Source organism: Eretmochelys imbricata, chromosome 8, assembly GCF_965152235.1.
Source record: "Eretmochelys imbricata isolate rEreImb1 chromosome 8, rEreImb1.hap1, whole genome shotgun sequence".
NCBI classification, from domain to species: domain Eukaryota; kingdom Metazoa; phylum Chordata; order Testudines; family Cheloniidae; genus Eretmochelys; species Eretmochelys imbricata.
The window spans coordinates 60,989,137-61,565,852 of record NC_135579.1 but is presented as its reverse complement, the minus strand read 5'-3'; the positions used below and the strand labels follow the sequence as shown (position 1 = coordinate 61,565,852).

Below are 576,716 nucleotides of genomic sequence, written 5' to 3'. Positions count from 1 at the left end.
TTTCAGTCCAAACAGAGAACTTGTGACTGAATGGGTCATAAATAATTTTACCCATTCCATATTACATGAAGTCAAATTTACGTAGTTCAGAATGAACTGGTTGCAGCTGCCTCTTGTGAAGCTGCAATATATTTTGTAATTTAGATCAAAATATCTTCAGGCACAGATTAAATCCAAATGCAGGGATATATATCATTAAATCTGTGTTTAATCTTCCATGCTTCACAGTAATACAGTCAAGGAATGCAGAGCTGGTCTCAGACACTTGAGGAAGCTACTGTAATCAGAATTTTTTGTACACCAATATTAATTGAAACGCAAAAAGAGGGTTTTTTTTTCCTATTTCTAAGAAATGGCACAAAAGCATGACTTAAATAGGAACTAAAATGAACAGGACTGAAGCTTTAATCTGTCTCCATAATTAACACAGCTGTGGTGTAATTTGATTTTCATGATAATGATGCCATTTAAACATGCCCTGCATAGTGAAAAACAGAACAGAGTACATAATTATTGATTAGTTATAAATCCATTGTGTTTTATGTTTATTTCTTCTGGTGATGATCATCATACATTTGCACTAATTAATCAATCCACTTTTATTATCGGACCCAAAAGGTAACTAGTATAGCACAGTAGAAAGCTCACTGGGAAGAAAAGCAGGAGGCCTTGTAAAGCAAAAGAATTATTTACAATGAACCTAGCTTATTATTTTAAAGACAGGAATGATTTTTGCAGCTCAAACTTATTTTATGAGATTTGCTGGTAAAGTACTGTCCAAAACGAGGAGGTACCTATTCTGGAGTGGAATTCTGCGAGCTCCTGTCCTGATATGATGGCTATATTGACCTGTCTTTCAACTAATGTTAATACTTTTTTGTTTCATAAACATCTCAAAAAATACTTATCAGGCTTGGATGCATTTCAGAAGTTCCAGAGGAGAAATTTTGAGTTAGGAGTTGAAGTGCTCAGACCACATGTCACTGACATTGTATTGCAAACTTTGAACAACAGACCTGCATAAATCATTTTAGACCCAAGTCAGCTCCTAGCATGTGAATTACAACTAAGGCGCATTCCCCTACACCACTCATAGCTAAGATGAACTTTGAACCTTCATTGGTAAGTGATCATATCAACCAGTGCATGAATAGGAGGGGTCTCCTTTGCATAATGTGGTCACACAATGGAGGCAGAGCTAGGGACCATTCCTAAGCGCAAACCAGAGATCATTATGCAGCCATGCAAGAAAAATGTCACTTTGTGGGTGAACGGAGAATAAACAAAAAGTATTCACTGTAGCCATAGGATTATCGTTATGTCCTTTACTCTTTGTATACTTGTGTAACATGAAGGAACTGCATGGGCATATTGGGGTCAAAATAGATTTATTAACTATATGCAACATATAATCATATGTGGACTTGCTACATATATATGTTGTTGTTCTTGAAGGGTTCTGGTGGCTTCTGGAATGCAGAAAAAAGCGAGGGTTACTAATACACCTAATGAGAGCATATTTGCCATTATACCTGTTTTTATTTTATTTTAATACATGGTACAAACAGGATCCTAAAACAATTCTATGCCTTTTCAAAGATTTGGGTTGATATTTTGCTGTCCGACACTTTAGCTACCTGTAGTGGGTGATGGTACCTTTTTTGCCATATTTCCAGTGAACAGCTAGCAGCTAATGGCTGAGTTTCTGTGGGAGTTTGGCCTGAGAGAAGAGGGGCGATTTTGTGTTCTGTTCTGGAATTATTTGTTCCAGGTATGTGACTTGATTCAGTGCTTGTTGTTAACCCTTAATGGGGGTGGGGGGGGACGCACAGATCTAGTTTGGGTAGGTGTAAAAGCCAGTCATTAGCATGCACGAGTGCAACAAACAGCTGGCAGCTAACAGCAGAGTTTCTGTGGGAGTTTAAATAGTTTAAATAGAAAGAGAAGACAATGATGGCTACGGAGGCAGCAATAGAAGTGACTCAAGAACAAGAGAAGAGAAAGAAGATGGCCAGATGCAGAAGCTGAAGATGAACATCATCCTTGAAGGGGTATCTGCTGGAAGCTACTTATGCGTGAAATGTCATCTGATAGAGCTCATGGCAGAGTAGATTCAAGGATTAGAAATGCAGCTGGAGACAATGATGGAATCCAGATGATGATTTGAAGGTGTAATGCCAAAAGAGAGAAGGTGGTACAGACAACTCATGATTTGCAGACACCTGCCAAACAAAAGGTCCTAGAGGGACAACTGCCAGAAGAGGAGGACGATTGATGGAAGAATGTGACCACAAGGACAAGGCAGCAGAAGAGACCAGCTAGCTAGTGGTGGAGAAACCGAATTGAGTAAAAGATTTGCTGCACAGGGGAATGAGGAGGAGAAACAGACAGAAGATGGGATTGTGAGGAAGAAAAGAAAGGAGGCCAGTCCCTGAACTGAAGAAGAAAGGAGGAGATGATGGAGATAGCCAGAGATAGGAGCTTAAGGAAAAGTGGGGATGATATACAGGGGATTGTGTGTGTGTGTGAGTGAGTGAGTACACAAGCATAAAACAGATTCATACCAATACCAGGAAGAGACAGGTCTATGTGATTCAGGCTTCCATATTCAGAAGAATCAACAGGCCTGTTAGAGCACACCAGATCCAGAGAACAGAAAAGTGTGCTCTCTGCCAGGAGCAAGCATAGGAGATGCGGACATGAAGCTGAAGAGGATCCTGATGAGAGTGAGAGAGAAATCCACCAATTATGCTGCATGCTGGGACAAATGACACTGCAAGATTTCTAGGGGAACAGATCAAGCACAACTATCCCCAGCTGGGTAAGATACTTAAAGAAGTGGAAGCTCAGGTGATTCTCTGTGGAATACTTCCACTCCCTAGAGAAGGCGGGCGCAGGTGTCACAACGTAATGAAGATCAACAGATGGCTCAAGATTGGTGCTAGGAGGAAGGTTTAGGGATCAGCTATTGGAAGGCATCTACAGAAAGAAGACTCTTCTCAACTGATGAACGCAGTATTATTTTTTTGTGATTAAGGCTAGAGCTATTGATAAGAAAGGCTTTAAATTAGGACATGAGGGGAGAAAGTTAGGAGAGACTTGTGAAATCTTCAGGTCTGGTTTCAATACATGGAAGCAAGAAAATCAGCTAGAAGATAATGTAATAAGGTATAATGGAATACCACAAGAAATACCACATTCCTCGGCCAGCACCACTTCCCGCAGCCCCCATTGGCCTGGAGCAGCGAACTGCAGCCAGTGGGAGCTGTGATCGGCAGAACCTGTGGACATGGCAGGTAAACAAACCACACCGGCCCACCGGGGGCTTACCCTGGCAGGCCGCGTGCCAAAGGCTGCCGATCCCTTTGACATCAGTGCTCTTGGTCCAGTGCAGCTGCAGTTTGGCTATGTCCGTCTTGTAGAAGTTCTTTTCCTGAATGTCCAGAAACTACTTTACTACTGTGATCTCCTCATTATCACCCTTGAAACTCTTCCCTCACAGATCTTCTTTCAACTTGGAGAACAGGTAGAAGTCTGAGGGAGCCAAATCTGGTGGATAAGCTGTATGGGAAGCAGTTGAAAGCCACATTTGGTTGCTGTGGTCACTGTAACCTAAGATGTGTGAGGTGAAGCATTGTCCTGGAGAAGCAGCACTCCTGTAAAAGCTGAGTTGAGTACTTGTTCTTTATGGCTTCTCGCAAGTGAAGCAGTTCATTAGCATAGTACCCCCTATTGATGGTCTCACCTCTTGAGACATAGAGAGTCATGATCACCCATTCCTTTCCAGTGCCAAAAACTGTGGCCACGTCCTGACAACTGATGCCATCTTCTTGGATTTCTTGGGAGGTGGAGACTGTGTGTACTTCCAGTGCATGCTCTGCTATTTGGTCTCAGGATCAAAGTAGTGAGCCCATGTCTCATCTTGAGTCACAATTCTGCTCATGGATTTTTGGGGGGTTTGCTTGAACCCTCCCCCCGGAAGTTCCCTGGAAATGTCAAATTGCTCTCTCCTCTGATCAGCACTTAACTTTCTGGGCACCCATCTTCTCCGGCCCAAGTCTTCATTGAGGCTGATGTGCACTGACCCATTGCTGATGCCTATCATTTCAACTGTATGGCTGACTGTTGATCATCTCTCATTCATCACCATCGTGTGAACTGCATCAACTTGTTCTTGTGAGGTGGCCTCTCTGGAAAATCCTGACCTTGGCTCCATCCTCAGTGCTGATTCTTATTTGCTTAAATTAGCAGCCAAGTTTTTTACTGTGGCATATGAAGGAGCATCATCCCCCAATGTTGCCACTATGTCCTTATGGATTTCCTTGAGGGTCAAACCCTCCTTATGGAGGTTCTTGATCACTGCTCCGATTTCAAACTTTTCTATTTTTCAAACCTTTGGTGACTGACTCACTTCAACACATCCTCATACTAGTTCTGCTGAGATTAAAAATGGCTGCTAACAAAGAAACAACAAACTTATCAGTACTTTGATCTGTTTAATCTGTTAAATCTATATAAATCCATGGTGTGCAGTAACATGTGCCCTTTGGTGTACATGGTGTGCACTTTGAGTAGCATGTCCAGTTTTAGTAACACCATCTCAAAAAAGATATAGTGGAACTGGAAAATGTTCAGGGAAAGACAACAAAGATTATCAAGGATATATGGAACAGCTTTCATATGAGGAAAGACTAAAAAGATGGGGATCAGTACAAGCACTGTAAGATGAATGCAGAATTGGCTAAAGTGGAGAAGGCAATGGGTTGTGCTGAAAGGTGAATTTTCAGACTGGTGAGAGGTTACTAGTGGAGTTCTTCAAGGATTAGTCTTGGGACCAATCTTACACAATCATTTTATTAATGACCTTGGGACAAAAAGTAGGAGTGTGCTAATGAATTAGCTTATGATGCAAAGTTGGGAGGCATCAAAATTCAATAGTCATACACTTAGGGTGTAATAATAAAAATTTCTACCACAACTGGGGCTCATCCACTGTAAGCAACAGAGGAGGAGAGAGTCCTGTCTGTGTGAGCATATCACAGGATGACTATGAGCCACCAGTGTGATGCAGCTATGAAAAAGGCAAATGTTATCCTAGGATGCATTAGGCAAGGTATTTCCAGTAGAAATAGAGAAGTGTTAATGCCATTGTACAAGGCACTGGTAAGACCTCACTTGGAATAGTGCATACAATTCTGATCACCCATGTTCCAGAAAGATGAATTTAAACTAGAACAGGAGCAGAGAAGAGCTAGTAGGGTGATCAGAGGAATGGAGGGTTTATTTTATGAGAGGAATCTAGAAGAACCTGACTTGTTTAGTCTCTCAGAAAGAAGACTGAAAGGGTATATGATCGCTCTCTATAAATACATGAGGGGGGGTGTAAATACAAGGGAGGGTGAAGAGCTATTTAAGATAAAGGGCAATGCTGGCACAAGAAAAAATGGATATAAACTGACAGTGAAGAAATTCAGGCTGGCAATTAGAAGAAGGTTTCTAATCATCAGAGGAATGAGGTTCTGGAACAGCCTCCCAATAGGAGCTGTTGGGGCAACCAACTTATTTAGTATTAAGAGAACGCTGGACAAATTTATGAGTGTGATTGTATGACTGAGGAGTGATGTATGCCCGGCTACATTGTGTGATGGTGGGGCCAGGGCTCAACAACCCTGGGACTCACCTCTGGTTTATGTCTTAGGTTCCTAAAGATCATGCATGCTTCACAGTTTCAGCTGGCCATCAGTGGGGGTCAGGAAGGGATCTCCTCCCATTTTCTGGAAGGGATTTTTAATCTCCTTCCCCTGAAGCATCAGAGATAGCTATGGCAAGAAATGGGATATTGGGCAGGGTGGCCCAGGGCTCTGAGCATTCTCCCTCTCTCATGGTTGGCTGGCTAGTTCTTGCTCACATGCTCGGGATCTGGTCAGGGACTCTCTATTCCAGGGGACTAAGTCATCTATCTGCTGCCCTGACCGGGAAAACCAAGAAGTCTGCTGCTTGCCGGGGGCTAAGATTCGCGATGTGACGGAGAGACTGCCGAGACTCATCAAGCCCTCAGATCGCTACCCCTTCCTGCTTCTCCACGTGGGCACCAATGATACTGCCAAGAATGACCTTGAGCGGATCACTGCAGACTACGTGGCTCTGGGAAGAAGGATAAAGGAGTTTGAGGCACAAGTGGTGTTCTCGTCCATCCTCCCCGTGGAAGGAAAAGGCCTGGGTAGGGACCGTCGAATCGTGGAAGTTAACGAATGGCTACGCAGGTGGTGTCGAAGAGAAGGCTTTGGATTCTTTGACCATGGGATGGTGTTCCATGAAGGAGGAGTGCTGGGCAGAGACGGGCTCCACCTTACGAAGAGAGGGAAGAGCATCTTTGCAAGCAGGCTAGCTAAACTAGTGAGGAGGGCTTTAAACTAGGTTCACCGGGGGAAGGAGACCAAAGCCCTGAGGTAAGTGGGAAAGCGGGATACCGGTAGGAAGCACAGGCAGGAATGTCTGTGAGGGGAGGGCTCCTGCCTCATACTGAGAATGAGGGGCGATCAGCAGGTTATCTCAAGTGCTTATATACGAATGCACAAAGCCTTGGAAACAAGCAGGGAGAACTGGAGGTCCTGGTGATGTCAAGGAATTATGACGTGATTGGAATAACAGAGACTTGGTGGGATAACTCACATGACTGGAGTACTGTCATGGATGGTTATAAACTGTTCAGGAAGGACAGGCAGGGCAAAAAAGGTGGGGGAGTAGCACTGTATGTAAGGGAGCAGTATGACTGCTCAGAGCTCCGGTACGAAACTGCAGAAAAACCTGAGTGTCTCTGGATTAAGTTTAGAAGTGTGAGCAACAGGAGTGATGTAGTGGTGGGAGTCTGCTATAGACCACCGGACCGGGGGGATGAGGTGGATGAGGCTTTCTTCCGGCAGCTCGCGGAAGCTACTAGATCGCATGCCCTGGTTCTCATGGGTGACTTTAATTTTCCTGATATCTGCTGGGAGAGCAATACAGTGGTGCATAGACAATCCAGGAAGTTTTTGGAAAGCGTAGGGGACAATTTCCTGGTGCAAGTGCTAGAGGAGCCAACTAGGGGGGGAGCTTTTCTTGACCTGCTGCTCACAAACTGGGAAGAATTAGTAGGGAAAGCAAAAGTGGATGGGAATCTGGGAGGCAGTGACCATGAGTTGGTTGAGTTCAGGATCCTGACACAGGGAAGAAAGGTAAGCAGCAGGATATGGACCCTGGACTTCAAGAAAGCAGACTTCGACTCCCTCAGGGAACGGATGGGTAGGATCCCCTGGGGACTAACATGAAGGGGAAAGGAGTTCAGGAGAGCTGGCTGTATTTCAAGGAATCCCTGTTGAGGTTACAGGGACAAACCATCCCGATGTATGGAAAGAATAGTAAATATGGCAGGCGACCAGCTTGGCCTGTGAAATCCTAGCGGATCTTAAACATAAAAAAGAAGCTTACAAGAAGTGGAAGGTTGGACATATGACCAGGGAAGAGTATAAAAATATTGCTTGGGCGTGTAGGAATGAAATCAGGAGGGCCAAATTGCACCTGGAGCTGCAGCTAGCGAGAGATGTCAAGAGTAACAAGAAGGGTTTCTTCAGGTATGTTGGCAACAAGAAGAAAGCCAAGGAAAGTGTGGGCCCCTTACTGAATGAGGGAGGCAACCTAGTGACAGAGGATGTGGAAAAAGCTAATGTACTCAATGCTTTTTTTGCCTCTGTCTTCACTAACAAGGTCAGCTCCCAGACTACTGCACTGGGCAGCACAGCATGGGGAGAAGCACAGCCCTCTGTGGAGAAAGAAGTGGTTTGTGTCTATTTAGAAAAGCTGGACGAGCACAAGTCCATGGGGCCAGACGAGTTGCATCCGAGAGTGCTAAAGGAACTGGCGGCTGTGATTGCAGAGCCATTGGCCATTATCTTTGAAAACTCGTGGCGAACGGGGGAAGTCCCGGATGACTGGAAACAGGCTAATGTAGTGCCCATCTTTAAAAAAGGGAAGAAGGCTTGGGAACTACAGGCCAGTCAGCCTCACTTCAGTCCCCAGAAAAATCATGGAGCAGGTCCTCAACGAATCAATCCTGAAGCACTTACATGAGAGGAAAGTGATCAGGAACAGTCAGCATGGATTCACCAAGGGAAGGTCATGCCTGACTAATCTAATCGCCTTCTATGATGAGATTACTGGTTCTGTGGATGAAGGGAAAGCAGTGGATGTATTGTATCTTGACTTTAGCAAAGCTTTTGACACGGTCTCCCACAGTATTCTTGTTAGCAAGTTAAAGAAGTATAGGCTGGATGAATGCACTATAAGGTGGGTAGAAAGTTGGCTAGATTGTCGGGCTCAACGGGTAGTGATCAATGGCTCCATGTCTAGTTGGCAGCTGGGGCCGGTTTTGTTCGATATCTTCATAAATGATCTGGAGGATGGTGTGGATTGCACTCTCAGCAAATTTGCGGATGATACTAAACTGGGAGGAGTCGTAGATACGCTGGAGGGCAGGGATAGGATACAGAGGGACCTAGACAAATTGGAGGATTGGGCCAAAAGAAATCTGATGAGGTTCAATAAGGATAAGTGCAGGGTCCTGCACTTAGGACAGAAGAACCCAATGCACAGCTACAGACTAGGGACCAAATGGCTAGGCAGCAGTTCTGCGGAAAAGGACCTAGGGGCAACAGTGGACGAGAAGCTGGATATGAGTCAGCAGTGTGCCCTTGTTGCCAAAAAGGCCAATGGCATTTTGGGATGTATAAGTTGGGGCATAGCGAGCAGATCGAGAGACGTGATCGTCCCCCTCTATTCGACATTGGTGAGGCCTCATCTGTGTCCAGTTTTGGGCCCCACACTAGAAGAAGGATGTGGATAAATTGGAGTGAGTCCAGCGAAGGGCAACAAAAATGATTAGGGGTCTGGAACACATGACTTATGAGGAGAGACTGAGGGAACTGGGATTGTTTAGTCTGCAGAAGAGAAGAATGAGGGGGGATTTGATAGCTGCCTTCAACTACCTGAGAGGTGGTTCCAGAGAGGATGGTTCTAGACTATGCTCAATGGTAGAAGAGGACAGGACAAGGAGTAATGGTCTCAAGTTGCAGTGGGGGAGGTTTAGGTTGGATATTAGGAAAAACTTTTTCACTAGGAGGATGGTGAAACACTGGAATGTGTTGCCTAAGGAGGTGGTGGAATCTCCTTCCTTAGAAGTTTTTAAGGTCAGGCTTGACAAAGTCCTGGCTGGGATGATTTAATTGGGGATGGGTCCTGCTTTTGAGCAGGGGGTTGGACTAGATGACCTCCTGAGGTCCCTTCCAACCCTGATATTCTATGATTCTATGATCTAATTGATCCCATTACATGAAATCGGGAAGGGATTTTCCCTGGGTCAGATTGGCAGTGATCTTGGGGGTGGAGTTGCCTTCCTCTGCAGCATGTGGGTGAGGGTCACTTGCCAGGATTATCTGGGTATAGCTCATTTAATCATTTCCCTGCCATGGCAGGGGCCTCAAGCAATGGTGCACCTCAGTCTTGCCTATTCTCTGCCAGAGGCATATAATAATCTAGCCTCCTCTGGGTCTCATTTCCATTACTGGGGTTAGTGTGTGGGTGCTGGCTAGTGGAGGGAGGGGGGACCTGAGATACTCAGGTCAGACTAGAGCAGAGGCCCGCACCACTTCCAGCAGCTCCCATTGGCCTGGAGCAGTGAACCGCGGCCAATGGGAGCCACGATCTGCCAAACCTGCCCGGCCCGGCAGGAGCTTTCCCTGCACAAGCGGCAGAACAAGTTTGGGAACCACTGGACTAGAGGATCCAGTGGTCCCTTCTGGCTTTAATCTCTATGTCTCTAGGAATACTGATCCAAAAATAATGAGTGGATTGCATGAGATTCTGCTATTTGGTTTAATCCTTAAATTCTGGTTTACCTACATCTTGTGTGTGCTTTCATCTCTTTTTCCTATTATTCCCCCTATCACTCCCTCCCTCTAAACTCTGATCCTCCTACCTCATTGCCTGATGTTCCTTCTCTCATCCACAGGCTATTCCTATCTTCTTTCTATGTCCATTACTTATGGTTAGTTTGTTTTTTACACCATTTCCTTAGTAATGACTCAATACAGATTTGTTGGCATTCCTAATCTATAGCAAGACCTCAGGAAACTGATTCGGAAAAAGAAAAGGAGTACTTGTGGCACCTTAGAGACTAACCAATTTATTTGAGCATAAGTTTTCGTGAGCTACAGCTCACTTCATCGGACGCATGCATCCGATGAAGTGAGCTGTAGCTCACGAAAGCTTATGCTCAAATAAATTGGTTAGTCTCTAAGGTGCCACAAGTACTCCTTTTCTTTTTGCAAATACAGACTAACACGGCTGTTACTCTGAAACCAGGAAACTGATTGTGTCTACTGGAACAGGTGAGACATTAAGTCATTTCCTGAGTTAGAGGCAGACCAAGCCCATAATGCATTACATGCTTCTGATCCAGGGCAGAACAAAGGCATATTAGTTTTGAAAATAGCAGCTGGGTTGGCAGCTGGACCTAACTTGACACCGTCTTGGTTGCTGTGTGAGGCCCAGAGCCTGGATAATATCTTAGTGACCCTGGAACTGACATCTGTTGTACATGGACAAAGATTTGTCTTAATAGAGTTAAGAGTTCGATGTAGCGCTGAATCTGAACAAATTCACATTTGTTTTCTGTCTGTACAGCACTTTGAAGTGAAATGCCAAATACTAGTATTGCTGTTTCTAGTGACTATTGCTTTTCAATGGTACAAAAAGAGAAGTGAGTTGAGTAATTAATTGTTAAATTCTCACATCTGGATCATCTCTGAACCTTGTCATCAACTGCTCGAACACTACTCAGTAAGACTATTTCAGTTGTGTTTCTAAACATAAAACACACTCAGCTTTTTCCTGTACCTTGTAAATGCTTTAATGCAGCAAGTTTCCTTTTTTTGCTTGTTTTACCTAACGGCAGTCAAAAGAACACACGCTGCAGTTATCAGGCAGAGTGGCTGTAGCCATTATCATAACCTTTACTATATCTGCTGACATTCTCATTTTGTTCCTAACGTAGATGTCAGGTATAATGGCAAATATGCTCTCATTAGGTGCATTAGTGCCCGAAAATGCCAACACAATTCAATTCAATTCAAAGGTCAGCTATTTTGAGAAGGGGACAACATATTTCTAAGTTCTTCAGAGTTCCTACCAGTCTTCCATAAACTAATGTTTTCTCCCTGTCCATCTTTTACTGTGCTGAAGTCAAGTACAATCTGGTCAACATTTTGGAGTCCTGAGATAGGACAAATTATTTCATGTATTGAAAAACACTTGCTTTAGTCAGGGTCAGTTCAAACATGCTTACAGAATTATAGTAGGTCACCCAAGTGAGTAAGGCCCAAGATGCAGTGTGTGACGATCTAGAACAGGGTGGTGGCATTTGCCTGAAACACCCTACTAGAAGGCCCAGATATTACTGGGGGAATGTTGAAGAATGTATGCTGACTCCCTGAAGCAGGTGGCTGTTTATCCTGGCCATATATAAGAAAGGTAAGTCTCTCTCCAGAGAGAGTAGCACTTAGAACCTGCCAGCCAAAATCAGTGCCCCATGGTGCTAGCCTCTATACAAAACACAGCAAAAGAGTCTCCACCCTCAAGAGTCTGCAATCTAACTAGAGAGATGGAGAAAGGGTGGGGAAAAGAAAATATTATTGTCCCCATTTTTTCATGTGAGGGAACTGAGGCGGAGAGAGATTAAAATGACTTGGCCAAGGTCACAAAGGAAGTTTGTGACAGGGCCAGAAATTGAACCCAGATCTCCTAATAGCCCAGTATGTTCACCACAAAGACCATTAGTCTTCCCTTAGAGAGGTATTCTTTCTTAGCTGTAATGAAAAGCCATTTTCAACAACAGAATCCTAACACATAGTACCCTCTAAATGAGCTGCCTTGGCAACACCCTCATCTGTAAATAATAAACTGGACCTGGCCATCTGGAGTGGCTGAATTACATGTTCCATTGACCCTTCAGCAACCTTGTTTGCTGTAGCTAGACCCCCTGACACTACAATTGCACTGAAACTGCAGCGTGCGCATATCTAATGAGCAGAACTCTAAAAATTGGTGACTGTTTAGTTTATTGTTTACTCAGTGAAGAGCAAGTGGGAAGCTGGTTGCACAGGGTAAGTTCAGTTATAATTTCCAAGAAAATTCTCAGTAATCAGTCATAGTTAATGACTTGTTTGATGATAGAGTGTCAAAAGGAAAAGGCCAATGAGTTTCATTAATGCTCTAGCAAATTAGTTGTTAACTACATTAACCACCACCTTTGCCATTGAAAACCATAATTAACAGAATATTAGTAAATGAGCTGTTTTCCAAAAGAAAATATTGCAGTAAGCTGGGTTGAGCAAGTATGAGCGCATGTTATATTGCATAGCTTTACAAAATTAAATAAAGGTAGCTACAGGCGAATACAGGGTATTTTGCCAGGCATGCAGTATAATTTTTTTCTCCCTACTTGCCGGAATCAAGAAGACTGCAAGTTCCCCCAGCTTAAAAGCAACTTTAAAATATATTTACATGCTCCCTCTACTACAGGGTAACAAGAACCTGATTCTCACTGGTTTTATTCTTGTTCAATATATGTTGGCTCAGAATGAACCCTCCCGTGATTAAACATGCAGACACAACCTTATGGGAGGAAGGAGCTCAGAGGAGGAGCCCTCTGAGGGTGAAGATCTTTCACTGCTGCTGGAAAAGGGCAATGGGCCAGTCCTCAAACCAGGCAGCTCTCAAAAATCCTGTGCCTTTTCACTGGCTCGGCTGTGCCCGTACTACACATTATCCTAAAATATGCCTCAGTTACCTTTAGAACACTACACCAGGGATTAACTTATTTTACTTTAGGACTTGTCAACATGGTCGGGGTGTCATTTCTAAAGCACACTGATGTGTTTCATGTTAATTGATCTGTGTAAACCCTGATGGTGGGCTTTAAGGTAGTGCTGTTTGAAACACGCTTAAAGTGCACTACAGAACTTTTAGTGCACACGAACAGGGTCTACGTGGCCAATTAATATGCAACATTAGTTCACTTTAGAAGTCACACCCCCCCAAAATACATTACCCCACTACGTAGACAAGCTCTTACCGCTCCAACTGTCTAATACACGAGTTCGGTTTTAAAAACAAGATGAGTTTAACAGTCTGGCTACATTTCTGAAGGAAGTCAACTGTTTTGCTGTTCTCCAGTTCAGAAATATTCTTTTAATCAAGGCAGAATTCAGCCCATAATACTTAAAACTATCAGAAAACAAAATGAATGCCACTGATGAACCTCAAAGGACAACCTGTTCATTCATCAAAGTTGTTGCTGACTACAAGCCTTGGAGATAGAGTATGGATTACTATACATTTTGAAGGAATATAGGAGAAAGGTTTTATTTATATAGTCATTATATGAATAAGACCACAACTCAGGTTAACCAAGCTAAAATTACAAGAAGTACTAACCTTCATATTCTCAGACCTCAGGACATAACATGCTCACTTGCAGGAGTTATGAAAAATAACCCCTATATTAAAGTAACATTCAGTTAGGCATGCAATGGGATGAAATATCCTTTCAAGCATCTGGTTTTAGCCATTTAAAATACAGGGCACGAGAATAGATTCCCATACCAAAACAGAACAATGCTTATACAGTTTGATAAAGCAATTTTATGAACTAAACAAAGAAATATGATCGTATGAGAGAAATATCTAGGCTTCATATGTTAATAAACTTGCCTCCAAGAAATTACTACATATCTATTGTGCAGCACCAGCCCACAACATTTTGGCACCCGAGGTGGGGAGCTCAAATGACGCTCCCACCCCCTTGCTTGGGCCAAAACTTTGAAAGGTCTCAATTCTACTTTCTTCCTGTTCTACTCCTCTCATGGTACTGCTCTGCTACCTATCCCAATAAAGGAGAACTAACAACTTAAAATGCCTTGTTCAAAAATTTTAAGTAACACTTAACTTTCAAACGCCTGAACAGCAAGTGTAACTTTTCTTGTCTGCATAGTAAACACTGGCATTTTTATCTGTTTGAATAATCAAAGTGGTGCTTTCCGTGCCTTCTCGGTTGCAAAGATTTGATCCGCTTCCTGCTGAAGGTCCACAGTCTGGGCCAGCTCATGCTCTATTGAGATGGTTGCAAGGCTGACCAGCCTCTCCTGTGTCATTGTGGAACGTAGATGTGTTTTTATTAACTTCAGCTTGGAGAAGTTGCATTCTCCACTGGCAACTGTTACAGGAAGTGTTAGAAGTATGCGCAGAGCAACAAAAGCATTTGGAAAGAGGGTGGTCATCTTATGTGTGCACATATATTCCAGAAGAGCCTTTGGAGTTGATCCTGCTGAAATGTATCTTGAAAGGGCTTTCAGTTCATCACCTAAATCACTCACATCAATATCGCGCATGTCATCATGTGTCACGGTCTCCAGTGCCCTCCATTGCTGGTGTAGGTCTTCTTCAGGTATAGTGAGAAGTTAAGGAATATCATACAACATCCCAAATATACTGCTGTGTTCCCTGAGCTGCATGAAATGTTCAACTGACTGTATTGCACAATCTAGAATCTGGTTAAAGAATTCAACTTTGAATTGTGTTTGGGGTCTCATATGGGACTATCCCGTGCCTCGTAATCAAAATGTCTTCTTCTTCGGTGACTCTTGTATTCTTGAATGGGTGGGAAATTAGCTTCAGTGTGAAGTTCCTCTGCCAACTTCTGTGCACTCTTCAGAACATTTTGAAATCCCTCATCTGACCGGTAAGACTGTAGGTATGATTTTGCTTTTTCCAGTTGTTCCATTGCTCCAGATATATCAAGGTCAACACCTTGGAATCTCTTGCTTACAACAATTATTTCAAACAGTATGTCATGCCACAACACTAAGCCACACAGAAATTGGAAGTTATGCATATTTCTGGTGATTCCATTTCCCTCTGCCACTGTTCTCCCATGAACAGTTTCTGTCATAGCATTATCCTCCATAATGGCAACTATGGCATCATCTATCTTCCCAATGTGGTGTTTGATAGGTTTTATCGCCTCCACTCGACCTTCCCATCATGTGGCACTCAGTGGTTTCAGTGTCAGAGAGGATGTTCCCAGATGTTGCTTCGAAATTTGCCATTGATGAGTTGATGCAGAGAAAAATACATAGATGTTTTGAATTACATTAAAAAACTCAGCAGCCTCAATAGAAGCTGATGCTGCATCACTGAGCACCAAGTTCAATGAATGAGAACTGCATGGGACAAAAAAAAAACAGCTCGAGGGTTTAACTCTCGGATCTGTGTCTGCACTCCTCTGTTCTTTCCTCTCATGCTGGCACCATTATCATAGCCCTGACCTCTCATGTCAGCTATCACAATTCCTGTATCTTCCAGCTTTTTAAGAAGCACATTTGTCATACCAGCTCCTGTAGTATCATTAATGTCAATAAATTCTAGAAAATACTCTGACAGTCACCATGGCAGGGACATTTTCACTAGGTTCTGTTGTTGTTACAAAACTCACCATTAAAGTAATTTATTCCATATGGCTGATGTCAGGTGTGCAGTCCAGAACAACAGAGTAATATCTTGCTGACTTCACATCTGCCACAATCTTCTGTTTGACTTTTGTTGCCAGTAACTGTATGATCTCATTTTGAATGGTTTTTCCAAGGTAGTGGTGTGTGTACATTCCTTGGGTGGTGACTCTTCTTAGATGCTCCTGGAGTACAGCATCAAATTCAGCCATCAGCCCACAATTTTAAGGAAGTTACCATTGTTTGGCACATACAGCTGATCTGAAGTGCCACGCAGTGCTAGGTTTTGGGTAGCAAGCATTCTCACAATGGCAATGAGCCTTTCCAGAACATTTTGCCAGTAGACAGACTCTGATGCAATCTTCTCCTGATGCTGATCATCTATGGTGGCCTTTAACCTTAGTCTCATCTCAAGCTCTTTCCACCTATGGAATGCTCTCTGGTGATTTGCTGCCTTCTCATGGCATGTGAGATTTCTAGCCAGATGTTTCCAGTCCTCCAGTCCTGTAGAACACAATGTGGCTGTTTCAGCGTTCCTTCCCCACTCTGAACTCTAGGGTACAGATGTGGGGACCCACATGAAAGATCCCCTAAGCTTATTCTTTCCAGCTTAGGTTAAAAACTTCCCAAAGGTACAAACTTTGCCTTGTCCTTGAACAGTATGCTGCCACCACCAAGCATTTTAAACAAAGAACGGGGAAAAGAGACCACTTGGAGACATCTTCCCCCCAAATATCCCTCCCCCAAGCCCTACACACCCCCTTTCCTGGGGAGGCTTGAGAATAATATCCTAACCAATATGTTACAAAATCATCAAAGACCCAAACCCCTGGATCTTGGAACAATGGAAAAATCAGTCAGGTTCTTAAAAGAAGGATTTTATTTAATAAAAAAAAAGGTAAAAATCATCTCTGTAAAATCAGGATGAAAAATACTTCACAGGGTATTCAGATTCAAAACACAGAGGATCCCCCTCTGGGCAAAACCTTAAAGTGACAGAAAACAGGAATAAACCTCCCTCCTAATACAGGGAAAATTCACATAAAACCAAAGAAACTAATCCGCCTTGCCCGGCCTCTCTCAGTCCCAAGAGAGAACAACCATGTAAACAAAGATCACAAACAAAAGCCTTCCCCACTCCCACCCCACAAGATTTGAAAGTATGTTATCCCCTTATTTGTCCTTTGGGTCAGCTGCCAGCCAGGTTAGCTGAGCTTCTTAACCCTTTACAGGTAACAGGATGTTGCCTCTGGCCAGGAGGGATTTTATAGCACTGTATACAGAAAGGTGGTTACCCTTCCCTTTATATTTATGACAGGCTGGAACATTAGACTGAAAGAGTTTGCAAACAAAACAGTATTCAGCATTCTGGGTTTTTGAGTACATAAAAGGGAAGAAGGAGGATCCTGGGAACTACAGGCCAGTCAGCCTCACCTCAGTCCCCAGAAAAATCATGGAGCAGGTCCTCAACGAATCAATCCTGAAGCACTTACATGAGAGGAAAGTGATCAGGAACAGCCAGCATGGATTCACCAAGGGAAAGTCATGCCTGACTAATCTAATCGCCTTCTATGATGAGATTACTGGTTCTGTGGATGAAGGGAAAGCAGTGGATGTATTGTTTCTTGACTTTAGCAAAGCTTTTGACAGTCTCCCACAGTATTCTTATCAGCAAGTTAAAGAAGTATGGGCTGGATGAATGCACTATAAGGTGGATAGAAAGTTGGCTAGATTGTTGGGCTCAACAGGTAGTGATCAATGGCTCCATGTCTAGATGGCAGCCGGTATCAAGTGGAGTGCCCCAAGGGTCGGTCCTTCATAAATGATCTGGAGGATGGTGTGGATTGCACTCTCAGCAAATTTGCAGATGATACTAAACTAGGAGGAGTGGTAGATACGGTGGCAGGTAGGGATAGGATACAGAGGGACCTAGACAAATTGGAGGATTGGGCCAAAAGAAATCTGATGAGGTTCAACAAGGATAAGTGCAGAGTCCTGCACTTAGGATGGAAGAATCCAATGCACCGCTACAGACTAGGGACCGAATGGCTAGGCAGCAGTTCTGTGGAAAAGGACCTAGGGGTGACCGGGGACGAGAAGCTGGATATGAGTCAACAGTGTGCCCTTGTTGCCAAGAAGGCCAATGGCATTTTGGGATGTATAAGTAGGGGCATAGCGAGCAGATTGAGGGACGTGATCGTTCCCTTCTATTCGACATTGATGAGGCCTCATCTGGAGTACTGTGTCCAGTTTTGGGCCCCACACTACAAAAAGGATGTGGAAAAATTGGAGAGAGGCCAGTGAAGGGAAACAAAAATGATTAGGGGTCTGGAACACATGACTTATGAGGAGAGACTGAGGGAACTGGGATTGTTTAGTCTGCGGAAGAGAAGAATGAGAGGGGATTTGATAGCTGCTTTCAACTACCTGAGAGGTGGTTCCAAAGAGGATGGTTCTAGACTATTCTCAGTGGTAGAAGTGACAAGACAAGGAGTAATGGTCTCAAGTTGCAGTGGGGGAGGTTTAGGTTGGATATTAGGAAAAACTTTTTCACTAGGAGGATGGTGAAACACTGGAATGCGTTACCTAGGGAGGTGGTAGAATCTCCTTCCTTAGAAGTTTTTAAGGTCAGGCTTGACAAAGCCCTAGCTGGGATGATTTAATTGGGGATTGGTCCTGCTTTGAGCATGGGTTGGACTAGATGACCTCCTGAGGTCCCTTCCAACCCTGATATTCTATGATTCTATGAAACAATGGCCTCTCCACTTTGTCACCATTGGGGATTTCATGCCAGTTGGATGGAAATTTCTATTTTCATTGTCTTTGGGGAACATGAAGTTTTTCACTTGCTGTGGCCCATGCAGTACAAGGAAGTCCCCCAGGCTACCGCTCCAGTGTCCTGGATTATCAGTGGACAGTGTCCACAATCCTGGATCATCTAGACTTAAGGAACTAAACTCAGCAGCAGCTGTTTCTTGCATCTCCACCACACTCTTCTCTGACCTACACTTTTCTTCAGGAATGTGCATGGTTACATCCATTTGAGAAGGAGATATGGATGCTGCAGTAGCTGCCAGGTCACCTGCACTCTAACTGGAAGATCAGGCATCTCCTCACCACTCACATCCTCACTGGGCCAGAAGTCTCACCGTGAACATTTTTGTTTCTGTATCTCAGGAGAGCTCCGTCCTGCTTAGATAGAAAAGCTTCCTTTGCTTTCTTTCTTTTTCTGACTGCTGCCCCAGAGGGGAGTTGTCTTCTTTCACTCATGACTACTGTCTGTGCCAGCTATAGTGGCTCTCAACACTCAGTTGAAGGGGACAAATAAGCAGGCTGGTAGCAAGGCCTGAGGGAGGGAAGATAACAGCATCTTAAGGGCCTAACTGGCTACTACTTCTTCAGCTGACTGCCTGTTCTCCTCAAGTAGGTTCAGGGAAGCAGCAGGAAACAGGAAGCTCCCTGAGAAGCTGGTGTTAATCAGTCCAGGCTCTTGGGGGTGCCAGAGAAGTACATAAGAGGCTCCTCCTCCTCTCTCCCTGCAGGTCCTGCTGCTTTCTGTTATTCCCTCTCACCTTTTCTCCTGCCTGCCTGTTAGGTCTCTTGTGCCCTCCTTCCTCCAGCCCAGCACTCCACCATCTCTGTGCATCTAGAGCAGAGAGAATACATATCCACCAGCAGCAGAAACAATTTTCTACACTCTGGATTCTAGTGGCACCCCCCCGCCCTGACAGTCTGGCACCTGAGGCAGCCACCTCAGTTTGCCTTATGGTAAGGCCAGCCCTGCTATTGTGTTTCTAAAGGTAAGTGAAGGGTCATGAATGATTCCATTCCTGACTATTTCTAGCAATTATTATCACAGAATTCTATTATCACAGAATTACAGAATGAAAAAGATTTTTAAAAGAAGATAAAATAGTGTCATTCAAATATTGTAGCAGAAAAAAGTATTCTGTTAGATAAAGATTTAACTTAATTTTTTAAGGATTAAAATTAATGTGGTGGTGTGTAGTTCTAGTTTTTGTAGCAATCTGTACTCAACTTCTCACTTGGGGGGGATGTTTTGGTTTTTTTTTTATTATTTAAGATTAATGGATCAGAGCTTGCTTTACGCAATTTTAATGAACTGAAAAACATCCCTAGATTATTTACTATGTGTAAGTGCTATTATTGACTGTGCTATTACAGATTTATTATGTTGTTAAAAGTTAATGTTGTAATTGCTTCCGTTTTCCTGAAGCTAAAATGGACCAATGGTGTTAGTAATTCAAAGAGACCTAAGAGAGTTCTAAACCTCAGGATGATAGGCACATGTCTGGCAATAAACCTAACCAGGAGACAAAAAATTAAAGGGACTGTAATACAGGGGAGCACATATTAAATAAAAAAAGAAACAAAGAGGGGATGCATTTCTCACAGTTTGTGTGCATACATCATAACACACTTATTACAGATAAAATCCACCCCCCAAAAAAAACCTTTGTTAAGATGAAGTTATGGTTAAGAAAAAATATATCTGCTACTTAAGGATAGCAATTTTTTGAGTATACTGAAGCTTAAAAAAATGGGAAAGAAAAACATTCAAAATGAGGTTTCAGAGTTGTAGCCATGTTAGTCTGTATCAGCAAAAAGAACAAGGAGTTCTTGTGATACCTTAGAGACTAAAAATTTGGGCATAGGCTTTGGTGGGCTATGACCCACTTCGTCAAATGCATGGAGTGACAATACAGTAGGCATGTATAAATATACAGCACACAAAAAGATGGGAGTTGCCTTACCAAGTGTGTGGGGTCAATGCTAACGAGGCCAATTCAATCAAGGTGGATGTGGCCTATTTCCAACAGTTGACAAGAAGGGGTGCTAGCACCTTGATTGAATTAGCCTTGTTAGCACTGACCCTCCCACCCCCACCACTTGGTAAGGCAACTCCCGTCTTTTCATGTGCTATATATTAACCCCTGCCTACGGTATTTTCACTCCATGCATCTGATGAAATGGGTCATAGCCCATGAAAGCTTATGCCCATATAAATTTGTTAGTCTCTAAGATGCCACAATTACTCCTTGTTCTTTTTATTCAAAACTAGGAAATTCCGGTTCTGATCTCCACTGCGTCTTCTCCTTGTCTAATCTTGACTTGGAGACTCATTACTGAAGAGAGATTATAGGGGGTTCTGCCCTCCTTACTTCCTCCTCCTCATTGCCTCATCGAGAGCCACCACCGTATAACTGAAAAGTACAGTGAGAAATTCTCTGTCTCTGTCTTTCTGCAGCTGCTCAGAAACATCCCCAGTGGCCCACCACCCCAAGTGAGTGAGACAAACTGAGTTGTTGAGCAAAGGTGGCTTTTTGTGTGTGCGCGCATGTGAGAGGAGATAAACACCACAATTGCCCAGAGATTTCATAGAATATCTTTCGGCAGTTTTGCACCTGAGATGACAAACGCTGAAAACTTGTTTCCAGAAGAATCCACACAGTTCTAAAGCAGTGCAAATACCATTTGTAACAGATACAGGAATGATTCTGTCTCTCTCTTTCCAATTCTCCAGTTACTAAAACTTAAGTAGCTGTACAAGTTTCAACCCTAACTTCTATTCAGATGAGCAGGTTTTAGACACTATGTATGGTCTTCAGTAGGAAAAAGGTGTATTCTTAATATGATTTGGCAGGTCCAGGGCAAATCTAGGACTTCTCCATTAGCATTTAACTGGAGCTGCTAGCTCATGTGAAAACTACAAACTGCCTTGTGTTCACTATGATTTTACCAATCGGCTCCAACTCCATAGTGCTCCAGGGCTGGAACACCCAGGGAAAAAAATAGTGGGTGCTCAGCACCCACCAGCAGACCCACCAATCAACTCCTCCCCATCGTTTCCTGCTCACCACTGATCAGCTGTTCAGTGATGGGCAGGAGGTGCTGGGGAAGAGTGGGGACAGAAAGAGGCAGAGTGAGGGTGGGGCACACTCAGAGGAGAGGATGGAACAGGGCTGGAAGGGGCAGGGTGGGGGTGGGGCAGGAGGAGGTAGGGTGAGGGCTTGTGGGGGGGAATGGTAGGACTTGGGGCAGAGTGGGGGTTGAGGGGTACCCCCAGTGCCTCTGATTTTACCTTATTAGTTAACTCGAGTTAAGATCCATGAGGCAGAACTCTATTTCACACACAAAACAGCAAGAACTTCTGTTCCACTTGCCTTTAAGTTATCTAGACAACCTTGAAGTCAAACAATTGAGGCCATCAAAGTCAAAATTTGTAAAATCAGTAGGATAGTTTACTATGAATTACTGTAATATCACCACAATTTAGGTGCATATACAAAGTCAGATTGTGAACCTCACACTCACATGGGTGAACTTATTTAAGCCAAAAAGTTTACAGGAGTTCTCATGGAGAAACTGCTAGTTAGTTCAACTAAGGGGTTCTGTAGCAGGGTGCTGCTGCAAAAGCACCTAATTAGCCCCTGCTCAGCAAGCTCCAATCAAGAGAAATAAGTTGGGGCTGGTGTAACAGGTATGATGCCTGGCCTGGGGATTGGCTCCGCCTGTGGGCCTGACAAGCCAGCAGTTATAAAGAATGGGCAATCTCCTAGCTGCACGCTGACTGCTAGCCAAAGAGGGAACTAACCCTGTAAGCCTTTGTCATAAATATAAAGGGAAGGGTAAACCCCTCTAAAATCCCTCCTGGCCAGAGGAAAAATCCTCTCACCTGTAAAGGGTTAAGAAGCTAAAGGTAACTTCGCTGGCACCTGACCAAAATGACCAATGAGGAGACAAGATACTTTCAAAAGCTGGGAGGAGGGAGAAAAACAAAGGGTCTGTGTCTGTCTGTGTGCTGCTTTTGCCGGGGACAGAACAGGAATGGAGTCTTAGAACTTAGTCAGTAATCTAGCTAGGTATGTGTTAGATTATGATTTCTTTAAATGGCTGAGAAAATAGCTGTGCTGAATAGAATGAATATTCCTGTCTGTGTCTCTTTTTTGTAACTTAAGGTTTTGCCTAGAGGGATTCTCTATGTTTTGAATCTAATTACCTCGTAAGGTATTTACCATCCTGATTTTACAGAGGTGATTTTTTTTTCTTCTATTAAAAGTCTTCTTGTAAGGAAACAATGTTTTTTTCATTGTTCTAAGATCCAAGGGTTTGGGTCTGTGGTCACCTATGCAAATTGGTGACGATTTTTACTAACTCTTCCCCAGGAAGTGGGGTGCAAGGAGGAGATTTTGGGAGGAAAGATGTTTCCAAACTATGTTTTTTCAGGAACCCAGATAAAGTTTGGTGGTGGCAGTGGAAGTCCAAGGGCAAAGGGTAAAATAGTTTGTACTTTGGGGAAGTTTTAACCTAAGCTGGTAAAAGGTAAGCTTAGGAGGTTTTCATGCAGGTCCCCACATCTGTACCCTAGTTCAGAGTGGGGAAGGAACCTTGACAGCCTTGTAAATAGCTCAACACTGGTGGTGTGTGTAAATAAAGCCACAGGTGCTGTGTAACAGGAAGCCTCTCTGAGCTTTATTGGGGCAGTCAGGGGGCCCAGAAAGAGGGGCAGGCAGAGGACGCTGTTACAGGTTCATATTTGGACATAAAGTTTACAAAACAAATTCACTTGCCTAAAAGTTGCTATGAAACTTGGCTCCTCTGCAGGGTTTATTCCTGCCACATTGTCATTATTTTAAAAATTTCATCTCACTTTGCTAGCTGATTTTTTTAAAAATTTCCAACAAAAGCAAAAATGTTACATTTTTCTCTTCAAATTTTCCCACCTACAGGAAATGGCCTTTATGATGATAGAACAAGAACTGCCATGCAGCCTCACATCCTCCCTTGTCTCTCTGAAAGCCAAAGGAGAACTGGGATGAGAGACCAGGAATCTTCCACAACATGAGCAGGGGAGAAAGAAAGTCCAACCAGTCCATAGGGCTTTCTACACTGAATTTTTTTGTTATAACAAGCCAAACTGAAATCTAGCTCAGAGCATAGAGTTATCAGCCTCACTAACATGATACATAAAGCCTTCTAGCCAGATGGAGTGGCACTGAACTCTTAAAGGAGGCTGCCTCCTCTCCCAGCCAGAGGACGAATGTAAAATGAGGAAAGGCATGGATAAAGTAAGGGAGCAGGCAATTGACAATATCTGAGGTTAGACCTGAAGGAGCAGAGGGACTACTTGGCATTTGTCTTTCAGCAGAGCTGTTGTTGCCAGGGAAATATGTTAGAATGCATGAGCGCCTGCACCATTACAACATATCAAATATTTTTAATTAAAAAAACCTACCAAGAATTAAATTAAATTCAGCTTCACAAACAATTTATACAAATCAATTACAGGGTGAGCTGCTTAAAATGATAACATTGCATATAATGGAGATTCTATAGCATCTTCCCCATTCTCCCAGTTATACAGACTGGAGACAGTCAATGAGTTAAATATGTACTGAGACAACATACTTTACATACATAAACTGCAAGACCTTTATCCCAGGGTTCTGTGACTTGGGTGCTCCATATTTTAAGTGTGGAATGCTGAATAGTATGGTAACTTGAAGGCTCTGACAAGAAGGTCAACAGATTCTGCTTAGCATTCTCAAACGTGTAATTAGAAATATATTTATACTGGAAGATTCAGCCTTACTGAATCACACACTTGGACCAAATTAAATTATCTCAAACATGAGAAGCCATTATCAGGTTTATGTCTTTTTTCTGCTCAGTCTAGCCTGGCATAACCACAGACAAACAGAGTTTAATCAAGGAATGCTTATTAAACTGCAGGTTTGTGCAGTTTATGGGAAAATATAGAAATAGAAACATTTTCTGTCAGTCAAGAAGGATTATTTTAACTCTGCCACTTGTATTTAAAAAAAGGTAGAACCAGCCTGAGCTTGAATAAATACACGTGCTGAGCAAATTTACTATGCTTTTGTGCCTTGTTAACTCACCCCCTTATACTGAAGTTTGTTCTATTTTCCCTGACTGTGTGACCCACCTATAATACTTTGTCCATTGTTATAGAATGCTAATTACCTTCAGTGATTGCATCCATATTATTTACCCTACTCACTATTCTTGTTAACCTGGGAAATATGTATATTTAAAAGCCTTTCAAGTTTGACAAAGGGCTAGATTGTCACAGCTCTTACATGGCTGTGCCAGGGAGAAAAAGGGATTAAGGTAGTCTTCCTTGTGCCCCTGTTCAAATTTTGACTTTGGCTAGGGTGGGAAGAGCAGGGGACATGCCCCAGACACTCCCTATAGTGAGCTCGTGTGTCAGGAAAGGACAAGAAATGATGGCAAGTGGGAGGAGTCCTGGAGTAGCTGGCCAGGGGCACAGTGGGGAGGAAACTAGGGGTAAAGGAATTTATTCTTCCCCCAGAGTAAAAGGGAGCAGGGGAGAAATTGTGACCATATCAAAATTCATTCCCTGATTTGTTCCTGGGGCACTGCACTGCAACTACACCCCAACACCCCCAACCTCTTCTTTATCTAGGACAGGTTGCAAAGTTATAGTCTAGACCACTATGAGGATAATATAATCTAGAGTTAATTGGACCCAGGCCTGCAGTCCTTGCCCACCCCACACCCCCCAATGGGAGAGAACAATACCTATTCAAGTACAAACATGGGAGAAAAATTAAGAACCAGTAAGACGAATATGCAATTTATAAGGGTACTAACTGCACTTCTTTCGATCATTACAATTACACAACTTCAGCTATATGAATAACGTAGCTGAAGTTGACGTACTTAGATCTACTTACTGCAGTGTCTTCACTGCGGTAAGTCGACAGCTGATGCTCTCCCATCGACTGCCTTTGCCTCTCACCCTGGTGGAGTACCAGAGTCTATGGGAGAGCTCTCGATTTATCACATCTAGTCTATGCAATACAATGTACGTAACCCTTCTTCCCGTCAGAGTTGGCAGCAACAAGGGTCGGGTTCAGTATCTAGGGGTTCCACTCCAATAACACAATGCAGAACCGGCTCGAGCCCCCACCCAGTGACCTGAGACAAATATATACCATCCCCGCTGGGCACCTCTAAGAGGCAATACTTCCCCTCTCACAAGTCTGAGTGTAGCAAAAGACTTTTAATAAAAGAGAGAAACAATGTGGTATTATGTTGGGGAAACACCACCAACAGGATTCATAACACAACCCATGAGCAAAAAACCCACCCCAAGCAAACTGGGGTGTGTCCTTTCCCTTTGGTTCTGGAATCCAGCAACCCAAAGTCACCCAAAGTCCCACAACCCAAAAGTCTCTGTCCCTGGTCAGCGCAGCGCCAGAGTTCGAAAGTTTATCTGCAGAGTTTTACCTCCCAACCTGGGTTGAGATGGGTTGGGGGGTTAACGGGCACTTTATGTGGTCCAAAGCCAATAGCCCCACCTCTCTATAGGGCTCCGCTCCACTCCACTCGCCATCCCATGAATCACTCCACTCTGCCAGCCACCCCCAGGAGCTGCTCCAGCTGTCCCGCAAACTGCTCTGCAAAATATCTTCAAGCCCCCCCTACCCCCCACTACTTAACACAACACTCAGTAATTTCAGCTCTTAGTAAGTTTAGCTCTTTTGTGATTTCAGCTTGTAGTAAGGGAGCCTCAGTGCTGGTACACCATTGGCCCAAAGTGAATTCAGCTCAGCAGCCTGTAACTAGACTCCTAATGGAATCAAAATTAGCTCTGATATTCCACAGTGGAGAGAGGAGGCAGTGCAATTAGCATATAATGCCCTCACCAGGGGGCCCATACCACCAGGTATTAATACCTGTCCCCAACCTCTCTCAATTCACTGAGTTTTGGAAGCCATGTCCCTTGCCTAGCAAGTGCTATTTAGTTGATGGCGAGTCCCTCCATCATAACAAAAGGCCAAGTACAGTTCCACTGTCCTTGATTCACATAATCAGGATAACAACAATTTATTCTTCCTGCCCCAATAACAGAGAAACTGGGGATCCCACAGCAGCCAAAGTGACCATTTGGGCAGCTATGGGCTCATGCTAGGTGGGGTGGGTGTGCCTATGCAAATGAGATCAGCCCCTGAAGTTTTCTTCCACAACTTGCCACACCTCACCACCAGATGTCAGGATGGAGCTCATCCTGACTGCTTACATGTATATTGGATGGAACAATATAAAGTCATTGTGCACAGCAGCAGCCTTGCTGGAAAAAAGAAAAGTCTAGAAGTCTCCCTGGATAGCTCAAAGAAGACATCCATCCACTCAGCATCCATCAGTGCTAAATGAAGAAAACAGTGTAGGCTGCACTAGGAAGGGGCAATAACAAAATAATCCCTCCTCAAAAAGTGGGTGATGCTAGCTGACACCTGGTGAATAAAGTTGCCCTCCCCAACAGAAACCCAAATGGAGGGTAGGCAATGAAAACATTATCTGCTCTTCTTCCAGACTGCCAGGCTAAACTGGTGAAATTTACATTTCTGTACTCCTGCAAAAATGAATCTCCCAATCCTCTCCTGCTACTAGAAAACCTAAATAAGTGCCCAATCCTGAAGAGAAACACCCTGTGCAGGGTTACACACTAGTGAACTAAGTGCTAGCTTTGGCCAAGGCCATAGGCATTCGCTATGGACTGACAAACTCTTAGCTGGAAACCAAACCAGCTCACCTGTAGCTTAGTTTTATTTAAAGTGGGTATTTATTTAAAGTAGGTATAGTCTTAGAATAATGTATTTAGATTCTGAAATGCTTGTAAATCGTTACATATATTAATCTCACAGGTAGTGTGTCTGTATTCCACTCTACAAGGTAAAATATAAGATTGTTTTATCATTGTAAAAATGCCTGCTCTGAACTTGTGAAATCAGATTGGAATAGCAGTTCCCCCTGCCCATCAACAAGGACTATCAAGACTTAATGGGCTATCTAGGACAAAAAGCTTTATTGATTGTCCCATCCACCCATGAAGAGGTTATGTGAATGAGCCCTCCTCCCATGTGAGCTCTGGGGGAGGTCATATAAAGATGCTCACAAGAAGAAATGGTTCTCTTTGCTGTTTGAGCTCTCACAGGGCTAGGCACACTAAACTAATTTATCCCTAAGTCCACCCTAAAAGACTTTTTAAATTGCCAGGTTACTACTTCTCTGTTATCTTTAGGAGCCATATGTAAATAACTCATTTATTTTTCCTAGTTAATAAACCTTTAGTTAATTTATTACAGGATTGGCTTCCTTCATGTGTTGTCTTTGGTGTGAGATCTAAGGTACAAGCTGATATGGGATAAGTGACTGGTGTCTTGGGGCTTGGAGCAACCTGAATACTTACTGATTTTTGGTGTTAGTGACCATTTATCACTAAATCCAGCTTGCCTAAGTGGCAAGATAGATTGGAAAGCCTAAGAGGACTGTCTGTGACTACATGGTGAGACTGTTATAAGTGACCCAGGAGTTCACATTTGGTACTGGGTTGGGAAAATCTGATTATAGAACATACCACCAGTTTGGGGTGTCTGCCTTGAGATAGGCACTCTCAGTCATGAGCCACTCCAGATAGGGTGTTCGTTGTTTGTCCTCACCACACCCCCTATGCTGCCCATATCAATTAATGTCCTACAGAATCCTCAACTCTAATTCATCATGTGTCCAACTAGGTGCTGAAACCAGTGACCATTTCACCAGGATCCAGTCAACCTAATAAAAAAACAACACAAAACTCAAGCAAATAAGGCCCACGTTAAAAACCTGGGTCCCTGACCACAGATCCCCAACACAAGGCCTCGGCACCACTTTGTGGCTGTCACTGTGTCTGCATAGGCAGGTAAAACTGCTATTTGAACCTGAGCTAGAGACTAGGATAAACTGCACAGGTGCAAATAGCAGCTCTGCCTATCGACACTAGCATTTGCACCAGTGTAGAGAAGCCATTTGCAGGCTGTTATCAGGGCAGCTCCCTAGTGCACAGGCAAAGCCTAAATTCCACTCAAGCCCTTTGCGGACCCTCATCGTAGGGGAGAATTGAAACCCGTTGTAACAATAGTGAACTTGGTCTTCTAGAAAATGAGTGAAGTAGGAGTGGGGGGGATGGTGATAAAACTAAGAAAATTCAGTATAAAAATGACCTGGGCAAGAATAATTCCAAAACATGTGAAGTCATTTGGCCCCTCAGCTAGGAAGACAGCCAAGAATTTCTCCCTCATCATCTCATTTGTAGAGCCAAGGTATTTTAAGCACCACGTTTTAAACCCAGGTGATGCTGTTTGTCAGACAGGACCTTCTTAAAACAAAAAAAAAAAAAAAAAAAAGGAAATATAATAGAGAAACTGCAGCTTAATTGTCTGCATGAGTAACAAAATGGTTTGTTTTGTCTTTCTGCTCATTGGGAGATGCTTATTTATCAGGAAATTTAGAGCAGGGGGCACTAGCAGCATGGTCACATCAACATATTTCTTAAACATTATCATTTTCTCAAAAAAGCCATTTCATTTGCCCTTTTTTCTTGTACAGATGTGCAGCTACCCAGCAATAACAAGATGAGTGGTATTTACTCCTCATTTCCTTTCATCATTTTAACTATCCAGGCTTGACTGCTTATAGTATAATAAAATGTACAAGATAATTGCTAGAGTTTACACACTGAATTTTTTCTTTACTGAAACTGTAAAAAGGATAAATCCTGCTATGCTTTCCAGCACCAAGACCTCAATCCATTTCTAGTTAAATATTACAAGAAAAATATACTATAAAGCGTCAATTAGTTTAGAAAATGTGCCATTGTTACATTAAATCCACTGGCACCGTCATTGCAGCAATTCATAACTGGGCCGCTAACTTGATTCTCAACTGGTCCAGTAGATTACAGGCACAAATTGAAAGTAACATGGCTGCAGTCTGAATGCAGGGAGTGAGACCTGCTCACCCGGAGCCTGAACTTTGAACTCATACTAATATAAGTAGGCCTTAGGCAGCAGTCCTATTGAAAATGTGGGAAGGTTGAAGACCTAATGGTGCAGAAATACAGGGTCAGTGTATGAGCAGGTCATACCCCTTTGGCCAACATATGCAGCATTGTCAATTCTTGCCATTTTATAATGAGTCTTGTGGTATTTTGTTTTCCTTAAATCTCCAGTAGTCATATGATTACATGAGAAATTAATCTTTCATTTGAAGTATGTTTCTAACCCTTGTGATTGTAAAGGGAAAAACTAGAAAATGTGACCTGCGAGTACGTTAGTCTCCATAACCGGAAGGCAAAGGAAAAGAACCCAAAATGTATTTTTCTTGATTTTCATGATTGTTGAGCACTTGGGACTGAGAATGCTGCATACAGGATTAAAAATGTGGGTGGAAAATAAGATGAAATTCATTGTGGAACAATACAACCTAAGACATATGGAGAGAGGGAAATAATTCACAGGAAAAATACCCAGTAGAAAAAGATATTCCCAGAAAGCAGTAATATCTATTTTTTGCCTGCTAGCATTTACAAATGCCACAAGGCAGGGGGAAAAAAGGCCAATGCAATTTTGGGCTGCAAACAGACAGCATATCGGATAAAAGGGAGAGGTTTGTCTATCTTTTCATATTGCTTTAATGTGCCTGAACCTTATGTTATTAATTATGTTCTGGGCATCTGATTACCACAAAGATGCTGGTAAACTACAGAAAAGCAACATAATTTTGGGGATGCTTAAGAGATTGAATTATGAGGAATGATTAAATATACACACACACACACACACACAGCCAGCTTGGGTAAGTAACTATGAAGGAGATGGGGAGAAATTATACATTTACACATACATCTAAAATACCAAGAAAGAAGAGCAATTTGTGGTATTTGGGGTTATAACTAGGGTTGATGAACTTAAATGAAGGAAGGGGAAATTATAAACATTACAAAAAAATTTTTGACTGAGCTCTGTTAGGCTGTGAAATTGTCCCCAAAGGGAATTGATGGGGTCCTCTTCACTTAAAACTACACTGAACACTGTGGAATTGGGGAGGGAGGAAAGCACACCAGGAAACAATCCCTTACAGGTATGAGGATGAACTGCATGATTTAATAGGGCTTTTCAATCTCTAACTTCTAGGATTCCATTAGAATGGATGAGTCTTAGGACCCCTTTAGCCTATTTTTCAGCTAGAAAGATGTTCAATGAATTAGAATGTATTTGGATGCCCGACCCAGTGGTATCACATCCAGCCCTATCTTCTACACAACACAAAAACACTGAAGAGGATGGGAATAACCAGCATCCATTAGTCACCTCTTGCCCCTACAGTCACAGACTAGAACTGTGCAGAACAGATATTACATGCTTACTGGATCCAAACAGATTATCTTTGTTTGATGCTTCATGAAGTGAACAGAGAGGGGAAACCAAGTGAACTACCAGCTTGCACTGCAAGGGACTATTCCTTCCTCACCCCAGACTGGGCAATCAGTTTCTCCCCGTGAAATCAATAGCTACACAGGCACCTCCTATATACTCCAGGTACCCATGTGATCAGCTGATGTAAAACAGCATAAAACCTCTGACCTCGATGGAGCTATTCCAATTTATACCAGCTGAGGATTGGGCCTGATTATTTATTCCTTGAATTCTAGCGATGTAGAGTCTGAGAATATTTATAAGGCCATAGAAAGAATTTGAGATGCGGGGGGGGATTGAAATTGACCATAGTTTCCAACCCCAGTGAGGTAATTAATGAATGTACTTCCTCTCAAAAATAAATCTGTCACCAATGTTAACTATGAGACCAATATGTTTCAAACAGGCTTAAAAGTTAAAAGTAAGCAGCTATGAAAATATCAAGGACAGCCACATCTCTCATCTCCAAAGAAGTGCTCAAGTTCAAAAGAGGCTAGCATTTTTGCTTTTAATTAGTTGCCATTTTGATGTCAACATCTAGACAGCATGAAAGGGCAGATAAAACAAAATCTGAAACATCTCCTTTCCTTCCAAAGTTCCTAATCATCTGTGCTGCATTCAGAATAGTGGGTGAGATTCAAGTAAGTTACAGACTCACTCACTACAAGACTTTTTCTGTCTTTAAAGCTGGAGTGAGCTTGTTCACCAGTGATTTGAGGTCTAGGGAATAAGCCCCACAAAGCTCACTCAGAAAAGCTCATGCACTCCCTGTTATGTGCCCCATAGGTTCGGAGATGAAGCATAAGCCTACAAGCTGCTGGTATTTCTATTAAGAGATTCAGTTGTTTTTTTTACAAGGAGCGAGAGAAATCGAGAAAGAACATTTGTGAGAGCCAAGAAAACACATACATTTAAGTGCTTTTTGTGGGGAGGAGTGGGAAGGGGAGGGGAAAAGGGAGTTCTTCCTTTTGACTTATTTAAGCTCTCTCCCTGGACTTATATACTTGGAAAGCTTTTAAAAAGAGAGCAAGAAAAACAGCCATCAGTAGTGTCAGATGAAGGTAACAAACAGGGGTCAAAGGGGCTACTATAGAGGCAACTAGATAGAGAAAGATGATTGGACAGTGATCAGCTGTATTTGAAGATAATGAAGGACACAGAGAGAGAAAGCCAGGTACTTCTGCAGAGAGGACTCTGGAGCAGGTAGCTTGTGACAGATGGACTTTAAATCAAGTATGAACTATTGGTGGACTAATCTATAGTAGCCTCTGACCAATAGTCATACAAAATATATCAATTTTGCTTGAAAGACAAAACTGAGTCAAGCTCAGTCTAACAGCTCCAGCCAGGAACTACTAACCTACAAATCAGGATCAGTCACCTTGACCCTTTTGGCTAAATAAGGTATAGGCAAGTTCAAAGGGGCGTTTGAAATACTGGATTTTGACAGAAGAAATTGAAAAATACTTGCAGAACAAGTCAGAGGGATTTAGCAGAAATAAGAGAAAATAATCATTGTACAGAGAACAGAGACCATTCCTGTACCCTAGATAGTACACCCGACCAAACATTACACTGTTGAAAAATGCTAATAAGCTTAGCCAGAATGCCTGATGTGATACAATAATGAATTCAAGCAGACTGTAAAGGCCATGGATCTGAGTTGGAGGTAAGATCTAAGACCCTCGAAAGCATAGGTTGTGTCTGTGAAATGGACCCTGTCTAAGGGAACAGAACGATGTGACTGACAGGCTGGGCAGTTTGAGTTGGGGGGGAGAGGAGTGCTCCTTAGAAATACTATATATTATACACACACACACACACAGTGGTGTCACAGTGTAGGCTAATCCTCATGGGGAGCCGTCCTCACTCAGCCCTACCAACCCTGCCTAGATTATCCAGCCCCAGGTGATGGATTTGGACTTGATCTGGTTGTTAACGCCAGGTGACCAGGCATCATGCAACAGTAGCCCAGAGGCAGCGCTTCCTATAAAATGCATACAGATATTCCCATTTAGAGAGTGTGTGACCTGCGTGGGATCCAGCGGGACCAAGGTAGGGAATCTCCACATCAGCTAAATGAGAAGGCCTTGCTGAAGATGCCTGCAGTGAGGGGCAGCAGCAAAGCCTTAAGTCAGAGGCTTGAGGAAACACCAAGCAGCAGGATCTGTTGAGCCCAGCAAGGGGCAGAAGCAACTGTGGAGTGGGAGAAAGACTTATTTTGGTTTTAGTTAACATTTGCACTTCAATGTTTTAATATACCAGACCCAAAGGAGGGGTCTGAATTTTCATGACAGCCTTATCCCATCCATGGTCACATTTTGCCCTTTACACTACATTCTTATCCATGCTCAGTAGGTGGTTCCCCATTTGTTCCTTGGATCTCAGTGCAGCAAAAGAAATACCTTATGGAAGAGGTACTCTAAGTCTGTGTTCTTTTGACTGAGAATCCCCAGTTTCCAGGCATCCTCCTTCCTAGATCAGAGAAGTTGAAGATTGTTCCACCTCTCCAAGCCAGTCTGCATGACATTACCAAACAAGAGTCTAGGATTCAAGTTGTCTAATTAAAAAGAATATTTAAGAGAAGAGACACTCAGATTAAAACAAGAGACTGTGAAATATAGCTAGTCTGACACAGGTTCCATTTAAGTGTAGTTACTGCAAGTTAAAACTGAGCCTCTTACCTTACTAACCTTTCCAAAATGTCACATGAGCTATTTACACTCCCCTTTCCATCCATCCAAAGCTGGCCTTTAGCACCCAGGGCCCCTAGTCCCTCAATTTCTAGGGAAGGTGATAAACCAATTCACATCTTGAGAAGGGTCGGGTGCCCACGCTGTGGCAGATGATGCAAGCTCCATTCCAGTTAGGTACCTGCAACTGAGTCAGCACATCCGCTAAACAGGCAGTGGGGCACAAGAAAAAGCTCTTGAGCTGAGCAGTGAGAGGTGGCATGGGCTAGTAGACAAAGCACAGGGCTGAAAACAAGAGCTTGGCATTCTAATCCCAGCTCATAATTGTAGCTCCCTCTATACCTTTAGTCAAATCACTTCAGAAAGAGAGAGTGAGAGAGTTTTTTTCCCCATCTTTAAAGTGTAAGTGAAGTGTCATTTTCTCCCCTCCCTGACGGAGGAGGATTCTGATGACTAGTTAATGTTTGTACAGGGCTATGTGTATACTAAAGCTCGGGGGAATGCACACAAAAAGTTGAAATCTAGAGACTCTTGAAACCCCCAGCTTTGGCAATTGACCCCTGCAAAAATGTTAAAAACAGCCATAAATCCTAGTACTGACAGCAGGGCTCACTTGTCCTGCAGCAGGATATGGTGGAAACTTCATGAACCCTCTCCCCATCTTCTAACATACGATGAGTCAGTTAAGGTTAAGAGTGCCCCAAAGAATAGTCTTGCAGACCTTTCTCCAACTCCAAAGACAGCTCTGTGTACAGTGATGTGATCATGATATGGACAGTCTTGTTACCTTGTAGACTTACCACTCACACAGACATCTCCATGTCTTCTTCCATGCTGCCCACTCTGGGCATGATCCAAAGCCCACTGAAATCAATGGGAGGCTTTATCTATGGCACAGGCAAAATATAATAAAGATCCCATGACAGAAGTGAGACATACCAGACACCAGTGAAAGAGGCGATGTATATGATGCCTCTGCTTCATTAAGCAATTAGCAACAGCATCTTGCAATATGATAGCCATGAATATGATTAGCTGATGACCGTTTGTGCTGATGATGTGATTTCCATAATTTGATATCGGACTGGGGAACTCTGCTGGTGTTAAAGGTTTCTGTGGAACCTGACAAAAGTGGATTTCTCCCTGCACGTTACCCATACAGATGAATTACACCCCAGTTCAGCAAAGCTCTTAAGCACATTCTTAAATCAGTGGGACAAACATATGCTTTGCTGAACTGGGGCTTTGATCTCTTACTACTGATAACATTTTATTAGCTTCCAAGCTCTCAGATATGCTATTACACCAGACACAATAAAAATAGAAAGGGAAGAGTTTTTAAAAGTTACAAAAGGAGAGAACAATTTGAATAATCCATTCTTCTGAACCTCTCATACTCACTGAGCATGAGACACAATGTCAAAGTCTGCTTATAAAAATAGACTAAAAGGAGCAAACTAGCTAGAAAGGCAATTCTGCTAACTCCTCTCATAGATGATTTTACTGCACTTACCTGGGTTCTCACATTTATTTCATAACCTCTAGAGCCATGTTTCCCCTGAAGACAGTCTTTGTCTGCCTTTTTTCTCCCCAACCCAAAAAAAAAAAAAAAAATCAGGAAGATGAGCCTAATACACCTGTCAATCAATAGTCCATTAATTTAGTTCCAGTCGTCTAAACTACATTTCATCTATTGTGATGGCCAACGTTAAGTAAGGTAAAGCCTTAGCTTAATTGCAAGAAGCACTAAAGATGGAGAAGAAAACTGGTGCTGCCTTATCATTGTCTTTTATAATAAGACCTCTGTAGGATAATTATACCACCATCAGTGAATTACATAAATAGCAAGAATGGAACCTGTTGTGTAGGTCACTGCTATTCCAAACTCCGCTTGCACACACATGTTCCTAGACGTTTCCATAAGAAAAATATTCATTTTAATCCATGCAATTACTGTGCCTCACTGTATATTTTAAACATTAATATTCAAGAAAGCCAGTAAACTCTGCAAGAAGTTGTCATTGCAGCATGCGTTGCATTTAAAAGTGTGGAACTATTTTCTTCCCAGCAACTGGCAGTGGCTGTAGTAATTTCATGACACCTAACCAAAAATGCCTCATGAGATGCATCTAATGTTGGTTTCTGAGACATCTGTTTCAAAACAGTTAAACTGAAGAGGTTTCAAATCATCTCCTCATTGCTACTACTTCTGCCCATTCCTCCACTCGCCTTGCATTCCAAGTCTCAGAGCTTCTTAGGTCTGAAATTGATCCACAGTTATTCATTTAGGGCATGCTTTTGTTGCCTGCCTTTGCATAGCCCATTATTATGTAACCTTTCCCAGACTAACATGCCTGTGCCCTGTGGTATACATTTCATTAATTTGGAACAGAAAAGTTTGTACAGCACTGCACCACTGGTCCCTCTTATTATAAAGCAGGTCACTTGGCTGATCTGCTGAAGGCCCCACTAATCATTCATGAAGAAATTTGAAATGATTGAGCACAGCCTTAAATGTTTCAGAAATCTGTTTTCCAAAGCAATTGCTAGTATTCTGACAGCTATACTTAGGCTTTATACAATATCTACAGATAAGTAGATTTCCAACCTCATTATGGAGTGATCAACAAGAGCCAAACATGGAAAATATTTTATGTATTGGCTGAACTGTATTTCAGTTTGGAAATAACAAGAAAGATTTGTTTAATCATAAATAAGGTAGACAGAGGAAACAAATTGACAACATTATTTTGATTTTAAAACAAAGTAAATATTGATTGCTACATTCCACAGCTCCCTGCTAATAATTAGTGAAACTAATTTAAAACAGGTGGACTGTCACTTTATTTTTACTGCTTATCCAACATTTCCTGGATTCCAAATGTAAAAGACTGTGCTTGTCATGATGCCTGTCAAAATAGAAGATAGTAAATAAATGAGACTTTACCCTGCAAGATCACAGCAAGATTTCAGCTTCTTGACTGAAAAACGCAGCTACAATTAGGTCTACTCATGGCTACTCACATGCCATGGAAGATAAATCTTAAAATACACTAGGTCATAGCCAATTTATAATGCACCAGGCCCACTCCATTAGGCGGTTGCAGTGATTAGTTATTTTGAATGCCTCAGTTTTTGAGTGACTGGGAGCACTTTAAAAGGGCCTCATAAAATGCCAAACACCTGCCCTCTGAAATATCAGGATCATTAAAACTGTCTCCAACCCTAAACCTAGCTATTTGGGGGTGGGGGCGGGGGGGAAGAACAGATAAAAGCAAAGAATGGGAGAAACAAAAGCCCCCATGCCCAGTTGTAGTCAATAAATCCATGGCCCTAATGTGAAGGTGAACAGTATAACTAAAATTAAGTCAGTGTGTCCATTACACTTTGTAAATTTTAATTTGCTCATAATCAAAATACAGGTAATTAATTCTGGTCAGCTGCAGCAATTGACCCACTTATGCAAATATTTTTCATTTCTTGAGAATCTTATGCGTCAACTGCTATTTACAAAAGCCTTCTATGAACAGACCAAGGTTGTACCTAAAGTAACTGTCAGAGACAGAGAGAATGTACAGAAATTTTGTGTTTCAATTATTAGCTCTGAATGAAAAAATTAGTCCATCATATACAGAATAAAGTTGTTTAAAGTGTATTTTTGTGAGTCGCACAGTGATTAGAGAGACAGGCTTTTAAAAGAAATCATTCTAATGATCCACCTGAAAAGTTTGTGGGTTATTTTAATACAAAATTAGAACTTTTATAGACAAATAATGGAGTATTGCTTTTTGATAAGTCACTTCAAGGAACAGGGAGCAGAATGCAAATTATAGTTATTTACTGTAAGTGGTTTTCCATTAGGATTGCATCAATATGAAACATTTTCTTGTTCTTTTCCCACCAAGAGATTTCATGGTATTTCTGTTAAATTAATATACCGTGTTTTAAGGTAACAAAATTATATATAATCTTGGGTGTACTATGCGTGATTCATTATCTTTTCCAACATTCATTATTTTCCTTTTCTTTGTCAAACCTGTCAATTGATAACATAGCTGTCTCCTTTCATCAAGGTTTCAGATCAGGGATGCCACGTCTAGCTACAACAAATTATTATAGAAAAATCTAAGTTTTATTAGATGAAAGGATCACACACATTCTTGGGTTCAATAATCCTAAAGTCCTACTAAAAATTTTGTTAAAGAAAAAAAAAAGTTTCTTTAGCTGCTAATTTAGACTATTGATACAGTTTTACCTTCTCTTCCAAGAAAGTGTTAAAGGGATGCTAGCACAATATTGCTCTAGCATGTGGGATATGCAATAATAAGATTACTGGTGAAAGTTGTTTATGAGGAGAAAACAGAATATATTATTTTATAAACTACCCTTTTCTGCATGAGGTTTATCCTCAAGTCAGCTGGAAACTTGAGTATTTTCTGGCTACATTTTAGTATTGTTTTGTGATACCTACAGCTCTGCAGAGCAGTCAGACATAGTGGATCCAGACTCTTCTCTGCTTAAGGGGATCCCATGATGTAGGAGCCATCAAAGCAGTTACTATATCACCTTTCCTAGTCCCTCAGCCAACATAGGAAGCATAGCTGAGGGAAGGGCGACATAGCCAGGAAATATCTGGGCACTCCAGATATCCCAGGCTGCCAGAATTTGGTACATTTGGGAAGCCAAATGTAAGTTAGATCAGGGCAAAAACCTCTCTAGCTTACACCAGGGACTGGCCTTGTCAACCACTAGCCCTAGTATCAGGGAAGCATAAAAGGTGTCCTCACCTCTCTAAAATTTTGTACTAAGTCATACTTAAGGATCTGGGCCAAGACATTCAAAAATATACAATTTAAAGACTACTTTACAAAAAGTAGTAGAAAAACAAGGGTTACCCAGTCATTGTCTCTGACCACCATAAGCATACACATACTTAGCACATAGGGATAAGGGTTCAGTAATAACATACATAGGAAAGACAGACCTAATGATCTGTTTCAATTTTTTTTTTTAAATTCAGGACCTATATAATGATATGTAATGGAAAAGGTTTTCTGTCTCTTTCAAATATCACCACTTACAAGTCATGTGTAGTGACCTGCAACCAGTAAACACAGCATTTAACACATTTGGACTGAATTAGTTTGAAAAAGGCAAATAAAAAAAATCTTTTTACTTTATTATGTTATGTTTCCTTGTCTCAACCCAGTGGCTCTGCAGCTTGATGGAAATTCTCAGCACTGTAGCCTGTGAATCACAGTTCTTGGAAGCCATTAGAGCAGTGGTTCTCAACCAGGGGTGTGCAGGTCTTCCAGCAGGTTCGTCAACTCATCTGCATAATTTGCCTAGTTTTACAACAGACTACATAAAAAGCACTAGCAAAGTCAGTACAAACTAAAATTTCATACAACCAATGACTTGTTTCTATTGTTCTATATACTATACGCTGAAATGTAAGTACAATATTTATATTCCAATTGATTTTATGATAGAGTAAAAATTAGAAAGTAAGCCATTTTTCTATAGTAATGTGCCGTGACATGTATTTTTAGGTCTGATTTTGTAAGCAAGTAGTTTAGGTGAGGTGAAACTTGGGGTACACAAGACAAATCAGACTCCTGAAAAAGGTTGAGGGCCACTACACTAGAGGGCCCAACAAATACTACAAACTGGGACTTTCCTATGCAAACCTACCCCCTCCCTCTCTCTCTCTCTATATATATATATGGGCAGTGTCTGTAGGGGAATGGTAATCCCATGAAACACTCATAAATATAGTAGGCTAGGAAAAATTGGTGACTATCAATGAAACAAAAGATAATCAAGTAACTGTCCCACTGGAAATGAAATAAACAAGTAGTAGCAGCATCTGCAGAATCAGAATAATCCAGCCAATGTCAGTTAAAGTAGCTAGCCCAGACAGACAAGCAAGATGGGGGAATTTTGGACTCTTATCCTACACTGTAGTTACAGAATCAAGAAGAAAGAAAAGGAGTAATTGTGGCACCTTAGAGACTAACAAATTTACCTGAGCATAAGGGTTCGTGAACTACAGCTCACTTCATTGGATGCATTAATAAGGTGCCACAAGTACTCCTTTTCTTTTTGCGCAAACAGACTAACACGGCTGCTACTCTGAAAAAGAATCAAGAAGGGAGATAGGCTATGAGAAAACAAGGATGCCAAAAAATTAAATTTAAGAATGGTTAGCAGAGGTGAGTTTATTAGTAATTAAGGGAAAATCTCCAAGACAGTGGTCATTATGAACAACTAATTATTCTTTTATTATTCATTGTACTTACACACCTGTAAGCCAATCAGCATTAAAAAAATCACTATGTGGTAATAACTAATCCCCTTGGAACAATGTGTTTTATAAACCATGTTAACTAGTTTACAACAGCAATCTTGTGCTTTTAAGGATATTGGTGAGTGGTCTGCTGAGAAACTGGTCTCTTTCTGCCAGTTGACTATTGATTTTCACGCCATCCAAAGCGGTATACAATCTTGCAGTCACTTAACATTTTCCATAATGTTTTGTGAAAATATTGCACATGTTTAAAATAGATGAATAAACATTTGAAGTGTCACAAATGGAATCAATGTGAATGACCTTTGAAATATATATTTTAAAGAAATAATGGGCCAATTGATTCAGGCCCAGTCTACGCTTTAGGGCTTTTACCAGCATAGTATATCGATAAAAGTCACACCCCTAACCAATATAGCTATGCTGTAAAAGCCCTAATATAAAAGCCCTTACGCCAGTAAAATTTATACACTCTTGGGGAAACTGGCGTCAGTTATACTGGTATAAGCACTTTTATACCAATATACCTGCACCCATAGTAGAGGGTTTTTGCTAATACAACTATACAGACAAAACAGTACTTTAATAGAACAGGTCTCACTCCTTACTCCAGCCAAACTCCTGAAGCCAAATTCTCCACTGGCTTGTGCTTTTTCATTGTCATTTACATCTGTGCACATAAAAATAGCAAATCAGAATAGCAACATTTTATACCCCTTTGCACACGACAATGTAGAGGAAAAGGCAGAAGAGAATCCAGCCAGCAGACTGGAGAATTTCCCCCAATATATTTTACATTAGAAAATATTCTGGGACTACTATAACAAATATATCTTTACTTGGCAGCAGTGTAGCATGCATGCCAGAGCAAAATTTGGCTCAAATATTTAACACTATAAACTTCAGCTAAATAATATGCTTATATCTAAATTGCTCAAGAGCCAAAGGTAGAGGCATGTACGCGCGCACACACCCCCGTACGTATGTGACAGCGATGAGCGAGAAAGCCCATCCCTCCTAAGTGAACAGTTAGGCCTGATCTCACTTGAAAGTCACACTGATATGTCAATTAGGGGTCAGGGGGTTTACTCATACAGTTATACCAGTACAGTCTCTAGTGCACATGCAGTTAGAACGGTATAAAGGTGCCTTATACCTGTAGTTAGTCCCCTCGCATAGAAGGAGAGGTCTACACTACAGACTTTTGCCAGCATAGCTATGTCAGCCAGACGTATGATGACATGTGATCTGTGACCAACATAGCTGTGGCATCAAAAGCCCTAGTGTAGACGCAGCTATACCGGTAAAACTGCTTTTGCCAGTATAGCTTATTGGGCTTGTGGAGGAGAAAGAGAAGCTTTAGAATGAGCTCAGTTTTGCCAGTAGAAGCTGAATCCACACCAGGAGTGATTTGTAATATACTGGTAGACAGAGTGTAGACATGGCCTGAAAATAGCTGTACAGGTATGGAGTACCTTTATACTGTGTGACAAAGTTCCTGCTCTACCTTGGTGGGTCTTGCACTTATTGGCAGATTTGCTTGCCTTGCAGCTTCACGGCAGCCCTCAGCTTGGATGTTTTTCTGAATTCACGACTCCTGTGTCTGACCAGGAATTGGGAGGATTTGGGGGGAACCTGGGCCCGCCCCCTACTCCGAGTTCCAGCCCAGGGCCCTGTGGAATGCAGCTGGCTAGAGTGCCTCCTAGAACAGCTGTACGACAGCTACAACTCCCTGGGCTATTCCCCATGGCATCCTCCCAACACCTTCTTTATCCTCACCATAGGACCTTCCTCCTGGTGTCTGATAATGCTTGTACACCTCAGTCCTCCAACAGTCCATGTTCTCACTCTCAGCTCCTAGTGCCTCTTGCTCCCAGCTCCTCACACACACACACAACAAACTGAAGTGAGCTTCTTAAAACCCAGGTGCCCTGATTAGCCTGCCTTAATTGATTCTAGCAACTTCTTGATTGGCTGCAGGTGTTCTAGTCAGCCTGTCTTAATGGTCTCTAGAAGGTTCCTGATTGTTCTGGAACCTTCCCTGTTATCTTACCCAGGGAAAAGGGACCTACTTAGCCTGGGGCTAATATATCTGCCTTCTATTACTCTCCTATAGCCATCTAGCTCGACCCTGTCACAACTGATATAGCTGCACCCCCACTGAGGGTAAGTCCACACGACAGCATCACATCTGCAGCTGTAGTGTGTCTGGTGAAGACACGCTATGCCAATGGGTGAGCGCTCTCACATCAGCATAATTACTCCACCTTGGCAAGAAGCATAAGCTATGTCAGTGGGAGAGTGTCTCCTACTGACACAGCACTGATGTGGACAGCACAAAACTTGTGTTGTTCGGAGGAAGGCTTTTTCACAACCCTGACAATGCAAGTTAGATTGACTTAAATGGTAGCATAGACCTGCCCTGAGTATGTGGGGGGCAGGCTAGGAAGTGGTTGAACTCTATAACTATACCATTATTATTAAAGCGGTACCACTTCCTAGTGTGGACAAGGCCTAAACTATATAATACATGCCTGGTAGAGTGTATAAAATGGTTAACATGTTGACATTTTTCAAACTTTAATTAAACTTCATTTTGTTGTGTCTGCCACATTAATTTGAGAAGCATTAAATATGAATGGAAACAATTTGTATGGCTGCACCTGTTTTCCTCTTCTTCACCTGTTTTAGTTGGATACAGCACAGAGCTGTTTCATGATAGTATTAGCAGTTTGGAATGTACTATACCATTGTTCGGAGCAGGGGGTGGAGGGGAGTGAGAATAAATTGATTGAACAGTAATTTTGATCACCAGCTCATTCAGTTGCTACTCCTAAAATAATTACCTTTGCTGTTAACCCAGAGCTGGATTCGAATACCCTTACTTACACTGGGTAGCACCTTACTCCAAGCGTGTTCCCACTATCTTCAACAGGACCACTCACAGAATAAGGAACTATTCCTCATGAGCAAGATCATCAGAAACTGTCCCATACAAAGACATTGCCTACCGCACAATTACCTTATATTATCTGGCTTTTAAGGGATGGAGCTGACCAAGTAACTCTGGGTCATCATCAGAACTACAACTCTACAGACTCAGTTTTCTGATGCCGAGTTCTTAGACATAAACAATTATGAGTGTTTATATTAATATGTACATTAATTTGCAATTTTAAGTACATTCCTATGTCAGTGGGCCAAACTCTGCTCTCTACACATCTAATTAAGCAGAATTGGGTCCAATGACTTCAATGGGATCCTTTAACAATCCCAATCTACCATGTGCAAGTTTAATTGCAGTTAGTTGCCTGATTCTTATTCAGTTTTAAGTGAACTAAGTGCCAAACTCCCATTATGTGTCTTTGCCCTTTGTCATGAGCACATAATACTGTTGGAGAGGAAGGGTAGGGAGAGAATTATATTGAAATATCAACTCATAGCTAAAATAAAAACAGCAGCCTTATGGTGGAGACCAATATTCTAAAACTTTGCAATATTACAAGGACTTCTCACTGTGAATAAACTTTAACATGATTTTTTTTTTTTAGTTTCTAATTACAAATGGCACATGTAAGCCCAGTAGTGAAGGAGGCCAGGTTGCTAAAACTTGCTTTAATAACAGAAAAGACTTTATTAATGATTAATATTTACAAACATTGATTCAGTACAAGAACTTAAACTGTTAGTACAGTAGATTGTACAGTGGTTAACATCCTTCATCTCTCACACTGACACAAGTGACACACTTCAGCAAGATGGCTCTATCTAACTCTAGAGCCCTGACTCAGCAAAGCACTTAAGCATATGCGTGTTTCATTCAACAAAATGGGACTTAACCACGTGCTAAACTTCAGTGCTTTGCTCAATCAGTGTGCAGACTTAAACGTAAAATACAATGTAAAAACTTTGGGGAGAAAAATACATTTCAGAGTCTGTTTATAGTGACAAACACTTCTTGCTCTGTAAACTTTTTAGATAGTTAGATTAAGTAAAGCCAGTGCAGTTCTCCTTCCAGAATTTGCATTTCTCAGTTTGAGCTCTAAAGATGTCAACTGGTTTCCATGTTAAGAGATGCCAAAACCCGGATCCATGCCAGAAAAATATCATCCAAATGAAACTGGCTTCAAATATGAACCATTTAGCTTCAAGAAGTATCTAGACACACGGAACACTTTTAACTGAAAAACCTAATTAGGAGGAGGAGGAGGAGGAAAAGTGCAGAGAAAGCCACTGCACTTGTCAGACAAAATTACTCTTAATGGAAGAACCAATTGGTCATACACCCTAAACCCTTGTTTTCAACACTTTATTGAAGGGCAAAAGTGAAAAGGAAGAAAAATCCAATCCCTAATCCAATATTGAAGAGAACCAGGAAGAACAATGTCAGACTTTTCGTTTAGTAAAGCACAGCCTGGCTCAACATGTGAGTCACCCTCCATGATACATTAAGTGAATCACAAATCACCTGAGAACAGCCAGTGGTAAGAGAACAGATGAGAAATGCAGACAACCAGTCAACTGTGCTACCAAAGGGTGCATGAAAAGACAAGACAACTGCAAAAAGGGGCTGGGAAGGGGAATTTAGGCTTAATACTTAGCAGTGTATTAGAGGCATGAAAAACTGTAAAATCTTTGTCCATTTAAACCACCAGAATGTTATTTAGAGAGAAGGAAAGGGAAGAATTCCTGAAGAACATCCCAGTGATACATGGCAAGATGAAAACACCATCTGAGGGCTATCGGCTAGAGAAGCCACCATGGATTACAACAAAGATAAAACTGTGAAGCAGCAAAATTGACACTGTAGTTAAATTCTGAAGTTCTAGTTGCTGTACCTGGCAATTGCTGTTGCCAGGGAGGGAGAATGCTGATCACACAGGGTGGAATTTCATTAATATTTTTTAGATAAAATATCCTGTCAACCTCATACTCCTCTGATTACTTTGAAATAATTATAGTACCCAAGAGTGCTGTTTTACTACAGCAGCCGTCTTTCTGTTTGTCTCTCACTGCTCCTTATTAGGCTGCCTTTAATAATGATAATAATACTGTAAATTCCTTTTATTCTGCACTCCTCCATGCAAATTTCACTTGTAATGATAGATAAGCAAATGTGCTCCAATAATCTCTATCATATTAGCCATGGGAAGATGCTCTCATATGTTGGGAGGCAGACTAAATTCAGGAGTGTCTAATTGTCTACACTAATCTACTTGGAAAAGAGGAACATAAGGGACTTAATGAAGCCAGACAGGTAGGTTTTTATCTGAAGATTCCCAGAGAGTGACTGACCATATCATTTAGGCATTAAAACTGCATTTCATTCTAAGTTTTGTGACAATCATCTACATGCTAAAAAGGGAATTAAGCCTGAAATAAGGAGATTTTTTTCTGATGATTTAAAAGGGAAAGATAAAGGAAGATTTCCTTTTTACAATTTGAGGAGATTTGATTTATAATCTTCGTTCAAATTTTCCTGCCCTGTACCACCCCTTAAGTTATTACCACACTAATGCATACAGGCGAGTTAAGTTTATGCAGTAATTTATAAACATAGTGAGACACATTCCTATGTAATGCACATTCCCATGCTAATACGTTGTGACTCTGTGCCCCCCCTAGTAGCAAGACAACAAGATGAGTTTTACCGACACTGTATTGGAGTTAGTCCTTTAGCTCCAGCAGTAGAGGATCATCTTTTTAGATCCAGACATTCCTTACAGCTGCACCAAAGAATATACAATCTAAAGACCTGACTCCAAGCATGTGCTGAAAATCCACAACTCCCACTCAGTAGGAGCTCTCTACTCACAGCAGGTGTCTCACACCTCTCAGAATCGGGGTCCTAAATAAAATAAAATGAATACAAGGTAAAACATGTGATGGCAGCTCAGATAAGGAAGGGTGGGGGATTACTGATGTGAAGAGGAAGGATATAAGAGAAGTGTAACGAGTTTTCCATCAGTGAAACAATCCTTGGGGAGTTTTGCCTTCTAGCATCAGAAAAATGCTATCTCTGTTACTCAAGAACATGAGCTTTACTTTAAATAAATTAAATTAAATTAAATCTTTCATGCTCTTCATTTTCATCCAGGAAGAGCAGATGTACGAATCTGCCAGGAGGAAACAGAAATGCGCACACTTATTCAGGATGAATGGGAACCAAAGCTGCAACATTTTCCTTCTTTATATAACTGACTTCAGAGTTGATACAATACAGCTGAAATTCTCCATTTATCCACATAACAGGAAATAGCATTGACAGCAGTTGGGCAGTTTTCCCCCATATTGCCACATCCATGGGCTTCAGCTTCAATCTGGACAGACTATCCCTATGAGGAGAGAGTAAGAACCATGTCATCTTTTGAGGCTGACAGCAGAAGAGCAGCAAAAGTTAGATAGTCATTCACTTGGCTGCTGGCCTTGTCTTATCCATGCACCCAGGATATTCAAGAACCACATTGCTCTGGCCTCTTGGGTAAGGGATCATGAGGCAGTATCATGGGCAAGGTTTCTTGTGCCCTTCTCCCTCCTGACAAGTACCCATCAGTCAGAGCTGTGCAGCCTTGCTAAAATATAGGTGTCTAACTGAGCCTGCTATGTCACACAAACAAGTAGAAATATTTTTTTAAGAATTTAAGCATTTGGTGCCTGAGGAAATAAGGTGGCTTGGAAGTCAGGTTACCCACCTGCATGACATACAGCACTCAGGTGTACAGTTACATGTGTTCAAAAGCAATATTCTCAGAAAATTTAGCCCATTCTTTTGTGCTTATAATCTCTGTGCTAATCAAAAGCCTTGCTGCTCAGAAACATGCGAATCTACTGCATCCTTACATTACTGAAAATGTCTGGGAACATCGCAGGCTCTAAGAACACTTATCTTCACACTTGACCACTGGGAGCCACAGTCATTCTGAATAAACAATTTTGTATACAACTCAGGATCATAAGGAGAACCAAATGTGGCCTCAAAGCAAAGTCTCTTTGGATAACAACCTTTCACAGAAAATACATCCCATTTTTTGTTGTTGCATGGAGCAATAGTCAAATAGGACGAGTTTGCTGACAGGAACAGAACCTTTTCTTCCTTCTTCAAGATTGGGTCCAATTAATAAGCCAGGGCTGTATAAAACGGTGAGATGTTTACCCTAATATGTGTAAATTTTTAAATATTTCCCTTCTGTGTAGCAAATTATTCTTTGGGATATATCTGGATAGATCTACACATACAAATTTTTTTTTCCTTCTGGTTTTCTACTTCTTGCATCGATAGGCATTTTCAATGTATTTTGTTAAAAATAAAAATCCATCACTATGTTTAAGTCTGAGAGCACACCTTGCCTCTTGAATACCAACTAATTACCCTTTGCCTTTTAATTTTCTTGTGAGCGCAGGCTTCGTCAAGTCAGTTGTAGTTCTGGAGTATGCATGACCCCCTCCGTTTGTGTATGTTCGCTTTACTGGGGGTGGAAAATCATTGAAAGATGCATGGAGGCATGGTAGACTGCTGGAACTTGTGTGTAGATAACATGTTACCCCATACAACCAAATACCATAATCTCTAAAACAAGCCCAATCTTCTGCACCTATGCTTCATTATTGCCCCCATCCCACATTTTCTGCCTGATGTATGTAGTAATCGGAGACTTACCTATCTTGATGCTTCAGTGGTAATACACAGTAGGGAACTGGCTCAGGGCATGATAATCCATGCCTCTACTTGCATTTGATGTAGCTCTACTCAGATTTTGGTTTAAACTGCAACTAATATATAGTACACAAGCAAAGAAAACTACATTTCTTTGGATCTTCCTGTGTGCACTCATGTACAGTTACTTTACAAGCATATCCATGCAACAGCAATGGTACCCTATTTCATAGACTCAACGTCCTGCAGGAACCCCATCATGGAGATACTCAACAATACAATAATACTATCCTGTTTCCTCCTTCAGGCTCCAATAGTCTGGTGACATGGCCCTCTGGCCAGGACACACAGTTCCCTCCCCAATTCTAAATTAACCATGTCCAAACCATATATCCCAAAAAAACAAAAGTAAAACAAGATTTTCTACCCCACCTGGGGTAGTCTCCAGAGTCCAAAGTAAACATACAGGAACAAACTCTACCACCCTACTTGGGATCCTCTCTCTATAGACTGAGCCTAGGTTCTTCAAATTTCTTTGTTGCTCTTTTATAGACCACCACCTTCCAGGAGTCCCTGTAGGCCCAGCTCACTTGGAGTTCCTCCCCTTGTTTTTCTCTTCACAGGCTTGATCATATTTGTCTAGCTGGAGTTTGGCCTATTTCTAGGATCTGCCTTCTCCCTTCACAGCTAGCCCCATGAAATACTCTCCCTCTGAGAGCTCTCCTATCAACTGAGCCTACTCCTGCAGCTCTCCCTCAGCTTTTTGGGAAAATCACCCATCTTTCTCCCAGCTGAGCCACCTAATTGCCCCAAACCACCAAGTCGCCAGATGATCAGAGTCAGCTGGGGAGGGTAGCTGACCCATCCCAGGCATTGCTGAGCCCAACTACCCTTTAAGACAGAGGTGGTCAAACTATGGCCCACGGGACTGTCCTGCCCGGCCCTTGAGCTCCCAGCCTGGGAGGCTAGCCCCTGGCCCCTCCCACGCAGCCTCAGCTCACCATGCCGCCAGTGCTCTGGATGGCAGGGCTGTGAGCTCCTGCTGCGCAAAGCAGCAGGCTTTGGCTGGGTGGCGCGGCTGCCAGTCCTGCTGCTCTGAGCAGCATGGTAAGAGGGTGGAGAGTGAGGGAGGGGTGTTGGATAAGGGGCAAGAGATCCTAGGGGGCAGTCAGGGGACAAGGAGCGGGGGGGGGGTGGATGGGTTGGGGGTTCTGAGGGGAGCAGTCAGGGGGCAGGAAGTGGGAGGTTGCAGATAGGGACAGGGGCCAGGCTGTTTGGGGAGGCACAGCCTTCATACAGTTTTGGAATCCCAATATGGCCTTCAGGCCAAAAAGTTTGCCCACCCCTGCTTTAAGGGCTAGGCAGCCTGGCACACCCCACATACACCCACACTCTCATGTATACATTAAGCTAAAAAAATTTTATAAAACCATGAAAATTATGGGCAGCATTATTCATGTGACTATCATGAGTGCAGCTCTCATTGTGACATATGGAGAAGTAGGCACATAGCCACATGCAATGCTATTCTAAGGAACACTGGGGAATACAAAGATAGAATTCTATCACCACTGTGTATTGTTACACAGGCAGGGAGGAAGACTGTTTAGACCAGCCAAGTCAGAACTACTCCTATTCTTAATTTTGCCCACGATTTGCTCAGTGGTGCTGCACAAGTCATAGCTTCTCTGTGCCTTGGTTTGTCTGGTCAGAAATTCAGTATAATGAATAGTTCAGTAGCACATTGTGAATCTTAATGATTTTAAAGCACTTTGAGATGCATGTATGAAAAGCTCACAACTGCAATTATTGTTTATCGCAAGGTACATCAAGGAACCTATATTTATACTTTATAATTAATAAAGAGCATTTGGACACTGATAAAAATGAATAGACAGACAGTGCCACAAAAACAATGCAGCAAATAAGTTTTTCCATAATATACAAAGGAAGTAACATTCAGTACCCAATTTAGGCAAATTTTCCGTGACAAAGATTATTTACTGAAAGAAAAAGGATGACAAGGCTAGGGAAAATCATATTTAATTTAGGAGACACAGACTGGTTCATTTTAATACTGAAAGTGGGGGGAGAATTGAATGTTATTGTTATGGAAGTAAACAATGAAGGGAGGAGAAAAAATGTGAAAGAGGCAGTATGAAAAGAAGTAGCATTAGCAAGAGCAGGAGTATGACGAGATGAGAGCAAAGATGTTGGCAAGGAAACATTGTCACAGGGTGGAACAGGAACATGGCTTTGAACATGCTGCAGTTTCCTCCCTCCTCCCCTGATATCAATGGCAAACAACCCATACTTTTTCCATGCCTTTTTTTGAAAGCCTGGTTTAGCCACGCGTATGCCGTAGCCCGAGAAGCATGGGCCCTGATCAGGTGTGCACTCTTGCTGGGAGCATTACAAAACACCTCACACCTTGGCTCTGGAAATACTACAGGGTAAGACAGGAGCTGCTGTGTCGAACATTGTGATGTCCTTTAAGCAACCCTGCTGCAATCCATAGAATGAAAATTCCTGGTTGCTGCTGGCAATCGCGCAGCAGCTGAACATGGTGGAGTGCCTTTTCTGGTCCCGGAAAACAAGCACTGACTGGTGGGATCACATTGTTATGCAGTTATAGAATAACTAGCAGTGGCTGCAGAACATTCCAGTGTGGAAGGCCACTTTCCAGGAACTTTGTTCAGAGCTTTTCCCAGACCTAAAGCACAACACCACGAAAATGAGACCTGGTCTGACTGTGGAGGAGCAACTGGCAATTGCTCTGCAGAAGCTTGCAATGCCAGACTGCTACCCATCAGTGGGGCATCAATTTGGAGTTGATAAATCCACCGTGGGAGCTGTTGTGATCCAACTTTGCAGGGCTATTTATCGACTTCTGCTAAGAAGGATAGTGACTGGGAAATGTGCAGGACATAGTGGATGGTTTTGCCGTGATGAGGTTCCCTAACTGCGTTGGGGCCACATTTGTGCCTTCCTTGCTCAATGCACAGTAAGCAATAATGTGTGCTCATCCATCTGAGCATCTATCATTACCTCCTTCCAACTTCTTCCCGTTATAATTTATTTCACAGTTTGTAAAAGTGAACCATCTTAACAACTTTGGGAATGCATATAACCAATTTACTTCTGTGAGAACTGAGCATATTATTCACCTCACCAGAAGCAGTAAGTGCCTGGCAGAATCAAACTCATACAGACTATCTTCAGAGGCAGATTTAGAAAATGTTTTGTATGTAGGAAAAAAGTGGGTTTGCATATTGGGCACTGAATTAATAACCTACAGCTTTTTGTTATATAAAGTACTCCATTGTTTTTAATTGTACAAATGAACATTAACATTTTAACCCATCATCTCCCTTTTTTCTTTTGAAGCTTTTTATTTTATGATTATTAACATACATGAATTTTCCAGAAAGGTATTAACCAATCTTATTCATAATCTGTATTTATCTTTAAAAGGGCCATTTGTTTTTGGTCAGCCTTTTATCTGTGTATTTTTGTTCCAATGCCAGAAATGATAAGCATATACACATCATGAAATCTACTGGATCCTGATATAAGGCTGTTTGACATATTTTGTATTCTTAAAATTCCCCAAATTTTATTTCTCCATGCCTCTAACATTGAGGGATCTATCCTTTTCCAAAAAGGAGTATGATACATCTGACTGCTAGTAGCAACTGTATTTATCAATGGGTCTTCCCCAGAGTCAATCAACTCCTTAGGAATATTTATGATCTCCCCTCACCTCCCACCTGTTTGCAAATTTGGGGTTGGGAAAAGAATGGCTGGATAAGATAAAACTCACTCAGGTTCTTGGTCAGTGCTTGTGAGGAAATAAAACATCTGATGAACATTTTCAAATTTGTGTTTCCCCCCCACATTTGACAGGAAAATAGATGGTAGACAAATTACTAAAATAAAAAAAAAGTACTAATAATTTTGAAAAGGTTATATGGAAATTGTACTAACATCAAGAATCAAACTTGGTGAATTTTATGATAGGATGTTGGATAATTCAAATTTCTTTTCAGAATATCAATCATATAGTTTGTAGAATAAAATATGAAAGTTTGACATTAAGTATTACCTTACACATCTTATTTGGAATCTGTTCAGTCTCTGGCAAGTGAAATGTTAGTAGGCTTTTCACAATGGTTCTTTGAGGAGAGGTATGTAAAGCTTATGTTGACTAAGGTTACAGTCAGAATCTCATACAGAGATCTGAATCACTCCTATAATTGCAACATAAATATTAAAAATATAATTTCTATATCAATTAACTTTGAGGGGAAATGCAAACTAGATGTATAAGTACCATTTTCGTCACAAAATGTGTATGAAATTAATGGTACAATGAGATGACTCCAGTGCAGCTAAAACATATAATATTAAAACTGAGTGAAAGTAAAACATGTTAATGAGAATTCATTCACAGAGATGGTCAATGAAAAGGGAATTTTCCCCCTCCTATTTAAAAGGCCATAGTATGAAAATTATTCATTGCATAGTAGAGGTGCAGAAACTATATGCACAAGAAGATTCAGACAGTATACGCAATCAGTAATACATGACATTCAGATGGAATATTGATAGCATGTCAGACAAGGTGCAAAAATATGCAGAAATATATTAGCAGAAAGAGATAACACATTGCTATATCCACATAATTTAAGAGACAATTGTTAGACTAAGTCACCAAATCTATATACATTCCCTTTTATCTATTAAATTGTCTCTAGGCATTTACAAAGCACTATTCAGCATGGAGTAAAGGAACACAGCCGATTAGAAAAACGAACAAATGATCTGGCATTCTAAAATGACAGAATCTGTTTAACTCAAAATGCTTTAATTTAGCCTGAACTCTTCCTAATTTTCATTTTTGAAAGCTAAAACATAAAAGCTTTTTTCCCTTTCCCCAAAAAGGGACAAAGTGCAAATGGCCTCTGGTGCACTTTATTTATTCTTGTCCATTTTTGTACAACAGTAATCTAAATGATATTGCAAGCTCCTCACAGCAGATATATTGTCTTCCAATAAATATGCAAAGTCCCATTTACATCTACGACACTGCACAAATTAATACATAATCATAATCAGTTAGCCAAGAAATTCATCAGTATTCAGAAGACAATATAAAATGGTTGACTCGGAGAATAGGTGTGTGAAAAAGTATTTAGAAAAGTATAGAAGACAGGATATTGTAAGGAGTGGGGTGGTCCCAGAGATCTTAGGAAAGAACAGAAGAGTGTGAGTAGGGAGGTTTAACAACATGTGACCAAAGGGGAGCCCAGGGAAGAAATTAAGAGAGAAGGAAAGATAGGAGAGAATAAAAAGTTATAGTGGGAGAAGCAAGAAACACCACCATTGTGGAGGCACACAGAGTAGGGGAAGCATGGAAGAAGTTGCCACTATGCCAGCAGACAGTCATCAAGTACAGCCCTTTCTAATTCTCCTTTTGTCCTTCACTTCTGGGTAGTTTTGTGCTTCTTCGTTTGTATTTGTTTTTGCTTTCTTGGGGCTTGATACAATGGGAAACTTTCTATTGATATTAAGGGGATTTGGCTCAGGTCCTTGCTTTGTGGCTTCCTCTCACCAGAAGTCAAATCCATTGGTCGCTCCCTAGGCTGCATGTGTTCTTGCAGCTGAACTGGGTGCCAGGAGAATGGAGAAGATGAGTTTATCACCTATGCAACGTGAGCAGCCTCTGTATTTCTCTGTGTTATGGGCTGATGCAAGAGTAGTTTTCAAGAGCCACCCACTCCTACTCACAGCCACAGGAGCACACCTGCATTAGGTCTTGAAGTGAATCTTCAGTCCTGCCACATTTCCTATTGCACAGCTTTTCCCCGCCCACCTTCTGCCCTGAACCACCCCAGACTTTCCTGAGCTGTCCCAAGAGAAGCCCTTCCTGCAAAGTGGGGCAACACTATTAAATGGTTTAATACTTGTCCATCAAACTATATTTAAAAAAAAAAACCACAAACTTCCACTCTGCCTTGTCAAAGTCTAACCCCAGTGACAATAAGAAACCTATTTCACTGACCACAGTTTAGTTTAGACTTCTTTGCATAACCTGTTGTAGAAACTGTAGCATTAGTCCAGAGTATAACTCACTCCAGTCTGACACATTGTTCTCTGTACCAGATAATGCTTCCCAGAACAATGCATCCAGTGAAGAAAGATCAAGAAACACTTTTCCACAATGTTTTGCACACTGCTTATGCCTGCTTTCACGAACACTTCAGAGTTAACGTGAGGAAATGTTAGGGATTGCACATGTGAACTGACCATCATCTTCCTTCTTTAAATGCCTGAAGAAGCCAGGACCTAGGCTACCGAAATAAAACAACTGCCTGAATTAACAATTTAACAAGTTGGATCCATATGCCCAGTGACAGATATGGCAATTTTCTGCACAAATCCTCAGGGGTACCTATTTAATTAAATTTAAGTATAGTCACAGAGCACTTCTCAATTACCTGGTGTATTTCACTGCCTAACCCATTTGTCACCTCCCAGTCACAAACACACCCAAACAGTTTTCTTTTCACCATAGATACCTTTCATTCCTCTGCTCTTTTACACCCAGAACATAACACAGGCATCTTGTAGGAGGAGCTTCCCACACAGCCTTCCCCTTGGCACAGCTCACCTGAGCTTCCCCTCTGTACTTTCCCTTGCCTCCTCTTCCTTCTACTTATATCCTCCCAGTTACATCATTAGTCTAGTAATTACCTCACAAGGGCTCAATCCGTTTAATTGCTCATAGCTGAGCTGCAGCCTTCAGTATGCTGCAGCAACCTCAGTGATCAGAGTGCTGCTGCCAGCACCCTGTCACAAGTACCTTTGGGGTCCATTGCATTAAATGAATGGTTTATGGATTATTGTGGTCCAGGATGTATGTTATCTCTTGAGGGGGGAGATGTGACAGATGTGAGACTTGGAGGTTCAAAGGACTACACTGAACAGCGTGTCTGACAAGGATGGACTTTTGGAACATGTTGTGTGGTTTTCCTAGAAAATATCTAGGGGGAGGTGAAGGCAAATTCCCCACCTCCATTTATGCAAAATCCCAGCCTGTTGAAGCTACGCCCTGAGGAATGGCCACTGTCTGCTGATCACCTGTTACATGAAGCCAAGTTCAAAGGCACAAACTATATAAGGAAAGACAAATGTTAGTGGCTGTTCTGGTTCTAAATCTGCAGTTGGCCTGAAACTGTGTGTGTCACTCACACTCCTTCTCTCTAACTTTTGGACCACCATAGGAAAGATCAGTTTCATTTTTTACTCCCTCATTTTCCACATGACAGAAGTCTTAACATTTTTGTTTCCATTAAATGATAGGTCCAAACTAAGCTGTAGATCTGGACCCACCTGAACTTTATGAAAATTAAATCCCAGATCTGAACTTTGATGTTTCAGCCCCTCTCTAGCTAACATTCCCCATCAATTGGGTATTGTGGCAGGTGATAATATAACATTAGGCAGCAGATTTGTTAGGTGCTGACACTATAACTGCAGGTCTTGCTACTTACAGATGCTCCTCTTTCATGAAAAAATATGCAGACAATTTGACAGCAAAGGGATTATTGATGAGTATAAATGCAGTGTTGCAAACTCTCAGGATATTTGGCACTTTTCCTGTAGCTCCTGCTCTTGGAATTGGTGACTATGGGAGAATCTCAGCTTCCATTTATTTAAAAAAAAATATTTCTAGCCCTCATGCTTGTGGAGAAAAGCATGAAACACAGGAATTCTAAAGGCTAAAAAATCCAGTACAAAATAAATGGACTGAAAAGCATTTTTAAATCTTTATGATTTTTTTGAGCAAATTTTTTTTTTGGGTAGGGTTGGGAGTCGGATTAATAAAAAAAGTTAACACTAAGGTTGGCTGTGCTACACTGGTAGAGAAATGTTTCCCTATACATAGTCAAATCTGTAGAATGGTTGGAAAGAGAAATGTCTTTTCAACATTACACATTTAAAAGCAAGAATAAAAAACTATACCTTTCTTTCGGAAAGACACACATTTCTGGAAAGATGCTCACCTTAAGACTGTGTTAGTGGCCTGGTCCTTCTGCTCAGAACCTTTCAAGCCAAGTACATCTCATGAAAAATAAAGCAAGGTATTTCCTTAGTTCCTTTCTAAACTGGAGATACTGAGAAATCCTGAGAATGAAAGACATAGGCGCTGCCTCCATGGGTGCTCCAGGGCTGGAGCACCCACCAACCTCAGCTGTTCAAGGGCATCGCTAAACAGCTGATCAGGGACGCCACCAAACAGCTGTTTGGTTGGTCAGGAAAGGGCATGAGGGAGTACAGAGAGCAGCAAGCGGCAGGTGAGGGCCTCGGGGATGGGGCGGAATGGGGACGGGAAGAGGTGGAGCGAGTGCAGGGCCTTGGGGGAAGAGGAGCACCCCTGGAGGAAAAGTACAAGTCGGTGCCTATGGTGAAAGATATGTCCAATGAATGCTTTGGGGTCTGTGGGAAAACAAATCAAGCCCTTTACCAGGTTTTTTTGTTTTGGTTTTGGTTAAGTGTCTCCCAGATCTCTTTGCATAAGACCCATAAGGAAAATCCATGGAGAAAAACCATGTTCACCTTCTTAGTGCTTTTTTGCTCACTAATAATTCAATGCTCAGAGCAGACCTATAGAGTCATTTCAGGTATCTAGTTTGGTTAGTGACATAACCCACATGATTTCAGATATCAGCTGGGTCATGGTTGGGTTAGCACCATTAGTGAGAAAGGATGGATTACCAAGGGTAGATATCCTGCCTCCAGACCATCTCTAATGCAAGGGCTACAAAAAGGAAACACAGATTTCATGGGTTCAAAAAGCAAGAAAGACTTTCAGAAGAAAAACACTATAATCCTTTTCAGACTTGACCAAGGCTGAAAACAACTTCTGCTGAACCTTCTGCAAAACCAGTTCCAGAAAAGCATTGACCTCAAAAATTAATTTTACTAAAGCAAGTTAGCATTTTTTGCTCTTCATCTTTGCATGAAGGTCAGTTTTAGACTGACAAATTAAACCCCAGGTGGGACAATAAAATTTCAAGAGGCTGGTCCTCAGAGGTCAGCTAAGGATAACATTGTTTATATTAGGAAGGGAACAAAGATATCAAATGTCAGAAGAGGCTGTTTAAGATGGTTAACTTCCTTTCAGAGGAGTAAAGAAGTTTCAACTGGAAAGTAAATAAATATTCATGAAAGGGATTGGGCCATGGCATGAATTTCTTTGATTAAGATTAAGACAAATTTCCAATCCACATTTTGATGAGGCTGTCACCCTAAATATGAGGAAAAGGGCAGGAGATAGAAAGAGGTTTACTATCAGAAAGAGGGGAGAATATTCATGAGAGCCTTTCATACCCCTTTGTTCTTCTAAAGCAGCATTCTCTCTCTCTCTCTCTCTCTCTGTGGCTGTCAATAAGGAAGAAAATTCTTTCCCATCTCCCCCATATCAAAAACCTTAAAGGAAGATTCAGAGATGCACTTCTTGCATGTTTCTTGTCTTGTTTTAACAAAGAACAAAAGTTCCGTGCCTTAAATTTTTGACTCCTACAAGAAAGCAAAGATTTTGTCTATGCCAGCATCCCAAGGGAAGAGGCTACTTTTCAAAGACTTCTTTTCCCCCTCCCCCTCTAAAAGCCACAGGATTTGAAGAAATATCACAAGGAGTCAGAGAGTAACAAAATCTCCTGCTAACAGAATGGTCGGGGGGAGGGGGGAGTGGAGGGAGAAGAGGGAGAGAAAGTCCAAGTGGGGGGGTGGTAAGACAGACAGACAATAATATCAGCTTTAAAGAAAAGAAAAATTAGTTTAGCCAAGACTCTAAATCCATTTGAACATCTTCATGAGAAAAGAAGCTTAGTAAAAATTTCAAAAATAAAAAAATCAAAGAAATATAGTGATAAATGTATGTGTTTCAATGATTGCCTAGTGTAGAGCAATTGCAGGGCAAAAAATGAGATCATTATTAAATGTAGGATGTGTATGCTAAAATAGGGTACTACAAATTCTCTCAGAAGTCCTGCTTAGTATTTTCATTTATGCTATTTATCCCTATCAGTTCATTAATTTGAATAAAGTTTAGCATTTTATTTTTATTAGAAGGCTAGATTCTGTCTCCTTCATTGAGGCTGAATAGTAGCTTCCTCTTTGAGCAATCCCATTTATTTCAATGGATCTTAATTACAAAGTAGGGATTCCTCAGTAGGGGGCAGAAACTGGACAGTACATTTTAAGGTTTTGATGGATACAGACAAAATACAGACGAGTGAGTGAGTGAATGCATTCATCGCATAAATCATTCTGATTTATCTCATTATAATAGATACTTTGTGTTACAATGTCCAAAAAAATGTATAGTATAACTATTTTTAAAATCATAATGCATAGAATATTAAAATGAAACAAAGGTTCTGCTCTATGCTGAGATTTGTGTTGGTCACTGTCCTATTTGTCCAGCTTTTGAGATTAAACAGAGTCTAGAAAGGAGCATCATTTTGATCACCTAGTCTGAACTGCATAACACTGACCATAGAATTTTCTCCCAATAACTTCTGCATCAGGCTTCATACCTTCTGTCTTAGTACAGTGTTTAGAAAGTTATCCAGTCATGGTTTAAAGATTTCAAGTGATGGAGAATCCACCATATCCCCTGGGGTAAGTTGTTGCAATATTTACTTTCTCTCATTGTATAAAATGTGTGATTTCCAGTGTGAACGTGTCCGGCTTCAACTTCCAGCCATTGGATCTTGTTAAGCCTCTGTCTGCTAGATTAAAGAGCTTTGGGTGTTGTCTCATAATTATATATCCCCTATGGGTACAGGATAAGATAATAGGATTACCTGGGCCCCATCATGCTGCTCCAGGCTCAATAGTTTTTTGTTTTGCTTAAAGTACTCCAAAGCCTTAACTGAATTTAAACACTTACCGTCTCAAGTATCAGATATGGGCATCCAGCCTACAGTACTCTAAGAGTCCCAGTCTCCTATCGGTGTGGGCTGGATTACTCAGGTAGTACTGGGCATAATGGAACAATGTTTCAGGAGATAAGCCCCTCCTGGAAGTCTGGGATGATTTCCTGGGGTACCCAGGTTTCTGAGGCACCTTGCTACCACCTGCTCTTAGTGCAAGTGACTCTTGTGGGTCATCTCCCTGCCTCCACTGGCCGCAGGCTCTGCTGTGCCTCTGCAGGTTCATAACAGGCACACTCCAACCCCCAAGCACTCTGAGCATTCCCAGGAGTGTCCAGACCCTGGTCCACTGGACACTCACAGATTCACTGCTCCCAAAGGAACACTAGACCCACCAGCTTGCCTGTTATACCTCAGAGCACCACTCGGCATAACACACAGCACTTAGATATGTTTATAGTGAAAAGAAGCAAAATTTTATTTAACAAAAAGAGTAGAGATTCAAATGGCATCAAGTAGAAATATTAGAAACAAATGATTACATATTAAATAGAAACCTAACACTCATTTGAGAGCCTAGACTTATTTAACTACTTATTGTCCTGTCTTAAAGAACAAAAGCTCACCCAAAATCCTTCCAGTGTATTACAGACACACTTGGATGTGACCTTCTATTCATGGGACAAGTCACACTGTCAGCTTGCCTCCTCTATGGAAAAGACCAACAGGGGTACCACCTCTGCCTTGCAGAATGCTCCTCCAATCCATTGTCTTAACACATAAAGAGGATCCCCGCCTGCTGTTTTATTTCTACCTGTAAATTTCCTCTTTCAATTAGCATTTTGGCTCCATAGACAAATAGACCTATATTGTGCAGCAGACAATACACAATTCCCAGATAGGGAGATAAGCATATATTAGTCCCTGTCTGGAAGTAACCGGCCTGAGGCATGTCACCTTCTGTCTACCTGCCTTAACTCCAAGGGCCTGAGAACATAACTGCCCATAAAGATACATAGCTCCTTAAATATTATGCATCCATACATCTTGAAATGGTTGTGTTAACCAAGGGGCTACTGGCTTTTGAGAGCCCTCAGATGCCACCTTTGGTGAATTATTATATATTTATCTGACCCAGGAGATGCCTGTAAAGCTCTGTGCATCCCCTGGGTCCTCTGTCAATTGGCATCAGTAGGTCCCTGGGTCACAAAGTCTTGTTGGAGTTTCAGTAAGCCCTACTGAAACCTAAAGGCTTCTCCCACACTCTATTTTTTAAGCTTTACACTTAAAAGGAGCGGGGCAAAGAGCAATAGCTTGTAGAGTTCCATTGGAAGATTGTTTCTAGCTTTCATCATTGTTAATTATGGATTTACCTCCATTTCTTGGGTGGCGGAATTTCCTAAAACAGCCCCTAAAAGCAAAATGCTTAGTTAGAGTTACTTCATGAAGTCAAGGATAGTAAAAATTTGGGCAGGATTTTCAGAAGCTTTTGTTGATAATGGTAAAATTCCATTTGGCTTCAGAAGGGGTAGGGACAGACTTAATGCTGAGTACTTTCGAAAATTCCAGCTTTCATATTCACTGATCATTGTGATAATAGCTGAGTAATTTGCCCCTAGATGGTAACTTCACATCACAATAAATTGAGAAACCAGTAATCTCTAATCTGAGTCTACTTTTGAGGTAAATGTTTTCTGAACAGACTCCCATTCACCGAAATATATTAGGCCCAAAACACTGGGAATAGGGTTTTCCCAGATCTCAGCACTAGTAAGTTCAAATGGAATAGCACTTAGCATCAGCATCTCCAGATCACAGAATATCAAGACTAATTATGTTTGCCAGTGTGCCATTTGTCCCAGGTTGAAGAGGCAGCCCATTTCTATTCCACGTGTTCAGGGAAGTTTTGAATCTTTATCCGCAGTGCTTTTGTAAGGGGAGGCTAAATTTGCATTGGTCTGATTATAAAGCAGTTGCAAGTATGCAGTGTACGTCGGTGAAAATTGAGCCATGAGTGAATATAATTAGGTGGGACAAAGCGTGAGAGCTGACAAGAGGGCAGGCTACTGGGGTGAAGGAAAAGTACCAGTTTTAGAATTAAGTTAAACTTCATTTTTTCATGCTGCTGTTGTTACTGTATGTACTTTTCTCCACAACACTCCAATGGCTGCCAACATACAGATGTGGTACTACTAAATGCAAATCTAACTTGTTTAATTCCCTCAACTCAGACAAATTCCAATAGTAAAATGGACTCCAATATTGTCTGTCAAACAATATTCCCCCCCTCCCACCCCCCAAAAATCACTAGACCTACATAGAAAATTGTTTTTCTTCCACAGTTTCCAGCTGACATTATACTGGGTTGTGTCAGTTCACATCCCACTGAATGAGATAACACAGTATGACTGATGTAACCCAACAAGATTCATCACAAAACAAAGTACCAGTTAGAAAACCACATAAGCAGCTATTTTCATGGATAATGAACATATAAAAATGTAATATTTATGTTACTTGCCATGAGACAACCTTGCAAGCTTTTGCAAATGTACCATTTGATTCCATCCCTGACAAATGTCACTGGGCGATTCTTTCTTAGTGAAAGAATTATGATTGAACATCTAGTAGCTTCAGATAATTTCAATGTACAATGTTGTCCAACACTTGATACCAGTGACAGTCTCAGATATAAGGTGTCTATCCATTTGGAGTGAAGCCTGGGCATGCCCAACCTTAAAAAAAAAACTAAAATTTTACAAAGGGGAAAGTGTCCTTCCCACCACTACAAAAATCTCCAATTTGAAAGCAATTTTTCAGTAACATTGTTTTGCCTTCAGGTGTTAGCCTGCGGCCCATTTACAGTAGTCAAAAAGACACTGCGAAAACAAATTGGTTGGAAAATTTTGAGCTTGTGCCACCCTATGCAACATCTTGCATCAACCACTGCCACCATTCTTCCAGCTGTTTTAAAGCACTGGCTGCATTGTGTGCAACCGAGTTTTTAGCTCAGGTCCAGCTGAACTGATGCAGGCTACAGAGGAAACTCCCGCAAGTGTTAAAGCTGCTCAAATTTAACTGGTCCTTCTAATTCCATTTCATAAGGGTGCCTCAGTTTTGGAAGTTACCAGAAATTCCTTGCTAACAACGATGCTAGGCACTGTGGCGTAGGTGCTTCAGAAATCCTAAAATGAAATGGTACAGTATGGAGTGCAGATCTGCTAAAACAGTTCTGTCAAAAATCGTACGACCACGTAATGTGCCAACAGAGCTACAAGGACAAACATACCACCTACTGGTCTGTACACTATGTTCCTGCAATGGGTTCCTTATGTATGGCATATATATGTCCTACCTGGATTGAGAGGGGAAATATTGCATGAATAAGTTCCCACTCTAGCAAGTAAGAATTCTGCAGTCCTATCCTCTGTAATATCACCATACAGATCTCAAGACTTTTGCACCTGAAAAAAACTGTTCTGAAGATCACATTCAATAGGAGCTGGGCATCTCTCTCCCTTAGAGCAGGTTGAAAATCCCAGCCTCAATTCATAAAGTGACAAACTCACAAAATACAGCATATAGAAACACGTTACAGCTCAATCTATTCAACAGAGTGTGCATTCTCCAGTATCAATCTATTTTAATGGACCATAAAACAATATTCAGTCAAAAAGTGATTTAGTATTTTTCCCATGGGCTTTATGACAATGGCAATATTTACAGCCCACACTTAGGGAAAAGAAGACAGGCAAATTAATCTGCCAAAATAACCTATCCAAAGCTCTTGGTGAACTTGTACGAAAAAAGGCCTATTATGGTATGATCAATAAAACCAGTAAAAATACAGGGCCAGATTCTCAACTGGTGAAAATCAGCATAAGTCCATTGACAGTCACAGAATCTCAGAATATCAGAGTTGGAAGGGACCTCAGGAGGTCATCTAGTCCAAACCCCTGCTCAAAGCAGGACCAATCCCCAATTTTTGGCCCAGATCCCTAAATGGCCCCCTCAAGGATTGAACTCACAACTCTGGGTTTAGCAGGCCAATGCTCAAACCACTGAGCTATCCCTCCCCCCTTCAATGCAGATACCCAGATTTACACCAGCTGATAAGTTGGCCCATAAACTATAACAAAAATTGCAAACTAATCAGCATCCAACTTCTACAGTACTAGACTTATTAATTCCTATACCACATACATTCCAATTTTATACTTTGAAGGTCAGTTATTTCAGTCTGTTAAAAAGCAGAAAAAAATTCTAAAAATTACAATCCCCCCCCAACACACACACCACTATTATGTCATCTCATATTGAATGTTCTAGATTTTCTAGAGACACTACAAGTCCTTCTACCATTTATTCCTGGCAAACAAATACGATGGGATCTCACGACACTGCACCATTAGGTTTATAAAAAGCTATCTGTAGTGTTTAGATGTTGCTTGTAATTATTGGAATTGGGAGCACTGGCTGTTGGGAGTCTGAAAGGACAGGAAACAGGAAGGAGCGGGGAACAGTTGAGAGGCTGGGAGAAAGCTACAGAGGGTACAGCAGCAGCTTGGTAAAGAGGTTTCCACTTTGAAAATAAAGTCCTGTTGAAGCTTGTTAGTACCTTGCCTGGTTGATACAACACTATCCTAACAAACTCACCCTAAAGAGTGTTACTACAAAGGCTTTATATGAGCCATTTAGATGGGTACTATAGTAAACAGCTTCCAGTTTCAAGATACTATATATTCTCTCTGACCCCATGATTGATACTGTAGCAACCTACTTTTATAAACTCATTCTCAGGTGAGGCCACACTACAACAAACACAAATCAGCAAATCTACTGGATTCTTCTCACCACAAAAAAAAGGAAGATTAGAGACAACCTTTATGACCATAACCAAGTTATTCAAGGGTGAAATCCTAGAAAAATGCATGAATATTTACACTGCCTATTTCAACAAAGTATTCAATAATGAATTTGTCACTGTACAGCAATGTTCCTTCATGGATATTGGGATCGTTAGGGTGACTTTTAAAGCACTACTTTAATGTAAAAAGGAAGGTAGCCTGGATAGGAACTTCAGAGGCAAATTTCTCCATTGAGGTCAAAGATAGCAGGTGAAAGATAGGATTAAGTAGTGAGTGCTATTGTAGCCTGCAGATTTTCATTTCTCTATTTTTTTTAAACTACTGTATCTTGAAGAAAATTGACATAAAATGTTAAATAAAAATCTAGTGCAAACTTGGACAAAACAGAAGCCTTTGGAAAGATTTTGGACATCAAAACAACCTTGACACATTTGGGTATAGCTCCATTTCTTCTGTCTGCCGCCTCTGCCCAAACTTTCTGTTAAAAAAGTGAACAATAGAATTGCACCAAAAGATGATGTATTGGTTTAGCAACTAACAGCACTGAATTTAAAGTCAACTGATCACAATAGACAGTGTAAGAGCCATTTCACCAATCCAGCTGGGAAGGCAATGCAGTACAGTGGTTAGAACAAAGGACCAGGAACCCTGGGTGCTAATGCTGACTCTGCCAATGGCTCACTGTGTGATCATGGCCAACACCATTTGACCCCATAGCAAAGAACTTAACCACATGATTTACTTCAATCATCTGATTAGTCCCATTGATTTCAAGTAGACTACTTACATACTTACAGCTAAGCATATGCTTCAGTGCCCTGCTGGATCACATAATCTGAAGCACCAGATCCCTGTCTAGAAAGTGAGTATAGTAGTGTCTATTGTACATAACTCTTACCCACTCAGTATGGTACTGTCCCCCCTCTAATGCTAGTCATACATAGAGACTGATGCATCTGCTTTAACCTAGGCTAATAGAGTCAGATATTTTAGTGCTGACAGTGCAAAATCATGCGTGGTGATCCAGAGGTTCCAGGTTTGATCTCTGCTGATGATGATCCATTACATGTACCTATTGTACCTCATAGGAGTGTTGTGAGGTTTCACTAAGAATGCCACTTTTCATGTGAATACTCTGATATATCCTATGTATTATCATATGCATACTCTATTCTCTCTCCCTGGCTCTCTCTCATACACTATTTGTTCTTCTCACACATTATTGTGCATCTTTTGCTTTTCTCAAAACATCTTTTTGATATACCGTTGGTACTACGTGTTTACATATGAATGTTTGGATTCTTTCGTCCATCTTCATAATTCCTCAAGATCACTGACTTCCAGTGTCATCCCATATTCACCTCTTAATTCTCTGCATTTCTAAACATTTCCTCTGAAGAAGTCAAAAGGGGAAAGAGCTTGGAAAAAGAGCTTTCACTCTTTTTGGATGCTGCTTAGTATAATCATTCTCTCTTGGTTTCTTGCAAATAGGAGCAAGTGAGGTCCCTATGGACAATCTAACATCAAATGGTAATGTCTTACATTGGTGATGCTTAAACTATCACTTGCCTTAGGCCCTGTCAGCAAAATTAGCCTTACTTCATGATATCTTGACTTTTGAAGCTATGGGAGTTTATGCACATTTTTCTGTAGGGCGGGGCAGATCATCCTTTTGCTTTATATTATATACAGATTCTTATTCTAGACTCACCGGGTCTCAGATTCTACCTGAAGACATGTCTATTAAATAGAATTCAGTTTATCAACACAACCCTGTACATTTCCACAAACCTCTTTTACAAATTGGATCTTTTGGGGACAGCACCACTATGAAAAACAAGTGGGAAATGATTTACAGATTTACAGAGTTAACATGCAATACTTTGGACTAAACAGAAGTGCAAAAGGTACTCTCAGTGAAGTTGCCTGGTAATCCTGAGATTACAAAGGTGGCTGCAAATGGAATTCATTCCCTCTAGAACACAGCAAGGATATTTTAAATACAGAAGAGAAAAAGCAAGTGGCAGCTCTTGGTTGAAACATCTAGAGAGAACAAATTAATTTTTTCTCAGTTTTAAAATGTCACTAATCCATGCTCTCACCCCTCTCCATCAACATCTAATTCTGGAGCTCTGAGTCTTGGGATGGCTATTCCAGGCAGTCCAGGGGAGAGGTGGGAGGAAGGCTGCCAAGTCATCTTTCATCTCCTCCCTCCCCTAGAAGTCTTCCAGGATCTCTCAGACAGCTGGGGTAGGAAGGAAAGGAGGGTTGGCAGGTTCTTGATCCAAGATTAGGCCCAATATTATTCAAATGATTATATAGTTGAGAACCCAAATGTGCACAGCTACAACACTCACACTACAGAAACTCTTCTAAAATTTACAGATATAGTTTATTAATACATTTAGTACAGTCCCAAACACCCCAACGCAGTAAGGTAGATAGAGATACTACCAAACATACATCTGCATATCCATACACTCACACTATCCCTTGCAAAACAACCTGAAATGTTACCCATCATCTTCCTCATCACCATCGGCCATCATGCTGGCACCTCCCAAGGACTAAATTTTTCTCCTACTGCCCGTAGGCTGGGATGCAACTTTTACAAGATGAAATGCTGATGCCAGTACATTTGATGCATATTCAGTAGGGGTTCCCCCCCTTTTTCTTAATTTGTATATCCTAACTTGACTAATGTTGGACTAGTGTCCTTCTCATATAGTGTAGTATATCAATGATCTTCAATTATCATCATATAAGTCAGTTCGCACTCTTGTGGTTAGGTATCTGCAGATGTAATGTAAAATATAATCTGCAGGTGTTATGTAAAATTTTATTGCCCTGACACTCCTGTGGTTGGGTCACATACTTGTAGTCAGAACTTACCTTTCTTCTCTATTTTCAGCTCAAAGTTTCTCTGTTCAAAGTTCACAGGTCTCGAGCTTTATGTTAACTTGCTAATGGTTTACAGGATACAGGCCTATAGGTTCTCTGCATTACTGCCAAATAGAATAAAAGCAGACTATAATGGAAAGCAGTGAATATAAAAGGCAAGCTAGCCCACTGAGGTACAATCTTTTAACCTTAGCATGGGGTCTGTAAACCCCATCAATTACCACAACTTAGAAAGTGATAGTGAGCTCTGTATGTTAGGGTGTTCTCCATCATGCTAATGATAGCAACTTCAAATGGCTATTGCACTAGCTTACTCTTGAGGAAATGGGTCACTTTAAAAACCAAAAGTAGGCCTCTATCCAGCAAAGGATTTGAGCAAGCGCTTAACTTTAAGCATGCAAGTAACGTCATTGAAGTCACTCCCCCCCACACACACACATTTCATAAACATAGCACCTGATTTCTTTCCATCACTCTCCCACTACAGACTTGTAGCTACTTACCAGCTACAAAGTAACAAATAGCCCCCTGCTATGTGGGTGTCCAGAATCTTACATTCTAAAAATGTAACAATCTGAGCATTCACAAAACCCACTGAAGTTAGCAGCTGCATACGTACAGCCCTTTTGAAAAATCACGTCATGGATGCTTAAATATGTATTTAGGACCCGAACTTTAGGCACCCAATTTTGAAAGTTCTGGCCACAGCATTAAACCAAAATCTGAGACTGGCTGCCCAGGAGGAAAGGTGACATGTAGACTGATATGGCAATACCTGAGTATCTGCTGTCCAGTTAGCATGCTCCTGTCTAGAGAAATGCTCTTTATAAAATTTACTGGATCTGTCTGACAGAGTGAATGAACGAACAAAATAACTGCAACTTCCACACCAGGTCTGAGAACCCAACAGCCTGCTTAGGGTGTTTTAAAAAGAGAAACAGTGGTTTTCCAGAAGGATTTATTTTTAGAAGGACATTGTTTAACAAGATGGTTTTTCACTAGTAAACTGAATCAGAGAATCAGAGAATATCAGGGTTGGAAGGAACCTCAGGAGGTCATCTAGTCCAACCCCCTGCTCAAAGCAGGACCAATCCCCAATTAAATCATCCCAGCTACAGCTTTGTCAAGCCTGACCTTAAAAACTTCTAAGGAAGGAGATTCTACCACCTCCCTAGGTAACGCATTCCAGTGTTTCACCACCCTCCTAGTGAAAAAGTTTTCCCTAATATCCAACCGAAACCTCCCCCACTGCAACTTGAGACCATTACTCCTTGTCCTGTCCTCTTCTACCACTGAGAATAGTCTAGAACCATCCTCCCTGGAACCACCTCTCAGGTAGTTGAAAGCAGCTATCAAATCCCCCCTCATTCTTCTCTTCCGCAGACTAAACAATCCCAGTTCCCTCAGCCTCTCCTCATAAGTCATGTGTTCCAGACCCCTAATCATTTTTGTTGCCCTTCACTGGACTCTCTCCAATTTATCCACATCCTTCTTGTAGTGTGGGGCCCAAAACTGGACACAGTACTCCAGATGAGGCCTCACCAATGTCGAATAGAGGGGGACGATCACATCCCTCGATCTGCTCGCTATGCCCCTACTAATACATCCCAAAATGCCATTGGCCTTCTTGGCAACAAGGGCACACTGCTGACTCATATCCAGCTTCTCGTCCACTGTCACCCCAAGGTCCTTTTCCGCAGAACTGCTGCCTAGCCATTCGGTCCCTAGTATGTAGCTGTGCATTGGGTTCTTCCGTCCTAAGTGCAGGACCCTGCACTAATCCTTATTGAACCTCACCATATTTCTTTTGGCCCAATCCTCCAATTTGTCTAGGTCCCTCTATATCCTATCCCTGCCCTCCAGCATATCTACCACTCCTCCCAGTTTAGTATCATCCGCTAATTTGCTGAGAGTGCAATCCACACCATCCTCCAGATCATTTATGAAGATATTGAACAAAACCAGCCCCAGGACTGACCCCTGGGGCACTCCACTTGACACCGGCTGCCAGCTAGACATGGAGCCATTGATCACTACCCGTTGAGCCCGACAATCTAGCCAGCTTTCTACCCACCTTATAGTGCATTCATCCAGCCTATACTTCTTTAACTTGCTGACAAGAATACTGTGGGAGACCGTGTCAAAAGCTTTGCTAAAGTCAAGAAACAATACATCCACTGCTTTCCCTTCATCCACAGAACCAGTAATCTCATCATAGAAGGCGATTAGATTAGTCAGGCATGACCTTCCCTTGGTGAATCCATGCTGACTGTTCCTGATCACTTTCCTCTCATGTAAGTGCTTCAGGATTGATTCTTTGAGGACCTGCTCCATGATTTTTCCAGGGACTGAGGTGAGGCTGACTGGCCTGTAGTTCCCAGGATCCTCCTTCTTCCCTTTTTTAAAGATGGGCACTACATTAGCCTTTTTCCAGTCATCTGGGACTTCCCCCGTTCGCCACGAGTTTTCAAAGATAATGGCCAATGGCTCTGCAATCACAGCCGCCAATTCCTTTAGCACTCTCAGATGCAACTTGTCCGGCCCCATGGACTTGTGCACGTCCAGCTTTTCTAAATAGTCCCTAACCACCTCTTTCTCCAAAGAGGGCTGGCCATCTACTTCCCATGTTGTGATGCCCAGCGCAGCAGTCTGGGAGCTGACCTTGTTCGTGAAGACAGAGGCAAAAAAAGCATTGAGTACATTAGCTTTTTCCACATCCTCTGTCACTAGGTTGCCTCCCTCATTCAGTAAGGGGCCCACACTTTCCTTGGCTTTCTTCTTGTTGCCAACATACCTGAAGAAACCCTTCTTGTTACTCTTGACATCTCTTGCTAGCTGCAGCTCCAGGTGCTATTTGGCCCTCCTGATTTCATTCCTACATGCCTGAGCAATATTTTTATACTCTTCCCTGGTCATATGTCCAACCTTCCACTTCTTGTAAGCTTCTTTTTTATGTTTAAGATCCGCTAGGATTTCACAGGCCAAGCTGGTCGCCTGCCATATTTACTATTCTTTCCACACATCGGGATGGTTTGTCCCTGTAACCTCAACAGGGATTCCTTGAAATACAGCCAGCTCTCCTGGACTCCTTTCCCCTTCATGTTAGTCCCCCAGGGGATCCTACCCATCCGTTCCCTGAGGGAGTCGAAGTCTGCTTTCCTGAAGTCCAGGGTCCGTATCCTGCTGCTTACCTTTCTTCTCTGTGTCAGGATCCTGAACTCAACCAACTCATGGTCACTGCCTCCCAGATTCCCATCCACTTTTGCTTCCCCCACTAATTCTTCCCAGTTTGTGAGCAGCAGGTCAAGAAAAGCTCCCCCCCAGTTGGCTCCTCTAGCACTTGCACCAGGAAATTGTCCCCTACACTTTCCAAAAGCTTCCTGGATTGTCTATGCACTGCTGTATTGCTCTCCCAGCAGATATCAGAAAAATTAAAGTCACCCATGAGAACCAGGGCGTGTGATCTAGCAGCTTCTGCGAGTTGCCGGAAGAAAGCCTCATCCACCTCATCCCCCTGGTCCGGTGGTCTATAGCAGACTCCCACCACTACATCACTCTTGTTGCACACACTTCTAAACTTAATCCAGAGACACTCAGGTTTTTCTGCAGTTTCGTACCGGAGCTCTGAGCAGTCATACTGCTCCCTTACATACAGTGCTACTCCCCCACCTTTTCTGCCCTGCCTATCCTTCCTGAACAGTTTATAACCATCCATGACAGTACTCCAGTCATGTGAGTTATCCCACCAAGTCTCTGTTATTCCAATCACGTCATAATTCCTTGACATCACCAGGACCTCCAGTTCTCCCTGCTTGTTTCTAAGGCTTTGTGCATTCGTATATAAGCACTTGAGATAACCTGTTATAACCTGAGATAACCTGAAAGTCTGTTCATTCTAATCAGTTTATTTTAATTCTTTTTCTTCAGTTCACAATGCCTACAAACCATCACCTCCCTCCTAACAAGAATCTAGGACTGGCAAAACTGAACTTCAAAAACAGGCTGTTTGACAAGCCTGCCCCATCAACATTCTGCTGAGTCAGCATCCACATGACCAGGCAAGCTGTCTCTGTTGACATCTGCTCCTGTTGCAATACATGGGAATAACCCAAGATTATACACCATCTTCGGCTCCAGCGCTACCTTGGCATTGAACAAATTGGGCAAGTAACAGCCAACTCATTGTGAAAGGCATTGATAATCCAGAATTGGAGAGTATTATTGCAAATGAAACAAACAACTATTAGAGAAAAGATGCTGTCATTTTCCTCTGACTTACCAATACATTTTGGATTTTCTAGGGAGCATAAGTAGTCAGAATACACCAGGAGACACAAAGAGACACCTCTATGATTTAAAGGATACAGAATGTGTCATCCCACTGAACAATCTAGAAGCAAACTTGCATGAGGCCAAAAGCTTCAGCTAGGACACTGCATTGTGGGTAGTTGTTGCCAGGGAGCCTTTGGAATGATGAAAAGGAGCTTCCAAGGTAGTCATCAAAATAAGGATGAATTTGATAAATGGGAAGTGATATCAACCTGAAGTTTTTAATACCATATAATAACAAGAAACAACCCAAATGGCAGAGTGAAGCAGACTCTGTACAGCAGTACTGTTGACAGTTGCCATTTTTCTATTTATGAATACTTTACTGATGAGTTAAATGACAGATTTGAAACTTTCAGTAGAATCACCTCTCGTTTTATTGTTTTTCTATCACTATATATTTCACAATTACCAGCTACAGTAAATCTCAAAAAGTTAGCCATTTTCCCATATTTACCAGATGATAATCATCAGGTCTCTATTGAGTAGTACCAGAAGCACAGGACATACTGGCAAGGAGAAGCAGCTCTCTCTGAAACCGTTACTGAAAAACTGTCCCAATGGGATTCAAAATACACATATTGCCAAGGATATTTGTCATTTCGCCTGTGACTACAGCTCCCTTACTGCACATACCTTCTCCGCTCATTCACCTGAAAAACTTTCAACACACTACAGTGACCAGAGATTGTTTGAATAAACATCAAGGCTAGTCCATTCATTGAGTTACATTTTGCACTTAAAGCAATGATTCAATTCCTATGTTAGTAAGAAAAAAAAACCCACAGAGTAGCCTCCCCAGGTTAAAGCATTTTGGGGGCATAGAATGAGTTTTCTGAGAAATTACAAGTAAATCCATTAATCTGCTTGGGAGCTAACATTTTTAAAAAGGTCTTCTGATAAAAAGCCCAATACAAGGCTAAATTTATTTTTTGTCCCTAATGATCCTAACACCAGAATAATGCATTCTTCAAAATTCCTATATAATTAAAATTCATTGAAATATTTTGTGCATAAAATACATTTGGATTAATGGTAATTTTCCATCATTATTCTTCATAATGAAATGAAAGTGTATTCTTGAATCTCTAATGTAGACGAATGATCCAAAGAAAAACTCTCAAAATGGCTGCCATGTTCTATTGTTTTCATTGGTACTGAGGCCACAAAATGCTTTGGGCAAAGATGACTGTTGCCATTCTTAGAATCATAGAATATCAGGGTTGGAAGGGACCTCAGGAGGTCATCTAGTCCAACCCCCTGCTCAAAGCAGGACCAATCCCCAATTAAATCATCCCAGCTAGGGCTTTGTCAAGCCTGACCTTAAAAACTTCTAAGGAAGGAGATTCTACCACCTCCCTAGGTAATGCATTCCAGTGTTTCACCACCCTCCTAGTGAAAAAGTTTTTCCTAATATCCAACCTAAACCTCCCCCACTGCAACTTGAGACCATTACTCCTTGTCCTGTCCTCTTCTACCACTGAGCATAGTCTAGAACCATCCTCTCTGGAACCACCTCTCAGGTAGTTGAAAGCAGCTATCAAATCCCCCCTCATTCTTCTCTTCTGCAGACTAAACAATCCCAGTTCCCTCAGCCTCTCCTCATAAGTCATGTGTTCCAGACCCCTAATCATTTTTGTTGCCCTTTGCTGGACTCACTCCAATTTATCCACATCCTTCTTCTAGTGTGGGGCCCAAAACTGGACACAGATGAGGCCTCACCAATGTCGAATAGAGGGGGATGATCACATCCCTCGATCTGCTCGCTATGCCCCTACTTATACATCCCAAAATGCCATTGGCCTTCTTGGCAACAAGGGCACACTGCTGACTCATATCCAGCTTCTCGTCCACTGTCATCCCTAGGTCCTTTTCTGCAGAACTGCTGCCTAGCCATTCGGTCCCTAGTCTGTAGCTGTGCATTGGGTTCTTCCGTCCTAAGTGCAGGACTCTGCACTTATCCTTATTGAACCTCATCAGATTTCTTTTGGCCCAATCCTCCAATTTGTCTAGGTCCCTCTGTATCCTATCCCTGCCCTTCAGCGTATCTACCACTCCTCCTAGCTTAGTATCATCCGCAAATTTGCTGAGAGTGCAATCCACACCATCCTCCAGATCATTTATCCTCTTCTGAGGAGGATCTTCACCTCCTCAGGGTGTTCTCTGCCTCTTGACCCTATAAATGAGCTAACATCTCTCCTCAGGGAAGCTTGGCTTCACTCCTCTGGGGAGGACAGGAGGATTTCATGTGTCTTTAAAATCAATTTCATCTGATCTAGAACTGCAAACACTAAAATAGTGACCACAGGGCAGCGTGTGTGTGCCCTAACTGTACATTTCCATACTTCGGTTTGTTTGGATTTCTTTTAAATGTAAACCAAACTGAGTTTCCTGGGTTTGTCATGCTTGTTTTGAGGATAACTGCATCAATCCTGTGATGTATTTAACCCTAAATTAGTGCTATGAACTCTCAATCATAACTTTATTTCAATAAAGATATGAAAAGTCTTATGATTAGAGCTGCACAAAATTTTTTGTCCAGAACTTACTTTCACCAAAAAAATTCAGATTCAAGCTGGCAGACATTCTGTGAATTTGTATGAAAATTTGTTGAATTGTTTGTCAAAAAGAAATCCCTACAAAATCCAAACACACTTGACGTTTCAATTCAAAATTATTTCTCATTTTGAAATTTACTTCAATTTTATTTAAAACATTTTTAAAAGCCCAAAAATGAAACAATATTTTGTTTGACCAAAAACTTGGGTTTTCCTGATGGCCAGTGAACTGAAAAATCAGTTATTCACCCAGCTCTAATAATGGCATTCCTTTATTCTCAGCTCTCCTGTCATTCAACGAATCAGTGTTGCCAGATAGTCCGATAGGCCATGAGCTTCCCCTGGCAGCAAAGATTTAATGCCCTTTAAACTGAAGGGCATCCAAAGACTACTGTGAAATGAAGGTCATATAAAGTGAAATGTTACACATTTGACCAATTAAAATTTAACCCAACCCAGCTCTGTTTTGATAGATGCTATTTTCACACACTGATTATTAGCAAATTATTTGATTTTAAAAGGTTTTTCTTGCGGGGAAGGGGGTGGGTAGAAAGAAATATCAGGCACAAAACCACCACTATAGCTTATTTAAAAACCAAAACACTGAATGACTTTGATACTAGATGGCTCTTTAATCTAGTAGACAAAGGTGTTAGAAGATTCAGTCACTGGAACGAGAAGTCAGCAAAGTTCAAACCAGAAATAAGTTGCAAATTTTTAGCAATGAAGATAATCAACACTGGAATCACTTACCGAGGGATATGGTAAATTCTCCATCATTTGGAGTCTTTATATAAAGACTGGATGTCTTTCTAAAAAGATATGCTCTAGTTCAACCATAGCTGTGCATGACATCAATGGCCTGTGTTATGCAGGAAGTTGGACGAGATTATCACAATGGTCTTTTCTGCCTGTTAAAAATCTATTACTTTATATTAATTATAATTGAAAGTTAAAGCATCATATTGTTATTAATGGGGCTAATAGTCAGCCATTCCTTTAACAATTCATAGAAATGTAGGTAAAGGGCCTGATTCTTCACTGCCTCGCATCTTATGTTGCAATTCACACTTCTGCAAAGTTAATGTAAAGAGGGTGAAAATATTCTACTTTTCTGATTTACTAGCATTTTACACCCACCTTGTAAGAGATGAGGCAAGATGTAAGCCCATGAAGAATCAGAGCCTGTACCTACATAGCTAATACACTTCAATGCCGTGTAGGACACATTAAAACTGGAGTGCAGATCTGCTCTTACAATTTCACCTCAACTCCATAAGACTTGTTAGATTTTATTTCATTTTACAAAACACATCATACTTGGTCAGTTATTCAGAAGCATGTCCTGATCCTAGTACTGTATGAGAAAACAAAGTACAGACAAGAATTAAAGCTGACAAACCATATAAAGGAGCTAAGTGGACTGTCATTTTTGTTTATTGCATCAAAAAAAGGACCTCTTTATGCTACTGACACTGATTAGAAAGCCCATGTGTCACCAAATGTTTTGTGTTGAATGAATTGTACTGTATCATTGACTCTGAATGAGGGATAATTTATCAGTTCTATGTATTTAAGGATGGATGGAATATAGCCTAACCGTTAATGCATCACTCCTCTCTTCCATCCCAGATAAAAGCAACGTAGAGATAAAGTTAGAGAGACTATAACAACATCAAGCTGCTTTTACTTGTGAATCATTGGAAAAATATTCCCTTAGTAAATGAGTTACACTGAAAAACTAACTATTGTCCCCATTAGACATGAGGTAACTGCCCTTCTATGTCACTGTCCATCTGAGTTCAACACATTAATTTAGCCTCAGAGCAACCTGGCCAGATAAGTATTATCCTAATTTTGCACCTAAGAAAATTTAGCCAACAAAAGATTGAAGTGTTTTGCCTAAAGTTTCACAGGAAGCTTTTGGCAGGCATGTTTGTAAACACATCATCATTGTTCATCCCAGAACACCTTAAACACCTGTACCTACAGCATATTGTTGTGGCAGATAGGAAATACTGCAGCATAGATTAAACAATGGAGACTATTTGGTCAATCCCCAAATTTCCCACTGCTGGACACCAGCTCCTACTTCCAGTTTTCCTGATGAAATCCTTACTTCACCAACCAGAGAAAGGGGACTCTAAGGAAGCAGGGCTCCTCCAAATCAGAAAGTAGTAACTCCAGCTTTTCCATTTTGTAGAGGACATGAAGCTAAATTTCCCCCACCCTTCTCTGTAGACCTCATAGCTGGGATTAAATTCTTTGTTGCCATTAATTGAAGTCATAATGTAACCCACACACCTTCTGGGTGTGGTGCTCTGTCCCCTCTAGTGGCACTGAGGCCACTTAGAGATTAAGGAGTCTGCTACAACCTTAGGCCATGTGGTTTTTAGTTCATGCATTTAGCTCTAGAGGTCCCAGATTCAATCCTGCCCACGGATGACCAGGGTCTGTCGGTGTTACAATAACTTGCTCAGAGGATGGGAGAAGAGGAAGACACAAGAGAGTCAGGTTTTTCAAAACCAGGACAAAATTTTCCTGACTGGGTAGATTTTTCAGAAGATAATGAGTAAAGCTGCATTTTACCACAGCTGTCACAGATTCCTGGATTGCCATGTTATAAATATCCATGCCTTGATATTCTGGGATATTTGCCCGTGGGTGGATGCTGCAGTATACATAGCTGAGCCAGTTCCAGTGACAGTTGTGGAGTTCATTCCTGTTGCCTAATGCCCTATTTTCTGCGGCCCGCCGGCCTATTTTCTGCGGCCCACCAGCTTCCCGCAGCCCCCACGCCCTCCCCAGCGTTTACCTAGAGCAGCTCTGGCCCAGCGCACACCGCGGTTCCCTGTTCCCGGCCAATCGGAGCTGCGGGGGGCGGTGCCTGGAGGGACAGCCAGGGCAACACATAGATCCCTGTGGCTCCCACTCCCCAGGTCCCAGCCACTTCCCGGAGCCGTGCGGGGACAGAGCAGCAGGTGGGGAGCCTGCCCTGCCCCTGGTGCATGCCAGGCTGGAGCCTGCCCCCCAAACCCTTCCTGCAGCCTAACCCCCTGCCGCACCCCACCTGCACCCCGCACCCCTGCCATATGCTGCACCCCCTTGGGGCAGGGACGGGATGGAGTTGGGGTGGGGATTTCAGGGAAGGGGTTGAAATGGGGGCAGGGAAGAGATGGGGACTAATGGAAGGGGTGGAGTGGGGCCGGGGATGGGGCAGCGGGCGGCAAGGGTCAGTGATGCAGCCTCAGGCCAATGTACTAGTCCTCATGTGGCCCTCGTGGTCATTCGAATTGGAGACCCCTACCCTATTTGATCTCATCTCTCCCAATCACTTGGCACTTCAGTTCTGTTCCTCTGAGCATTTGCTATTTCGGTGGCACAGAAAATTGGACCATATTTGTGTTTACACCACAGAACTACCTGCCAAAGGAAGAGGCTCATTAACAGGCTTCATTTCTCTTGCGGCAAGCCAAAGAGACAGCAGCACATAAGGGAGCTCTACTTAGAGACAAACATGCATGCAATATTTCTGGGACAGCAAGATCACTTCTTGCTTCATCTGTGTATATATCGTCATTGTCATGGAAACAGCTCTGTAGGCCTGGAAGGATTTCCTGAATTTATGATAGTACAGGATCCTACAGGAATGGCAATGGTGAAAACAGAAGTGCCAGAAAGAATATAAGGTAGTCTACAAAGGAATTTGAGAACTATTCCACTTATGTTAATGAGAGTTGAGGATACTCAACCCCTTGGAAACATGGGATTTTAGGCCAATATGTTCAAAAGAAATTAGTGATTTTTATAGCATTTGATTCTGGGCACTAAAAGAAGAGCCTGATTTTCAGAGAGTGCTGAGTATCTGGTCTCTTAAAATTGGGATCCAGCCAAATGTCTCAAACTGGGCATAACTAGTTGTTTTTGAAATGCTCAGCCTTAATTAAGACAGAAAGGCTTCCCTGATCATCAGTCCTCTGTATTCATTATGGGCTCCGGGGGAAATGTTCAAAGGCACAAATGGCAATTTGGCACATCAGTTTGCCTTTGAAAGTCTCCCCCTCTTTCAGTCCAAAACAACCCAACCCACTAGTTTAGGATGCCTGCTGATATACAGTCCCAATTACCTGACCTCATAGGGATCATCTAGATCAGGGGTTCTCAAACTGAGCTCCATTCAGGTGGTCCGCGGATAGTTCCCTCTGAGGTTGTGCCTGGGTGACTGCACATGAGAGAACGAAGAGCCACGCACCTAATTAGTGGAGCCATGCAGGCGTGGCTCCACTAATTAGGTGCCTGGACCCTGGAGAAGATGCAAATGTAAGGTGAGGTGGTCGGGGAATAGGAAGGCTGGGGGGGGGGAAATAGGAGGTAGTGGGAGGGGGCAGTGGGGTAAGAAGGGGTGGGGGAATTTGGGTCATGCATGGTTGCAATGGCCAGAGAAAGAGATGACTTTCCCCAGCTCCCGGGCTGCGGCTGCTGGGGAGAGACACCCCTCCTTCCCAGCCCCAGCTCGGGGGGCTGCCGCAGCAAGGGAGAGGGGGCACATCCATCACATTAGAAAGGTAAGACTACTAATATTAAAATATGAGTTGTGTGCTGAAGGGCTAAAATCCATACGCTATTTATGTTACAACCTGACATATAGGCTGTGTCAGCTCTTTTTACAGGCCCAAAGTCCAGAGTTTGATCAAGAAGACAGAGGCCTAGCAAATAGTTAACAATATTAGCTAAGAAGCAGAACAAAGAACAACCTTGCTTTTTGCTAAGATAAGCTTGGTCAGCAAGAAGCCAGGTGGAAATTATAATTGGGGCTTTATCTCAAAGTTGCAAACAGACCTAAACAATGAAAGGGGTCCTGTTTCTTCTGTAGAAAAGGTGCCTTCCTACACACCAGCCTTGAGTTTATGGAAGAGGTTCAAACATGTCAGTATGAGATACGATATCCTCCCTCTCAGAGATCCTCCCTCCTCCAAGCCATTGCCAGTGCTTGCCTTCCAAACACAAATGAACAACTAAAAGACCATCTTTATTGCTATATAGTTTTCATTTGTCCTTTTGCTTTAACTCCTAGGTGTGTACCTGTCAGACAAATCAGGGGAGCTACTTCATTCCTATGGATCCCAAATCAGAATTCAACGTACATATTTTGTACTAACACACTGTATATTGTTAAAAGAAAAACACCTGTGTACTAATTGTCATGTGTTAACCTGAAACCATGGGCGGAGATATTATATAACCTTTTGACCATTGGCTACTGTGCTTATATTGTCTTGCTGCTAGACCTATCCAGGGGTTTGGGACTGCCTACCCGTCATTTCCCTCTGTCCATGGAAAATCCATATAATCCATTGTAACCAATTGTTTGGCAGTGTCTCTGAGCCTAATAAGCAAGGTGACACTCTGCCAGCGCTGGGCATAATAAACCCACGTGCTTGATTCTACACAGTGCCCATATTTTGTTCCTTCACATACTTTTATTTGAAGAACAAAAAAATTATTATTAAGGGTTTTTTTAATATAGCGCTTTTATCCAAAGGGCTTTACAATAGTTAGCTAATGGTACAAACAACATTTGGAAAGATCATTAAGTGGTCTGCTGAGACCCTCAGCAATTTTCAAGTGGTCCACGAAAAAGAGTTTGAGAACCACTGATTGAGAGGTCCCCTTCTTCTGACATTAGAGAGATCTTAGTTTTTCATGCCAGTTCAGACACTTCTGAATTTGCAGTATGTACTGTAATTTACATTAATCTGCAGAGACTTCAGAGAAATGTCAAGATAGTACACAGCTTTGGCATTAGAAAGCCACTCCAATGAAATGCTAATATACCCTATGTATCTAAAGACTAGTTGGAGCAGTAATAAGAATCAGAGCTTTTCATAGTTGTTGCTTAAAGGGAAAACTGCAATAAAATAGCTTCCACTGTTTGCCTAAAATATGCATAAATCACTACATTATTTATTTAAAAAGCCATTTCACATATACTCCTCAAGATCAGCTCTTCTGTTGTCTTTCAGTTTATGTGTGTCTCACACACACACATCCTTTCTAATTAGGATTGCTAACCCTCCCAGATTGTCCTGGAGTCTCAAGGAATGAAAGATTAATCTTTAACTAAAGATTGTCAAAATGAGAAGAGTTTGGAGGAAGCACCAGGAAATTAGTCTGTGTTCACATGACTAGACCTGTTCAGTTACAATTGAAGCACCTCTGTAAATAGACACATGATGGCGTTGGGACTCACCACCGCAGCGCCTCCTGTTGGTAACTCTGGGAATTAGCTCAGCCCATGTGGAGCGCCCTCGCTGGTGGTGTCCCATCCATCTCTCGCCCTCTGTTGGCGTCCAGACCCGTGTTGCTCCCTTCTCGCAGCATCCTCTTCAGGACACTGCCCTCCGGCAGTGCCCCCTAGTCCACGCTCACCCCCTGGTTGAGGGGAGGGGAGAGTTTAACAGCAGTCTTTTTGCTTCACCCCAGCCACAGTGACCAACCACATCCCCAAAGTCTAACCCCTTCCATCAGGGGTCAGGTGCAGTCCGCTATGTCCACTTTAACAGCCGGGTATAGTACAAGGGGGGGACCCTCTACTCTGGGTCCCGGCCGAGGGACCCTCCCTGCCCTCCTTCACTCCCCTTGTCCACCTCTCGTCCTTGAACCACTTCCCCTTCAGCCTCCTTGCACCTTGTGGAGCCTTCTATCAGGACCTACAGCCTGGCAGGTGCAGGTACAGGTACAGGTATTGGGCTGCAGCTCTCCTCAGCTTCCCCAAGCCTGCCCAGCACTGCGCTATCCTAGGTACTGGTCTCTCTCACTCAGGAGACAGACCTTCTCCCTTGAAGGTCTGGGAGAGACTGACTGCCTCTTGCCTGGGCAGCCTTTATATAGGGCCTAGTCTGACCCTGATTGGCTGCCTGTCCACGCAGCCACTCTGGCCTGCTGTAGCCCAATCTGGCCTGGAGGTGGGGCACTGCCCCACCACAAGACAATTCGATAAAGAGCCAGTTCAGATTTTTAAAATAAATAAATTTCTAGCTCTCTCGACTGCAGAATAAAGCTGAAAAATGTGAACCTTAAAAACGAACTAGAAGGAAAATAAAAAAGACCTCAAAGGAGGAGGGTATTTGTTTTGTTTTTTAATCTTATGGCTTCAGTATAATCTCATGATTTTTTGAATGCTTGGGGTTGGCAACACAGCACATGAGAGTCTCAGAGAAATGTCAGAAGAAGGCCCATAGTAACAGCTGTTTCCATGTGTATCCTAATTATTATGGACCTGATCCAAAGATCACTGAAGTCAATAGGAAGTGTCATAAATATAAAGGGAAGGCTAACCACCTTTAAATCCCTCCTGGCCAGAGGAAAAACCCTTTCACCTGTAAAGGGTTAAGAAGCTAAAGATAAGCTCGCTGGCACCTGACCAAAATGACCAATGAGGAGACAAGATACTTTCAAAGCGGAGGGAGAGAAAACAAAGGGTTCTCTCTGTCTGGGTGTCTTTTGCCAGGACCAGAGCAGGAATGCAGGTCAGAACTCCTGTAAAGGGCTAATAAACAATCTAGTTAGATATGCGTTAGATTCTGTTTTGTTTAAATGGCTGATAAAATAAATTGTGCTGAATGGAATGTATATTCCCGTTTTTGTGTCTTTGTAATTTAAGGTTTTGGCTAGAGGGAGTCTCTATGTTTTGCATCTGATTACCCTGTAAGGTATTTACCATCCTGATTTTACAGAGGGGATTCTTTTACTTTTTCTTCAATTAAAATTCTTCTTTTAAGAACCTGATTGCTTTTTCATTGTTCTTAAGATCCAAGGGTTTGGGTCTGTGTTCACCTATGCAAATTGGTGAGGATTTTTATCAAGCCTTGCCCAGGAAAGGGGGTGTAGGGCTTGGGGGGAAAGACGTTTCCAAGCGGGCTCTTTCCCAGTTATATTTGTTAGACGCTTGGTTGTGGCAGCAATAAAGTCCAGGGATAAAAGGTAAAATAGTTTGTATCTTGGGGAAGCTTTAACCTAAGCTGGTAAAAATAAGCTTAGGGGGTTTTTTCATGCAGGTCCCCACATCTGTACTCTAGAGTTCAGAGTGGGGAAGGAACCTTGACAGGAAGACTCACTGATTTTAGATCATGCCTTATTTTATTAACAGTGGGACTTTGGCTTTTTTTCTTCCTAGGTTCTTTTGCATGCTGTCTCTCTTTAATTTCCCTCTGTCTTTTCATTCTAATTGGTGTTGCGAATTTGACTGCGCCTTAAAGGGCCTCAAGGAAAAGCCATATTATTATAAAGCATTTTTCTCTTTTTATTTACTGACTCCTCCAACATCTCAAGATGACGTTTATTTTCCAATTGGATATGTCCTTCAGTTCTACCACTTGTTTGCATATGATAATTCCTATGCAGAATGAGGCTTGTTGATATATCCTAATACTTCAAGTTCATGTTCACAAGCAAGTCAGCATCATATGTTCACATGACTCAGCATGAATGAGCTCTCAGGGCTTCCACACTATAGGAACAGGGTATGGGGAAAATCAATTGCTCCAATCTACATGTGAGACAGAAGTGAAGAGGAGCAAACATTATTTTGTTATATGGCTGTTAAATACCAGTTGGACAGGAATACCCCTCTCATTCCCTGCAGTGCATCTGTGGATCTCAGCTGACAATAAGCTCTGCATGCTGTTTGAATTTTCCTCTGGAACAAACACACTTTCCCAGTTGATCCTGAGTTACCGAATTGCCATCCATAATGCTGGCCAGTTCCTTTCTTTGGCAGTTTCAGCACTCACAGATCTTTTAATACCAAATAATGTTTGGCACCAGTAAAGTCTATATTGCCTGAATCTCTCTAACAATCATTCTTCCAACAGTTTCTACCCACACAGGTAACTATTATTGCATGGTGCCAAAAACATTTGCAGCTTCCTGGTAACAGGGCAACAATGGCACCTCCAACCACTATCGAGGTTCTCAGGAGGTTTCCAGCTGCTTATTCCGAGCATCCTCCTCTTCTTTTCCTCCATGCCAAGGGCCATAGATGTGGTTCCCAGGCCTGCTTTTCTTCCCCTTGACCTATCAGGGAAGGGGTTCTCCAGGCCTGATCATCCTACAGGATTTCTCACGGAGCAGCTTTTCTTGTCTTTCTGGAGAAGTTCTACAGTCGGCAGCAGCCCAGACTTAGCAGACATGGGTCTGTGCGCATGTGCCCATAGTACTGTGTACTAGAATCTTTAAAACACCCTTTGTGAGGGACTTCCTGTCACAGCCACAGCCCATCCCGGAGCAAAATAAAAACTTAAAATTAATCACAGACAGTGATTCTAAATACACATTGTTGGCAATAGGTAAGGCTCTCTGTCATGGAGGTCACGGATTCCATGACTTTCTGTGACTTCTGCAGCAGCCAGTGTAGCTAGGGCAGCCCCTGGGCCAGTCGCATTGACTGCTTCTGGGACAGTCTCAGGCACCCTGATCTGCAGCAGCAGGAGTTAGTCGGGAGTGGGGGGGCTCCTCAGAAGGGCAACAAGAACTCCCATCCCTCAGCTCCTAGCTCCATGTGCTGCTCCGCCCACAGGCACTACCCCCACAGCTCCCACTGGCCGTGGTTCCCAGCCAATGGGAGCTGCAGAACGGGGCGGAGGCAGCACCTGGAGCTAGAAGCTGCAGATCCCTGCTTCCAGCACCCATCGTGCCCCCCCCCGCCCCCCCCGGGCCACCCACACCCCAAGCACCTGCAGCACCCCCAGGGCTGCCCTCCCCGGGCCAGTCATGTTCCCATCTCCCCCTCCCCCCAAGTTTTAGTCAGGAGCCTATAATAAAAGTCATGGACAGGTCATTGTTTACTGCCCATGACCTATCCATGACTTTTACTAAAAATACCTTGACTAAAATATAGCCTTAGCAATAAGTACATGGAAGTTGTGGTACTTTAATTTTTGTAAACACACAGGAAAAATACAAGGGGAAATACTGTAAAGTAAATACTGAAGAAAGCTTAAAAGAGAGGAAAAGGCAATTTGAATGTACAGATGAAGTATATTTGATGTGAAATATAACAGTCATACCTACATGCATTTCAAAAAGATCCCGACTCCGGTGCAAAATAGACTTAAATCACTCGTCTGTAGTTCCCTCCAAATTTCCCACTTTTTGCCCCGTTCACTGTAGCCGCTTATGCCTGCTGTTTTTCTCGTGCTTTGTGTGTTTTCCACTGCATGCATCAGTGCCCCTGTAAATCACACACTGGGAACACGGAACATTTTTATATATTTCTCCAACCATAAAATAAGTAAGTACAGAAGTATTGTTCATAAAATAGAAAAAATTGTTCAAAAACCCAAGATTTTTATTTCACTTCACTACTTATGTGAAGTATCAGGTTATGAACTAGGAAATGTGTGTTTGTTATAAATTTTGAGAGAAGCAAGCAACTGATTTACCAAGGTTCTGTACAACAAAAATTTGTTCTAATTCTTTCATTTATTATAACTTCTTCTCTCATTAGTGATTACTCTATGACCTTGTGTGTGTGTGGGTTGAACAGACACTATGTTTCAGAAACCTTATCAGTATTTCCAGTGTAAATTCTTTATCTAAAAGAGAATGTGTTAATGTAAAGCACATTCTATGACCATATTTGACAAAAGATATTGGTCAGATAAAGGTGAAGACTCGGTATTGAAAGGTTATTGAAATCAAGACGGGAGAAAATCACTGTAATAGAATAGGGAATTTGGGATACTTGAAAAAGCAGGACGCTTGAACTAGGCTTGTAAAGTGGGAAAAGAACTTTTATGCAGGAGCTGACCCCCAAAGTGCCTTCCCTCAAACAAAACCTAACTCGGATTTCATTGGCAGCAGCTTTGTGGTCCTCCAATCCCATGATGCTTTAGCACAGAAAAGCACATAAGATAAGCAACTGCCATTTTAAAAGGTGATTTCTGCTTCAAATATGCCCTTTGTTTAACCTTTCCCTGACAACACTTGAGAGGGAGACCTGAGAGCTAGATTGACAGCCCTGCAGATCTGAAGAGTGAAGTCCACTCTTTATCCTCAAAGCGGGGACAACATGGGTAGCTATAAAACTGGGGGACTCGTAACAATCCAAAAACCCAACCTCGTCTTTGGAGTAGGTTGGAAATTGCATTTGTCCTGTTTTTAGCTTGCAGGTGAGGAGAAATATTTTGAAAAGTTACCAGTGGCTTTGGCTGCCCATCCTGAGATACTGTATAAGGGACCAGTTTACCACAAAGTGAGTGCCCAGCACTTTCTGAAAATCAGGGCTATGGGGTGTTTCAAACTGGACACTCAAAAACTAAATCACCCCAGATCAATAGTCACTTGTGAAAATTGTGGCTTCAACCCTAAAAATCTATCAAATGAACCACTGGTTTTAGTTCAGGGAGAGGTGAGTCAGCATTGCCATCCAGGCCATGATGCACAAAGTACTATAAATACTGCCATATGCATGCTGCTAAAACATTTCCCCTGAAAAAGGCCTTTTGCTTCTGAACTAAAAATCACCCTTCATCTCTCTAATGAAGTACAATTGCACCAACTCCCACTATTTCAACAAGTGACCGCCAGATCCCATTACTGTAAAAGCATGCATTACTTTCCAGTACAAAGGGGAATACAAATGATCATTTACCTCGCCAATCATCTTTGGTCTCAGCTGCTATAGAAGCTCTTTCATCAGTATTCAGATTGTAAACCTCCTCTGACCTGAGTAATCAGCTGCAAAATCACCCTCCATGCAAAATGCCAGCTATATAAACATCTCCCACAGCAGAGTCAGCTGCAAAATATATATTTTATGTCTGCAATTAGATATTATTCAACTCCCATGGTTTTCTTCATCTTTGAAACCCACATAGGAACATAGCTCTGCCCCCCACCCACCTTTGACTTCCTCAACAGTCATGCAGAAAATAGAGGCAAGGCTGAATAATCAAAACCAAGATTTCAGTCACTGAGAAACGAGATCTGTCAAAGATAGTTTTGAGTCCTTCGCATTTGGCAGTATGTGCTTATATCACTTCAAATGATCTGGCCCATGCACAGCTCCCATATTTATACACTAAACAATCAGTTTTGGGAAGGGGAGGGGGCTGTTTGCACAGGCAGACAAGGACCAGCACCCTATTTGTATGCTGTTAGTGTCATTTGTTTATTAAAAATATCCTCATCTACACTTATGTATTGCTGCATTAAATTACAATTTGGACTTTATTGGGTAGGCATCTTAACATAAGTTTTATACAATTTGAAGGAGATCTAACACTCAGCTCAAAATTAGTGACTAGTAATATGCAACCAACTGGCCAGCTTTCACTTAGTCAATGCTAGTTTAACAGTTCTGGTCCATTCTGAAGCACCGTATATGCAGTGCAGTATAAATTCATAAACTGCAAACATTTGAGTACTCTCAAGGGGTAAATAACCATATCCAGAGGACTTGCTATGTCCTGAAATATGTCCTACTCATTAAAGGCAGCAAAGTGACAGATTCAGGTGGTTTTTTTTCCATGATACTAAGTACAAAACAAAACACACAAACATTGCAACATTGACTGATCTTTTAGAATATAATTAGAAATGTTTTGCTTTGGTTTGTGGGTTGTTTTTTTTTTTTTCGTGTTGCGTACACAGAAATCACACAACTGCAAAGATGAGGGTAGCCATCTCTGTATAGTTGTTTTGGCAAATAAGGTTCTTATCTTTTACCTTTGACCCCACCCCAGGGGCATAGCTAAGAGTGGAAATTTGGGTTGGCCCCGACTTTCGGGTGGACAGGCAATGACAGACTGTGCTAGCTCAGCTTCCCACCCAATGGCATGCCCTCTTCCCCCAGAGGCAGGGTTTCACCGGCAAAGCTGAGTACGTGCATGCCTCACCTTGGGCAATCACCGCCAGCAGCTCCTTCATCGCCAGGCTCAGTTCACCTCTCCTGGGGGCAGCCATGGCACCTCCTCGTCCCGCACTCGCAGGGACCAGATGCAGTGCTCCGTGTTGTTGAATCCAGCAGGGACCCAGCACTGCACCCCATGTGCCTGCTACTGGGGAGAGGTGGGGTGGCCACCCCTCACCACACAAGAGGTTTATTTCTGAGCACAGGTCCTGCGCTCCATATGTCAGGTGGTGGTTCCCGTCACCTGCTTTCCAATCCTTCCCGCCCCACTGTTAGTGGCCTGACAGTATGGCCAGGGGAAGGGGTGGCAGAACAGCTGGTCACTGATGTGTATCTGTGACAGTCCTTTGCCGGCTCATTGTGTGTGGATGCTTCATACCCCTGCTCAGATTTGAGAGGGCCTGGATGCTAAGTAGGTGCACCTCAGCCCACCCAGGCCCACCTGTTGCTAGGCCCCTGTCCTGCCCCTCTCTAAGAACTTCACAAATCAAGTTAAGTTACCTCAGCTCAGTCAGAAACTTAACACACAACTGAAACCAGTGTCCTGAGGATGAATCAGCTTCTGCTCATCGATAGATGCTGTGCTCTATTAGGGCCAGATAACACAGCACTTTGTGTCACCTCCTCTCACTTAAATTCATGTCTCCACTTTGGCCACTGGTATTTCCCAGGCTGGTGTTTGGATGCTTGTATTAACCAAATATTGACTTTGAAACCAATTTACTATCTTGTTTAGAGGCAGGATGTATTTTTCCATTATTGATCTCTCATCGAGATGTCTGCTCCTTATGAAATATACACTATTGACACAGACTCTGTGTCACACCTTACTTTAGAAGTAGTTCCATTGACTTGGGTATGTTTAGCCAATTAAACTTGTTCTGATGATGTAAATGCTACTATTTTCTGCCTCACTTCTTGTATTTTGTCAGACTCCCCCGCTGTCAAGTGATATCTGCTTGATGCTGAGGGCAGACTCCATTTTTACACATGGTTGAAGCAATTTTTCGTAATTCATAAATTTCAAGGCCACAAGGAAACATTATCTACTCTGACCTCCTGCATAATAGACTATAGAATTTCACCCAGTGATTCATGCATAAAAACTATAACTAAAGGCTTGATAAAAAGCCTTTCATTAGAGCTCACTGGTCTCTGTGAAATGATCTTGAAGTCTCAGCCCAGCTTCTAGTGCATAGGTGTCTACATTGCAAAAAATCCCATTAAAACTAGCAATCTTAGAAAATGCTAAGAATTGAATTTCTATTGTCTGAGCTGTTCTCTCATGCCTGGAAGCGGTCCCTTCAGGACAGGACTGAAGTACATTAGTGGGGAAGAGGTAGGAAGCTTGCACTGCCACTGCCCATATGTTATACTCTCCCAAACAGTGATAACTGTGGCATTTCATCACCATATATTCAATGAACATATGCTCATTCTTTTTTGAAAACACATCAAAGGATACCAGTCTTCCAGGGGAATATGGCACTGCTCATAAAAAGCCACCAAGCCACGCATCAGCCAACGATACAAAATATCTGACTCATTCAACCAATATCTGTGGTTCATTTAAAGCTCTTTTTTTCCTTTTCTGGTTTACCATTATGCAGTTCAATTGCATAAATTTTCTTCGTCTTAGAGATGAAAATTCTAGTAAAATGTATTGGTCAGCACTATCTTCTCTACCTCATCTTAAAAATAAACTAGTTAGGACTCCGGATATTGCTGCTTTCTATAAAAATTCCTATAAACATAAAATCAGGGATAACTTACATTTACAGAACATAGCCACAACTTGATGGTAAGGCTGATGTCACAATGCCCTGCAGAGGCCACTGAAGGCCCAAAACACGGCAGTCACTGCTGCTATATAAGTGTCTACATCTTTCAAGTATTCTCCAGCACTGTCTAGGGCACTTGCCAAATATTTGACAGTTGTCAGCTGCTTGATGTCCCATCTGGACAGGTTAATACTGAGCTGGTTGTAGTCTGAAACTGGAGGCTGCCTGTTGGTAGTGGCCAGAGATTTAGTTTTATTTGGATTAATAATCTGACCAATGTGCTCTGCTTCTTGCCTGATCAGTGATTAGCCTGGAATATAGTGGGCTTGGGTTCAATTCCCTGCTCTACCACCGACTTCCTGTGTGACTTTGGGCAAGTCACTTTCCCTCTCTGGACTTCAGTTCCCCACCCCTTAAAAGGGGATAATAGTACTTCCTTCCAACACAGAACTGTTGCGATCTCTGAAAATCTGGCCCCAATCAGTGGCGCTGGAACGGAGTCGGGGCGGAGGGGAAGCAGCGGAGAAAGGGGGCCACTTTTAAAAGTAGTAAGGACTAGCAACGGGGAGGGCTCAGGGCCAGGACTCCAGGAGAAGGGGTGGTGCCACGGTTCAGGTGTAAAAAAAAAAAAAAAAATGTACCATGGAGGTATTTATTGGTTTGAGGAAAGAGTTAAAGAAATTGTGAAGAATAAGAAGTCTAGAAGGAGACTGATTATCCATACAATGCTGAGATCAATTTAAGAAAGCTCTCTGCCTCTCACAATTGCACAAAGGAGGAAATAACTAACATTTCCAAGAAATAGCATTAATCCACTTTCTCATGAACATTCTATATTCTGGGAAAACCTTGCATTTAAAATGGATTACAAAAAATAATTTATTTGACTTGAATAGAAAAAAAACTATTAGAAAGCAACTCTTTCATAATGTGTTCTTCTGCTTAAGCAGAGATCTGTATGTATTAACTGAACATAATAATTGGCACTATTTATAGTTAGGGAAGATGATCAGCTAATAAACCTGATTGCTGATATTTGCATAGGAACATCATCCTGGTTATTACCGGAAGATTAGCTTCAACAACATTTAAATACCCTAATCTTTCACTAAATATAAACCAATTACTTAACCTAAGGAGAACAGACTTGACATGTGATACTTATAAGCAAGTTACAATTTTTCTTTTTCCCTTGCCCTTCCCTCCCTCCCCCACTGTGTCTCCATCCCAGATCTCAAGCTCACCATCTGTCAATGCTTATAATCCCTTGTTTACTATAGGGCCTAATTCAACTCATTTTGAAGCCAGTGATTGCTTTGCCACTGATTTCAGTTGGAGCAGGATCAAGGCCTCACATTCTTGGGATATGGATCTCGTATTATTTTTTCTGTAAAGCATAATGCAAACCTCTGTACTATATAAACCCGATTCAGAAAGCTACATAAACATATGTCTAACTTTAAGTAGATGAGTAGTCTCACTTACTCACTTACTTCCAGGAGATTACTCATGTGCTTAAAGTTATGTACGTTTAAGTTTCTTACGGAAATGGCTCTAAATAATGAATGGTAAAACACTTTATTTGCCTCCCAGATACTACCGAGGTGGAAGTATCTTGGCTAGGATAGAAAATAAAATAATGGATCTGGGACAATTTATACAACAGTGGATAATCAGCTCAACATGAGCTCTGAGTGTGACACTGTGGCTGAAATAGCTAATGTGATCCTAGGATGAAGAAACAGGGGAATCTTGAGTAGGAGTAGAGAGACATTTTACCTCTATATTTGGCACTAGTGCAACCGCTGTTGGAATATTGTGTCCAGTGCTGGTGCCCAGAATTCAGGAAGGCTCATGATAAAGGGTTCAGAGAAGAGCCACAAGGAATATTAAAGGTTTAGAAAAAAAAGTGCCTTATAGCGATAGATGCAAGGAGCTCAATCTATTTCATTTAACAAAGAGAAGGTTAAGGAGTGACTTGATTACACTCTAAGTACCTGCTGAATAAATATTTAATAATGGGCTCTTCAATCTAGAAAAAGGGACAATGGCTGGAAGTTGAATTCAGATGGAAAATAAGGTCTAATTTTTAATGGTGAGTAATTAACCATTGGAACAATTTACCAAGGGTCGTAGTGGCTTCTCCATCACTGACAATTTTTTAAAATTAAGACTGGATGTTTTTCAAAAGCTATGCACGAGGAGTTATTTTGTGCAAGTTCCATGTATTTTACAGCAGGTCAGGTTAGATGATTACAGTGGTCACTTCAAGCCTTAGAATTTATTAAAGTTATCATAGATCTTACACTAAAAGAGCTAACGAGACATTTAAAATATACTATCATTCAACAAATGATGGTCTGGGATTCTCAAAAGTAAAATGATTTTGGGTGCCTCCATTTTTGGAAGTCCAATTAGATACACTTTAAAGAGGCCTGATTTTTCAGATAGTGTTGAACACCACCCTTCTGAAAATCAAGATCCCTTAAGTGTCTTAAGTTGGGTACCCAAAATCACTAATCTCTTTAGCCAAGATTTTCGAAAAAAGAACAAAAAAAGCTAGAATTTCAAGGACAAAAATGGCAACTTGGGACTGGATTCTCCAGACCTTACTCACACAGGCAATCTGTCTTTAGGAGAATGGTCCTATTGACATCTGTCTGCCTGCTCAGGCAAGTAAAGGCATGTATTATTGGCCACTGTAATAACCATTAAATGTGGATTCATCTGATAGTTAATTCCTTCTGGAAATGATTATAAATTAAACTAAACTTAAATTCTAATTTGCCCACAGATTCACAAATATTTATAGTTGGAGCATTGCAATGTACCAACAAAGCTTCTTTTATTGCCAAATGACTAAATTCTCAAAAATATTGGAAAGAGAAAGAAAAACAAACACATAAATAAATATAATGGAAAATCAGACAGGGCTTCTAGCCAGCATAGGAGAGTCATATCAGACAAATGAGAGAGAAATTTAAAGAAGTTGCATCCTGTTTGCTAGAAATGTATTGTATTTTTGTGTTGAAAACACTATCTGTAAATAAAACACACATTATCTTATTTTAAGCCAGTGGTTCTCAACCAGAGGTACACATACTGCTCAGAGTATGCAGAGGTCTTCTGGGGGTACATCGACTCATCTAGATATTTGCCAGTTTTACAACAGGCTACATAAAAAGCACTAGCAAGGTACAGTACAAACTTAAATTTCATGCAGACAGGATAAGAGAGTAAGCAATTTTTCAGTAATAGTGTGCTGAGACATTTGTATTTTTATGTCTGATTTTGTAAGCAAGTAGTTTTTAAATAGAGGTGACTCTTGGGGTTGGCAAGATAAATCAGACTCCTGAAAGGGGTACAGTAGTCTGGAAACGTTAAGAGCCACTGTTTTAAACAAAAGACTAATTTATTATTTTATATAAATAAAATACAGAAGTCTCATGAAGGGCCCAATCTTGCAGTGCTTGCTTAGGCAACCCTCCCATTGACTATCGGATGGCCCGCTGCAACAAAGCATCAAACGCAGGTGAAGATAAATATTGGTTTTATCAATCTGTATTAAGGTTTTGGACTGACACCCATCACCATAGTATTTGAATGTCTTTCACATTAGATTGACAAAAGCAATATAAATTACTTTGGAGCCTAAGTCGCATTAACTTTCAGTGGACTGTGTGCCACAGCCACTATGGAAAATGTTACTTAAAATCCATCGAGACCTTAATGGAATCCCTGGCTCTTCTCTTTACCTAACCATAAAAAACCTGTTTAATCCCTACTTCTGTGGGCTCACTTGACCCAATATGACTCATTTTATAAGTGGTGCCTCCTTGTAACCATTTCGGACATTTGTGGAAAATTCCAGCAAAAGCATCTTAGCTCTGCAAAGCCTGCATAGTGATTGTGGAATTAATAGCTTCACTGATACAGGTTTATCATCTGGTAGAAAAGGCACTTACTGTTTTGGAATAATGGAAGTGAAAAGAAAGTGGAGAGCAACTGCCCTTTCTAAAAATAACACATGGCATAACGTATAGAAATACCGGTGTCCCCAGAGCTACTGAAAGCTACTCGATTGGGGCAGGCATCAACACCCAGTGAAGTTAATAGAAGTCTTTCCACTGACTTCAAAGGCCACTGGAACCAGGCCCTTAGTTGCTGCTTTCCAGGCATGAAAGGCAGCTTGAATTTTTAATGAGAAGACACTTATGACTGATAATCTCTTGCTAAACAGTGGAAACAGTAGATTTCTACAGAGGTTCAAGATAAAAAACTATCCAGCTGTATAAGAACTTCACAATCACCACATTTAGATGCAAGCAGAAATGCTATGGCCAAGGCTAGACTGAAGCATGGGTCTATCAGGGCAATTGTCCTTACAGACTCTTAGGCCCAAGGCCTACCTTCTTGACTACCCAAACACCCTAGTAATTTTGACAGATTTCCTTTTTAAAGTCTCATTTAAGTTGTGATGATCGTACTTCGCTACTAGTGTCTAAATTCCTCTCTTTAGCAGTCTCCTGGGGCCCAGCCCCCCGATGGTGTAAATCAATTTAGCTCCACTGGAGTTAGTGAACCCATACCAATTTATGCCACCTGAAGGTCTAATCCGTAGTCTCATATGTACACACATCCCCACATCTCCCCGCAACCTGGTTGAACCTCAGTGAAACTATCAAACATACCAAGGTGAAATTTTGGCAGGTTGGATTTCTCATCTACCCTCAGGTACTTTGGGGCAGATTAACAGGTTAGAAAAGGACTCCATGAAACATTTATTGCTGGGAACAACTTTTAAATGGTGATACATCAGCTGATTGATTTAACTGCAGGTGAAGATGTAATAGCTAGGGAAAGGACTAAGATAATAGTGTATTTTTGTTACCCACGTAACTAACATAAAACAGTGTATGTACACCACTAAAGGTGGCATGATGGAGAATTCAAGTTGTTGCTGCATGAAAATTTTAGGCTGAAAGTTGCCATTTAGATCTCTCTTGACATTTCAGATAGCGAAGCTTCATGACACCTTTTGTAATCCCTAGAGCCCAAAGTACTGTAAATTAACTACAAAATAAGCTAAAAAAGCATAATTTCTTGGAGCTATTGTGGAACATAAATTATTCTTTTGACATTCGGCACCCCATCTTCTTTTTATGACTCCGCAGAACCCTTCTTCTCACCATCTTGCTACTTCAAGCTATTGCAGGTTTTGACAGTCTTCTGGGCTTTAGGTTATGCCATCCTCTAAGTTACTCTGTGCTGAAAAAAATTCAGCAGAAGATGAAGGATTGTATTGAAGAAAAGTGGTCATCCTCACATTTAAGCTACACAATTTACTTAATGCTTGGCTGCTGTGAGAAATATTAAAAGGCTATAGCCATTGTCCAACTAGTGGGCATTTAAAAGAATGTAGATGGGGTTCTGTGTTGTGTTGGATTATTTCTATTAAATAACAGATGAAAAGAACAGGGACTGGTGCTCCAAAACCAAGGTGATGGACAGTACAAAAATCTAAAGATAATATGAAGGTGGGACTTCTCACAAGGAAGGGGAGAGGAACTGAGAAGAAAGCTTCTTTAAGAACAAAGGAAGGGCACAGAGTAAAGGTGCTAAATTAGTGGTCCTAAGCTACTATGCAGCCCCCTTATCACCGGGGCCAGTGGAACCAAGTAGCCAGCACAGTCACTGTCCACATTCCTTCAGCTATTCTAGCTTGTCTCCAAATTCTCCCTTCCACTCTCCTTGTCGCCAAATACTCTCACCTTCTCACAGAACAGTAAACACCTGTGTTGGAAAACAGAACCTTGCAGTTCTCAATAGCCTTTATAAACAGTGTCCACAACGAATAAAGCAATGAAGGCTTTTGGTTTTAAATGTCTTGTATTTAAAAAACTAAAAATTAGAATTTGTTTCGCCCCCCCCCCAATGATGTTCACTCTTATTTTTCCCAAATATTGTGGCATTAGTTTTCTCCTTAACAAGAAAAAGCATGTTTTAAGAACAACATTGCCACCCTTGCCGTTTCCTTATATTCTCTTTCAATTCGACTTATTTGTAATTCAGTCGGCTCTAAGGGGTGTCTCTCTCTCTACGTATGGAGAGAGAAAGAGAGATAAGAGATTTATTTTTATTTTCCCTGCCACTCTCTCGCTTGCCATGTTTCAGTTAGTGGAAGGACAACAAAGATATAGATTACTTTGTTATAAGTAAGGCTACGATTTAATCACAGAGGTCACACCAGTCACCGATTCCGTGACTTTACCAACAGCCATGGCTTCAGCGGCTGAAGCTGGAACCAGGACCATGCACCCAAGCCCTGCAGCTTGAGCCAGGGCCATGCAATCAATCCTGATGCACTTGCATGAGAGGAAAGTGATCAGGAACAGCCAGCATGGATTCACCAAGGGAAGGTCATGCCTAACTAATCTAATCGCCTTTTATGATGAGATTACTGGTTCTGTGGATGAAGGGAAAGCAGTGGATGTATTGTTTCTTGACTTTAGGAAAGCTTTTGACACTGTCTCCCACAGTATTCTTGTCAGCAAGTTAAGGAAGTATGGGCTGGATGAATGCACTATAAGGTGGGTAGAAAGCTGGCTAGATTGTCGGGCTCAACGGGTAGTGATCAATGGCTCCATGTCTAGTTGGCAGCCGGTATCAAGTGGAGTGCCCCAAGGGTCGGTCCTGGGGCCGGTTTTGTTCAATATCTTCATAAATGATCTGGAGGATGGTGTGGATTGCACTCTCAGCAAATTTGCGGATGATACTAAACTGGGAGGAGTGGTAGATACGCTGGAGGGGAGGGATAGGAAACAGAAGGACCTAGACAAATTGGAGGATTGGGCCAAAAGAAATCTGATGAGGTCCAATAAGGATAAGTGCAGGGTCCTGCCCTTAGGACGGAAGAATCCAATGCACCGCTACAGACTAGGGACCGAATGGCTAGGCAGCAGTTCTGCGGAAAAGGACCTTGGGGTGACAGTGGACGAGAAGCTGGATATGAGTCAGCAGTGTGCCCTTGTTGCCAAGAAGGCCAATGGCATTTTGGGATGTATAAGTAGGGGCATAGCGAGCAGATTGAGGGACGTGATCATTCCCCTCTATTCGACATTGGTGAGGCCTCATCTGGAGTACTGTGTCCAGTTTTGGGCCCCACACTACAAGAAGGATGTGGATAAATTGGAGAGAGTCCAGCGAAGGGCAACAAAAATGATTAGGGGTCTAGAACACATGACTTATGAGGAGAGGCTGAGGGAGCTGGGATTGTTTAGCCTGCAGAAGAGAGGAATGAGGGGGGATTTGATAGCTGGTTTCAACTACCTGAAAGGGGGTTCCAAAGAGGATGGCTCTAGACTGTTCTCAATGGTAGCAGATGACAGAACGAGGAGTAATGGTCTCAAGTTGCAGTGGGGGAGGTTTAGATTGGATATTAGGAAAAACTTTTTCACTAAGAGGGTGGTGAAACACTGGAATGCGTTACCTAGGGAGGTGGTAGAATTTCCTTCCTTAGAGGTTTTTAAGGTCAGGCTTGACAAAGCCCTGGCTGGGATCATTTAACTGGGAATTGGTCCTGCTTCGAGCAGGGGGTTGGACTAGATGACCTTCAGGGGTCCCTTCCAACCCTGATATTCTATGATTCTATGTGCCCCTGCCCCACAGCTTGCGGAGGGGGGCTGCAACGCGGGCTGTGTGCTTCCCTTGCGGCTTCCAAGGGCCATGTGCCCCCCAACCCTCGGCTGTGGCTAGGGCTGTGCGCATGTGGCTGGGGTTGGAACCAGGACGGTGTACCCCTGCCCACAGCTGCTGCCAGCTCTGGAGTGGGGGCTGCACACTCCCACTGGAGGTGGGGCAGTGCCCCCTATGGTGGGGGAAGTCAGAGCTCTGTCTCCCCTACCATGGCAGGGGGCTCAGACTGTCAGTCCCACCTCCTGGGAGTCTAGCTGTCATGCCTTCCCCCTCCTTCTTACCTAACCCTGCCTCCCATTTATTTTTAGTGAAGTCACTGACAGGTCACGGGCTCCTGCAAATTTTTGTTTACTGCCTATGATCAGTCCATGACTTACTAAAAATAATAGTGAAAATCTTAACTTTAGTTATAAGCCCCTTTGCTTTGGTCAGTATCAGTGTGAAGACTAATTTTTTTCTTTGAAACAAGACTTGAAAATAAAAGTCAAACATTTCACCTCTTCTGAAATGAATAGAAAGCTGGAAAAAGAAAACTGCTAGGGGTCTGCCAACTAGGTATAAAATTTGACCATGTTTAGAGAATGTTGAATTTATATCAGTTTGTTACTTAGAACAAATCACTCAGTCATTATTTTAATGTCATTTATTGAAATACTTTCACCAGGTCATGGTCCTGGGCTTCTGCATCTGGTTTTAGAATAAAAACAAATCAGCATATTTGCTTGCATTTGATATTTCTGGATACTCCATAACCTCTGAAGGCATCACTTGCAAAATTGATGGCATAGATCATGGTACAAGCCCAATGATTATGTAAAGGCAAAGGTTTTAAGATGCTCATCTTTATGTTTTATGGCAGAGTGTCAAACATTTGCTGGAATACCAGCAGTGACTTAGTATTAATTTTGGCTTTCAGATTGTGAGGATAAGAGCACTGTTAAGACAGTCTATGTGATGTTCCATATCCATATCCTCATGCTGTTCCTGTCTAAAGCACAGACCATATCAAATCGCAGTCATCTGTAAGCTCTTTCTTAAGATGAAGTTTTGACAAGTATTTGTTCTACTATAATTCTCATAAGCCATTTCTCACTTTGACAAAATGGTTAACAGGGACCATAGTTTTCTTCCATCATCTTCCTGGCCATCTACACTTTCTCCTTGAAGGTTTGTACAAGTATTTTGAGAAGCATAGCAAAGAGAGCTACCATCACATGCAGTTTTAAATCATATGATATAGGTCCTACCCTTGACCCTGATTTTAGACCCCAAATCATCTTCCGCCCATGTGAACTTGGTATTCTATAAATCTCTCAATTTGAGAGTTCTGTACTTTTATCATGATATACTGTAAAAATCATGGTGCAAAAAAAAAAAAAAGCTCTGAAGCATGTCATGAGATCTTTCTTTGCATTAAAATTCTATTCTTGCAGAAAATCTGCACAATGAATTATGTGTTTACAAATATTAACTGAAGATGCATTTGGCTGTATCGGTATTTAGGGGAGTGAGAGGTCTCCGAAGGAAAGACCAGATACTGATCCAGGCCATAAAGAGAGGAAAATATTCAAAGAGCCAAATAGATATTGAACTATAAATGTTAGAAAAGAAGGTACCCCTTATTCCAGTGAATTCAGCTGACTGCCACTGTAGGATCACTCTACACAGTGAATTCCCTACACCCCCAGACAAGGTGTTAAACAAATTGTAAGTAAAATATTAGAATATTTGCCCACTTAACACCACAGTGCTTTCCCTAAATAATTTTTAAGTGTTCCAAACAAGCGTCTTATGCCAGGTGTTACTGACAACAAGAAGAGCTGGGCTCAAATATCTAGGAATTTCTTTTGAAATTAACAAATGCACTGGCTCAAGCCCCAGCCCAGAAACCTGGTAAAACCTAGATTACTTTCCTGAATGGCCATTCTGGGTCAGAGCAAAGGTCCATCTAGCCCAACAGCCGGTTTTCTGACACTGGCCAATTCCAGGTGCTTCAGAGGAAATGAACAGAAGAAGTAACTATCAAGTGATCCATCCCGTGTCACCCATTCCCAGCTTCTGGCAAACAGAGGCTAGGGAAATACTTCCCGTCATAAACAATGTGTTTGTATATAAAACAAAGAAACCTTTACTGAGAGAGAAAGGCATACTATATTAATTTGGTGAAACAATATGTCAACTTGTCAGTTCATACAGAAAGTGAGACTCCCACCCCCAAACTACCTTTTGTCAGTCCTTTGCCTCAGTTTCCTCACCTGCTGATGTGTGTGTCGGGTGGACGAGTGTCATATTGACACATTTCCCTTCACCTCCCACTTTCCCTTCCGTCAACCCCACTCTTGCTTTGGTGTCAGTGATTAGTGAAGGGCGTCTACACTACAGACGCTGCAGCTGTGCTGCTGTAGCGTCATAGTGTAGACACTTCCTACATTGACAGAAGGGGTTTTTCCACTCTTAATTAATCCATCTCTCTGAGAGGTAGTAGTTAGCTCAACGGAAGAATTCATCCATTGGACTCACCGCATCTACACTGCAGACTAGGTAGACCCCAGCACATCGTTCAGGGTGTGAAATTTTTCACAGCCCTGAACAACATAGTTTAGTCAATCTAAGTATAGACTAGGCCAAAATCCAGAGATGGAGAACTTACCAGCACAGGTCCATCTCCAGCCCCTAGGGGAAAATACTGCCTGGCTTCTGTAAAGAGCTGCCCTGCTACTGGCTTGTCAGCATTTCCCCATGCAGAGTATTTCACAACCTGACAATGTCACAGTGGAAAATTTCCCCTGCTGTTCAGTCTAAATTTTCCCTTTCTTAATTTCATCACATTTTCTTTAGCAACCTCTTGTACTATCCTAATTGTTTGTTTGTATGATAGCACCCGAACACCCCAATTTCTATAAAGACTTTATGATGCTAGGTATGTATAGAATAAATGGTGACCCCTTTCCTGCAGAGTTTACTGTCTAAATTTGAGACATAATACACCTACTGGGTTTAAGCAAACAGCTTAGAGAACACACAGACCAGGGTAAGATTAAGAATACTGCATAGTTACATATGGCACAGATGAATTGCCTGACAGTTACCCTTGGATTCTGGCGAACTATTAATAGCTTGCTCAATAGCAGGAGCTGGAACCTAACGGTACCTGGCAATCACAGGAACGTGGAAGTGATACTAGTCCTTTGGACAACAACTACCCATTACACTGAGCCTATACTTTGCCTTGGTCACTCAAGGCAAGGATTGTTCTTTGGTAAGTAGTTTGTTTTTCTTTTCTTTTTTTTTTTTTTGGTCAGTGAGCATAAAAAGGGTTGCCTTGTGGTTAAGGTGATGGACTGGAACTTGGAAGATCTGGGATCAACTCCTGACTCTTGACAGATTTCAGGTGGTGCTCAAGCTAATCACTTAAGCTCTATTTGCCATCTTTAAAATGGGAGTGAATAGTTCCTGTCCTTCCCTTGGTCTGTTTTATCTATTTAGAACATACACTCTAGAAGGCAGGGATGGTCTGAGTATGTGTATATACAGCACCTAGCACAACAGGAGCTCTAGCTGCTAGTGTAATCCAAATAGTAAGTACTAACAAACAACTTTATTTTGGAACCCTGGCAATGAACATGAAGAGAAGCATGACAAGGTATTTAATATGAGCACATCACTTACACATGCACTGCGACTGTATTGTAATTGTCAATGGGCAATGCTCTACCGAACTATCTAGAAACATCAATTTTACAGGTAGCAATAGCAAGTGTTTAATTTTTTTAATTTCCAATTTCCTCAACTGTTAGCTTTAATAAAAAACAATTTACACATAGTAAACCTGAGCACCTCACAACCATCTGCATAGAACATTTAACCATAATGCGTTTTTCTGGACACATCCAGAAGTACATCCAAACAGATGCATTCTTCTACTCTTGTATATGCATAACCATATCAGAAAAAGAGCAAGGAGTCCTTTCTGTTTCTAGCACACATACACAGGGTATTCACGTGCCTGCATAAAACTGAGATGAAGTATATCCTGGAACATGGCCTCACAGCAGGAGAGTTGCTCTTCTCTGTATTTCAGATGCTCTTTTCAATACAAACCTTTCCACAATGAAGTGCTGAGTTTCACAGTAAACTATTTTTATATTCTGCTTGTAATATTCTTCTATTGGTCTTCCAGTGGGATAAAAAACTAACAATTTTTCAGCTTGTGAGCACTTAGACAACCATAAAAAGAAGCTCCTTTGTAAAGAGCCATTACATGTCATACAAAAAGCTAACTAATCAATATATAGCACGTTGGAGATTAGATTTTGACAACTTGGTCACTGCTTTACCACAACTTCCCAAGCAGCAGCTAGAGTGTCTTTTACTGCTGTCAGTGCTGCTTGAAATTCGTGTATATATACTCCCAGTGGTCTTCTTTTTCTGTATGGGAAACACTGCATTTCTTCTTTAGAAAGACAGCAGTTGACTTCTGACTGAGCAAAATGACCCTAACAGGTCACATTAATCGATCCTGATATTCATAAGGCAAAAATAAAGCTTGGGATCAAAATTAAAAATATTGCAGGCAAATAGGTAAGTTTACAAGTTCCCATGAATTTCAGTGTACAACCCAATTTTACATTGTGTGCAAAGTCTGACAATAGCTCAATTGTTGCAAAAATTTTGGTAACAAAACTATTTTTTTAAACAACCAATTTGTTACAATGCATCATTTATCTGAAGCAAGTTGTCTATTGTGTTTCAGTGATATATCCATTCATGCTGTCAAACATGCTGGTGCAGCTTCAGTCCAAGATCAGTGTAAGGAGAGTGAGATGTTTCCTTATCTTTGTTCTCCCATCCCCAATTTGCAAAGTTCATCACGAATGTTCATGATGTACGAAGATATTCGTGCCTTGAAATGGTTACTGGGCACTACTTTTAGCTGAAAAATCTTGAAATTAGTAGCCTGATTCTAGCTGGTAAGATACACATTTTGAAATTCTTTATATTAATGTTAAAAATTAGTAAGGAAGCTTGGATAGTCTATTCTGACTGTAGTATAGTAAAAATGGCAAAAATAACCCAATATGGATGCAGTTATATCACTATAAAAGTGCTTTTATACTGGCATAGCTATTCGGGAGAGGGGGAATAATGATTCTGGTGTAAGTAACCTTCACACCAGTATATAAGTGTAACCACACATGGGATTTCACCAGTATAACTATTTTAAGAATTCACACCCCTCTAACCAAAATAATTACACCAGTACAACTTTCAAAGTCTCAGAAGGTTCTTTTCAGTATTTAATGTGAGTTTTAGTGCTTGTGAAAGGTGCTGGATGTAATAATACAAGTTTTCCTATACCAGTCTGCCAACAAGTCTTAACCCTGACCTGGAGGGACCCCTTCTACAAAGATCCAACATTTCACTTACATCCCCCAGAGGGAGGTTAGGAATGTTTTACTACCTCTGCCCATGGAGAGGAAAACCTGGCCACTCTTATAGGAAGAGCACAAACCTAACAGTCTATGAGTTTTTTTTTGTAATAGCTGGGAGACATGCCACAGTGAAAATTAAACCTGTCAGAATAGATATGTGGAGAAATAAAACGTGAAGTGTTACTACATCCTCCACCACCGGCCTCAGGCTACACATCTGACTCTGCAGAGAAACCTAAGAACATAATGAAGGGACATTTCTGGGAGTGAAAGCTTATCCCAGTCTAGTCTAGTGAAGGGTACAAAAAAAACCCCAAAACAAAAAAATTGGAGGCCACCTAGTCCCATTCTGGGAGGAATGATTTAATGGTATCTCTTCTCAGAAAGGGAGGCTCTGATTTAGGACCTGAGCCAAAGTCCACAGACTGCAAACTCTTAAAAATAAGAGTGAAATATAACCATCACATCGCTTGAATGCCAACGTAGGCTCTAATTTTCAGTCTAGCTGGTGAGTGCTTATATCTCGGTAGGCAGCAAATGGATAGGTGTCTTAAAGATTAGTACCAGGTCTCATAATTGAACCCCAAAATGAACAGGCATCCAGTGGAGGGCACAGCTCTCGACCATCAGTCTGGCTCAGATAGGTCATGCTTGCTAGGTCCCCATCTAAGATGACAGTGTAGTTCCCTGGCAAGCTGGAAGAGTTGGATAAGGGACAGGAGGTCCTGGGGGGCAGTCAGGGGACAGTTGAATGAGGCAGAGTTTGGAGTGGGGGCAGTCAGGAGACAGGGAGAATGGAGGATTGGATGGAGGTGGGGTCCTGGGGGGGGGGCGGCAGTTAGGGACAGGGGTCCCAGGAGGGGGCGGTCAGAGGACAAGGAGTGTGTGTGGGGGGGGAGGGGGGTTGGATGGGTCGGGGATTCTGAGGGGGTCAGTCAGGGGGGGGAGTGGGAAGGGGCAGATAAGCGACGTGGGCCAAGCTGTTTGTAGAGGTACAGCCTTCCCCCTACCCAGCCCTCCATACCGTTTTGTAACCCCGATGTGGCCCTCAGGCCAAAAAGTTTGCCCACCCCTGCTCTACACTTTGCACTACTTTGACTATCAGAGAACAGATGCAGTTAAGGGGAGTGGGAAGGTTACTGCTAATTGATCCAAGTCCTTCCTTCTTCCTACCAGGTGACTTCAGCCTTTCTTCAGTTAGATGCCTATTATCCAGTTTCACATGTCTTGGGGCCATTAATATATGCAGTGTAAATATCAGTAGCAAAGATGTGAAGCAAATACAAGCAGTGTAGTCCTTTGAGTCTCACGTCTTCTCAGGAATTTTTATAGATTGTGTGTTAAAAGAAGGAGGGAACTGGCCTGAGTCTTAATCCCCTCAAAGAAATGCAAGAGGAAATTTCGATCAAAAACTTTGTAAAGCTTCTCTATCTACTCCCACTGGCTCATGTTTGCATTTCAGGACATACCTAAGCATAGAAATCTCTATCAAAAGGAACTCCTGTCATAATTACAACAGGACACAATAGTACAGCTCAGGAATAGAATGCCCTCCAAGAACAGAAGCTCAAAGCAAATGAAGCACGCTGTTCCCTGACTGAAAACCAGTAAAATGTAAGTGGAACAGTCTTGCACTGAAAGGAAATTACAAATTCTATTCAGATGAAATCCATTAAAGCCTGCACTAAAAAGCAGGTTCTAAGGCAAAACATTTGCTCATTTGTCTATTGATTGAATCAGGATATTGATGATCTGCCTGGTGCTTAATATTTGTGGAGGGCAACATTGATTTAGAGCTGCCTGTAATAATTTATGCATACTGTATCTGAACCTGGTTATTGGGATAATTAGTGTATGACTATCTTGGATTAAATCAACTGTTGGGAAAACAACCAGGAAGGCAAGACAGTAACTTGACATAAGACATCCACACACGCACTTGGGGGGTTGTTACAAAACACTTGAGACATAATGCAAGGGCCTTTTGCTTTGACGCTCTAGCTCCACCATCTGCACAGTTCAAACTGGTTTGGGGGAGCATATTAAAGCTTGGGAATTTGAGAACAAAAGTTTGAGTGGATTTAATAAGAGCTCCTTAAAGACAGAGGGAGGATGTGTTAAGAGAAGAGACTGAGATCCAGACTCTCAAAGGTTAGGGAGAGAGAAGCCTGCCTAGGACTCAAGGTAAGAAACATACATGTAAACACTAAGTTATGCTTTGCTGCTACCGTTAAGATTAAACAATGCTTTTGTTTTAAGACAGCTGGTATATCACTATATTTACTGCTGGCCACAGATTCCTGAAGGGAAGAACTGCAGGTGCCAAATGCAATTAGATTAGACAGGCGAGTACAGTTGGCACAGACAGCTGCAGTCCAGGACCCCATCTAAGAGTGTGAGAAATCACCTGATTCCCCTCACCAGAAGAGGTGAAGACATGAGGAATGAGAGCTGAGGGAGTGCCCTACATGGGTCACAGATGCAGCTCAACCTGTAACAAACCACAGTGGAAGTTTAAACATATGCACGTTCAGATGAGTACATGCATTGCTGTGTGCTGGCGCTATCCAACTCCTTGAGAACACACACACTCATCCTGTGAGATTAGTGAATACTTGTGTCCAATTTTCAGTTACAGCCAACTTCCCCCACCAAGTTCAAACATACAGCCTGATGTTTTCCTTGTAAGCAACAACAGTGCTTCAAGTCCCCTCACCAGTGATGTCACACGACCAGCGCCAAGACTCCACGGTAACCTTTTGGTCACAATTTATAGTAAGGTGCCATTTAGAAATGGCTAAGAAATTATTAATAGCTGTTATAAAGCATGTTACCAACATCAATAGCATGTTAAAAATGATTCTAAGAACATCAGTAAATGCTATTATAGATCATAAGATATAGTGGATCATAAAATATAACAATAAAGAAAACTATTGACCAGTTGGACTAGCAACTAATCATTTATTAAAATATATAATTGTTTACTAACCCTTTTAAAACCATTTTTGGAACCTTTATACTATGTGTGATCAATTTTTTCTAAGATCTAATAGAATTGCCCAAGATTCAACCCTTACGCGTCTATGAAATGTCTCCTCCATTCCTACTTGCTACTCTCTTCATTCCTGGAAGATTCTAGAGAATCTCTCATTTTAAAACTCTCAGTCTTTAAGACATTGGGTAAATCTAGGCCTGAGTGAAATCAGTCGGAGTTTTGCCATTGACTTCTGGCCAGGATTTCAACCCACCCCATATACAATCTGAGAAGGCAGCAGCTGAAACTTAAACACTCTAGTTCACACAGGGCCACTGAAGCACTTTCATTAGGCAAGCTGGCCAAACTAGATTTAAGTTAAGCTTCATTTTTTGCTGCCTTCGTTGCTCGTTATTTTAGACAAATCTGCACTCAGAACTTCAGGCAATTACAGTTTCAGGAAGATTTACATTTGACAATTTCAGGAATGTACACAAGCATTTTTTTCTGACTTTTGGGAAAAGTGGAGAGTAGATGGAAAGGGAATTTACAGATGCAAATAAAATCCATGAACAGTAATACCTTTTTATAGAGATTTTATATATTACCTCAGAACTTTTCCAGCTTTACATGTAAACTAGTTAATGGATTTAAATTTCAAACATTTGAGAATATTCTTTAGATCTGCACTCATTTACAAATCTTAAAACAACTTCTGTTTAAAGAAAAATGAATGCAGTGAAATCAACTTGGAAACACTGCCTGTCAGCATTTGCTTCTTACCAAAATATTTTCTGCTTCAATAAATACCCATTTCCTCTGAGTTTACAGCAATTATATTTCTCACCAGCAGAGAAAAAATTGAAAGTCATGGAAGTCAACAGCAGCCCTCCCATACAAGTTACCTTCAGTATTCTCTGTATTCGCTGGCGCCAAGAAGAGGATTGTTGGACTCAGCACACCATGCTTATACTGCCAAAAGGAAGGAGCTTCACTCCAACCTCTTCACATTTTAAATGATTTCCTTCCACTCCTTATTACCTCAGGATATACATACAATGTTAAAGGTCTTCAGGTAACGAAAATGACTGCACAGCAAACCAAAAAAATAAATGTGTACTTACAATTTCTAATGAAGCATGTATCTGTCCAGACAAAAGAAACTAACAGGACCACAGTTCCTTAAAAAACAGGTGCTACATAATTTACAGAGCTACAATTTGATATTCACAGAATCCAATCTATATGGCACATTTTTCCCACAAATTATTTCTTTTAGCATTCCAGGTGAACTTTAACCTGTTAGGCCAACAATTTCTTCAGGCAGGGATTTTTAATTTTTCATGAACACATTGGTTTAATAAAGTAGTTGGCATTAGTTATGGCTTTTGAATTAAAATAAGCACAGCTTCACAACATTAAATTTTAAACCCACCATCTAATCCATTAATTTTGACCAGCTTATTTTTGTACAGTGTTCGCAAGCATTAGCAACTAAGAGCATATTTCTCTGGGCATGAGAATGGAAAGTTAGACCAAGAATAAAACATTTTTGAAAGTCATTGACGAGAACAGTAATATTTTATACACTGATTGAACACAGAATGAAAGCCAAAAACAAATGTGCTGTTCAGATAAACATTTATCTGACATCATATATCGCATTATCCTTGATCATAGGTTCAGCTCCTTATGAACTTAATACATAGTACACTTCCCACATATTACTCCTTATCTGTATTAAAAAATAAGAAGTTTACAGTATTGTAGAATAGTTCTATAAATCATGTAGCTCAAGCACTGGATTTTAGCACATCCTTGTAGAATTATCTTGATAGAAAAAAAATTCCCTGCCAATAACTTTATAGTAGTTAAGCCTATTCAGTTGAAGGTGCTGATCCGTTATTTCTTCATGTATACAAGTCTATTTAAAAAGAAATTACCTCTGCATTGACTAAAGAAATCTGCTTCTGTCACTTTGTTCACTGCAGCATTCAGAAAGCTCAAGTAGTGTACAGACAGTTCTTACTTTGTATAAATTATAAAGCAGTAATATTGTTAATATAAATCAGTATTTCAAAAGGTCCCTATTGGCAGCTATAATATTGCTGTCCTTTTTTTAAACCCTGGCAGTATGGAACTCTGAATATCACACTGTAAGCTAGTTTCCATCTTGCTTTTGTACTTTTTAAACAATGATAGTAGAGGTGTTTTTGTTTAGCTATTTCAAAGCAGTTTTGATTATTAAAACAGTACTACACAGAAGAGAGAGGAAACAGTCAATTTGATATTTGAACCCCATACTGCTTGTGTCATTTAACTTTTCAGTAAAATGACAGTAAAATAGCTCACATTCTCACTTATACATTTTAATTTTCAATACAGTTTACACAATTTGTACACGTCTCAGCACTGCAAGCTCTTAAAACTGCTCACCAGTAGGAATGCAGCTCACCTAAACAAATGGCACATAGTACAGCTTCTTCCAGTTCCTGGTACCAGTTTTCCTTACAATTCATTAATTTGTAGATAAATTAAGCATAAAGTGATATCAAACACCTGATCTGTTGTAAAATGATGCTATATGGCTAAACTTTAAGTCCAAGTAGTTTCATAAGGTGTGTATAAATGTACATATAGAGAGACCCAGGAGAGCTATTCTGTGAGGACCTGATCCAACTCCCAGTGAAGGCAACTAGTTGCACAATGACTTAGATAGATACCTCACTACCGTGATGAATGAAGAGACCTAAAAGTGCCATCTCCTTCATAAATACGTTTTAGATCGTAATCACATTATTTTGCAAATAGAAAATTCCAAAATATTAAAAGTCTGGCTTTGAATCCACAAATAATGGTGCAGTTCGCCCAACAGATTTCACACATTCTGCTCTCCTGTCAGTTTCACACCTGCATCACTCCACTGACTCCAATGGGTGTACACCAGTGTAAGTGAAATCAGAATCAGGCTGTCCTCCAGTGTGCCACATTGAGCCTAAGCATTGCAGGGTCTGAGACTGACTGATGAGCTATAACACCATGTGCTTTTAACACGTAACACAACAAACAGAGGATGGAGAAGAGAAAATGTCAATTGGACGTACCATATTTAAAAACAGTATAATCTGCAAATTATAATGCATGTGAGCAGTATATGTATATACCAAAACCTTGTGGGAAAACTGGCTGCTGCCCATTACAGTAGTCTTTTAAAAACTAAGTACATTGCCTACATACATAATACTGACTAACTCTACAAAATTTCCCATTTCTGAGCAGCAGAAACAGAACTATTAGATGCCCCACAACTTCGGCAGTATGAAACCCCAAATTATATTGATCATTTCTTCACAGTAAAAGTGCTGTGCTACTGACAACTGTTCCCTAGTTTTATCTCAAGGTTAAGAGAAACAAAGAAAGGAAAATTCTGGTTAATTCTGTGAAACAAAAATTTAGTGGGAGAGTCAGTGACCTGGATCTGACCAAACCTCTTAAACCAGTAAAAGGAACTTTTCTGAAAGGATTTTATTTAACTATTTTACAGTCTTGAATTGTTTGCTCTTCCCAGTGATTTTGTGATATCTATTCAAAACTCCACTCTTAGTACTACTGATGTGGATTTTAACTGCTATGAAAAAAATGAGAATTGGGAGGTTTTTATTTTGTGTAGTTTTAAATTTAAAAATTGTAGTCTTAGAACAGTTGAGATGAAAATGTTACCTATCATCAAAGCCATTGGGACCTCAGAGGCCTGGTATGCCAGTATGGTTCTAAAACTTCTGTAGGAGCTAGGCTGCCAGTTAGATTAAAAAAAATGAAGATAAAATGTGAAATAAAAGCAAAAGAAAAATGAATACGTAGAATATTTTACTTTTGTCAAACCTCAAATGCAAAGCATAAGAAACATGGTTCAGAATTTTAAGAGCAGAAATATAATATGTATGTTATAGTATTTAATCATTCTATTATATCAACTGGTATACTATATTATGTCAAAGTAAGTAGTTACCATAAACTCATACAAATACCAGTGTTTTTTTGCCTTAGTTATACTCATAACCTAGATCAAGCAAATGTGTTCTTTGGTAACTGGAGTAGGTTTATTTTGAGTACAAGCACAGTACTGCTGGAAGGCTCCAGCTGCTCAGATCAGAAAATGGCAACTCCTGGAGACAAGGCTTGGGCTACTTTTGTCACAAGGGACAACGTAAGAGGTTATCTAATGTACTGGCATCAAAAGTATTAATTCTGTATGGTGACTTAAAAAAAAGCAAACTCTCCCCCGTTCTATTCATTGTTTAGTCTATACAATGTTTGGACTCTCATATATAAAGTATTTGACAGGCGGTAGTGTACACATACACACTAAGTTTTAAATTAAAGGATCTGTATGGAGGATGGACATTCTGTGTTAACTTTACTTGAATGTATTTGTAATAAAGTTTAAAGATTTGGTAAACTGGAATATTATAAGCCCAAAGAAGTGGTTCTTGATTTTTCACCATCCCTTTTTCAACAAAACAGAATATACAGTACATATACAGGTTGACATTTTGATTTATCCAAAACAATTGTCACTTTGCTTAGTTTTGCAAGTCCTATAGACTAAAACGTAATACCATTTACAACAAAATATTTTCAGTAAGTGAAACAATAAAGCAAAGGAAACCAGAGCTAAACTCAGAAGCAAAGTCATTTTGAAAGCCTCATAACATACACACACACATACACACACACACACTGTAACCTTCAGTGAAGATCGACCTATTTTCTAAAGAGGAACAAAAACATACTGTTTAAAAATTTTGCTAACTTAACAAAATGGGGAAGAAACTGCTGCTATCAAAATATACAATTTGATTTGCAGGCTAGAAGGCTAACATTATTAAAAAAATAGTTTTAAGGAAAACACTTTTGCTTGTAATAACAGCAGGTATCAACCTGCCATAGCACGAAGCATCCAAACAAGACCTTATAAAAGATTAAACTGTGATCCTTTCTTCATTTGTAAAGTTCCTGACAAATGCATACAGTGAGAGCCTTAGTCTCCAAACTGGAGCATCTTTCATATTTCTCAATCACGTTTCAGGAAATGAATGATAGCCAGAGGATTCAGAATCTCAAATGGGATTTGTGTTTTACCATGTACCTGCAATGTTAACAAAAAACAGCATTAACAGCATTTTCTGGTAGTTACAGAAAGTGTTCATTCAAGGAACAAAGCTGCACAGTAGGGAAAAAAGTAAAATTCTTTTAAAACTTAATTCTTAGACCATTAACAAATGTTAAAAGATAGAAAAAGAAAGATTCTTCACGAGTCATAAAAGTTCTGTATAATGCTGTGTTCCCCATGCCTGAAGGAAGAACAGTCAAATGTTTCCTCTTAGGGAACTCTGGCTTGGTTTATAGATCACAGAAATGGAGGGCAGGAAGGGACCTTGAAAGGTCATCTAGTCCAGTCCCCTCCTCTGAGGCACGATCAAGTAAACCTAGACCATCCTGCTTACAGGTGTTCATCTAAACTGTTCTTAAAAACCTCCAATGACAGATTCCACAGCTTCTCTTGGAAGCCTATTCCAGAGCTTTGTTATCCTTACAGTTAAAGTTTTTCCTAATATATAACCTAAATCTCCCTTGCTGTAGATTAAGCCAATTACTTCTTGTCCTACATACAGAACAATTGGTCACATCCTCTTTATAACAGCCCTTAACATATTTGAAAACTTGTCAGGTCCACGCCCCATCTTTTTTTTTTTTTCTGAAGACTAAACTTGCCCCGTTTTGGTTTAATACTTCCTCATGAATCAGATTTTCTAAGCCTTTCATCATTTCTGTTGCTTTCCTCTGTACTCTCTCCAGTGTGGTGCCCAAAACTGGATACAGTGCTCCAGCTGAGGCCTCACTAGTGCCAAGTAGAGTGGCACTTCCATGTCTTTCTTACAACACCCCGGTTAATGCACCCCAGAATGATATTAGCCTTTTTTGCAACTGCATCACATTGACTTATATTCCATTTGTGATCCACTAACCCCCAAATTCTTTTAATCAGTACAACTGCCTAGCCAGCCATTCCCCATTTTGTAATTGTACATTCGATTTTTTTCTTCCTAAGAACAGTACTTTGCATTCATCTTTACTGAATCTCATCTTGTTGATTTCAAAGACCAATTCTCCAATTTGCCACGGTAGTTCTGAATTTTAATCTTGTGCTCTGAAGTACAAGCAATCCCTCCCCTCCTTGATGTCATCCACAAATTATATGGGCATACTCCACTCCATCACCCAAGTCATTAATGACAATATTGCCTAGTACTGGACCCAGGACAGACCCCTATGGGACCCCAAGAGATATGTTCCCCCCGTTTGACAGCACACCATTGATAATTACTCTGAGTACAGTCTTTCAAATAGTTTTGTACCCACAAATTTGTACCCAGTAATTTCATCTGGAGCACATTTCTGTAATTTGCTTATGAGAATGTAATGTGAGACTCTGTCAAATGCCTTACTGAAGACATTAAATTACATCTGAAGTTATAAGACTATAAGAAAAAGAATCTAAAGTTCACTTTGATCAGTCATTTCTGGGAAGCCTTTAGAAACATTTGTGCTGTTATTTCTGGAAAATGTTTGTCATAAATATAAAGGGAAGGGTAAACACCTTTAAAATCCACCCTGATCAGAGGAAAAACCCTTTCACTTGTAAAGGGTTAAGAAACTAGGATAACCTCGCTGGCACCTGACCAAAAAGGAGACCAGATACTTTCAAAGCTGGGGGGGGGGGGCATGGGGGCGGGGGGGACAAAGGGTTCTCTCTGTCTGTGTGATGCTTTTGTCGGGAACAGAAAAGGAATGGAGTCTTAGAACTTAGTAAGTAATCCAGTTAGATATTCGTTAGATTCTGTTTTGTTTAAATGGCTGATAAAGTAAGTTCTGCTGAATGGAATGTATATTCCTGTTTTTGTGTCTTTTTGTAACTTAAGGTTTTGCCTAGAGGGATTCTCTATCTTTTGAATCTGATTACCCTGTAAGGTATTTACCATCCTGATTTTACAGAGGTGATTCTTTTACTTTTTCTTCAATTAAAATTCTTCTTCTAAGGACTTGATTGCTTTTTCATTGTTCTTAAGATCCAAGGGTTTGGGTCTGTGTTCACCTATGCAAATTGGTGAGGATTTTTATCAAGCCTTGTAGGGTGTAGGGTTTGGGGAGGATTTTTGGGGGGGAAAGATGTTTCCAAACGGGCTCTTTCCCTGTTATATATTTGTTAGACACTTGGTGGTGGCACCAATCAAGTCCAAGGGCAAAAGGTAAAATAGTTTGAACCGTGGGGAAGTTTTAACCTAAGCTGGTAAAAATAAGCTTAGGGGGTTTTCATGCAGGTCCCCACATCTGTACCCTAGAGTTCAGAGTGGGGAAGGAACCTTGACAATGTTGATGGGGAGATACAAGAATAAAGTTTGGAAATGAGTGATTTCACTGGGGTTTTCAGAGAAGCCTGAAGGAATTCTAACTTCAATGGGATTTAGGTGCCTTAGGCAGTTTTGAAAATCCCAGCCTTAATTGTTTAAGTATTTTGCTGTTAAACAATCACAGTATCAAAATCAAAGTAAACTTACACATTGATACAATAGGCTCATCTGTTTTCCTAATGTTTATTGAACTGCCACATGGGAAATTGTTCATAAGACTTGTTCCTCAAGCTCCTTCTTTACATTATGAAAAAACTGTAGGCATGGACTTAGTATTAGTAGATGGTTTAGTAGCAGCTTTACTGTCACACTCTTTTGAATTAAACTGACACTTTTCATTCCAGAAAGATTGGTTATTCCCCCTCGGTCTATCTGTACTTTTTCTGCCCATTTAAGGTGGCTTTGCAGCACCATTATCATGAATAGCAAGCAGTATTTTGTCTCCAAGCTATAGCTTGGATCTTTCTAAGATATACAATTTCCTTGATACCTTACTCTCCCTCCCCACAAAAAACTCAGAGTAAAAGCTTTTCAGCATATTTACCTGTCCAAAGTTTCCCAGAAACGTAGGAATACTGGTCTGTCCAAGTGCCGTTTGTGATAACTTAATTCTAATACTGTCACATCCCATTTCTGTACATTTGGATCTAGACGTACTTCATCATACTTGAGATGGAAAGCTTTAACTACAGGATGCAAGAAAGCAACAGTTAGATTATAATCCTGAGTTTACATTATAGGATCATCCTCATTGGACACAACAAAAATTCTTCACAGTTAAGAATGCACACCAGAAAACGTAATTAAGGACACACAGCCATGTCTACATATGGGATCCATGACCCAACTCTATATATATCATAGTAGCAATGCTATGATTATGGGTGAGGTGGCAGTCCCTAGCTTTAATGCACATAGATTCTTGGAAAAATAGCTCGTTGAGCTGAATTCAAGTCAAATGCAATTTTTGGGAGGGAACTGACATTCTATTTGGCCATTTCTGAGCTGTCCCAAGATGTAAATCAGTAAACCAAACCTTTTTGAAGCCATCTTGATCGTTTAATGGATGTCTATGCAGCAACCTGAGTTGCTTGAAAGTGAACTACTAGGCGGACATTTAGTTTGCATAAATTTAACTTTGTATTTTACATAAACAATCCTCTGCACTGTAAATCTATTAGCCTACATGAACTAGTTATTTCGACTCAGTGCAAAAGCATTAATTTTCTGAACACTATAGAGGTCAATAAAATAATCTAAAGAAAGGAAAATAGCACTGCTTTACTCAGTAGCCTGCTAGAATTAACTTAAAACAAGGATGCAGATCCAGTAGTAGGATTCTTGTTATGTTCTGTGTTCACGTTATTTCCCTCCCAGAAGCAGAATCCTCCTCCTTTTCTCCCCCTTATTACAACTGCTCTGTCTTAGGGTATGCCTATACTACCAGCCAGATCGGAGGGCAGCAATCGATTCAGAGGGGCTCAATTTATCACGTCTAGACTAGACACGATAAATTGACCCCCGAGCGCTCTCCCGTTGACTCCTGTACTCCAGCGCTGCACGAGGAGCAGGCAGAGTAGACGGGGAAGCGGCAGCAGTCGACTCACCACAGCGAAGACACTGCGGTGAGTAGGTCTAAGTACATCGACTTCAGCTACATTTTTCACATAGCTGGAGTTGCATAACTTAGATTGATCCCCCCGCTCCCAGTGCAGACCAGGCCTGAGTGTGTACATCTGAGGTTGAGCTTTTAACTTCAAATACCACACAAATATATAGTAGGATTCCGCCTCCCTCTCTAGGCTGTTGCCTTCTCTCTAGGCTTGCTTCACTTCTTATTACTGACGTCTACTGAAGACATAATGCAGCGTTTATCAGAGCTGAGACTCTTGGACCCATTACAACACTTTGTTACATTGATGCACAAGTAGTGACCACCAGACCTTTTATTCTGTACTACAGCTGCTGCTCTGTCCTGTCAAAGAAGAGTACTGCTTTCACACTGTTGTTGTTGTGGGTAGCCACAGATCTGAATAGTGCTACCCTGTTCAGTATCAGCATTCCTGTGGGTGGCTCTTGTCATGAACTGAGCACTCTGATAATAGTAGCAAGATAATATTCACTGTTTACATATTAATCTGTATAAATGGTATCTTATGCTGTGATTTCATCAGATCTCAAATTATTTTATGTCAGTCCCAATCAATGTTATAATAGAACTCCAAGGTAACCCTAAGGTGCTGCAGGAAGTGTTTTTAATGTTTCAGTGGAGGACATTTACCTCTGAGCTGGTACTTGGCTAATGCACCAGAGACACTATGCTATTGGAAGTGCTGTTTCTTGGGGATTACATAAAACCTAAGAACTGACCATAGTATTAAATACACACACACACACACTCACTCCATGGTATTATTTTGCAATAGTAGGGAAGTTACCTGTCTCTCGTGGCCAAATTCCAATTTAGATATTACATCCAGTCTTTAATATTTAAAATTACCCCTGCAACTTCAACTTGATAAGATATTCTGATGCATTTCCTGTCCTAAATGGTCTAACTTTGCTTTGGTGTTCAACAAATGCTGCACTCCAACCCAGAAGGGAATTAATTTAACTGGGGGTTAGGTACACGAATAGACAGACACATGGTTTTCATAAAGTCTTTGCGTACTTTGATATGACAGCAACTAAAGTAACACAGTCACTTAGATACAGTATATCTATAGTCTACAAATAGAAAAAGTCAAAACTAATAGTTCAGAATCTGCAGTGTGCTTCCAGTTCACATTTGTTGGTTTTTCAAGAGGATTTTATAGAATTTGATTTCTTATTTGAAATTACAACTAAAATAAAAAGGTTGTGATTCAGAAAAAACTGAGACCATATAAACTGCTTATGCTACACTGGATCAGTGGTCCATTTAGTCTATTATCTTGTTGCCAACAGTGGAGAATGTTGGACCCTTCAGAAAAGCATCAGCCCCCGCCTTCTACTGTACATGTAGTTGTGGAATACAGGAGCAGAGAAGGGAGATTTCTTAGACATGAGAACTGATAACCTAGGTCCAGGATAAAATTACAAGGTTTAACTGTACGTGCTACTCAGTTCAAATCTCCAATCTCAAATGCCTAAGCTACAATATTTGCCTTAATATCCTGCAGAAGGTAGTTCCACAGACTAATAACGTGCACTGAAGATTACTTCATTCCATTTTATTAAGTTTGCAGCCTTTTGAGTTATTTTCCATGCTTGTAGTATAGGAGAAGAAGAAGAGGAACATCTGACCAGACTTTTCTATGTAATTATTTTATATAACTCTAGCTTGAAGTTTTCTTGTCCAGTGCACCAGCCCTTAATCTTTCCTTCCCACCCAAATCTTTAACCAAACTGGGCTAGTCATTGTCATTGCCCTCCTCTGTCCATGGGTCATTCTGTAGCAAGATGTACCTAAGCGCTTGAAAAATGTAAACTTACAACACTAATGTATGCACAAAATAAGTGTCTCAGGTTGGCCTTTTTTGTACTAAAGTTCTCATTTCTTTGTATTAGACAATTAAGAAGTTGCTTCAATAAATAAATCACCTTATGTAAGAAACTGTCAAGTCAACTTCAAACCTTTTGAATAAAGACTGAGAATGAATAAAGCTAGTTTTTTCATATCAAATGATGCCAAGCCTTTCACAATAAGCAGATAAACAGAATAGATAATTGCATACCAAGGCTATGCATTTACAAAGAAAATCTCTGAATGTTAAAGAGAACCTTTGAGTTAAGGTTAAAGATTACTGAACGAAAGTCAACCCACTAAAACTGACCTTCAGGTTCAACAGAAGCGCATTAACACGTTATAGCGGGAAGACCTTTAAAATGGCATTCAAATAAAATATTTATGTAGATTAAAATGGCAAAATATTCAACTTTTCATTTGAAATGTCCATTTATGGACGTAAAGAGTATACAGGTAAGAAAATTGTTATTTTTATATGAGTGTCAGTCCAAAAATAGAGTCAAAACAGTTTCACAAGAAGGACCAAAAGCTGTAGAATGAAAAGAATACAAGGGATAAGGAGAGTAATATTTTTAAGCGCCATTCATGAAACTTTACAGGATTTTAACCAGCATAAAGTGACCGAGATAGTAAAACTAGTTTGATGTGATCTGGGTATAGTCTAATCCATGATTTACTACATGCATTTAGATCAATTTGCTTAGATTTTATGGCAATCAACTTCTTATTTTCCAAAATTTCAATCTACATTAACCAGCTTTAAATCTCTGTTAATTGTCATTCTGGAAGTGGGCCAGGTTGCCTCTGACAGCTTTTAGCTTCTGTAAATGCTGACAGATTATAGGTTAGATAATGGACTGGTGCAGAAGCTGCTGATCATATTTAGTTAGGCTATTAAAGAGATTGTGTAAGGGCAAAATGATAAATGGAGCCAGAGTAGCAGGTAGAAACAGCCAGCACTCACTCTTTTGAATAGCCCAGAAAATACTAAGTAGCTTGTTTGGAAGATGGAATAAAGCTCTTGTAGGAAGATCTAGATATATTCTTTTTCAGGAAAATATTTTTGAAATATCTGGCATGTGAGGCAATCTGGTGCATTTCTAAGGTTAAAAAAAAGTTTGCTTTTCAGAAGTACTTTTATGAGCCGGGAGAAAAGTAATCACATTCCCCTTTCAATTTGAACACATGTATGTATCTTAGACAGACAGACAACACACTGTATGTTGTACTCTGACAAACCTGTCTTAGTTTGTGCCTTCAGACTAAACTCTTCGGGCCAGGGACGTTTTTCTGGCGTAGCTTACTGAGTTATTCCTTTTCCTCTTTCATTTTCAGTGCCTACTGTTAACTTGTCCCTTTTTTCGCTTTCACGCTTTCCTTTCTCCATAATGAGCACCCTTCATGTTCTCAACTCTCATTCCTCTCCCTCAGTCTTGCTTCTTTTTCTCAACTAGCATCCTCTCCCTCATTTCTCTTCCACCAACTCACTACTCTCTTCTTGCCTCGACTAGGGCTGTGGTAGCAGGATCTAGGGATTTTGAACTATAGCAGAAAACACAGGGCAAGACTGTGTGAGAGAGAGAGAGTCTGTGTCTGTGTCTGTAGGATTCTCACCCTGAAGGCTGTAGCAACAACGCAGGGTGGATATAAATCAATGATTTTTTGATTGTTGTTTAAATTATAGTAAGCGTTTCTTTTTACAAATAAACCTGTTTAAAATGAAATACGAATTTAATACGAAATCTCTTAAGGCCTAAATTTATAATCTCTTAAAACATTTAAATAAAATAAATAAGTATGCTGTTTTGTGTGTTTAATTAAACTCCAGCTACCATTCTAATGCAATTTGACACAAATCATGAGCAAAGAGTTAAATTATCCAGTAGTAAAGTAGTAAATTATCATTCACCACTTTCTAACATACTAAAAACACAGTTGTTAAGGATCTGAAAATATTAGGCTATATAATTGCTTAAATAAAAGTATATAGTTATAGTGTTCCCTCCTAGGTACCAAGATGACCTACCAAATCTAGTGTAAAGGCTGTTTTTAGATGTAAATCAACGTGTTTTAACAATTATATCAGCGAATGAGAATGCATCTTTCTGTAGAAAATAACTGAAGTATAAATGAAAATGCTGATTAAAACAGATTTAAATTGAGGTTTTCCACTGCAGATTTAAATCACTCAATCCACCTGCAACAGCAGCAGGGAGTGGGATGGGAGTACAGATCAGAAGCAGTAGAGGCCTGGAGTTTCCTTAGATGTTGCTCCACATGTTGCAGTCAGAAGAGTAAGCATCAGTTTGTGCTTGCCCATGTAAGCGAACAGCACTGGCCTCAAGCCACACTAGGCAAATTCCTGGTCGCAAAGAGGTCTAAATCCAGGGCCTGCTATGATCAAATATCAGCAGACTAACTGCCTTTCATCTAGCTTGTATCTGAGAAGTAGCTTTACCTATGTCAGAGCTTAAAGTTTTAGGAAGACATCTTATTTTATACAAATGCTGTGTTTATAAAATACACATAGCAAAATACAAACGGACTTAACCCATCCATGACAAGTACTGGAATCTGGGGGGGGACGGGAGAGAGAGGTTGTAACCCTGGAATGCTCTACATTTTAGGGCGTTTGTCAGAACGGAAAAAATGCAAACTTGTGCACTTGCTATTTCAGAAACAACTGGTGAGTACTGTGAACTTCATGAAGCAGCAAGATTTCTAGGAGTTGCTGGGTTGGGGTGGAGGGATGTTGCTGGGCTGTCTTGGAGTAAATGAAAAGAGAAGTTGTCTGATGGTCCTAGGATGACCAGACAGCAAATGTGAAAAATCGGGATGGGGATGGAGGGTAATAGAAGGCTATATAAAAAAAGACCCAAAAATCAGGACTCTCCCTATAAAAATCAGGACATCTGGTGACCCTCGATGGTCCCTGCCTGGGTGAAGGCTAGGAGGAGGAGCAGTTCTGTAACAGCAAACCACCTTCTCAAGGAAGATTCGGAGCTCAGACTTAGTGAACATGTTATCAGTGTTTCTGGGGGTAAAGAGAAACCAGAGAGGTTTGAGCCACTCAGGGGTCTCCCAGAAGTGGAACAGAAGCCAACTGCTCTGTAGCAACAGCTCCCTCATCTTCAAGAAATCTACCTTTCTGAAAAACTTGTTTTCCTGAAGAGGTGTGGAAGAAGCCAGCATGCTAGTTCATTTCCTGGAGGAGAGAGCGCTGCAGAGAGCAAGAGCTATACTTGCCAACGGTGCCAAGGCACTAGCTCCCTACCACATCCAAATCCCATAACACTCCCAGCCAAACCTGAACTATTGGTAAGTATGCACTGATGATAAAAACATGTAAGAGCATTTATCTGTAACTAGAAGCTTACTTTTTGCAAAAATATCAACAGGGGATCCATCAGGCAATAGCCATGGCCAGCCTTTGAACTGCCAAGCAGGACCCTGAACAAACACCGCGACTACACGGTCCCTATAAATAAAGGAGAAGGAGACACACACATTAAAGGACTTAAGCTTTTAGTCACTGTAAATTCCTAAAAGGAAAAAAAAATCTCAATTATTTATATGAGACAGGTTGCTGTCAACACTACTGTGAGGAAAGCATCGTACATTAACATAGTTTCTCTTTATAATGTCACTGTTATAGCACATTAATGACTGCTGTACTTCCAAAACAGCTGCTTTTTCCACATGCAAGTCTCTTCAGCATTAACACACTATTTTTGTATGTAATATTTCTGGACTTCATGTCTGCTTTTTGTTGTATGCAGCTCAATTTCAAATTTTGTATTTATCAGAAAGCAAATCCTGTTCATTTCTTGAGATTACTGTTTAGGATTTCTTTAAAATGCTTTGGAATTTAAAAGAAAATCCCCTATGAATTGTATTGTAAACTAAATGAGATGTAGCAATTTAAAAATGCTTATTCAGCACATACTTTAAACTTTAATACAAAAAGCTCATTGCAACAGGAGAGACAGCTGCAACAATTTAACCTACATTTTCGAAGTGCACTTTTAATGACTATATGCAACTACCACCTGTAGTCTAAGAAAAATCTATTCACTGTTAATACAGAAGATAAAGTTCACAAACAGCAAGTTCTTTGGGACAGGTATTGTCTCTTTGCTATACATTTGTACAGCAATAGGGCTGAGGTCTCTAAGCACGACCACATTAGGAATTGGATTATGGGATTATTTATTTATAAATTTACATTATTGTAACGATTTCAAAACCCCAATGAAGAAAAATAATCAGGTCTCTGAAATGATAAAAACACAAGGCTATACACTTAAAAAACATTTCTCACATTAGCTGTTACAAAGTTGAAACAATAAAACTTTAACATTAATTCCCTATCACTGATTCCACTCTGGGAAATCAATCATGAAGACGGCTTTACCTTTGTCAAAAATGTTTACGGTCCACTGAAGATGCAAGCTGCCTTTTGGTACTTCAGCAGCTATTATTGTTTTCTATTTGCCTGCTGCTCCCAACAGAGAATGCCTAATTATCTGGAGTGTTAGATCTTATTTCCTTTTAACAGCCTGCTTTGAATGTTACAGACCACTAGGTCTTGTACATGCCTTAAATATTCTTAAACTGGGAGGATAAAGAAAGAATATTGGTTATTTGATTAATCAATACTAAAGGGTTGTCTTTTTACAAACCCTCCTGGAGTGTAAAAGTACTGACAGATACTGTTTCATCTTTTTACAGGCCCTCACAAACGGGTCTGCAGGTTAAACAAACAAACCTATGACACATTTGCAAAAAGATCCCCCTTGATTGGCTCTCCCCCTTCACAGAGCTCCATCTTGAAGCCTATGTCATTGTTTCTGACCATTATGCACATTAGCTTAAAGCTGATGCAATCTGTTTCCAGCTTCTTCTTCTTCTTTTTTTTTTTTTAAATTTAGAGTCAGAAGTGTAAGGCCCCAACATTTTCCCCTCCAAATAAAATTCAGAAAGATTGGCTATAGACAAGGATTTTTCTTTCAGAGATGCAACATGTTTGAGTAAATTAAGTAATACAGTAGCTCTGATCCTGAACAATTGGAGTGATACTTTCATACTCCTGGAGGGTTTCAAACAAAAAATATGGGATAAGCCAGGAATATTGTTTATTATATTGAAAGATCATAACCTGAAAGGAACAAGTTCCTATATAATTGCTATCCAGCCATTTCTACACACATTTGTTAATGTTTTATGCACCAATTAGCTTGGAGTTATTTTATTAGCTCATTTCAAGATCTGTGTTCTTGTTCTGAAAAAGAGAACTAAAGGTGTAAAAAAATAATTCAAAACAGCAGTTCTGCTTTACCAATCTTGTGGCATAAGTTTCAGAGGCTGGTCTACCACTCGATAAGGTACAGTAACGCTGACTGTTGTGCCCCCAGGCTGCATCTGGTCCTTCCTTCTCTGTATTAAAGTTTCATTTTCTCGTTGACAGCCTTGTTTTTTCTTTTCATCTGATGGTACAAACCTAGGGAACAAGGAGGCACTTAGCAGATCCATGTTATTTGTTTGCTATAGTCAACAAGGAAAGTAAGCAAACCATAACCTCTTCTAATAATGCAAGTTATCTGACAAGATCACAAGAAGTTTAACAGGGTTAAAACTATTCTTTAACTCGCTATGCTTTGTCTTTGAAATGCCTCTGTATAGCAGAAGGGCATGCTAAGAAAGCTTGATCATTCACTAAATCTCTAATTTTACAATAATTTTCTTGGAACACAGGTGATTTAACTATTTTTAGTAGCAAAAAAAATCGAAGTATTCATATCTGAAGATTTTGCGCTACATATTTATGGATTTAAGTATTTAGACGGTTTGTATCATAAAAAAAGGTCTATCAGATCTTTGTCCCAGACATGCAAGAAGAGAGATAAGATGCCAGCGATGCGGTTTAATTAGGCCACAACTTTATTAACGTGACTCATATGGGAAATATCCAGCAATAACTTATTCAATGCACGTCATCACTACTTCCTTAATCATTTCCACCTATTTAAGAACGGTCATCTGTCCCCCACCCAGTGCTGGTCCCAGATAGTCTTTGAGATTCCACCACCCTCCTCTCATGTGACGGTTAACCTCTAGGGGAACAGGGTTGTCTCCCATCCTGTTCCAGACATTAGGAGACCCAACCCCATTTCACAGCGTTCTATGGAAGATGTGAATTTAGGCCTCCAAAATTCTTGAAGACTTAGGCATTAACCCGAAATTCCTTTGAAAATCGATTACATTAATTATACACATCAACAGACAATGGACTATACAAATCTTTGCTGACAGTAACATAGACCTTTGATATAACACCACCTTGTAAATATATATTGTGAATTCAAACCATGGAGCCATTATGCTCATCTATCAATACATACTGTAGCACAAAGGGTTCTAACAAATACTGACCATTTCATTTGAATAAATACCAACACCATAAAGATCAAATTCAAATTATACAGAACTTCTTTCCTTCCATTAGTTTTAAGTCAGTGCTTGCTGGCAGGACGTGGCCTTCCATGGCCAGTGATAGTACAACTAAAGAAATCCAGTAGTTATTGTAATCCTCAACTCCTGAATGCAACAGCAGTCACAGTCTTTGTATTCATGTCAGGATTTTTATGTTTTTGAAAACAGCTCTCTTAAAACTACAATTAAATTGCATATTAAACACAAAGGGCTATTTAAACATTTGTGACTACTCATGGGTCACCCTATGAGACCACCATGAATTCTTATTTCCTGAAGTACAGATGGTTACTAGCAGTTTGACTAAAGGGAGCAGAGCTGATTTTTGAAAATCAAAGTGCGAGTTGTTGCCACACCTCCGGGGCCTGCCCACTTACATACATGTAATGCTCTGGATAGGAAGTCAGAAAGCCATGGCAACAACAGGGGGACACCAGCAGTTTACCCACAACAAGAATTTAAGTAACATCATTAAGCTTGTTGGTGCAGATTTTATAGCTTTTGGCTACAGGGACTTGATTCTATCCATCAAAATTATATCTTAGCAAGGACCAAAAAATTTGGATTTTTACCATAATGCTGAAGTTAAAGATTTTTTTTTATTTTTCATCTAGTTAGATGGTGAGTACTGATAAGATAGAGATGAATTATTTAACTCAATACTACAATTCTGGATTTTTTGAATGCCTAGTTGAGGTTTTGGGGTCTCCCCCCAAAACATTATGCTCAATTATGCATGAAAAACTAAGATATGATTCTCATGTCTTAGATAATCTCTTAAGGAGAAAATATATCTTCCTAGCCCCAGTCCTAAAAATGCTCCATACATTTGAAACAGTCTCTACCTTGCTGTTAAATAAAATGCATGGAACAGTTTGAAGAACTGTGGTTTTAGATCCCAATCCTAAATAAATAAATGTATATAGTAGTAATATATATATTATATCGTGCTTTTAATCAGTAGACCCCAACATGCTTTACAAAGGAGGCATCACTGTCCCATCTGGAGACAGGACAACTGAGGCACAGAAGTGAAGTCAAGAGTCTATCCAGAGGCCAGTGACAGAGCTGAGGATAGAACCCAGGTCTCCTAGTCCCAGTACAGAGCTCTAACTACTAGGAAACATTGCATCTCCAAAATATAAATATTTTATACTAGTAATTACAACAGTTGGGGAAAAAAATTTCAGTTTCAATTTCTGTCTCCAAAAAATGCATATTTGGGATGATCAAAACATTTTGTGAATTTGTGTCAATTTTGGCAAATTGTTTCAAAGAATTTTTTTTATGTCAAAATGAACCATTTCAACATTTTCAAAATGAAACTTTCAAATTTTTGAACTAGATTCACAAGGAAACTTAGGCCCCCATTCTCAAAGCCCTGAAGAAGGAAGAGATGGTGGTGGTGCCCCCTTACACCACACAGTCCAGGCAGCACTCACCTGTGCTGGGGGAATGTGAAAGATTAAGATTTGAATCCCCACTCTAAAGCAGGAACTTGAACCCACTGCACCCCAGGTGAGCAGGAGGGATAAAAACTGAAGATGTTGTTACAAACAGAACACTAGATTTTTTTAAAATTTAACCCTATTCAACATTAAATCTATGTTAAGGCCTACATACATTAAAATAATTAAATTAAAAACAAAATTTAATATTAAAGTATGTTTGCAGTCAAGCTGGAAAGAAGGGGAAATCCCTGAATGGGCGAAAGTCACTAGCTAAGCACCTGGAATTAGAGTTCGTTGAAGTGTTAAACCAGCTTTTGACAGCAACAGACTCTTCTACAGCTGCAGAGAATATCTTCTTTTCAGTTTATTCAACTAGTTCAGCTCAGTGACTAGTACATTTAAAGTTAAGAAGAAACCAGCTGCGAGTTGAAAAACAGGAAAGCTTACCTTCTTCCAACCTACAAATAAGAAGCAGGTGTGAGAGGGTGAGATCTGCTAGTTCTAAAATCTTGAAGGACATAGTGACCAGAAACAAATCAGTTTAAATCACTAGTTACAAATAATACTTTTCTGGTTTAATAAATCAGTTCCTTTTAAATGCAAACATGTTTTGATAAAAAAAATCTTTGCATGTAAAGTAGTTTCATTTAATAAAAGTCTAAAGTGCTGTTTTTGTGCATTTTAATGGAATTTGGATTTCTTTAGAGCTTGAAACAAAATCAGAAGTAAAACATTCTGGTCTAATAAATAAGAAATGCATTCATTGTTCACCATCTTCTAACACGATAAAAAATTAAGTATCTGAATAAATGTAAGTAAAGCTATACAACTGCATAAAAGAGTATATAGACATAGTGCAGCTTCCCAGTTAGCAAAAAGCAGCATCAAATTTCGTATACAGGCTATATTCAGTTGCAAATGAACGTACTGTAATGGTTTTCAACTAATGAAAAAAATCAATATTTTTTTAGGAAAATAACTAAAAAGTTTAAATGCAAAACAAGATTAAAATAAATTTAAATCAAGGTTTCCATCTTGAACATTTAAATCATGATTCAAATCTGTGATTTAAATTGCTTCGACCCTGCAGGTATGTGCTCTAACCACAAGGTATCCTGGGGTAGGGGTCTCAATCTCTCCTGTTGGAGTTGTCCTACTTTGTAGACAAATTTAAATTTCATTGAGCAAGAAAAAGAAAGGATGAGACTCTAAATGGTGGTTAAAGCAATCACCTGGGATAGAGGACACCCGGGTTCCAGTCCTCACTCCCATTAATATTTACTGCCCACGCCCCTATCCCTTCTCGGTTATGTGAATGATGCCTAAGGGTATGTCTAACACTGCAATTAGACACCAACAACTGGCCCATGCCAGCTGACTCAGACTCACAAGGCACCAGCTAAGGGACTGTTCATCTGCAGTGTAGACATTCAGGCTCAGGCTGGAGTTCCTATGTGAATCTAGCCTTGTTTCCAAATTCCCTTTGTTTTTATTAAAAATGGTGAAAACTTCCCAAAATCAAAACAGAAATCCTTTCAGATTTGCTAAAAGTTGCAAAAAATTTTGGTTTCAGGTTGACCCAAAACTATTCCCCCTTTTCCCCTCAGAACTGCCAACAATCTGAAAAATCAGTAATTCAAATACCTTAAACAGCAATTACGATGATGTTGGATTCTTAGTTCCACAGCTAGCGAAACATGTATTTTTTGTGTAATTACAAATCTTTAAAAAAGAAAATCAGAATGTGTTCCACTTTTAATGCCAAGATAAATTAGAACTTGTGGTGCCAAATTTTAGAACATATTATCGTGTACATAATTAGGAAGATAAATAGCTATCAGAAATAAAGTAACATTTAAAAATGGGCTCCACTCTTATTGTTTCATGGTGATAGAAGAATGTTAAATTAGTTTTTCAATTTTTTCTCCAGCTTAATTTACACATTTGAAAAATCAGATCCTGCTTAGATTGGAAGACAACAACTGTAAATGACTGGAAAACTAGCCAAAAAAGCCAAGATAATGAAAGTTGAAAAACTAAGATGGGAAAAGGATTTTAGTCAGACTGATTATAAATTCTAGCTTTTGTTAACACCTATGTATCTTACCAGTGATCTTCAATGACTAAATAACAGTTTGGAAAAGGAAGTTTGTTTCAGATTCAACACTACCACCTCTCAGAGACTCATAATGAATCTTTCAGCAAAATTAGGGAAGATCAGACTTGACTTTTCTGATGTTTCAAGGAGAAAGTGAAAAAAAATCTACCTCATAGCCTTTCAAGACTTCTTTAATACATTTTAAGACTGTAGAAAAAGGGCACAATCCCAATTTTTAAAATGTACTTTGCAGGTCATCTTTAACAGTACTTGATTGTACTGGAATAGTAAAAAGCTGGAAATGACTAAGAATTGGGAAGTAAAATTAACCAGCATTACAGTGATGTTGATAAAAGTGTGATTCATGAGGCACAAGACAAATTATAATTTATTTTGTCTTGTCTAACGCATGTAACACTATAGAGCACTCTAATCAGAAATGGGGCTGTATAAGGCATCCTGGAAAAACAAAGGACAGATTTTAAAAAGATACCAATTTTAATAAGTATCTTTTATACTCCTCAAAATAGTATAAAATATTTTAAGACATACACATTCTTCTGCTATAGGCTCTGAAATGATTAAACAATGTGAAAGGCAATACATTAAAATATATTTTACTCACTACATCTTATAAGGAAGAAAAATATGGCATATTGGACAACACCACAGTTCTTTATGGAGCAACTCATGGCAACCATCAAATGCTAGAAATGCATTAATAGGCCTCTGATGCTGCCGCTAAGAATCAGTTCAATTTCATTTAAAAGTTATTCTGGAGAATGCTAATCAAGTCGGTATTTCTAACGAGAGATCAATGACCACCACAGCCTCAAAGAAAGTGACTGCATCTGAAAATTCCAAGGTGGGAATGAACAGGACCAAGTGGATTCCACAGTGTAGGTTACAATATTTAAAAGTCTGTTGGGCTAAATCAACCATGATTATGAGAGAATATAGCAACCCAACGTAGACTTACTCATAAACTAAGGATATTAATCTTCTACTATTACTGGATATTACTTGAAGTCTACATCTCCCTCTCCTTCCGCAAATGAATGTGAAGCCCACAGGAAATTTGAACACTGAATAAAGATATCACAAGTCATATTTAGAGTCCTATGGCAGCTATTGTGTGTTGATCAGCTGATGCAATCTGTTCGTAAAATCCAGTGGATCTGGGCACTGGGAAATCCTCTGGTGTCAACAATCGCAGCAGCTCAGTGTAAAGAGCTCTACCAGTGTAAAGAGATGGCCGAGAAGCCCTTGCATTCAGCCGATTCCCAGCTGCTGGAGTCACTCCCTCAGGGTTGTGGAAGCCAGCTGCAAATTAGGAGCAGCTTTTATAACCAAACACTAGCCTGGTCAGTCCCTTAAAGCTACCACCATCTTCCCTATGCCCCCAGGCTGTTGTCAAGCACAGCTCTGCACATCTTAGGATCTGGCTCCATATTCCAAATAGTTCCCTAAAAATAAGCTATTAACCATAATACATCTTTCAAACTAGGGTTGGGCCATTGGTGAAATTGTCAAATAATACCAAAAGTGGTCAAATATTTTGAAGTACTAATTTATTAGAAGTGTGACAAAAGAGTAAGACTATGGCTCAACTAGGATTAGCACTAGAAAGATATTTATGCCTAATTACAAAAAAAAACACTCTAAATTACTTAACCGAGTTTTTTCAGCTCAGAAAAATGTGAAACAATGAAATGAAGTTCTAAAAAATTCTTAGTAATGTTCGGATAGCATTTAAATGTGAACACTATTCAGGACTAACCTACTATAAAAAAAAAGCAAAACGAAAACAAACAGAAAAAAGCAGAAACTATAAAAGAAAATATATTTGCATTTGTGCTCAGTAGGCAGCAGGCCAATTCAAGCTTCTTGCTTTTCATTATTATCCTTCACCGCCCTCAACTGCTTCATCTATATCATTGTCATCACCAAATTTAATCGGTATCTCCTCCTTCCTCTTCATCTAATGAAATTGAAATTCTGATGCTGTAAAAAACCAAGTTTGTATGGTGAAAAAGTGATGGATTCCCAAAGGGAATCTTATTACTAACAGTTTTTAAAAAGATCCATGGAACAAAGCCAAACTTTGCAACACTGAACTTGAAAGTAAAACGAACCTAGCGGATTTTCATTGTTCAGAAAAATACAAGAAGAAAGCAGACAGTGCATATATAATAAAACTTTCATTTTAAATTAATTTAGTTAGCAGCATAGGACTTTTCGAACACAAGATACCTTTAGTTTAAGAGTTCATCTACACCAGGGATCGGAAACCTTTGAGATGCAGCCCGCTGGGGAAAGCCACTGGCGGGCCAGGCCAGTTTGTTTAAGTGCAGCATCCTCAGGTTCAGCAGATCGAAGCTCCCACTGGCTGCAGTTCGCTGTCCCAGGCCAATGGGGGCTGCGGGAAGGGCAGCCAGCACATCCCTTGGCCTGTATCGCTGCCCGCAGCCCCCACTGGCCTGGGATAGCAAACCGCGGCTAGTGGGAGCCACAATCAGCTGAACCGATGGACACTGCGGGTAAACAAACCGGCCCAGCCCAGCCTGCAAGTGGCTTTCCTTGGTGGGCTGCATGCCAGGGGTTGCCAATCCCTGATCTACACCATATGGTCACACCACATGATTCCATGTGGTAATGCAATGGGGTATTATATTGAAAATGCTATGTTAGAAGAATTTTATGGTGGCCAACTCAAGCATTCAAAACTTAGGAAAGGACAGTGAAACCTTAATTCAGCCTCCTTTAAAGAATGCATGAGACAGTTTTGCCCATCATCACATAGGATGCCCAGTACTGCAAACCCTAAGGATTCCAAAATCTGGAATTTGGCTTAAAATTCATGAGATTTTAAAATATTAATAAATGTTAGGTTCATTTTATCTTTGGTTTGTGAGTCTTTATGGTTCACGTTCTCGAAGTTCTCCCCCTAACCATGAGGATCAGGAACCCTTTTTTTTTTTTTTTAATTTTATTAAACAAAATCTGAGATTCTCACATAACATGAATGGAGGAACTGATACTAGGAAACACTGCCAAATATTGTGAGACTTGATGTCACAAGAGCTGGCAACACTCAAAGAGAGAATCTAGCTTTCCCAGGTATTAGTCCAGCCCTTTAAATGCAGAACAAGATTATTTTCTTGCTATACTCTGCCTCATTTACTATCCAGCCTGTGCACTGATGGAGGCAGGATTCCTGCAGAACAAATGTGTAATCAAATTAAAATAATTACAGACTGTATAAAGAAATTTATATCTGTCAAGGTTCCTCCCCCACTCTGAACTCTAGGGTACAGATGTGGGGACCTGCATGAAAAACCTCCTAAGCTTATCTTTACCAGCTTAGGTCAAAACTTCCCCAAGGTACAAAGTATTCCACCCGTGGTCCTTGGAATGGCCGCTACCACCACCAAACTAATACTGGTTACTGGGGAAGAGCTGTTTGGACGCGTCTTTCCCCCCAAAATACTTCCCAAAACCCTGCACCCCACTTCCTGGACAAGGTTTGGTAAAAAGCCTCACCAATTTACCTAGGTGACTACAGACCCAGACCCTTGGATCTTAAGAACAATGAACAATCCTCCCAACACTTGCACCCCCCCTTTCCTGGGAAATGTTGGATAAAAAGCCTCACCAATTTGCATAGGTGACCACAGACCCAAACCCTTGGATCTGAGAACAATGAAAAAGCATTCAGTTTTTTACAAGAAAACTTTTAATAGAAAATAGAAGTAAATAGAAATAAAGAAATCCCCCCTGTAAAATCAGGATGGTAGATATCTTACAGGGTAATTAGATTAAAAAACATAGAGAACCCCTCTAGGCAAAACCTTAAGTTACAAAAAAGATACACAGACAGAAATAGTTATTCTATTCAGCACAATTCTTTTCTCAGCCATTTAAAGAAATCATAATCTAACACATACCTAGCTAGATTACTTACTAAAAGTTCTAAGACTCCATTCCTGTTCTGTCCCTGGCAAAAGCAGCACACAGACAGACACAGACCCTTTGTTTCTCTCCCTCCTCCCAGCTTTTGAAAGTATCTTGTCTCCTCATTGGTCATTTTGGTCAGGTGCCAGCGAGGTTACCTTTAGCTTCTTAACCCTTTACAGGTGAGAGGAGCTTTCCCCTGGCCAGGAGGAATTTCAAAGGGGTTTACCCTTCCCCTTATATTTATGACACGCCCCCCAAATCTCAGCTAGGGTGAAACACTGGCTGGGATTTCTTCCTTGAGCTCTAGGAAAAACAGAGTTAATAAGACACATGCATCTCTAAATATACTACCAAGTACATAAAGACTAACAATATTTTCCACATCTTAAGGACGATTTTAACCAGTTGATTCTGGGAAACTTTCACGGGAGAGTGCATCAGCCACTTTGTTAGAAGCTCCTGAGATGTGTTGGATGTCGAAATCAAAATCTTGGAGAGCTAAACTCCACCGAAGAAGTTTTTTGTTAGTTTCTTTGACGGTGTGAAGCCATTTTAGTGCAGCATGGTCGGTTTGCAGGTGGAAACGCCGTCCCCAAACATATGGGCGTAGCTTTTCCAGAGCGTAGACAATGGCATAACATTCTTTTTCAGTGACTGACCAGTTGCTTTCCCTCTCAGACAGTTTTTTGCTGAGAAACACTACAGGGTGGAATTCTTGATCAGGTCCTTTTTGCATTAAAACTGCTCCCACACCACGCTCGGATGCATCTGTGGTTACTAGGAACGGTTTGTCAAAGTCTGGGGCCCTTAGTACAGGGTCAGACATGAGTGTCGCTTTAAGCTTGTTAAAGGCCTTCTGACACTTTCCGGTCCACTGAACAGCATTTGGCTGTTTCTTTTTGGTTAGGTCTGTCAGTGGGGCAGCGATTTGGCTGTAGTGCGGTACAAATCGTCTGTAATAACCAGCCAAGCCTAAGAAGGATTGAACCTGTTTCTTTGACTTTGGGACAGGCCACTTTTGGATAGCATCCACTTTGGCCTGTAGGGGGCTGATAGTTCCTTGACCCACCTGGTGTCCAAGGTAAGTCACTCTGTTTAGGCCTATTTGACACTTCTTAGCCTTAACAGTTAGTCCTGCCTCCCTTATGCGCTCAAGGACTTTTTGTAGATGTTCCAGGTGGTCTGCCCAGGAATCCGAAAATATGGCCACATCATCAAGGTAGGCGACTGCATATTCTCCTAATCCCGCTAGGAGACCATCTACAAGTCTTTGGAAAGTGGCGGGTGCATTTCGCAGCCCGAAAGGGAGTACATTAAATTCATACAGCCCGAGATGTGTGATGAAGGCTGACCTTTCCTTGGCAGATTCATCTAGCGGTACCTGCCAGTACCCCTTTGTTAAGTCCAAGGTAGAGATGAACTGGGCCCGTCCCAGTTTCTCTAACAGTTCATCTGTGCGTGGCATTGGATAGTTGTCTGGGCGAGTTACAGCATTTAGCTTACGGTAGTCCACGCAAAAACGTATTTCCCCATCTGGTTTGGGAACTAGAACCACTGGAGATGCCCATGCACTTTCAGAGGGGCGGATTACACCTATCTGTAACATATCCTGGATCTCCCGTTCTATAGCAGTTTTAGCTTGAGGAGACACCCGGTAAGGTTGGACCCTAATTGGGTGAGCATTACCTGTGTCAATGGAGTGGTATGCCCGTTCAGTCAGTCCTGGGGTGGCTGAGAACGTTGGCGCGTAGCTAGTGCACAGCTCCTGGATCTGCTGTCGCTGCATACGCCCAAGGGTCATGGAGAGGTTCACCTCTTCCACACCACCAGCACATTTCCCTTCGTAGTAGACACCTTCAGGCCACTCAGCATCATCTTCTCCCTGGGCTGTAAACTGACAAACCTTTAATTCTCTGGAATAAAAGGGCTTTAGAGAATTAATATGGTACACCTTAGGCTTTCGGTTGGAGGTGGGGAATGCTATGAGATAATTAACAGCTCCCAGGCGCTCCTGGACCGTGAATGGCCCTTCCCACGATGCTTCCATTTTATGGGCCTGGAGCGCCCTTAAGACCATGACCTGGTCTCCTACTTTGAAGGAACGCTCTCTGGCATGTTTATCATACCAGGCTTTTTGCTCTTTTTGAGCATCCTGTAAGTTTTCTTTAGCAAGGGCTAAAGAGGTTCGGAGGGTGTTTTGTAGGTTGGTTACAAAGTCCAGAATGTTAGTTCCTGGAGAAGGTGTAAATCCCTCCCATTGCTGCTTCACCAACTGCAATGGCCCCTTAACCTCACGGCCATATACAAGTTCAAATGGGGAAAACCCTAAACTGGGATGTGGTACAGCTCTGTAGGCAAAGAGCAACTGCTGCAACACTAGGTCCCAATCATTGGAGTGCTCATTTACGAATTTACGTATCATGGCCCCCAAAGTTCCATTAAACTTCTCCACCATGCCATTTGTTTGATGGTGGTAAGGAGTGGCAACCAAGTGATTTACCCCATGAGCTTCCCAAAGGTTTTTCATAGTTCCTGCCAGGAAATTAGTCCCTGCATCTGTGAGGATGTCGGAGGGCCAACCTACCCTGGCAAAAATGTCTGCTAGTGCCTGGCATACACTTTTAGCCCTGGTGTTGCTTAGAGCTACTGCTTCCGGCCATCGGGTGGCAAAATCCATGAAAGTCAGTATGTACTGCTTTCCTCTGGCTGTCTTTTTCGGAAAAGGACCCAGAATATCCACAGCTACTCGCTGAAATGGAACTTCAATGATGGGGAGTGGCTGGAGAGGGGCTTTGACCTGGTCTTGGGGTTTTCCCACTCTTTGGCACACCTCACAAGACTGGACATAGGTAGAAACATCCTTGCCCATTCCCTCCCAGTGGAATGATCCCCCCAAACGGTCTTTAGTCCTGTTCACCCCAGCATGGCCACTAGGGTGATCGTGGGCTAAGCTCAAGAGCTTGGCCCGGTATTTAGTTGGAACTACCAACTGTCTCTGAGGATGCCAGTCTTCCTGGTGTCCACCAGAAAGAGTTTCCTTGTATAAAAGTCCTCTTTCTACAACAAACCTGGATCGATTAGAAGAGCTGAGAGGCGGTGGGTTGCTCCGTGCCGCCGTCCAAGCTCTCTGGAGGCTTTCATCTGCTTCCTGTTCGGTCTGGAACTGTTCCCTTGATGCGGGAGACATCAGTCCCTCATTGGATTGTGGACCTAGGCTTGGTCCCTCTGGAAGCGATATAGGGGATGGAACTGTTTCTGTTGACTGTGCACCGCTCTCCGCTGGTGCGCTATGTTGGGATTCAGGCTCCGGCTGAGCCTCTTGTGTTGGGTTATCGGCTGCTGCCAGTTCAGGGTCGGTGGGGCCCTCTGGTGTTGAGGTTGCAAGTACTGGATTCAGTGTTGACACTGGGTCTGGTGTTGGTTGTTCGGCTGGTTCCGGTTCTGGGACTGGTTCCGTCTGGGTCTCTGGGACTGGATCCACTACTGCTGTTGCAGACATTGGCCTGGGGTCCGGGTCCATCACCTCTGACCGGGTCCTGATAGAAGTTTCCGGAACAGAGCTAGGCCTCACGGCTTGTTTAGCCTGGCTGCGGGTGACCATTCCCACCCTCTTGGCCTGCTTCACATGATTGGCCAAGTCTTCCCCCAACAGCATGGGGATGGGATAATCATCATAGACTGCAAAAGTCCACATTCCTGACCAGCCCTTGTACTGGACAGGCAACTTGGCTGTAGGCAAATTGAAAGAGTTGGACTTGAAGGGTTGAATCGTCACTTGGATCTCTGGGTTGATTAAATTGGGGTCCACTAAGGAAGCATGGATAGCTGACACTTGTGCTCCGGTGTCCCTCCACGCGGTGACCTTCTTCCCGCCCACACTCACAGTTTCCCTCCGCTCTAAGGGTATCTGGGAAGTATCTGGGCCTGTGGACCTCTGGTGTGATTCCGGTGCAATGAACTGTAATCTGTTGGGGTTCTTGGGGCAGTTGGCCTTTACATGCCCCAGCTCGTTACATTTAAAACATCGTCCAGCTGACGGGTCACTGGGGCGAGGAGGGTTGCTGGAGAACGGGGTGGCAGGACGATAAGGGGTCTGGAGGGTTCTTTGGGAGGTAGGTGGGGCCTTGGGCGGCCCCCGGTAATAGGGTGTGGTCTGGGGTGGTCCCTTCTGGTCTCCGCTCCAACTGCGACCAGTTTTCTTCTTCTCTGCCACCTCCACCCATCTGGCTCCAATCTCTCCTGCCTCGATTACAGTTTTGGGTTTCCCATCTAGGATGTATCTTTCTATTTCCTCAGGAACACCCTCTAAGAATTGTTCCATTTGCATTAGGAAGGGCAAATTTACTGGAGATTCAACACTTGCTCCTGATATCCAGGCATCCCAATGTTTCACAATGTGGTAGGCATGTCGGGTAAATGACATGTCTGGTTTCCACCTTAGGGCTCTGAACCTCCGACGAGACTGCTCGGGTGTTATCCCCATTCTGACTCTCGCCTTGGATTTAAACAGTTCATACTTGTTCATGTGTTCTTTAGGCATTTCAGCTGCCACTTCAGCTAAGGGTCCACTGAGCTGCGGCCTCAGCTCTACCATGTATTGGTCAGTAGAGATGTTGTACCCAAGGCAGGCCCTTTCGAAGTTTTCTAGGAAGGCCTCAGTATCATCGCCTGCCTTGTAGGTGGGGAACTTTCTGGGATGGGAAGTGGTACTTGGAGAAGGATTACTAGGGTTTGTTGGGATATTCTGCTGAGCCTTTATCTTCTCCATCTCCTCCACATACTTCCTCTCTTTTTCCTTCTCCTCCAGTTCTTTGTCCCTCGCTTCCATAGCTCTCCTGTGAGCAGCCGCTTGGTGTTGTTCTGCCTCCCTTTCTTGTTCCTTCTTCAGCCGCATGAGTTCTATCTGTCTTTCATGTTCCCTTTGTCTTTCCTCAGCCTGAAATTTGGCTAATTCGAGCTGTAGTCGAGCCGCGGATTTTGCCATTCTAACCTCTCTGTTTTTAACTAACTTTACACCCGAGGTTTAGAAATAAACAAACAAAACTTGGCTGTAAACTTTTGCTGTGCTGGAATAGAATACCTATTCTCTGATAGTGATTGTCAGCCTACAGAAAAAGACAATTCCCTTGTCTCTGCTCTGGGCCCAAATTAAAGCAAAAAACCTCCAACTACTTGGAAACCTGCTTACCCAGCCCAAAGAAAAAAAAATTCCCTTTCAAACCTGTGCTCCTTGTAAAACAAAAAAAAATCAAAATCCTAAAAAAAACACCCTGCCACTTTTGTCTCCAGGCAAATGGGTAGAGCACACCCCCCCTATTTACTTTTTGGAAGAAAAGAAAAAAAAAACTCTGGGTTGGAAGACTGTGAATTTCCCTGCAGGAGTTAAGTACCCTGCCTCCAGGCAAAGAAAACCTGCAATTCACAAAGATAATCCCCTTTTGTCTCTGCTTGGCCACAAAGCAGGGAAAACCCAAGATGCTTTCAGTTTCAAAGCTGCTTCAAAGCCACAGGAAAAAAAAATTCCTTTTTAAAATCTGTATTTCTAGTTCAAAAAATCTCAACTGGATCTCAAAATGATTTCAGGTTAATCCCACCACTATGCCACCATGTCAAGGTTCCTCCCCCACTCTGAACTCTAGGGTACAGATGTGGGGACCTGCATGAAAAACCTCCTAAGCTTATCTTTACCAGCTTAGGTCAAAACTTCCCCAAGGTACAAAGTATTCCACCCGTGGTCCTTGGAATGGCCGCTACCACCACCAAACTAATACTGGTTACTGGGGAAGAGCTGTTTGGACGCGTCTTTCCCCCCAAAATACTTCCCAAAACCCTGCACCCCACTTCCTGGACAAGGTTTGGTAAAAAGCCTCACCAATTTACCTAGGTGACTACAGACCCAGACCCTTGGATCTTAAGAACAATGAACAATCCTCCCAACACTTGCACCCCCCCTTTCCTGGGAAATGTTGGATAAAAAGCCTCACCAATTTGCATAGGTGACCACAGACCCAAACCCTTGGATCTGAGAACAATGAAAAAGCATTCAGTTTTTTACAAGAAAACTTTTAATAGAAAATAGAAGTAAATAGAAATAAAGAAATCCCCCCTGTAAAATCAGGATGGTAGATATCTTACAGGGTAATTAGATTAAAAAACATAGAGAACCCCTCTAGGCAAAACCTTAAGTTACAAAAAAGATACACAGACAGAAATAGTTATTCTATTCAGCACAATTCTTTTCTCAGCCATTTAAAGAAATCATAATCTAACACATACCTAGCTAGATTACTTACTAAAAGTTCTAAGACTCCATTCCTGTTCTGTCCCTGGCAAAAGCAGCACACAGACAGACACAGACCCTTTGTTTCTCTCCCTCCTCCCAGCTTTTGAAAGTATCTTGTCTCCTCATTGGTCATTTTGGTCAGGTGCCAGCGAGGTTACCTTTAGCTTCTTAACCCTTTACAGGTGAGAGGAGCTTTCCCCTGGCCAGGAGGAATTTCAAAGGGGTTTACCCTTCCCCTTATATTTATGACAATATCCGATTGCAGTAATCAGATTCTCATATGGAGGGTAATCCAAAGGTCACATGTGCAAATTCAGTTTAGAAGTATCAGAGACAGCCACACTTACACTTGAAACGTATTGTATGGTAAACTGAAATCCATTTAGAAGACAAATCTTATCCATCTTTAACACTCCGTTGCTGTAGTGTACAAAAGTGATCAGAGTTATTAAATTACTACAAGTTAGATGTGTGACAGACCCAACCTGTGGTTGAAGCACCATTCTTAATTCTACTTTTTAGGCCTAAACATTTCTGTGTTTAACAACTCACTTCAAAATTATTTTAATTGACAGCTCCCCCACAGCTGAAAGTCAGCTGGAGGCTGTGCTATATAATTAATGCGTAATTGAAAGCCTCCTCAATGGCTGTAACCCCTAGCTTACATTGGCTTCAAATCAATTTTGATTTAATGTAAAACTCTGAGTAGTCTCCAATTCATTCCTCCGAGAAACCTATAATGTTGCCTTAATATTCTGAACTACAAAAGGGAAGAGAAGTTAATGGACAACACATACTATACAAAGAACAGAAGAAAAGATGCAGGAAAAATTTAGATCAGACACATACAAGCGGTACATGAATAATTGATATCCTGCAAAAAGAAAAGGAGTACTTGTGGCACCTTAGAGACTAACCAATTTATTTGAGCATAAGCTTTTGTGAGCTACAGCTCACTTCATCAAATAAATTGGTTAGTCTCTAAGGTGCCACAAGTACTCCTTTTCTTTTTGCGAATACAGACTAACACGGCTGCTACTCTGAAACCTGATATCCTGCAGAATGTTTCATACAAACACTGCTGAATTCTAAGTGTCTATATCAATGCAACCACCGTTTTCCAAATCTGATCAAAAGTGAAATAAAACGTGTCAAGTGCATGTCAATTAACTTGCCAAGTTAGTTTTCAGGAACCCTTTACCCAGGCTTTCCAGGAAAGCCGCACAAACCCGGTTTCCAGTTATATTCTGAAACAGTGACAAAAGTTAGTCAGTCCAAGAATCTACAGCTTTAATTCCTTAGACTTTCATAGCTACATAAGATGTGTTCTATGTCAATGTGGTCCATGCAGAAAGCTGGTACTCGTATACAGACACCAACTTGAAATCTACTTTTTTTTTTTTAAATTAGTTACAGATACTATACCTGCCCCAGAACCCCCCCCCCCCCCCCACACACACACATTTTTGAGACTTTAAAAATCTCATTCCCTCAACTGTTGCTGTCTGAATACAAAAGGGGTAAATAACCACAGGGGGAAAACAGTTATACTGAGTATATATGAAGTGTTGTCAGATGCACAAAATAAACAACTAAAATATACAGAAAAGTTTTTTTAATCTGTTACTAACAGCTAAAACTTTAGTTGAAATGAAAGTAATACATTTTCAAAGTGAAGTGTGATTTTTAAGCTGACAAACACTTTAAAACACTAACGGTTGGGTAGAAGCATATACCTACAGCCCTGCACTTAGGACAGTGTTGGAATTAATATTTGAAATTATTAATATTAATATGGAATCCAAACACTAATTTAACCATAAATTCCTTTTTTAAATCTAAAGGACTTATACAATTGCATTAAACATGCTTGAAGAGCCTAAATACTTTATTTACTATATCCGAACAGTAACAAAACATTTATAAGCATTTGTTGAAGATACTTGCAAATGGGCTAAACCCAGGATGCTCAGACTCAGATTGGTTGGCTCCAGCACAGCCAGGAAGGTATAAGCGGTGAACCTTTTAAGAGTTTACTTTTTAAACGCTTTAAAAAAACTGATGGCATTGCCAATTACTGACTTCAGCTACAAGTCTATTTGAGACAGTTCACCCCTATTTCCAGCTTAATCCAGGTAAGATTTACAACCTCCTTTCTCGCCAAGGCCTCCTCCCCTCCTTCTTGCTGACCAACAGTTTGTCTTTTGCACCTGAGCTCACAGAGGCTCTAAATTTTGAGATAACACTGGTGTGTGTGGTGGGAAGGGACATGTTGGCTCATTTTAAGATTTATTTTGTCTTATTCAAAACCATCCACAGTCACCCCTATTGGTCAGAGGCCTTCTTTCTAGAAACTACCCCTTATTTTGTGAGTTATTCTTTGAACCAGATATACTTCCTACTTCACTCCTTCCGGCCTTTTAATTCATTATTTTCAAGGCCTTCCTTCTACTTGCAAGTCAGGGCCTTTCTTTATAACACATATATTTCCTTAAAATAACCTTAATTCTTTAATCTCGTATGTATGCTATAGAGAGCATGGTGAGGGACCATTTTATATAAGATGCAGGAGGCACTGTGCTCTAGGATGGTTGAATGCTTCCAGAACCACACTGTAGGCTTGGCATGACACGAATAATTAAACATGGGGGAAGGCTTCATTTTTTGAAAGACAGGATTAGGGAAGTAACTAAATTAGCAGCCTACAAATGGAATGTTTGTGTTAAATTAAGTAAATGGGTCAGCAAGCCAAAAGACAGAATATCTGAGCTAGCTAGGATAAGAAGGGAAACTCCAAGGGAACCTTTTACTAAGAAAAAGAAAATAATGGACAAGAGAAGTTGAGAGCATAAAGATGAGGTAAAGAGTAAAGCTGAACACGGACAGGGCATGGACAAAGCATGGTTCCTGCAAAGTAGCCAAGTCAATCCCAAAACTCGTGATGCAATGTATAGTGAATGTGATATGTAAAGGTATATGACGATATGGGGACTCTGTGTAAGTTTGGATGTATATAGTCAAGTCCCCCACCTTAACATATGTACCATCTTTCCTTTCCTTGCCAGCTACTTCACTTAGTCCAAATTGTGTACTTCAAAGAACAATGCTATTATATGACGACAAATAAGCAAACTTTACATGTGTGGTATACCCTATACCCACCTCTACATTTGAGTCTGATCAACTCAGCGTGGCTTTGCTTTATGCCAAATAAAAGAGCCTGAGTGACGAGATTGGAGTCAAACTGAGTTCTTAGGGAACCAAGTGGAAGAGATCTCGGAGGCTACTCCAACAGCCGCTTCCAATGCTAGATGAATGGAAAATAAGGAAGAGAGAACAGTAAAGGCTGTGCTGGCCCCACCCTCGTCCTCACCTTCTTCACTGAAGGTAAGGGCAACAGCAGAGGCTTTGGGATCCTGGCACTCTTGCCCTTCCTTAGGCACCCAAAAGGGCTGTAGCACTCTTCCCCTACAGGACTGATTTCCAAAACAAAGTATGCACAGGGCCACAGAAACCTATTTTGGAGTGGGCCTGAAAACTGATTATTGGAGAATGCAAGTTGCATTCTCTCAAAAACCTGGCATTTTCATCCCACTTTGAAAAGACTCAAAAGCAGGCAGCTATGATTAGGTCTCATATTATCATGACTGTACTTTTATAAAATACACCATAATACATTTACTAGTCTACAAAATGTCAAATAAAACTACACTAGACTTGACAATATGAGTGAGCAAGTGCACCAAACCTGCACATACAAATTATTGTAAGCGGAAATATATCTTCTTCTGTTTTTGCACGCAAGTATTGCTGGGCTGATGCGTCCCCAATTTTGATAATCAATTCCATATTTATTATTTTAGTATGACTAGGACCTCAGCTCACTACAGTAGTAGGTGCAGCATAAGAACCTAAATAGAACAAAATAAGAGCAGGACGAGGCAAAGAATGATATATATTCACCAAAGAGAAAACCACAGGAAAATATTAAGTTACTAGCTAGTGAGGGGTCTGGAATGCTTTCATACTTTTTACCTTAAAAAAAATATTGTCAGGACAGTCCTCTTCTAATCAACCATTTTTGGTACACTGTACATGGGTAGGAACTGGAACAGTAAACTACCAAACTGTTGAAATGCATAATGTTATGAATTCTATCGTTTCCTACAGTTTTAAAAAATAAACTGAAGATGCTTCTGTCTGCAAATGGAATGTTGGCATCTGAGAAGACTTTCAAGGAAGGTTGTTTTAGTATGCAGACTACACACAAAAATGATGCATATTTTACATATACAAGCTCAATTTTAACTCCATTTTATTATAAGTTTAAATGATTCAGCTTTAAGTACAAGAAGTAAAACTAAAATTAGTTCTAAAATAAAGACTTGGACAGGATCCATCTGTATGATGACCAAATAGGAAAGGCCTAACCAAACATTCCTGTGCTTACAAACAAACTTTTAAAAAAAATCTAAACACTGGATAATGCACTGGGTCCTTTTAGGGATTATCTACAAATATACAGTTGTAAGCACAGTTGACTACAGCTTGCAATTGACAAACTTATGTTTGGCCATCCAACATATTAAAAGTCTAACTGTTTTAAAGTTCAGACACACAAGGTGAGAGACAACTTGTCTCTCTAATAATCTGAGAGAAACAGCTACAATATTACTGTAAACAGGTTTTAAAAATTGACCATTAATAGTCCCCTTTATGATTTTTCAGTTTTTCCTCCTAGGTTTTTTTTTGTAAATCTAATCAAGAAAGTTAACTTTTCATATCTATTCAGAATCCAACACTCCAAAAACTGGCACACAAAGCTGTCACATAAGTAAGCACTGTGTTTTATACACAAACTTTTATGAATAAGAGACTAAAATGAATACAGCTTCATTAATTCTTACTTCAATTGCCAATGCCACTCACGTTCTTACAAAAGCCTGGCACTTTTAGGTCTCATATTATCATGACTGTACTTTTATAAAACACACCACAACACATTTACTAGTCTACAAAGTGTCAAATAAAACTAAACTAAACTTGATAAAGTGAGCGAAGGACATTTTATAATGCATTATCCCTGGAACTTTCTTGTTACTTGTTCACTTAACAGCAAATTTGTAAAGTTTGATAAGCCACACTCTCTCTTAGTCACTAGTGTGAATTAGTACAGTTCCACTGTAACTAGTAATCACTTCAAAGGCCTTGCTTACACTAGGACTTTAGCACAGATTGAAATGGAGTGGAGACTACTGCTATTTGTGGATTATGATGTTTCTCATAACAGAATCCCAGAGACTGATAGACAAGAGGCCAGTTATGAATCTTCAGAAGTCTACATGTTGGCCATATATACCCTTTATACCTTCATATATTACTCCTTCTAGAGTTGATGCTGTGCATAGTCACTCCCCCATTCTAACATAGTCGCTCTCTTTCCCTTCCTTGGCAGCTATTACACTCTAGTCCAAATTTTGTACTTCAAAGTGCAATGCTAAAATTATATGATGGCAACTAAACATTTTTTAGTGAATTATATCAGTGTTAGCATCAAAAATTAACATAATGGTTACACTATGGTCTTTAATTTGCATCTTGCAAATACAATTTTAGTTTCATTTCTGTTCTATATATCCTGTGGCAAAATGTGGCCTCCAAACATGCTTTAGCATTAGCAGTTCTCAACAAAAAAAATGGGTTAGAAAGCTGCCAAGGGTAATATTTATGGATAGCAGATTGAAAAAAAATTAAATACTTGGCACTTATAAATAAGCAGGTGTCCTTTATTATTTCTTCTAAAGAGACATGCTCTCTGCAAAGAATAAAATTTAAGCATTGTTAACAGGTGGATACAACATGCGTCTCCAGGTGTCTCTCATGAACAGTTACAGCTCTGATAAGTGTGTCCAAACAGATTTCTTGAAAATTAATCAAGTATTTGCACCAGTAACAGCCTTCTTGTTTGTAATTACTTTTGCAATTATGTTACCCTTCCCATTTTCCATTTGTTTATGCAAAACAACCAACACCACTGGTTGACATTGCTTGACTTGATAACTTAGTGTAACTATATATGCTATCAGCTAAAAGATTAAGTTAAAAAGGAAAACCTTGGCTAGCGACGTACATGATCCCCAGAAAACAAGCGACAACTATGGAACTAAACTCCCCAAGCAACACTAAAGTCTATTAACACTCAACATAACCACCTTTAGAAGAGTTACTATGATTCACAAGCATTATGTGGGAGGAGAGGCTGATTAAACTATTAACTAGAGCAGCATTTTAAGTAGTCGTTGACCAGTAAATTAAAGTATTGTGCTGTGTGAAAGTAGTGTTCTGATTAAGTTATTTGTATTAAAACATATGCAAAGGAAGCAAGTGTATCCCACTTTTGCTACAGCTGGTCATCTACAAAAATCAATTGTGACAGACACAGTTACTATGGGTGATGACAGCAATTCTGACTTGGCACTGGATTTAGAAGAGAACACTAAAATGCAATAAAAAACTATGAAGACAAAAGAAAGATAGAGTTATGTAAATGAAGATTATTTTCCCAGATATAAAGGTTAGTTTATAGTTAAAGGTATTAAATACAGACCAATACCCTTAAAACCAATGTTGTTTTTATAAATAGAAATGTCTCAGAAATATTACACAGACAGGAATTGCAAAAGTAGGGTTATTTGTGGAACCTTGTCAGGGAGCCTGTATTACCACCCTGAATCAATATAACTATGCTGCCTAAAGAAGTGGGGATGATGCTGCAAGCAGAAGAAGAGGGATCGCTAATGGGAAGAATAAAAAAAAGCACAAAATTTATGCATATGCAACTTCCTCTCCATGCCCCTGTAAACCATTTTCTTCTCCACATTCTTATAAACCAAAAGTCAGTACGCAAATGAATCAGATATTGCCATTAGATTCATGCTGTGTACAGCTTTACATTCTAGAGTAGTATAAATACCCACCTGCTGAAGTGAAGAAACAGATTGACAGAGCCAGAAGAGTACCCAGAAGTCACCTACTACAGGACAGGCCCAACAAAGAAAATAACAGAACGCCACTAGCCGTCACCTTCAGCCCCCAACTAAAACATCTCCAGCGCATCATCGAAGATCTACAACCTATCCTGAAAAATGATCCCCCACTCTCACAGATCTTGGGAGACAGACCAGTCCTCGCTTACAGACCCCCAACCTGAAGCAAATACTCACCAGCAACCACACACCACACAACAAAAACACTAACCCAGGAACCTATCCTTGCCACAAAGCCCGATGCCAACTCTGCCACATATTTATTCAAGTGACACCATCATAGGATCTAATCACATTAGCCACGCCATCAGGGGCTCGTTCACCTGCACATCTACCAATGTGATATATGCCATCATGTGCCAGCAATGCCCTTCTGCCATGTATATTGGCCAAAACGGACAGTCTCTACGCAAAAGAATAAATGAACACATATCTGACATCAGGAATCATAACATTCAAAAACCAGTAGGAGAACACTTCAACTCTGGCCACTCAGTAACAGATTTAAAGGTGGCAATTTTGCAACAGAAAAGCTTCAAAAACAGACTCCAATGAGAAACTGCTGAGTTTGAATTAATATGCAAACTAGATACCATTAACTTGGGTTTGAATAGAGACTAGGAATGGCTGGGTCATTACACATATTGAATCTACTTCCCCGTGTTAAGTATCCTCACACCTTCTTGTCAACTGTCTAAATGGGCCCTCTTGATTATCACTGCAAAAGTTTTTTTTCTCCTGCTGATAATAGCTCATCTTAACTAATTAACCTTTCACAGTTTGTATGATAACATCCAACAATACATCTTACTATATGTTCCATTCTATGCATCCGATGAAGTGGGCCATAGCCCACGAAAGCTTACGCTCAAATAAATGTGTTAATCTCTAAGGTGCCACAAGTACTCCAACTACATTTACTGTAATTAAGGCAAATTAGTTTGGTTACTGTTTAAAGTTAGAAAAAATAGGAGTATGATTTACAGATGTTTTTTGAAATTTACAAAGTGTTAATGTGCAGCCAATGTTTCATTTTATAGTCTTTGATGGCCAGTAGAAGGGCAATAGCTTGGAAAGCTGAAAGTAGTATCAAATTAGCTGAAAAGGGGCTCTGACAGTCACAGCAAATTAAACTGTTTTTTTTAATCCTTTTCTTCCACTTCCAGTTTATAGAATTTGCCTTCTCCCTCAATCTTTTTTTCTTTTGTCCCTTTTACACACACTAAGGGCATGGCTACACTTGCAGATGTAGAGCGCTTTTAGTTAAACCAGCCTTCATAGAGTGCAATAGGGAAAGCGCTGCAATCTGTCCACACTAACAGCTACAAGCACACTGCCGTGCCCACATTAGCAGCTCTTGCAATGCTCTATCCCAGCATGCAAGTGGCTGTAACGTGCTTTTCAAATGGGAGGGGTGGGGTGGAGTGTGACAGGGAGTGTGTCGTGTCTATGTGGGGGAAGAGAGAGTGGGTTTTTGGGGGCGCTGGGAGCATGTCAGCATGCTGTCTTGTAAGTTCAGACAGCAGTAGACCCTCCCCTCTCCCCGCCTCTCTCTCAGACACAGCATTCCACAGCAATGGTTGCTTTGTCCCGGAGCAGATAAGCATGCCGGCTGTCAGAAATGGAGCTTTCAAAGGGCATATCCACATTCTTACAGTGAGGTCAAAACAATGAGAATAGTGGCCACTTGAGTTAAGGGGATTATGGGACGTTTCCAGAGGCTGATCAGAGCGCAGTAATGCAACACCTCGTTCACACTGACGCCCAGGCGTTTCAGCCAAGGCGCAACAAGCATTAATCTTCTCACCGAGGTGGAGTACCAGGAGCACTCTAGCTGTGGAGTCAGAGTGCTCTACATGCCTTGCCAGCGTGGATGGTTAGTGAGCTAGGGCACCCGGGGCTGCTTTAATGTGCTCTAACTCGCAAGTGTAGCCAAGCCCTTAACCTGTGTTTAACCTCTCCCATTAACCTTCTCTTCCTTTACTTCTGTAGAAAGCAGATGGTTTGTGTTACTGTGTTCAGATTACTCTTAGGGCTGGTTTACTCAGAAAAGTTAAATCATTTTAACTATACTGGTACAGTTAAGGTGGTACAACTGGCCCAGTGTGTACACAGTTATTCCTGCATAAAAGTGCTTCATACTGATATAGCTATTTCCATACACTATATAAGACACCTTTATACCAGTATAACTGGATCCAGACTAAGGACTGTACTGGTATAACTTTTTTCCATTAAAAATCACACTCTTTCTAACCAAAATAGTTTTACCAGTACAGTACAAGCCTTTAGTCCAGGTCCTAGGCTCAGAAAATCCACAGAATATTTCTACTGGTTGCTGCAACACTTCACAAGAATTTCTTCACATGCTCCTACTGCACCTTCAATGCCAACTACTTCAGTTCATAAACTAATTAGCTCATAAACGAATTCATGATTGGTTTTCTTTGGTGAGCCGTGACTGGGTACATTTGGAGTTCAGACACCTCAAAGTGCACAATATAGCCTCAAATGTAGCCTCTGAGGGCAAGAACTTGCCATGTCTCAGCAAGGAAAAAAAAATCACTTTTAAAGAACACAGCATATAATTTATAAAGGGCTCCACTAATGAAGTGTTAATAGTGGGGAAAGAAATGTCCTTTTAATTTTTTTAGTAGTTGCCATCAAGCTAATTTATGGGAATACATTTCTAAGCAAAAATTATTACTACTTTTAGACCCACAGAAGTAACGGCTAGTGAGACATATGCAACTTTGCACATTATGATCTACTGATCTATTACTTTTTTTTAACTAGAAGGGTAGTTAGTTACAGTGGAATAGCAGTTGGTTCAGCTATGCTGAGTTTGATTTTAGACTGTCAGTCGGATGTGCTTCTATAAGAAACAGCTATCATAATATTATAGCATCATGGTTCGCAGGGTATGAAAATGATGGGAGAATTTATTAGTTCAACAGTATTTCTATGTGTTAATTTATTTTGCTATAAATATTTCAAATTCTTGCTTCACTTCTATTTTTTAGTAACACATGAACTCACCCATTCTTTGTGTGAATTACAACTCATTCCCCATTTAGCAATGATTTAGAGAATGGGTAAAATTTACCATTTAAAAACAGAGGAGTGAAAAAGTCTGCCTTTAGAAATTAACACTTCCTTCCATTCAATGTATTTAGTTGGTTCAGAGGTCATCATTCTTGCAAACAACATTCATACTAGTACTTTTACCTACCATTCAAGGATGCCTATGCTTTCTTTACAATTTGGACTGTAAAATTAAAATTCAGTTGTCAAGAGATAATAGATACTGCTTCTTGAATAATTACTACTCTGGCTATATCTTTATATCTGAAGACAATCTTTTATAAGGCATATTTTAGTCAGCTACTTACTTTAAATCCTGTAGAAGGTCTTTTGCATTAAGCATAGTTATTAAAGAAGTTGTAGCTGCTGGAATAATGATTATGGGCGTTCGAGATCCTGTAGAGAGAGAATAAAAAAAGGCAAATATAATTTTAACAAAATGTAATTACAAAATTTTATCACTTGCCTTACAGCACAAAATTGTGAAAGAATATCAAAATCCACTCCGTCTTTATCATTCTCAATTCAGGATAAAAAAAGAGTATATTTACATGAAGGTTTGCCTTTATAAAAGGGACTCAGCTATAGGTAACTCACCTTTTTTCTGGTTTGGAGGTGGTCTTGCTTGGGAAACTGTAAAACAGAAAATATTAGTGACTGACTGACATAGGAGTAACTATCTACCAAAGTGAACAAAGGTGAACAATCTAGCTATTGGTATTTGGAGGATAAACATCTTTGGTATTAATAAAAGAATCCTGAAACATAGTTAAATCTACCTAGGTCAAAAAGTTTACTGGAACTAATCCATACACTTTTCTCTTGCCCCTCCCCATCTCATATCAACAGAACACCACACACTACTAAGGATTTTCAATGGCAGAAAGTTGCATTTCATTGTGTATGATGTGAGACTGAGTTGAGGATCTATGCATGAAGAAATAATCTTCACAGAGCCTCATCTTTTTACTAGTGGCAGTGGTAACACATAACAGTATGAAAACTTGGTTGCCCTTTAATACAGAGTTCACAATTGCCAAATTTGATTGTCAGGGCATGTTTAGTGTCCCCAACAATCTGGATTGGGTGAGCTCCTCACATGTCAGGTACAATAAAGCACGGCAGATAGGCATAGCAGCCCTCAGGCTGAAAAGCTGGCCAGAAATCATCAAGAAGATTTAACAAATGCATTATGGTAGAAATCCCTTCGACAGATGGGGAACATATTCCATAAGCTTGGACACAGGGTTTTCTCTTCTTTTTAAAGTTTTGTTTTCAGGCTTCCAAGTTCAGTGACCTGCTCACGTGGGAGATATTCCAGTTCAAGTGTGGAGTTATTTCATGGATAGAAAATGCATGCCGCCATGGCTCACTTTAAACAACCTGGTAAAATCAGACAGAGACCCACTATGAAAGTTTTACGGTAATGAGCTCTCTTCTAATACATTAGTTTTCTTTGGCCATCTCTTCCAATTATGCCAGCTCAGGTCAAGATAAAACAGTGCTGGTCTTGGTACTACGAATGAATAGGTTGGCTTGCTGTTGATTAGTACTCTCATAGATTACTTTTCCGTGAAGAGTCCACAACATTTTCAGGACTCCAAACAAACTTGCTGCTGAGGATGAGAATTCTTATCATAAGGGTTTAGCCTAGTTTAGAAATTAGAGAAAGTACAATATACCGTCAAGTCACAACTGGTACTAAGCACAACGAATTTCTTTAATTGATTTCCAGTGTTGTAACACACCTATTCATGCTTATTTATGACCAACTGTTTCAGAACCTAACTGTGGTACTTAAGTATGCACCCCACACACACACCCCTACTGTCAGAAGATAGGGACCATAATTTAAATTATCTCTACCTGACACTGTCAAAACCATGGAAATAATTGGTCACGCCACTTTTAACTATAAGGTCTGTAATGGTTTAGTAACTTCATTAATTATTAAAAAAAAGCCATTTGAAAGGTTAAAATAATCCCATATAAATGTTGTTTCTTTCTGGAAGGCATGAAGCTATTTGTCCACCTGGTTTTAACGTTAAATAAACTATTCTATACAATAAAAAAAAAAACTATAAAAAATTCTACAATTTAACCAAAAAAATTAGAAATGATACGTCTCTAGCTCAAGCGTGACAAAATACTTTCATTTGATGGACCGAGCAAACATTCCTATGCTATAAAAGGACAACATTCTCCTGCTCTGCTATTAGTCTAATATTTTAAAAGATGAGGAAACAAAGTGTCCCAGAATGGGCATGATATGAATCCATTTTGGAGCAAAAATCCAAGAGACATACTTGCTCCAGATCCTTAATACCTCTGTTCTTAATTCTCTTTGCACCTTACAATATACAGAAGGCTAACTAGGGGGCAACACCAACATAACCCTTTTTAATATACAAATAAACTGGTCTGTCAGTTAACAAGTGTGAAATTTCATCTAGCACTGTGGCCATGTTGATGACAGTGGTTTATCCATTTGGATTTCTGCTCTTGCTATTTCTACCCTTTTCATATCCTTGTTTGTCAGTTCCAAATACATTCATATTCTCAACAGCCCTAGTCAGATAAATATGACAGACAGGGTGACCTTTCTAGCACTGAAACAACTGGGAAGATAAAAAAGAACAAAAGGAATCACAATAACACAGCACAATCTAAAAACAATTTAGAATAGTATTCAATACTTAATAGACTTTCATGGGGAAACTATTTTACAAAAGCAAATCTTTAAGCATTACTTTCACTAAAAAGATCCCAAGGAATTAACAAGGTATATATCCTCATCTGGTGACCTACCCAGGCCACATAAAGCAGTAGTTTTACATTTTGCTTTAGCAACATCACTTTTCACTTTGTGAAAAGCTTAAAAGAGCATCACTAAATTTGACAAAGCTATGAAAAAAAATTCTTCCATAACACTTCCCAAAACAATATGGCCTTGGCAAACATCTTCACAGTATCTACACCTGACCAAGTCCTGTAAACAAATTTCCCCCAATCTTTCAAAATTTACCAGTTGTAACAGTCCACTTTTCTCAATGTGTGTACTTAACATGAGCAAATCAATGACTACCACATTATGCTAAGGCACTAGGGAATATCACAGATTACAAAATTAAAGGGGAGAAGAGAAAATAAGTATGGTGTTCCTGGGGGCATTCTGCACCAAAACAATTAAAAATTCTGTGCACAATATTTTAAAATTCTGCAAATGTTATTTGTCAAAATACTACTACTTAATCATACCAGTTTCAATTATTTGGGTAATTTATTTCAAGACACATGTCAAGTATGTCTGATTCCCCCAGGAGCAGAGAGTTAAGGAAACCCCTATGACAACGCAGTTCCTGTTTCCCTGCCCCTTTCCCCTCACCAGAGCCCAGCTGCACCCCACCTGCCCCCAAACCTCCACCATGGGACCCGCTCAGCCCCCACCTAAGTCCAAGGATCCAGAGGGAGAAACTTCCTGATGCTTGGTCCCAGGGTTGCACGAAGTTTCCTGCACACTGCCCCCTCCTTCCCTCAGGGCATGCTGGGAACTACAGCTGCCAGGAACCCTCTAGCTCCCTCCTCCTCCCCCGAGCAGTGTCTTCTATGTGTGAGCTGGGCTCTGCCAGGACCCCTAGTGGTGGCTAGCAGCACTGCAGCCCATTTCTGTTGGGGAAAGGAAATTCTGCGCGCTCGTTAATTTATACAAAATTCTGCATTGCGCAGAGGCGCAGAATTCCTCCAGGAGTAGTATGGGTTTCAGTATAATGGGGGCCAATATTAGTCTGAGACACTTGTACTGTTTGGGTTGGGATTGTTAAATGGCTTCTAGGTATACTTAGTCTTGCCTCAAAATGGGGAGATGTTCTAGATGACCTTTCAAGGTCCCTTCCAGCCCTACATTTTTATGATTCTATGATTTTGATGCACAATATGTTGTGTGTTATGATCCCATCAGTAATGACGGGGGGGGGGGATTTTGGGGTCCACAATTCTAGTAAGAGTTTTTGCTCCTGCCCCACTACAGCGGTTTTCGATTTTAGTCAACACCGTTCCACTATACCTCCACTCCCTGAATCCGTCCCTTTCATCCCCCTCATATCCCTAATTTTTCTCTCAAACCCACTGTCTCCCACTCTCACATTTTCCTGTGCTCTTACTCCTCTCCCATCAATTCCTCTGGTCTCCCAAAACACAAAAGCTGTCGTAGCATGTAAGCCACCAATATTGTAAGGTATTCAAAGGAAGCCATGATATTAGCTGGGGTTCTAAGAACTACCGTAACGCTAATAATATCTGGATAGCACCTATCACATTTTTGCATGCTTAGTGAACAACAAGAAAGGGAATTTGTGGAAAGGTTCTTGAAAATTAATAGGAGTGCCCAATGCATGACTAAGAAATAAATCATGCCAGAATGGCATTTCTCCCCACCCTTATTACTGGGCCAAGAAAGTGCTTGGAAGAACTATACTATCACTGAACGCATTTGTACCAGTTACCAGATTTTTCCTAGCTCTAACAGGTGTAGTCATATTGAAACTTTGTCATGGAAGTAGTGGTAAATAGAATGACTGCTTGATTTCAACATTTTAGCTGCCATTCTCAAGAACTACAGCATAGAAATTTAATACTACACACCATTTCAATGCTGGTATTAAATATTTTCAGACAGTAGAAAGCATAGGGGTTTTTTGCTTTAATGGTTCACAAGAAATCAGCTGTTGAATTCAACTCAAAATACCACCCTCACCCCACACAAATACCTTAAGTTTTGGGCACCAGTAGCTCTTGAATTGCTAGGTCTAGAAATAAAAGTTTTATGGTGTGCCAAAGTTGGATTTCAAAGCATTCCAAGAGTATATGGTATTTGATTCTAGCTATGGTAGTTCACAAGAAGTCAGACTGTAAAACTGCCACTAGTCCATCATCCTAGCAGTGCTATTTCTGTACTAGTTCAGGGTGAGCATAGCTAATCCCAGACCTTGGACCACTGCAACGATAATATGTTAATTAATACACAGTGGCTATATATTTCCAATACATATCTTAACAAAATGTATAAGGATTTTAGCTACAATCTTGTCCTAACTCAAAATGCTTTCATTCCAGATAATACACAAATAAAGTAATTCTGTTTACCTGGTCTTGGCACAGGCTGTGCTGCTGGGGTTTGAGTTTTCCTGGCAGAAGCACCTTCCTTTAAAAAGAAAAAAAAAAAGAAGAGTTAACATTTACATGAATGGCTTTTCTCTTATTCAGATTTCCTTTTAGTTAAATGTAAAACAGCTTTTTAATGATGTTTAGGACATAACATTCTACCAACAACTAAATATGCAGAAAACTCTTCACAACCACTGTTTTGGACTTAAAAAGTCTGAAAATTAAAAATAAAACCTCTTTGCACGTTAATGGTCTATCCAAGGGAGGTCAGTGTCATTAGATAGGGCAACTGAGGCAGAAAGGTGAAGTGACTTGTCTGCTGGTGTCAAATATAAAGGGAAGGGTAAACACCTTTAAAATCCCTCCTGGCCAGAGGAAAAACTCTTTCATCTGTAAAGGGTTAAGAAGCTAGGATAACCTCGCTGGCAAATGACAAATGAGGAGACAAGATACTTTCAAAGCTGGAGGGGGCGGGGGGAGAAACAAAGGTTCTCTATCTGTGTGACGCTTTTGCAGGGAACAGGAAAGGAATGGAGTCTTAGAACTTAGTAAGTAATCTAGCTGGATAGGCGTTAGATTCTGTTTTGTTTAGATGGCTGATAAAATAAGCTGTGCTGAATGGAATGTATATTCTTGTTTTTGTGTCTTTTTGTAACTTAAGGTTTTGCCTAGAGGGATTCTCTATCTTTTGAATCTGATTACCCTGTAATGTATTTACCACCCTGATTTTACAGAGGTGATTCTTTTACTTTTTTTTTCTTCTATTAAAATTCTTCTTTTAAGAACCTGATTGCTTTTTCATTGTTCTTAAGATCCAAGGGTTTGGGTCTGTGTTCACGTATGCAAATTGGTGAGGATTTTTAACAAGCCTTCCCCAGGAAAGGGGGTGTAGGGTTTGGGGAGGATTTTGGGGGGAAAGATGTTTCCAAGCGGGCTCTTTCCCTGTTATATATTTGTTAGACGCTTGGTGGTGGCAGCAATAAAGTCCAAGGGCAAAAGGTAAAATGGTTTGTACCTTGGGGAAGTTTTAACCTAAGCTGGTAAAAATAAGCTTAGGGGGTTTTCATGCAGGTCCCCACATCTGTACCCTAGAGTTCAGAGTGGGAAAGGAAACTTGACAGCTGGGAAACCTTGGTCTAGAAGCAGAGCCAGAAATAGAACCCAGGTCTCCTGAGTCCCAGTGCAGGGCACTGCTCTATCCACTAGGAAACAGTGCTTCTCCTTTTACATATGATCACTTGGACAAGATATAATATGTGAATGAAAGTGGATGACTGTCCACATCAAAAACCAAAACTGGTATTATTCTCTGAATCTACTCATGAGATGCTCTGGACTGGAATGTTATGGCCAGGATTTTGAAAGGCATTTCTGTTCTGAAAAGTCCGTATATAAAAACTGTACCTTCTTGCTCAGTACATCTGAGCTTTTGTCTTCCCTGTCTTATCTGTTTACTTTAACATAGAAAAACAAATCTGTACCGCCACTCTTTACTCCTGTTCATTCTGCAGAGCCAACACATTAGCCAAGAGTGAGCCAATTGTAATTGGCTCTGAATCAACATTAGAGTTGTTTCAAATGGAAGGACAAATTCTGTTCTCATTCCTGTGAACAGATATTGGATATAAAATCCTTAGATAATGCACAAATGCAAAAAGAAGGACTAGCTTAAGTTTACAGATCTGACTGAATAATCATTTTTTGATATGTAAACTGAGCATACACTTGATCTGGAAATCACTGAGACATTACAAACACTGAACTGCAAAATGCCATTGTTATGAAATGCTCAGCAACCCGAAATGGGGAACCATTTTCAAAAGAGCTGTATGAAAGGGACCTCATCACATGATTCCCACATGGATATGTAAACAAGTAACACTGTGCTCTGTAACTAAGAAAACTCATCAGTAGGAGACTGAAGACCAGGAGCTACAAGATCAATGACACTTTTAAAGTCACACAAACCCTCTAAATCTTAACGTTTCTCCAATGGAAGTTAAACCCCAATCTTGATCTACAAAACTGTGTGATATGAGCACAAGGATGCATCAGTTGTGCAACTTTCTAAAAGGCTCAAATTCAGTCAGACATCTCTCCACTGAAGTTCAAAAGAAAATGCCTGATTAATTACATAGGGGTAGGACTCATCTTAGTATACAGTCAGCTTCTCCAACTTCTAAAGCAACTACTCTGCTGCTGACCTTGATGCAAGGATTTAACTTCCTTCTCAGAAGAAAAGGATTAATGCTGAATTTCTCTGTGCTGTTTCTGGTTGGTTAAAATACCATGGTCTATGCTGGCTGCTACATTAACTTTAAAAATAATTTTTGCAAGACATGCTGCATCTCTGCCCTGGACAAGCTATTTTTTGCTACTGTCCTTTCAGAGTAACTATTCAACTGCACAGAAATTGATACAAGTCCAAACATTGCACTCTAAGGGCAAAGCAGCAAGCCAAGCTGGCAAGAACAAAGGATGGCTACCTTAGAGAGATCCCTTGCAACTAAAGAACAGCTGGAATGTGAGACTCAACACCCCTCTTTTGTTTCCAGAGAAAGTGAGAAGAAGATTTCCGCAGTCCATGTTACAGGGAAGTCAATGTTGCCACAAAGGGGTTTTAATTGTATATTTTGAATACCAAACTTCATGTTGCCTCCCATAAACTTAATGGGAAAAAAATCCCAAATTAGTAAATTTCCACACCCAAATGGGGGTGTGGGGGGAGAATCATAGCAAGCACCCACAGATAAAGACAAAAGCTCACAAACACAGAAAAAGCCATAGCTACTCAATTTTAAACAAAGTTTTCGATCATACCTGAGCACTATTCTCTCTCAGACTTTGTACAGAAGTCCATACTGTTTGATTTTCAGAGAGTAAAGTCAGTCATATTTATACCACATAGCCCTTCCTCAAATTGTTGCTTTGTTTCCCCCTATCATATTAATATAATTAATTAATTAATTATTAATGGAAAAACTTTTTAAAATACCAGTTAACCAACCTGGAAAAGTCATCTGTTTGTGCATAAGAACACACAGCTCTTATGACCCACCCGCTAAAACATGACAATAGAAGTAGTGGAAGGTGGGAGAGGAAAGAGTACAGGAATGCAGATGCGACATGCCAAGTTGAAGAAGTCGTCTGCAAACCTCCAGACACATTCTAGCATGAGAGCAGAGTTTCAGCATTTTGTGACTAAGTTTTTGAGGAAAATCACTAGACTTCCACCAACAGGACTGGGCAAGGCATACTACATTCTTTGTCCCTGCGATATGCGTAACAACTTGAGTACTTCCAGCCAAATATACGGGAAAAAAAAGGAACTAAATGTAGTAAACTACTCCCATTCATCTCAAGTGTGTGTTAACTCTGAAGCCTAACAAATACTAACATTGTCAACTATGTTCACTGCTAGTCATTTTAGCAGAAGCTTCCAGCTAATGGAAAAGGAGGGAAAGGGAGTTAGACTCCCAATTCCCATTCAGTGAGATTTGGTTACCTAACTTCCTTTGGCTGGCATTTTCAAGGGACGATACATGTTTTTATGCATTGTGGTTGCATATTAAAGTCAGAGAGAGATGGGAGAAAACGTCCGAGGGGAGAAATGACTCCCCTGTGTTGCTACATCAGCAGAGCAGTTAAGTGAAAAAAGCCCAACAAAACCTGGAAAGCAGCATCCTATACTGAAATGGATTTTGAATGTGTGACAAGAGGCACAATTAGCTCTCATCTGACTATATGTTAATGCTACAAGTGATCACTCAATAGCAGAAGGATAAGAAGTTATTTTCTAGAGTATGAAGCCCATTTTATACCATGCAATAACATTCACTAATCTTCCACATTTTAAAGAACCATCATTTAAGCTGCATAGGGAAAATTATGAAACCTGGACGAACACTATACAATAAAGGACCCGTAAGAAAGCAGTACATGCTTGAAATCTTGGATAATACAGGACAAGCAAAAACGAAGTCACCTATTCATTAAACAATCAATCACTCTTCTAGTATTAACATTGGTTAAGGAGGCAATGAAGCATTGCTAACCACACAGCTCCATTCTCTGACATCCCAATTTCACACCGTGTTCTACGAGCCCTGAGCAAATCCCCACTACACAAACATTATGTTGTAGTTATACTTCTAGCTAGGTTAGACAGGATGGAACTCTTTAATAAAACCATTCCTTAAATCAGTCATAGGAGTCACTAGAGAGAGGGCACACTCAAACCCAAGGCCTGAAAGCAGTAACAGCACCTGCCAGCTATACAGGGTGGAGAAGGGAGATTAGGAATCTAACAGTCAGGCTTGCAAGGCAGTGCTGAGAACTAGCACAAGGCCAGCTCCTAAAAATCCCTCTCCAAGCTACCCTGGATAAATCACTTGTACTTATGTTAAAACCATATGGCACATTTCGAAAGGACACAGCTAATTCATATTTACTGTAGAACATTACGCACCTTCTTCAAAGGCTAAAAAAGAATTTTTATGATAAACTGTTGTTTTGAACAGCATGCTGTCTCATAGCATCTGTTTTCTGATGGGTAGCACACAGAAATTGGCACTAAGAAGAATTGTACATCTGATTATCTTAGTTTTGTGGTCTTGGCATTATGAATTATAATGGCAAACTTTTGTTCTGTAAAACATTTTTTGTAGTTTATATGTATGTGTGGTTTCTTTCTTCAATAGAATATACATACAATGCCAGAATAACATGAGTACAAAACTATCCTGAGGATATTATGATTTCCAAGGGGCACATGTTTTTCCCTGATTTTTCATCTTTATTGTAGAGCAAACCAATGATCAATGATTCACACCTGAAGTCAAAGGAAAAATATAAACAGCACCAAAAAACTAGAAAATGGAAGCATTTAAAACTGAAGTGCCAAGATATCTGATTAGTTGTGCTGTAGCAAATAATTTCAATAATTCTATTTAAATGAATGGATAATATACAAAGGTGACCAGCATCTGGGACGGGAAAAATATCTGGACTCTTCAGAGAAATGAAGAATAAAGAATTAAGGTCAAAGTAAGGATTGCAATGAAGGAGAGAAAAGAAGCACAAAGAGGAGTTCAACCACGATTCAAAAAGCCATCAGCAAGCTGAAGATTCATGCATGAAGTAGTACAGAAATACACGGCTAGGAGAGGAAAAGAAGCACTTTTCCCATCGAGTAACAGAAAAAGCCAAGAACATTTTGTGAAATTGTCTATTATTCAAAACAGTGAAGGAATAAGACTGAACAAGAAGCAACTGAGACTCTCCTCAGAGTATGGGATCAACGACAGGAAGATGGTGGATGAAATTTAGACAGCTTACAAAGATCCACCACACCAAGCATTCCAACTTTTCAGTAAAAACAGCTAATGAATTGTTGACAACTGATAAATACTCCTATAAAAAGAAAAGGAGTACTTGTGGCACCTTTTCTTTTTGCGGATACAGACTAACACAGCTGCTCCCCTACTCCTATAAAAGACATCTTACTTCAAAATTGCTTTATTCCACCTCATTTCCCTTTAAGATTACTGATGATTTAATTTTTCTGACCCTCACATTAAAAACTATGCAAAACATGTAGAAAACTATAAAACATAAAAACATAAAACATAAAAACTATGAAAACATAAAAACTATGCAAAACAATTATTAATATCTGTTTAACGAGTACGAGATTTCAACGCTACTTGTTTAAAATTTCCTGCAATGAGACAAATGTATCAAGTTGGAGAAAAATACATACTGGCACAAAAGTCATACGCATGATAATTTTGCTGCCCTAAAAAAGAAAAGTTACTGATTTTAAGTAGAGAATAAATAGAATAATAGAATAGCAGGGTTGGAAGGGATCTCAGGAGGTCATCTAGTCCAACCCCCAGCTCAAAGCAGGAACAATCCCCAATTTTTGCCCCAGATCCCTAAATGGCCCCCTCAAGGATTGAACTCACAACCCTGGGTTTAGCAGGCCAATGCTCAAACCACTGAGCTATCCCTCCCCCACAAAGTTATTGCGCTCTCCGTCGGGGAATCGAATCCCACTCTCCCGTGTGACAGGCGGGGAAACTCACCACTAATAGGGAAAGGGGCAGGACCGCGCACATTTCAGTTGTTGTTTGCAAGTAAAAGTAAAGATTCTAATGTTCACTGGCTGGAGTTCAGTTTAGATGTCAACAATCACTACAGATACATACTATAATACTACAGTTTTCCGGGGGAGGGGAGAGGCACTAACTTGGAAAATTTAGTTGATATAGTAAGCATCACGAGAAGTAGCAATGATCACACCTATTGAACGAATGACCCTCATTGCCTCATAGAAGTTTCTGAATATCATGGAACATTTTTGCTCAAAGGATGACATACCTAATTCTTATGCATAAATTGTCAGATTGGTAAAGAGAAGATTATGAATATTCATAAACAAATTCAGTAATTAGTCACAAAACCCTGTAATTTTAAAAACACAAATCTTCCTTAGACAGGCTTCTTACACAATATTTTAATCACAAACAAGTTAGTCTTCCTAATTTACCTTGCAACATTGTATTTTGCCAACTCACGACTTAATCAGCTTTCATTATCTGTTTTCCTGTTCCCAGGTAACTACCATTTCGCTTTTAGGTATGAGTATCAACTTCATTTATTATTACATATTCAGTCACGCAGTAACAGCACCCAATGTATGTGTTTTCAGTAAAGAGTCATTAATTCCATTTCAATGCTCCTTGCTCCTGTAGTATCAGACTCAACAACTCAAAATATGCATCAAGAGAACTTTAATCTTAAAGCATATTTCTCACAAACTTCAACTACATAACAGAGCCTCTGGTGAATGGCCAATGGGTACTGTTGTATAAATTTAGATGTAATAAATGGGCCAAAGGTGTTAACATTACCCATTCAACGTCCAACATTAAACTGTGTTAAACAAGGTTCAGAGTTTGATATACAGAGACCTCAGCCTGCTTAGAACCACGGCAAACACACATTGAAATCCTTTTAAACTTTTATTAAAGGTACAGAAAAGATGGAAAAACAGAAGTATTAAGTAAGGCTTTCATTTTAACATTTCTTTCCCCCTTTAGCTGCAGAGAGTTTTAGAAGGAAAAAAACCCTTGTTTGAGAGCCTCTTAGTGGTATCAAAGATGGCAACAACTGTCCTTTTTGGGAAAAGAGAAGTAGTTAGTTGAGATGAACTAGAGCTGTTGCTGTTGAAGTCTGAAACTGTTTCATGCCAGATGGTGTATGGAATTCAGCTGGAGCTGGTAGAGGTGGCAGTATTATCTGTGTCCCTCTTTCCGGCCCAGTCTGGTCAGGACATCTCTTAGGATTAGGACCAAAAAGGAGCAGCGGCCTCAGATAGCAGCCATGATGGTGAAATTTGCTTTAGTAGCCTCAGTCTTTTCTTCTGTATCTCCCCTGCCCCAGTCTCTCTCTTTAAGTACACACAAAGAGAGTGATGAGTAGAATAGCCCATCCACTCATTATTCCCTCCACCAATTAGGCCTAATATCAGACTCATCAATTTTGGTTCACTAATTGACAGTTCCCTGTCTTCTGTTTTTACCAAGCCTGATTACAACAGAGTTCTTGAATTATATCAATATGGCCTTTTTATTTGGACTAATACAGTCTGTCTGGTTCTCTTGCACCTGTTTATAACATTCATTATTGAAAGTAACTTGACCTATCTTCCGTCATCATTTGTTATTATAAATTGTTGTATTTTATAAATGTTTACATACTTTTTACAATTGAGCGCACAAAGTAAATTTATTGGCCCAATTATCACAACAGACCTGTACCAGTGGCATAAATACAAAATACAATAATGCATCTAAAATTTTGACTCTTTGCACATAATCAAAGAAACCAAAAGATAATTTCTGATATTTACATGTCCCTGAAATTAAGTTTTTTGTTATGTTCTAGTCAGCTCTTGCTTTTTTCAGATATTTTTCTATTTTGGCTTTAAAAAACTTCCTAAACCACAACCAGTCTCTCATCAATCATCATATGGTACATTCCATTTTCACAGTAAGATTCTGGAACTAGATGTCAGCTAGTGAGTGCAACTTTCAAAATTTACATACGTTATATTGTGGCTCATCTGGTTTTTATATGAAAATCCACAATCTGACTGCACTGTTTTCTACCTTTTGAAGAAAACAATTTTAGCAGCAAGGGACAGAGACTTAAGTCTAGCTATGCATAAAGCTATTATTTCTATCTTTAAAAACCATCGAACCTATAAATTGTGCATGAAATCTGTACACACAACTACACCTTCCTGTCAATGTAACTCTATCTTGTCTTCCTCTGATAGTTACACTGACTTGCTGCATCTTATTTTAACAGAGATAGCAAGTTCTTTAGACAGTCTCTTACTATGCATCTGTACAGCACTCAGCACAATGTGGCCCCAATCTGACTTACTTTAATACTACTCAATATACTGAGTAGCTAAAAATTCTGAAAAATAATTGTATTTGGGGAATATTTTGCAGTACAACATCACAGCTTATCATTAAGGCTGCAAGTTTGTCACGGAAGTCACAGATTCTGTGACTTTCCAAGGCCTCTGTGACTTCTGCAGTGGTCACCAGGGGCAGTCTCGGGCCACCGCACCCCCGTCCCCAGAAGCAGCAGGAGTTTGCGTATGGGAGGGGGCTTGGGGTTGGGGCGCTGAAGGGGGGAGGGCTCGGGGCAGCACTTATCTCCAGGGGTTCCCCGGAAGCGGCGACATGTCCTTCCTTCGTCTCCTAGATGGAGGCATGGTAAGCCAGGAGGCTTTGAGCACTGCCTCTGCCTGCAAGCACCGCCCCCACAGTTCCCAGTGGATGTGATTCCTGGCCAATGGGAGGTGCAGAGCGGGTGCTCGGGCACCTCCGCCTCGGGGCTGCAGGGACATGCCAGCTGCTTCCGGGAGCCACGCAGAGAGCCAGGCAGGAAGCCTGCCAGCACCTACCCCCACCCCAGAGCACCCACCAGCCCCTGAGCCACCGCCCTCCTCCTCCCCCCTAGAGCACCCGTGGTGCCCCTGGGCTGCCTCCTGCCCCAGAGCACCCAAGTTTTAGTCAGGGGTATATAGTACAAGTCATGAAAAGGTCATGGGCCATGAATTTTTGATTACTGCCTGTGACCTGTCCATGACTTTTATTAAAAATACCCGTGACTAAAACGTTACGTTACCTTACTTATCCTCACAAAAGCAACAGGGAGTTTCCCAGCTGTCACAGATTTAACCAACTCTAGTCATATTAACTAAGGCTATTAATTTTACAAAGTATACTAGTTTTTCCTCATATTCCTTAACCTAAAATTGTCATAAGTGAATTAAATATTTTGTGATGCATTATTCTTGCTTTTTTTGTTGAATTAATTTGCAAAATTCAGAAACTGTCAATGGAATGCCCTGTCTTTAGTCAGGTCCCACTGTACACTTAAATACTGACTATTTCTAAAGTCTGAAGGAGCATTAACATTCATAGTTTGAATTATCTCCGTTGACTGGTGAATTGACAAAATAATTTTCTTTAAGTCTGGTATTGCCATAACATAAATCATTACTACAATTTGGTAAAATACCCCTAAGATTATAGGACAGATATACACTGTGTTGTACAACCTTTTCCCAAGAAGCATGTTTTATTTTTCCTTGGAGGAATCTTTTGAGCATACAAGTTAGCTTACACTCTAATGTAGTGCAACTTGGGTGGGGGCTGATTATTTAAAAAGAGATTGCTTATTGTTGCTATTTAAGTCATGAATTACAGCAGTGAGTGAAGCTTTCAAAATTTGTACGCCTTATATCACTGCTCATCCGGTACCCAAATGGTTTCTATATGAAAATCCACAAACTGATTGCACTGTTTTCTGACCTTTTGAAGAGAACAGTTTTAGCAGCAAGGGACAGAATTGACAATTTGATGCCATCTTGTGGCTTTCCTAATTGTGGGAGTTTAATTCTCAGTCTGATCCTTTCAACATTTTTGCCCTTTATCGCATTTAAAAGTAAACTTGTGCTAGAGTTTTACTCAGAAACATTAAAATTTAAATACATCCACACTACTGAAATATAATGTAAGTGCAGGTAAAGAGGATAACATGACAACAGACAAGAATAAGAACTTGCATGGTCCATCTTCAGCCTGGATATATACAATGTAAAACAGTTTTCCATATTACTGTCATGATAGCAAGCCTTATAATTCAACATTTCATTAAGTTTTTCTACTTATTAAAAGTTTTGACATTTCAATCATGGGCAAGAATAAAACACTTCATCTGACAGTAAACTTGCAAACCCCATAAATATTAATGAGGAACATATACCTATTCAATTTCAGGGAGAACAATGTATAAATATCTGATCTGAAACTACTACAGTATTATGATGGGAAAGCTGTACAAAGGTGCGTGGTAGCAATGACCAGAAAAACTAGAGAACCAAACAAATCAAATCTAGAATTATTGTTGAATGAGCTTCTGTACTTTGAGAAAGTGAGAGTTTACAGTCTATATCAAGTATACATTTTTGTATAAATTAAGTTTTATGTGCTTTAAATTACTACAAAAGAGATACACAATAAAAGGTGTAAAGACAAAAACTGAAAAGACTTAGAGGTGGTAAACATGTGGCCTGCTTGAGACATCCACCCCATCCCACATTAATGATTCAGATTCTGTGAAATGCAAGATGTCATTAAAAAAAAAGTTTCTTGCCCTTATATCTGTGGGTGGAAAAAAACCTTTTTAAGTATGAACCAAGCACAAACTCCTCAAATGTAAACTGCCCCCCATTCATCTCAGTGGTGCATTTTGTTAAGTCAAATGATTCTGTCAACCACATGATTTTTAAATATTTGGGGAGTGCAACTTACACAGCTTGTCTGTACAGTTCTGTGCAAACAAACTGCATGTGCATATAGTCAAAGGGCTGAAATAAATTCAAGTCAGAAAATGCCTACCATAATTTTATATTTTTACTACTGAATCCTACTTTATTTCATTGTATTCAGGTTCTTAGACCAGACTCCTTACTGTGGTAACTGAATGCAATTGGGCAGGGGTGGCCAAACTTATTGACTCTCCTAGCCGCATCTGATAATCTTCAGAAATCTGAGCGCTGGGTGCGCCTGCTGGGGGGAGGGGAGGCGCATGGCTGGGCTCTGGAGATGTATCTGGGCCAAGTGGACCCCATGGCTGGCCTCTGGGGGGAGGGGTTGTGGGTGTCTGACCTCCCTCCGCCCCCCAGCTGGGGTCTGGAGGCGAGGGAGAGAAGAGGGCAGAACAACAAGAATTGGGTTGTCATAGGGTTTCTTTAACTCTCTGCTCCTGATGGAATTTTTGTGCGTGTCTGTATTGTTACATACTTGCTGACAGGTATTTTGAAATAAATTACCAAAATAATTGAAACTGGCATGATTATGTAGTGTTATTTTGACAAATAAAATTTGAAGGATTTTAATATATTGTGTGCAGAATTTTTGGTGCAGAATTTTTAGGCACAGAATGTCCCCAGGAGTAATATGTATAGGAAGCCTATTTAATCCTTCTACCCATCTCCACCAAAATAAAAATAAATAAATAAAAAAGGAGAGGTCAGAGTAATTAGTGGACAGATCCTCCCCTCTCATGAGTTGTTTTCTATCTAATGATCTCAACTCAGACTGTTGCCAACCTTCAGGCACGTAAGGAAGACTGGCAATAGAGTCAAAGTAAAAACTTAATATAAGTATACATATTTATTTTACTTTGGATAAAAATTCTTTTATCAAGTTCACAGAGTCATTCAGAGTCCTGTTCTCCTCTGTCAAGCAAAGACTTGTCCACAATGTCCTAAATTCCATTTCTTTAAAATCAAGCAAGTTACTCATTTTCTTGATTAGTCAATAGAAGATGCACACGTAGATACCACTAAACAATTTATATATATTTCTTCCTGTTCAGATCATTAATTCAAAGATAGATTTCAAGACTATTACCTGGCAATAGACAAGGCGTTTGACATAATTTCAAGTAATTAGAGAGCCATCAAAGGTTTGTTTCATCTTTGTCAAAATGCAGATAAGTGGCAACACAATGCTCTGCTTAGCACAGCATACTGAAAGTATATTTATATATTTTAAGTAGAATTCATGTGATGTATGAATAAGTTTTCAATTGGGATGTGCATAATGAATTCATTGCAATCCTCTGGCTAGCAGTGGTTAATATTAGAACTCCATGTTTGTGCATGGATTTGTGGTTTAAAAACCACCTGTGACTGTGGCAGGGATTGAACAGAAATGTGTATAACAGTTCAGTTTAATGCAAAAGCCTCACAGGAGATAGGCAGGCTAAAATAAAAAAAATTAAGACATCTGTTTAACTAGACATCTCTAACATTGTGGATTAAAAGAAGTTACAAAATAAATGCCACACTTATTTCCTTTTTTACTGGCATTTAAGAAAGGGAAAGCTCCATCTTAATTAGAAAGGATATGAAAACAGATTTAAATACCTTTTATTCAAGTTTTAAAACAAGTGTCAGAGGCTGATATTTGTCATGACAGGATATAAATTATCCTTTGGTCTGTGGTATTTTACTGGACTTCTGGTACCGACACACTCCAGGATCTTAATTTTAAAAATATGGCTCAGATGGTTTTCTAATAAGTAACACAAAGAAGTGGGAACATTCCAATTATATAGTGTGACAAAGTTGCTGCTCTACCTTGGTGGGTCGTGCGCTTATTGGGGGATTTGCTCGCCTTGGAGTTTCACGGCAGCCTTCAGCTTGGCTGTTTCTCTGAATTCACAGTCCAGGTCGACGACTCCTGTGTCTAATCAGGAGTTGGGAGGATTTGGGGGAAACCAGGGTCCACCCTCTACTCCGGGTTCCAGCCCAGGGCCCTGTGGAATGCAGCTGTCTAGAGTGCCTCCTAGAACAGCTGTGCGACAGCTACAACTCCCTGGGCTACTTCCCCGTGGCCTCCTCCCAGCACCTTTATCCTCACCATAGGACTTTCCTCCTGGTGTCTGATAATGCTTGTACACCTCACTCCTCCAACAGTCTGCGTTCTCACTCTCAGCTCCTAGTGCCTCTTGCTCCCAGCTCCTCACACGCACACAACAAACTGAAGCGAGCTCCTTTTTAAAACCCAGGTGCCCTGATTAGCCTGCCTTAATTGATTCTAGCAGCTTCTTGATTGGCTGCAGGTGTTCTAATCAGCCTGTCTTAATTGTCTCCAGAAGGTTCCTGATTGTTCTGGAACCTTCCCTGTTACCTTACCCAGGGAAAAGGGACTTACTTAGCCTGGGGCTAATATATCTGCCTTCTATTACTCTCCTATAGCCATCCGGCCCGACCGTGTCACAATAGACAAATATTGCAATTTGATCACATCTTTGCAAATGTTATTTAAAACTTTTATTAAAGGGAAGAGTGATAGCATGTTGAAAACAATAGAATTACAGTGAGGGGCAACTGTAAGCTCCCCTTCACACTAGTATGCAATGAATTCGTGCAGGAAGAGGCACTACAAGATTTATTCCAAAAAGGAGCACTTGTAACTATACTGTAAAGACCTGTGACATATCAGCAATTCTGTGTATGCCTGAGCATACCTATAAGCATAGCAGATGCTTAAACTGGTGGAGATGGATCTTTAGTATGTGATTTTTTTTAAAAAAAAAAAAGGAAAATGCTAGTTATTTTTGGAAGAGGTTATAGAATTAAGTTTAAATAGAATTGGAGTCTATTGTACAATAAATGCAAATTTCATGTATTATTGTGGAATTGTATTTGACTTCTAGGGTGACCAGATGTCCCGATTTTATAGGGACAGCCCTGATATTTCAGGCTTTTCGTTATATAGATGCCTAATTGCCACCCCAACTTTTCACACTTTCTATCTGGTCACCCTGGTAACTTTTCTAGGGGGGAGATGTGTCCAGTATAAAGGCCTGTTGAGGCAGTCTGGCTTGCTGGGAAACTCATAATATAGGGAGAGTATAGTGCAACCTGGAAAAGCCCCCACTCAGGAGAGAAAGAGACAAGTCTCATCCCAAAAGAAATGAGGGCTGAGGAGCCAGGATCCTTGAATGGGTGCCCTTGCAGGACCATAGAGGGGAAGGACAGATGCAGTTGTCCTGAACACTGACAGGGTTATTTAAAAAGTCTCAGTGCTGGGAAAAGAACAAAGGTTCCCCTTCCAGTTTCTCCTTAGAGATTCAAAAATGTACTTCCAATACTGTGGTTTGCCAAATAATTAAAATTCTGAGACACAATAAGAGATACATAAAACCCTCATTTTTCTCCATTTACTTTCTGAATAAATTATCTACCGCAATACTTTTTTTAAAAATAATTTTACATCCCGTCTTCTCTCCCATTCACTGGAAAAATTTCATTTAACTTTATTCATCTATACCTTATTAGTTTGAGCAACACTAGATCAAAATGATTTTATCCTTGTGGTGACAGAAGAACACAACTTCATGGGTGGTCATGGTCATAGAGCTGGAGGCAGTTTTCCAAATAATCACCTTGGAAAGCTCTGAATATCAGAACCAAGCCCTTGATTATGTTTCTATATTCCTTGAGGAGCCAATGCACAGAGCAGAGCACTGGGGTGAGGTGCTCTCAGCCTGTATTGCTGAGTAGAATATTCCCCTATGGTTTTTGAATGCTTTGCTTTTCTGCCTCACACTCTGGAAAGCTGCTGCATTCTGATTGAACATTAGCTTTTTCAGGCTCAGAAGCTTTATCCATAGATACTATGAATTTCAATAAATCCTAGAAGTGTTTGTATCATTATGATCAAATCAGAATATGATGGGCTATGGGAGAGTCTTCTGGCCAGCCATATATGGAAATAGATGTTTTTAGACAGCCAGAGATTAAGAGTAGTGAGGACTCCTGAAGAACTCCAAGACTGCAGATTCTCTTGATAATTGGGGAGCAAACACTCAGTGAAGAGTAATATTCTAGACATGGTGAGTACTTTAAAATACTTCCCTCACCAGGAACTGTAATCACCCTCATACCTTGGATCAGTTGTAAAGCACTAGTGGGGACAAGATGCCATTACTGCTTGAGGATAAATAAGTATAGAGCTGGCTGTCACTTACGTAATACTTGGCAGTTGCAGTTTATGCTACCCCAGGATATCCTCCAATGGTTTCACACAGATCAGAGGTTCTAAAACTTTAGTGTGGGCTCCATCTTAAGAGAGAGAGTTATGGAGAATGTCTCCTCCTATTACCAGTCACATCACACATTCCATTTCCAATTCCTTAGCATTCATGTGGAAATTACAGCAATTGCTTATCTGCAAAAGTTATACTTGGAAGAAGTAATGTGCTTTTATCTTTCTGGGCAATTTGGAAACCAGCACCATGTGACCCATCAAGGCACTCACATCACCAATAAGTAGCCTATGGGTATCCAGCAGTCCAGAAGCCAGTTTGAGACCTACCGATAAAGATAATGAACAAGACATCAGGGGTGGAGATGACAGATTTGTGGGATTTCACACATGAAAGCCACAGAGACTGATGAAGAGTTCTTTGCCACGAGTTTCTATGTCTGGTCTCAGATGTACTAGAGCCACCTCAAAGCATTTCTACTCTGGTATGACGACTATTTTCTTTCAGATAATCTCTGGGCCTATATACAGAGCTTAGTCACATATTAGGACTTGTTCAGGCTATACATGGACAGGGGCATGGCAAAACACAATTATGCCCTGCTTATTATGGGATTCTTACTCTAACCAGGAATAGGTGAGAACTCTCCATCTTCAAACAAAGTTTGTACCACTGTGGTCTGCCCCTGGAAGCTTACGGACCCATCTTAAATTCTAACCCATACTCAAAGAAAACATCACACAGTCAAGCAAGGAATGAAAGAACTGGAGACACATTTCAACCACTAACTGCTAATACTACTGTGGAACCAGGTGCCCACCCATTTCCATTACACCACAGATCTCCTTGGTCTTTTGATAGCCTATATCAAAAGCAGCAGAAAGGAAGAAAATCTGTTCACTACCACTGATGCTCACGAGTGGACCAAGTTAGAATATGACATAAGGAATTGTTACAGAGAAACACAAGACGTATTTATTTCTCTGCCATAATGGCAGCAAAGTCATGCCTCAGAAAAGGTGAGGGAACAATTTTAGAATATTATTCCCCTCTGGTTTTTGAATGCTTTGTGTTTCAGCCTCACATACAGTTAGTACCAGATAGGTAGCAAAATGCCAGGCACTATAAATGTATAAGTATGCAAATATGCAAAAATAACTACCCCTTTAGACAAAGCTGTTAGTCTGAAATGAAAGTAATATTAGCTGTTAGGGGAAAAATAAGTTAACTGATAAATTGCTATTAGACCAGTTTCTTCCCCCACACTCCTCTAATATGTAACACTCCTTGACAACAAATTAGTAGTGTATTCAGAGTAACAGATCTACTCTTGATTAAAAGTTTTAACAATTAAACACAAAAAAATCTAATCCATAATAGGACACACAGGAAAGTAACTTGTCATTTAGTGAGCAAGTCTCATTAAAAACACCTATGTCAGACAAAGACTGACTGTTCTCAACAGAAATTAAACATACCATAGTTTGAACCGACCTGATACGGGGGGGAGGAAATCCCTATTTTGAAAACAAACACATCTGATACTTGGTTGCCTTGCTAATGTGTTCCTCTACCTGTCCAAGTGAAGTATGAACCAGAAAATAGAAAGTCCTTTGTTTGGTTTCAATCAAATGGAAGACAAGAAAAACAAATCCAAGTCTGTCAAGATGAAAAATCAGTCTAAACATTCAATTTTTTGTAATCATGTAACTTTGATCGTGTTGAAAACTAAAATGCTACATCTTATCTGTATCAAGCACAACATGACTGCCTATTAACTTGTTAAGAGGTAGATTAATACTTTGCTACTAAGAATTGGTCAGAAATACATAAATACAAACATTTTCAATGCATGAATCTTCAAGATTGTGGACCACAATCAAACTGAGATTACAATAAATTTCTGGGCATGTACCTGGGTACTAGACACCTATGGAACAGACACTTCATTGTTCTAAACTATGAAAGAGGCATATAGTGATCATTATGATTTTAATCACAAAAAATTTTAGAAAAAACAGATATCCTAGTAAGTTAGTTAAAGCTACCGTGAGCAATGAAATGGGAAAAAAATACTGGATGATAGAGAGGCAATTAACAATGACAACACAATCTCCAATTTGCCTGAAAGTTATATTTTTGCTTACCAGAAGTAGAGATGAAGACCATGTTAGCATCTCAGGGACCATCTAATACTGCAATAAAAACCCCACAGTACTGAGTAGTCAGTGCCCAGGTCAACTGACATGGGCTCTTGGAGTTTGGGCTCTGAGCACCTCCCCTTCATGGGGTTTCAGAGTCTGGCCTTTAGCCCAAGCCTGAATGCCTACACTGCAATTTTTGGCCCCGCAGCCTGAGCCCCACAAGCCCCAGTCAGCTGACCAGGGCCAATCATGGCCATGCTGTGGGTCTTTTACTGCAGCATAGACATACCTTCAGAAAACAGCAAAGGGTCAGGTTTTGCCTAGAGAGGAAAGGAAATTCAACTGATGTCACACAGAATTGCTCAAAAAAACAAACATGAAAGCTAAAAGAAAAGGAGTACTTGTGGCACCTTAGAGACTAACTTCATCCGATGAAGTGAGCTGTAGCTCACGAAAGCTTATGCTCAAATAAATTGGTTAGTCTCTAAGGTGCCACAATTACTCCTTTTCTTTTTGCGAATACAGACTAACACGGCTGTTACTCTGAAACATGAAAGCTGATGCAGATGTATGATAATGACCAGTAAATAATGCATAAGAAATGCTGCGATAAAAATCACTGATTCTACACAGATTAAGATTTTAGAAGTTGATGCTAGAGCACTTATTTCTGGATTATAAAAAATTTAAAAATTCAAGTAACTTTTGACAGAATACTTACTGTTTAAAATTATGAACGCTGAAAAAATTATTCTCACAATTTAGAGCAACGAGGAGCATGTCATTCTGAAAAATCACTGGTATAGCCTTGGAAACTTTGTTTCTTTATAGACATTGCAGCAATATTATTAGGACTAGTGCGCTCACTGTACTAATAAAATACCCATTCACTAATTCCCCATTTACAATTAGATTGTGTGGCCTATCCCCAACTAGTTTTTAATCCATTAAGTGTGTGCCATATTGATTTTGAATCACTCCAGTTTATTAATCAAAGTGTTGTGCGGGACCAAGTCGAACATCTTACAGAAGTTTAGCATATATTGCATCAACACGATTACCTTTATCGATTAAACTTGTAATCTTCTATTAAAAAGAAAAACACAAATAAGTTAGTTTGATAGAATTTATTTTTCATACATCCATGTTGACTAGCATTAATAATACAGAATTACTAAAGAATTAAATAAGGGTTGTATTGGTTATTTTGTTATTTTGTCTGGGACTGAAGTCAGGCTGATAGTACTATAAATTACCCATGTCATGCTGTTTACTCTTTTTAAATATTGCCAAAGTATTAGCTTTCTTCCAGTTCTCTGGAACTTCCCCAGTGTTCTAAGACGTACTGAAAACCCAGCAAGATCCTCAGCCAGCTCTTTTAAAATTCTTGGATGCAAGTAATCTGGACTTTCAGATTTAAAAGTATCTAGCCTTACTAGCTGCTGATTAGCATTCTCCTGAGTTACACTTGGAGTGGAAAGTGTTTCATCATAATAATATGCTATGACTACATCTGTCTTTTCCCCAAATATTTATTTCTGCCTTTTCTGCATTATTACTGACAGTTCTACCACTTCCACCTAGTAATGGACCAATACCATTGTTGGGATTCTTTTTGTTCCTAATATACTTAAACTCCTCATTGTTCTCAACTCCACTGGCCATAGACTTCTCCTTGTTTGCTTTCACTTTCCCTTAGAAATTAATATAAAATCGGAAGCTAGAAATTGATATCAACTTTCATTTTCTTCCACTTGTTTATATGCACACACACACACGGTTATCCTATTTAAATTACATACACACAGAGACACATAGGTAGGTAGGTAGGCAGATTTTTATGGCTGTTTGCACTTCCCATCTAAGTCAGGTTGGTTTCTGACCAGCGTGGCCTTCTCTCTAGATTGTAGCTTTTGGGGCATCTGGTAAAATGTTTTAAAGTAGCTGCCAATTGTCATTCATATTTAATCAATTATTAAATTAACGTAAAAGACTGCATATGTAAAAACAAGCCCATGACTATCACTGCAAGCATAACATTTGCATTTCTTGACTAGTGTAACCTTTTCCATGTTAACATTGTAATAAAATAATTTTTACACTTAGTATGTGCAGAGCTATTAGTTGTGTAATACTATAGGAAAAGTACAACATACATACATTTAACTCTCTCAATTGTTGGAAAAAAGCTAATGTTTGCACTTGTTATTTACACATGCATTTTTATTAAAATTCAGATTATTAAAATTCTTGGTTTGTATTCTGAATATATACATTGTTCTAGTTCATGACATGACAATTAGATACAAGGCTATCAACGCTCAATTTTATAAGGATTTATCCAAATACTATAATGAAGTTACTCATCTATTAACAGGCTATAAATATGTGAAAGGATTTTGGCCACATAAACCACATGAGAAGAGTGTTTCCACTGAATCCTCTGCCTCCATTTTCAGCTTCCTTTGGTATTGCTTCTAGGCTCCCAATTATTCTGCTCTCCTCCGCAGTGAAGCGTGAAGAAGATTAAATTAAGAACTTCTGAAAGCAGTGAGAAGATGACATGCTACTTTTATTATTCATGCCATGTATGATTCAAATGCTAGATGGCTTTCCCCTAAGCTTTTGTGCAATTGTATCAGGGGGTCTGGTTTTAGCACTGTTGTCTTTGAAATGGTCAGTGCACAGCTGCATTTTGTAGCTCAGACAGTCTTTGTAAGTAAAGGTCAACAGTAAGTGGATACACAGATCAGAGGCGTTTGAGCCTCTTTAAATAGCAGGGCCCTAACAGGAAGGTAGCACAGGAGAGACTTAGTTCTCTTAGGACTTCCATATTCTGTCACAATGTATCATCTAGTGTTGTACAAAAAAGCAGAATGGTAACAACCTGAACAGGATAAAGAGTTTGAATATGCTCTGTTTTAAAAACGGCTTTAGTAATTTAGTATCTTATTTACAAGAGGTTTTACAACTTTACAGTTCAACATTAAGTGGTAATGCCCAGCTATCACTCAGCTGCTGAAGTTATTGTTGACTAGCCTGGAGTTATCGGGGAAGAAATATCTGTTAGTGCTGCTAGAATTTTAGCAGAATTCCAGTTGTCGCTAACACCCCCTTGGATTTTACAATAAACCTGAAGGGAATGAAATAGCAGAATCTCTCCTTTAGAATTTCATTCCTAGGACATCTGTCCTGATAACTTTGAGCTGTTAGATGGTGGCTGCTAAAGAAGTGAAAGAAAATTTGGAGGCAGGCAGGCAATAATATTTTCCCAAAGAGTAATATTTTCAGTGCCAAAATGGATTTTATTGAGAACAACCAACACGTGGCTTCCTGGAGCTCTGTCCACAGCACACACAAAACCTATTAGAATCTCCAGGAACTTGTCCACTGTTATCCTTACTTCACTTTGTTTTGATATACTTTTGTTTTAAAAAATAAGTCAGCATTCTCTTTTGACCATGTTCCTTAGTAAGGGACAGCAAATTAGGTCTACATGCAGCTAGAAAACCTAGTAATATCCTCTACAAAAAACATACATTTATTTATTCCTCTGCTCTTGCTAAAATACAGGTTTTGGTTAATTTAAAAATAAGAATGCAGGCCCCAATGTCATACTACTTTTATTCTTTATTCCTAAACATTCAAGATTTAGGATTGTATATATGTACATGGATGGCCACAAAAACAGAACAACTAATAATCTGGGTTATGGTTCTGAATTTAAAAGTCTAAAATATACTTTACCATCAGTCAAAAGAAAAGATACCTTTACTACAGAGATGAAGTCTATCTTGAAGACTAGACCACTAAAGGTAAAGTTTTATTTGTTGAATAGTGTCAGTGCACTGAGATCTGATGGGTCTAAACAGTACTAAAAAAGTTGGGGGAGGGGAGTGGATGGGGAGGGAAATCACATTTTTAATTTGGTTGCAAAGTATGAATATCTCCTTGGGGAAACGTGTGAAACCAAAATCATTACAACACCCAATTAGGGAAGATTGGTTGATATTTGGAGAAGCTAGACACGTTTGTGAATGTTGTCCTAAGTACTAGATAACTCCCTATAACAAAGCTGCTCTATGCAGAGTAGGTTAAATTTATCTGATAGCATTATCTGCTCCACAATGATAAGAGGACCATAAATGTGCTTTACTTGGTTTGAACAAAGGCACAACTATAGTCAACGCTCTCTTAAGACTCTAAGAGAATGTATTTGATTGGGTCAAGAGATTTATTTATTTCAAACCCTAACAAAAACACTTAAATCACAGTTTAAAATAATGTATAAAAATCCAGAAAAAATAAGCTTTTAATGGTCCCATTTATCCCTTTAAAACTTAGACGGACAGGGCAGACATCCGCTGCTTCTTCTTACTATACAACATGCCTCAGGTGGCGCGTGACCAGGATTCATCACCAAATTTGGTACGCTGGTTTGATCACTAGCTTCCCCGGCTTGGTCTGGGCACTGATGGGGAGTGTGGTGAGTATGTGGATATGCTAATGGACTGCAAGTAACAAAGGTATGGGATGATGATAGCATACCATACCAACACAGATATCTGCTGGGTGGGCCCAATTATAAAAAGAGGGTGAAATGGCAAGAAATTTGCCCTTTTCCCACAGAAAAAGTACCCTGTAAAGATTTAGGGATCTATAACCTCAAGATTATTTTACTCTAATTATATTCCCTTTCCTGAAAAAGTAAAAAGACCTATAAGAATGGAAAGTCCTTACTATCAGCTGGCTAAGCAGAACAGATGTAATAATTATTATCAGCAAGTCATCCTTGCTTCATTCCACTCTCTCAATATCATGATTCCCATTAATTGACTGATACTTTAAAAAAGCTTACTAATCTAATAAAAACTTTCATTTGGGGAGGAAACAGTCGGTAATATGGGACCGCCAAAAAACTGAGAGGCCTGCCTCTTCCAAAATTAAATTCTATTGCCAGGCTTTTACACCTTGCAAAATATGTAAACCATCTAGCATAAGACAACAAAGTAACAATGAAAAGTACACTTGGATGCTTAGTTATAAAGCCTCCCAAAAGACCAAATTAAAACAAACAAAACCTGTTGTGTGTAGCCCAACACTCCTTCTGCCTTCAGACTCCTTAGCCTTACAGACTTGAGAATTTTTTGAAAGGCTGACTCCTCAGATTATGCTTTATCATTTACTCTAATGAACATTATGGATCCAAAAGATTTGCAGAGGTTTATATCTTATATTAAGCAGAATTCAAGGGGAATTTTAAAAAATTAATCATCTATCTTCAATCATTAGTGGGTTCTCAAAGTTTTACATGTATCTAGTAGACATTATGCATGCATCCTTGTGTATATAAATTAAACACAAATCCATTAGTGAAACTGAATCTCATCTTTTAGGAAAGACTGGACATAAGGGAGCCATACCTGAGGTTTACTCTGCTTTCAGTAAGTTATCCTTTTATGGCAAATTACTTTATATACAAAAAAGGGAAACTGATATAGGAAGATTGCTCAACTTAGAGGAAAGGATTCAAACTTTCCCTATTTTTAATGAATATTCTCTTCCTAATTTAGGGTTGGCCATTTCTCGAAATATAAATGGTCCAAATATAAATGGTCAATTGACCAGCTACATGTTGGTCAAATGTGAAAAATGATCAAATATTTTAAAGCTCTCACATATTAGAACAGTAACAACAACAACAAAAGAGTAATACTTTGTGGTCTCCAAAAGGCTTAGCCTTAGCCCTGGTCTACACTAGGACTTTAGGTCGAATTTAGCAGCATTAAATCGATGTAAACCTGCACCCGTCCACACGATGAAGCCCTTTATTTCCACTTAAAGGGCTCTTAAAATCGATTTCCTTACTCCACCACTGACAAGTGGATTAGCGCTTAAATCGGCCTTGCCGGCTCAAATTTGGGGTACTGTGGACACAATTCGACGGTATTGGCCTCCGGGAGCTATCCCAGAGTGCTCCATTGTGACTGCTCTGGACAGCACTCAACTCAGATGCACTGGCCAGGTAGACAGGAAAAGAACCGCGAACTTTTGAATCTCATTTCCTGTTTGGCCAGCGTGGCAAGCTGCAGATGACCATGCAGAGCTCATCAGCAGAGGTGACCATGATAGAGTCCCAGAATTGCAAAAGAGATCCAGCATGGACCGAACGGGAGGTACGGGATCTGATCGCTGTTTGGGGAGAGGAATCCGTGCTATCAGAACTCCGTTCCAGTTTTTGAAATGCCAAAACCTTTGTCAAAATCTCCCAGGGCATGAAGGACAGAGGCCATAACAGGGACCCGAAGCAGTGCCGCGTGAAACTGAAGGAGCTGAGGCAAGCCTACCAGAAAACCAGAGAGGCGAACGGCCGCTCCGGGTCAGAGCCCCAAACATGCCGCTTCTATTATGAGCTGCATGCCATTTTAGGGGGTTCAGCCACCACTACCCCAGCCGTGTTGTTTGACTCCTTCAATGGAGATGGAGGCAATACAGAAGCAGGTTTTGGAGACGAAGAAGATGATGATGATGATGAGGTTGTAGATAGGTCACAGCAAGCAAGCCAAGAAACCGATTTTCCCGACAGCCAGGAACTGTTTCTCACCCTGGACCTGGAGCCAGTACCCCCCGAACCCACCCAAGGCTGCCTCCTGACCCAGCAGGCGGAGAAGGGACCTCTGGTGAGTGTACCTTTTAAAATACTATACATGGTTTAAAAGCAAGCATGTGAAAGGATTACTTTGCCCCGGCATTCGCGGTTCTCCTGGATGTACTCCCAAAGCCTTTGCAAAAGGTTTCTGGGGAGGGCAGCCTTATTGCATCCTTCATGGTAGGACACTTTACCACTCCAGGCCAGTAACACATACTCGGGAATCATTGTAGAAGAAAGCATTGCAGTGTATGTTTGCTGGCATTCAAACAACATCCGTTCTTTATCTCTCTATGTTATCCTCAGGAGAGTGAGATATAATTCATGGTCACCTGGTTGAAACAGAGTGCTTTTCTTCAGGAGACACTCAGAGGAGCCCATTCCTGCTGGGCTGTTTGCCTGTGGCTAAACAGAAATGTTCCCCGCTGTTAGCCACAGGCAGGGGGGAGGGTTGAGGGGGTAGCCACGCGGTGGGGGGAGGCAAAATGCGACCTTGTAACGAAAGCACATGTGCTATGTATGTAATGTTAACAGCAAGGTTTACCCTGAAAGAGTGTAGCCACTGTTTTATAAAATGTGTCTTTTTAAATACTGCTGTCCCTTTTTTTCCTCCACCAGCTGCATGTGTTTCAATGATCACAGGATCTTCTCCTTCCCAGAGGCTAGTGAAGCTTAGAAAGAAAAAAAAAAAAACGCACTCGCGATGAAATGTTCTCCGAGCTCATGCTGTCCTCCCACACTGACAGAGCACAAACGAATGTGTGGAGGCAAATAATGTCAGAGTGCAGGAAAGCACAAAATAACCAGGAGGAGAGGTGGCGGGCTGAAGAGAGCAAGTGGCGGGCTGAAGAGAGTAAGTGGCGGGCTGAAGACAGGGCTGAAGCTCAAATGTGGCGGCAGCGTGATGAGAGGAGGCAGGATTCAATGCTGAGGCTGCTGGAGGACCAAAACCAGTATGGTCCAGTGTATGGTTGAGCTGCAGCAAAGGCAGCTGGAGCACAGACTGCCACTGCAGCCCCTCTGTAACCAACCACCCTCCTCCCCAAGTTCCATAGCCTCCACACCCAGACGCCCAAGAACGCGGTGGGGGGGCCTCCGGCCAACCAGCCACCCCACCACAGAGGATTGCCCAAAAAAAAGAAGGCTGTCATTCAATAAATTTTAAAGTTGTAAACTTTTAAAGTGCTGTGTGGCATTTTCCTTCCCTCCTCCACCACCCCTCCTGGGCTACCTTGGTAGTCATCCCCCTATTTGTGTGATGAATGAATAAAGAATGCATGAATGTGAAGCAACAATGACTTTATTGCCTCTGCAAGCCGTGATTGAAGGGAGGAGGGGCGGGTGGTTAGCTTACAGGGAAGTAGAGTGAACCAAGGGGCAGGGGGTTTCATCAAGGAGAAACAAACAGAACTTTCACACCGTAGCCTGGCCAGTCATGAAACTGGTTTTCAAAGCTTCTCTGATGCGTACCGCGCCCTCCTGTGCTCTTCTAACCACCCTGGTGTCTGGCTGCGCGTAACCAGCAGCTACTCAATTTGCCTCAACCTCCCACCCCGCCATAAACGTCTCCCCCTTACTCTCACAGATATTGTGGAGCACACAGCTAGAAGTAATAACAGTGGGAATATTGGTTTTGCTGAGGTCTAAGCGAGTCTGTAAACTGCGCCAGCGCGCCTTTAAACGTCCAAATGCACATTCTACCACCATTCTGCACTTGCTCAGCCTGTAGTTGAACAGCTCCTGACTACTGTCCAGGCTGCCTGTGTACGGCTTCATGAGCCATGGCATTAAGGGGTAGGCTGGGTCCCCAAGGATACATATAGGCATTTCAACATCCCCAACAGTTATTTTCTGGTCTGGGAATAAAGTCCCTTCCTGCAGCTTTTGAAACAGACCAGAGTTCCTGAAGATGCGATCATCATGTACCTTTCCCGGCCATCCCACGTTGATGTTGGTGAAACGCCCCTTGTGATCCACCAGAGCTTGCAGCACTATCGAAAAGTACCCCTTGCGGTTTATGTACTCGGTGGCTTGGTGCTCCGGTGCCAAGATAGGGATATGGGTTCCGTCTATGGCCCCACCACAGTTAGGGAATCCCATTGCAGCAAAGCCATCCACTATGACCTGCACATTTCCCAGGGTCACTACCCTTGATATCAGCAGATCTTTGATTGCGTGGGCTACTTGCATCACAGCAGCCCCCACAGTAGATTTGCCCACTCCAAATTGATTCCCAACTGACCGGTAGCTGTCTGGCGTTGCAAGCTTCCACAGGGCTATCGCCACTCGCTTCTCAACTGTGAGGGCTGCTCTCATCTTGGTATTCATGCGCCTCAGGGCAGGGGAAAGCAAGTCACAAAGTTCCATGAAAGTGCCCTTACGCATGCGAAAGTTTTGCAGCCACTGGGAATCGTCCCAGACCTGCAACACTATGCGGTCCCACCAGTCTGTGCTGGTTTCCCAAGCCCAGAATCGGCGTTCCACAGCATGAACCTGCCCCATTAGCACCATGATGCATGCATTGGCAGGGCCCAGGCTTTCAGAGAAATCTGTGTCCATGTCCTGATCACTCACGTGACCGCGCTGACGTCGCCTCCTCGCCCGGTATCGCTTTGCCAGGTTCTGGTGCTGCATATACTGCTGGATAATGCGTGTGGTGTTTAATGTGCTCCTAATTGCCAAAGTGAGCTGAGCGGCCTCCATGCTTGCCTTGGTATGGCGTCCGCACAGAAAAAAGGTGCAGAACGATTGTCTGCCGTTGCTCTGATGGAGGGAGGGGCGACTGACGACACGGCTTACAGGGTTGGCTTCAGGGAGCTAAAATCAACAAAGGGGATGTCTTTACATCAAGGAGTATTTCAGGCAGGACTTCACGGAGGGTTCCAATAATTAGAAATGGTGCACCTACGTTATTGTTCTTATTGGAACGAGGAGGTTAGCCTGGCCTCTGATTGATACATGGCTAGATTTACCTCGCTGCACCTTCTCTGTGAGTGACTGCAGTGTGACCCAGAGGAATGAGTCCCCTAGACAGGGGAGGAGGCAAATGAGTACAAAACAAATCTGGTCTATTTCTTGTTTTGATCCACTCCATCTATCTTTTACATCTTTGGCTCGCAGCAGACGGTGCAGAAGGACTGCATGCCATCCACATCTCATGGCTGCTCGGCAGAAGATGGTACAGTACGACTGCTAGCAATCCTCATCTCTTGTCTGCCCGGCAGAAGATGGTACAGTACGACTGCTAGCAATCCGTATCGCCTGCCTGCTCACCATAAGACGGTTCAATAGGACTGACTGCAGGACTAAAGAGAATGACCTGGTCAAGTCACTCCAAATTTAGTCCCTGCGCCCATGTCTGCCCAGGCGCTCCCAGCCGACGTGGCCAGGAGCACCTCGGACACGACGAGGACGGCTACCAGTCGTACTGCACCATCTGCTACCACAAGGCAATGGGTTGCTGCTACTGTGTAGCAAAGCCGTATCGCGTCTGCCAGCACCCAGGAGACATACGGTGACGGTTACCTGAGCGGGCTCCATGCTTGCCGTGTTATGGCGTCTGCACAGGTAACTCAGGAAAAAAGGTGCGAAATGATTCTCTGCCCTTGCTTTCACAGAGGGAGGGAGGGAACGGGGGCCTGACGATATGTACCCAGAACCACCCGCGACAATGTTTTAGCCCCATCAGGCATTAGGATCTCAACCCAGAATTCCAATGGGCAGCGGAGACTGCGGGAACTGTGGGATAGCTATCCACAGTGCAATGCTCCGGAAGTCAACTCTAGCCTCGGTACTGTGGAAGCACTCCGCCGAGTTAATGCACTTAGAGCATTTTCTGTGGGGACACACACACTCGAATATATAAAACCGGTTTCTAAAAAAACGACTTCTATAAATTCGACCTTATTCCGTAGCGTAGACATACCCTTAGACAGACACTTATGCCTAATTGCAAAAAAAAAAAAAAAAGAAAAAAAACAACCAAAACACAAGTTACTTAGCTGGGTTATTTCAACTCAAAAAAATGTAAAACAATGAAATGAAGTTCTAGAAGAAGAAAATAATTACCACCATTTAGGCAATGTTAGACTAGCATTTAAATGTCACGTTTTTCAAGATGAAATATTACACAAAAAAAAGATACAAAAAAAGACATAGCAAGTAGAAAAACATTTTAAAGGCACTTATGCTAGGTAGACAGTAGAACTTAACCCATCTTCTTTTATCATCTTCATCTTTGATGTTATCAAATTCATCAGTATCACCTCCTTCCTCTTTGATGAATATGGTTTTCCTTCTCTAATCTTAAATTGTAATACATGGTCACCAGAGTCCCAGCAATGGAGGTCTTCAATCTAACTGCGTTCTTTTAATGGATAAGCTGTTTTCATTCAACTGCGGGGATTGTACTCCACACAATGTTACAACTGAAGAGGCTGCTTTCTGCTTTATAATTTGCTCCCTTCGACAGAACTGGTTGTTCATTTGTACAGCCTTTAAAATGGCAACAGCCACTGTGAGGTCACAAGCTGAATCCAATTCATCATCAAAAAGGTCTTGGTCATGGAAGAGTGAATCAAGAACGTAGGCTGTATTATTTGTGGGAGGGGAGTGATCATTTTATTTTATCCATGCTGTTTTACCTATTATATTTTTCTCTTCAGTTTTTGTAAGTGGATGGAATTCTGTAATCTCACAAATACCTATTTTAGCATCAAGCAACTTGTTCTTGGCATCAGACAACACAGAACTATCATATTGCATATTCTGAATGGACTAAGTTCAAGAATCCAAAAGAAATCGTCCTAAGAATGTTAAAGCTGATTACTCTGGGGCAATACACAGCCAGCTCTTCAACTGCAGCTGACTCAAGAGCCATATTTGAAGATCTTTGAGACAGTTAATGGAAAGTATGACAAGGCTTACTCAGTGCAGATGAAATTGAGTGCTGTACTGAATGACACTCAAAAAAATGGCTACTGGTACTTGTATTGAAAAAACTTGACAATAATTTTCACTTTTGACACATGTCAAGAGGAAGCTGTCAGACCTGCTACATTTCCAATGAAAAGCTGCATTGTATGGGCACACAACACCTTAGTTGTGCATATTCATTTATCATTAAAGCCTAAACACAGCTCATATTAGCCACATCGTTGGTCACAATGAAAATAAAAGATAGGAAACAGAGTAGGAATAAATGGTCAGTTTTCAGAATGGAGAGAGTTAACTAGTGGTGTCCCCAGAGGTCTGTACTGGGACTAGTCCTATTCAACATATGCATAAATGATCTGGAAAAAGGGATAAACAGTGAGGTGGCAAAATTTGCAGATGTTTTCTAAGACCCAGGGAGACTGTGAAGAGCTACAAAAGGATCTCTCAAAACTGGGTGACTGGACAACAAAATGGCAGGTGAAATTCAATGTTGATAAATGCAAAGTAATGCACATGGGAAAACAGAATCCCAACTATACATATGAAACGATGGGGTCGAGATTAGCTGTTACCACTCAAGAAAGATCTTGGAGTCATTGTGGATAGTTCTCCTAAAACATCCACTCAATATGCAGCAGCAGTCAAAAAAGCTAACCATGTTGGGAATCATTAAGAAATGGATAGAGAATAAGAGAAAATATATTGCCTCTGTATAAATTCATGGTACGCCCACATCTTGAAGTTTATGACACCCTCACTGGGAATATTGCTCCATTAATCAGACACTAGACACATGTGAGGAGCTTGCACAATAAGAACACCAACTCTCTTTCACATCATCCACTTCACCAATCAGAAGACTTACTGTAGGCCATTTCTTTCTTGGTAGTTAGTAAATTGGAACAACTTATGGGAAAAAAACATCAAGCATATAAGGATTTTCAACTATATGAAATGGCTTATTGCTGGCAGAAGTATATCTAGCAAATGTGTGGTGTCAAGTTAGTTTTTTCGGTCATTGGCACACTCTATCCAAAAACCTTTTAATACCCATTTGATGAACATCTGAGGACCTTCCAGGAGTAAGAAATTTTAATGCTGAAGCAGCTAGAGTAGCAAAACTCTTATTAGCCCATATCACTCTCTTCATCAAAAGACTGACAGCATCATCACGAAACATGAAGATGAAGCAGAAGGGAGATGCACAGAAGAAAACTTTTGTGCAGACCAGTTTTCCCTTTCTTGCTGTTTGACTGCAGTAGTCTATCTTTGACAATATCTGAATACATTACAAGAATTCAAAAAATGTTTGTCCATTCTAACTACACATCACACACACAGAAGAACAGAACTAATTTCCTCATATTCAGGTCTAGTAAAAAAATCCAAACAAAGGATATTGGCTTCCACTGACTGCATAATTTATGCACTGTACTGTGTGTTTCACTACTTCTGGAATGCTCTCTAGATTATGAAGTTTCTCTTTTATTTCAGTAAACCAGCAGCATTCAGTTCTATTTTTAACTGCTGCTCTTCCAGAAGAATCCAGCCAATCAAAAGCTTCAGGCATGCTGCCCCAGAATCCCAGATTACATGGAAAGGGAGAGGGCATGCAGTCCCTCCATCCTGCAGCAAACACAATGGACTCAGCAGCACCAAGAAGGAGGGGGCTTTACCGACATTTAATGTCACACCTTCATTGCCATTTAACTTTTCATGTTCGCAGCAAGGTTTGGCTGGGGATAAATGTGTATGGAGGAAGGAAGGTCATGAAGGAGATTTTTGGTAAAGGCGAGCAATGGGGGTTTATTTACAGGAGTATTTAATATGGGTTGTTTGCTTTGTTGAGGGTGGTGGTGGTGTGTGGGGGGGTTAATAGCTGTGATGACTTTTGTTTAAGGGAGAAGCTTAATGGCTGTATATCTTTGCTCTTGGAGTTGGGGGGAAGAGGTTTAATGATTGTTGTCAGGTCATCTGAAACTAAGCTCTTAAAGGGTGTCAATTTCTTTAATGTACTTTCTAAACCATCATGTACACTGATGGGCTCATACACAAATATATTACTTACACACAAAATGTTTGGCTGGAATCTTTCAGAGCAATTAAGATGCTCAACTTGCAATTAGTTCACCTTTTTCCCCCAACAGGTGGCATTAGCATGTAGTAAAGTGAGCGATCAAGATATTTAAATAGGCCTGCTAACAGATGGCACCATTATGCAATCAAAAAACAAAGACTGTCACCTACATCAGGGCATTCTTGCTGGAATATCTGACAATATTTTACCATAGGTCAACACATGGTTAATTGACATTATCTGACTGGTCAACTGACTGGCTTGCGACAGTGATCCTATCCACCTAAGTGCAAACTGATCTCAATGAGAATTTACATACATAAAATCAAGATGAAGTTAATTCATGAGGAGCTGGGAGGCAGATGTAGTACATTACTTCATTGGTGGCTTTGACTTCTAAACGGTGAATTATGGAGAAAAATTAAATCCTTAGGATAACAAAAGTAAACCAAAACCTAAAGATGTATTCAATAGTCTTACACCTACCACACCAGGAGTCAGATATGCTGGGAATTATGTACTCCATTATGTGCGTCAAAACAAAAAACAAACAAAAAAAAGTCATTGCACCCTATGTTCTTCAGTGATATGATTATAGCATCTGGGTAACACCCACTAGACCAGATAGAGGGTGGGGAAGGGCCTGTTCAGTGCAACGGGCCATTAGGAAATCAAGAGGCCTTAGGAGAAGCTTATCCCCCACCTCGTGAGCCTTCCTGAGAAGGCTACAGAGATCCTGTAAGTAATGGCTGCTTTGACGCTACAAAGCTATGTGACCAGGCCACATGATGCTAGACTCCATCTTGCGATGTCCGTATTTTTTAAAAACTGATCTGGGCACCAAGTTTTGAAACAAAGGGATGCCGCCATATGCTAAATCTACATAAGACAGGGAGTGACATCATCTGCGGTTCTTCTCTCCCCACACAAGAAACACGTGAGGAACAAAGATTGATCTGGGGGGAAGTGCTGGACCCAGGCTAAAGGGATTTCTACCCTGTATATGAAACACCTGGGGATTCCAAGCTGCAAAGCAAGTGTAGCTTGTGCCTTAAGAATCTACAAGTCTGCCTGTACCATCAGTTACGGTGAGAGTCTGCTATTCATATCCAATCTATTTACTATATTAAGCTTAGCTTGCATTTTTTATCTGCTAGGTAATTTGCTTTGATCTGTTTGTTATTATTTATAATCACTTAAAATCTATCTTCTGCAGTTAATAAACTTGTTTTTGTTTTAATTTAAACCAGTGAGCTTTGACTGGAGTGCCTGGGGAAAATCTCTGCTTTGTTACCACAAGTGTGCATTGTCCTCTTCACATTGGGGGAGAGGCAGAAGGGGTATTAAACCCATCTACTGGCCAGATTTGACCAGGGCAGGATGGTGCTACTCTAGGGTCCTAGGTCGGGAAGCTGGTGGTTAGAGAGTCTGAGTGTAACTGCAGGTGGGTGTGTGCCTTTCTGTGTGAATGCTGGAGAAAGTGCAGGCTGGAGGGCGTTGCAACTTGTCACAGCAGTACAGTGTAAAAGGGAGCACAGGCTGGTGGTTCAAGAGAGCTTAGTGGTACCCCAGTTCCAGGTGGCACCCCGGGGGGAACCTGTCACAACATGAAATTGGAAAAATCCATGAGCTGATTTTAATCAACAAGGTGCAAAATTTTGGGGAGTTTGTACTTTCACAAAAGATTATCAAAGCTATTCCAGCCAGGGTATATTTTAAAGGGCTCTGAAGGATGGTATATGCAATGTTGCCAAATCTTACAATTTTACAAGTTTCACAATGTTTGGTGTTTCCAAGACTCAGTTCCTGGAGTCATGTAACTCGGGAAGAATCCTAGGTTTCATAAAAAGGGAAATGTGTAGCACTCATGATCATGGAGAAAAAAACAAAAAACGTTTAGAACGTGAACCTTAGGTGGTCAAAAGAATGGGAAAAAAACAAAGTAAATAAAAAGAATCCAAATCATGATCTTGGAGGGCTTGAATCATGATTTTTGAATGCTTGAGATGGCAATATTGTACCAGCAAGTGGTTAAAACGTGCACCTCTGCTCATTCAATTATTGCTTTGCTTTTTAATAAAAAAAATGCAACTTCTCTTGAAAAAAATCTTCACTGCAAGATCTAGACATTCACACAGTATACATTTCATGGTGATGGTGTTACCATGCTTAATATCATTAGTGATCAAAAGCCACCTAAGTTCCAGTCTTGTGTTCCATTTTATTTACCAGGTTTTCCCTCTTCCTACTTTATCAAGTAATACAAACCGATGTAGCATAGAAGTTGTTACCTTGGGGAATGAGTTTAATTTCACAATTTTCTATTTTTTAACTGTTTGAAAATGTTCAGTACTGCTGCAGGTTAGCCTTCTCTCCCCTGCTGTGCTGAATCCAAAACACAAGCAGCCATCGTGACAAGCAGGAAGCACTACTTCCTAATATATCAGTGCAGCAGGGAAGTGCTACACAAGCCACAATGCAAATGAAACTATGCTACTCATTCCCTACTGAAAGTGTGCTTTAAACACTCATTTAACACTGGCAAGAATGAGGCATGGTCTACTCTAGAAACCATATACCTATGTTTCTCCGCAGTGTGAAAAATCCCCCCGCCCCCCCAAGAGATGTAGTTATATCAAACTAATCCCCAGTGAAGCCACTGCTAGGTCAATGGATGAATTCTTCTGTTGACCTAGCAAGCGTATCTCAAGGAGATGGATTACCTATGCTGACGAGAGAACTCCTTCTGTCAGCGTAGCCGGTGTCTATACGGAGATGCTACAGCAGTGCACCTGTAGCATTTTAAGTGTAGACGTACCCTTAGATACAAGGCTCAAAGGGAAAGTAGTGAAAATTTAAAGAGTAGAGGAAAAAGGGAGATGAGATAAAGAGGGAGAAAAAGCAATGGATTATTCAGGGAGACCCAAGAGTAGCTCTGTATGTTCCATTTACTTATAACACAAGAGCAAAACAGAGAAGTATGCAGGCCAGCATGTGTTTTGCTGCTCAGGCTTTGGCTTCCCCCACCCCACCTCGAGGTGATTGGGGCTCAGGCTTCTCCTCCCCCCCCCCCCCCATCAGTGGGGCTCTGGCTATAGTCCTGCCTCTTGGGGTCATATAGTAATTTTTGTTGTCACCATTGTCACGGTGCAATGAAGTTTGAGAACCACTGCTCTAATTTTATTATTTTCTTCCAAACTCAAAATTTTAAGGTTTTTTTGTATGCATCCTGTGGTAAAGTAAAGTACCGATCCAACCGCTGTTTGGTATTTTACAAATTCAATTGCTCTACACAAGCCAATCTACACAACTATGAACCATTCCTTTGAACTGCTTTGATTGTTTTTAATGATTTACATGACAAAGGGGCTGGGATAATTTAGCAAGACACCTGGAGAAATATAAGCAGTATATTTTCTGACCTTAAAAAAAGAAGGCCTTTTCTGTTTGTGTTTCTCTGGCAGGTTTCTTAAGGTTTGCCTTGGTATCATTTAACATCAAGTATAGAAAGAGAGTGCACAGCTGTGATAACTGATTAAGAATGGAGGGGGAAAAAAAGCCAACATGGCCGAAATGCCAAAAGCACCTGCTGATCTGTGCTCAACATCATAGTTTTAATTCCTCTAGTATTATTGCTATATTTCTATTAGCCATGTAAGAAACTCACAAAGTAACGTAAACATTAAAATCTGTAGATTAGCTATGGTTAAACTTGGAAAGGCAAAAGTCCAAATTGCTTTTAGAAAAAATTGTAAGCAATTATAATGTATGTGAAGCAATTAAGCAACAGTGAAAGTCTGAGAAGGAAAATAAGGAAGACAACACTGACACTTGTGGTCATTTCTAGATTTCAGTTTTTCATTCATTTAAGAAAATGCTTGTGACACTAAATTATGCACCTGTGTTCTGAGCATAAAATAAACCACAAGTAAAACACTGCAACACTGGCTACACTACAAACTGGATAATTTCTTTATTTAAAACAAGAATTAGTATATGAATAAATGTTTATATGCAGAGAGTTTAAGATACAGAATCGTCTCTAACTTAATTAGAACTAAAGAGAATTAAATAAATATATTTCTGAAAAACAGTTACACCTGTGTAAGTAAATAAGTACCAGAACGGGAAAAACAATGTCTATAGATCTAGGGACTGAATTATTCATAAGATTCAACTAAGGCCAAAACAATCAACTTGAAAACTATGCCACTTGCTATATTTAAATTGTTCATTGTAATATGCTGAAAACTCTACAACATATACATTTTGGAATACAATCATCGCACATACAGCTCTGCAGAGCAACTTCAGCCTTTTCAGCCACATATACCTGGATTTAGAAGCTAAACTATTCCATCCTCAAAGCTGTCTATTCCATACCTTCCACATACAGACTTGCACAGCCTGCCATTTTATTATGTTTTAACAGCTATCAGTATTTAATTGCATGACAGAAGTGTTTTAACCCAAAACATAATTTAACAGAAGTAAAAACAAAGTATACAAAATGATTCTAAATTATGCTGTGCTATGCAGCAGCATGCAAAGTAAAGCAGTCAAAATTAAGAAGCAGAAGTATACTGCAAGTTAAATGTTCAGATGGGTAGCCAGGAATATGAGCGAAGTAACATTGATGGCCATAAAGCCACAAGTTCGAAAATGTGCCCATATTTTTTTTTGTTTGACAGAAACATTTCAAACTTTTCAATAAAGATGCACAAACATTTCTGACAGTACACCTAGGCCAGAGACGCCATATTCACTCCAAAGTTAAGTGGGCTCTGTTTTGCCCACACACCAGCAGGCCGCAGGCCAAAGACTGCCGATCCCTGATCGACAGACACCACCACCAAGCGACTGAAACACTGATCAAAGGCGAGAGCCTGACTGAAAGGCAACCAGGCAGCCTGTGGTGAGAAGCATCTAAGTTTGTAAGGGCACTGAAAATGTGAAGATCAGCTTTAAAAGCAAAGAGCATTCTTTTCATTTGACCAAATCCGACTTGTGCTTTGACTTCTAATCACTGAAAATCTCTCTTTTGTAGCAAATAAATTTGTTTGTTTATTCTACCTGAAGCAGTGTATTTGGTTTGAAGCATGTCAAAGACCCCCCTTGGGATGACAAGCCTGATGCATGTCAAGTTCTCACCCATAAGCAATATGCCACCCATAACCATTAAGTGGTCACTAACCAAAAACAAAATAAAAATTTAGCCTTCATAAGTGGACTTCTTATAATTTTTGTATATATCTTAATAAAGCATTTACAGACAAATACTGGGATCATCGTGCATTATAGCACTTAGGCACATATTGGAATATATAGCCTTTCATAGATTGTTTTGCCATGCCCCAAAACAACAAATGAAAATAAATAAAAACGGTAAATGGATTTTAGTGAGCTATCCTACACTTGCTCCTCCACTTCAGATAAGTCCATTTCTTCCAAGCATGCAGTTTAACATCAGCAAATTCAAAAAAAAAAAAAAAAAAAAAAATCAGCAGCCTTCAGGTGGATATTCAAAAGCATTGCCTATGTAAATCACTATCACTAAATTAACTACATGAATTTTTTGATTTTCCAGGAAATACTTCAGAAAACAGCAGGTTGGCTTTCAACCGGTCATATTTGGTGTAATCTGTTACTACACATATACAAACTATGAGCTTGACTACACTTACAGCACCGCAGTGGTGCTGCTGCAGTACTTAGTGAAGATGCTACATTAGAACCTCAGAGTTACAAACACAGAGTTACGAACTGACCAGTCAACCACACACCTCATTGGAACCAGAAGTATGCAATCAGGCAGCAGCAGAGACAAAAGAGAGTAAATACTGTACAGTACTGTGTTAAACTACTAAAAAAATAAAATAGACACGGCAAGTAGCATTCTTCTTCTGCATAGTAAAATTTCAAAGCTGTATTAATATTCAATTTAAAGAACAACCATAATGTTTTGTTCAGAGTAACGAACATTTCAGAGTTACGAACACTCTCCACTACCAAGGTGCTCATAAATGAGGTTCTACTGTACCTACACCGACAGAAAAGATGTAGTTAATCCACCTCAGAGAGGAGGTAGCTACGTCGACCAGCTTTCTACACTAGGGGTTAGGTTGGTATAGCTGCATTACACCAGGGAGTGGATTTTCACTCCCCTAAGTAATAGTTAAACTGATGTAAGGTGGTAGTGTAGACCAAGCCTTAATATATTTAAGTTTTGGAAGAAGGGGAGGATGAGTTGTATATGTCCCAAAGTTTAAACAGACACGTCAGTAGACAGGCAGGAGGAATACACACTTTTCTCAATACTGATTCTTAATTATTTATAGTGCACTTTGGGCAGTATAGTTACTGCCTACAATTACTCACCCTTTTGTTTTTTTAAAATCACTATTTTAGACCAAAGCAGATACAAGTCTTTACCAATATACAGTAACTCCTCACTTAACTTTGTCCCGGTTAACGTTGTTTCATTGCTACATTGCTGATCAATTAGAGAACATACTCGTTTAAAGTTGCGCAATGCTCCCTTATAATGTTGTTTGGCAGCTGCCTGCTTTGTCCACTGCTTGCAGAAAGAGCAGCCTGTTGCAGCAAGCTGGTGGGGGCTTGGAACCAGGGTGGACCGGCAGCTCCCCCATCAGCCCCACTAAGTTCCCTGTGCAGCAGCCGCCCAGCAGGCTATCAAGTGCCAGGCAGTTCAGCTGTCCAGACCCCCTCTGCCGTGGAGCTGCTCCCGGGAGCCTCCTGCTTGCTGTGCAGGGGGAGGGGGAGAAGAGAAGAAGAAGGGTATTGTCAGAGTGTCCCGCTCCCCATACTCATGTACCCCGTGTTCACAGAGCGGGGGAGGAGGGGACAACAGGGCTCAAGACGGAGGGAGCTTCCTAGCACTAGCTGCTGTCTCAACTTGCCGATCTACTTTAAAAGGCAGTATACTTAGAGTGGGGTCAGCATACTTGAAGGGGCAACGCGCGCGACACACACAACGTGTGTTCTCTGTCTCTCTCTGCCATGCTGTCTCTCCTCCCTCCATTCCTGTTGCCTTGTAGAGTGTGAGGCTACATTAACAACATGTTGACCCTTGAGGGCTCAGCTGAGTGCTAGTTCATCATTTAGCAGTAAGGCTTTCTCTGGGAAATATCCCACCCTCTTACTCCACCACCTCAACCAAGCTTCACAATCATCATTGTTGTGCACAGTATTAAATTGTTTAAAACTTATTGTGTGTGTGTAGTCTTGTCTGGTGAAAAAAAAAAGTTTCCTGGAACTTAACCCCTCCCTCCCCCATTTACATTGATTCTTATGGGGAAATTGGATTCTCTTAACATCGTTTCGCTTAAAGTAGCATTTTTCAGGAAAATAACAACAATGTTAAGCGAGGAGTTACTGTATAGTACCTCAAAGAGGGTAACAGGTTTACACAAATTGTAATTAGGATTGGAAATATAGACTGAAAAAAGATCATCCTAATTAACATGTTGGACTTCTATACATTGATATTTTGGTAAAAAAGGTATATCTCTGATTAAATCGTTTTTGGAAGTTATCAGAACATGCAGCTGGAACAGTAAACCACATTGACTGCACCTGGGGAAGCATCAATTGTTATTTAATTTCCATTACAGCAGGTACTTGCCCAGTGCACTACACAAGTCAGAGGTAGCATATAATATGGTAGTCCAATGAAGAAATTCTCAATCTTAGTCAATGGCTAGTCCCATTAGAAGAGTTTCAGAAATGAAAAATCAGTGGACCGTTTTCAAAGGACGAGATGGATAAATGCTCAAATATTCATTCTTCAGTACAATTGTGTTCCCCATAATTGAGTAAAATCTTTGGAGTTTTTGCAGTTCTGCATCTACTGCATACATCACATAATTTACTATGATACTTTACTATGATACAGCCATAAAAGGACCTGGTTGTTGAAATGAGAGAAAATAAAATTTAATGCAAGTTGTATTAATGCAAGAATATCAAGGCAAATTATATAGCTTAGACATTTCAAAAGAAGAAAAAAAATTATAAAAATATCAGGGTCTCTTACAATCATTCAACTTTCCTATTTCTTCAATGCTGAACTTTGTGACTTCTACCAATGAAGGAAACCACTAACGGCTGAATGCCTTGGTATTTGTAGATTAGCTGCTGCCAACTGCTTTGACTAAATTAAGATCATGAAGAGGAGTTTCCACATGAGCAGTCATGGGTGTAGGGAATAAAGGTGGGGGCATTCTATTTTTATTTTATTATAATATAGTAGGACATATGTCCTATTTTACACAGAATAACCAGGCATGTTCACAGAGCAGTGAAGGGGTTAACCAAAGCTAACATATTTAAAAGCTTATAGCTTTTATCCTCTGCAGAAGTATACCCAGAATAAGAAAATGTAATGTCTAACAAAAAAAACATTAGAGAATTGTAAGTTATGGCACTAAAGATAAGGCAGTACAATTTGAAAAACAAACTGAATCATTCATTTAATAATCATCCCATTTTCATATTATTCACTCAGCACTACACTTGTACTGAATATGTATCATTTATCAAACAGAAGTAAAAACCTGTAAGCTTTCTGGCTGCCTTAGGATTTAGTCAAAATGAATGCAAACAATCACGTGGGAGTCAACCAAGCAATGACGTTAAATTCTGCTCTGTCAGAAGACAGCATCTGTCAAAGCCCACATTTAAACTGCTGCCTGCCTGTGCAGCAGCTGAAGAACTATGGAATGGATTTTATAAACCAAAACCCTTAGATAAAATTCTCAAAACCTTTTCAGTTACTGCCTAGCAACAAAGGAGGAAGGAAGGACGGATGGACGGAAGAGATAAATCCCATTATTGAATGCAACTGAACCACTACACTCTAGCACTTGCTGCTTAACATTATCGCTAGAAATATGGATACTGAGAAGAGAATACAGCACTGCATTGTCCGACAAGGGAAATGCCAGATGTAAAAGCTTCAATGCATCAATTGTCAGGAGCAGACAACCCTCCTCGGAACACAAGCAAGAGCTACTATTCTTTTGTTTGAAAGATGAACAAAAGACCCCAAGAAATGGACACTTATAAGCAAAGAAGGTAACACAGCAACGAGCAGACAGATGGACAAACTGGATACCGTGAAAAGCAATCGCAGGAAGCAGACGTTTGGGGGATGTGCGCATGTTCGATAGCATCTTTTTTGCTGAAGTGATGCGTGCCAAAACTATTTTCAGTGGCAATAATCCTCTCAACATAAATGTCCTAACCAAGGAAGGTATGTCTAAAGCATGTGTGAGATATTCATTCAATTGTCTATTACCTTTGCATCCTATAGGTATAGATCACTGCCAGCCTATAGTTCCCAGAGATAACATTTCCATGAACAGTGGAAAAAGAATTCCAGCAATTCCTCCCCCCCAGCACCCACACAACAGAGAACAAATGTCACTACTGCTTTACTTCTTAGTTAAATATGTTTCTCACAGTCAACTGAGGGTTAAGGGTAGGGAAGAGGGATTATGGGGATAATGTAGCTATCTATGGTTACTGTATTTGAGAAATTAAACTTAAAAACCTCGTTTTAAAAAAAAAAATCAGTTAACCATCCTCTCAAACTAGGTCAGATTTAATCCTTATCTGAAGTAATCTTAAAGCCCTGGTAAAATGGCTGTGTGTGACACACGCTGAGAGCCCTGAACCGTCAAAACAGACCATGCAGTCAAATTACATTAGTTAAGTAGTACCTTCAATCCTTTTTGAATTTTCTATATAGTGCTCTTAAACACAAACAAAACATCAGATTAAATATTATCAGCATGCCTAAATTAGGACTAAAAAAGCATGCAAAAGAATGGACACGATTTAATCTACCAGAAGTACAATTAACCACCACATTTACAAGTAGTATCAGGCTCCACTGAGATCCCCAAAGGAAACCTTAATATACTGGTATCACTCAAGATGGTGAGCATGTAATTTACATCATGCCATCGTTATAAGTTATCTGCTTCATATGTAACACATTAATTGTTTAACTCTGACTATAAAAAAAGGCACCATGATAGAAATGATTGAAAATCAGTTTACCTATTGTTTAGCTCGGTAACCTTAAAATACTTTATTGATAAAAAACGAACAGGAATCTCAGGAATATCTGAAATAAAAATAAAAGACCTGAATCTATAACAATCTTATAGAGCTACAGAGTGAACATCCTTATCTGCAAAATCTATCAATAAAACATGATAAATGATTAAAGAGTGTTCTATAGAAGTGCTTACTTTGTCCCAGGTAATTCTAACATATGATAAAACTAATGCAACTGTAGACAAAGTCTGCATGTCTAATTTAACAAAAGATACAGCAAGATGATGTAACTTGAAAACTGAGTGGCACCTTGAAAAAACAAAACACAACTCGTGTATTAAATCTGTCCAAAACATTAATTTTGTAAAAGATTCACTGAAAAAAAAAAAGTAACCGCAGCAAATGTGCCAATGAGTGATGGTTAATTTTGTGAATTTCATTATTTAAAATTATTGGATTTTAACAAGCAGAAAAGAAACATCAGTTTGAGCATAGTCCATTTTGTGAAAAGGATTAATGCAGTTAATATGTCAACACAGATATTAGGCCCTGCATAAAGTGCTTAAACCCTGCTGCTATTTACCACCAGTACACCAATTCTCAGGCTGCCTTCACAACTTTTCCCTCTAATTAAGGGTTTACCCACAGAGCTAATCAAAATATGAAAATCCAGGATGTATAAATGCAGAGCTGAAACTAAAGCTTCAATCTGCAGAGCCATAATTATTGAGCACTACTGGAAATAGGAGCTGAAACACAAGCAGGGCAAAGACCAAAAATAAAACATTCAAGAGGCATTCTACAGTTGAACTTGGTCTATTCACAATACATCAATCACTGCACATTCAAGTGTTGAGAAACAAATAGAGCTTTTATAAATAATATCCTTAAAATGCACAGCTGCATACTATAGCATTCAACGGACAAGGTGACTATTCGACTCTCTAGGTAGGTTTAGTCCCACTTATCAGTAACACAGGATGTGTTCATTCTAAGCTTTTTAAAAAATACAGCTTAATATTACTGACTGAACAAGTGTTTGATAATACTCTACCTAATAAAACAGTCAAGTGGCAGGAAACAAATCCATTAATGCTTTTCATAATGTACACTGCCAACTTCTCACAGTCTGTTAAACATTAGACAAATTTTATTAGGTAATACAATCTGTCACTTTTTCTTCTCCAAAAAAGGACAATTATTACTATACTTAGAGATAAAATTCTTAATTTCCTTCACGCATTTTAAAATGTTTTGAACTACAATTACAAATGACATAACGAAGACATCAAGTTTTAATTTAGTCTTCCAGTAAACATTTCCACAAGCCTAGAGAAGACATTTTTAAATACAAGAAATATTATACAATTTTTGAATATACGATTTTATGAACATCCATGACCATCAAGAAACATTTGAAGAAATCACCTCATTTTTTTGAAGTTTTGAGTTGAGGATAGGCTTAGCATATTAAGAAATTTAAACAGACCACATAAGCATGCAGACTCTAAATAAGCTTCAGCTTTTAAAATCCTCTATTCCTATATTTTCTTGTGAAAATTAATTCAAAACAAGTTTTCAGAAGTTTGTTGTACATGAAATAGTCTTCAGTACTTTCAAGTTCCTCTAACTAAAAATGGCTGCACAGAAAAAAGTTACATCAATTAAACATTGAAATATTATTTCATAGTTACAGCTACCAAAGTAAAATTCACTGAAATCTTTTGCATTTAATAAGAGGAAGTTGTAGTAGTGGAGTTATTCAGTGTGTCTACAAAGTTAAACTGAACTGCAGTTGCTATCCTTCATTCAGCTTTTCAAGAAATTCTGTATTTTACCTTTCTGAAATCTATAAGAGCCTACATACATATGTAATGGAGTGACAATGTTTTACCAAATATATCCCTGCCCTCAGAAGCGGACATTAAATATTCATTGAACTGAGAGATGTTGGCTGAACAGACATTTGAAGTAAGACTGTTGTATTTGCTTTCATGTAAAATTTTTCAAAACTGAAACCACTGATTTTTCACATAAAATGCACTGTCAGCGTCATATATTTCTCTCTCTCTCTCTCACACACACACCCCCACCACCCCCCAAGTTCATGAATAGGCAGATCAGCTCAAAATTAAATCCTGAGGGATTTATTTCCTCCTACACAGACAATTTCATGTTAGTTCTCAAATTAAATATTTTTATCACTTACAACTTTAACCTCCATGTTAGAGATATGCATTGTGTACATTCTAAAATAGTTTTAGAGGGAGCTCAGTATCAGGTAAATGACATGAGCCACTAAATTTCAACTTCAGACAAAACTATTTCAACTCAGTGGGTTTAGGCACTGCATACAATAGTAGAAAATGTTCATATAGAAGAGTTGAATATATCACTGAGCAAATATTTTACTGTTTCAGAAGCAGAATTTTGGAACTGTACGGCCTTTTCAGATACATTTACATTGTTAAAAATCATGGTTAAAATCCCCACTTACTTGCTCCTCCTAGTGGAGGTTAATAAGATAGACAAACTATAGCTTTCATTCAGTAAGATAATACTTCCAGCACTGTATCCAAATATTCTGAATGAGCTTTCCTCTGCATAAAGATATATTCATTTTTTCCACTTTAAATTTAGTTTGACATATGGCCACTTTTTAAAAAATTCTACATAAAGATTTTAGAATCATTTTTATTTTTTCTGCATGTTTCGGGCACTGGCTATATATATATACACACACACACACACGTGTTTGTGGGAGTAAGTAAAGATTTTTAATCTCTAACCATAGTATGATTTAATAAATTATCTCTGTGCCAACCTTTCAAATTACATCTTTACAGTTTAAATCTTGTAATTATCCATGTAACATGTCACTACCTTTTTTAAAATGAAGAATTAATGCAAATATTGGCTTTGGAAGATAGCGAAGTAATTAAATAAAATTACTCATTTACATAAAGGAAGTGTTTTCCATGGGACTCCAACAAGATAGGCTTCTTTTTTTTCCAACTCAAAACCCTAGAGTCTAGAAATAAATTAGAGCAAATTGAAAATCACGAACAAATTTGTACTGTGCAATGAAAGGCTCATTTATGAGATGATGTGATCAGCTTTTAATATGCAACATCATGAAGCTGCCATATTGACTCTGCTCTTGAATCTAAAATAAATTTATGAGGCGATGGGAAGTGATGCTGTAAACCTAAGTTAGCAAATTTTCTATAGTTGCAGCTGCTAGTGTAATTTTGTTTTAACTGTAACATTGTAACAGAAGCATAAAAGTTAGTTACTTTAAAAACAATGAAAGTATTAATAATCTGTGATTTACTATAAAAATTGAGATTACTGTGTAATTTTACTTTGTACACACAACTGAACTCTCCGTGACTATAGTAAATTAAATATTTAATTTTAAAATTAACCACAGAGGATTCAGGCAAGGAAAATGTTCTCTTCAACCCCTCCTTGTGGAACAAAAGGTTAAAAGGTGAGTCAAAGACGAACAAATGCATTTATCGTTTATCATGCAATGAGGTTACTGGACCCCGAAAATTAATTTGACAGATGCAACTTCTCACTGAGTTTCTGAACACAGTAGGGGCCAATGGAAACATGCCAAGCAGTGTACTTTGACTAACAGAACTCTGCTATAATCAACCTTGCACCGTCTGTCCCACTACCCAAACATGACCATTTTACAAAAAGGGCCTCTGACTGTGAGCCATACTACCCACTACATGTCAAATCCATTTTAATTAATGCCAATAAACCTTCCCATCTGGTATCAAGGCCTTTTCATCTGGCCTTTCTCAAGAACTGTAGAACAGTTTTACATTCACTATACATAGAGCTGATTTAAGTCAGCTTCAGACTTTCTTGTCCAGAGTTGAACAAGCTACCTTTTATTGCACAGTGGGAAGGAAAAGACAAATCATTAGTATCTAGGATACGCTACCCATATAAAGCAAAGTTTTTTGTAATTTAATCAAGCGCTATACTTTTCCCAAATGCTAATGCATCAAGTATATTTTAACCTAAAAAATTAAGTTTGCTTTTTAGTGTGGAATTCAACTTTCTGTTTAGATAATTACACTGGGACTAATATTTTATCATTAAAATTCAAATTTTATTTGTTTCTTATTTCTCACTGTAACTTTAGATTATAAAAACCTGATCTTAAGGTGAAGTGTAAAAGATTGTTATTTTTTCACCTATGCAGCAGAGTGACCCTTTTGCAGAGAATTACTCAACGTGAATACAACAGAAGATGAAAACCAAAAAATAGCAGTGGATTCAGAAAGAAAGGAAAAAGCATTTTGTTCAACCATTATCTCACATCTCATTGTTGGATACGTACAACATGCTTCAGTGGAGAAGACGACACTGCTGTTTTGCAAAAATGACGTGGAATACCAAAAGGTCTCTGTTTCGCACCCATCTTATTGGTCTGCTTTCTCTCGTGTTTCTTTTTGCTATGTTTCTGTTCTTTAATCATCATGACTGGCTGCCAGGCAAGGCTGGATTCAAAGAAAATCCTGTGGCTTACACTATTCGAGGATTTAGGTCTACAAAAAGCGAGACAAACCACAGTTCTCTGAGGAACATTTGGAAGGATACAGTCCCTCAGACTCTGAGGCCTCAGACAGTCACTAATTCCAACAACACTGACCTGTCACCACAAGGAGTAACTGGTTTAGAGAATACACTTAGTGCCAATGGAAGTATTTACAATGAGAAAGGTACGGGACATCCAACTTCATATCATTTTAAGTATATAATAAATGAGCCCAAAAAATGCCAGGAGAAGAGTCCTTTTCTAATACTACTCATAGCTGCAGAACCAGGCCAAGTGGAAGCTAGACAAGCTATTCGGCAAACGTGGGGAAATGAAAGCTTGGCACCGGGTATCCAAATTGTTCGAATTTTTTTGCTGGGCTTAAGCATTAAACTAAATGGATACCTCCAACGTGCCATACTGGAGGAAAGCAGACAATACCATGACGTTATTCAACAAGAATATTTAGACACTTATTATAACTTAACCATTAAAACTCTTATGGGGATGAACTGGGTTGCCACCTACTGTCCAAATGTTCCCTATGTTATGAAAACGGACAGTGATATGTTTGTCAATACTGAATATTTAATACATAAGCTTCTGAAGCCAGAACTGCCTCCAAGGCACAAGTATTTTACAGGTTACCTAATGAGAGGGTATGCACCTAATAGGAACAAGGATAGCAAGTGGTATATGCCACCTGATCTGTATCCAAGTGAGCGTTACCCTGTATTCTGCTCAGGAACTGGTTATGTTTTTTCTGGAGATTTGGCAGAAAAGGTATTTAAAGTCTCTTTGAGCATCAGACGCTTGCACTTAGAGGATGTATATGTGGGCATCTGTCTTGCCAAGTTGCGAATTGACCCTATGCCCCCACCCAATGAGTTCGTCTTCAATCACTGGCGAGTTTCTTATTCCAGCTGTAAATATAGCCACCTAATTACCTCCCATCAGTTCCAGCCTAGTGAACTGATCAAATACTGGAATCACTTACAACAAAATAAGCACAATGCCTGTGCCAATGCAGCAAAAGAAAAAGCTGGCAGGTATCGCCATCGTAAACTGCATTAAAAAAGACAATACTCCCTCTATAAAAAGTATCCCATGTGCAATTTGTACATATTGCTGAAAGCATGTACAGTGAAAACAGATGAGCTTAATGGGACAGTCTTTAGTTAAGCCCTCATCACATAATGGAGTTTGAAAATTATTTTTTTAATTTTAGAAGAGTATAATTCTTGAAGATAGTAATATTATGAAACTATAACCAAAAGGGTTTCCAAACAAATTTGAGGAAAAAGATGGTATATAAGGATTTTTCTGTGTTAATGTGCAATAATAAGCATGAACACTTTGGTGGTACGATTGCTATTTTATGTGCCAATAAAATATAATTGAGCATATTTTCCACTAATTCACTAATTTTTTTTTTTAATGCACACACTGCTCTAATTCAAAAAATTCTTTCCTCTTCAGCCATTAATGATTTCATTCTGTTGTCTAGAACGGTTGTAAATAAAACTATCCGTGACAAGTTAAGGACATTTTGTAAGTAAGTTTACTTCCCTAACTTCAGAACCATATTAAAAAGTGATTACATAGCTGTTTCACAAGCAATAGGAGTTTAGTAATGTGACATTTACAATTTGAGAAGAAACTGCCAATGTATTTTAAAGCACTGAGCACATATTTTACTACAGTAAGACGAACAAAACTCGCAGTTTAGAAGGCTGCTATTTTGTGGTGTGACAGTTTGTGAACTGAGTTTTAGATTAAAATTTAAATTGAGAAGTCACTGAAAGTAATTTCAAACTCTGAATTATATTCGGAGGATGACACCATAATCTCGGTGTCAAAGAGCATCCTCGTCTAATATATTACTCACCATGCAAGTCCATTATATCTGCTATTGCATTCACTTTTTTTTGAGGTAGTTAAAAGGTACATGAAAAATGCAAAACTCAAAACCTTTGATCTGGTCTCAAAAATGGTCGGGGGGGGGGAGGGGGCGACTGCAGTTCCCTTCCCCTCTCAAAAATACTATTAACTAAGTGAAAATTGTCATTTGAGCAAAGTAAGCCAAAAATCATCTTTTTCACAAAGGTGGTATGGAAGTGATAATTTAGCAAAACTGATATTTCTGGATAGTAAGATGGTCTAAAATAATAAAAACAAAAAACATGAGTGCGATGAAAGTCACTCTTGCGTCCCACTAAAAGTGAAAGGTAAAAATATAGATTATATTTATAGGTTTTCACTCTACCAATGCACATATTTAGAAAGCTCATTTCCCAATAGGTTGCTGCCTCCTAATGCTAGATTTAAGTGTCACTGTTTGTTGTCACAGTGCCAGGTTTACAGCCATATACCTTTGATTTAGTAGAAAACCTTCCTGCAACCTCCAATAGTACCTTTATTGGCCAAAAAAAATGCTTGATTGGGTAATAGTTATATTATTCGATTCACTTTTATTATTTATTTTAATAAAAACAGACTATAGCTATGGTCACTCAAACCTTCCTTTACAGGGATGTTACTCAGAAGGTAACGGTTAGTCAGCTTCTGCATTATTTAAGACTTCTCTGGTTTCCCCTAATCTTTATTGCAGTGGGTTTTCAAACGATGTAAGGCACAGAGACTGTACTGATTTTTTGGTTGATCTTCAGGTAATAATGGAAAGACATCATGAGTCCACACAGATACTGCTTACTCTTAGCCACCTTTGATACGATTGACCACAAGTCAAGTACTAGTAGGTATGAACAAGCTACATTACAGTGGTTGTGTTTTTTCCTCCCATGGAACCCTGAGCTCTTTGGTAACATGAGCAATTTGATTTTAGAGGTCTCTCTCACCACCTTTCTGTATTTAATTTAACTACTCAGATAGTACCACAACCACAGTGTATGAGCATCTTCAAAATATTAAACAGAACAATCTCTCTTCTTTCCAGGCCTGTAGGAAAAATTGTTTGACTAGTTTATATTTGCATGAGAGAGTGGATATGTTGCTTGGATTAAGCAAAAGCTGCACTGAAGAAATAAATCTTATTTGCTCTGAAAATGACGACATCCATAGCCATTCCCTCTACATGTACATGAAGGTGACGGAGGGAAACAAACTTTGGGGCTGCTGCTTTACCACTGTTCTGATACCCATTTTTGGTTTTCCTTCAAATTCAGATCCAACAGTTTGCTTTCCAGTTGATACGTGTCAGAGATAGCATTCTGGATGAAAGCTAGACAAGATGGAAATAATGCTGCTGGTTATTGGGAAGACATCTGGAGAGATGGTTGGGGGCAGACTGTTCAAGGAACAGCGTACATCCTTAATGGAGTGATTATGTGATATGCTATAATGGGTTTATAATGTATTCAGCACTGGTCCCTGATGTTCAGTTAAGAGCAATGGCTCAAGATGCCTTCCCCAATCAACAGCTGACAGAATACAGCCCTTCCTCTCTGAGTAGGGCCTCAATACTTAGCCATACCTTTGGCACTTCCAGGCTGGACCACTAATATACTTTTTATTTGAGTTATTCAGAAGTTTAAGAATATTGTTTAACAAGTATTTAACAAGACATACACAGCACATAACACTTCTCTGTACTGGAATTCTGCTTGCTGAAGCGTTAAATCCAAGGGGTTAATAGCTAAACCCTATGTGGCTTGACACTTGAACTCTAGGATTTGGCAGCAAGGTATCCTCTAACAGACTCATCTTTGGAACTTGTTCCTCCTGAAAGTCTGCCCAAGTTCAGCAGTTTAGGACAGGTTGCAACATCCATCAGTTTAGTCTGACACTAACTGGCAGAGGATTTGTTAGCGATCAGGTGGAAAGAGAGAGAGAGAGGCTGCTTACTTTTATAAGCCATATTGAGAATCCATCATAGTTTAAAAAATTTGTATTAGTGCCTATGTAACTTGAAGGCACTTTATAAATACGAAACTAAATATTTGGACTATAAACAAGATAGCCAGTCTACTGAAGTTTTTTTGCCCCTGAACACTGTTCTCTTTCCCTTGTTCAGAACAAACTTTAAGAAGTAAAGGGGGCCTTGTACACTGAAAGACAATTACAGGATGAAATAGTAAAATCTTTTCCCCTTTAAAAAAAATAAAAATTGCTTTCCATTTCTCTACGTTGTGTTTAGACACCACTTAGTTTCTGATCACCCTAGTACAAAAGAAAGCATTAGTTCATGTTTAAAATAATGCAACAATTTATGCTACAAATTGTTTACCTTTTTTGTTGTGTTTGTAATTTTTCACTTCCAATATTCTCTTCACTAGAAGAAAAAGATGGTTTGAGTTTTACATTGTCACCTTTCCAAACTAAGATGGACAGAAACTATATTTTTCTTAAATGTAGTTTGAGCATTTGTGGCTAAAGATAAAGAATCTGTTCTATGGTATGTTCCTACAATACACATGTACCTACAAGTCAATATATACCTCAATTGCCAACGTTAAATGAAATATTTTCATTTATCTGTTTTTTGGTTGTAAGATGAGAAAAAGAACAAATGGAATCAAACCATAAGATGACAGTTATTTTATCAGGTAGATATAAGGGAAGGGAATACAGTTAAGAGCAGTCTTAAATGATGAGAACAATGGGTCAGTGGGTTATCAGCGGGGAAATTTCATGATTTTTGGCTAACAATTGATACTTCCTCAGCTAAAGACATGTATACAAAATAACTATGTGTAATCCAGAAAATAATTATTGAAAACAGACATGATCTGACAATATATCTGTTCCCTGTGCATCTTCAGCTAAGCAAGCGAGCTAGGTTCCTTGCCAGCTCAAACATCAATACCCCTTCTCTGTGGAAAAACAAGGTCTTATGGCTAACAGCACGGGGTTGGGAGACAGGAGTAACTCTAGATAGATTTCCTGTGTGATCTCATGACCTCTCTCTCTCTCTGGTTCCACAGGCAAAATAAGGATAAAAATACTTCCCAGCCTCTAGTGGTGCTTTGGGGAGAAATTCAATGTCTGTAAGATGCTTTTGAGACTTAAATGGAAGATACTACAGAAGAGCAAAATGTTCTTAACTAAGTTCAAAGTTATTAACTCAATTTTTCATGGCTGTTTGTTGTGCTATACATAACTGCTAACTTTCAGATCCTAGGTTGAAGGTGACATGCTGGTAAATAGTTCAGCATCCTACCTCAAGAACTGACCATATTTTCTCAGTACATGTCTACACTAAAGACTTAAGTTGACCTATGTTAGGTCCACTTACAGCCGCCACAGTAATTATGTCAGTGGCTGATGTTTACGCTACCTTCCTTCTGCCAGTGGTGTGCGTCCTCACCAGGAGTGCTTCCACTGACTGAAGAGGCGCAGTGTGGGGGGCTGAAAGCCAGGGCAGCTTCCACACAGTTCCCTGCTGGGAGCTGGGGATTCAGCCGCCTGGGCATCTCACTTTCCTGAGCGGGGAGCCAGTAGCAGCAGGGTTCAGGCTTCCCGGCTTTCTTGTCAATTTCTCAGCTCCAGCATGGAGCCCTGAAATTGATAAGACAGCCCACAGCCCATGTAAGTAACACAATGTATACACAGACATTGTGTTGCCCTAACTACACTGACATAACCCCTATGCCTCTCGTGGAGGTGGATTTATGATGTTGATGTAGTAGAGCACTTACATAGTCGGAACAAGGCTGTAGTATGTACATTGACATAATTAGGTCAACTTAAGCTGCCTTACATCAACCTGCAGAGTGGAGACCAGGCCATAGTAAACTTTAAAAGTCCATCTGATATTGTGAGGAGGTAAACATGGAATCTCACATGTTTTACAAGTTATGTTTCAGAGTATATCCATACTAAACCAAGGATTATATTCCAGTATCCTTACTATTCTAAGCATTTTTATCAAAAAAGTGTAAAAGTGCAGCTAAAAAAAAAATCGCTACTCTGAAGGGTCTCTTTTTCCCCCCACCTATTTTCCTAATGTGCACTAACCCAGCGAAAGCCTCAGACATGCGCCAATATGAAATAGTTGGAAAAACTGGCAATGAGATTAAAAATTTAGAGCCATAAGTATGTGAAAACTTGAGAGTGAAAGGAGAAGGTAATATAAAAACACCAGTTCTTCACATTTCTTGTGAAGGGTAAATACTAATGCATAGTTGAATCCGTAACTCTCAGTTCTTTGTTTTTAAAATGACTACAATAAATAGTACATTTGCCAAACTCAGAAAACATTGCTTTTCTTAATTCTCCATTTTGATGTATGTCATGTAGAAATATTTTATCCCTTTAAAAGAACAGTATACTTAGCTACAGGCTGAGTGAATGGAGGACAATTACAGTTGAAAACAAACTATGATATCTTCCCTTAAATTTCACTGGATGCAGATAGCCCAAAGCGGATTTTACAAGGATAGTGACTCAGAGACAACGTCTTCCAAAACAGTCGGTTATAACTGGTATGTGCGAATGCCTTGGAAGATTGAAGTGATTCAAGTCTGTAAGCCACAGTTTAGAAATGTAGTATTTACTGTACTATTGCAGGTCAGATCTTCGGTATTTCAGCTTCCTACCTCAACACTGATCATCAATATCTATTTTTGCCTGCTGAGCTATTAACATATGCGTCTAGCCAGCTGTACAATGATGTACAAAGGAGGCAAAGAGAAGGCAAGAAAGACACCTTTATTCTGTATCCAAGGCAAAAATAAAGTCACAGGTGTAAGGAATAAACATAGGTACTTAGGTCACCTCAGTTAAAACAATATCTAGTTGTCAGACTACAAAGATGAAATAGTCAGGCACTACAAATGAGGCAGCTAAAAAAACGCTACATTCAGGTTAAAAAATAGGACACTTAACTAGTGTTAAGGAATATTTCAAAAGGAGGACAAACTAGAAAACAATGTTTGAATCTATAGTTAGAAAGGCCTATATAGCTATCCATTCTGAAAGAAATGAAGTACAAAGTAGGGGGTAGCTCCATTTCTATGTCAAAATTTCAAGTCATTTTGCAATTACAAAGGCACGCTTTTTAAGAGTTGTACCTTGATCAGAGGTAACCCTAGAGAAAGTGACATGAAAGCATATCAGGAGGTCACTAACTCCAGAGGTAATCTTTTCCATAGATGGCTGTCAGTGAATATTCAAAACAAAGGGTATCTAAAATTTAAAGAGTTTATTTACCATGAAATTATTAATTACTGTTCTCTTTTGATTAGTGCAGTAATAAATGAGAACTAACCTGGCTACAGAATGGCACTTTCCTTTCACAGTGAAATTACTACAAAAGGATTCAGCTGAACATGGATATAGATGAAAACTACCATGTTGCTTCCTGGTATTACCATGGCAACAGTTACAAGAGCTCTCTCTTAAGTATTTAAATCCAACAGTTTCACAGTAACACCAACACTACCAGAATGATGGTGATGCTGTATTCTGCTTTACGAGCTAACTGCTCAAATTACAGTATATTAAGCATTTTCTTCATACTTTTCAAGAATTAACTCTTGGTCAGAGTACTCTGAATGAGACTAATCTTGAATGACCCTTTTTTTTTTTTTTTTTAACATAAGTGTCCCTCCAGCATAAGAAACACTCATAGCTATGCCTTTATGTAGTCTCAAAGATTCCACCTAAACCACTTATGTTAACCTTTGTTGATGTAAAGTTGAAGTCAATACAGCTAAAATCTTTGATAGATTTTCTCTCAAAGAGTTATATTCTTGGAATAACTGGGCAAGAAAGTAATATAAGTATGTTTGAGAAAAGGAGTTGTCTGTCTAAATAGAGAACAGAATTTCTGTGTATAACAGGGTGGATAAAAATCAACGATTTAAAAAATAAAAACAAAAAAAATCGGACTTTTTATTTAAATCTGATTTTTTTTTATATAAAATGTTTTGAGGAAAATACCTATCTAAAGATAGTTTTAATTAAGATATATTTTAGCTATAATGTATCTCATCATGGAATAGGGATTATACATTTTAATTCTATAGTATGAGACAATATATTCATGTCATGTTTAAGAAAAGTTTTGTAAATGAGTTCCAATAGCTCATGGATTAGGGACCCAATTTTATGGGGTTCCAGGGGCTTCTGTATAGATTATTTAGGTTTATATTTTTATCTACCCAATGGGACTTTGTGCTCAGTCTAGAAGGTACTATCAGAGATGTAGATGTTTAGTTTTGCAGTTCTCAAACTGTGGATTTGTGTCTCCAGAGAGAACATGCCTGTTAACTGCGACAATGGTTGGTTGGTATGTATGTAGAAAGAAAGAAAGGTGAGAAACAACCACCCTCAATCCTATTGTCCCTCTGCAAATTTGTGTACACAGAATCAATCCCTTACCTCTCTCTAAAAGTGCAAAGTTTCAGAAAGTTTGATGAACAGAAGATTGTTGGGGACGGAATAGATCTGGACAAGAAGAAGTCTGGAGATAAATGTGAGAAGGGAGGGACAGGCAGTAGAAATAAAAGTGAAACTGTTTGAGCAGCATATTCCAGAAGTCTTGAGGTCTTTCTGAGTGTAGCCTTCATTGATTTGAGATCTACCATACCATTCTCTCATTAGAACAGAAAACCTATAATGGCAGCAGGCCATAAGAGACCCATTTTGGGAATAAGAACCAGTCAAGAAATATATGTTTGCTGATTAAGTTTTAAAGAAAGTCACACAAGTGAACTGGTGGAAGTCACTTAAGCACTTGGATTAAGAGACTGTTGAAGTGATAATCTCACTTTTAACAGCAGTAGCTTCTTCTGCTGGTGTATAAAGATTTTTTTTTTCCTTTGGACTAATTCATTCCAAATTGAGAAATCGTTTGGGACCTGAAAAAGCAAGAAAGCTTGTTTTTTCTCTTCCAGGTTATGAGGAAAACAGGAAAATGAAGGTGAAGACGACTGACTTAGCTGTGGAAGCCAACATTTTAAGTTTCTTATGTTGATCTGGCTGACAGTCAATTTTTAATTCTTTTCTTTTTAATATTTCATTTAACTATTTTAGTTAAACAAAAACAAATATGATTTTAAAAAACTTCAATGTTTAACTAAACTCAAAAATTCATATGCTGTTTTGTTAAAAAATATGTTTGCTGTTAAAGAAAAAAATACAGAATACATAATATTGATTTAGTTAAATAAAACAATTTAAATGTCTGTCTGGTGATGTTCTCCTCCTAATACAGCATAGCAAGAAAATCCTCCAAATATTAATGATTAACCTGGGGGGGGGAAGGGGGAGGAACCTTTTGTAGTGATAATCAAGGTGGGCCATTTCCAGGTGTTGACAAGAACGTCTGAGCAACAGTGGTGGGAGGTTTGGGGAACAAACATGGGGAAATGACAGGTTTCAGAGTAGCAGCCGTGTTAGTCTGTATCCGCAAAAAGAAAAGGAAGACTTGTGGCACCTTAGAGACTAACAAAGTTATGTGAGCATTACATAGAGACTGTCCAGTTTGGCCAATGTACATGGCAGAGGGGCACTGCTGGCACATGATGGCATATATCACATTGGCAGATGTGCAGGTGAACGATGTAAAAGAATAAATGGACACAAATCAGACGTCAAGAACTATAACATTCAAAAACCAGTTGGAGAATGCTTCAATCTCTCTGGTCACTCGATTACAGACCTAAAAGTGGCAGTTCTTCACCAAAAAACTTCAAAAACAGACTCCAACGAGAGACTGCTGAATTGGAATTAATTTGCAAACTGGATACAATTAACTTAGGCTTGAAAAAAGACTGGGAATGGATGGGTCATTACACAAAGTAAAACTATTTCCCCATGTTTATTCCCCTCCCCCCGTGGTTCCTCAGACATTCTTGTCAACTGCTGGAATATGCCCACCTTGATTATCACTACAAAAGATTCCACACTCCCCCGCCCCCCACCCCGCTCTCCTGCTGGTAATAGCTCACCTTACCTGTTTCAGAGTAACAGCCGTGTTACTCTGTATCCGCAAAAAAAAAAAAGGAGTACTTGTGGCACCTTAGAGACTAACCAATTTATTTGAGCATAAACTTTCGTGAGCTACAGGTCACTTCATCGGACGCTGTAGCTCACAAAAGCTTATGCTCAAATAAATTGGTTAGTCTCTAAGGTGCCACAAGTACTCCTTTTCTTTTAACTCACTGGGTACATCAAAGGATATTAAAGGCAAGTGCGTAAATCGGCATAATTTAAACACTTCCACCTCCAAAAAAGAGCAAGTCTTCAAAATGTTTCACACCTAGAAGAGCGCAACAGATTAAATAAGTATTCTAGCTTTTCTGGTCTTTAATCATGAAGTTAACTACGATAGGATACTTCAATGGTCATTTGTCAACAAGACACTATTTAGTATGTATACTAAAAAGAAAACTGATATTTATAACAACTAAGCAATTCTCTGAATAGCAATTACAGATATCTGAAATTGAACTGCACGGTAGCCACAAACACTATTAGAAACTTGTAAGAAAGTAATACATTTCATTTTGCCAACACAAAAGATCGAGTTAAGTATCCCCTCCTGTTAACACTTTTCAAAACATCATACTAGGTTACAAGTCAGTATGATGCCTTGGTTAATAAAACCACTAAATCCCCCAGCTCTTCTTTTAAAAAACAGCTCTTCTTGTGAAAACACCAAGTGCTCCCGTGCCTCAGTTTGCTTCAGGCTTTAAACAACAAAAACCACAAAAAAAAAAAAAAGGCTTTGCTAATAAAATACTGAATACCTTTGTCCACAGGAAAACACATTTTGCTGAACTGTCAATTAAATATTTCATATGTGCTGAATTTGAAGAAGTGGAGTTGTAAGAAACACATTTGAGAAAGAGAGATTCGATGTCCCTTGTATGATTTCCATGCAGCACACATCGCCTCCAATACAGATGTGAACTTTTGTATATGAAATGAGCCTCAGCATTAACAGCCACTGTTACTACAGTCCACAGGCAGTATAGCATAGTAAAGCAAGATAGAACAACTGTGGAAATAGCCATCTGAGAATCTCTCTAAAATTTTATGTCAAATGTTAGTACTTCAACTTAATGCAAATGCCAGTCTTCTTATAGACATCCCTCTAAAGTCCACCTAGACACTGATTTTTGTAGACAGAAAAATTCAACTCAATTAGCTAACCTTGTGGAAAAAACTAATTTACCCCTGTATCATCTTTGAATAATGTAAAGCATGTGTGTTCTTACAGATTGTTCTTTTATGTAGAAGGTAGCATTTTTATGTTCCAGTCATTTAAAGGAACAAGGATATAGTTCAGATGTGCTCTTAACATTACTTAATTCAGATGCCAAACTAAGTCAGGGGTTCTCAAACTTCATTGCACTGTGACCCCGCTTCTGACAACACAATTACTACATGACCCATTTGGGGGGCGAGAGGGAGTCAGAGCCGGATCACTGACACCCTGAGTGTGGGGAAAGGGAGCTGCAGGCCAAGCCCTGACACCCCCCCGGGGGTGGGGGGGGAGGGCGACTGTAGCTTAACCCCCATTGCCCCAGATGCAGGTGAAGGTGGGGGTGGAGCTCAGGCTTCTGCTTCAGCCCTGGGTCCCAGCAAGTCTAAGGCTGGCCCTGGGAACTCCATTAAATATGGGGTCAGGACCCACTTTGCGGTCCTGATTCACAGTTTGAAAACCACAATGAGTCTATCAAATATAAAGCTGATGGGACAACTGATACACCTGGTGCTGAAAAAGCAAATTCTAAAGCCTATTCTGTAAACACATGGATACATATAAAAATTGAAGTTGCTCTTGAAATAGATACATCTAACAGTAAATATTCTCTAATAATTCATAATGTCAACAGGACTTCTCAGTATTTTTTAATTATGAAAGATTTTAAAGTGTATACAAAAGACACATTTTACTATTTTACCACATCCAAAAAACACAAAAGAAATTTTTGAAATGCTTCTTCTGTTTTAGACGTTTATCTACTAAATATTAGGAGTTTAAAAGTTAAATCTGTTCTTCCCCACCTTCTCAAAATAGGATAATGGATTGATAATTAGAGTATGGTCACAAATCTATGAAAGCATAATTCAATATTGGTGCTATCACAAGAGTTAAGACTCATGTCATTTGTTCAAGTTTAAAAGACACAGAAGTTTCCATCTATTTTTAACATTTAGACTTTTCAGTAATGGGTGAATCACTTTTCTTCCTTTCACAGACAATCTGCTTTCTACATCCAAGATGTGATTTTCTGTCCAGTCAATTGTGAAGATTGATGTTGCAAATCTGTTATGCCCAACTTTCATTAACGTTGGGAACTAAAATCAAGGTAAGAAAATGAGAACTCAATTAAAAATTGCAGGATTTAAATCTGAGTAAAGAATAAGTATTGTCATGTTCATTATCCACATACCAGATGGGACTACCATCATATTTTTTTCTTTAAAGCATTACCTCACTTCCTACTCCTACTCCTCCTGTAGTCACAGCCAAATGACTACAGTGATTTATTGTCTGAATTCGCACTAGTAGAGCAGAATGGAAAAACTAGCAATAAAATGTATGATCACAAGAAACTATTTCTTCCCCATCTTTCCTTCTGTTCATCTGAAAAAAAAAAAAAAGAAACAGTGCACGCTTGGTAATTATATAAAGTGTATATTCATGTCTTCCAGAGAAGTCTAAAAACCAAGCATTTTTGAAAAACTGTGTTGCATAAAAAGCCTGTGTTTTGAAAGATTGTGTATATTCATGTGTTGCATAAAAAGCCTGTGTTTTGAAAGATTGTGTTGAATAAAAAGCCTGTCTCATGACAGCCAAATAATATAGTTATACCTATATTTCTGCAGTTCTAATTCTGTACAAGAAAGGAATCTGTCAATTATAATATTAAGCATTTTCCATTAAGAAAATTATTCTACATCACCCTTCTCCTATCTTGCCATGGTTTAAATCAAAAGCTTGGTTTACACCAGCAACTTATGCCAGTATAACTACATCACTCCGTGTATGAAAAATCCACACCCCGGAGTGATGCAGTCAAACTGACGCAACTCCTGGTGGGAGCTATGTTGACTGGAGGGCTTCTATCGTCGACATACCAACTGCCTCTCAGGGAGCTGGAGTACCTACTGCAATGGGAGAAACCATCCCATCCTCATAAGTAGAGTCTCCATTGAAGCACTATAGCAGTGCCGCTGCAGCATTTTAAGTGCAAACAAGCCCAAAGGCATATGAACACACCCACCCACCAACAAAACAGATACACATCTTCCACATTCACAAGGCTTTGTACCACTGAGAACCAACAGGGTCCAGGACTCACTTCTAGAGTGAGAGATGGTTGCATTTTAAAGGATGCAGTACATTTGCTGCACCATTGAGGATGCATTGAGATTTGCATAAATGATAAAATACATCCTCTACGGAGAATTTTCAAGTAAATCTTAATTAGCTTATGAATTGAGCACATTTTAAAGTAACCACTTCTTAAATTTTGGTAAGTCTAATTGTTTCAGTACTGTGACGGGAAATTTAATAGGCCTCAGACTTTGGTCAAGCCTATCTAGGCCTTTGACAATGGTCAAGCTTGTTTCTGAGTATAAGGGGCAGCAGGGAAGGCAGAATGGAAAGTTTTAAGCAGACAATTTGTAACAGACAAGCATGTTAAAGTGTAACCACAACAGTAGTGTTAGAAAGCGGATGTCAAACACAAGAGAAACACCTGTGAATAACGTATAGAAAACAAGCTTTTTCCTATACCCCAAATAACTAAGCTTGTTTTGATAGATTCCTAACAAGGCAAAATATCGATGCGAAAGTGTGTGTAACTGGTCGTGGTTTTAAGCTATATAAACGCCTGTATTTCTGTATTCGGCAGAGCAATCCTGCAGTGCGCACTGCTTGAAATAAAGGGCCTCAGGCTGCTTCTGATCCAAACACAACACGTGGACATTTTTTCCACCACAGTACCCTTCCAACAAAGAAATTCATTAAGTTTCAGAGCTGAAAACTAACTCAATTAGAGACATTTGCAATACCAGAGGCCTTTTCAGTGCTGGGATTTTAGCCACCAAAAGAGCTGTGCCAATGCAAACCCATGAGCTAGAAACCATTTATGCTGGTGCAGTGCAATTTACACATGTGCAGCTTACCTCAGTTTCAAACCAAGGTAAATTGTACCCCTTCCATACCTACTCGCTCCCCCACCAACTACCGCCTTTCACAGTCCTATACCCCCCAATCCATTTTCTACTGGAAAACCACAAAAAACTGTATACCTAAAAAGTATGTGCTTATAACTTTTGCAAGTTAAAAACATTTTAGAGTATAAAAAAATTAAATAATTTTCCAAAGAGACTTAATTTGTCTTAAGACCGCAAAAAAAACAAAACCAAAAAACCCCACACAAACCAGATGAACACAGGCTCTTGCCTCTTTTCTTCAGGTTTCCTGTCCTAAAAGATATTCCTAGCTCTTCTCCTCTTCTCTTCCCTAGAGACATTCTGATCCACACACACGCACACTTTTTTTTGACATATCCATTCAGAACACACAGGCAGTCTAAGTATTTCTGATGAAGTCCATCCTACAGCTCTCAAATTTTTGAGGTCATAAAGGCATCTAACATTTCTACACCTGATGATCCCTACAGAATGGCTGCATAACAAGGAGGACTCTCTTAGATTGGATCACAGACTGTATCAAATCCCAGACTACCTTGTCTTCTTAAAATGACTCCTGGTAAGGTCAACTGGACTTGGTTTGTTTTCATTCACTTGCACTGTATCAATGACTTAAGTGTATTGAAATTTTAGTCTAATGAGTCAACATGCATTAAAATATTTACATACTTGAAAAGTTCATATTACATTTTACAGAATAATTAAGTTTACACAGGATTATTCCTCCTTCCTATGCAAAAAGTTTGGCTAAATTATGCAAAGAATGGCATAGTAGGAAAAATGAATTAAAAGCAATAAACAGCGGTATCTTTAAAAGGTTAAATAGATTGCAATCTATGCATCCATGACAAATTGTAGAACGATTTAGAAAACAAAATGCTACACAAGCATGTGATTGCTCTAACAGAATTATAAAATTAGTGGATGAAGAGAAGGCAGAAGATTTATTATAGCAACTTTAGAGCACTTGCTCAGGTAACGCAAACATTTGAAAAATTAATTCAAACTGGCTTGGACAGGAGCACTGTCACCTAACTAGACAAGTGGCTGAAGTACTCTATAAATAAAAAGTGATAAAATCAATATACCTAGCTGGTGGTGAGAGATATTTAATAGGGTGCTTCAGGTTCTGCGATAGCACTGATTTATTTTAGCATGTAAGTCGAATATATAGGGGAAAAAGTAGTAATCACTACATTAAGTTAGCATATATTGTATAAAATGAAAAAAACCAACCAGTGTTGCAACTCCAGTGAGGACAGCAATATTACCTAGGAGGTTAGCATTAGGGACAAGGAATAAAATGAGACTCAGCCTAATAAAATGCTATCCAGTACAGCTGGGGAAAATAATCCCAAATATTCAATGGAGGGAGATACAAAGCAGTTACACATACGAGACTTATAAGAGCCATCATCACGTTTACTAGGGGAAGTCACACTGCTTGAGACTATAAAAACTATCGTGCACAAGACATTCAAGATTATCCTGCATTGGCAGACAGTCAAAAATGATTTACTGTAATAGGTCTTTTCCATCTCTAATTCCTACAATTCCATGATCGAATTCAGTGTTTAATTCCCAAGGAACATTCCTCTTATTCAGATAATCCCTAAATGGAATAAATATATATATGTCTCAACTTGGTTTCATTCAATTGTAAAAACAGGACAGTCTCCCATTAGCACTTAATAATGGGAATGAAAAACATGAAGAAAGCAAGCATACCCAAAATGTAACAGATCAAAAATTAACAGCAACAATGATCAATTCCTAAAAACACAAAGTAGATTGGAAAACGTCATGGACTTTTTTAAAAAATACATACAGCACAGTATTTGGGTTGATAAACAGAAGGCCCTATTAGCTGGTAAATTATAAATGAAGATTGAAATAGCCATGAAAATCAGAAGAGATTGAATTCCACACTTTGGAAAACATGGACTCCATAGTCTAATGATTTACAGCATAGGATGAAGAATTGAGATACCTGAATTCAATTTCTGGATATGGCATGGATTAAATGTGTAACCTTTTGTGCACTGCATAACCTCTGTTGTCCCCACTTGAGAAATGGGGATAATATTCACCTTTCTCAGGCTACTCTAAAGCTTAATTTTTATGTTCGTAACTGTTCTGGAAGTCTTGGCTTGAAAATTCTATTTGGAAAATGGGTCTGCAGCAACGTTAAGAGTAAATTATACCAGAAGCTGATCTCTACCTCTAACTTCCTATGATAAAAGACTAACTTTTTCTAAGAACCTTACGCCTTCATTGTTTGTAGCAGTACTATGAAATTTGGCAGTGAGAAAAAGCCCTTGGACTAGAGAAATCTGTTTTCTAAGTTCCACAAAATTACAATCAGCTTACCCAAGTTATAAAACAGGGGTGGACAAACGTTTTGGCCTGAGGTCCATATTGGGGTTCCAAAACTGTATGGAGGGCCGGTGTGGCGTACTTACGGCTGCTAGTCGTCGTGCTCCGTAAGTAGCACATTCCTACGGGGAGCAATTTAATACACTACACCTGGCGGATCTCGCAGCTCTGCTGTCCAGCAGGACCTCGTAGCTCCATCACCCAGAGCACTGGTGGCATGGCAAGCCGAGGCTGCGGGAGAGGGGCCGAGGGCTAGGATCCCCGGTCGGGAGCTCAACGGCTGAGCAGGACAGTCCCGTGGGCTGCTGCAGTTTGCCCACCTCTGTAATAAAACTATTGAAAGTCACCATTTTGTTTCTCTCAATTGTGCTCCTGAGGAAATTATGGCAGCCTCCCAAATAACTGACCCTGAACATTCTCAAGAGCTAGACCTGCCAACAAAGAAGCAGCAGCACTGTCAGCTCACAGTGCACTGGGAATGCCTGGGAACTGCTGAAGCAACTATGGGATATGAAGGTGAGAGAGACAGAGAAGAACTAGCTCAGGTCCTCATACTTCAGACCTAGCATATGGCTCCCAAATCCCATCCTACTCTCTGGGAACATCACATGGCAAAGTATGCCCCCCACCTCCCTGGGGGCAAGGGAGAGAGCAAGAGCTGGGCCAGGGTCCCTGTGAACACCTTTGAAAACCCTGGAGAAGTGGGATAATAGCCTTCTCCTGCTGTCTGCTATGTAGCTGGCCCTGTAGCTCAGAGTTCAGAATTCAATTCCTTCTGGAAGATATGTGATGGGGATTGTTACAGTTGTGCATTTGATTTACCTCTTTATAAAAACAGGGGGGGGAAAGCCTAGGAAAGCTAGGGAATGTCAGATTTATGCATTATGGGGCAGTTTAATTATATTTTCTCCATCGGACTCTCATTCAGTGCAGAGATTGGATGAAAAGGGGGTAGAATAAGAGCAGGATTGGCAACTATAAACCTGGCACTTCCTAACTTGGTGTCCCATTGTGGTGGGTGCTATACAAGTCAGGCAGTGGCTAGTCACTTGTTTGAAGAAAAAAAGTTAGCCAGTCTAGCATGTCTACAATCCACCCAGGGACTTCAAGTCGAGGTCTCTGATTAATAGACCCTGGGTTTTTGTACTGACCAGAGCATAAAATGAGCAAAATGAACAAGAGTTGCACATACTGTGAATAAATGACAAAGCACTCACTCAGGAACAGGGTTAAGTAGGAAAGGCATATGTGAAAGTTCACGGTTTCCAGTTTTATGTTAAGAAATCTGTATATACTTCATAAGGTCTTCCACTGTATACTATGCAGTAGATTGCACCATCCTTCTTGTATTAAGGAGAATGAGGGGGGGCGCACCTCAGTGTCTGTCCTTAAACAGAAGAACTACTAAGAACCATCAACAATTGAACAACCTTGCCCTAGCAGGCCAATGGAGACTACTGGCCAAACACTTAACATGCTAAGTAATTGTCTACATTTACAGTGCTGCAGCTTCTCCGCGTGTAGGTACTCCACATTCCCAAAAGACAGTAGCTATGTCAACAGGAGAAACCCTCCCGTGGACATAGTGCTGTCCACACCAGGAGCTTGGTCAGTATAACTTTGTCACTTAGGGATACGGATTTTCCACACCCCTAAACGATGTAGGTATACCAACATAAATTTGTAGTGCAGACGAGGTCTAAGAATCAATACCTGTAACAAACAAGAGGACAGCTGCAGCCCATACAATACTAGTGAGTGAAACAGCCCCAAACAGAGAGGACATTGGCTGCCACAGCTTAGAGGGTCAGAGAGCAGGAAAGGACAAGGAAAAACAAGATGTTCAAATTGGTTTTTAAAAGACTCTCTAGCATAGAGAGACCAGACCAGAATCAGAAGATAAGACTGGGCAGCATAAGAGGAGGCTGTCAGGATGAGAGGGGGTGCCAAGAATCTTGGACTCTGGAAGTACACGGACTCCAAGTCCCAAAAACAGCTCTCAAGAGGGGTGAGGAAACTCAGCTATGGCCTTGCCCACAGGTTTGTTATTTTTCCATAGATCTATATATTTCTTGTGCTTTGTCTCTGAGAAAAAGGTACAGTTTATAAGTGCCTTCAGAAAGTCAGTGCCTTACTGTAAACTGGAGTGTCTACTGGGATGGCACTCTGGGGAGGTCATACTTAAGCTAGTGAGATTTTGGGAGGTCAGCACTGGTTTTTGGGTCTAGGGCATCTGGACTTTAGGGTTCTCCACCCACAAAAGGGTACAAGCATTAAATTCTGTACCATGGGAGTGTGCCTGAAACACCAGACTCAGACAGTGTCTGGACACTGCTCAGACTCAGCAGGTTTAAAAGCACATGTAACCCAAATTATTGGTCACTTACAGCAGCCTGGAGACCATCCACAAGTAGGAGCTCAGCCAGGCCTGTACCAGCATTCACAAGAGGAACAACACTAAAAGAAAAAACTATAGAGAAAGACCTGGAAAAGAAATTGATACACAGACAGACTAAATATCTAGAAAAAACCTACTTAGAAAATCCATCTAATGAAGCGCTATCAGAGTAACATGGTTATAAAACAAAATACAATGTACAGTAACAAGCCTAAGTTTACACTAATGTAAAACAAATTTACTATGGATTGAGCAGCAAAGCGAGTAAACAATGTGGAAAACAGAAGAAAGAAAAGACAAACATCATACTGTTCAAAAGAGAAAACAGGAGCTTTAAAAACAACTCAGAAAACTAATCTTCATTCTACAAAAAAAAGTACAGAAGATTTTTGGAGGAGAGCAGGCCATCTGGAGAGACAATATTTTGAGACTGTAAATGGCTCTAACCCTCTTTAGGTTGGCCATTGAAACACCATCCGGCCACTTACAGATGCAAGAGTACACACAGTTTCCCTTTCCTCCAAATTCAATTCCGACAACAGATAACTGCTTTGAATTTGACTGATGTTAAAGAAAAATGATTGTACACCAACAAAAAAATTTTCAACTGCATTTCCCACAGAGTACTAGTAACAAACAACCCCTTTTTTAAAGATTTAAATTACTAGTGGGAGAAAACAGTAAGTGTTCTACATCTGGGCAACTCTAGTTGAGAACACAGCAAGCTCTGTCAGCCAAGCACAAGAGTCGATAGGTTTTCTCACAAAACTTAACAGTATATTACTGAAATTAAAAAGTGTGAATGTTTAGACATTTGGCATATGATGTAGGATTATCAATGTATCTGCATACAGAAAACACATTTCAATATGGTATATAAATGATGAGTTTGCTTAATGATGAAGTGGAATTTTCAAACAAGATGCAGCATTAGAAAGTTTATGTGAAGAAACCATGAAGTGTTAAGTACCAGATATTATGATAAAACAGTGTTAAATCATTGAAGTCTCAACATAATCTTACATATATTTGCTTAAATATATACATAGCCATAGCTAAGAAGGCCCTCACAAACATTTGTATACTAACAACCTCTGTTTAATAAGGGTAAGAAATTCTTGATTTGCTCATTTGGAATACAAGATGAGTATCAACTATTTCTATTAACCGGTGCATTTAACACTTGACATAATTAAACAGTTTTCTGGATATTGTCCAACATTTCCATTTAAGAAACATCAATATATTTTACATCCTATTAAGACGTATTCTCATCATGCAGATTTTTTTTAATTACACACATTATAATGACAATATGGAATTACTATTCATATGTGAATTAATTTAACATTGAAGTTAAGGGCAGGTAGCCTTAAAGTAAAGTAAAACCCCAAACAAGATTCTATCAAATGGAAAAGATAGGAAAGGAGTCTGCTGGAATGAAAGAACATATCCAAAATTCAGCCGAGGGCACTTTCTGACTTTACACTGGCCTGACTGCATTTCTGTTAGGCAGTACAAATATACATGCATATGAAATCTGGCCTTGATAAATACTTATGTACCAAAATCATAGTGGGACAAGATTTTTGAAGGTACTTTCTTTTCATGCAATTTGTACCTATTAACTTGTTCTCTTTTGAATTACAGGTACTCTTGAGTATTGTGCTTGTAAACCCAATTGAGGCAAGTATTCTCATTTCCAGGTTTAAATTTTAAAAGTGAAATTTGTAAGAACTAGAAGAAATTCTCAGAAAAGACAAGTTCTTTTAAGCAGGCTGAAAATAAGGCAATATGCTGAATAAGTTTGGGATTTATTGTTATCTATTGTTTTTACTGCTTTAATACACGTGATCTTCTGTAAGTATTTCTGTCCAAGTCTAGACAAATTTTTTTCCATGCAGTGAAGCATAAAGTGAGATTTTCAGGATCTGAAATTCTTTAAGTTACACTGTACTGTACCACCAGGTAACACCACGCTAAATTACAAAGGTAATTTATATGCCTACATGAGGTAACTGTATATATTATCAGCAGCTAGTTAAATTAACAAGAACACAAGCAATAGAATATTAGGCACAAAGTGTATCATAAAGCATATTTTTCCCAGAAGTATTCCACTGAGTTTAATAAATAAAAATAGAATCAACATGTTAAGCAAACAACTCATTTTCTTAAGATATAACTAGATTGACAACACTGTTTAATGTTGCAGTTTGTTTGTCCCCACTGGTTCCCCCAACGTTAACTAGATTAAAACGAACTGAAATGCAGTGCACGCTCCAGATTTCTTGCTCTAGAATATACAGGGAGGGAGACTTGTGTTGAAAAGAAAGAAGGAAAATGAGAAACTGAGTGGATCAAAATTTAAAAATAATAATAAAATTACTTTGAAAGTTCTCTCAGTATGTAGTAGTTTCTAGGAATGGTCTTAAAGTTTAAAGTCCTCCACAGCACATATCACTAGCACTTTGTCAGTCATACTGAAGTTCCCCAAGGACATTTTACATGAATGTTAAAGAATATTTATTCCATATATTTTTATCTTAGGAATAGGGCCCTACCAAAATTCATGGTCCATTTTGGTCAATTTCATGGTGATAAGATTTTAAAAACATTGTAAATGTCATGCTTCCGGAGATTTAAACTGAAATTTCACAGTATTTTAAGCGTGGAGGTCCCGATCGTGCGTGGGCGGGGAAAAAGGTTGCAAGATTATTATAGGTGGGTCGTGGGACTGCCACCCTTACTTCTGCATAGTATACTTCTGTACAGCTGCTAGTGATGGTGCCACCTTCAGAGCTGGGCATCCAGAGAGCAGCGGCTGCTGGCTAGGCACCCAGCTCTAAAGGCAACGCCTCTGCCAGGAGTAGCACAGAAGTGAGGGTGGTATGGTATTGCCACCCTCACTTCTGCTGGCTACTGGTAGGGGCGCAGAAGTAAAAATGGCAATACCATATCATGCCACCCTTACTTCTGCACTGCTGCTGGCAGCAACGCTGCCTTTAGAGCTGGGCACCAAGCATGAAATGGAGGGTAGCATATCCTGAAGCAAATGAGTTTCAAGTATTAAGAAGATGAGACAATGAGATACTTCAATATGTAACTTGTTTCTGCCCATGATACAATTACTGTTTTGTAAAACAGAACCATCCTGTCTATTCTACTCATTAAAATAGGACAGTTACCAATATGGTAACAAACCACTCCATAAAAGAGCTATCTCTCGGAGCAGATACACCACTTTGCACACTTAGCCTTCAATATTACTGGTTCTTCACAAGGCCAGAGCTTCAGCTTCCCAAGTTCAAGCTATAAACCATATCTTTGTGAGTATGGCATTTTTAGCTTTAGACACACAGTCCCAACAGGTCCAATCATCTCCACCATAAAACCGACTCACTTAGCAGTTGCCCTACATTTACTACGATCATCACTACCTTACCAAAAAGTCACCTAGTTTTTGTCCTCCTAATCTTTGCCCTCACTTTCTTATATATGTCCCCTGTCCTGACACCCCTCCCTCCAATCTAGCCTCCTGACTCCCTCTACACTACGGTCTATCACTACAATTCCTTTCCCATTTAAATGATTTTGAGCCATCACACTGTGCTGATTGCTGGTTTATGTAACCACAGGATCCACACCACACTGTTACCCTCTAATTCCCTCCTACCATTTGCTACACTTGTATCTTGTCTTGAATTACATTGTAAAGTCTTCGGGGCAGGGACTGTGGGTATGTCTACACTGGAGTTGGAAGTGTAATTTCCAACTCTGGTGGACAAACTATGCTAGCTCCGATCAACCTGGCAAACTAAATACAGCAGTGTAGTCCCAGCAGCACAAGCAGTGCGACAGCTTAGCCATACCAACTATATACCTAAAGATTCATATGGGATAGTACTTAGGGCAGCAAACCCATTCCACTGCTCATGCCATTGCAGCTACATTACTATTTTTAGCATGCTAGCTGGATCAGAGCTAGCGCAGGTATGTTTATCCTAACTGGAAATTATACTTCCAGTTACAGTATGGACATGCTGTGTCTTCCTATATGTTGGTTCAGTAGCTAGCATACTGGGGCTGAGTTTGACTGAAGCCCATTGATACTACTGCTAGATAGTTTTAAAAACCACAGCAATATGGGTAATTACCTCCAATTTGTTAAAGCAATTCATAAAACTGCCATGTGAATTATAATTTATATTTCAACTAATATAGTGTAAGCAATAGCCCCATGTGTACTTAGAAATAAATTACTGATTTCATGCGTTTCTGATAGAAAATGTTAAACATTTCACAGTGACGACTGTTAGGCGGGGATAAGAAAGACGCTACAGATATGCTCACATCTAAGAGTTTTCTGAAACCGTAAGTCATAAAAACTACAGATTGTATCTGAACAGAAAATTTAGAATGAATCCGTACACTGCATGATATCCAAGCTCTTCTTTCCCTGTCTTTTCTGTTAGATATTTAACTCTCTGACAAGTACCTGCCATATGAAGACAGAGCTATTATATATTCTGAAGGAGGAACGGTAATTTGTAGGGGAAAATACGTTGACAAGAAGGTTTACCGGTTAAGCCATATGAAGTACATGTGATTCAACTACTTACAAATTTTTTAAAAATAACCAAACTTCTGTAGCTCAAGTTCAACGGATACTCTAAATGAATGTTTTATATACATCACTCTAAATATTAACATTTCTACAAGATGTTCAACGTAACTATTTGGGGTCGGAGAAAAATGTGATAATCAACCAGCACTGAAATTTTGCAAAATAACTGTCTGAAAGCCTTCCCAGTATATTTTTCTATTCTTTGGAAAACCAAAGCTATTAAGCCTCTATGAAAAAAAAGTTAATTCTACATCACACACATTATGTATTTATATACTATACCGGTTACAGCTTCAAGGTAACTGCACCAATATGCCCCTCCGTCCTCCCTTGAGGGCACACACTTAAAGGTCCCTGGTTTCCAGACATCACCTCATGGGCAGAGATCTGCACCTCTCCCCCTCCTGACTTGGATTTTCCAGGCTGCACAGTACCCTGCCTAGACTATGATACTCCCAGCAGCTCAACACCTAAACAGACCAGCATCTGTGCTTTGCTTTCTCTCCAAAGAGTATGAATACTGTATTGCCTGCAATTATAATATATGAGACAGCTCTTTGTATGCAAGCACCCTTTTTCTTAAGGTGAAAGCATTACAGAGAAAATGTATTAAAAACAATAAAAACCTATGTGAATGCTAAAAAGCTTACCAGATGGTAGGTTTCAATCCTTCAAAAAACAAACAAACAAACAAACCAAACCAAAACAAAACAAACCAACAAGTCTTTTCCCCTGTGGCTACAGGTTCATAACTGTCTGATCCAGAACAATAATTACAGCTGGACATATAAGCTGTTTGTACGGCTCAGGACTTCAATCTTCAGTCTCTTGGAAAAGGTCATCAGCAGACAAAGACCTATAGCCAGGGTATAGTTTCAAAAGGCAGAGTTTTTGCATAACCAGAGGTGTGTATGTGTAAGGGAATTTACATTAATCTCTCCCCTAGGAAATCCACTTAACACGTTCCAAAAGTCCATTCTCGATTTAGTCACATTTTCAATATAGTCCTTTGAACTTCCAAGTCTCACATCATTTCTCCCCCTTAGAGAAGTTACATGCAATCCCAGCCAGCAACAGTACATAAACTTGGCATTTAATATAACGGACCCCAAACATACCGAAATTCAATAAGGTCTTGCAAGGATATGCAGGAAATTGCCATATCTGTCAACACCCACTTTGGACTAGCGGAGATCTGCAAATTCATATAACAATTATCTCAAAATAAAATACATCCTATTTTGAGGAATAAAACAAACAGCACTATTGTGTGATGTAGTGCACTGGCACCAACCCAAAACAGTAGCCCAACACCAAATGCCTTGGCACATCTATACGTGATTTGAAAGCTACCCTACGTGAAAATTCGTGGACTGCATTATTCAACTTTTAACTCTAACTTTCTTCAAAACACCCACATATGTTGCTGTTTCATCTTATCGAACAACTTAAAAACACAACTGCCTGTTTGACTGCATTCTAGCTAAAGGAAAACCTGTTCATGTAATTTGACATCCACAGAACCATAACACTATTTCCAATTATCTAGTCTTGGGAAAGCTAAAAATACTGTGAGAACAATGAGAAACTGCAGGACTTTATTACAGGATGTGAATTTACTGAAGGTAGTTATATCTAACTTTACAAAAATTATTCTGGTTACCAGGAACATTATGGCTATCATGGGAAACATTTGAAAAGCAGGCTCAAGAAGAAAAAGTTAGGAGCTTGACGAGTCCCAGGGAAGAATAAAACTGTCTGTCCAATCTCGGGGCCTCTCCTTTTGTCCCTCCAGGCCCACAAACATGATACAGTTCTGTGGTGACCTAGAATCCTACTTTCGACATCTCCAACTCAAAGAATATTTCCAACACACCTCTGAACAACATACTAACCCACAGAATCCTTCCTACCAACACTACAAAAAGAAGGATTCTGCGTGGACTCCTCCTGAAGGTCGAAACAACAGACTGGACTTCTACACAGATTGCTTCTGTCGATGTGCACGGGCTGAATTTGTGGAAAAGCAGCAGCACTTACCCCATAACCTCAGCCGCGCAGAACACAACGCCATCAACCACCTCAGGAACAACTCTGACATCATAATCAAAAAGGCTGACAAAGGAGGTGCTGTCGTCAACATGAATAAGTTGGAATATGAACAAGAGGCTGCTAGGCAGCTCTCTAACTCCACATTCTATAGGCCATTATCCTCTGATCCCACTGAGGATTACCAAAAGAAACTACACCATCTGCTCAAGAAACTCCCTGAAAAAGCACAGAAACAGATCTGTGCAGATACATGCCTAGAACCCTGACCAGGGGTATTCTATCTGCTTCCCAAAATCCATAAACCTGGGAATCCTGGAAGCCTCATCATCTCAGGCATTGGCACCCTGACAGCAGGATTGGCTGGCTATGTGGACTCTCTCCTCAGGCCCTACGCTACCAGCACTCCCAGCTATCTTCGAGACACCACTGACTTCCTGAGGAAACTACAATCCATCGGTGATCTTCCTGAAAACACCCTCCTGGCCACTATGGATGTAGAAGCCCTCTACACCAACATTCCACACAAAGATGAACTATAAGCTATCAGGAACAGTATCCCCGATAATGTCAAGGCAAACCCGGTGGCTGACCTTTGTGACTTTGTCCTCACCCACAACTATTTCACATTTGGGGACAATATATACCTTCAAGTCAGCAGCACTGCTATGGGTACCCGCATGCTTACATTTTTATGGCTGACTTAGAACAACATTTCCTTAGCTCTCGTCCCCTAACATCCTACTCTACTTGCACTATATTGATGACATCATCATCTGGACCCATGGAAAAGAAGCCCTTGAGGAATTCCACTATCTTTTCAACTATTCCCATCCCATCATCAACCTCAGCCTAGACCAGTCCACACAAGCGGTCCATTTCCTGAACATTACTGTGCTAATAAGTGATGGTCACATAACCACCACCCTATACCAGAAACCTACTGACTGCTATTCCTACCTACATGCCTCCAGCTTCCATCCAGGACACACCACACGATCCATTGTCTACAGCCAAGCTCTAAGATACAACTGCATTTGCTCTAATCCCTCAGACAGAGACACACACCTATAAGATCTCTATCAAGCATTTTTCAAACTACAATACCCACCTGCTGAAGTGAAGAAACAGATTGACAGAGCCAGAAGAGTACCCAGAAGTTACCTACTACAGGACAGGCCCAACAAAGAAAATAACAGAACGCCACTACCTGTCACCTTCAGCCCCCAACTAAAACCTCTCCAGTGCATCATTGAAGATCTACAACCTATCCTGAAAAATGATCCCCCACTCTCACAGATCTTGGGAGACAGACCAGTCCTCTCTTACAGCCCCCCAACCTGAAGCAAATACTCACCAGCAACCACACACCACACAACAAAAACACTAACCCAGGAACCTATCCTTGCCACAAAGCCCGATGCCAACTCTGCCACATATTTATTCAAGTGACACCATCATAGGACCTAATCACATTAGCCACGCCATCAGGGGCTCGTTCACCTGCACATCAACCAATGTGATATATGCTATCATGTGCCAGCAATGCCCCTCTGCCGTGTACATTGGCCAAACCGGACAGTCCCTACGCAAAAGAATAAATGGACACAAATCTGACATCAGGAATCATAACATTCAAAAACCAGTAGGCGAACACTTCAACCTCTCTGGCCACTCAGTAAAAGACTTAAGGGTGGCAATTTTGCAACAGAAAAGCTTCAAAAACAGACTCCAATGAGAAACTGCTGAGCTTGAATTAATATGCAAGCTAGATACCATTAACTTGGGTTTGAATAGAGACTGGCACTGGCTGGGTCATTACACATATTGAATCTATTTCCTTAAGTTAAGTATCCTCACACCTTCTTGTCAACTGTCTAAATGGGCCATCTTGATTACACTACAAACGTTTTTTTTCTCCTGCTGCTAATAGATCATCTTAACTAATTAGCCTCTCACAGTTTGTACGGTAACTTCCAACGTGTGCGTGTGCGTTCCATTCTATCCATCTGATGAAGTGGGCTGTAGCCCACGAAAGCTTATGCTCTAATAAATTTGTTAGTCTCTAAGGTGCCACAAGTACTCCTGTTCTTTTTGAGGATACAGACTAACACGGCTGCTACTCTGAAACCTGTCCAATACTGTGGCTATTTGCTCTGAAGATTAAGATTCCCATCTGCATGGGGTGCTTTCACATGATTCTGATAAAACCTGAGAACGGCAAAGTCCGTTGGACACTCCTATTTACTCTCAAGCACTTTGGGCAGAGACTGTATTTTCATTTATAGCAGGGGTGGGCAAACTGCAGCCCGCGAGCCGTTTTAAGCTGGCCTGAGAGCTCCCACTGGGGAGTGGGGTCTGGAACTTGCCCCGCTCTAGCTCTCCAGCTGTGGTGCTGGGTCGGGGGGTGGGGGAGCGCACATTGCGGCTCGGCCCCGCTCCGGCACTCCAGCCAGAGCACAGGGTCAGGGGCTGCACCATGCAACTCCTGGAAGACGTGGCATGGACCCGCTCCGGATCCTTGGTGCTCCAATGGAGCTGCTGGGGTAGTGCCTGCGGATGAGGTAGCCTGCAAAGCCGCCTATCTGAGCCGGAGCAAGGACATGCCACTGCTTCCAGGAGACACTTGCTCGGAGCCTGCAACCCTGAGCCTCTCTCCACACCTCAACCCCAGTCCTGATCCCCCTCCCACACTCCAAACCCCTTGATCCCAGCCTGGAGAACCCTCCTGCACCCCAAACCTCTCATCCTCAGCCCCACCCCAGAGCCCGCACCCCCAGCCGGAACCTACACCTCTTCCCACACCCTGGTCCCAGCCCTGATCCTGCTCTTGGTCCCAGCCCAGAGTACCCTCCTACGCTCCAAACTGCTCATTCCCAGCCTCATCCCAGAGCCCGCACCTCCAACCAGAGCCCTCATGCCCCCACCACCCCAATCCCAATTTTGTGAGCATTCATGGCCTGCCATACAATTTCTACTCCCTGATGTGGCCCTGAGGCCAAAAAGTTTGCCCACCCCTGATTTACAGAAACAAAAAACATTACAATATATTACTTTTTATGAATTGATGGTTCACACGCCAGAATATAAAAATGGTCTGCTATAGTTTTCTCTTCCGAGTTATATAGAAGCAGTTCGTTTAGGTTTACATTTGAAAGGCAACACTGTCCAAAAGATAGGCAAACGTACAATCCCCAGCTCCACCCAATGCCCTGTCCTATAACCTTGAGCAAGACCCTATTTGCCCTCTACCCTTTGTCTGACTTTTGTATTTAAACTGTACACTCTTCGGGGCAGGGCCTGTCTTATACATTTTTGTGCTAGGCATTTTATAATGCTAAACTGATCTAAGTTGGGGTTTCTAGGCACTCCTTTCATCCAAGTCAGAAGTAGTGCCAAAAGAACTTTGTTGTACCTTTTCTAGTCTCCTCTTTCGAGATAGGTCATCTGGCACATAAAACTGTATATAAAGAAATTTAAATGAAGAAAAAGAATTTTCACTAGGCTTTTTAAAAAGATACCCAAAACCTATACTATGGGCCTGACCTATGTAACCATGCACTTTTTTATACCATTCTGCCACCTCAATGATTTTTTCTCCTGTTTCTATGGTTAAACTTGACTAATGCAGGACAAAAAATGCTACACTTACAAAACAGGTTACCATTATGTCCACACTAGGTAATTTACAGAACACAGTTCACCACACATTAGAGAGACTGGACTGAGGTTATACTTGTACAGAGAATAATGACCAGTCTGTTATGTAGAGATCTCATGCCTTAATTTCAGTTAGAAGACAGCAAAACATCTATTGTTTAATGGCCCATTCTCTCAGTATCCCTCCCCCGTCGTCGCAACCCATTTTACAATATAAAAATCTTGTGTCACCCACGTGCAAATAGTTTTGTAAGTGGCTATTCCTTTTCTAGCATTAAACACTAACTTCAGTGGCGGATTTAGAGTTAGTCAGGCCCAGTGTGCAGTGTCATTTTCAGGGGCCCCCCGTCATGACCCAGCCAAGGAGAAGAACAGTCTCTTATCTTCCCCACCCCCATTTTTCCATTTTTTTTCCCCTTCATCCTCCTTCTGTATTATAAGTAATGGGAAGTAAATGAACATAAAGTGAGGTACCTTGATTGGGGCAGGGGGTTGGGGTGCAGGAGGGAGTGCGGGGGGCAGGCTCTGGGAGGAAGTTTGGGTGCTGGGTGTGCGCTCTAGGCTGGGACAGGGGGTTGGAGTGTGGGGTCAGGCTCTGGGCTGGGGCAGGGGCAGGGGTGCAGGAGCTAGGCAGTACTTACCTCGGGCAGCACAGCTCCCAAAGCGACCAGCACACGCTGCCCCCACAACTTCCATGGGCCGCGGTTCCCGGCCCATGGGAGCTGCAGAGTCAGCGCTTGGGGTGGAAGCAGTGCATGTAGAAACTCCACCTCCCCCCACAGGGGCTGCCGGGACATGCTGGCTGCTTCCGGGAGAAAAGCGGCGCAGAGGAAGGAAGGGAGGCAGAGCAAGCAGGGAGCCGCCTTAGCCCTGCTGCTGGCACATCTCTGCGCGCCCCTTGAAGGGAAGGGGGACAGTGGGTCTCTGTGCGCTGCCTAGGATGGGGGCAGTGAGCCAAGCCACCTCCCACCTACCCCCCTCACCAGGGGCGTGCAGAGACGTGCCAGCAGCCGGCCGCTTCCGGGAGCGGCATGGGGCCACCGGCTATGGCATGCAGGCAGCCTGCCTGAGCCATGTTGCACCGCTGGCTGGGACTCAGAGGCAGGTTGTCAGATATTTGTCCTGCATTTTGAGGGGCCCCCCTGTCATTGGGGGTCCTGTGAAACTTTTGTTTCATGGAAAATCTGTTCCTGACTAATTTTAAAAGAAATCTGAGGAAGGTGCTACAATTTACCCATTTGTTTGAAACAGGTAAAAATAATATTATACCAAACAAAATCCCACCAAATGCTTCTCTCACACAATTTTAAATACCTGCAAGCAGCTAATGGGTTAATTTACCTACATTCAATCAACTCACATGCGCGAGATCTTGCACAGGGCACAATTCTAATTTTAAAACTCAACTTTAAAAAAATGCTTGTATTGCCCTCTGGGTTGAAGCTAACAATTTTATAAAAATGTGATGAGGATGGATTTGTATCCTTCTGATTATATTTCTGAAAATCCTGCATAATTGTTTGTTTTGCGGAAGAGAGGCTAACAGCATAGTCATGTCTAATTGCTTTTGCACTGCTGGGGAGCACTACAGCTTGCCTTTTTGATAGGCAGCAACGGCGTGAGAGCTTGCATCATGCTGGGTGGCCTCTTCTGGGGAGCAATGCCTGGAAGCAGTAGTTTTAATTTAATTTGTGGATTTTTAAAATCACATATGCCATGAAAACTAAATTACACATATTTACATTTCTACATCACTACAGTCCTAAATCCTACTGATGGCAATACTTCAATTCAGACAGGCATCTAGTCTCTGTTTTGGTACCGAGAAACATTGTGTTCTCTTATTTCCTCTGAATACTTCCTTTTAATTAATTGACCAGCATCTCATGATTTACTCATAAAGGTGCAGATCTTCCATGCAAAGTCTGTGTGTGCCCATGATATTGCACCTCTTCCCCTAACCTCACTGACCCCTCACTTGCCAGCCTTAGAGAATCCAGCAGCTCCTCTCTTGACCTTCTTTATCCCACCACATAATAATCCATTGGGGAGACATTGCAATGCCATACTTATTGGATCTTCAGATAACCTTTGTTAGCTGGATTTTGATGAATTGAAATTCTATTATATTACCAAGTTGGGGATATTTTTTGGAGGGAAGGGCAACAAAATCCGTTGATTATTTAAATCTTAACTTAGTCAAGTCTCAGTTCTTGATCATCAAACTCAAATTGATCTAAAAATGCTTCCGAATGAAGTAGAGTTCAGCCAATATTCAGATTCTCCCAGAATAACTGTCAGAAGTGTGGTTTACCTACCCGTTCACGTTTATCCTAAAGTGATTTCTTTTTCCCTGTATAGACTGTATAATGTACTAACTTCATTTTGAAAACATTACCTGTAGACCAAAATCTCTATTTGGGTAACTTTAGTCTTTGATAGATAGTCAAACAAATATCACAACTGGACTTTCAATCATCACTAACTTCCAAAAAAATCGTTAAAAATATGGGTATCTGAAAATTGGACGCTAGCCTGTTAGCACTGGAAAAATCATTTTTAAAAGATTTAGAAGTTTTAAAAAGAAGGCTTCCCTTCCTACAAACTAGGATTTCTTAAGTGTAGAATGTATATATTTGGCAACACTACAGAGGTTTACATTTTAGTTTGCTATTAGCAAAATAGCCCAAACTGACTAAAACCTAGTTAGCCAACAGGACTTGTGTACAACCAGTTCAACTGATCAAGTGTCTTATCAAGGACATGTAGACAAATCTGATATGGACAAATCCATGCCTTCTGGCAAAGGTTCCCAAGGGAGAGGAGTGTTAATGATGGTTGTAGTTGAATATGACCTTCAATATCACTTTCAGTGACCGCCTCCATACCAGCAGTCAAAATAACAAACAGATTATCTATGCTTCACAAGCTGTGATTTCCAAAGGAAAACAGAAGTATTAAGTCACAGCTTCCTAGAATCTGGGAAAGGCAAAAAGTAGAATCTGTTACACCCACTATGAAAATAAACATGCAGGTCCAATCTGCCTATAGAAAAATTGAAAACCGTGTCTCAGATCAGGATGGGCAAACTATGGCCTGGGGGGCACCCCTAGCCTTCCATCCAGCCCTCGAGCTCCTGCTGGGAATTGGGGTCTGGGGCTTGCCCTGCTCCAGCTGGGGAGCAGGGTCTGTGGCTGCTCCGTGTGCACATACCAAGGCTCCCGGAAGCAGCAGCATGTCCCCCCTCTGGCTCCTACGCTTAGGGGCAGCCAGGGGGCTGCACGCGCTGCCCCCACCCCAAGCGCCACAGCTCCCATTAGCCAGAAACTGAGGCTAATGGGAGCTACAGGGGCAGCACCTGTGGACAGGGCAGCATGCAGAGCCACTTCGCCACACCTCCGCATAGGAGCCAGAGGCGGGACATGCCACTTCTTCCAGGAGCTGCTTCAGGTAAGCGCCATCTGGAGCCTGCATCCAACCCTCTCCCATGCCCCGACCCCCTGCCCCAGCCCAGAGCCCCCTCCTGCACCCTAAACTCCTCATTTATGACCCCATCGCAGAGTCCAAACCCCAGCCAGAGCCCTCACCCACAATGCCCTGACCCCCTCCCACCCTCTGAACCCCTTGGTCACAGCCTAGGGCACCCTCCTACACCCCAAATCCCTCATCCCCAGACTCACCTGAGAGCCCGCACCTCCAGCCAGAGCCTTTCCCCCACACCCTAACCCCCTGCCCCAGCCCCTTCCCACACCCTGAACTCCTCATTTCTGACCCCACCCCAGAGCCCGCACCCCCCAGACACAGCCCGCACCCCAACCCCAATTTTGTGAGCATTCATGGCCCACATACAATTTTCATATCAAGATGTGGCCCTTGGGCCAAAAGGTTTGCCCACCCCTGTCTCAACTGGTGGTACTGATAAGGAGAGACAGTTTAGACCCTTGCCATTCCAGTTATTGCGACTGCTACATTTGAAAGAGAAGATTATTTGATACAGGATTATACAATTTACCAATACACCTATGTGAAGGGAAGGAGAAAACCCAGGACACAGGAGAAGAAAAATATAGTGGCATGGAAGTCAGCTGTAAGTAAAATCTTAGGTCACACTGACTAAGCCTCATCTTTGTCCTGGAGAAGTAAGTGACAAAGTTATATATTGTGGCAAAGTTCCTCCTCTATCTTGGTGGGTCTTGTGCTAATTGGCAGATTTGCTCACCGTGGAGCTTCACAGCAGCCCTTAGTGTGGCTGTTTTCGTGAACCCACAGTCCAGGTCAACTCCTCCTGTGTCTGACCAGGAGTTGGGAGGTTTGTGGGGAACCCAGGCCCACCCTCTACTCGGGGTTCCAGCCCAGGGCCCTGTGGAATGCAGCTGTCTAGAGTGCCTCCTAGGACAGCTGTGCGACAGCTACAACTCCCTGGGCTACTTCCCCCCATGGCCTCCTCCCAACACCTTTATTCTCACCATAGGACCTTCCTCCTGGCGTCTGATAATGCTTGTACTCCTCAGTCCTCCAACAGTACACGTTCTCACTCTCAGCTCCTCGTGCCTCTTGCTCCCAGCTCCTCACATGCGCACCACAAACTGAAGTGAGCTCCTTTTTAAACCCAGGGGCCCTGATTAGCCTGCCTTAATTGATTCTAGCAGCTTCTTGATTGGCTGCAGGTGTTCTAATCAGCCTGTCTGTCTTAATTGTCTCCAGAAGGTTCCTGATTGTTCTGGAACCTTCCCTGTTACCTTACCCAGGGAAAAGGGACCTACTTAACCTGGGGCTAATATATCTGCCTGCTATTACTCTCCTGTAGCCATCTGGCCCGACCCTGTCACAATATACGTATAGTAAATACAGAGCACGACCACACCAAGGGAAAAGCAAAAGCCAACTTTATTGTACATGCAAATCACAAGCAACTTCTCATTACTCCAATATTCCAAGATGAGTCATTGGACAGCTCGTTTGTGCTGACCTTTACAACCATGTCAAGCTGAGGAGACAGCTAAGGGCTTCATGTTTTCTAGTTACAGCAATACTATTAGTCCAGAATTGAGTTTCATTATGTCTAATGCAAGGTAAAGGTCACACTATTGTTTAGGTTTTCACTAGATGGCACTAGCTTGGCTTTTAACTGAGCATCCTTCCTTTAACAAGGTCAGAATAAAAAAGCATCAGGTATATTTTATTTGTGTCCGTTTTAAACAAGTATGTTTGTACTCTTAATAGTACAGGTTAAAAATGTGGGCAATTTTTCCTCAGCATTCACTGGGAGAACAAATGCCAGCTATCATCCAACACTGTATACATGGTATAGGAGTAAGTCTACCAATATGATCATCTTTCATATTCACGTTTCCACTGACCCTACCCGAGTTACCCTGACACAGAGCATTCCCATTTTAAAATGAAAAAAATAATAATAAAACCAGTACATGAGATTATGGCTTGCAGTGAAACCTATAGGTAGGATGGAAGGTCATGTGTTTCTAAGACACAATGAAGATTCCGTCCAGTTTGCAGTTCAACCGCTGGGTAACTAAATAGCATAATGATAATACCAGTAATTCATTGGTTCATCAATTATAACCATCCCAGGAAAATGGGGAGATGTGGCAGGTAAGAGAAAGGATCACTCCTGAGGAAGTTCTGTTACTGTAATCAGTTCAACTACAGAAATAATGAACTTCATGGTTTAGCAATAAAAATTTGTTACAGTAAGTTAGTTCTTTCTAGAGTTAGTTCTTTCTAGGCATTCCAACTTCCCTACTCCAAGAAAGAACAGCTAGCAGCACAGATTATTTTAGCGGACATTACTTCAAAAAACCCCACTATTCACAATCTATTTTGTCACAAATTTTGAATTCCAATGGGACTTCCAACATCACTTACAAAGCAGCAGTTAAAATGTAGTTTTGTTTGTTTGTAGAAAAATGCAAGCACCAGAGTCTCTCAAATATCCAGAGAGCAGTTTCAATATATTCATACTTGATAGTTTTGAGAGTTTCATATAAATCAGTGCAAACCAGTTACAGTAGGAAGATGAGAGCAGGTGGGAGACACAAACTAAGAGAAACTCAAAGTTCGTAATAGTAAGAAGCCTATGAGAAAACTGGACAACTGTGTATGGATTACAAGCAGCACAGAAAAGGTAGGATTTTAAGCTGCATTTCTAAAATGTCAGAGGTGGACAGATTACTACAGATAGCTGGGTTCCACATTATGGCCCAGGAACAACCAGAGTTCTGTCAACACCTTTACAGTTGTCTGTGAAATGAAAATTGCTGGGAACTAATACCACCGGGGGTAGAAAAAGAAAGTGTGGGTATCAAAGTGGTTCACAGAATGAAAAAGTTAGAGAATCTGAAGAGAAGGAACTGAGGAAATTCTATTTGGCTGCATCAAGGATTAAAGAACAAAACCATGAGGAGTGTGCCCAACTCACCAGCTTAGCACTTGATAAATCAAGGTTAGAACATGTGGTCAACAGTGTCCAACACCCAGTTGTGCTCAGAGAATCAACAGGAGGAACAGTCTTCCCCAAGGTAATCAGTGATCTCCTCCATTCCAAAAACAAATGATGTAGAAGCCAGAATAGAAACAATCAAGGATGCTATGAGTGAAGAGAATCATCTACCTTGCCGCAGTATGCTTTACATCAGATTTCAGCATCATTTTTCACAGAAGTGAGGACTGACCAAGTATTCCAATGCATATTCATTACTTTTTCATTCAACTTGTTGGGAGCAAATTACTGCATTAGTTTTTTTTAAATGTGCAGAATATGTTTCAATTCCCTGACAGTCTGATTTCTTCCAGTACTGTGTCAAAAATAGAAGAAACAGGACTGAAAAGAAAGTGTGAAACTCAAAAGAAGTGGGAAACTTGATACCACGGACAGGTTGTCTGACTGCGGGTATTGTTACAATCTCCTTCAAACCATGCCAATCACTTAAGTGAAATCAATCTTGGAGAGAGATGCATATAGTAATATTTCTGCACCACTTAAGTAACAATTCTTTCCTCCATGTCCATAACAGAAAGCCAAGATTCCATCACAACTGTCGGAGTCAGCTTCACTTACTAATGAAAAGTCTGACATTTCTAGTGGAAAATAAGTTTCTAAAAGTAGCACAGAACTTGATTTTTAGATGGAGTAATTCTAAAATGGCAGATGAGATTTTATCGTTTCTCATGGCACTATAAAGATGTTATGCGTAGTCCCGTAACATTTTAAGAAACTGGATTATTATTATTCTAAAAGGTTCTAGATCTTATTAAGGAAAGAACCAGTTTTAGTTTCATAATTAGTTTTTTTGGTCTGTTTTGTTTTTTTAAACAGTGAAACTTTTTTCTTCAATGGAAGAGCTTGATGGGGAAAAAATTAAAGGAATCCAATTTAGCAACTTCTATACAAAATTTCAGTTCAAAGTATCTTAAAACTATAGATCCTATGTTGAATTTGTAAGGTGGGGTTATCGGGCGGGGAGGGAGGGGGGAAATCCTTGAAACTTTTGGATGCAGAACTTTGATATGAAGCCATGCAAAGCTATTTCTAGAGTCAGTCACTTTCCTGACTAATTGCACTTTAAGATATTTTTAATTTTAATTAAACCTAGTTTAGCTAAAGCTCTGAACATCATAATAGAAACTTTCATTTTTTTCCCACAGGACAACATGCAGGCCAAGTGTTTGCCAAGTCACGACATGACTATTTGAAACAGACATTACACCCTGAAAATCTGTGTTTAGTAACCTAGCGCTGCTAGTCCCTTCACTGGAGTTAGCCTAACAAGCACCACTGTAACACAAGGCCTTTGATTCAAGCAGCCACATTTTTCCCCTTAATTCTACACACCAGTGCATTTTGAATTCATCTAAAAGGCAGACTTTTGGCACCAAATGGATTCATTACTTAACTATTAAAAAATGAACTGGGTGCCAGTGTTTTCAGATTAGAGGACGGCAATGGCAAGACAGTTTTTATTAGACAAAGGAAAAAGTTCAAATAAGAACCAATTAGTTTTGAAACATTTACATTCTAGGCATTATTTTATGTTCAAATTAGGAGTGCACAGTAGCAATAGGTGCACAGATTGGGAAGAATGTTTAGTGCTTTCTATTCAGATATATAGAGGTATACAGATAGTTCAGTGGCTTGAGCATTGGCCGTCTAAACCCAGGATTGTGAGCTCAATCCTTGTGGGGGCCATTTAGGGATGTGGGGCAAAAATTGGGGATTGGTCCTGCTTTGAGGAGGGGGTTGGACTAGATGACCTCCTGAGGTCCCTTCCAACCCTGATATTCTATTCTATGATATGCTACATGGCAAAAGTCTTAATGAGGCCTTTATGTTAGTTTTGTAGCATCTATCCTACTTAAAAGCAGATCAAAACAGCGTTTGTTTGAAAATGTTCAACCACCTTCCATATAAGCAGACAACTTAAGACCAACATGAAATAAAAGTCTGGTTGAGGGTCTCTGCTTTCTCATCTGTACGTATAGCAATCCACATTAAAAAAAGATAAATCAAGTCATGTGATACAAATGGTCATCAATCTCACCAGGCTAGATGGAGGAAAAAGCTTAGACAATACTGCAGAGGTCAATGAACTCTACCATCCCTAAATTAAACCCAAACAGAAAGTTGGATGTGAGGCAATATTCCAAGTCTACAGTTCAAAGTTTTGCTGACATGTTACACCGCTAACCAACATAGCTATGCTAGCAAAAACCTTAGGGCAGACACAGTTAGACAGACAAAAAAGACCTTTTGCTGGTAGAAGCTCATTTCATTATAGGAACCAGGATAAGCAATACTGACAAAAGAATTATTGATGATATCATCTGCATCTCCAGTAGGAGCGTTTGCCGGTATAGTTATACTGGAAAACCCTTTCTAATGTAGGCAAAGTGTTAGCCTCTACCCAGGGTTACAAACATCTTAAAAAAAGAAAAGAAGGAAGGGAAAGAAAGAGAAAGAAAGAGAGAAAGAGCTCTTCATTTTATACACAGAACCAGTGCATTCCCCAGATTTTAAATCAGACATTGACTTCTCATTAATGCTGCTAACAAACAGACAACCTTGTTGAGAGGCACAGGCAAAGTAAACCTGAAGCAATTATATATGCTGTCAGTGAGGCATACTACACTTCAGAAACGCTTTTTAACTTACCGTTACAGACTTCAAAGTCATTCCATGGTAGGTTCCCATAGTGTCGATTTTGAAGCCTTCCGTCTCTGTAAAGTAAAAGAGCGTCTTGTAAGTCATTCCACATGCAAGCATCAGAATAAAGCCCATGTTTAAACTGGCAGAATAGGGGAAATTCCTTTCCAGTCACTTTTGGGAGGAAAAATGCCTTCCTGCTGGTGCAGTATTTTAAGCCCTGTATACACACTAACTTAACTACACCAGTCACAGTCACTATCCTGGTTGGCTCTAAATGTGGCCTAGGTGAAATCCTGGTCTCATTGAGGTCTCAAGGAGTTTAGTCATAAACTTCAATGAAGGCCAGGAATGCTCTCTTTATGTTTAACACGGGTTAAAAATATGGATAGTAATCATGGATAGCTCAGAGTGTTTTGCTTTAGGCAGATGACTACTTTTGCATATTTGTTTTCCTGTAACCAGTTTTCCTAAATGGCACTCAGAATACTTTACTGCTACATGGACAACACTCCTCTACCCATGCTTGCGTATCCAGTTTGACTGGTCTTCCTTTCTCTCATCTCTTTGCAATATTGCAACAGTGCGCTGCTCTATGTGTTCCTGGTGCTGCTCTAAATACACATCCTCATACACTAATCTGGGCTAGATTAAGATGGGACAGTGGCTCAGAATATGAACTGAGAATAAGACTTGCGATTGCACTATTTGGCCCTTAAATTTGGTTCTGATATCCCAACATGCATGTTAGTTTTACAACTCAACTTCCTTGAATACTCAAAGGAAACCTGATGGAGAATTTTAAAAACTGGGATTTTAGTACAATAGCAAAATAAATATAAATTCACTCAAGCGTGTTCACCTTTAATACAATAAAAGTAGTCAATTTTAAACACAGATTCTAACAGAGGCAGAAGACCCAATTATGCAACTAAAAGCAGCACTCCTAACATACAGTCTCATGATCCACGTTGTACACACCGCAGATGTGTAGGCAGATAAAATTAGTTTTATTTACACACATACACACACCCAAAAACCACCATAAACTAAGAAATGTGTTAAAGATTAGACATTTATTTGAACACAATAGTGGTTACACTAATAGCATAAACGTGTTAATGACTAATCAATCCTTATTCTTCAGGGCATAAACTGATCTCCAGTAAGATTATGATGAAGTTTTCCCTACCACTCCTCACCGGATACATTGTGGAGGAAGCGAGGTGGGGTAACAACATCCTCTGGAGTATGTGGCAGTAACCACTGTTAGAAAACTGTAACAAACTGTTAGTCAAATATACATACTAACTAGAGAAATTATTATATAAAAGAAAATATCAAGGAATGTTTGCATTTTGTAGCTCTCTCCTGATGCAGCTTTTCAGAACTTCGCTGAAACAGCTTCAGGATTGCATAAACCAGGTTTCATGGTTTATCGCTCTTATTTGTAAAACCTTGGTCTCTGTAAACAGCAGAGTAAAGCAGAGTGTCATGCTCCAGGTGTACTGCCTCTCCCGCAACAAGAAAAAACCCAAGGTCATAAAAAACAGATCAGTAAAGAGAATAACTATTATAAGGCAAGAACTGGATAGAGCAAGTGGGGAGGACAGTAAAGAATAGATGACAGAAGCAGATATAAAAGTAAGTTTTAGCAGGATAAGCAAAAATGTCTTAGTTTAGGTTAGTTATTGTGATTAATAGACTCAGACTTCAAGGTCAGAAGGAACCATCATGATCATCTAGCCTGATCTCCTGCACATTGCAGATCACAGAACCTCGCTCATCCACTCCTGTCATAGACCCATAACTTCTGGCTGAGTTACCGAAGTCCTTAAAGCATGATTTAAAGACTTCAAATTACAGAGAATTCACCCTCTACACTAGTTTAAACCTGTGCCCCATGCCAGAGTGGAAGGCAAAAAACACCCAGGGTCTCTGCCAATGTAACTCGGGGGGAAATTTCTTCCTGACCCCAAATATGGTGATCAGTTAGACTCTGAGCATGTGGGCATCACCCACCAGACACACACCTGGGAAAGAATTCGCTGTAGTAACTGTGGGCCCTCCTCATCTAGCGTCCCAATACCGGCCATTGCAGATATTTGGTGCTAGCAGTCGCAGATCAGCTACATGCCATTGCAGGCGCTCTCATCATTCCATCCCCTCCATGCATGAGAATGTTTTAATTAGATAGGTACACAGATGAGGTAACTTGGTAAACAGATTCTGCACAAAGCTACAGAACAAGGGCTGAAAGATACGTGATTGACAACAAGAGTGTGTAGAAGACAGGGAAAAACAGAAACCAGAGATTTGAAAAAAGTTCCTCTATCCCTAGGAGACAGAAGTTGATTGATCATCTTTCTTGCCTTATCTGGTTTTGCATGTATGTGTCATTCATAGGTGATAATAGTATTGTCTTAAAATGTACAAAATAAAGGCTAAAATAAACTGTTTATGCCTAAATTGAAGTGGATCTCATTTTTTCACCCAACCCCACTGATATGAGAAACCTAACTAGCTGGATCATTGTCTGTTATGGTATAACAATTCCCATGTTGTAGCCTAACAGATGGTTCAATAACCCAGCATGTGTCAAACTTTTTTATACTGTGGACTTCAGAAATCTCAGACCACCTTCCCTCTCAGCCTCACTCTGCAGCAAACACCATGCCTGGTTCCATTTAAAAGGGCTAGGCCCAAAAGTGAAAATAAGCCAGCATATTGATGTGAGTTCTTCGGTCTGATTACATTCCACCACTACAATTTGTATGCATGTTCTTTATTTCCACTCTCCATGTAGATTTTACATTTTTAGTACCTAAAATTTTCTCTCATTGCTTACAAGCCCCACTGTTCTAACCATCCCAGGTCAATCTACAGTTTGTTTCTGTGTCCCTTTTGTTTGCTATTCATCCAGTGTTGAGCCCTCAGTAAATCTGATCATGGTTGAATTTACATCAAAGTAACAGTGACAAAAAAAGACTTAACAGACTTTAGTTCCTGGGAAGGAACCCAAACAGGCAAAAGCAGGACAAGGGAGCACTGAGGAATACAAAACAGCTCTAGTTGAAGGCTGATTCATCCATATCTGAAATGAAGACTGTATACCACTTCCCATTTCAGCGGTACATGTCTTATTACTGATGGCAGAAGCTCTTTGGACTATCTGGAAGTGGTCCACTAATCTGTTTTAAGAACCACTATGCTAATGAAGTCAAACTTCTTCTTTGGAGTGAAATTTGGTGTAACGCTTTCCTCTTTACTAGCAGTCAAATCAAAAACAAAGGGCTCTATGCAGCAGTTTCTAAACTACATTAACAAAATAACTGAATTGTATAAAATACATCAGATATAAAGAGAGATTGTTTATAAATCCCCTACCCATAATCACTTATCAAATAGTTAATAATCTTACAACTGGAAGATCATGCTGAGTTCTGTTTAACAGCCTCTCAATAACAACCTGACCATAGTAACTGAAGTTTTATTTGCAAATATTAATTTTACAGTCTAATACTCAGACACAAGATATCACCCAGCTCACCCACACCAGGCTGGAAAAACATGAGGACAGGTGATAGCCTGTATTTCTTCAAATCAAAATTTGTGAATGCCTTGCATATTTATTCTCTATTATTAGCAACACTCATTTTTTGATTGTAGGGATTCTATTTCTAAAGAGAAATTTAATTCTAAGCACAACACAAAAATCTGGACATGGAGTATAATTAAAATTTAGAATTTTGGTAGAAAATACTAGTATACATCTACAAGATAGCAGCTCTTAAAATCCCCATGACAAGACAAGAAATACATTTATATTACAACTTCATTGACAACCTGGTTCTGATGATAACCAGTTTGCTTAGTACCTGCAAAAGCAGCCTCAAGCTTAGAAACTGGAGACTCCCCCCTCTATTTCATAAATTTACTGTTCAAAAGAAGTGGCAAGTAGGCAATCTGAACATATTAATTTATTGTGTAAATAAAACTATACTTAAACATGAAGCAAAATTACAGGTGTGGGTGAAAGACTGATGCCCACACTAAGTCCAACGACAAGCCTTTCAGTTAAACATGGGAAAACATTTAGATGTGGTAAAGAAGACACTGTAGCCTGTAATGACAGAAAGAATACTGTCAGATGGCTGTCCTGAAAATCTCTCTCCAGTTTATACTAAATGGGATCACAAGTAGTGTGTCAGTTCTGATAGCAATTCATTTTTTGAATATGGGCACCTTGGTGGCAGTCTCTGCAGAGAAACAAAGGAGAACATCTCACTTCTGAAGGTAGCCCCTCAAGTGAGGGAGAGGGCATTGTTGGGGAAGTTTATATTGCTACCACCTGTGCTGAATATGTTTGATAGCCCGGAAGATTTGCATGATCTTACCTATCATTTAAAGTGACGTGAGCACGTGAAAAGTGCTGAAAAGTGGGGTTGATGAAAAGCAAGCAAAGCAGTCTAAAAAGGTCAGCAGAGAAGAATTTAGCTACTGCTCTTAAAGCAGTTTATTACGTCAATATCCTACAGGACAAAAAACACCCTTTCACACATTAGCTCAGTGGTCAAGCTAAATTAAGTACACACTGTGTTCAAAATGAAAGAATAAGCCTTGATGTAAGAGGGAGAAGGGTGCCAGATATGCTGCTCAAAAAGGGCATTATCGCTGTTTCAGAAGCAGTTATGAATCAAAAATATAGCTTGTTATATTGCCAAAATAGATGTGACAGGTTAGGGGTCAGAAAGAGGTGGTCCATGAAAATGATGCCATGCATGAAGTTCTTTTACCTTCTTAATGCCCAGTCAAAATTAAAATGAACTAAACATAAAGAGTAAGAAGAAAAGGAGAAAATCTAGTATGTAGGTTTATTTTGTACTGTTAAAGAATGTGTGCTGCTCACTAGCAATTTGAAAGTCACAAAGTCAGAAGTGAGGAAATAATGGCTGAGCAAAGTAATTGCAGTGTGTTTGCCTTAACAGCTTGATTGTTTGGAGGTGATGGGATGGGACTGGCCAGGTGTACAGCCAGGTAACATGATCGTCCATGGCGAAGACAGAGACCATTTTATGATGAATGGAGCTGTAAGACACATTCTTACATGTTTAATGTGACATACTACAATTTAAGTTTAAAGACAAGACAACTTTTCTCCTTTTAATCATAGCGGGAGTAATAAAAAGTGTGCTTGAGAATAAGCACTGGTCTGTGTCTACTACAGGACTGCTAAAGCAGTTGAATTTACTGCGGATATAATAGATTTGTTCTTTCCTCTCAAAGAATAGTACTTAACATTTAAAAACTCATTTACCGTTGCAGCTACCTTAACTAAAGCATTCCAGTAATAGAACTTGTCCTATTTGGCATAGAGACAGCAAGGCAAGCCACCTAGGTGAGCAAACTGATACCACCTTCGGAGTAACGATCCATTCCAGGTCATACAGAAACTTGGCTGCAGCTCAGCAGGCTCCTTACCATATCTTGCCAGGTTTAAAGTGGTTTAACCTATTATCTTACATCTACATGTTTTAAATTGCTTATGTTAACAAGCATACTAAGCCATTCCCATCCTAAGCCAACATACTGAAATATCCAAGGTAGAAAAACCCACATAAGCAAGCAATTTCCTAATTAAGACTGCCATGGATAATACTGTAGTAAAATTGAGATTAAAAGACTAAGTCCATGCTTAGCCATACTTATTCAGTAATTGTTAGTTTAATACTACGAAACCCTTCTAATGTTGTAAGATCCTGATAGAAGAGCTAAAATGACCGCACACACTATTTTTGTGGCAAGTTGTACATATAATTTAGTTCCAGTTTTTAACAGGTTATTCAGGACAGCATGGGTAATGCTTTTTGGTATGTTATCCTTATATCTATTCGTTACTGAGGAAAATTCAGTGAGTTTTCCTGTTAACATTCAATATGCTATTAGCATTTGAGAGTAAGATCAGAAGGAACTATTATGATAATCTGACTTCCTACATATCATAGGCGCTAGAATTTCACCCAGTGATTATCTGCTGAGGCAGAGATTTTCAAAAAAGTGATCATGATTTTGGGTGCCCAACATGAGATTTGTTAGAGGGGCCTCATTTTCAGAGGGTTGGTACTTCAGCATCTTCTAAAAGAATCAGGCTCCCTTGAGGTGTCAAAAGTTGAACACACAAGTCCTAGTCACTCTTGAAAATCTTGGGCTTAACAGTTCTTTAACAGCAACCCTAGTGAATTTGCTAAAACACTGACAATGTGGTACAAAGATAAAAAACAAATGGTAAATGATAAATATGAAAAAGTTTTAACTTAGTATCAACATGGTATTAGGAGAACTAGAAATATTTAAAAATAAATGCTGTACTAATATACTCCATGTAAGGAATTCTTCTCCCTTAACTCTGTCCTATACCCCACAGGCTGCAGCAGGAGTTGCAGAGTAGCTGCACAAGTTCCAGCTTCAGGTTGAGGATACATCTCTGCCCCCATTTTGCAAGCCTTTGCATTATGTTCCCAATAGGTTCTGTACGCTGCCTTTGTACAGGGTATGAAAATTTAGTGCTTAATGAGGCGATAAGTAGTTGCTTTTCCAATAATGTTCTAAAATACTTTGTATATTGTGCAGAGCCCCAAAAAACCCAGAATTTGTCTTATTAGTAACATAATAAGATTTCACTAGATAAAACTCAAACCAAGCCTTCTCTCTAGGGTTAGCGGTTTCTAGCATTCCTACCCCAGGATTACCCAGCTCAAACACAAGGTTCCTTTTCCCTCTCGGGTACAGAATTACTCCCCACCTCCGTAAGTCCACACTGTACCCACACCAAAAAAACAAACAAAAAAAAACACACCACTAAAATTTACCTTTTTTATTTATTTATTTTTAAACTTAACTGTATTTTGTGGGTGCTTCAATGAACACAAATTTAGCAATGAGGCACACTGCTCTTGAGCCATCCACATATAACAAGGATCAGAACCACATTATCTCCCCCCTGAAAAACATTGATTTTTTCACTCCCTACATTTTATACTGTATGGAAATCAAATAGTAGCTATAGTCTTTCCAAGAAGTGCACATTGCTATGGCTGACACAGGTTTCAAATTGTAATAGCATGTATATAAAATGTGACACAAGCAACAGACAAGAAATCTGTACAGTTGGGAGAATTTTGTAGTTTAAAAGATCCTGGTCTGGGTGAAATGAAAGTGCTGTGGTCACCATGTTTGAGCACACTGCACTCCTCTTTCTATAATCAATTATTACATTGTCTTTTTCTAAAAGAGTTAGCATATTAAAGACAACCCTACAAAAACTAATCCTGTTGGTAACAAGAATGAATGCCACACTACATATTCAACTCTTCATTCAAGACAACTTGCTTTCTTCTGTGTTTTCAAGACTGGCATTAATGCTCAATATGATTTGCTCTCACCCAGGCCAATTGATCTTCCAAATGCATTTCACTATGCCAGTGGTTCTCAAACTTCATTGCAAGCAACCCCTTTCTGACAACAAAAATTACTACATGACCCCAGGAGGGGGGACCGAAGCCTGAGCCCACTGGAGCCCTGCCGCCCTGGGCAGGGGGACCAAAGTTGAAGCCCCAGGGTTCAGGCCTGAGTGAGGGGGTCCAAAGCCGAAGCCCCAGGGTTCGGCCCCAGGCGGCGGGGCTCGGAATTCATGCTCAGCCCCAGCAACCCCAGCCCTGGCGACCCCATTAAGATGTGGTCCTGACCCACACTTTGAGAACCGCTGCACTATGCATTCATTTAGATGTTTAGCATCCAAGGTTTCATATGTAACTACATCCACAAAATAAATAGATATACAATAGAAAAAAATATGAATATACAGGTCTATCAGTTTATTTTTAATAAAATCGAATTGTTAAAGGTCAGCTGTCAGACTTAATTTGTTAAAAACAGGACAGAATCATAACAAGTTTAATGGATGGCATGAAAGCTGCTTGACCTGCAGAATATTAAGGAGAAACTGCAGAGAAAAAGACTGAGGGCAATAGACATTTAGCAGCTGATGGTTATGAAGTGTTACTGTTTTTTCAGCTTAAACCTATTTTCCACTTGAATGTTCGGTACCTCATACATTGAAGGTTATTATTTTTATCAGATGGTTACCATTTCTAAAAATTATTTGCACTTTGTCAAAAGCTGATGTGTTCTGCTTAAAGGTTTGTCAGTGTTTATTACCATGCTCTGCTAAATCCACAGGGCTTTTTGTTTTTAAAGATGTGAAGCCATGGCTTCTATTATCTTTGAGAACATGGAATAGTTTTAAGAATAAAAATGTGAACATTTCCTTTTTATAAAGCTATGGGTACCTGAAAATCCACCATGAGTCTCAATCTCACCAAATCCAAAAGAAGCCATACAGAGAACATATTATAGAACCCACATAGGTTGGAACTTTTAAATGCAGAGGACCCAGGTTTGTCTCAATTATTAATCACCATTGATAATGGAAGTTACATGGCTCAGGTACTGAGAGTTACTGTACCTCAAGGCCAAGTAATAAGCCCTCTTTTCCTTCAAATCTTTCCCAGAATCCTAAGTTCCAAAAGGTCTCCATAAAAAGAGAACCATAGGCAATCCTAACAACTTGATAGCTTTATTGTATCTGCTTTTTGTCTGCTTTTAGATTATAACTACTTCAGAGCAGGGGCTCATAGTCTCATATTAAATGTACCACTGCAGTGTACATAAATACATTATAAATACGAACGGTGGGATTTGATTTTAAGCCACACACATTATATACACTACACGGTACAGGAAAAAAACGCATTCCTAATTTGTAATGAGAACTACAGTGGAACTACTAATTATCTTTAGTCTCTGCTGTTTAGGATACAAAAACCATAGCTCCTCCAGACCTACATGGGTTTTAATTAGATTACATTCCTCCCATATTTTTCAAAATTTTGTACTCTTAAAAAAAAACCCAGACAGATGGGCAGACAGACACACACAAGACTCAGTGCCCAACTCGTCAAAAGAAATGGCTGACTAGCAGTCCCCCAATGTGGATTCATGGCTAGGGAAGAGATGCCCAGGTGTTCCCTTAGCCCTCTCCTAAGAAATCTGAAGGCCAGTCACTGGCTGACTTTATAAAGTTATTGAAGCAATTTCCACGAACACTACACCAGTCTTTATGAATTAATATTGCCATTTAAAAATTGTTAAATTAAAAAAGAGCACCAGTGCAGTATCGAGGTATGTACCAATGCCTCTGAAAGTACAGGTTGGCATATCTCTACTCTTTCAACCAACTCCCTCCCTCCTTCCCTCCCTCCCAGGGAAGGGGAAAGAAGACTGGACCTGAGTATATTATGTACTTGGCTCAAAATATCTGAGGCATTCATTAGAACAGAAGGACCTTCACTTTTTTTTTTTATTTTATTATTAAAAGATTTTTTTTCCCCTTTAATTTCAGGACATACTATTTAAAGGATGCTCTATCAGATTTTTTTTTTTTAATTAGCACTGAAGGACTATTGGCTTGACTAATATCTGTAGAGACCCAGACCCTCTGAGTTGAAACTACTTACACTGTCTCTGCCTTGAAAGTGAACAAAAAAGTGTTTAACATTTAAGTTTTGTTTTCAACTAGACAGTTTCTTAAAAGTTAAGGTGAAAAAATCATTTTCAATAAATAAGATTCCTAGCTTGTGTTACTACCAGAGACTACATGTGAAGACGTTTCAGTCATCATTTATGGGCTTATACTTCGCACTTTATTCAGCTTTGACAATGAAAACAGATGAGTCAGTTTCACTTTTCAGTTCTCAAATGTAGTGTTTCCTTAATGCTAATTAGTATTGGAGATCAACTTACCTTCCTTTCCTTTAAATCTTTCCTGATCGTATCTGTTGTAGGCAGCTGGAATAGATTGCTTAGTCCGTAAAGTGGGATCCTAAAACAAATTAGCAAACATGATATGCTACAGCATCTCAAAACGTATGTTAACACATTTTAGTTTCTGAACTTTGGAAAATAAATATTGTATGTAAATTGACTTTACAGTTTTGGACAATTATATAGGTGGAAGTTTTCAGACCGTTTGTACTTTTAATTAATATACTTCATTTTAACCTCTTATTGAAATAGTAGGTTTTAAAGAAATACTTAATGACATGCAAATCTAGAGAACTGACAACATTCAGAAGCAAGACAAAAGTAACAGAAAGCCATGTTAACTGAGCAAAATGAATGAAATCCAGTTCCCGTGCATTTGCTAACATCTTGGGGCTCAAGAATGAATGGTCATCTGACAACATATGGCTGGTCCTTCAGCCACATGCACAGAAGACTCCACAACAAATCTGATTAAGCTAAAGAGGTGCTAAACCTACAGAACAAGATTAAATTGAGAGGAAAAAAAGGCAGATTTAAAATGCATTTTCAAAATGCTGCCAATCTAATGATGCACTAAATATCGATTCATGCATCTTTTTCATGGGTGACTTAGTAACACAGTTACAATCATTCCAAACAGTATGTCTAAGTAGTCCCATGAACAATTTATGAAATTCAGCATACAGCAAGCATTTAAATGTTGAAATTCATCTTGCTACTCCAATCCGGTACATTGGCATATAACACAGAGGTATCAAAATAAGTCGAAGTAAGACTAACTGGCTTCATAGCAGATTACCATTAGGAGTTCAAGAATTTAGTTATTAAGTTTAATAAAACAACAGTAAACATCACAATTCAAAACCATTGCTTTTCTTAATGCCTAGATAGACCTGAATAATAAAAATGTAAATCGGTCTTTGATTTGACACAGGCATAGGACAGCTGGTTCAATCTGTTGCTGCTCATGAGTCATGTTCCAGCTTCTTAAACATTTTACTACTTTATCTGTCAAAAAATACAGTTAGCAAGGCATTTTGCTGGAAATAGCGATAGTCTCATCTAATATACTTCTTCCAAGTAGCTGCAGAATGCCAGTGAGTGTTCGGTACATACAGTAGTTGGCACTAACTGTTCAGTCTGTAAGTAGCAAACGAAGCGTATTCACTCTTCCAATACCACTATATACAGTTTTGATCTAAGAAAAAGTTCTGCATGAGCAAGTTACTGTAATTTATTCAATTAGAGCCAAACAAAATGAAGAGTGGTTTCAGAAAATTGCCATTATTTACTCAATTCAACTTCAGCTATGGAGCTACGAGCAGCAGGTCCATAATAAGAAGAGTTATTCTTACCGCTGGTGCTGTATTTGGTGCAGGCCTCTGTTCAGGTGCACGACCTTCTTCTCTGGCTTTTACTGACTGAAGAATCGCAAAAATATTCTTGGCAAAATTCTGGAAAGCAAGTTAGACACTTATGAATCCCACTGACCATCAAAGCTGGTTGGAGCACTAGAAATACAGCTAGAAGACATTTTTTGAGTCAACACATGTGCTTCAAAGAATGTATGCCTACTTGTAAATACAGAGAAAACTGCACACAAATTAGAAAGACTTTGTTCACTCCTCTTTGGGAGTGTCTGAAGAACTGAAACATTGTGCAAGGACTCACACACATCTCATGGATTTCCATCACATCACCCTATCTGTTCAATGTAGGTGGGTGCAGCCTGAGCACCAAAACAAAGCTACTGGGTCTTTATGGTATTTATTCTGAGAACCTATCCTTTTAAACTGGTGAATACTCAGCCATTTATGACTGCAAAGATACCTGCGTGCAGATGCTACAGCAGGGGTGGGAAAACTACGGCCCACGTCCAGCCCGTCAGACCTTTTAATCCAGCCCTCAAGCTCCATCGCTGGGGAGCGAGGTTGGGGGCTGCCACACTCTGGCGCTACAGCCAGGGAGCGGAGTTGGGGGCTTGTCCTGCTGCTCCCACCAGGGAGCAGGGTAGGGGACTTGCCGCGCTGCACCTGCCTGGAGCGCCCTGTGTGTTCAGGACCTGCATGACAGCATGCACATTGCTCTGGCTGCACGACCAAACGCGCCATCAGAGCCTGGAATGTGCAAGCCCACGTGCCTCCTACTCGTTGGCTTAGGTGACTGATTTTTAGTAGTGTTAATTTTCCATTGTTGAGGATAAAACAAAGAGTAGTTGGCCAGGGAGTGCTCAGTGGCAGTTTTCAAAGTTGTGGGCTGTCGGGACATGCGTAGGAGGAGATTTCTGAGAGCAAAGGGCTGGTGAATCTCAATGACTTCCAACGACTGGAAGCTGAAGCCTGACAAATCCAGGCTAGAGAGAAAGGGCATGGAAAGGGGGTAAGTTTAGTTTAATTACTGAAATATGTTATGACGGTATATTTATAATGGTAAGTAAGGTTTTATGTTTATTTCCACTAAAATGTATCTTTATGAAATAAAGTTTATTTGAATATCTCTGAATTGTTCATTTCGTGAGCATTGATGGCCCACCATACAATTTCCATATCCAAATGTGGCCCTCAGGCCAAAAAGTTTGCTCTCCCCTGTGCTACAGTCTATTTAAATATACGTTACAACAGTTTCTTTAAAAAAGAAATTGCAGTGGAATATAGTTTTCAGTAGCATGATCCAGTGTAAAAACCGTGACTAAATCACCATTTCTTTAGATACGAGACAAGTGCAGCATATTGTCAGCCTGACAACATGTATAAAGACATGACTATCAAAGATGCAGTCAGAAACATAGGGAACAGCAGGAGATTTCCACAGATCTCTAAGTAAGTTCTGAACTTGGGGAAGAGGGGGTGGAGAGAAAAGGGAGGAAGGCACAACTCTTCAGCTGGGCTTAGCTTCTGCAGAAGGACATCTAAAACTCACCCACAGAGATGCTTAAGGTCAGTTAAGTTTGTGGTGCACTGCAAAGGATCATCTGGCTATTCAATCTCAAAATGATCAGACCAGCTCTGCATATAGTGGTGTGATGGTACACAAGAATTAGTTTTGTTGGGGGATAAGAGATGGCAACACACACAATAAAGTCAGACCTACTTCTTATAATTTTCAGTCCTGGCTGCAGCTTTGTTAGCTACTGCTTGCTAAGGCAGCTGCAAGTATAAGTATTTTGGCTTTGGAGATAGCAGTTATTGCACTGGGAATTCCCTGCACCCTTAACCAGCACCTCTACAAACAATCCCTCCCACTGGCTGCTTTATCAGGGCATGAAGAGGAAAGGAGGTGGGGCTAAACTTCTGTACTGAATCAAGGTTCTGAAAATAGGGTAGCCTGCCTTTCTGTCCAATGATATCTGCCTGCCCAGACCCAGCAATGGGAACCTGGAGACCTGCTCCCCATTGTAACTCCAGCACTACCAGACAAACCCACTACCCAAAACCAGTTAGGTGTAAACTGCTGCTCCCAACTCCCTACACCAGAAAAGGGAGACAATTCCTCCATTTGCAAGGAAGACTGCCAGCTGTGAGACCTGTCCACCTCAGAAACAAAAATGGATTCAATCTCCGGCTGACCATCCAGCCCAACTCTCCAGTGTACCTGCTCCTCACCTAACACCCGCCCCTCCACACACACACACACACAGTCAAAGGGTATCCATTCCCAACCCTGGCAGCAAAGGCCACAGAATACATTTCTGACACAGGTAGGAGAAGCACCTAGAAGAGCATCTGAAATGCTGGGGAAGATACAGAGATACTAGGATATGAATGGAAGCGTGTGGGAGGAGTGATGGATTGTTTGGTAGAGTAGGAAGGGGAAAATATCTGTCAGGCCATACCACGTGTATCACCTATGAAATCAATTTGAGGGAGCCTCTTTAAAATTTTGTCAACGTATCACTAGTTGCCTTCATGCCTTAGTTTCCTTGCTCTTCACCATATACTTCATCTTGGGTCAATTGAACAACACGTTAACCCCTTCTGAAACCCAGGAGGTAGAAATGGATATGCTGAGACGGGGAGGAATTTAGGTAAGTAGTAGTCTGAGTAGAAATAATTTCTTCTGCCATTTACAGGAAAACTAAATGCAGTGTTCATTTTCAACCCTAGGTCAGACACACCAATTAGCCAATATGTGAAGGATTTTTAAGGGAAGGTTGACAGTTTGTCAACTGGTAAGCAAGTTAAAATTTCATGAGTCTAGACCAGATTTTTGGTTTAGCATGCAGATAAACAATAGACTGAGACTTAGACTGCTCATATAAGTTATATTCCAAGTCATTAATAAAATGCACAACTATAAAATGTTTGCACTGAGGTTTTCAACAGTGTGAAAATGTAGGTTCCCAAGACCAAAACTAATACTTAGCTATATCTCTTTAGTCCTACATCTATATTAAGAGTAAACATCCAGAAATAAGGATCCAGAAATGTTGTCTGTGAGCTCATTCTGGAACTCAAAGTTACAACCTTCTGACAGAAAAGAAGACTGAGTCAGAAAGTCAGTATTGCAACCAGCTGACCTATGTAGCTAGTGCTTCCTCAAAGTCCTGAAAGGTAGAAGCAACATTAAGCTTTCATTGTCCATATCTACACACATTTGTGTCCGAAAATCCCTCTAACTTCTGCTCCAAATTCAGCTTAAACACCAAATTGTGCACTTTCATATTACTAAAATTCCCCCATTTGGGGGCATGAACTAACAATGACTTCTTTGGGTAATTTAAAAAGTACTTTAAAGAACCACTGACTACATGGAAATCCCATCATTTGTCGTTTCTCTGTCTGGTTACTACTGTCAGTCATGTGGAAGCTATTCTAGCTGCTTCCGAGTCCATCTGTACCTGCTATTTATTCATTATGGTATATGGACAAACTTGTTTTCAAGTACAAAAGCTAATCAGAAATTTCTATTTACTCTTTAAAAAACCCTGAAGTCACCAAAATATCAATCAAAGGGGGGGAAAAAATCTGCTGGGAAGGGAAAGTATGGGAGAGAACAAGACAGCAGCTGATGGGGAGCAAGGAAAATACAACAAAAGTCACACAAATAAAATGAATCATTTTCTTTTAAATCTTTTTTTTTTTTTTTAAATTATCCATTTGTTTTTTAAATGACATGGGAAAGTGCAAATGTTGCCCAATTGGTGCTAACTCAGGCATCATTTCTACAAGTTACAAGATGGGCACCAGTGCCTGCACAGAGCTTACTGCAGAATGAAACTCTCAGGTGACAGGTGAGAAGAAAGTCAAACTTCATCCTGACCCAAACCCACTACAAATGTTGGATCCAGGTCAGTTCAAATGAGAAGACAACCAGACCCTCCCTGGCTTGGATCAGTGGGATTGGCACAGCAACATCGGAGTACCCGGCTCCTGGCAGCCAGCCGCCACCACATCACTGTTCTGCATGTGCAGCAGGGTGAGCATGCTGATGAGTTGCAGTACCTCTCAATCCACAGCATGCTGTGACAGGGTCAGGTCAGATGGCTACAGGAGAGTGACAGAAGGCAGATATATTAGCCCCAGGTTAAGTAGGTCCCTTTTCCCTGGGTAAGGTAACAGGGATGGTTCCAGAACAATCAGGAACCTTCTGGACATAATTAAGGCAGACAGGCTGATTAGAACACCTGCAGCCAATCAAGAAGCTGCTAGAATCAATTAAGGCAGGCTAATCAGGGCACCTGGGTTTAAAAAGGAGCTCACTTCAGTTTGTGGTGCGTGAGAGGAGCTGAGAGTGAGAAGGCGTACTGCTGGAGAGCTGAGGAGTACAAGCATTAACAGACACCAAGAGGAAGGTCCTTTGATGATGATAAAGAAGGTGTTGGGAGGAGGCCATGGGGAAGTAGCCCAGGGAGTTGTAGCTGTCACACAGCTGTTCCAGGAGGCACTCTAGGCAGCTGCATTCCACAGGGCCCTGGGCTGGAACCCGGAGTAGAGGGGAGGCCCGGGTTCCCCCCAAACCTCCCAACTCCTGATTAGACACAGGAAGAGTTGACCTGGACTGTGGGTTCATGAAAACAGCCAAACTGAGGGCTACCGTGAATCTCCAAGGCGAGCAAATCCGCCAATAAGCACGAGACCCACCAAGGTAGAGGAGGAACTTTGTCACAATGCACAGTGCATCAGGGGTAGGGCAGACAGTCGCCAGCACATACAGCCACTGCCATTCCAAAACTACAGGCAGGAAATGGAGGTAGTGGCTCAGGCTTGGCGGGTAGAGAAGAGGTTTGGATTGGAAAATGACTCCACCCGCTGATTCAGGTCCTGCCAGCCCTAAAAATTAAGCCTAAGTAGATCTCTATGTCAAACTATATTACATGCAGATTTTGTCTGTACTGAGGCTTACCACCGACTGGTAGATGGACTTCCAATATCATTTGAATTCAAGTAGTACCCACATTTAACCCATCTTTTTAGTTGGGCTTTAATACAGAAGTAGACTGAGGGACTGACAACTAAGTTCTACTGGGTCTGTGGTTAGGTTAGTGTGCATGAGATTTATTATGGGACACTGCAGTAATTAATACATTTTAAGATTGTGGGAGATGTTTAAAGAACATGAAATGATTAGAGGCTGAATGAAGTCTAAATACAACAGCCACACCCTACCTTTCACAAACAGCTGTTCTTTGAATCAAGTATTGCTTCCTAGTGTTTTAGAGGTTTCAGCAGTTCTATAGTGTACTATACTCTATACAGAAAATGCAGATAGATATTTCCATTAAATGTGTGGATTATGTTTTGCAGAACAGATTTCACACCTCATTTGTTCTGCATTATTACACTTTATCCACTAGTATTTTTATATTAAAAAGGGTACTACATGAAAAAGCTATTTGAAATCTTTATGTGAAACAGAATAAATAATTCAGGAATTTGAAACAGCTATAAACATTACAATAGGTCGAGACGATGACTAAAACTGCATAAGAAGTCCGTTTCTGTATTTTTACTATAGAAACATTTGTGGAAAATGGACTCTTCCTTCAAGGTTTCCATGAGGCTGGTCTACGCAGGAAAGCTATTGTGAAATAAGCAAGGGTGTGAATTTAAAATGCAATAGCTATTTAAAATGCAGTTCTGTCTGGACACACTTACTCTGCACTAAAAGTGCCTTTGTGCAGTTTTGCTTAATCCACTTTGGCAGTGGACTAACCTTAACTGCACAATGGCACTCAATGTACAGTAAGCATTCACATGGAGAGCCATTCCACAATAGCTATTCAGGTAAGGAAACTAAGGCATGAAGGCAACTCCCCAGTTTAGACAAGCTCTTGTTAGAAATGCTGCTCCTGTGTGATGGATTATTTATTTAGAACCAAATTCCAAAACCCCTATTCAAACAGAATAGTACTGTACTTCACGAGTAGTCCCAAATAATTCAAAGGGATTATTTGTGGAGTAAAGTTGAACAGTATTTTACGTGAGCAAGGGCATAGGAATCTGGCCCTTAATTGTGGGTAAAACACATACTGGGGATGTTTTTATACAGAACAAAAAGCTTACATACAAAATATGTATGTTGATCTCCGTTACAAATACTAATGTAGACATAAGTAAACTCCCATAAAGATGAAATGGGGATTGAGATCATAAAATGAAACTACCATCAGATTTGCATTGTTGTGGCTGTGTTGGTCCCAGAATACAGTAACTCCTCACTTAAAATCGTCCCAGTTAACGGTGTTTCGTTGCTGATCAATTAGAGAACATACTCGTTTAAAGTTGCGCAATGTTCCCTTATAACATGGTTTGGCAGCCACCTTTGTCCACTGCTTGCAGGAAGAGCATCCCGGTGGAGCTAGCTGGTGGGAGCTTGGAACCAGGTGGACCAGCAGCCCCCCTATCAGCTCCCCGCCCCCCTAAGTTCCCTGTGCAGCAGGCACCCAGCAGGCTATCGATTGCCAGGTAGTTCAGGGTCCCTCCCAGCACTGACCTGTGCTGCTCCTGCCCTCTGCCTTGGAGCTACTCCCTGGAGCCTCCTATTTTCTGTGTCCGGGGCTGGGAGGGGGAAGAGGGGTTCTAATGTCAGGATGTCCCCCTCCCCCCCCCCAGCTCCTTTCTTAGAGTGGGGTCAGCATACTTAAAAGGAGCAATGAGCGTCTCTCTCTCACACACACAGAGTGTGTGTGTCTGTCTCTCTCTCGGCCATGCTGCTGACTCTCCTCCCTCCATTCGTGCTGCCTTGTAGCGTTTGAGACTATATTAACAATGTGTTAACCCTTGAGAGCTCAGCTGAGTGCTAGTTCATCATTTAGCAGTAAGGCATTCCCTGGGAAATATCCCACCCTCTGACTCCACCACCTCAACCAAGCTTCACAATCATCATTGCTGTGTACAGTATTAAACTATTTAACACTTATACTGTGTGTGCGCGCGTGCAATATAGTCTTTTGTCTCGTGAAAAAAATTTCCCTGGATCCTAACACCCCCATTTACATTAATTCTTATGGGGAAACTGGATTTGCTTAAAATATCATTTTTCAGGAACATAACTACAACATTAAGTGAGGAGTTACTATATTACAGACACAAGGTGGGTGAGATAAAAATCTCACGTTCATACTGTTAGTCAGTCACCATTTTTAAACCACAAATGTATTCAGTTTGAACAAGCTAGTAACAAGGATACTAGCTCCTAATTTAACTGGGCATATCTCACCCTTAAAGATTGCTGCAGATATCAAGTTCAATGCAAGAGCTATGAATTTCAGGAGCACGGAACAATTCTGCCACCTAGAGCTCATATACAAAATTGCTTTTACATTCAAAGAACAAAATGTTTTTCTTTACATTAACAAGCTTTATCTCACAACCTAAAAGAGGTCTTATTAAAAAGTGCTACAGCAGCAGCAAAGTCTACTCAGATCCAGGTATATAGAACCTTTAATATAAGAATATTATTGAAAAATTACAGATTATTAAATTTCTCAAGTTATTATATACCATTGTGGGGATGGTTGGAGACTGTATTCCCCTCATGTGTAAACAACTCCACAGCTAGGAACATTTTAAAAAATAGTTAAAATGACAAAAACCAAGGAATTTCAGTGCAAGCCACTTGGTCTTAATTCAAAATCTCCTAATTTCTATCACAAATTGCATCACTTCAAGACAGGGGCAAGTACCATGAGCCTGGATCTCCTGAGTTCTTAAAAAGATGCAAATTAAATTTGTAAATGATACGAAACTGGGAAGTACACACAAATAAGGTCCACAGAAACCCAGAAATATTGGCAAGCAACAACATGGTATTGTGGTAATTAATGATTTGGGGGGGGAGAGAGATAGTTAAGAATACCTGTGCAATGGGAGGGAGAAATGTGGAAAGCAATAATGTTGGAAGGTACACAGGCATGATGGATATCCAATTAGACAAATGTGCAGTGCAACAGAACAAAAACACAGTAATGTAGTTGTGTGCTGTATACACACAATCATCAAAGCTACAGGTAGGAAAGCAGTAATCCCGCTCTACACAGTCCAAGTGTGACCATCTCTGGAATATCTCATTCAGTTCTTGGCACCTCATCACCCCCCCCCCCCCACACACACACACACACACAAAAAGTCCAGAGAAGCAAAACTGAGAAGTGGACTGATTTATGAATCAAGATTAGAGTTCAATACATATATCTTATTTAAGGGTGTCTTACAAATGAAATAAGTGGGGTTGTGCCCAATTTGCCTCAAAATGACAAAAATTTGTTTGCTTTTTTTTAGAAGTGCAACAATATTACATATTGTCTACCCTATTTTCCAAGGAAGACTATAGATAACGGAGGGATTAGTAGAACATCACAAGTTAAAGGAGCAAAATTTTAATTAGACAGTTTAAAACCCCGTGTTGAAATACACTCCTAATAGTTGGGAAGAAATGTCTCTAGTTAAAAATCCAAACACTTCCATCCCTTCAACTGAGGGTTGAGAAAACACCTGCTCCATTGCACCAATCGTGAGAATTCTCCAGCGCGAGCAGGGAAGATGAAAATAGACTGAATTTCTTAAAGTAGAAAACAAGCAGTAGTTTTATTTGTTTGGGGGTTTTATAACCTCTCTCAGGTTATCTTTATACATCAAAAACAAAGGACAGTCTTTTTTTCCTTTGAAAGTTCTTCTTAGGGACCGCAAGTAAAAGAAACTTATTATACATAATATTTGAAAGGTGAAAACATCCACAATGGAGAGGATGGTGAAAGACTGGGGCATAGCTAGCAATGATAGAATGAAATTTTCCCTTCCTAAATGTATGATGAGTATCAGGATCAGATGATTTGATAGTCTCCCAAGCAAAGTGAGAAAGCCTCAGTGCTTCCAACATTTATATCTGGGTTGGACAAAGCACTGGTAAGTGTTCTGAAGGGAACAATCCTGCATTGGAAGGAGATAAGTCACTTCCACCTGCAAACTTTCATCAATTTATAATATGTAGCCTCCAAAAAGGACTTTTACATAATTGTGATCATGTAACAAGTTGTAATATTGTAAGAATTGTTCTTGGTAAGTGTTATGTGCACAAGGCGTCTTAAATTCTTACATTCTTTAATTTTGTACAAAGCTACTTCCCTTTGGGCAAAGTTTTAGCTCAGATCCACATTTCCCATCTCTAATTTCCACAGTTCTACTCCAATGCTCGGTTCTCCCTGCAGATTTCCCCACAGACAATAGAAATTCAGTACAGGGAGGCAAAGCATAATATCTGAAATGATCTGTTGTTCAAATCCAAGCGAGTAATCTTTTCTCTTGTATGCAGTGCAGTTGTAGCCATGTTAGGCCTAGGATATTAAAGGGACAAGGTAGGTGAGGTAATATCTTTTAGTGGAGCAACTTCTGCTGTTGAGAGAGACAAGCTTTCGAGCAAGAGCAGAAGTTGGTCCACTAAAAGATATTACCTCACCTACCTTGTCTCTCAGCCTTCTGCTGCCCTATGGTGAAACTCACCAGGCACAGAGGGTTCGTCTGATACCTTCTGTGTCACTTAACACTCATATTAGGGCCATTTGGTGACACATCCAGGTCTCCAGAGTGAGGCTTACACTTGCAACAGATATAGCAATTTCCTGAAATATCTTTGGGAGATCTTACAGTATCATTGGGGGCCAGAGACTGTATGCAATTCCATGGCAGAAAGTAATCACAGCTCTCCAGAAACTAACTATGGAGGGTGACTAGGCAAATTCACTCATGTTGTAACCCCTCCAGAGGCTCTCCACCTGCTGGGGAGACTTGCCTATCCTCCTTCAAAGTGGATTCTCCAGAGGCCAGCAGACAAAGAAAGGATAAATAGCCTGAGTTTAAACTGATTCCGAACTTTTCTTTCTGATCCAGCAAATGGACAGCTCCTTCTATCTAAGGGGAGAGCCCCAATTCTTAAGGAAGGGCTGGAAGAACTGACACTTACCAGAGGCCTTGTGGAGATAGGAGGAGATCTCTAGTATGCATGCGTGTAGGTTCTTTTACTATTTTTAAATGTTTTATCTGTAATGCTTTTACCCTAAGAATAAAGGTGCTTGCTTACAATAAGCTGTGTGGTAACTTAAAACAACAGGCAGTTACCTTATTCATAGCCTTCAAAGAGAAAGCAAAGCAGAGATGCTGGCCTGTTTAGGAAGTCTGTCTTGATTGGGATATCACAGTATATACACACCCACCACACAACAAAAACACTAACCCAGGAACCTATCCTTGCAACAAACCCCGTTGCCAACTCTGTCCACATATCTATTCAAGGGACACCATCATAGGACCTAATCACATCAGCCACACTATCAGAAGCTCGTTCACTAGCACATTTACCAATGTGATATGTGCCAGCAATGCCCCTCTGCCATGTACATTGGCCAAACCGGACAGTCTCTATGCAAAAGAATAAATGGACACAAATCAGATATCAAGAATTGTAACATTCAAAAACCAGTCAGAGAACACTTCAACCTCCCTGGACACTCAATTACAGACCTAAAAGTCGCAATTATTGAACAAAAAAAACTGCAAAAACAGACTCCAATGAAAAACTGCAGAACTGGAATTAATTTGCAAACTGGACACCATTAAATTAGGCTTGAATAAAGACTGGGCGTGGATGAATCATTATACAAACTAAAAACTATTTCCCCATGCTAATTTTTCCCTACTGTTACTCACACCTTCTTGTCAACTGTTTGAAATTGGCCATCCTGATTATCACTACAAAAGGTTTTTTTCTCCTGCTGATAATAGCCCACCTTAATTGATTAGTCTCATTAGAGTTGGTATGGCAACCCCCATTTTTTCCATGTTCTCTCTGTGTATAGATAGAGATCTCTCTATCTTCCTACCCTATTTTCCACTGCATGCATCTGATGAAGTGGGCTTTAACCCACAAAAGTTTATGCTCAAATAAACGTGTTCATCTCTAAGGTGCCACAAGTACTCCTCTTTCTTTTTGCTGATACAGACTAACACGGCTACCATTCTGAACTGTGAGGTCTGGAAATACCCCATTCATGAGGGAGAGAGATGCCTCTCTGCCCAAGAGAGGTGCAGCTGGGGAGCTGGAAGTCTGAGAATGGATGCCCTTGTTGGACTACGGAGATGAAATACGGGTGCAGTTGTCCTGAACTGTGACAGCACCATCCCCAAAGAGCCCAACAAAGAAGAGATTTAGGGGCACGTCAAGAGATGGGCCATGAAATCCACAAAGCCAGTAGCTGTGAACTCCCAGCATAAACATCATAAAAATGGATATAGCAACCATTCCAGCTTGTTGGTTAATATGGAGACCATGGAAGGACTGTGGTGCAGTCCTTCCAGTCTTCCCAGAGGTTGGGTGGGATGGGGAAAGAATGGGGCTTGCTAAGGTTCCCTCAGTCCCGTGGGTATGACTCAATCTCATGTAGAAAAAGTAACCTTTGAAACATCCTATATTTAGATTGTGGAAAAATATTCCACAATAAAACATGAATCAAAAGCTCTCACTGTAGTTAATGTTGGAGTTCATTGTTTGCAGTACATTTGGAAATGGTTTATAGAGGGAAAAGGATAAAAAACATGGAAGAGCTCAGGAAGTTCTCAAAAAACCCTGCTCCCAGGAGAATGGAGATTTACTTCAAAAAGTACATAAATACATAAGCATAATCATAGGGCATTTGTTAGATTTCAATTCTGAGATTTTTCCCTCACACAACTCCCACATGTTCAACCCAACCTACTGAGTTATCACACTGCTTCGTATCTGAGAAATATTTCTGGGCATGCTGTGAGAAAAGGTTTTTAAGCTAGGTACATCAAAAACCACTGAGATGGAAAGACCTCCTGCCAATATTCCTGTGAACTCTGCAGCTCCTCCTTCCAGCTCCAGCACGAACTTACTTAATTTATTATAAAGGAAGAATAAGTGCCATTAACCCTCTCATGGTACAGAGTGAACAAAGGAAATGCTCTTTGCTTACAGACTGGTCACTGAAATCTGCTGTGGGCAGAATTCAAATGCTCAGTTGTCACAGGCAACTTTGGAAGGGGGGAAAAATGGGGTGAGAGGAAGGAATTAATTAAGGAATAACTGTTTCAGCAAGGGTTTCCTCATGCGTTCAGCTCTTTGTTTAACAAAATGAAGTTCAGACACCTGAAATCAAGTTTCCCTTCTTGTCCAGTTTACTGCTGGGGGAATTCTACAGCACTGCACGTGCACAGAACTCATGTCCCCCACAGACTTCCCCCCGCCCCGAAGAAAACACATTCTGCCCAAGAGGTGCTGCAGTTATGCCTTTAACCCAGCTGGGACTACTGTGGCACCAGAACAGAGGGCAGCCAGCTCAACAGCAGCTATGGAGGAAGGAAGGAAGGAAGGAAGGAAGGAAGGAAGAGAAGCCTGCGTTCCTCACAGTGCCCTGCCCATGGGGCCAAGCGAGGAGCATGGGATATGCGGGGGGGAGGGAGGACGGGGACGACAGAGAGCTGGGCACAAGAGATGCAGTGGGGTCACAGATTGGAGTTGAGAAGGGCTAGTGCAGGGGGACAGACTGGCGCAGCGAATGAATGGGAGTGGGGGTGTAGGGCCATATGGGGATGGGGGGTGCATGGGGATGGCTGAGTGGGAGTGCAGGGACACATGAAGACGGGGGGAAATGTGCCTGACTGAATGGGACAAGCTAGAGGTCAGCCAGGGTCTGCATGGGAAAGGCTCCACAATTCCCTAACAATCCCACCCCACCCCACAACCCCATACTTCTCCCACCCACAGCCAACAACCCTTGACGGGTTCACTCCCAGGATCCTTCCCTCTCCCTCAGCTCCGTTACCCCTGACTCCCCCCAGCCTTGGAAGCGCTTCTATTGGGTGCGGAAAATACATTTCTGGATTGTAGTTTAAATGAATTTAAATGAGTTTACTCCTCAAAGTTCTGTATTAATATGCCTAGTAAGGAATCTATTTGTCAAAATAGATTTCCTGAATCTTTTTTGTCTGTATTTTTACAGACTTACTTGCTGACAGACATTTTGAAATATATTACCAAAATAATTGAAACTGGCATGATTATATTGTATTATTTTGACAAATAAAACGTGCAGAATTTTTAATTTTTTGGCACAGAATTCCCCCAGGAGTATGGTATACGTCTTTGGAGCAGGAAACCACCACCCATGATTCTCAATGTTTTATTCTGTAGCTGTTCTACTTAAAGGTCCAATCTTAAATATCTTCGACAGAGTATATATCCACTCTGGTAAAAAAAATGTTTTCTAGCTGAAGAATTTACAATGGAATTTTTTCCAAACCTTTGTAGCATTAAAAAATGTAAATATCACTTCTGGCATATCTGAACCAGTCAATATTTCAGTTCAAATTGTTTGTATTTATATAAACATCTGACAAGACAAGTCTAACCTTGTCTCTAGAAATAGATTTAGTTGTCAATAAAGTGACTACAATGGCAAGACCTCATGCCACCTGATTTGGTGAATGTCAAATCTCTTTGTAAAGGAAAATGCTGTTTACTATCACTGAAGTAGAAGCAAGATCTAAAGTAGTAAGACTTGTCCAAATTAAGGGAAAGGTTGATCTGCACATCCTTAATCTAATTAGAAATAAACATACATATTTCACTTCTGGTGAAAACAGTTTTAACTACTCTTTCAGTAATACCTAGATTTACTATACCTGAAAAAATAGTATTTCCTCTAATATTTCTGTTTACTTTGTGCATTTGACAGTATTTTGCATAGTTTCCACTTTGTGTTGGTCTTTTACACAAAGTTGAGAAAAATGCCTTAAAATAGGAAATTGTGGCTGTAAAAAAAAAATTCAAACACTTGTAAAGTGACTGAGAAGTACATGTAATATTGGAAGCTACTTAATCTGTCTTTTAAAAGTTGACTAAAGTTCAAGTTGGTAGTGTCCCTTTAAGACAAGTCAAGTCAACTGTGTTCCCATTTAGATGCTTTCACTCTAACCTGAAGATGTGCAACATTGCAAAACTGCTTCTAAACAATCTCTCTTCCAAAATAGTTCCAAAAGTGAGCTGCTTTAAAGGAAAAATAAGCTAAATAACTGATATCACAAAGTGTGGTTTAGCTCTGAAAAATGATTATACAAAAATGGCACCTACTTAACAAATCTGTTCCTTTGTGTATTCAGTCATATCTGCCAACTTCTATGATTGAAGTTATTACAGTTTTTTTACTCTTGTTTGCTGTGTTTTCTTCTGGTAAGCGAAGACTGAATGAACCTAATTCTATTCCAATTTCCACAGAATTCTTCACTGAGGGCAGGTCTACACTACAGCTGGGATCGACGCTCTGAGATCGATCCACTGGCAGTCAATTTAGTGGGTCTAGCAAAGACCCGCCAAATCAATTGCAGATCGCTCTCCAGTCGACCCCTGTACTCTATGCCTGACAAGAAGAGTAAGGTAAGTTGACATGAGATTTTCTTCCATCAACCCCCTGCGGTGTAGCTGGAGTTACGTAGCATAGGTCGACTTACCACAATAGTGCAGACATTGCCTAAATTGCAGTCATTTAAACTTTTGTAAACTAACTGGAGGAATCAGAGTTGCACAGAACCTATATTACTGGCAACAATGCTCAATATTCAGAACCCAGGCGGAATGATCAGCTAGGATGTTTTTTAAGCTTGTGGACTGAATATATTTGATCTACGAACTGCGGACACACTATAATCATGGAAGACCATACTACCATCTTTACACCATCACTTTTCCAAGCCCAAGCACACTCACAAATTTAGCAGGGTATTTTTGCTCATTTCTGTGATGGCAAGACGTGGTTACTTTCATTTTATGTTCAGTTGGTAAAGCCAAGTAACCTTGTCTTTAGTTGATTATTTCTCACACCCGCATAGTACACCTTAAGCTACTGATAGAACAAGGAAGGCCCAAAACCTGCACTGAGGGTCCTGGGAAGAGATCAGTTTCTCTGCCCTTCCACTTTACATCACTGCTCCATATGCTCCAAGAGAGGTCCTAAGATTTGATCAGTCTCTATTACTGACCTCAGGAATCCATTGCTCTCCCCTGGTTCCTATGGGTAGATTGGAAGTTCAGAATCTATCATCCTCATTCTCTTCTACAGATTGGTAGCAAAATGGTCCCATGGAGAAGAGCAAGCTTAGTGACAACCCATACGCCTCATCCTTTCTCTCACCCCTACCTTTGTGGAAAGTCCTGTACTGGAATCTGCCAAACCCCACTATTCCCTGACTCCCTCCCACAGCAGAGCTTCTGGGCTGGGACTCCCACCTCCTCCCCTAACCCGGCTCAATGTGGTTCCTGTCGAAGTCACATGCTAAGGATGGGGATGCCCCATCTAGCTCAGTGCAGGACTCTGGGGGAAGGGAAAAGCCACCCAGGCTCCTGCAGTTTCTACATATTTTCCTGTGACAACTGCTAAAATCTTGAATACTCAAAATTTAATTTTGTTTAATAAGTAAGATTGAGCCTGGCTGGGATTAGCAACGAACAGCAGCAGGAACATGACTAGCTCTAACAATATTCTTTCAGCAAGACATTGTTTAGGCAAGAAAGCCCGAAGTGCAGCTCTATCACCCTTAACAATGACAATATCATTGTTTATTCCTCTGAGTTTTCCCCTCCTTGTAAACCCCAGCACCTAGATCCAAAGTCTAAGGCCACGTCTACACTACCACTTATGTTGGCAAAACTTATGCCGCCCAGGGGTGTGAAAACACACCTCCATAACTGACCTAAGTTTTGCTGGCATTAGTGGTAGTATGCACAGCGCTATGTCGGCAGGATCGCATCTCCTGCCAACATAGCTACCGCCACTCGTTGATGTCATTTTATGTCAACGGGAGAGCTCTCTCTTGTCAGCATAGAGCAGCTACACAAGCGATCTTACAGCAGCGCAGCTGTATCAGTACAGCTGTGCCACTGTAAGCTTGCGAAAGTAGACATGGCCTAAATTATCAAGTAAATTACAAGGCCCAGTGTAATGAAGATAATCTCTCAACTGAGCTTTTTCCAGGTACGCCAGCAGCCCTTCAGCCTACTGTTCTCCCACCGCACTGTGTTTTGTTAATCTTACAATTTTTTTCAATCAAATCTCTTTCCATTTTGTAGCGGGGGGGGGGGGAAGCAATTGACACTGCCCATGGAGTTTAGGGCATGAAAGGTTGGGCAAGAGGGTAGAAATTGATTTTGCAATCCATTACAGAAATTCTTCAGAATTTTTTTTTAATCCTATCTTTAAATCCTACAAGTGACATGAGCAAGAAGACTAGTTATTTAAAAAATGGTAAAAAGATGTGAGCAGCGGTAACTTCAGTTACTATTCGTAGCTGTCAAGACGGAAGGGGTGGCAAAGAAAATTACAAAGATGAAAAGAAAATGAAATGGTTGTTATCTAAGTGTTATATTTGTAGTAATACATATTAATATTCTGTTCAACTTAAAAAAACATAAGAAAGGTTTTTTCCTCAACTACTCAACAATGCATTTAGCCTCTAAATGCTGGTTCCAAAAAAAACAAACAAAAAAAAAAAAATCGATAAAGTATTACCTTGCCTGTGCTTTGTAAAATAGTAGTTCTTGTCCTCCACACTCTCTCCCTGCTGACAATGTCTCTGGTTACATCTACCTCCGCATCAACAAAACTTCTTTGTTTAAGAGCAGTTATGTCATCATCCAGATCTGTCTTGATTGTGGATCTTTTCTTCGCCATGATTTTTGCTTTGATAGCAGCAATTTTTTCCACAGACATGGCTTCAGACAAGGATCTAAACAAGAATATCAGAGGAGGCTGAGTAAAGGCATAAATCAGTTATAAGTTTTGTGTTCTGAATTACATATGAACAATCAGCCTTGATTTCCTCCCAAACTACTAGAAGTTTACATCTGTGCCATACATCATAAGGTGGTCTCCATAGAGACATCAGCACTGCTACTTTGGCCAGTAGAGCCATTCCCTGAGAGATGACTTCCTACGTAATTTAAAAACACCACAAGAAAACTAATACAATATACAGAGAGAGAGAGAGAGAGAGAGAGAGAGAGAGAGAGAGGGGCCAATGCTTATGAAATGTAGAGCCCTGGGACTAAAGGCTTCAGGTTACTGTATGGAATACACTTGTCCCTCTGTTACCAACAAATGAATATAGTTCAAGTTAGCTGTCTATTCAATCCTTGGCCACTGCTCGTGTTGGTAAAAAGAGCATAGTTTGGTACCAGCTATGGTAGTGGTTTTATTATGCTGACACTTTTCCACTAAGAAGTGGACCAACATTACCAATTCATTTCATCCACACAAAATAGTTAAGATGGCATTAAACTTTGTGGCTATGAACCTGTGCTACATTTCAAAGAGTTCTTCTTGACCCAGTATTACCCCTTCCTACATTTTTTTAAGTTGCACACGTGTTTATGTTTAAACGTGAACCAAATGAAACTCAGCTACCTGACAACCTAACTCCAATTCAGATACTATCATTCTCAAGGTGAACTTCAGAATAAAATGAAAATTTTGAGTTAGGCAAAGAAGTCTGGGTAAGTCAATTTTCATTTTATTTTGTAATTCACACTGGAAAAAAAAAGTGTATCTAATGAACATGTGATTGCAAAGCATTCTATTTATGAAAGTAAGCTATGTAGAAAGGGATCTTTTTGTTTGTGTAGTTTGTTTTTTGTAGTAGCTTAACTAATTTAACAGGTATGCACACACTTTAATACCTTTAAATATTATGTCACTTGCATTTTAAAAGACAGTGACTTTTGTACTATTAAAAAAATTAAAAAAAGACATGAGATACAAAAAAAAATAACGAATAATCCGCAACCCTCATTGCAGCATTGGCTAGTACTCCACAGAACACTAAAGGCAGTCTGTGAAGCCATCCGAACATCAGGAACACCACAACCCTCAGTGACCTGACTCCGTACAAAGAGTAGGTCACTACGTTTTTGAAGTTAGACAGACAGTGATTAAGAACTCTTATTGCAGTTAGCCTTTAATTGCACCTACGCAATTTATCAACCTTTATACCAACCTTCCTTTATCAACGAAAGGTATGTTTTATCCTGGATTTAGGTGTTATTTGTGGATTCTAGACCATCACTTCACCAGGCTCTGAAAGTTCTTTCAAAGCTAGTGGTTAAGACGAATGTACGAATAGTAACAAGTGAGGCCTCCCGATCACACTGTCTGTACAGTTTGAAGAAATTTCACTTGATCGTGAAAAGATATTTGCTGAAGTCTCGTTCACTGTGGCATTCATAACAGTATCTGAGCTCCTCACAAACTAATTCATCCACCACATCCCCTTCAGATTTGGGAGTGTTATCCTCCATTTTACAGCTGGGGAACTGAGGCACAGAAGAGATTAAGTGACTTGCACAAGGTCACCCAAGAGGTCTGTGGCAGAGATAACTGAGTCCCAGTGCAGAGCCTTAATAAGACCACTTGTCTGTCCATTTGCATTTCTATATAAGCTGACATAGAATGTGTTTAGAGTACAACTCTGACATTCTCAATTACTGAATTCTTCAGGATGAAGGGACAGACCGAGAAGTGATATACCTTTTTGCTCCATGAACTGGGACTGCTCCAATTAGAGCTCTAGGCTTTTTTGAATAGTTGGTTCAAAGTATTTTAGGGGAAGGCAGGTATTTTTGTAACTTTTCAGAATGCTTTTCTTACTAAGAGATCACCACTTCTAGAAACATTCTGCCTGGCTCTGAAGTGGACTGTTTGCTCTAGAACAGCTTGGGACCTTTTAAATTTTCTCACAGTTGAGAAGTGCTAGAATGAAGAGACATCTAAATGCTCTGTCCCTTCCCCCAAGTCTCTTGAGTTTTCTTATTCAATTACCATCTGACATATTCTCTAATGTCAAACCAAACATGTTTGGAAATATAATAGAGTCCTTGCTCCATGCTTCAGCAATCTGCTCTATGGAGCTAGGATGGGCCAAGGACAGAACTTGGAGCCATCCTGGGGTAATAATAAAAGGACAGGTCTAAGCAAGGAGAAAGAGGGTGGAGGGAAATGATGGGCAGTTATGCCCACGAAACCTAAGGCCTTTACATCAGCCAGGCTTTGTCATGGGTCCATCAGCTTCTCTGCCCAGCTTTGGGGAAATCCAATTTAAGGCTCCGAAGGATGTTCATCTGTCTCCCTACAGGTTTCAGAGTAACAGCCGTGTTAGTCTGTATTTGCAAAAAGAAAAGGAGTACTTGTGGCACCTTAGAGACTAACCAATTTATTTGAGCATGAGCTTTCGTGAGCTACAGCTCACTTCATCGGATGCATACCGTGGAAACTGCAGCAGACTTTATATATACACAGAGAATATGAAACAATACCTCCTCCCACCCCACTGTCCTGCTGGTAATAGCTTATCTAAAGTAATCATCAGGTTAGGCCATTTCCAGCACAAATCCAGGTTTTCTCAGAAACCTGGATTTGTGCTGGAAATGGCCTAACCTGATGATTACTTTAGATAAGCTATTACCAGCAGGACAGTGGGGTGGGAGGAGGTATTGTTTCATATTCTCTGTGTATATATAAAGTCTGCTGCAGTTTCCACGGTATGCATCCGATGAAGTGAGCTGTAGCTCACGAAAGCTCATGCTCAAATAAACTGGTTAGTCTCTAAGGTGCCACAAGTACTCCTTTTCTTTTTGTCTCCCTACAGAATTTTGTAGAGGCACAAAGGAAAAGGAAACTGCTGAGCTATTTGAATCCTTAAGATGCTGATGACTTCTTGTGGCAATGAAACTGCACTGTCCTCCAGTTGTTCCATTATTCCTTCCTTCTCTGTATGTTTAGCAGAGCTTCATCTACACATATTATGGAAGAGCAATCCAATTTAGAGAGCTTATAGGAGACTCATCTGCCCCTCAGCTTGCTTCTTGCAAGGTTTTCCTCCTTCTAGAGGCAAAGTGGACACACAGATTCCTCAACAACTTTGGGTGTTGTTTTAAATGCAGGAGGTAAAGGAAAGCTTCTGTCCTCTACAGTGTTTCTCATTTTATTAGCTCGTCTATATAATACTGTGGCAGAAACAGAAGGAAAAAGGAAAATACTAGTCAATGAGACAAACCAACAGTCTGATCACTTCTGGGTGCGGACTGATCAGTCACTGCTGTGAAGTTACCCCTCCAAAACAGGAGTCTGACCTCCAATCACATGAGGCTCTGCCACAGTCTGATGGCTGACATTTTTTCACAGACCGTTTTTCTGCAGAAATCCAGGGGACCCCTCAGTGGAGCTGCTGGACATACACTTGGGAACAGCTGAAATAACTGGTCTGCTTTACAATCCTTAAAACTAGCAACTACTACCCCAGGAGTGAAATAAGATTTCTTACCTGATCTGCTCTGTCTGCACAATACCTTCTTTATGCCCCTCCAACCGAGCTGCCAGCCGCTCCTTGTCAAGACGCACACACTCTTCATCCTAGTAGCAATAGCAATGTTTATATATAAAGCAGCTTCAGTACAATTTCTCTGCCCTCTCTGAAAGTGAGTAAGATTAAAAACTGATTTCTGTGACGTTTTAGATGTTTAACTTTTTGTGACTAAAGAAATTCCTTGCCAATCTGGTGTAGTTTTGTAGCCATGCTGCATGGATGGATTGCGGAGTGGCAGACTACTAAAAATTGACTCTTGAAAGAGCATTGAGTAGTTAAAAACTAAAGAAAGCTACAAGTCACCTCTTGAAAGAGACAGACAATTTAGAGAATGGCTTTTATGTTGGCTGCCAGAGCACATATTTCTTGAAATATGGAATTCCATCACCTCACTTCCCCTCCCAAACAAAATTTAAGTGATATTTAAAATCTGCACAGATATTTAAGTGATGTATTAGCATAGAGAAAGTCAAATTTAGTCTATATCTCGATGTAGATCCTCTCCAAATGGCACTCCCAAAACAAATTAAAAGTAATTAACTAGTGTTTAAAAAAAAAAAGCCAGATTCTCTTGTTTAACTGTGCTTAAGGCAGAAATGTAGTGGGAAGAGGCAGCAAAGGTGGACTTATGCCATCTTTTCAGCTTTTTGAACAGCTTCTCATGCCACTGCACCCAAGCACAAACCATGCTCCAATAAAATGTCTGTCTATTGAAAAACTGATGTGTTTGCAAAGACTAGCTCCTTCTGAGACGCAAATCCATAGTGACAGCTGTAAACTGATGTGGCAGCTCCCTGTTTTTTTTACAAATAATTGCAAGGCATAAATGCTAATTGAAAAAGGGGCTCCCAGACGTTAGTGTGAATTAACGAGGTTGTACTGTATGCTCCCTATTAGAAGGTGAAGAACTGAAGTCAAACATCTGTGAAAAATGTTAACATACTGATGTGGGCCCCTTAGCGGAAGATGTTTATCCAAGAAAGCAACAACAGAAACACAGCAGAGAAACATTAACTTTAAAAAACAGGTACTTCTCTGCCCCGCCCCAGTTAATTTAAAATGTGTCTAACTGATTTTTCAAAAAAATTATTTGCATCCATCAAGTTGCACCCAACAAATTATTTGCAGTGACCACTAATCAGCACTGGTTAGCCTCAAATTAATTAGCTTTTAAGTATTTTGTTATTCAAAAGGCCAATAAGGGTTCATCAGCAGGGTCGGTAAATCGAGCAATCACACGAAACAGGTAGGCCACAGGAAAGAATGAGGACAGATAGGATCCATCTATAGTGCAAGAACCACTTTTCAGAGGACCTGGTTACAGATGGGTGATAGAGAGTGTCTCCTGAAGGTAAAAAACAGCTGCACAGACCAAGACTGCAGCATAGTTCCAGAATATACTTAAACCAGAGTTTAGTCTACACAAGCCGGAACTGTGTCCAGAGATTACTGGGTGCCCATACTGTGCTGCACGGGTCTTGGTCTGTCCAATCTTGTTTTAACTATATCACAACATGCCTGTGATGTAAACATAAAAAATGGGCAAAGTTGTGGCATTAGCACAGACAAGCCCTTAAAGTGAAGCTGTGTTGTATGCTTTTCTACATACATCTGAAAATGGAACAAAAATTGGTAAAGAGACTGTTAGTAAGTCATATTACTGATATTAGTGCTGCTTTAACCACCCATCTAAGCAGCATCAGGCTAGTGAAAGAGTGAAGAGGTGGAATAATTTGTAGTAGCTTCACTAATGGTGAGCAGATCTAATCCACTTTATCAGCAATGGTACCACCCCTCCTAAATCTTTTGAGGATGATTGTACTGTAAGACAAGTTGCTTTCTGTGGTAAAATAATGGACAAAGCCATTACTTTTCCACAGCAAAATGGTAAAAATAAGTCATGGTTTTAGTTTAAAATAGGCCAAGTGACATTACAATATAGTAATTGTTTGCTATGGGAAATAATAATAATTTTTTTTTTTTTTATAAACTAGTAGGAATATTTAGTAATATTTAACTGGTAGTTTCAAACCACCTAAAAAGAAACCTATCATACACAGGACATATGTACAGCCAATTTCATAGAGGAATCTTAGCAACCAACTGACCAGGATGACACAAAACGGTAACTGAGGAAAAAACATATCAGATTTTGTCACAGAATCATGGTCTTGACTGTAAGTAATGCTAACCACCTCCTAATTGAATAAATAAATATATATAATATATTGCTTTGAAGGTGCACTCGTGTAAGTACACCATTAAATGAACTACCAGAATATCGGGCCAGACTAATGGTAACAATGGGGGACTGTAGTTTCACATGTTACCAAGAGCACTGCAGTATCAGAACAGGTAAACCAAGTATGAGAAGGAGCCATTAACAAACACACCTAGAATAATGATAGGAAGACGTAAATTAAATGTCAAATGCTTTGGCCTTGAATGGGGAAGTAGGAGTAGCTACATGTTAAGGGGGTGAAATGTGCCTAGGTTTTGTTTTTTTTTCTTTCAGTAAATAGGATTTAGGTCCCAATCCTTCAGCCCTTATTCAAGCAACTAGGCTAACTTCCAAACATGTGATACAAAATATACATCCATGATCTATAAAGTTGCAGATTTCCCCTCTTATACTACAGACCACTTAAGTGTGTTAGAATTTAAAGCCACTAAAGTCAAACATCAAAGTTCAAAGGAGAGGCTGAAATTCCTGCTAAGTCTTGGTGCACAGTCTCCATTTAATTCACATAAACAACTCCCATTCACATTAATGGGAGAAATGTGTGAACCTACAGGAAAGGAAGTTTATCTAAATTACAATATCAGATAAAAAAAATCTAGTTAGTCCCAGAAGAAACTCAGATGGATGACGTTAGTCATTTGCATTACCTCTATTCTTGGTTTCTTTGCTTCTGCTAATATTTCATCTGCTGCTCTTTTAACTAAAGGAAAAAAAAGGTAATTAAAAATGCAGGATTGTGGTGGGCTTTCATAAAATTCATGCCAACACTGCTTAGCAGTTAAATCATACCTTGAGTGGATCTCTGAAGACCAATTTCAAGTGGTGCACTTCTGTCTATACTTGATGACGTTGCTAAGGTTCAAACACAAAATTTTATGTAAGTATTCAAACATGTGAGCACAGGAAGCAAACAGCACCGCAACAGTAACAAATATTTTGTAACCTGGAATCAAGAATCTCTGTAAATTCACTTACATTTGTAAGAGAAAATTAAACTAATGGCAAGTTTGAAATAAAAGCATGCTTATCATACATATCACAAAAAGCGAGTAGCCTCAAATTCCAATTTACTAAAAAATACTAAAAGAAAAACTACAGAGAAAATACTGAAAACAACACGCATTAGTATTTATCTACAGACATGCTAACATCTTCAAACACCTCTCTTCTCTGACTACTGGTAACCTAGATTTTAATGCTGGAAGACCATATAAATTGCTATGTTGCTAATGAATAACTGTTAGCATGTAATAGATCATATTTTAGCATACTGTGGGACTCATACTCTCAATTCTGGTATAGTACGTGTGCGGTGTTACTGAATAGGTCTTTGTCACACTCTAGAAAAAGGTAAATGCACATCCCTACCACACAGCAGCATTAACATCTGAAGAAGCTGTTGGCTCAGCTCAGTTTGTTTTATCATATAGCTACTAATGACACACACAGATAGAGAAGTGAAATTTAGAACAAAGAGGTGGAAGAACACCTGTAAGCCCATTTGAACAAGCCTCATGTACTCCAACATATATACAGGTTCATATAACCACTCTGGTTTAATCTCCCCTCCCGACTGCAAAAGTGAAACAATAAAATACAGCATAGCTGTGCTAAAAAGGAAGAACTTCACTCACATGTTTCCCCATTTAGGTATGCAAGTAGATCTTTTCTGTCAGGTCTTCTTACCACAGGAATGTTTTCAGTCTGAAAAGAATTGAAGATTTTATTTTAGATAGACCACATCCAAAAACAGGATGACTCAGAACAAAACCCTAAATAATATGACATGTATAAAGTTCGTGGGGAAGCCATTTTCTTTATTTAGAAGTTGCTGTTCACAGATACAATTTATTTACAATATAATTTGTGTAAGATCTGTTAGAAATGGAGAGCTGGAGAATCCTCAACAACTTTACCCACAGTGCTTAGTAACTACACAACCACATGCAAGCTGCTTTTGTGAAAAACTGTTGTTGGCAACACATGACAAAACAGAACCACTAAGTGTCATATCTTTTTTCTTTTAAATTGTTCACAAGAATGATCTTATTTTTCATAAGTTTTTTTTTTTTTTACAGTAAATCTGTTGAGTATTTGAGTATAACATTAAGCATTTGCACTTAAAGCAGTGCTTCATCAGGAAATGAATTATTTCATAAAATGAACCAAGTGAGGAAGGCTTTTCTCTTAGCACTTGCCACAGTTCCTGCATGGTTACACAGTAAACCATAAGATAAAATAGGAAGACGAGAAAGGGCTATTAAGCTTTATCTCCAGCCTACCCAAACACTTTCAATAACATATTAAAAAATACAGATAGCTCCACTTAAACGCATAACAGTAAGTGTGACACCAGTGTACTGTCCAGGTCAGCAGCCAACAGCTTGCAATTACCTTTCAAGCATCCAGGAATGTACTAGGTACATTACAAAATAAATATTAGGTAGCTGCTCAACATTGGTGGATGCATAATTTATTTACGCTGCATTCAAAAGTCAAGGTGCACATGCTATTCTCAACTTAATTATTTCTGATATATCAACGGCAAGATTGGGCATAGCATTTAACATCTTGGCTCATTTCTGGGGTCATCTATGCCACCTCAAGTAAAATTCTGGTCGACAGATTTAATTCTAAATCTGCTAGAATCTCAGACTAACCTATTATTTTAGGCACCTGAGCATTTTGTTCCAATTTACATCACAGCAAATAGCTACTATTTGGATTTGGGTGTAATCCTTTTGCATGCAGTATGTCGACGTAGTCTTATGATTATGTACCTAAGCAGAGCGTAGAATAAACTAAGTTACCTTCAAGTAAAGTCTACTAGATGGAAATACTCTGCAGGTAAGCAAATGTTTAGCCTAAAAATCTTTAAAGTATCCCTTTCAGTTTAGTTGGTTTGTCACAAACATAGGCTATCTGAAAAAAACACATTTAAGTTATAGCTAATCAAGAACACATATCTGATCCTACATTTTTGCAGGGTCAGCCTTTCCCATTTTCATTTCAAGTTACAAAACACCATTTATATTTCTCCTACTAAATCAACTCCAAGTTACAGTTAAGATGTTAAAAATAAAACCTTAAAGATGCTGTAAGTAAAAGACTGATCTTCAAAGGAGCAAAAGAAAGATGGCGGCTATTAATGTACAAATGTTAGTGCTAATCTGGTTCTTTAGATGTATTAAATAGGAATTTTCTGAAAAGATAAGACCATATGTAACCAAAAGCCCATGTTTTGATAGCTTTCAATACCAGGGTTTAAATCAGGGGTGGGCAAACCTTTTGGCCAGAGGGCAACATCTGGGTGGGGAAACTGAATGCAGGGCCATGAATATATGGCTGGGGAATGGGAGTTGGGGTGCAGGAAGGAGTGCAGTGTGCAGGAAGGGGCTCAGGGCAACGGGTTGGGGCAGAGGATGGGGTGCTGAGTGCAGGACGGGGCTTAAGGCTGGGGTGCAGGAGGGGTTTAGGGTGCGGGCTCCAGCCCAGCACCACTTATCTGGAGTGGCTTCGGGGTGGCAGTGGCACGCAGCAAGGCTAAGGCAGGCAGGCTGCCTGCCCGTCCCGGCCCCGCACCGCTCCTGGAATTAGCCAGCACCACATCCCTGCGGCCCCTGGGGGAGGAGGGGCAGAGGGCTCCACATGCTGCTCTTGCCTGCAGTACCTCCCCCAAAGCTCCCATTCGCCGCGATTCCCCGTTCCTGGCCAATAGGAGCTGTGGGGGGTGATGCCTGCAGGTGAGGGCAGTGCGTGGAGCCCTCTTCCCCCACAGGGGCCACAGGGATGTGGTGCCAGCCACTTCCGGAAGCGGTGCAGGGCCCGTGGGCAGTAGTTTGCCCACCCTGGTTTAAACTATCACTAAGCACATAGCAGTGATGCTATGCTTCAACTGAGACACAGATTAATGAACTAATAAAACACTCATCTTTCTGCTTAGTTTTGCCACTGACCTAAGAAAAAAGAAAGCTTTTTAAAATGTGTTCAAATATACCAAATAACTCCTAGCTGCAAGACTAAGAACGTCAAAAAAAAATCCTGTTTTCAAACTTACAAACAAGTAGTAATAGATTTTACATTTAACTCCCTCTTCTCACCTGAGTTCAGAATAGGAGAAGGATGTGTGCACTCAGTTGCCATAACCAGCTCTGCTTCTGATTAACATGCTATCCTTTAGTATTATGCCTACTTTTCCACATGATTTTGTAATCTCTTCTTTAAAACAATGTCAAAGTCCACATTAAGTCCGGTACTCAGTGTGTTAGGCATTATAATTACCGTGAACAGTGACTCAATTTCATTCTCCTCATTCAATAAAAAAATTAAGAGCAGGTGTCAATGATTTTAGACATACAAGATGGGTGTGGTGTTGGTGAAAGAGACAAGCTTTTGAGCTTCACAGAGATATTCTTCAGGTCAAAGATTTTAGTCAATTTCAGTACTTCAGACTAACAGATGCTAACAGCATACAAAACAGCATACAGATTGTACTAACTTGGATCAATCTTAATGCTTATGAAGTATTCAAGAAAGAAGGTACAGGTCACAAAGTGATTTAATTGTACTGTCAATATTGAAGTATTAAAATACTAAGTCCACAAGGCGACAGCCTTTTTCAGCAATGGTGATGATGCTGAAACATATTCTATGCTCTTTTACTAGTCCTGTATTGTTTTCCCTCATGCTACCCCAACCTCAGTCAGCAAGTGGTTTTTACGAGAGGCGGAGGGGGGGACTTCAGAGAGCATGTGTGAACAGGCTATAAACAACTTACCTCATCACTGTTGAAAAAGTATATAGAGCATCAAGGGAAGAACTAAGAGTACTAAAATTGTTCTGCACAAGACTGGAGTAGACATTTGTCAGAAAACGGTGGAGATGTTTCAATATAAAAATGCAGATGGTTTTGATTTTTTGGAAGAGAGGAGACTATTACTGAACAGTCGTCTGTACCTAAAATTACAGCCTGACTGTATCAAGTAACAATTCCAATTAGGTGAGGAGTGAAAATAATAATGCAAGTCACTAAAAACTGCACTTATTGAAGTTATGATGTTTTTACTGTTGTTCATGATTAAAACTATGCCATACCATGTTGTTAGCCAAGTAACTATCAAGAAACAGCTGAGTATTTGTAAGTATGTTAGTTAATGTCACAGTTACTGTTCTCATTTCCTGAAAATACTAACATGAACACAAAAATTATTAGCTCTCAAGCATGCACCCTCCAACATTATTAAGGAACAAAGTTCCATGTGATCTACTTACTGCAGCACGCCGGACGTAAACAGGATGTGAAAGGTGCACGTTATTCAGCAGGAACAAGATAGAGTCCAAAGTGTAGTATTCCCTGGGCTGGCCCTCTTTCCCTGTCCTGTAACATCAAGGAACAGATTTTACTCAGAACCATATTTCCTCACACATATACTCCTCATTAATCAAATTTGATATATCAAGCTATTTTTTTAAAAAGATTGAAAAGCCAGTCATCACATTTGTCAGCATGAGTACAATAAATATTTTATCAATCACTACTCACATATTTACAGCCTCTACATGGAATGGATTCAAAACTCCAAAAGTGTCTGGAGTAATTAGATGTAAGAGAAGAGGCCAACTAATAAAAGTACATAGATGTCAAAAATTTTAACTATAAGATTAACATTTGTTTTTCTTTTAAAAAGTTTTGGAAGACAAACCACTACTTCATTTTTATTCCCCTAATTTTCAAAAGAGCTGCAATAACCTATTCAGACCCTTGGGGATGGGGGAGAGGGGCTGAGCTTTTCAACATCCATTGGGTAATAATTCGAAGTGTTCTCCAGATGACTTGCTCTGGAGATAGACACGTAAAATCTCTACTGTAAAATCTATGTTAGTGAAGAGCTCAGAAACTTCACAAACCGAGTGTATCCTAAACATCTGAGGTGCAAGAGAGTCTGGATACAAGCAAAATTTTATTAAGGGATCCTCATAAGGAACATGATAGGAAGTTATTCAGAAGATAAATCTATTTCCTTCATACTGGTTTACAAATTTATACTGGACTCCCAGATTGCTGGCATAAACACAGCTGCAAAAAGCATATTAGGAGCTCAGCCTGATCTTCAAAGTAACATCTCTTCTGCACAAGCATAAACCACTTCTCCAGCATATCTAAAAAAAACCCTAAATAGCTTTTCCTGTGCCTTGTGACCAACTATCAACCATGTAGGTAGCACCTAGGGCTTGAAAACTGCACCCCAGAAGCAGCACACTTACTAAGAGAAGATGGGGGCATAAGACATCTGCAGAATTTTACCCTATTGAGCCTTTATGCTTTAAAGAGTACCTACCAAATATGAACCAAGTTTAAATCAATATAGTGATGTGGTCCCAATATTCCAGACACCTCTGCCTCTACAGGAACTATAACTGTTGCTTTACTAACCAACAGTAGAGTGAAAATAACCAGACTGGTCAGTTTCAATGATACTATCCAGAACCACAGATCAGCAGCCAACCTATCAAGAATCATACTGGTGGTGGTGGGGGGGGGGGTACAGCTTCAAATTGGTTAGACACATACTAGCCAAGAACTGGTTTTAAAGCTAGTGCCCACAAAGCCAGGTTTTGGGATCGGTACCCTGGTAGAAATCCCAGCAATCAGCCATCCCCAGGAGGTGATGATGTTGAGAGGGAGGGGGTGGACCCAAGTCACTGCCCCAGCAGCTTACTGATGGGGCCCCTCACACTTATTTTCTTTTTTTTTTTTTTTTTTTAAACCATTAGGTAGTAGATGTCTAGAAAATGTCTTGAATGGAGGAAGAGCTTTCATTACTACCAGGGCTCAACATCCCCCAGAAGTGAGGTCTTCCACAACAAATACCTGCTTTGTGCAGTAGTGCTAGCATTTTTTTTTTGTTTTAATCATTTTAGATTGTCCCATTGTTTCTTTGAGCTACCGTTTATTCCTATGTGATCAGGCATAATAGGCATTTTAGTGTGAGTTTGAAACTGATCAATAAAAAAACAGAAAAAACTGCTAGACCTCTATTACTACTCTGGCTGAGGATATGGTGTTACAAGACCACATTCTGACTTGCTGATTAGGCTATTTCGATGATCTAATAGCCATCACCGCTCGCAACAGTGCACTTCTGGTACTTCACTGGTTACCCCCAAGAAAAAATTCCTACTCCCATTATGGGTGATGGGAAAGTTAATACAGAGCAAGGACACTAAGATAAGTCACATTAGCAGGCGGAAGGAGAAAAGAGATAGGTAGGATGAGTGAGGAAAACCAGTCTGAACAGCACTTAGATGGAAGGGCAAAAAAAAAATGTCATTCAAGCAGCAGTTCTTAGTCCTTTTAGACACTTCAGACTCACTTTGTAGCCCAAAAGCCAAATGGCAGCTTGGTCAATAAGCAAAGTATATAAATTAAAAATGAGCTCGAAGCGGCTGTGGGTCATAAGCTACTGCTGACAGGGCAAGCAAGTCAAAACAACACAGGGACCTTGAGAGAAAAAAAAATATTAGAATGTATAATTTTCCACACTGTTATCACTTATCCTTTTTATAGGCACAACTTCTCGTAGTAGAAGGATGTTATATAAACCCCACAATGTTTTTTTTTTTCAAAACATTTTCTTAAATGAACAGAAATTAGCCACCCCAGGGTATGTGTTACTAGATTAACAGTGCACTTCTTGGGCAGTTGAAGGCATTTGGACCCAGGTCTTACAATGCATCTAGGTGGTTTAACAGTCTACGACCACCTCAATAAACCATGCCAGGGTATGCAACTGAATACATGCCAAGACTTTGCCTAAAAACGATAGTTAAATTTTAATTCCTTTGGAAGTCCATTCCTCTCCTTGTTTACACGTCAAGACCCAAACTGAGGGTAGCTTGCTGCAGTTGATATCAAAAACACCCAACGCAGCACAAGGACCAATCCATCTTCTACTTTTGGTGTTAGTAATGCCATCAAGTGTTTCAAAAGAAATAAAGAGTCCTGAATTTAGGCCTGTACAAACACAGTATTTTTCATTCACCTTGCGCATCTCTCCACTTACATGCAATTCCAGATTAACAATTTCATGCCATATTAGTAAAAGAAAGCATTTGCATTAAGCAAGAGCAAAAGGGTTTTTTTTTGTTGTTGTTTTTTCTTAAACCAAACACTTGTATTTCCAGTTCATCCATTTACCCTCAATCTGTAGATGCTAAGAGTTCATTAATCCACCGGACTACTTCCTATTCTCTTTCACACTGGAAGATGTGAAAGATATTGATTTTTATTGGAGTGCTTAGTATAAAAATGTATCCCTCATGCACAAAAAGAAAGTAGTAACATGGACAGCCTGTTACTTGAAGAGAAGGATCTATCTTCAGAAACACACACGTGCAAATTACACTGTCTATTACAAATTACAGCAACAGTGAACTAGCTGTTCACTATTCACTAACCTCAACTATAGAGATTGCCCCTTCTGCGGGCTAAGTAGACTGCACAAAGGTCTTTCTCTGGATCTACTTGTCTGCCCCCTTGGCTCAGCCTTGGCTCTGTAGTTGCCTTTCAGGAACAACAAATACCAACTAGCAGATCAGAGGCCAAGAAACAACTTCACACACACACAGTTTACTAACCATGTGAGTGTAATCTACTTAGCAGTGAAAGAATAGTAAAAGCAATTTTAAAAGTGTCCCGTGTCCACGGAGAAAAAACACCACAATTGGCTTTAGAAGACAGCTAAAGAAAGGATTTTAGAGCAAAATGTAATCCTTTGGAAAAGTGCTGAATTACTGGAAGTGAAAACTCTATTTATTCACAGAATACATACAGTAGCAATAGAAGCTTCCCCATATTATCTTGATAATGAACCTAAACTTAATTTTAAGGCTCACAGAATAGTTTTGTCTCCATGACTATGCAGTTTTTGACCCCTCTGTCCAGAGTGCAAGGAGGGCAATTAAGTGAGGGCAAACACCTACTACATATTGGACTGAAACCACACACCCTTTGCACAGTCAGGCATTAAGAACTATGAACAGGGACTGGATTCTCTCCAGTAACCTAAACGTAAAGAGGTCTGAATCCTATTACTAATGTTCTAGTCCAAGTGGATCCCATTCACCTACAAGAATTGAACAGTTATATGAATAATTATTTAGTCTAAACAAAGATTTGAAAAATTTACTGGACTCCTTCCACCAAGGTTGATATAAAATATAGGGAAAGAACACCCACCAAGAAGGTCCAGAAGTAACATCAAATCCTCACACTGCTAAGAAAAAAGAAACAGATTCTCCCCATGGGGCTATCCTTGGACCCTGCTCAAAGCACCTTCTTTTGGATCAGCCTCCCCTCCTGTCTCCCAAAAGACGTTTTTTCAGACAACCGAAAACTCTTGGTTCTCCCTTCCACACACCCAGAGCACCTCGTCCACAACTCTTCTTCCCTCAGCCCCACAACTACAGCGAGGAACAGAACTTTACTATTACTTGCCTCAATCTGTTTTGGATCCTCCTCCCCTGTGAACAGTTCTTGTGCCTGCCTTAGACACTACTTGAAGCTTTCCTAAGCAGCAGCAGTTACACTGAAAATATAGTTTACCAGCATAGTGGAGGATTGTAGATGTGATGTATCTTGATTTTAATAAGGCTTTTGACAGTCCCACATACTCATAAGCCAACTATGGAAATGTATTACATTTGAAATTACTATAAGGTGGGTGTGAAATTGGTTGACAGATCATACTCAGCGAGTAATTATCAAGAGGTTGATGTGAAACTGGACAGGCTGTATGCAGTGGGGTTCAGGAAACATCAGTCTTGGGTCTGGTGCTATTCAATAATTTCATAAATGACTTGGATTATGGGGTAGAGAGTACGCTTATAAAAAACTGCGGATGACACCAGCTTGAGAGGGTTGCAAGCATTTTGGAAGACAGGATTAGAATTCAAAATTACCTTGACAAATTGGAGAATTGGTCTGAATTCAACCAGATGAAATTCAATAAAGACAAGTGCAATATACTACACTTAGGAGGGGAAAAAAATAAATGTACAATTATAAAATGACTGGTTAGGCAGTTGTACTTCTGAAAAGGGTTAAAATGGATCACAAATTGAACATGAGTCAAAAACATGATGCAATTGTGAAAAAAGCTAATATCACTATGAGGTATATTAACAGGAATATTGTATGTAAGAAAAGGAAAGTAATTGTCCTGCTCTGCTCCGCGCCTGTGAGGCCTCACCTGGAATACTTTGTCCAGTTTTGGGTGCCACACTTTAAGATGTGGACAAATTGGAGAGAGTCCAGAGAAGAGATACAAAAATGATACAAGGTCAAAAAACTGGATATGTTTAATCTAGAGGGAAAAAAAGATATCAGGTCCCGCCTCAAAGTCTTCAAATATGTTAAGGTCTGTTACGAAGAGGACGGTGATCAATTGTTCTCCATGTCCACTGAAGGTAGGACAAGAAGTAATGGGCCTAATCTTCAGCAAAGGAAATTTAGGTTAGATATTAGGATAAACCTTGTAACTATAAGGATAGTTAAAAACTGGGTGAGGCTTCTAAGGGAGGTTGCAGAATCCCCATCACTGAAGGCTTCTACAAACAGGATGGACAAACACCTGTCAGGGATGGTCTAGGTTTACCTGGTCCTGCCTCAGAGCAGGGAGCAGGACTAGATGACCTCTCAAGGTCCCTTCCAGCCCTACATTTCTATGATGTTAGCTTCTCTGCTCTCCAACATAGTTCTGAATAACAGTAATGAAAATGACCAGAGTCTTGTTAAATTTGACTGGTTGCTATTCTGGAAAACTCTGAGCAGGAACCACCCCAAAGTTGTCTCTATGCTTGCTCAAGAAAACAGCACTAAAAAAAATTACTATTTGGAAAGATATCTAAAGCAACCACTCCCCTCCCTTCAATTAGGAATTATCCATTTTGGCAGAATTTATGTGAGGAGAGAAGGGGAAGGAAGTGCATATACAACTCAAGTAGATTTTTGAACACCCCGAAAGAAGGGTAATAAAAAGTCATACACTTCAGCTTATAAACTGACTAGTGGAAAGGGTCAGAAACAAACCCCTAACTCTAACCCCATATTAACAGGAAAGAACAACTGGCTAGCTGCTGTGCGCTTTGGAGGCTAGGATTAAAATTCAAAATGATCTGGACAAACTGGAGAAATGGTCTGAAGTAAACAGGATGAAATTCAATAAGGACAAATGCAAAGTACTCCACTTAGGAAAGAACAATCAGCTACACACATACAAAATGGGAAATGACTGCCTAGGAAGGAATACTGTGGAAAGGGATCTGGGGGTCATTGTGGACCACAAGCTAAAATATGAGTCTACAGTGTAACGCTGTGGCCAAAAAAAAAAAACTAAACATGATTCTGGGATGTTTTAACAGGAGTGTTGTAAGCAAGACACAAGAAGTAATTCTTCCGCTCTACTCCGCGCTGATTAGGGCTCAGGAGACTGGAGCATTGTGTCCAGTTCTGGATGTCACATTTCAGGAAGGATGTAGACAAATTATAGAAAGTCCAGAGAAGAGCAACAAAAATGATTAAAGATCTAGAGAACATGACCTATGAGGGAAGACTGAAAAAATTGGGTTGGATTAGTCTGGAAAAAAGAAGACAGAGGGGACATAACAGTTTTCAAGTATGTAAAAGGTTGTTACAAGGAGGAGGAGGAAAAATTGTTCTTCTTAACCTCTGAGGATAGGACAAGCAGCAATGGGCTTAAATTGCAGCAAGGGGGGTTGAGGCTGGACATTAGGAAAAACTTCCTGTCAGGGTGGTTAAGCACTGGAATAAATCACCTAGGGAGGTTGTGGAATCTCCATCACTGGAGATTTTTAAGAGCACATTAGATTAACACCTGTCAGGAATGGTCTAGATAATTAGTCCTGCCATGAGTACAGGGGACTGGACTAGATGATCTCTCAAGGTCCCTTCCATTTCTATGATTGTGGTGGCTATTTTTGACTTCTTCTGAAAGTTAGGGCCACCATTATAAATAGAATACTGGACCACAAGTCTGATCCAGTTAACAAATCTAATGTTCTTACCCTAATTCAGAAAATCTTTAATAATGCCCCAGACTTCAGATGACCAGCTGAAAGATCCTTGACTGTGTTGTTGCCTCCCCTTTCCCTGCCTATGGAGCTTCTTTGGGAAAATTATTTTCCCTTTGATCTCCAGCTTTCTCAGCACCATTGTTTTTGGAGAAATTGAATGTTTTACTACAATTTAATGACAATTAATAAAGTCCAAATAAAAATCACAGATTCCAGGCACTCATTTTCAAGGAGTACAGGAAGAAAGAGGAAAAAGCAACCCCTTAGCTTTTAGACAATACAATTATTGGGCTAGAAAATATATACAGTACAAAGAACAACATTTTTAAAGTTCACTTTAAAAAATAAAGACACCCTCTTTCTATCTGAGGAGGTATTCGCATTGTGAATGTACTTGTTTACAATATGTTGTCTCCCAGAAAAATTGGGAGACAAACTATATTAGAATTACAGCATAGAGTGGGCCCCTCTAAAGATAGGCCTGTGTGGCCCCACAGAAACTCCTGCAAAGTTCACAGGCATTCAGATCAGGAATTTCTATATAGACCCAACTATACTCCCTACAAAAGGAGAGTCTAGAAACACAGCCTCATGAAAGGGTAATTAACAAAGTGAGCAAACAATAGAGAAAACTTAGTACCTCCTACTGAAAGGAAGTGACAAGTATCCTAGAAGCTGTTTTACTACTAATTGCCTAGCTAAGTCAGAAAAAACAACTCTCAGGCCAACCACCCGTGCTCATCTATAACGTCCCCTCTTTAGAGCAGAAGTCTAAAACCCCAACACCTGAAATGGACATAACCCTCTTGCCAGCTTCCGCGGCAGGAAAGAAATCACAGTCTTTCCTTTGAGGGACTGAATCTGCTCTCTCCAGCTGGCTGAATCTGAGAGCTGGGGAAAGCCAGGCTCCTCCCAAAACGAAGAAAAGAGACTTCGCTGTTTGACTTGACATCAAGGCTCCCAGGGTAACAGAAAAGCAACAGGCGCGATCCTCCCCACCAACTAGGACACACCGCGTACAGCCCACCCTCGGCTCCCGCTGGCCCCTCATCCGCGCTCTTCCAGCCGGGACGCGCTCCCCTTTGGACGCTGCAGCAGGAAACAAGGGGCCACGTCCAGCCCCGGCCACCCGGGAGCCTCCCAAGAAGCAACAAACAAACAAACAACGGCCGGTCCCGGGAGGGGAACCGGGCTCCCAGCACATGGCAAAGCCCGCAGTGGAGACAGGACCCCGGAGGGGGGAGGGGCCGGGATCCCGGGGTCCCCCCCCACGCACGCACCAGCTCCCCCACCCCGCCTCCCCGCTCAGCAGCAGCAACTTCGGGGCAGTTTCCACCCCCTGCCCGCATGCGGGGGGGGGCGGGGGCTGCAGCGGCCGCGCGACTCACCCCCAGATGACATAGTTGGTCTTGACGTTCTTGGGCCAGGAGAACTCGCCGAAGATCACTTCGTCCCCCTTCACCACGATCTCCTTCTTCTGCGTGTTGTACTGCCGCAGCACGCTCAGCACGTCCGCCATCTTCGCGCCGGGCCGCCGCCGCCGCTCCGCCCGGCCCGGCCCGCTCGGCCCCCACCGCCAGCCGCGTGAGGACCCCGCCGCCAGCCGCTAGGGCCCCGCCGGGCTGCCCGTGCCGAACGCCTGCGCGCTGCCGCCTGGGGGAGCCGCCCACACCGCCTGCCTCACCTATGTGCCCCTCGCCGCCTCTGCCTCATCTGCGTGCTTCTGCCCCTCCCTCGCCCCCAGTCCGCCTGGCTAAGGTGGCCCTACACGTCCGGCTTTGGCCGGGACAGCCCCCCTTTTTAAGCCCTGTCCCGGATGTCCTGACTTTTTTGGCCAAACTGAGCCCTTGTCCCGTCTTCTCTGACCAGTGGGAAGAGCAAATGGCACGTGTCCAGTTTTGTCAAAATAATGGGTTGGTTGCGCCCCTTTACGGGGGGTCACGGAGGGATGGGGGGGGCTGCGGGGCTCGGGCTGTCAGCCCTGGTTGGGGCTCAGGCGGCCTGGTGCTCGGGCAGTCAGTCCCACCCCAGTCCTGGGCAGCGCAAGGCTCGGGCCGTCAGCCCGGAGCAGGGCTTGGGTGGTCAACCCCAGTCCTGGGTAGTGCAGGGCTCAGGTGAACAGCAACACCAGGTGGCTTGGGCCGGGTCGGGGGCTCAGGCAAGCAGTCATGGCAGGCAGCTCAGGCCTGCCCCACGTGGTGTCCCTATTTTACTTTGGTAAATATGGTCACCCTACCCCTGTCCCTAACCCCCAAGGCCGAGTGCTGCCCTCCCTCTGCCCCTTCCCCTCCCTGCTGCCTTTCATCCTCGGTATTGCCAACCCCAAATGTTCAAAGATCATGAGTCACACTCACAAAAAATCCTGAGCATGGCTTTAAAATCACAAGATTTTGTAAAAAATAATAGATTTTTATTTGCCTTCAACGTTTGGAGCCTTTAGGGTGCATTGTGGTCACTTTTGAAGCTTTCTCCACAGTCACAAGGGCTAGAAACTTACTTTTTCTTTAAGAATGAAGGCTGGAAACATCACATATCTACTTGACTCCAAGAGCTGGGGTTTGAAGGAGAACAGTAATTATCACAAGACTCATGACAAAATCATGAGAGATGGCAACACTGCACTCAGCCCCACAGGCCTGCGTAGGGTTACCACCTTTCAAATGTAAAAAAAATGGTACTCCACCACCACCACAAGGCAATGCTGCCACAGCCCTAACCCCAAGGCAACTCCGCAACCCATCCCCCTTCAAAAGCCACTTATGCAGAGAGATAACACATATAGATAAGATTGATAATATCATTAATAACAAACAGATATTTGTTTTATCAGCACATTTTGCCAGCCAGCTTTTGTAGTCTGTTTCATTTAGCCAGTTCTCTGAATGTGCAGTTTCTGATGCAAGCTTTTATTTTCGGAGGTGCAGTAGAATCACATGCACCATCACCCTGATCTTCCATTATTTAATATGCCTTGCATGTCTTCTCACTCTCACCTTCTCACATGACTAAAACTGTCTTTCACACACATGAGCAGTGCGCTTGTGTGTTGGTGGGCAGACAGCTGCTGTATTTTCAACAGTTTTGATCGATTATTGCTTAAACTGCAGAAGTGGGAACACTGCACATCTTTAGCTGGACACAGAAACTTTTAACATTAGATATCCCAGTGTACTGTGATAATAATGCAAATCTTTAGATCCACATAAATAAACTGGCAGATTAAATTGTTTTTCTGGCAACTGGCAAATCCACTAAAAAATGGCAAGGCTGGTCAAATACCAGCCAGGTGGTAATCCTTGTCCTGCAGGAGGGGGGCAGCCATTCCCTGCAACCTGGGAGCCAGTCTTGGGTTTACACAAGGTTGCTCTTAGTCTGTCCAGCCAGGCACCAGCCAGCACCAAGCTGTAAGCCCAGCTGCCGCCTGGGGAACGCATTAATCTTGTGTTATAGAAGAGCTGTACATGTAGAGAGAGACCGGTGGAACGTGGTCCCTTTTATTGGACCGACTTTTGTTGCGGAGAGAGACAAGCTTTTCAGGCCTGGTGTATTTGATCGCCTGCCCTTGAGTTCCCAACAAGTTGATAATACAGGCCTTGGTGTCATCAATGGCGGGCTCGGGGCTCACGGAATTACAGCAACTAGCATGGACTTTTAAGATTCTAAGGCCCCTTTTCTGAACCTCTAATAGGCCCTTATAAAGTATCTGTTGTGAGGGTATATCCTGAGAGCATACATGCACATAGGGTTGTCAACTTTGTTATATTTAAAAACAGAACACTCCAGCAGGAGTGCCAGAACCTCCCCTTCCTCATCCCTTCTCCCTGAGGACCTGTCCCTGCCCCATCCCTTCCGCCCAGGCCTCACTCCTGCCATGTCTCTTCCCCTGAGGTCTTGCTCCTGCCCTGTGCCTTTCCCCTGAGGCCCCCCCCCAACCTCTTTCCCCTTCCTTCTGTCGCTCACTGCTTTTTCCGCTCTCCCCCATTCCCTGCATGGGTCGGGAGGGACTCGCCTGCCAAACTGAGGCTGGGAGCTGCAGCAACCCGATGCAGATAGGTGGTGGCCCTGGCTGAGTAGAGGCTGGCGCGGGTGATGACTCAGTGTGTCTCTGCCTCCCCTGCCCACAGCAGCTGGACTTTGAGTGTCCAGTCAATAGAGCTGACTGGACACTGTCAGGTCCCCTTTTTGACCAGACTTTCTGGTCAAAAACAGGATACCTGGCCACCATATGATGCACACCACGCACCCCCTAACTCATGCATCTGGTGTACATTGTATCCCTGCTTGTATTGCTTCGGACCAGGGCCTTGTCTGGTGTATTGCAAATGTCCCTAGGTGCACACCACAGTCATGAGGTAACTGTGTTCTACCAGTACAGGACTACAAATCATGAACTGCAGCTCCAGAAATACAGGCCTGAACCCAGAAAGCTGAATGAACTAATTAGAGGCCATATCTACACTACAGCAGCTACAGCAGCAGAGCTACAATGCTGTAGCTATGCGGCATGTAGCACCATACTGTAGACATACACTACAGCAGCATCAAGAGTTTTTCCATTGTTGTAGTAACTCCACCTCCCCGAGTGATGTTGACAGAAGCATTCTTCCACTGAGCTAGCCAGCCTACATCTGGGGATTGATTAGGCTGCCATAGCTGCAGCACTCAGAGGTGTGGATTTTTCCCACCCAAGTACCACGGCTAGGTCAACCTAAATTTTAAGTGTAAACCAGGCTTCACTCCAGTAAAGGGAAGTAATTGTCTGTCTACACTACGAAATTAGGTCAATTTTATAGAAGTCGATTTTTATAAATCAATTTTATACAGTCGATTGCGTATGTCCACACTAAGCCCATTAAGTTGGCTGAGTGCGTCCTCACTACCATGGCTAGCATCGACTTACAGAGCAGTGCACTGTGGGTAGCTATCCCTCAGTTCCCGCAGTCTCCGCCGCCCATTGGAATTCTGGGTTAAGTTCCCAATGCCTGATGGGGCAAAAACATTGTCACGGGTGATTTTAGGTACATGTCGTCAGTCGCCCCTCCCTCCGTGAAAGCAATGGCAGACAATCGTTTCACTCCTTTTTTCCGCGCAGAAGCCATACCACTGCAAGCATGCAGCCCGCTCAGCTCAGCTCACCGACACCGCCGCTATTGTGTTCTGGGTGCTGCTGGCAACAGACTGCTAAGTGTCATCATACACCACTTCCGGTGCAACTCTACTCTGCTGCTATTATCTCAATAGCGAATTTCTCCATGTTGTCTGTCATGGGCTCCCGGGTATGTGTGTTCTTCCTCGGGAAATGTGTGTGGTGCTAACTGTTGTCCTCCACTGCTTCCGCTGCAACTCTGCTCTCCTGCGCTCATGAAGCCACCTCTCAAGTCCTCTCGTCGTTCTCTGTAAATATCTATTCTTGTGGCATCTGTCGTCAGTCACCACTTCCACTGCAACTCTGCTGTCCTGCAGATGCCATACCACGGCAAGCATGGAGCCCACTCAGATCACCACGGCAGTTATGAGCATTGTAAATACCTCGCGCATTATCCTGCAGTATGTGCAGAACCAGAACCTACAAAAGCAGGTGAGGAGGCAACAGCAGCACGGTGACGAGAGTGATGAGGACATGGACACAGACTTCTCTCAAAGCACGGGCCCTGGCAATTTGGACATCCTGGTGGCAATGGAGCAGGCTCATGCCGTGGAATGCCGATTCTGGGCCCAGGAAACAAGCACAGATTGGTGGGACCGCATAGTGTTGCAGGTCTGGGATGATTCCCAGTGGCTGCAAAACTTTTGCATGCATAAGGGCATTTTCATGGAACTTTGTGACTTGCTTTCCCCTGCCCTGAAGCACAAGAATACCAAGATGAGAGCAGCCCTCACAGTTCACAAGCGAATGACATTAGCCTTCTGGAAGCTTGCAATGCCAGACAGCTACCAGTCAGTCAGGAATCAATTTGGAGTGGGCAAATCTACTGTGGGGGCTGCTGTGATCCAAGTAGCCGACACAATCTCTGAGCTGCTGTTATCAAGGGTAGTGACTCTGAGAAATGTGCAGGTCATAGTGGCTGGCTTTGCTGCAATGGGATTCCCTAACTGTGGTGGGGCCATAGACGGAATGCATATCCCTATCCTGGGACTGGACCACCTTGGCAGCCAGTACATAAACCGCAAGGGGTACTTTTCAATGGTGCTGTAAGCACTGGTGGATCAGAAGGGATGTTTCACTGACATCAACATGGGATGGCCGGGAAAGGTACATGACACTCACATCTTCAGGAACTCTGGTCTGTTTGAACAGCTGCAGCAAGGGACTTACTTCCCAGACCAGAAAATAACTGTTGGGGATGTTGAAATGCGTATAGTTATCCTTGGGGACCCAGCCTACCCCTTAATGCCATGGCTCTTGAAGCCATACACAAGCACCCTGGGCAGTAGCAAGGAGCTGTTCAGCTATAGGCTGAGCAAGTGCAGAATGCTGGTAGAATGTGCATTTGGACATTGAAAAGCATGCTGGCGCAGTTTACTGATTCAGTTCGAGCTCAGCAAAACCAATGTTCCCATTGTTATTGTTGCTTGCTGTGTGCTCCACAATCTCTGTGAGAGTAAGGGGGAGATGTTTATGACAGGGTGGGAGGTTGAGGAAGTTCACCTGGCTGCTGGTTACGTGCAGCAGACACCAGGGTGATTAGAAGAGCACAACAGGGCACGCTGCGCATCAGAGAAGCTTTCAAAACCAGTTTCATAACTGGCCAGGCTACGGTGTGACAGTTCTGTTTGTTTCTCCTTGATGAAAACCCACCCCCTTGGTTCACTCTACTTCCCTGAAAGCCAACCACCCTCCCCACTTCAATCACTGTTTGCAGAGGCAATAAAGTCATTGTTGTTTCAAAATCATGCATTCTTTATTAATTCGTCACACAAATAGGGGGATAATTGCCAAGATAGCCCAGGAGGGATGGGAGAGGAGGGAAGCACCAGTTGGGGTGATGGATGAGGGGAGGAGAGAAAGACAAGGCCACACTGCACTTCAAAACTTATTGAATGCCAGCCTTCTGTTGCTTAGGCAGTCCTCTGGGTTGGAGTAGTTGGGTGCCCAGAGCGCCCCCTCACCCACCGTGTTCTTGGGCGTCTGGGTGTGGAGGCTATGGAACTTGGGGAGGAGGGCGGGCGGTTACACAGGGGCTGCAGTGGCAGTCTGTGCTCCTGCTGCCTTTCCTGCAGCTCCACCAGAGCTCGAGCATGTCAGTTCGATCCCCCAGGAGCCTCAGCATTGCATCCTGCCTCCTCTCATCGCACTGCCACTACCTCTCATCTTGTTCCCACCACCTCTCATCTTGCTCCCACCACCTCTCATCTCACTTGTCCCTCCTGTCCTCGCGTTCATTTTCTGCTTTGCTGGACTCTGACATTGTTTGCCTCCATGCATTCTGCTGAGCTCTTTCTGTGCGGGAGGACTGCATGAGCTCAGAGACCATTTAATCGCAAGTGCATTTTTTTCGCCTTCTTATCTGCGCTAGCCTCTGGGACGGAGATGATGAGGGAGTGTTGAAAGATTTGCAGCTGCAGAAGGAAAAAAAGGGAGAGTAGTATTTAAAAAGACACACTTTAGAGAACAATGGGTATACTCTTTCACAGTGAACCAAGCTGTTAACATTACATAGCACATATGCTTTCAGTACAAGGTTGCATTTTGCCTCTTATATTGAGGGCCTGCTGGTTTGGTGGGAGAGATCACACACGCAGGGCCGGGCAACAGAATTCGGCTTGCAGGCAGCCATGGTAAGCCACAGTCCTTTGGTTTCTTCAACCTTCATAACATGTGGGAATGGTTTCAAACAGCAGCTCCCCCCTTTCCCATACCAAGCACCTGTTGGGTTGGCCATTTAAAAGGAGGGGCTGTGGTTTTCGGGTTAACGTGCAACACAAACCCAACTAAACCCCCCCACACCCAATTCTCTGGGATGATCACTCTCCTGAGGATAACACAGAGAGATAAAGAACGGATGTTGCTTGAATGCCACCAAACACCGGGACCATATGCTGCCATGCTTTGTTATGCAATGATTCCAGACTACGTGCTACTGGCCTGGCGTGGTAAAGTGTCCTACCATGGAGGATGGAATAAGGCTGCCCTCCCCAGAAACCTTTTGCAAAGGCTCTGGGCATACCTCCAGGAGAGCTTCATGGAGATGACCCTGGAGGATTTCCACTCCATCCCCAGACACGTTAACAGACTTTTCCAGTAACTGTACTGGCCATGAATGCATCCCAAGTCTTCAGGGCAAATTAATCATTAATCACGCTTGCTTTTAAACCATGTATTATATTTACAAAGGTACACTCACCAGAGGTGCCTTCTCTGGCTTCATGGTCTGGGAGCCCACCTTGGGAGGGTTGGAAGGGTATTGGCTCCAGGGTGATAAACAGTTCCTGGCTGTCGGGAAGAACGGTTTCTCCGCTTGCCTGCTGTGCACTATCCTCCTCATCCCCAAAATCCTCATCCCTATTGCATGAGACTCCCCCCTTACAGGTGTCCATGGACAGGGGTGGGGTAGTGGTAGGACCCCCCACCCCCCCAGAATTGCATGCAACTCACCATAGAAGCGGTGTGTCTGGGGCTCTGACCCGGAGTGGCCATTTGCCTCTTTGGTAGGCTTGCCTGAGCTCCTTAATTTTTATGTGACACTGCTGTGGGTCTCTGTTGGAGCCTCTGTCCATCATGCCCTTGGTGATTTTTGCAAATCTTTTGGCATTTCGTCTTTTGGAACGGAGTTCTGATAGCATGGATTCATGTCCCCATACAGTGATCAGATCCAGTACCTCCTGTTCGGTCCATGCTGGAGCTCTTTTGCGATTCTGGGACTGCATGGTCACCTGTGCTGATGAGCTCGCCACACTGGCCAAATAGGAAATGAAATTCAAAAGTTCCCAGGGCTTTTCCTGTATACCTGGCTAGTGCATCTGAGTTGAAAGTGCTGTCCAGAGCAGTCACAATGGAGCACTCTGGGATAGCTCCCGGAGGCCAGTACCGTCGAATTGCGTCCACGCTACCCCAAATTCGACCCGGTGATGTTGATTTCAGCGCTAATCCCCTCGTCAGGGAGGAGTACAGAAATTGATTTTGAGAGCCCTTTAATGGCTTTGTCGTGTGGACGGGTGCAGGGTTAAGTCTATCTAACGCTGCTAAATTGGACCTAAACTCGCAGTGTAGACCAGGGCTCAGCTAGCAAATTACTGGTCAATCACTATGAGGAATTGACATTCTATCCCGTAGAGGGCAGTAATGCACATGCTCAAGCCACTATATAGAAAGTATCACATAGTTCACAAATATGGTTACATAAATTTGGATTGGGTCATGTCTCACTGGGTTGATAATCTGGTACATTTTCTACAACCTACCATCTCATAGTCGATTGTGCAAACCATTATCCAACTTCAGAAAAATAAGCTTTCATTTTAAATAAATTAGTGGCCTGATTTTCAAAGCACCAGTGTCTCCCATTTAAGTTTATGGAAGCTATGGGTGCTCATCACTTCTGAAATAAGCCAAAATTATCTAGACTTTATAGTTGAGAAGACATCCTTCAAAATGTGAACCAATGTCTACATGAGTCTTTAGTGCTACAGAGAGCACCAAACAATCTCTGAGGCCTTGTCTACACTACAGGGGAAATTCAATCTAAGCTATGCAATTTGAATTATGTTAATAGCATAACTCAAATCGGCATAGCTTAGATCTACTTAGCGCAGGGTCCACACCACGTGATGTCAACGGGAGACGCTCTCCCGTCGACTCCAACTACTCTTCTCAATCTGGTGGAATACAGGAGTCGAGGGGAGAGTGATCTGCAGTCGATTTAGCGGGTATTCACTAGACCCGCTAAATTGACTCCCGATGCATCGATTGCCGCACGTCAATCCCCCGGTAAGTGTAGACAAGCCCTGAGAGATGTGAACTGCCCCATGCATAACGACTCTGTAATATTACTGTGCATCACCAGATGGCATCATTACAGATAGTTTTACAAATTCTGTTAAACTACGAAGGACTGTATAATATTCTGAAGAAATGCTGATTGTTAACTATGGTGTAGTTCTTTTTATTGGGAGCTGTTCATGTTAGACAAGATTTTCAAAAGTGACCAATAATTTTGGGTATATCAATGGAGACACTCCAGAAAGAGGCCGATTTTCAGAGCATGGGGCCTGACAAAATTCTAAAAAAGTCAAAAGAAAAGGAGTACTAGTGGCACCTTAGAGACTAACCAATTTATTTGAGCATTCGATGAAGTGAGCTGTAGCTCATGAAAGCTTATGCTCAAATAAATTGGTTAGTCTCTAAGGTGCCATTAGTACTCCTTTTCTTTTTGCGAATACAGACTAACATGGCTGCTACTCTGAAACCTAAAAAAGTCAGGCCCCTTTAAGGTGTTTCAAGCTGGGCACTCAAAAACTGATTTTCTTAAAATCATTCGTCACTTTTTAAAATTTGGCCATTACCAATAAAGTGGGTTCTTTCTGACGTAGTCTATCTGACTGGAATCACCATGTGTAATAAGGACAGGTATTGCTGCTTAGACGATGGCAGCGTTCCAATAAATCCTTAGATTTTTGTAAGCAAGTATTACAAAATCCACACAAGCAAGCAAAACTGGATGTTGTCAAAACCTTATAAGAAACTTAATGGTAATTTAATGTCAATATTGCTCTTTCACTGCTGATCAAAGCACACACAAAAGATGGATGATCATATGCTGATTTACACCATCGATTGAGCAGCATCTCATTTATACATCACAAGTACATAGTTTGGGCTGTGAATAGAGCCTGGTGTAGCATACTTGCCATTAACTATATTGTCGTACTGCAACAACCTACAATTTTTTTTAAAAAAATTGTTGTTCATAATGACTGAACTATTAGTTTGCTAGTTATAGTGCTTAATGAGATGTCCCAGTGTTAGAACCACTTTGGGAGACAAGTACAAATGCTTTTGGAACCTCTATGTATTTCCAAGCACTGATCCTGGATTAGAGAGTGTGGTGTATTGACAACTGCATTAAAATTATGATCTGTCACTTTAAATGCTCAGGGCGGTTTCCTGGTCCTGCTTGCAGACAAAGGAGCTCTGTAAGGAAGTGTAAGATTTGGGCCAAGCAGACTCAATTTGAAGACCAGCAGCCTAGAAAGAAGAGTAAGATGAGATGAGTTGTGCCTCTCTGTCTTAAGGAACAACCTGCTTTCTGTGTGTGTGTGTTTGGGGGTTCTTATGTATTATTCTGAATTGTAAGAAATAAAATGGTGTAATGTTGCAACTGTAGGGACCAGGCTGTGGGTAGTCTAAGGGTTAGAGTCAGGAGTCTGGAACCAGCGCTGGGGTCAGCGTCAGGTGCCAAGCCAAAGGTCAGAACCGAAGTCAGAGTCTGGAGTCAAGCCAAGAGTCAGGAGTCAAGCCCAGGGTCAGAGTCAGTGTCAGGGGTTCGGCATAAAAGTAGGGACCTGGAGCGAGGCAGGAAACAGGAACTGAGAACAGACGGGGGTCTGGAACAAGGAGGGCAGGAACAGGAAGGGAGGCAGGAAACAGAAGTCAGACAAGTAGGTAGGGCCTGTAGTAGTAGCCAGCCAGGAATTCATCTAGTTGCTCAGACAACTTCCTGTACTTCTTTCTGGCTTAAGTTGTGTGCCCAGCCAATTGGTGGGGCTGGACATCTCCCCCAGTGGATGAGATTCTTTGTGAACTAAAGCTTTGCTGGCCCCGGCTTCTCCAGCCATTTGGTGAGCTGCGGCGGCCACATTCTGAGCACTGCCTGGGGACTTGTGGGCCCATGTTCAAGGCTTACCATCCTCCACAACAACCTTCCAGCAAGAGTAGCTTATGCTTTTATCTAACTTGTGTATGTATGTCACAAATGTAACAGAGATCAGAAAATGTTTTGAGACCTGGATAGAAGGCGAAAAGTGGGACAAATTTGAGGCTTAGCAAGCTTCTTGGCACTGTCCCTTTAAAATTAAAGGTGGCATCAATAATAGTAAAACACATCACAACTAATGTAGTACAAAACAAAATGCTAACAAGTCAAATACCACAGCATCATTATAGTAGTGGGAGAAGAATTAATATTTATTTTCTCTTGGTATCTGAAAACAAACCATAATAACAACAGTAACAAAACTTCAAGCAAACATCACAATCACGCATTTACTGCCACTACTTTAAAAAAAAATCGTGTTATCATGTTTCACTTGTTACATTGGGTTTGAATCTTGGGGAAATTAAACAGTTGAAGTGGTAGCAGATCTCCTCTGGCACATTTATCTGTTTTCTCATGATCGCAGAGTACAGTTTCTTCCATTCAAGTCTATACACACTGGAAATCCTTTATGTTTTAGTGACACCTGAAAGTGAGATTCTGTCACCTCCTCAGGAATAATATAACACTGAATTGTTAGGCCTACAGGACAGTTCAACAGCTGACATTCAAATCCTGGATGCTTTGAGGGTCCTTAACATTTTTCAAGACCAGCAGGAACAAAATGAGAGACTCACAGAATTCATGTTCTTCAAAGTAGAACACCATGAGCATGGTGAGATGCAGAGAAACAGGCAATCTTTCACAGCATTTCCTGTTCTGAGATGCTAGAAATATTATCGTTCATCTTATAACAAAAAACTATGCAACATTTAATATATATTACATATACATATCATGAATCACACATATTATATCATAATGTAATATATGAATGAATATACTATGATACAGTGTTTCTCAACCAGGGGTCCAGGGCCCGCTTGGGGGCCGCAAGCCATTTTCAGGGGGTCTGTCAAGCAGGGCTAGCATTAGACTTGCTGGGGCCCAGGGCAGAAAGATGAAGCCCCACCTCATGGGGCTGAAGCCCAGGGCCCCGAGCCCCACCACCCGGGGCTGACGCTGAAGCCTGGGCAACTTAGCTTTGTGGGACCCTCTGTGGTGGGGGACCCCCTGGCAATTGCCCTGATTGCTACCCCCTAACGCTGGTCCTGGCTTTTATATGCAGAAACACAGTTGTTGTGGCACAGGTGGGCCATGGAGTTTTTATAGCATGTTGGGGGGGCCTCAGGAAGAACACGGCTGAGAAACCCTGCTACAATACACAGTAATATAATTAATTACATTATCTACCAAAATGCTATCAACTCTGAAGTACACTGCAGCAAAAGTTTAACTTGCATAATGCAACAGTGCACAACTATTTAGGAGGTGAAGAACTAACATTAAGGATAATTTTAGGTAGGCAGAATTTAATTGCCCAAATTGGAATTTGCTCATGTCACTGGAGCTAAAACCCCTTCTCTTGCAAAAAACTGCAATGGAGCTTTTAGTGTATGCAAATGGCCAGGACCTTAATTTTATGTCCCATCCAAAAGACAGTACTTTTTAAAACACAATGGCTTCAAACTGTTTGTTACATGCCATGCAGGCTCACACATAGATTTGCCAGTACAAAGTACACTTAGAATATATGTAGATCTGTATGGCACATCTTTAGTCTGTTTGTACAATCTTCCTTTATCCACTTTTCACAATCATCATAGTTCTGATGAATAAAAAAGTACTATATATACGCATTCATTATAAGCCGACCCCCCAAAATGGGTAGGTAAAAATGGCAAAAACTGTATGACCCTTTCATAAGCCGACCCTATATTTCAGGGGTCGGCAAACTTCGGCTCCCGGCCCACCAGGGTAAGCCACTGGCGGGCTGGGACGTTTACCTAAAAAAATGTCCCGGCCCGCCAGCGGCTTACCCTGACAGGCCGGGAGCCAAAGTTTGCCGTCCCCTGTTGTAGACCACTGATGATGGAATGTCAATTCTGGATTTGCTTCTTTACAACTGTTCTAAAATTTTATTTTTACTTAAATTGTATATTTGTTATGTTGTAATTGAGATAAAAGAAGTATTAATATAAATAAAACATTGGATATCAATTATATAATTTTTCTCAGTTCATGTCCATGTAAATAAAGAACTTAAAACATGTGCTTCCGCAAAGTTCAATTTTCCTAGTACTAGCTGTTTACTTTTCTTAGTATTGTTCTACTACAGGACTATATTATAATTATTTTTATAGCGCGTACTTATATTGATCGTCAAATAATTTATTGATGTCAATATTGCAGCTGTTTAAAGTTGCAAAGGCTTTGTTTAGTGGACTAGATTGGCTTGAAATGAATGCTAAAAGAGCAGTGCTACAGATCTGCATGACATTTGACCCATGCATTTCACAAAATGCTTCACCTTACAAGCCAATCAGAAAAACACAATGAATGATAGTACTATGGCACTGGTGTCAGTCCATTACTCTGTAATTTGATCTCTTCATGTATTTCTACCAATGGTACTTGTAAGTTTCGAGCCAATCTGAAAATATAATGTGCAGAATCGATGGAATCTGTAATAAAATTTAAATAGCCTGTTATCGTGACAGACGTGCCAATCTACAGGGCTGCTTTGAAATAAACAAAGAACAATAATAATTTGACAGTGATAAAGCAGGTGACATTCCTATATAAAGTCCTACAAAATCTATAACTAAATTATTATTTTCTAAGATTTTCATACTAGTATTTAAAATGAATGATGAAATCAAAAGAAAATGGTCTGCTTATAATGCAGCTTTCAAACTTAAAGTTGTTGAATATGCAGAAGCAAACAATAATTGCACTGCTGCTCGTGAATTCTGTATCAATGAGAAGCAAATAAGAGAATGGCAAAAAAATAAAACAACACTAAAAGACATGCCAAGAAGCAAGAAAAAATGTCCAACGAGGTGCGCTTCATTTCCTGAGATGGAGAAAGATCTCAATGATTGGGTTGTTGAATGTCGACAAAATGGGTACGTCGTCACTAGAACTGGAATTCGTCTGTGTGCTCTGCAAATGTTGAAAGACAACAAATACAAGTCAGTAAAGCTGTCAATATTTGTCACATCAGCAGCTTGATGTACTCGCTTCAAGAACCGTCATGGTCTCTGTCTTTGTCAGCAAACAAAGATAGTGCAAAAGCTGCTGAGAGATCTGGAAGAAAAAAATCGAATCTTTCCAAAGGCTTATTATAAAACATTGAAAGTAATATCCATTTGAGCTGTCACAAATAGGAAATATGGATGAATCACCGATAACATTCTATCTCCTGAGCAACAGAACAGTAACTGGTGTTGGTGAAAAAACAAGTTTTAATTAAAACCACTGGCCATGAACAAATCAATTTTATGGTGGTTTTATTGTGTTTGGTAAATGGATCAAAGCTCCATCCTGTTGTTATTTTTAAAAGAAAAACCTTGCCTAAAAACATGGAATTTCCTGCTGGTGTCTTCGTACGTGCACACAAAAATGGATGGATGGATGAAAGTGGGATTGAATGGCTGGAAAAGTGTGGAATAAGAGACCAGGAACACTTTTCAAGAAACCTGCTATGCTCATTTGGGACATGTTCAGAGCACACAAGACAGATGAGGTGAAAAATGTGGCCAAAAAAATGAAAACTACTTTGGCTGTAATACCTGGAGGCTTAACTTCTGTTCTACAACCGCTTGATGTGTGCCTGAACAAACCCTTTAAAGACAGGCTACACAAAATGTGGTCTGAATGGATGTGGTTAGGCATGGTGAAGTTGACAAAAGGCGGGAATCCTATGAAGCCCGAAATCAATCTAGTGGCCCAATGGGTCAAGGATGCGTGGGAGTCCATTTCCTCGGGAATGATAGAAAAATCATTTAGGAAATGCTGTATCAGCAATGCGCTCGACAGGTCAGAAGACGATGCCATATTTGATGACGACACAATAGAGGCTGATGATGAGAAGGAATCTGAGGCTGAAGATGACACTGCCGACATCTATGATGAAAATGCCGGTGCAGCTGTCACTGAAGCCGAGTTTAATTAACTGTTTGGTGAATCGGAGACTGATTTGGACTTTGAAGGATTTTAAGATTTTTAAATAAGTACCTTAGACCAATATGAGACTTTAAAATCAGTAAATGGATATTTAAAACATTGACTGTAATTTTGAAGGTGAATACATATTTGTTCAGTTATTATTATAAGGACAACAGGTTTTTTGTTAGAATACATTAAAATAATTCTAGTGTTAGTACGAGAGACTGCTGAATTGGAATTAATTTGCAAACTGGATACAATTAACTTAGGCTTGAATAGAGACTGGGAGTAGATGTGTCATTACACAAAGTAAAACTATTTCCCCATGTTTATTTCCCCCACTCCCCACTGTTCCTCGGACGTTCCTGTTAACTGCTGGAAATGGCCCACCTTGATTATCACTACAAAAGATTTTCTCCCCCCCTTCCCCCCCGCTCTCCTGCTGGTAATAGCTCATCTTAAGTGATCACTCTCCTTACAGTGTGTATGATAACACCCATTTTTTCATGTTCTGTGTGTATATAAATCTCCTCACTATATTTTCCACTGAATGCATCTGATTAAGTGAGCTGTAGCTCATGAAAGCTTATGCTCAAATAAATTGGTTAGTCTCTAAGGTGCCACTAGTACTCCTTTTCTTTTTTTAAAACAAAGATGTACTGGTCAGACAACATAGACTCAAGTGCCACCAATAGGCAGATGACACACCTACCTATCCTTTACCATATATGACCACACCACTGCCAACAAGCTGGCCCAGTCTTGAATGAGATCAGCTCATGGATGAACAGCAGGGAGAAGTTTAGCTGAACCTGAGCAAGAGAGAGAGAGAGGATGCTGGTGGCCAGAGGAAAGCCCTTTGAAAAGTCTGCAAACACAATGCAGTCTCCTTTGGCTGAAGGTACACACCCAAAATTGCTCAATTCAGTGTGTAGTTAAGAAGTAATCTTGGATTTCTTGCTGATGCTAAGCTCTCACACAGAAGTATCTGAGAGTGACTCATTCTATCATCTCCAATTGCTAGAAGATGATGTCCCACGTTGGTCAATGATGACCTGGCCTCAGTTATTCATTCCTTCATCAGCTGAACTACAGAATGTGATATACCTGGACATGAAGTCTTCAGCACTCAGGAAACTCCAACTAGTATACACCACTGCACCATGTCTTCTCAGCAAGATAGGCTGCTGCAAGCATCTCATACCTCTCCTCTCTAAATTGGCTTCCCATAGAATACCAAATAAAGTTCAAGGCCTGATTTTCAAAGCATGACATGGCCTGAGCCCAGAATATCTAAAAGACCCCTTCAGCGCCAGGGAGAAGAGTGCTGACAACTTGCTCTTGTGGCTCTATAAATAACAGGGGTAAAACTTCATGCAAGAAACAGAACTTTACCAGTCTCCGGGTATGTCTACACTAGAAACTTAAATTGACCTATATTAGGTCAGTTTACAGTCACCACATTAATTACTGTGGTGGTGTATGTCCACACTACCCTCCTTGGTTTGGTGGTGTGCGCTCTCACAGGGAACGCTGCCACCAACCCAAGAGAGGCAGCGCAGGGTGCTGAGAGATCTCTTGGCTCTGCTGGCAGTTCCCTGGTTTCCGGGCAGGATTCCGGGTTCCGGGCAGGCTGCCTCCTCCCTCTGCTCCCTGTTCCTGGCCAGGAGCTGCGCAGCTGGAGCTTCTCCCTTCCCCATTCCATGCCAGGAGCTGGGGGAAGCCATCCAGGGCTTCTCCCCTCCCCATTCCCCACTGGGAGCCAGGGAAAGCCACCTGGGGCTTCTTGCCTTCGGGGAGTGGGCTCCCCATGCCTGGCTTCTTGCGCTTGGTCCTAGCTGGGAGCGGGGAAGGGTGGGGGGAAGCTGTGTGGGCTTCTTACCCTGGCTCCATTCTCTCCGGGCTTCCAGGGGAGCAGGGGGCAGCTGAGCTCTAGTTGCCCGGCTTTCTTGTTAGTTTCAGGGCTCCTGCCCTGAACTTGACAAGACAGCCAACAGCCAATGAAAGGGATGCAGTGTCTGCAGTGATACACCTAACTACACAGACATAAGCCTAATGCCTCTGGTGGCGGTGGATTTATGATGTTGGTGTAGTAGGCACTTACATCAGCGGGAGCAAGGCTGTCATGTAGACATAACTAGGTCGAGGCAAGCTGCCTTATGTGGACCTCGCTGTGTAGTGAAACCAACCCTAAGACAGTGGAATTAACTCCGCCAAGAACCATCACAAACCTCGCCACCTTCTGCTCCCTGGGCCAAGGCGTTTCTCTGACCTTGCCTTCTCTGACACCAATACATAAGAATGTGGGTTAACACCTAACTAACCCCTCCCAAAACAAGCCACTGCACTGTGCCCACCTCTCCCCCAGGGTACAGGAGCGCGCAACCACGGGCCGACAGATGTGCCTCCCGTCGCTTAATGCAGTAGCAGAAGGCGGCTGAGGTACCATGGCTAGGGAGAGGGACATGTTGGGGGGCGGGCTGTGGATGAAGGAGTTTGGAGGAGCCCAACAAAGGGCTGCCAGGAGCGGCGCAGGGACTGCTCTCCCGGGCCAGCGCTGTGGGATCGGGGCTGCAGCGGGCGGGGCGGTCCCTGGGCTCCGGGGAGGGCGGCAGCCGCGAGGGACGCTGCGCCTGCCGCGGGGACTGGGGGCCGCGCGAGACGCGGGCAGGCAGCGCGGCGGGCAGCTCAGCTCGCGCAGGAGGCGGCCGGGCTCCTCCCCCGGCCCGGCGAGCTCATGGCCTTGTGGGGAGCCCTGCGCGCCGCCGGCAGCCGGCTCAGGTCCGTGCGGCGGGGTCGGGGCCTCGCCCCCACCTGAGTCCCCGGGGAAGGGCGGTTCTGGCCCCGCCCCCCCGGGCGGTCGCCCGCTTGCACCGTGCCCGCTGCGGACTGCCCCACTGTCACCGACCCCGTGGGGTCGCCGCCGAGCAGGGGGTGCGGCCCGCTCCCAGCCTCGCCGCCCATCGGGGCAGGGCAGGCCGTGCGCTGGTGCCGAGCCGCGCTCAGGATCCGCTCCCCTGGTGCTGGGCACTCCTAGCCCGGCAGGGAGCGAGCCAGGCCGGCTGAGCCTGCCAGCAGCTGGTCCGCCGGCTGCCGACCCCCCCACGGGGTCTGCCTGCCCCACGGCTCTCAGCAGCTCCGCCACATCTGGGCAGATAAAACAGCCGAGCCCAAGGCAAATGGGGGACATGCCCCCCCAGCCGCCCGGGCATACCAGTACCGGTCTGGTCTCCTCTAGGACTAGGAGAGTTACACTGGTATAGTAAACTGGGGGAGGGAGATTGAGTGGTGTTGGTGTGTTAAGGATAAAGTTACACCGCTCTAATCCCTAGCACGCAAACTAGGACCACTGCAACTGCATCCTGGCTAGGGTGGGTTTGCCGCTTTAATTACACCAGCATAATTAAATAAGCAAAACATTCTAATGTAGATAATCCCTTCGTTAGGTGGCATTTTAAAAAGGAATGTTTCTGTAATTCACTTCAAACTAATGGCTGCCCTGCAATGCCAAACCCTGCAGAGACAAGATCTTGGGAAACCAGTGGGTTTCTGATGTATGATAGACTGAGTCAAGCTGTCTCTGTTCTGGGCACTTTGCCGATATGTAAAAATGGACAGTTTTTGCCTCCCAAGAACTTTCAGTCTTGAACTAGACCTTAGTAATTAGAGTTTAAAGAAACCAACATATAATGGATTGAGGGTAGTGAAGTTGTTTTGACAGAAATCCTTAGTATCATATTTAAAATAACCTGAGGAGAACCATAAAAATGAGTGTTTTTCAAAAAGAGGTTTTATATTTCTAACATTTTTGTTTTTAGAATGGGAAATAATCCATCTACTTCAATGGGATTGTCTAATGCTGCTACTGTGAACAAGATCCAGGTAAATAAAGGGGTCATTTATTATTCAGAAAGAATTATTATTTCTAGCCTTTGAAAAATGGATAGTAATTTACTAACTTTTTTTTCTAATCAGTACAAGGATTGTTTTTTTATGACATAAGTCTATAGAATCTGATCTGTAAACTTAGTCCAGTTAATAATGTATTATGCTTTTGAACTTCAGTTCTGCAATCTAATCCATGTGGGCAGACCCTTATACTTTCAGTGTCCTGTTTAAATCAGTTAAGTTCAGCACTGGTGTTATTATTGAATGATGATGTCAGGGGAGGGCTAAACCCTGTTAAACCTATTAATTAAGCAATATCTCGGGTTTAGCTCCAGTAAAGTAATAGTCTTACATTTCTGGAAAGAACTTTATCCTTTTATCCACATTCATCTTTTGACTACACAGCCTATCAGACCTGCATCATTTTTACCTTTAGGTGACTTATCACAGCCATCTTACCCACAGCTCTGTTATATTTTTGGGGATACTTGGAAGGGTCCATGCTGTCATGCCAGACCCCTACAGTGTTCTGTTCCTGGGGGTTTGTCATACCTTGTGTATGGTCTGTCTTAAAATCTCTTTGGAAGTGTCTTCCTTGGACCACCCTTGCATTTTATCACCCAAACAATATAAAATTACACATGCACATTATGTTAAAAATACATTATTAAGGTTGCAAAATCAAGAACTCAAGTCAGGAAACATCAGAATTAAGGTAGCCTGCCCCTCTAACTGTTGAGTGTCTTTTGGAGGAGAATGCACTTTAGTGGTCCCTTGTGCCCATTACCCCCCTCAAGTAGGGGCCCCTTCTCATCCATCTTTTACAATTTGTCCCTGTGCCAGTCCTCTCTCTTCCACACTCCTGGCTTCTCATCCCTCGCCCTTTCTCCTCACCCACCCAGTCTCCACTCCTCAGGCTTCTCATCCAAGTTCTACTCTCCTTGTCCCACCAGTCCTAGTTTACCCTCCAGCTCTTTGTGCTAGTCTTCTTGCCTTGCTTCATGGGTTATAAGGCCAGAAGGAGCCATTGTGAACAGTTAGAATGATCTCCTACATAACACAGGCCATAAAATATCCCTGAATTAAATTCTTGTTTGAACTTTTAGAAGGGTATCCAGTGATGGAGAAACTACCACAGCCCTTGGTAACTTGTTCCAGTGGTTAATTACCCTTGCTGTTAAAAATGTATGCCTCACAGAGGTAAAATAACACCTCTACTCATATTCACTATTCCTCTGATTCATCCAAGAATTGTATTAGCCTTTTTGGCCCCAGTGTCTCACTAGGTGCCAGAGTTGAGCGGATTATCCACCACCCCCAATCCTTTTCAGACTCTCCTCTTCCCAGGATAGAGTCCCTCGTACTGTAAGTACAGCCTACATTCTTTGTTTCTAGATATGAACTTCACATTTGGCCATTTCAAAACACACATTGTTTGCTTATGCCCAGCTTACAGAGTGATCATGATAGCTCTTTAACAGTGATCTATCCTCTTCATTATTTACCACTTCCCCAATCTTTGTGGCTCTTGCAAGCTTAATCAGTAATGATATTTTGTTTTCTTCCAGCTCATTGATAAAAAATGTTAAACAACATAGGGTCAAGAACTAATCTTGTGGAAACTGGAAACACCTATTTATAATTATTGGTAGTTGTTACCATAATGAAAAGACAAAACATATTGCTTTTGTCAAAGTCTTTATCTGTAAGAATGTGATAAATTAATTAAGTAAATTAGTACCCATGTGCAGAATACATTGACTCAACCTTTTTTTTTAAAAAAAAAAATACAGGAAACCATTTCGGACAACTGTGTAGTGATTTTCTCTAAAACAACATGCACCTACTGCAAAATGGCAAAGAAACTGTTCCAGGATATGAATGTAAATTACACAGCAATAGAACTAGACATGTATGAAAATGGAAGCCAGTTTCAAGACATTCTTCATCAAATGACTGGCGGCAGGACAGTGAGTACATCTTTTCAGCTGTAGTAACTAAAATAGATGGGGGCTAATTCACTGAAGCACTAGCTCACCAACTGTGACCTCATCAGATCTTGTATGCTCGCTGCATTGAACCTTATACATGAGCTACTAAGTAACACACAAGGTGCTTCAGGAAGCTGTAGTAAAGATTCTGTAAGGTATCTCACGTTCCTCATGGTACTGACATACCACTCCAAAGTTATGATAGTTACTGTACTGCTCCTTCTGCTGTCTTTCAGATGAGATTTTAAACAAAGTTCACATCAAAGACACAAAATTGAAATTCATCAGGAACGCTTTTTGCTTGGGTAAAAGTGTTAGCCCCAGTATCCTAGCAACTTTGGGAATTACATTCTGTCTTTGTAACAAGTCCCTGTAACTTCATTTGAATCAAGTGTTTTTTCACTGCATGTTCTAAACCCATGTGCAAATGATATATCTTACTTTTAAGGAGAAGGTGCAGTGATGCCTCTGTTTAATGTAAAGCATCTCGGGACCTCTTTTATAGAAAGTTATTATGGAAATGTAAGACTGTCCACTAATATGGTGCATCAAATAGGAATGCTAAGCTTTTACGTACTTGCTAAGTTTATGTGGCACTGCGGCAGCATGCATAATCACACTTGGTTTTTATCCTCCCTCCAACAAAATAACGAATGTAATTTTCATATACTTAACAGGTTCCAAGAGTGTTTATTAATGGGGCTTTTATCGGAGGTGCTACGGATACTCAAAGGCTTCACCAGCAAGGCAAGCTGCTTCCATTAGTTCATCAATGTCAAATGAGAAGAGCGAAAAATTCTGATCTGCCATGTGGCCTACCATAGCCTTAGTTACGAAAGTGCCCCTAATCTAGATGTTGGATACCTAATATCCATCTTTAGGCTTCTAAATAAATGGCCTGACTTTCAGAGGTGCTGAGAACCCACAAGGTCTAAAATTAGGCCATTTGTTTGGGGGCCTAACTCTGAATTTAGGTGCCAGTTGTTAAGCACCCAAACTTGAAAATGTAGGCCTATGTGTGCAGCATGGTCTACTAACCTAACTAGGGTTTGGAGCGAGTAAATCGTCAATTTGAAATCATTTATCTAACACAGACATTACGGCCTTGGGCAATACTTAAACCCTCCCTGCCTCAGCTTCACCGTTCATAAAATGGAAGTAAAAACAATTACCTACCTCACATAGCTTTTGTGTGGATTAGCTAATATTTTTGTTACAGTGCTTTGGAGACATAAAGGACATGTTTTAAATATGTTAAAGTGCTACACGAGGTTCTGTGAAATAGGTGACAAACACAACTAGTGAAAACTTGCACTGCTTATCACCTTCAAGACATTGTAGTATCCTATTGATTGTAATGTGAGTTGGTTTGCTAAACTTTCTAGCTAATTTTACTGTAATTGTGTTGGAACAAAAGATGACAGTGCAATTTAGTGTTTCCTATAGAATCAAGTCAGTGCTAAAGATTGATTCTTCTTTGTTCAATTACGTACACGGAAGACACTAGAAAGAACCAGTTAATGTTTATTTATATGAAGTCTGCAGTTACTGAGATTTTAATTACATTTCTGCAAATGTAAACGCTCTGTTATTAAAGACAGTATCATGGTAAGCTACAGTAGGTGAGTTTTTCTTACAGTTCTGTATATACTCTCAAGTAACAGTTGGAAACTTACTTTTTTAAGCATAATGTTAAGTTCTAATCACTTTGAGACACTTAACAACCAGTCTGTTCTGTTTCATTAATGTAGTTACTACATCTGCTGCGAACTCCTCTGCCAATTTTAGTAGTTTTACAATTATTCTCTGTTTTTTTTAAATGTGGTGAAGGTCCAACATACATGGTAAAAGCGAATCTGACTATATACAAATATATAAGGTAAACAAAGCTTTGTCTAATCGTTCAGGCACTGTAATGTTACATGTAACTATAGTAAGTAGATTTTATATAGAAATATGATGTTCTATGTCCATCTGTGTTCAATTGTCTGTATGCAATACATATGTACTTTTAAAAATATAAGTTACATACTGACTCACAGTTCCTGTGTGTAACTTTGAAATAAGCATCTTTTTTCCCCCTGTGCTTTCCACCTAACTTTTTCAGGCCCTGACATATCTCACAGCTATTTACTTACTACTTAGAAGTCAGCATGCAAGATTGGGGAGGTCTACCTCTGGTTCTGAGGTAGACCTCCCCAACAGCTCAGATGCCACATGTGCTGGCCCGAGCTTTTCCAGCAGTAGTGTGAAATTCACTTGTCATTTCCTCCACTCCCCTATCACATTCTGTCGAGAGAGCTAAATACTTTGTTTGCTGCTTGGAAGAGCTTTGAGCAGTCCTGGGGGACTGAAACAATCTGTCTTTAATCAGGAAGACAACATTGCTTCAGTTCATTCAAATTCACCTCACAATCATATGGGCTAGAAACTTAAAAAAAAAAAAAAATAAATAAAAATAAAAATCTGAAAACAGATGGTTTAGGCCTCTTCAAGTGCCAGGAAAAGCCTCACTTATCAGTTGCAAGTAGATTTTAAGTCATGAGTTAAGTTTTGGCAGGGAACTGTTGGAGTAATACAAATACAGTAATTTAACTAGTGTTAATACTACTAACGCGTGGTAAAGGCACCACCATTGGGTTGTCAGAGCTCCTGCAGTTTAACGGTGCACACTAATCAGGTAAATGCATGGCTCACATAAGTGTTGTTATGGCACAGAAGTTACTTGCAGAGGAGAGGCTTTCAGACATATGAATAATAAAAACAGCCTGGGAAGCTATGTAGTCCCTATGCACAATATTATAGGTCAAACATTGCAAATTCTGTACTAATAGCTAGAACAGTATAAGATGCTATACTGTTAACACAGTTAATTAAAACAGGGCAGATAGATGGTCAAAGGAATTTTCTGAGTTGAACAGTTGGTCATAATGTTGTCACGGGGATAAGACAGTGAACTGGGACTCACCCTTGCTTTATTTTTGGCTGGGCCACTTAAGTATGTGACATGGGGCAAATCACTTCACCTCTCAACTCATCTCTAAAACGGGGACAGTTACAGTTACTTTACTCTGTAAGGTGCTTTGAGATCTTTGGGTAACAAGCACTGTGTAACAGCTAATTAGAGTAAATCTGCTATATTTCTGCTATGCTTCATTCCTTTCCCTTTCAGTTCTCTATTTGTCAGCCCACTTCTCCCTCAACTGTATGGTTCTGAACATTTCCCTGCTGTAGTGTGACAGACTCATCCTGCATCTTATACACCAGCAGTTACATTGCAGCAGCGTAGTAGACACAGCGTGAGATACTCTTAAAGCTTCATCTTAGTATAAAACGGCACAGCTGTTGCAGAAAAGAGCATTTTTTTTAAAAAAAAACCTCCCTTGGTTACTACTGTCATGCATATCTGCCTTGTTACATAGATATCAGTCTTATAGCGGCTAGCTATCTTAAAGCTTGGTGCTAAATTGGCATGGGAGGGAGGAGCTGTTAAACATAAAGGATGCCTTTTAAAAAAAAAAGTTAAAAAAAATTAGGTGTATCAAGTTTAGTTTTCCTTGGCTTTGTTATAAAACAGTATTGATGCTCTGACCCCCCACAAGCTTTCCCTAGCACTTCAGGAGGCCTTTAATTGAAGGCTGTGTCAGATTTTTTTAACCAAGACATCCTTTTTTCTGTCAATTAAGCATTGGAATTAAATAGGGTTTAACAAAAGTTCTGAACAGACACAAAATCCCTTCCCCTCTTAAATGCTCCACTTCCAGTCTCAATCTCATGTTTCATGTGTTCTTCAAATCACCACAAATTCTATGAGGATAGACCCACCCTGAATGACTAAAGCTAAACTAAGTCAAGCAAAATTTTTAGGACAAAATCCTGCCTTTATACATCATAAAAAGAACCCAAGACCAATTTATTATTCTTCACAGATCATGATTAAGGTTGATTGTGGGAAGAGGGAAAAGTATGTATGTTAAATGTATTTCTATTTTTAAAACCCCCCAACTTTTCAGTGTTTTAAAAATTCTATTTTCAAGTTTTCCCTCTCTTCCAGTTTGTTGATATATATCCACCTTACCTAGATGTTTAGTTAAGCTCTGCAAATCAAAAGGAGGCCACATACAACTTACTAAACTCTGTACCTAAGATGTACCTCACAAAGCTGGCATTATTTCATTTGCATCAATTCTCCAGTCCTCCACAGAGCTTCTGGTGCTGCTAAGGCTTCTCCTGAGATCTCCAACTGCCTGTAGCATGTGGCGAGGTTCTTGCAGCTGTCTGAGCAGGAACATCACTCCTGGTCAGTCTTATGATCTCTCTGAATTTGAAGAGCAACTAGCAAAAGACTCAAAAACTAACACCATCTTTTTTACGGGCATCAGAAGCAAGAAGCCTGCCAAACAATGAGTGGGGCCACTGGACAATCAAGGTGCTAAAGCAGCACTCAAGAAAGAAAAGGCCATTGTGGAGAAGCTAAATGAATTTTTTGCATTGGTCTTCACTGCCCAAGATGGGAGGGAGACTTCCCACACCTGAGTCATTCTTTTAAAGTGACAAATCTGAGGAACTGTCCTATATTGAGGTGTCAATGGATGAGGTTTTTGGAACAAATTTATCAACAGAAATAAGTCACCAAGACCAGATGCTATTCACCCAAGAGTTCTGAAGGAACTCAAATACAAAATTGCAGAACTACTAATTGTGGTATGTAAGCTATCACTTAAATCAGCTTCTGTACCAGATGACTGGAAGATAGCTAATATTATGCCAATTTATAAAAAAGGCTCCAGAGGCGATCTTGGCAATTACAGCCCAGTAAGCCAGTTTCAGTACCAGGCAAATTAATTGAATCTATAGTATTAGTAAAGAACAAAATTACCAGACACATAGATTAACATGATTTTTGGGGAAGAGTCAGCATGGCTTTTGTAAAGGGAAATCATGCCTCAATAATCTATTAGAATTCTTTGAAGGGGTGGGGTCAACAAACATGTGGACAAGGGGGAATCCAGTGGATATAGTGTACTTAGTTTTTCAGAAAGCCTTTAACAAGAGCCTTTGGTGAGGGACATTAAGCAGTCATGGGATAAGAGGGAAGATCCTCATGGATCAGTAACTGGTTAAAAGACAGAAAACAAAGGGTAGGAATAAATGATCACTTTTCAGAATGGAAAGAGATAAATAACTATCCCTCCACCCCAGGGATCTATACTGGAACCAGTGCTATTGAACATATTCATAAATATTCTGGAAAAAGGGATAAACAAGGAGGTGGCAAAGTTTGCAGATGATACAAAATTACTCAAGAACGTTAAGTCCAAAGTAGACTGCAAAGAGTTACAAGGGTTTCATAACACTGGCTGACTGGGGAACAAAATAGGAGATGAATTTTTGTATTGATAAATGCAAAGTAATGCATATTAAAAACATAATCCCTACTATACATTCAAAATGATGGGAGTCTAAATTAGCTGTTATCCCTCAAGAAAGATCTTGGAGTCGTGGATAGCTCTCAGAAAACATCTGCTCCGTAGGCAGCTGCAGTTAAAAGAGCTAATAGAATATCAGGAAAGGGACAGATAAGAAGACAATAAATATCATAATGCCACTCTATAAATCCATGGTACGCCCAAACCTTGAATACTGTGCCATTTTGGTCGCCCCATCTCTAAAAAGGTATATTGGAAATGGACAAGGTACAGAGAAGGGCAACAAAAATTATTAAGGGTATGGAACAGCTTCCACATGAGGAAAGATTACGATTGGAAAAGAGACGATGGAGGGGGGATATGATGGAGGTCTATAAAATCATGAATGGTGTGGAGAAAGTGAAAGTGTTATTTATCCCTTCACATAACACAAGAACTAGGTGTCACACAATGAAATTAATAGGCAACAGGTTTAAAACAAACAAAGGGAAGTACTTCTTCATGCAACACATAGTGAACCTGTGGAACTTGTTGCCAGGGGATGTTGTGAAGATGAAAACTACACCTGGATTCAAAACAGACTTAGATAGGTTCATGAAGGATAGGTCAATCAATGGCTATTAGCCAAGATGGTGAGTGATGCAACTCTATGCTCTTGGTGTCCCTAAGTTTCTGACTGCCACATGCTGGGACTGGATGATGAGATGGATCACCCGATGATTCCTTGTTCATTCCCTTTGAGGCATCTGGCATTGGCCACTATCGGGATACTGGGATAGATGGACCATTGGTCTGACTCTTAATGGCTATTCTTGTATTCTTATGTAGAGGGGCTAGCACACAACTGTGGTGGTCCTGCCCCTTGTGGCTCCCCTTCCTTCTCCTCAGACCTGGATAGACCCTTACTTGTCCTGTGGGAGTTAGGTATCATTAACTGGTACCTCTCCCTCCCTTGGGCTTGGGAATAGAAAGGATAAGAAATTTATGAAACAGTTCCAACGGAACTAATCCAATGCTTCAAGCTAATGTGGAACAAGGGTGTTCACGTGTAGAGTTGATCAGGAATAGCTATTTTGGAATAACTGTCCATGTTGACTAGCCTTTATTCCAGAAGTGTCCACATGAGGAACCATTCCAGAATGGCTGTTGCAGAATAGCTATCCCAGGCAAATTTCCCATATAGACAAGCCCTAAATAATTTCACTCAGAACTAGTGAAACAAATTTGGAGTTGGTAGGCTAACTTGTTGTGGTTTATCTGGGTCAATTTCAAAAAAATTGAAATCTTTAAATCCCATCTCAAAGGTCATGACTGATTAACTTGAAATTTCCATCCATAAACTCTGCTTCAGAAATTTGGGATAGATATGCTATGACTGAAGTTGAGATCAAAAGTGAATTACTTGCTTAAGTATGGGGAGACTACTGTCAATGGAAGCTTGGCAGTGGCTTCCAATGAAGGATTTCAAAGTGGTGTATAAACACGAGTGATATAGCCTCACAATATCCCTATATGGCAGTCAAGTTACTAACTCTGTTTTAGAAAACTTAAGTGGAGGACAAAGCATTGCACTTCATGCTCGAAGCATGTAATTATTAAGCAAGTTCTATAACTAATATTCTGTATTGCACATTTCACACGTCAACCAAAAAGATGGGAGGCAGGTGTTTTTATGGGTATTGAATTAATGTGTTCTGTGTGCCTTAACTGAATTTTCATATTTCCAAATGCTCTGATTTCTTTAAAGTTTAATGTTAGTAGTGAAGTTCCTGGTTTGTAAATGTGTTAAAATAAATTTAAAAAATGACAACATTCTGGTCAGAAATGTTACCCAAAATCACCAATATGAACTTCCCCTTAAAATCTGTGTCTCAGAAGAAGTGAGCAGTTGTTCACATTGTTCAAGTTGGATGTTGTTCATGTTGACTGGATGTGTCAAACTTGATACATCATAGTGGTCAAGATTTTAAATATTTTCCTAGAGACCATTCTTCAAAGAAGCCGATCTGGGGCCTGTTAAGAGGGTTGTGTGCACATTCTGTTCAATTTCAGGTTGTTTTAATATGATTTATCTTCTAAAGGTTTGGGGGCTCATACAACCCGCAAGAAATGTGGTTGCTTATTCAAATTTATGGAGGGCTCTCCACAAAGGTCTTCCATCTGCAACCAACTTCCCCTAATAGGGTGCTTATATCTGTAATTGTCTTCCAGGAAAGAAGTTCCAATGAATTGCTACCAGTCTCAAAACATCTTACAAGACTAGGAAAGGGCTGTTTAAATCCTCTGTTTACAGGAGATAGGTGAGTATGAGGCTGCTAACTTAATTGCTACTTCTGAGTTAAAGAAGATTTGGATTTTGCCTTCCTCCCTCATTTTTCTGTATCCTCCTCCTCCATTATCTGGGCCACAAGATGTAAATCCAAGGCCTTGAGAAGATGGAATATACATTTTTATGAAATTAGAGGGCATGTGTGCTGGGCAAGTTATTGATACCTCTCTGTTTCTCCAATCTGTACTACAAAGGATCTGTTTTTCCAGCCCTGGCAGAGCAAACAACTACACACCATTTTCCAAATATAAAATCAAGATTACGGTTTCAGGATCTAGGCAGATTTTTGCTCACACCAAAATGCAGAGCCATGGGTTTGTTTAATATGACTTCACCACCATATGAAAATAAATAACTAAACAAAATATAGTCTGCTATTCATAGAGTTTATTTAGTACTCGTGTCAAATTCTACAGTCATAATGCAGTTTATTAGCATTATTTCACTTGCAAGTAAACGTCTAAAAATAATAATTTCAATATAATGTACATCTAAGGCCAGGATATTGGTAACAGCAAGACCCTGCAGTATTTGAGAAATGCTGTGAATATGCAAACAGGAAAGCATATCCTTTTCTTCCTCAAAATGGACCATTATACTGTTAAAGATGCACTATTCACAATTAAAAAGGCTTACGGCTGATCAATTATTATTAGTCATTTTTTGTATTAAAGTGGTGCCCAGAGGTCTCACTTAGGATTGTGGCCCCAGACTGTACTGTACAAATTCACAGTAGGAGACAGTTCCTTCCCAAAGAGATGTAGCATCAAATATCTCTTCAGAGCAGAGAATATGATTAGAAAGAGACCCGATGTAATTTAAGACCTGCATACTTATTCTCACAATACACTTTATCGCCCTGAACTTTTTAGGTTGCAATTAATTCTTCAGTTTAAATAATACGCCCTCTCCACAGTTTCTGAAAGGCATAGTGCATCTTTAACGTATAGAAAGAGTTAATAAACACACTGATTCTGGATATATATTTTATTCTTATTATTGCAAAGTTTACTACATTTTACTAAATTCTTCACTGTCCTGGTAAGTTTTGATTTACAAGGACACATCCATCAAATTAAACACACAAATTTATACCTCTCTCACTAATTTTGTACTAAATAAAAACTATTTTGTACAAATACTGGTAACAAAGATTTTTCTTCTTTTTTTCCCTCTATGTAGATTACTTAGGTCTGTTAATTAAAAACAAGACCTCAGATGAAGACTAGTAAATCTTCCCAGAGTGTAAAAAAATAATAGCATGCAAAGGAATTTTCTCAAGACCTTACTTTTCATTTTGTTACCTGTAAATTTTTAAAAATCTTTCTAAAATACTAACCCTTTGAGTTCTATGCTCTAGTAATCTGAGGGAATTGTTTAAGGCAAAATTCCACTAATAGTTCAGGAAACACACTGAGTGCCTATAGATACTAATGAGTGCCCATTTACTAAATAAAGATGAATGTGTTAAGGTACTCAAATGGTTAATGTTGTCATTATTTACCAAATTAAGGCTCTTCCTTCCAAAGATCTTTTCTCAAATGAGTTTAGTTTTATTCTATAGAAAGTAGCACAAAGCCATATTTTTTATATATATATATATTTTAAAGTGAGGTTTCTACTCTAAAACAGGACTCTAAAATCTGCATTATGGGGAGGGAGAGTGTTCCACGTTTATTGTTTATCGATGACTTCAGATCAAAACTGTATAGCTTACAATTACACATTGTTTTTCTAATTGCTAGCCTGCAAATTCAATCTGGGAGCTGAGAGTTAAACATATACATCACCAATAAAAAAAGATTCTGCAATAGGAACTCAGTTATGTTGATCATGATGTTTGAATCGAACAGAATCAAGGTTTCTCACCCAGACCAAACTCTGCATTGCTAAAATGTGTAATAAATTGGGGGAGGGAATTTACTGTAAATCAGTTAAGTATGCCTATAGAAATTTGAATACACCCCCACGTGCAAAACTACTGCATAAGAAAGTGACTTTTAAAACAATTATTTCAGTACCATACTTTAAAATGAAAGTGTAGTAGAATAGTCATTTTATTTGTTATCTGTTGAGCTCAACTATTAAGAAGCTGGTAACATTTATTAGTTCGTACCATTTATTATTATTTCTATTCATTATTTGTCAAATAATCATTTTTACATGTTCTTACCTTTAAGTGTTACCATATGTTTATTTAAACTTAAATTCAAAATGCAGAAATATCTGAAGGAAAAAGGTCACAATATTAGAAACTATAAACCTACATGTAACACACACACACACACACACACACACATTTACAGGCATCATACCTCCTGCTGAGATTTGTTAAACTTAACCTCAATTTTAGGTATGACAAGCAGCACATATACCATCTTACTGACTTACCTTTTTCCCCATATTCCTCACTCATTCAATATTTTCAGTAATGCTGTATGCTATGCAATCTTATGGTACGGTAAAAACTTCTACCTATTACAAGAATAAGTCTGTTCAAACCATATCTTGACTGTACACATGTCTCTATAAAACCTTTGAAAATAGCTAGCATAAACCTGTAAAAATGATGAAATATTGTCAAATTAATTTAAAGCCTATACATGATAAAGAATCAATCTCCTTTCTCAAGTTTCTGCCTACATTCTAGACACAAGAAAATTGCAGTAATGTTGCAAAGCTGCCTATCTATCCAGAATATTAATTTAATAGGTCCCTTTATTATGGAAATAATATAAACCCAATATATTTTAAAAAGAATAGAGAGAGCATGATCACTATATAAACTATAGAAATAGAGATTTTAAAATTGTACAAGGTAATTTAAAATGATAATTTTCTAAAAATAAAGCCTATTAAATCATCATACGGGTAGGTGTTGGATTATCTTTGAGAATTATTTTCCAAAAAGAAAAAATAAGAAAAAAAAATAAAAACCTGTTACTAACTTTCCATAATTGTTCTTAGAAATGTGTTGCTCATGTCCATTCCAATGTAGGTGTGCACATGCTGCATGCACCATCATCGGAAAGTTTTTCCCTCAGTGGTATCTGTCGGGTAGGCTCTGGTGCCCACTGGAGTCGCACCCTGATGGTGCAGTATATAGCATCCTGCCAACCCCTAATTTCCTTTTTGTCAGCTAACTCCGATATAGGGATAAGGCGGGCAGATTTTGGAATGGACATGAGCAACATATCTCAAACAACAGTAGTTACGGATGGTTGGTAACCGTTTTTTCTTCTTCAAGTGTTTGCTCATGTCCATTCTGATGTAGGTGACTCTGAAACAGTTGTGCAGGTGGAAGGTTTGGAGTTCATTGGCTCGCTGATTGTAGTGCTGCTCAGCTGAAGTCTGAGTCATCTCTAGCTTGTTAAGTGATAGGATAGTGTGTCATGAACATGTTTCAGAGTAGCAGCCGTGTTAGTCTGTATTCGCAAAAAGCAAAGGAGTACTTGTGGCACCTTAGAGACTAACCAATTTATTTGAGCATAAGCTTTCGTGAGCTACAGCTCAATGCATTGAGCTGTAGCTCACAAAAGCTTATGCTCAAATAAATTGGTTAGTCTCTAAGGTGCCACAAGTACTCCTTTGCTTTTTGTCATGAACATGTGGATCGACAACCATGTTGCCACTCTACAGATATCCTGGACTGACACTTGTGCCACACAAATGCTATCCATGATGCTTGAGCTCTTGTAGAGTGGGCTGTCAACCTAGGAACTGGGACCTTTGCTAGGTCATATGTGTGGATACAGGTGATCCATGATAAAGATTCTTTGGGGAGAGATTGGTCAGCTTTTCATTTTGTCCGTGATAGCTATTAACAGTTGGGTGGACTTTCTAAAGGGTTTGGTCCTCTCTGTAAAAAGCTGGTGCACGCTTCACATCCAGCAAGTGTAGTCTCTGTTTTTCCCTATTAGCATGTGTCTTCAGATAGAAGACTGGCAGAATGATATCCTGATTACTATGAAATTGCAAGACCACCTTTGGCAGGAAAGATGGGTGTGGCCACAGCAGTACCTTGTCCTTGAAGGAGACCATATATGGTGATTCTGAGGTAAGCGTTCAGAGACCCTTCTGGCAGAAGTAATGGCTACTAGGAAGGCCACCTTCTAAGACAGGTAAAGCAGGGAGAACATCGCCAGCAGCTCAAATGTAGGTCTGATCAGCCTCGACAGCACCAAGCTGATGTCCCACGGAGGCAGGGGCTGTCGTATGTGTGGATACAGTCGTTCCAGACCTTTAAAGAAAGAGCCACAGATTGCTTTGGAGAAGACGGATTGGCCATTCACCCGGGGTGAAACACAAAGATCGTGGGCAGATGAACCCTTATAGATGACACCATCAGACATTCCTGCTTTAAGTGGAGCAGGTAGTCCAGGATGAAGGACAGTGATAATTCCGTAGGCAAAACAGTTTTCTGCGTCGACCAGACCGATAACCGCTTCCACTTTTCCAGGTATGTGGCCCTAGTAGAAGGCTTCCTACGCCTCAAGAACACATTGCAAACTGGAGCTTCCGAGCCATGAGGTAGCGGGATTTGAGGTTTGGGTGACGTAGGAGACTGATCTTGGGAGATCAAGTCTGGAAGCTGCCATTGCGTTGGTGGCCATGCAGCCAGCATCATGCCCTGGCCCATGTCTGCCTCCGGGTGTCGCCGAGCTGAGCAATGTCTGCTCCTGCGCAAAGCATTGGACTCTGCTTTCCAAATGAGAGTCGGAAGATTTGCTTCTTGGAGACCAAGGTGGTGCCGACCAGTACTAGAAAGCGGTGCTGCGATGGAGGGGACCGGTGCCATGCCATCATTGCCAGCTTGCCCTTCGCTGGCGCCTGCCTTGGGTCCTCGGTGCTGGAGCTGCCACCAACAGTTCCTGGATGGCTGGGGAAGGCAGCGTCAGGAGAGAAAGGACTCTCGCTGCCTCAAAAAATTCTGGCATAGATGGTAGAGCCAGGGCTATTGTGCTGCAGTAGCTTTCCCTGGGAAGGGAGTCCACTGGCACTGGACTCAACAACAAACTTTACAGGGCCGGAGTCGACGGTGTTGCATGCGCCATCGGTGCCTCAGAGTGGCCTGGCACAGGTCGCACCCTCACAGCATCCCTATTACTCATGGAATTTGGGGTTGGAGAACACCCCCGGTCCACCTTGTTTTGTTTCTTCTTTGGCATCGGTGACAGCGAGTAGTGCCAGGAGTCTGTTGCCAGTGTTGACTTGATTTCCATCAGAGACACATGGCGATGCTGGGAGTCCTGGGTCACCAGTGCAGAGTCCTTTCTTGGTGCCGGGAAAAGGGAACAGCACCCTGCCTCCCTCAGAGGGTCGAGGGCACTCCTCACCAACATCCAAGTACTTGGTGCCAATTCCACCTGAATTGGCGCTGAGGGGGGACAAAGCACTGCCCCCATGAGGAGGAACTTAAGTCTGTTGTCCCTGTCCTTTTTTGTCCTGGGCTTGAAGCTCCTGAAGATTCTGCATTGCTCCTGCATCCCCCAGACAACTACTGTGTGGGTCACTAACTGGCAGCGGTTTGTGGCGCGCCGCTCACTGATTGAACCCCTGGGACTGAGGCAGCCCACTTGGGCCCAGGCGGCCTAACTCCACTAAGTGGGAAACATTTAATAACTATACTGCTTCTAAGTCCTAATTAACCACTAACAGTAGCTATTTACAACTATTTTATAGAAAAAGTCCACTGAGACGAAGCACTTGCAAGAGACCAGAGATGTTCCAGAGACTGTCACAGGTGGTAAGAAGGAACTGAAGGGGCAGTGGGTTGGTAGGTGTCCTATATACCCTGCCACGAGGGCACAACTCTAGGGGGCACCAGAGCCAACACAACGGATGCCTCTAAGGAAAAACCTTTCCGGCGACAGTGTATGCGACGCGCGCCCACCTACATTGGAATGGACATTAGCAAGCACTCGAAGAAGCAGATTTTATGTGCAATGATATATTTCCTGTATTTTACAAATCAGACTAGACGATCCCAATGGTGCCTCTTCTGGCTTTATAATTTATGAAAAATCTGATCTAGTTAGTTACAAATAACTTTTCCTACAATTTGTATGCTAAAGAAATGAAAATTATTTAAGTTTTAAAATATATAAGGCAAAAAATTGTAAATAAAAGGAATGCTCTGGTATTAGTTGTTATTAATGAGGAAATACAGCATGCTCATCAACTTTACAAACCAACAACAATCTTACTATAGTGCAGAATGAGATCAGAAGCACAAGGCAAATTGTGAAGTTAAACAGAAGTAAAGATTAAAGACCAGAACAGAGATGGGGAAGAGAAAAAAAAAACGCCAGTATCAGTGGGAGAACAAAACGGCGCAAGGACAATAGATAGAACTGGCACAACTAATGCCCCAGCTTGGGGCAGGCAGCCAACTAGCTACATCATTAATAAGTGCAGTGTTTTTGCAATGGATAACAATGGTTAGCTGAAGAAGGTGCCTTTGTAGATCAAACATAGGTTAAAAAGAAAAAGTCTAGATTAATTTATATACATTTTAAACCAAGAATAATATAAGGTTTGTGCTGTATAGCCTTTTAAGGACACACTATTTTAGGGGCTTAAAGGAGTATAAAAATGTTGCTTCTTATTACTGATTATGTCATAATTACGACTGTCTACAAGCTAACTGACTTAATACGTGTTTTAAGCACAGAGTGGTTTTATGGCCAGTTACTTTACTGCTGTTTTATCAAACTGGCCCCATGACATTTGGAAGCTGAGTAGACTTATTTTTAGATTATCGTTTCCATTTTTAGGATTGTGGGTAAATGACACTCTTTCCTGTATTTAAAAAATACAAATGGATCTCAAATTCTCCTTCTTTATCGTAAGTCCAAATTTCTCAGTGTAAAACCCAATTCTTGACAACCTGTTAAGTTCCATTTTAATTAACTTCTCTATATTTTATATTTCGTTATTTTAAATTGTTTGATATATATAACATATATATAAATACACTAAAATGTAAATAAATGAGGTAAAAAGGGAGAGGGAATTTAAGGGCTGGTCTAGACTACTGTGGCAAGTCGACCCAAGTTACACTAGTTCAGTTATGTGAATAACGTAACTGATGTCGACGTAGCTTAAGTCAACTTACCCCGGCATCTACACTGTGCTGGATCGACAGGAGAAGCGCTCCTGGCAACTTCCCTCTCTCTCCCGGCAACTGGGGAGCTGGAGTACCAGAATCGACTGGGGAATGCTCTGCAATCGATTTAGTGGGTCTTCAACAGACCGCTAAATTGACACTGCTGCATCGATTGCAGCAGAGCCAATCTACGGGTAAGTGTGGACATGGCCTAAGTGTTTTCAGGAAACACTTTCCCCCTGCCCCCAATTGTCTTTTTAAAGAGCTACCCAAATTGGGATCTTAAATCAGGTAGTTGTTTTTTTGAAGTCCTAAATCCACATACATATTCTTCTAGCAATGAGTTTATAGTTTGGGCTCCGTTATCACTGCTCTGATCAAAAAAGTATCCTCTCACTTCTTTGAGGCAAGCTCTTGGCATATAAAATCAATGAGCACTTGATCACCCTTTCTGAGTTTTACTTACATATTATGCTTCCAGTTCTCAAACCCCCCCACCCTTCTTTCTCAAAGCACAAGCCTGTCACCATTACATCCTTAAATATACACAATAGTTAGGTGTTATTCTCAGGTGTTAGGATAATGTTAAATATTTTTGAAATGCTTCCAAACTCCATTAGCCTCTTGCACAGCAGCACTATATATTACAAACCCGGCTATTACTAAGTGTTTTTCATTCTTTCAACAACCCACATACGTATTCTGTAGCTATCAATAACTCTAATGAAAATCTAGCATGTGGGTTCCTAGTGAAATGGAAATTGATTTGAAAGCCTCTTTATTCAGGCAGGTATCAGGAAATCAAATCACACCCCTAACTGGACTTTTGCCCACTGCAGATATTTGGAAATATTCGCTTTGAAAAACTGAACTTAATTTCAAACTAGCTCTTAAATTTCTCCTTTCTGTAATAAATCTCAGTGCACAATTATACTTTATTATATTTTATCTAGAGCCAAGTGGAAACAAAGTGTTCCACCAATGCAAACAATATCATTAACATGATAAAGTCATCTCTCCTCTTTGGTGAAAAGGTAATACAGTATATTTACCATAAATAATTTAATTCTGAATAAAGTTCAGCAATTATGCCTTTAATTCACACATTTTAATGGTATTTTTTTAATGTTACTGTAACTATTAGACTAGTTCTCACCCCCTCCCCCCCCAAACACACACACATCAACACTGCAATTTGCAAATTATCTTGACCTATTCATTCTGCAGACTAGAAACTGTTTGGTTACTGGATTTAAGACTAAAGAAGGAAACAAACATAGCAATCAGGTTATGCTCTATGCTCCCAACCTTAGGGTTCAGAACCATATGCAAAAAGAGAATGTGAGTGGAAATACGTCTTCCAGACTTGTGGGACTTTAACACTGACAAGGTCAGTATTAGCGTACATGCTAAACTTCCAGCTCTCCCTCTCTGTACTCTAGAAATCTTCAAGGGGAGGCTTAGGCGACGGCAGCCCCTCTGTTTTGCCTCCCAACTCCTGCCAGAAGTAAGGCCTTTGCGGATCTCAAGCAATCTGCTATTGGGGAAAAGGACTCCTCTCTCTACCACTTCCATGGAAGGAAGGCACAAACCCTATTCATCCACTAATGGGAACATTTGGGGGGACAGCCCACATAGGGTACAATATAGTCCTATCAGTACAAACAAAACCAGTCAGAATGTAAAACTGTACCCTATTAGTATCTTTCAGTAGAGAGTAAGGTAAGTACTTAGGAGCATATTCCATACTCCATCTTTTCAATAATGGAGAGGATATGACTAGAAGTGGTACACAACTCTAACAGATGTACTTAATCTCCTGTAGACTGTACTGAATGTTTACCTTCACTCTGTTTATCTAGTTCAAGGATTTAGGTTTTCAACTGGGCTTATTTCAATGATTCAGTATTAGTGTAATTTTCCACTATTAATCTGTTAGTACGGTCATTAGTCCTATCAAATCCTTTTAATTATCATAGGTTTGTGCAAGAATTGCATAAGGTCATTTCATATTTTCTAAGTACACAGCTTCCTAATTTTCCAATCCATGTAATATTTATACTAAAACACTAGACTCTTATTACTTCCCAATAATAAACTACTTACAACACCTACCCAGTTTTCATTAACTTCTCTGGCTCAGGAGTAAACATTTTTATTAAATATTCAACTATTGTGTGATTTAGAAAATATTACTATATTTAAAAAGAAAAAACAAAACCCACTTTTAATATAAAAATAAGATGGGGGACCTGCCTCTTGAAATTCCTTTTACAAAGAAAGCAGTGGAGTTGCTTCTGGATGTTGTCACCTGAAAAAACTGTTAGTAGCCCCGCATTTTGAAAACTTTATTCTACTACTGCACTGTCACTTACCAACTATTAACTGAAAGAAGTTCCATTCACTTTGACTGAAAGCCACTACTCCATTACCACCAGTTCTTCAAAAGACAATTTTAAAAACAGCTCAAATGCTGTCTTCACTGTTCTAATTAATCCTTGAAGTAGGGCATAAATGGGTAGTATGACACCTTGAACATTAGTCTGACAAATTGAGGCAGTAAGCCTGGGGCATGCAGTCACCCATCTATATTTTAAATATTGTCAGAGTCTAAAATCTCCATCCTACAAACACTAACTTTGAACTTATTTTCTTTATACTTTAAACATATTGAATAAGGAGATATCAAGAGTTTATACATTGTTCAAATGTGAACACCTGCTTTATATCTCAAAGGATATTTTCAGCATAGCAACAGAAGTGTGATGTATTATTTACTATAATTAGCTTATTTTATAACTACAATCTTTTTCAAACAAATACCAAATTAATCTTGAAAAATAACCACAGCTAGCAGGACACTGACAGCCACATGCATACAATTTAGGGAAAGATGTAAAGTATTACTTAAAAACCTTAAAGATAAAACTTGTGTTCTTAATCTGTGACATTCTGAAGAGACCTTTTGATGGATAGCTAGGATAGATAGAAAAAACACATTACTATTAATTCCTGGTCGAAAACAGAGTCAAGAAGTTATCTGTAGACACAACTTTCTCCCCTATGCCTTTTGTCCTCTTCTTTCTTTATTGTCATACAGAAGATTAAAACTCTCATTTCCAAAACACTGCTAAACAAGTAAGATTTTGAGTGTGTAGGGGACAGCTGTATAATGCAGAAAGATCACTGTAAGAATGTCACTACAAAGTAGAAGTAGTTTTGAAAACAGATTACTGATTGAATTTCTTTTTAAAACAAATGCTAAGAAGTGCTCTGCTTTTTTGGATGGTAAGATTTCTTCAAAAGAATGAGCAGATAATACAGAAATTAACAGCTAATTTTTTTCTGGTTATGATGACCAAAACTTAAGAGTCACACTAATTCAGATGTATCTGTTAATCTTCTTCATCGAAAAAGCACTTGAAACCTCAGCAAGCTATTACTTTGGAGGATGGGACTTGATTTTATGACTTCAGGGATCCTTTCTTTTGCCAAAAGGAGTTTGTAGAGATTTCTTACAAAGCATACAAATTCTACAATAGTCTGCAGAAATTGCAATTTACAAAAACTGCCTTTCAATTTACCAAAAAAGTTACATATTTTATTTTAGAAGATCCAGATAGTAATCTGTTCAGAAAAAGTCTGATTATCACAATTTAATCACATACTTCCACTTTTACTTTGTCAGTATAAAATTTGACAAGTAACTTTTACACTCCATCACAGTTACACGGTCTAGTGCACTCCAGAAAATAATTTCTCTTTTATAGATTTGAAACTGAACAATGGAAAAGGTTGAATCTTATTCTTCGCAAATACAAATATTAAAAAAAAACAAACCAAATACCGTGAGTAAATTGCTGTTAAATTGACACTATTTAAAAACAATAACACCATTTCCCTTTCCTGCCCAGACTCCCAATACCAGAAGTAACTCATCAATTTATTATTGAAGACAAAGGTATTGTACAGTGACAGAAAGCCTTAGTATTGTTCAACTATTATAAATGAAATTAAATCAAACTGTGTAGCTACGTTTAGCAGGCTTTACCATTGTTATTTTTAAACTACGTGCAACAGAAAAAAAAAAGTCATTTCTCATCTGCTTTTCCCTTTACAAAAAGGTATCATTTTGATACGTGCATCATGTGCCATATTTTAGTACAGTACATTTGGCTGGCAGTTCTCAGGGCAGAGTCTCTTGCCAGCAACGGACCCACTGTGAATAACAGGTGCTAACAGATTAAATCAAATCCAAAGTGAAGTTGCGAATGACATCGAGAGCTCCTGTGTCAAAGCCACATATATCCAACATGCCTCTATCATCTGGGTCTGCTATGGTAAAGCCATTTGATGTCATTCCACACACGATCAGTTTAGATGGAATACCCATTTTCTAGAAATAGGAAGGAAAGCAAATAAAGCATTTTCAGTACACCAGAATATACACACGACAATTTATAAATCATCTGGGGCCTAAATCCTGAAGTCCTTACTCAGGTACTTCACAGTGCACTGATTCAGTGATGATGGCAACAGGAGATTTCATGAGTAAGGATTCCAAAAATCTAGCTGTTAATATTTTTTTAAACCAAAATTGAAGTCTCAGTCTGATTTATGTGAAGATGAAATAAATGCAATCAGTTGGTTTTACACACCACCAAAGCCTGTGGACAGGAATACAGAGTTAGCCTGTGCTGAAAAGTGGGTTATTTCAAATGGAAACATTTAAATTTTCTATTGACTACATTTCCTATGATGACTGTTGTAAGTAATGGCCATCCAATCATCTAATAGGAGTGACAGCTGCATTTATGGATAAAGCATAGCTCTTGCAGTCAGATCAGGTCTCAGCTCTGCCACAGACTTCTTGGTGACCCTTGGCCTAGCCATTCAACATCCCTGCCTCAATTTTACCCAACTGCAGAACAGAGGTAACACTTACCTACCTCACAAGGGTGATGTGGTGATTAACTAAGTCTTTAGTGTTTGTGAAGAACTTTGAAGTCCTCACATGAATTATATAAAGTAAAAGGTATAATATGAATATAAATTCAAAGATCTATTTTATTCAGAATTTGAACAACATTACAGTGGAACATGTTTATAGTGAAGTCATTTTTCTGCAGTTTGACTTCATTATAAGTGAAGTTTCATTTCAAATTGACTTATAGGGAGAAAGCCTACAGAGCTTACAAGATCAGCACAAGAAAAGCTGCTGGAAGCTAGTAGCCCGCAGAGCTAATAACTTCAGTAGCTTCCCTCCTGAAAAGATAATAAGCAACATAAGCTCTGCTTCCAGGGGCTTTTCACTCCTGTTGATCTGCCTTCTTTGCAGGCTCCCATAACCTCACACTGGCAGCTATTTCTATACAAGTTTTTACTACATTACTGAAAACAACTATCACAAAGCACTGAGGAATATCAGAACTTCACGTTTTTGGATAAGCAGAATTTCACTGATTTATCAATCATATATCCAATAGAAAAGTTCAAAAATTCACTAACCACTAAGTATATCAAATTTTGTCACGAAACTTAAACACAGGATGTAAATATTAGGCCAATAATTAATGACAAATTTATCTGAAAATTCCTGTTCTTTTCCCCCCCAAGAAATGCCATTCATTTCTCCCTGAGTGTACAAAGATTCCAAGAATGAATCTTTTTTTCTGTAATACAAAAGCATACGTTTATTGCATTAAACCACAAATGCTTATGTCTCCAAAACAAATTTCTTAACAATTTAATATTTTTTCCACAATTGTATGAGAGGACAATGATACTGTATTATCAGAAGGTTATTTACCTCTCTGTACTCCTTTAGAGCAACTGCAGGATGAATATATCCAGCAAAGGTCTCATTATCAGTGAACACAATAAAGATATCAGCAGCTGTGTGTGTTTTTTGAGCCCATATCATTGGAAGAGAACAATCAGTAGCACCCATTGGAATCTAAAAATACACAAGAATATTATTGAGAACTGTATAGGGCACTTCACCATAAAATCTGGAAGTATTATAGTGATATCTTATAAATATTATCCTTTCATATTACTAGCTATGATTAACTATCCAACAGCAACGTGGCCCTGAAATTGAATAGTACAAAGAAGGACATGAGAGTTAACAGTTTTCCTACTTGTATCTACCATGAAGCATTCAATAGATTACTCTTTCTTTGACATTAATTGCATTAGAAACATTGAACATAAATGTATCAAAATATATTTTATAAATAAAAAATAGGTAAAACACTGCCATTTGATAGCCTCTATAAATTCAAGGTATTTAAAAACAATGATGTTTATGTATAGAGCTGGTTGAAAATATTCCAGTGATACAGGGTTTTTGTCAGAAAATGCAGATTTATCAAACCTGAAGTGTTTTGTTGAAAGATATTGGGTTTGAGGAACCTTTGATGAACTACAGGTAGGATTCCAACAGTGAAACTAAACAAGAATCATGTCAAGTTTAGTCAGTAGCTACTGGGTCCCAAAAAGCATATTTCCTCTGGGAATCACAATGTATTGTCTCCAAAACAAATTTCACCCCCCCCCAACCCCAAGAATTTTCAGTTTGTGAGAAATTTCTAAAAATTGGGTTTCATTGCTACCGGAAATGAAACCAAATTTCAAAATACTGAAATTGCTATATAAAAATTTCAAATGTCAAAAGATTGAAAGTTCCCACAAACTGGAAATTCCAAGTTTCAGCCAGCTCTAGATAGATATTTAGAAAGTAGTCAAAAAGAATTTGTGAGCAATTATGTATAAACTGAACGTAAATTTCTCTGAGGATGGTTTTTCTTTGGGGGGTGGGGGGACCCTAAGGGACTCAAGTATAGCTTACAAGCAACTCAATACATTGAATTTAGCCTTAAAAACCTATGTTTAACTTGAGTTGGTGTGAGATAGACGTAGAGGAAATATGATACCTCAAGAATATGAACTGCAGTCTTTACCCTTCAACTAAATTGGCCAGTGCCAACAAAATTGAAAACATACAGAAAAATAAGGAGTAGCAACATAAAGGGAAAATTAATAAGTTTAGTAATTAAGAAAAGTCTGATAGCAGAAAGACAGTGAAGTTTTTCCCTTACAACTTAGTTATGACGATAAATTCAGCAGGCCCCATCCTGCAATGCAACATGGATGTCCACTGAAGTCCATGGAGTTCTACATGGGTGCACAAGTCTACCCGTGCTCATCGAATTGTAGGACTGGGCCTTGGATTTTGGCCTTTTTTATTCAATACTGTAATCGGAGGCTAACCTAACCATTGATGTCAACTGGAGTCTTATCCAACTGCAATGGGCTTTGGATAAGTCACCAGAGGAGTTTATTTCCAAGAAACTGATAAATTTTATGGCACGTACTGTTGTAAAGCACAAGTTAACAGCAATGAAAAGTATGAATTAGAACATTGCAGTGGCTATGCAGAATTGAAGATATAAAGATGATTCTTTATACAGTTACTTTGAAAATGTAAAGTACTTTAAGCACTATATGCAGAAGCTTCTTTGGTAACATTACAAAAAAAATTACACCATATTGTCTTACAGAATTTATTGTATGCTCATCCATTTTTTTAAGTTTATGAGATTACGTGCCAATATCACTTCTCTAAAATGAAGTGTAGAACTATTCAGATAGTAAAGTAATAGGATTTTCTCGACATAGCTTTTCAGAAGAAATCAGATATATTAAGAAAGGAAAAACAAGAAGAAGATTTTACTAAAACGTATAATAAATTCGCAATGAGGATTAATTAGAAAGCAAATATTAGAAAGCAAAAATTAGAATGCAAATACTAAATGACCCAAATTATGTCTTAATTTTTGGCAATAGATTTATCAGAATTATACAGTAGCTACAGTACAACAAAACTAAAAGTGTTCACATACTTCATACATTTTCACTAATACTTGAGGTAATGTCATGTCTTTCGTCACTGGACAGGGGACCATTTCATGTGAAAAGGCAACAATATTGGAATCTTTCTCTGTGCGTGCAACAACCTGAGAGAAAAATAAGGTTTCGGGGAATTAGGTCAAGTATTTTAAATTATGTCACTTTGAAATTATCTGCAGTTTGTTTTGTGATAATTCAACATATTTTCTACTGAAAACACAAAGCATCAAATTAAAGTAATACAGATATGACTGACCCCCGAAAAGTGAAGTTAATGTTTCAACTCTACCCTTAATTTGCAGTGTTATCCTAGAGTGCCTAAATATTGCAGCAATCCAAGATGAACTAATGGACCTAATCACTATAATAAAAAAACCTTAATTTTTAGTTTCCAGATGCAAAGTTTGAATTTTTTCTGTTCTCTCTCTCTTTCCTTCCTTTCTGTTATAGGAAACAGACTACATTTTGAACATGGTACATTTCTATTTTTCTATATTCCTGAAATTTAAAAAGCACAAGTAATTTCATTTTAAAGTTTAAACTTTAAAAACAAATTGACTGCTATTTGAAATGTGCACTGAAGTATTTTCCTAAATTACTAATCCCCTGCAAAGTAATTTTAAAACCTAAAAAGGAAAAAAGTATGTATTTTCCTCACAATTTAAAACATTATCATCCTTTCTAAATTAAAATTCCACATGAGTGAATACATTCCTCAAAGCATGGCTTGATGAGATGGATTCATGTATTAATATTTTCCCAAATCTCTTTCAACTCAGTCTGCATTGTGCTTCAAGGAAAGTGATTTTAAGTGTTTTCCGATAGAGCAAATAAAAGCAGCCTGAAGACTCTTCTAATAGATGTTGGGTACCAGCCTAGTATTCAGGCTGCTCTTATTGATTCTGGTTACCAACAGTCTCCAGGGGCCTTTCTAGCAACCATGCTTAAGGGTATCCTAGCCATATCTTCTATGCCAGAAGCCAGGAGGGGGTTGGCACAGAAGCTACTTTTGGTGGCCCTATGCCACTCACAGGTTTCACCATGCTTAAGGAATCCTCTAGTGGCATCTTGAAGGCATCTTTGTGCCAGAAGAGCAGTACAATACTGACTTAGTGTTCTAAATAATCAAGCCTAAAGAATTCTGGATCGCTACAAGAAAAGATCCATTTCTTACCATACTCATTGCTGCAGCAACTGTACTAGCATTGAGCACACTGCCCAAAACTTTTTGTGTCATGGAAGCACTGACATCAACTGCAAGCAAGAAACGCTTTCCTGTTGGTTCCACTGTCTAAACAAATGAGAGAAAAAAACCCATATATATAAAAATCTCAAAATACTGATTTATCTTCAATTCCGTCTCCCAGGAGAGTATATTTAAAAGCAGTTAAATAAATCGAGTGAATTCCCCCTCTCTTTTGACACAATATTAATTTTTTAAACAATTACTAAACCTTTGCTACAAAAATTCAATACTATGTTACACATTACATTTACATAATGCCTCTCATGCAAAAGATTTCTAAAATGATTTGCAGAGCCTTTTATAAAAATGGATAACTTTACCAAGCTCTGAAATACAGAGCCAATCCTATACAAGTAAAAACTACACAATAAGTTTTAGGAGGAAAAGAGCAACTTGAGCTGTCAAAGTAAATGGGAATTTAGCTTGACAGGAAGAAGTTACCCATGTTTAAATCTTGCCAAAAAGGAGATTAAATAATAACCCTGGCTCAGGTAAAAAATGTCATCAATTAAGATTTCAAGACAAGTGGTCAGGACCCCCATTTTTCATTTTATCTGAAAGACTGCATCTCTTAAAACAATTGCCCATGGATTCATTACAAAAAATTGTCAGAAAAGTACCTCCCTCTAAACCACCAAATCCACATGAAGTTCTCTCATGGGACAAATGAAACTAACCATACTACCAGCAGCTGAATTCAATTTAGCCAAACAATTATTTTGGTATTGTTTAAATGCAAAAGTACTATGACTTCAAAATATTAGTGACAGACCTTACAACACAATGTAACCTTTTAAGAATTACACACAGCTTACTTCAACATTTACGAGGATTTTTTTCCATGAACGGTAGATTAGTAACTAGTGTAATTATAGAACTAATTAACTGGTGCATAAATATCTGAAAGTAAATGGACACAAAAATGTGGCAATAAAATGCAGTCTTGACTTCATAATATTCTATATTCAGGAAAGGCCCTAACACCCAAGGGAAAAAACAAACAATCCAACCAACCAAAACCAAAAACTAACTAGCTAACTGAGTGTTTTGGTTAACTCATCAAAATCATCACTTTCATGCTTAGCTTCATTGTTCATATATTCCGCAGCTGAAACTGCTCGTTATCTGAAATCATCATCATACTGTGTTTTACAAAGTGGAATGCTAACAGCTGATGAAAGACAACTTTATTACGTAATAATTTCATAACATGATTTAGTAATATATTTTTATTTTGTGCCAATGCTTTTTAACAAAGATGGATAGCTACAAAAGTTAAAAGGACACTATAGTTTAAGGTGCCTAAATAAATGTGGGGAAAATTCAATTATGGGGAGAATACTTCTCCCCTAAACATTTCAGCTATTAACAATGCTTATCAGAAAGGCACATTTATATCACAGATCATAAAGTTCTTTAAAGCTGACTACATCTCATGATTAGACATGGCTAACAAAATGGACAGCAAGAAGTCTGTCCCTAAATTTAAAATAAACAACCTCCCTCCCCCCAACTCGGGTGACCAGATAGCAAGTAAAAAAAAAAAAAAAAAAATCAGGATCAGAGGTGGGTGGTAATAGGTGCCTCTGTAAGAAAAAGCCCCCAAAATCAGTACTGTCCCTATAAAATCAGGACATCTGGTCACCCTACTCCCAACATTAGGCTACGCTTAAACAAAAAAACAAAACCACCACCCATTTTGGGCCATCTAGGTTTAAAAAACCCACTAACAATGCACTGGGTAGTTGGAAACAGACCCACTTGCACTATAAGAAAAAGAATTAAGGCAGTAAGCAAAAAGTCCTTTAATAGTCTTGATGTAACAAGGTCCGCTCCCACCTCTTGTAAGTGCCCCTTCTGGTTGGATGTGTCTGCATCCTTTCAGTTTTGGTGACCCCTTTCAGTGGTTCTTAGGCAGTTTTTCTAGTGACTCAGCCCTCTTACCGAGTCTCTCACACTATCTGCATGTGAACAAGAACAAACCCCTTCTGGGGTATACAGTCCACCAGGGTCTATCTCAGTACCCCATTGGTGGTGTTTCTCTAGCCCTGTCCAGGCTCAGTCTTTAAGTAATCCCGACCCGGTTATGGGACCGTATCCCCAGGGCTTCCTCCCTGGAAACACTATCTTCCTGCGGCCCTCCCCAGGCTCACTCCCTACTCAGTAGCAGCCAGCCAAGAGCTCCTTCATTGCTCCCTGGGGCCCTGCTAGCAAACTGTCTTTAGCTCAGTCCTAGCAGCCAGCCAGAAGCCTCTCCTTCCCCTGGTCCCTGCCAGCAGATTGTCCGTGGTCCTGCTGCTCTTCCAGCCAGACATGCAGTCTTTTCTTCTCCAGCTCCAAGCACCAGCTAACTATTGCTTTGTTCTTCACCTCCTCTTTTATGGCCCTCCTGATGCCTGATTGGATGCTTCCTTGCAACCATTCTAGGCCTCTTGGAGGACCACTTCACTGCTCCTTTCTGGGAATGGGTATGGCAGAATCCTGAGGCCTCCAGCAGGGGGCCTTTGGGCCTAGTCCACCCCATCATACTTGGACAGAATTTTAGGACCAACCTCAACCTCAGTAAGTAAGAATACTCGTCTATCTTATTGCTTACTCTGCTTTAAATCACTCCAGATATTTGCAAAGCCAGGTTTATGACTTCTCTAGCAGAGATCTACAACATGATAGTTAAACAGACCATTACCTTGAATGTTTTGTAAAAAGAGGCATCAAGAGCTTCTAAAATGTCTTTATCAGGAAGCCACCGAAGTTTTCCCCGGTTTCCATGTCCTGTTTTGTAGGTTTCTAATGCAACCAAAACATGGAATGGATGTATTCGAGCCTATAAACAAAACATGCTTTAAAAATACATTTAAAATACAAAGAAGTTCAATTATTGCTGCAAATATTAACTACAAATTACATTCTCTCTCTGCAGTTGCAATTATCTGCCTTATTTTATTGTTTCTTCACATTTTTAAAATACAATTATAGGCACTTATCTAGTACTCCGTCCACTTATTTCATAAATTAAAAATCACAAGAAAATAAAAACAAATGGCTACGCACAAATATATCCACTTTAGTCCCCACATCCCTTAACAACAACATACTTAAAGAGAGAAAAGAAGGTTATGGAGCTGCTTGCACCTCCGTCCCCTTTCTGGTCTGAGTGCACCCTCCTCAGCTGTTCGGCCTCATACCTTTATTTGACTCAGGGTGGAACTTAGCAATTCTCCCACTCTTAGACCTTGACCTGGGTACAATTACCCTTCAAAAACCAGTGATATGCAGTGACCAACAACCTTCTTAAAAACAAAAGTATTTTTTATTTAGCAGTAGGAACAAAGCTTTAGAGAAAAATTATTTTAAAACAAACAGTCTACACACGTCTATCTTAACTAAATTCCCACCATTTCATGATGGCGACCTACGTAAGCCTAGCTTCTCCAGACACCACAATAGATTCCTGAGTCTAAGGCTAGTTTCAGTCTGGTTCCTTGCTTAGGTCTCCTTTTTAAAACCTTCTAGAGTTCTTTGTTCTCCTGTGCCTGGAAGGTCTGAGCCATTCCTGTTGAAACCAGTTTCACAGGGTGGCCATAGGCCAGAGACAAAATAATTAAGTCCAATAGTTTTGGCATCGTCCCTTACAAACTCTTAAGTGTTTGCTGATAAATGGCTATATTGAGTGATTCTTCTCCTTCCGACCTACATTGCAGACAGCTCAATTGAGTTAAACCAATGTAGTCATACAGCAAACAATAACCCAACAACCAGGCCGATACAGAATATAAAATTATTAGAGGGAACCCCCAGAAACTTCACAATGAGCTTTACAGTATGCCCCAAAGGTTAACAAGTCTGGGCTCCGGAAAATCAGGGAGGGAGGGTGAAGCAACTTAAAAAAAATTCAAGGACTTACCACAGAATTTTTTTTCCCAGTAGCTCTCTCTGGGAGAGAACTCCAGATCCACTGCCTCTGCTAATCTCAACTGTGGCAGTATACCATGGCATGAATCACTCAGCTAATCAGGTACCCACACATTTAAGGCTTTATAGTTATAACCAACACTTGGAATTCCACCCAGAAGCTTACTGGAATCAGTGCAGATCACACAGCACTGGTCTGAAGTGCTCCCAACGTGCAACTCCACTTAATAAGCAGACTGCAGCATTCACACTACCTTCAGCTTCCAAATAGTCCTAATGTGTACCCTGTGCACAGTGCATTAAAGCAGTCTAATCTTGAGAGTTAACAAAAGCATGGATAATTGTGGCACCAAGGTCCTCTCTCTCTCTCACAAAACATACACAAAATTGCACTCTTTTGATCAGGCACAGATGAAAAATCTCCACTCAAGCACCCAGGCGCATCCCAGGATCTAACAATAGCATCATATTGTCATCTGTTTTACAAATTGCAGTGATACTCCCTCTGTGAGGGGCACGGGTATGAGGGTGCCCACCAACATAAACTCAATTTTCTCTGGATTAATTTGCAGCCAGCTAGCTCTCATCCATGCCCTAAGTTAATCAAAGCATTAGGTAAGTTGTTCCACTTCTCCAGCTGGATCAGATGCAATGGAGATGTAGAGTAGGGTGTCATAAACCTACTGACTGCATTGCAGCCTATGTCTCTTCACTAACCCTCCCAACAATCATATACACATTCATCAAAGAAGTGACAATATCAATCCCCGCAGCACCCTACATGAGTGCTTGGGTCAGAGCTGAAGTTGCCCATAAACACCTTTAGAATTTTTTTTAAAAGAACAGAATCAAACAGCAGCAGCTCCACCCATCCAAACTTGTTCGCAAACAAGCCAACAAAAATCTTATGGTCAACTGTACAACAGATCCAAAAAAAAAAAAAATCAACACAAATACTTTTAGACCAATCTAGTGTAAGATGAAAACATCAACAATTCAAAGTAATAACAAAAGGCGGGGGGAGGGGGGGGAGGAGACCTTTGCCTGGGAATCTTCTAACTTGGAGAATTCTTAACAGGACTGTATTCTGTCCCTCAAATCTTCCATCTTAATAACCGAAAGAGATTTCTTTTAAGTTGACCTACTATAGCACTTAAATAGGGTTCCATCTCAGAGCTAAGTGGAAAAAAGAAATCCTTTTTCAAAATTGAAAAGTTGTCACTTTTATGTATTAAATATGAAAGTACGCTGCCAAATTCAGTTATTTGAAACTGACTTTTTTGGAAAAGTCCTGTGTTAGCCTATTGGAGTGGTCCCCGAACTTTTCAGGGTCATTCTCCTCCTTGTTCGTGTCCACACCCACGCCTCCTGAAGCAGCATTCAGGCTATGCGGACAGGGGTAAGGGGGCCGAGGCTGGGACCGCAGCTGGGGGCTGGGAGCAGAGCTGCGGCCGGGCTGCGGCTGGGTGTGGAGCCGTGGTTGAGGGCCAAGACTGAGGGTGGCTGGAAGCAGGGTCAGAGCAGAACTGGGGCCAAAGCAGGGCTGGGTGGCGCTCCCTCCCTGCCCCCTGTGGGGGCTGACTTGGGCCCTGATGTGCCCCCCTGAATGTTCCCCCATAGGGGTTGCGCCCCACAGTTTGGGGACCACCAGTCTATTGTCTGTTACGTAGTTTAGCCACTGTTTTTTATTTTGCTTTACTAATTTATTTTTCCCTCATTTTGTTCTCCCTAAGTGGTGTTTATGTAGCTTGCTTGTGCCAGCAAGGAACTGTGCAGGTCCAACAGATCTAAACATGTACACACCTTCTCCCCTCTTTCATAATAGCTCCTCCCCTCTTTTGGTCACTCCTTTCCTTGCCAGTTCTGATGCTGTAAGCTTTTTAGAGGGATCTGGAAAAGAGGAGACCCTTTCTTCTGACAGGCTTCTGCTCTTCTGTGGGCCTCTTGGAGAAGATCCTGGAAAATGAAGATTCCCTGATTGCAGTCTTCTCTGCATCATCCCCAGTCCATGGAATGCCCAGGGAAGGAGCCATATGCCTTCTCTGCCTCCTGCTGAAGTCCAAGTGACTCATCCATCATTGTGGCAAGGACCAACCCACTTTCTTCCTTCATTTTCTCACCAAGTGCCTCAAAAGGCTCAGACAGTAACAGGGTGTGGGGGGAAAAGTGTCTCTTCCCCACTTATCATGCTTTGTCTTCCCTTCCTGTCTTGGCTCTATGCACGTCTCCTCCACTTGCTTTCCTAGTTTCCTCAGGGATCCTTAGGAGTGAGGCGATACCCTCACAATCTCATTTCTGCTCCTTCAATTTTCAGGCCCCTGAGAAAGGAGAAAGTACACCAGGCTGCTCTTCCACTCCATTCCCAGGCTTCTGCTATACCTATACTTTTCCATTAACAATAATATTAAAATTTCAGAAATTCATAAATTATAAAGTATTTCTAATTATATAGCAGCATCCAACCAAACTCTGAAACAGCAACTGCTGCACTTTTACCCCACTATTGGAGTAGCTTCAGAAAATCACGTTCAATTGATTACTAAAGCAGTGCATGAGAATGCTTAAGTTATAACATTAATGCATGAGACCAGCAAATGAAATTCTCCATGGCTCCAACTCAGGAAAACACTTAGTCAAATACTTAAAGTTAACTACATGCTCAAGTGCTTTCCTGAATCCGGGTTCATAAGCAAAGCAGAGTCAACTGCAGAGTAGTAAGAAAGAACTTTCACATAAAAAGGTTATCTTTGATTAGCAATTATTGTATGTAATTGGATTTAACTATGTCAAAGTACACCTAAACATTTTTCATCAAAGAAAATACATACACTTCTGAAGTTTTTAAGAAATGCAATTTAGGAAGAGAATCATATCAGAAGTAAAAGCACTGAGTAGTGAAAACAGTTCTTACCTTTTTTAACAATTTCTCATTTCTCAGTCTTTCACACACTATTGCTACTTCTGGGCTTGCTGGTTCAAGTACTGAATTTGCAGTCATCTTTCCTAGGTTCCTCAACATTGCTGTAATGGGCATCTCCTGCAACAATGCCTTCCACACCTGTGACAGTAATATATGGAAAGGGGGGAAAAAGATAATATTTTAATTTGATGAGAGAGAGAGAGAGAGAGAGAGACTCTGTCTCTCGTATACACAAAACATCAAGCAAAATATGCAAACAATGTATTTTAAAGTGTCAGAATTATACAGAGAACTTCATCATGTTGATTAACTACTTATTAATGTTTTAAAACTCGCTTTAAGAGTTCCATTTGGATAAAAATACATTTTCAGCAATCCAAACTCGTCAAGATATACAAGACGAATTTTAAAAGGACACTAGTCATTTGATGCAAGACGTTAATATTTACATACACATACCCACCTCTTTAGATTTCAAATGGTTTGTCTGGAGATGCTCCCTAACTAACCTATACTCTTCTATCAAATGAATAACTTCCAATTCATCTTTCGTGTGTTTCACTTTCTCCACAGCCTCCAGATATTTTAACAATTTTTCAGTCTCAGAAGAAAATTCCTTGTCTTTATATGCCTCCTGGACTTCCTTCCACCCCTTGGTGATATACTTAGTAACTACAGCAAGTCCTATGAAAAGACAAAAATATTTTCCATTCAGGATTATGACCCAGGTATCAGAGAGTTCAGTAAGTCTGGCAGGAGAGTTGATTAGACGGATGCTTTTAACTATGGTTTCATTCCCAGAACTGCTAGCCAGCTACCAATAGAGTGGGTCTAAGTTAGAACACTACAGTCATATACATTAGGCTGCACAATTCAGAATACTTTCCAAGATTTATTTTATTTTATTCACTGTATCATCTCCCTTTGGAAGGCTGAAACTTAATACAGGTAGTTTTCTTTACAATGTTTTTTTCCCCTACCCTGTGCCACAGCAAGAACAGTGTTGTGAAAAATAAGGGGATAAAACTAGTCAGAACATTTAATGAAAAGATGACTGTCAATGTGCTATGTATAAATATTTCAGTTACCCCAACACACTACAAAGCATTAAAACATTTTGAAGTAATCTGCATTTTTTAAGATATAAAAATAGATTATATTTGAGGAGAAACATAAAACTGTGACCAAAGGTCAAAAATAATGAGGAAACAACAGATCTGGTTGAATAATGAAAAAATAAATGTATTTGCCAACTTCTGGGGAAAAAAAATAACTAAATGATTTGAAAGAATTATTCAGCCATCTCTTGACAGGAGTCACAAAAAATAACCAAAGACCACATTTATTCTTAAAGAGTCAAGATAAACAGACCATATTTTCAAGCTATCAACTTCTGTATTATTTCTAAAGTTTAACCTACAGGATACATGGATGCTGAGAGACCACTACTCCATCAAGACCTTTAAACTTCCAGGACAGACGTATGCTAGAAATGAAAGGTTTAATATAATATCTGATATACCATATTTTCTTAACTAGTCCAGTCTCAAGGTCAATAAAACATTACTGTTACCTTCACTGGCAGGTTTTAGGTGGGACAACCTCAGCAGATCTTTATGAGACCAACCATTTCTTTGTTTATATTTTGTAACTGCTAAAGCAACAGCCAGGCCATTCTTTCCATTGTACCAGTCTGCAACAGCTTTTCTCAGGGCACGGCCCCACATGCCACACTTCATGCCCACCTTCAGATCCTTTTTAAACTGGATGAAAGTAAACAGATGAGTTGGTATGCGGCAGACTTCAGAAACAGCCTTAAATGCTGCTTGTTTTGTTTTTGCATCAGAGCACTGTGAACAAATTGCAAGAGCAAAAAGCATGGGCTCCTGTTTTGCTGCCCTGCCTTCTTGGCTGAACGTCTTTATTTCCTGTACCACATCACAACCTTTGCCATCTTCAATCAGTCTTATTAAAACTTCAGCATTTTCAAAGCCCAGTTTCTGCTCCTTGATGTAGTAAGTACCACCTTCTGAACCAAAACATAAGAAACGGTGGAGTCGATTCATATCTGTGACCTGCCATACATATCCACCTTCCGAGTTCAGCACCTGCTTGTCATTCAAGGGCTGCATTTGATTTGCATCTTCATCCATTGCTTAAGAGTTTCAGGAAGCCTGTTAAAAAAGAAAGAGTACAATTTTACTACAAATAAATGTTGAACTATATTGGATTTTTTGGCTTGTAACATTTCCTCCTCTTACATCTGTAGCCAAATGAGTACATCATATCTGTAATGCCTTCTCCCCTTGCCCCTTCTAGATTTACATTAAACATAGTTCAGAACAGCAATAACATAGTCCAGTAAGCGCTTAAGTTACTAAAGGGCATCTTCAAGGAACATATTTAAAAATTGGGTTTATGCCCTCTTTGGCTTTGATGTAACATATAAACAAGTTGTGAAAAGGGTTTGCTTCAAACAGGGATATCAAGTTTGGTTTTAATTTCCCCCAAGTTTGCTGGTGGTCTCAAAGCATTTTTATTGTGAGCTCTAACAGCTTAACTGAAGGGGCAGAAGTACTCAATATTCAAATACATTCTTTATCCAAAATGTTAGTCACTGAAGTTAAGTAAGTGTTGATTAAAAAAAAAAAAAAAAAGCCATAAGCAGTCTGACTAAAAACCCTTTTCTGAGTGATGTCAGCATTTTACTAGTTCTCCAGGCAGGAAAGTCTTCCAGAGCAGCTAGGTCCTGAATTTCTGTGGGACAGATTGTACCTAAAACTAGCAAAATGATACTAAACTTTATGAAGGGGGATTTTTTAAATTCAAGCTAATTAGAAAGAAACTTAATCCCAAAGATGAAAATTTAAATTCCTTAGAATCAGCATACAGGCTAGTTAAAGGTGACCTGCCAAGGGAAGAAGGGTGTTTGTGCTCTTTTGGTTATAAAAGATTTTTTTTTTATTAAAATTTATCATATCTTGTCCCCCCCATTATTTGCTGGAAGGCTGAATGAAGACACTGCATTTGATAAAGGTAGGAAACTTGAGCAACTCAGAATGCTAGAGAGTCCTAGACTTAAAAACAAAACAAAAAAACTGTGTATTTTGTTTATTTTGGTTATCATCTATTTAAATGAAACACCTGACAAATAATGAAGACAAATTCCATCTTTAATAAAGATTCAAACACTCTTGTCCTTTCAGATGCAAACTGAGAAAGCTCACAAGCAAAGAGAGAAAGAGAAACAAAATACATCCCAAACCTTTCAGGTCTTGTTTACACACTGCTACACAGAGAACTAACATAATATCATCTGTAGGCATACCATATTCTTATTCCTAACCAAAATAAGATGCAAGGCCATAAAATGTATATGGTTAAACTTAAGGTAAAAAGTTATTTTTTGAGAAGTAAAAATCCAGTTGTAGTATAGCCAAAAGAAAGAATCATATATCATAACAAATGAAACATAAGGTGGAAATTAGAAGACCTAAGAGGAAATTTGAAGATATAGAACTTGCATGTTATGTCTTGGGCTACTAAGTATCAGAAAGAACAATCCTTTGAGTGTCAGAGTATCTTCTCGATTACTAGAGAGTAAAAGGAGAAACAGAAAAGAACAAATATATTAGCTTCTCTGCAAAGTACTTTGCTGCATCAATTTTAAGTACAGAAGATCACAGACCTATTCTTTTGGGAGTAAAAAAAGATGAGGCACTGTCACATCCTGTGGTAACTAATCATGACTAGCTCACACATTTTTACAGGTGTTAAACTCTATTAGTGTTTAAAAGCATTTTAGTTAAAAACATAATCAACATTTATTAATTCTATTCCTACTTTGGATAGAGATCTCACAGACTGAAGAGAGCCAGTATTCTACCCCCTACATGTGATGAGATATACACACACCCTATCCAGGAATTTCAAGGGAAAGAGTTAAAGAAAGAGTTGCGGTCTCATTGTATCCCTACTCTGCTAGAGTTTTTTTCTGAAGCAGTGAGGTGCCAGCAACTGGATTAGGAATGGTAATTTTATTCACCTGTTATTTTCATATAAAATTTCCAAGAAGTATTTCTCACTGTGAGTTTTCAAAGCAAATATGTGCAACTTTCTTTTAAAGGTCAACAGCTCTCCATTCAAAAACTGCTTGCAACCAAACTCTAACTTTAAAACACACACTGACTTCTGAGACAGGCCAGATACCCTGAAAATACCAAGTGTTAGCTAAATTGGGTGCATCTAATTGTTTTGCAACAAAAAGTGTTTTGATATCTGAAACACATGATATTCCAACATGTATGAAGTAGTATGATTTGCCATATGGCAGCTATAGTTACATCATACTTTCAAAATACTGGGCTACATTAATCTTTGAAGTCAAGTGTTACACAAGAGATTAATAGAGTCAATTAACTAACTACAAAGATTTTCTTCCAAATGTAGAAAGATTTTGGTATAGAACACTAACCTGAACATCTCAGTAATAATACAAATGGGATGTGAAAGAGATTGTGACTCTCAGTAATCAGAATCCTGTGTGTGAAATCTATGGGGTGATTTTACCCTGTGTTGTAAGTACCTGCACTTTTCTGTAATTCTGTATTGTGATGGGTTGGACCCCTTGGGAAGCCACCTGATGGGCGGAGACACTACTGAATCTACCTGTTCTGAAGCATAGGCCCCCTTTAACCTGTCTTGCTGAGCCTGGTTATTAAAGCCTCCTCTAATTCACACAAAGGCAGGGCCACACCCAGCTGCAGATCAGCTCTAGGAAGATTCAGTTTAAGGGACTTGCTCCAGCACTCAGATGTCCACCTCCCTTGGAATGCAGATCTAAAGATATATAGTGAAATTTGCCCCCTCCCCCGAGCGTGGAAAGAGGTGTGCACACTTCTTGCCCCCACAATTAGAAATTACGGAAACTGGGTTTAATAATAAACAAAACAAATTTTATTAACTATAAAAGGCAGATTTTAAGTGGTAAAACAGAACAAAGCAGATTACTCAGCAAATGAAATCAAACACACAAACTAAGCTAGTTTCACTAAAGAAATTGGTTACAAATAGTATTTCTCACCCTAGATGTTGTTGCAGGCAGGTTGCAAAGTTTCTGTGGTTCAGAGTTCCAGTTATATTCCTTTTCAGACTGAACCCCTGTCTCAGTCTGGACTCCACCCGCCCCCCGCCTTGCCTTGCCTTGCCTTCCCTTCCCTTCAGGTGGCTTTTGCAGATTTTCCTCTTGGGCAGGTTTCAGAGGGGTAGCAGTGTTAGTCTGTATCAGCAATCCTTGTGGCACCTTAGAGACTAACAAATTTATTTGGTTACCTTTTTGCCCACCAGGGGCTGCTGTGGCACCAGAAGAGAGGGCAGCCGCCTCTGAGCCAGAGCAGCCGTGGAGAGGGAGGGGCAATGTATACCATCTCACAGTACCCTGCTGCAGGGCCAGGTGAAGAGGCACAGGCCATAAGGGACAGATGGAGCAGGGCATATGGGGCTGCTGGGGGAGTAGCAGACTGGGGTTCAGAAGGGCTAGTGGGGGACAGACTGGGGTGGGGGCACAAGAGCTAGTGGGGTGACAACATTGAGCCAGGGGCTAAATGGAAGTCAGGGTGCAGGGCCATATAGAGACAGGGGAAGTGGGGTGGCTGAGAGGAAGTGCAGGGACACATGTGGATGGGGGGAGGAGGGTGCCTGAGTGGGGAAGAAGGGACAAATGTAGACAGGGGAGTGCAAGGACACATAGGGAGAGGGGCAGATGTGCCTGACTGAATGGGAGAGGCTAGGGGTCAGCCAGGGTCTGCATGAGGGATGCTCCCTAAGAATCCCTCCCTGCACCAAAAAAACCCTGTTCCATACTTTTCCCAACCATACCCAACAACCCTTCAAATTCATAACCAAGCTTTTAAATTTTTGGCACAGAATTCCCCCAGAAATATAAATAGCACCTTTCCCACTCAATTTATCTATTCCAAAACAATTAGATGCTAGTAGCGCAGTGACTCTTTGGTCAAATTTAATAATATATGCTCAGCAACCACTTGCACATAGCTCTGGCCATCCAAATATCAATACAAACAGATTATCCATTATTTTTAATTTAAAAAATAAAAGTTAAGTATCATAATCACGAATTTCCTCTTGGACAGCCAAAGATACTGGCAAGTGTCCATTTAATATTTCATTTTAAAGGACTTTACTTCTCTCTTTACTATTGGACTGCATTTGAATCCAAGTCTTGGTGCAAGACTCAAAGCAATGACATTCTGGCTCAAGTCAAGAATTCTACCACCTTAGTTACTCTGACACCAACATCAATGCAAGTCCTACTATGTTGGGATAGCTACTTTGTAACAAGAAAAACCACACTTACTGAGCCAAATAATACTCACAGGTACTCATCTTGGCTACCAAGTGATTATTAGCAGGACTTGTAGGCTCAAGAATGTACGATTCCTGCCAATAGCAGAAAGATTAGGAATAGATGCTGATGATGCAAACTAAAAACATAAAGTTAAAACTTAATTTCAATTAAAATATTGATTCAAATTTTTAAAAACTAATTTAAACATTTTAAAATCATGATTTACACTGATCACATTAAATTTTAATGATTTTTCAATGTTATTGGTACATATTGTTATTTTTAGTCTTTTGTATTTTTTTAAAACATGTACATGAACCTTCCTTATTTACAGAGCATAATTTTATCCACTGTGAAGACTTATAGGCATATATAGTACCTTTTATACAGAAAGTTCCTAAAGGAATTTATAAATCTCATTTTCAAACTACATACAATTTCATCCACCTATGGCCTTATCTGGGATGGAACCCAGTAGCTATTAAACAGTGCATGGAGACACTACATCGCAGCTTAGGATACAAAGTGAAGAACAATATCCAATCCTACTGAAATTTAGGAAGGAAACATTTATTCTCTTAAATTTTTGTTTATTGGTATATAATTTCAATTACAGAATACAAGCATTACAAAACTTAAAACTCTAATATACGTTCTATTCCTGATGATTGCACAGACACCTATCATCATCTTACCTAAAAGCACACTAAAGAATTTTTAGGTTTCAGAGTAACAGCCGTGTTAGTCTGTATTCGCAAAAAGAAAAGGAGTACTTGTGGCACCTTAGAGACTAACGAATTTATTTGAGCATGAGCTTTCGTGAGCTACAGCTCACTTCATCAGATGCATACCGTGGAAACTGCAGCAGACTTTATATATACACAGAGAATATGAAACAATACCTCCTCCCACCCCACTGTCCTGCTGGTAATAGCTTATCTAAAAGCCATTTCCAGCACAAATCCAGGTTTTCTCACCCTCCACCCCCCCACACAAATTCACTCTCCTGCTGGTGATAGCCCATCCAAAGTGACAACTCTTTACACAATGTGCATGATAATGAAGTTAGGCCATTTCCTGCACAAATCCAGGTTCTCTCACTCCCTCACCCCCCTCCAAAAACCCACCCCCATACACACACAAACTCACTCTCCTGCTGGTAATAGCTCATCCAAACTGGCCACTCTCCAAGTTTAAATCCAAGTTAAACCAGAACATCGGGGGGGGGGGGGGGTAGGAAAAAACAAGAGGAAATAGGCTACCTTGCATAATGACTTAGCCACTCCCAGTCTCTATTTAAGCCTAAATTAATAGTATCCAATTTGCAAATGAATTCCAATTCAGCAGTTTCTCGCTGGAGTCTGGATTTGAAGTTTTTTTGTTTTAAGATAGCGACCTTCATGTCTGTGATTGCGTGACCAGAGAGATTGAAGTGTTCTCCGACTGGTTTATGAATGTTATAATTCTTGACATCTGATTTGTGTCCATTTATTCTTTTACGTAGAGACTGTCCAGTTTGACCAATGTACATGGCAGAGGGGCATTGCTGGCACATGATGGCATAAATCACATTGGTGGATGTGCAGGTGAACGAGCCTCTGATAGTGTGGCTGATGTTATTAGGCCCTGTGATGGTGTCCCCTGAATAGATATGTGGGCACAATTGGCAACGGGCTTTGTTGCAAGGATAAGTTCCTGGGTTAGTGGTTCTGTTGTGTGGTATGTGGTTGTTGGTGAGTATTTGCTTCAGGTTGCGGGGCTGTCTGTAGGCAAGGACTGGCCTGTCTCCCAAGATTTGTGAGAGTGTTGGGTCATCCTTTAGGATAGGTTGTAGATCCTTAATAATGCGTTGGAGGGGTTTTAGTTGGGGGCTGAAGGTGACGGCTAGTGGCGTTCTGTTATTTCCTTTGTTAGGCCTGTCCTGTAGTAGGTAACTTCTGGGAACTCTTCTGGCTCTATCAATCTGTTTCTTTACTTCCGCAGGTGGGTATTGTAGTTGTAAGAAAGCTTGACAGAGATCTTGTAGGTGTTTGTCTCTGTCTGAGGGGTTGGAGCAAATGCGGTTGTATCGCAGAGCTTGGCTGTAGACGATGGATTGTGTGGTGTGGTCAGGGTGAAAGCTGGAGGCATGCAGGTAGGAATAGCGGTCAGTAGGTTTCCGGTATAGGGTGGTGTTTATGTGACCATTGTTTATTAGCACTGTAGTGTCCAGGAAGTGGATCTCTTGTGTGGACTGGACCAGGCTGAGGTTGGTGGTGGGATGGAAATTGTTGAAATCATGGTGGAATTCCTCAAGGGCTTCTTTTCCATGGGTCCAGATGATGAAGATGTCATCAATATAGCGCAAGTAGAGTAGGGGCTTTAGGGGACGAGAGCTGAGGAAGCGTTGTTCTAAATCAGCCATAAAAATGTTGGCATACTGTGGGGCCATGCGGGTACCCATAGCAGTGCCGCTGATCTGAAGGTATACATTGTCCCCAAATGTGAAATAGTTATGGGTAAGGACAAAGTCACAAAGTTCAGCCACCAGGTTAGCCGTGACATTATCGGGGATAGTGTTCCTGACGGCTTAATTCTTTAAGATAGCGACCTTCATGTCTGTGATTGCGTGACCAGAGAGATTGAATTTTTAGTGCACTATTTTTAGTGCACTATAGTACTGTAACGCCTATAGGTGGGCCACGGCTGTGCAGCAAGCTACTGCATTGTAGTCACACCCTGTCTTGCCCTGCAGTAATATCCTGTGTAGTCAAATCCTTAGAGCTGTATGTTTGGTTATTTTTACATTCTGCAATTAAAAAAGTGGAACGTATGTCCTGCACATCACCCATACAAGTTAATATTTCTACAAAAACTACCATGTGATTTTTGAAGAACCAAATTATCAGCTGTAAGCCTCATTAGAAATACAGTCCCCTTCCAACAGAGAACTGTGCTCCCTAATGCCATAGAGGAGTTCAGCATTGACTCAGAGTTACTCCTGGGGAAATTCTGTGGGACTGTGTACCTGCCAAAAATACCCACCCCTCCCGCGGATCTCCTGTGTTTCCCTATGGAAAACGGCAGGGAAGCAAACGAAGCTGTGCTTGGGGTGAGGGGGGGTAAGAGGGCAACCATTAGAGGATTGCCCCCCCTTCCAAACAGAGATGGGGCATGGGGGTGCACAGGGGGTTACATGCCTCTGCCCCCCCTCATTCTGCAAGTGCAGAGCTGCCCAGCTGAAGGAGGCTGTGTCTCTGCTCTACTGATTCTGCAGCTCAACGCCGCCTCCTGGGTCCTAGTGACAGTTGTGCTCCCCTTCTGTGTGCTGGGAGGCTTCCTGTTTTCTATTCTGTACAGCAATGAGTGCCTGCAGTGGGGCTGGGTAGAAGAGGCAGTGGGGAAGAAAGGGGGGGTGGAATAGGGCAGGGGGAGGGGAATGTGGGAGTGAGCAGAGGAAGATGGAGAAGAAAAGGGGATAGCGGAATTGCAGGGGGAAGTGGGAGCTTGGCATGCGGCATCCCCTCGGCAGTAGCTGGGGCTCCCCCGTTAAGGAGGTCCATCGAACCCTCACCCTGACAAGCCACACCCCACTACACCCGAACCCCTCCGACAAACCCCCCACACCCAGACCCCCACCCCACTGAGCCCCAACCAACTGCACCTGGACCCCCACCCCATCAAGTGCCACTCCCCCAGCACCCAGATCCACCCCAAGCCTCCCACACCCAGACCCCCGTGCTGAGCCCTATCTCCCCACACCCAGAACCGCCCCTCCCCAACCAGCCCCAACCACCTTCAACTGCATCCCCTGCAGATTCCCATTGCTCCTGCCCCTGAACCCCCCCAATGAGCCTGTGTGCATTCAGGTGTCCCACTGAGCTGCCCACACCCAGATCACCCCACACAGAAACCTCTCACCCCACACCCGGATCCCCCCACACTTGGATACTGCTGGGCTGAGCCTGCTCATGCACACCTAGTGCACCTGGCACAGAGAGGCAGGGCGTCGGGGGTGTTTCTGGGGCAGGGCCAGTCCTTGCACTGCGTCAGGGTCAGCTGCAGCCTCACTGCCGAGTCTCTATACTGGTGGAGGTGGGGGCTTCAGGGTGATCTCCCATCTCAATGCAGCCAGTGCCCTGTGCTCCCCACTGCCATGCTGGAGCCACATTTATTTACTGACAAATACAGTTTGCAGAATTTTAAAATATTGTGTGCATAATTTTTAGGCGCAGAATTCTCTCAGGAATACAGAGTGCAACATTCTTGTAGGCCAAAATCCTAATAGGGAAAAACTGTCTTAAGTAAATTGTACTCTATTTTGCTTTATACTCCATTTTGCTAGCTTCAAATTAGTAAAAATAAAAAAAATAAAATGTACTCCTTAAATTAGTAAGAAGAAATTGTTCTAAGTTTATTCTTTCCTAATTGTGTTAATAATTGTTCTTAAAAGTATAAAAGTTTTATGGCTGTAATTACTGCCTTATTTACTGTTTGGTATGTAAGTAAAAAAAGTGTGATAATTAATTAAAAAAAGATAGCTGGACCAAATAGTCAAGAAGGGAGTGAAGGAGTAGAGAGGCATCAGCTTTATCATCAGAATCACCCAGGTGGCAAATTGACGACCTCAAAGCAAAGGCATACACCCCAAAAACAAAATAAAAAATAAAGCAAAAAGAAAAAAAAATAAAAAGAAAAAATCAACTGCAAATTGTCCCAGTAACAACCCAAATAATGCTAATTAATAGCAACCTTAACTACCTTGTAATTAACAGCTCCAGTGTAACACAGCAAGGTCCAAAGACTTGTAATAAAACTTCTTCTTATAAAAAAAAAGGGTGTATTGCCATGGGACTTTGGGTTCATTCTGCATCAACATCAAAGCTTCGAAGGCGTTCAACAAAGGCCTGGCTCCCCTCCCTCCTGTGCAATTTCAGCTGGCCACTGGAACTGACAAAGCAACACTAAAAACTGGTAACTATACAATCTAGCTGCAAAACTGTGTGTCTGTGTGTGTGTGTGTGTGTAAATAAAAGCATATACTGATGTTAACGCTTAAAGGCGTATTGCCTTATTCCCTTTAAAAAAAAATTCCGTATGCTTCTTATAAGCATAACATTCTGAATCACCATTTCCCACAAGACCACAGCGAATAACTGTCTCAGAATAACTACAGCTGTATCAGTTGCAACTACACTGAATTTGTTCATTTGTGCTATACAAGTACACAAAAGTGGTTTAAAAAGCAAAGTCTCACATAATTAATCCAAATTTTAAAGGTTTCCATAAAAAACACATTTAAAGAAAAGCTGTAATAAAACTACAGGTTCCAACCTAATTTTAACAAATTGCTACATTTAACAGGTATTTGAATTGCAAATGAAATACAACACTTACAAGTTAATTTGAAATTAAACTTTGGTTTTATGTTGGCTAAATTATAAAAAACACTGGACTGGAAATCTACTATGATTTGTATATTTATATCTGTAAGCCCTTTGAGGCTATATCTTTTTCTGTTCTGTAAAGAACTGTATTCATTTGCAGTCTTTTAAAAATGTTAATACTAATATAGAGACCAACAGCTTAGAAGGATTCAAAATTCAAAAAAGGATTAGATATTTATATAAATACCGAGAATATTCACTGTCACATTAGATGGGATTTTTTTTAAAAAAGCACTCAAAAAACCCACAGCTTTAGAGCAATATAGACCACTAATGCTTCAGGACATAAGCTTTCTTCTGAGGGGATTAATAAGAAACTTCCCATTAACAGTTTGTTTCATAGTTGCCTGCTTCACAGTTCTTGCACATCTGCTAACAACTGCTGTCACATGGAGAACAATGGCCTACCTAAACCACTGGTTTGATTAAATAAAGCAACTCCTATGTTCCTATAAAAAATAATATGGCCTCTCTCTTAAAGGAAGATTGGCACAGAACCTTTGACAAGGAAATGGGGTTTGATAATATTAATTTCTAGTTTAGATATAGCATTTTTCACTTGCAGACTCCCATTTCCATTTTAAAGATAGGGAAATGAAGGCAGTGGGAGGTCACCCAGCAGCAGAGCTTGGAATCTGAATCTCGAATTTCCTGAGTCCCAGTCCATTGCTCTTCACAGTAGTCTACACTGCCTCTCCCTCCCTCTATCACTCTTTAGTCTGATTTATAGAGAGTTATAAAGATGACACGTGGTCCACAATATATGGAAAGAAAATCTGTGAAAAGAGTATCCAAGCTAGGGACAAGGGGAAAAAAATTGTCTGGCAAGCATCCTCTTCTATAAGACCTGCACATTCACTTTTTATAGCAACCTAAAATTTTATTCTTCAAATGTGATTTTATTTTTACCAAGAAACCATTCTTCAAAGGGCTGTACGGACCACATCTTGCTTTCAACCCTTTGTATGACTTTTTGAGGTATCTTAACGAAAAAGACTGCGGGAAACAAATTCCAGTATCCCAGAACACCTGGACCACGAACACCAGTGCCCTGCGCGCTGTGTGTGCGCCTCCCCCTCTGTAGTTTTTTCTACCCTTCCCTTATACAAGAGATCTCGGGCACCTGTCCTGGGGGGTTTACTAGGCGCCCCTTCCCGCAGAGAGCTGTTCTGCCAATCCACTAACACTGGTCGTTCGCACGCCCTCCCCCCATTGGGAATAGCAGCAGCAAGCGAAACGCTCCACCCCAGCGCCTACCCCTGCTTCCCCCAGCCGCTCCCGGGCCTCTCCTCACCGAGGGGGTGGCGAAAGCAGGAGAGGCCTCCGCTCGCAGAAAGGCTCCACACCCAGCCTTAAGAAGACGGACGGCTCTCGGTGCCTCTGGCAGGGGCAAGGCCGTCGGGAGGGGCGATCCTTAAGAGGGCGTGAGAGGTGTGTGGCTAGGCCGCTGCCCAAGGGAGGCCCTGCCTGCAGCTCGGACCAGTGGCGTTGCACGGGACGCTCGGCGGAGACAGCGGCTGTTGTTGCTCAAGCGGGGCCGGGCCCTACCTGCGCGCGTGAGCCGGGGACCGGGCGCAGCAGGAGGTGGCGGCTCCGCCAAGGCTTCCGCAATCTGCCCGCGGCCGGCTCTGTTTCTCCTCGCGCAGCAGGCTTCCCTCGAAGTCAGCCCCTCCCTGGTCGGATTCCTGTCAGGACAGCATCGCTAAGACCCGGATGGAGCCGCTCTTCCTTCCCTTCCCACAGTGACCAAGCTCCGAGGCCCCGGATGGAACCGCTCCGCCTATCCTCCCCCCGTCCCCCGGGGACTAGCGACCGCGGATGTAGTTCCCCGTTTCAGCATCCTGAACAGCGGCGAGCTGGGCAGGGAAAGGCGGAGCATTAGGACCCGGATAAACTTCTCCGTCGCGCCTCCCATTAGTTCCCTCTCCAAAGACCCGGATGTGCCGCTCCCATCAGGCACAGCGGCGGAGGACCCGGCTCCCCCTCAGCGGGTAGGCTGAGGCCGCTTCCGTGACTGGAAGTAGTATCCCGGATGTAGTCTAGCTGCTCGCTTTCCGTCCGGGCCGAGCTCGCCCTCACTTCACCATAGAGATGACAGCGTGGGCCGCGGAGCCTGCCGGGAAGGAAGCGGCGGCGTGCGTGGGGGCGTGCAGAGAGCCTCAGCCGGCGGCTGGTGGCAGCGGCTGCTCCGTGAGAGCCTGGGACCCGCCACCATGTCGGGAGGAGGCAGCGCCGGGGAGTGGTGCCTGATGGAGAGCGACCCGGGCGTCTTCACGGAGCTCATCAAGGGCTTTGGTGAGGGGTTGAGCGGGGCCCGGGCAGGGGGCTGGGACCGGTGTCTGGGCAGGTGGCGGGCGGGCGCTCTTGAGGCCTGCAGCTGCCCCTCCGCCTCTTGCGGGACGGGGGTGGCGCGTCGTTCGGGACCTGCCTGAACTTCGCCCCGAGCCTCTTCAGCGGCGTTGCTGGGGTGCGACACCCCCTACCTCTAGCAGGTGCAGATGGGCTGAGGCGGCGCTTTTGCTCTGGTGGGATCGGAAGGAGAGATGCCCAAATCTCCCAGCCGTCCCCCTCCGCTGGGAGGGTGCAGTGCCCAGCATCTGCTCAGCCTCTCCAGGGCTAGCTCTTCGCAGGGGAAGCCACGGCCCGCTCCGCTCCTTCTACGCTTCAGCCTGCCTCGACACATCCCAGCCTGCAGCACTGTTCAGCTCCCCCGAAACCCAGTGGGGCCCCATTTGTGCTTGAAAATGGGACTGCGTGGTTGTTATGGGGCAGCTGCGGCCCTCAAGCACTGAACTAATGCTGTTTCTTTGAGGAAGACCTTTGAGGCGCGCACACAGCTGAATAGCTGCAGTGAGCCCTGGCCAGGGTGTACACATCAGCATTTTGAGAATAACTTAAAAAGAAAAATCCTGAATGAACAAACCTGTATACAGGTTTGCATGAGCATGTGCCTTCTGATGTGAGAGGTTTCTTTTAGCTCAGTATGTTGCATTTAAGATGTAGTACTTACATAGCACACTTGTGTCTTCCAAGTATTTCATTAATGGTAACTAGTACTCAGAAAACTTGTGTGAGGTAGGTAAATAATATCTTAATTTTACAACTTTGGACACTGAGTTATAGAGGACCAAGTGCTGCCTTGATTTACACCACATACAATACAATTGGCACTATTGGGATTGTATGGATTGTTAATCAATGTAGAATTTGGCCCAAAGAAGCTAAATTGTGTATCCAGGTCCACATAGTAGATTAGAGTCCTTTACTAGACTATCTTGACATATAGTTCTAAGCATGTTTCTTACCTGCTCTGCCTTTTCTTCTTCACTTACCTGACCCATGAATAAGTCTGACATTTTACACCAGGGCTTGCAAAAATACCTTGGTAGTGACACAAGTGTGGGCACTTAAGCCATCCATTTTTGCAAGCCATAAACTTTTTTCTTTTTTTAAAATAAAAAGTTTCCATCCTTCATGGCTGTGAAGATGAAATGTGAATTATAAACCGTTGTAGTGTTCCTATGCTGGAGTCTTCAGACACAGATCCAGTGTGTCTTCTTTTGCTTGCAGCTTTGTGAAGCAGCACAACCCAAATGAGATTAACACATTTCTGGGCAGTAAAACTGTTACTGCTGAGAATCATTTTGGCAGCCCTGAAATTGTCAAATCATATTAATTTCATGCTGCTGCTGTTTGTGAAAGCTAAGAGTCAGGCACTGTAATTATTCATAATTTTTTGCGGGGAGGCAATGGGGGAGAGTGGTAGAATAGCAGAGACTTTCCTGCAGTCCAGAAAGCCTACAAGGGGTAAAATAGTGGAGATATGATCCTAGTCTTTAGGCAGCTGTAAGGAGGTGCCCCTCAAGAGTGCTGTATCTTCTGGAAAGAGGAAGAATTCTAGAGGGACGTGGAGCTAAGGTTTATCACATGAACTAGCCAGAAGCTGATATGAAGTTTCCTCATACCAAGATACTCAGACACCTTGGAAGAAATTTCAGCATACTTCCCAGCATGTGTTGATTGCAGGAAGCGCTGAATTTCTCACCAAAGGTTTGCTCTTGGACCTCACCAGTAAAGCCTGTCCCACCCATCCTTTGTATCTTCATCTGGCTAATAAATCTAGTTTTCCAGCTTGTACATCTCTGGAAAACTTCTCAAACTCTATTTTACATAGTCTGATTCTGTAAACTCTTGTGATGGCTAATTTAATTTCTTCTGTAGCTAATGAGGAAGGAATTAATATAATTTGACAACTGGATGATGCAAAAGACTGGTAATGGGATAAAGCATGTTTTGTTTTTACATTTGTGTCAGTGTCAAAATTGATCAATTTAAATGATCAAATTTGAAAGCCATTCAGTTGCCTGTGTTTCGTGAATTGTACTGGCCGTGTGTCTGATATGTGGAGCAAGAGCATTATCAAACTGTGTATATGCAACCCCCTCCCCGAGGGATAATTTAACAATTTGTCTTCTATGGAACCTGGTCATTATTCACTCTTCCAGTCTCCCACTGAAATAGGTTTAGATCCTCAGATGCTACAGACATCCATCAATAAACATTTTTAGTTCTTGGAGGATTTTTTTTTTTATGAGAGTGAAACCCAAATCCTCATTTGAAGCCTGAGTATTGAAACAAAAGACTTTGAGACACATCTGAGGATTGTTGATTGTTTGAATGTTGTACTATGTTATGCAAAAAGATTGGTTCTCTGTCTCCTGGTTAACAATCCAGCTCTTAATTGGCCTTGTTGGCAATTGGCAGTACTATCAGTGAAGTGAAAGACTGAAAATGAACTATGCAGACTAAACCATCCTTATTCCTAGAGATGGTCCTACCACGTCAAATCTGAGGCATATTGACAAGCTGTGCAGGAAGCTTGTGTTGATACTCGGTTTATGGGCAAATTGAGAACTTTAGTTTCCAGGATTGCCTAGTTTGCTCCTTTCACAAGTACTGACCTGATTTTTTTTAAAAAACTATTTTTGTAGTAGTTAAATATGAATGAATATTAAGTCAAATTAATATGTTTATGTAGTGTTTTACATGCTTTTACCTACAGTATCTTATTGCTGTCTCTCTGTCACAAAGTGAAAATGAGTGGCCTTATGAGATTCTTGTGGTTCTCCATTAAAATATTTAATTGACTGTTTCTTATTCAGTAAACAGTGATTCCCCTCCCCCCACAATAATTTGCTTTCATGCTTCTGCTTAATTTAGAAATGGAAGATTTTGTGGCTAAAGGCATAGGTCTGGAAGTTCCTGGGGTTATCTTCCTGGCTTAGTCATGCACTTCCTTTGTGATGAACAAGTTACTAAATTTTTTGGACACAAGTTTGCTCCTTTAAAAAATGAGGCTAATTATTCTACTTTGGATATATGATGCTATAGTAATGTTTGCGAAGGATGGTTACCTCCTCTGATGGAAGGTGCTGCTATGGTGGAAGGGTTATAAGTATCACTACTAATATATAGCTTAAGTAATACAAACACTAATTGAATATATATATTTATACATGAAATAAATTAATGGTTTTAAAAGAAAGCTGCAAACTTTGTATTATACTTGACCCAAAATATCTCCTGCTGACTTTTGTGGTTTTACAGTCCCGTTATTTCTTAAATAAAGACTGAAAAATCAACACAAACAGTGGAATCTAATGACACAGTGACACTCTGTTCATTTGACAGTGCTCACTCTATAAAATTACGCAAACTGGACTAAACAACTTTTTCTCTAATCTCTCATCCATATCAGTCATAGGCTTTTTTTCTTAAGTCTGGGCTTAGTTATAAGTAAGTTTCTTTGTGTGTACATATATATGGCTTTTTCCTCTCCAATTTGGGATAGTTAAAACTATAGCTTTGCTCTTTCAGGTTGCAGGGGAGCACAAGTTGAAGAAATATGGAGTCTGGAGCCAGAGAACTTTGAAAAATTAAAGTAAGCTATTGGATCATAGAATATTAGGGTTGGAAGAGACCTCAGGAGGTCATCTAGTCCAGTCCCCTGCTCAAAGCAGGACCAACCCCAACTAAACCATCCTAGCCAGGGCTTTGTCAAGCCTGGCCTTAAAAACCTCCAACGATGGAGATTTCACCAGCTATGTAACCCATTCCAGTGCTTCACCACCCTCCTAGTGAAATAGGTTTTCCTAATATCCAACCTAGACCTCCCCCACTGTATCTTGAGACCATTGCTCCTTGTTCTGTCATTTGCCACCACTAAGAACAGCCTAGCTCCATTCCCTTTGGAACCCCCCTTCAGGTAGTTGAAGGCTGCTGTCAAATCCCCCCTTACTCTTCTCTTCTGCAGACTAAATAAGCTCAGTTCCCTCAGCCTCTCCTCATAAGTCATGTGCCCCATTTTTGTTGCCCTCCTCTGGACTCTCCAGTTTGTCCACATCTTTTCGGTAGGGCCAACAACTGGACGCAATACTCCAGATGTGGCCTCACCAGTGCCAAATAGAGGGGAATAATCACTTTCCTTCATCTGCTGGCAGTGGTCCTACTAATGCATCCCAATATGCTGTTAGCCTTCTTGGCAACAAGGGCATACTGTTGACTCTCTAGTTGTCGTTGTGGCCTTTGTTTTAGAGCTGACCCTAAATTCAGATTACTATGATGGGGGAAAAATCTGTGCTGATGCAATTTAAAAATATTTCATAAAACATTTTTAGAAGGACTTTTTCCCTCTACAAATGTTATTTATCAATGTTATGGTAATACCTGAGATCAGTGTCCCATTGTGCTGGATAATTTACAAACCTAGTAAGAGACAGTCCATCTTGTGAAAGACATAAAACTAAATAGACAAGAAAAACAAATGATGGGGAGAGAGAGAGAATTACCTTCGTTTTACAGATTGAGAACTTGTATGAAATCTTCACTGGGAATCTTAGCTTTATGGATTTTTCCTTTTGCACTTAGCAGGATTACCAAATTTATAGTTTCAGTGCTTATCAATGCTTGGATAATGAATCTGATATTTGTTTCCAAAGAAAGTGTTATGAATATTATTATTGATGAAATCGCCAGATGTATCATGCAGGGTTTTTTTAATCAACCAGTATATTTCCTGTGTGGAGGGTGGTGGTGGTGTAGGGAGGAACAGGGTCTAAGGTTAATATGTACTGGATTTCTTTAACTTCACTTTAACCTCTGAATGTGTATTAGAACAGAAGCAAACTGGCACTTAAAGCCCAGTTTACCAAGTGATCAATGAGCCAAAATTTTACTTTTCAACAGTGCTATTTGAGCACTAACTCCACCTGGAATTGTGGGTGGCATCTCTGAAAATTTTTAATCATTCAAAGTTAGAGGTCACATCTAGGAGTCTGAGCCGAACTGACAATGTTTAGAAGGGAAGAGTTAACTGAGTTGCCTTATCAGATGGATACACTGAGATTTAAAATAGTTTGCACAGTTCTTTATCAACACACTTTTTCTGCTTTGACCTTTTATTTTATAGACCCGTTCATGGGCTGATCTTCCTCTTCAAGTGGCAGCCGGGAGAAGAGCCAGCAGGCTCTGTTGTTCAGGATTCCAGACTAGACACAATATTTTTTGCTAAACAGGTACAGTAATTTCAGTGACTTCCTTAGGTGCCCCATGAAACAGGGTTTTTTAGTGCAGAAAAACAGAAGATAACTGAAGGGTGCACAAAGGTGAACAACTGTGTATGAGGTATGTTTAGTCAGACAAAATCTTGCCAAACAAGGAAAAGTAAAATCCTGTTGGGAGAAGAAGCTGAAGAGTAAATGAAAATGATGCTTTTAAAACTTCCTTTCAGTGTCATAAAGGATTATTTTGAAGGTTTTTTTTTCTTTAAATCTTCATGAGTCAATGATATTTTGAAACCACTTTCAACAAAAGATTATGGGGCAAAATTTTATTTCAGTCCATCAAAGTAGAGCTGCTATCACTATATTTCTCAAATGCTTTTTGTTATAGGAAATGCTCACATTCTAGAGCCATATTTACCTGTTCCCTGTACAAACTTGATCTGAAAGTATTCCTTTAATTATTTATATCTGAAATACATAAGGTTTGAAACAAATGATTGAAAATGTTGTTTATGCTAATGAAATCCATCTTATATCATTAAAGATATAATGCACTAATACAGAATTCTTGTATTTTTTGCTTTGGCAGGCAGATCAATGTATATCATTAGTGACTTAGAAAAGCAAGGAAGAGTAACCAGATCAAATGTAAATTTTCTAACCAAGAGAAGTTAGTTCAGTAGTAGGGGTTTTTTTTGTTTTGTTTTTTGTGGTTTTTTTTAAATGCATATTGGTGTGTATGACTGGCTAGAGCGGGCCTTTGTGGCTTCTTACAGAAGGCCTTGTGTCCGCCTACACCCTGCCCCAGGAAAGGAGCAACAAAGGTGGGTCCTCCAGGCCTGCCTAAAGAGGCTGCACAGAAGCAGCCAATCAGACCAGGAGGCTCAGAAAAAAGGAGTTGTATTGCCTTAGCAGATTAGTTGTTGGCTGGGACCAGAGGGGCAAAGAAGGGTGCTCCCCTCTCTCTGGCCAGAGGAGCTCAAAGGACAAGTAGAGCTGGGTTCTGGCTGCATTTGTTCAAGCTCAGGGAGAGAGGACCTGAAAACTTAACCCTAAGTAAGGGGCAAAGATAAAGGGTCCAGATAGAGGGAGGCCTGGGGAAGTAGCAGCAACAAATCTAAGTGAGCAGTACATGGCAGCTATTTACAGTGTTCCTGAGCTGAAACCAGGTGTGGGGGAGCCAGGGTTCCTCCACGGACCACTGGCAAAGTGGTGCAAACCCCAAGAACGGGGTAAGGTTTGTTTGGAGGCCCAAGCGAAGGGCTGAATTAAAGGGCCCAGGACTGAGACTGAAGATCCTGGTGAGGCCAGATAGACAGTTTTGGTTGGACTTCTGTTACCCTGGAAGGAGTTAGTTTTGATTGTATGACCCGGCCAGAGGGCTGAGCCACTGAAGATCCACCAAGCAAAGTTGACAACCTACAGGGGATGTCAGGAGTGGGAAAGGACTGTGGTAGCATACCCAGCCGCTAGGAGGCACTCAAGAGGTGAGCTTTCCTCTCTATCACAACTTGGTATCACAGCTGGGGTTACGAGACTCACGTGAGTGATGCTTACTCCTGTCTCTAGTGCATGAGGTCTGATATCCCATCTGAAGCTTGACAGTGAGCCCGGAAGCCATGACATCATCCAAATAAGCCTGGTTGTCTCTAGTGCCAAAGGGAAAGGAGGCAGATGGCCTGCTACGTAGATACATCTACTGTGCGCTTGAAGGCAATGCAAGTTCAGTTTGCCCCTGGAGTAACAGAGACAAGACTGATTATTGGCAGGTACAGAGTACTGAGATGCTGGGAGAGGTCAAGGTCCCGAAGGATGCCTTCCCTCAGATGCCAGAGGCTCTGATGGCTGCTAAATAGACTGATAAAACATGGTTTGGGGCCATGAAGAGTTAAGGCCAATGGGAAATGTGGTAAGTGTATCAGCAGTTCAGTGAGGCTCACAGAGAGTAGCGGAAGGTGTGATTTGAACTGCCAAAACAGCTAGACAGGCTAGAGAAGCAGCAGCACCTGTTATGGATCCTGCAGGAAAGAAGCAGCAATGACTTCAAGCACTGGGTAGACAAGAGTGATCCAGTGGGACTGAAACTGACTGAAGAGTTGTTATGGTTGTGGACACTGCTTGCTCTTGAGTGAACTGGGGTGGGGAAAGACTGAGTTGCTGGGGTGAGCTGTGGGAAGAACCACAAACTCCGCTAGTGGCAGGGAGGTGGACAAGGATAATTGTCTTTGGTTTGAAGAGATGGGCCACATAAAAAAGGTTTTGCCCTTTTGAAGATGGACTTGCTGCAGGAAGAGATGCAGGAGCCCAAAGAATAAGTAAAGTAAGAAAAAGGTGTCTGATGGCACAAATGCCGCTGCGCTCAGTGCCTCAGAGCTGGACTTGGAAACAGCATATACAACTGGTCGGCAAACCTATCCAGTGGAGTATGAAGGAGTGTGGAATGAAACAACTACGATCACTGGCACAAATCTTGTTGAGGTGTCAGTGTACACAGACGTGCCCCGGGGGGCCAGGAGGTGACACCAAAGAGCCCACAAGGGGAACCTAGTGACATGAGGCAGACTCAACTGGCAGTCCTAAGAAAACATGAGCTGTTGGATGTCTTTCGGAGGAGATAAGACCAAGGCTTCTGAAAAGGGCTCAACCTTGAGAGCAGAGAATGTAAGAAGCCCTCTCTCCTTGCCAAAGTAGTATAGTAGGGGACTTGATGCTATGAAAGAAGCTAGATGGAAGGCTCTGGAGGAAAATAAGCCTGAATTGCAGAAGCTCTTCAGGCAGAGTTGCTGAGAGAAGACCCTGACCATGCAGGGCACCTGACTAATCAAGGCAAGGACTACAAAAACTCTCCATACAGAAGCCTCAGGCAGAAGACCCTACCAACCAGGGCACCGACTAATAAAAGCTATCCATAGAGAAGGGCCTGGGAGAGAATACTCCGAGAAAGCAGGGCAAAGACTGCATAAGAGAGAACATTGTCTTCAGGCAGGACCACCACCCCAAATCCTTTCTGTGTGGGGAGGTATGTGATGGGGTATACCTGGCCTTCATGGCTCTATACAGGAGGTCCAACAGTTCTACACCCTGCTGTAGGAAAGGAGTGACAAAGATGGGTATTCCAGGCTTGCCTAGAGAGGCTGCACAGAAGCAGCCAATTGGAGCCCAGCAGGCTCAGATAAAAATAATTGTAGGGCCTTAGCAGGTCAGTTCTTGGTTGGGGCTAGAGGCTCAAAGAGAGGTGCTCCTCTTTTTGGCCCGAGGTGCTCAAGGGACAACTAGAGCTTGGTTCTGCTGCAATTGCTCCAGTTGGGGGAGAGGACCTGAGAACTGCACCCCTAAGGTAAGCAATGAAGATAAAGGGGCCAGGTAGGAGGTCGCCCAGGGTAGAGACAGCAGTGAATTGAAGTGAGCAGTATATGGCTGCAGTTTATAAGGTTCCTAAGTTGGAACTTGGAGTAGTGGCTGAGACCAGGTTCCCCCACTGTCCAAGTGATGTGAACCTTAAGAAGGAAAGAAGCATGTTTGGAGCATGAAGCATGCATGCATGGATTAAGAAGCATGTTTGGAGGCCTGAGCAAAGAACTAAATATAAAGTGCCCATACCTGGGACTGAAGATCCAGATGAGGACAGACATAGTTTTGGTTGGACTTTTGTTACCCTGGAAGAGACTGTGCCACTGAAGACCCACCAAGCAAGGCTGACAACCTACAGGTTACACCAGGAGCAGGAAGAGGACTATGGTACTGCACCCAGCTACTAGGATGCTCATAAGAGGTGAGCCCCACCCATCATATCTTGCCTCTGAAACATAGAGGTATAGCATTCAGTTTAAACCCAATATTCATCCTTCCCACAAAATTTATATTATGTTCCTATTTGTCCTTGTAAAGATCTGAAATCTCGCAAATCTTGAAACAGAGCTTATAGAAATGTATCATAAGTAGAACACTGCTATTTTTGTTCCTTGTTTTGTGTGTCTGTTCTAAATTGAGACCATTATCTGACATTTGCATTTTTGGAAGTTGAGAGGTATCCACATAGATCTATGCACAAATAGAAATGTGGGAGATAAAAGCATACTTAACCTCTCTAACTGTCATAGCTTCTCTATATCTGTGCTTCTGTCATATGCTGATGAAAATTCATCTGTGCTTTGTTCTTACCCCGTTGTCTTCCTTTTTCACTCCTCTTTTGCCCTGCTGTAGAGGCCCTCGTTCCTTGGCCTTTCCTAATCCCACTTTCTTCCCTTTCTCTGCAAACCTTCTCAAACAAGAAGTCTAAGATCCAGCTGTGATCTTGTAACACCACGAGGTAGCCGACAGTTTCTGTCTAGTGTCTGGATGAATGGTTGGTTACATATTCGCTATTCTGGGTTCTGCTTTCTATCATAATCAAACATGCTGTTGCTTCTTAAATATTCCAGACCACTTGTGTGTTCCCCTGCTTTACGCTTGCTCATGTCTTTTCTCTTCCTCCATTAGGCTTGTTTCTGAAGCATTGCACTTAGTGTTTAACAACTTGTTTTATTTGATTATGTTTAAAGGAGCCTTATTAGAATTGAACTCTAGAATGCAAATACAGAGACTTAAGCTCAAATAACATTACAATTCTGAATGGAAAAAGCTAGGAAACCTCAAAACAAATGGTGAAAGAGTGTTTAATTTCCAGGGTTCTTGGTATTTTCTGAACCCTGAAAGTATAGCTCATCTTTGTAATGGGAGAAAGGGAAGTCCGTAGGCTTTTTGGGATACCCTCTTACAGACAGTAATGACTGCTTTGGAGTGTCTGGCCTACTGTACAAATACAATAAATATATTTCTTTTAAATGGTGAAAAGTAGCTAATATGCACTGGTAACTGCTCTTAAAGTAGTAGTGCATGATTTTGCCACATGATGGCACCAAATATTTGAAAAATGACCTACGAGGGAATGGGCTGGTACCTTTTTGCTTCTTTCACCTTGTCCGTATTAGACAAGTGCAGCAGCTTAACTAAATCAAAGCACTTGATGATATAAGGATGCCTGAAAGAGTTTTGCTTGTTTCATACATTAGAAATTCACATTTGTCTGGACTGAAAGATTTAGTGTGACTAGAGATCTAGTAAAATTATGGCTTACAGGAGAGTGAAAGCTGATCATTAAGAGGGGAAAAGTGTTGTGTTTTGTTTTCTTTTTTTTAAAGAGAGTGCTAAATAGGTGTTTGAAGTTTTAAACTTTTAGTGATTAAAATTTAGGGGAAAGTAAACCTGCGTTAAAGAATCAGCCACATCAGTCGTGGTCTGAGAGCTACTCAACAAGTCCTCCAGCAAAACAAGGGAAGATCAGGGCTGTTTCTTACATTTCTAAGATGTAAGAAATGGGGGGTGGGAGTGGGGGCAGTAAAACTTTCTTTATACATCATAAAGAAACAAAAAGGGGCATAAGCCTAGTTTTGTTTTTTTCTTTTCCTTTGCAGGTCATCTTCAGAACAGATTGCTATTTTATAAAGTCTTTCCATTGCCCCCCCCCTTTTTTTTTTAAAGAACAGATGAATAAAATACCTTTTTTTTGTATGTAATCCACCATAGTGTACGGGGAGGGTGAGCAGATCTTCTGTCTGGGCAAGCAAACTTTCCTGGCAATTGTGTAAAACTGCAGTAAGCCAATGGAGTAGTAAACATTAGGGATTGGTGGCCTGTCAGTTTGCATAGTCACTTTAAAAAAAATAAAAATAAAAAAAAATAATACAGTGAGAGTTCCAAACATCTTGAGGATCCCAACTCTTTTGTTCTCAAAACCCAGATTTTTAGCCATCCTCCTTCCATATGTTCTTTCTCTAAAAAAATTACAATCTAGATAGAGACCTTGTACTCTGTGTTCTTAACTTCTGTGTTGAAGTTTTTTTTAATCTTTATATTGATAAGACTAAGTGTATGTCCTTGTATGATAGTGCTATAATATGGCAACTAAATTAAGGTATTCTCAGTGCTACAATTCAATTTGTACCTAAGCTTCCATACATCTTGAAACTTTCAAAAAAAGATTTCTTGATGTAAACTTCATATGAAAAGATCATAACTCTGAAACAGTGTTTTATTATAAAATTTAAATACCTCACATGACAGTGGAACAATCTAAAAACAAGATTTGGATGCATCTGAGCACTTTTGCAGCACATGAATATGTACCGTAGTTGTGGGTTAGTAACTGAAATCTAACAGCTACTGTGTATTACAGGTTAGAGCTTGAGTATTTTGAGAAATAAATTGAATGATAGTATGTTTAATATGCATGCTTATTAACTTTTTATTATCTTGGTCAGTTTTATATGTACTCATGTTAAATTTGGCCTCCCTGTTATGCCTAGGTATGATATGGTCCTCTATTTGGGGGCTCAGAACTCTGGATGATCTTACATGCCATTTGAGCTAGGATACCTAGGCACAATGAGGTGAGTTAAGGATACGATTTCAGCCTTAACTCTGAATGTCTTAACGTCTGTGTGTTGTTAAACCAGACCCTTAATTTTATTTTCCAAACACAGTGGTTACATGTGTTAATGCCGCCACTAAGGTATTCAGTAATCATTAATGTTGTTGCAAACCACTGTTTGTTTGTCAAGGAACAATTGCTCATGGCTTAGCACAAAGGTCTTGGCAGAAGTAGACCCACCTCTCCAAGAGCAACATTTGCACAAGTTGCCACTGTGGGTTGATACATTTATACTGATTTTTTTTGGGGGGTGTCCAATATTTTACTAGCCAAGTATCAGGATGACACATGCATTTTTACTGAGTATTCATTCACAGTTTTTCAGCAGTATGATAGAACACTAACTAGGAACTAAGCACATTGTACCTGGGGGAGGAGGAAGACTCGGCCAAAGAATGGATTTTAGGCATAACTGTATCCCAGTAATCTGGGGAGATTTGTTTTGTTCATGTAACGCTCCCATTGACTTAAATTGGTTGAGGATCAAGCCCTTTTATGTTTGCAGGTTTAGTAATACTAAATTTGAGCATTGAGATTGGCCCAATTTGAGCATTAACCAAGTTAATAGACAAATGAATTAATTATTGAACATTTGCAGCTCATGGCACATACAATACAGTCATGGAGGGATTGTCTATAATGGAGTATAACTAATATAGAGAACTTACCTTGGTTCTGAAAGGTAAAATTGTGCATCTGTTGAAAATAACAAGTCTTAGAACCCAAATCTACCCTATAGTAACATGGTTGCATTTGGCTGTAGATCTAGTAAAATCATCTATTTTGTGGCATGCAGAAGTTTAGAAGATGAATCTACAAGATTCACAGTGATACAAACCCATATATTATAATGCAAAAGAGAATAGCTGACCTACAAGACCAAGGTACTTCTCCCCTGTCCACAAGAAAGTGGATTGGCATATTGCATTGTAATATATGTGGTGCTACACGTGAAATCAACCCAGAAACTCAAGCTGATGCACAAGGCTGATGCCCACTTATTAATGTGAATATCGCTGGGAGCATGTGACATGTGTGCTCTGGGATATGCATTAACTGCATATTGGTTTCTGAGTGGACTTATGATGTTCGGTTTAAACCAGTAAAGCCAAAAGCTTTGTACTAGCTTATTTAAGATAGCCTTATGCCATACTGCTGCAGTATCGCATCAACACAGATTCTTAAGTAGAAGGGCAAATACTTGGGGAGACACCAGTAGAACCAAAGAAAAGACAAGGTGGGAGTGGGGTTAAGTAACCTAATCTTCCTTTCTGTTTTTGCTCTTGTATGTGTTGCTGTCATCTGAAGTGCCCATCTTCATCTTCAGTTACCATGTTGATTTCCCATCCAACCCCTTAGCCTCCCACCTCCATGTCTTCCCTTCCTTGTTTGACTTTCAGTCTTGGATCAGCTTTCCTAGTTACCAAAACAGCCATTTGCTCAATCTTGTCTTCACTGCTCCTTTTCACCCTCTTTGTGTCTTCCTGTCCTTCTGTAACTTATGTTTATGACTTATGTCCCCTCCTCTGATTTATCAACTCAGTGATGGACTCCTTTGCCCCTCATTCTTGGTGCAAAGCCCATCCCACCACTCATAGCTCACTCCTAACATCCACATCCTCCACTTGCTCAGCAACTTACTTCACTACAAACTTCTTTTTCTCTTGCAGTTCCTCTATTAAGAAGAGCTACTTCTCTACTCTCAATTATCCTAGGCCTGCAGTCCCATCTATATGCCACTATTTGGCTCTGTCGTAAAACTCTCTCATTGTTCTCCCACTATCTTGCCAACTTTTTAGAAAGAGATGTTCCCTTTTCCCTACTTCTCTCCATAGTCACTGAAGTTTATCACCCACTTTTCAGTTGCCCCCATTACCCCATCGTCTCCTGTTTTATGATTCCCTATCCCCCCCACTTTTGTTTTTCTCCTTAATCTTTTGGTCTTCCCTTCAGTTTTTCATCTTATAATAAATCTTCTGTGGTCTCCCCTCATTCGAAGGTCCTACTCTAGACTTCATCTGTCTCTCCAGCTAATCCCATCTCCCTTCTCTCTGTCACCTAAAGTTCATATATATTCCATCTTCAACTGTTACCTCAACTTCTCCCCTTCATTCTGGCTTGTGACCTTTGCACTCTACTGCAACTGCTCTCACCAGTATCTAGAAGTACCCTTCCTGGTCATTTGTCAGAGCTTCTATTTCCAACCTCATCATCCTCAACATTGAGAACCTTCTATACATATCATGCAGTTTTTAAAATCTTGTCCGTCCTTATCTTTCACAGCTGTGTGCTGTTTTTCACTTTCTGCCAATCTTCAGTATGTCTTGATGCTTCTACTCCCCTTTCTCATTTCCTTAGTTGAGGACATGATGGTGTTCCCATGTGCTCTATCCCTTGGCTTGACTGTATAATTGTGGATGTAGATGCTCTGTGTAAACATGTGTTACTGTCATTGTGTCCTAATTCTACTATTGCTTCCCATTGTCTTACACCCACTTATTGCATCTTATTTCAAAAATGACTACTTTCTATGAAGCAAAGTCTGTCTTACTGATTATTTGTTGTACACAATGCTTAGAACATTGGGACTCCAATCTTAACAGGTGGCTTTTGGGCATTACCAATCAATTAATTATATCTGGCATGGTGTACAACATTAGAACAGCTGAGTCTTCTAAAAAAAGGGGTGATGTCTGAGGTTCTTTCTAGGAGGTGAGGGGGCAAAGAAAATGAGGAGAGGGTAGAGGGTCAAATCTGTGAATTCAATAAGATAAGAAATAACTGTCCATCTTGGCTTTGTCCTTCATACCAAGATGGCTGTATTTAATGTGTAACTTGTGAATTACTCAAAATAACTTTTGTCTTCCCCCTCCTCCTATATACATTTTGAGGCATGTTGTAACACTGCACGTTTGGTAGAAGAGCCGTACAATCTCCAAGAGCATAATTCCATATTTTCCATTAAATAGCAGATCTAGGTTAACTGTATTTCCTACATGCAAAGCTATGCATGCGCTTGAAGGGGAAAAAGGCTAAATATGTATTCTAATTCAGTAGTATAGATGCAGTCCAGTTTTCTAGTGATACACTTAGTTTTGGACAATTGAATGTAAATTCATATCATGGAGCAATATACTGTTCACTACATAAAGTACAAATAGAGCACTTTCTAGCACCGTGGTATCTTGTGGATTTTGTTTTGTTTTCCCCGATCTTGACAAAGAAAAGGTGTCAGTGTGTTCTGACCTTCTTTGACTAGAATACGGATGTTCTCTGTTCACTTTTTTTTGTTGGAAGTGGTTTCATGTTTACAGCCCTGAAATATATTTCAAATGCTTGATATATAATTAAGCTCTTACATTGTCTTCTTTTAAAATGTATGTAAACCTTTATGCTGGATGTTACTCACACAGACTGGAAAGTCTTCTCCCCCGTCCTCTCTCTCCCCCCCAAGCCTTCAAATTTACTGAGTGAAACAGCTAATAATCCTCCCTCATGCTGCACATAGCCCCAAACCAATACAAAGTAATTTCTTGTCCAAATTCTGCCCTTTAATTACACCCTTGTCAACTCCATTGACTTCAGTGGAGTCACATAAAGGTAACTAAGAGCAGAATATGGCCTCATATCTTTTATGTCCACTTTTGAAAGGTAGTATTCACTCTCCATCCTTCAACATATATAGACCCTATATTTCACTTCCCTTTTAAAAAAAAATAATTACGGCTGTCGAATAATTTGCAGTTAACTCATGCGATTAACTCAATTTTTTTTTTAAAAATTACGATTAATTGCACTGTTAAACAATAGAATATCAATTGAAATTTAATATTTTTGGGTGTTTTTCTACCATATTGATTTTGATTGCCACACAGAATACAAAGTGTACAGTGCTCACTTTATATTTTTTATTACAAATATTTTCACTGTAAAAATGATAAACAAAAGAAATAGTATTTTTCAATTCACCTCATAGTGCAATCTCTTCATCGTGAAAGTGTAACTTACAAATGTAGATTTTTATTTTTTTATTACGTAACTGCACTCCAAAACAAAACAATGTAAAACTTTAGAGCCTACTGGTCCACTCAGTCCTACTTCTTGTTCAGCGAATCGCTAAGACAAACAAGTTTGTTTACATTTACGGGAGATGCTGCTTGCTTCTTATTTACAATGTCACCTGAAAGTGAGAACAGGTGTTCGCATGGCACTTTCCTTGCCAGTGTTGCCAGGTATTTACGTGCCATATGCCCCTTTGTGCTGCAGCCACCATTCCAGAGGACATGCTTCCATGCTGATGGTGCTCTTTTAAAAATAAAAAAAAAAAAATGCATGAATTAAATTTGTGACTGAAGTCCTTGGGGGAGAATTGTAGGTCTCCTGTTCTGTTTTACCTGCATTCTGCCATATATTTCATGTTTTAGCAGTCTCGGATGATGACCCAGCACATGTTCATTTGACAAAACGCAAAGAAAATACAGTGTGAGATTTCCAAAAATAGCTACAGCACTCAACCCAAGGTTTAAGAATCTGAAGCGCTGTCCAAAATCTGAGAGGGATGAGGTATGGAGCATGCTTTCAGAAGTCTTAAAAGAGCTACACTCTGATGTGGAAACTATAGAACCCCAACCACCAAAAACAGAAATCAACTTCCTTCTGGTGGCATCTGACTCAGATAATGAAAACGAACATGTGTCTTCGGTCCGCTCTGCTTTGGATCATTATTGAGCAGAAACTGTCATCAGCATGGACACATGACCTCTGGAATGGTGGTTGAAGCATGAAGGAACATATATGCATCTTTAGTGCATCTGGCATGTAAATATTTTGCGATACCGACTACAACATTGCCAGGCAAACTCCTGTTCTCACTTTCAGGTGACATTGTAAACAAGAAGCGGGCAACATTATCTCCTGCAAATTGTAACCAAACTTGTTTGTCTGAGTGACTGGCAAACAAGAAGTAGGACTGAGTGGACTTGTAGGCTCTAAAGTTTTACATTTGTTTTATTTTTGTATGTAGTTATTTTTTTGTACATAATTCTGTATTTGTAAGTTCAGTTTTCATGATAAAGATGTTGCACTACAGTACTTGTATTAGAATTGAAAAATACTATTTCTTTTGTTTTTTACAGTGCAAATATTTGTAATATAAAGTGAGAACTATACACTTTGTATTCGGTGTTGTAATTGAAATCAATATATTTGAAAATGTAGAAAACATCCAAAAATATTTAAATACATGGTATTCTATTGTTTAACAGCGCGATTAATCGCGATTAATTTTTTTTAATCACTTGACAGACTTAAAACACATGTTTTAGGCTGTGTATCTCTCTTAATGTACAAAAGCTCTGACTAATATTAAGGTTTTGATTTACTTTTTCAAAAGGTAGAATATTTTACCAAAAAAATATTCAGGAAGGTGAATTAAGGCTGATACTCTATCTTATTATTAACTGGCTTGAATTTTTTGTTGTACTAGTTTGTGGAGTAGTCTCAGCTTTTAAAAATAAACTTGGATTGAAGGAAGATATGTGCTCTATAAAATGAGGTGAACAGCAAAAACTTTTGAGTGAAATTTATAAAACTTTGTAAATACAGAAGAGATCTGAATTTGAGAATAACTCTTAATGTATTTACTAAGTTTATTTTTTTTAACAGGACCATCTTAACTCTAGGTCGTATGCGATACCTTCTTTGCCAAAATATAAATTTTTAAATCTTTTTCCCTGTTTGTCTAATTGTAGTATTCATTGAATGGTATCATTATATTTTTAAGGGGGAAATAGAAAGAGCTTTTCTAGAGATATGTACAGCCAGGTTCAGACAGTTTTTTTGTGTTGAGTAATACCTTACTCTGCCTGTGGTACCATTGAAATCAAGCAAGGTGCTAGTCTGCCTGAGTAAGGATGAAGCCCTGAATCACTAGTAGAATAAGGTTATACACTAAAAGTAACACATGCGTCTTAAAAGTAAGCAAAAGATTCTTTGCTGTGCTTTAGCAATTGATGACATCACTACATCTTTCTTTGTCAGGTTGTTGCGTTCTTTACTCTGTTTTTAACTCTTCTTTTAGAGGAAGTGAGAGGGCAAATTACAGGGTGTTTCTAATATATTTACTTAGAATAATTGAACTTTTTGTCTGTTTTGCCAATTGCACCCATACAACCAGCATCAGTTGGTTTGTCTTGTACAGCAGAGCTTTTATGGCTGTCCAGGCTAGATTTACTACCTAGGTGGAGTAAATGTTTACCAAAAAATAGGTACTGCTTCCAGACTGCATTTTTGTAACCTAAATCAGAGCCATGTAATCTATGGAAAATAAGGGTTTATAAAGGAAGAATTGGCCCAACTTTAATTCTTTTTATGTGATCATCTGTAATGAACTTGTCCTCACTTTCCATACCTCTTTCTAGGTAATAAACAATGCTTGTGCTACTCAAGCCATAGTAAGTGTGCTGTTAAACTGTATCCATCAAGATATCCATCTAGGAGAGACACTAGCAGAATTTAAAGAATTTTCACAAAGTTTTGATGCTGCGGTAAGTGCAACTAACTTTTGTACTTGATGTACACTGATTTGAACAATTGGCTTATGTTCTATTTATCTTATTTTATCTTTTATATATATATTTAGATGAAAGGTTTGGCACTAAGCAACTCTGAAGTGATTCGGCAGGTTCACAACAGTTTTGCCAGGTAACAAAAGTTGTGCATGTTACGAATCATACAAAATCCAGTAACCTTTTCTCTTTCCATTCAGCTTTGTATCTATTTACCTTTTAGACAGCAAATGTTTGAGTTTGATGCAAAGTCATCAGCAAAAGAAGAAGATGCATTTCACTTTGTAAGCTATGTTCCTGTTAATGGAAGGCTATATGAACTAGATGGACTAAGGGAAGGACCAATTGATTTAGGTAAGTTTAGTTCACTGTGGCGAATTTAAACATTGTACCTTGTTGCATTTTTAACAACAGTTTTTGGTGGCCATATGTGACCAAAACAAATTGTTCTTTTGAGATAACAGCTGGTTCTGGTTAATACTTTTGATCTTTCACTTAGAGACTTATTTAGACGATGTATTGAAAAGGGCGATCAACTGGATTAGTCCGTCCCCCCCTTTTTTTTTCCAGGTTTTTTCCTTTCAGCTAGTTTTTGTGATGTCAGAATCTTAAAATTCTGTTATTCATTCCCTTAATATTTTAGTTCCAAGGCAAAATCAACTGGACAAAGAGGTAGAGTCTGTTAATGCCAGGTCAAGAAGTTAAATCTAATCTTTTCATTCCACTTAAAATGTAATCATCTATCAGATGTCTCTTCTAATTTTTAAGATTTGCAAAGTCTTATTATTTGGTATTAAACTAACTCAGTTTCACCTGGTACAATACTTGTTACCATATTTTCTTCATGTTGCCTTCCACCTCCTTTTTTATATTCCAGGGAACATGTTAATCATCTTTGTAATCCTAATGTTATGAGAGTAGAAATGTCACTACTTGGCATTAAATTGATGCTTTATTTGTCCCTTGTAGTATTTATTATGGTAAAGTAAAAACTAGTAAAGTAAATACATCATCGAAAGGTGGATTTCTGTCAGTTTCTCAAATATTAAGACAAATGTCAAATATTTAGTTTCAGTATAGTGCATCTTTCATTTTGAAAGATTCTGATCCCTTTTAAAAAAAACAAAAAAAACTTCCTACTGGACAATGGCCCTGATGTAGTCAGACCTGCATGTCATATCATTGAAGTATATAGGCTTTCTGTGGACATAGGGGTCTGTTGGCATGAAATCCATTTGCAGGATGGGGAGTATGTATATAGTAACTGTTCAACTCACTACTATAGCAAAATACAGAATTTAAAAGCATGCTGTGCAACAGTTTAGGACTGGAAGTGAAGAATACAAATAAAACTACAGGGGGAGTTGTAGGTCTCTTTGTTCTAGTCCTCTTTGAAAGGAGAGTACAGGAACTCCTCACAAAGTTGTCCCGGTTAACGTCATTTCGTTGTTAGGTTGCTGATCAAGTAGAGAACGTGCTCATTTAAAGTTGTGCGATGCTCCCTGCTTTGTCCACTGCTTGCAGGAAGAGCAGCCCGTTGGAGCTAGCTGGTGGGGGCTTGGAACCAGGGTGGACCAGCAGCCCCCCATCAGCTCCCCGTTCCCTGTGCAGCAACCACCCAGCAGGCTATCAATTGCCAGCAGTTCAGCTTTCCCTCCCCCCACTGCCATGTGCTGCTCCTGCCCTCTGCCTTGGAGCCTCCTGCTTGCTGTGCAGGGAATGGGGGCGGGGGAAGAGGGGAGCTAATTTCAGGGTGTCCCCCTCCCCCCCGCTCCTGCACCGCTCTTACCCCATTTCCATAGAGCAGTGGGGTGGGGGGGACACTACAGGGCTTAAGACGGAGGGAGCTTCCTGGCAGCAGCTTCTGTCTCAACTTGGTGATCTACTTAAAAAGGCAGTCTACTTAGAGTGGGGTCAGCATACTTAAAGGGGCAATGCGCGTCTCTCTCTCTCTCTGCCATGCTATCTCCCCTCCCTCCATTCGTGCTGCCTTGTAGAGTGTGAGGCTACATTAACAACAAAGGGTTAACCCTTGAGGGTTCAGCTGATTGGTAGTTCATTATTTAGCAGTCAGGCATTCCCTGGGAAATATCCCACCCTCCGACTTCGCCACCTCAACCAAGCTTCACAATCATCATCGCTGTGTACCAGTATTAAATTGTTCGTTTAAAACTTATACTGTGTGTGTGTGAGTCTGCACGCGCGCTCTAAACCCCCCCCCCCATTTACATTAATTCTTATGGGGAAATTAGATTTGCTTAACATCGTTTAGTTTGAAGTCACATTTTTCAGGAACATAACTACAACATTAAGCGAGGAGTTACTGTAGATCAAAGTGCTACAAGGAACTGTTAATGCACATTAAATGTTCATTTAGAGAAGCCCTTGCTGTTACATCTTCAAATGCCTTGCAAGTGCTAAGTATTGTTTTAAAACATGGGGAGGAACCCTCCAAAATTTGGAGAACAAAATGGAAGAATAGGTGATGCTAACGTTATAAAGGTTTCCAAAGTCTAAATTTCTGGCAGAAATTACTGGATGAGGAAAAAAAATCAGGATTTTCATATACTTGCTCCCTCCCTCACCCACCCACCCAATTTGGAAAACCAAATTTCTACCTTTACACTCTCACCAAAAGACTTGTCCTTTTTTCCCCTTGCCAATAATAGAGTAAAGGTTAGAACACCCCCCCCCCTTTTAAAATCTACTCCAGCTTTGTTGCTTTTCTAAATACTGTCTAAATATTGTTCAGTAGAGTACTGAAAGGTATTAACAAGAACCAGTGATTAACTTTGTATTTCAAAAAGACCATTTTGAACAATTTAGTATTGTCATTCTCCAGAGAAGAGATCCACTAAGTAGCCTTTGCAAATGAGTATCCAGAGCTTGAATTTGCAGAAAAGCTGGCTTTTTTTTTTAAACCTTTTTTATGTATCCTATCTAGGTGCCTGTAATCAAGATGATTGGATCAGTGCTGTCAGGCCTGTCATAGAGAAACGAATACAAAAGTAAATGTCAGGTGCTTTTTTTTTTTTTTTTTTTGTGAAGAACATACATGTATACCTTTTTACTGCAAAAGAACCAATTCCTAACTTTCTTTGGTTAAAAGTAGTATTCTTTTTTCTTGTTAGCTTTCTAAAAATAAACTACGGCCATCAGTTTTTTCTAACTACTTAACCCTCCTCCCCAAATCACAACTCCAAAACAACCTGGGCTAGAAACACAACTTGTTTTGTGTTCTCAGTTATGGAGGACAGTTACTAAAGTTTTATATTTTGAAAAGCAGTTAACTAATTGTCAAATTATATAAGCAGAAAGATTAACATTTAAGCTCAGGTGGGGAAAATAAACTCTGGCGCAGGTGCTTTAAAAGGTACTATTGGACTAATTGCCATATTTAGTGTTTGTAGTTCAGTGCAGTCGTCTATGATGTGATTTTGTTTCACAATAAGAGTGAAACAATATCCACAACTTTAATGTGAAATATAAATATATATATTTACTTACAATTAAGGAAACCATAGAGGATTTTTGTTTGTTGATTTGGAGATGCTGTGCAAATGATTGTAATTTTGAAAACTATGTTCTCTTCTTTTAGATACAGTGAAGGGGAGATAAGATTTAATCTTATGGCCATTGTGTCTGACAGAAAAATGATATATGAGCAAAAGATAGCAGAACTACAGCAGCAACTTTCAGAGGTAGGATATAATATTTAAATAATGCAATTGTTCCATGCCACTGTCACTTTTTGCTTAGAAGGGTTATAAAAAATAACTTTTAGTTAGTATTTATTTTGCAACTAACCATTCCATTCCTGCCCCATAAAGGGGAAGGAAGGGGGAGAAAAGAAAAACGCCGGCAGTATTTTTACTCCACAAAGGGAGACATGCCAGAGACTGTGAAGTCTGCTATGGACTTCATGTTGTTGATTTTTAAATGGAAGATACGCAGATAGTATTAATATACTAAGATAGAATTAGGTGTAGCATATTGCTAGCAAATAAGTGTAGCATATTTCTACTACAGTTCTTAAAAAACTTGAAATCTTAATTTAGGTAATAGCAGTATAAACACTGTACAGACCAGACTTTTTATAAAATTCTAACTTTGTGGCATTCATTTTACTTTCTTTAAGGAAGAGCCAATGGATACAGACCAGAGTGGTAATATGTTAAGTTCTATTCAGTCAGAAGTTGCAAAATATCAGATGTTAATTGAAGAAGAGAACCAAAAACTAAAAAGATACAAGGTACATGTTTTTCTTTTTGATTTTCATAGTAAAACTGTCAGGAAGATCGTAATGAAGAGCCAGCTTGATGTGAGGCCTGGAAAGGAGGCCAATCTCATGCTTCTGCACATCAGGGCTGGAGGAATTAAAAGGGTATTAGCAAGGCACTGCACTACATTATTCATATGCGTCAACATACTTCTCAGTTATTGGTTTGTTCACTCACACCTTTCTTTCTAGATACCTGGGAAACTGATATTTTTATCTACTCTTTTTATTTGGCTCATAGAATATCAGGGTTGAAAGGGACCTCAGGAGGTCATCTAGTCCAACCCCCTGCTCAAAGCAGGATCAGTCCCAATTAAATCATCCCAGCCAGGGCTTTGTCAAGCCTGACCTTAAAAACTTCTACGGAAGGAGATTCTACCACCTCCCTAGGTAACGCATTCCAGTGTTTCACCACCCTCCTAGTGAAAAAGTTTTTCCTAATATCCAACCTAAACCTCCCCCACTGCAACTTGAGACCATTACTCCTTGTCCTGTCGTCTTCTACCACTGAGAATAGTCTAGAACCATCCTCTTTGGAACCACCTCTCAGGTAGTTGAAAGTATCTATCAAATCCCCCCTCATTCCTCTCTTCTGCAGACTAAACAATCCCAGTTCCCTCAGCCTCTCCTCATAAGTCATGTGTTCCAGACCCCTAATCATTTTTGTTGCCCTTCGCTGGACTCTCTACAATTTGTCCACATCCTTCTTGTAGTGTGGGGCCCAAAACTGGACACACTACTCCAGATGAGGCCTCACCAATGTCGAATAGAGGGGAACGATCACGTTCCTCGATCTGCTGGCTATGCCCCTACTTATACGTCCCAAAATGCCATTGGCCTTCTTGGCAATAAGGGCACACTGTTGACTCATATCCGGCTTCTTGTCCACTGTCACCCCAGGTCCTTTTCCGCAGAACTGTTGCCTAGCCATTCGGTCCCTAGTCTGTAGCGGTGCATTGGATTCTTCCGTCCTAACTGCAGGACCCTGCATTTATCCTTGTTGAACCTCATCAGATTTCTTTTGGCCCAATTCTCCAATTTGTCTAGGTCCCTCTGTATCCTATCCCTACCTGCCACCATATCTACCACTCCTCCTAGTTTAGTATCATCCGTAAATTTGCTGAGAGTGCAATCCACACCATCCTCCAGATAATTTTGAAGATATTGAACAAAACCGGCCCCAGGGCTGACCCATGGGGCACTCCACTTGATACCGGCTGCCATCTAGACATGGAGCCATTGATCACTACCCGTTGAGCCCGACAATCTAGCCAACTTTCTACCCACCTTATAGTGCATTCATCCAGCCCATACTTCCTTAACTTGCTGACAAGAATACTGTGGGAGACCGTGTCAAAAGCTTTGCTAAAGTCAAGATACAATACATCCACTGCTTTCCCTTCATCCACAGAACCAGTAATCTCATCATAGAAGGCGATTAGATTAGTCAGGCATGACCTTCCCTTGGTGAATCCATGCTGACTGTTCCTGATCACTTTCCTCTCATGTAAGTGCTTCAGGATTGATTCCTTGAGGACCTGCTCCATGATTTTTCCGGGGACTGAGGTGAGGCTGACTGGCCTGTAGTTCCCAGGATCCTCCTCCTTCCCTTTTTTAAAGATGGGCACTACGTTAGCCTTTTTCCAGTCGTCCGGGACTTCCCCTGATCGCCATGAGTTTTCAAAGATAATGGCCAATGGCTCTGCAATCACAGCCTCCAACTTCTTTAGCTCTCTCGGATGCAACGCATCCGGCCCCATGAACTTGTGCACGTCCAGCTTTTCTAAATAGTCCCTAACCACTTCTTTCTCCACAGAGGGCTGGCCACCTACTCTTCATGCTGTGTTGCCTAGCGCAGCAGTCTGGGAGCTGACCTTGTTTGTGAAGACAGAGGCAAAAAAAGCATTGAGTACATTAGCTTTTTCCACATCCTCTGTCACTAGGTTGCCTCCCTCATTCATAATAACAATCACATTTTCTTATGCATATTCTCTAAAGCCTCCCCTATTCTGCCATCTCCTCCCGTTCAAGTATGTGTATATATAAAAGTTCATCAAAAAGCTCTTGTAAATAGTGAAGTATAGAACTCTTGGAAAGAGACAGTTGCATGTGTCTCAAGAACTTATAACTATGGTCACCAATAATTCTGCTCTGTTGTAGCATTCTTTTACTTCTCAGAATTTGTTCTTTTTGCTATAGTGATTTTTTTAATTTAATTTTATTTTATTTTTGGTCATCCCTCTGAACTCCTTTTATAAGATTGATATTTCTAATGAACTTTTCCACCTTTCTTTGTTATAAGGGTATGCTTTAAATTAATGAACATTTGATACCCAGCTGATCAGATGTGTGTACTGGACTGGCAATGAACGACAGAAAAATGAAAGTACTTAGCTGTTTGCTGTTCTGTAACAGAACATCTCTGTGATCCCTGAATATGGCATTGAAACAGCTTTCGATTTTTTGGTCTTTACATTCGGTACAGATGTGAGATTGTACACTGTTTAGAAAGTAGCAGAGCATATTTTTATTCTTCGCTTTTTGAAGTCCAGCTCCTAGTTTTTGATAAATGGAATGAAGTGCAGAAGAAATTGGCATGTTTAACTGAGGTTCTGACTCATTATCTTAAATAAGGAATTAATCTGAATGCATTTAACTGTATTCATAGAAATGAAAAATGGGGAAGATTTGAGATACGTCTGCAGTGCAGTTAGACACCCACAGCAGATTTAAGATCAGACTGTTTTAGTTGGTGATGCAGATGTTTGGGATTGGGCTGCAGTCCAGTCTCTAGTATTTTGTAAGGTGAGAGGGCACCAGAGCCTAGGCCCAGGCCTGAAAATCTGCACCAGCAACTAAAACAGTCCTTTGAACCTGAGTCAGCTGGCACAGGCCAGCCATGTGCTTTTTGAAAAAGTTGCAGTGTAGATCTACCTTTTTTGATCAACATTTGGAGCTGGTCACCAGTGATTTCAGGGGATATAAAAGAAACAACCAATAGGCAACTTCAAAATTGTTTGCTTTAGTTTCTCCGAAGTGATGGCCAGCTAGCTCCATTGTTTGTTTTTTATACCTACAGAATATATTCTGTGGTAGGTTTTGAGAAAAAAGAGAATGAGTTAGTTAGGTAACCATATAGGATTTTTCCCATCTTTAATATCTATGAATATCTCTCTGCTCCTTGCAGGGTAGGATAGAAAATAAATTATTTTAAATATGCAGGTCACCCTCAAGGGAGATACTCCTAAAGCTTTTTACTAAAGTGTAAAATTTACAGTATACGGGATACAGTAATTTCTTTTGGAGAAACTTATTTTACTAGTTCCCTGAAGATAGAATTTTTTTTATTGAAACCTTTGCCACCTTTAAGAACTTAAATTCTGTTTCTGTTCTGCAGATATAGGCCTTTGCTATATTACATGGTACTATGAGATGTATTAGGAGGATTTATGTCTGTAAAGCATCTTTCCTCTGTGATGTCAAAAATTGATAAATACTACTAATTACTTTTTGTATTGCAATTTTGTCTAAGTGAACCAGTCCTGGAGCAGAGCCCCATTGCGCTAGGGAGTGTACAAATACATAACAAAAAGACATTTCCTGTTCTAAAGAGCTTATAGTTGAAGTATAAAATGAGAGATGGGGAGCACAGTTAAACAGTATTTGTCAGCATGATAAGGAGGAGCTACAATATGCTAGCTGTCTAATCATTGTCAGGTTGAGTGTGGTTTTTTTGGTAGGTGGCATGGCAGATGAGTCTTAAGGAGGGTTTATATTTATGTCATACAAACTTCGTGTAATGCATTGACTCGTCCGAAGTGCTCTGCACCTCACTATCTGAACTCGGTAACTGGCTCAAAAAGAGAATGTAACCTTAAGGGAACTCTTATAATGGGGGGGGGAGGGATCCCTTTTGTCTGACACATAGCAGTTCCATTAATGTCTGCAATTTAATTTTCAGATTGAAAATATTAGAAGAAAACATAACTACCTGCCTTTCATCATGGAATTGTTAAAAACTTTAGCAGAACACCAACAGTTAATACCACTGGTAGAGAAGGTGAGCATTTCTTGTAGGACTTTTTTTAAAGAAGCAAGATATATTAATTCATGTATTTTGTATGTTTTCTACCTGAACAGAAATGTAGCTGCACTTCTAAAACTGGAATTCTTAAGTGGAAGAGGTTTATTTAGTTAAACTTGCTGTGTGCAGCTAAATGGCAAGTGTATATGGGGATTCCCCCTCACCTCCAGCCCTGTATTTTTAAGATGCAGCGTGCTTACCAAGATGGGGGTCCACACTCTGCTGAGCAAAAGCTCCAGAGAGTATCTTCCCTGATAACCCAAAGTCCCCTAATGCTTTCAATAACGACTATATTAGTGAAGTAGAGGGCAGAAAGAATCACAGACTGCTGGCTGAAGTTGCATGAGGAAATCTTACTAAGGGCTAGTCTACACTAGAAATGTGTGCAGCTGCGTCACTGTAGCGCATCTGGTGAAGACAGCCGATGGAAGAAAGCTCTCCCACTGGCATAATAAAACCATCTCCCCGAGGGCAGTAGCTGTATCAGCGGCAATGACCTAGTGCTGTCCACACTGGCACTTAGGTTGGTGTAACTTGCGTTGCTTAGTGGGTGGCTTATTCACACCTCTGAGAGACATACGATATACTCTGGTGTAGAGAAACCCTAAAACTTATCTCCCCAAGGGGAGCAGGGAAATCTAAAACTTATCCACACACAAGGTCTGTGCATCTTTTGTCTTATCAGATTATAGGACCCAGTCTATCCAGTAAACTCCCTACTTAATGTCTGCTCGCTTAACGTTGTTTCGATGTTACATCTCTGCTCCATTACGGAACATGCTCATTTAAAGTTGTGCAGTGCTCCACTGTAATGTCGTTTGGCCGCCTGCTTTGTCCATGATTGGCAGCCCCCTACCCCCAGCGCCTCCCGCTCGCTGGCAGACCCCGCACATCAGCGCCTTTCCCCTGCTCTCCCCGCCTCCTGCCCGCGGCAATCAGCTGGTTTGCGGTGTTCAGGAGGGAGGGGAGAGGAGCGAGGACATGGCACGCAGGACATGGCATGCCTCCTGAACACCGCAAACCAGCTGATTTCCGGAGGCAGGGGAGGGAGTGGAGAAGCTGTGTGCCACGTCCTTGCTGCTCCCCCCAGGCTCCTGAATGCCACAAGACTGCCGCAGGCAGGAGGTGGAGGGAGCAGGAGGAAGGCGCTGATCTGTGGGGTCTGCCGGCGGGTGGGAGGCGCTGGGGGGAGGTTGTAGGGGAGCTGATAAGGGAGCTGCCAGCCTGTTTAATACCTATATTAAATTGCTTGTTCAAAATGTATATAATGCCTTTTGTCTGGCAAAAAAAAAAAATTTCCCTGGAACCTAACCCCCCCACTATTTACTATTAATTGTTATGGGGAAATTGAATTCGCTTAACATTGTTTCACTTAAAGTCACATTTTTCAGGAACAGAAGAGTTACTGTACTGTGTAAAACTGATTTTATCTATCTGTGAACACTAGATGGCAACCCATGTGTGGCTGTATTGCTACATAGGGCCATCAGGTTGTACATGTCTGCTTCTTTTGTTTCCTGACTTTATTGATTTGCTAACTTTTGCTGTTTCCTTTCTATGCTTCTTCCACTGATAGTTTTTGATTTACTGTTAAACATGCTTTGATTTAAGCTTTAAATAATTTTAAAGCTTAAATCAAATTCAAATAAATTTAAATAGTCTGTAATGTTTCAGTTGTCTCCCTGTAAGATCATTAAACTGATAGGTTATTCAAACAGCTGACTTAATTGCGGTTTTTATCATGTTACTGGCTTGCATATCTGTCTCATGTGCAGTAAATATAACGTATCCCTGATGTTAGATCCTTACATTAAATAAATAGCGATTTATTTAGCTTAACAAGCATCTCCATTTAACTGAACATTTTGGGGCTGGGGAGGGACACGTGGGGGACGGAGTTTAGAAGCCCAGTTGCTTGGGCAGATCACTGTTTTACCAGTTGACGTTAGGACAGCTGTTTTCAGGTGAAGGCATTTTGGTCTCTGCCACTTCCTAGTGTTTTGTCTAATGTTTTTACCATGTGAAATGTAGACAGAAAAACTTTTAAGGCTCTTTAAGTAGTCGCCCTCACTTCTCTCTCTGTACAGGTGCAAACGTGAAGGAACTTCCTTACGGTTAATAGTTTAAATGTGACCCAGAGAAATTAAGCCAGCTTTGAATTTTCTTGGTTTGAATTAAACTATATATTTAACAGACTTGTGTTACCAACAGTATTGTATGGTTTTTGTATTAAATTACATATTATGAGTTTTTGTTTCACTACTGAACTTCTGGGGAGACTTGGTGACTTAGAGGATTCGTAACAGGACACACAGAATTTTACTTCAGGTCCTTTAGTTAGAGCCAAACCAGTTCAGTAGCAAGCAGCAGTCAGAACTAGATGCATGCACACCTTTATACAAAGAACCACAGTTACTATATGGACAGGTGTGAATAGTCTTTCTCAATATCATTTTAGTCTTTAAAATCTGTATATGAAGGGAAGAGGTCAAGTAATGTGACATCAAGTTAAATGTTACCAGATGCTTGTAAGATTTAATGTGAAAACTACTTCAAACTTGAATGATTGAGATAAGTGAGAATTTCTTGATTGTATCTTTTTGGCATATTAGTGTGATCTGTGTCTAAAGAAAGTTTTGGCTTGATTTAGAGCTCCATATATACACATCAAGAGGAAAGTCACCCCTCAGAATTCTGTTGCTGATCTTAGTTTAGTATGCAGCTGCCACAGCAAATGATATGATGAATAACAAGATAAAATAGAAATCCCTCTTCATTTTCTAACGACAGGTTTTTTTGCATCCTAAGGGAAATGATTGCCTGTCTGATCTTCTCACATAACTATTCAACACAATATTTTCTATTGCTAAAAACAAAATTTGCATATCAGTATTTTATAACATGGTGTTATGAAAATGATGTACCAGGCTGCAAGTTTGTTGCAAAACGGTTACGTCCATTTGTGTGGAACGTAGACATTTAACACGTGGAAAACTGAGCAAGAAATTTTATTTGCAGATAACCTCACCCTTAGTTTCTGTGTTTTTCTTCCTCCTGTGCTTCTTGATGATGAAGCAAAATATCGGTAAAAATATGTTTGTTGCTTCAGAGCTCGTCAACGGTCGGGTGACGAATAAACAGCATGAGCAGATGATCTCCAGAGTAATAAAAATCTTATTGTTGGATATCTCTCCTTAGAAACTTAAGACTAAACTGTTCTTAAGTAGTGTTGATTTTTCAGATTTTTCCACAAGGACTCAAGAGGTCTTTAACCTGTTTTCCATTATATAAGCGTATGCCCAGAGATGATACTAAGGTTTAGTAGCTGCATGTACTAAGGTTTAGTAGCTTCATGTACGGCATTCGACAAGCATCCAAATTATGTTTAAAAGTGGCTTTTGTTAGACCACAATTGATATTTTACTGTCCGTTCCAGGAGGTAACGGACAGTCATGTATATTTTGAGTTGCAGACAAAAGTAGGCAGTATTCTCAACGTAGTATAACATGCTCTCTATTTTTACCTTTTAGGCAAAAGAAAAACAGAATGCCAAGAAAGCTCAGGAGGCCAAGTGAAGACAATTTTGGATGAAAAATGTATACAATAATGTGCTTCTGACCTTGTTTTCATGAAACAAGCCTACAAGACTTTTCCATAAACTTTAAATTTGTCCAGCGCACGTTTGGCAATTGTAACAGTTTTGTCTTGTATCGTATGTACGGGTCTATAAATCGCCTCCCCTTGCATCATGTGCATGTAGTACCTACTAAGTAATGTTTAGAGTCTCTTGATCAAATTTCCATTATTTAACGGTTGTATCTGATCAATTCCTCATAGCTTATTGGGAAGTAGAACCGCCATTGTTATAGATCTGAAAATGTGCAAATAATGTACCCATATATTTTTAATCTCTTCCTAATGAAAATATTTACACCTTATCCCATGTTAATGGACTTGGATTTCTAATGATGCAGAGAATGTCAGAATTTTAAAATAACAGTTGGGCTTTCTCTGTTCATCACCATTAACAGTTGTTATAGTCTCTGACTCTTCACCAACTTCCCCCATGTCTTTGTTTTTATGAACTTTGACTAATTTTTTACAGAGTTGAAAAGTATGAATTTAGCTGTAAACCACTTGCAAAGACCAATGTGTAATCTCAAAAGATCTACATTGCTTTAGTAGAAAAGATAATAAATATTCCCATTTTTATTTTGGCAAACTTTCTTCAGGTGGTATTTTGTAGCCCTATCATTTGGTAATGTGACTGTTTTGGGTAGGATAGAACTTGAAATCTTGGCTTCTTGACCATATACATCAAACTTGCAACAAGGAAGTTCACAATTTGATTTCAGGAGATAATATTTCTGGAGATGTGTTTTATTCCACAGTTTTAGTTGTAAACCTTTAAACGTACACTTCGGTAGGTTTGTGGGGGTGTTTCTTGACCAGTAGGAGAGAGAGATTTGGGAGGTGACTTAACCATATAAGAGAACTAAATGCATGGGAAAACTTAAAATACCAGAGTTTTAAAAACAAAATTTCAGCAGTGACCTCAGTCCAGACCATGGGAAAACTAGCATTGCAATTACTTTTATTGATTTCACTAATCAATAAAACTCTGCTAGCGAAATGATAACACTGTTTTAAATCTCAAAGCGAGAGGGGAAGGTGTTTGTATTCTAACATATGGCGATGCATTGTTAAAGTGGTTTGATATTGCACAACATATTTACAGGTCTTCTACTCTATTTGACTACCTATACAGGATGGTTCCTGATAGTATAATCTGAACTAATTTTGCTCAGTCTGGTTTTGAATAAGTCAGACATGATTCTGCCACTAATTTAGGGAGAATTTCTCCCCCCCCTCACCCCCATTTCTTTTCCCCTTCAATCTAAAGTGTGTGTGTGTGTGTTTCATGAAATTGTCTTTTCTTTATTAATAGACTGTGCTTATTTTGAAACCTTCCTCATTTTTTGGAGGAAAACTGTGTTCAAAGCACATTGATTCTTCTTCGAGAGATGTCCCTGTGGGTGCTCCTCTTCAGGTCAAGGTGCGTCCCAGCACCTTCAATCAGAGATTTCTATGGCAGTACCCCTCTTGAGCTGTCAGTGTTTGAACAGCGCATGCGCAGCCTGGGCTCCTCAGTTCCTTCTCTACCGTCCCCGGCTAGAGACTGAGTTTAGCAGTGCTCTTTGACATTAGCTAATTAGTTTGTTTCTCAGTTTAGTTAGATAGTTTCAGTCATTAGAGTTACTACTTAGATAAGTTACATTCATTTCTTTACGAGGGGGGAAAAAAAACACCTCCACGGTTTCGGACATGCCTGGCTCCCTGGAATTCAAGAGATGCACCTCCTGTAAGGATGCCATCCCCATCTCGGACAGGCACTCACAGTGCATACGCTGTTTGGGGGAGTCTCATGTACCCCCAAAATGCGTCCACGGCAACAAATTGAAAGCACGGACCCGCAAGGACAGAGAGCTCAGACTTAAAATGCTGCTCCTGGAAAACTCCCTCAGACCTGCGTCTGACCCTGGTCAGCAAACCCCTGCGACACCCTCCAGAGGCAAAACAAAAGCAAAAAAAGCGGCCAGCTTCCTCTCCCCTCAGGAGCCATTCCTGGGGAAAAAGTTAAAACCGGCTTTCCTGTCTCCACTAACTCTGGCTCCGTGGCTCAGCACCTTCCAAGCGGCAGGCACCTCAGACCAACCATGAGTTGGCTGCCCCACTACACGGTGCCGAGGCTCAGGGCTTTCAGTTGCCTGCCTCTTTCAGCTCTCCTTTGGCCACCTCTGTCAGTACAGTGCCGAGAGCTGCAACAGTGCTGACAGTACAAGCGGCAGCTGCAGCACCGTCTTTTGATCTTATGGAGCTGCTTTTGCAACCGCCGCTCTCAGCACCGAGCCTCCTGAGGTCTCCAGCCTCCCTTGCAGTGCCTACCTCAGGGGCTCCTACTCCACAGAGCCAGCTTGCGACCCCGGGACACCCTTCAGTGCGCCAGCAAATGCCCCAGCAGACTCTGTCTCCACCAGCTACACCGGCGTCGACTCCTGGTCAGTCAGCTCTACCTCGGTTTTTACAGCCAGAGCAATTAAGGGTGTCCCATGCTTCTGACTCTCCTCTTCTTGGCACCGGTCTATCACTGAGACCTTTAGCACCCTACCTTCAGTACTCCCCTACCACTTCAAGCCCCTCCAATGAAGTGTGGGAGGAAGAGGAATATGATGACCAGATGTTTTCCTCTCAATACTCTCCCCAGATTCAGTTACCTACAACTGGGAGACGCATTGTAGCACGATATCCATATCCTCAAGGCTATCCACGCTGGTATGGCAATCCCTGGATGGGACCACCTATACCCCACCGGGGCAATGGCCACACTGGGGTCCATGGACCTACATCACACCACACTCAGGTCTTCTGCAGACTGCCCAGAAGAAAGCTGTCAGACCCTCCCCACTGCCTGCTTACACTGAAACACAGATAAGAGCTGAAATGGTCGCCACCCCTACAGAGGACACTGCCCCACGCACCTCTTCTATAGTGATAACACCACAAGATGCCATTTTCTCCCACCACCTCCCGCTACTGATGAGCTTGCTCACTTTCAAGAGTTGTTTCAGAGAGTAGCAGAAGAGTTCAAGATTACCCTGGAGGAGGTACCTGAAACACACCACAAGCTTACTGACCTCCTGCAAGCTACGACCTCCTCCAAAATAGCCCCACCAATTAATAGGGCCATTATGGAACCTGCTTAAAAACTATTTGGCAGACCCCAGCTACAATAACACCCACTAGCAAGATACTGGACCGCAAATATTTTGTCCCACCTAAGGGTGCTGAGTTTCTATTTACGAACCCCTCACCTAATTTGCTAATGATCGACGCGGCCAATCAGAAAAACAAATACCAACACTTCCGCTCCTCTCCTTCAGACAAAGATAACAAGAGACTGGACTCCTTTGGCCGCAAAGTGTATTCTTCTTCCACTTTGCAATTTAGAGTAGTGAACTATGCGGCGCTCTTAGCAAAATATGACCACAAAAATTATGCTAATGTAATGCAATTTATTAATGATGTGTCGGAGGATAAACAACAACAATTTAAAGCAGTGGTGTCCGAGGTTGATCTCCCACACAGCTCTTCAAGCCGCCCACGATGCTGCAGACGCAGCAGCCAGATCCACAGCCGTCGTCATGCGGCGGGCCTCATGACTTGCTTCTTCCTCCTTTCCAAAGGAGATACAGAATACGGTTGAAGATCTCCCTTTTGATGGAGACAAGCTCTTCACCTCTACAACCAATGAGGTCCTTCACTCCATGAAGGACTCCCATGCCACACTCTGAACACCTGCCTCAAAGAAGAGACAATGTAGATATCAGCCATACCAACTGCCGCGTTACCATACCTTTGTGCAGCATTCACCTTTCAGACACTATGATACGCAACAACACCACCATCACAGGCCCAGGAACCAACAACGTCGCCCTCTGCAAACAACGGCGACCCACCCTCCTAACCCAAATAAACAAATTTGAAGTCTTGGTTGAGGGTATAGAAAACCTTGCTCCCTCTCCAGTGCTAACTCCAACCAGCCGTTTTTTTTGGACACCGTTTGCTGGCCAACTGGAAAACCATCACCACGGACAGATGGGTCCTGGAAATTATCAGATTGGGTTATGCCATCCCCTTCCTCTCCTTACCTCCCACCCACCCTCCAGCCCCATCCCTCTTCAGGGACCCCTCTCACGAACAATTGCTTTGTCAGGAGGTACAACATCTCATACATCTCGGAGCAATAGAGGATGTACCCCCTCAACACAGAGGGAAAGGGTTTTACTCCCACTACTTCATGACAGAAAAGAAAAACGGCGGTTGGCGCCCTATCCCCAATCTTCTTCGTTTGAACAAGTTCATCAAGGAACAGAAATTCCGGATGGTTACTCTCCCAATGATTCGGACGCTGGAGCAAGGAGATTGTTTGTTTTTCAACTCTCGACCTCCAAGATGCATGTTTCCATGTCTCTATCCACCCTGCCCATCGACGTTTCCTCAGGTTTGCTGTGGGAGCTCAACACTACCAATACAGAGTCCTCACATTTATCCCCTCCGTTGCACCATGTATCTTCTCAATCTGCGAGCAGTTGTAATAGCACATCTCAGGAAAAAAGGAATCCTCATATTTCCTTTCCTGAACGATTGTCTCCTCAAGTCTCCTACTCAGTTAGAAGCAAACCACGCAACTCTTGCAACCCTTCACTGCTTCCGCACCTTGGGCCTGCAAATAAACAAAAACAAATCTACCTTACAACCTACCCGACAAATCGACTTCATCGGCACATACCTCGGTTCCACAACAGATTCCACACAATGGGCATCCTTATTACCCAGATACGTGCCAGCACAGACTACAGTCCGAGTCTCCCTACAGCTCTTAAGACCTATGGCTGCTTGCACATTTGTGGTCACACACGCTCACCTGTACATGCAATGCCTTCAGGGTTGGCTAGCCACAGTATACAAACCAAACAAGCACAGGGTAAACAGGTTACTAACTATGCTCCAGAAAGTCAAGGACTCACTTCTCTGGTACACCTCTCCCATCAATCTCTGCACCGGGATTCCCTTCCGACAAGATCCCCCTTCAATTACCATCACCATAGATGCATCCCTCACAGGATGGGAAGCACACATTGGCCACCTTACCACTCAGGGTCTCTAGGCCACTTCAGAAACCAAGCTTCACATAAATTTGCTAGAGCTCCAGGCCATACGCAATGCCTGCCTCCATTTCCTTCCCATCATCCAAAACGGCTGAATTCGAATCATGACCGACAACATCGCGTACTTGTTTTACGTCAACAGACTGGGAGAGGGGAGCCCAGTCACACTCCCTTTGCACAGAGGCGGTAAAACTTTGGAACTGGTGCCTTCAACACAATATCCATATCTCCACCTCATACCTGCTAGGTTCTCAGAATACCACCGCAGACGAGCTCAGCTGATTGTTCCCCATACAGCATGAGTGGGAACTCAACACCATTCTTTCCAACATTTTCCAGACCTGGGGCTACCCCAACTGGATCTATTTGCCACAGCAACAAACAAGAAATGCCTGACATTCTGCTCCAGAGCAGGCCTGAAGAAACACTCACGGGGAGATGCCTTTGTGCTCCCTTGGACCGAAACTCTCATGCGTTCTCACCAATGCCTCTATTGCACAGAGTAATTCAGAAGATACGAACAGACAGAGCCAACATCATTCTCATAGCCCCAGCGTGGCCCAGACAACCATGGTACCCCTTCATTCTGCACGTCAGTCAAGCCACCCATTCCCCTTCCCCCAATCAGCAACCTCCTATCATAATGCAGGAGACAACTATTTCACCCCAGCATACACCATCTTCACCTGAGGACCTAGCTGATCAATGGTTCTCTAATGCGGAGTTAACATGTTCGGACCAAGTGCACACTGTCTTGCTATGCAGCAGAACACACAACACGTGCACTACCTGCCTGCATAAATGGAAACGGTTCACATCTTGGTGCGCTGACAAGCAGACCTCTCCAGTTTCTGCTTCACTCCCACTGATACTGGATTACCTGTTACACCTTAAAACATCGGCCTCTCTACGAGCTCACTCAAGGTCCACCTCACGGCAGTCGCCGCCTTCCACCATAAGATTGACAACGTAACGGTCTTTGCCCATCCAGTCACCAAAAGGTTCCTGAAGGGTATCCAGATGTTCTACCCAGACGTGAAACCGCCTGCTACACCTTGGGATTTACACCTAGTCCTCAAAGCCCTGATGAATACACCCTTTTGAACTGATTGCTACCTGCTCCCTTCTCCACCTATCCATGAAGACTGCCTTCCTCATTGCAATCATGACTGCCAGATGAGTAGGAGAAATGGGGGTGCTTATGGCGGACCCTCTGTGTACCACGTTCTTCCGCAATAAGGTCACGCCCCGCACGCATCCAAGGTTCTTCCCTAAGTTACTCTTCCTTTCACCTCAGTGAACCTATACACCTCCCAACATTTTTCCCAAACCTCACACTAACGCCTTTGAATCAACAGTGCACACTCTTGATGTTTGCAGAGCGTTATCCTTTTACCTTGATAAAACAAAACTGTTTAGGAAAACCCCCAGACTTTTTGTGTCTACTACTCAGTACTCACAAGGAAATGTTATCTCTATACACAAACTTTCCAAACGGATTGCTGACTGCATATGCCTTGGTTACCCACTCAGGCAAATACAGCCTCCTACATCAATTAGAACACACTCTACCAGAGCTGTCTCCACCTCCACAGCCTTTCTCCGTAATGTTCCATGGCCTGACATATGCAAGGCATCTATCTGGGTATCGAACCTTACCTTTGCCAGTCACTACGCTTTCATCCACACTGCAGCATCTGACACCAGACTGGGTAGAGCTGTCTTGTCAACAGCTTTTGTCAAGGTTCCTTCCCCACTCTGAACTCTAGGGTACAGATGTGGGGACCTGCATGAAAGACCCCCTAAGCTTATTCGTACCAGCTTTAGGTTAAAAACTTTGCCAAGGTACCTTGCCTTGTCCTTGAACCCTATGCTGCCACCACCAAGCGTGTTAAACAAAGAACAGGGAAAGAGCTCACTTGGAGACTTCTTCCCCCAAAATATTCCCCCACACCCTGCACCCCCTTTCCTGGGGAAGGCTTGATAAAAATCCTCGCCAATTTGTACAGATGAACACAGACCCAAACCCTTGGATCTTAAGAACAATGAAAAAGCAATCAGGTTCTTAAAAAAAGAATTTTAATTAAAGGAAAGGTAAAAGAATCACCTCTGTAAAAATCAGGATGGTAAATACCTTACAGGGTAATCAGATTCAAAATGTAGAGAATCCCTCTAGGCAAAACCTTAAATTACAAAAAGACACAAAAACAGGAATATACATTCCATTCAGCACAGCTTATTTTACCAGCCATTAAACAAAAGGAAATCTCTAACGCATTTCTAGCTAGATTACTTACTTACTAACAGAAGTTCTGAGACTGCATTCCTGATCTGTTCCCGGCAAAAGCATCACACAGACAGACAGACCCTTTGTTTTCCCCCTGCCACCGATTTGAAAGTATCTTGTCTCCTCATTGGTCACTTTGGTCAGATGATAGCGAGGTCATCTTAGCTTCTTAACCCTGTACAGGTGAAAGGGTTTTGCCTCTGGCCAGGAGGGATTTTATAGCACTGTATAAAGAAAGGTGGTTACCCTTCCCTTTATTTTTATGACAGCCTTCTTGCCTCATCCGAAGTCCCAGCCATCCTAAGGGATACTGCTTTTCAGCCACCTGAAGTGGAGCACCCACAGGGATATCTCTCGAAGAAGAGGAGGAGGTTACTCACCCTGTGCAGTAACGGATGTTCTTCGAGATGAGTGCCCCCGTAGGTGCTCCACTACCCGCCCTCCTCCCCTCTATTTCGGAAGGAGCCCGGGCTGTGCACGCACTAGTCAAACACTGACAGCTCGAGAGGCAGGCACAGCGTGTGCGCAGCCCTTAGGGGTCCTGCTGTAGAAATCTCCGATTGAAGGTGCTGGGACGCACCTTGACCTGAAGTGGAGCACCCACAGGGACGCTCATCTCGAAGAACGTAAGTTACTGCACAGGGTGAGTAACCTCCTCTTACAATGAATAAAATGTCCTACTGCCTTTAAAAAGGCAGTTATATAATGAAAGTATTAAATACGATTCAAAGGGGTAATATATGCTAATATTATGTTCGGTTCACTTTTTGTCCCCACGCAGAAGTCCTATTTAAGAAATACAGTAAAATCAATTCAGAGAAAAGACACTTGACTTAGAAAAGAAAGGCAACATTTAAAACTGGTAAAAAAATTAGTTTTACATAACCTGCCTGTAGGCATACCTCCTTGGGCTGTAAGTTCCTCTGATTGTATATGCTTTGCAGGGCCGGGTCTGCCCTTTATTCAGGGAGATTCTTTAAGGAAATATAGGAAATCATGCCTTAACTGCTACTGCAATGCTACTGGTCTCTGTGCCTCACAACTCCCTGTACAAGCAATGTCAACAATGCACATGGGTCCATGGGTTCCATGATATTTTTTTCCCATCTTGGTGGTTCCTTTATTTCCATCCCTTTTTTGGATCCAAAGGTATTCTTATTAGCAGGGGCGGAAGTTAACACTGTACTCCCTGTAGCTGTTGATGTGGTATTTCTGCTACCTTAACCCATGGTGGTGGGGGAGAAGGGAAATCTGTGTATGGATTTCACTAATTGCTTCGCTCCATCTGATGATGGGAAGATTCTGCTGCTGCCTGCTTCCCTCATACATGATACTGAAGATTTATACCATTCCATTCCACTTAAAAGTGAATGCTCTGTTGAAGTATAATAGCATTTTTTTTCTCTCCTAGCAGTGAGGAAACCCAATTGAAATGTGGGAGGATGAGAGCTGGTGTCTCTCTGGGACATGGGAGCCAATTTAATATGTGTTCAATGTACACATCAAGTAAGCAACCAGTGAGAACAAATGAGATGTCGAGAGTTCCCCTGGCTTCACTGACTCATTAGCATGTCCATTGCTTGGGATGGGGAAGAAAATTCTTTTCACAGTGACAAGCCTCTCTGGGATCAGGTTGTGTTTGGAGCTCTATTTCTGCAGGGGCCAAAGTCTTTTAAAAAATGGAAATAGGGTTTGTTTGTTTTTTTGTTGTTGTTTTTTTTTAAAGGGCAGCCTAGGACTCAGACTGTACCAGACCATCCATACAAAACTTCATGATATTTCACTTTTATAGCTATATTTTGGCACTACACACAAGATCTCAGCTGGGAGAGTCTAGTAAACTTTTTTTTGTCCCCCTTCTCTTTTTTTGGATTGAGGGGAAGGGGGTTTGGGAAGGCTTTATTGAGGATTGGTGGGGGAGGGATTGACTAAGGAGTGGCAAAAGTTACTCTTGAAACTGGAAAAACATTAGTGGGTGTTGTCAACCAGCACCTTTGTGTCCAAACCACTTTTAATTTTTCCTACTCTACCAAAAGTCTATCCCAATCCAACTCTTTCTTGTAGAGTTGCAGAAGGGGGAGAGGGTGTCAAGATCAAGCTTGTAACAGACTCAGTTGCAGCCTTACTGTATCACTCCATGATCAAATAACCAGGAACTGTGTCAACACTAACCTAACTTTTGTATGGGGAAAACCAATTCAACTAATGAAGAAGCTGAGCATTTTTTTAAGCTTAAGCCCATTGCCCTTTTATGTAGTGCTATATACACCTTTTCTCCTGAACAAAAGCCTGTTCTGACTTTTTTCAAAGGTTATTGGGACCAATCAATAAAGTACTTTTCCTCAGTGTGGACCTTAGTTTTAATTGCAGTACAAATAAGCTGCCTGCTTCAAGCCAGTTGGCCGTGGAAGTGAATCACTTTTCCAGAGAGCAAGAACACAACAGCCATACTGCGTCAGACCAATGGTTCATCTAGCCACGTATCCTGTCTCTGATAGTGTCCAGAACCAGAGCTCCTGGGAGACTGTACACAACAGGACAATTTGGAGAGATCTACCCCAGTCTTTCCCTCCTGCTAGTCAGAGGTTTAGGGTCACCTGAAGCATGGAGTTACATCCCAGACTATCTTGCCTAATAGTCAATAATAGACCTATCCTTCATGAACTTATCTAGTTCTTTTCTGTACCTAGTATGTCCTTCGCAGCATCCCATGGCAATGAATTCCACAGGTTAATTGTGCATTGTGTATTTAAAAAACACAAAAACCCTTCTTTTTTGTATTAAATCTCTGCCTTATTAATTTCATTTGATGACCTGTGGTTTTTGTGTTGTGGGAAAAAATTGAAACTTTAAAAGCTGTATTATAAGCTGATAAAGCAAATGTGGCAAATTAGATTTTTCCTTCTTTAATTTAAAGGTGTGTTTTTCCTTCCTTCTGTATCTAGGGAGGTGATGGCATTACCATTCTGGTTGTGGAACAAGTGGTTTCATCCAGGCTGTGGTTTCTGCTGGCGTAAACAAATGAAAAATTGTTGTAGAAGGGCTTCCACAACCTGATGTATGTTGTCTATACTTAATATAAGCCTCATATGTTTAGTTTCTGTGAAGAATTCTGCCTGCTCTTGGTTTTTCCTGTCTCCATCAAAGAGAGCAGGCGTATGTTCAAAAATTCAGCTACTTGCTGAGAGGTAGTTGTAGTAAGCTCTCCTTGATCACACTGCATTGTGCTCTTGCTGCCCGTGTCAAGTGTAATAATAACAAAGAATGCTTCCTTGTCTCTGTTAATGTCAAGGTTTCCTGACATTTGGCTCAGGTTTGGGTCATTCTTAATCCTGTTTCTCTCTTTCATTGTAATGTTCAAGTGAGTTATGCCAGTTAATGTGTTAGTGACTGTCACCACACTTAAAAGAGAAGATTTTCGTATACCACGTCAAATTAGTCTGATTTCAGAGTAGCAGCCGTGTTAGTCTGTATCCGCAAAAAGAACAGGAGTACTTGTGGAACCTTAGAGACTAACCAATTTATTTGAACATAAGCTTTCGTGAGAAGTGAGCTGTAGCTCACAAAAGCTTATGCTCAAATTAGTCTGAGTAATTTAGACATAATTTAAAATGTTATTTACAGAAATACATGAACTTAACTAAATGTGAAAATAATTACCCTAAAACTTCAGTGAGACTAGATGGGTGCATGATGCATCCCTACAAACCTTACAATATTTCACAGGAGGCTTGAGGTCAGCATGAAGGCTGTCCCAGAACAAATCTATTAATACCATATTATAAAATGATGGTATCTTTTCTTCCCCAAGTGTTTGTTTACTTCCTTATTGCTAAGAAGTGCATTGACCTTTATAATTAATGTAAATGGAAAACATCATTCTAACTATACGTATACAATGATGGGGTCTAAATTAGCTGTTACCACTCAAGAAAGAGATCTTGGAGTCATTGTGGTTAGTTCTCTGAAATCATCCACTCAATCTGCAGTGGCAGTCAAAAAAACGAACAGAATGTTGTGAATCCTCAAGAAAGGGATAGATAATAAGACAGAAAATATCATATGGCTTCTATATAAATCCATGGTACGCCTACACCTTGAATACTGCATGCAGATGTGGTCGCCTTATCTCAAAAAAGATATATTGGAAAAGGTTCAGAAAAGGGCAACAAAAATTATTAGCGGTATAGAATGGCTTCCATATGAGGAGAGATTAATAAGACCGGGACTTTTCAGTTTGGAAAAGAGGCGACTAAGGGGGATATGATAGAGGTATATAAAATCATGAGTGGTATAGAGAAAGTAAATAAGGAAGTGTTATTTACTCCTTCTCATAATACAAGAACAAGGAGCCACCAAATGAAATTAATAGGTAGCAGGTTTAAAACAAACACAAGAAAGTATTTTTTCACGCAACGCACTGTCAACCTCTGGAACTCCTTGCCATACTATAATGGGGTTCAAAAGGGAGCTAGATAAATTCATGGAAGATTGGTCCATCAATGGCTATTAGCCAGGATGGGCAGGAATGGTGTCCATGGCCTCTGTTTGCCAGAAGCTGGGATTGGGTGACAGGGCATGGATCACTTGATGATAACCTGTCTGTTCATTCCCTTTGGGGCACCTGCCATTGGCCACTGTCAGAGGACAGGATACTGGGCTTGATGGACTTTTGGTCTGACCTACTATGGCCATTCTTATGTAACAATAAATAATTTAACACAAGCTTCCCCAGAATGGAAACAAAGTATTAGATGAAAGTCCTGATTCAGACAGTGAGGGCATTAGCAGGGCAAGCAATTGTCTTCGCAAAGTAGATGAGATTTTAGAAAAGAAAAACTGGCAAACAAGTATAAAGCTAGTATTAAGTATGTTTAGAATAGATGTTTATATTAATCTACATGTGTTAAAAAACTGACTTCCCATTAGCAGTTGCTGAGTTCATATTACAACATCTTAAATCTCCAAATAAACTCTCATTGTCTATGCAGATAGATAAGAGATCTAGCTAAATATATTTTTCTAAGGTTTCAGAGTAATAGCTGTGCTAGTCTGTATCAGCAAAAATATCAAGGAGTCCTTGTGGCAGCTTAGAGACTAACAAATTTATTAGGGCATAAGCTTTCGTGGGCTAAAACCAATGCAATCGAGGTGGACATCGCCCATTTCCAACAGTTGACAAGAAAGTGTGAGTATCAGCAGAGGGAAAATTACTTTTTGTAGTGACCAAGAAACTGCAGAACTGGAATTAATTTGCAAACTGGAAACCATCAAATTAGGCCTGAATAAAGACTGGGAGTGGATGGGTCACTTCAAAAAGTAATTTTCCCTCTGTTCATGAAGTGGGTTTTAGCCCACAAAAGCTTATGCCCAAATAAATTTGTTAGTCTCTAAGGTGCCACAAGGCCTCCTCGATATTTTTCTAAGGTTCATTGTAGCCTCTTCAATAACTGAGTATTACTGATAGAGTACTCAAACTCCTTTAATGTCCATACCTGTTCTAATATGTATACACCAATTGCTGCATCAGCTACTTAAATGTATTAACCAATGTTATATATTCTAATTATGCAGTATATGTTGAGAAAATAGGATGTATAGTATATAGTGTGTATGGCCGCTTAGAGGCTGTTTCACAGGATGCAATCAAAGACAAGGTCATTTCAGGGACTGAATGCTTAAAACCATTAATCACAGGTGTTTTTCTGTTACTAACATCTATTAGGTAATCTAATCTATTTTCCTGTCTGTATAGAATTCTTCTCTACAGCATGTTCTCTGATGCTCTGTCAAATCTAGTTTCAAATTACTCGATGGGTGGGGATTTTATATGTCGATCTACTGTTAGAAAGTGTTTCCTTATATTTAGGTCCCATTTTAAGGTGAAATTCATGAAACCTCCTCCTTTAAAATCGTTCTTAAAAAAACCTACTATTTACAGGAATCTTTCCTTCCTTCCCTCCCACATTTCCTCACTCTCCATTTTCTAAAAGTTTGGTCCACGTCCTGTTTGGTTATTTGTCTTTTTGGGGGGAGAATAAAACGAACACCTTCAGGGCCTAATCCTGCAAACATATCTGCATTTGTGAACCCTTAATTCTTCTGCAGAGTTCTACTGAAGTCCATGAGATTATGCATGGGAGTAAAGAGCAGTGCATGTGGATCTATTTGCAAGGTCAGGCTCTTAGACTGCAAGCTCTTTTAAGCATTTTTCTGGTAGGTTAAAAACTTTAAGTACCACCGTGTTAATAATAATAATAATTTAATAATATAATATTCCTTTGTTTAATTTCTCCCCATTTGTCAAGGCTGATTCCCCACTCTGGCACTTCGAGTGCAGAAGGTGGGGGCCCACAAGGATTCTACGAATTAATACTGGCCACTCCAGGCTGGTATTAAACTCCCAAGGTTACAGCTTCTCTCTGACCTTGTATGGGTAGATGCTGCCACCACCCAAGTGCAAAAAAACCCTTTAGACCAAGGAACACACACTTGGGAATTACTCCTTGTGGGGTACCCGAAAGCCCCCCCCCCCGCACTCCCGGGGAAAAGCGGAGAAAGAAAACAAGGGAAATCAGCTGTTGCCACCAGCTAACTAAATAACATATGCACAAACCTCTTAGGACACCAGAAACCCAATCCAGTTCTTAAAGGTAAATTTTATTAAAAACAAAAAGAAAATAAATCTTGAACTTAGGCTATTGCTAGATTTAAAAAGAGCAAATATAATAATTAAACATCAAGAATGGTTTTCTTGAGGTCTAGCATAAAGGTTACAAGCAAAACAAAAGCAAATGGGGTTAGCACGGAGCTGTCCACAAGCCGTACAGAAATAAGAGATAAACCTAATCGTGTCTTTCTAGACATTTCCTGATCTACTTACATATCTGGGGTTTCAAATTGAGTAGTTTCTAGGTATGATCTGGTGATTTTTCATACCTGGTCTACAACTTTTTACAGCATAGCTCCATCCCTGTCTCTGCTCTGTCCCCTCTCTCTGGAGAATAACAACAGAGAGACAAAACGGGAGTTTTTTCCCAATTTTAAAAAGTTCTAGCCTTCCCATTGGCTCTTTTGGTCAGGTGCCCACTCTCTTCCTTTTGCCTATGGGCTTTTTTTTAACCCTTTACAGGTAAAACAAGTAGAGAACAGCTACTAACAGGGATTTTATAGCTAACTGGTTGGCTGGGTGCCCATAAAAGGGAGCTACCCAACCCTCCGTCATTTATCACACCATTACTCCTAGTTATGGAGATAATACATATATATTTAAAAGGCATGATCTTTAGGCACTTCATTACAATATCATTAAATATAAAAAAGCAATATCACCATAGAGTGAGTGCAGGGAAAAAAACATAGAACATATTTACCTCAAACCCTCACGAGGTTTAATCTTCCATCCTTGATGTTTTGTAATGTTTTCTGACACCCCAAACTTTTTTTGTTTGGGTATATGCTAGAGGCACAGCTCTGCACTTAAATACTTGTCAGAGAGACTCAGGTGGTGAACAAACTTTACAAGTGATGTACTCGGCTTCTTAAAAGCTCTGCCCTGCAACTGGAAATACAGCATTTCTTCCAAGATCTAATGACCTCTACATTCACTTCTACAGAGAGTTTTACCAGTTTTGTTTTAGTGCCATCTGGTGATTCCCAATAATATTACACTGTTTCAGTTTGTAAAACTTAGGTGTTTGTAATTTCTCGGTTTATGCAACGGAAAAACAATTTAAGGTAAAGATAAACAACTTCTAATTGTCAGGGAAACATTACAGTAACAGATGCTTATGGAGAATGGACAGTACTTTCCAATGCCTCCAACAGCCTTTGTCAATCTGGACACTAAAATGTTTTATGCTCTGGGATGGATCTTGAAGGGCTAAACAACTTTAGCTCCCATTCCAATCAATATTCATATATGAATCCAGAGTCTTCTGTTCTAGAAGAATTAAAAATAACATGGCTGCTACTCTGAAAAAATAATACATATGCATGTATTGCTTCAGACTACAGAACTTTGCACAGGAGTCATCCCTTTGCAATCAGTGAGACTCTGTGTAAATAGCTAAAAGAAAAGGAGGACTTGTGGCACCTTAGAGACTAACCAATTTATTTGAGCATGAGCTTTCGTGAGCTACAGCTCACTTCATGAAGTGAGCTGTAGCTCACGAAAGCTCATGCTCAAATAAATTGGTTAGTCTCTAAGGTGCCACAAGTCCTCCTTTTCTTTTTGCGAATACAGACTAACACGGCTGTTACTCTGAAACCTGTGTAAATAGCTAGCCATCAACAACACTGAGAACCTAGTTACTCATTGAGTACAGTGCAAATGCCTTTGTTAGTTATTGGACCCTAGATTAACAGCTATGATTATTATTGCTAAAATTGCCTTGTTCCCATGCAGTCTTAACAACGTCAATGTGAAAAAGAATCCCAGAAGTGGTGTCAAATTTACAATGAGTTGAAATACATTGTGAACTTTGTGTAAATATCTGCAGCTGCTCTCTATTTGAGTTCAAAGGAATTAAAGGTGCCTTGTTGCACTAGATGCAACCTTTTACAGAAGCCATTGATACAGACTCCATAAGAAACTGGAATAATTCATGTTACTTAACAAAAAAAAATAGTTTTATTAAGGGTAAATAAAAACAACCAATGAACAATACAATTTTTATAGTGGTGGAGCAAAGAAGGGTAATATTAAAACCATGCTGAAGAAGTGGACTTAGGAGACTTGGGTTCATTTCCTGGCTCTTCCTGTGTGATCTTGGGCAGGTTAGTTAATCTCTTTGTGCCTCAGTTCCCCATCTGTAACATAGGGGTGATAAAACTTCTTTACCTTCTCTGTTTAGGTTGTAAGCTCTTTGGAGTAAGGTATGGCTCTTACTATGTGTTTGTGTGGTGCTTAGCACAATGAGAGCCCTGTCTTGGCTGGGGCTTCTTATAATGTATCACATAATTGCCAAATATTAATAAAACCAGCTGTAAAGAAAACGGTGAAGTTCTTCTATTAGTGTATACTACTTTTATATACATCTGCAGGGGCTTTTAAATTGCAGTTGCTGGTAGGTAACGTGATCTTTAATCCACTTCAGCGGGAATGGAGCAATGTAAGGAGCTCTGAATATGCTGTCTGGCATTTATTTTATCTTTTGATGTCAAGAAATAGTTTATTTACAAAAATTAGTGATAACACTGTGAAAGGCATATATGCAGAATTACAATGTCTGGCTTGTGTCCTTTCAATAGACTCTGACACTGAAGCGGTGTTGTCTGTTATGTGCAATATCGAAAACTACTGCAATAAGCAATTCAACCATGGAGAGACCCTTCCCTTTATTAATAACATCCAGTGGAGCTTATTCTACTGAAGGTATTTTCCATGTCTACTGATGAAAATACAGTTATCTTGCCATGATAAGCAAGTGTTTTCCCCAATTTGTAGTTATGGGGGCCTTTAATTACACTAGTTGAAGACAATGTTAATGTTCTGATTGATTTTTAACACACATTACTAACTGCTTGGGTGACATCTCAGACAGTAACATAGCACCTTCTGAAACTTTATCAGCACCAGATATTTACAGTTCAGTAAATGAAAAATAAAGTCATCTTAAGTAAATATTTTTCTTAATTTCTGCTAATGTTTAAACGAGTTGATATGAAACACCTGCAATACAAATAATTACCTGTGCTTTTAACTGCAGGGAGTGCTTTTTATTTGAAAGGGAATAATGACACTTTCTATATACACACATACATTTGGCTTGTTTCTCACACTAGATACCCAGTGAGGACCAAAGGATATTGTTTCCCCAACCAGTCAGATTCCCCTATCCTCTATAAGGATTTTACCTTAATGGGTAATGTTTAACTAGCTAAATGAATGAAAACAAGACCAAACCAGCTATAAAATAGAACAGATTTAATATTCTCTATAGGGTTTATTAAACTATCTCACTATACACTATTGATTGCTGCTATTGATGCCAAAAGGTGAATAAAGATAGTAAGAAGCATATAGGTGTGTGTGGTGTTAGGATAGTGATATTCAAAGTGCCCTTGTAGTCTACCAATGCATAAGCTGGCTTGACATGTTTCTGTTAGAATGTGTCTCACTAATTTTAAATTCCATTTTAATAAAATAAATCACTGTTATGGCTTATGGAACATACCTTTCCACCAGAAAAAACAGTGTCCAATAGAAGTGCAAGCCCTGTGCCCTGAAGTCCTATAGATAGGCTAGGCAGAATTTGATTTTAGGGTGGTTTATTTTGTGTAATTTTGATGGATAATATCAATGATTATCTTTAAGCATTTTAATCAATTTAAACTTTCAGTTGCACAAAATTATGGGTTTTAAGCATTTTTTCCCAATGTTTATCTATTTAAATTTTCACAGTTGCAGGAAATTATGGGGGGCTCAGAAGATGAGGGGGCAGGTCAGAAGTATTTAATAACCGCAGACTTGGAGATTCAAAAAGTTAACGCTTTATAACAGTTAAAACACAAACTGTCAACATCATGTCAACATTTTAGCCTTAAATCAAACTCAAGTTCTCAAGCAGAATTTTTATTTACTTTACCTATCTGTACATTTAGATTATTATTGATGGAAATATTTGTTCATTGGTTTGTGTGTGTATGGCAAAATTGATGTTTACCAATGTTTACTGATAAAAATATTATCCTTTCAAGCCTACCTATAGAGTAAGGAGCTTATTATTGACATGTGTTGGTGAACGGGGAGAAGAGCAGTCCAGACTGGCGTGAGAACTCCAGAGGGGGGCAGAGGCTCCATAGGGGAAGGAGCTCTTTACTGGCATCTGTTGGTGAGCAAGGGGAAGTGAGTGAATGGGCTAGTTCTTATCTGCATTTCAGTTCTCCAACAGTTTTGGGCGTTTTGGCTAAAATACAGTTAATTTTTTTGTGTTGGGGACCAATAAAATGCTATAGACCCTGGTGGGAAATGAAAGGACCAGAAACTACACCAGCTGTTGATTGTGTTGATTGTATGGAGAAGGATTCCATATGCCTGCAGAATGCGCCATAGGCTGATCCTGTGAATGCTATCAAAAGCAAAAGAGAGCTTTACTGGGCGAGAGGGAAAAGGGGTACAACAGAATCAACTTGGGAAAGTCAGAAATTAATAGATTAACAATGTCTATTATCCTACTCCCCTTTTCTCTCTCCCCCAGTAAAGCTCTCTCTGTGTTAAACTCCTGGACTCCGTGTTCGTGCATGGGCAAGTATAGGGTGATAAATATAGTTTCCTGGGTTTCTGGGGGAGGGCTTGAGATGGCATTGTTTAAGTTATCAGAAGGAATCCCTGGAAAACAGAACCTGGTCCTTTTTGCTGCCAAAGACACCTACCAGAAGGGTTACTGAAGGATAAGAAAAATGACTTTGTTTTCTAACTCCCCACCTTTCCCCAAACACTTTTTTTTTTTTTTTAATGGCTCCCCTGGATTATTTGGGCTACTTCTCTAATCCCCTAGAAGCCTAAATATCCTTTCAGCAAAAGTCTGGGATTCAATAGTAATCTTAAACTCACTTTCTACTGTAAAAACTAAATTTGCAATACTGAACAATTCTTGTTTTAGTTTTTAACATTAGAAAGTGATTAAAAGTGACTGGAGATCCCCAAATTTTTTCTGAGAAAGCAGCTTGTCCTTTGGAAAAGTTTAAACATGTAACTTCTCCTTCAGCCTTTCTTTTCCTCCTGCCCCTATTAAATTTCATCTTCCCTATTAACTCCACCCACTTAATATAAGATTTCTCAAAGGCAATAAGCTATCAGATGTACACTACCAAGAATCGGTACATGGGTGACATCAAAAAGTTCTAACTAGACAATCCAAATGTGTCATTATACATTTTTTTAGTGGTAGCAAGGCTCTGGTACTGGAGAGACCGGGGTCCTGGATAGTTCACCTCTGACTGACAGTGTAGTAAGGAAAGTGGTCATATTATGGGCCAGTGCTTAGCAAGGAACACTCTGACATCCTCTTAAATTAAACTTAATTCACATTCAAAAAAAAGTACTGCAACCAGGAGTAAGCAATGTAGCCATCTGGGATAGGAGGCATACACTTCCCCTTTTCTCTGACTTTCCCACCTCTCTTCTATCCTCCTACAGCTGTTCTCATACTTCAGATGTTAACCCAGTGGTGAAGAACAAATAGATAGATTGAAGGAGTCAGAAAGAAGAGTTTCATCATCTCAGGTTTGTGGTTTTACCTGCTGGGCTGACTGCATAGGTTGTTCTGTCTAGGCAGAGTAGAGGAGAAGCAGTAGAAGCGCCTTAATCTCAGTCTATGGGAGTGAGCCAGACACCAATGGCCCATCAGAGGAACTCGCTAGAAACCATCCCTGCTGCTCCTGGCTCCTTCTTTCCACAGGCCAGGGAAAGAAGAATCCCTGCTTGTTCCCCTAAAAGGTGACTAGGGAAGACTACACCTGCCAAGCTCTGTGCCAAGTTCTGTGACATTTCATGCAACCTACTTAATGAGGTAACTTGTATAAAACCATGAACTTTATTTTAAAATAACTGTGTAGAGTTATTGTTGGTGGAAGGTGCTGGCTTGACAGCCATGGTAAATGGAGTCATTTGTATATACCCAGAGCTGCAGCAGTGCAAGCTTCCCACACATGGCCTTGCCAGCTATCTCAGTGGGGTAGTGGGTTTTCTCTAGGGCAGTGTTTCTCACCCAGTGGGCATTGAAAATTTTATTACAATCCAAAGTAAAGAAACCCTTGCTCTCTCTCCACCCTATGTGTTCTCCGACAATCTCTAAAAACACAAATTATATTGGCTTATCACTGATAACATTTTTTTTTACAGTTTTATAATAAATGTAGGAGGACCATGAACATTTTTTTCTTTACTTTGAACAATGGGTTGCTTGAAAAGGCTGGGAAACTCTGCTTTCGTGGTACCAGGAGTCGTTCCCTATCTATTATCCAGGCTTTTTCAGGTTTCTCCTCTGAGCCCGTCAAGTAGTCTGAAGTGTGGTGGTAGGTTTCTGATGTAAAAAATGGAACTGATTCCCTCTCCAAACCAATGTCATAGCAGGACTGCCACACATCCATTAACTAGGAGCAGCTTTGAATCCCTACTGAGCTGAGTGGGATTCCATCTAGTGACTTACAGAAGTAAGGTTGTATAGGAATGCCCTGAAGCATCCAGTTGCCCAATAAATCTTCAATAAAAATCCCTAGATATAGCCTGCATTCGTCTTAAAAGAAGCTTTTGCTTGCAAAGTCAAGCACTCAAAAGTTAGAATTAAGATTACTTGAGCAGCTTTAATTCAGTCCCTCTGTGTATATGCATTATGATTCAGACTTTAATGACATTATCCTATATTATTTTGCCTTGAGTGGGTTGGCAGCATAGTTTGAACCCAGGCCCTTCAAATCCACAGTATAGCTCACCTCCACTAAAGCTAATAGGTAACTGGTATGGTCCAGCCACTTAAGTGGGACTTGACACTTCTAGTGGGTTACTAGTGAACTTTTTGTGATACAGCAGTGGCAAGCTGGGTATCAAGATTCCTGGGTCTGAGAGCGGAGCTTAGTCTAGTTATAACAGACAACATGGCCAAGCACTTGAGCAGGGCTGGCTCTACAGTTTTTGCTGCTGCAAGCAGTGAAAAAACTTCTGAAAGGAAGAAGCTGCCGCCAAGGCCGGCAAAGGGGAGAAGCTGCGGCCGAATTGCCACCGCGGCCGGAGGAACTTCCGCCCCTTTCTAACTGCTGCCCCAAGCACCTGCTTGGAACGCTGGTGCCTGGAGCCGGCCCTGCGCTTTAGAAGTAGTATAGTTGAGTGGATGAGACTGGGGTCTCTGACAATAGACACTTGGGTTCTGTTTCCAGGTATGAGTACAAGACCTTGCTCAGTAATGAAGACTGTGAACTGCTGGTATGTTAACAGCAGTGTGTAAAAGAAGTGATCCTAGGTCTCATGGTTTTCTGTCTTACAGCCTAGAGTATTCTACCTCAGGCCAGATACCATATGGAAGCACATGTGTGTTTGGCAGTCTCTCTCTCTTTCCTTGCCCCATATTGTACTTTATATGTGGGCAAGTGTGATAAAGACAAAATGCATTAAGGTTACCAAGATGTGACATTTCTTGTCTCTGGTGAAAGAGACAGCTGACTTGGGATGAGGTGGCGAAGACAATATAGGTATGATGGTGGGGGAAGTAAGGGAAGTCAGAAAGACTTGAGTAGGGGACAGGGAGAAAGTGATGGATGATTTCTAGGAGGGGGAGAAGATTGGGTGAACAGGCAGAATTGGGACTGAGGAAAAAGGCACCTACTTTCCTCCGTAAACAAGATATGGTCACTGAGTATTTGGTATTTGTGCTGTGGGTGGCAAGCTAATCACAGTATAGGGTTTTTTTTCATTTTTCCCCTTGGCAGGATGACCTTCCAAATAAATCCACAGAGATTTCTAGATAACTGCAGATTCTTTTTGTTTCTGAATTTACATTTGCCTGAGGTTTTGTGCTACTTTAACTTTTTGCAATATTTTTTTCAAACAAAAATTGGACACGTTTTTGCAGAAAGTGAATAAAGTATCTGCACCATGAATTTGTAGTTCTTTTATTTAAAAGAATATTTGCAAATGCTGCTTTCCCTGGGATTCAGTCATCTCTCCTGTGGAAAATGGGACTCCTGTATATGCATCTTGGGCAGAACTGGAACCATACTCTTGCTTTGTATGACATTTTGTTTCAATAATTCCTCAAAATACACCACTTAGTAGAATTTGATGCAGTTGTTCTGAACTACAGAACATCTTAGAACATCAGTTTTATTCCAACAGTATTTATTAGACAGGGCCTTTTACTTTGACACTTAAAATTTCATTCTTTAAACAGTCTTATGTAACAGAGCTCCTTTTCTGGAGGGTACTGTCATATGATTCTGAGATTTATAGTTTGTTTTCAATGGTGTTAATTTTCTCGATGTTTGTTACGCTTCCATTAAGTTTAAGATGTTGGATAATAAAAGGACTAAATGTCTTAGGATGCTTATGACCTAAGAGAGTTAGAAGGATAATGGAAGCATTAGTGATTTCCATAAAACAGCAAGATTATATTGAGGAAGCGGCAATGGATGATGCTGTGCTACAAATTGTGATTAATTTATCATTGAACTTGATTCACATCTCGACTCATTGCAAACTACTAATTAGATATGAAGTGTTTTCTCTCATCACAAATAGCACACAGAGTTCAAATGAAAATAACAGGTTCTATACAGTGAATAGTAGAGGGAACAGTAAGGGAATAGTTATTCCCTTAATCAAGTAGAGATCTTAAACTCTCCTGTAAACCATCTCCAGCGTTGTTATGAATTTGTTTCATAATGAGCATGAAATACATCAACTAAAATACTAGAGAATATCAATAAATCTGATCAGTCATGAAGACTGCATTTAAAGCAACAGGAAATACCAAAATAAACAAACAAGGGAAATTAGAAGAAAAGTATTTAATTAGAAATGCTGGAAATTGAATTAATATAGTTTTAATGCAAAAACTACCTTTTTCCGTTAACGCTTTTATGTTTGAATGGCAGTGTGCAGGATTGGTCCCAGGGAATGAAAAGTGAGAGGGGAGTGTATTTCTTCAACCCGAACTGTAAGTTTTCTGCCTGTATAAAACAAGCCTAACGTTCCGTGTGCATCTAATTTCTTTCAACAGTTATTGTATGTGTAGATATCTGTATATGTTTTAAGGGAATCCTCTAAAATGACTAATTTAATTAAATCCTTGCTATACTCAATCCTTGGAGGTTTAGATTTATATTGTGTGTGTAAAGCTACAGATCACTAACTTTAAGTAGCTACATGGTGCTTAAGTAGCAAATTCTGGTATGACTTTGGAAAAATGCTGAAGAAGTTTGGAATCAGTGTAGGTGTCTTTCTTTAGAATATATAGAGCCATAAGAGTGCATAACAATTAACAGCAGAGATCCAGATCCTCAGCTGATGTAAATTGGTGTAGCTCCATGAAAGTAAATGAAGGTATGCTGACTTACATCAGCTGAGGTCCTGGCCCAGAATCTCTCCCCTATTCAAGAGTTCACAGTCTCAGGACTCAATCAAGGAAATCTCTTAAGCACATGCTTAACTTGAAGCATGTGAATTATCCTGCTGAAGCCAAAGGGACTGGTCATATGTTTAAGTGGTTTGTGCTGCATATCACGGATCCACGGGTCCGGTGCTCTCTCGCACAGCTCTGGAACAGTCCCTAAGAGGACCCCTTCAGTGTGTTACCCCCTCTCCTTGGGGTCACTCTCTTTCACTGGGTAAGCCCCTTGGCTTCACCATCTCCTGGGACAGACCCTCTGAACCTTCAGCACTCCTTCTTCACCCTCAGTGAGTCCACTCAAATTGGCCACGTGGGGAAGACTTGCACACCCAAAGGAGCAATACACCCTTAGCTTCCTTAATCTGGAGTGACTCTCAGACCAGGTTGTAAAAAACAGAAGGGTTTATTAGATGTTCAGAACACAGGGTAAAAATCCTTGGTTGACATAGAGAGTTACAGCATAGTCCATCTGGGGGTCAGTCCTGAGCCCCAAACTCTCTTTCTTTCCCCAGCCCAGAAGAGTCCCGCTCCAGAAGTGTGTCCTGCATTCAGCAGCCCACACTATACAATCCTCTCTGCCCCTTTCCAGTCCTTTGTTCTTCTTTCCGAGCAAACCTCTCAGCACCTGGCTATCCACCTTAGTTCTTTGCTCTCCAGTGGTCAAAACTGGCTGGCTTCCTGCAGAAGGGGTCAGCAGTCCCTGGTCATGTTACCATGATGTCCATAGGTACCAGATGTCCATGCAATCAGAGTTGTCATTGCCTTCTGAGATTCTGCATGGGCATGGGGTCCAGACTCCAGACAGCCAGGCGACGATCACACCTGGATCTCTACAAAGAATAAACAACCTTTTCCCACCACCCAGTTAATCATGCAGTACATAGAGGAAACTGAGGCACACAATATTAATCCAAAATATTATGAAAAATTCCCACTTCATCATACTGCACCATAACCTAATAGTATGTATGAGTACACTATTACACAGAGCAAACTGGCTAATTGTTAAGCTTTGTGGAGTGGACGGACTCTGAGAAATCTTTCTGAAGAAGGAAACTGAGGGAGGATATTTGGCAACAGTTAACTCGGAGTTTATCTGAAGCAGAAGAGGCATGGGAGAAGGCCTGCAATAGAGTGTGGGAGAAGGAGACCAAAGAAGCAGTCAGGGGGAAAGCCTGGGCTAAGTCTAAGGAGCAGCAACTGTTTTCCCTTCCCTTCCAAAAGATGCTCAGCAGTGCAGCCTCTTTGACGTCACTCTTTGACACTTAAAAGCATTTCTTCCAGAAAAGATGCTGCAAGATCAGAAATGCTGAGTGGCTGGAACTGTTATGTCTGTCCTTGAAGTGGAAGGAGAGACTTCCAGGACATTATTACTGTGTTTCATGAATCACTGTAAGCTATTTCTCTGCCTTCTGTTAATAGTTGGAAACCACAGAAAGCTATTCATGTTACTGTTTGGGTTACTTAACAGCTTCTGACAAACTAGGCTTACAAATTTACATAGGCTCAAGACACCAAACATGGTAATATCTCTAACCACCCAAAACAGAGCCAGGTACTCTTGTGCTGTCTTCATGAACAGCAGAAGATGGATGGTGTCATGTGTCTTGGAGGGTTAAGCAATGCTTGTTTTTCAGATGTCTATGAAAGTGCAACTACATTAATAGTTTATGGAAAACTGTGAAAACAAACTGTTTCAACAGTCAGCTTAAGGCCAGCAAAGAGCACTCAGATTGCCAAAACAAGCAGTACTCTAAACTGGACAGTGTAATCACCTAGACAACTCTGCTCTGCAGCTCTTGCACAGTGGACAAAATTGGCAAGTAAAGAAAACATGGCTATTCTAGTTTACAGCTATTTTTTTGGTGATAAAAATTGATTGTTCTGGTCTAGTCCAACCAGGACTCATACAATAACTGTATTATACTAGCTATAAAAAAGTTCACCATATTGTTCCTCCCCAAATGAGGCTGAATATAATCAGACACGTAACAGAGTTAGCAAACTGACACTGTTTATTGAAGAAACATTTTCAGATTATCTGGCTGCCTGGACTCTATTTTGTGAATTCTGGTGAGATAGATTCTCATATACATTTGTATGTATGGTTAATAGATCTTATACATACACATGATTGCAAAGTCCTTGTAGCAGGTTTCTAGCAGTACAAGATTTGTGCAATTGTATAACAGTGGTAGCAAGTTACACAAATGGTCATCTTTCTTATACACAGCAGTATAATAGTAGAGAATCTTTTTGTGTGCATAAGCATGTAACTTGTATAAAAAGAAAAAAGCAATGCCTCCCCCATTTGATGCAGTATTGCTAACCATTCATATTCAAAAATCCCGAGTCAGACCCTTAAAAATAATGAGATTTGTAAGCTAAATAATATAATGGAGTTCTTTTTGCTTGCCTTCTGATTTTTGAGCCTTTAGGTTGCATGCAATTCATGTGTTCAAGCTGCTCTTAGTAAACATGAGGGCTAGAATTTTTTTAACAAAAGCTGAAATTTTCACATAATCATGCGACTCCAGTACATAATTTAAGAAAAACACCAAATATTGTGAGAATTATGAGAGTTAGTACTCTCACACACATTCACATACATGCTTATCTTTAAACTCTTCTTAAGACTTAATGGGACTGGTCATGGGAGAAAAGTTAAGCCTTTATGTGTTTCCAAGAGTGGGCCTAGGTGTGCGAATAGTAGCTCCATCAATTTCGTTCTGTTCTTTCCTCAATGAATCACTGGAAGCTGTTGGTTTGGTATCTTGTCTGATGGCAGAATCCACACTGTACTAGGTGTTTTCAGATGTTCAAGAAGGGGCAGTCCCTGCCTTGAGGAGCTCATAGTCTAAGGAAGATCTGAGCTGGCTACAGGGGTTTATTTTGTTTGATAATCTGATGCAGGTATTCTGGTATAGTTGCAAAGAGGGCAGATAAAAGGAACGGGGAAGAAAAAAGGAGACATGTACAGTATTAATAATATGTTCCACTCCTATAACACCTTCTATAGTGAGCTATAGCTGCATATAGATAGATAGATAGAAATTGTGTTTGTCAATGGGGATCAAACCCAGAATCTCCAGTGCAACCCTCTATTACTTGAGTCCTTTAGTTCTTAGTAAATGGCAATCCTCCTACCTTTGCTGGGCCAGCTGGTAAAGCTGGATATGATCACCCAACACCCAAAGAGCTTCATGAATTAGGGGTGTTGATTTATTGTTCTTAGAGACCCCAGTTCATATCAGCCCCATTTTGTTAGATTTTGTATATAGACACAGTGAGAGACAGTCGTGAGTTGAAGAGCTTACAAATGAAATAGACAAAACAGAAAAAGAAGGTGAGGAAAAGGAAGGCACAAAGTGGAGTATTATCCCCACCTTGCAAATGGAGAAGTTGAGGCAAAGGCAGGTTATGTGACTTGCTCAAGGTTACACTGGAAGTCTGTGTCACAATCAAGAATAGAACCTACCTATTCTGACTCTCAGGCCTGTGTCCTAACAATAAGTCCAGGTCTCTGGTAAGAATATTTCAATTATAGCAATTAAGATTTTCAATATTCTAACTGTGTACAATTTAAATACCTTATTCTCGGTACAGTACTTGAAAATTGAAAATCAGAAATGCGTTTTTCTGGATCTTTGAGGAAGCTTAGTTGTGAATCCAAACTTGTGGGGCACTCTCACCCCTTCTAATGATCAACCATTGAAACCATTGAATGACTACTCATTCTTCTGCTAGAACAGGGTATCAGGAGAGCAAAGAAAGCAATGAATCCTGTTTCTCAGTGATGTGGGCAGTAAATATGGTTGCCAATCCTCAAGGATTGTCCTGGAGTCTCAGGAATTAAAGATTAATCTTTAATTAAAGATTATGTCGTGATGAAACCCCCCAGAAATTCATCCAGCCAGAATTGGCGACCCTAACAGTAAATGGGAAGAATCACTTCCGGCCCTTAAGGCTCAGGTGCAATTTCAATTAACATTAATGACTCAATTATACACATTTTTTATGGAGACATATGGTTTTCAACAAAGATATGAATGATAATATGGTTCTGATCCTCTAGAATATGAATGTGTCAGGACAAAATAAAAAACGAATGCAATTCATTTGCTCAATGAAACACGAACAAAACGTTTTGTGTCTGATATCAAAAACTTTTGGATTGAGCCAGAATATGAACTTCTGTTGACCACTAAACATCTGGGTATTTAATTTCCTTTTCTACCTGTCCATTCACATCTACAACATGTGCCTGAAGGTATAGAAGAGTATGCAAAGCCATGGCAAATTATGTTTCAGTGTAAACATGCAGTTTCATAACCAGGACTAATGTAATAACTTTTTACTCACCATATGGTCTATTGTGTACACAGATATAATATACAGAAAATAAAGTAGGAGCTAAGCTTTATAAGTCAGAAGTGCTGTAAAATGTTAATTACTGTGCTATTGCAAAAGGGAGCGGGGATCATGATATGCTTCAGTGTCTATTTTAGATAGTCCAAGTTTACAGTTTTCCAGACTTGGCAAATATTTTTCTCAAACTACACAGTGAAAACAGTGATATAAAACTACTCTTTCACCAAGACCAAACCAAAGACCTAGTTCTTATTCTGACATGAAGACCGTGTTTTACCAATTCAAAACCTTCCATATTCTTGCACTTTCAAATGGGGGCAAAGTCTAATCTGTGAAGTCTGAGCCAAACAAATATAAATGGTAGGAGAATAGGACAGCAGGCAAGATCCACCAGCAATTCCACAAATATCAAACGGGGCAGATGTGGGCTCACAGATTTTAAAGAACAGGGACATTGAACAGTTATGGGTTTACTATGTTCCAAAGGGCTAGTTGAGAGACTTGAATCTCAAACAGCTATTGTGGGAGCTGAAGTGAATACCAGATAGATACTTGTGGTATTTTGCCTGTTGCTGCTTATCCTTTTCTTGTTAATGGAAATGCCCATTAATGGTGTCACATCACGATTTTGGTCAGTGTTGTTGCAGCACTCTCAGAACTAGTTCTTGTAGTGATGTTAAAATTGTTTTCTTTCCCACTGCTTGGTAGGTGCCTGATCCTGCAAACGCTTATGAATGTGGCTTTATTCACACGGGGATTCCCTTTGAAATCACTGAATGTACATCTACACTGCAGCTTGGAGCATTGTCTCCCAGCTCGGGTAGATAGGCATGTGCTAGCTCTGCTTGAGCTTGTGTGCTAAGAATAGCGGTATGGGTGTTGTGGCATGGGCTAGCCACCTGACTACAAGCCTGCCTGACACCTGAGTCCAAACTCAGGTGTTCAGACTGTGCCACAGTGTCCACACTGCGATTTTTAGCATGCTAGCTCTACTCGAGCTAGCTGGTGCCTTTCTACCTGGGCTGGGAGGCATGCTCCCAGTTGCAGTGTAGCCATACCCTGAGTTCCCCACATGAGGAATCCTACTGAAATCAATGTGAATCCTCCACTGAGTAAAGTTACTCGTGTGTGTAGGAATGGGGGCTATAGATATAAACCAAATATTTGGGCAAGGGGTACCCATGAGCAATTAGTTGCTGCACTTCTAGCTTCTCCACAGTTATGAGTCCCTGATGAGTAATTGCAGCTAAGGAGTAATAATAAAGTCTGGTATTATGTAAACCCAAATTGGGTACATAAACTTGAATTTAGAAAGTTTCCAAGGGAGTTTTGAATTAAAAATGCAGTGTTTTAGTTTAGACTGGGCCTTAGTCCATAGTGTTCTTTCTCCATTGTTAATCACTGTGCTTTTACATATTTACAAACCTGGTAAGGAGTTCAGTGCTTAACATTACCACTTCTTTTTCCTAAACCACATGCTGAGCTCTTAAAATAAAAAAGTCCTGAATGTAATGTTCCCGTTCTTCATTTTTACCTAATCTTACCTCCCCTCCACTGTTTTGTCTCCTTGTCTGATTTTCTTTTCAAAGTGTAGTTATGTGATGAGTATGTTTCAATGATTCACAATAAGAGAAACATGGAGAAAAATGGAAAATGTAGTGATATTTATAGATGAAGCAGCTGGTCATGTATTTGCTGGCTTTCCAAGCATCAGTGATATACTGGCAGGCATCTGGAGAGGGGAGCTTGTAATGGGAATGGGACTCTCCTCTGAGCTAGCCAAATGGGGAAGACCAGGCTCATTCCTCTACCTCCACTCACTTCCAGAGATTGTGTCTTCAGACCAGCCAGTCCTAAATTCCTGGAACCCAGAGCTCATAATAAGGGCCCTTCTGAAGCTGCACACTTGGCACATTTTTTGCACTGACCTGTAAATATGCTTTTACCACTAACTAGAAAAGCAGTGCATTTAGAATAATTGCTCCAGCTAGCCATGGGGGGCCGGTGACTCAGCCGTTGGGGAAGGCTACCCCCCCGACCCTCCCTTTCTGCCCCACTCCCCTGCAGGAGCCCAGAGCACCCCCGCCATGGCCCCCAGTGCCAGGCGGCCGGGCGACATGGCCCGAGTGCCCCCAGCCCCAGTGCACCGGGTGGCTGGGAGGTGCGGCCACAGTGCTCCCAGCCCTAGTGTGCTGGGTGGCATGGCTGCAGCACCCCCAGTCCTGGTACGCTGGGTGGCTGCCCCCAGCCCTGGTTTGCCAGGCAGCCAGCCTCAGAGCACCGAGTGGCCGGGCGGCATGGCTGCAGCGTCCCCAGCCCTGGAGCACTGGGCGGGTAGCACGGTCCACGCACCGGGTGGCTAGTGCGGCCTCAGCGCCAGCTGCCCTGAGTTTCTGTGGGAGACAGGCAGGCCAGCCACCTCCAGCCCCAGCCAGCCTGGCCAAGGCAGAGTGCCAGGAACTTCAGCAGGGGGGCTGGGGGTGGAGCCATGCCAGGCTGTTTGGGGAGGCACAGCCTCCCCCTGCCTACGATACTCGCTGCCCATGCAGCTAGCTCAATTAGCCATAAAACAACTAGTTTTATGATAAATAGCTTGTTGGTGGGATTTTCTAAGACGCTTGGACACTTTTGAAACTTCATCTGTAAACCATTTAACATAACTCTAGGCTGCCCTTCGTGCCATTAGCAGACAATGAGACTTTTGTGCTCCTAAATAATTTTAGGTGCTTTTGTGAAAATGCCACCCTAGAATCCATGAACCACGGCCACGTATTCCAAAAGTTGGGATGCCACGTATTCAAAAAGTTATTTTCAATCCACTATACTACTGGCTGAGCTTATCCTTTGTGTTAACAGCAGCCAGTGGAAGCCGTTTGCATTGTACAATGCATTGGTTTGGTCCTACAAAATCCAGGAACTAAGCTATGTTCTTGATTGCCATCTATTGGCACTTTATCTATTAACTATTTATAGATACACATATAAAGCACCCCTGTAATGCTTTGGAACTTCTCTACACTACACCCAAGCCTGCCAATGGTGGTGGGGGGCAATTGCCCAGGGGCCCAGGCTATTTAAAAGGGCCTGGGAGCCCCTGGCTGCCGCCGCTGGCAGCACAGCAGAGCTAAGGCACGCTTCCTGCATGCCATTGGCCGCTTCTGGAAGTGACCGGCACACTGCACATCCCTGTGGCCCTTGGGGAGGGGATCTCTGCGTGCTGCCCCTGCCCCGAGCCCAACTCCGCAGCTCCCATTGGCTGGGAACTGCGGCCAATGGGAGCTGTGGGGGCAGTGCCTGCGGGCAGTGGCGCATCCGGAGACACCCTGGGCCCCCACCTAGGAGCTGCTGCCAGAAGGGTGTGCTGGTTGCTTTTGGGAGCAGCCCAAGGTAAGCGCCAACCCCCTGACCTCTTCCTGCATCCCAACACCCTGCCCAGCCTAGAGCCCGCACCCTGCACCCAAACTGCCTCCCAGAGCCTGCACCCCCTTCTGCACCCAAACTCCATCCCAGAGCCTGCACCCCAACCCCCTGCCCCAGCCTGGTGAAAGTGAGTGAGGGTGAGGGAGGATGGAGTGAGCAGGGAGTGGGGCCTCAGAGGAGGGATGGGACGGGACATGGTCTCAGGGAAGGGATGGGGCAAGGGTCTTTGAGTTTGCATGATTAGACAGTTGGCAACCCTACCTGGCAGGTATGTGGAAGCCCTAGCCATGCCAGAAAAGCGTGTCCAGCAGCGCAGCCGGCAGCTCGCTAGGCACTAGCCAACTCAGGCGCAGCACCGTCCAAATGTCAGGTGGACCGCATCCGCGTGGGTGTGGCTTGTGCGTGCGTGCATGCGTGGGGGCCCATTGATTATTCTGCCCTGGGCCCGGAATTACTGTCGGCAGACCTGACTACACCCAGTGTGGTGGGGGATATCAGGTAGATATGACCAAACTGTGTTTATAACCGTGCTAAAGGGGCCATGCTACCGTCGTGATTTTTTTTTTCAGGGTTCTATCTATGCAGGCAAAAAACCTTTTTATAACACATTGGGAGCAAAGCCATTGTAAATGAGTCCCCAGCAAAGTCGTATTTGTCGTGTAGATAGACCTTAAACACACTGCAAGAAGCACCTTCCGCAAATTTCAGTGGATAGCAAATTAATCACAAGTTTCTAAAAACTGAAATTGAATCAATTAGAGTGAAATCTTGAATGCACTTCATTTTTGTAATGGCCTATCCACGTAAGTGTGTGCTCAAGTCAATTCTTTTACATTCTGAATTATCTATTTTATTTGCATCTTCCCTCTCTTTCAGTAAGTCCTAGGTTGTAACTAATTATTAAAGGTCAGTTAACTTTGTAGTTTTTAAAAGGGACTGAATTATTGACAGGAAGGACTGAAATAGTTATCAAAATCTACCATTTGCCTCAAGACTGTATGCAACTCATCACTTCCAGAAGCATTCCACAATTGTACAGTGTATATTCTGTGTTTAATGGATTATATGTTTGGCATGTGAGTAGTCATTTAACATTTTATGTTCTTTAGTAATTATGTTGCCATGCTTGCATAGATGTAGCCTAGAAAGAAGCTTGTCTAAAATGATGCCAGCAACCAAGATATACTGTAAATAATGTAAATTTAAAAAACCCTGCATATACTTAAAAGGTCTTCAGTAGTAATATAGCTCAAAATCCCAAATTGCAAATTCTGCTGTTTGATCTGTCCTGAGTTCCCGGGCATCTTTTTTTTTATTTTATTTTTCCTTTGCAAAAGCCTGAGTGGATATTGCTGCCACGCTAAGATCTCTAGGTACCCATCTCCCCAATAAACATCCAGATCAGGATTTTGTCAGTCGCGGCATCCAAGATGGCAACACTCACCATGCACTAGGCATGCAAATTCAGAATAAATTTGAAGCGCTCTCTGTTTCTTTAACTGATATTAGCTCAACTGGAAATAGCGAGGAACCCTTTCCCCCACACACCAGAGATATTGAAGATGTATTTATTTTGTGTAATCTCAGAACCCAATATCTGGCATGGCCTGCTGCCTCCTAGCCCATGGGGTTACTGGAATTGTGCCTAGCTTCTCACACCTGATGTAGAGTATCCTAAATCTTTGGTGGGTTCTAAACTGGTGTTTGAACCAGTGGGAATTGATTTGTAAAATTTCACCACTGCTTGGGAGATACATCTTCGACTTGAGTTTGTGCAAGGTTGCACACACACAAACCTGTCTATCCTAATTGACGCTTAAGCCCCTTTTAATATTAAAATTGGCTTCTTCGCCAGTTCTGTAGTGAGATACAAGTCAGAAAATGAGTGGCAATTACTAAGTTAGTTTTAAAAGAGAAAAATCCATGCTAATTTATTCAACTCTGCTTTTAAAAACAACAAGCTATTGTACTTAAAAGCTTCTGTTCTATTTTGGGAAATTCTATCCCATGATATTTACTTTTTTGAAATGAATAGTTACACAGAATAACTTTCTGCATATACAGAAAATTCATTGTTTAGTTGACTTGTACTGAAAATAGAGAGATCTATCAAACATGTCAACATTTTAATGGTATTTATGAGTTTTCTGTTCTCTTTACACTGTGCTTATTGTGGGCCCTTCTGACTTTCAGATTTATTTCATTTCAGGAGGGAAACACTGTGGTGGACTAATTTTGTCTAAATAATGAACCCATGTTCAATATTTCAATTGAAAGTACCACTAACCCATGTTTGGATAAGTTTCGAGTTTTTATTTTTAATCTAAATAGATACATTCAGAAGGAATCCTTGGAATCTTAGTAATGTCACTTTTGAGTTCATGGAAGAGAAGGGAAAAAATTGCACAAGGGCTAATACAGAGCCCTCAACTGCTGTAAGCTGTCTTAGCACCATTGCCATAATGATGCAACATCATTTTACTCCTCCTGAGGATCTGACCCTTTTTTATGTCATTGTCAGGATTTTCTGCAGTGAGCAAGTTCATGAGCAGAAAATAATAGCGTACAAAATGTACCAGTAAACTTATCAGTTTTATCTCATCACTACTTCACTGGATGAACTGGTTCAAACTGGTGACTAGGAGAAGCAGTTCTTGCATCTCGTTCCTATCTATGTGTACACACAGTCATGAAGGCCATGTCATAAATTGTATTTTTCATGCACTTTTGACAGTCTTATCTACCTTCTGCCCCAATCACTGTCCTGTGTGATTTACACAAACATTCCCACCTTCTGAGGAGAGTCAAACAGACATCACCCCCACTCCTCTCATTCCATTGCTTGTCTGAAAGCCCAGGACATATTCTAGGTCAGCGGCGGGCAAACTTTTTGGCCTGAGGACCACACTGGTTTCTGAAATTGTATGGAGGGCTGGTTAGGGGAGGCTGTGCCTCCCCAAACAGCCAGGCGTGGCCCCACCCCCTATCCGCCCCCCCCCCTGCTTCTTGCCCGCTGACTGCCCCCCCCAGGACTCCTGCCCCATCCAACCCCCCCCTTTCTTGTCCCCTGACGGCCCCCCCGGGACCCCTGCCCCATTCAACCACCCCCTCTCCCTGACTGCCCCTGGACCCCCCACCCCTGACTGCCCCCCACTACCCCGTCCAACTCCCCTCTCCTTCCTGACTGACCCCCCAGAACCCCTGCCCCCATTTAACCCCCCCCGTTCCTCTGACCGCCCCGACACCTATCCACACCCCTGACCACCACCCCAAACTCCTCTGCCCTCTATCCAACCCCCCCCCTACTCCCTGCCCCCTTAACGTGCTGCCTGGAGTACCGCCCAGAGCACCAGGACAGACAGCCATGTTGGCCGGCTGGAGCCAGCCACGCCACCGCGCAGCACAGAGCACCGGGTCAGGCCGCTGCCCAGAGCATTGTGCCGGCAGCGCAGTGAGCTGAGGCTGCGAGGGAGGGGGAACAGCGGGGGAGGGGCCAGGGCTAGCCTCCCGGGGCAGGAGCTCAGGAGCCTGGCAGGAGGGTCCCGGGGGTCAGATGTGGCCCACGGGCCGTAGTTTGTCCACCTCTCTTCTAGGTAGAGGCATTGCCACGTTCTCCTACTTTGAAAGGATTCTCAAGGCCAGGCATATAGAACAAACTGCCAAGCAACTGGTTTCAGTTCCTCAGTTCATACAACAGCTGTGTTTTTGCTCTTTACACAACATGCATAATTTGAAGAAACCACATGGGCAAAGTGGGGTCCAAGTGACCATGTTGACTAAATACCTATAACTAGGGTGACCAGATGTCCCATTTTTAAAGGGACAGTCCTGTTTTTTGGGACTTTTTCTTATATAGGCGCCTGTTATCCCCTACCTCCTGTCACGTTTTTTCACAGATGCTATCTGGTCACCCTACCTGTAAAATGCAAGACCTAGCTACACATACCTGTGGTTACTCTGGCATGGTTCTTCTAATGGCTTCTGGAACAAAATGAGGGCAATTATTTAAAGAGATACTACCCAATTCCTATACACTACAACAAACGGGCTTGTTTATGCACTCTTTCGAACAGAACGGGAAGCAGTCACATTGTTCTATCACTGCCTTCTTAGTAAGAAACTTCCTGTTACAAAACGAGCTATATCTGACTTGTGTATATAGTCCATTGTTTGTTGCCCTTTCAAAGCCTTCCGCACCAGGATATGATTTTATCACTTCATTTGCAAAAGGAAATGTCGTGTGCAATGCCTTGCATGTGACTCACTGTGCTAGGATCTGGAGCAAATGCATTTTGCATTTTGTAGTATGAGCTGGCCTGTGGGAGAAAACAAGTTAGTGCAAAGGGAGAAATGCATCTCTCTAAAAACCAAATAATTAACAATCCTCTCCTCCCTTTGTGTGGGATGGGGAGGGAACAAAACCCAGGAGAAATAGGACAGGGGGTGCAGGGACTCCATAGCACATTCCTGTTCCTCTCTAAGAGCCTGCAGAAATGTGTCCACAGGCACAGCATGATATTGGGGACCTTTAGAGGGGAAGTACCCTTAACTTTGTCACTCTCTCTAAAGTTCACTTTGCAGAATTTAAGCAATTTGGCCTTTCACTACTAGTAGTAGGGGTTTTAGGGGGCTACAGAGTAAATGGGGAAAACTTCCAACTTTCAGAGATGCAGGCAGGGCTGTCTCTACCAATGATGGTGCCCAACGCACCCCACGGCTCACCCCTGCCACTCCCCGCACGGAGGGTCTGGGCTGCGCTCAAGGCCTGTGGGGCCACAGAGGCAGGAGCTGTAGGGGGCCGCTTTGGGGGGCCCCACAGGCCCAGAGCAGCCCGAGAGATTTGCGGGGGGGCCTGGTGCCGGCAGCAGGAAGCTGAATGACCTGGTCCCAGCTGCTCTGCTCCCCCCGCCCAGCCGTGTCGCTCAGGAGAGGGAACTAGGGGGAAGGGGTCTGGCCCCACCACGCACCGGTGGCGGGAAGTGGAGTGATACAGTGGGGAGCCAGCGGACTGGAGTGGGCTGGGGCTGGGTTGCTCTGCTTCCTGCCACAGCCAGTGAGTGCGGGGGTAGGCCTGACCCCTGCTGCCATTGCCAGGCCCTGCCCGCCAATCCCCTGGGCCGCGTCCATTCTGGGGGAGGGGGCTTGTGAGAAGGGGTGGAAAGTGGAGGTGAGGTGGAGGGAGTTGTCTCGGCCCCCGCACCCCCCTAGAAACGCACACGGGGGGGCCAGCTGTGGGATGGGGCTGGCCACTGGCGCTGCCTCATATGAAGCACTCAGCTGCGTAGGGCACCATGAAATTTGGGGCAATTTGGTGCCCCGAATTTCATGGTGCCCTATGCAGCTGCATATTCTGCGTATGCCTAAGGATGGCCCTGGACACAGAGGATGGGCACCACTGGATCCAGGGAGGCAGAAGCCATTCAGCATGTGCAGCTACCCTAACCTTTCAGATGGCTGTGATGTCCTACCTGGACGCATAACTCCCACCAAGAACAGTTTTTGTTGACTGAGGCTGTCCTTTGGCTGGTTAGCTGTGACTACACAGGGAACCAGGTGGGAATTAGTCATGTTTTAAGCAATAACAACATGGACTCAAGTAGGCCTACAAAGGACAATGCTGATAAGAGCAGCTTGTTCCTGACTCCACTCTTCCTGGCTCCACTCCATTGTGCCAAAGAGCCAGTTCACTGCTTCAGGAGTTCCACAAGGTCCCAGGTACACTGTTGTAGAGCAGGGGTTTCCACCATTCCAGAAGATACCATGAGATGTCAGCTGCATCTCCGTTTCTTGTGCTTGGAAAGGACAATCTAGTTAATCTTTTCCGTATATGCACAACTCCAATGTACTCCAATGTATGTGTAGCTTCACTCCAATCATCTCACTTGTAGCAATAAACAACTAAGCTAATTTTAGAATCAAATATAGGTAACAGAAGCAGCTGACATATCTACCATCTGATGTGTTGTGAAACCTAATTGATATTAAAGCCTTTTACTATATCCTAGTGGAATACTTCCTCAGTAGCCAGGAAAGGAAACCACTGAGAAATCTTTTACCAGGCTGACCTAAACGAACAGTGGCTCTTTAAGACTGGACTAATGTGAGATGAAACTGAATGATGCAATAAACTTTTATCTCACAGGAACAGAGGCCAGATGACAACTTTCCGAGTACAATTTGGCATGTAATCTTGAAAGAGAGAAAAGAAATTGTGACACTTTTTTTTGCCTTGCATGAGCTAGGAGAAAACACTAGTGATTGGACATTCTGTACTTGAACCCAGAGCTGGCTTGCAATTTCAGGCATATCATGTATCATAGTTATTAAAACAGTGCTTTAATGACAACAGAAGTCCAAATGTCCTTCAGAATTGCATGTAAGCTGTAGCAGGACAAGTACTGATGCACCTTACATCGTGTTTCAGTGTATATTTTAGCAACTCTGTTTTATTGATCATGTTCCCCATATCGGCAGTCTGAACGCAGGCACAGGCATACGAAATTTAACAACACTTCTCTTGTTTGAAACGGGAGAGGAAACCTGGTATTCAGCAGGCACTTGTATCTTTAAACATTAGAGCATCTGCTATGTGTGGGAGGCAGGGGAGACCTCACTAACTGCAAAAGAGCTCATAAAACTAAAATTGTTTCTGCTTACACAAGCAACATTATTAATTAAACTGATATGCGCAGGTGTTGCTGCTGTAGTGAATGTTATGTCCCCAACAGAATTAAAAATGAAATTAACAATCACTGTCAAATTAACGGCACCTTTTTTAAGCAACAGATCTACTTTCCGTGGGGAGCATTGTACTTTTTCCTCCTTGCGCTGATGAGTGGGAATAATTTGCTGATGGCCTATACTGGCAGAAAATAGATGTTCTCTGTACTGGTGCATCTGCACTGACTGAACAGCGTGTATGGCTGGGGGTTGGATGAGGGGGGAATCAAGTGGGCTGGGACTCGGGATCCACTCCCGAATCCCAGCCCACTTGATTCAGAGTGCACTCCTGCATGCTGAGCCCAAGGTCCAGGTAGCCAATGCAGGAGTATAAAGGGGTTCTTATTCCCCAGTGTGGGCATCTAGACCAAGAGTAATGGCTGCTTGCTGTAGTCTCACAAGATTTTACTGCTGCTTACTCCCATCACCCTGCAGAACCAATGCCTATCGGATGGTGAGCTGCATTCAGTTCTGGTGTTCAGATCATCAAGTCTCAATAACAGGGCTGTTGGGCATTCTATTCTATTTATGTTCTTATTGTGCTCGTCACTGTGGTATCTAAGCATGGAGTTACCAAGCGTATACTAGCTTGTCCTCTCCTTCAGCTCTGCTCTGTCACTTCTCTTAGCCACTCTCTAGCCTCTAACCCTAAACAGTTTTTGCTGCCTTCCACTCTATTTAAACCCCCTTCCTCATCCATTTCTATCCTCTCTTCTCTCTCTGTCTGGCAAGATCATGCTAAATTTTAAAAAGTAAAATTGTTGGCATGTGACAGAAGCTGTCCTACTCCTCCTCACTTCTTCATTTTGTTTTCCTTTAGCTCTGTGTCCAATTCCAAGGTATCCACATCTTATCAGACCAACCCGCTCCTCTCATGCCTCCTGACCTCCTTTGCTATCTGTTTCATTCTTTTCCCGTTTCTCATCAAACACACTTTCTCATCTGATCATTTTCCCTCTACATTTAGACATGCTGTTTCCCCCTCTTAGAAGTGCAGTCGAGTTCTGCTAGAGTCCAACTGTCATGGGTCTCAACACATTACATGGGAAGGGAAGGATATAGGCCTTTCCTGGCTAGCTTACAATTTAACTAACAAATCTAACACTCTGGCCAGAGCTGACATCACTAATGGAGGTGGCAAATAAGACCCCAATTCAACTCCCATTGAAGTTGATGGGAATTGACTTTTTGGTAAGAGTTGGATCCGGCCCTAAAAGTAGGGTTGCCAACTGTCTAATCGCACAGACACAAACACCTTGCCCTGCCCCTTCCCTGAGGCCCCACTCTGCCCCGCGCCTTCTCAGAGGCCCCGCACTATTCACTCCATTCATCGCTCGCTCTCCCACACCCTTGCTCACTTTCACTGGGCTGGGGCAAGGGGTCTGGGCTGAGGGGGTGGGGACAAGGGGTTTGAAGTGTGGGAGGGGGCTCTGGGTTGAGCCTGGGGCAGGGGTTGGGGTGCAGGAGGGGGCTCCGGGATGGAGTAGGGGGTTGAGGTGTGATTAATCACGCTCTTAAACAATAATAGAATACCATTTATTTAAATATTTTTGGATGTTTTCTACATTTTCAAATATATTGATTTCAATTACAACACAGAATACGCAGTGTACAGTGCTCACTTTATATTTATTTTTTATTACAAATATTTTCACAGTAAAAAACAAAAGAAATATATCAATTAATCTAATACAAGTACTGTAGTGCAATCTCTTTATCATGAAAGTTGAACTTACAAATGTAGACTTATGTACAAAAAAAATCCATTCAGAAATAAAACAATGTAAAACTTTAGAACCTACAAGTCCATTCAGTCCTACTTCAGCCAATCGTTCAGACAAACAAGTTTGGTTACAATTTGCAGGAGATAATGTTGCCCGCTTCTTGTTTACAATGTCACCTGAAAGTGAGAACGGGAGTTTGCATAGCAAGGTTTTAGCTGGCATCACAAGATATTTATGTGCCAGATGCACTAAAGATTCATATGTCCCTTCATGCTTCAACCACCATTCCAGAGGACATGCGTCCATGCTGATGACAGGTTTTTCTCGATAACGATCCAAAGCAGAGCAGCCCGATCTGTGTTCATTTTCATCATCTGAGTCAGATGCCACCAGCAGGTTGATTTTCTTATTTTCAGATTCTGTCGTTTCCTCATCAGAGTGTTGCTCTTTTAAGACTTCTGAAAGCATGCTCCACACCTCATCCCCCTCCAATTTTTGGAAGGCACTTCAGATTCTTAAACCTCGGGTCGAGTGCTGAAGCTATTTTTAGAAATCGCACATTGGTACCTTCTTTGCGTTTTGTCAATTCTGCTGTGAAAGTGTTCTTAAAATGAACAACATGTGCTGGATCATCATCTGAGACTGCTATAACATGAAATATATGTCAGAGTGCAGGTAAAACAGAACAGGAGACATACAATTCTCCCCCAAGGAGTTGTCACAAATTTAATTAACGCACTATTTTTTTAACGAGCATCATTAGCATGGAAGCAAGTCCTCTGGAATGGTTGCTGAAGCGTAAAGAGGCATACGAATGTTTAGCATATCTGGCACGTAAATACCTTGCAACGCTGGCTACAAAAGTGCCATGTGAACGCCTGTTCTCAATCTCAGGTGACTTTGTAAATGAGAAGCAGGCAGCAGTATCTCCTCTAAATGTAAACAGACTTGTTTGTCTTAGCCATTGGCTGAACAAGAAGTAGGACTGAGTGGACTTGTAGGCGCTAAAGTTTTACATTGTTTTGTTTTTGAGTATGGTTATGTAACAAAGAAAAAAATCTACATTTATAAGTTACACTTTCACAATAAAGAGATTGCACTAAAGTACTTGTATGAGGTGAATTGAAAAATACTATTTCTTTTGTTTATCATTTTTACAGTGCAAATATTTGTAATAAAAATAATACTATAAAGTGAGCACTGTACATTTTGAATTCTGTGTTGTAATAGAAATCAATATATTTGAAAATGTAGAAAAACACCCAAAATATTTAATAAATTTCAATTGGTATTCTATTGTTTAACAGTGCAATAATTTTTTTAATTGTGATTACTTTTTTTTTAGTTAATCATGTGAGTTAACTGCGACTAATCGGGAGCCCTAAAAATCATATATTTTTAATTTTGGCTTTTAATAGTTATTTTTCAGTATCCTGGAAGTTCAAATGGTCTCTTTTCCTCTCCGAGCCAATTGTAGGTTATATTTTAACATTTGTATGATGAAACATCTGTACTGAGGGTGCTTTGTGCTAGCTTCTAAACAATTATAAAATATAAAAGTTAAAACAAAAATACTTTTCTTTTACAGTAGATTTTTATGTGATATTAACAATTAGTTACTCTAATCCAATACAGGAGGAAACTCTTACCATTTTGTAGGAGAAACAAAACAAATATAGGCTATACACTGATCTTAGCCTTGTTCCCGAGACCTTCGAGGGAAAAAAACCTGAAATAGTTCAGTAAACTAACAAGTTACAAACAACAATGCCGAACTCACAGTCCATTTGGATATGCACACTGCACATGCAATGGGTCCCATTTGAGCTGATCATTGCACAGAATGAATGGCTGATTCATAAATATCACCAGATTGGAAGGCATGAACCAACAGGCTTTGTCCTAACAGGGGATATGTCCAAATCACAGATTTCATATTCAGATTTGAACTTCCCCTGACTTTGAAGCATTCTAGCTGTTCTGTAGTCCCAATAGAAAAAAAAACAACTTAATAATAGTAACTGTAAATATGTTTGATCCCTGATTACTACATCAGGAGGAACTCTATTTGCACAATATCTCACTGTTGTGCTTGCTAAAGGCATGTTCTTGTTCATTACATTTCATGGATAAAACACCCATTGACTTTAATGGGGTTCAGAGCAGACCACAAAAATGTAAAGAGAGAAATAATCAGGAATGTAGGTATGTATTTATCGAGTTGCATTTTTCAAATAAAAATAGTTTATTGGTTCAATGGATATATGACAAAAACTGAGTACATTTTTCTTAATTATATTACGCATGTTGATGGGGCTATGCATAATTTTTGTTATGGCTGCTGAAAACCATTTTCAACTACCACTTTAAAAAGTCCTGTTCTGTTCAGATTGCTTAGCACCAGATGGCATAAATGTGCTCCCAATTCAGCAAAGCACATGCTTAAGTCCCTTTTGATTTCACTGGCTATCTACTCGTTCTTAAAGTTAATCATGTGCTTAAGGGCCTTGCTGAAGCGGAGTCAATGACTTTCCAGATCTGTTCTTGAGGACCAGTGCAGAACAGGGACAGTTCCACAGTGTAGATAGGGACTTTCACTAAACATTCATTTCATAGTCTTTGTTAATAGTCTGAACTTGCAATTCATAGAGTACATAATTCATTCCAGCTGTAAACATCTCCAATGTTCTCTGTAACACTGAACAGTGAAATCCCCTCCATCCCTGATCCTATTAATTATGGAAAGTTAGTGGATTAGTCATGTTCACAAAATGGAAAATGCTGTTCTGTATGTGATAGAAAGGCTTCCTTAAATAAAATGTTTCCATTTCATGATCTTTGTCATAATTTGACTGCATTTTTACTGGTGAGGGTTGGTGCCTCTGGATGGTGTGGAAGAAATCTGTTGTGAGAGGGATATGAAGGGGGCAGGAATGGGTGCTTGGGTAGAGTGGGGTAGCGGGGGTGGCATGGAAGATGGCACAAAAGAGAATGAGAGATAAAGTGATTAGTGAGGTGGGATAAGGTGAAGTATGGAGAAGTATGAAACAAGACCAAAAATATAGGTGTGGGATGACTACCTGATTTGGCTTATAGTTTGTATTACAATAGAATCGTAGAAGATTAGGGTTGGAAGAGAGCTCAGGAGGTCATCTAGTCCAACCCCCATCTCAAAGCAGGACCAACACCAACTAAATCATCCCAGCCAGGGCTTTGTCAAGCCGGGCCTTAAAAACCTCTAAGGATAGAGATGCCACCACCACCTCCCTAGGTAACCCATTCCAGTGCTTCACCACCCTCCTAGTGAAATAGTGTTTCCTAATATCCAACCTCGACCTCCCTCACTGAATGTTGAGACCATTGCTCCTTGTTCTGTCATCTCCCACCACTGAGAACAGCCTAGCTCCATCCTCTTTTGAACCCTTCTTCAGGTAGTTGAAAGCTGCTATCAAATCCCCCCTCACTCTTCTCTTCTGCAGACTAAATAAGCCCAGTTCCCTCAGCCTCTCCTCATAAGTCATGTGCCCTAGCCCCCCTAATCATTTTTGTTGCCCTCCACTGGACTCTCTCCAATTTGTCTACATCCTTTCTGTAGTGGGGGGGCCCAAAACTGGACGCATTACTCCAGATGTGGCCTCATGTGCACTCTGACAGGACTCAAAAACTTTTGAAAATCCTAACCTATAAGTACTATCATTGACTTCAGTGGGAGCTGTTAGGTCAATCTGAATGTTTTTGAAAATCTTACCCATAGTATTTTTCAGAAACTGTAGCCCCTGTTTAAGGAGGTAGTTAAGTATATGGCTAACCTTAAGCATTTGAGTAACCTCATTAAATTAAGGGTCTACTCATGCTTAAAGTTATGTTCCTGCTTGAGCCGCTTCCTGAACTAGCGGCCTTAAACTGTAATAAAATTAAACAACTTGTGAATGTCAAAGTAGTCCGTTTACTCAGAGAAATTTTCTGAAATGGGATTTGTAAATCCTCCTTCATAACCACATATTTACCATTTGGTCCCGTTCCAAACAAACTAGAAATACTACAATTTACCTAGGTCATTAGTTTAATATTTTCCTGAAAAGCTTGCAAGCTACAGGCAATAGCAAATGCACCTCGACTGCACACTGAGAAGAGCATATCAACTAATGACTCTACCTTATACTGTGGTAATCTGCCTGCGTGGTTTTCAGACCTTCACTGCTGCATTCCTTCAAGGATATTAAAGCATTTCCACTATAAAAGACCTTATTATATAAATGTAACAACTTTTCATCCATCAAGTGTTAGAAATCTTGCGTCCTCCTTTAGCCAACAGTAAATCAGAAGCAGGGAACCTTGGCAAGCATAAACAAAAATCTACAATGTACCACATTGGTAAAAGTTTCCTTTGAGAGCCAGTCAAAGGGAATTGTGTATATTATGAAAATATAGCACAAAAAAAGTAGCAAAAAGCAGGTGAAGGATCTTTCTCTACTAATTTGTTGAATCATCTTGGTGCCAACAGTTAGAGTGTCTGAGGTACTGTGTTTAGTCATGTTTTAGAAATTAATGCAAGGCTGCCAGATCTTTCAGATTACTCATTGGAATGAAGTCTGCACACTACAAAGATTGATCACCAACAGACCAAATTCTCCTCCATTATATATGCGCAAACTTGTTGAAGCCTTGTTGAAGGTTGTACAAACACAAATGAGAGAAGAATCTGGACCCTTATATTAACTCATTGTTAGAATATGAGCAAGTCCCAAACCATGCTGTCTCTACAGCAATTTACCCTGCAACATTGTTGCTTTTCTGTCCAATCTGGGAACTATATAAGGCATGAACTTTTTTTAAAAAAGTACTTAATCTTCAAACAGGTAAAGTTTTTTAAAAAATCTAAAAAGTCAGTACCTTAGCAGACATGAATTTCCTTGTCAATGTGAGTGTTGTCTCCAAAGTGCAACTTTAGGCGGTTAAATACCATGGAACAGAATTTCATCCTTCCAACACTGTATACATCTTAATATAATTTATATGTATCAAATAGATGTGCAGTACAGTGGGTGCATTTGGGTATTTATGAGAGTATTTTTTTATTTTGTTTGGAGATTAATTTCTATTAAGATACAATTTTCTATGAATTACAGTTGAAATAATAAACTATGTAGCAGAATTTGACATTGTCAGTATTTTCTTCAGCACCATTCTTGTCTGATGGAGAAAAGAGTAACACGTGCTAAGAACTGGACTGAACAAAAGAAGAATTACTGGAAGTGACTGAGACAGGTTGTTTGTAGGAATTCAGTTTGTGTATAAATATTTCAACCAGAATCACTTCTTTATACTCCTTTGCAACTGATAGGAGCACAACGTGCAGTTCACGGTGTTACGCTGACAGTTCCTTCAGTTGTTGGTAATAAATGTCTTATATGCCAGACTTTCAGCTGTGCTTCTAAATACACATATGGATCTGCTTGCTCATGCCTATATCACATTTATGAGAATATTTAGATTGGGTAGTTACATACCCAGCTACTTGCCTTCTGCATGCAAATGTAGTTTTTGTTCGTGCAAATGGGATATGTATGAACTTTGCATTCACAAACTGAGATCCAGCTGAAAACTTGGCCCCATATACTGTACTTGATCAAGGCACTTTACTAGGTTCTCTTAATTAGCTTTGGATTTTTTTCTGGAGGGAGGTGTATTCATTTATTTTTTTCAGTCAGATTGGCTTCTATTTGTTGGCAACAGTCTTTTCTCAGATCTTCAATGCGCTTCAGTGTTCTGCTTTCCTAACATATAAATCTCTTATGCCTTTCAATCTGGAGCATATAGAGCAGAATACTATAATAGCTGACAGAGTTTTTTTAATTGCATCTGTATTTTTACAGTGTTTTTGCATTTCTACAAAAATTTGTAACCAATGAATACGTATCTAAAGAAAGAAAATTAATTGGGTATAAGTGGCATACTTCTATGTCACTGCACTGAAATGAGAGCTCTTTTAAATGAGGCAGCTATATTATCAACCTTCTAGTGAGTAATTAACTAGTCATGGAAAATGCTGTGTGATGGCTTGCTTGTAAGTTTGTATTTGCAAACGATGACACCTTTGCATCTGCGCACTGTATTCAAAATTCTTGTAGATTACAAAATAAAGAATACATACAAAGCTATTCTTGTTTGACTGAAAATGTGGCTTTTACAAATCTTACATCCTGATCCTGCAATTGGACTGCTGTGGGGGCCCCGCTGAAACCATGCAGAGACTCACAAATACACCAGTCAACCTGTGGAACTCCTTGCCTGAGGAGGTTGTGAAGGCTAGGACTATAACAGGGTTTAAAAGAGAACTGGATAAATTCATGGCGGTTAAGTCCATTAATGGCTATTAGCCGGGATGGGTAAGGAATGGTGTCTTTAGCCTCTGTTTGTCAGAGGGTGGAGATGGATGGCTGGAGAGAGATTACTAGATCATTACCTGTTAGGTTCGCTCCCCCTGGGGCACCTGGCATTGGCCACTGTCGGTAGACAGGATACTGGGCTGGATGGACCTTTGGTCTGACCCAGTATGGCCTTTCTTATGTTCTTAAAGACTTTTTCTGTGGGTTTTTTTTTTAACCACTATGGGGGAAGGCATAACTAAAAATAGTAACAGCCAATAAAGCAGAAGTTGAGTTTGCTGATCTTTCAAAGGCATTCATCCAACTCAACCCTTTTCAGGGTCTGGCTGAAAAACAGATTGGAATAGTTGAAGCAGAAAGCAAAATCTTATTTAAGAACAAGATTCAATCATGAACTCAGTAAGTCAGCTAACGGCACCTGCTGTTCCCTAAGGGCTCAGTCCAGCACTCCAGGATGTTATTAGGAACCATTCCAAAGGTTCCTACTGACTTTAGTAGGAGCTGGGTCTAAGAGTTACTTAACTTGTCTTAAAAGTAGGCATTGTGTTTATTTAACTCCCAGTAGATCAAATCTTGCTGTGTTTGCTCAGGCCAATGCCCCACTGCATCCAATGTGAATTTGGCCTGAATACAAAATGAGTAAGTAGTTGAGAGGAAGTAGGGTCTTGTGAGTGAGGAACTGGACTGTGAGTCAGAAGGTCTGTATTCTATTCTCATTCCATAATAGATTTGCAGTGAGTCTGGGCAAGTCATTGTCCCTCTCTGTGCAGCTGTTTCATCAGGTGTAAAATGGAGGTAGTACTCCCCAAAGTTGATGATGATGGTGAGGCTCTCAGGTACAATAGTGATGCAGAAAATAAATAAGCACAGCAGGATTTGGTCTACTGTGATCAGGCTTTGCAGAAAGTTCACAAAACTCTTTAGTGTATTCCATTAAAATAAATGTACCAGAAGTACGTGTGGAGGCAAAATTAGTCAGTAGACAGAGCCAGGGCTCTCCCTAGCTATTCTGGGGCCTTACACAGCCCCTGCCTGCAGGAGGGCAGGGGGGACAGGCTTCTGCGGGGTGGGAGTGGGGGGGCTGGCCCCAGGGTTCCGTGGGGGGGCGGGGCTGGCTTGGGGGGCAGGAGGGAACTACCCCCCAGCACTCACCGGCGGCGCAGCTGGGGCCAAGTTGCTGCACTTCCCGCCGCCGGTGAGTGCAGGCCCGGCCCCGCTGCAGAGTTCAGGGGAATGGGGGCGGGGCGGGGGCAAGGCGGGGCGAAGCGGGGCGGGGCCCCTGGGGAAGAGCCAGAGCAGGGGCTGGAGCAGCACACAGCTGTGCAGGGCACCAGGAAATTTGGTACCCCAAATTTCCTAGTGCCCTACGCAGCTGCATACTTTTCGTATGTGTAAGGATGGCCCCGGACAGAGCAGAAGATGTGGATTTGGAAGATTCTGTTTCTAATCCTGCCTTTAACAGTGACTCTCCTTGAATAAATTATTAACCTCTCTGTGCATTGGTTGCCTCATCATTAAAAAGGGAACAATCTGAATATGTGTCTGAAAAGTGTTTTGAGCCTCTCCCATGGAAAATGCTGTGTAAATACATAGTTTGTTTTTCTCTATTTCCCCAAAGCTATTGCGTTTTTCATTCTCGTCATGAAAGAGCCCCACTTCCCTTTTTTTCTCCCCGTGTTCCTTTTTCACTTGGCTCAGGAGCTGAAACTGTGATATGATTGTGAAATTATCTGTCTCCCACACTTTCAACATCTCATGAACATCATGAACAACAGCAATACATTCTAACCATGACCCCTTATGTGTGGTAAGGAATACACTGGAAAGCAAACACACTGGATCACAAGGGTAGCTTGTTCTTTGCCTTTGTATGGTAGCTCTGTTTAGGGATGTAAATTCATCTTGTTTATTGTTTCCTTTCTTTGTTTTAAAGCTTAAACCTTTTTTTGATTAATTAAATAATGATCAGTCAGAAACAAACTTCCTCATTAGCCTGAGATGCATGAATAATCAGTTTAACAAATATTTTCCAGTGTGCATGAATAAATAGCTCTTTCCGGATCCTTGTAAAGGTTTGCTCCAGCAATTTGATTCAGTTATTTTTGGTCCCTCTGTAATTGTTCCTTATCCTTCTGAAACCACGAGTAATGATTATATAAAGGAAATTCACCAGTGAGGGTAGCTTTCCAGGGTGAGGACATAGCCTCCTATGCAGAAGTGATGCTGGTGACTTGGGGTGACCTGTGCTCTGAGTCAGCCCTGAACGTATGTCCCTGCATGATGGTGAGGGAACAGCACTATTCTGCTGGAGGTACTATCTTTTGATGCTAGACATAAAATGGAGGTCCACTTAATCCCTTTTGGTCAATGACATCCCATAGCCCTATTTATAAGGGTAGGGGATTTAATGTCCTGGCTAACCTCCATTCTGGTCATTCTCACTACCAAAATTCCTCTAATAATTTCAATTGGAAAAGTTATTCCTCCTTTTCCTTAAGACACTGCAGTGTTTATTGCCAGCCAAGAGCTGATTTATGTTTGAGTGAAATTCTCCTTCTGGACAGAACTAATAATTAAAGAGGTTTAAGAGATACAGAGCATTAACTATTTCATTTTGACAAACCAAGCAGGTTTTAATATGTTCCACTATACTCAGAAGAATATGGGTCTACAAAAAAAATAAATGCAGCATTTTTAAGAGGAGGAGTTATTGGTGATACAATAGGTGGAAACACTACAATAGTAATGGAAACCTTGAGTGTGCATCAGCTGAGGTGTTAGGTTTTCTTTGTGATAATAAGTTAGCCTACAGAAGAAGTCTGAGGGTCACAACAGGAAGCATCTGCCTTGCTGGAAGTTAGACCAACATGCAGTGATTTCCATCTTATTTCAGCAACAATTCTGCAATGAAATCCCAGCTGCTCCCCCCTTAGAGCATAAAACGACACTAAAAATGCCCCAGCTAGTCAATCTGAACATGGCTTTGGAAAATCTCAGTGTGGACAAAAAATATAGACGCATAGCTGCCTCTCACCATCAGAGGAATATTGTTATGTGCTTGCTCATTGCACCAGGTATTGATTCAGGTGCTGACAGCATGCTCTGGGCTGTACAAACAAACAAACTACAGACTTTGCTTCAAATGCTTATGGTACAGTTGCTGGGTGAGCAAGTCCCAGGTTCTAAATTAGCCTTGTTCCCTCATTTCTACATCTGCTATGAACTCTGATACCTATATCAATAGCAGTTTTAAAATCTATGTTGCTTCATTTCAAATGAGCACAGTATGAATTCTGAAAGAAAACAATGATAAAAGCAGTACCAGTTGTTGGATGTAAGAAAGGTCTAGTTCTGTTTGTATGTATTGTTTGGGTTGTGTGTCCATTAGAGCCTGCACGCTCTCTGACTTTCCTGTGTACGTTCCTGTAGCCCTGGGATAGTACACACAGTTCCATTTTGGGCAGCCACGGATTAGGTAGGGAATCACCTTAATATCTGTACCTTAATAAATATGTTCCTTTCATCACCTGATCTGTGTGTGTCAACAGTGCGGGTGATAAAATGGAGAGTTCCCATGATGCAAAAGTAGCGAGGCTTTCCGTTTTCCTTTCTTCTTCTCACTGCAGACTGCACACTGAACAAGTTGGCTGGAGAAAGGTGAGGCTTTTGACTTTGTGTGTGTGTAAGGTTATGAGCTGTTCAGCAACTACAAGGCAAGATTCAAGCAGGAACAGCTGGCAAAAATAATAAAGAGAGGCTGAAGAAACATGCCTTCTTTCTTGTAGGTGAAATGCATATGCCCTGCTTTGGGTTGTCTAGCGGATGAGCCAGACATACTCTACATACTCGGGGACAGTCAACTGTCAAAAAGGAATCCTTTGTTGGAATAGTTCCGTGGGTGTTATTTCCTGGAAGACAATGTGGACTTTCTGTTGGAATCTGTGGCCTCACTAGGAAAGGGTGTTAGCAGCCTTCTTGAAACTCTTTCCCATGAAACTCATGACTTCCAGGCTGCTACAGGCATTATAGGTCAAGTGAGCTGGTGTAGATATCAATAGTTATTATAGTCCCCTGGTAAAAATGATGCATAATAATTATCTCAACATCCAGAAGACTAAAGAGCCCTTTTTTACAGGGCGCCTGATTTGGCCATCCTTATTCACAACTGAGTAGAAAACAATTATAGTTGTCAGAAGAAAATGGAGAAGGGACAGTGGATTTGGTTGATGAGGGAGAACCGGGGCAGTGTCTGAGGCTTAGGTGTACTTACCAGTCAACTATTGGTTGTAATGTTATATTAAATGCACAGACTGTGGGATGGAACTAGATGTGGTCCTGTGGCATTAATGAGGACAGCAATGTGGATATACCACAAGATCATCCACTAAGAAGTGGTCAGCCCTTCACTTGGGGGCCTAACCCTTGACTTTGCAAAAGGAGAGGTGCCCCCACCTGCATGTCCTTGTTATGGAGTGGCAGAGTTAGACAGATGTCTCCATCTGGTTCCAAAGCAGCAGTGAATGTAACCTTTATACTACACCTAGAGGCTTTCACAGAGGAGTTTAATAAAATATCAGTCAGGAACAAATCATAGCCAACAAATCGACGGTATTAGGAACTAAATGAGAGGGCACGTGGGGAGGTATGCACAGCTCCCCCTCTGATAAAAGGAGAAAGAAAGCTCCCCCTTCTTTCCCTTACTCAGGTAAATAGAGCTCCCCCACTGCTCCCTTACCCTTTAACCTGCACGGTCAGACATTCCTCATCCTGTTTCTACCTTAACTACTGCCTGCTAAAGCTGATGTCCTTCAAAGTGAGTGTCAGTAATGTAGATCAGATGTATAACAAAAAATTACACGAAGGCCTGCACCCTCCATTGCCACAAAATCCCATGTGTAGGCCCTGATCAACCCCATCTGCCTATCTAGTGTTATTTTCTGGCATGGAGGACACCTAGCCTCCTAGTTTTGTGTAGAGACATTAGGAAATAGCAGGGCAGTTTTCCCTTCCCATGCTGCAACCCAAGAACCATTCGGAGCTTGTCCGACTACTGCATCCCACACAGGCATGAGAAAGCAAGGCCTGGTCTACATGAAAATTTTGTACCAGCATAACTATTTCAGTTAGGGGAGTGATTTTTACTGAAATAGCTACACAGGTATGACTTCTAGCGTGGATGCTGCGACACCAGTATAAAAGTGTTTACACCAGTATAGCCAGTTACCTTCCCTGAATGGGAATAAACTATATTGGTATAAGCTCATTTAGAGCAATATAACTGCATCTACAGTAGGGTTTTGTATCGGTATAACTATAGCTATAAAGCAGTACATCTTTTATGTACAGTCAAGGCCCAAGAGGACATGGTGGTAGCGACAGCCAGAAAGGGAACCTGAAGGAAAAATATTGGGTTTGATCACATGGTGGAAATTACATCAGATGGAAACTTAGAAGTGCCCCATGACAGTCTGCACTTACGTTTGCACTGACCTCCAGCTAGAGAGAACCATATTGCACGCTGTGTTTCATTGTAACTTTCGCTACCATGACCTTGAAAAACAGAACTAAAAATATTGTACTTTCATGGTGAGCACCATGAATTTGAAAAGGGGGAAAAAGGAAAGTGCTTTCAGTTCTGTAACTGACATTTTATCAGTTGTAGGAATGAGGTCTTCTCAAGGGAGTTCAAATGAGCCTGGAGAGTCTGAATCTCTGGCCGGAAGATCTTACTCCAGCTCTTTATCAAAGCAATGCACATACCCTTCACAGCACTCTTAGCTCCTATGCACAGCTCTTAAGGCCAGAAGGGGCAACTAGATCATCTAGTGTGACCTCCTGCATAAAACAGGCTGCAGAATTTCACCCCGTTGCTCCAGTACTGAGCCCATTAACCAGTATTTTGGATAAAGCATACCTTCCAACAGGCGTATGGTCTTGCTCTGAAGACATCAAGAGACATAGAAGCCCCCACTTCCCTTGTTCCAAGGTTAATCAACCTCATTCTTAAAAATTTGAGCCTTATTTCTAATTTGAATTTGTCTAATTTTTATATCTGGTCATCAGGTTTTACAGGGGGAATGAATCTGTCATACTTATTCAGGATTGAGTGGTAGCTTGTGTATTGTACACTTGACACAAGGGCGCCCTCATTCTGACTGGGACCGTAGGTATTACCCAATGTAAATATTGTCATAGACCCAGGCCAGCTGGGTACAGCAGAGTAGCCTTATTGGGATCCAGGAAGTGGGCGGGCGAAGCTCGCCCACTGCTAAAGGATCCCCCCCCAGCCTAAGAGGGGGGATCCACAGGACCTGGGAAACCAAATAATTACGGGGGACAACTAATGAACAGGGACGGGAGTGCGGTCAAAGGGTCAAACAAAGGGAACTGGATGGGGACACTGAGCAGAGAACCCCGGACAGCGCCCACCGCTCCTCAAAGGCGTCAGGGAGTCAGTGGATGCTGCCCAGAGGAACTCTGCCTGGAGGCATGAACGGACAGAGGATCGGAAATAGCCCCCGCAGTCGCAGGAGACTATCGGCCAACCTCCTCACCCTGGTTTTATAGATGGCCACTTTAGCCAGGGCCAGGAGGAGGTTGACCAGGAGGTCCCACAACTTAGTGGGGCCACGGACAGGGAGTGCATAGATAAGGAGGTGAGGAGAAAAGTGCAACCAAAACCTTAACAAAATATTCGTGAGGAGCTGGAATAGGGGCTGCAACCTGGCGCACTCCAGATAGACGTGCGCCAGGGTTTCCCTCATGCTGCAGAAGGGGCAGGTGTCTGGGATTGGGGTGAACCGCGCCAAGTACACGCCCGTGCTCACGGCCCCATGAAGGAGCCGCCAACTGATAACCCCGGCGGGCCTCGGGACTAAGGTGGAATAGAGGCTGGCCCACCAGGGCTCCTCACCCTCTAGAGGTGGCAGGAGGTCCCGCCACTTTGTGTCAGGGCGGGACGTGAGGGTGAGGACATGAAGGGTGTGGAGCACGAGCGTGTAGAGATGTTGTTTTGGCGTGGTCTGAAACCGGACCGGCTGCAGCTTGCATAGCCGGCTCACGGTGAAGGGGCGGGGGGGGGGGGGGTGTCGGGTCCATGGGGCAGGGGCCTGATGAAAAGGTCCAGAGGGCCTGGGGTGGAGGGTGGGCGGGGTGCGCCCTCTCGCAGGACCCGGTCGAGGTAAACCCGAGCAGCGGGCGGCAAAGCGGCCCTCACCTCCTGAAGTACGCGCAGGGCAGTACGAGGTCTGGAGAGCCCCATGCGCTGAGCGAGTGTCAGGGGATCCAGCCACTCTCCCCGGTCGTAGTCCAGGAGGGGTCTGACTCTGGTGACTTCTGCCAGGACCAACCTCTGGCACACCGAGAGGGACTCCGCCACCTGCACACGGAGCTGGGGGTTGTGTAGCAGGGGCTCCGCGAGAAGATCTTCCCCCACGGAGGCCGCCACGGACCTGGTCGCTGTGAACAGTTTCCAGGTCCGGAGGAGGTCCTGGTAGAAGACCGGCAGCCCGGAGAGGTCTTGTGGAAGACCCCTCGGATGGAGATAAAGGAGCTGCCGGTCATATCGGAGCCCTCGGAAGTGGGCAGGAAGGCGTGCGCCAATATGCTCCACGCCGGACCACCTGCACCATAAAGGAGCCTCTGCAGGGCCTGGAGGCGGAAGACATAGACCTGAGTGCGGAGACACTTCAGGCCCTGCCCTCCCTCCTCCAGGGATAGATGGAGAACCCCTGCAGAGACCCAGTGCAGTCCTGACCAGAAGAACTCCAGAATCAATTTCCGGAGGTTGGCCAGGAAATCCAGGGCCGGGACCAGGGTGTTGAGCTGGTACCAGAGCATGGACAGGACTAGTTGATTGAGCACCAGTGCCCACCCTCGAAAGGACAGACACCCGAGTAGTCCTGTCCATCTCTGAAGCCGCTCTACCACCCTGCCCTCTAAACCGTGCCAGTTCTCCGGTGGAGATGGATGCGTGGCAGAAAGGTAAACACCGAGATAGAGCAGCGGACCCACGCTCCACCGGATGGCTTGAAGCACGGGTGGGAGGGAGCTCGCCGGCCGCCAGTCCCCTACCACCAAGCCAGAGCTCTTGACCCAGTTGACCCGGGCGGAGGAGGCTGCCCAGTACACAGCCTGGCAAGCCTCTACCCACGCCAAGTCGCCCGGGTCCTGGACCACGAGGAGTACATCGTCGGCGTATGCCGACAGGACCAGCCGCAGCTCCAGCTCCCGCAGCACCAACCCCGTCAACCTCCTGCGGAGGAGAGAAAGGAAGGGCTCAATCGCCAGAGCATACAGCTGGCCCGAGAGGGGGCACCCCTGCCATGCTCCTCGCCTGAAGCTGACTGGTTTGGTCAGGGTCCAGTTGAGCCTGACCAGACACTCTGCAGAGGCGTACAGCACCTAGAGAAAACCCACAAACTGGGGTCCCAAGCCAAACGCTCGCAAAGTGCTCAGGAGATACCCGTGGTCCACCCCGTCGAACGCCTTCTCCTGATCCAGGGACAGGAGGGTGAACGACAGACCATCCCTATACCCGAGTTCCAAGAGGTCCCGGACCAGATATAGGTTGTCGAATATTGTGCGGCCCGGGACGGTGTAGGTCTGGTCTGAGTGGATCACGTCCGCTAGCACGGACCCTAGCCGCAGCGAGATGGCTTTCACTACGACCTTGTAGTCCGTGCTGAGGAGCGAGACGGGATGCCAATTTTGTAAATCACGGAGGTCCTCCTTCTTTGGCAATAAGGCGAGCACGGCTCGCCTGTACGAAAGAGGGAGGACCCTGTTCTGCAAAGACTCGGCCCAGACGGTGACTAGGTCTGGACCGAGGATGTCCCAGAACATGCGGTAGAACTCCACGGTCAGCCCGTCCATGCCTGGAGATTTATTGGTGGGCATGCGGTGGAGGGCTTCCGAGAACTTGGCCAGAGTGAGAGGCAGTTCTAGCCGGTCTCGGTCGCCCGCGCTGACCGTCAGGAGTTCGTCCCAGAGCACTCTGCAAGCATTCGGATCAGTCAGATATGGAGAGAAAAGGCCTGCTTAGAAGGCCCTGGCCCTCCCGCACATCTCCACCGGATCCATGAGGGGGGTGCCGTCCTCTGCGAGGAGGCAGGTGACATGCTTCTTGGCCCCCCTCTTTTTCTCCAGGGCGTAGAAGAAGTGGGAGCCGCGATCCATCTCCCGAAGGAGGCGATGCGGGATTAAACAAAAGCACCCCGGGCCCGATGGTCCTCGAGGGCCCGGAGCTCCTCCTGCTTCTCCTGGCACGCCCCGCAGAGGGATGGATCCTCGGGGCTGGCAGCCAGACGCCTCTCCAGCTCTAAGACCTCCCGTTCCAACTGCCCTATTGCTGTATCCCTCCGTCGGCTGGTGCCCCGGGTGTAGTCATGGCAGAAGAGCCGGGCGCGCACCTTCCCCAGGTCCCACCACCGCCGCGCCGAGGGAAAGGCACGCTGCTGCCCTTGCCAGGCCAACCAGAACTCCCGGAAGGATGCCACGAAGCCCATGTCCTCCAACAAGCTGTTATTAAAATGCCAATAGGCCGGCCCCGGCCTCTCTGCACAGAGAGAGACCTTCACGGTGGCCAGGTGATGATCGGAGAATGGGGCCAGCCGGATGCTGGAGGAGTGGGCCTGTGAAAGATGGTAACGTGATAAATAGATGCGGTCCAACCAGGAGTAGCGCGACCGATGGGCCTCCACCCGGACAAAAGTGAACGTCGAGACGTCGTCTGGGTGGTGGTCACGCCAGACGTCCACCAGGGAGTGATGGTTGACTATCTCCCGGAGGACGTCCGCGGTGGCTGGGCACTGCTCGGTCCCCGAGCGGTCCCGCTCCTCGAGGGTCGTATTAAAGTCCCCCCCCAGGACCAGGCACTTGTGAGGATCCAGAGTGCAGAGGAAGGTGTACGCCTGCTGAAAGAAACGCAGCCGCTCCGGGCCCGATGTTGGGGCATAGACGTCGAGAAGATTGACCATGAGCCCCTCCAAACAGACCCAGAGGTGCAGCAGGCGGGCCGGCACAGCCTCGGCGACCCCCAGCACCTCGGGCCGTAGGTTGGGGGAGAACAGGGTCGCCACTCCAGCCATACAAACTGTGAGATGGCTAAAGTAGACCCTGTCCCCCCATTCCAGCTGCCTGCTAGCTTCGGCGGTTGGATCCGTATGGGTCTCCTGCAGGAAAATCACAGAGTACCCCCCTCCCGAAGGAAGGAGAGCACCTGGCACCTGCAGAGACCCATCCTACAGCCCTGGGTGTTTAACGTGATGATGGTAAGAGGTTCCATGAGGAGGGCTGGGGGGGATCCTCGCTGGCAGGGACGCTCGCGGTTCCCAACGGGCCGTGCAACAATCCATGACCTACCCCGTAGGTAATTAGGGAGTCATGGAAGAGGCGGACTCGCTGGTAGGTCACGGCGGCCTGCTTTCCGGTCCTTTTACCCTCCCCCATAAGGGCCCTCACGGCCCGGAGGATGAGATGGAAATCCCCCCATCGCTGCAGGGCGAGCTGCACCTTATTACGGGAGCCCCGGACGTCCTCAAGGAACTCCCGCAGCTCATCCCGCAGTGTATGGGAGGCCGGGGTCACTAGCCCCCGGCTGTCCTCCAGAGGGACTGCTGACACAGCCCAGTGGCCCACCGAAACGGGCAGGCAAGGAGCAGACCCGCGACGTGGCGCCCGATGGGCTGGCGCCACGCAGCCCCCCTCAAACCCTGGCTCGATTGGGGGCAGCGGAGGAAAGGTAGCAGCCCCTAGTGAGTCGGGACTGGGGAATACAGAAGCCGCTCCCTGGGGGCTATCTTCTAGGAGCGAGGAGATGACGGCCCCAGGGGCAGCAATGATAGCACAGGAGGTGGGGGGGGGACAGGGGGAGGGTTGACATCAGGGGCAGGGCAGGGATCCAGAGTAGGGGCAAGGCAGGGGTTGGGTGCAGAGCCAGGGAGAGGGGCAAAGGTAGGATCCTGGGCCCCAGGAGCCAAGCCATTGGAAAATGGCCCCTCTCGATCAGGCTCTGGGAGGTGGGGGTGGGGCAGGAGGCCCTCCATGATGCTGGGCTCTGGCACCACGGCCGGCATAGTAGTCACAGCACCATCGGTGGGGTCCCCACCCAGGAAGGAGGTCAGTCGCCCCACGTCCTCGAGGGGCAACGCGTTGGGCTCGGGTCCCAGCCGCAGCGCACCAGCAGTCGCCTTGGTGGACTCGGCGGCTAACAGCAGGGTGCCACCCAGAGCCGGGTAGATGGAGGAGCCCTGGGAACCCTCGGAGGCGGGAGCAAAGGTAGCGGTTAGGGGAAGGGGACGTGGGACAGGCGGGGCAGGGGTGAGGTTGCTCAGATTGAGGCCTGCTAGCAGAGGGTCATCCTCCCCCTGAGTAAATGGGGTCAGACCCAGGGCCTCGATCTCCTCCTAAATGGAGGGGAACTCTCCTTCCGCCACCCCGGAGGTCTCCCCGCTAGTGCCCGAAGCGACATTCGCTCCGAGGCTCACGGGGACTCCGGATGGTAACGGGGCAGGTGGGGCTACATAGGGGACTCCAAGGGAGGGACGGTACTGCCCTCCCGTGCTGCCACGTTTTCCCCAGCCGGCACCAGGGGATGGTATGCGTCCATGGGCAAGGCAGAAGGCTCGGCATCAGCGCCCCCCCTTCTGATCTTCCGGGGGGCTTCCGCATCGGTGGAAAGGAGCAGAGCTTGAGCCTTCCGTTTGCCCTGCTTCCCCTGGACTAGGGCCCAGCCCTCCATGGCATTATCGGGGGGGCTGGCTAACAGGGGTCGGGTCAGGGGGCAAGGACGATGGCTCAGGGACCGTGCAAGGCAGCGGTGGGGCGGAATAAGGGAGGGAAGAGTCCCCCTGGGGAGGGCCCTCTCCCATGCTTGGCGGTATCCCTGCCACACCCTCCTCTAGGGACCCTGCCGAATTGTAGGCAGCAGAGGCGGGGCTCTCCCGCTCGTCTGGGCGTGTTGGGGGGAGCGCCCCTTGGGCCCGAGCGGGAGCAGTGATGGACTGAGTGGGAGGAGGGGCGGCTTCGGGCACCGGGCAGCCAGGGGCGCCGGCAATGAGGGGGCCGGCACCGGTGATGAGGGTCCAGCGCCCTGCCGGGGCTCGGGGGTCCCAGATGCCTCTTCTTGCTGGGCCAAGGGGCAGTCCCTCCGGACGTGCCCCATCGCCCGGCAGAGGTAGCAACGGGCCTCCCCCGTGGAATAATGCACCTGGTAGTGGGCCCCCAGTAGGGGATCAAAAAGGACCCCTCAAGTGCCTCTCTGTCACGCGCCGCCGGCGGCAGTTGCAGCTGCACTTGCCGGCGGAACGAGAGGACGTGACGGAGGGCAGGGTCCTTGCAGCCCAAGGAGAGAGGGCTTAAGACAGAGATGGGCTTCCGCAGGGTAGAGAGGGCAGGTAAGAGGGCGGCATTGGGAAGGAAGGAAGAGACGGAAGTCAGGACCAGGCGGACGCCCAGGTCGTCCAGCGGCTCGAGGGGGACGAACATGCCCCCCACCGCCAGGCCCTTCTCCACCGCCTCCTGGGCGGCGGCCTCCGATGCCAGGAAGAAAACTACCTTCCCGTACATTTTGGAGGCTGCCACAATGGCCGTGGGCCCCACCGCCCTCGCCAACGCCCACATGTAGGTCTCCACGTGGGGTGAGGCGGGCACCAGGAGGCAACGGATGCCGTGCTTCCTGGTCATGGTGGGAAAGGGGCCGCGGCCGCTATAGCTGGTAGCGGAGGTGGTGGGCGGGAGAGATGACGTAGCGGTAGGCGGGGGGGCTGCCTCCACCTGGGCGCACACCCTGGAGGCCGGGGGAGGGACACCCACAGAGCTGGTGGAGGGAGCAGCGGGGTGGGATGCCGCAGCCGGTGGTGGGGCTGCGGCAGTGAGGGCAGTCCCTGCCATGGAGGGCCTGGACTTTTTGGCAGGGCCCTTCCCCTTCTTCCTACCCTGGCCCTTCCCGCCAGCTGGGGGGGCTCCCCTAGAATCTAAGGGGGGGAGGGACGTGGCAGCAATGGAGGTCACCCTGGTGCCCGCCGCTGCCAGCACCCCGGAGGGGGTGGTGACAGGCGGTTTGACAGTGGCGGTTGAAGTAGAGGCTTGGGGGGGTGACGGAGGGGCAGGCGGGGGAAGCGTATCTAGGGCTGCTGGAGGGGCTTCACCCGTCGTGTCCCCCGCCATAATGATCAGGGAGGGAGGGAAGGACACCAGAAAGAGGAGGGGAAAGGGGAGGCAGGTCAACCACTCCTCCCCGCTAGGCTGCAGGCAGGGGAGGAGGGCGCCAAAGGGGGTGGGCTGGACAGGGGGGCTTTTGAGGGCTTGTGGGGGACAGTCACCGACTCAGGGTAGGAAACCGGCTCTTCTAGCTGCACTAGGGGACGGGGGTCATAACAACATTCGGGGAGTGCAGTGAGATCGGGGAAAACTCAAACAGGGGAAGGGCACAAGCGCATGGGAGGGGGCATGGGTGCACTGAATAAGGGGCCAATCAGGGCAGGGGTATCACATGGGGAGGGGGGAGAACCAGGCTGGAGGCAGGACAGGGAACCCAGGGGCTGACTTCAGAGGCAAGGGCAGGGCAAACAAGGAAAGACTGCAGGGGGAAAAGGGTGGGACAGGCAAATAAGCTGAAGCCAGCAAGGTGAAGGGCGAGAAGGCTGCAAGGGGAAAAATGGGGCAGGGAGCCAGGGACAAAGCTGGGGGTTGCTGAAGGGGGTCAGTCCAGGATGAGGCGGGGGGCATGTGCGCTCACAGAAGAGTCAGTGCGGGCTGGCTGCTGCTGCAGGCCCAAAAGGTGGTGAAAGGGGGCAGCAGGCCAAGCAAGCAGCAGAGTCCCAGAAACAGGAGCTTGAGGCAGATGGTAAGTGTCCACTGGGGGTGGTGGAGGGGGCAGCGACGATGGTGGTGGTGGGGGTTGGGGAGGGGGACATACTGATGGACTAGGAGGCAGGCTCCACACCACACCCCGTGTCCCCACAAACACAGTCAAAACCCCCACCACAAGAGCACAGTCCAAAAGTTACTCAGCCTTCAAGCCCCCTCCACAGTGGTCTGCAGAGTCCTTGTACACTCCCCCAGGAGCAGATGGCCTCATCCCCTCCTCCTTTGGGGTCTGGCAGTTCTCAGGCAGCAGCAAAGGCAGCAGCAGCAGCCCCAGGCAGCAGCCCGGTGGCCAGGCAGGCAGAGAGGACCCCTCACAGGTGGTGTTGATGGTGGTGGTGGGGGTGTCCACAGCAGCAGTAGCAGCAACGGCTGGGGTAGGGGTCCCTCACTCCCCTCCTCTGGGGAGCGGGTCAGCAGCCCCCCCACACACCCCCAGGGCTGTAGTTGGAACAGTAGCAACAGCACCCAAGGGTGGGTGGGGGAGTCCAGCAGCTAGCCAGCAACCAGGTAGTGGAGAAGGGGGGTGGGTGGATGGTGTCCAGCCCGGCCAGGGGAGCAGCTGGAGCAGGGGCAGTGGCGGCAGCAGCAAGTGCCTAAGGCCCAGCAGCAGTCTCCTTCTGCCCTCCCGGCCAGTCGGGTTCAGCAGAGGAGCCGAAGACAGGTCTACTGACCACTGGATGAACAGTTTTCTGTTCCCTGACTGACCAGAGCAGGCTCCAGACTCCAGGCTAATGAGAACACCTGACTCCAATTAACCTGCAAAGAGTCAGGTGAGGCCATTAAGCTAATGTGACCACCTGACTCTAATTAAGGCCCCTCTGATAATATAAAAGGGCTCACTCTTTTTTGAAGCAGAAAAGAGCCAGAAGAGAGCAAATGCAGCTGAAGGTCTGGTTAATGAAGACATGTGAAGTCATTAGTGAGGGAGAAGCAGGAGAGCTGTGGGGAAGTGGCCCAGGGAAATGTAGGTTTCAGAGTAACAGCTGTGTTAGTCTGTATCCGCAAAAAGAAAAGGAGTACTTGTGGCACCTTAGAGACTAACAAATTTATTTGAGCATAAGCTTTCGTGAGCTACAGTTCACTTCATCAGATGCAACGTAGCAACTCTGGCAGTAAAAGGTTGGCTGCCAACAGCTGCTACCATTAGGGTCCCTAGGCTGGAATCTGGAGTAGACGGCGGGCCTGGGTTCCCCCGCCCCCACACACACACCACTACAGAAACACCTTCTGGGAGGGGAAAACAGGCCCCTGTCAGGACAGGAGGCTAAACTGTTTTGGCATGAGGCTGTAGGAGCAACAGAGACTGCGGGAATTCTCTCACCATCCTCCATTGCTGGCTTATGATGAAAAGGGCTCAGTAGACTGTGTCCCTGGCCCTAGAGAGAGAAAGGCTACGTGGAGGGTTGCAGTGAGCCTCTGAGGCTAGCATAAACCACTTGGAAGCGCGGGACCCACGGGGACAAGGTTGGAGCTCTGCCACAATATTTAATTATAGGACTATCGAGGAACTATTGAACATGCACAATATCAGCTCCCTCATTTCCCCCTTACATAATAACTTTTGTTAAAAATTAGCCAAAAACAATTTTCCAAGCACAGCTTTCTATGACCCAAACAAGGAAAAGTGCCAGAAATTGTAGGAAGTCCACTAAGAATTTCACTTTTGTCAATCCAATTAATGTGAACAGCACTCAGATACAATGTTGATAGGCAGCAATACAAAATCCTTAGACCAGGGGTGGGCAAACATTTTGGCCCAAGGGCCACATCTGGGTGGGGAAATTGCATGCAGGGCCATGAATATAGGGCTGGGGCAGGGGGTTGCGGTGCAGGAAGGAGTGCAGGGTATGGGAGGGGGTGCAGTGTGCAGGAAGGGGCTCAGGGCAAGGGGTTTGGGCAGAGGAGGAGTGCAGGCTGTACGAGGGGGTTCAGGGAAGGGGGTGGGGGTGCAAGAGGGGGTATGGAGTGTGGGAGGAGGCTCAGGTCAGGGGTGCAGGGAGGAGTGTGGACGGGGGCTCAGGGCAGGGGTTGGTGTGCAAGGTGCAGGAGGGGCTCAGGGCAAAGGGTTGGGGTGCAGGAGGGGTTTGGCAGGGAGTTTGGGGTGCAGGCTCTAGTGTGGCACCACTTACCTGGAGCGGCTCCGGGGTGGCAGTGGTGTGCACCGGGACCAGAGCAGGCTCCCTGCCTGCCCTGGCCCCGTGCCGTGCCAGCCCCGGAAGCAGCCAGCACCATGTCCCTGTGGCCCCTGGAGGACAGGGAGCAGAGGGCTCCATGTGCTGCCCTCACCTGTGGGTACCTCCCCCAAAGATCCCATTGGCTGCGTTTCCCTAGCCAATGGGAGCTGCAGGGGGCAGTGCCTGTAGGTGGGGGCAGCACACCAAGCCCTCCCCCAGGGGCTGCAGAGACGTGGTGCTGGCTACTTCTGGGAGTGGCACAGGGCCTGCGGCACCATGAGGATGGCAATCCTGTGGGCTGGATCCAGCCCGCAGGCCGTAGTTTGCCCACCCCTGCCTTAGTGTGGCAGACTCAGGCCCTGAATTGGCAAGGTTCAAATGAGCAGAAAATAGATTATTTTAGATTTGCTTCTTAAGTAAACCTGGAAAGTTAGTGGTGATTTCTATGCTAAAGGTCTATTCTGGATGCTGGGCTAATTATTATGCAGCAAGTTTACCAGGGATTATAATAACTATTGATATCTACACCTGGCTTCTGGGATTATCAGTTCACTTGACATATAATGTGTTTAGCAGCCTTTCAGTTATGATTTTGGAAATGGAGGGCTCTGTTATTTTAAGGATTATCAACTAAAAGTAAATGTATTTCTTAAATCTGGGGTTGTTCTCTTCTCCTCTCTTTCTCTTTTCTTCTTCTTCTCCTCCTCCTTCTCTCCTCTTTCTCGCTGATATAAATATCATGAATTGAAATATACCACTCCTCCCCCTTTGCTCACATAACACACCATTTTATAATAATAAAAATTAAGAAAAAGTCTCAGTCAAAAAGCCTTACAGTTGTCAAACCTTGCATTATTAGCATTAAATCCAAATCGAGCCTGTGATCCATAGCACTGTAGCAGTATCATATTGCACACATCGCTACGCGAACAAAATTTTGTTTATTTTCCTCTCCTTGTGAGTGGGACCTCTTAAGATCAGATAAAACAAGTTTCTTTCAGTCATTGGAGTCAAAGTGGTGCAAAGAAGAGGGGAATCAGGCCCATTATCTGCAAATAGCTTTGTAAATATAGATTGGATTATTAATGCTTGGGTCTGGCTACACTGCAATCAGCGCAAGACCCAAGGGGACTACAGGAATGGCTATATGTCTCCTTTGCACTCACCAGGGCTTAAAGTTGAACATGGCTTAAAATATTTCTGTAATTGTAAAAATCCAGAGGAGACTGATTGCTAGCTCTAGGTGAGCAAACGGATATGCATACCTTTGGCCAGATCTTCAACTGGTGTTAATCTGCATATGGCTGGTGTACCTTGGTGATTCATTGCAGTGGAGCTATGCTGATTTACACCAGCGAATGATCTGACTCCAAAAGATTCAGAAAGGATTGAAGAGTCTCAGTTCATGTGTTAGCTAAGCTATGTAACCATCTGATCTTGGTTTTGGTTATCTTTGTCCTCCTCACCTGCCTTTTGTTCGTCACACTCATTTATTTGTGTTGTGCCCTTGTTTAGAATAGATTGCAAGCCCTATAGTATGGCAATGTGCAGTACAGGAAGAGGCAGCTTAACGTTAGTGAGTACTGTGCCTATGATGATGGGGCCCTGATCCTAGTTTAGTGTAACAGGTGCTGCTATAATGCAAAACATTAATAGGTATGATCATAAGAATGCTAATAATATCATTTGCTAGCAGAGTTTTAAGAAGCTAGATAAATAAATGTACACTTGATCATCAGCTTTTTTATTCTTTTGATTTCTTTTCAAGGCAGAGTATTTAAAGACCAGTTGATCATGTCCCTCAGGGGAACAGGGTGAGGGGAGGGAAGAAGAGGCAGAGCTAGAGCAGGGCCTTGGGGGGAAGGGGTGTAGTGGGGGTGGGGCCTCAGGGCAGAGCGGGAGGTGGTGCGCCCCCAAGGAAAATAAAAGGCAGCGTCTACGTGTGTGAGTTCTTGTGTCTTCTTTAATTCTCTGTAGTGCAAACTCTAAGAAATTCTGTTTCACAGATACATGTTACTTTTGAAAATCTGGCTTGACTTCACCTGGGTTCTCACCTCTTATTTTTTGGTTTGTTTCAAGTTCAAATGGATCCAAAGCCCAAAGGCAGTCACATGTGCTGAGTTTCTCCTTGTTTGGTATTGAAAGTTATAGCCACATGAAACTAGAGTCTTGTATGTTTTTCACCTGGAACTCTAAGCCTGCCAGGTTTGCTCGAATTTGTCTGCAAACCTTTCAAAAAACCTAGTCCAAATTTTGGGTTTGAAAGTGAGATTTTAGTAAAGTTTTGGCCATCAGAAGTTTAAAGGGCCAGATTCTTAGTTGGTGTAAATTGGTGCAGCTCCATTGACTTCTGTATCTTGTGCCTTGTGTTTTAGTGTTTAAACCAATCTCTATTAGAGATCAGGATGAGACTTATGTGGCGGGGGGGGGGGGGGGCCTAGATTATCCCTCATATGTCTACTGTAGGGTTCTTACACCTTCCTCTGAAGCCACTGTCAGAGACAGGATGCTTGATCTACCTTGGATCTGATTAATTATGGCAATTCCTATTGTCCCTATTGCTTTATTAGGTTACACCCATTTACAACAATTGTGGATATAGCTCTAAATAGTCAAAGCAAAACACAAAGAGAAAGGGCCAAAATCTCTACTGGTGTCAAATGACTGAGCACAATTAACTTCAATGTAGTTTCACCCATTTACTCTAGCAGAGTTTTGTCCTATGACTTTAGTTGGAAAGATAAACACAAATGCAAATGTACATGTGCACCCTGAACATAAAGTAAATCAAGTTAGATAAGGAGAGGAGAAGTAAATATAATCTTGTAGGATAGGATACCAATTGACTGAGATTTGTGAGGTCATTTTCCATTATTTGCTCTGCTAAAAGGATGAGTTGGGTGTTTCTCATTTCTTTATGAAAATGTTTGGGAATTGATTCAGATATTAGTCATTATACATTCATGCCAAGGCACTCAGCTCTGGATAATGAATGATTAATGTATCGTGTAAGCAATGTGATCATTCTGTGTGACATGCCAACAGCTCTAGCTGAAGCTCAGTGATGAATGTAAAAGGAGTAAGGTTTTTATTATATGTACAGTAAAATGATCTGCTGTGGAAAAAGGATGTTTACATAACGATAAAGAGAACAGGTGAGAGGGTGACTCAAAACAGAATCTGGCATCCTAGTTACCAAAGGAAATCTCTTGGCTTTTTATAGAATCTAGAAATCCTTATTTCACATCTTTAAAAGAGGTAAATATGGAGTAATGGTAATAGGCCCCATTTCAGGAAGCTGCTTTGCCTGGATAGGTATCTGAGAGGTTCTATTCAAGCATACACATCTGACTAAGCAGGTCAGCCTTCAGGATCAGGGATGCTGATGGAGCTCATTATTTTGATAGTTATGGTTGCAGGCTTGCTTCTGTTCCTACTGAAAGCAATGGCAAAACTCTCATTAGTCTACAGTGGGACCAGGAACTGGCCATGTTTTCTGACAATACTGGTATAGTTATGACATAAAAACTAATCTTACCAAGTCTTCTTTCCCCCTTTGGTAATTTCTTTTGTAGCCTGAATTTGACGTAACTGGACCCACACTGGTTTTGAAACGTTACTCTTTTAACTAGAATTAATCTGGGGACACATGACATGCTAACATCAGAATTTCTCAGAGATATTATACACCTGTATTTCAATTATAATGACAAAATTGGTACAATATCTATCAATGGAGGGCCAGATCTGCTACCCTTACTGACTTTCAGTAATACCTTGCTCTGCGAGTAGTCACACTGAAATCAATGTGGATGAAATCCTCACCCCATTGAAGACATTGGGAGTTCTACCAATAACTTCAGTAGGGCCAGAATTTCATTCAGTGAGACACTGGAGTAAGAAAACTACTTTACATGAACAAAGTGGCAGAATCTGGTCCAGAATAAACACCAATTAATTAAAATTTTTACTGATCTACTCAATATTTTTCTTTTAAAAGATTCAAAATGGGAGGAGTTTATTGAAGGATGTTTAATGAAAAATAAAACTCCAAACAGCACACAAAGTAATCAATACATATTTTATCCTTTATAATCAAAGCCTTTACAATTTATCCAAATGGACCTTGCTTTTCAGAGTACAGTGAACCTCATTAATCCACACTCCCCATGACCCATGCAAAAGACTAATAGATATTCTGTCCCATTTGTCAACAAAGACTTCATAGCAAAATTATACAAGGAAGGGCTTATATTACTGAAGTTCATAACTTTTGAAAAAAAAAGTTTGAAGTGTTGTTCTACTCTGCAAAGTGACTGAAAAATGGCATTTGAGGTACTATTTTTGTTACCGGTCAATGATTTCCAGATCAAATATGCTCAGTTTAAAACCAAAAAAAGATGTGAACTGCTTTTTAGAGAGATAGATTAGATGATGATGATAGAAGGCCAGCAAAATACCTGGACTCTGAGAGTTCTTTCCATCTTCTGCATAATCATCAACAATAAGGGTTATGAAGGCCCAATTCTGGCTTCAGCAAAAGATGCATGACCCCCCCAAGACCCTCCCATTGTGTAGCCCACAGGTCAAGCCTTTCCTCTTATATTCACTGTTTTGCCTTCATTATATTCAGCTGTTGTAATACAAGAAACCTACAGGCCTATATCCTGTCAGACATTAGCTGAAGCATAAGTAAGCCCTAAACCTTGGCATAGATAAATGGCCTAATGGTTACCTTGAGGGGGAGTATGTAAGTGTATTTTAGGGAACAATGCTATTGATGCACAAGATAGGATAGAATCTACAACTACCTCTCTGACAGCTGTGTTCTCTCTACCAAACAACAAAAGTACAAGCAGCAAAGCCTTTTGTCATTGAAGTAAGAAGGTATGACTGGATACACAGCTAACAACTTTATTGTATGGGAAGATGCCAGTTTAACACGGCTGCTACTCTGAAACTTATAAGTCTGTATCCGCAAAAAGGACTTGTGGGACCTTAGAGACTAACACATTTATTTGAGCATAAGCTTTCTTGAGCTACAGCTCACTTCATCAGATGCACTTTTCAGAGTGGGAAGCACACTTTAAAAGCATAGTATGAATTGTACAGCATTACCAAAACCAAACTATTAAACACATAAAGCATATTTATGATGCTTTATTCTTGATTTTATGGATACCTTGTTCACTTGCTAAGTGTCATTCTTTCACAATGGGTATTTTAGTCATTTGTGTAAGTTAGTGAGTCTACGATATAGAAATTATAAAGGACATCATATTGCTATGATAAAGCACTAATTCATAATCCTATTAATTTACTACTGAGTTTTTGGTACTATTATTTTCAGCACATTATGGGCCTGGAAGAATGGATATAAAACTAAACTCCTCCAAATCTGAGGTATTTTTTAAAAATAAAATTTACCTATAGTTTAAAGCCACTTGAAGCCTACGTTAGCAAAATATAACTCCTGCCTGAACTCTGAAATCTGTTTGCAGTGAAAGTTTATTTTTATTTATTACAGAACACTGACAAAAATAATTTATGTATTTCATGGTATAGAAAATGCTAGAGGGCTTGTTATTTTTAGCCATGTAACCTTTAAGCATATCAGTGTGTATATATATAAATTATATTATATATATACCAGTAAATCAGTCTTTAACAGGTAAATGGCTTAATGGAACAAGAGAGATGACTTTCAGATGTGGATAACCTCTTTCCAATTGCTTTTTTCCCCTACCTTTGAACTTTTCAACTGGGATGGCTACAAGCCAGCTCTGGGGGCTATTGATAAAATGAGTTAAGAATAGATTAAAACATTTCCCTGGTGATATAAAATGTTTCCCTGTTGATAGTGTTACTTTTCCATCATCCCTCTAAACCATCCAGACAGAATTTCTTAACCCAGTCAAAAAATTACTCATGCTCTTTTATTATTATTATTATTTCATTTTATGTGTCTTGTGGCAGGTTTATTTATAGACAATTTTTTTAGGGTCTGACGCTGGACTGGAAAGTGTAAGATTTTCTTATAAGGCTATGACTGTTAGCTGAGATTTTAGCAACCAGCTAGCTAACTGGATGCTCAATTTCCATTAATTTTAGGCAGTTTTAAAAATCTCAACCAGAGCCTGTCTAGATTAATTGCTGTGCAGTTTCAGACCAGATGTATTATTCATACAGTTTCTTTTTTTCTCATTTTGCCCCCCGCCTTCTTTATTCATCATAAATATTGTTTTGATATAACCCAAAAAAGGTTTGGGATTTTCTGGAAAAATTAAACAACCTTTGACCTCTATGAGAAGAATTGTGATGGGAGCTCATGGTCAAGAGGGCATGAATTTAGAAGTAATCTGCCATAAAGGGTAAAGCAATTGAGGCAATCATCCAAGTTATCATAGGAACCGTGTAATAACCATGGAAAAGAGAGGCATTTAAAGGTGCAAAATGACTCTGTCCCTATGAATATTTTAAGGATTCCTCATTGCTACTATAATCCAAACAACAATAGTAATGCCTAGAGACCCTAATCAAGATTGGGATCTCATTGTGCTAGGCACTGTCCAAACACATAGTAAGAGACAGTCTCTGTCCTGAAGAGTCTGAAATTTGAATAGACAAGACAGTTAAAAAATGTGTGAGAAAGGAAGGATTATTACTGCCATTTTACAGATAGGGAAATGGAGGATTAAGTGACTTGCCCAAGGTCACATGGGAAGTTTAAAGGGAGAGCTGGGACCTGAACCTAGATTTCCTGAGTCCTAGTTCACTTAAAATTTAGGTTGACATAGCTACAGAGCTCAGGATTGTGAAAAATCCCCACCCCGCCTACCATAGCTATGCCATCTTAAGCCCCAGCGTAGACATAGATAGGTCAATGGAAGAATGCTTTTGTCAAGCTGGCTACCATCACCTGGGGAGGTGGGGTTTCTACACCAATGGAAAAACCCCTTCTGGATCTAAACTACAGGGTTACAGCAGCATTGCCGTGGCACTGTAGCTGTGCCTCTCTAGCACCTGTAGCGTAGACCTGGCCTTAGTGGTTTAACCACAAGAGCATCCCTCTTTTCTAATGTGTTACAATGAATATAGAGTGATAAAGTGACAGAATAAAAACTCAAATTCTATGAGTGACAACAGTGCAACTTTTTCTAACCCATACAATGGAAGAAAGGGAGGGAGTGCAAAAGGCATGAGTCAGGACTTCTGGATCCAGCTGTAAGCTCTGCCGCTGCCTCCCGTGTGACTTGCAGTCACGCACCCTGTCTGGACCTCAGTTTTTGCAACAGTACAATGAATATAGCTGTCTCCCAAGGGTATTATGGGCATTACTTAACTAATGTCTGTGAAGAAATTAGAGATCCTGAGATGTAAGGTCTATATCAATATGAAATATTTAAGATGTTCAGTGTCTCTCCCCTGTCGCTTGTCCAACCTATTTAACTCCCAATTCTTGTGTAGGATAACATCAGACTTAATTTGAAGGCTCATAAAAGTGTGAAATATGAGGGTGTCTCTCAATGAATGCCATTACCTTTGTGGAAACAACTGATGCCATGTCAATGTACTGGCTGAATGTCAAAGGAAGCTGTTGTTTAAACATTCTAGCACTAGAAAATGAGGTTTGGTAAGAAATAAAATGAACTCTATAAGATTAAGTGCAGGATGAATATAGAAACCAGATAATGCTGCTAACACTTATAAAGGCCAGGTAATAAATCACTGAAGATAACAAATATACAGTAATAGATATACAGGCAAAAATAGAAAATAGCTCCATATTACTGAGGGACTACACAGTGATTTACATCTAGCTTTGGCCTGTAAGGCCAAATGCCTTACAGATGTCTAAGTGTATTACATCAAGACTATTACCTTTATCAACCAAATCTGCAATCTGATAAAAAAAAATCAAGTTAGTTTGACACAATCTATTTTCCATAAACCCATGTTGATTGTCATTAATTATATTACTCTCCTTTAATTCTTTATCAATCAAGTCCCTTATCAGCTGTTCCATTATCTTGACCGCAATCAGTGTCAGACTGACAGACCTTTAATTACTCTTTTTAAATATTGGCACAACATTAGTTTTCTTCCAGTCTTCTGGAACTTCCCTGGAGTTCCAAGACTTATGGAAATCACCATTACTAATCCAGTGAGTGCCTCAGCCAGCTCATTAAAAACTTTTGGATGCAAGTTATCTGAACCTGCTGATTTAAAAATGTCTAACTTTAGTAGCTGCTGTTTAACCCCACAAGATACTAGTGAAGTGGAAAGAGTGTTATATGATATGACTACATCATCTGATTTTTCCCAAATACAGAACAGAAATATTAATTGGACAGTTCTGCATTTTCTGCATTATTATTGGTGATTCTATCCTTTCCATCTAGTAATGGACCAGTGCCATCATTAGGATTCTTTTTATACTTATCATTAGGATTCTTTATACTTAAACTCTCTCTTACCGTCATTAACACAGCTGGGCATAGATTTCGCCTTGTGTCCCTTTGCTTCCCTTATCAATTTTCTACAATTCCTCACTTCTGACTTGTGTTCATTACTACTGATTTCTCCTTTCTTCCATTCATTATATATACATTTTATAGCTGCCTTCACTTTGTCTCTAAAGCAGATTCTTTTTTAACCAGTATGGCCTTCTCTCTCAATTCTAGGATTGTGTCTTTTTGGGCATTTAATAAAATGTTGTTAGACAATTCCCAATTATTATTCACATTTTTCTGATAAAATTCTTCGTCCCTGCTGATCTGACTCTTTTCAGTTTTGTGAAACTGGCCATTTTAAAGCACCAAGTATACATTACCAATTTTGGCTCCAGTCTTTCTCACATCCTTTTATATCTTTAGATACCAATTAGGCTATATCTTCACTGTCAAAAGAAGGTATATTTATTAGCGCAAGATAGCTAACTTGATGTGGGTGTCTTGCTGTAGAATCCTAATGTAGACAAAGCACAGGTAGATTTTACTTCCAGCTAGTTGAAGTCAACACTATACCTATATCCACCACCTGGGGTTTACCTCAGCGAGCTTACGTGGAGATAAAAACTACCTGTCCCTTGTCTCCAGTAGGATTCTACAATGATATAGCTAATTCGAGTTAGCTATCTGATTGTAATAAACAGATCTTATTTTGGCAGTGAAGACACAGCCTTAGTGCATCCCATTGGACTTGTATTATGTTTTGTTAATGCTAGGTCTTTGTGAATCACTTCTTGCATTTATAATCTAAAATATTTCCTTTTGTGTGTTATCACTTTAAGTGTTTGCATTACGATTTTGCCAGGTCCTGTAGTAATGTATTATTATTATCATCATTGTATATTTTATTATTGTATTAATTATTTATATTACCATAGTGCATACAAGCCACAGTTATGGATCAGGACCCCACTGTGCTAGGGGCTGTACAAACACAAAACAAAAAGACTGTCCCCGTGCTGGTAAGCTCTTAGGTCTAGATATGGATCTCAGAAAAATAAGGAAAGAAACTCTTTCTTGGTAGCTGGGGAGAGTGCCATCGCAGGGGAAGTGTTCTAATCTCTCTCTTTTCTCCCATACTCAAGGTTCATTTTCACTGAGGTGAGGAGGAGAAGTCAGTTCCCACTTTTGGTTGTGCTGCTGAATGGCTAGGAGATAATTTTCTGCACAGCTAGCTTGAAACGACAGCAGCATCAGCACCACATCTGTTCATACTTGTTTGGATTGTCTTCTGCTAATTGACTGTAATGGGAAGAATTTGGCCCAAATAAATTATTTTAATCAAAGTTTATAACATGGGGACTATATTTCAGAATGAATGCAGCCAGAATCGTGGAACGAACCCAAAATTATAGGATCGGCACTTATTCCCGCCCTCCCCGCATCCACGATTTTCTGCTCTCCCATATTAAGGGACTTTTTTTGTGTGAACTTTGCTGTGGGTGTTTCATTTAGACATTAACAATCTTACTCATGTAAATTGTCCTAGAAGCAGCTCTATTCCCCGTATCAGACTGGGCAGAGAGAATGTGCAGTGACATCACAAAAAAGGGGAACTTTAGCCTCTGCTTTAAAAAAAAAATTAAAAAAAACTTGACACATAGCTGCACTCTTAGAAGTGATTGTTCACCAAGTACACCACTGCTTTAGGAGGACTAATTCTATGCAAAATTTCCAATTGAAATGATTTTGGGGTAGTGCTGTTTAAAGGTGATTAGAATTCTTGTTACATTGGAGAATTGTTCAGATTCACTAGAGATGGGTGGGGCATACATATATTATGGCAATAGACCCAATAGAAAACCATAAGACAAATGGGAAAATGAACTCATTTCTCTCTCCTTATCTCAGACAGCTGAACAGAAGGGAATTTTGTTCAAATTTCAAAAATACATTGACCTTCTACCAGAGACCAAGCTTTCCGCAAAAACTTGCAGCCAAAATGCGAATGGCTTGGAAAGTTCAGAACAGGTGAAAGGAGGGTTACAGTGGAAACTCTTTTGCAGCTTTTGAATGTGGCTCTACTTTGAAAAGCGATTATGTAAAAATAACACCTTCTTACCAAACAGATCAGCTTCCTGTATGTATAAGCTGAGTCTCAGCTTTGTCACTGTTTAACCTACTGAGAGCAGGCTGCTACAATCAGTATAGACAACAGAAGTTTTAGAGGTCTTTTTAAACTTAGTCCTTCAGAGCCAAGACAGATAAAAGAATGAACAAGTCTAATCCTCTTGGCCCATGAAAAGAATTGGGATGCCCATTTCCCACAGATCCAAGAGGGAGACCCAGATGGAGGTTGTGGTGGGGTGTACGCCCCTTGCAAGAGCTGAATTGAGCCAAGTAGGCCCAAGAATCAGACCATTTGGCTGTAATCTGGGAGAATTAAACCTGAGAGGAAAGCCCTAATTAAGGGAAGCTCACCTGTGTGTGACTAGGTGGGCTTATATAAAGAGAGGAAACTGAAAGCAGAGGGGTGTGCAGGGAGGTGGTTTGCAGTCACTTCTCAGGAGAAGGAGGGCTATGTTTGAGGGCTATAGAGATAAGTAGCCCATAGTCAGTAGCCCACCCTCCCACGGGATCCTGGCCTGGTGGAGAGTCCATGACTCAGTGCCAGTTCCCACAGCTGCCTGTGCGGCTCTCCCCGATCCAGCTCTGGCCAGATGCTGCTCTCAGCAGGCGCACCCCTCCCCCCACCCAAATGCAGGAGGAGGGTCTGCAGCAGTTCCCCACAGCTGCCCATGAGGCTCTTATTGTGGACAGCCTGCGGCTATGAGGTTTCCCCCTCCCCCCCCAGATGGAGCTGGATTGGGGAGAGCCGCACAGGCAGCTGTGGGGAGCCTGGGTCCGCTTGCCCTGGGACCCAGGCAGGGGGCTGCTCTTGGCCCCCACCCACCCTAAGCAGGGGTGGGCTCCCTGGCCCCGATGCAGCTTGGCCAAGGGCAGAGCCTCCGAGGGGTGAGGAGGGGCGGGGAAGGCTCTGGTGCCCCTGCTCACAGTTGCACCCCTGGGAGGAAGGAGTTGAGAGACTGGCATATCCACAGGAGTGGGGAGGGTAAGGAGGTAAGGAAGAGGCTCGGGGGAAGGCAGCAAGGATCAGGAGGGAACCACATATTGGCTGCTGCTTGGAGGGTCTCTGAGCTGGAACCCAGACTAGAGAGCAGTCCTGTTCCCCTACCAGCCACTGAAGGATGGCACCTGAGGCAGTGAAGATGAGGACTGCCTGAGGCTGCTCGTGAGCAGGGACTTTGATATACATTCCCAGAAGGCGAAACCACACAGTGACTTGGCCGGAGGGCCAAGTCATGAAGCACAGGCTGCAATTCGTGGACTGAGAGAGGGGCAACAGAGGGAGAAAGAGATCATGGAGCACAACTGCAGGAAAGGGCGTCAGCCGTGCACAGCTAATCCTCAGAATGGCCAGGAGGAGGCGCCATCCTGTGGTGAGTAGAGCCCTCTGTCACAGAAATAATACAACTCTACTGCAATGGCTCTGGTCCAAAAATTTAGGCTCAGAGCAGGAGGCATCGCTGTAAAGACTGAATCTTTCTCTACCTTTTCTGCATTTGAGTGGCTTCAGTCCCGAAGGAGTCCCAGTGGAGGGACCGCTGCACAGGGCCAGTGAAAGGATCAGTGCTATGGAGTGTGCTGGTAGATCCTCTTTCTCTGTGGAAATTCATAGGTCCATTTGCAGTGAGTGCTCTCCATGCATGGAACTTGGGTGGATGGTTCTGGCCACTGTTCCCATTTGCTTTTTCCAATTAATCCTTTCATGCCTGTCATGCCATAACCTCCCCAAAAGGGATACTCAAGCTACAGTCCAGAAAAGTATCTGAGTAGTGCCACTGAAGTCAATAGGATTACTCACAGGCATGAAGATACAAACATGATGCAGCATTTTGCAGGATCAGGGACTTACAGCAAGATGAGGATCAGTGAGGAATGTCTGTCTTTTCAGAAATCTGTATAAATGTTGATACATTTACAGTTGAGCCTCTCAGAAGACTTCAGCCTAATCCCTGAGGCTGAAGAGGCAGGTGTGAACAACCAAAATTCTGCACAGCATTGGCCTAAAAGGGAAAGATAGTAACATCAGTGCTTGAGGGGAGTATAGCAGAAAACATAAACAGGAGCAGAACATTGTGTTCTCATTTTAACAAACTGGTTCAAACTAATTATAACACATGAAAGATCTCCCAGCACAAATGTTATCAGATCTAGTTGATAATAAATAATTTGTAGCTTAGAGCAAGGCTGTCTCTGTCCAATATGACCTTAGGTCAGGAAGGAACTTCACATTGTCTGATATGCCTGCCTTTAGTAAGCCACAATTGTACCCAATACTGTGGAGACATGTGATATAGGCTGAAAAACTGGCAGTGACCTGGAGAAGGTGTAGACTATTAGAAAATATGTGTGTGCCCAGAACAACTGCAGACGCCAGTAAAATATTTACAAAACACACTAAAAGTGTGTGGATGGTTGCTCAGCAGCCAAAAAGGCCATAGTTTGGAACAAGATGTTATTGACTGCAACTGGTTCACTATTGGATTAATCTTGCAAGAGGTAACTGAGGCAAACGTCTGGAAACCAACATCTTAGGTAACAATACAGCTCGAAAATGGAAACTGTCTCCAAAGCTACTGGCATTTATGTTCTCAAAGAAAATTCATTCAGTGCCTGACAAATACCCATCTGAGAATAACAATCTGCATAGGAATCCAAATACAGCCAGGTTTCAGAGTAACAGCCATGTTAGTCTGTATTCACAAAAAGAAAAGGAGTACTTGTGGCACCTTAGAGACTAACCAATTTATTTGAGCATGAGCTTTGACTGCCAATGAGCTTTGACTGCCCTTTTCCATAATGAATCTGAGTGGAAAAACAAGTGTAAGCAAGAGCAGTCCAATGTATAGTTATTCATAAGCATCGCTTTGATGGCATTGTATGATGTCAAGCACCTATGTGTGACCAACCCATAGCCAACAGTTATGGCTGAGTCCAAAAACAGTAGCTTACAATCTTTCTAAGCTTCTCCCCTGCTTCTTCCAAACATTTGTAAACCGTAATATGTAGGAAGCTGTGGCAGTCTCAGTGGGGGCTACAGTGCATAGTCAATAATATCAGCAAGAGAATGGTTATTTGCAGGAAGTACAGTCTCCATAAAAAGAGGCATAAAAATCATAATTATTAATTGGGGCCCAATCCTAGGCCGACTGAAGTTAATGGCAAAAATCCTATTGACTTCAGTGGGAGTCATATCAGTATAAAAGTGACAGTAGCCAAAGATTACAAAGTCAATACCTAAAGAAGAGCTCTGTATATGCTCAACTGTTTGTCTCTCTCACCAACAGAAGTTGGGTCAATAAAATATGACCTCACCCACCTTGTCTTGCTAGTATCCAAACTTGACTGTATTGTGTACAAATGCATTCAGAACAGCATACTTAAAAGTAACAGGGTGTCTCAGAGCCAGAGACAAAATATTTGATCGCACCTCTGTTTGTGTACCAAGAAAAAAAGGGAGTATGGTATAACTGGAATACAATATTATAAACTAAACTCACAGGTCATAGATAAAGTAACTTCTGACTTTGAATGATGCTACGCTAGCCAGCTCCAGCTGAAGACTTATCTATTAGTGGGCAGTGCAGAATGAACTGAAATTTATATTGAAATAAATAACAAGAGACATGATACTGATTGTTCTGTAGTGGGATGTGGGAGGGAAGTGATGTGTAAGGAGGAGAGAGTTTGCAGGTCAGTGCTGCACTGTTCAGGGATCTCAGCTACATAATTTAACTGTGGTGTGCTACATGGACCATTGTGTGTGCACATTCATAAATATGTGATCTATTTTTTTTTAATATCTATCTATCTACACAAACTACATTAAAACAAAATTATGAAGATTACAAAGTCAAGCACTCAGAAGTTAGGAAATGCCAGAATGAACATTGCTTGTGAAACCCTTGCAGGTATGCATTATACAGTCTTTAATTACATGACCACATGTTTTTCTCCCCTACTCCCCCCCCCCCCCAGGAAACTTGCCTCATTCAGTGCTCAAGATGAACCTGAATGAGGCAAGAATCTTGTGGGGGAAAAATTGTGGTGATGTGATTAAAGACTGTACCGTAATGCATCTGCACAAGGGAGCTGAATTAACATTGCACAGGCAACCTTAATTCTAGAAATTTCTTAATTTTCTGTCTTTTGATAACTTGATTTTGCAACTGTCATAATAATGTTCTTTTAACATAGTTCGTTGGGTATAATTTCCTAGGATTTTTTTAAAAAGCCATAAAAACCCCCAGAAAGTGGATCATGTGACATCATATTGCCATCCATATGGGTCATGAGCAGGATTGGGACCTTTAGTTGCACTGCACAAACCGCTGTCTCTTGAGTTAATGGAGTAAGTGATAGCAGTAGTAAGTTGTCATCCTCTGTGTAGACCAGCAGTAGAGGGAGATGGACACTCTGCCAGTATCACAGATATTCGCTGACAGCAGAGGGATGGTGAAACTCAGGAATGTTGGCTTTTAACATGGGCAAGACAGTCTCTTTCCCTTTAGCCTCATTTTTGGAAATGGCTACATTGTTTTGGCTGCGGTGCGGGAATCAACTTTCTGGCAGGGAAAGTTTCAGCCCAAAATGTTAGTTTGGCAAAGTTATAAGAAAATGGGTTTATAATGGGAAGTTTCAATCAATCTTCAGAGTTAGTGCTAGAAGCCTCACCTATAATTTACATTTATGTGTATACATACACCCTTCTAGGGTGACCAGATGTCCGGTTTTTGACACCTGGTCGAAGACCAGGAACACCTGGTCGAAAAGGGACCTCTGCCACACATGAGAATTTATATACAAGTGAGAGCTTGTTACATTTTTACAGTAACAAAGTAATACAAACAAACAAGTATCCTTGAAACTCTGCTCCATTGATAATGATGAAATGAAATAAATAATTCTGCAGTTCTGAGAACATTCAGTTTCAAAAACCAGCCATGCACACTAAGGACAATTTAGAGATTGTGCCATACTAAAAATTCTGACCCCACATCTGTTCCCCTTGCTCCCTCTTCCCCAATACTTTACAGATTCAGAGTTTACCAAGAATTCTGGGGTGGTTTGGATTCAGGGTTATGGCTTGGGACCCATCTTTACTACAAATTATTAAAATAATTAATATGCCAATCACTGTTTCCTTTTTTCCAACTTCTTTTAAGTATCTAACTAAGCTATTTTTAAACTTCACTTTAAAAAAAGGAGAGGCCAAGATGGGACTGGGTTACTGGGTGGACAAGGATAGTTGAGCCATACTCAACCAGAATAAAGGAGCTGAGTTTTTGAAGAATAATATTAGTATCTAATTTCTAAAACTTTCTCTCCAGTTTTTCTTACCTCTACAAGTATTCTCAGGCTTGGCAAGAAGCACAGGGTCAACCATGACCAACTAAAAGATTTAAGAGTTTAAATGCCATTTATGCTAGTGTTTAAGCAAGTTTTAATATACTTTCAAGTGTGACCTATTTTCCTAGTCTAGATGTGGCCTCAGTCTGTTAGTGGTACACCTGAGTCTCTGAGGATCAGTCAGAATAGGTGACATGAGATCTGCATGGAACTGGAATATTTCAATGCCTTTCTTTCTGCACTACTTCACTGTTCTACAATACATCTTATAAACATAACCTGCAGTTACCTTTTGTACCTTCTCATTCTTCCCCAAACAAACATTCTCCAGGCTTTGGATTTTGCTGTAAACTCAGATGCTCAGGCAAATCTAACCCAACAGATTCAATAAGAGTTTTCCCACTATGAAAGGAGTCACAACCAGCGGTACTGCAATCTCTGACTTCTATATTTGGGCCACATACCGAATACTGTGCTAAGCCAAAGTTAAACATGCTTTGCACAGATAAAGGGGATAGAATCCACCTCCCAAACCTGGAGCACCACCAGTGACACACTAGCTGTGACTGCAGCCTCAGGACCAAAGTAATGGAAGCAGCCCCTCTGCAGTGCTTCAAATGGTGTGAAAAAAAGTGGGGGGAATCTACTGTGACCCCTATATCTTCCTGTCTTCTACCTAGCAATTAATTCTGCTCTCAACCCCAAATCAATTCTGTACCCCCACCAACATATCATTTCCGCTCCCCATGTAGCTCCTGGGTTCCTTCACCTCCATTCCCAGGCCAGACTGGTGGCTGTAGCAGGGCCCCCTTTACCTATTCCACGGCTGGGTGTTAAGGAGAGAGGGAGGAGCATTGCTTGGAGGTGGAGGGAGTGGAGTCACTCTGGGCTGCTCCTGCTCCTTCCTTCTTTCTTATGAGAACAGTGTTGGGTCCTGAGAGGAGAGGGAGAGAGCTCCACCTCTTCCTGTATCGGTTCTGATTGGCTTCTCTTTCCCAAAAGGTTGGTAAGTGGGGAGCAGCTGCCAATTAGAAGGGGTTTTCCCACAGGAGATTCTAAATATGTGCACCCATCAGTAATCTTACTTGCTGCTTAGAAATTTTCTCTACCAGGTCTGTGATGGATTGCAACCTGGAGCACTTTAAGCACTGCCCTTTATTTTCCTTTAGTGGGAGAAGGGAGGAAGTTGGTTCAGTAAATCAGAGTTGTCTTCCCACCCTCCTGAACTAATGAATGGAATAGAGTCTCCTTGTATGGCCTCTCCATGGCTAGGAACACCCATCCCTGTGCAATGGAACTTTGCCAGTTCTGCCCCTTAACACTTACCACACCCCTCCTGCAAGATTTGGTCGTAGAGAAGGCCCTGCTCCCACAATGGGTTTCATGCAGGCAGGTCCCTGGGTGTTCACAGTCAATAGGGCTCCATGCAGGTGCAAGGGTTTGCTCATAACAGGTTCTCCTCCTATGTAAGAGAAATATTCTGCGTTTAGTCTCTGTACGTCAAGAAACAGACCATGAAAAGTAACTATAAAGGTGATTACAGCACTTTTTTAGACTGTGTTTGTAGCACATAAATCATGTTAGCATTTATTTGAAAATAATTGAGTCCTTAAAATGTTTAAGGAAAATATGACAACAGTTTAAAAAGTTTTGTTTGAAATGACGTTAATAGCTCTCCTCATAGGTTTTGCTTATAAATAACCTTGCCTTCAAGCGCCTTATGTTAAGTGGTGGGGATTTTTCGTTTTGCTTCTCGTTATCCAATTGCTTAAAACATGTGGCTGTTGAAAGGCTTTTCTCACCTCCTGTGTTTTAAAGGGACACAGTCAGGTTTAAACTGCAAAGCTTAAAAACAAACAAACAAAACAACCCTCTGTGCTCTTGAGGTTCAATTGCAGAGATTTTTAGGTTGTGTTGGTTTTTTTCTGCTTGTATTTTACATTACACATCTTCAACATTTACTCCAACTGAAGATCAGAAGTAAAACGTTTTCAACAGCATATTAGAGTTCTACAATATATTTGGGCTTTGATTTGCCCAAGTGTACTAGAAACCCAACAATTTAGGGCTGCGACCTCTCAAATGTATCTGTGTAGACAGGCCCCTGCATCCATATGGACCCAAAGTGCAGGATCTGGGATTTTGACTTCATAAACTATTTTGGAGCATGACACTGTAGTCCCTTTTGCTTGGGGTCAGATGCCCCTTATGCTGGGTAGTAGCTAATCCCCAAAATATCAATCAGTTAATGGAGAAATGGAATAAGTTGCTACCAAAGATGTGTGGTACCTCACTCTACAAATAGCTTTAGTGATGTCAGTGGGGCCCACTTTGCTACCAAAGAAGTGTGAAAGCATCAGTATCCAGCCCTTTGTGACAAGAGAGAAGCTTAGGGCCATATTGTGCCACTGTAGCTCCTATAGGTCCAGATAAAATCCTTACTTATGTTGAGTAGTGCTTTACGTTATGAGTGATCTTAACTTCAGTGGGACTATTTGTGGAATAAGGTGCAGTAACTCCTCACTTAAAGTTGTCCCGGTTTACATTGTTTAGTTGTTACATTGCTGACCACTTAGAGAACATGCTCGTTTAAAGTTGAGCAATGCTCCCTTATAATGTTGTTTGACGCCTTCTGCTTTGTCCACTGCTTGCAGAAAGAGCAGCCTGTTGCAGCGAGCTGGTGAGGGCTTGCAACCAGGGTGGGCCGGCAGCCCCCCTATCAGCTCCCCTAAGTTCCCTGTGCGGCAGCCACCCAGCAGGCTATCAATTGCTGGGCAGTTCAGCTGTCCCTCCCCCCTCTGCCTTGTGCTGCTCCTGCCCTCTGCCTTGGAGCTGCTCCTGGTAGCCTCCTGCTTGCTATGCAAAGGGGGTGGGTGCTAATGTCAGGGTGTCCCCCTCCCCGCACTCCTGCCCCCTGCTCCACAGAGCATGATTGGGGACACACACACGACAGGGCTCAGGAAGAAGGGAGCTTGCTGGCAGCAGCTGCTGTCTCAATTTGCTAATCTATTTAAAAAGGCAGTGTACTTAAAGGGGCAATGTGCATCTCTCTCTCTCACACACACACATGGTGTTTGTTTCTGTCTCTCTCTGCCATGCTGTCTCCCCTCCCTCCATTTGTGTTGCCTTGTGGAATGTGAGGCTTCATTAACAACAATGGGTTAACACTTGAGGGCTCAGCCCAGTGCTAGTTCATCATTTAGCAGCAAGGCATTCCCTGGGAAATATCCATCCCTCTTCCACCCTCTGACTTCACCACCTCACCCAAGCTTCACAATCATCATTACTGTGTACAGTATTAAATTGTTTGTTTAAAACTTATACTGTGTATCTGTGTGTATACATATATTTAAAATATACTCTTATGGGGAAATTGGATTCACTTAACATCGTTTCGCTTAAAGTAGCATTTTTCAGGAACATAACTACAACATTAAGCAAGGAGTTACTGTACTACCCAACATGAGTAAGGATGATGGAATACTCTGGCCCTTAATTATTTGATAGCATAACAATTGGAAACGTCTTTACCTCCCATGCACCGAAAACCTGACTGACATGCACTTGAATCCTTGCCTAAAATAGTGAACTAACTATGTATATTAAGCTACTGAGAGTACTCGCCTGTTTAGAAGTATTGGAGAGTGTGACAATTATCTTGACTGGATTATTTATTAAAATGAATATCATTTAGACTTCTCCACCTCAATTGAATTACAAATTTTTGGATTTTGGCTCAGGCTCTACTTGATGTAGTTGTCATATTGCAGTCTGATCCTGTGATTGTTTAGGTACATGAGTCAAGTTACTGCTGATTCTTCTTGCTAAAATCCTCAATTTCCCTGCTGTTTACATTCGTTGCACTGGACAGTCCATATGATTTTATCTTACTGAGCTCACTGACATCACAAATTGTATGACCCAAATGCTAATCATAGAATCATAGAATATCAGGGTTGGAAGGGACCTTAGGAGGTCATCTAGTCCAACCCGCTGCTCAAAGCAGGACCGATCCCCAATTAAATCATCCCAGCCAGGGCTTTGTCAAGCATGACCTTAAAAACTTCTAAGGAAGGAGATTCCACCACCTCCCTAGGTAACGCATTCCAGTGCTTCAACACCCTCCTAGTGAAAAATTTTTTCCTAATATCCAACCTAAATCTCCCCCCACTGCAACTTGAGACCATTACTCCTTGTTCTGTCATCTGCTACCACTGAGAACAGTCTAGAGCCATCCCCTTTGGAACCCCCTTTCAGGTAGTTGAAAGCAGCTATCAAATCCCCCCTCATTATTCTCTTCCGCAGACTAAACATCCCCAGTTCCCTCAGCCTCTCCTCATAAGTCATGTGTTCCAGTCCCCTAATCATTTTTGTTGCCCTCCGCTGGACTCTTTCCAATTTTTCCACATCCTTCTTGTAGTGTGGGGCCCAAAACTGGACACAGTACTCCAGATGAGGCCTCACCAGTGTCGAATAGAGGGGAACGATCACGTCCCTCGATCTGCTGGCAATGCCCCTACTTATACATCCCAAAATGCCATTGGCCTTCTTGGCAACAAGGGCACACTGTTGACTCATATCCAGCTTCTCGTCCACTGTAACCCCAGGTCCTTTTCTGCAGAACTGTTGCTTAGCCATTCGGTCCCTAGTCTGTAGCGGTGCATGGGATTCTTCCGTCCTAAGTGCAGGACTCTGCACTTGTCCTTGTTGAACCTTTTCAGATTTCTTTTGGCCCAATCCTCCAATTTGTCTAGGTCCCTCTGTATCCTATCCCTACCCTCCAGCATATCTACCTCTCCTCCCAGTTTAGCGTCATCTGCAAATTTGCTGAGGGTGCAATTCATACCATCCTCCAGATCATTTATGAAGATATTGAACAAAACTGGCCCGAGGACCAACCCTTGGGGCACTCCACTTGATACTGGCTGCCAACTAGACATGGAGCCATTGATCACTACCTGTTGAGCCCGACAATCTAGCCAGCTTTCTATCCACCTTATAGTCCATTCATCCAGCCCATACTTCTTTAACTTGCTGACAAGAATACTGTGGGAGACCGTGTCAAAAGCTTTGCTTAAGTCAAGGAACAACACGTCCACTGCTTTCCCTTCATCCACAGAGCCAGTTATCTCGTCATAAAAGGCAATTAGATTAGTCAGGCATGACTTGCCCTTGGTGAATCCATGCTGACTGTTCCTGATCACTTTCCCCTCCTCTAAGTGCTTCAGAATTGATTCCCTGAGGACCTGCTCCATGATTTTTCCAGGGACTGAGGTGAGGCTGACTGGCCTGTAGTTCCCAGGATCTTCCTTCTTCCCTTTTTTAAAGATGGGCACTACATTAACCTTTTTCCAGTCATCTGGGACTTCCCCCCCGATCGCCATGAGTTTTCAAAGACAATGGTCAATGGCTCTGCAATCACATCCGCCAACTCCTTTAGCACTCTCGGATGCAACGCATCCGGTCCCATGGACTTGTGCACGTCCAGCTTTTCTAAATAGTCCCGAACCACTTCTTTCTCCACAGAGGGCTGGTCACCTCCTCCCCATGCTGTGCTGCCCAGTGCAGTAGTCTGGGAGCTGATCTTGTTCGTGAAGACAGAGGCAAAAAAAGCATTGAGTACATTAGCTTTTTCCACATCCTCTGTCACTAGGTTGCCTCCCCTCATTCAGTAAGGGGCCCACACTTTCCTTGGCTTTTTTCTTGTTGCTAACATACATGAAGAAACCCTTCTTGTTACTCTTAACATCTCTTGCTAGCTGCAACTCCAGGTGTGATTTAGCCTTCCTGATTTCACTCCTGCATGCCCGAGAAATACTTTTTACTCATCCCTGGTCATTTGTCCACTAATGCAGTAGTGAGAAGCTCAAATGTTCAAAAATATGAGTCAACCCTCCAAAAAAACCATGAGATTGCCTTAAAATTATGAAATCTAAAAAATAATAAATTGGGGATTCTTTTTATTTACTTTCTGTTTTTTGAGCCTTCATATATTCATGTTTATAAGCTTTTTTCCCTAAAAGCATGAGAACTGGAGACTTACTTTATTAAAAAATCAAAGCGGAAATTTTCATATAATCCCATGACTCCAGGATTTGGAGCCTTTACGAAAAAGGCCAGAACCCATCAGGGATGACAATGAATGCAATGAATCAGATAAACGGAGTAACATGGGTTGCGTGACCAGTAGTGGAAGCATGTGAGTTCAATATTCTCTGTGATGCTGCAGGAATTTGGTAGTTTTGAAATGGCCTCTTTGACCTGATGAGTGCACTTCTGGATTTACATTTACCTTTTAAATATTATATTCTAGCCCATCTGTGTTACTTTCAAAGGTGCCTGTAACCATGGCATATCCTTGTCTACACTTTGCTGCACCAGTGCTGCCCCCTATACCAATAGCTGGCCACCAACGCTGAGTCAGGGCTGTTCCAGAGTGTTGTCAAGGAAAGGCTTGTGGTTATTTTAATTGAGATGCTCATCTATTGGAGTTTGATAGAGATTTCCATGGGGTGTGCCAACAAAATTGCAATCCTTATTTCTGGGTCTTCATATGTTATCCCAGGGCTCTAAAATCTGCCTCTCGGCAGGAGTAGGACAAAAAGATAACAGTGCTTCACTAAAGAGCCTATCGGCCTTTCCATGATGACCCTTTATTTTGGCAGTTTTAATATTGTGGCCAGTTTAAATTATATTAGCCTTCAACACACAGTACATATTTCAAATGTGGATCTCTCCTCAGCCTCTGAAATTGCATCCATAAATGGTATTTGCATGTATAAGCTGGGTAGACAGTTGCTATTTTAAGAAGCCATGGATGAAATCTGAACTTAAATGTCCAGAAGCAAATCTGAACAATAATAATTAGTAATAAAGTTTTAAATCAGTTAAAGCTGCTGCTATGCTCTAACAAACATATGCATTGCAGCATTAGGTGTCTCTAAAAGAAGGTGAGATCACATTTTCTACATCAGTACTGCTAACTGCAGTTGTTCAAAACTGATGAGTCAAGCCCCAGAAAACCATGAGTTTTTTTTTAAATGCCACTTTTGGGGTTCCTTTTATTTGCCTTCTACTCTTTGTACCTTGGCTTTAGGGTTCACCTGTTCAGGCTTTGCTTTGCAACCCTGATGGCTAGAAACTTAAAAATGAAATCTGAGAGTCTCCCATAAACACAGGACTCTGTGTTGAGGCTTTAAGAAAAACACCAAATATTGCAAGAGTTAGCAACATTGTTTAAATCCAGCAATCCCTTTTTAATGCAGGTAGAGCCCTTGTGAAATGCCCACTCCTCTAACACAGTTTATAGGCAGCACAATGCCCCCCAAACTTGTTTACTTTCACTTTCCATTTCTCCCACACCTCTCCTGTCAAACTTCACCCACCTAGGGATGGGATTGGATGAGAAATCCATTACAATATTCTACCAAATGCCCACCAGATTACTATGGCATGGCTATTTCATCTCCCTGCTGCGTTTCAGGATATCACTACGCAAATAACTGTCTATTTCCTAATCACCCGCTCATGATGTCACAATGACATCAGTAGCAGTGGTGCTGGCTTTGCTGAATGAATCAAGTGGGAGGGGCAGGGCAATCAGTTACAGCAATGACTGATATGGGAAATACTAAAAGGACTTGACAAGATGGGGTGGGGGAGGAGGGCACTGTGTGTGTACATTTTAAAAAAAGTTTGATGGAGTATGACAATTGTTTTATATGACTTTTAAATCTACAGAATGAGGCAAAATGCAGCAATGAAGCTTTTCAGACTATCATAATTTTTAAAAATGAAACAATTAGAGCACATCTGATCTTTATTCTTGAACTATGTATTTCACTGGGCTTTGCACAGTTTGTCAATCAAATGGTTAAGGGTGCATATCTCACTGTGTACACATGGAATAACGTGGAATCCATGTGAATTATTCCTGCAGGCTAGGTATGTGTCGGAACAAAGAAAGAGACAATGGATTGTTGCAACTGATGTTCTAGCTTGTATTTGTGCTTGCTTAGAGATGGAGAGAAGTAATGAAGGGCAGCTTGGGAGCTGGTGTCAGTGGGCTAGTTGGTGTTTGTATTGTGATAGAGTCAAAGATTCCAGTTAGGATCCGGGCCCCATTGTTTTAGGTGTTGTTCAAACCTGCAGGCATACATGATATAGCCTATGAAGAGTTTACTTGTAGATTTTACATTGAGGGACCACTGTGATCAAGTCTGAACTCCTGCAGAACACAGGGTGAGGTGTGGTCTGTGTGAAATCATGCCAGTGAGGGCATGCCCTGCTGTTCCTGGAAGTACCTTAACATCCAGTATTCTGGGAATATGTGAGTTCAATGGCCACCCTACCAAACAATCCTGGCAAGCAAGCTGCACCTCACACTCCAAAGGAAGATTGGGGAAAAAAAAAAACCCAAACCCCAGTCTGATTGGAGAGAAAATTCCTTCCAGACTGCACAGATGATCGGTTAACCCTCAGTATGTGAGACCAGCCAGCCAAGCACCAACACTTCTCAGTACAACCTGAGAGCACCAGTCTACCCTGTCCAGCCATGGCTACACTATTTAGTTCATCAAAGAAAAAGTTAAGTCTCTCAGTACAGGGTGTGTTTTCCAGACTTCGAATCATTCTTGAATCTCTTCAGATCATTCTTGCAGCTCAGTTTAGTTACTGCTGGTTTTATCTCTACTTAAACTGCCTCCCACTGTGCTATCTATGCCCCACTCATTGGGATAACTTTAGTTTCCTTGAACACACGAGTAACCATAATGTTAAGAAAATGCAAGTGCATGCTTTGATGCTTCAGAGCACCAATGTCTGTTACACAAAACGTGTTGTCAACCTCAGGACTATATGATAATGGTAGTGCATATCATCTATGTGTCTTATCTTTCTGATCTTTCCCGTTAGCTTTCACATTGGATGAATTACATCTTCCTTCTTTCTTTCTTTCTTCTCTGCTGCCATTTCACCTCCCCCTTTTTTTCCTCTTTGCACTTGGACAATTGTAGTTAATAATTTGCCTGTAAATTCCACAAAACCATAAAAAAAGATTTTGTACTTATATGTTAGTGTCTGTTAGGCTCTAACAACTATCTTGGTGACTTTTTAAATAGCTAAGATCTTTAACTTTCACAAACACCTGCCATTTGTGCATAGTAGATAAAAGGGCATTATTTGTGCATTGCAATTACATTGTTTTATCAGCAGTGTCAAGATGAGAGAGAGAGAGAAGGACAGGAGTTTCAACTAGTTCAGATAAATGTAAAGCTTTATATCCCTAATTACAGCCCCACTGCGTGCTGTGGAAAGCTTGTCAGCTTTGCTGCAACCTGCTATTGGTTTCTATAGCTGCAGAACAATAGGTTGAAGATCCTGATTACCTGGGTCTTGTGCTCCTCCCCTCTCTTGTTGTGGGGTGGAACAGTTATGCAAGAAGGGTCTGAAAGACTTCAAGCTGCAGGCATGGCAGGAAGCACAGCCAATATGACATGCTCCCACTCAGGGGCGTGCCCTGGGGGTGTGTGCGCAGGGGAATGCCCCCCCCCCCAATTGTCAGGCGCATGGAACTCTTCTGGCCCCCCGGGACCGTGGAAGCAGGGAAGATTGAGCTCCTCCTGGGGCAGGGTGGGGAGATGGGGCAGTGAGCTTCTGTGTCTCCCCCTTCCCCCTCCCGAAAAGGGGTCAAGTTTAAATTCCCTGCTTCCACCCTTGTGCCCTTTTTCTGCAGTCTCCCAGCAAGTACCTTTATATTCACCACATGGTTGGGGCTAGTCCCTACTGTATAGGTAGTGGTAATGGGAGACAGACAGCTGCTGTTTGGGAATGCTGCCCTGGGTGACCTGGCAGAAATAACACCAGAGAAGAGAGTGGAAATCATTCATGCTACATAAAATGCATGAACTTCTGTTTCTGCGCCTTTTGTCTCTCAGTAGGGTTGGGTAGTGTCAGGTGCAGCAAGAGCTCCATTGGTAACTATCCCATAGGTGAGCTGTGCTTCCACTGGGAAAGGGGAGGTGAGAGAGAAACATCAAGGGGGATGACTGTCCACGGGGGTGCCCTGGGAGGCAGGTTCTAAGGCTGGATGTAGTTTGCAGACTGTATTCCCTGACCTTTCATGGGCATTCGGATTTCTCTCTCTCTCTCTCATGGAAAATGAGCACTGACTCTGAGTTCACCCTTCGGGTATGTCGATTCTGCAGCTGGGAGTGAGCGTTCCAGCCTGGGTAGACGGATTTGTGTTAGCGGGGCTCACGCTAGAGCACTAAAAATAGCTATCTGGATGTTGAGGCACCAGTGGAGGCTCAGGCTAACCCCCCAAGGTCAAGCCCACCCTGCCTTTTGGGTCTGTGCTCAGGTGGCTAGCCCGAGCATCTGCGAGTGCTGTGATGTTCACACAGCTATTTTTAGCATGCTAGCACTCAGCACTGGCCTAACTCTGCTCCCACACTGAAATCAGAAAAAACGTGCACTTATTCCAAATAAGAATGTCCTCAGGGGGTGCTGTTGCAGAACAACTTATTGCTCTATAGCTGCTTCACTCAGTTCTCCCATGTAGACAAGCACAAATGTTTAATAGGAACATGGAATTAATTAAAACCTCTTTTTTTTTTTTTTTCAGTTAACTGAAGCCTTAGGCCATGTCTACACTAGCAAGCTTTCAGTGGCCCAGCTGTAAGATTGCTTACGTAGCCGCATTATGCTGATGGGAGAGCGTCTCCTGCTGACAAATGTCTTATGTCTGGTTCCTTTTACATAACTGCCAACCTTTATGCAAACCATCCAGTTTAAAAAAATCTAAGAAAACCTGTGGGATCAGGATCAGAACTGCATTCAGGATTGATAGAGCTAATTTCCTGTTGAATTTGAGAAGCAAGGAAGGTTTTTGCAGAGTCATCATTATGGTAATAAAAGTTCTTTAATTAATCTAAGGTTAGCCACAAGATATTTTATTTATACTGTGCCATCAAAGTCCATGGCACTTTACAGAGAAATGCATTTGACAGGTCCCTAACCCGAGGAAATCATTTGAAGAAGAGCTGAAAAGGAAAAAAGAAAGTTTCTGCTATGTATCATCTAAAAAGAGGATCTGAAAGTTATTAGACGCTGGGGACCTGTGCACCCCCTTCCCACTGAATTAGCCCCACATAGGCCAGTGTGGAAGGCTGTGAATAGGACTGGCCTGGGGTAGAGGAGCAGTCTGTGCTTATACTGATCCCCAGTATCCCTGGAACTTGCCCCTTCATCTCTCCACTCCCTCCCCACTCTGTGCATGGACTTCCCCATTACTGCATCTTCTTGTGGATAGAGCAGATTTCACCCTACCTGAACATCCACCTAATACTGACTTCTGATGGGGTGATTGTGCAGCGTGGAAGATAAACTGATAAAGTAGTAATTTATGAGGGAGAGTTGCCTTCTCTCAGAAGGCTACTATTAGAGCTTCCACCCTCTAATGCTGTACATAAGAATCCAAAAAAGAAAATGGGAGGATCTAATGATTGATTTGGTTGCACCAGAGTTATCACTAGAGCTGGTCAGGAATTTTAGGTCAATGTTTCTTTGTCAGAACATTCAGTTTCTACAAAATCAAGTTTTTAAGAAAATGGAAATTCTAATTTTCCACCAGTTCTAATGATTAGTGTTGGATGGTGCAAGGTGAAAAGGTTAGTAATAACCTGGAGACATAATGGTTACAGAGCAAAAGTGGTGCTAATGAAGAGGCTGCCTCTGAAATCATGGTCCATGGGAAGCTGAGATAGTGCTGCGGCCACAGTAGCCACAGTGTATGCTGTGCTATACATTCTTGGACTCTGCTTGTGACCATCTGATCATGGGAAAGACTGGGACCTCCTGTCCCTCAAAAATTTTCAGCCATAGGAACACTCACAACCGCTCCCATTAGGGTGACCAGATGTCCCGATTTTATAGGGACAGTCCCGATATTTGGGTCTTTTTCTTATATAGGCTCCTATTACCCCCCACCTCCTGTCCCGATTTTTCACACTTGCTATCTGGTCACCCTAGTTCCCACATAGGGGAAGATGCCCTCGTCCCCTGTCTCCAGCTGCAGAGTCTAACTGTGATAGCAGCAGAACTCTGTGTTATCAAATTTAGAATTTTTGAAGGCAGTGTCGGGATACAGAAAGGAGGAATATCCACAAGTATGTATTCCAAGCAGTCTGAAAGGGAAATTAACTTAATTCAGGGATGATTGATTGATAGTAATGCACATCATGTTGTGGCTTCTTTCAGCTGTTAACCAGCAATAAGCCTGGAGCAGTAACAATTTAGCTTGCTAAAATAAGCAAAAATAAGGCCAAACATTGGGAAGTGGGAAATTCAAGGGGAGTTCCAGCACTTTTGAGGATCTGGCCCATAATTCTAGAAGTCGGGATCACTGTGCTACCAAAGGTGGCATTGAACCATGCACAGCTGTTTCCCTAACAGCTGGACCCTTCACGGATGCTTGGAATGTGAGCATAAGATTCCCCAGAAAGTAAAACTCCCAGACTAGTAACAAAATTCATATGCATTCATATGCATACAGCCACTACAACAGGATTAATGAAAGAAAAGCCAGGCCAGTATTATAGAGCTGGCAACACCTGCTCTAGTAGTGGATGACAATTCAACAAAACAGAGAAATTAAATCTCAAAGCTGTTTCAAATGTAAAACCTGTTCTCATGAGTATCTCAGAGTTACTGATGCATGAACTCTAATGAGTAAAAAGAAAAGGAGTACTTGTGGCACCTTAGAGACTAACCAATTTATTTGAGCATAAGCTTTCGTGAGCTACAGCTCACTTCGTCGGATGCATTCAGTGGAAAATACAGTGAGGAGATTTATATACACACAGAACATGAAAAAATGGGTGTTTATCATGCACACTGTAAGGAGAGGTTTCAGAGTAACAGCTGTGTTAGTCTGTATTCGCAAAAAGAAAAGGAGTACTAATTGGTTAGTCGCTAAGGTGCCACAAGTACTCCTTTTCTTTTACTGTAAGGAGAGTGATCACTTAAGATGAACTATTACCAGCAGGAGAGTGGGGGGCGGAGGGAGAAAACCCTTTGTAGTGACAATCAAGGTGGGCCATTTCCGGCAGTTAACAAGAACGTGGGAGTGGTTGAGTCATTACACAAAGTAAAACTATTTCCCCCCCACCACCACCACTGTTCTTCAGACGTTCTTGTTAACTGCTGGAAATGGCCCACCTTGATTATCACTACGAAAAGAAAAGCTCAGGAAAGCTTATGCTCAAATAAATTGGTTAGTCTCTAAGGTGCCACAAGTACTCCTTTTCTTTTTGCAAATACAGACTAACACAGCTGCTCCTCTGAAACCTGTCTAATGAGTAAATGTTTTACTTCAGAGACTGAGTTTCTTGGAGCAGGGAACTCCTATTTTTGTGTGTGTCATCTACCATACTTTTGGCACGGCTGTATGGCCTTATCTGTACTTGAGATTCAGCCTCTGATGATCTGCCACTAGAGTAGCTGAAAACCCCCAGTGTAGACACGGAAAATGTGATTTTTCACTTGCTGAGCATATTTATTCCTGCCTGAGTTTAGCTTGACCAGTGCAAATTATGGCTTTTTTGGGACTTTAAGTTGTGAAGCTGTGCCAACTGCTGGAAAACCATGGTTGAATAAGGACTAATTCAAAGTATATAAATAATAAATAACAGTTAATTGGGTTGGTGCAGATAAACATCCAACTCTCTGAACTTGTGATATTTCTACAGATCCAGCAGACTCAGATATGTAATTCTGGTGAGATTTTGATACTTTTTCTTCATCCCAGTTGGAATAATAACTAATACATCTCATAAAGACAGCTTTCCACTCCCAGATTAAACCAGAAGGTGTGTGAGAATTAAAATACATACACCTGTCCGAAGCAACAAACCAAAGACCTAAGTAAATATTTTTTTGAACCTCAACAAAGGTTTGGGTTGGGCTTGTGCTTTGGGTAAAAGTTCAGATCAGTTCTTTCTTTAAACTGAATCAGTTTGTTTAGCCCTAGTCAAAATATAACTTTGGTAACTGCCTGATAACAGAGCTTAGATCCAGTAATAGCCTTGGTTACTATTAGGGTTCACTTATATTCTCTACAAGTCATTTGTCTATTCCAGGGCAGAGCATGTTATAAATGAGGGTCAGGAGGAAGATGAATGTCCTACAACAATTGCTCAGTAAGATAAGATAGGTGATGTGCTAAGTTAAAACTAAACTTCTATATTATATACACTAAATGTTTGAGCATGCTGGACTGGCCCCAGTTCTCTTCAGAAAATTTTACCATTTGGTAGTGTTCAAAAGTGATAGATAACAACAATTTTTTTTTTATATTGTAACTTGATTGCAGGCAGTGGATTTGCAGCAGGGATGTATTTAGCCTGATACGTTACTTAGAAATATGGTTATGGATTTTTATTTTATTTATTATAAGTAGCATTCTCCATGTTTTTGCTAGGTTTTGTACCTCTCAACTGACAGGTAGCTTTTAACATAGGCCTTTTCTGCTCTCGTGATTTCAGCCACTGGTGAACAGACTCTGGTTTAGCTGCAGCTGTCCAAACCACTAGGTAGATGGGGGTAAACCTTAGAAAGCCATAATGTGCGCTTTGGTACAATTTAACTTTCTCTGAAAGTGGGGGAAACGACGCTGTGCAAATCCTGGCACATAGCAGCTTTGCCTGTCAAGACTACACCAAGGCCTTGTCTATGTTAGACTTCTGCTGGCATAGCTTTAGTGGTCAGAGGTGTGAAGAGGTGCGACTGACATAGATGTGCTGGTAGAAACCCTAATACAGTACTGCATTTTTGCCAGTATAACTTAATTTATTTAGGTGTGGTGGAATAAGCCATACCTGTAAAAGCACAGCTTTGGCAGTATAAGCTGCATCTATGCTGGGAGTGCTTTGCCTGTATAGTCCCCATTATATGGTATTCCTAAAGTAGAATGATCTAAGGGAATCACACTGGTGCAGTTATGTTGGTGGTTGAAATTAGGGCAAATTACCAGTGTAGATACAGCCTCATTTTAGGATCACATTCTAACCTCAGATCTACGTGTGAATATGTAGAGCTCCCATTAAGGTATGTGGGAGTGCTGCGCTTCAGTAAACCGTCACTGTGAGCTGTAATGCCAAACCACTAACTGTGTTAAACCAGCTAGCTATTTCTTGTTCTTTAATTACTAGTTTCATCTCACTGCAGAATTCCTTCCCTGTTTGTGCACCTTAATGATCACACTTTCTGTGGGCGTATCTAGCACTTGCAAATATAGTGTTGCTCCTGCAGGCCTTGAACATTTCAAACAAAGTATCCTGATGGCCGAGTAAACAATTTCTTGTTATGTAACCTTTCTGGATTGATTGATTAGGAAGGAGTGGTCACACTTTGCTGGTGTGACTCTTAGAGATGATATCATTCATTACAAACAGACTTATGATATGCTAGAGAGGAAAGGTGAAGCAGAGTTTTAGGAAGCAGGAGACTAAAGAAGAAAGTATGACTGATGCCAAAGTTTTTGATCCTTCAGGTCGGTTAGTTCAGCCTTCCTTACATGTCTGACCATGTCCACACCAGAAAGTGAGCTGTTTGAAAACTGTTTCAAAACATGGTCCAAACTGAACCTGTTCCAGCTGCTGTTAGGAAGAGGACAAAACTATATTCAGAACCATTTTCAAAAAAGCATGCTCCACAAACTTGTGAAGATGGCTTTGAACAAGGTTTGGTGCTTCTCAAGCAGTGACCAAAGTTCACAGCTGGTTTAAATAGGAGCCACCTTTCAATCCTTTAGTGAAACCATTTCCAAACACAGCTCTCTTTCCATAGTGTAGCCACCCACAAGAAGTTACCATACAATCAAGCCTTGTGAAGCAAGTATCCAAGTTATGTTGCAGCCCAACTTGTTACAGAAGAAATCCCCAGCAGCTAAAATAGTTTTTGAGAGTCCACCTGCTGCCAAGGTTTTTTACTCTGTCAAGAGTTTGATTTACAGGAAGCAGAGTAGAGATCAAAAGATCTTGGTCTTAAATAGCACTTTGGGATTATTATAGAAATGCAAGTCACCATAATTATAATAACTTTTCATCATGATTTTTGCCTCTTTTTATGGTGTCTTTGAATCCTATTTTTCTAACTCAAGCTGCTCCAGAATGCAAGGCTGGTTATAAAGGCAGCTGATCAAAAGGTACTGTAAGCCGTTGTGTTACCTCTGCTGCCATAAGGAGCAGAGGAAATTTAAAGTGTGTGAAGTGCACATTTCCGGTCTGTACACTGTAATACTGTGTGTTATCAGCCACAGCCTGTTAGAAGTGGATTTTGAAGGATGCATCCAAACAGCTGTTGTCCAGCTGGTGATGTTTCTCAAGACCTTTCATGCTGAGACCTATTAGGAAGAGATTTCATGTTAATGGCTTATTAAGATTTAAAAACATTCAGATAGGTCTGTTTTGGGGGAAAGGCTATTAACATAACCCTGTCTTCATGTCTGCAGTTATGTGACCTACACAAGCAAGTGACTTATTCTAGAAAACAGTCCCTGGGCCAGGATCAGTCCCACAGGCACAAACTGTACTTTCTGAGTCAGTGGGGGCAGTTGCACTGTGGAAAGGGATTCATCTTAAGGGAATGCATGTGGAGTGAGTGGATTCTGCTGTGGAGGAAGACGGGTTTAAAGCTGGCTGTCACTTATTGGTGTCCTCCTGGCAGAAGTTCCCCAGGAAACTTGGCTTCTGCTGATTCAGCACATTTCCTAGCCAGGCTGCACTCGCCCTGTCTTGGGCTTGTGCGTCTCAGTTTTTAAGTAGTCTGGACAGTTCTGGACTCACCGGTCACGTGGGGGTTGCAGGTGGATTGCATCCCTGTTCTAGGATTGCTTTGTGCTGGTACAGTCAAGAGCAGGCCCTGAACAAGCTTCGCTTCAGGGATCTTTCCTTTCTTCTGCTAATCTGCTATCAAACAATTTGCTGCACCCAGTGCTTCATCAGAGACACTTAATCCACCCTACTCTTGTGCACACAGCCCAAAAGCTTTGTGCCAACTATTCATCCCACGTTGCCCTGGGCAACAGTCATATCCTTGTTCACCTTGTTTTTATTTGCACTTGGATTCCCTCCCAACTCCTCCTCCTGACACTGCTAGCAACTGGCCAAACCCTCATCTTATCTAAATGACATTCTAAGGCTCTTGTCACTTCTGCACAATCTAGAAAACATATTTCCTCTGAGGAGTATGTGAGAGCCTTCAGCTGTTATTGCAAGTTGTGTTACTACTTGGTTTACGATTTGAGTCATGATTAGTCACTTCCTATTGGCTAATGGAAAAAATCTTGGTTCACAGATCTTTTTTTTTCCACAGCTTATATTTAATTATAATTTTTTAATGTTGCTTTATGTGGTAATAGGACATGAGTCTTTCATTTCTAGGTTGCCGGTTGAAACCCTACGTCATCTCTGATTAATATGATTCCAATATGTAATTGTTATACATCTAGTCTGTTCCCTTTACCTATGCATGATTGTTCCCCATAGACTTTGACTAATCTAGTTTTAACTGTCCTAGGTAATGGGGCTTCCCCACTTTTCTTGGGAAGCTATTTCCCAGTCTAACAAATTTCATTCACAGAAAGAGATTTTCCTGTTCAGCATCTTTTTTTTTTCTTTTTCGTCCAGTTTATACCATTGCCCCTAGCTATATCCATCTCCATCCCTAATATATGGCCCCTTCAAATACTTTTACAATTATTACTACTAAATAATTACATTATAAGCCCTTTGGGGCAGAGACCTTCTTTTTGTTCTGTTCTTGTACAGCACCTAGCCCAACATGGTCTTGGTCCATGCAATACAAATAATAATAATAATAATAATGATCCCACCCTTCATTGTCTGTTAGCTAGGCTGCACAAATTTTAGATTTCCAGATGGTGTAAATTGGTATGGCGATATTCAATTTAGCTATGCCAGTGTATACCAGGTGATGATCTGAATTTAGTTAAGAACATAAGAACGGCCATACTGGGTCAGGCCAAAGGTCCATCTAGCCTCGTATCCTGTCTTCCAACAGTGGCCAATGCCAGGTGCCTGAGAGAATGAACAGACCAGGTAATCATCAAGATCCCCTGTCACCCATTCCCAGCTTTTGGCTCATAGCCATTGATGGACCTATCCTCCATGAATTTATCTAGTTCTTTTTTGAACCCTGTTATAGTCTTGACCTTCAAAATATCCTCTGGCAAAGAGTTCCACAGGTTGACTATGTGTTGTGTGAAAAAATACTTCCTTTTGTTTGTTTTAAACCTGCTGCCTATTAAATTTCATTTGCTGGCCCCAAGTTTCTGTGTTATGAGAAGGAGTAAATAATACTTCCTTATTTACTTTCTCCACACCAGTCATGATTTTATAGACCTCTATCATATCCCCCCTTAGTAGTCTCTTTTCCAGGCTGAAAAGTCCCAGTCTTACTAATCATTCCTCATATGGCAGCCGTTCCATACCCCTAATAATTTTTGTTACCCTTTTCTGAACCTTTTCCCATTCCAATATATCCTTTTTGAGACGGGGTGACCACATCTGCACATAGTATTCAAGATGTGGGCATATCTAGAGGCATTTACATAGAGACATTATGATATTTTCTGTCTTATTATCTATCCCTTTCTTAGTGATTCCCAACATTCTGTTCACTTTTCTGAATGCCGCTGCACATTGAGTGTATGTTTTCAGAGAACTATCCACAATGACTCCAAGATCTTTCTTGAGTGGTAACAGCTCATTTAGACCTCATCATTGTACATGTGTAGTTGGGATTATGTTTGCCAGTGTGCATTTCTTTGCATTTTTCAACACTGAATTTCATCTGCCATTTTGTTGCCCAGTCACCAAGTTTTGAGAGATCCTTTTGTAGCTCTTCACAGTCTGCCTGGGACTTAACTATCTTTAGTAGTTTTGTATCATCTTCAAGTTCTTTGAATCTTTCCTGAAAGGTCATTCTCTCCAGTCCTTTAACATTTCTGCCTTTTCTCCTCTGAAGTCTCTTCAGTTTGTTAGTCTCCTCTTGTAGTATTAAGGCACCCAGAACTGTTGACAGCCAAACTGTTTTTCTCTCTGGTGGCTATTCATTGCCTATGTGCAAAGGAGCATGGTGTCAACCCTATTCCTAATATGCAGATGCTGATATCATATTTACAAATCCTCATCACAATCCACCACCTTGTTGGCAAGCTCAGCAGAAGCACCACCAGCACTGGTCCCTCAAGTGATGTTGAAACTGCGGAAATACTGCTGCAGTGGGCACTTTCAATACTTAAGAGAATGTGGGGAAGTTTTCACTACCACTATCTATGTTGCACCTCTTCAATAGATAAATACAGAGGCTCACTATCCAGGGCTGTGAATCCAGCACAAACAATAAATGCCTAAAAAAAAAATAGGTACTTTTTCTTGTTTCCTCCTTTTAAATTTTAAGTACTGCATGGTACGAAAGCTCTCAACACACAAGTTTCCAGAGAAATCCTAAAGTACAGGACAGGAAGTATCTTGTGTAGCTAATAGATCTGCTGTATTTGGTCAGGAACATGATGTAAAATAATATTTATATTTTTTACTTATCAGATATTTTTTGTTCTGCAATATCAAGTGTTCTTCCTATTTTTGCTCTCTGGACTAGGCCCAGGACAAGAGGATTGTGCAATTGGTGTTTGCCTGCAAATTTGCCTGATCTCTTTTTAAAAAAATAAATAAATAGTATTTGGTGTTTACTTGAGCTAAAAATCAAGGGTATGGATATTTGCCAGACAGAAATGTACTGTATCAGGTACCTGGGTCAGGGAAAGTGCTCACTGGCAAAAGTGAAGGATCTGTATTTTCATAAACAATTTGACAACTTTCTTATTCTTAACATGTTATTCCTTTTCCCTGAGCCATAACTTTCTGAAATGAATTTGTTGCTTGACTGGCTCTTCTATTTTAAAGGTTTTGAAAGGACAGTTCTCTTCTAAACAATTTACAGAGCTGGGAACAGAACCCAGGGCTTGTGTTTAAGGGCCTGATCCAAAGCCCACTGAAGTCAATGGGAGTCTTTTCATTGACTTTGTGGGCTTTGGATCAGATACCAAATTTGCTGTGCTACCTTGAGCAAGTCACTTAACCTGTCAGTGCCTTAGTTTCCCCATCTGTTTCATGGGGCTAGTAATACCTCACAGAGAGACAGTGACAGTTAATCTATTAATGTAGGAGAAGCACTTTGTGATTGTTGGTTGGAGGGCCCTATAGAAGTGCAAAGTATTATTATACAGCTAAAATGCTGTTTGTCAACTAGGTTATTAGTGTATTGAGTTTTTGACAAAAGTATCTGTTACCCTAAAGTTTTTTCTCCCTTGGGATGTGGGTTCAGTTCTCATCTCAGGTTACTAGAGACACTGAGGTGGGTGATCAGAGGCCTTGTTTAACTCCCTACTGAAAATTCCTCATGCACAAAGCCAGAACAACATGTCAGGTTTTTGACTAGCAGGAATCCAGGACTAAAAAAGGAGGGAATGCTGCAAGTTAGGTATATTAGCAGAGGCATCTGGGGAAGGTTGTTTAGCAGTGGCTGGTGCTGTGTTTGATTCTAGTCATTGCCATTAGCCTATTACTTTCATGAACACCTAAAATTCACACAGGAATGGAAACTACACCAAAGGAAAAAGCAACCTTTCTGAGATATTCAGTTAATCTGATTAACCAACTTTTGGACTCAGGACATGAATACCACAAACTTCACAGATCTCCAACAGAATTTGTCAATTTTACAACTTGTCAGAGCTGCCCAAATACAAGACAATACTACACAGACACAACACATTTGGGTGGTGCTACAATAATATAATAGAAGACATATGAGAATATGGAGAAGATGGAAGGAGGTGATGGAAGGGCGGGAAAAGGGAAGGTATGGTTAGGTAGAATGGAGGTCCGTTGTTCCTCTCTATATTTTTTTTGATCCAAGCATATCTAGAAAAAGGATTCAAGTAACTTCAAATTCATATAACTGATCTCTACTGCATGACAGTATTCTTTTTTTAGCTGCTAACTCAAACAGGTCTGAATACCACTGATCTGTGGTGGGCATTAGCTCATCATGAACTTGGTGGTCATTGTAGCCCTCAAGAACAAAAGTCTTTTTGTGTGTGGATTTAAACCCAGATTAGCAGATAAATATCCTAGGATATAATTTTTAGCAGAGTTTTTGGCTTCTGAAGTAAATAATTTATTTTAACTCTTGTGTCTACCTCTTTCCACTGCTGCCTGACTGTTGGACAGTCCCATAATATATGCATCCTGCTCCTTTTTTCTTTAATAGAGTGCCATCGAATGTCAGAGGATAAGGCTACCCCTGTGGCATCCAGAACATTTTGAATAAAATCTTTGTTACATCAAGCATAGCCTGAGATCCACAGAGGAAGTTTTAACATTATGTAATATGCTCTGCCATTGGGGATTTTTATGGGCTGTGATAAATCCCCTTCCCATACTTTCACAAAGAACTCCAGATTAACAGAGTTCCCTGCCATTAACAAAGTATACATAGTTGACACGGGCCTGGGGAGTTTGAATTATTTCTAAAAGTTCGCAGTAGTTCTGGAAATCTTAGGCTGTGCAGGCCAAATAATATGTTAGCAAGTGTCTTAGCTGTAAATACTTCCACTCTGCTGAAGGGTCAGATCATAGCACTGCTTTAGTGTTAGAAAAGGGAGAAAGCCCTCAGCATTGACCAATTGGGAAACCTATATGATATCCCTGCTCAGCCAATTCTTCCAAATTATAGGTTTGTTCCCAATCTGCAAGTCTGAGTTCCCCACATAAGCATTTTTGCATGACGGTGAGGACAACATTGGTACCTTTTAGCTGGGATAGCCTAGCCTTCAACCTTTGCAGAGCCCCATTGCAGGCAGTTTAGTTTTCTCTACTGGACAAAAAGAGGAGCTGAGGAAACTTGCAAGGGGATACAATAGTGGTTCAGTCCACCTATGTGGAACCAGACTGACACCTGGGACATGATGAAAGCATGAGAGCCGATGGGAGATTTGATCATGTAAAGTAAATCATCCATTGTGAGCTCTGCAAAGCTGGTGCTATCCTTACTATCTTCATTTTTTGAACTTCAAGTTCACGTGTGTTATTTTTCTCAACTTTCCACCATGACCCACTTAAATTGCATACTTCATCCAACACTTTCACCTCTGAGGTCAAGAATGCATTGCAACAGGGTCAACCACATGCTACCACAGTTGCTGCATTTGAAGATGGTAATGTCCTTTCCTAAATCCAATGACTTGTAAAAGCAAAATTACTGCTGATGGGGGATGGAATCAAGTGCAACTGAAGAAAAGAAGAGTCCTGAATCAATAAGCCATGTAGGCTACAGCCCAGGACAACATGAGCAGCAACATCTAAGATCTGTGCCAAAGCCCCTTGAAGTGAATGGGAGTTGTTGACTTCAACAGGACAGGACTAGGCCCTTAGTAAATAAAAAAGATATGCAAATGCTTGGTCAGAAAACTTTTGATTATACTCAGTCATGAGTTACCCTAGGACCCAATGGATACTTCCTGCATGCTTGGGCCTGATCCAAATCACACTGGAGTCAAAGGGAGCCTCTCCAATGGATGAGGCCTGTGTCTGACACAATCTGTGCACATAGTTTTGTCAGTTTGCACCACGCCTGCATGGTGTGGGAGCACAAGCTTCTTAATTCCTGCTTTTAGGTGCAGAGGGCCAAGTTGCGACACTCCTCATGTCAGCCCAGTGCCACTGAAAGGGTTAATCCTTGCCTGCCTCAGAGCTATTTTAAAGAAAGCATGCAGTACAGTTCCTTGCCTCCCTCTTTAGCCCCCCTTTCTTGCATGTCCTTTCTTTTCATTATTTTGATTTTCCTTTGACGTCTGTGGATGTCTAAGAAACACACCAGCTAAATAAACACCCAGCTCCACTCGTAAGTGCATTTTCCATATAGGTCAGTTGACTTTCCAAGCCCTATAAATATTAGATTAACTTTGGGTCCTCTGAAAGCCTGAAGTTAGGATCAGATCCAAGAATGCACATAACTTTGGTCTGTTTTAAATCTGTAGTGCAGAAATGCAGCAAAATATTCAGTTAAAATACAAAGCCAGAGAGCTGGCTTGGAAAGATAAGCTAATTGACAGAAGTATTTATCTTGAACAGGAATACTTTTAAGGGACCATCATATAATTGTTGTCCATGTGTACTTTGCAGCTTATGGAAACTCTGATCTTAATTATTATATTCAGGAAAAATTGTCTACCAGTTCAAAGGAGCCTCATTTTAAAGTCATAACTAGAGAAAGAGTGTAGCGCTATCTTCCCCCAGGTTTGGATTCTGGTCAACCATCATCTCCCATTTTAGGGAGCTCAGGGGTAGTGTTGAAGAGTGAATCAACAAAACTGCATGAACGTCACTTTTTATGACATGTTTCTAAAAAATATTGGCCACAAATTTTTCCACAGAGCCTCCTAAAAATTTCCAGTTTCTCCAAGGTCAAGAATAGAGGGGCCCATTCTGTTGGCATGGTAACCTCTAGAATTAGGTCACTACACATTTGTTCATGCGTGCACGCAGTTCATGTGCACCCATGAGGAGCCAAGAAGTAACATGCTGGAGGAGATTCAGAGGAAACCCTCGTTAACTTTCTGCCACCAAAATGAAGATAAGGTTGGGATGGGTTTCTCTGATGTAATTTGCTCCCTCTCTGGTACTGTCACTCTTGCCAGAAATGGCTTATCCTGAAGGTTATAAAGATACTTCTGAAGGGTGATTTATTTATTTATGTATTTATTTATTTTACATTACACCCAAGAGATAGGTGTTTTTTTTTATAAATGTCCGAATGGAGGATGTCTATAGATTCCCCGACCTCTAGAAGCTCTTTTATAAAGCCATCATTGCCCCATAATTTCAAATGGCATGAGTGAAACAATGTGCTTGTTAATATACTCAATATATTTTTCAACAGCTAAGTATAAATATATTTAGGAAAAACACTTGATGTAAGTTTATTTGCCAAGTGGCGTGGCCTCCTTCTTTGGTTGTGGTTGGGAATAAATATTGCTGTTTAACTGTGCAATGTCCCCTCCAGAGTTCTAACCAGGACTTACACCAACCACAGGAGGAATTGTCCCCTGACAGTCTTTCCCGGGTTTTACATGGAGTTCAGGGCATGCTGGGTGTTTAGTTGAGTGCTTTGTGGATAGTGTGTTCATACTGTGTAGCAAACTACTCTAATTTAAACTACTATTGTTGTCTAGCTCCATACTTAAACCTGTCCCTGCTGTTGTAATCAGGGTAAGGTTTCATAAGACAAGGAGCGGGGTCTCCCTGTGGGGATAGAGACTCCATTAATGCCTGGGGTGTGGAGCAGAGACTACTATTTGTCTTCTTTCATGCAAGTTAGAGTTCTGAAAATGTATAATTCTAATTCTTTTTTGCCTCCTTTTTAGCCAATTTAAATTTCCAGAAATTGTTCCAGGTGTCACAATGGAGTCACAACCTTTTCAATTCACATCTCTGGTGCATACAGAATAGACATATGAGTGTTAATTGAGATTTTCAAAGTCAGGCACAGGATCTACCCACATAAATGGAAGATGTTTGGCTAAATCCCTCTGTTTTTAAAATCACAGCCACCATTAATGGATACCTGCCCACATTGGAAACACGACCCTCTACCTGGAATCAAACCCTTTTAGTTATCTCAGTGATATTTAGAGCTTTGACTATACTCTTCTGCAGGACACCGGATACACCTCAAGACCATAGACTTCCCATCACCAAGATGTATAAACACTCTCTTGTCAATAGCAAGCAGAACTCTGAACCACGCGGTCAGGAAGCATGGCCGGTAGCAGAGCCAGTCTTTGGACAACTTAACACGTACAGCTTGCCTCTAGTAGACTGCCTGATTGGCTACACGGTCTGGTTGGTTGGAAAGGGCAGCAGCTCTTAAGTCCAGCAGCAGCAGTAGGTCCATGACTATTTCAGGCATTTGTTCATAGTTGTGATAGCTCCTGTGTATACTCATTCCTAGTCCTGTTTAGTCTGACTCACCTTGCTCCTGGTTCTTACCCTTGGCTCTAATTCCTGGCCTCTAACACTTTGTTCTGGCATCTTGTCTCTGGTTCTGGTTTTGATGCTGACCTCTGACTCTTAGCTCTTGACTCTGTGACCCTTGGCTCTGGCATCTGCTCTCTGCTTCCTGACTCCTGTCCCAACCACTAGGCTCAAGCACCCACAAGCTGGTTACTGATACAGGTTGACTGGTGCTCCAATGTCAGGGCAAGCTCTAGTGTTGCAAACGCCAAACATTTTAAAAAATCATGAGGTTGGCTTAAAATGAATGAGAATCTTTAAAAATAACAAATTTGGGGGCTTTTTATTTACCTTCTGGTTTTCTAATGTTTAGGGTCTGTTTTGGACATTTTCAAGCTCTCCACAGCTGTAAAATAAAAGCTGAGATTCTCACCGAGTCAGTTGTCTCCAGGACTTGGACCTTTTAAAAAATAAGAATGATCAAATATTGTCAGGATTTCATCACAAGCCTCACAACTCTGCTATAAGGATAGTAACAGGTCTCCTCTCCCTCATTTAAGATAGTTAAGACCTGGATCCCCAGCATCACTTTATTCCTGCAGTCATTGGTTATGCTTCTAGCACAAAATGAGTGCTCAATGTGATGCAGGCCCGCTAGAAGGCACCTAAACAAAGCAATAATGGAAAGGTTGCAATAGCTCAAGAGCGCTCCAGCTTTAAGACCACCTCTCCCAGTCTAGAAGGTCTCATTCCCTGCAGAATTCCTCCTACTGCCATTTTCAGCCCTTAACAGCCAGTCAATTCTGCAACACCAGGAATTCAGTAAGTAAATCTGCTTGCGGAGCAGAGCACTGCATTGTCTCCACTAAGCTGCACCCTATGATTTTGCTTGTGGTGATGAGTTTCTAAGTAGAATTCAAAGTGAATAGTTTGGGACCTGGTTATCTGTCTAGTTGTGCTAGCCTAGGCAGTAAACTATCTGTAAACAGTGGAGAGGGCATTCTCTGTCAAGGCCCTTCTACTCCAGAGCGTGCTCACACTTGATCTGCCCCACCTGGAGCGACTAATCACATTCACAGATGCTCCAAGGCCCATTTTTTTTTTTTCTCCTAGGCATTTGGAGAAGAGGTTGTGTGCAGTGGGAGTCTTTCTTTGCTAGCTGGATCATTGCTTGGGGAAGGAGGGAGAGTTAACTATTCAGCTACTTGTGAAAGGAATGAGCAGAGCAGTTATCTGTTGTCCTTGGATACGGATATAAAAGTACCAATTGTAATTATTATTATTGTAAGGATGCCCAGAGTGCAGAACAAGTGTCTCCCAACACAGTAACTTTTTAGGCATCAAAAGAATAAATACAATTATTTCTCAAGGGATATGGCGATGTTAGTAGAAACCTCCCAGAAAGCCCTTTAGGTATTGCCATACTTTACTAGTGTCCACATTGCTCTTTGTCCAGTGGGGATGTTGTGGGAACTGTGGAATAGGTACTGTTGGATTCTCACAGCAGACTGGTACAGCAGCAGTTGGAGTGTGTGTGTGTGTGTGTGTGTGAGAGAAAGACCCAACTATTTTACTGAAAAGGTTTTGTAATGTGGATACACCAGGGTGGATTTAATTTAAATCAAATTGATTTAAATCACTAGTCAGGAAGACTCTATTTAATCATGGATTTCTACATAAAGGTACATTCTTGTTGGTTGTTACCAACCTGAAGATCCTGCATGTTCAGACATGTTCCTTTCATCATCTTCAACACAGCTTCCTCCTGAGAAGGAACATTTCTCATGATGTTGTTTCATTCGGGCAACTAGGCCTTGCATTTCTTTGTTGCACTGTTTGCATTTTGCACACATGCCTGTCTTACCCACAGGTAGAGGAACGTCATTAAAATATTCCCAAACTGGGTCTCTTTTATGGCCAGCTAGCATTACAGGTTTTCCCTTTTAGTGAGAGAATGGTATGGTAGATCTCAAATCAATGAAGGCTACACTCAGAAAGACCTCAAGGCTTCTGGAATATGCTGCTTGGTTCTACTGCCTGTCCCTCCCTTCTCACATTTATCGCCAGACTTCTTCTCTTTGTTCAGATCCATTCCACCCCCAACAATCTTCTATTCACTGAACTTTTTGAAACTTTGCACTTGTAGAGAGAGGTAAAGGATTGACTCTGTACACACATTTGCAGAGGGACAATAGGGTTGAGGTCTGTTATTTCTCACCTCTATATATTTTTGCTGTTAACAAGCTTGTTATCTTAAACATGACATGAATATATTGTCTCATACTATAGAATTAGAATTTATAATCCCTATTCCATGATGAGATATCTTTGAGCGACAATGTATCTTAATTAAAGCTATCTTTAGATAAAATGCTTTTTGAGAAAGAAACCTAACAAAAAAATCCAATTCTTTTAAATTTATTTTTTTAAATAATTGATTTTTAGCCACCCTGGGGTACACTCAACTGTTGTAAGAACAGTGTTAGCAGTGCTTAGCGGGGGTGCTTGTCTAGTGAAGAAAGACCCTTATCAGAGGCTTTATAATGTAAGGCTTTGTCTGCACTGGAATTTCAATTTCATTGGCAAAAACTTTTCTTGTTCAGGGATGTTAAAAAAAACCACACACACCCCTCCCCCCGAATGACAGAAGTTTTACCCACAAAAAGCGCCAGTGTGAACAGCGCTTTGTCAGCAGGAGAGCTCTCCTGCCGACAAAGCTGCTGCCCTTTGTTGACTACTCTGTCAATACTAGGAAAAATTAGTACCCACCTGACAACAATCATACAGCTGTATTGCTGCTAGCAACAATGTAAACACTGGCCTAGCCAAGGCTGACAGTGTTTTTACCTCTGTCACTTAAGCCTGCTCTGACCAGGTTTTCATGATCTGGGGTTCAGATCCCTTAGGCCTCGTCTGTAGTAGCAGATTTGCAGCTGTGCTGTTGCTATTATGCGGGTACTAATTTTTGAAGTGCAGACTCATCAGACCTGATGGAGGAATAATGCTACTGCCTATTTCTCCTCCAGCCCCAGTAAGTAAAGGTGTGTGATCCATTTAAAAAATGGAAACGGACTGATTGCTCTTTTCTAATTGGTAAATCCACCTGTGAGATCTGCGGCCATGTCCAATGATATATGTGCCTGATTTGTGGGGCATATTGCCCACCAGTGTTTAAGCTAGGGCTGATAGGAGGAGGATCACTTTCTCTTTTGTGTGCTTTATTTTTCCACTGATTTTTAAGCTTTCCTTGGTCTTGCAAACTTTGGGAGGCTTTTCTTTGCACTAATCAAGCTTGCATGCCTGTCTGCCTTTGTTTGTTTTAGGGACACTGCCAGTTCTTATCCTAACAGCTTTATCAAGTGCTAGAAATTAAGATCCCACTTGTAACAGAAAGGTTGCTGTAGAATAGCACCCATTCCCAATATGCTCTCCCCTGCCTATCTGTCCATTGCTAGATAGTGTCTTGTGTAGCTAGATTTTTTTAAAATACATGGAGTATAGGCAAGACAAGTTGTTAGGAAGCAAAAAAATATATACTCAGAGAAATCTGGTATCAAAATAATTTATTTAAAAAAAATTCAAAGACAACTTCCCTGAAGTTTTGCTGTCCTCAAGACAGGATTTGTGGCATTCCTGGCATAAATGGGAGTGTTCAACACTGCCTTAGTCTACATAACGTAGTATTATACAGCCCCTGTTTGCTATGGGCCAGATTCTGCCCTTCCTTTCACTGCATGAAACCCCACTGACAGAATTTGGCCCTGTATAGCGTAGTTAGCTACTCTACACCTCTTTGAAGCAGAAGATGCTATGTATCCCTCTTTATCTCTTTGCACTATACAGTGACAGTGTTTGGTGTCACATGGAAGACCGATGCATCTATTTGCGGCTGTGAAGGAACCAGTATTAAGAAGTGAGTGAGTGATAACACACAGCCAGTTGTTTAGGAAAAAAATAAGCAATCAATTATTCAAAGCTGTCCAAATTCCCAGAAATGTTTGATTCACCGTGCTGCCTCACAGCTTGTTTACTTTTAAAAGAGGCAGATCTGATCTGACCTACAGTATCAACGCTTTCAGTGTGACATAAGGAGTCTGACAATACACCGGGCTATGATAATGCATGGCAATACCTTCTCTCTGCACTGTTCACTGATGGAAAATGTATCATCCCTGGACACTGGCCAGCAGCTTTCCAGGCTCCATCTTCTAGGCTTCTAACGTCACTATTTACCACTCAACTCTAAACCACCTTAGGCTATATTTCTGTCCATTTTTTCCCACTACATCTGGGCAAACCTTCTGTACATTCAGGATTTCAGTCTTTCAGGTTATGGAGCTGCTAGGACACATGGCCTTCTTCCTTAGCAGGTGAAACAGAATTCTCCACTTCCCTTCCCTTCAGAGTTCATGTCTCTTGAGGCTCCCTGGTAATCTGTGACTGTTTACACAGTTCCTGATAGAATTCGGACTCCAAAAATCGTGGGTACGCATTATTCTCCATCAAGCTGTAGACTCTCTTCTGTGCAGCATTGAAGCAAGTGTGTGTAGCTTCTTGGATATTCTGGGCAATCATGTTCTTGGTTTGAAAGTCTATGTTTATCTGAAATAGAATGCAGGAATGTGTTACTGAGAGTGTTCACCTCAAGCAAATACCATACACAAGTTAGATAAAAGTGAGATTTCATTAACACTAAGGCCCTGATACTGCAGCCTTGAGGCAGACAAAGCTCCCAATGAAGCTACTGAAGGCCTCCTCCCTAGAGATCAGATCCCTAGTTTTGTAATAAGGAACATTTTCTGAAATGTATTGCACTATAGGGCAACTGAAAAAACTCAAATGATAATCTTATATCAATGATGATGCTCTTTAAATACACTGTAGACTTTAATGACTTCTGCTGATGTACTCAGGCTGAGGATCTGACCCAGAATCTCTGTGAAAACACTCCTGGCCCAATTTTCCAACATGGGAAACTGGGATGAATACATTATGGTATCAAGGTAATATTTGGATGTTAATAATTAGCATTCAGGGACATAAATGCATTTTGGGAAACGAAATTTCAAAACATGGGCCCACAGTGGACATGGGGATGAGAGAGAGCCTTGAAGTGGTGCTTAAATTGAGTGCTCAGTACTAGCAGTGATGGGTTTTTTAAAACCACTTTTTACCTCTTTGGGAGCCTCTTTTTCAATGAAGTCATTGTAGATCTTTTTAGCCTTGGATCTCCGCTTCTGTGGTGACTTGATTTTCTTGAAGTCTTCACAGGCCAGCCAGAAATCTATGTTCTCCTCGCAGAACTCCGATTTCAAAAAAGTTCGAAAAGCTGCAAGACCATCTGGGGAGCAAGAAAAGGGAGAAATGTATGAGCTGAAAATATTCCAAACAAATCTTGCATTTTCCCCTACCAAAAATATATCTGCTTTCTTTCAGAGTTGTCAGAACACTTTAAATAATTGCCTGTGTATATAAAGTATATATTTAGGCTCCTACAGTTTGCCAGACTCTCTTTTTAAATAACTGAAGCTATTTTTGAAGAAAAAGTGCCAAAAATGAAAACCATGTAAAATCAGCACACTTCCTTTAACATACTGCTAGGCTTAAAACAAACAAACAAACCCTCCGCCAACAACCATAAAACAAAACTCCTCATTATACAGTTTCTCTCCAGATCTGAGTTCTAGTATGTTAATCTTTAGACTGGAGTAAATATTTACGACAGAGCTATAAATCTCTGGAAGACATTTGCAATGGAAAGAATGACTCAAAGTTGATTATCAAATGCTGATTTTTTTTGGGAGGGGGGGTTTGTTCAGCAATTAAGTGGTTTTCTTTGCAGAGCGGCTGTAAAACCTATAGAACCTATAGCGGATTCAACTCTCATAGACTCTATTGCAGGATCAAGTCCACAGTGGCTTAATGTGTATATATCTAATAGCACTGGAACCAGGATTTGTCTTGAAGTAGATCCCTAAGTGCACAAAAATCTTTGATAAAGAACATACTTTTTATGAAGTGGGGCTTTGGGTTGTTTAAAAAATAGAAGTGTCTGAGACCAATATCAAGCTGCATGCATGAGGTTGTTCAAAAGGCAATTTATAATCCTGATATACATGGAAAACCATTGCTAATTCTTATCTGAGGTAGCCTTTCCTATTACAAAACCCTACAGAGAGACCATAACACGTTTATATTTTTACATTGATTTGTTACTCTTTTCAGACTAACTTACATTTATTAGCTAGAAGTTCATCAAAAGCTTCTGACCACAGCTGGGCTTCTTCAGGAGAAGGTCTATATAAAAGGACGGAGAACATTAGTTAGATTGCACGGCATATATTTCTGTTCCTTGCATATTAAATATTTCAGATTCGTTTGAGTGAAATTTGAATATTTAAGTTACCTGAAGTAAGCGTGTTGCTTTCCTTTTTTGTTGGACTTTGTTTTTGTAGAAGTGGAAGAGTTTTGCAGGAAGTAGCTCAATCTTGTTTTCCAATCCTTAATGCTAGAAGAGAGAGAGGAAGAGGGGGGGAAATACATTAAAATGAGCTAACTGAAACTATCCTTCCAGCTTTGCACGTTTTGATCAGAGATGGGACTGATCCTCCAGTCTATAAAGAAAATGCAGAATTTCCCTTGAAGTTGCTGGTAGTTTTGCCTGCTTAATAGCTGTGGGAGCAAGCTCAAAATTTTTTTCTATTTCAAAAAAAACAGGACCCAATCCTTCTATTTCAGTCAAAAGCAGTTTTTCCACTGACTGGAGCAAGAGAGCCCACAGTGACTGGAAAGTGACTAATTGTAACTAAGGCATCTGTGAATTTCATAACAAGAGGTGTGCTTTTATATCTGAGGAACACAGCACACTGACCTCTGTTCTTCCCCAGTACTATTGTCTGTACTCAGTAGGAGTTTTAGCTGAGTGAAAACTATTGTGTGGGGGGCCTCCTGGTGCTCAGATATTTAGAAGACCCTCTTCAATTGTGCATCAATATGGATTTGGAGATTTAATCTCTTCCTGCTTGATTTTTGGAAGAGCCAAAAGCTGGATCTCCCCAATCTAAAAGAATATATTTTCAAGTGGGGAAGTTACTCCAGTTTAGGGCCACATGGTGAAATCTGTGGAACAGGTGAGATTAAACTCTGCAGCGGTGGCACAAAATCATCTCCACTAGCCTCTATATGAAACTGGGAATTACAGAATAGTTTTGTCCCTTACATTTAAAATATCATGTCTTATCCAGATAGTGCAAACAGGATATTTATTATAAACATAACAATGGAAGATTTTCAAGTGTTTTTGTTTTGCTTTGGCAAGGCGCAAACCCTGTAAAAAAGTTTAAATGACAGAGCCATTTGAAGACACCAATCCAATGTAAAATTGCACAGCTTGCGCAGTGAACAAAGAATGGGAGAAAAATGTGCTTACATTTTCACCGCTCAAACGTGAACTGAAGTGAATCATTTCTGCACAAGATCTACATTTTTTCTGAGCTACCACTGAGTTATATTTCTCATCAAATGATCAGTTCAGCAAATACAGGATTTTTTGCACATCAGGGTTTTTGCAGTGGAGATATTTCTCCATTTTTAAAAACTCCTTATGATATCAAATACATAAATTAACCCACTCTTGCACTGCTCACATATTGCACCCAAAGTGAGTTTTTAAAAAAGTCAACTCTGTCAAATAGCTTAACGAATAGCATAAATGGTTTCTCTTTTTTCCTACTGAGATGCAACCTCCCTAGTTTGAATCATTGTTCTGAAAGCAAAGGGTAGCTCTTTATATAAACGAAAGCTGCTATAAATATATACACTCACATAGTTCTCTTCATCTTTCCTTTCTTCTCCTCGTTTTGGCAGCTGCTGGGAGTTCTCTCCATCTGTCCACAGTCGTGCTGAAGAGCAAAGAAGATTGCACTTTGCATACTTCTTTTGTTTTATCCCAGGACTGATTTGCCAGCCACTGCAGTAGCCTTTTCTTCACTCAGAAGTTGAACTTGAAGAGCCAGAAAGGCAGCCTCTCTTTATAGAAGGCAGCAGGCGAATGGGTTGCGTTTCGGTTACACCTCCTGAGCACGCTGATTTGCTTGTAGGGAAGCACGCCAAAGCACACTCCCCTGGCACGTCCTTAAAAGGCTCTTACACTGAGTACAGTGCTGACGCAGTGTTCCCTTTTGCTTTATGCAGTCTTCTCTTGCAAAAAACCGGTCTGGTTCCTGCAACCTCCTGACTGCAGATTCCAGCAAGTTAGAGAGCTTTTTTTTTGGCTGCTGTGTGTATGCACAAAGCTTGAGTGCCCTGCACATTTGAAGGCAGAAGTGTAGGATCAATGACTTGGCTTATTATCCGACAAGGAGAGAAAGATAATAGGTAGTAATAGTGCAAGGTGGGTCTAGCTGCTGTGCTTATAAAGTTACCCCTTGGCCCCCCCCCCAAAGGAAAACATACCTTGAAAAGGGCTAAACACATTAATACATTTCTATTACTGGATTAATATGTTAACAACAATAGCGCTAACAAAATAAGATTTGCTACTGCACTTTCAGCAATCTGAAAGTAGTCTGGAATTGTCTTGCTAGTGTTCTACAATTCATTTTTAAAATGCCAGCTAAGCGAAGCAATGCCTTATATTTCTCATCAGTTTACCCTTGTGTCTGGTAAGGAGAAGATGTACCCGGATCACTGCTGAACCATCTGCATTCCTAACATTGTCCCTTTGGGACTAAAAGGTTACAGTTCCTGTGATGCAAAAAGTTTTGCACTTGGAAATGTTTGTGCAACCTCTGCTTGTTCTTGTTCTAATAGATGCCTGAAAGTCTTTTAGGGGATCACAATGACTTGGCATAGGAAGGGGCTAATTCTCTCTAGTACCTGGTTAGGGTTTGGTGACAGGTTTATGTTCAGTTCTATACATTAGAAATTCTTTTTTATAACAACCCATATGCTAAACCTGTTTTTGTTTTCCAAGAAGCCAGTTCTTTTGAGAGTGCACAGCCCATTAGAAAGAATAGAGGAGGATTCTAAGGCCAGATTCAGATTCCCTTACAAAAGAAAGAAATGGAAATTTTGAGTGTACAGTACTCTCAGTGATAACTTGAACCAATTTTTCCCCCTCATAATCATTATGAACATATAGATGTAAGCCATGCCTGCACGGTGTGGCACTCTGTCCCCCACTAGTGGTGGCAAGGCCAGCTAAAGATCGGTGAGCCTGCTGCAGCCTTGGCTCGCAGACCTGGGTCTTTTAGCTCATGCATTAGAGGGCCAGGCTCAAGTATTACGATCCAGAGATCTCAGCTGCCACTCAGAGTAGGACTGAGTGCCAAACCTAGCAGGCATGCCTTCCACATGCTTTCATAACTCTGCCATTTGCCAATCAATTGTGCAAATTACTGCTGGTGCATGCAGCCGTAATAGTTTATCCCTATGCCTCAACCTTTAGCTACAATTTGAGCATGCATGTGCTACCTCCCACAATATCTTAACCAGCAGAGGGTGTCCTGGTGTAAACCAGTACTTTTACTCCATCTTCCAACACACAATACAGCTCAGATTGTAACGTTCCTGACCTATGATTATTGCAGCATGCCTCCTACCACCTTCGGTATCGTTTATTTCATCAGCCACTTTAATACACAGATGGAGAATATAGTTCAGCATGCAAACAAGTAAATCACCTTACGTAAAAGCTTCATATTACAGCAAGAAAGTACAAGGAAACATTTTGTATAGCTTCCATCTTAAAAACAAAATAGCAGTATTTTTATTGTAATACATACTATTAGCACAATACAATTTTAGATTAAACTCATGTTAGTTCATCTATAATACAGTCTATATACTGTATTTCTATTTTAATCTATACAGTTAAGGCAGAGTTTTAGAGTGATTTTTAAAATATGTCTAATTCTGTTTCCAGTTTGCATCTCCTGCATCACTATTTACTCCCCACCCCCACTGCTTAGAGATTAAACAGGTGATAAGACTCTTGCTTACCAGGCACTTCCATTTTTATAATCAATTGGGAAAATAAAAGCAATAAAGCAGTTTACAATAAAAACAAGACAAAATGCATGATTCATGCTGAGACTTTCCATCTACCAAACTAGAGCCAACTGTACTGTTTGGCAGATGCCTGGGAATTATCCCAGCTGTTCCCTGCAAGCCTTTTCCATGGTTGTCAAGAGTGTATTTTCATGGGTTGAGCAAATATCAGAAGGTTCCTAGGTTTGATTTGGATAAGACCCAAATTGTAGATGCTTCACCAAAGCTTATCTTAATTAATTAAGATGTTGGTGTTCAGTGAGAGAGACGAAACCTCTCACATGGACTACTTTGACCCTTGGAATAGATTCTAACTGGGGTAAGGCCTAGGGCAGTTTCAAATCAAACTGGTTTGCCCATCTCTAATCCCCAGTGGGCTGTGTTGTCACCTTTAAGAGTTTCACATATGCTGATGATGCACTAGTACTTCAGAATTTTGCAAGCTTTTAAACCACTGTTGGCAGGCTACCATCAGCGTCATTTGCAGGATTCACAGGGATACTGACCTTTGACTCTAATGTGAGGATGAAAATGTTTGGAGTCCAATCAGCAGCACAGCTCTGTAAATCAAACAAGCTGTGTCTATGCTGCACTTTGGCAATCTCCCATTGACTCAGCTTCACTCCTTGGAATACTCAGGTAAACAAGGCACTGACATTGCTACCCACCATGTCATCTAATCCTGCTCAGAGCAGCTTTGGACAATAATGGTAGAAATGTCAGCAGCCTGGTGTACCTTGTTTGCATTAGTGTGCCCCCATTGCTATAACTGGCATGGCTCCACCTGTGGTAATGCAGTAACGAGAGATTCCCATAAAAATTTAGTGTAGATAAGGCCCAAATTAGATTATGAGCTACAGGATACAAAAGCCATTCAGAGCAGCTTGGTAAAGTTTAAGAAGCTTACTGCAAGGAAAATAAAATGGGGATAACTGAAAAAGCATTCTTATTAAATAAAACTATTAAAGCGTTTAGAAGAAAAATTGAATTTTTTTTTTACGTATTCCAGCACCAGCCACATGCCTTTCCACAGCTTTGATTTATGTGCATTCTGAAATTGGAGTAGGAGTTCTGAGGAATTCTAGGTTCAGTTATATTTACACTTATTTTGGGGGACTCAACTTTTGATCTAACTGATCACCATGAAAGAAATCAGTTTGACTCAGATCAGTCTCTGCTGGGCATTGTTCCTCAGAGAAACATCTCGTACAGTTCAGCACAATGCAAGCTACAGTTCAAACACGCTCTCAAAGAAACTGCGGAACCACCTGATCAACATCCTCTACAGCAAATAGGGAAAGATTAAGAATGAGCTCTCAAAACTGGATACTCTCATAAAAAAACAACCTTCCGCACAAACTTCCTCGTGGCTGGACTTTACAAAAACTAGACAAGCCATTTACAACACACACTTTGCTTCTCTACAAAAGAAAAAGGACAGTAAACTATCTAAACTACTACATGCCACAAGGGGCCACAGCAATGGTTCCCTTAACCCACCCAGCAATATTATTAATCTATCCACCTATACGCTTAGCGCAGCAGAAGAATCTGTCCTATTTCGGGGCCTCTCCTTCTGCCCCTCCACTCCCACGAACATGATACAGTTCTGTGGTGACCTAGAATCCTATTTTCGACGTCTCCGACTCAAGGAATATTTCCAACACACTTCTGAACAACATACTAATCCACAGAGACCTCCCTACCAACACTACAAAAAGAAGGATTCTGCGTGGACTCCTCCTGAAGGTTGAAACAACAGACTGGACTTCTACATAGAATGCTTCCACAGACGTGCACGGGCTGAAATTGTGGAAAAGCAGCATCACTTGCCCCATAACCTCAGCCGTGCAGAACACAATGCCATCCACAGCCTGACATCATAATCAACTCTGACATCATAATCAAAAAGGCTGACAAAGGAGGTGCTGTCGTCATCATGAATAGGTCGGAATATGAACAAGAGGCTGCTAGGCAACTCTCCAACACCACTTTCTACAAGCCATTACCCACTGATCCCACTGAGGGTTACCAAAAGAAACTACACCATTTGCTCAAGAAACTCCCTGAAAAAGCACAAGAACAAATCCGCACAGACACACCCCTGGAACCCCGACCTGGGGTACTCTATCTGCTACCCAAGATCCATAAACCTGGAAATCCTGGACGCCCCATCATCTCAGGCATTGGCACCCTGACAGCAGGATTGGCTGGCTATGTAGACTCCCTCCTCAGGCCCTACACTACCAGCACTACCAGCTATCTTCGAGACACCACTGACCTTCCTGAGGAAACTACAGTCTATCGGTGATCTTCCTGAAAACACCATCCTGGCCACTATGGATGTAGAAGCCCTCTACACCAACATTCCACACAAAGATGGACTACAAGCCGTCAGGAACAGTATCCCCGATAATGTCACTGCAAACCTGGTTGCTGAACTTTGTGACTTTGTCCTCACCCATAACTATTTCACATTTAAAGAAAAGGAGTACTTGTGGCACCTTAGAGACTAACCAATTTATTTGAGCATGAGCTTTCGTGAGCTACAGCTCACTTTCAGCTCACGAAAGCTCATGCTCAAATAAATTGGTTAGTCTCTAAGGTGCCACAAGTACTCCTTTTCTTTTTGCGAATACAGACTAACACGGCTGTTACTCTGAAATATTTCACATTTGCGGACAATGTATACCTTCAAACCAGCGGCACTGCTATGGGTACCCGCATGGCCTCACAGTATGCCAACATTTTTATGGCTGACCTGGAACAACGCTTCCTCAGCTCTCGTCCCCTAACGCCCCTACTCTACATGCGCTATATTGATGACATCTTCATCATCTGGACCCATGGAAAAGAAGCCCTTGAGGAATTCCACCATGATTTCAACAATTTCTATCCCACCATCAACCTCAGCCTGGACCAGTCCACACAAGAGATCCACTTCCTGGACACTACGGCGCTAATAAGCGATGGTCACATAAACACCACCTATACCGGAAACCTACTGACCGCTATTCCTACCTACATGCCTCCAGCTTTCACCCAGATCACACCACACAATCCATTGTCTACAACCAAGCTCTACGATACAACTGCATTTGCTCCAACCCCTCAGACGAGACACACACCTACAAGATCTCTATCAAGCATTCTTACAACTACAATACCCACCTGCTGAAGTGAAGAAACAGATTGACAGAGCCAGAAGAGTACCCAGAAGTCATCTACTACAGGACAGGCCCAACAAAGAAAATAACAGAACGCCACTAGACATCACCTTCAGCCCCCAACTAAAACCTCTCCAATGCATCATCAAGGATCTACAACCTATCCTGAAGGACGACCCGTCACTCTCACAGATCTTGGGAGACAGGCCAATCCTTGCTTACAGACAGCCCCCCAACCTGAAGCAAATACTCACCAGCAACCACATACTACACAACGACAGGTTTCAGAGTAACAGCCGTGTTAGTCTGTATTCGCAAAAAGAAAAGGAGTACTTGTGGCACCTTAGAGACTAACCAATTTATTTGAGCATGAGCTTTCGTGAGCTACAGCTCACTTCATCAGATACATACCGTGGAAACTGCAGCAGACTTTATATATACACAGAGAATATGAAACAATACCTCCTCCCACCCCACTGTCCTGCTGGTAATAGCTTATCTAAAGTAATCGTCAGGTTAGGCCATTTCCAGCACAAATCCAGGTTTTCTCACCCTCCACCCCGCCACACAAATTCACTCTCCTGCTGGTGATAGCCCATCCAAAGTGACAACTCTTTACACAATGTGCATGATAATGAAGTTAGGCCATTTCCTGCACAAATCCAGGTTCTCTCACTCCCTCACCCCCCTCCAAAAACCCACCCCCATACACACACAGACTCACTCTCCTGCTGGTAATAGCTCGTCCAAACTGACCACTCTCCAAGTTTAAATCCAAGTTAAACCAGAACATCTGGGGGGGGGGGGGGAGGAAAAAACAAGAGGAAATAGGCTACCTTGCATAATGACTTAGCCACTCCCAGTCTCTATTTAAGCCTAAATTAATAGTATCCAATTTGCAAATGAATTCCAATTCAGCAGTGCTGCTGAATTGGAATTCATTTGCAAATTGGATACTATTAATTTAGGCTTAAATAGAGACTGGGAGTGGCTAAGTCATTATGCAAGGTAGCCTATTTCCTCTTGTTTTTTCCTCCCCCCCCCCCCCAGATGTTCTGGTTTAACTTGGATTTAAACTTGGAGAGTGGTCAGTTTGGACGAGCTATTACCAGCAGGAGAGTGAGTCTGTTTGTGTATGGGGGTGGGTTTTTGGAGGGGGGTGAGGGAGTGAGAGAACCTGGATTTGTGCAGGAAATGGCCTAACTTCATTATCATGCACATTGTGTAAAGAGTTGTCACTTTGGATGGGCTATCACCAGCAGGAGAGTGAATTTGTGTGGCGGGGTGGAGGGTGAGAAAACCTGGATTTGTGCTGGAAATGGCCTAACCTGACGATTACTTTAGATAAGCTATTACCAGCAGGACAGTGGGGTGGGAGGAGGTATTGTTTCATATTCTCTGTGTATATATAAAGTCTGCTGCAGTTTCCACGGTATGTATCTGATGAAGTGAGCTGTAGCTCACGAAAGCTCATGCTCAAATAAATTGGTTAGTCTCTAAGGTGCCACAAGTACTCCTTTTCTTTCTGCATACTACACAACAGAACCACTAACCCAGGAACCTATCCTTGCAACAAAGCCCGTTGCCAACTGTGTCCACATATCTATTCAGGGGACACCATCATAGGGCCTAATCCCATCAGCCACACTATCAGAGGCTCATTCACCTGCACATCTACCAATGTGATATATGCCATCATGTGCCAGCAATGCCCCTCTGCCATGTACATTGGTCAAACTGGACAGTCTCTATGTAAAAGAATAAATGGACACAAATCAGATGTCAAGAATCATAACATTCATAAACCAGTCGGAGAACACTTCAATCTCTCTAGTCACTCGATTACAGACCTAAAAGTTGCAATATTACAACAAAAAGACTTCAAAAACAGACTCCAACGAGAGACTGCTGAATTGGAATTAATTTGCAAACTGGATACAATTAACTTAGGCTTGAATAGAGACTGGGAGTGGATGTGTCATTACACAAAGTAAAACTATTTTCCCATGTTTATTCCCCCCCGCCCCCACTGTTCCTCCAACGTTCTTGTCAACTGCTGGAAATGACCCACCTTGATTATCACTACAAAAGGTTTTCTCCCCTTCCCCCCCCCCCGCGCTTGTGTTAAGCTCATCTTAAGTGATCGCTCTCCTTACAGTGTGTATGATAACACCCATTGTTTCATGTTCTCTGTGTATATAAATCTCCCTACTGTATTTTCCACTGAATGCATCTGATGAAGTGAGCTGTAGCTCACGAAAGCTTATGCTCAAATAAATTTTGTTAGTCTCTAAGGTGCCACAAGTACTCCTTTTCTAGAAGCTAAAATGAGTTCTATATCCAAATGCTGTGGAGATATATACATAGAGGGAGAAAAAGTACTAGTTTACTCCAGGACACCCTCTGTTGGTTAAGATATTGCTAGCAAACTCTTTTATTGTAACATGTAAAACATCCTAAATCTGGCTTCTCAAGTAAGAGGTTCAGAGAGAGAATAATATTTATCTCTGTGCTCAGTGAACAGACTATTTTAGCGGCACCAACTCTTGTTGTTAGAAACTATTCTCTTTCCCTGATTTCTAGCTTTCTTAGGCTTGGTTGGCAAAATAGCACAGTAGTCTTACATTTCTGTGGAATCTGAATGCATCTCCAAAGATGAAACACAGATTAGTTAAAAAGGTGAAAATGTGTTGGCATCTTAACCTTGGCCTACTCCTTCTCTTACCAGATATTAGTCTAATCTGAAAACCACCAGATAATTAATTGTTTATTGATTGGTGAAGAAGCCCTGCACTGGAGTTGAATACCACCTGCATTGATGTAACAGAGTGTGGAAACTTGCTGTGGTTTTCAAGTCTGCACAATTAGTCACTGTTTTTCTGGTAAATCTCTCCAAAATGTCAGCACGTTATGGGCCACAGTCTATGCTCGGTTACACGGGAATAACTCCTCTTGACTTCTGTGGGAATTGGATTTTGGTGACTCTAGGAGTTTCATTTCTGTAATTGAGAAAAGTAATTTGTCCCTTAGTCCCAAAGTCACTTAGTTCTAATTCATCACTGGTGAATGTGACACAACACCTTTCAAATCCACAAAGAAGTGGCGGTTTAGGCCAACAGCAAATTTAACTCCAAATCTTTTTCTCCACATGCTTCTCTAAACTTCAGTGTATTTATATGAATTTTAGCTCATTATTAAGGGGGTCAAGAAAAGAGGCAGGTGATAAAATGTCTTAGGCCTGGTCTACACTGGGGGGGGGGGGGGGGGCGGAGAGGATCGATCTAAGTTACGCAACTTCAGCTACGTGAATAACATAGCTGAAGTTGACGTACTTAGACCTACTCACCGCGCTGTCTTCACTGCGGTGAGTCGACTGCTGCCGCTCTCCCGTCAACTCTGCCTGCGCTGGAGTACAGGAGTCGACGCTGGAGTACAGGAGTCGACGGGAGAGCGCTCGGGGGTTGATTTATCATGTCTAGTCTAGACATGATAAATCGACCCCACGCTGGATCGATCGCTGCCTGCCGATCTGACAGGTCGTATAGACATACCCTTAGTCTTGAACCTGCACCACTGAAGTCAGTGGGGGTTTGGCCATTGACTTAAATGAGAGCTGGATCAGGCCCTTAATGAGTTTACTTTTCATCCATGGAGATCAAAATTTTTGCTATTGTCACTTTTAGTGGGAGGTTCTGCCCTCTTTTCACCAATGGAATTCCCAGGCTAGACCCACTGAAGAGTGCAATATATGCAATACAGATCTATGCGACAAATTAAAGAGGAGAATTTTTCCTTTGGCTATGAAGCATGTGGAAATGACTGGTAATCTTATTCCAGTCCCTAGGGGATGTTTGTTCCCATTACAAAACTCCTCCACAATTGACAGTCTGTTGAAGAGAAATCCAGGAAGTAATGAAGGTGTTACAGGTTAGGACTGAAGCTTATTGGCAGATTTGTGTGAGGAAAATGACACTGCTTTCACCACAGCCTATGTGTGGGTCTAGTCAGAGCTAAAAATCTCTTTTCACAACACTAAATCCACACAATTCTATTCCTTTAAATATAGGGTGACCAGAGGCAAGTGAGAAAAATCGGAACGGGTGTGGGGGGGTAATAAGTGCCTACATAAGAAAAAGCCCTCAACATTGGGACTGTCCCTATAAAATCGGGACATCTGGTCACCCTATTTAAAGAGAGCAATGTCTGTGTTTGGGAGTGGAAATTATTATAGAAGCAAAATAGTTATGGATGAGTAGATATAAATCTAGTTCGTAATCAGGGAAGACTCCCTCCTACTCTGCAAACTAATGCACTGGTAAATAGCTGCATGTGGGCATCAATTCCTCTTACTGTGCTCTAAGCATCTTTCCCCTTCTGCTAGCTAAATCCTGCCTCTTTCTTTCCCTTACCCTTCTGTCACTGGATGACTGAAGATTCCCCCTCTTCCCACCTTCATGCTTCTGCCTTTGAATTGTTCGTGTTTTATCCATTCAGTTTCTATTGTAAGAGCCTCAGGAAAGAAACCTCTCTAAACTGACTTTAAAAAAAAATAAAATTCTAATAATTTATCTGTCTATGCCTCTAAAGATTAAATAAATATTAGCCCCAGAATTAGAAGGCTAGTGTGATGTGCCAAAGAGTATGGGACTAAGGGGAAAAGCTAGTTCTGGCAATTTAATCCCAGTGCATTTCTCTGTTTTATGGTTTATTTGGAATTTGGTTGTGATCTGCTTTTAGAAAGTAACATAAGAACGGCCAGATTTGGTCAGAGCAAAGGTCCATCTAGCCCAGGATCCTGTCTTCCGACAGTGGCCAATGCCAAGTGCCTAAGAGAGAATGAACAGACCAGGTAATCATCAAGTGATCCATCCCCTGTAACCCATTCCCAACTTCTGGCAAACAGAGGCTAGGGATAACATCCCTGCCCATCCTGGTTAATAGCCCTTGATAGACCCATCCTCCATGAATTTATCTAGTTCTTTTTTTAACCCTGTTATAGTCTTGGCCTTCACAACATCCTCTGGCAAAGAATTCCACAGGTTGACTGTGCGTTGTGTGAAAAAATGCTTCCTTTTGTTTGTTTTAAACCTGCTGCTATTAATTTCATTTGGTGACCCCCCAATTCTTGTATTACGAGAAGGCGTAAATAACAGTTCCATATTTACTTTCTCCACAGCAGTCATGATTTTATAGACCTTTATCATATCCCCCCCTTAGTCGTCTCTTTTTCAAGCTGAAAAGCACCAATCTTATTCATCTCTCCTCATATGGAAGCTGTTACATACCCCTAATCATTTTTGTTGCCCTTTCCTGAACCTTTTCCAATTCCAATATATCTTTTTTGAGAAGAGATGACTATATCTGCATGCAGTATTCAAAATGTGGGCATACAATGGATTTATACAGAGGCAATATGATATTTTCTGTATTATTATCTATCCCCTTCTTAATGATTCCCAATATTCTGTTAGGTTTTTTGTCTGCCGCTGCACACTGAGTGGATATTTTCAGAGAACTATCCACAATGACTCCAAGATCTCTTTCTTGAGTGGTAACAGCTAATCTCGACCCCATCATTTTATATGTATAGTTGGGATTATGTTTTCCAGTGTGCATTACTTAGTATTTATCAACATTGAATTTCATCTGCCATTTTGTTGCCCTGTTACCCAGTTTTGTGAGATTTCTTGGTACCTCTTCGCAGTCTGCTTTGGACTTAACTATCTTGAGCAGTTTTGTATCATCTGAAAATGTTGCCGACTCACTGTTTACCCCTTTTTCCAGATCATTTATGAATATGTCCCAGTACAGACCCCAGGGGGACACCGCAATTTACCTCTCTCCATTCTGAAAAATGATCATTTATTCCTTCCCTTTGTGTCCTATTTTTTAACCAGTTACCAATCCATGAGATGTAAATGGGATTTTTATGTTGAGGGAGAAATTATGAGTGGTATAGCCTGGGATAAAGTGAGTCCCCCGATTTAAAAGGGCATGAAGCTCAAAATTCAAGGCAGGAGGGAGAGCTGAAGGCTTCTGAGAGACCAAGGACTCTGTCCAGAGGGCCAATAGTCTGTCTATTTATCTTGTGGTGTTCTGCATTCCCCACCAGAGATCTGAAATCCTTTGCAGAGCAGGCACTGTATAATCTGACCAGCAGTGGTGGAGTAGATTCTGCAGGACTGGATTGGCAGCAGCACAAACTTGATGCTACAGGGCAGGACTGGACTGGACCAGAAGTGATGGAATGGACTTGACTCTGCAGGACCAGAGGCAGTGAAGCAGGACCTAGTGTAGCAGGGATTGCTGGATTGAAGTGGACAATCAGGGAGAGTAACCCACTAGCATCCACCCTGATCACCCCTACATCCAGCTGGGCTCATAATTGAGCTTTAGGTGGGTGCGGATTGAGATTTTGGCCCTCTACCACTGGGGCAAACTAACACACTGTGGGGATGAGTTATACTGTTTGGGCTATACTATTCTTATTTTATGTAAATGTTTGTGTTTTCCCCAATAGAAGGCTTTTGTTAGAGAGGATTCCTGTGTGCTTGGGAGTGGGAGTGGGGGTGAGGCAAACCTGGACTTGAGACCAGGGAGGTTACATTTTAGTTTTCCAGAGTCAGAAGTGGGAGTATGGCTTCGCATGGTGGCTCAAGCCATTTTTCTTTTATTTTTAGAAAAGGCCCCTAGGCTTATTGAACCTGGCTGTTGTTGCTGCCAACTGCCACCTGGAAAAACAGTTACATAAATAATAAAAAAAAGTGAAAGAATAAGATTAAGGCTTTGAGAGGGTTGGATCATGTCTTTTTGCCTGTGATACATGTGTCCTGAGGTACATAGGTGTGTCTGTAAATGAAGTATTTCCTACTAATAGTTCTGTGTTTGTAGCTATACTATCTTGTGCTGTGCTCCTGTTAGATATCATTAGCTGAATAGAGATGGATCAATTCGGAGGTTGGATGGGAAACCTATAAGGAACACCAGTGTGCTACAGATGATGGTGGTGTTTTAGTAGGTGGTATTTTTGCCTTGACTTCATGGCTGAAGTAGGCTTCTGAGATCAGGGAGAGCTGTGGTCCTTATGTGTTTGTGCAAAGTCTAGCACAACGGGCCCTGATATTGATCGAGGCCTTGAGATGCTACTTGCAATGGGGCATACAAACCTCAAATGGTCTGGAATGGGTAACAAACTGCAGTGAGTACAGTCGGCCTTGCCTGCTAAACCTGTAGTGGGTGTGATGGATGTTAGGAGAAACTGTAGGAAGTCGCTAAAAAGGGGAGAGTTCACTTAGTTGAGGATGGGCAGGAAGGAGAGCTCAAAGCTGGGGAGACAAGCCTGGCTGGAGTCATGAACTGAATAGGACTGTGGCCAGTCTAATCCTGCCTAGACTTTAGAGGCCTGACACTGGACTCTTCGGGTTTCACAGGGATCTCTGACTGGTTGTTAGTCCAGGCCATGGCAGGGAGTGCTCCGCCTGAGGGGAAGAGTGGGGTCTGAGAGCTGAACTCAGAGGGTGGGTGGATAATACATGAGGGGGACTGAGAACTAAGCTTGGCTGGGGCAAAGGCTCATTTATTTTTGTTTGTTTGGGACTGTGAATTTGGACCAGACTACCACAAAGAGAGTACTGGGGTTGGTTTAACTTTCACAGTGACCTGACCAGAGGGCTGAACCATAAGCCACCAGAGCCACCTGTTGGGAAAAGTGAGGCATAGTGGCTGGGGGACACAGTGCCCAGCCATGATAAGGCACATGGGTGGTGACCCAATGACACTACTGCTTTTAATAACTAATGCTCTAGCATGGTACAAAGGGTATTCTGCTGATGATGGCACCATCTTCTGGAGGAATGATAGAACTGCCACAGTTTGTGGCATTTTCTGTCAAAACATGGATGTTAACCTCAGAGTCTTTGCCTCATTTGAGAGCTGTTAATTACATTCTAATGTCCTAATTCCCCTTGTAATTTCAGTGGTATATGGTTTGTTTCTAGATCCTAATCCGAAGGCCACTGAAGTTAATGGGAGTCTTTCCACTGACTTCAGTGGGTTTAGGATCTGGCATGTGTTTCCTCACTTCCTATCTCCCCCCCACAACTCCCAAGAAATACTGTTAAATGGCTGCTGTGCTTTACCCAAGAAGACTGTGTTTCACTGGTGGATAAAATGATCTCTCTCTATATCTTTATAGAACTCTGGGATTCTTTGCATTGAAGGGCGCTATGTAGAATGATTGAATGTATCAGATATTTAATCGGGGGAGTCTCTCAACAAAAGAGTGGATGAAACTGTATGTTAAACAGGGACACATATTGATATGGCAAAAGTGGCAAGCACTTCTACTGGAAGGGAGGAAGCCTTAGCATTGTAAGGCTGATGTACAACACGGATCAGGACTATTGTCAAAGGCCATGAAGCCTCCATCACTTTATTTACTACTATTACTTGTTGAAGTGAATGCTTGCATAAATCTTTTTTTAAGAGATGTGTTCTGCATCAAAAATAGGAGGTGGGGGCCAACTGGTACTTTCCAACTTCAAAGCTATTAACAGAATATCCAAATCCAAATTTATCAGAATAAAGGATTCCTGTATCCAAATTTAGTCTGTTTGACCCATAATTGTGCTAAATCAATTAGAAGTGCATTTTCTCTTCTTAGTGGAAAACAAAATATGTTCCCCCTGTAAAAAAGGATTTTTCACATAAAAGTGAAATCTTCTGTCTGTGTGATTTTTTATAAACTAACTGCAACTCTCTGGCTACTAATCACATTCAGCTTCTCAGTCACTCTTCTTTGTTTTACATAAGTATCCATGTCAGTTTATAAAGCTTCCAAAAATAGAGCTGAAGCTCAACAAAAAGTAGATAAACCAGGACTATGTCCTCTTACAGTGGTGTAGTTACATGGGTATTTGCGTATTTGCTCTAGTGGAAGGATAAAAATACTGTAGATTTATGCAACAAACTGGTTACGCACTATGCCATCTTTTCCCCGACTCTAGCACCTTGTGATATTTGGCTGTTTTGTTTTAATTTTTAAAGGCAAATACCTTAATCTAGGATGCAAATGGGAACAGCCTGTTCTCTAAGCATTCTGGGATTGCTGTACTGTTCCTGATGGTTATGCAAGGTCTGCTTTTTTCCCTCCTCTCCCTAGATAACATAACTGAAGTGGAGCCTATTCTAAATGTTAAAGGACAGAACATTCTCTTATTCGTTACACCTTTTGTCAATACGGAAAACAAACAGCTTAGCGCGAACCTGTATATTTTAAACTCTGCATTTTCTTAACAAATGTTCAACTGTGTTACATCAGCTAGGCTGCAAAGAGATTATTAACTTTGTTTGAGGCTAAATTATGTTATGCAAAGCACCAGCTCTGTCTTTGTTCAAATGGTGAACTGTTTTGTTTCTCCAAAAAGGACATATTTGTGAAATTGGGTGTGCATAAGGACATCAAACAATGAGATCCATTACTCAAATCTAGATACGGGCACCCTCTTTATCATGTCATCTGCCTGTAGTGTAGTCAACAGTCCCTTACATAACTATTTATTCTAAGTTAAGGATATTTTCTGTGATGACTGTAGGCAGCACAGGGCATGTGTGTTAGTCTGAGAGCTAGTGTAATGGGAGTGTAAGGCTGTATGCCTCTATAATAATCCCTTTTGCAACTACTACAGCCAGCTACTCCCTCTTCTCTACCATGGCAGACAGTACTCTGTGAATGATAAAAATTAGAGCTGGCTGGAAAACCAATTTCCCTCCTATGGGATGACTTCCCCCTCCCCACCCCCCCCAAAAAAAAGTTTCCAATTTTTCAAACTGGGACAAAAAAAATCAATAGATCACGTTTTTTTGCAGAAGGGCAAGTCTCAAAATCCTGTTGTGGGAACTGAAATGGTATTTCTTGGCTTGCTCCCAAACTGCTCTTGGAGAAACTGGAGTCCTGGGGTCCCCAAAAGCTCACAGGCAGACTGCCATGTGGCGGGGATCTTTCATTTCAGTTTTCCTGATAGTCCTGACTGTTTTCAATGTAACATTTTTTATTGCAACTTCTTAATTACATCCTTTTTTTGTAATTGTGTAATAGAAAACTAACATGTTTTGTTTAAATACAGTTTAGTTTAATTACTTTCAGTATATTGTTCAGCTTGGCACTGAGAGGTGAGAGGGAGCTTCACACAGATAACAATGGCAATAAAACATACAGCGAGGACAACAAATGTATGCTTTATTATGTAAGCAGGACATGTATAAAATTTTCTTTCTATTAAATGAAGGAAATTCACCAACACTTATTTAAAAAGTTAATTGCTCTCATCAAGAAATTAAACAATAAAAAATTAGGAAATATAAAGTTGAGGATTAAAGGCGTTGCAAAGTCAAGCCTTTTCAAGTTAGAAAACACCAAACTGAATGCTGCCCATGCAACCTTAATTTGGCTCCCTTGTGTGTATGTATTATGAGGGAGCCTCCTCCATTGCTATACAACGTGATTCATATTGGTCCATCTGATGCAATGAAGGAGGCAAGGGTTCTGTGGAAAAAATAATATGAAAGACTATATTATAAGACGTATGCAAAGGGAACAAATTAAGGTTGCACAGGCAAAACCAGCCAGCAGATCTCAAACTGTGTACAGCAGTTGTAGATGATGGCTCTTTCTCCTCTATAGTTGCTTCTAAGTATTCATTAGAGCTGAATGGATAATTGATTTTTCTGTTTTGGGGGCCAAACCAAACAAACTTGAAATTGTTTTTGGTTTTACTCCCCAAAACAGGGATAGTTGTGAGGAAACAAACAAACCTTTTGTTACATCTCTCTCTGTGTGTGTGTGTGTGTGTTCAGGAGTTTTCCCCAACCATTTTAATTAGCTAAATTTTGTAATAACTGTCAAAATAAAATGTTTAAAAATGAAATGTTGGAACATTCCATTCTGAAATGGCCAAAACAAACCATTTTAATTAACTTTCCCCCTTTTTCCCCATCTGAAACTACTTCCTGAACTCAAGTGGAACTTGCAGATAGTTATGATTTCCCCCCAAACATATTTTTTGGCAAATTTACTATTCACTGAAAAATTTTCACCCAGCTCTTGTATCTGCTGTAAAACAGGAGTTATAAGTGGTCTCTGTAGCTACAACAGGAGGGAGGAACAGAGCTAACCTGAGGAAGCTGGGGGCTCCTCAGTGGGGTACTCGAGAGGCACAACAGGTACAGCCAAAGGTTCAGAAATCTGAAGAGTTTATTTGGAAAAATCTCAATACGCTAATTTTCATATTAATGAATATGCACCGACTTATTCACATAACTGCCAGAAAATGACCTGATTGACAGAAATCAAGACTAATGAGCTACAGCATGAAATGAGCTTTAGTAACATAGGAATTGCTGTGCTCCTGGGGGGATGTGGCATCACCCCTAGCCAAGCGTCTTGTTCTGACTGCTCCATTACTTTTGGATTGGACGGGGGTAGGACAGGATTCTCTGGCTGCCCTGCCAGCTCCTTCCTGACCTGGAGGGTGAGAAGGTCTCTTTGGCTGTTACTCATAGGCCCTGATGGCCCTGGAGCAAAGGCAAGAGGAACTACCCAGCGTCAATCTAGCCAGAGCTCCAAGGCTATGGCCATGGGTAAGTTGAGGGACTATGTTTTCTCTATGCCATGTCTCTGTCTCTGCTATGCTCCTGGAGGACTGTAACCACAGGAACGTAGCGGAGAGTGGCTCTAATCATAGAGATGTGTCCAAGAGCTCTCCAGATCAGGACTGATCTCCTAAGCAGGAGAAGTTGAGGAAGCAGCTGAAAATAGGAGTCTTGTGGCCAAAGCAGAAGCCTGAATAGGTCTGTGTGCAAGGGAGAGCGAGGTAGACTGGGAGGGTTGCAGGGAGGTGTGAGGGCAAGGGGGAGGAGATGTAGATGCAAAGGACACAGTAGGATTCATTTTTGTAAAAAAATTGATTTTAAAGCTTATTACCTGACCTCTGTATGGATGAGTTTGTTGAGGTGCTTTCACTGTCCTGTTAGTGCTAAATGTATACATTCAGCAGGCATGATGGCTGCTGCATAGGAACAGTGTGAGCCTGCAAATGGAATTGTGACTAGGAGAGAAGATGTGTGTGCCGCCTCATGCTCTCTCACAGTGTTTGACTTGGGGAAAGTGTGCTAATGTCTGGTACAAGCAGTCAGTGTAACAGAGAAAAAACAGTTCTATTGCCTGTGGGGCCTTCCCACCAGCTAGGGGTTACCGAAGCAGAGAAGTGTTCTCTGGCTACACTCCACTCATCCTGCTGCATCACTGATGACATGCCCCCTAAGCCAAGGCCAGGCAGCCAAGTGAAGCAGAGCTGGTGCCACTGCCTCTACACCACCTGAATGTTCTCCTACATGGGGAGAATCCTCTTCCAGCTGGTTAAGCTGGGTTTCTCTCCACTTTGACCTACTTTGCGCCACTCCAGCAGTACAGACAGAGGCCAGGATCTGGCTCACCGAATGGATTTTGGCTTCGGGAAGGTTGGGAAACACATTTGCTCAAAGTAGCCTGACAGATTAGTGATCTATTTAATCCTTATGCAAACCAAAATATCTTCTCAAAATGAAGAATGTCTCAAAATGAAACTACATTAGTTCCAGAGGCCAAGCCATTCTTGAATTGGATCAGTGTTATAAATGATAGCACTAGTTTTAATAGGTTACTAGACTTAGCACTTAAACAAACCTATTAACATTAACAAACTCCAGCATTTAATAGTCAGGCTGAATGTGAATTTTTCATGTGGAGAGCAGTTGCTGCCAAACATTTTAAACTTGTGGGACATGGTGATTATCATTCTGCTCTCATTTACACTTGTGTAAATCGGGAACAACTGCACTGAAATCAGTGGAAGCACACTGTGTGGTTATTTTGGTGTTGGACTTACTCAAAGTTATTAGTCTTGTCAGCTAAATACACAATGCTGGAGAGAATGGTTACAGATAGTTGCATGCTCAGCAAACATCCTGGAGTATTATGTATAACACTAACAGTTTGCAGTACAGAGCTCAGAGCTGAGTTAGAACTGCACTAAGAACTCCGACAGTCCGCATGTAATGTAGTGACAAAATTTTGGCCAGTGTATTTTAAATACATTATAAATGAATCCAGATTGTGGTCTAGTTTTCAGACTGGATGCCTCAATAGCACCTCCAAGTCTTGCTTTCAATGTACTCAGGTTGATCACTCTCATTATAAAGGATAGCCTGAATATCTAAATGAAAGATTTGAGTGTCTTAAGGGATCCACACTTGAAAATGGGCTCTCCCTCTCTTTATTTTATTACCAATAGGATTATGTACAAAGCCTAAGTAATTCTAGGGTTTTGCAACTCACCTCTCCATAGAAGCCCATAGTTGAGATCCTTTTTTGTGATAGTTAAAATAATTTTTAAGTTTATTAGCCTAGTATTTGGACAACATTTATCAACACAACAACAGGCCAGCAAATTAAGCAACGAACAGTATTTATAAATGAGAACACGCCCCTAATAAACAGAAAGCAACAACTATTCAACATTCTTCATGTACATACCATAAATAATCCAATATACTGTACACAGAATTTAAAAGGAAACATTAAGGTATAGCATGTTGCCTTGAAAGGTAGCATACATAGCTTAATTATGGCTGATATCAAGTGTCATAAATATAAAGGGAAGGGTAAACCTCTTTAAAATCCCTCCTGGCCAGAGGAAAAATCCTCTCACCTGTAAAGGGTTAAGAAGCTAAAGGTAACCTCGCTGGCACCTGACCAAAATGACCAATGAGGAGACAAGATACTTTCAAAAGCTGGGAGGAGAGAGAAAAACAAAGGGTCTGTGTCTGTCTGTATGCTGCTTTTGCTGGGGACAGAACAGGAATGGAGTCTTATTACTTTTAGTAAGTAAACTAGCTAGGTATGTGTTAGATTATGATTTCTTTAAATGGCTGAGAAAAGAGCTGTGCTGAATAGAATGACTATTCCTGTCTGTGTGTCTTTTTTGTAACTTAAGGTTTTGCCTAGAGGGATTCTCTATGTTTTGAATCTAATTACCCTGTAAGGTATCTACCATCCTGATTTTACAGAGATGATTCCTTTACTTCTATTAAAAGTCTTCTTGTAAGAAAACTGAATGCTTTTTCGTTGTTCTAAAATCCAAGGGTTTGGGTCTGTGATCACCTGTGCAAATTGGTGAGGATTTTTACCAAGCCTTCCTCAGGAAGTGGGGTGCAAGGGTTGGGAGGATTTTGGGGGGAAAGACGTGTCCAAACTATGTTTCCCAGTAAACCCAGACAAAGTTTGGTGGTGGCAGTGGAAATCCAAGGGCAAAGGGTAAAATTAATTTGTATCTTGGGGAAGTTTTAACCTAAGCTGGTAAAAGTAAACTTAGGAGGTTTTCATGCAGGTCCCCACTTCTGTACCCTAGAGTTCAGAGTGGGGAAGGAACCTTGACATCAAGGAAGAGAAAATGGGATCTGTGAGTAAACTTGGAGAGAAATACCCAGTCTACCTTTCTAGAATGTATCTGTAGAGCTGCACAAGAAGATGGAGGACTCATTTAGAGCCCTGAGGAGCCCTCCATAAATCATGGGGCTCCTCTTTCTCCCAGACAGGGATCAACGCCACTATTGCAGCCCCAGAGATACAGCAAACCCATGTCACCCAGCAAGCATCTGCTGTGGGCGAGAGATAAACCAGGTAATGTCTCTATGAATACCTCCATCACAAAATGGTAGCCATGTGGACATGGGCATTGGGTGGATTGGCTTGTGGATGTCTCCTTCACTTTCCATGGCCACTATGGAGATAGCACCCTGCTGAACAATGCTGTGTTCCTGGTTGACCGTTCTATTTCAGAGCTGTCGGTCGGTGGCAAACCACAGAGCTTCCCACACACCATTCCCAAGAATCATGGGAAAAGAGTCATAGATGCTGTCTCCTAATTAGATAGTAGGTTTTAAACAACCATGGAGTAATTATGCAGCTTCCTCCTCTTTTCCCGGTGTTTGATTTGTGATGTGTAGCCACAGGCTCAGAGCATGGAATTCTGTCTGGATCCATGCTGTGGAATCCCATAATAGAACAAGAATTTTGTAAAGGAAAGACAACCCAGTTTTTAGTGGACAGGTTTACCTCTGACCAACCATTGCCACAACTCAACCTTGAGGGCAATCTTTGCAAAGAAACCAAGGACTGAATAAGCATGGAGACTAGCCTCTCCCCTTCTCTCTCCCCCATCCTCTATGCTTGAAGTGATTTTTGTTGGTTAAAATTGATGCATTTTTGGTAGGACAGTGTAGTAAGCTGTCGTGGGTTGTATTCCCAATACTGGCCCTGAGAAGGTTGAATTAGGCCAGTGGGCCCAATCAACCAATTAACCTTTGAGCAGTGGAGAGATTTAGACTGTCAAGGGGCCACTAATTGGAAGCAGGCTCAGCTGTACAGGAACAGGAGGGGCCTATATAAAGCCCAGGAGCTAGGCACTGCAGGGAAGTGGGGTGTAGTCATTTCCTGGGTGAGGGAAGGTGGGGCTTGCAGCACATAGCCTACAGTTGCTCCTTAGCAGGAAGGAGTTTGGGCTGGCAAACCCAGAGCAGAGGGAGGACAAGAAAGGGTAGGGAAGGCTTGGGAGGAGCAAGAGTGCAAACCTTGGCAGCTGATTAGAGGGCCCCTAAGCTGAAACTGGGAGTAGAAGGTGGGCCCGGGTTCCCCTACCAGCTACTGAGGACCTGGTATAGACCAGGCAAAGGATAGTAGACTGTCTGGGATGACTTGTTCTGGAAAGACTTTGTTCCCCTGCCAGAAGGAAGAACCCTGTAGTGGCCTGGCTATAGAGCCAAGTCACAAAGAGGAGGTTGTGGTTCCTGGAGTGAGAGGGGCCCAGTGGGTGGAAAAAGATGATGAGTAGGGATATTGCCCAAGGAGGGCAGCACCTAGCTGAGCTAATCCCCAGGATGGCCAGGCAGAGGCACCCCTAGTAGTGAGTGGACCCCATGACATAAGCATACACTCGTACTCTGCACATACTAAACCTGGTCTGTGACTTTAGTCTTCAGGACTATTGCACCAACTAAACCTTTCACACACTCTATCTGTATACAGAAAACAATGTTTAAAAACCAAGATTTTAAGGGAATTAAATGAAATGTACGGCAATTTCCTGAACACGGTTTACAGTAGGATCTGTAAATGCTTTCGCATATTGCACAGTGCTCTCAGGTACCACACATCTTTTAGGCTCTGGAATGGTGAACTCAAAATATGGATAAACTACAATGCTGAGGGAGTGCTGAGTTTTTTAAATTGAATTGTTTACTTAAAACTTTAGCATTTAAATCAGTCTTAGCTTTTGGTGACTTGCCAAACAAAACTTTTATCAGAATAATGAACTGGCATTGCTGACAATAGTGGAATTTGGAAAGAACTAAGGGAAAATGAGAATTTATATCAATCCTTTGGGAATATTTTGAACATATACATATCAAGATCAGGAAAGAGTGTAGCTGTCACATGCAAACCATAAAAAAAGATAGAGATAAGAACAAAAATTCTCTTTAGAATGATACCCCTGCCTCATGTGTCGATGCTATCCTCCATTGATGCCTGCCTAGATTAGCAGCTGTGTTCAAATCATTTAAATCCATGAATAACAAAGCAGTTGCCTAGCAGAATAATTATCATTATGGTGTGTTGTCCTGCACTAGGAAGGAAGGATAACTTCTTCCATATCTTAAGGAATTATTATTCCTCTTTTACATTCTGTACCTGATGTTCCTTATTTCAAACAAATATTAATGCTCTAAACACGCTGCTAGTATACAACAGTTATGATAGATTAATTTCACACCTGTTGCTGAGTCTTTCAGTAACACTTGGGGGATTGCAAGAGCCATGAGCCATTAGTTCTAATAAGATATTTAATTAAAAAATATATATATATATATCCAAAAGCCAATTTAGAAGAACAACTGTACAGGCACGTGACGATGAGATGTAGAAAAAAGCAGGCATTTAAAAAAGTGTAAGCTGTTTAAATAGCTGAATGAAACAAGTCACAATTGTATCTAATGACCCTCAAGGGAAAAATCTTACTTGCCTTACTCACACAGTACGGCGATACTAATTGTATGAATAAGGAGAGAAGGATTTGGTTCTTAGGGCTTGTCTACACTGGCAATTTACAGCGTTGCAACTTCCTTGCTCAGGGGTGTGAAATATAGACAGTGCACCTCATGGAGGTGGTTTTTTCAGCGCTCTGGGAGAGCTCTCTGTCAGCGCTGCGCCGTGATCACACAAGACACGTTAAAGCGTTGCCATGGCAGCACTTTAGCATTGCCGGGGTAGACTAGCCCCTAGTGTTCAGAAACCTAAATGTAAGAGTTCTGATTTGGGAATGGAGACCAAATTGTGTCTTGTTTAACCTGACCATTTAAGTATCTAAATTTCCTCGTCTTTCCAGGAGTGATAGACACAGTAAAATCTACACTGCAACAGTGGTTTGAGACATTCAGATGGAAAGTACTATACAGGTGTAAAGTAATGGTCATTGTCCAGTATAATTCAAAATTGGGTTTTAGTCTGGAGAAGAGAAGATTGAGAGGGGACATACCTTTTCAAGTACATAAAAGGTTGCTGTGAGGAGGAGGGAGAAAAATTATTTAGACAAACACCTGCCGAGAATAGTCTAGATAATACATAATCCTGCCATGAGTGCAGGGAACTGGACTAGATGACTTCTCGAGGTCCCTTCCAATCCTATGATTCTATAATTCTGTTGACCCTTATTTTGAAAATTAACTTTTTGGGCTTTCATAATGCATTCTGAAGACCTCCTAAACTTATTCGAGATGCCAAGTTTACAGCGAAGGAAAAAGAGGTTAGAGATCAACATCTCTGGACATGTTCTAGTCTGGAATACCAAAATTTAATGTATCTTTTCAAAAAGAGTAAAATAGTGCATGCACTCAATTCAAAAAACAGTCAGCCAGGGCTATTGATTAACTACTCACAGTTGAGCGAAAGCCACTTTAATAAAAATGTGCTAGCTGTAACTAACTAAAATGTTTCTTTATGAAGTGCCATCTGACTGAGAGTTTCAGATTGTCCTCTGATGTAAATCTGCATGGAGTTGACTGACACTGGTTTACACCCTCTGAAGCTATAACCCTCTATTCTTGTTGTATTTTCACTCCTATCCTTTAGTATTGTCCATGGCTGGACTATATGATAACTCTCTGCAATAACACAGCCCTTGCAGAAGCCTTCAGTGTTTGCACAGAATAGTTGAACCTGTGATTACTTAAAGTACAATGAGTTGTTTTCTGGAGGCTTTCTTTTAGCACTGACTTGACTCTTGTGTGAGTTTGATTGTCTCTTTGAATAATCTAGCAATAAAAAGTCTTGGGTCTAATTTTGGTGAATCTTATTTCGCAACATAGGTTGATGATAAAGCTATATAGTCAAATTCTGCTCTGTTATACAGATTTAATCCCATGTAACTGAGGTTGCATACATGTAATTGAGATGCAAGTACAGGCCTGGCCTTAGGGCTAGGTGATTTGGGCGGTCACCCTGGCTGCTAACTTCCAAGGTACTAAATCCGAGTGTGTGTGTGTATGTATGTGTGGAAACTAAAGAGGAGGGTACCAAAACATTTGGCCGCTTGTCCGGTCTGGTGTGGGTATGGGTTGTTTTTTTTTTTTGACTGATCCACTTGGGGATATGGGGTGTGAGAACCAAAAATGAGAGTACAGAAACCATGGTGATGGTCTCTGTCATAAAAATTAGTTAGAATATGGCTAGCTTTTTTTTTAATGACTAGCATCACCGGAATGTAGAATAATTAAACTGCATTTTGGAACCTGTGACGATGATAGTCCCGGGATATGCAGGAAAAAGCTAAATATAATTTATTATTTATTCTTAGAAGTGAAGGAATCCTCTCTTGTAGACAGAGCAGTTGAAGCATTTTGGATGAAAAATTTGCAAATGGAACCTTTTAAGTTTCTGAAACTTCTCATTTCAGATTGATCTGCGTGTTTCAGTAGAGCAAACTTTTGGTGCTGAAATCCACGTTTCCAATCTGAGGGGAGTTTTGCTTGATATGCTTTGCATTGTGACACATGTAACAACCAAAGACATGCCCCTCAACTTCAAAAATCTTTAAATGCCAACTTACTGGAGTGGATTTAGATAATATGGATTTGGATGGACATGTCAGGTACTATGAAGAGACTTACCTGTAGCCACACAGCTTAAAGTTTTGGTTTTGTTTTGTTTTTTTCTTTTTTAAGATTAGTTCAAAATCTTTAGTTCAGGGAGGAAGTAGGGTGTAAACTAAAGACTAAATATTTGTCTTATTATATTCCAAAGACAAGAGGGTTTTTTTTTTTCCCTTCAGAATACTGAAGTACAGGATAATTAAGTACTGTCTGAGAAATAAACATCTGCTGTATTGGTCAGCTAAGTGGATTTGTAGTCATGATAAGTTTCACTTCTGTGTTTGGGACGGGAAATAAAATGCAAAATTATGCAAAGGATGGGTCTGACTGGAAGCATCTGCAATTAACATTCTTGTAATAGCTTCAGATATCAAGGGTTTCTTGTGTGGGCTACCACAGGGTTCTCTTAGTCCACCCTCCCTGCTCAGGGTCTACGTGAAGTCCTTAGAACAGGTGTTTGGAGCTGCACTGCCATAGCTATGCTGGCAGCATATTGTTTCTATAGGTGTGCCCTGTTCCTGCCAACCTTTGGTCTCATCTTCAGGCTTCCAGAAACTTTTATTAATCTTTCTCTCTTGCTTTCTCAGAATTAGCACTTTGTTTGGTGACTACATTCTGCTTAGAGTGTGGTCGCATTAATATACACTGAGACAGGCAGCCACTGAGGGGCTGCTGCTTGAGTACCTTAACTTGTTCCTCCTGACTTAGATGTTCCTCTTGCTTAAATAAAATTGGAATAGCCCTTGAGCACCCAAATTGCTTTTGAAAATACCAGTTGAGTGCCTGAGGTCTAAATTCACTATCTCTTGAAGCACAGCAAACACAAAACGCTCAGAACACGAGACTGTTACCAACACCAAATATCCAAATATCTTGTGTGCGCCCAATTTACACGTGTCAATGGGCACTCAAATAGCTACTTGTGTCCAGCCAAGCTTTAGAACATTTTGGCACTAATTCTTTACCATTCTGGCATATGCAGTGTATATTTGCTGGTAAATGGCAAGAATCTGATTTCAGTTACAACCATGAAGCCCAGCTGGTTGACTTCAGTAACTCCTTAAGATGCATGGGTTTGCATAGGTGTGGAGTTGGCCCACTCTCTACAAGTGGTTTTCTTGTCTTCCCTTGTTACAGAATTTATTTGACTCACATCTTCAAGCTGTGAACCTTTTTCATCCTGCCTGTCCTAGATTTAATGGAGAAAGAATGGGAGTCTGAACAAGGAGCAGCATCAGTATTTGCAACTCCCTCCTCTCCCTCCCCACCCCAGCTGAAAAACAAATGTTTCGGTTAGGGGCATCTAAAACAGGTGGCTGTAAGTAAACAAGGATGTGGTTTCTTGTTTCCTCTTCTTCTGCTGTACAGTGGCTCTTGTGCAGGTAGATTATGCAACCTCTCGATATGCTTCAAACCTGTTTCCTAATTTGAGTTTTCTTACTAAGGCTTCAGCCTGCCCATTTTATTCAATTTGCATTTATTAAAACAAACAAAAAATATGGAATTGAAGCAAAGGTTTGTTTTGTTTCAACCTCATGCTGAGCCAGAAGAACGTGTTTGGTTTTGTTTTCTTAGCTGGTTGATATTTGCATTTACACTAGGATGATGGACAAAGAGTGGTCCAGTCCTTTTCTTTGTATCCTAATTCTTAGTTTGTTTTATAACTAGAAAACTGGTGGCATTTTATTCAACTGTACCCTAATATTTCTCCCTAAATATGAGCCATCATCTAACAACAAAAACAGTCTTTCACACTATGGCTAGTCTCCTGTTTACCATGTGGGAGAATTTGGTAATCATTTTTATATTTAACAAAAATTGTGTAGGAACCAACGATATAGGTACAGCCTCAAGAAGATGGAGACCTGCTCTGACGGACTCTAAATGTTCTGTAGCTCAGCCTCATAAAAGTTGTTGCAGCTTGCTCTGGAGCTGCTATTACTTCTGGCTTTCTGCCTCTCTCTAACTTTTTGGTTCCCTGAACAAAGAATTATCATTCTTCTAATTGTGGTCAACACTGTAATTTATGGGAAGATCGTTGTGTTCATTTCTGAAGAAATCATTTGTCATATTACTGTATGGGGTGATCTCTGGATGCTGGACAGTCAGATTCCAGTCTCCTTGGCATGTGCTATGGCTCTCCTTTGAATAGAGATTACTTGTTTACATACTTTGAAGTTGGATTTTCCCTTTGTTTCTGTAATTGCTCCTGGAGCAAATAAGGAGTCATGTACCTTATTCATTGAGCTTTTGCCTTCCCTGTCACAACTGAAGAATTACTTATTTACGGACAATTTGAATGTCATTTTCAAAATAGTTCAGTACAGCTATGCTGATTTCCACCAGCTGAGGCTCTGGTCTGTAACTCCAGTGTGCGCCCTTCTCCCGCCCCAACACATGTCTAGTTGCAGATGGGTGGAGTCACTGTAAGTAGGAATGGGGGCTAGGTAGCTGGATGCACAACACATTGCCACGTGTGGAATCTGAATTCAGGGCCCAGGCTGGTTCCCTTGCTTGCATGCTGGAATAATCTGGGAGCAGAGCATTAGCATGGATGATTTCGGGAATGGAACACCTTACATCGGTTTCTAGTGACCTCCTCTGACAGGCATATATCTCCAGAGGGATCTATATTCAGCAAATTGCTGCCAGAACGTAAGCAGAGGAGAGATGTTTTGTATTAAGTGAAACAAAGCAAATATTGACAATGGGGAACAAGAGAAACCACTAGCTGCCAGACTCAAATACTTTATTGTTTTAATTCTACAGAAACATCTGTTTGTGGCTTCCTTGTTCATCATGTATTTTAAAATCTCTTCTGGCTCTGCAGAATGAATTGCCTGTAGAGTGAAGATGTGAAGTTAAACCTTTCAATAGTTGCATTTCTGTACTCCTGGGGAAATTCTGCATCACTGCGCACGTGCACCCCGCCGATTTCTTTGCTTCTTCTGCAGAAAAATTATTTTCTGATGGGGAAGCAATGGGAAGCCACAAGAGCAGTCATGCGATGCTCCCCAGCAGTAAGTTCTGCATGCCCAAGGCAGCCAGCAGAGAGAAAAATCACTGTGGGGCAGGAGGCGGGACTGGGGAATATCCAGCTGGTGGATCCTATGCTGCACCAGGCTCAGCTGCTAGTCCCAATTGGGCTGGGGAGGACGGGACATTCTCTTCCCATACATGGCATCTGGGGCTGGGTCAGACCCACCTCCAGATTTCTTCCCCAGCTCCAGGAGGCTCTGCCATCTCCCCCCACCCCTGCTTTCTGCACCTGTCATTCCTCAGCTGCAGGGGGGGATCCCTGTGCAGGGAGCTGCTCCCCCATCAACCCAACCCCCATGCATCCAGATCCCCCCCCTGCTAAGCCTCACCCCCCTGCACTCAGAACCCCCTCCAGTGAGCCCCACTCCCCCTGCAACTGGCCCACCCTGATGAGTCACCCACACCTGGATTCTCACCCCACTGAGCCCCACTCCCCCAGCATCTGGACCTCCACTGAGCCCCCCACGCCCAGAACCCCTTATTGAACTCTATACCCCTCCACACCCGACTCCACCTGCTGAGCCCTAACCACCTTAACCTGGACCCCCCTGCTCAGTCTCATTATTGTTGAACCCAGAATCCCCCAATAAACCCCTGTGCATCCAGATCTCCCCCCACCCCCGCACCTGGATCCCCCACTGAGCCACCCAAACCCAGATTGCCCCACACAACCCTCACCTGGATCCTCCACACTAAGCCCCTCTTCACTTGGATCCTGCCTTGGTGAGCCTGCCTACCAAAACAGAGTGGCAGGGCCTTGGGGTTTGTCTGGGGCAGGCCTGGTCCTTGCACTGTGTCAGGGTTGGGTACATCCTCACAGCTGAGTCTGTGTCCCAGGGGGAGCTGCACAGTAATCTCCCACCTCTGTGCAGCCAGTGGCCTGTGCTTCCCAATACCATGCTGGAGCCTCCACATTTGACAAATAAAATTTGCAGAATTTTTAATTTTTTTGGTGCAGAATACCCTCAGGAGTAATTTCTGTTGCAAGAATTGAATGGAGTTACATTGTGATAAGTAACTTATTAAAAAGAAAAAAAAAAAAAAAAAGCCACAGAGAACCTACAACATGAGATTAGTGTGTTAAGACTTTTAAAAAGAGAAATAGTGTCGTTACTTACCATTACACTGTGTTTGTTTCAGACACTGATTTATAATCTAGCTTTCCCAGAGAATTAAGACAGTAGGGGCTAGAGTCTCTCCGGCCTGATCAGCTTTGTTGGCTACGCCGGTAATGCAAAGGAAGTGGAAACCACCTGCAGTTCTTCAGCTGGGTTTATCGCAATGTGTTAGAATTGGAAGCAGGCATACAGTTGGCTTCTCTTCTGCCACCCTGGAAAGGGAGCATGTCAGGGCTGGGCAGGGGAGTGGCTGAAGCATGAAAATTTCTGGCAATCCTTAGTGGTTGTTCCAAACTGTACCAAGCCTGGGCTGTAACTGACTCCCTGAGAACTCTCAACCACTGCGCTCAGCATAAGCCAAATGTAGCAGACAATCTGCTTCAATTTATTTAGATTTTTGCAATTAAAAACAAATGAAGAAACACAAACAGCTTCAGGAAAGTCCTTAAGTTTTGCTATGAGCATTTAGCCAAGTGAAAATTTAGAATTTCACATACATAGGTCTTAGAACAGAGTGCAGATTGGCAGAGTATTATAGGGAAGCTAGCACAGTGCTTTGCTTATATTATGATTGGCTGTTAGGCACTAAGTTTATAGTGAAAAGAGAATAGTCTGACCATCCTCTACTTCAATTTACTTAACATTTCTTTGTGAAGCTGGAGGCAGTATTTTGGTTATGAAACTTCATTAGATCTCTCCATCCAAAAACCAAACAAACAAATTACAAGAGCTCCTGCTGGAAAAATACTTGGAGGGGAAAATAAGTGGAGGCAATCAAAATGCTTACAGAAATGTATACAAGTGCAGTAGTTTTTATTTGTGAGATTATTAAAGTCAGGCCTGCTTTGGATGTGCAGAATCTTGAATCATATGTAGAAAACACTGAGTGTTCAAATTATACCCCTGCTGTCTCTAGATGAATAGCATATGCCCTCTGTGCCCTGTCATGTTAATGTAGCATCGATGGGAGAAGTTCACACACTCAGGGACTCCTTTGGGTTTAGGCTCCTTCTAGTGCTGAATATTTTCTGGCATTATTGTAGAGCATTGTAGGGATTTGGTTTTATGTAGTTTTGTGCTCCCAACTCCCATAGGAGTATCAATGTATCCATTACATGGAGGAACTTTATCTGTGCATAGTCCATCAAGAATCCATGTGCAGATTTTCTGGAATACACACATCTTTTGGGAAATCTAGCTTACAAATGAGTCGAGATGTATGTGTCCTATGGTTGTCTTTTTCTATATACTGTTTCTTGCTAGAAGATGTTCAAGTGGGAGAAGAAATTGATTACTAAGGCCTGGTTTGCAGGATCAAGCATTTAGACTCTTCATCTCTTTGGGGAGAGATTTAGGCCTCAGTCCTGCAAAGACCCAGAGCCTAATGAAATCAGTAGCAAAGGGACTACTCACATGCTTAAAATTAAGCACGTGCACAAGCCTTTGCAGGATTGCAAGCCGTCAAGAACACTATCCCTGATAATGTCACGGCTAACCTGGTGGCTGAACTTTGTGACTTTGTCCTAACCCATAACTATTTTACATTTGGGGACAATGTATACCTTCAAACCAGCGGCACTGCTATGGGTACCCGCATGGCCCCACAGTATGCCAACATTTTTATGGCTGGCTTAGAACAACGCTTCCTCAGCTCTCGTCCCCTAACGCCCCTACTCTACTTGCGCTATATTGATGACATCTTCATCATCTGGACCCATGGAAAAGAAGCCCTTGAGGAATTCCACCATGATTTCAACAATTTCCATCCCACCATCAACCTCAGCCTGGTCCAGTCCACACAAGAGATCCACTTCCTGGACACTACAGTGCTAATAAATGATGGTCACATAAACACCACCCTATACCAGAAACCTACTGACCGCTATTCCTACCTACATGCCTCCAGCTTTCACTCTGAGCACACCACACGATCCATTATCTACAGCCAAGCTCTGCGATACAACCGCATTTGCTCCAACCCCTCAGACAGGGACAAACACCTACAAGATCTCTATCAAGCATTCTTACAACTACAGTACCCACCTGCAGAAGTGAAGAAACAGATTGATAGAGCCAGAAGAGTTCCCAGAAGTCACCTACTACAGGAGAGGCCTAACAAAGAAAATAACAGAACGCCACTAGCCGTCACCTTCAGCCCCCAACTAAAACCCCTCCAACGCATTATTAAGGATCTACAAGCTATCCTGAAGGATGACCCAACACTCTCACAAATCTTGGGAGACAGGCCAGTCCTTGCCTACAGACAGCCCCCCAACCTGAAGCAAATACTCACCAGCAACCACATACCACACAACAGAACCACTAACCCAGGAACCTATCCTTGCAACAAAGCCCATTGCCAACTGTGCCCACATATCTATTCAGGGGACACCATCACAGTGCCTAATAACATCAGCCACGCTATCAGAGGCTCGTTCACCTGCACATCTACCAATGTGATATATGCTATCATGTGCCAGCAGTGCCCCTCTGCCATGTACATTGGTCAAACTGGACAGTCTCTACGTAAAAGAATAAATGGACACAAATCAGATGTCAAGAATTATAACATTCATAAACTAGTCAGAGAACACTTCAATCTCTCTGGTCATACGATTACAGACATGAAAGTTGCAATATTACAACAGAAAAACTTCAAATCCAGACTCCAGCGAGAGACTGTTGAATTGGAATTCATTTGCAAATTGGATACAATTAACTTGCATAATGACTTAGCCACTCCCAGTCTCTATTCAAGCCTATTTCCCCTTGTTTTTTCCTACCCCTTCCCCCCTCCCCCCCAGACGTTCTTGTTAAACCCTGGATTTGTGCTGGAAATGGCCCAACTTGATTATCATACACATTGTAAGGAGAGTGATCACTTAGATAAGCTATTACCAGCAGGTGAGTGGGGGTGGGGGGAGAGAAAACCTTTTGTAGTGGTAAACACCCATTTTTTCATGGTTTGTGTGTATAAAAAGATCTTTTGTACTTTCCACAGTATGCATCCGATGAAGTGAGCTGTAGCTAACGAAAGCTTATACTCAAATAAATTGGTTAGTCTGTAAGGTGCCACAAGTACTCCTTTTCTTTTTGCGAATACAGACTAACACGGCTGTTACTCTGAAACCTGTCCTAGTTAATGGAAGCCATCAAGATCCTAAGCCACCATTAATGGCCCACACTTTGCATAATTACAATAGGACCTCAGAGTAATGCTTCATATTTCTAGTTTTAGATACAAGAATGACACATACATACAAATAGGATGAACACTCAGTAGATTATAAGCTTTACCTTACAAGAGACGTTTTGCCTCAAGCATATTCCAGTTACATCATATTTACACTCATAAGCATATTTCCATAAAACATATGGAGTGCAATGTCACAGGGCCCCTGCTCACCCCTTCCACCTGCAGTTGCCCCTCATCCCCTCCCCCTGCGCTCCTGCCAGGGAATGGGGTTGGAGAGCAGGGGCTTGTCCCACTCTGCCCAGCACTCCTGCTGGGGAGCAGGGTCGGGGCACGGGGGTGCCCATTTTTCTGGGGCCCCCAAATTGGCTGAGCTCCCAGGACATGGGCCCCATTGGCCCAGTGGCTAATCCGCCACTGTTTGTGCGAATGCAGATACCTTTTTTTCATTCACGGTTTTTCAATGTAAGAAGAATAAACTTGTCGATTTATGCAACTTGTGCAAATTATTTGTAATTCTTGTGATTGTGGTTCACTTGGCAACAAAATTTCCTCAGAATGCAGTAATCTATTTCAGAGTGCTTTACATAACTGATTTTCTACATAGTTTAGTTTAAACAATACTGTGTCTAGGATGTAAAATAACACTTTAATGATATATCACACATGATAATTTGTATAACTGTGTGTATCTATCTAGAATTACAGAAAAGGCATATTTTATAAAAATATTTAATGTTAGTTCTTAAATTGTGATTAAGCTCTGTAGCTAGTTGCTAGGACTTATTTTACCTCAAATCTACCACTCAGCACCCTAATATCTGGAGGCCATATTGCATCAGAATAATTTGGATTCAAAAGAACCTCTAGTGATGAGTCTGCACTATCTCCCTGTATATTAGTGTAATTGCTTTTATTATGCTGTTACTAAAAACTGTAAATTTAGAATCTCAAATTACACTGGCTTTTATCTTTTCTAGTTGATTCACATTTTAATTTCTGCTCATGTTCTTAGAGGGTGGAACATCTCCCCATTTGTTGTCGTCTATGCATTTATTAACATGATTGCCTAAAATCATAGGCATAGAAGTAAATTGTGTGTACACACACCCATAGAGTAATGCCATTTTCTTAGTCACTGCATTTCCAGAAGAAAGTAGAATGTTTTGGAAGATGCCTCTTTGAAAAGAGAAAGGACTGGGACCTGAGTAGCCATTTATACATTTCTTACCTATTTTTGCATGGGTGTGTGTTGTATGCACACAGTCAGACCCAGAAGGGTGTACTCAGAAAATTCAGTGGCAATTGCGACTGATAGCTATAGGGTGGTTCTTCCTGGTTGCAGAGACCTTCCCTTCTGGTGGAACCCACAGTCTAGGTCAACTCCTCCGGTATCAAGTAGGGAGTTGGGGGAATGGAGAGATGGGGAGAACCCAGGACTACCCTGTACTCTGGGTTACAGCCCAGGGCCCTGTGGATTGCAACTGTCTACAGTGGCTCCTGTAACAGCTGCATGACAGCTACAACTCCCTGGGCTACTTCCCATGGCCTCCTCCTAACACCTTCTTTATTCTCATCACAGGACCTTCCTTCTGATAATGCTTGTATTTCTCAGTCTTCTAGTAATATGCCTTCTCACTCTCAGCTTCTTGCTCCTCACACACACCACAAACTGAAGTGAGCTCCTTTTTAAACCCAGGTGCCCTGATTAGCCTGCCTTAATTGATTCTAGCAGCTTCTTGATTGGCTGCAGGTGTTCTAATTGCCTGTCTGTCTTAATTGTTTCCAGAAAGTTCCTGATTGTTCTGAAACCTTCTGTGTTCCCTTACCCAGGGAAAAGGGATTTGCTTTACCTGGGACCAAGAGCTCTCCCTTTGATCGCTCTCCTGTAGCCCTCTGGCCTGGAGGGAGAAGGCTGCTGCTCATGCTGCTAGGGCCTGGGCTCTTCCTGCTACTGTTGCTGCTCCAGTTGCTCCCCTGGCTGGGCCAGATACCGCCACCTTCTCTGCTACCTGGTTGCTAGCCAGCTGCTGGACCCCCCACCCTCGGGTGCTGCTACTGCTCCAACTGCAGCCCCTGGGGGGGGGGGGGGGGGCTGCTGGCCCTCTCCCTAGAGGGGGGGAGTGAGGGACCTGAGCCCCAGCCGCTGCTGCTGTGGACACCACCACCACCACCTGAAAAGGGGTAATTTCTGCCTTCCTAGACCACCACCTGGAGTTCCTGGAGCTGCTGCTGCAGAGTCTGCTGCCTGGAGCTGCTGAAGCCCCGAGCAGGAGAAGAAGAGGACCATCTACCAGTGGGGGAGCACTGAGAAACTTTGCAGACCACCGTGGAGGGGGTCTTAACACTGAGTAACTTTTGAACTGTGCTCTTGTGGTGGGGGTCTTGATTGTGCTTGTAGGGACACAGGGAGTGTGGCGTGGAGCTGTCCCCCCAGTCTATCTGTGTGTCCCCCAACCCCCACCACTACCACCACCGCTGCCCCCTCCACTCCCCTCACTGGCTGTTTACCATCTGCCTCAGCTCCTGCCTCTGGACTCAGCTGCTTGCTTGGCTTGCTATGCCCTGATTCCACCATATGGGCCAGAAGCAGCAGCCAGCCTAAACAGACTTTGTGCAAGCGCACGTGGGCACATGTCCCCCAGCTCCCCAACCCTGGACTGCCCACCTCACAGCTTTGCCCCTTGTTATCTGCCCCCTTTGCAGCTTTTGACCCCCCTTTTGCCCCTGCCCCCTCTTACTAACTTCAGTTTGTTTACCTGCCCCTTTCCCCCTGCAACCTTTGTTTGTTTGCCCTGCCCCAGCCTCTGAAGCTAGCCCCTTGGTTTCCCTGCCCTAACTCCAGCCCACTCAGCCCCTTGCTCCGTGCGCCCATGCCCCCGTGCCACTCCCCTTTTTAGTTTCAAACCTCTTCACTGCACCCCCAATGCTGTTATATCTCCCCCTCCCCTAGTGCAGCTAGAGGAGCCAGAATTCCACCCCGTCTCGGCGACTGACCCCTAACCCCTGTTTTGCTCCCCCGTCCAGCCCACCCTTCTTGGCGCCCTCCTCCCCTGCCTGCAGCCTAGCGGGGAGGAGTGGTTGACCTGCTTCCCCTTTCCCCTCCTTCTTCTGGTGTCTCCCTTTCCCTCCCTGCTCACGAGGGCGGGGGACGAGACGGGTGGGGCCCCTCCATCAGCCCCAGCTACCCCTCCCCCCCAAGCCTTTACCTCCGCTGCTGCTGCCGAACCACCCGCCACCACCCCCACTGAGGCACCAGCAATGGCGGGCACCGGGGTGACCTCTGCTGCTGCCATGTCCCTCCCCCCCTCAAATTTGGGGGGAGCCCCCCCAGCCGGTGGGAAAGGCCAAAGTAAGAAGAAGGGGAAGGGCCCCGCTAAAAAGACCAGGCCCTCCATTTTGCAGCGTGAGGGAAACTCTGGCACATGTATATCTGGAGTGTGCCAGGCTGCAGCCCCTATTCCGGCTCCTCACCAATATTTTATTACGTTTTTGGTTGCACTTTTCCCCTCACCTTCTTATTTATACACTCCCTATTCTCGGCCCCACAAAGTCACGGGATCTCCTGGTCAACCTCCTCCTGGCCCTAGTTGAAATGGCCATCTATAAAACCAGAGTGAGGAGGTTGGCCGATGGAGTCTCCTGTGACTGTGGGGCCTATTTCCAATCCTCGGTCCGTTCATGTATCTGGGCAGAGTTCCTCTGGGCAGCATCCACTGGCTCCCTTGACGCCTTTGAGGAGCAGTGGGCACTGTCCAGGGTTCTCTGCTCGGTGTCCCCGTCCAGTTCCCTTCGTTTGACCCTATGACCACACTCCTGTCCCTGTTATTTCATTAGTTGTCTCCCAGATTTATTTGGTGTCCAGGTCCTGTGGATCCCCCCCTTAGGCTGCGGGGGGATCTTTTAGCAGTGGACGGGCTTCGCCCACCCACTTCCCCGATCCCAATAGGATCCATCTCCTGTAGCCATCTGGCCCGACCCTGTCACAATACCCTGTATGTTCCTGATCTGTGGATAAATAGAACTCCTGCATCTGCCACCTTTGATGAACAGTAGCTTCACCAAAGATAAATATAATTTTAAAAAGCATATTTCTGTCTATACTATTATAAAATACTCCACACTGTTCACTGCAGACCAGGGATCAGCAACCTTTGGCACGCGGTCCGTCAGGGACATCCCCTGGTGGGCCGGGATGGTTTATTTACCTGGGGTGTCCGCAGGTTCGGCCCATCGCAGCTCCCACTGGCCGTGGTTTGCCGTTCCAGGCCAATGGGGCCTACGGGAAGCGGCGTGGGCCAAGGGATGTGCTGGCAGCTGCTTCCCGCAGCCCCCATTGGCCTGGAACGGCAAACTACGGCCAGTGGGAGCTGTGATCAGCCAAACCTGTGGATGCTGCAGGTGAACAAACTGTCTCGACCCACCAGCGGATTTCCCTGACGGGCCGCGTTCCAAAGGTTGCCGATCTCTGGTGTAGACACACTATAAGATTTTAATTTTTTGATTAAGAATATTACATGATCATTTCCAGTTCACGTGCCATGCAGCCTGACCTTTGCAAGGTAACTCCAGGGAGTAACAACACCTAAGAGACATTATGGATGAAATCCCAAGATAACACAGGCCTTAGAATTATACAGTAAGAGAAGACAGCAGGTGCCAACAAAGGCTGATTGAGAGAGGTACTGGGTCAGATACTGCCAATGCAAAGAGCGACTCCTACGCTAATTTATACTGAGGAAGGGGCGTCATGTTAGAGCCATTAAAATGTCCCCTCCACCCTAAAAAGAACTTTTGAACATAATTGCATAGCTCTTCTCAAAGGTGCCTGCAGAGTGAAAGCCAATACAGATTTTATTTCGGGAGACAATCCAGAAATGTGCAGGAGTTTTCTTATTTTGGTTTGCCTTTAAAGGCATGCACTTTCAGTAAATTCAATCAAGAATTGCTAGCCAGCCATTTGGGAATTAGAGATTAAGGGCCAGATTACCAGATGGTATAAATTGGTGGAAGACACTCCAATGAAGTAAGAGCTATGCAGATTTACACAAGCTGACAGGTCCATTACACTTAATTTGGGGCAGAAGGGAGGCAAGCTTTGCCTAATGAAATGACAGTGAAACTATCTTTCACTACTATTCTTGTTTCTGTTTTCTCTTTCACATGCCTAGCATTGGACAGATCCTGCTTTAACGAATCCCAGACATCATGCCCATCTCAAGACACTGTAAAACAAATAGATTCTATGGTGAGACAGTGTGGTCTTGCTGAGCAAGCACGACTTTGGAGTCAGGAGCTCTTGAATTCTAATTCAGCTCTGCCACTGATTTACTGTGCGATCTTGGGCAAGTCCTGCTACCTCTCTGCCTTCGTTTCCATGTCTGTAAATTGAGGTAATATTTACCTACCTTATGGGGTATTGGGAAAATGAAATACTTTTGAACAGGGAAAATGCAAACTATTAGATTGATTTAATAGGTTTAAACCAAATAAACTGCTGTTTTTCAGGGTTGTGGTGTCAATTTACTAATTTTTTTCTTATGTTTCCTTTTAAAGGAGTGGAAGAAGATTAACAACTACGGGGCCAATATTAAATGTAGCTATAGCCGCAAAAAAGTTTCATTACAGGGGTTTTTAAATTTCATTCGGCATGTCTTGGTGGTGATTCCAGTACTCCAGCAGAAAGGAGGTCTGCTAAGTAACACCTCCGCTGCTTTACCCTGCTGGAAAGGGGAGGGGTGTGGCTGAAACCAGACCAGTAACATAACATTTCATTCAGCTGCTCTCAGGCTTGTTGAAACAGGGGCCTGTGTGTGAACTCTCTCATGGAAGGTTAAGGAACAGCATGAGGAGATTTTTTGGGGGGAAAACCAGCTGCACTGGTGTGACTGCAGTACCTATAGTTTCCATCATGGACCACATAGGGGTGGAGGGGGAAGAGGCAGTGGAAGAAATGGTTCCAATGTGGTTCATACACAGCTGTCGTGATTCATGGGTGGGGGAGGGGGATGCCAAGGGGTCTCTATTCTTTCACCTTACCATAAATCAGGAATATGGCCGTTTATTTCCATGAAGTTCCACTGGTAGGGAAACCTGAATAAGTGAAAGGGAATCAGGCCCCAGGTGCCAGGCACTATGTATTGCAAATGCTGGTGATAGCAACACTTTTTTTTCCCCTCTGGTGTCAATGAATATTAAATGAAGTCAACTAATCCATTGGCAAGAGCTCATGAGCTGAGGCGTTCCCATTGGAGGAATATTGTAGATCAGCTTTACTGGGTTAGGTAGGGTTACTATATTTGAACATTCAAAAAAAAGAGGACACTCCCCGGGGGGCAGGGTATTTGCTCACACCCCTCTGCTCCAACTCCACCCCGTCCCCGCCCCCATTCCGACCCCTTCCACAAAGTCCCTGCCCCAACTCTGCCCCCTCTCTGCCCCATTAGACCCCTTCCCCAAATCCCCACTCCAGCCCCACCTCCTCCCCTGAGCGTGCCACATTCCCCCTCTTCCCCCCTCCCTCCCAGCTGCGTGAAACAGCTGTTTTGTGGCACAAGTGCTGGGAGCTAGGGGGAAAAAGCAGGCACTCTCTTGAGTGATCAGCGTTCACGTTCTTTCTCGAATGATGAACATTCACTCTCTTTCTTAAATGTTCAACTCTTCTTTGGGGAAAAATAATAATGGCAAAATCCTGGACATTTTTAGATATTTAAAAATTCCTCTGGGACGGTGATTTAACAACCAAAAAGTCGGACATGTCCGGGAAAATACGGACATATGGTAACCCTAGGGTTAGATTTAGAAAGGACTCAGAGGAAATCAAAGTAAAAAACACAAATGAATGAATTTCAGGAACAGCATTTCCAAGTTAAACGTAGGCTATTGCAGGGGTCGGCAATCTATGGCACACGTGCCAAAGACGGCATGTAAGCTGATTTTTAATGGCACGCTGCTGCCTGCCGAGTCCTAGCCACCAGCCCTGCTCAGCCCGCTGCCGAACCCACGCCGGGACCCCTGCAGGCAGCAGCGTGCCATTAAAAATCTTGCCCGCCCCAGCCCGCTCTTCTCTGCCCCCCTTGCCCCACGCCGGCTGCTGCTGCAGAGCAGGCAAGCTCCCCCTCCCCCGCCTCTTCCCCCAGTGTGCTGGGTTCCTGCCCCTCCTTGTCTCCCTCCCTGCCGCCGATCAGCTGATGGCCCCTGCGAGGGAGGGGGAGAAGCTGAGCCGCAGACCGCTCGCTGCTCCGGGGAGGAGGTGGAGAAGAGGTGGGGAAGGGGGGTGGAATCAGAGCATATCCCCTCCAGCCCCTAAACCCTATCCTCCAGCCTGCTCCTTCACCCCCAGCCTTGTGCTCAGTGCACTCCCACCCTCAGCTCAGTGCAGCCTGCTCCTTCACCCCCAGCCATGTGCTCAGTGCACTCCCACCCTCAGCTCAGGCGTAATAATGGCGTAAGATCAGCATTTTAATTTAATTTTAAATGAAGCTTCTTAAACATTTTGAAAACGTTGTTTACTTTACATATGACAATAGTTTAGTTATATAATATATAGACTTATAGAGAACTTCTAAAAACCGTTAAAATGTATTACTGGCACGCAAAACCTTAAATTAAAGTGAATAAATGAAGACTTGGCACACCACTTCTGAAAGGTTGCCGACCCCTGGGCTATGGTCTCCCCAAATTCAAAACACATTGTGGTAGACTACAGCTGAGTCCTGAGGTTTCTACCTGAGCTTTACCACCTCAGAATTCTTGCCTCATAATACAGTTGCCTTCTTCTCCAAGAATCTTCTATAGAAAAACAATAAAACCAATATGCTTCAGTTCCTGCTGACTGAAGATTGCTGTGCTTTCCATGGCCTTAAATCAGCCACAAGTGGGCTGGCTGAAGCCTAACAACCACCATCTTCTCTGAGAGAGAATCTGAAAGTAGTCAGAGTCTGTCTAAAGCAAAATTAGTAAGAAGGAGTAGCCACCCTGCCCTCCTTTAGGTAAGAACCTCTACTTTCATTTTCAGACATCAGTCTCTCCTAACTTTTGTTGAGCTATAGCCACATGGAACTATTCAGTTAATTATCTCCTCAAGTTTGAGTGGAGAAGAAACATTTCGTTTTGCTCTTGGGCAGGGTTGGACGGAGCATGCTGTGGTGATCTAGAGAAAGAGGACAAATAATAGCCAAATACCTTTCACTGTGGGTATTGCATTCTTTCACTTACTCACGCCCTAGAAGTTAAGAACTCTCAAAGGAGAGACTATGCTAAAAACCAGAGGAGGTCATCCTAACAGAGTGTTTTTGAAGAGGGGAAGAAAAGGGGCTGCCACCCTGGCTATTCAAGAGTTTTACTCTCAATGATCCTTAGATAGAAGTGTGTCAATAATCCCACTTTTCTGCGATGCAAAACCTTGAAAGCCTTTCTTCTCTGGATCATAGATGAATCTAAATGGGGGAACAAAAATATAAAAACTTCAAAAAATTTGTCTACCACAGTTCATACCACCACCAAACCTTCTTAGCCCCTTCGCTAGGGAAGAGGGAGAATGGTAGGAGCTCTTAATGTACAGAGTAGGGGTAGCTCTACTTTCCTTTCCTCAACATACATCCTCAGAATGGCCTGAGATGTGCTTTTCTTTAACTGTGCTTTTCTTTAATCTGTGACTTGGATTAAAGGAAGTGAGAGAAACTTTGCAGCTGGGATCATTGCTACAGAGTCGGACATAGGCTGTTAGGAAACCAGCAAATCTCCTCCCCGCAACATCTATAACAGTAGAAGCTGTGGGAGAGTGCAAATTGTGAGAATACACTCAAACTGTAGGATTTTGTTTGTTGATTTTAAAGGAGAGGGAGCAGGTGCCTCAGAAGTCAAATCTCAGAACTGTTTGCAAACACTTACACTTACACAAAGAAAGTTTTCAATGCCTGAGAATGTAAACATATATATAGATACACGATTATCCTGGCTATATATTTTGCCTTGAGTGTGGCAGTGTAAATATTAGACACCTTTGGGCTTACTGAAGATTCAAATCTTTGGAGATCTGACACATTTTACCACCTCTGTCACTCTTCCTTAGTTAGCAAGACTGCTAAAGATTCATTGCTTATTCCCCTGTTGTGTTAGTTAAAAAAGGACACAAATAGTAAGGCAACAGTAGCTGATGTGTTGTATACATTTGCCACTTAAAAGTACTTTTGTACTTGTAGCTGGATATCCGGGCTAATGTTTCTCATGGGACAAGCAGCATAGTCTTAAGATTTAGGACGTGAATACATGCCCATAAAGTGACCTGTTGAGAACTGAGCATTCAGAAGAAAGAGAAATAGTATCTTATCTTTTTTTCCAGGGAATTCTCCTCAGGCTCTCTCTTCTTATGTCAGCTTTATGCTTGTGGTTGAAAATTTTGTCTATAATTTTATTTTATTAACTAGAAGCTATAGGAAGGCTGAGGGAGACTTTTAAGGGATTTATTCTGAATAATGGTACCATAACATTGGAATACTTTAAAGACTAGAAAGGCTACAGTTTGGAAGATCTTTATTACTCTACCACCTGTATTAATTATCCTTAAGTTTTTACTTGAGAAGGACTAGGGATTTCTGGAAGTAAATCAAATGACAGATTAAAGTACTGAGGTAGGAGGTAGAGTACTTTCTAAATTTCTGCGACTACTCTTATTGTGCAGTGTACAACCTCCACTCTAGCAAAGGGCGTATTTCAGTGGGGCTATGCTGCTTACGTACACCAGTTCCACAGTGTTTTCAAAATCTTCAGAATAAAAGGAGTTAAATGTGAAATCATCTGTTTATCCAAAGTGTAAAGTTAAAAGATCAATATCAGAAATATTTAAAATGATGAAATGGTAAAAACCTGGGTCTTAGCCAAAAACTTCACTGTCCTGCTGTTATCGTAGAGGCCCTGATTCTACAAGCTAACCCTCTCTGGCAAATTGCTATGGCTGCCCAGAGCTCTATTTGGAATCCGTTGGGTTCCATGTGGGAGCAAGGGTCTGTTCTCATTGGGTAACTGCTGGACTGGTGCCAGCAGGATTGTTCCTTCATACATTATGGTGCACAGTAGGTCACTTGGATAATACTGTAAGGCTAGAAAGTTCTAGACCCTTCCTACTATTGGAGTTTTTGAACTTTAGAATATTTTTAGATAGTTCTAAAGTTACAAATATTTTCATAAATTAGACATTTAATATATTGAACAATAGATATGTTTAAGCTATCCTAGACTATTATCCTAGTGCTGTTTATCATTTGATGTATCAAGCATGAACAATTCAGATAATGACATTTTTATCATAACAGAGAGATTAATTTGGGGAGCAGTGTGACATAGTTGTTGGGGTAGTGGACCAGGACTCAGGAGAGCTGGGTTCTAGTCCTTGGCTTCTGTCCTGCTGGTGGCCTTGCACAAGTCCCTTTACTGTTATCCTGTGCCTCAGTTTCCCCAGCTGTAAAATGAGAATGTCACCTATCACCTTTGTAAAGTGCTTTGAGAGCTCCAGCTGAAGTATGGCATAAATCGGGGTGGGCAAACTTTTTGGCCCAAGGGCCACATCTGGGTTTGGAAATTGTATGGTGGGCCATGAATACTCATGAAATTGGGGGTTGGAGTGTAGGAGGGGGTGAGGGCTCCGGCTGGGGGTGCGGGCTCTGGGGTGGGGCCAGAAATGAGGAGTTCAGGGTGTGGGAGGGGGATCAGGGCTGGGGCAGGGGCACTAGAGGGGGGCAGGGGTGAAGGCTCCGGGCAGCGCTTACCTCAAGCACCTCCCAGAAGCAGCGGCATGTCCCCTCTCCAGCTCCTACGCGGAGGCATGGCCAGGCGGCTCTGCACGATGCCCCGTCCACAAACACAGCCCCTGCAGCTCCCATTGGCCATGGTTGCTGGCCAATGGGAGATGCAGGGGCAGCATTTGGGGCAGGGGCAGCATGCGGAGCCCCCTGGCTGCCCCTACGCATAGGAGCCAGAGTGGAGGACATGCTGCTGCTTCTGGGAGCCGCGCAGAGCCATGGCATGTGTGGAGTGGGGTAAGCCCTGGACCCTGCTCCCTGACAGGAGCTCGAGGGCCAGATTAAAACATCTGAAGGGCGGAATGCGGCCCCCGGGCCTTAGTTTGCCCACCCCTGGTATAAATTCTAAGTATTATTATTATTTATTGACTAAACAGCTGGCTGGTATTCTTTATTTAAAGTTGTCAGGGCTGATTCCCCACTCTGGCACTTTGAGTGCAGAAGGTGGGGGGGCCTGCAAGGATTTTAAAAATTAATACTGGCCACTCCAGACTTGTATTAAACTCCCAAGGTTACAGCTTCTCTCTGACCTTGGATGGGTAGATGCTGCCACCACCCAAATGCTAAAAAACCCTTTGAACCCAGAAAGGTGCACTTGGGAATTCCTTCCTGTGAGGTACCCTCAAGCCCTTTCACTCCTTCTCAGGGGAAGAGCTGAGAAAGAAAAATAAAGGAAATCAGCTGTTGCCACCAGCTAATTAAACAACATACGCGCAAACCTGTTAGGACACCAAAAATCCAATCCTGTTCTTAAAAAAGGTAAATTTTATTAAAAACAAAAAGAAAGAAAATACATCTGAAACTTAGGCTTTTGCTAGATTTAAAAAACACACTTACAAAAATTAAACAGCAAGAATAACCTTTTTGAGGTCCAGCTTAAAAGTTACAAGCAAAACAAAAAGCAATTGGGGTTAGCACAGAGGAGTCCACAAGTCAATCAGAAATAGACCTAATCGTGTCTTCCTAGACATTCCCTAATTTACTTACATATCTGGGGTTTCAAATCAGCAATCTCTAGGTATGATCTGATGGTTTTTCATACCTGGCTTTCAGCTTCTCACAGCATAACTGCTTCCTGTTCCCCTCTTTCCCGCAGTACAACAACACACAGACAAAGGGAAGTTTTTTCCCAATTTTAAAAAGTTCTAGCCCTCCCATTGGCTCTTTTGGTCAGGTGCCCACTCCTTTCCTTTTACCTCTGGGCTTGTTAACCCTTTACAGGTAAAGCAAGTAGAGAACAACCACCAAGAGGGATTCCACAGCCAACTGGCTGGCTGACTGCCCACAAAAGGGAGCTATACCCCCTCTCATTTATCACACGCCTCACAAATCACAGATGGTACTGGCCAGCCTGGTTCAAGTCGGGTCCACGCCAGCTGGTATTTCTTCCTGGAGGTTTAGGAAAACAGAGTTAATAAGGTACATGCACCTCTAATTTTACTACTAATTACAAGAAAAACTAAATGGTATTTTTCACATTTTAAGGACTACAATGATTTAGAATACAGGGACATTTTCATCCGGCTGATTCTGGGAAACCTTCCTGGGAGATTTCAGAGTAGTAGCCATGTTAGTCTGTATCTGCAAAAAGAAAAGGAGTACTTGTGGCACTTTAGAGACTAACAAATTTATTTGAGCATAAGCTTTCGTGAGCTATATCTCACTTCATCGGATGCATTGAGCTGTAGCTCACGAAAGCTTATGCTCAAATAAATTTGTTAGTCTCTAAGGTGCCACAAGTACTCCTTTTCTTTCTTCCTGGGAGAGTGCATCAGCCACTTTGTTAGAGGCTTCTGAAATGTGTTGTATTTCAAAATCAAAGTCTTAACGAACTAAATTCCACTGAAGAAGATTTTTGTTAGTCTCTTTAACTGTGTGAAGCCACTTCAGTGCAGCATGATCAGTCTTCGGGTGGAAATGGCGTCCCCAAATGTATGGGCGTAGTTTCTCCAGAGCACACACAATGGCGTAACATTCTTTTTCTGAGACTGACCAGTGGCGTTCCCTCTCAGAAAGTTTTTTACTGAGAAACATGACAGGATGGAATTGTTGATCTGGTCCTTCCTGCATTAAAACTGCTTTTATACCACGCTCGGATGCATCTGTGGTTACGATGAACGCTTTGTCGAAGTCCGGGGCCCTTAGTACAGGATCAGATTAAGAGCCACCTTAAACTGGTTAAAGGCTTTTTGACGCTTCTCAGTCCACTGAACTGCATTTGGCTGTTTTTTCCTGATTAGGTCTGTCAGTGGGGTGGCAATTTGGCTGTAGCATGGTACAAATCGTCAGTAATACCCGGCCAAGCCCAAGAAGGATTGGACCTGTTTCTTTAACTTAGAGACAGGCTAATTTTGGATAGCATTTACTTTAGCCTGTAGGGAGTTGATTGTTCCTTGACCCATCTGGTGTCCAAGGTATGTTACCCTGTTTAGGCCTATTTTACATTTTTTGGCCTTAACGATTAATCCTGCCTCCCTTATGCGCTGGAAGACAGCTTGGAGGTGTTCCAAGTGTTCAGCCCATGAATCTGAGAATATAGCCATGTCATCAAGGTAGGAGCACATTAAATTCATACAGCCCTACATGGGTGGTGGAGGCTGACCCTTCCTTGGTGGGGTCATCTAGCAGCACTTACCAGTACCCCTTAGTTAAGTCTAAAGTGGAGATGAACTGGGCACATCCCAGTTTCTCAAATAGCTCATCTGTGTGTGGCATTGGATACTTTTCTGGGCGAGTTACAGCATTTAGCTTACAGTAGTCTACACAAAAGTGAATTTCCCCATCTGATTTGGGAACCAGATCCACTGGCGAGGCCAATGCACTCTCAGAGGGGCAGATTACACCCATCTTTAACATGTCCTTGATCTCCCTTTCTATTGCGGTTTTGGCTTGTGGAGCCATCCGGTGGGGTTGGGCTCTAATTGGGCGAGCATCACCTGTGTCAATGGGGTGGTACACCCGTTCTGTCCGTCCTGCGGTGGCTGAAAACATTGGCGCAAAGCTGGTGCACAGCTCCTGGATTTGCTATCCCTGCTTATGCCCAAAGGTTATGGAAAGGCTCACCTCTTCCATATCACCGTTGCTTTTTCCTTCATAGTAGACTCCTTCAGGCCACTCTGTGTCATCTCTCTCCTGGTTTGTAAACTGGAGAACCTTGATTTCTCGGGAATAAAAGGGCTTTAGAGAATTAACATTACTTTAGGTTTTAGGGTAGGGTCTGGGAACACTATGAGGTAATTAACGGCTCCCAGGCACTCTCAGACTGTACATGGACTCTCCCATGACGCTTCCATCTTATTGGCCTGGAGTGCTTTCAGGACCATGACTTGGTCACCTACTTTAAAGGAATGCTCTCTGGCATGTTTATCATACCAGGCCTTTTGCTCTTGTTGAGCATCCCGTAGGTTTTCTTGAGCAAGGGCTAGAGAGTCTATGAGGGTGTTTTTCAGGTTGGTTACAAAGTCCAAAACGTTAGTTTCTGGAGAAGATATAACCCCCTTCCATTGCTGCTTCACCAACTGTAATGGCCCCTTAACTTCACGGCCATAAATGAGTTCAAAGGGTGAAAATCACAAACTGGGATGTGGTGCAGCCCTGTAGGCAAACAGCAACTGCTGCAACACTAGGTCCCAATCATTGGAGTGTTCATTTACAAATTTATGTATCATGGCACCCAAAGTCCCATGAAACGTCTCCACTAGGCCACTAGTTTGATGGTGGTAAGGGGTGGCAACCAAGTGGTTCACCCCATGAGCTTCCCAAAGAGGTTTCATGGTCCCTGCCAGGAAGTTAGTTCCCGAATCTGTAAGGATGTTGGATGGCCAACCTACCCTGGCAAAAATGTCTGCCAATGCCTGGCTTACACGTTTAGCTCTGGTGTTGCTTAGAGCTACTGCTTCCGCCCTTCGGGTGGTAAAATACATGAAAGTCAGTATGTACAGCTTCCATGTGGGTGTCTTCATAGGGAAAGGACCCAGAATATCCACAGCCACATGCTGAAATAGAACCTCAATTATGGGGAGTGGCTGGAGAGGGGCCTTGACCTGGTCTTGGGGCTGTCCCAGCCTCTGGCATACCTCACAAGACTGGACATAGGTGGAAATGTCCTTGCCCATTCCCTCCCAGTAAAATTACTTCTCCAAACGGTCTTTGGTCCTGTTCACCCCAACATAGTCATTAGGGTGATCATGGGCTAAGCTCAAGAGCTTTCCTCTATACTTAGTTGGAACTACCAACTGTCTCTGAGGATGCCAGTCCCCCTTGTGCCCACCAGAAAGGGTCTCCTTGTATAAGAGTCCTTCTTCTACAACAAACCTGGACCTATTGGAAGAGCTGAGAGGTGGTGGGTCATTCTGTGCTGCCGTCCAAGCTCCCTTGAGGCTTTCATCTGCTTTCTGCTCTGCCTGGAACTGCTCCCTTGATACTGGAGACATTAGTTCCTCGCTTCATTGTGGACTTGGGCTTGGTCCCACTGGAAGCAATGCAGGTGATGTGGTTGTCTCAGTCGATTGTGAACCGCTCTCCATTGGTGCACTAGGTTGTATTTCAGGCTCCGGTTGAGCTTCTTGCTCTGGTTTAGCTGCCGCTGCAGGTGCAGACTTTGTGGCACCCTTTGGTGCTGTCTTCCCTGACACTGGTGGGGTTGCAACCACGGGCTCTGATTCTGACTGCTCTACCAGTTCTGATCCTTGGGCTGATTCTGGCTGGGTTCCAGGAACTGGATCTACAACTGCTGCCTAAGACTCTGGTTTGGGGTCTGGTTTCACCACCTCTGGCTGGGTCCCTGTAGGAGGCTCAAGAATGGAGTTAGGTGTGGAGAGCTGTTTAGCCTGGCTGCGGGTGACTATCCCCACCCGTTTTGTTAGCCTCACGTGGTTGGCTAAGTTGTCTCCCAGCCTCATGGGAATGGAATAATCATCATAGACTGCAAAAGTTCATATTTCTGACCAGCCCTTGTACTGGACAGGCAACTTGGCTGTAAGCAAATTAAAAGAGTTGGCCTTAAAGGGTTGCTCTGTCACTTGGGCCTCTGTTAGGAGGACTGTTAGGGTTACCTGGTGGACCCATCTTAGCTCTTTCCAGCTCTAAGCACTTCAGCTCTATCTCCAGCTCCAAGTGCTTAGCCTGCATTTCCACCTCCAAGCGCTTCTCCTGTCTCCTCTCCTCTGCTTCCGCCCCCAAACACTTCGCCTCCGCTTCTGCCTCCAAGCGCTTCATTTCCAAGTGCTTTACCTCTCTCCTCTTCTACACTTCTGCCTGCCAGTGCTTCACCTCTGCTTCCAAGAGCTTCATCTATAGGACGAAATTCCTTTTTGCCTCAGTTAGAACTCGGCCTGAGCTAAGGACATTCCTCCATTCTGTCACCTGGATCTTGATTGGGGGAGGGCTGACCCTTACCTCCTGGGAAGTCCCCATTCCCCCATCCCTTCCCTGCATTTCTGTCATGGAGCTGGATGTCTGGGCTTGATCTGGGTCTGTCTTCTCCATGGTGTGCTACTTTGGGAAGACTGGTTTCTCTAGGGTTTCAGTGCCTGACCTCAACCTCATGCACAGGCTGCCCAACTCCAGCCTAACTATTTCATTTCCACGAAGCTAGAAAAAAACAACCCCTGCTTGTTGGACTCCCTGGCTTGCAGGCTGAACCCTTTGTGTGCCTGTTCCCCCTCAGGCAGCAAAGAGAAGAAAGAAGACCCCCCTGCCCCCACCTCCCTGGGTTTCAAGCAGCCAAAAGGAAAAATGTGTCCTTTTAAAATCCTGAGGTCTGTGTTTCTGGTTCAAAATGATCCCACCGTTCTGTCACCATGTCAAAGCTGATTCCCCACTCTGGCACTTTGAGTGCAGAAGGTGGGGGCCCGCAAGGATTCTACAAATTAGTACTGGCCATTCCAGGCTGGTATTAAACTCCCAGGGTTACAGCTTCTCTCTGACCTTGGATGGGTAGATGCTGCCACCACGCAAATGCAAAAAACCCCTTTGAGCCCAGGAAGGCGCAGTTGGGTACCCCCACAGGAAGGAATTCCCTCATGCCCCTCCCCCTCCGGGGAGGAGCTGAGAAAGAAAAACAAAGGAAATCCACTGTTGCCACCAGCTAATTAAAACAACGTGCACAAACCTCTTAGGACTCACAAATCCAATCCTGTTGTTAAAAAAAGGTAAATTTTATTAAAAAACAAAAAGAAAGAAAATACATCTGGAACGTAGACTATTGCTAGATTTTAAAAAGAGCAAATATAATAATTAAGCGTCAAGAATGGTTTTCTTGAGGTCCAGCTTAAAGGTTACAAGCAAAACAAAAAGCAATTGGGGGTAGCACTGAGGAGTCCACAAGCCAATAAGAAAAAAACAGAGATAAACCTAATCACGTCTTCCTAGACATTCCCTGATCTATTTACATATCTGGGGTTTCAGATAAGTAGTTTTGAGATATGATTTGATGGTTTTTCGTACCTGGCTTTCAGCTTTTCACAGCAAACTGCTCCCTGTTCCCCCTTTTCCCAGAGTACAACAACACACAGACAAGGGGAAGTTTTTTCCAATTTTAAAAAGTTTTATTCCTCCCATTGGCTCTTTTGGTCAGGTGCCCACTCCTTTCCTTTTACCTGTGGGCTTGTTAACCCTTTACAGGTAAAGCAAGTAGAGAACACCAAGAAGGATTCCACAGCCAACTAGCTGGCTGGATGCTCACAAAAGGGAGCTATTCCCCCTCTCATTTATCACAAATGTCTTATAAATAGTTCAGAAATTAACAATGACAAACTAGTCAGAATACAGCCAGCTTATGGTAGATGAGGATACAGTTTAAACAGACATAATAATTAGTTCCCATAAGATATGACACAAAAATCTATTCTAACAGATGTAATCAAAATACCTAAGGATGAGAACATAACACATTATTAGACAAAACAAAAGAACAGGCTATAAACTAGACATTACCAATCTATTACTCAAAATGAGAGCTGACCCCAGGAATTTGAAGGGGAGGATTTGTTATTGTCCAAAGGGAATAGCTAGATACATAAACTTAAGAAAGTAACTACTACCCTTGTAATTTTAGGGAATATATCAAGAAGTGATTGGTTAAAGAGAATCCAGGCTTCACTTAACAAGAGAATAAAGGATTTTTTTATGCCTTTATTTCTTGATCTGAAAATGTATTTAATAAAATATCAAACTCTACTGTTACATGCTGCATTCCCAAAATGAACAGGAGAAAGGGCACATTATTTCATTACTGTACTAAAGTATACTAGACCCTCTTTCTGATTTGTCTTTCAGCTCAGGGTAGTGTAAACTGCCTTTGATCATTGCCTTCCGCTGGGTGTGTCATTACAAGTGCCTTCATCGCTCCCCACGTACATTTATAGACGGTCTTTATCACTAGTATCATAAATCTCTCTTCCCTGCTATTTATCATTTTGTAAAATTTAACATGTTAAGTAAGATGGTTTTAAAAACAAATTTTCTTAAAACGAGGAATTCTGGGGGTAATGGAACCTGCCTTATGCTTCTAGGCAGTGCTGTGCACTAGTGTGTGTGAAATCAACAGTGCATGCATGCAATAAAGCATATTAGATCAAATCTAATCTGGTTATCACTAAAGTTAAGCGGTCAGTGCATCTGTCAATACAGATGCATGACATCCAGTAGTTAGGGTGAGTAGTCAGCCAGGTGTATTCCTATTTACCTGTGAGGGCAATCTGAAATGCACTTTAGTACTTCTGGAGGATATTATCTTCTGGATTTCTTCAGGAAAGGTAAACATCTGTAAGGAGGGTATTAAAGTGTTGGCAGCTTAAAGAACCGAAAGAAGGTAGTGTGGTGCAGGTTTTTCTTATTTGCCAATGAATATCATTTTTAACATTACAGAAGACTTGAAGACTGAAACACAGCCTCAAAGAACAGCTTTACAGAAATCTAATAAGATAGCGATCAATGGAAAAAACAATTGGTCTGAATAATTTGTGACCGAAGCTACTACAATTTGTTATGGTACCAGTGAATTTTCTATAAAGATTGTTTACTTTTGTTGTAAGGTATAGTTGTACTCTTGTTTCAGTTGTCTGGTGCAGGAAAGCAAGTTTTGATAATCTCATATTAATGTTCAGAGAATGAGTCAAAGGATAGGCTTAATCCACCTAGGATAACATTCACCCTGTTTGTGATTTCATGGCTTTTTCTTGGTAATCTGCATGTAAACATTTGCCATATTTTGGGGATAAGAGCCTTGCACTGTGTGGAATAATATTCTACATCATAGTCCAAAATGTTTGTTTAAGCCTCACGTTACAGGAGCAAGGCAGAATTGGTCTATTTCCTGGGGAAAGCCAGTCAGTTTTTTGTAGTGATTTCCTTTAGTGCATATCTACCAAGCTCAGGGCTGGTTTTCCTAAGAAATCTGTGTACCAAAAATGGGTTTACCACAATTCTGGTTTAAGAATAAAACAGCACTGAAGAGAAAGAGCTGTGTCAGATTACACAGGGCAATGACTTTGCCCACCATGTCCCCTCTTGTTAGTTACTAATGATACACGTGAAGTGTCTGAGAGGTTCTTTCATGTCTTAAAAATGCTGGACACAACTTTTTTCTCTCCATGCATTTAGCTTTTTGCTACATGTCTGTCTTCTCCCAGCTGTCCCAAATGTTATGGAGTTGTAGTTTCCACCCCATAGTTAAAGCAGAAACTAGCTCCCTATTATGTACCTGCCAACATAAAATTTGCATTAATTGTCCTAAACCAAAATTAGTTTAATGAAGAGGGCTAGTGCTTGAGCTTCTCAGTGGGTTGCTTAATGACAGAAGGTAAAAGTCCTACCACAGTAAGTGAGAGGGAACTGGTGGTCCCTGTGTAATGAGCAGGTATTCTTATGAGGATTTATGGAAGAATAATGGGCGTTGCTGGAAGTTGACTCCCGTCTCCCATGTCCTCTCCATCACCTTTAATTTTATCTTCCTTCCTATTGTAAAATGAGAAGGAAAGGGAGGGGAAATTGCCAGTGTAAGAGGAAGACAAAGGGGAGGAAGAAAGAGAGAGACTAGAAAGTGTGTAAAGAACAGTCTAGATTTTAAGTGGGAGAAATTAAGAGGGTCAGAGAAGAGACTTCTGTCACCTTTCCCTCATTCTCCCCACCCTAGCAAAACACAAACTGTATCAGTTCTGCCCCTAAGTCATCAGCAATTAATTCCATTACCCCAAAGACTAATCCTATAATTCCCATACACAGGCTTTCCCAATTAATTCGGTACACCTCCTACATGCAAAGGCAGGATCCCCCAATTGACTTGGATCTCCTCCCAGGCACGCAGGTGGCTCAAACTAATTCTGTGATTCTCTCATACTCCCATTACTTTAGAACTCAATAACAGTGTGATTTTATCTCCAGGGGCTAGCCCAGGAGTGTCATTATCCACACAGCTCCTCTAATTCTATAATTCCTGAACATACATGCGCAGGCTACCTTGGTTAATTTTGCTCTTACATACACACAGGAATCCTCAATTAATCCCACAATTCTGCTAATCAGTTCTGCCACCCCACAGGCTCCCCCCGGTCAGACCTGCCCTCCAACATGCCTTTTCACAGGGGCAGAAATCAAGTGCCACTTCCCTCTCCCTCTCTCCCTTCCCCCTAACTTGAGGAAGGCAGTAGCAAAAGGGTCATCTTCTTCACCATCCACCCAGGATGGGGAAGAACAACAGTGATGGAGCCTTTTCTCTTCCCCTTCCCTGCCCTGTTGCCCAGGCCTTGCAGGAAGGGGAGGTGGCATAGCACACCTCCTCCCATCATTCAGGCCTGTCAAGGAGCAGGACAGCAGCCTCTTTACCCTGCTTTCTAGAGCCCAAACCTTCAGGGATAGGTAGCAGCAACAGGAGGCTCTTCACCCTCCTGCCCACAGGCTCTGGGAAGGTGGTATTAATGGAGGCCTCTTCATCCCCCTCTCACAACCCAGGCCTTGAGGCCAGTAGCGGGGAGGGTGGGGGTGTCTTCACCACCCTTCTCCCAGGCACAGTGTGGGGCAGCAGTGGAGGATGCAGAGCTAGCAGGATCTGCTGGTCTTGGCTTGAATTAGGGAGAGGGTAGCAGCTCTGTCCTTCCCCAAGGGGGTGAGGAATGGGAGTCGAGCAGCCAGTCAGAGGGGTTTTCCTTGAAGAGCTGTAGTGGGTTTGGAAAATCCACAGCCTACAGGGAATATGAGATTTTCACCACCCCTTCCCTGTACCACAGATCCCTCAAAATGAACCAACCCTCCCTGAATCCAGGTTATGTGGGTGATCTGAGCCAAACATATGGGGCTAAGGGGAGAGGGAAAGGTGACACCTATACAGGATGGTCAGGAAATAGTGGGGGAAACACAGAGGAAGGAATTGGCAGGGAGAATAGAGGGGGCAGGGCCCTGAGAGGGCCATGGAATGGGTAGATAATGATTAGGGTCACATGGAGCAGCTGCCTGAACTCATGCTTCCTAACTTTCCAGTGTATAGGGACGGAGGTGGCAAGGGGGAGTAGAGGGAGGCAGGAGGAAAGGAAGCAAGCATCTCCTTTGGCATGACAGGGAACTAAAGGTAAAACATAAACTCTCCATGGTAGGCACAGTTATTTTGTATGGGACCTTGGTCCCCTAGGCACTACTGAAATACAAATAATAATTATTACAATGAAGGGTAAATCTTCCCAAGGTGTAAAAATGGAGTGTAGCTGAAGTGAAGTTTTTATAGGGATGTGGAAAAACGAAAAGTGTCTCTTTTATGGTAGGGAAAAGTAAGATAAGGAACAAGGTGTCTATTAGTGTGTTAAACCAAATAAAATAGTGAGAATTGGATTAACAATGAACTCTTACATAAAATATAAGCAGGACAAAAATAGCCAGGAATCTGCTTGATAGGCCTTTTCCTTGTTTTTACATGCCACAGCTAAACTTCTGGTGGCTTCTCTGTCTATAATATATTGTTTTCCCAGAGGAGACTAAACATTGAAATAAATCTGGACAAGATGCAGTGCAAGATGGTATTGGGTTCAGAACCTTTTGAGAAGCAGCCTTATATTTTCTTCCAAAATGGCTCTGTTCCTTAGCTTGATACTAGGATATAGACTACAGTTTGTTTCTTGAGGGCTAAAATAAGATGAAAGGAAAATGTGTTTTAGTCAATAAGAGACAGGAACAGAAAGGAGGGTGGAACAGACAATATACATGGGTGAGCTGCTGTTGCTAGGTGGGAATATTATTCCTTGGACAAAATGTAGTTGTTGCATTTGATAGGCAGCAGATGACAGATGTAGAAAAACATCACACACATGGAATGCAGTAAAGCAGAGTGGATTTTAAACTATTTGATTATCAATACTGAGCAACAGACTGTCCATTTTGAGTAGGACAGAAATGCTATTTTAGCTAGGTAGCCCTATTCCTTCAGCAATAGGTTTCTCCTGGCTGAAAGTTTTCTCTGGTTAAATTATGAGGTCATTGTGTTAAGTGGACACATGTCCATTAGAAGCGTGAATGAGAGTATAATTTTCATTTGCCTTGTCAATTAATTCTATTTGGAAATAAAGACCATGTTTTTAAAAAACTGAGTTCCTGTTTAGGCTCCTAAATCCATACTTAGCTACTGAACTACTGTAGAACCTGAGAGTTATGAACACCAGAGTTACAAACTGACCAGTCCGTACACATCTCATTTGGAACCAGTTCACAATCAGGAAACAGCAGAGACACCTCGTCTCCCTTCCCCCCTAAAAAAGCAAATACGGTACAGTACTGAGTTAAATGTAAACTACTTTTTTTTAAAAAAAAGGAAACAGCATTTTAATTCTGCATAGTAAAGTTTCAAAGCTGTATTAAGTCAATGTTGAGTTGTAAAGTTTTGAAAGAACAACCATAACGTTTTGTTTCGAGTTACAAACATTTCAGAATTACGAACAACCTCCATTCCCCATATGTTCGTAACTCTGAGGTTCTACTGCAAGTGGCCTGATTTTAAGAAAGGGCAGAATTTCCAGTAGGTCCCACTGAAATCATGTTCTGTGCTTAGTCATGATGCCAACTGCTAAACTTAAGTCTGTAGGAGCTGCTGGATGATCAGTGCTTCTGAGAATAAGGGCAATTAATTAGGTGCTGGATTTAGGAGCCTTATTTTGGGCACCTATTTTTGAAAATATTGGCCTGCATCTCCACAAATATAAAAAACCAAGCCATTATCACTTGACAGCTGCCTCATTAAAATAGTGCATCATATTTCCAATGTCTTATCCTCTGTTTAGAAAACAAAGATGGGCCTGAGCTGTGGAGTTTTGATCTGGATCTGTACTACCTCGAAATTCAAATGGAGTTAGGTCAGGGTTCTGCTTTGGGATCATCTCTCATTTAGAATTCAGCTACAGTCATTGGCAGGCCCTTTGTTTGTTTTCCATTTTTGATTGGTAGAGAGGCACTGACCTTGTGATTACCAATGTTCAACCACTTAGGGAAATGACAGACAGTTTTTATCCTACCACAGACATAGAGTATGGACAGAAAAGTTCTCTGTTTAACAAAGCCAATGTGATAGCTTTCAAGTTTTTCGTTTGCTAGCTATAAGGCTATAACTCATGGCTTTTGCAAATGCATGTTCAACAATGCAAAAAGCATTCATTTAAAAAGGGAAGTTGCATTTGCAAATGAAAAAAAAGACATTGTTCTTTTTGACATTGCAGGATTACAAAGACAGCTATGATTACTTCATTACACCCGGTGTGTAGCATGAGCAATATATCAGTCTAAGGAAGTAATAGTTTGTGTTTTCCTTGCTTCAAAAAAGCTTTCAGTAGCTCAGATTTCATAATGAAACTGGAAACTTTCAGAAAAATGTACAAACCTATGAAAACTGCATAATTCTGATCTCTAACATTTTTTTTTAAGTGGGTGCACTTTCACTTAACTATAACCCAAAAGAAGGTGCATGTTGTTCATGGTGCAGTGTTTCAGAGAAGAGGAAAAAAAATACTATTCAGAATAATCAGTAAAATCTGAAGCTTTTTGGTTTCATCAGTGTTGAAATGTAGTCCCTCTCTCTTTTACCATGTAACAGGGTCCCTGCTCCACCCCCATCTTCTTCCTGCAGAAACTACACAGAGTCCTCCAGGTATGTTCTCATTGAAGCTTTATTTCAAGTCCTCTTCACCAATATCACCACAGTCCCGTATGTTCCCACCTATTTACAGTATTTGCCAAGGTTTAGGCCCTCTCAGCAGGAACTGAGGGGAACAGAGGTCTCCCTACTCTGAGCCCTCTGTGTGACTGCCTGCCTGCCTTTATTTTATTTATTTAATCAGCCCTGGGCTGATGAGGCCAATTGAGTTCTTAGGCCAAAGCCTGATTAGACCATTACACTCAATAAGCTTCTCTTGGGGCACTAATTAGCCTCAAGTGATCAGAGTACAGGCTCACCTACTCGCTCCTTGTACTCTGTCACACACCATCTATATGCAGTCTAACCTTGACTATTAAAATGTGACAGGGCATCCATTTAGACTGTCACGGGGTCTGGTTATGAGAATCACTGGGACTGAGAGCAGGCAGAATTTAGAAATGCTATAGGCTTAAGTGCTTGAGTGTGGAGTTTTCCACATAGGAAAAGTTAATTCAGTGAAACCAAACCTTGGAGGTTTCAGTTAGAGCTGTTTCCCCCTTACTCCCATGAACATTTCATCACATTTGATTCCAAGGTTAGCAGTATAGATAGTATCTTCTTATTGGAATGCAAACCCAGTATTGTTAAAGTCCGACTTTGAAATTTGCAGTGTTGAAATGAGGCAAAATGAATTTTTCCGGCACTAGTTTGAGTGAGGTTCAGTATGCCAGACCTCACAAAACTGGGCCTGACCCATGGAAAGCAAAGCTATTGGTTGCCAGACACGAGGTTGCTCCAAAAATTTATTTTTGATCATGTTTATTTTTCCTTCCCATATTTGTGTTTCACATTATTCTTTGACAGAGGCTTGATTGCAACTTTTTCCATAACTGCTCAAGAAATTAACTAGGGGAGTAGGGAGACACGTTACTAGAGGGACAGAATGTACTGGTTGCTCAGTAATTTATTAAGGCAATAAAGCGCAGCAGGGCTTGTGAAGCTGATCCCTAGAGTGTGACTGGCAAGTTTCCCCAGTGCCATACAAGAGATTTCATACATGTACTTTCAAAATTCAGTTACTGCTCTTTACCTAAGAAATCCCTTAGCATGAAACTTTTTTTTTAAAGGATGGTAACTTTAGGAAGAGGGGAATACATTCACCTCCCTGTGCTAGCCTTGTTCACTGTGCTGGGGGGTGGGTGGGTATTCATTTGAAAGATGACAGCTCAAGGCATACATTGAACCAGGATATCTTCCCCGCTGGCTCCAAGCTGCCATAGACATGTCCTTTCTCCAGCTGGCACATTTTGAGTTGCACTGGCTGGTGACATGCACCCCCTCTCTAGGGGTTATGCCATATTCCCTATATGACTCCTGGTGGATCTTAAGTCACATAGTGCAGACTATGGCACAGATGCCATCATAAATGGTGTAAATTTGGCACAAAGATAATAGATTAATATTTTTTTGTATTTTAAAAGCAACAAAAAATAAACTTTCAAAGTCAAAAGATTGTAAAAATTTAAGAGCTCTAAGATGTTGGGCAAGTCCCCCAGTGATGTTTGGAATGTAAATTAGGAAAGTACTCTGCTTAGATGAGTCAGAAATAATTTTTTATTGATTATTAATCAATGAATGTGTGGGGACTATAAAAGAGGTTGGGTTTCTGTGTGCTTCAAATATGGCATGAGCAACGGAGAGGCCTTCATTTTGTCATGTGGACTTGTAACTGGAACATCTTTGCATATGGTAGGTATCATTTAAGTGTTCATGGCTTTCTTCTAGTAGGAGAAATGTAATAGACATCCACCTGTTGCTTGCACTTGCAGCTCCCTTTTCCAGATTCCACCATCTCCTGCATATGGGTGCTACTTCATATAGTTAATTTGTATCTGAAATAAATAACAAAGAATTGTTTAAATGCCAGCATCAATTTGAAAATCACACATTCTGAAAATGTTGTACTTACTGAGTTTATAACACCTAAGATAACTGGAACAGAAAGTAGTTAGGGTTGTTTTTTGTTGTTTTTGTTTTTTGCTTGTTTACTTTTTGCACTGAAGTGAATACAAAGCAGAAACGGTGAAAGTGTCATACGCAAAGTGGTGACAATCAGTTTCTTCCTTGCTGAAAAGATGCTTCTAGGTCTTGGTCTGTTGCCCATTGAAGTCAATAATAAGGCTTCTAATGACTATAAATGTATATTGGATCAGGCCCATAAATTCCAACAGGAGAGTAGAAGCAGTCTAGATGCATTTTTATGAAAGGATTAAAAAAATAAGGCATAGTATTTAAAGAGTGCTTGTGGCACCTTAGAGACTAACAAATTTATTTGAGCATAAGCTTTCCTGGGCTACAGCCCACTGCATCAGATGCATAGAATGGAACATATAGTAAGAAGATATATATACATACAGAGAACATGAAAAGGTGGAAATTGCCATACCAACTCTAAGAGGCTAATTAATTAAGATGAGGTATTATCAGCAGGAAAAAGAAAACTTTTGTAGTGATAATCAAGATGGCCCATTTCAGACAGTTGACAAGAAGATGTGAGGATACTTAACATAAGGAAATAGATTCATTTTGTGCAATGACCCAGCCACTCCCAGTCTCTATTCAAGCCCAACTTAATGGTATCTAGTTTGAAATTTAATTCCAGTTCAGCAGTTTCTCACTGGAGTCTGTTTTGAAGCTTTTCTGTTGCAAAATTGCCACCTTTAAGTCTGTTACTGAGTGACCAGAGAGGTTGAAGTGTTCTCCTACTGGTTTTTGAATGTTACGATTCCTTATGTCAGATTTGTGACCATTTATTCTCTACACAAAAGAGAATATATTACAATCTAAAGCATGTACCAATATTGATCTATACGTGTGGTGTACTGTATGTGTTTAGGAAAATGTGCGAAGGATCCATATACTACAAGATCCAATAACCACTCCAGTAATGCATGTTAATCACATAAAACCCCAAAACACAGGGAGTTATCTGTCCTCTGACCTCATTTGATGAAATCTGACCATCTAAATTTATATATAATTTAAAACTTTGTATTCATTGGACCTGCATCACAGAAGATAGTATCTGGAAAGACAGAACAAAAATCAGTGAAGCAGAAAAGTAATGGTTCACTTATAAAGCTGGAAAGTAATTTGAACAATCTGGTCTAAAACAGCTTGCATGCTAGCATTTCTATCTCTGGATGTCAAAGCCGTAGAAAAACTGTAACAAGATTTGTTTGTGAATTAAAGAAAAAAGAAAATAAATCTTTATCGAGATTATGGGCTGGAGTGGAGCCAATGAAACTTTTTTGGTTAAAATCAAGTTAAAATAGGACTAGCTCCAGGAATCCCTGGATGAAGTTGTATGGTCTGTATACAGGACATTGGACTAGAAGGTCCCTTCTGCCCTTAAATCTTTGAATCTATGACAAGCTACAGATCTTTGTAAAGTTATTTTTTTCAGAATAAAACATCATCTTTACGTTTCCTCATTTAAAGAATGAGAATAAACATGCTTAATCCAGAAAAAGTCCAGCATGGAGTTAGTCATGACTGGAAATGGCTTATCTCAAGTTTTGTTTGTTTCTGATCCTACCTCTGAGAGAGGGAGAGAGAGACACACAGAGCTTTCTCTCTTTTATAGTATTTTATTGCACACTATGCATCTCAGAAGACACATTTTGTCCTTGTTATTTTTTCTCTAGAAATTGGAGAAGGCAAAGTCCTGTTTTTAAATCGGCAAATAAAATAAACAGAAAGGGGGGAGGGAAATGGAAATGCTCTACCTCACTTATTTACTACCTATTTGGCTATAATGGGGTGTACTGTGAAGGCCATTCCTGGCTAGTGTGCGAAGGCCATTCCTGGTTAGTGTGTGTGACCATTTCACAATAAGGAAATTTCCAAGTGACTAGAGAAATGATTCGTTCATAGGTACCTCCAACTGGCTATTGTGGAGAAAGTGCAGTTGGCTTTACTTCCTTCCTGGCTTCTTTTGAGCTGAAGGAAGGCAGCTGTATTTTGGATTCTGTCAGCTGTAGCAGGTGGTCCTTGTTATACTGGCCAGGGGCTAGAAACTGGAAACTATTGGTGGTATAGTATTGTCAGTTAGGGGTATGACATTTTACAATATTTCTATACCAGCAAAGGATCCTAGCGAAGATGCAGTTATACTGGCAAAAAAGGCCTTTTGCCAAGATAGCTTAATTCACTCCGGGAACTTGTATGTTACACTGAAACAAGCGCAGACTTGCTGGTTTAAGCTGTGTCTACAGTAGGACGGTTTGCTGGCACAGCTGAAGTGGTAAGTGTTTTCCAGTGTAGTGTAGGCCTCAAGGAGTAGGAGGAGAAGGAGGGAACAAATGCACAAAGGAAGAAGATGGCAGGTTCCACGTGAACAGCTTTCTGAAGAGAGCATGAAGATAATGCTCCTGTTGAAGGCAGATTGATTTTGTTGTGTTCTTCCTAACCAAATTAGGAAGTAGTATGGCTCAGGGACTAGGGTCTTTTTTTATATATGTTTTTTTAATCTGAGTTATTGAATAAACACAGGGCAATTTTACAAAAGAATGCTGTTTGTGTATGTTTCCCCTTGGTGCCAAACCCTGGATCATTTGCATTGTCCTTTTTATTTGCATTGCGGCCTGTTGTTTTAATCCTGATTAGAACTGCATTGACAAACAAAAGTTACCTTTATGTCACATTTGATATGTGGGTAATGGTTTCAGGTGTTGTAGTTCATACACAGTAAACCCAAGGGGCTAAGTTAATTCCTTCTGTAACTCCACTGAAGTTGCACCAGGATGGCTTTGGCCTACGGTCTATTTTTTCTGTCAGGTTTGATAGTGAACTGCATATAGGAGGTTGAGGAAATAATTAAGGTTTTGATTATGAGAAATATCTTTAAATCGATTCCCAAATGAATTGTCATAGGGTTGTTTCATTATTTCAATATGTCGTGTGCCCTCTGATTTTTACCTTTTTTTATTACTGATTTGTTTTATTCTCATTGCGAGAAAGGCGATCATTGGCAATAGGAAAAAGGAGTTGGGATTTAGCACACAGACTTTAAACAGACAGAGAGAAGGAATAGAACATTTCTATCTCAGTGCCAATAGCTGATGAACTTTCAATCCTGTCTCCATGTCTATGATTCAGCTAATAAATTTATGAAACCAATCATCAAAGGAAGCTTGGCTTCCTTACACATTCCTGTTTTCTCGCATAAACAAACCTTAAAAATAAAAGCAAACCTCCACATATGTCACTCCTAACTGCTCTCACTCCTTTTTTAGTGAAAATCTTTGTTCCGTTAAACATTTTAACTTTTTTTAAATCTCCCAGCTATAAACAGTCAATGAATTAGTATCACTTCACTGTCTAATCCTTTTTTTGAAGTCCAGATGTGGCCTGAAGAGGAGATCCAAATTTAAGGCTATTTTCCCCCCTCCATAATAGGTCCAGAGTTAAAGCCACAAAGAGCTGCACTCAGGTAAGACGTTATTTATATGCTAATATGTGCATAGAATTGAATGACTTATCCTGGGGGTCTCAACTTTTTTCATTCCCATCAGCCACTTCCTGTAAAATATCAAATTGTTAAAATGGCTGCTAGTGTATCTACCCTTAGATAGCAATGCCAGAATGAGTACGTACACACATTAATATATTCATGTATTATACCCATAACATACCTTTCTTCTGAGTTATAAGTCTTGAACCACTTACATCTGCACCAAACTGCATATAGAATGCAGTGCCAATAGAAACCATTAAGTGATTATAACATTTACCTGTACATCTACTACATGTCCCTGGTTTTGATCACTCATGTAACTCATGAGTAAGTTTGCTGTTCACCTTCCAGTAGAAGACTTTTTAAAATACAAAGAAATAATTGAAAATGGTGTGATGAAAAGCCATTCCTAGGTTTCTCTCATTTATGGAGATTTTCTTGATTATGGTGCCTTGTGAGATCACCAGAGTGGCTTGATCCATTCTGCAATGATTTTTTTTTTTTTTTTGCCCAGGTCCACCATATATAGAATGAAGACTATATAGGGCAGCTTCTTGACATCCGAGGACTGATGACAGAGGTCCTGATTCAGCGAGAACTTAAGCACATGCCTAACTTCAAGCATGTGAGTAGTCCCATTGAGCTTATTGAGAATACTCACATGTGTCATTAGTCCTGTGCATAAATACTTTGTTGAACCAGGGCCTATATTATTCTGAGTAACATATAAGGATTAGTAGCTGTCTGGCTCCTGGGCTGATCACAAATGCTGCCTAATAACTGTTAAGTGACTGCTAATACTTTTGCTTGTATTGTAGAATTTGTGTCAAATCTTTTGCTTGGTCTGTTTGATTCTTTCCTAGTTTGAGCATTGCTGCTGTTTCATCCTCTCAGTGATGGGGCTCGCATAGAATCATAGAATATCAGGGTTGGAAGGGACCTCAGGAGGTCATCTAGTCCAACCCCCTGCTCAAAGCAGGACCGATCCCCAATTAAATCATCCCAGCCAGGGCTTTGTCAAGCCTGACCTTAAAAACTTCTACGGAAGGAGATTCCACCACCTCCCTAGGTTACGCATTCCAGTGCTTCACCACCCTCCTAGTGAAATTTTTTTTCCTAATATCCAACCTAAATCTCCCCCACTGCAACTTGAGACCATTACTCCTTGTTCTGTTATCTGCTACCACTGAGAACAGTCTAGAGCCATCTTCTTTGGAATCCCCTTTCAGGTAGTTGAAAGCAGCTATCAAATCCCCCCTCATTCTTCTCTTCCGTAGACTAAACATCTCCAGTTCCCTCAGCCTCTCCTCATAAGTCATGTGTTCCAGTCCCCTAATCATTTTTGTTGCCCTCCGCTGGACTCCTTCCAATTTTTCCACATCCTTCTTGTAGTGTGGGGCCCAAAACTGGACACAGTACTCCAGATGAGGCCTCACCAATGCCGAATAGAGGGGAAAGATCACGTCCCTCGATCTGCTGGCAATGCCCCTACTTATACATCCCAAAATGCCATTGGCCTTCTTGGCAACAAGGGCACACTGTTGACTCATATCCAGCTTCTCGTCCACTGTAACCCCTAGGTCCTTTTCTGCAGAACTGCTGCTTAGCTATTCGGTCCCTAGTCTGTAGCGGTGCATTGGATTCTTCCGTCCTAAGTGCAGGACTCTGCACTTGTCCTTGTTGAACCTCATCAGATTTCTTTTGTCCCAGTCCTCCAATTTGTCTAGGTCCCTCTGTATCCTATCCCTACCCTCCAGCGTATCTACCTCTCCTCCCAGTTTAGTGTCATCTGCAAACTTGCTGAGAGTGCAATCCACACCATCCTCCAGATCATTTATGAAGATACTAATGTTCAAGCTGTGATTAAATATGCCTAACAGTTGATTTACCAGAATACCTGTTTTTCTAGCAGTCAGCTGAGCACCTCTGACCTAGGGGATTTTCCTCCTCAGATTATTACACAGGGTATGTTCACATTTTAACTTATTCCAAGACTATCTTGGCATCTAGTGTGTCACTAATTCGCCAAGTGTGAGAAGGCTGAGTTTGTTCAGTGTGTGCCAACACAGGTGAACAGTTGTTGGTTTTTCTTGTTCTGTTCTTTTCAGGTTACTGCAGGCCCATCTGAAGGACAAGGTATAGTGTGTCTGCTTGGTAGTATTCTTGGAATTCTATGAAATATAGTTCTGCTCTGAAAAGTTACTGTGTAAACTGGCATCTTTTACTCAGATATTTGCTCCCTGTATTACTGTGTCATGTCAGAAAGACAAGATGGGGGAGGTATACATATAATTTTTTTTTATTGGACCAACTTCTGTTGGTGAGAGAGACAAGTTTTTGAGCTGCACAAGCTAACTTTCCGCCCATTATTTGTGAACAGAATGAGAGCAAAATTTTGTTGGTGTAAATGGTTGTAGAATGGAAACTTTATAAAGTGTTTCATTACAAAATTAAATGTGACTTTGGTTGGCAGTAGTTTATCTAACTTTGTGACTTTGGAGGGCAGCAGCAGTTTGTGCCCTCCTACAGTCTGCACAGTCTCAGTCTGGAATGGCACGTCCATCCTCCAATCGGTGGATAGCTGCAGCATGAAGCAGGGGTTGGATTTCTTGCCACTTTACCAGCCACCTAAGGTTCTGGAAGCAGAGGGCTCTTTCACATTGTTATGGTGACTAGATGTCCCGATTTTATAGGGACAGTCCCAATTTTTGGGTCTTTTTCTTATATAAGTGTTACCTGGGGTTCTTTCAACCCAAAGCTCTTAGTAACTTTTACTCTGTGCGAGGTGGTGGCAGGAAATAAATTGGGGAGACACGGCCGTCCGACCGATAGACGGCTGGCACAAACAGGACAACACAAAAGTGCTTTCACTTAAAGCTAAACTTTACTTAGTCTCAAGCACTTACACATGTTTTACTACAGGTTAGTAAAACACCCCCAACCCTCGATAATTACCGAAGCTGAGTGTGGCTCTCGAGTAGCACAGCGGCAGCCTGTCTGCTGGTGGGAAACACAAGATGCATCCAGAGGGAGAGTCCAGTCCCGAAGAGTCCCACTACCTCAAACTTTTCCCCCTTATTTATATATTAGTAATAGAATGACATGTCCCTTAAAGAAAACTTGTTAAGCAAGCAATTCCAATGGGCAAGCAAGAGGCTCCTTCTGATTATTGATTAACCAGGTGTGGGTTTTTCCAGAGTTTGCAGCCTTGAGGGCCCAATAGACATTCCTGGGGCATATCCTGCTCCTCTAAAATGCATGTATCAGCAATTTCAACACAATTCTTATCAGGAAGGATGCTGGGTCAAGCTGCCCTTTCTGTGGCACTCAAAACCTCCTCCCCTCCTGCCTTGGTCAAGCTGAGTTTGCTACATGGCCACTTTATGGCTTGCTGACTTGGCTGCTTTTAGCAACAAGCCATAGTGGTTTCAGGCACTTTATTGGTTTGCTGACATCGCCCCATACATAGGTTCCTATTACCCCCCAACCCCCGTCCTGATTTTTCACACTTGCTGTCCGATCACCCTACACTTTGTTGATCTGTGGAGTGGGAGCTCCCCACCATGTGACTTATGTGACAATCATACAGCTCTAATATCAGAGCATAACAGTGAATAGATGATCTGTGAGCCACCGGCATGCTGAAATTTGGTAATATTGAATGTCTGAAAAGGAACGAATTTTAAAACTTGCAGTCTGCAGACAGGGCACAAGTGTGTGAGAGCTAAATTCACTAAACAAATTATCCATTGTGAATTGTTTACTCACCCTCAGCAGCTAAAGTAGATTATGATTGTTCCCCTTTTGAAGGATAGAATAAAGGAATATAGGGTTCTAGCCACTGCATGGATAGTAGCTCACTGTGTGACCAGGGGCAAGTCCTTCAGGCCAAAATTTTCAAACCTATGTGCATGAAATTAGGCAGCTAAATATACATGAAAGTATCTAAATAAGTGGTTTGATTTCCCCTCTCCCTCCCCTCCCTCCCCCGCGAGGTGCTGGGCACCCATAGTGCCCACTGAAGTGCTCATCATTAGCAATGATATTTATAAATATGGGGAAGGACTCTAGCAGCATCAAGAGCTCAAGGGCCAGAATTATGGTGGAGGTGGTAGATCTAGAATGGCCAGCTGAGGGACTTTTTTATTTTCCAATTTGCAATGAAAACTAAGCAACTGGCTTTCAGATTGGCCAGTAGGACCAGATGCAACATAACCAAATCACATCATACCTAAAATGACAGTGTCCATGTGAGGGTAATTTTAAAAATCTGTATGCACGGGGTTTGTCTAATTTTGAAAATTGGATTCAAGATGTGTGTATTGAAATCATGGCCTTTTGGGTTCAACTCTAGAAGCACATAACTTCCTTCACATATGGGATGCTAAATTGGCTGTCATGAATTAGCTTGCTTGGGAGTTCAATTCATTCTTACACACTACTTGTACATTGTAACACACTTGATTTAAAATCTACCAACATTCCGTGGAGAGTCAGAATGCTAATTAAAGATATTTATAGAGTACTTTCAAGTCAGTATCTAAGCGTAACAAATACTAGTAGGATTATTTTAAAATTATTTTGCTTACAACTGCCTCAGTTGAAAGAAAAAATAAGAGTTTGACTTTTGACTTTTTAAAAAGGTATAAAACTAACTATTCACTTATATACATAGTAATATATAATAATTCGTGACCCATCTCCAGGATTTCTGAGTCTCTAAAGGAATACTAAATAAAGCTGCATTGATCACAGTAGCTGGAAGGCAAAAATAAGTTCCGCCTCTGGCAGCACCAGCTTTTTAAAGATTTACTAAAAGGGAACACTAGTGACTCATCACAGTGCTTCCTCATGAATATTTATCAAATGGCTAGAAGATCACGAGCAACTTGATTGGCACTGCATGTTCTGCCAGCTGCACGTACGCATTGCAACTGCAGAGGTTGTAATTTATTAGCCATATCACCTTTCTTCGTATCAAATACAGGCATGCTAAGAGAGAAAACTGAATGTGAATTTTACTGCATATAGCTGTTCAAGCTGAGCTACACCCAACTAAGAAATTATACGAAATGTGACGAGATCAAGGAGAAATGCATTGTTTAAAAAGTCTTCAAATTTGGTCTGATGTGGGAAAAGTAGCTTTAAAATAGCTTTATTCCCCTTCTCTCATCCCCTAGAACTATATATGGATATAGATCAGTATTTAGGTTTAACACAGCAGCTCTTTCAAGATGGAGCTGTATAAATGTGTGGCAGAAAATGTGATGCATATGATTTTTGAGGTCTTCCAGGGTCCCTTGGTTTCTTTTTGTTTGTTTGTTTTTTAAGCTTCTGGTGTACGTGCTGGGCTACGCATGAAAGCCTGTCAAAGTGACTCTGCATCAGTTAAAGTAGAAGTCACTCACCTCACAGAATGTGAACATGTTTCCACCTCTTTTCCGGTCTCTTCTAGTCTGGGGTAGCAAGAAATCATGTCTGGTCCCAAACTCAGGTCACATACTAGGCAGGCCACCTCCCACTCATGAGTGTCTTATTGCAAGCAGAAAAGTCCCACAGCCCTCACTCAATGTCTATCAAAACTCTGGTGGAAATCATATTGTCTGAGCCTTCATCAGGAACCTCTGAGGTGAGCACAATGGTCTTAGCTGTAGGAATAGTGCAAGGCTGAGTCCTGCTATCATCCTCCAAGGCTTCCAGAATCTTTCTTTGAAACACTGACTGGAGATTATAGGTACTTTGAGGAGGAAAATATGTTGACTCTGGTCCAATTCGAGAGTTATATCTCTAGATCTTACAATACTACATAGAGTGCAGCAGAAGGGAAATGTTGTCATGTCCTAAGACCAAATGGACCCATAAGGGTCTGACCCGGTTGAGCTCATCACCAGCTGGCCAAGTATTGTTAAATTGACCCTCTGACAGGGCAAGGTCCCATCCCTGTCTTTTGCTCTGTCTACACAGACTATTTGGAAACCTTCAGTTGTTAAACATCACTGTGTAGTTTATTTACATTGGTCTTCCCACCACTACACTGATCCATACACCAAACCATTTACAGCATTAGTTTCTCCTCACCCTCTACAAGGAACGGGAAGAGATCTTTCCACCTAGAGATTCTTCTTGGTTCTGGCTTTCCTAGTCTGTTTGCCTCTTCCCCTTCAGCATGTCCTTCCTGTGCTTTTCTCAACCCTCTGTTAATGGGATTAATAGCTTGTTAGTTAATCAGGCACAGTCAGAGAGCTTGCTCAGTTGTTTGTTCCCAGCACTCTGTCACAAATGCATACTAGCTCTGTGCTCTAACTCATTGAGTCCTTCCTCTTGTATTCGCTAGCTCTACATGAGAAGATTTGGAGACTCTAAGAACCGTGCCTGTTCTCAGGAGTGATATTTCTAAGGTCCTCCTTATCTCCAGCTCATCGAAGCACTATCTTTTCAGCCCCCCAAATCTGCAGTGTCAGTTTTGCAGCCACCTATAGTTGTGTGTCTGAGTAAGGACCTCCAAGTTAGAGTGCAAGAGCCCACAGTCTTGTAAAGAACTGTATTCCAACAAGATAAATGTTATCCTGGAAATATACCAATTTCTCCACCTCTACAACCACAATCTATGTGGAAGTAGTCCCTCTCTTACCACATAGATCCTATTGAGGTGAAGTGGGAATTGTTAATCTGGCTCCTAGTAGTAGTTATACCTATCAGTTTTGGATTAATGATTTTAAGACTTGTTTGTCTATTTTGATGTTTCTTGTTAGAGGTCACTTAGTGCAGTGATTCTCAAACTAGGGCCGCCGCTTGTTCAGGAAAAGCCCCTGGCGGGCCAGGCTGGTTTGTTTATGTGCCGTGTCTGCAGGTTTGGCCGATCGCTGCTCCAACTGGCCGCGGTTCACCGCTCCAGGCCAATGGGGGCTGCAGGAAGGGCAGCCAGCACATCCCTCAGCCCGTGCCACTTCTCGCAGCCCCCATTGGCCTGGAGCAGCAAACTGTGGCCAGTGAGAGCCACGATCTGCCGAACCTTCGGACGCGGTAAACAAACTGGCCCGGCCCTCCAGGGGCTTTTGCTGAACAAAAAAAGCGGTGGCCCTAGTTTGAGAACCACTGACTTAGCAGATAGTGGAGAACATGACCTGGTCAAATCTACTGACAATGCATTAGGTTTTGGGGAGATGCCCACATAACTGTCCTCAATTGAGAGGATCATTGGAGTGCTGTTTAGGACCCTACCAAATTCATGGTCCATTTTTGCAAAGGTCATGATCATAGCATTTTTAAAACCTTGAATTTCATGGTTTCAGATATTTAAATCTTAAATTTCAGTGTGGAACAAAGCATGAATATGTATTTAAAAATGGCAAAATATAAACACGTAAAACCTGTAAGTTAGTGTTGCTCAAACTGGGGGTCCTGACCCAAAAGGGGGCTGCAGGGTGTGTGTGCCACAAGGCAATTGTAGGGGGGTCACGATATTGCCATCCTTACTTTTGTGCTGCCTTCAGAGCTAGGTGGTTGGAGAGTGGCGGCTGCTGGCCAGGAACCCAACTCTGAAGACAGCATCACTGCCACCAGCAGTGCAGAAGTAAAGGTGGCGGTGGCAATACCATACCATACGACCCTTACTTCAAAGCTGGGCACCTGGCTAGCTGCCACTGCTCTCCCACCGCCCAGCTCTGAAGGTAGCGCAGAACTAAGGGTAGCAATATTGTGACCCCCCTACAATAGATTTGAAACCCCTTTTGGGTCAGGACCCCCAATTTAAGAAATGCTGGTCTCCCCCATGAAATCTGTATAGCGTCGGGTAAAAGCATCCAAAAGACACGACTTCATGGGGAAGACCAGATTTCACGGTCCATGACACATTTTTCATGGCCATAAATTTGGTAAGGCCCTCGCCATGGTATATCAGCCCTTTTTTTCTGCAGTACTTGGAGGGAAGAATTAAAGGCACATCAGTTGCTAGGCCTCCATATGTTCTAGCACCTGGTGGGTCCAAATAAGCATTCCTACAAATGGCTCAAATTAAGAGATGTTTTATTAGGGTTGGAGAAAAAAAATCACAAGTACTGTAGGCTTACCAATTTAAATGGTTACAATTTTTCAAAAGAATTGTTTCTAGTTTGGGCACCAGGGAGTATCCGAAGATGGGCAGGGTTTCCCCCTTTTAGCCCATTCCTCCAGTAGAGGTCATTGGGTGTCCCTGCAGATCCTGCATGCCTTCCAGGATTCAGTTCTGTGAATTGTTCTGCCAGGTTGCTACACGGCTCTTACCAGCATGCTGCTCCACCTTCTCTCAGAACTTGTCTATACTACCTATTCCGACAGGAGGGGTTCTCCTGTTGGTGTAGGTAATCCACCTTCCTGAGAGGTGGTAGCTAGGTCAATGGAACAGTTCTTCAGCTGTCTATACAGGGACTTAGGTCATCTTAACTATGCCACTCGGGGAGTGGATTTTTCACACCCCTGACCAATGTCCTTAAACTAACCTAATTTTCTAGTGTAGACCGTGCCTTAGTTAGATGTCCAGCTAAAGTCAGGTCTAGTGTAGCTGTTCTAGCATCTCACATGGCAGCCTTCACAACCCAAACACTACCTGATTTCTGAGTCCCAAAGACATTCTGTCTTGCTTCCTCACTCTTGGCCAGTCATCCTCCCAACTGCCCCTTGTGTTGACTTATGGCCTCTGGAGGTAATCAGCACATTTGTCACACATACAACCTTGTAATCCAATAGGTTATCCCAGTGAATGACACCTGAGTTGAGGAGGTTGAGACAGGTAACCAGCAGGGTTGGTTTCACTGTGCTTGTGGTCCAAATGGAATGTGTATGATTGGCCTTAAATTATCCAAAGTTTGATGTGTGTCTTAGATTTAAGGTTATTAAATGTGTTCAAGTGTCTTATGGTCTTCCCTGAATCTCCTCTATTGACCGGCCAGCCCCAAATCCATCTGTGTTCCTCCTCATTACCCAGACCAAAACCCCCCAACCCTGCAACATCCCACATCGTCCATCTCCTGCCCTACAAACTACAGAAGCAACTCAACTCCAGAAGAATATTAGTCTGGACAAAGTACTATGCATTGTAAAGCATTTCTCACTTTATTTTTGGCTGGAGTAGCCTTTCTCAAACCAAATGGCAAGATTTCCCCAATGTCACTTCTAATAAAACAACTATCCCTCAAATCCTTCTAATAAAACAACTATCCTCAAATCCTGCTTTTAACAATCCATCAGAAAAAATCCTTCCAAGCTCTCTCCATGCTGTGGGAATAGTAATGTCTGATCCTCAGTAGCAACTGTTAGGGCCTGAAACTTCCAGCTAGAGTTGAACTGGGGTTGGTCTAATCGGTGGCATGGGGGGAGGCATCTCCAAAGCCAAGTGCAGATGGGGGATGAAGCATTGGTCCTCCATCTTGTTCCCTCTGGAGGATTTGCACCTCCAGGAACATTAGCACAGATGAGCCTTGTTGCTCGCCTGAGTGTGTCTTTCCACCAAACAGTCATTTTTCTGTAATCTTATTTGTCAGCACTGAAGAGGTTAATCGGGTCTGTTACTGTTACTTGGGACACCAGGAGATGGTGCTGAGTGATAGAATGATTTAGGTTCAAAGAAGCAGGCCTGGAATGCTGGGATCAGAAGGTTCCTGGGTGGTTGGAAATGGTAGGTTCCTCCTGGCTGCTGTGGTGTCAGGGAGCGGCAGAAAAACTGTTGCTGTTTGCTTATCAAGCAGTAAGAAATAGTGTGCTGACTCAGTGTCTCACAATCAGTGGTGGGAAGTTTAATTTATTTCTTGTCCTTTCTTTGGGATAGTTTTGGTAACAGTGAGGGAGACGGACTGGGGGAGGCTAAGATTATTGCTAAACTGTTAATTATTTCCAAGGAGAGAAAATGTCTTTCATAGTTGCGAATGTGTGAATTAACTGCTGGTGACGGCAGACCCGAGGGAGAAGTTCCCAGAGCACATGTAGCCTCCAGATGTCCATCCCTACAGAAGTCCAGTCCCCAGCCTTCCTTTTGCTTGTTTCCTCGAAATGGATAATCCATTGAACTTCAGACCCACCCAGACTGAGCCTGATGTTCAAGGTCTGATGCATTAGTACCTTAGCCTTTGCTCACTGAGCTAGGAATTATTAGTCATTATCTAAGATCCTTATATAACCCACATCACCACAGTATCTCAGCACCTCACATTGATTAGTATATTTCTCTTCACAGTTCCTTTGGGATGAGGTATAAAGAGACTAAGTGACTTGCCCTAGGTAACACAGGATGTCTATGGCAAAGCAGAAATTGAACCCAAGTTGCCAGAGTCCCAGTCCACAACCTTAATCATAAGTCCATCTTTCCTCTCTCCAAGGTGAATGGCAAATTGACCATCAATGCTACCATGGTTGGGTCCTTACTTGATTTGTTTATAAAATATCCAGTGAAGTTATGTGAGATGCTGTACAATTAAGGCAGTAATTAAAATAAAACTGGATCTAATGGCCCAAGAACCAAACAAAAAGAAAATTCCATATAACCTACAAACAAAAACAGATTGTTGATATTTACTATAGATGGCGTTATTTTATTAGGAAGATATTAAGGTAAAAATAAGTGTGGGCAATATTTTTATAGTATTTATAGTTTGGTGAGCTGCAGGCTTGTTAAGCACTAAGCTTAACAAGCTTGTCTCATTTTCATGAGCTACTATTCTAACTTCTCTGCTTCCTAAATGTGGTATTTTCAGTGGTTTCTTAAAAATTTAATATTTGCCTAAACCTATCCCATGAGCGCTGATTCCTGACAGAGAATTATGTGGATGGGCCCCTAAACCCACATGGAGCTTTGTTGACTTTAGGGGTCCACCTGTGCAATTCCCATGGCAGGATTGGGGCCATGGTTACAACAAGTATTTCCTAATTTTAATTTGGCTGGCAGTGGAGGGAGCAGTGTCTCAGTGTATGGTAAGTGTTGTCAAATGCTGACTTTTTACCAGTGACCAGAGTCTGGGAGGTTTGTTTACAACACCACCATTATCCCATCAGCAGAGGCAGCAGGTTTGTATAATATTTGGTGGTGCCCAGAATGGGTCCAAGTCTTCCCCCACCACCTGCCTAAGCTCTGGGAGGGAATTTGGGTGCGGGAGGGGGTTTGGGGTGCAGGCTCTGGGAGGAAGTTTGGGTGCTGGGTGTGGGCTCTGGGCTGGGACAGGGGGCTGGGGTGCAGGAGGGGATGCGGGCTCTGGGAGGGAGTTTGGGTGCAGGAGGGGGTTTGGGGTGCAGGCTCTCGGACAGAGTTTGGGTGCAGGAGGGGTGCAGGCTCTGGGAGGGAGTTTGGGTGCTGGGTGATAGCTCTGGGGTGGGACGGGGGTTGGGGTGCAGGAGGAGGTTTGGGGTGCTGGGTGTGGGCTCTGGGCTGGGACAGAGGGTTGGGGTGTGGGAGGGGGTGCAGGGTGTGGGGCTGGGCCAGGATTGAGGAATTTGGGTGCAGCAGGCAGGCTGCCCTGGAGCTGGGGCAGGGGGCCAGAGTGGAATCCCCCCATCTCCAGCCCTCCCCCCGCTGGCAGCAGTGAGCTCCAGGGGAGGGGAGAGGGGACCCTCCGGCATGACACTCACCCAAGCCCCCCCGGCTGCTGCTCAGGAAGTCCAGCCAGGATAAGCCCTCACCTTAGAGCCTTGGAGTTGCTTGCCGGGGAGGGGACTGCCATGCGCCTCCTCCCCTCCTCCCTCTGCAGGCACAGCAACTGCCTCAGCCTGCCCCAGCACCGCTTCCTTGTAGCTGGCAGCTGCCGGTGAGGGAGCGCAGTGCAAGCTGCAGGGGGCAGCCTTCCACTGTCCAGGGGAGGCAGGGATGCCTGGGGGTGGCAGGTGGGGCCAGAGACCCAGCCCCAAATATTGGTGGAACCAGGCCTCTGGGGCCTGAATTTTCTGGAGCCTGGGCACCACGGCCCATACAACTCACCACCCCTGCCCATCAGACCTTTTGCCAACTAAGTTTTGGAATGGAAGGAAATAGGATAAAAGAAATGAGAAATGTACCTATTAATTTATCCTCTTGTAGCTGCAGGGTATATTGTCATCTGAAAGAGAAACCATGTGAGTTTTGGGTTTTATTTTTCTTAAACCTAAATTTAACAACAGCTGCAATCATGTAATATCAGCTAAAAACATGTAAAATTGGAGGTGGGGAGACTTCCAGGATTTATTTAAAAATTGGAAATTCTTTAGGAAAAGTTGGTTAAAAATAGTCCAGTGAGCTAACCTAGACCATCTGATCTATTTCCTGTTAACATTACATCATGTAGTTTCATTGTGTTTACATACCTTTTAATGAAACAATATTTATGCATGTGGAGAAGGGGGGAAGTTGATAGTAGTAAGTGTACAAGAGGCTTTACTGTAATAGAAGTGAGCAGCAGTGAATGCTTATGAAGAACTTTATTTGAAACTAGGTAGTTTCAGATGGGAACCAGCATTGAAAAGGTGAGCCACTCCCCTGCCAAGTGGCTCATGGTGAACTGTCATCAAAAAACATTGTGGACAAAATGGCAGCAAAGTGCACAAGAACACTTTTTAAAAAAAAATCTGGGGTGAAATCCAATTTTGCCATTGATTAAAGTGGAGCCAGAATTTCACCCTTGGGCTTTTCGACTTTGGCCCTAATTTTGAAATTTTGGATTTGTATGTGTACAGCTCTGTCTTTATGTGTGAGGTGGGAAAGGGGTAGAATTATCCCTAAAATTGGATCCTCTTCTGGTACAGGATCCTAAAGTGATTCTCTGTACTACCCACTGGATATGCAATGAACCCCACAAATCTTCAAATCTACCAATGTTAGATACAGGGGCAGAATATCATTTAATGATGCTTCCAGAGCATTTTATCAAACCAATAAAGTGTTTTTCTTGCATGTCTATCTTGAAAAAATACAAACTGTAGTAGAATAGAACAGGTGCAAATATATTATAAATAGAGTGCTCCAGTCCAGCTAATTATGACTAACCACCTTTATTAACAGATTTTAGGTAAGCAATTAATTTCCCATTATTTATACATTCATTCTAGAGTAATACATGACCAGTTTACAGGATGTTGGAGGCGTTGTTAAGAAATGCTAAATAAAGCTACATTGCTCATAACAGCTGGAAGGCAGAAATAATTTGTACCTCTGGCAGCCCCAGCTTTTTAAAGATTTACTAAGAAGAACACCACTGATGCAGCTCAGTGATTCTCACTGAATATTTATCAGGCAGACAAGAGTGCAAGTAACCTGACTGGTTATCAGTATTCTGCCAATCAAATACACAAATGGAGAAAACTAAATAAGTTTAAAGAGAATAACCACATAAGTCTGAGCTACAAGAAAATCATCTGAAATTTGAGCATGTCAAGCAACTGTGTTGTTTTAAGTTTTCAAAGGTGGGTCTGAGACAGGGAAATAATACGGCTTTAGAAAACAACAGGAGATGAGAAAAATATGACCACCATTGCCCCCTGACTGAGAACCAGGATGTTGTTAATCATAAAAACAATTACGTCACAAGTAGTGTCTGATAGTGAACTTTGAGAATTCATCCAACTGAGGAGGAGCTCTCTCTAGTATACATAGTAGGGTTGCCCAGCATCCAGGATTGTCCTGGAGTCTCCAGGAATTAAAGATTGATCTTTAATTAAAGATTACATCATGTGATGAAACCTCCAGGAATACAGCCAACCAAAATTGATAACCCTAACCCCATAGGTTCTCTGCACACAAGGTTTGTGGAACTGCTGATGGGGGTCTCTGCAAAGCTGTGTGCTGTGAAGGAGGGCTCTGCATTGGTTTTGAATAGGCCAGAATGGAAGGAGTTAATGGGGGTGAGCTAGGGAAGGAAATCCTGGATCTACGCTTACATGGATCCAGTGGTCCCAACATGGGGTATGTCTGGAGTAGGAAAAAGGTGTTAGCTAAAATGTTTGTTTTTAAAGAATACCTTTTATCTTAATTTAGACAAGCCCTTAGGGAGAATGAAGGGGCAGCGTTTGGTGTTCAGCTCCATATGCTGTGCCCTGCATTCTGCCTGTAAACTACGACTGGCATTTCATTCCCTGTTCCCTGTGGATTTCTCACCTTCTTGTGGTTTTGCACTACTGCCAATCACACTGTATCGGAAATCTACACCATACTTGGTTCTGGCTATGTGCATGGAGGTTGAATTTCATCCAAACTACATAAAATATTATCTAAAATCCATTGGATCATTTTGGATGTATTGCCTACCCAAATGGTTATAATGGAAGTGATGGAAAGCAAAGGAGATTATGGAATAAAGAAAACCAAGACAGTAAAGTTAACAGTTTAAACTAAGGAATTTTTGTCTTTCTGTTTCACAGACTGTAGTGATTGTACCTGTCATTATGGATACTGCAACTTCAAGCGCTAAAAGTGCTTTGGTATCTTCTATTACCCAGATGTGATCGGTTTATCTTAACACTTTGGTATGTCACACGCAGTCACTGCTGATTTTAATTTTTGACCTAAACCCCTGTATTTCACCCATGATTCTGAACAGGAAATGCTATTCAGTGTTTCTTAATATAGCCTGTAGTGTACAAGTATATTATTCCAGGAAGAAAGTATTACAAAAGCTGCATACCTTATGTCTTTCATCTAAACATTACCAAAAAGCATAGGGGAATACGGTTCCCTCACTGAATGTGTAGCTTCCATTGATGAGAATTCTGCCTCCCCCAAAGAAAGCCATTCGTACCCACAACCCCATTAAACTGATCTTAATCAGATTTTGTGCCCAACTTGGATTAAGTGTAAGTGGGTGAAACTCATGGAAGTCAGTTCCCCAAGGACAGGATTGCTGTAAACGGTGGTTTAAATTACACATCAGTGTAACTGTTAAAATAGAGTAACTTTGTTCTCCTGCCACACACACTGATGCAACTTCCCTGAGAGGCTAGAAGGGAGATGTAACATGAAAACCATCTAGCAGGATGATATGGGATGAAGCCTAGGTCATCGGTCTCTCCCTCCAGCTTCCACACCACTCTCTCCCATATTCTTAATACCTTTTGTTACTATTCTACCTTCTATATCTCCCTTCCACCACCTCAGGAAATTTCTCTTTTGACATACCCACTGAATGCTTCGGGGCTACTTTCTAGCCAATTTACAATAGATGTTTAACTTACATCAATGCCAAACACTTCCTAATTTGGTGCTCTGAATATAAAATGCCATGTGTACCTCTGGTTCTAATATGGACCAAATTTCGTCCTGATTGACACTCTACATAACTCCATCCAAGTCAATGGGACTGCAAATGGCGCAAGCCAGGGCCCTGTATTTTGTCACTTCTTCATTAATAATGTTAATACATTTTGGTATAAATTCTGCTCAGGATGACATGGTTGCAACCCCTATTGCCTTATACATTATATTGCCTTATCTATGCTAGTGTAACCGAGTTCCATTGTTTTTCGCCTCCATGTGCTTTTTAAAGTATCAGTGACGATTCTTAAGATATCCCACTCATTAGCATACAGGAATCAGCTGCAGAGCTTATAAAAGAACAAGGCATTTTCTGATGCACACAATATCAGAAATAGCTCTCATAGCTGAATATAAATGACTAGCTGAATATAACTAGCTGAATATAAATCACTAGCAGACTTGGTGTTGCCACTTCTTGATAGTGTCCTTCAATAACAGGCACTGAAGAAACTGGTTGCTTGGTTAGTGAATCTCTGTGCTGACGGCTGCTGTGAGGGCTTTGTCTCCTACATGCTCTGTCATGCCTGTCCTTCCAAGTGGTGCCATTGTTGGCACATCTTCTGGTAAAGCTGTTTGGCCGAAGGGTGCAGGATGGAGTGTCAAACAAAGGAAAAATAACTGCAGTGCAAGCCTCTCCACTTCTTCATCAAGCACTAAAGGAGTATGGAGTTTCTACACTGATGCTTCCCATGGGATCAAAATCGGTCCCTTTACAGTACTGATCATAAGTATTCTTTTTATTGCTTTTGTAATAATATTACACATCTGGGCCAAGTATACTCGTTCCTAGACTTAGTTGTATCCATGTAGTCTTTTCTACTTGCATTAATGGACAGTATGAGTTGGGATGGGCAGAGAAATGGGGAAGCACCTGTCCCAAAACTGTAGTGGATTTTAAATTGTTTGTGAAATGTTTGAAAGCTTTCTGTTTAGACTAAAAGGGGAATCAGATTTTTTTTAAAAATGGTGAGGATTCCCTTCTCTCTTTTATTTGACTCTTGTTGTTTTTGATCTTTAAAAATGTGTTTATACTTAATATCTCTGGTTCCTAAAGTTTGTCAGTCATGGGACTATCCACCTGTAAAAATGTGTGTTAGAACACATTTTAAATGCCTAAAACAAGGCACTAAGAATGACGTCTTATGCAAGTTTGAAACAACAGTCTTCTGGAATGAGTGATCTACTGGAAGTTTAATTCTGATATATGTTTAGAGGAGTTAGTGTTGCGGTTGCCTTATCTAATTATTTATATGTATGCATAAATAAACTTTGATTACATTTGATATGATTTTAGACAACATACCGTACAGATTAAAAAGTACATAAACTATGTTCTGATATAGGAAGATACAGATTGTAGTATCTATAGCAAAAAGGCATGGTGTGACATAGCTTGCCAGAGTGTTATGGTTATTTTGGATATGTTTTTATTTTGAAAGTTGGGGTTCTCCCAATCTCTTCACTTATTAAATATTTAAATAAATGTTTCATCCTCTGTGTGAGTGTTTTTCTTTGATTATTCAGCATAAGTAGTTGGGAATAATAGAAAAAACTCACCGGTAACTTGCCTATATATTTCAATATATCCCATCCATCTCTGGGGTTAGAGTGTGCCATTCAATTTCTGCTAACCAGTGGGTGCATGGTATGCAAAGGAGGAGCCCCAGTTCTCCTGAATCATTCTTTCCCTCCCCAAAGCCTGTAGAACCTTCTCTGGAGGACTGATACTCTGCTGGATTTTGTGGGTAAAGCCTGGGGCACAAAAGAGATGGGACAGAGGACCAGCCACTCTTCCTGTTGTTGTCTCAGGCTTACTCCATGGATAACCCCAGAAGAAGTCCAAGCTGTGAAGTGTTCCCATTATTGCTGTATTGAAATTGGCTAATGGCACAAGGATCCTTCAGAAGGTAAAGGGGCATTTGTCTGCATCCACATGTTGGGGGCTATCTATTGCCAAGGATCCTAGGATGTCCTTGTCTCCTCCATACACTTCACAACCCCTTCCCTTTTGAGAATGTGATTCCCTGGAAATTTTGCAAGGTAAGTCTCTAGTTGAATTTCCAGCCCCCTCTGTTCCTCTTCTATGGGTTTTTCTAGAGCCGGACACAATGGAGCCCCAATCATTGATGAGGGACTTTAAGCATTACTACAATACAAATTAATAATAATGGTGGAGATCAGCTACAATGATGTCCCTAACCAGGAACGCTTTCTAAATGATAGCTATGCATGGATTGTGAGGCCTTCCACCTTAGTCTCAGAAGATCTGCCCTTATTAAACACAGGGAGTTAACAGTAAACCTTTGTGTGCTAGATGGAAAAGTTATTAACAGACAAATGGACTGCTAGGAACCAGAAAGAACTGGAGATTAACTGAATTATTAAAGTACATATTTACACTATTCTGGGGAAATATAACTACAGTATTTAAGATACTGTGTTACGTTTGCTTGGTGTACTACTGGATAACAATCAGTCAAACCAGGTTAAACTGCTAGGGGGCAAATAACAAGTGTGCTCTATTAAACTGTTTTGTCCTTTCAGCTACCAGGGTAGATAATTTGATTTTTATATATCATCTTCACTGTTTGATCTGGCCTCTGATTAGACCAGGTTCTACAAACCCTCAAATCTTTTATAACATTATAATTAGGCAAGTTTATCAGTGAAGCAATGCTAGAATTAATGTAATTATTTCACCAATTGTTCTGATTTTTATGGCAAATTAAGCTTTATTTATTACTGAGTCTAGAGATGAAGATTGCCTAGTCTGCAATGTTTAGCAATGTAAAGTAGCTGTTTTGTAAATATCAATGATATATTTATGTATGATAACACAACAGCATAGTCTTCTGTGGTCTATAATGCTTATGTTAATTGAGTGAAACTATAATCTGATACCAGAATTCATGTTGCTAGCAATTACTTCCCAGCATCTGTGATACTATAGCCTAATTTTAGGTAGAATAGCCCCCATTATAATATAGTCTGTGGAATGTTTGCTGGATTCAGGGTTTTGTGTTCTGGAATTGTGTTTTGTGTTTACATGATAGCATGGTATTTTGGGCCTCGATCCTGCAATAGGATCTGTGTGAGTGGACCCTGGTGCCTATGCATAGTCCCACTGAAGAAACTGGGTCTTCAAATAGGTTCAAAGGGTCCACCTGAGCAGATCAGATGAGAGGAGTGGGGTCTTACTTTGTATTGTGTCCATACAAATAAATCCCCAAACACTTTACAGACTTAAATATGCATTTAGAGTTCAGTGGCAGAGGGGAAGAGGAAAAGGGAGAAGAAATTGGCAAGCTCATCAGGAAGAGAGAGATGGGATGTGTTCTAGATATAGGAGCAGGATCATGCACTAACAAAATGGAGAGAAAGGCCAGTGCTAAATCAGAAAGAAAGAGGAAAAGGAGGGGGAAGCAGTGAAGAAAGCAAGTCAGGGAGAAAACTCGGAGCACGACAATGAACATTTGAAAAAGAAAGGTAGCTTTGAACTTACTTGGGAAATAATGATCTTGTTTGATGAAGGGGCAGTATAGTCTCCTTTGCTCATGTGAGATAGTGGGCCAAAACCTTCTTCGTGTGCTGGAATCTGAAGAACTAAGATTTGGGGACCTTTTAAAGAAGAGAGCTGCAATAACCAAGGGGACAAGATCTTGTATGAGAATTTTAGCAAAAGGTAGAATTGAGACTGTGTCTTGCACAGGAGTAATGTGAACAATAATTTATATGAAAATGTATTGGACACTGTGATGCAGATTCTACCCCCACACTAGGCCTGGAGGCGTTAAAGTGGCTAGCATGGCCAATTAACTCTCCTGGCTGCACCTGGAGGAGGAGCCAGGGAGCAGTATTGATTAGATGAGGCTCAGCTGGACGGGAACAGGAGGGGCCTGTATCTGAGAGCAGCTGGGGTCTACAGAGAAGTAGTCTAAAATTATTCTGTGGGAGGAGGGAGTTTGGGCTTGCAAATCCAGAGAGGGAGGGAGAGTGAGCCAGAAATGTAGGAAACCTGGGGGAAACACAGCAAGATATGCGCTAGGGCAGACTAAGGCTGCTGATGAGAGGGCCCTTGAGCTGGAATCCGGAGTGCAGGCTGGGCTTCAGTTCACCTACCAGTCACTGGGAAGTGGTACAGACCAGGCAGTGAAGAGTGGACTACCCAGGACAGTTTACCCCCAAAGGACTTTGATACCCTGGAAGGAGGAAACACACATAGTGACCTGGTTGGAGGGCCAAGTTGCAAAGAAGGAGCACCTGGAGTTGCAGAGAGACTCCCAGAGGTAGGCTCAGTACCTGGAAAGAGCTAATTCCCAGAGCTGCTGGGAGGAGGCACCCTAGCTGTGGAGAGTGGACTGATCACAAATTTCTTGATTTAATTATTTGAAATTATTCACAAATTTCTTCAAGTATTTTCTGGTCTATTGGTGCAAAATAGCCATTTGCAAGTGTGATGTTTTTCACTGTTGGAAGTTACATTTGCTAACATGGTATTGGATAAGTGGTCACTAACTAGCACAGCGCATCTTGTGAATGGCAAATCAGTCAGACAATTTGAAATGTGCTTTCAGTGAATGTTTGTCCTTAAAGTTCCTTCTTTGAGTATTTCTCTTAGTAAATCTGAAGTGCTGTAATACTTGCTGTAAGTGTGTGTCAGGGTCATGAATACAATACAACTGAAGCTGACTTATAAATCCAAATGAATTTTCAGAGGAAAACTTCCTATGCACTACTCATTTACCTTTAATTGCTGGGGGGTGATTCAGATCTCCATTTTCAGAGAAAGAACTGAGGGAGAGGATGAATCCAAACTTGTGGATGATGGTATAAGTTGTGACAGCAGAAGCAATGGTACTTCTTGATGAAACATAATGAGATGCTATGTAGATGAGCACACCAGAGGCGGACAAGACAGGAAGCAAAGCAGGAGTAACAAAAGCTAACAAAAGCCTTTATCTTCCATTGGTCTTATGGAGTTTTCCTTCAGCACCAGGCAAATACTCCTTCATGTTTCTGACTGAAACTTGTCAGCCCTGATTAGCTGGCACTTGTAATGTTTTTAAAATTCTTAGTTTTGGGCCTTGTGGTGTCATGTTGCACCTGAAGCCTGTTAGCTAGTACAGCAGAGCTTATGCCTTGAGTTACATCATTTATAAAATCTGTGCTGCTTTTGTGTATGTGTGTATTGCGCATGCAGACACACTTCTAAGTAAATATCTCTCTCCTATGTGTTGGCTTCTTTATTTCGGGTAGCCGCTTCAAGGACCAAATTGCTGCTCTCTATCCTTGTACAGGACTTAAATCCATCTTCAGATGATAATTACTGAATACCCCATGTCTGCTGTGTTGCAACTCTTTATTGTAATATTTCCCTTTTCTGCATTACACCCCCACACCAGGAAAAACTCAGGAAAAAAAATTAAAAAAACCTGCTACCATCATTAATACTAGGTTAGGACTGAGAAATCAAGCTCCCAAAAGGCAAGCTCTGCTTTACATTTGCCCCTGTACTGATGCATTCAACTATTTCCTTTTATATCATGAATTATGTAATATCAATTGGATTTTTTAAATAAAATCTTTTGGAAGGTAGGTTACAGCTTATGCAGTCATGGAGTTTGGCTTGACTTTTAAGAATCCTGTATAGATTCTCTGTGGCTTGCCTTCACCTGGGCAGTGAACCTTCATGCACCTGCCTTTTCAAGTCACATGTCCTCGAAGGCATGTCCCTGGAAGCCAGGATTAGCCCCCAACTCTTTACAGTGGTGTCTAACTGTATGGTACAATTGTGCAGTGTCCCAAGTGCATTGGTGGAGAAGTGAGAAAGGAACTTTATAAATATCCTCTTCCTCCTCTTCAACAGGATGTTTGTTTGTGATATAAGAGGTTGGGTTGCCATGGCCTCGCACATGTTAGTTTTCCCCTCACTTAAAAAAAAATTAACAAATGTTGTCCATGGTTGACTTTTTTTTTTTTTTTTTTTTTTTAAGGTGGGGAAGGTCCTGGAGATGGTCAGGTGTCACTGTATTTATTGATGAACATTTATTTGAAAATCTCACTTTCTAGATCACTGCCCATCCATCAGCAAAGCCTTCCATTGGATCAAGCCCCTAACCAATCACCATCACACCCCCACTAAACATTCTTAAAAAAAGAGTAAAGGACGGAATACATAAGCCTAAAGGACAGCATACACAAGCCTATCTGTGATGGCTTAGCCCTTGTAGCTCATGGGGTGAGACTGGATAATTCACAAATTCTGTAACACTCATGATTTATCTGGGGCACCACTCTCTAGAAGATAAATGGCTGAAAAGAAATCAGCCATAAAATACTCAGATGTACTATAATCTGTCGCAGTTTGTAACTTGCAATTTACAAAGGAAGGTATAAAACACCAAAATAGCAACCCATATGGGTTATACTTTGTGTAAAATTGTTTTCCTGTACGTTCGTTTTGTCTGTTCCTTGTTTATTACAGAGCTGTATTCCAGAATCAGTGGCAATTTGGAAGGAGTCACTTAAGGCTAAAGAGGCACAGTCTCGTTACTAACTTTCCTTTTCTGTTGGTGCTGATTAATCTGAGGTTAACATGAGTTTTGTATTCATAAAGATGTATTTATCTAAGCATTTCTAATGCATCCATCCCACATGTGATAACCAACATATTTATGTAAAGTAGACAGTCACTGGATGTAGTCTAATCTCCAGAAAACTAATTTACATGTGTTTTGTGGCTTGCATATGCCTTAGCATATCAGTACCAGATACACTCACTAAAATTCCATTTAGACCTGGTTCCACGATAGCCCACTCAGTCCTCTCCACATTCCTTTCTGTAGGGGGACCAGATGGGTGAGCCCCATTTCTATGAAGAGGAAGTCTTCTCAATATGAGGCTCTGGTGGTAATAATCCAACTATGTACAAGGATTACAGAGCTTGGCCTAATGAAAAGAGGCTTCCTTGCAGTAGGTTGTATATTCCTTTTTGGCCCTGACTAAAACCATGCATGGAGAACAAATTTTTCTTTCCTTAAAAAGTCAAGTAGCTTTTTATTGGCAGGTGTACAGCAAGATTTCCAGTGGGAAGCCACTGGGTTATCATAACGGGGGTTAGCTGTCATGTGCCAGCTTAATCTGGGACCACCAGAAGTAGCATGAGGAGATATTCTGATTTTATAGGGACAGTCCTGATATTTGGGGCTTTTTCTTATATAGGCACTATTACACCTCACCCCCTCCCAATTTTTCAGACTTGCTATTTGGGCACTCTAACCAGAAGGAACATTCTGACTGCACTTCCTGTCCTTATCTACATAGGCCTCATATTCCCCGCTCCTTGTTTTGTGTCTGTAAACTGGGTAGCAGCCAAACTCTGGCAGAACGAGAACCACAAGGCAGTCCTGGTTCCAAAACAATCAGCAGCAATGCATGTGGGCACAAAAAGGAACCCTGAGCTTTTTCTTCCCCCATGATCTTCAGCTTTCAGAACAGAATTGCTGTGGAAGAAGGAATGATAAGAGGGCTGCAGAGCCATTCAGGTGCTGGTCTGAAGAATGCTGGGGGTGGGAAGGATGCCAAAAAGGGAAAGGAGAGGAGTTACAGCTGGCCCAGTAGAATGCCAGAGGAAGAGAGGCAGGGAGGAGATGAAAAATGGAGTCCCCATTCAGGCAGCCAAAGGAAGGGGCCGTCTGCTGACCCCCATTTGTGCATGTTTTTTTTCCAGGTTAAATTTTCAGCTTGCAACATACTCCAACCCAAAATATGAGGAGAGTGTGGCTGTCAACGCTAATTCCCCACACTGGCACTTCAAGTGCAGCAGGTGGGGGCTCTCAAGGATGCTAAAAATTAATACTTGCCACTCCAGGCTTGTATTAAACTCCCAAGGTTACAACTTTTCTCGGACCTTGGATTGGTAGATGCTACCACCACACAAGTGCAAAACCTCTTTGAGAACCCAGGAAGGTGCACTTGGGAATTCCTTCCTGTGGGGTACCCTCAAGCCCTTTCACTCTCCCCCCATCCGGGGAAGAGCTGAGAAAGAAGAAAAAAGGGGGGAAATCAGTTGTTGTCACCAGCTAATTAAACAACGTGCACAAAACTCTTAAGGCACACAAATCCAATTCTGTTCTTAAAGGTAAATGTTATTAATAAAAAAAGAAAATACATCTGGAGACTTAGACTTTTTTGCTAGATTTGAAAAAAAGGACAACTACAAGGATTAAGCATCAAGAATAGCTCTCCAGTTTAAAGGTTACAAGCAAAACAAAAGCACCTGGGGTTAGCACAGAGGAATCTACAAGCCATAAAGAAATAAAAGGGATAAACCTAATTGCGTCTTCCTAGGCGTTTCCTGATCTACTTACATATCTTGGGTTTTAGATGAGTAGTTTCTAGGTATGATACTGATGATTTTTATACCTGGCCCAAGCTTCTCACAGCATAACTGCTCCCTGTCTGCCTCTCCCCGAGAACAACAACAGAAGGACAAAAGGGAAGTCATGTTTCAATTTTAAAAAGCTCTAGCCTTCCCATTGGCTCTTTTGGCCAGGTGCCCACTCACTGCCTTTTACCTACGCATAGCAGTGAGACTTTTTAACTCTTTGCAGGTAGAGCAATTAGAGAACAGCTACTAAGAGGGATTTTATAGTTACTGGCTGGCTGGGTGTCCATAAAAGAGAGCTACCAAGCCCCTTCATTTATCACAGTGGCTTTCCCCTTAAAGGAATAATCAGTAGGGAAAGAGAACCCCCCTAATCTATATGGTTTAATTTTTCCATGCACAACTTTATGGGTTTTCTTATGATTTGTTTTGACCTGTGTTATGATTTTTGCATGCTTGAGGCTGGCAATGCTGCTTTAATTTTTGAGTGTTCAAGTTTTCCTTCTGTTGGAGAGAGAGAAGAGATTTCTTTTGGATGGTAAAGATGGAAAATCAAACCAAGCAAAATAGGTAAAAGCACCACAGATAGGGGTAGCACAGTTGTGTAAAAAACCAAAATAATCCTAGGGTAGGGGGCATGTCTGCACATCACTCTGGGCCTTGAAAATCCTGGCTGCACATGCACTTTCTATGGCTAAAATGGTAGCTTTGGCAGCCCTGCTTTATAATCTTACAACTTGATCTGAATTGTTCCATTTCTCCTCTGGGTCAGCTCATGAGTATTGGTACTGAATAGTCAACTACTATTTTAAAGTGCCTTTAACTAGTCAAGTTAATTATGCATGGATGTTTTGATAGTATCATTGGGGATGCATGAATGGATCAACTATTTTTAGCTATTTTACTAAATATTTCCCTTAAAATGGAGACACAGAAACCATTACTGTATACGCTACAAAATGTTCTAAGTGAAGTAGCCAAAAGTTATAAATGTCTTGTGTGTGTGTGTATATATAGCATTCTTGGCAATATGCCAGAAGACGTCCCCCCCCCCCCACCCCCCCGTCACAGGTTTAACAAAATGTCTGGTTTAACAAAGAAGCTATGAGAAAATAGTGCACTATCAGTTTTATGTTTCTGATTGTAAAGAATGCTGGGAGACAGTAGTTAATCATTGCTTATCATGGTGAGATATTAGGAGTTTCTGGAGTTTAGTTATGGCACTCGGGGGATTATTTTGCTTAGCTGAGTGAAATAGCCACATAGACTAATAATCAATATCTTACGGTAACATTTACATACTCACAAATATGGGTTGAAGTTATGTTTGGCAATCTGAACTTTTGTAGAATGAACTACATCACTTTCTTTTGCCCCCCCTGCCCCCCCCCCCCCCGATGACATGAGCTGTTTTCCCCCACAGCTTTGTGCCATGCATTCCTAGGAATTGTCGTTTTTAGATTTTTAATCTTGGGCATCTAGGCCATAAATTCTCTAGTGTTGTTAAAAAAAAAAAAAAAAATCTTTAAAAGCTTCCTATGAATTTTAAAGGGATCATCAGTTTTGGCTTTTTGTTGTTCTGACGTTTGAATGATGAATTTACTACTTTGGAGCTTGAAGCCCAAGACTTAAAATTCAGAAGCTCTGCTTTAAGAAGAAGAAATACTGATTTATTGCAATGCCACCTTTCCTGAATCAAGTGTTTTTTCTCCTTTCCCGTCCTGATTTGTAGTATTTTCAAACATCTACTAATAGAACCACCCTATTTGAGAAACATTTAATTTCATGGATTGCTTAGACTCCTGCAAGGTTAAAGGTGTGTGTGTGTATGTTTCGGATTCTTGTCAGCAATGTTGATAGTACATAGGATAATTCTGATGACAATTGATCACCGGGCAGCTTCTGTTGTGCTTGGCTCAAATGTAGAGTCTCTGTAAACATACACTGTCAGCAAGAGTTCTGTTACTTTTTGCTGTCCCAATGCATTTCCCTTTACACTGGTGACATCCATCCCAGTCTTCTCTGATTGATGGATTTCTCATCCTCTCAGGGAAGCAGGGAGTTCATTTCAGTCCCAAATGTGATCAAAACATATGCTTCTGGTTGGAGCTAAGGAATACACCAAGAGCTGACAGTTTAATCAGTGGAATGTGGAAGGAATGTCCTGGAATTGAGAGCTTCAGTATTAAGTGGGTGGGCCATAATACCTTTCTTGCGCCATGTTGTTCAAGTGCTCATAGATAACAGAACAGCCGTGTATTACATTTTTTTTTTTAAAGTTGCTTGCTTCTAAAATCTCTGTGGGGATGCATGGCTCAATGAGACCGGTGCCTACTTCATAAAGTGCATTCCATTACTCTGTATCTGCCAGGTGAGTGGAGGACTTCAGTTGCAGTCTACAGGAAAACATGAGTGGTTCTTGAAATAGATCATAACTGATCTGCTGTTCAAATAGTGGGCCCATTCACAACCATTTTGACAAACAGCAATGCAAACTGTCCCCAGTTCTGCTCCACAGCAATTATGGATTGAGTCTTGACCACAGATACTTTCAATTTGGATGGATGTAAGGGATTTTTTGTTTCTTCATTGAGTCTATGGATGTTTTTAGATATAGGTCTAGTGTGTGTGAGACACAACATGACAGAGCCTGGATCATACTGCTTGCTCCAACATGGATCAGGCAGTACTGGTATACAAATCTCTTGGACCTATCTACTGCTGGCATCATTAGCTCTGCTAACTCAGGAAGACTGTTTGAGTCCACATCCCAAGCCGCATCACAGGGTAATGATATACTACTCTCTCCGCTTGGCCACTAGATCTGATATTCACTTTGGGAGGGTAGTTCTGAAATTCTAGTTTAATTAAACCGCCTTAGCTCCCCTTCTCTGGGGTTATACTGCTTCCTAGGCTTATTTTTTTTAAAAAAAATTATGTAACCTTTCTGCTGGGAGATGTTGGAGTGAGAAGGGCCAGGTTCAATATCAAGGGGTTCCTCTTAACATCACAAAACAGAAATGGCTCAGA

At 41.6% G+C, this 576,716-nt stretch overlaps 6 protein-coding genes across 21 annotated transcripts; 3 read left to right on the top strand and 3 right to left on the bottom strand.

Annotated features, from left to right (window-relative positions):
• Window positions 1-104,537: 104,537 nt before the first annotated feature.
• On the bottom strand, window positions 104,538-282,174 carry CDC73 (cell division cycle 73). The gene is made up of 17 exons (XM_077823775.1): window positions 281,992-282,174; window positions 273,782-273,887; window positions 270,145-270,214; window positions 269,300-269,362; window positions 269,158-269,210; window positions 266,227-266,315; window positions 262,422-262,638; window positions 245,764-245,862; window positions 244,388-244,466; window positions 234,536-234,600; window positions 150,492-150,549; window positions 145,947-145,982; window positions 145,658-145,745; window positions 120,277-120,438; window positions 118,316-118,416; window positions 111,975-112,116; window positions 104,538-109,107 (listed from the first exon to the last, which is right to left on the bottom strand). The coding sequence occupies exons 1-17, from the start codon at window positions 282,120-282,122 to the stop codon at window positions 109,071-109,073; spliced, it is 1,596 nt and encodes a 531-aa protein (XP_077679901.1). The 5' UTR covers window positions 282,123-282,174; the 3' UTR covers window positions 104,538-109,070.
• On the top strand, window positions 190,398-197,408 carry B3GALT2 (beta-1,3-galactosyltransferase 2). The gene is made up of 2 exons (XM_077824403.1): window positions 190,398-190,744; window positions 195,782-197,408. The coding sequence occupies exon 2, from the start codon at window positions 195,923-195,925 to the stop codon at window positions 197,189-197,191; it is 1,269 nt and encodes a 422-aa protein (XP_077680529.1). The 5' UTR covers window positions 190,398-190,744; window positions 195,782-195,922; the 3' UTR covers window positions 197,192-197,408.
• Window positions 282,175-298,899: 16,725 nt separating the features above from the next.
• On the top strand, window positions 298,900-325,669 carry GLRX2 (glutaredoxin 2). Of its 9 annotated transcripts, XR_013346873.1 has the most exons (8): window positions 299,206-299,307; window positions 300,345-300,408; window positions 302,208-302,384; window positions 303,083-303,152; window positions 304,236-304,284; window positions 310,046-310,134; window positions 314,084-314,220; window positions 315,846-316,302. XR_013346873.1 is itself a non-coding variant. In XM_077824418.1 (7 exons), the coding sequence occupies exons 1-6, from the start codon at window positions 299,264-299,266 to the stop codon at window positions 310,095-310,097; spliced, it is 456 nt and encodes a 151-aa protein (XP_077680544.1). In that variant the 5' UTR covers window positions 299,206-299,263; the 3' UTR covers window positions 310,098-310,134; window positions 318,714-318,918. The 9 variants fall into 9 exon arrangements, 8 of the variants coding, with proteins under 8 accessions (XP_077680542.1, XP_077680544.1, XP_077680539.1 ...); XM_077824418.1 differs by lacking the exons at window positions 314,084-314,220; window positions 315,846-316,302 and adding an exon at window positions 318,714-318,918; XM_077824416.1 differs by lacking the exons at window positions 299,206-299,307; window positions 303,083-303,152; window positions 304,236-304,284 and adding an exon at window positions 298,900-298,968.
• RO60 (Ro60, Y RNA binding protein) lies at window positions 320,851-346,973 on the bottom strand. Of its 7 annotated transcripts, XM_077824410.1 has the most exons (11): window positions 346,605-346,967; window positions 339,659-339,722; window positions 336,788-336,856; window positions 334,837-335,437; window positions 333,727-333,947; window positions 333,255-333,401; window positions 329,118-329,255; window positions 326,360-326,476; window positions 325,179-325,292; window positions 323,081-323,227; window positions 320,851-321,667 (listed from the first exon to the last, which is right to left on the bottom strand). In XM_077824410.1, the coding sequence occupies exons 4-11, from the start codon at window positions 335,414-335,416 to the stop codon at window positions 321,515-321,517; spliced, it is 1,617 nt and encodes a 538-aa protein (XP_077680536.1). In that variant the 5' UTR covers window positions 335,417-335,437; window positions 336,788-336,856; window positions 339,659-339,722; window positions 346,605-346,967; the 3' UTR covers window positions 320,851-321,514. The 7 variants fall into 7 exon arrangements, 6 of the variants coding, with proteins under 6 accessions (XP_077680536.1, XP_077680533.1, XP_077680531.1 ...); XM_077824407.1 differs by lacking the exon at window positions 339,659-339,722 and having other exon boundaries at window positions 346,351-346,967; XM_077824405.1 differs by lacking the exons at window positions 339,659-339,722; window positions 346,605-346,967 and adding an exon at window positions 338,347-338,573.
• A 64-nt stretch (window positions 346,974-347,037) lies between these two features.
• UCHL5 (ubiquitin C-terminal hydrolase L5) lies at window positions 347,038-378,238 on the top strand. Of its 2 annotated transcripts, XM_077824411.1 has the most exons (11): window positions 347,038-347,351; window positions 350,934-350,997; window positions 352,525-352,630; window positions 365,507-365,632; window positions 365,728-365,789; window positions 365,877-366,007; window positions 368,598-368,661; window positions 369,252-369,354; window positions 369,792-369,905; window positions 373,894-373,992; window positions 377,547-378,238. In XM_077824411.1, the coding sequence occupies exons 1-11, from the start codon at window positions 347,270-347,272 to the stop codon at window positions 377,589-377,591; spliced, it is 996 nt and encodes a 331-aa protein (XP_077680537.1). In that variant the 5' UTR covers window positions 347,038-347,269; the 3' UTR covers window positions 377,592-378,238. The 2 variants fall into 2 exon arrangements, with proteins under 2 accessions (XP_077680537.1, XP_077680538.1); XM_077824412.1 differs by lacking the exons at window positions 347,038-347,351; window positions 350,934-350,997 and adding an exon at window positions 358,963-359,046.
• A 106,136-nt stretch (window positions 378,239-484,374) lies between these two features.
• Window positions 484,375-488,808, bottom strand: RGS2 (regulator of G protein signaling 2). The gene is made up of 5 exons (XM_077823909.1): window positions 488,653-488,808; window positions 487,235-487,336; window positions 487,064-487,125; window positions 486,003-486,169; window positions 484,375-485,430 (listed from the first exon to the last, which is right to left on the bottom strand). Exons 1-5 carry the CDS (start codon window positions 488,757-488,759, stop codon window positions 485,236-485,238), a joined length of 633 nt encoding a protein of 210 aa, XP_077680035.1. The 5' UTR covers window positions 488,760-488,808; the 3' UTR covers window positions 484,375-485,235.
• Between the last annotated feature and the right edge of the window lie 87,908 nt (window positions 488,809-576,716).

What these genes read in the sequence shown, in the direction of transcription:
- B3GALT2 (XM_077824403.1), top strand. Translation starts at nt 195,923, where the DNA reads ATGCTTCAGTGGAGAAGACGACACTGCTGTTTTGCAAAAATGACGTGG.
- CDC73 (XM_077823775.1), bottom strand. Translation starts at nt 282,122, where the DNA reads ATGGCGGACGTGCTGAGCGTGCTGCGGCAGTACAACACGCAGAAGAAG. An exon ending in CACCAAATACAGCACCAGCG is followed by an intron (nt 244,467 to 245,763) that starts GTAAGAATAACT and finishes AATTTGTTTTAG; the next exon opens with GATCCCACTTTACGGACTAA. An exon ending in ACCTCCAAACCAGAAAAAAG is followed by an intron (nt 145,746 to 145,946) that starts GTGAGTTACCTA and finishes CTCTCTCTACAG; the next exon opens with GATCTCGAACGCCCATAATC.
- GLRX2 (XM_077824413.1), top strand. Translation starts at nt 299,264, where the DNA reads ATGGCCTTGTGGGGAGCCCTGCGCGCCGCCGGCAGCCGGCTCAG. An exon ending in GCCGCCGGCAGCCGGCTCAG is followed by an intron (nt 299,308 to 300,344) that starts GTCCGTGCGGCG and finishes TTTTGTTTTTAG; the next exon opens with AATGGGAAATAATCCATCTA. An exon ending in CCTCTGTTTACAGGAGATAG is followed by an intron (nt 310,135 to 314,083) that starts GTGAGTATGAGG and finishes TTTCCCTATTAG; the next exon opens with CATGTGTCTTCAGATAGAAG.
- RO60 (XM_077824407.1), bottom strand. Translation starts at nt 335,416, where the DNA reads ATGGATGAAGATGCAAATCAAATGCAGCCCTTGAATGACAAGCAGGTG. An exon ending in TTGCTGCAGCAATGAGTATG is followed by an intron (nt 325,293 to 326,359) that starts GTAAGAAATGGA and finishes TTTTTCTCTCAG; the next exon opens with GTTGTTGCACGCACAGAGAA. An exon ending in CTCTAAAGGAGTACAGAGAG is followed by an intron (nt 321,668 to 323,080) that starts GTAAATAACCTT and finishes TCCTATTTCTAG; the next exon opens with AAAATGGGTATTCCATCTAA.
- UCHL5 (XM_077824411.1), top strand. Translation starts at nt 347,270, where the DNA reads ATGTCGGGAGGAGGCAGCGCCGGGGAGTGGTGCCTGATGGAGAGCGAC. An exon ending in GGAGCTCATCAAGGGCTTTG is followed by an intron (nt 347,352 to 350,933) that starts GTGAGGGGTTGA and finishes TTGCTCTTTCAG; the next exon opens with GTTGCAGGGGAGCACAAGTT. An exon ending in GTTCACAACAGTTTTGCCAG is followed by an intron (nt 365,790 to 365,876) that starts GTAACAAAAGTT and finishes TTTACCTTTTAG; the next exon opens with ACAGCAAATGTTTGAGTTTG.
- RGS2 (XM_077823909.1), bottom strand. Translation starts at nt 488,759, where the DNA reads ATGCAAAGTGCAATCTTCTTTGCTCTTCAGCACGACTGTGGACAGATG. An exon ending in GGAAAGATGAAGAGAACTAT is followed by an intron (nt 487,337 to 488,652) that starts GTGAGTGTATAT and finishes TCTCTCTTCTAG; the next exon opens with CATTAAGGATTGGAAAACAA. An exon ending in AAAAAGAGGCTCCCAAAGAG is followed by an intron (nt 485,431 to 486,002) that starts GTAAAAAGTGGT and finishes ATTCTATTTCAG; the next exon opens with ATAAACATAGACTTTCAAAC.